Source organism: Podarcis filfolensis (genome assembly GCF_964270895.1).
Source record: "Podarcis filfolensis genome assembly, chromosome: 10".
Classification (NCBI taxonomy): domain Eukaryota; kingdom Metazoa; phylum Chordata; class Lepidosauria; order Squamata; family Lacertidae; genus Podarcis; species Podarcis filfolensis.
The window spans coordinates 10,662,475-11,239,190 of record NC_139612.1 but is presented as its reverse complement, the minus strand read 5'-3'; the positions used below and the strand labels follow the sequence as shown (position 1 = coordinate 11,239,190).

General features: G+C 41.6%; 1 protein-coding gene across 13 annotated transcripts; it reads right to left on the bottom strand.

Annotated features, from left to right (window-relative positions):
- Positions 1–185,147: 185,147 nt before the first annotated feature.
- Positions 185,148–525,349, bottom strand: TAFA5 (TAFA chemokine like family member 5). Of its 13 annotated transcripts, XR_014539417.1 has the most exons (8): positions 524,020–525,349; positions 364,675–364,824; positions 318,869–318,925; positions 260,532–260,659; positions 214,647–214,693; positions 200,669–200,821; positions 189,902–189,960; positions 185,148–187,493 (listed from the first exon to the last, which is right to left on the bottom strand). XR_014539417.1 is itself a non-coding variant. In XM_083575380.1 (6 exons), exons 1-6 carry the CDS (start codon positions 524,129–524,131, stop codon positions 187,457–187,459), a joined length of 531 nt encoding a protein of 176 aa, XP_083431506.1. In that variant the 5' UTR covers positions 524,132–525,349; the 3' UTR covers positions 185,148–187,456. The 13 variants fall into 13 exon arrangements, 5 of the variants coding, with proteins under 5 accessions (XP_083431506.1, XP_083431508.1, XP_083431504.1 ...); XR_014539418.1 differs by lacking the exon at positions 189,902–189,960; XR_014539419.1 differs by lacking the exon at positions 214,647–214,693.
- Positions 525,350–576,716: the final 51,367 nt, after the last annotated feature.

Here is a 576,716-nt window from a genome sequence, read left to right as displayed (position 1 = left end):
GCGCCGCAACCCCAGAGTCGGCCACGACTGGACCTAATGGTCAGGGGTCCCTTTACCTTTACCTATGCACTGAACCATATTTATCCATATTTAGCTCAGTCTCATAATCTCAAGATTGTGGATTCAAGCCCCATGAGTTGGACTATATGATCATCCTGTTCCCTTCCAGCTCTTCAACTCTATGATTCTCTCCAGGATCCCTTATGATGATGTCACTTGTGGTGGCTGCACCTCTTTTATCTGCTTATGTGTATAATGTTTTTTATATTTGTTATGTCCATGTGACTGTGTGTTTTGTTTTCTTATGCTTGAGTACAGTTGGCATCGCTATACCAAAAAACACCTCAAACATTCCTCATTTTCTGACCTTTTACATGAATTCCAATCATGAATTCCAAAGCTTTGCCCCTTAAATCTTTGTCACTCAAATTGCCAAACATTTGCTCTGACAAAGATCCACATTTTATTCTTTACAAAAAGCAAGCTAATAAACTCAATGGCATTTCCCCCCTGATTCCAAAACAAAAAAGGAACTGTTTTTAAATATAAGCACCCACAGCAAATTTAGGATATGGCATCTTTCCTGATTACAGTGGTGCTTGGGTTAAGAACTTAATTCGTTCTGGAGGTCCGTTCTTAACCTGAAACTGTTCTTAACCCGAGGTACCACTTTAGGTAATGGGGCCTCCCGCTGCTGCTGCGCTGCCACTGCGCAATTTCTGTTCTCATCTTGAAGCAAAGTTCTTAACCTGAGGTACTATTTCTGGGTTAGCGGAGTCTGTAACCTGAAGCGTCTGTAACCTGAAGCGTCTGTAACCCGAGGTACCACTGTACTGACACAACTGAGATTATAGGCGGTGACCTTTTTGCGTGGGAGTTCTGTTCCCGACCCCCACATGTGTCAACGAATCCTTATTCGGCTTCTTTCCATGATGGTCAAGTGATCCACTCACACAAAACAAATAATTCTGCTTTCTGAGCCTATCGCCTTCCATTTCAAAGAGCAAAATGCTTAATTCAGAGCAATATTATATTTTCCATTTCTTAAGGACTTTTTTTTTTTTTTTTGCTGTGCATCATTTCAGCATCCTAATGACAGACTTCTTGGAATGCTCTGCTTTTTGATTATCCATCACTAATGCATAAATAGTTCTAATTAAAGATCAGTCACTGTAAAATAAGCATAAATCTTTATCATTTAAGGATTAAACTGTCTCGAAATTGATCTTGTTTAGTATATTCAGACGCATTATGCCAGCTTGCATCGACATACAGATGCACCGTCTTCACTATTTGAGGAATTTAAGCCATCTGTTGAGGTTTTGGTTGTTTAGGAAAATGGCAAAATATGGAAGTATCATTACAGATATCCTGAGTTTGGAAACCAAGTTTTATTTAAGGAGAAATGGCTATTTGGTATGAAAGCATCTATCACTTTTATTAACAATTATGCCAGGTTACATTAGTTTTCTCCACTGAGTACCATGTGCAAAATATTCTTTATTCATAATACATTTTTTACAATCCTTATTGTATTCATTCTTACAGCAATACCCAGATATGTCATTATTATATCTGGTATACTGGGAGCAGAATCTGACCGCATTAACATGTCAGAGAGAAATTTATACAGTGCATTCATATAATGTACTACTTTTAAAAAAAACCCACATAATTTTTATTAAAGATTTTTTGGTTTACAAAAGTAATGTTGTTGTTTTTTCAAGTTACATGCTCTACAGATCAGTTTCATTTGTGAACTAAAGTAACTGGTTAGGCATTGGAATATGTTTGTGTGTTGGAGGGCAGGGTGTGGCCATCGCCTACCCCTCCATTTTATGGGTATTCGGGTAAAGGAATCCGGCGGTCGTGGATCCTGTCCAACGCCCTTGCTGGTGGCTAGGGCCATGGTACGACCCCTGGTGACATCAGGGGGAGCTTTCAGTTGTATTTGCATCAACAGGCTCCTCCCACTGGTAGTTAACCCTTGATAGACTCACCCCTCCCTGAGGGGGTGGAGTCACGCTCTGTTGTTTTATCCAATGCCTAAGCCAATACCTCTCACATGCTGTAATCAATAAAGTTGTGGCCTTTTTTAGCCCATTAACCTAATATACCGTGTCCATGTGTCTTTCTTATCCTCAAGCAGGTGGCAGGTCCTCAAATCACAAGCAGTGTTAAAAACAAATTGCCCTGGAACGTATTTTGGGGATAAGTGAAATTAGGATAATACTTTCCAAACTGAACTCAATTTCCGGTAAGTATAATTAGGATCACAACTGGGTAGTCCAATCTTATCTGTCTGCTATGGTGGCCTAATCCTAATCCTGGAAAGTAGAGCAGAGCAAGAAGAAAAAGCAACACAGCTTTATTCTGAATGGCCAAATCACTTAGCTACTATGTTGCATTGTTGACAATTGTATCACCTTCATATCCCTACCTGTGTTCCAGGTGTACTGTTGAATATCAGTAGTGCGCTGTGGTTTTCAATGGCTACTTCAGGAGCACCAGAAATGCCCAAGACCTGGTGTTGTTTTCACAGTCATGCCAAGTGCTGGCAGAAAGCTACATGTGTTGTAATATGTCAATGTCGGGGGTCTTGTATTGAAACCTGCGCATTACTTTGCTAGTGCATCAGTGCATAGAATTTGGTCATTAGTCTTCACAAATGCAATTTGCTCTCAAACCTTTACTCCATCTCATTTGGGTATGAGGGTATATATTTAACTGCTCTTTCACGTTCTCAATCATTCATTGTAGGAAAAGTAAATTTTATTAAACCACTACAGGGGGAAAGCAGCCGAGCATTTCAAGCAAGCTGGCTGCCATTTTTAACACCACCCTTGAGATGTTAGCACTTTATTTAGTATTTGCCTTTATTTTCCATTCATGTAGAAGCTAATAATAAATGTCTGCTAACCTTCTCTCAGCTGCAAATGAATCACTTTTTAAAAGAGACATCTCAGGAAAACAACAACGCAAACATGAATTCCAAGTTTAGAGATCACAGAGCTATAACTCAACTTCAGTAACAAAAATGTATTATTCATTATCTTGTATCTGTTCCCCTAATAAGCTCCCCTGGTAAAATTTGGGTGAACCCTGCTGAATTCTGCAAAAATTCATTACCTTGTTCATTGGAAATATAATATCCCAGGAGGAAATTGTACATTTTACTAGTCAAGAAGAGAAATGACAGAGTTCGTTGGTGTAAGAAATCTATCTTTCACTGCTTTTCATTTGGTGCCCAATATCATTGGAATTTACACAGTACTTTAATCTTCTGTATATTTTACCAACCTGTACATTTTTACAACACTCGAGAAAGGCAGCAGAAGTATTATCTTGTTATTACCAAAAAAAAGAAGAAGAAAAAAAGTAGGGAGAAGAAATTTTGATTTGCTTCACACAATATTTGAGCTGTTTGCAGTCTCAAATTACTGCTCAGTGCAGAGTGGGATTTTGTGAACAATGTAAAATCACAATATGTAGTTTTTCCAATTAGGGAAGAGCTGTGATCTAGCAAATGCCACCTCTTTTAACCTTACTTGTAGAGAAGACTTGCACGAGTGATTATTTGTGTGAGTGAGTTAGGCCCAATATTATCTGAACCAGAACCAAAGATCAAATGTTAAAAGCCCTTCCCAGTTGTACAGAGTTTACTCATTCCATTTATAGATTTCTAGCAACTCATTCATCTATGAAATATTTAACTAGCGGGGGAAGGGGGGAGGGAACCTTTGTTTTTAACATGTTGTGTTAAGGGTTTTCCATGTTCATTCAAGCTCCAAAATGCCAGGGAATTACTGCTGTTAAGGGACATGCTCTTAACAAATGTGTCATTTAAGCAATATTGATGGGGTATGATATTCTGTCTGCTGGTTAGCTCCAGCCTCACCAATACCATGGATCTGGATGGTTATCAGAGGCAGAGTATTGGACCTGTGCCAGATTTGTGTCTTCTTCTTCTTCTTTGCGTCCTGTGTTTGAGTGTCTTCAAAGCTCACGACCCCTTTGGTAAAGGCTGTTCTCCAACTGGAGTGCACACAGGCCAATGTTTCCCAGTTGTCAGTGTTTATACTACATTTTTTTAGATTTGCCTTGAGACAGTCTTTAAACCTCTTTTGTTGACCACCAGCATTACGCTTTCCAATTTTAAATTCAGAATAGAGTGGTTGCTTTGGAAGATGATAATCAGGCATCCGCACAACATGACCAGTTCAATGAAGTTGATGTTGAAGAATCATTATTTTAACAATGGTGATCTTTGCTTCTTCCAGTACATTGGTATTAGTTTCCCTGTCTTCCCAATAATATGTAAAAAATTTCAGACACCCTTGATGGAATCTTTCGAGGAGCTGGAGATTGCGTTTACAAATGCCGACGACTGCTGGACAGATCACTGACTAATACAGATTTGTGTAGTCAGTGGAACAGACATGTAGAAGCTATTGCAACTGAAGCTATCATGCAGCTCAACCTACCATTCAATGATACAAATACACAACTGGCAACCAAGCTATGCCTCTCAACCAAACTCTCTTAACTCATCTCCTGAAATTTCTTCTCCCCAGATCTTTCTGCAATTAACTTATGATATATTGGTGTGTCTGAACTGTAAATACAGAGCCCTAGTTTGTGAGAAACTTGCCTAGGAACAGCAAACACCTACATTTCCAGAGGCTAAGGTTGGTCAGAAATCATTGCCTAGCAACAGCAGAATAAACAAGTCTATTGATTAACATTAACCAAAATGCCCTTTTTTATAAAAGCTAAAAACATGTTACACAATTCAGGCATATTAAACAATCATAGGTAAAGCACATACTAGACATTCCTCTTAACCTAAAACAACATTTCCCAGAACACACAATAATAAATCTGCACAAAATTGTACCAGGGATCATAGAATACTTCATGTTGTGGACTTATCCTATGCTAGCCCAACTGTAGAAATACAGGCAGATGTCTCCTTGTTTCATGAATCAATGAATCCATGCAGGGTTCATTAAATACTAAGAATATTGTGAACCAGTCATTTGCTTGATCTTCAAGAAAGAATCTTAACTGGGCAACCCACTCAGATAAGCGGGGTACAAATAATACATTTATTATAACTGATTTTTTTTAAATGCTGGTGTAAGTGTGCTGCAGGGTGTATAAGTGAGTACAGGGAATGAATGGATGAATGTTAATTTTGATAACATTTTTCCCATTGAGAAAGATGGATAAATTGGCCAGATAAATATATCATATTATTTTGATTTAAAAGGAATTGATTGATTTAAAACAGAATTTCCCAGGATTGTGCGCACAGATGCAAAAAATTTCTAAATTTATCTTGTTACCTAATGGACAGAATTCAGAAAGACATTGACAGATGTTACAATCCTATCTGTAAGTCTCACTGATATCAGTAGGACTTGCTCACTAGTGAATATGCATAATACTGGGCCACTTGTCTCTTTGAAAGCAGTAAAATAAGCTGGCATCTTATACCCATTTATAAGCAATAGTTTATCACACCAGTGAGCCAGCCAGAAATACGTTTGTTCCTGATACTCACATGTCATCTTAAAACCATCTATTCTATCAACTGTCTGTGTCTGTTTCGGACCCAAGTTAATTGAACAACTTCTATTTTATTCTCAAAATGTGCGACCTTTTGATATAGAAGAAAGATGTAAATTTTAAAATCAAAAAGGTGAAAACAAGGAGATAATGTCAGGTGCTAGAACTAAAATGGCAGATATGTATTGGAGAGCTAAAAATGATGAACATTTGCAACTCTGTTATTCATGAATTACGGTCTTCTCATTAGCAGAATGCTCCTGAATGCCCATGCTCATCAGTTGAAAATGTAGGGCTTTTATTTTTTTTCCCCTTTTGGTGTTCAATTTTTCACCATAAACACTATATTCCATTTGTTTATTTTGAAGAAGACTGTGCATATCTTTATTATGTCTTCCAAAGATGCATAAAATCCTTGAACCAAATGGCTTGTAAAATGTCATTGAAACTAGTGAAAAAGGTCACCCGATATGTTGCTATAAAACAAAGTGAAGGTCTAATAAATATTAACTATGATGTTGTTTTTCCCCTGAAGGGTTTGCAATAAAATCCAAGCTTTGTGGGTATGTTCTGCTGTGTATACCACCACCAGGACATAGTCTTTGAAAGTTCCATACCACATGGTCTTCCTATATTTGCTTTGCACTAGCCCTAAAAAAATAAAATAAAGAAAAATGTCTACTCCCCTACCCCCCACAAATATGGCCCCACAAGGTCCTCTGAGATGCTAGGACTGATGGGATATTGAGGGAAGTCATAGAATGTTGAAGGTGTCAATTAAAAACAGATTTTAAAAGGAACCATGGGTAGGAAGAGAGAATTGGCCTGTTCAAGCCCTTAAGTTTATAATGTCGCTCCTCTTCCCAGAGGGGCAGAGCTGTAGGCGGGCCTCGGGCACTCTCCGTGAACTGCGGGGGGCGGGCGTGGCTAAGCCACCCGCATCATTGGGAGTCCATATTTGGATCGTGGGACACAGCATTGTCCACTGGGCCCGTGTGCGTGCCCTTGAGAGCAGCTTAGGGCAGAGGCTGGGTTTATCTGAATACATCAGAGTTTCCTGGTTCTCCAGGCATGGAATGAGATGGGAAGCATTTTTGCTAGTCGTGAAAGCCAGAGCAGTTTCTCTGGGCCCTCCCAATGTGATGACCATTCAGCTTAGGGAGAACGACTTAGCATGTAGAAAAGGCATTTGACTTGACATGGAACATAAAAAAAGGACTTTGATGAGTTGGCTGCCCTATTCCCGGACATGACATTAATTTGGTCGCAACTCCTAAAGAGGTGTTTTTGGCAAGACAGCCTCTGCCCAGCTGCTACTAATAAGGCCAGGAAACTCATGAATCGAGCGGTGGCATGGAAGGTGCAAATGTTGAAGGGCAGGGTGATTCCGCACCCTGCCATAACCTTTGGCAAGGAGGTGTTCATCTCTCCAATTGGGGAAACGATGTTTGGTTGGCTTCAGGTGTTGGTTGCGAGCCATTTGGCTCGAGTGGCAGTTAGGCATTGGTAAAGCCTGGTTTATGGAGGAGAGGTTGTGGTCTTCACCTCTCCCTCCTCTTTAAGGGTATTCCATTAAAGGGATCCAGGGATGTGGATCTTGTCCGAAGTTTGGGTAGTGGCTAGGGCCATGCCGCAACCCCATCAGGAACTCTGGGGGAGCTTGCAGTTGATGTACATCAACAGGGCTCCCCCTACTGGTGGTTGACCCTTATGAGACTACCTGCATGGAGGGCAGGAGTCAGATATAGTCAGTTCAGTTCCAATGCCTAAGCCAATGCCACTCAAATCTGTAACCAATAAAGTTGTGGCCTTAATTGTCCCATTAACCCAAAATATTGCTGTCCGTGTGTTTTATTTCCAAGAACTGGGGGAGGGCTCGGGGCCTTGCCATGCAGTAAGATTTCTGAAGATAGAGATTAGGATGAAGGCAATGCAAGACATCTTGCCCTCATCCTGCTTTTCAGAAACCTCCCCACACATATATATCACATGCAGTGGATTTTTTTTTTTTTTAGGAAATATTTATTAAAATTTTTCACATTCAATACAAAAAAAAATCAAAAAAGGCAAAAGAAAAAAAAAAGAAGAAAATTAAAAACACATGAAGTTTACAATTCCATATTTTCAGTACCATATTTCTCTGACTTCCCCACACCTCCCTTTCTTGTATTCCAATTCAAATTGTTAGTTCAACAAGTTCCTATCCCCAATTTTTAAACCTTTTTATATTTAATTCATTTTTTTTAAAAAAACCAATTTTAACTTATAGACATCAATATTTATACCTCAATACACAAACCTTTTTCTAAAGTCGACCCAAATTCCATTCCACAAATTTCCCAATTTTCGTATTAATAACCAAACAAAAAATATATATAAAACAGATCATAATTATACACCCTTTGGATTCTCAAACCCCACCACCCCCTTTCCCGGTTTCGATCCCCAACAAATATCCGTCAGTCTTAGTCTTCTGTCAGCCTGGAGATCTCACGTCCGAGGCTCTTAATTCTCTCTCAGTTCCTCTCTGCCGGTTTTTTTGATAGTCCTTAATGTTAAACTCCAGATCTCGGAGGAGCTCTGTCCCAATAAGGTCCATATTTCTTCCAGCCAGGCCTCCATACTTAAAAGCAAAGTCCAACAGTCCAGTTGTCACAAAAACTCCTACTTTGGTCAAATTTGTAATCCATAGGTCTTCAGGTCTCCACATAAGGAGATCTCTCCATTCTTCAGTCGCCAATTCAAACCAGAATTTCATCATCCAATATTTATTTTCCCTTGTAATCATCCTGTCAAGCCTCTGGTTTGATTTCTTGTTTTCCTTTGTGAGCATGATATCAGGCCTCTGGCTCTCCTTTATCATTTGCAAATTTACAGCTCCTCCTTCCTTCTCCTCAGAAACAACATATGTCTCTTTCTCCACACTTTCAAGATTTTCAGAATTCTCTTTTTGTCCAGCTGCATGGGCTTCCTGAGTCAAGTCCTTATCAAATTCCGTAATGTTATTTACTGTTAAGTTCAAAGTTGTTACATTTGTAGCCAAAACATCAATTTGGCCTTGTAATTTTCCCAGGAGAACAAATACTCTGTCCAGCCCAGCCTGGATTTTCCCTCTTCCAGCCATTCTTGTAGTGTCCCAAATCCCCCTCTAGAGGGATTTTGGTAACTTAATATTCTTTCCAGTTAGAATCCAAAAGTCAAGTTAATTTGTATCAGTTCTTACTTATTTTCAACAAAATGTAACCAAGTTGCAGCAATTGTATCCAGCAGAGACAGCAGAAACAAGGTTCTCTTTCCTTTTTGACAGCTAATTTTGACAGCTGTCAAACTCCTCTATATCTCCTCAGCAGGCTCTCTCGTGAATCACTCCCGGGTCCGGGGGGGGTGGCTCTTCAACTCTCAAAATTGGCTCTTATCCTCCAGTACAGTTACTTATATTTGTATCGCCAAATCGTGAAATTAATATCTTTTATCCACTAAAGAAGAAGCAATTCTCTCGACCTTAGTTAACTAGTCCTTGCTTTAGGTTTTTTACAAGGCGGGGAGGCGGACTTCCTGTTTGCGCCTTCCCCGATCGTGCCAAATTCCAAAGAAAATTTCCTTAAAAAGTCCAGTTTCCGTACTACTCACGGGTTGTTACTTTTAGGGTCCGATTGTTCACAGGAAAAAGTCAGCGCCCTCCGACCATGGCTCGCGGCTTCACTCCACAGGAGAAGCAGTCGACTCTCAGCACCGCGCCACTCACCCCGTCCCGAAGCCTTTAAAAAGGCTTCTTCGCAGGTCGGGGGCGCAAATGGTGCCCGCCGAGTCACCAGGTTCACAGGCTTCCGCGCCTGTGATTTCTAAGGGTCCCCGCGTCGCTGCAGCGGCAAGACCCAACTCCTGTAGAGCCGATTCCCTCCGGAGCTCGGAGGGAATCCGCCATTAGCCGGTCGCGCTAACCCGGAAGTCCCACATGCAGTGGATTAAGGTCTAAGGAGCATGGAAAAGAAAAGTCTTTGAACCATGTGAACTTTCTAGAGCGGACTCCTCTTGTGGGATCTGAGGGGAAGAGCATACCAATTGCCCACAAATTCTCTCTGAAAAGTCTGTTTTAGAAGCACCTGTCAACACACTTGTCAGGTCTCCCAACCTCATAGAAAATGCTGGGAAACCAACAGGGTAGGAACATAGGAAGCTTCGCATTTCCTGAGTCAGAACATTGGCCCTGCGTGTGTCATCTACACTGGCAGTGGTTCTGCAGGGTTTCCAAATGAAGTCTTTCCAATCCTATCTTGAGATCCCAGGAATGGAAACCGGGCATATTTGCAGAAAACCCTGCCACTGAGCTACAACCCTTTTCTAAGGGCAGAAAGGTATAATTGCCCCTGTGCTGGTCCCGGGGGGGGGGTTACCATGTGGCGTGGTCTGAGTCCGGTCCTGGGTCAAGGGTCTGGAGGCTGTCCATCAAGGGCGAAGTGGGGTCCAAGGCAAGGAGCCGGGCGTGGTCAGGAACTCCGGAAGAGCAGGTCAGGGTGCTGGCAGGAACAGGTTTCCAGCGATGTTGCTCCCGCAACCTGGAACTGGGCTGACTGGGCTTTTTCTCCTCTGAGGCCTAGGGCGGTCCCGCCCACAGGTGACTCGCCTCTCCTGGCCTTAAGGCAAGCACTCCTCCTGAGAGAACCTAGTTCCCTCCGCCTCTCTGCCCTGAGCCTCTGCAGCCCAGGAGAGGCTGGAGGGTTACCGGACCCAGAGGCAACCTAGAGGCAACCTCACCTTCCCTTGACAGGGCTGGGAGAGGAGCACCTGTAGGCAATGGGTCCTCAATCACCTCCGGAGCCAGAGTGGATTCATCTGGTGTCTGCTCCTGAGGATCCGGCACAGGTGCGGGCCCTTCAGATTCAAGCCCCTGCCCCGGCTCATCTGGCCCTGGAGGTGGGGACTCTTGTGCAGGCTGGGATTCCTCAGGTTCAGCCTCTGAATCAGATTCCCAGGCCATCACAGCCCCTGTTGATCATCGAGTGTAGATCCTTAGCTGGAGCCATGAGTATCAAGCTGGTATCAACAGACAGGCTAGCAAACTGCTTGGCACTAGGTCACTAATACTTTGTCTTCCAGGAGCAGCTGGAAGACAATAATTCATGCCACAATCATCACCCTCACACACATAAAAGAGAAGACTGCATGTACTGTGGAAGAAAACTGGCTTGCAAAGTTTCACAAGTTTCAAAGTTTTGGCAAGACTCACGGCAGCGATAAGAGGGCAAACGGACCAAAAACTAACTGAAGAGTGGGATTGTGTAAAGGAGTATATGAAAAAACATTGTTCTGGGATAACCATATCAATATGTAATGAATGAAGTTTACAGGGTAGAAAGAATGAAAAATCGGAGTCTCTTCCGGGTTAGCGCCATCGGCGAAATGGCGGAATTCCTCCGACCGGAGGAACTGTCTCTGTGGAAACTGGGTCTACCCGCCGCGGTGAAGGTGGGCACCCGCTAGAAATCCCAGGTGGAAGAAGCCTGGGAACGTGGGGTTTGGCAGAGCACCAGGAGCGCCTCCCCTATTTGCGGGGAACTCCATTTTGGGGCTCCGGAGCAAAGGAGGGTGATCGGCGCGGTGCTGCGAACTGACTGCTATTTTCACGGAGGGAAGCCGCATTGCCATTGCCGGAGAGCGCTGACTTTTTCCTGTCGACAATTGGATTCTAAACAAGTACCCGTGAGTAGAAACGGAAAATTGGATCAAGAAATATTTTAATTTGGCACCGAAGCGGGAAGGTTCAAAACAGGAAGTCCGCCTTCCGCTTTCTGTAAATAGACTGAAGCAAAAATCTTGTAAGCTAATAGCCTGGAAAGTCGCTTTACAAAGGTCGAAATTTCCTTCATTTATAACCATTAAAACCCCCTTGGAAGCAGGAGAAAAGGGGGGGGGGAGAATTAAACTGTTCAAGGCTGCTGGAGAGGGAGTAAAGGAAAATAAGTTTCCACCGTCTCAAACCTGGGAACGGGGTGCCAGAGACAGAAATTATCGGAGACGTTCATTGACTGTGAATGGAACATTTTGACAGATAGCAAGAAAAAAGAGAAACAAATTGATTCCACTGCTGCCTGTTGCATTCTAAAGAAACAAACTATTTGAAAACTGAAAGTAACTTTCTTTTGTTGGACATGATTTAAAAAGATGGACACAAATAGAAATTGTATCCTCTAGAGGGAGCTTGTCAAATTGTTGCTGCAGTTTACTTGGGGATTTCACAGCTGTGAGATTAACATCGTGGGACCAGACTGTGACCTTGAATAAAAATGTGTTTGGAAGAAGTCCTGGTGCTTGCTTTTTGCAAGACAAGTGCTTTGCTGGAGCAGTTGCATGAGAAGGTGGATTTGATGAATGAGAAGTTGGATTTGATGACTGTTGCAACTAGTGAATGTGGACAAATAGGGAATATTGACATAGAAATTATACAGGGACCAATCCAGGAAACTGGCTCAACTGGGCAAATGCAAGGGCAGATAATAATGGAGGAAGCTACGGTGCTACCTCAAGCAACACAAATGGTGAGACCCGAGGCCCTGCAGGAGTATAAGCCGCTGTTTTGGAAGAATGAACTTGAATTAGGCCTGAAGGAATCTGGAGCTGAGGAGGATCTTAACTTTGGAGAGATTTTGAAATATGCTGTTATAGATCTTTTGGATTATATTGATGACTGTGGGGAGTGGGACTGTGGAGAATGGGCTGGTTTGACGTGGGGAGATGGACATGAGTATGGATGGAAATTCCCGGAGACCTACTCCCTAAGGAGAAAGGAAAGAAACTAAGAAAGAGACCAACAAAAGACAAGGAAAAGTGCAAGTATAAACAAGAAGAAAAAGATCTCCAGAAGGGGCATGGAAGAGACTTAAGAGCCTCGGATATCAGACTACCAGGTTGATGGACTAGATGGAATTGGATAATAAGGACTGACACAACCCGAGACCAGGAAGAAGGGACGTTGGATGAAAACTGGAAGAGTCTATAAAGAAAAATTTTTATTTGGGAATTAGTGTAAAATTAATGAATATTAGGGAGAATGTTGGAATGAAATTGTCTGGCTTTAGCAGAAATGATATAAGGATAAATAAGTATTAAGTTTTTAAGTTTTAAGGTATTTTACAGTATTTTATGGTAAGATAAGGTTAAGGTATTTTATGGTAAGATAAGGTTAAATAAAGTAAGGCAAATTGAACATCAGAATATGGTGAAAGATGGATAGGATGTATAGAGTTAATTAATTGGTTATAAGCTAAAATATAGAAAGGATTTGCTGAAACAATGACTGAATCATGATACAAAAAAAGGGAGGTGTGAGGAAGTCAGGGAAATAGGCAGATGAAAGATAGGATATGGAATGACTGATTTGTTTTTAACTATTTTTATTTTTATTTTTCTGTATTTTGTGTCTTTTTGTCTTCTTTTTGTCTTCTTTTTTCTTTTTTTATATTTTTGTATTTCCTCTGAAATTTTAATAAATATTATTATAAAAAAAATTAGAAAGAATGAAAAATCGGATATAAGTGGTTTAAAAACAGTGTGATACAAATAACAAAACAATTAAAATAAATTGAAGGGAAGGAAGTCAAAGATGGGTGGAGGGAAGTCAAGATTTTGTGTATTCCTTGTATGTTTTCTTTTTCTTTTTCCCTTTTTTGCACAATTTTATCATTTCCCTCCCTTTTTTATATGGTCACTACCTTTGTTCTTAATAATTTTGACATTGCCTATTTTGTTTGTTTTCTGTTACTGTAACTTGCATAAAAGAAAAGAAAAAAAGGAAAGAAAAAAGAAAAAGAAAAGTGGCTTGCTACATCTTGGAATTGTTGGCAGGTATGTGAGTGCATTGCACTGAATTGAAATGCTTTTCATTCAAGTTTTATTTGCAGGAGAAATTTGCCAGTACAGTGGTACCTTGGGTTACATACGCTGCAGGTTACATACGCTTCAGGTTACAGACTTAACTAACCCAGAAATAGTGCTTCAGGTTAAGAACTTTGCTTCAGGATGAGAACAGAAATCGTGCTCCGGTGGCACGGTGGCAGCAGGAGGACCCATTAGCTAAAGTGGTGCTTCAGGTTAAGAACAGTTTCAGGTTAAGAACAGACCTCCGGAATGAATTAAGTACTTAACCCGAGGTACCACTGTACTCACCTGCTGAAAATTCAACCTCTTCTCTGTATTACTTTTTAAAACTACTGGTCAAGTAAAAATGAAAAAGAAAACACCACAAACCTAAGTTAAATGTCCTGGCGTCATTAGGAATGAAAATGTTCTACAATGCCGCAATATTTATCTGGAAGAGCCTTAGATTTTTCATTAGGAAAACCTTCTATTCACTGCAAAAGGCAGCTACAATTTTATTTTGTTTCATCAAAATTGGAAACCTGCTTACCAGTCTACTGAACAACAGGAGCTAAACAAGATTTTCTTTTTAAATGTATCCAGCAGGTTAAACTGACCAGAAATTCTCAGTTGGTTCTTTGTTTCTATTTATAAAACATGTGCAATCAGTGCTGGCTGATGAGCACATTTCTGCTAAATGAAATGGGCTAGATCCAGACTTAAGGGAGTTTCAATTAGGTTCCATTAATGTCAGTGTGAAAAGCTAGTCATTGCTTAAATTCATTTGATTTCAGTGGGAACTGGGTGAAAGTAATTTAGTATGGACGCAACAGCATTTAGTGCATATTATTTACAAATTTCCTCGTCTCACTCAAAATTTCACTTTGAAGTAGTTCCTGTTTAACTTTTAAAGCTCCGGTTTGCATACAATCCACTGATTCTAATATATATAGCATGAAGAAGAAGGGTAATTCCTTGATGGATGGTTGTATGATTGTAAATTGCGTGATCCATATTTTATTTTATTTTTTGAAAAAGAAACATTATGGATTTGTAAAATTGGAAATCATGGAGATGACTGCAGTTGGCTGCAGAAATTAATCATACCAAAATGATTGAGATTTCACGAGAGAAAGGAAGGGAAATAGTTTGGTCATCTGTCATATTGGTAATACCTTAAAGGGATACTTCAATGATTGTTCATTGAAAGAGGACACTCATTCACAGAAACCTTGACCACCTTGTAAATAAGGTAAGTGCAGACTTTGCCAGAATGAAGATATAAATTTGTGCATAAAGGCCCCAAGCTCCCCCCATTTGTTGAATAATAAAACACATGAAAGCCAGTATTTTAGGTTAATGGGTGAATTAAGACCACAACTTTATTGGGTACAGAATGTCAGTGGTATTGGCTTAGGCACTCGAATTGAACTGACTATATCTGACTCCTGCCCGCCATACAGGAAGTCCAGTAAGGGTTAACCACCAGTACAGGGGCCCCTGTTGATGTACATAAACTGAGAGCTCCCCTGCGGTCCCTGATGGGGTCGTGGCATGGCCCTAGCCCCTGCCTGGGCTTCAGATGATATCCACACACCCGGATCCCTTTAATGGAATAGCCTTAAAATGGAGGGGCAGGTGATGGCCACACCTCCCCTCCCCAGAATCAGGTTTTACCAATGCCTAACCGCCAAACCTTACAAAGTTGTGATGATTGCTATGAGGTAGGCGAAAACCAAGTGGCTGGTGCCAGTTTGCCAAGTGGAAAAATTCCTACTGGGCCCCCTCAACAGGCGACCAACTGAGGTCCATAGCTAGGCCAATATGACGACGCATGAAAAGAGGGTGGGAGGGCGGGAGATCTGCGAAGCAGGAAACTGAGAGGGCGATTCCTGGTCACGTGGCCATGCAACCAGGAATCCCCTTTGAGGCGGGGGCATTGATATGCCCCCACTGTGCACAGGGAGAGCCTGTGGCCAGGGTGTAACACTGCCCCGCCAGGAAGCAAAGCAGCTTTTTCAAACATCAGAGAAGGAAATCGACAAAGGCCCGTCTCTTAGGCATTGGGTGAATATTATGTAGAAATCCGAGGGCAAGATTTGACACATCACTAACTTCAGAAAGGGTCCTAGATCTATTCAACCCCAATGTCAACAACCCCACATTTCTTCCAGTCTTGCCCTTTTAAAATCCATGCATGGCCAGCTATGTCTAACAGATGCCAGCTAACACTGGGAAGAGTGGTGCCTCAGTTAATAAGCAAAAATTATAGGCTGTGTAATTTGGTCTTTAGAATGAAATATTAAAGGAAGTGTGATTTCATATTCCCAGAAGGAAACAGCTAGTCAGATTGGGCATTTAATGAATAAAGTAGACATCTGGATCTGTAGCAGAGACTCTAAAACCTTTTTATTTGACAAGAATGTTAAATCAAATGTTGCAAGCACACTTGAGAACATGTTTAGTGGTAAGAAAATGCTCTCTCTCAACATGAAATGAAACTCCAGAGGCTACTTTGAAAATCTGAAACCTCTTTCAAGACTCCCCATTGGCTCAGAAGGATAGTGGCACTGGGATATTTGGCCTCTCTATTTACCAATATATTTAATTTACCAATAAACAATTTAACTTGTTTTTAAAGCTCCTCTTAAAACCTTTAGAAATCCTTTTTTCCTTTCCAGAAGAAAACACAATGAATAGCTATGGATGTCAATGGTGTGGAATTTGCTATTTGTTTATCCAGTTCTTCGTAATATCAGTAAATAGGAACTTCCAACATATATTGACAGGTTCACTTTCCCCTAGAACTTTGTTCAAGTAGTAACTAACATTATTTTCTTAGCCTGCAAAGAAACATCAGGTCTCCTTCTTCAGCTTTGGAGAGCCAAAGTTGAATCTCTCCTACCTCAAAGCTATGGAAGCATAGAGTAAAAAAAAAAAAAAAAGTATGGCAGTGGTGGCATTGGTTTGGAGGCAATTGGGAGAAGAGTGGGATGTCATGCATTCCATAGTCTTCCCAGACACCTGACATGCACACCCCAAAAGTAAAAGAGCAAAGAATTATAAGGGTACTCTTCCAATCTAACCTGTGCCTGTCAGGCTTCAGGGACGTGGCTTCCTCACTCCCTTTGGCCAAGGATAAACATAACAACAGAAGGGTGGCGCTGTGGTCTAAACCACAGAGCCTAGGGCTTACTGATCAGAAGGTTGGCGGTTCGAATCCCTGTGACGGGGTGAGTTCCAGTTGTTTGGTCCCAGCTCTTGCCAACTTAGCAGTTCAAAAGCACGTCAAAGTGCAAGTAGATAAATAGGTGCCGGTCTGGTGGGAAAGTAAACGGCGTTTCCGTGTGCTGCTCTGGTTTGTCAGAAGTGGCTTAGTCATGCCGCATGACCTGGAAGCTGTCTGCAGACAAACAGCGGCTCCCTCGGCCTCTAGAGCGAGATGAGAGCACAACCCCAAAGTCCTCCACCACTGGACCTAACGGTCAGGAATACCTTTACCTTTACTTTAAGCAGAACATAGCAGAAATAGTCTCTTACCAGTACAAGAGATTTTAATGTTCACAGTGAAAGAACAAAGACTCCATTCTCAGAGGAAAGGTGCTCCCAGTTAAGGTCTCCACCTACTTCCCCTCGAGCCACCCTCGTCACTTCCTCGTCTGGCACCCTGATCTTGCAAACATTTGGCCTTCTGTGTAGCTACCTTATCTGCTCTACTTGTCCTTGGACTGAGCGGTTGGACACTTTCCAGTGAAAAGGAGTCTCTCTCTCTCCCTGTGCTTCTTCTCCTAGCTGTTTTCCACTCAGTTCTTCCCAGCTGTTGTCTTCCGAACTATGCCCCTCTGCAAACCACTGCTCCAAATCTATACTGCTCCACTGATCCTGGGCAGCTTCAGCATCCTGGTCAGGAGCAGGGGGAGGGGGAGGGGGAAGCCCCCACCATTCCTCATTAGAATAGCTCTCCTCAGCCTGGTCTCTGACAGTGCCCTACAAGCAACAGTCCAACAGGACTTTGGATTGGGTGGTTAAACTGCCTTGAAATCACACGCTCACACCTTAGGACTGCAACCGTAGTGGATTATGGTGCCTGGAAGATATTCAATACATATAATGAACTGAATGAAAATTGCACATAGCTCTCCCTACATATGTCAGCAATTTGTCCTAGTTGCAGGTAATTCATATGGCTTATTTGTCACAGATGCATTTAGTCCACATACAAAACAAGTCTGTGCTGGTTAGGGGAAAAAGCAGCCCCTGTGAGAGCTGGTCTTCATTCATATAATTTAGATAGCAGTTTCAAAGGGTATCCAAACCGCCGAGACCACATAACACCGGTCTTGAAAAACCAACATTGGCTCCCAGTACATTTCCAAGCACAATTCAAAGTGCTGGTGCTGACCTTCAAAGCCCAAAACAGCAGCCCAGTATACCTGAAGGAGCATCTCCACCCCCATCGTTCAGCCCTGACACTGAGGTCCAGCTTCGAGGGCTTTCTGGCAGTTCCCTCACTGCAAGAAGTGAGGTTACAAGGAACCAGGCAGAAGGCCTTCTTGGTAGTGACGCCCGCCTTGTGGAATGCCGTCCCATCAGATGTCAAAGAAATCAACAACTATCCGACGTTTAGAAGACATCTGAAGGCAGCCCTGTTTAGGGAAGTTTTTAATGACTGATGTTTTAATGTATTTTTAATCTTTTGTTGGAAGCCGCCCAGAGTGGCTGGGAAAACCCAGCCAGATGGGTGGGGTATAAATAATATTTTTATTTTTATTTTTATTTTTATTTTTATTTTTATTTTTATTTTTATTTTTATTTTTATTTTTATTTTTATTTTTATTTTTATTTTTATTTTTATTTTTATTTTTATTTTTAATGTCAGTCCCAAGCACCAAACCAAAGCAACTTACTATCCAAAGCAGATTCTGAAATGAATTTATTTCTGTCCACATCTCTAGTCAGAACCTTAGGAAAATGTAATGCTGGTGGTCAACATGAAATTTAAAGATTCTCTCAAGGCAAATCTAAAAAAAAATGTAGTATAAACACTGACAACTGGGAAACACTGGCCTGTGAGTGCTCCAATTGAAGAACAGCCTTTACCAAAGGGATCATGGGCTTTGAAGATGCTTGAATTCAGAACAAAAGGGAGAAACGTGCTAAGAGGAAGGCACGCTCGGCAAACCCTCACCATGATCAACTCCTGCCTGGAAACCTATGTCCCCACTGTGGAAGGACATGTGGATTCAGAATAGGCCTCCACAGTCACAATCTTACTCGGCTACAAGTGATCGCCAAAGAGAAGAGGGTCAGAACCTACAAGGGGGTTGTATGCTAAGCTAAAGTGAACTACAATGACCTTCTTTTTTAAAAAGGAGGTAAGAGACAAAAGGAGGTTAGGGACGCGGGTGGCGCTGTGGGTAAAACCTCAGTGCCTAGGACTTGCCGATCACATGGTTGGCGGTTCGAATCCCCGCGGCGGGGTGAGCTCCCGTCTTTCGGTCCCAGCTCCTGCCCACCTAGCAGTTCGAAAGCACCCCCAAGTGCAAGTAGATAAATAGGTACCGCTTTATAGCGGGAAGGTAAACGGTGTTTCCATGTGCTGCGCTGGTGCTGGCTCACCAGAGCAGCTCCGTCACGCTGGCCACGTGACCCGGAAGTGTCTCCGGACAGCGCTGGCCCCCGGCCTCTTAAGTGAGATGGGCGCACAACCCTAGAGTCGGACACGACTGGCCCGTACGGGCAGCGGTACCTTTAACTTTACCTTTAAGAGACAGATGGCTGAGCAAATACAGAAGAAGAGATCTTTTATCTTCCATAGTTGTGTTGAAAATAATATTTTAGTAGGTACAAGAAGTTTTATTTCATTTCATTTTTTGAAAAACCTCTCCCCATGAAAACTGTCCTTGTAGCATCTATAAAATTATTATATGTTTATATAACGTTTAAGTCTTACTGAAATACTGCAATGGGTATAGACAGTGTGACCCCCATGTAACTAAATGTAGCTGTGATTTAAGTCCTGTGCAGATAGGTCTGTAGAAGTTCTTACTTCTGGGAAAAGCAGAAATGACACATCCTTGCTCTATACTCAACCTCTATGTGCTGATTATATCTTCTACAAATGTATACCCCAATGTCCTAAGGCTCTGGGCTCACAATCTGAACTTTTGTGCAGGGCTGAAGTCCCATCAACCAAGAATCTAATGGTTTCAATTCCCATGATGATTCAATTTCGTTTAGTTGAAACCCAAATGTGTTTGTTCATAGCCTTATATCCTTCAGCTTTACTCAGAAGCAAATCTCATATTGTCACATTGGGGATATTGCTAACTAAATTTGCATGGGATGCTATCTTTGAGGTAACTGTCCAAAATAGTTTCTAGCTGAATTAATTAAAAGGCAATTAATATCCAAAGATTGCTAACTTGCACTGAGCTTTTTTCTGAGATCCTGTCTTACTGGCCTTAATTCCACTCTGATTTAGTATAATGTATCCCATTACTTTGGGATAATAGCACTAATTTAGGGCAAAGCAGAATTTATTCCACACAACCCAAGTGATTTAGAAATCCTCAAAACCTCAAAGTAGATACAATGAGTCAATAAGTATTATCACTTTGTCCTGTGGCTGGCATTGTTTTAACCTTGCTGCAACATAGGTAAACATAGATGATCAATATACTATTCAGGAGTTTAATTGATCAGATTAAAAAAAGGAAACAAAGCAAAGCAAAAGGGGGAAGGGGTGGAAATTGGCCCAATTTGCTGGTGCCTTTGTTTAACCTTTTAATTAATTTTACAGTCCTAGGATTGGGATTTTAGAAATGTTCTTACATTTATTGGCTACAATATTTGTGTTGTTCTATAGGTCTCAATTTTATTTGTATCCAGATTTTCTAGGTGATATTGCACACCACTGCTGGACTGGATGAATCCCAAGCTGGAATTAAGATTGGCGGAAGAAATATCAACAACCTCAGATGTGCAGATGACACAACTTTGATGGCAGAAAGTGAGGAGGAATTGAAGAGCTTCTTAATGAGGGTGAAAGAGGAGAGCGCAAAATATGATCTGAAGTTCAACATAAAAAGAAAATTAAGATCATGGCCACTGGTCCCATCACCTCCTGGCAAATAGAAGGGGAAGAAATGGAGGCAGTGAGAGATTTTACTTTCTTGGGCTCCATGATCACTGCAGATGGTGACAGCAGTCACAAAATTAAAAGACGCCTACTTCTTCGGAGAAAAGCGATGACAAACCTAAACTGCATCTTAAAAAGCAGAGACATCACCTTGCTGACAAACGTGATTTCTCTGCTTTTTCCCAGTAGTGGTTTTCCATTCCTGGTTTTCACAGTAGTGATGTATGGAAGTGAGAGCTGGACCATAAAGAAGGCTGATCACCAAAGAATTGATGCTTTTGAATTACCATGCTGGAGGAAATTCTTGAGAGTCCCATGGACTGCAAGTTGATCAAATCTATCCATTATGAAAAGAAATCAGCCCTGGGTGCTCACTGAAAGGATAGATACTGAAGCTGAGGCTCTAATATTTTGACCACCTCTTGAGAAGAGAAGACTCCCTTGAAAAGACCCTGATGTTGGGAAAGATTGAAGGCACAAGGAGAAGGGGACGACAGAGGACAAGATGGTTGGACAATGTTTTTGAAGCTACTAACATGCGTTTGACCAAACTGCGGGAGGCAGTGGAAGACAGAAGTGCCTGGTGTACTCTGGTCCATGGGGTCAAGAAGAGTTGGACACGACTAAATGACTAAACAACAACAACAAATTGCACACCATATTTAGCGGTCACTATATTCTTAGCATTAATAGAACATTACTGAACACAGCGACCCAAAGGCTGTTCCACAGCCCAACTTCTTGGGTATTCTCAAATTTCATGTTGAGTACATTTGACACAAAGATATTGTCAGGGGGTGGGGGGTAACCTGAACATTGCTGTTGTTTTGTTATTGTACATCCTTTTCAAAATCTCAGAAAGGTGGAAATCTTAGAGCTATTTCCACCTCTGTGAAATACAACTAAAAACCCAGAGCCTCCTGCCTCCTTCACGTTAGTTTTAACATGAAGCTATCAAAATAACAGTCTGATCACAAAATTTGCCATATAACCAACATGAATTATGAATCGGATAAATAACTGGGTGGAATGCATTTAGGGCTGATGGATGTTGGAGTTCACAGCATCTGCAGTGCACCAAGTTGAGAAAGACCAGTGTAAACTTTCTGTTCCATCCCTTTTCTAATATCTTTTGTGGATATTAATACAGCATTGAAGGCCTTTGTATTCCTTCAACATAGTTCATTCAATTCAAGATTTAAAGGGACTTGAAAACACTAGAAGACATCAAAACTCTTCATGGCTGGTAAATATTTAAGTGTGAGTTTCAGCTTTGGGTGTCTGAATTTTATGCAGGGCAAAATGAAATGGAAGCTATGTTCAGATCAGAGCTTCTTAAGAGTCTAGCTCCACGTACATGTTTAAACGACTTTGTCGAATCTCTGGATGTTATATGGTTGAGAAGAGTTCCAAAGACAGTTCCGAGAGGTGACTTATTAGAGAAAACCTAAAATAGTCTCCTGTATTTTCAAGTCTTTGAACTCCCAGAAGAAAATGCTTTCAGCAAGCTGAACCTGTCAATTGACTTTAAAATACAGCCACCTGTCTGCCTTGGGGGGATATATACAATATAGAACAAAGACCTACAACCAGAACACAAGTTCATATCCTCCTGAATGTTGTATCTAGGAAAACCTTAACTTGCTGTCTAGACTTCAGTAGGGTCCAGTAGCCCAATTCCAATTAGATTATTTTTTTAATTAAAAAAACCAACCCAAAGCCCAAAATATTTATTTATGTATTCATTTACAGGCCACCTTGTTCCCTGCCAGGACTCAAGACAGCTTATATATAAAAAGAAGAACCAATAAAAACATGGGAGAAAACTATCATTAAAAACAATTAAACACTGTTAGAATGAATGAATCCTTGTTTCTGTCAGCCATCGGCCATAGCAATAAAACAACAATACGATATACAAAGAATAGAAGTAAGAAGTCAATGATATAAAATACATTTTAGGGTTTTCAATCAATGGTCAAATAGTGGATCTTATTCTAATTGCTCCAGCTAAAAACCTTGCAACCTTTGCTGTCACCTGTTCATCTTGATCTGCCAAGAGAAAGGACACTGTGGTAGTGCCTGGGCGACCCAGAATGGACAATAAAAGAGGGGTGATAACCTCATTCCTCAAGTCTTTATAAAGGGTGCAAGCCAAAAGGGCATGCATGTGCCACCGATTCGAAACACGGATAGAATTAAAAATACATACATATATAAAATCTATGTAAACCATACAAATAATTACAATAAAAGCTGCATGGCATCAGCCCTTTTGTGAAAAATAGCCTGTTCCCAAATGTCTGTTGCAACAAGAAAGTCTTCACCTGCTAGTGGAATGACAACAAGGAGGGAGGCAGTCCTGCTTCTCTAGAGAAGGAGTAGCCACCGAGAAGGCCCTGTCCTGCATCCTTACCAAGTAAGCCTGTGAGGGTGGTGGGACCAAGAGAAGAGTGTGGTGTAGTGGTTAAGAGCGGTGGACTCATAATCTGGTGAACCGGGTTCGATTCCCCGCTCCTCCACATGCAGCTGCTGGGTGACCTTGGGCCAGTCACACTTCTTTGAAGTCTCTCAGCCCCACTCACCTCACATAGTGTTTGTTGTGGGGGAGGAAGGGAAAGGAGATTGTTAGCTGCTTTGAGACTCCTTCAGGTAGTAATAAAGCAGGATATCAAATCCAAACTCTCTCTCTCTGTCTGTCTGTCTTCCCCCCAAGATCTCAAAACTCAGAATGAGGGAATGTACGAGAGAATATGGTTTTTCAGACATCTTAAGCCTAAGCCGTGTAGTGCTTTGTAAGTCATAACCAGAACTTTGAATATGAAATACTTTCGCACTAAGCATTGCAATGAACTTAACAAATCTAACAGCTCACTTGCTAATGTATATAATATATCTAATACATTAGAACTAAGACTGGGTGGTTTTTGCTACTGTGCTTTTGAGGTTTCAGATATTTAAAATTATATATAAGGTGCCAAACATGAACAGCACATCCTTGGGGGTCCTGCCATCTTCCTTTCTGTGTACATGACCAAGACAGTGTAGACATCCCTGAGATAGAAGTGTGAACCTGCTGGGAATCTGGGCTTGGGAGAGGACATCTCTGCTTGGAGGAGAAACTCAATGGTGCACCTGTAGCAACACAACTGGACACCTTCATCTGCCCCACCTGCAATAAAACATGTCTCTTCCATTTTGGTCTCTACTGCCATGAAAAAGTCACAATGGGTCACCAAAGATCCTCCTGTACTGGGTAGTATTGTGTTGAGAGTGTAGTGGCCCACCATTAAACTTCATTTGCCATCAATGCCATTGACTTGGTCTTAAAATGAGCTCTAGCCTGATTTTGATCAGATTCAACCTGATATTTTCTCTACTTATGCTCTAACTACCATTCCCACCTTTTTCATTACCTTTCCTAATATGTCATGGAACCAAGTGGCTTTCTATGAGTACTCCTGTCAATGGGAAAGGCTGCCTAGGACAAATCATGTCAGACATCTGGGACATTTCTTCATCCCCGAGGTCAGCTAGAGCTTTGCAATGACCACTTTGCCAATAGGAGTCTCCCAAGTGCCACCAGGAAATCATTCAGTGTAACCACCACACTAATAGGATGTTCCTAAGGGCTATCCAGAAATCCTTAGAATCTTTCAGTTTGTGAAGAATGAGCCATCCTAATGGCTAATCCACTCCTGTATAGCTCAGGAGTCTCTGTGGACCAATATCCCACCAACATTTTGACCATCAATCTAAGCTGTCAACCAGCACTGGCAGGAACAGTCATGAGGCAACAGTGACTGTTGGGTTTAATTACTTTTATTTGAGTCATTTCAGGGCACAAAAGAAGCAGTAGTAGCAGCATACACTGCATATACAGCCCAGTACAGTGGTACCTTGGTTCTCAAACTTAATCTGTTCTGGAAGTCCGTTCCAAAACCAAATTGTTCCAAAACCAAGGCACGCTTTCCCATAGAAAGTAATGCAAAATGGATTAATCCATTCCAGACTTTTAATAACAATCCCCCAAACAGCAATTTAACATGAATTTTACTATCTAACAAGTCCATTGATCCATAAAATGAAAGCAATAAGCAGTGTACTGCAGTCACACAATCAATCAGTAGCTGAACTGGGTTCCACACAGTCACAGACACACACACACAAAAGAGCCACAAAAACGCAAAAATAAATAGCAAAAACAGACAGACTTCAGTGTGGCACTCCAAATGGAAGTGTGGCACTCAAAACAGAGCACGTTCGACTTCCGAAAAAAGTTCGCAAACCGGAACACTTACTTCATGGTTTGCAGTGTTTGGGTTCCAAGTTGTTTGAGAACCAAGGCATTTGAGAATCAAGGTACCACTGTAGTTGAGTGGCCTGTAAAGGTTTTCAAGGGCAAAGGAAAAGGAGGCGAATTTTATTCACCCAGCCACACACAGACACTTGTGACAAAAGTCATTAGGTCTTCAGGGTGTGCTAACCTTCCCTCCTTCCCTCCAATAAATCATTGGGTAGCTGGGATTTTCCCACACCCCGTCACTAAAATATTGAGGGTTTACCTACAAATTTATTGGTATCAAATGAAAAGGGTGGGGAAGGAGTTAAAACTGTAGAAATATTCAGCGTATGATTGAACGTTGTTGTTTGGTGGAACCTATTTAGGCAAGAAATGTCTACAAAAATGTAAGGACATTGCTAATTAAATATTTGAGTCACTGCTATAGACTTTATACATCTTCTTCTGAACAATAAATCACAAGCAGAACAGGTTGTAAGAATTTAAAGTTGGTGGGGGTAAAGAAAAAATGCTTGAATTTCCTTCACTGGATGCAACTTTCCTTGTGGAGGTAACTTGGAGAATATTTTAGTTAAGTATATATCAGGGAAAGGTCAATCTTTACACATGAATGGCTTGAATTTGTGTTTCAGATTCATATGCTGTTGCCCCTGCAGCAAAACTTTCAACTGAGCAGAAAATATTTTTCCAATGAGCCATTTACTAAAACAATCACATAAATGTAGTTCTAACACTGCCTGAACAACCACTGTGACAATTTGCCATGATTTAACTTTTAAATTTGAAAACGCTGACATGATGGCGAAAATGACAAATAACAAGAACAAACGCATTTCAGCAAAGGGCAACATTCCTCGTGTAATTGTCACAGGATTGTGTCAAATGGACACACACTCCCTGTTGTTCATAATTGCCTTGCACCTTTGTTCAGGCTTCACTTCCAACTGAGTAGCATAATTTTACATCTCTTTGAAAATGCTTACCTGCTTTATAATCCTGTTGATTTCTCTAGATTATTGTTTAATACTTTCATTTCTAAATATCAGTGTTTTCCCCAATATGTTTTCCCCCTCTGCCCCCATTACACACACTGAACACCTTCTTTAGAAGCTATGCCGAATCTTTTCCAGTCGTCATCCACTTCTGTTTTCCTTCACATTTTCAAAACTCACAGTCTTTTGAAAATTAATTAATAGGACAATATATGTGAGCTGTTATTTGTTAGTGCACTCACTTAAATTTAATTTCCGTACCCTTTATATAACATTCAGTAGTTCATTACTGGACAAACACACAAAGCTTTTGAACAGAGTTGACTTTTGATTACAATTATTATTAATTTTAATCACCCTTTCCCAAAGGCTCAAGTGACATCATGTATAATTAATATAAATTGGGATTCAGAGAATGGCTTAAACATTTCCAATGGGACTTCTGACTTCCTACCCCCTTGAACACAGTGTCGTGAGCCATATTGCAAAGTGTTTTTCAAAGTCCTCTTAGTTTTAAAAGCATTTCACTATATGTCACCTGAAACTATTTATTAGGTAGTATTGAACTAAGTTTTACTTAGAGTAGACCTTTGAAATTAAGGAACATGACCTATTGATTTCAATAGGTCTGCCCTGTGGAACACTTAGTTCAGTACCACTTATTATTATTATTATTATTATTATTATTATTATTATTATTATTATGGCCGGATTTAGGTTTGATGAGGCCCTGAGCTACTGAAGGTAATGGGGCCCTTTATAAGTCCCGCTGTCCATGGTCAACAACGAATTGTCGCTGTTTTTTGTGTTGAATATATGCTACCGTATTTTTCGCTCTGTAAGACGCACCAGACCACAAGACGCACCTAATTTTTGGAGGAGGAAAACAAGAAAAAAAATATTCTGAATCTCAGAAGCCAGAGCAAGAGGGATCGCTGCACAGCGAAAACAGTGATCCCTCTTGCTGTTCTGGCTTCTGGAATAGCTGCGCAGCCTGCATTCGCTCCATAAGACGCACACACATTTCCCCTTACTTCTTAGGAGGGAAAAAGTGAGTCTTATAGAGCAAAAAATACGGTATATGGTAACTTATGGACCTTGTTATTGTTGTTGTTTAGTCGTTTAGTCGTGTCCAATTCTTCGTGACCCCATGGACCAGAGCACGCCAGGCACTCCTGTCTTCCACTGCCTCCCACAGTTTGGTCAAACTCATGTTTGTAGCTTCGAGAACACTATCCAACCATCTCGTCCTCTGTCGTCCCCTTCTCCTTGTGCCCTCCATCTTTCCCAACATCAGGGTCTTTTCCACGGATTCTTCTCTTCTCATGTGGTGCCCAAAGTATTGGAGTCTCAGCTTCAGGATCTGTCCTTCCAGTGAGCACTCAGGGCTGATTTCCTTAAGAATGGATCTTCTTGCAGTCCATGGGACTCTCAGATGTCTCCTCCAGCACCATAATTCAAAAGCATCAATTCTTTGGCGATCAGCCTTCTTTATGGTCCAGCTCTCACTTCCATACAACACTACCGTAAAAATCATAGCTTTAACTATATGGACGTTTGTTGGCAAGGTGATGTCTCTGCTTTTTAAGATGCTGTCTAGGTTTGTCATTGCTTTCCTCCCAAGAAGCAGGCGTCTTTTAATTTCGTGGCTGCTGTCACCATTTATGGACCTAATAGGTATCTAAAGCCATCTGCACATAACAAATATGTATTTTATCAAAGTAATTGTTGAACTGAAATACAATTAATAAGAAGTATATTAATAGTGAAATACAACCCTATATGTAGAAATGAGCAAACCAGTGATATTTTAGGGAGCAGGCTAGCAGGCGGGGATCATTGCTTACATCATAGGAGCCTACACAACACAAAATACTGTTGCTGTATGTAGGTTTTATTTTATTTGCTTTTTTCTTATATTTTGGAAATGTACATCCAGGTTTTTTTCCCTCTAATTTTTTTTTGGTCCCCAAGAGAGTGGGGCCCTAAGCTATAGCTTGTTTAGCTTATACATAAATCGGGCACTGATTATTATTATTCAGTATGGTTTTTTTTGTTTTGTTTTTTAAAGATATTTATTGGAGTTTTACAAAGACATGAATTTAAAAGATCATATAAAAAGAAAGAAATACAATAAAAGAAACATAGAAAAATACATAAAATAAGAAAAGGAAAATAAAAACAAATCCATTTTTGTAACCCTGACTCGTTATCTTATTTCCTTGGCCTCCTCACACCTCCCCTTTTTGTATTCCCATTTAAATAATCAAATCAGCAAATCCTTACCCTCTTTCGTTTATCTTAACTCTATATCTTAACATGCTATAATTCTATATTTTCATCCATTTATCAATTCATTTTTGCATATTCTTATTAACTTTGTTGCTAATGCCACTTATTTTCAGTCCAACATCATTTTAACATTCATTAATTTTACAGTGTTTCTGAAGATAGTCTTTAAATTTCTTCCAGTCTTCTTCCACCAACTCTTCTCCCAGGTCACGGATTCTGCCAGTCATTTCCGCCATATTATTATTCAGTATGATCTGAGCACAGTGATGCTCAGGACTCTAAAGAGGTACAGGAAACATGTTGAAGTTAGCAAGAAAGCTCAAGAGAAGAGTTGAAAGGATTGGACAGGAGCCTGGAACTGGCAGTGCTAGTTTGAGGAGAAGAAAGGAGACAATAAACTTCAGCCTGGAGAGAAGGAGTCTGAGCAGGAGACTCAGTGGTGAACCAGAACTTTCTGTTTGCTTTAGTGAAAAGCTGACCCAAGGAGTCTGCTGTTCAAATGGTTCCCTATCTTCTTTGGTTGCTGAGGACCCACCACCGTTCGAAGTCTTCCTCTAGTGAATCCTTAACATACGAGATAAAAATAGGGAGGTCTGATGTCATCAGGAATGGTATCATTGACATGTCTGACAAATCTTGGGAAAAGGTCTCCTCAACACTGATGCATCTTAAGGTACTGAGTCAATGTGCCTTTCAAACCTATAGTGAGAGTTACTCATGTTAGAAGGCAGTCATGAATCATATTCAAGTTTCCCTATTTAGAATCAGAGAACCAGAGAGTTGGAAGGGGCCACGAGGATAATAATAATAATAATAATAATAATAATAATAATAATAATAATAATTATTATTATTATTATTATTATTATTATTATTATTATTATTATTATTATTTATACCCCACCCTCGCCAGCCAAGGCCGGGCTCAGGGTGTCTAACAAGCAATAATAAAAACAAGCAGAATGATTACAACTTAAAAACAAAATTAAAATACAACATTAAAATATTGAAATATTAAAATATTAAAATATTAAAATGTAGCCTCATCGCAGGAGAAAAGAAAAGAAAAAAAGAAAGAGAGGGAGGGAGGGAATCAAATTGGCTCCAAGCCAAAGGCCAGGCGGAACAACTCTGTCTTACAGGCCCTGCAGAAAGAAATCAGGTCCTGCAGGGCCCTGGTCTCATGAGGCAGAGCGTTCCACCAGGCCAGAGCCAGAGTTGAAAAGGCCCTGGCTCTGGTTGAAGCTAATCTAACTTCCTTAGGGCCCGGGACCACTAGGGTGTTGCTATTTATGGACCTTGAGGCTCTCCATGGGGCATACCGGGAGAGGTGGTCCCGTAGGTATGAGGGTCCTAGGCTGTGAAGGTCAAAAGCAGCACCTTAAATCTGACCCTGTACTCCACTGGGAGCCAGTGCAGCTTGAAAAGCACTGGGTGAATGTGCTCCCATGGCAGAGACCCCGTGAGGAGCCTCGCTGCAGCATTCTGCACCCGCTGGAGTTTCTGGGACAGCTTCAAGGGCAGCCCTGCGTAGAGCGAATTACAGTAGTCAAGCCTGGAGGTGACCGTCGCATGGATCACTGTGGCCAGGTCGGGGTGGGAAAAGTAAGGGACCAACTGCTTGTTCTAGTTCAACACCCTGTAATGGTGGAATCTCACCCAGTAGGGGGCTCAAACCCACAACCCTGAGATTCAGAGTCTCATGCTCTACCAACTGAGCTAGTTCATCCATATTATATCTCTATCTCTCTCTCAAACACACCAGGGGCAGACTTTGGTCTTTCAAATTTCAGCAGTGCCCTGTGCGAGGTCAAACTTGGCACCTCATGGCTCTCAGCTTCCATTCTGCACATGCACTATGTCGTAGTTGCAACACCCTGCAGCACCCACCTCAGCTTGACGCCCAGTGCAGGAGAACAGGTCATGATGCCCTAAATCCACCTCTACACACACACACACACACACACACATACACAAAATAGAAGCCCATGTCAACCTTCAGATCCATTTCCATGTGGCAAGGAATGGGGCATGTGAAAATGGACGCCTGATTATCGTCTTCCAAAGCAACTACTCCATTCCCAACTTAAGAATAGAAAGTGTAATGCTGGTGGACAACACAAGAGGTTTAAAGATGCTCTCAAGGAGAAACTAAAAAAAGAAAACTAGTATAAAGAGCAACAACTGGGAAACGCTGGCCTGTGAGTGCTCCAATTGGAGAACAACCTTTACCAAAGGTGTCCTTGACTTTGAAGAAGCACAAACTCAGGGCAAAAGGGAGAAACTAGCTAAGAGGAAGGCATGTTTGGCAAATCCTCAGTGTGATCAGCTCCCGCCCGGAAACCTAGGTCCCCACTGTGGAAGGATGTGCAGATCCAGAACTGGCCTCAACAGTCACTCACGGACATACTGTTAAGACCATATTCATGGAAGACAATCTTACTTGGCTATGAGTGATCACCAAAGAAGAAGTTACAAATCTGTATGGACAGCCAATCTGTCGTCACTCCAAAGGCAACTACATATCTTCATTTTAATGCAGACCTGAATATGCATCTGTATCGATGCTACAAAAAAAAAGCATGTGCTGTACTTCTCATCCAGTTCTCTCTCAAACAAATACTGGAAAGGATTTCTTTTGAAATGAGACTGTTGCAGTTAAATGATCAATGTGTGGCCTTTTGATTTGACACACATTTTTCTTATGCCTGTTATTCGGAGGCCTGGGAATTAACTCCTGTTAACTCTTCTCTGCCAATTCTTATTGGATCAAATATTGGCTTCTTCTGTTTAATCTATTCTTTGTTATCTTCCTTTGTTAGTGAAGTTTGGAAAGTTCCACAGCACATCTTTCAGAAGAGCCAGAGTGAATTCCTCAGCATAGTCTTCCCCACTACTACTCTGGCATTGAAGCAGCCCAATCTTCAGCCTATTTTCCTCATCTTAAACACTCAGATGATTGCTAAATTACTTCCAAACATGAATAGTTATACAGTCGTACCTTGGTTTTCGAACAGCTTAGTTCACAAACAACTCAGAACTCGAACGTCGCACACCCAGAAGTAGGTGTTCCGGTTTGCAAACTCTGCCTCGGAAGCCAAACATCCGGTGCGACTTCCATGACTTCCGATTGGCTACAGAAGCCGCACCTTGGTTTCTGAACATTTTGGAAGTCCAACAGACTTGTGGAGCACATTCTGATTGAAAACCAAGGTATGACTGTATGAGCATTTGTGTGTCATATACAAGGTGCCCTGTTTCTAAGAGAAGGGCAATTAGAGCCAGGTTTGGGCAAAATTGAAGGGATGTGGGTGGTGCTGTGGTCTAAACCACTGAGCCTTGAGTTTGCTGATTGGAAGGTCGGTGGTTCGAATCCCCACAACGGGTTGAGCTCCCGTTGCTCGATCCCAGCTCCTGCCAACCAAGCAGTTTGAAAGCACACCAAAAAGTGCAAGTAGATAAATAGGTACTGCTCTGGCGGGAAGGTAAACGGTGTTTCCGTGCACTGCTCTGGTTTCACCAAAAGCGGCTTAGTCATCCTGGCCACATGACCCAGAAAAACTGTCTGCAGACAAACATTGGCTCCCATGGCCAGTAAAGCGAGATGAGCGCCACAACCCCCAGAGTCATTCATGACTGGACTTAACTGCCAGAGGTCTTTATCTTTACCTTTATGGGCAAAATTAGGTCACAACTTTATAGAAAACAACAAATATGCAGGGCTGGCAAGGCACAGGACAACCAAATATGAGAGAGCTTGCCTGCTGTCCAATAACCCCATCTCAAGCTTCGTTCCCGGTTCCCCCACTTTGAGGCTTCAAACAAAGGAATGGTTTCTCTATTTTGATGGATGGATTATTTAATTTCTATACCACTTAGTATATTTAAAATATTTCTAAGCAGTGTAAAAAAAACTGAAGCAACAACAGACAAATTAAAGAAAATATTACAAAAATAAACAGATGCATATAAAAAAGGTTACATTAATAAAAAGTTACATGCATGCATGCATTTTTGGGTGCCGTGCATGATCTTACTCCGAAAAAAGCATTTTTTTGGGGGGGGGAGATGAGAGCAAAGAATGGGTCACATGACTTGCCCAGGAGTACGTTCTGGAAGACCCATGTCCTGGTGAGGGGTCTCCAGAAGTTTGAAGGTATGGTATTGTATCATCTTGGAATGGTGGCCTCATCACACTATTGTCCTCCAGAACCACTAATGAATGAGAATCAATAAATCAAAAGATGGGAAGCCTCAGGTCTGAAGCCCTCCAGGTGTCAAGGCTTCAGGGAATTATGATTCCTCCCCCCAGTGGCAATCAAAAAAGCAGATAACCGAAAAGAGTGTTTACCACGTAATTTATTCAGTATTCACACACAGAGACAAAGGAACGCTGTCTCCATTAAAGAATGGCGTTGCTCCAAGTAAAGTCTCAACCCTTCAGTCCCAATCTACGTCATTCCTACGCTGGCTGGTCAGTGCTTCCTGTCTTTGAGATTTCTGTTCTGCTACTCTCAGGGCCCGCCTGGTTTTGGGAGAGGAGGGCGTTCAGGAATGCTTTCAAGAGACACTGAGCCTGTTATCTGTCTCTCCTCTGATGCTTCTCCTTCCTGCTGCTGAAAGCCAGTGTGGTTTAGTGGTTAAGAGGGGTAGACTCGTAATCTGGTGAACCGGCTTCGCTTCCCAGCTCCTCCACATGCAGCTGCTGGGTGACCCTGGGCTAGTCACACTTCTCTGAAGTCTTTCAGCCTCACTCACCTTAGAGAGTGTTTGTTGTGGGGGAGGAAGGGAAAGGAGAATGTTAGCCGCTTTGAGACTCCTTCGGGTAGTGATAAAGCGGGCTGTCAAATCCAAACTACTCCTCCCCTCCTCCTCCTCCTCCTCCTCCTCCTCCTCCTCCTCCTCCTTCTTCTTCTTCTTCTTCTTCTCCCCCAATATTTCCTAGCTTTTCTCCTCGGCAGCCTCTGAACCAGGCATAGGCAAACTCGACCCTCTAGATGTTTTGGGACTACAATTCCCATCATCCCTGACCACTGGTCCTGTTAGCTAGGAATATGGAGGGCCGAGTTTGCGTATGCCTGCTCTGAACTATACACTGTTCTAAATCGATAATGTCCTCTTCTTCTTGGGAAGGTGTAGAGAGCGGGGCGGTGGCTCCCACCATTCCTCCTCAGTCCAGCCCCTAACATCAGGCATCACCTTTGATCTATTGCCAGTCATCACCCCCTCACCCCTCACCGGTCCCACTCCATGCCCTCCTCAAGTGTTTTTGACTGGTTGGAATGTGTCCTTGAACTGTTCTTGTCTCTTGCTCACCTGAATGGAGGTATTCAGCCTAGATCACACTTGACATTACGTTATATAATCTGTGCCTTGTTGAAGAAATAGCTAGATACGCAGTTATGATGCTGCTTATACAGTTTTCAGTCATTAATTCCGTAGAATGACCTCCAGGTTCACAAAGGCCTGTGAGATTTCGCCTTGATTGTTTGCTGATGTAGAAAGAAATTCGTACAATATCACAAAATAGCATCTTAAAGTCGTTTCACTGACTCTTAACTCTGAGACAGGGCTAAGGTGATTTACACGGTTATTAAATTATTGCCTTAATTAAAATCAAATGCATGTTGTTGGGGTTTTTATTACAAAAATTATATTATATAATTTGAATAATGGTTCCAAAAAGAGAAAAAAGGCCTGTTTCAGACAAAGTTAAGCACTTTTCAGTCCAAAATTTCAAATGGAGAGAGAGATTGAAGGGCTAAAAGTGCTCAACTTTGACTAAATCATGACCAGTCTCTCTATAATCCTTTCTCTGAATGAATTGCTCATATGCTATATAGCTGGGCAGTTTATCCAGATCAGTTACTAGTTGCCTAATAAAATTCTTAATGGGGTTGATATGAAAAATTAATCTTTTTTACTGCATGCTATTATGTACTTAGAATAAATATAAACTCATTTTTGTTATAATGTGTGTTATTTAGGTTTCAATCCTATAAACACTTACATGGGAGTAAGCCCCATTGAACGAAGCTTACTTCTGAGTATACAGGAAGATGATTGCGCTGTTAGTATTTTTAATGTACTGAAATACAAAGCAGGAAATAAAAGGTTTCGAGAAATAAATTGTATGGTGATATTCACCTCTTTGCAGTTTATGACAATACAATGATGAATTGTCTCGCAGTCGCACTCACTGAAGGCATGAAAGGTTAATAACTCATTTAAACATTCATTACATGTCCCTATCAAAGTCATCTTAATTTCACAAAGACATCTAAGTTTCTCTTCAGGGAAACTCTCTCTCAGGATTTGAGTGTGATTCTTTATTAACAAAATGGCAAGTGCAGAGCTACATGTCAAAACCCTGACTGATGATGCTGTAAATTGGTTCTTCCACCAAAGCAGAAGACTTTAAATTACTACTTTTTAAAGGTGTGCTCCCTCAAAGGCAATTAATGTGTCAGTTGTCAGTCAGGATTATTTAATTTCCCAGTGAGGTCTACAAAAATGGGCGCCGTGGATTGACAAAGAGAACATGAGAGTTCTAATAGTGCTACTGATTGTGTACCTTTATCTCATCTAAAATTGAAGGGACTATGGCTCACTGCGCTATAACATTTGACATGTTCGTTAGTAGTAACAATACAGATCTCTACCTCGTTCGGAACATTTTGTTCCTAGATGTTGTTAACCTTTCCAACCCGGAGGCAAAGAGAATGCTTAATTGCCATTTAGAGTGCAATAAGTCGCAATATTTAATTTCTGACAAGCGATATTCCCTATTAAAATAGACTGCCTCGTACATTTCTCCTTAGTGTATTGTGAAAGCATTCTGAGCCATTTAGAATTTTGCAATACACAAACTTGGGGCATAGAATTTGAGGACCCCAAAAGCAGTCATGGCTATCTCACATTGAAAGCAAACGCATTTAAAGCTTAGTCGTAACTAACACCTGTTGATTTTAATGGTATTTGTTTTCAAAGAGCTATACTTGGACTGGGGCAAAAATACATAACTGGGAATTCCACAGTAGTGATAAATGTTCAGCTAGCGATGCAACCCACAGTTATAATTTGTAGGTTGCCATAGAATTCTATATTGCTTTTTATCTAATTTTAAGCTGTATTTTGCTCCTGCTAACCTAGCAGTTCGAAAGCATTTCAAAGCGCAAGCAGATAAATAGGTACTGCTCCGGCGGGAAGGTAAACGGCGTTTCCGTGTGCTGCTCTGGTTCGCCAGAAGCGGCTTAGTCATGCTTGCTACATGATCCTGAAGCTGTACGCTGGCTCCCTTGGCTAATAAAGCAAGATGAGCACCGCAACCCCAGAGTTAGTCACTACTGGACCTAATGGTCAGGGGTCCCTTTACCTTTACCCAAGCTGTATTTTAATCAATTGTTTGACTTAATGTTTTAGTGTATTATATATTTTGATGTTAGCTACCCTGAGCCCAGCCTCACCGGGAAGGGCAGGATATAAATAAAAGTTGTTGTTGTTGTTGTTGTTAGATGACATCCAGTTCTGGTGCCCTACTTGTGCAATGCACTTCTATTTGCACAACCAGGACTTATCCGTTTGGAGGATATGCAGAAACATGCAAGGAAAAGGGGGAAAGGGGGTGGGTCCTATCACATACATCAGTGCAATGCTGGATCTCACCTTTGGTCTTAACTTTTATTGTCTCACTGCCTTATTATTATTATTTTTTTAAAGAAGCTCCCACCAAGTTCATTTATTCTTACATCAAAGTAGGTATGCATTGGTTATATCCTTCATATCCTTTTATCCTTGATCAAATTGATTTGACCATAGTTTTACTGCTTATGTAGCAACTGCTGTGACTGTGTTCCTTGACTAGCACAATAAAATCCAATAAATTAATTATCCCATTGGTCTTTGTTTGTTTTTTAAGAAAAAGAGGTACCGAATCTCACCATGAACACCTCCCTTGTTCTCTTATAATAGCAATGGCGCCCACCTGAGAGGTGCCGGAACTGAGTTCCAGTGAGTTCTGGCTGAAAAAAAGCCCTGCTTTTATCCATTTTTGTAAATACTGTTTTGATAATAATGTTTTACAGGCTTTGAAGTTAATATCTGTTTTTATACCGTTTTATTGTTTCTCTGTTTTTGTATATCACACAGAGATTTTTAAAATATTAAGTGCTTTTAAATAAATAAAAATAAGTCATACTGAATGAGCAGCGGTTACTGCCCATGAAATCTAATCACCACAAAATGTGTGAATGGGGTCATTTTCTCTTACTTGAATTATGCACCAAACCTTGTTTCACATTAAAGTTGTTGTTCAAAGTGGAGAAAGTGATATGAAACTAAGGCTTTTCCCACCGTGCATCCAATCAGCATATCAACACTGGGTGCAAACTGCCCCCCAAACAGTCCCTTTTGTTAGAAACATGTAATGTTGCAGTGTATAGCAGGAGATGGTCAAGAGACAGTTGCCAAGGCAACAAAGCATATCATGATCTGCAGGGGTGAGGAAGAGTTCAGTGAGTGAGTGTGTAAGTCTGAGGTAAGAGAAGAATCTGAAGAAAATACTCAGCCCCAGAGGTGAAGCTGAGGCTTTCTGTAGGATAGGAGAATAGGACAGAAAAAGCTGTGTGTAGTTCTCTGGGAACTCTTTGAAATGCCTGACAGAGCTTACTATAAGGCCCTGCATGGGAAGAATCTGCCAACCTGAAGTGATGGAAACTGGCAACATATCTGGCCATGCCTGGCCAGCTAGGACTACAAACTTTAAAGCACACACTTTCTCTATGTCCAGCAAACAGCAGCAGTTTGTCCTTTCATTGCTGCTGCATTTGTTTCTGGGTGTCATGGGTGGCGCTCTGGTCTAAACCTCTGAGATTGGAAGGTTGGCGGTTTGAATCCCTGAAACAGAGTGAGCTCCCATTGCTCAGCCCCAACTCCTGCCAACCTAGCAGTTCGAAAGCATGCCAAGTGCAAGTAGATAAATAGGTACCACTGCGGCAGGAAGGTAAATGGTGTTTCCATGCGCTCTGGTTTCCAGAAGCGGTTTAGTGATGCTGGCCACCTGACCCAGAAAGCTGCCTGTGGACAAACGCCAGCTCCCTCGGCCTGAAAGCGAGATGAGTGCTGCAACCCCATAGTCACCTTTGAGGGGACTTAAGCGTCCAGGGGTTCTTTACCTTTTTCTACCTATAAACCTGTCTCTAAACTTTAGGTATGCAGGCAATCCCATCTAATACAGTTTGCACAAACATCTTCAGCAGAACTTCGTCACATGGGTTCACTGGGCACTCTGTGAACAGTAAATAGATGTTAAGATGTTCGTCGCTGCATGTTAAGTAGCAGTTGTGGTAGGAATGAAATAAAAATCTAGTCCCAGATACGGCAGTGCGGGGGGGGGGGGGGCGGGGAGAAAAGGTGACAGTCAAAAGTACCAGCTTGCCCCCGCAATTGAAGAGGCTGGTGCCATGTGACTTGCAGGCACTGTGCACATATGCCATGTGATGTGCTGACCTGTCGTGCGCATGCCATGAGGCATGTGTGAGTGAAGTTAGCATATCATGTGGCATGTGTGCATAGCGTGAGCACATTACCATGGAATATTGAGGGGGCCCGGAACCCTCCTTGAAAAATGGGGGGGTCTCTCAGACCCTTGCTCCCCCCCTTAGATATCCCCCCTGGTGACAGCAGACTTGCTTAATACTCTAACCACAGGCTTCCCAAAGGCTTGCTTATTATTTAAGAAAAACATATATAACACTCTCTGGATTTTACTGAGGTATAGCCACAGCTGATTCAGAGTCTGTCAAAATATTTGAGAATTACTTGAAGGATCACAATGTTGTTGCCAAACAGATGGCATCTGTATGTGCGTATGTACATTTTTGACTGCGAATTAACATGAACACCAGCTGTGTATTAGTAATGTAGGTTCAAGGACAGAGCCTATGGAAAGCCATTGCATGATTATTGTTCCCTCCTAGCTACATATAGAAGGTCTGAGTCTTACATTAAGAGAGGGTGGCACAGTTCCTACTTCTGAGAGGTTGGTTATAGCTCACAGTGTCCTAGTAAAGTTTATAATGGTGGTGAGGTCCGTGTGGGAAGCATGGAAGATGTGGTTCTACTTCCCATGGTTAAGAGAGGAAGTAGGTATGTCATCTCCTTCACACTGGACCTACTCATCCAAATGTTACACAGCAGAATAGACAGCCACCTGATTACATTACTGCAGATTACAGCCCTGCAGATTAGCCACCATGGCTACGATTATTTTTGGATTGCCATGTCCTTAGATTGTTTCCTTTTAAAGTTCAACAGATCTTCTGTCTTCACAGGATTCAAGCACAGCGTTTTGGCCCTCCGGCACTGTGCTAAGGCACTAGTCCAGGGCTCACACAGTCTCTTCTGGTTAAGAAGTTATGGAGAAATAGAGCTGTGTGTCATTAGCGTACTGACAACACCATGCTTCTAATGACTCCTTTTGGTGGCTTCATTAACGGGCTATGGAAACAAAATGTTTCCCTATGTAATCCCATAGCTCAAGTTCCAGGGGAGCAAAAAACACTCTCAGATGCTGTTCTCTGCACTTGACAATGCAGGTAGGAGCAGAACCATTGTAATACAGTGTCTCTAACACCCATCCCACACAGCTGATCCAGGAGGATTCCATGGTCAAAGACCGCTGAGAGTCTGGGGTAACTAATCTCTGGACCACACACAACAACGCTCCTGGCCAACTCCTGAAGAACCCCATAGATTCTTCATAAAGTATTAATTCTTTGCTGCCTTCACTGCCATGTGAGTAACACCATTGTGCATCCTAACACATGTTTGGTCAGCTTCAGTGAGAGATTTCCACCATTTCTTCTCCAGTCTTCATCTAGTCCACTTCATCGATGGTAGCCTCAGAATATCAAGCAGCAATGTGGTCTTCATGGTGCCAGAGAGTATCCTTGAGAACTATAGTGTCAATGGCCCTAGGCATCTTGCTATTCCACAGCAAAACAACAGCCTTGACAGGATCACTTGCTCTGTTCTTTGGGAAATTGTCCAGAGCCATTAGAAATCCATTAGAATCCATCAGCCCCTGACAACAGACAATCCCAGCTGGGTTGCAATAGGTTGCATGGAATTTCACAATATTCAGAACTTGGTTGTGGGTTTCATTGTGGACTCAAGATTGGGCATCTCATCTAGTTTACAGATTAAGACTCCGGGAATCTAATAATCAAAGGGGAATTTCTGTATGAGAACAACATAGAAAGCATGTCACTCCTTAATAGCTATGGGGATGCAGAACACATTTTTCCTCTGAGTCACAGGTTTGATGGTAAAGATAATGAATACTGTATTGGTAATGCAAAACAATTTATTACTATGCAAGATCAGAATATTCAGAAATCATGAACAGTCTTCTTCAGAGATCCCAAATCCAATTACACAGCCCCCCCTCACAAATTAAAATAATCTAAATTACATTTTTCTGCTATGACATTTACAAGTGTACAGTGGTACCTCGGGTTAAGAACTTAATTCCATTCTTAACCTGAAACTGTTCTTAACCTGAAGCACCACTTTAGCTAATGGGGCCTCCCACTGCCAACACGCCGCCGTTGCATGATTTCTGTTCTCATCCTGAAGCAAAGTTCTTAACCTGAGGTACTATTTCTGGGTTAGCGGAGTCTGTAACCTGAAGCATCTATAACCTGAAGCATCTGTAACCTAAGGTACCACTGTATCTGGCTTACACTTCTGAAACAAAACTCATTTGCTGCGAACCTATACATGTCTACTCAGAAGTCAGTCTCACGGAATTTGCTTACTTCAAGGTAAGTGTGTACAGGATTGCAGCGTTATTCACACACACAGAGAGAAAAGATTTTAAACATTATATATGAGCCAAATCTTGATTATACAGAAAGAAATTCTGGACAAACTGAAGTTCTTTGTTCCTTCTCTTTGCATAAATATATTTCTGTTGTACAAAGTTTCTATGCATCAGTTTTATGAAATACTACTGATATTTCCCACAGCACATTTTTAACGTAGCTTGAGATGGCAAGATTATCTGCAGATGTTACACAAGGGAAGCATAATACGTGCAAGGAAATAGATCATTAATGTTACACAAATTATCCCAAAGCAGCAAGCAGCATGGTGCAATGAAGTTAAAACATGTGCTTTTTTATTAGAATGGATTTATCTCCTAATGCTAAAGCAGATCAAATAAAAATCTGAGATAAATCATAAAATGAAACAAGACATTTCATAGCACAAATACAAAGAATGGATTAAGTAGGAATTTAAATTATTCATGTGTGAGTGTGTTTGTTATGAATGTGAAATAAAACCGCAGCAACACAAATTAGAAGGATGTTTCCTTGAATGAAAAGATGGATTGACTAATTTATCCCAGGAGATGCTGCAGCGTGTAAGATAATATAGTCATTACCAGTTTAAGTGGGATTGTGCTGAGTAACAACAAAGAATTTCCATAGATATGTAGGCCAGGCCAAGGATATAGTAGCTATCTGGGAATGTAGGTAGTTTCTTCTGCTGGTTTGTGGGAATGACTGCAAATCTGGTCCAACCGAGATCTACTAAGGAGATCCAGTTGCATGTAACCAGGGATGGAGGCAGGGGAAGAATTTGATTCAGTTCATATTTAAAGGTGAACTTGCATAATTGGCACGTTCCAAAACAAGATGTGTTTTGAAACACAGCCATCTTTCCAAATTCGTACATCTCTGAACTTTGCAGTGCAGTTTCTCTCAGCCAAGTAATGTACGCAAAATGCATAAAGAAGGGTTAGGTGTGCGGATAAATTAATATATTGGTGGAGATAACATACAAAAATTGATTTGCATAAATGTGTATATTTGGGGAAATTCACACAAAATGCTGATGAATATTCTCGAAGACTTAAAAAAAATGAATCACAGACTGATGGAGCAACGTGGAGAACTTAAGATGAAAAATGAGAAATGGGAAGAAACAGAAATTGACATATTCACTCATTCCTTCATGTAACTTCTAGCTGAAAGTGAGTGACGTTCATTTAACACCCACAGCACGGCCTTTTGGGTGATTACACCAAACCCTCTGAATCAATTCTCTTATGAGCTTTTCCAATATTGCATCTTCTGTTTTGAAGGCAAATACAGTGGTACCTCAGGTTAAGAACTTAATTCATTCTGGAGGGCCGTTCTTAACCTGAAACTGTTCTTAACCTGAGGCACCACTTTAGCTAATGGGGCCTCCTGCTGCTGCTGCTGCTGCCGCGCCGCCACCACACAGTTTCTGTTCTCATCCTGAAGCAAAGTTCTTACCCTGAGGTACTATTTCTGGGTTAGCAGAGTCTGTAACCTGAAGCGTCTGTAACCTGAAGCATCTGTAACCCGAGGTACCACTGTAAATGTATTTTTATTTCATCAGATGCTTACCATTTCTGTCAGCATGTATATTTTGCGATAGATGCAGGCCTAAGAGGAAGTCCTATTTGTGTGAGTGAGCCCTATTTGCTTGTGAATATTGCTCTTTTAAGGGGAATCCTGACTAATAACTTTATTCTTTTTTAAATTAGATTTTTATACCACTCTTTATCGCAAGATCTCAGGGTCGATGAGTATCACAAGTCAAGAAAAGATCCGTACCTTTTTCTGGATCCAGCTTTGATGAATTAAACAATAGTGAGTTGTTGCCTTAACATCAGAAATTGCTTTGATCATCCTTGATCCTCCCTAGGTAGCTTGAGGGTCACCACAGACTCTCTATTGTCAAGAGTCCAGTCCCCAGCTTGATCACACAGTAAGTGTAGTTAATTAAAAAGGATGATTTATTGCCAAAACAAACAGAAAGCTCTGGACGGCTCTAACACAGCCTCCGACCTCATCAATCAAGATGACCCTTCTGAAGACTCCTTCCGGGTTCTACAGAAGATAGAGAACTTTCGCGTCTTGCGACGATTACTTTGTTTCCAGTCCAACAGTCCTCCCCTTAGCTGAATCTCAGAAGGGATTGGATCAGCTCCCCCCTCCCTTTCTGAGACACTACTTCCTTCTCTGTTCGCTCCTGTTTGAAACTCATAAGAGCTTTGGCAGGGTTCCAGCCCACTCTTAGCCATTCCCTTAGCACCTGGCATTCCAAGGGGCAGGGGAGTTGGCACTTGCCAGTGCTCATCTTGCCTGGCAGTTAACCCTCTCTGTTCCTGACTGCTTTCTTCAGCTGGTTGCAAACCTTCACTGGGGGCTGGCTCATTCATGACATCTATAGTCTCGCTGTTGCCATTGCCCCCAGAATGTGTTATGTTTGCAATGGCTGCTGGGTCATGTCCACTAAAACCTGTTCATCAAGATGAGAGTTACACTTGTTGGTCTCCCTGGAAAAAAAGATGCCAGAGGCCAGCGAGGCAGCAACTTTTCTTCAAATTGGACTTTTGTTAAGAAAATGCTCCAAGAAAGGGCAACGTAAAAGTTTCAGTACAGAATATGAAGGTTCTGCAAGACAGAAAACATATTATGAAAAAAGGCAAGAGGATACAGTGGGGAAATAAGACACCTGTCCTTCAAACTGAGTATTTTGATGTTTTAATTATTGCTTCTGACTACTTTCGTTATGATGTGATTATTATTTTTTTCATGTTGTAAGCCGCCTTCAGCAATATTTGAACTACGGAAAGGCGGCAAACAAATAAATTTATGCATGTAAGCATCAAATATGAATAGTCAAAATTGTTCAGTCCAAGTTCACAAAGTGAAATTCAGTTCACCACAGCTTGTATGGATTAGCCTGAGCAGACTATGTTTGAAACAAAAGAAAACTCGGTCAACCTCTCAGCATGAAGAGGTCCAAAGGTTCACAAGTACAGAGTAAACAACAAACAGTACAAACACAAAGATTACTGGGTCTTCTCTGGCAGGTATTTATTTTATCTTTGTGACCTACTCTAGGTCAGAATGTTATCTATATGATCTGCTGTCTGTCAAAAGCACTGAAATGGAAGAGTCAGGGAGTATCTGTGGTTTGCAGGGGATAGAAATCAATAAGGGGAAAACTACAAAACCTTTTAAGCTTGTTGTTTAAAATGTCTTGTTCTCAGTTTACCTTTAACAAAGCCACAAAACTTTTAAAAATAATACTTAAGTCCTACATCTTTTTTCATTTCGCAAAAAGCAACAACCACCCCCACCTAAATCATTTATTTATCTCAAATCCTTCAGAAAATATGGCGATTAAAGTCTTTACTTTTCAAAGTAACATAGCACACTATCAAAGTCTTATTCTGGGGGTTTGGTTTTTTTTCCCCGTTTTGGGTTTTGCCATAAAATGGATGAATCTCTCTCACCCACAACAATGTAAATAACACACAACAATACAGGAAGTGTTGTTTTACAAATAATCAGCCACTGTGAAGCTAGGTCATGATTCAAGGTCACGGAACATTTTTAGTAATATTTGTTTGTATTGTTTCATCTAATGCTTCATCTAATGCAGAGTTTCTTGAATAGCAAGACAACAACAGCCTATCCAACAATCAAGTTATGTAGAACTGGCTAGCTGGAAGTCAATTCAGCTCCATTGGCTTAAACAATACACAGAGTGACTAATCAAATGAGAACTTGCAACAGCAATTAAGTGTTTGTTGAGTATTGTACCATTATGCCAGAACAATATTGTTTTTGTGTGTACATCATGGGTCCCGTCACCAATGCATGTTCATCATGTTGACTGTAAGTCATAAGTTACTCACATGAAATCAACAAAGCCCTTTTCAGGTATCATTGAAAGCTAAACTAATGGGGCAATTGCAATGGCAATTACAATGGCAGAATTCTCCACTGATCTTCAGTCATTAGAATAGGGGCTAGGTACCCCCAGGCTGGGGGCAGGGCAAATGTAGCCCTCCAGAAATCTTAATATAGCCCTAGGGACTCTCCAAAGGCCATGCACTTTTCCCAAACTGACCCCTCACTAACCCTGCTCCATGTGCTCTTCAAGTTCTCAAGGGACGCAGATGGCACTGTGGTCTAAGCCACTGAGCCTAGGGCTTGCCAATCAAAAGGTCAGCAGTTCGAATCCCTGCATGTATTGATGTATTGTTTCTGATATGGGCCAATGGCCGCAATAAATCTATCTATCTATCTATCTATCTATCTATCTATCTATCTATCTATCTATCCTGCAACAGGGTGAGCTCCCATTGCTCGGTCCCACCTCCTGCCAACCTAGCAGTTTGAAAACTCACCAAAAAGTGCAAGTAGATAAATAGGTACCACTCCAGCAGGAAGGTAAACAGTGTTTCCGTGCACTGCTCTGGTTTTGCCAGAAGCAGCTTAGTCATGCTGGCCACATGACCCGGAAAAACTGTCTGCGGACAAACATCGACTCCCTCAGCCAGTAAAGCAAGATGAGCGCCGCAACCCCAGAGTTGTTCGCGACTGGACTTAACTGTCAAGGGTCCTTTAACTTTTTACCCCCTGCCTGGGGGCAGTAGCCCTCCAGACATTTGAATATGGCCCTTGGGACTCTCCGAAGGCCATGCACTTTTCCCAAACCACGCCTCTCACTAACCCTGCTCCATGCGTTCCTCAGGTTCTTTTGCCTGGCTGAAAGTGTCATTGAACGGTGATCATGTTTGCCTGGATGGAGAGATCTGTATGTAGGAACGTCTAACTTTTGCATGGCTGAAGTGTATCCGATTGTACAAAGGTAAGATTCATATCTGTTGTCTTACCTACTTTTATCTCTGTCTCTACCCATCGCTAGCATGTGGTCCATACCAGGTTGCCCATGAGGCAATGCAGCCTTTGGCTGAAAAATAGTTTCACATCAGTGCATCAGAAGAAGAAGAAGAGTTTGTATTTGATATCCCACTTTATCACTACCCTAAGGAGTCTCAAAGCAGCTAACAATCTCCTTTCCCCTCCTCCCCCACAACAAACAATCTATGAGTTGAGTGAGGTTGAGAGACTGCTAGGAAGTGTGACTAGCCCAAAGTCACCCAGCAGCTGCATGTGGAGGAGTGGGGAAGTGAACCCAGTTCACCAGATTACAAGTCCACTGCCCTTAACCACTACACCACACTGGCTCTCACACATGCAAAGAGCCCCACGACTAAACAAACGGGTCTATCAGCACAGTTTTTAATTCATGTCCTTGGGGTTGAAGATGAGCCTGTCGGTACAATGTCTTCAAACCCTGCACATTCATTTAGCTCTTAATAAAATTTGAAAAGAGATTAATTCATTCTTAGTACTCTCCAATGAGGCAGCATATACTTTCAGCCGAGACTTATCAAGTGTTGAATAATCTAGAGATTAGAAACCAAATGGCATACTCACTGAATTAAAATAAAAAAGTTTTTCAAAAGAAATAAAGTGACATGCATGCATGCGTATGTGAACCAACCGCGAGCTCCATTCAAAATGACGTTATTCTCATTGAGCTGATTATACAGATATGTGAAGTTCTGAAGGCAGTAAGAAGAGCATGTGTTAAAATAGATGGATAACTTTTCTGTGCGGGATGGGTAAATCTGTTTTTCAGGATCCTTTCCAGACCTCAGAGTGTTAGCAAGGAGAGGATGTGTAGACAGTCTCAGGTTTAAAATTTATGTATGAATGCTCTCTACCAATTAATGCGTTGCTGATTGGGGGAGAAGCTTGCTGCCAAGATGGTTCTCCACACCCACACCCACACCCACACCCACACGTTAGTTTAATTCATAATATTGGAAATTGGTAAAACTGACATACAAGCTACGGGACAAGGATAACTGTGACTTTAAAGATGAATGGGAACCCTTTACAAAGTATTTGAAGATACAACAAAGTGGACTGGACTCCTAGGCTGGTTTTGAATAAACATTCACAAACTTTTTATTGATAATAATCAGCTAAATAGTTTGAGGATTTATACAACTGTGTAACATGCAGAAAACAGCATTTTTAGAGAAATCAAAGAATGGAACTGAGGGAAGTCGGGGGGTGGGGGTGGGTGGGTTCTGTGGGGGGAGGGAGGGGGAGGGAGGAAAAAAATGGGGGGGAATAAGGATAAGGGTGATATGTTTCTGGATAATATGTTTTGTTTTAATTTTGAATAAAAGTTATTTTTTAAAAAAGGAAAAGGGTTTCAGTGATTGCTCATCCACGTGCCTTAATTGGGACTCCTGTTTGCATACCAGTTCCAACTGCATGGAAACCTACTATCAGCAAACTGCTCCTGCAAAATTGTTGTTCCTATGGACATCCATGGCAAGATGTGGATGTCCAGGAGGCAGAGCCAGTTGTTGGCAGAGTAGCTCAAGTGCAGCCAGGAAGCCAAATCCGGTGCAATACTGACTCTTTCCTTGAAATTGAAACTTGTTAAAATATTCAAAAAGCTTTCACTTGCAGAACATATAGCTAAAGAAGAATATATGCAAAGGATTTACATTCACATGCTTATCCAAGCATGGGCTTAGTTTTTCTTAATTGAAGACTACAGCTTCTTCCTTAAACATTCAAACAAATGTGTTGTGGGGAAGGAAGGGAAAGGAGAATGTTAGCCGCTTTGAGACTCCTTAGGGTAGTGATAAAGTGGGATATCAAATCCAAACTCTTCTTCTTCTGCTGCTTCCAATTTGAGTGCCACACTTCTGTTTTGAGTGTTATGCTGAAGTCTGTCTGTTTTTGCTGTTTATTTTGCGTTTTTGTTTTTGTGGCTCTATGTGTGTGTGTGTGTGTGTGTGTGTGTGTGTGTGTGACTATGTGGAACCCAGTTCAGCTACCGATTGATTGATTGATTGATTGTGTGACTGCAGTACATTGTTTATTGCTTTCATTTTATGTATCAGTGGTCTTGTTAGATAGTAAAATTCATGTTAAATTGCTGTATTAGGGGGTGTTTTTAAAAGTCTGGAACTGATTAATCCATTTTGCATTACTTTCTATGGGTTTGGTTTTGGAACGGACTTCCAGAACGGATTAAGTTTTAGAACCAAGGTACCACTGTAGTGCCTTTCTCTCTTTCGCTACTTGCAGTTTTGTACGTGACCCAGCCAGGCCATGCAGTCGCTTCTGAGAGATTTCTATTTTCTCCTTCCAACAGACTTCCCCTGCTTCTTTAGGAGAACATCAATGTCTGTGCTTTCTGACTCATACATTCACACAGAAACATTAGCACTCCTCTCCTCTATTGCATTTAGAGAGAAGAGCTATCTAACTCTGTCTCTTCTTCAGTGTTCATGGAGATGCAGCCATTACACTCAAGTCACTCTCACACAAAACAATAATGGAGAGTGTTATAAGATACACCCCATGTGACCAGAGTTAATCAATCGCATGAGAGTTACTGGGGAACATTCCAGAATTAAGCACACAGTGGCGCTGTGGGTTAAACCACAGAGCCTAGGACTTGCCGATCAGAAGGTCGGCGGTTTGAATCCCCATGATGGGGTGAGCTCCCGTTGCTCGGTCCCTGCTCCTGCCAACCAGCAGTTCGAAAGCACGTCAAAATGCAAGTAGATCAATAGGTACCGCTCCAGCAGGTAGGTAAATGGCGTTTCCGTGTGCTGCTCTGGTTCGCCAGAAGCGGCTTAGTCATGCTGGCCACATGACCTGGAAGCTGTACGCTGGTTCCCTCGGCCAATAAAGCGAGATGAGCGCCGCAACCCCAGAGTCGGTCACGACTGGACCTAATGGTCAGGGGTCCCTTTACCTTTACCTAATGCATTTAAGCACTCCCAATTTCAGTAAATTAAATCACTATGTATTTACTGTGAAAAGCATGAGCGCATGCTATAGCCGAAATGACCCTGATTCCTTGATGTTCATGACAGAATAAATGTTGATTACTATGTGCAAAGTTTTGTAACACTAACAGGTATGTAACATTAGCTTGTGTGCCACACTGTAAGTAGAAGAATTTAAAATAAATAAATAAATTATGACCTGGCAAATAAGTGTTTCAATTGCTTTCCATTTATGTCAAAATACTATAAGGACAATATTGACAGAGTTTGATTTTTGATGCTGCCATGACTACATAATTATTGATTATGTGGAAATAATGACAAAGAGTTGCAATTTATTAGAATAGGTACCAGCTGCAGGATCAGACTGAAGAGTTCATAATATGAGTAGGAGGTCTTGAACTGATGACCTAAGAGAAGTCAGCTCCTCAGTAAGAGAATTGTAGTGAGACCAGCAGCACCAGCCAAGAAAAACTCATTATATTTCAATAGAAATCAATGCAGTGTCCACAGGATTCTGAAGGAATCCTTCATCCAAGCACTGACCCAACCCTGACCTGCTTAGCTTTCCAGCATGGTTGCTATGTCATGTGACTTCTGACTGTATTAAAAATGATATGTCATCTGCTTTCTTGCTTTTGTTCATTTTTTTTTCTTGAACTGGACTTTAATGGGACTAAATGAACTCAAATTTTAGTCTATCTTCACAAGTAGCGACAGAAGCAAAGGTGTCACTTCCACATTGCATGATCTTACATCGTTGTGGGTTGCACATTAATTATGGAACCACATGGAGGTAGCTGATCATATGACCTCTCCTATATGGTGGTGTGATTCACACAGAGAACACAGCCACACAGGATTACACCATGGGTGAGTATGAAGGATGGCCACAATTTCTTTGTGTTGCAGATTATGTCATTCACTTCATTGCGTGACCAGGCGGCGACAGCCCCAGCCCCCAGGGATCATAAGAAAGGAATAAAGACTCTGACAACGTGTTATGGAACTAAAATTAGGCCACAACTATTAAACTTCTGAATGTAGCAAGACCTTGGCTTAGGCCTTGGGCATGTATCCCTCCCAGCCCCCCAGCTGGGGGAACTGGGGCTCATCAGGGTAAATGGGATAAGAGGGTGCTCTGCAAAACGTAAGTGTAGCAGGCAGCCCAGCCCATATCCCCACATGCAGGGTAGTTCACTGACAACCTTTCTGTTGTATTAGTACCACTAACAGAAAATATATAAAGACTATCCATTACACACTTTCGGTGTATGGCCAGTGACACCCATTATATAACCCCTTTTAAGAGGGGACCCTGGAATCAACGCCACAGGGGGGTGAGTCACCACTTCAAACCCCCCCCCCCCCCATTATAGGGAAGAAAAGACTAAAGGATTCCACCCAAGGCCATAAACCACCAAAGTTGTGACAAATTGCTATGGGGAAGACAAAACCTGCCAATGCAGGAAAAATTTCTTCCTGGTCGTTCAACAGCGACCAGTCAAAGACCGTAGCAGTGCCCGCTAAACAGGAATAAAAAGTTAACCTGCAAACAAGGAAACATTAAACTAAGGGAGGGTGAATCTCCAGAGCTGACTGCCTGGCTATTGTGAGCTCCAACCCCTATTTATAAATGGGACTGGCCCCACCTCCCAACAATGAAACTTGACTGCTGAGGCTGGGCGTGAACCTCCAAATAATAACACTGAGAGGCAAGCCAGCCCCCGGTTGCCATTAAGCTCCCTGGGAACTGTAGCACCATGCACAATCCCGCAAAGGGCACCCACAATGTAAAGTGTGAGGTGTGAATGCTCATTACAGATCAGATAATTTCAAATATTATTCTTATGCAATAGTCTTTGTCTCCGCGCCAAAGGCCTGGACACCCCTCCCTGATTGTCATTTGTAACCATTAAAGAAAATGGAATGAAGCAGATGGGACTGTTTGGCATGTCTGGAACATTAGCATTGGTCTAACAATCAAGCGTCAAAGGAACTGAAGCAAAGAGTTGAAGGAGCAATGACTCATTTCTCTGGTTCTTGTCTTATCTGATTTAGCTCCCCCGATCAGTTCTAATTAATAGATGGAGAATGAATCAAATACCCTAATACAGACAGGTCCATGCCGCTGCTATTTCGTCTATGGACCACTGATGTTGACTGTCAGCTGCTAACACTGTGCTGTCTACAACTACTGTATAAGTGCTTCTCTGAACAGCATCACACATTCAGTATCCAAGGCACCCAGCAGCTAGACTCTATTGACCCATACTTCCATTAGTACCACTAACAGCAAATATATAAAGACTATCCATGACACATTCAAAATAATGACTGCTGTATCAAAATATTGACTCCATCTTGACCTTTGGCTGCAGATCATATTCTGGCATCATTTTCAGTCTTCATATAAAATGTAGAGGTGTCAAGCATTTATTTACTGCAATATTCCCAAGCTACTTAGATCTGCAGAAAATGCTTAAGTGGATGGGATATTTCTTGGGGCAGAGACCTTGTCTTTTTACTTACCAGAGAAGTACCTAGCATTGGTGATGCAACAATAGTAACATTTGACTACAGCAATGCACAGTCAATTTAATGCATTTTTGTTATACAGTAACTAAAGTCTACGTTACGTACATTGTTAGCTTTGAACTATAACTTTTAAACTTTGGGAGATATTAACGGGCTCCCTTAATATTGTTTTGTGCCAACACCTGCCCAAAGGGGCTTGTTTTATGTTCCACTGTGGGTTAAACCACAGAGCCTAGGACTTGCTGATCAGAAGGGCGGCAGTTTGAATCCCCGCAACAGGATGAGCTCCCGTTGTTCAGCCTGAGCTCCTGCCCACCTAGCAGTTTGAAAGCACGTCAAGTGCAAGTAGATCAATAGGTACTACTCTGGTGGGAAGGTAAACGGCGTTTCCATGCACTGCTCTGGTTCACCAGAAGCAGCTTAGTCATGCTGGCCACATAACCAGCCGCTGTACACCGGCTCCCTCGGCCAATAATGTGAGATGAGTGCTGCAACCCCAGAGTTGGCCACGACTGGACCTAATGGTCAGGGGTCCCTTTACCTTTACCTTTAACTAAAGTCTACGTTACGTACATTGTTAGCTTTGAACTAAAACTTTTAAACTTTGGGAGATATTAACGGGATCCCTTAATATTGTTTCGTGCCAACAGCTGCCCAAAGGGGCTTGTTTTATGTTCCACTAGGTCCTGCTTAGGAAAGTTTGCATTCTTATTCTGAATATAATAGGTAGCATTTAGCTAAATAGTTCACCTGATCAGCTTGACTGAATATGAGGAAGGTATTCACTAGCGGAATAATTCAAATATGGTGTATTCTTTGGTTACTGGGAAGCCATGTTGCTCATGCATAGCTCCTGCTTTTCCCCCAATAGAAAGTTGTAGGAATTGTAGCTCCACAGTAGGGTTTCTTTTCTTATTTTTGTAAATAAATTTTATTAAGTTTTACAATTTTATATTCAGCACAATCATCATTCCCAGATTACATCTTACGCTTTATTATTTTCCAGTTATTGCATCTTAACTTTTGTACTTGTTTTCTTAATTGTGTTTACTCAAACCCTGGTAGTGAGTCCATTTATTTACAATGTTTCTGTAAGTACACCATAAACGGTTCCCAATCCTTTTTAAAAGTCTCTATTGTCTTTGTCTCTGAGTTTTCTAGTGAGTTTTGCCATTTCAGCGTATTCCATCAGTTTTGCTTGCCATTCTTCTTTTGTTGGTATCTTGTCATCTTTCCATTTTTGGGTTAGTAATATCCTTGCCGCTGTTGTAACGTACATAAATAGTTTTCTCCATTCTTTTGGCAAGTCTTGACCTATAATACCTAGCAAGAAAGCTTCTGGTCTTTTAACAAAGATTGTCTTAAACATTTTTTTTTTCATTTCATTATAAATCATTTCCCAATAGCTTTTGATTACTTTACAATTCCACCACATGTGATAAAACAGAAGGGTTTCTTAACAACCCTTAAGAAAGTGCAGTTCACAACATTCTTTGGAGAAAGCCATGGCTGTAAAAATATTGCAAGCATTGGTCAATGGTCAGTTGGGGCCAACTACACTGGATTGCAGATTTTGGTAATAGTTCCAACACAATATACGTGTTCTCCCATCTATTATGGTTACCAATCATGCGTAACTGATCTGGTGTCCCACCCTCAAAGATAGTCATCTCCAGGTTGGCTAGATAATGGTTGCTACCACCAATTGTTTAGAACCAGTTGTTTAGAAACATAAAGCCTGAAGTATAGATAATGGCTTGATATGCATTTTGTAGGCCTGCCTAGGTATTTTTAGGCCTTCCTGCCTGGGCCATCTCCAGTTAGCCTTACTGCATATATGAGGAGCACATTACCAAGCCGTTAGGAAATCTCATTCAAAATCTAGACAGTCTCATTCCAAGGTATAAGTGCAATGAACTTCACAAAGTTACAGACCCAAATCCTGTATCTTAAGTAAAAAGAACCTTATTAAGCAAATCACATAGTATTCAGAAGCTCGTTAGAATAGAAATAAATGATCCTAATAGTCTCTTAGTTCTCCTACATGAATCAGAGAACCTAGGATGCAATAGCTTTCAAGGGTACAGTTGAATTTTAGACTACCAGTTTCATTTGCATTTGCTGTGTCAGCATCAAGAACGGCCTGCTACTAAAATCTCTCTTCTATAGCTGAAGGAATGTGTGAATCTCTCAAGCCCACGAACTGGACAAAATAGATCAGGGTGCATTTGAAATTCAAAGCAGATGTTTCATACCAGGAATGATAATCATTTCTAGAATTCATAGGTAACTATAAATAACTGTCCCTAAGCACTACACATACAATTATCTCAATTTCATCTGTCATCTGTCATCTGTCATCTATCATCTATCTATCTATCTATCTATCATCTATCTATCTATCTATCTATCTATCTATCTATCTATCATCTATCTATGATCTATCTATCTATCTATCTATCTATCTATCATCTATCTATCTATCTATCATCTATCATCTATCATCTGTCTATCATCTATCATCATCTGTCTATCATATCTATCTATCATCTATCTATCTATCATCTATCTATCTATCTGTCTGTCTATCTATCTATCTATCTATCTATCGTCTGTCTATCATCTATCATCATCTGTCTGTCTATCTATCTATCATCATCTGTCTGTCTGTCTATCTATCTATCATCTATCTATCTATCTATCTATCTATCTAATCTATCTATATCTATCTATCATCTATCTATCTATCTATCTATCATCTATCCATCTATCTATCATCTATCATCTATCATTATCATCTATCATCTATCGTCTGTCTATCATCTCCCCTTTCCTCATATGGCAAGCTAAATCCATGCATCTTCTAAACAGGCCTATTGAGTTTAATACGGCAGCAGTAGAGCAGCAGGAGACCCTCATAAAGCCCTAGGATTGTCCTTGTAAAAGTGCTGTGTACACTCTAAAGCAGAGAAAAGGCCCATTATTATTGTTTTGAATGCTGAGAAAATTGTATTTCAAACTAAAAAGAAATGGCTTTTTATTCATAAGTAGTGTCTTCTTCCCCTGTGATGGTTATTTGAGTTCTTTTACTATATTGCCTGTAGTTTGCCTTTATTCATTTTCATCACTGAAATTTTATCGGTCCTTTCATCCTGCCCTAATTTTGTTTCTTGCAAATGTCTTAATGTTCACCCTCGGAAGATAATAAGCAGACAGCCCAATGGCTTCAAATCATTCTGAGGGAACTAGGGTTGGGGGGGGGGGGAGAAAATGAACATTGGAAACAATGAATTGGAGACAATGCATGCATGAATTTTGAAAGGGCTGATCTTCAGCAAATGTATGAATACCGTGTTTTGCTTTCATTTTGTGCTAACGGCCAATTGTATGCCTATACTATTCTTCTGTCACCTCTTCTCCTACACACACTTTCTGCATCAAAAATATTGTGTTAAAAACCGTGCGATAGTTTGCCAAATGGGATCCTCTTTAGTGAGGGTCCTAGTTGCGCGTGGGCCCCTGAGACACCCCCTCCGTCAGGTTAGGGTTCCCGTTCTTCTTACACCCCTCTTTATTGGCCTCCTCGATCGCTCCACCCTTTTGGGCCAATCATGGCAGGTGGCGCAATTGTGGGGGGGGGGTATAAAAGCGGCAGCATGACACAATCGGGGCACTTGCTTCGCTCTGCCAAACACAAATTTTAGGTTGTGCTGCTTTGGCCTTGCTTCATATTTGGTTGCCTGGTTTGGACCAGGGGCTGGGTAGGAATTTTTTCCACTTGGCAGATTGGCTGTAGCCACTTGGTTTTCGCCTACCCCCATAGCAATCATCACACCTTTGTAAGGTTTGGTGGTTAGGCATTGGCTTATTGAAATGTGTAGGAAGGGAGGTGCGGCCATCACCTGCCCCTCCAGGAATAGGGTATTCCGGTAAAGGAATCTGGGGGTCTTGGATCTTGTCCAAGTCTGCTTGAAGGGCTAGGGCCATGCCAGGACCACAGGAATCCCGAGGTGAGCTTTGATTGATCTTCATCGATGTTGCTCCCTCGCTTGGTGTTTACCCTTTCAGACTTCCAGCCAGAGAGGCAGGAGTCAGTTATAGTTTGTTGCCAATACCTAAGCAAGTACCACTCACTTTGCTGTAAACAATAAAGCTGTGGCCTAAATTTTGCCCAATAACTTAAACTAAAATTTATGTGTCAGTATGAAGTTATTTTGGGGAGGGGCTTGGGGGCCTCAAAGCGCAAACATGCATCAATGTATAAAGTACTATTTGCACAATCTCTTGTGCATGTAGTGTGCTTCCCATGCAGGCCCTATTGTGAAATGCGACAAAGTGGTTGTGGGAATCCACTGCAATATGCAGGTTTTTTTAACCAATGTTTGCTTGTTTTTTTGCTTACAATATTTATAGGCTGCCTTTCTGAGTAAATCCCAAGGTCGTTTACATAACGATAATTCAACATTGCAGCTTCAAAAACATTAAAATAAATAGATTAATAGAGTAAAAATGCACCATTTCTACAAGACAGCCACCACTTTAATAAACAAGCAATACTAAAACACACACATCCATCCCAGAATAGAAAACAAAATTTCAGTCCTTAAAGCACTTCTAAATGATTAGAGTGGGTGTGGGTGTGTTGGATTTCTGGAGGTCAACTGACAATTAATTTCAGAGCTGTGGAACCAACGCAGAAAACTCTTGAGCAGTACCATTGTTCAGTAGTGTTCCAACCCATTATTTGGTGGGTACTGTTGGGGAAACACCAGGCAGTTGTGTGTATCCCAATGGAGCGCCCTCGGGATGATTCATCACTCTTCTGTCCTGATGCGCTTCTGCGACACATATCCCAAGATATGTGGAAACAATACTGGAGCAGAGTCCAAGCAGAAACTAGGCATTGAGGTGTGGAAACTAAGCTAATTTATTACGTACAAGATCAAGTGTTGCAGAACAAAGGAAACATGGCTCCTCTCTTCTCCTCCTCCGAGAGAGAACAGGAAAAGACAACAGTACTACATAATGGAACAGTGTAACTCAACTTCCATTCTCATGACTCCAATGGTATGGAATGTCAACACAGACATGTGATGAAAGCAATCACACATCAGCAGTGGAGGAATGAAATCCTAACAGGTACATGCAAGCAGTTTGTCATGAGCTGTAGGGAAGGGATATACCTCAGTGGTTGAGCACCTGCTGAGTTAGTCCCCAGCATCTTCATGTTGGATCTGAAATGTGCCCCATTTGAACATCTGGAGCACCATTGACAGTCATGGTGGATAGTATTTAGCAGTACGATTCAATAGTCTGTCTCAATACAGGGCACCCTCCTGTGTCCCTACAGCTTTCAACAGTTTTACTCATATTCACCATTCACATTTGAAGCATGCAAATGGAAAGATCCTTGTAATTCATGTGGATGGGTGGAGGAAACCAATGGTTAGACTGTGCACTCTTGAAACAGTGCATTACAATCAGTGATTGTGCACTAAAAGTCTATATTCACATGACCATCAACTGCATAGTGGCCTTGGAAAGTCTGCTCACAATGCAGTTTTATGACCAAATGGCTTCCCATTAAAGTATTCCAATGAGAAACATATCCAACCTTTTAAGGAACATTTGTTATACATTCCTCATCTGGATATTGTGTTACTATAACTATAACTTTCACCATCCCTGACCATTGGTGATGGGAGTTGGAGTCTGACAATATTCAGTGGACCACAGACTTTCTGCAGTATCCCTTAGCCTCACTTCCACCACTTTTCATCTACAATGTAAGGATTGTAATAACCTTACAGATTTTACTTGATGTGAACCCATATGCCTTACCTGCTAAAACCTGGGCACTTAGAAAGCTGGAAAAAAAGCCCTTTATAATCTTCAAATGTTGGATCTGGACAGGTAAACTGCCTTGAGGTTTGTTTGTTTGTTCATTTGTTTGACAATCAAGCAGTGTATAAACTTTATTAAATAAATAAATGCATTAAATTTAATTTGTTGCTTGCTTTAATTGTGGTTTATATTCATTGTTTTCATTAAAGCTATTGCTTGTTAGTACTTTTAATGAACCTCTGGATGTCTTTTTGTGATCAGTATATAATTTTGCTCATGGTATTGTATAGTTTTCTTGTATTGATTCCACCCCTCACCACTGCCCTGCCAAGTGAATAGTTTTATTTATGTACGTATTTTTTGTTTTAAAAAATGTATACTTCTTAATATAATTTTGAAAAACATTAAGTGGCTTGCATTAAAACAATAAAACTGCATCGGCTACATCAGCTAGCAGCCCTAGCAGATCTAGCTACCCATCCTGGGCAATTGGCCATTAAACCTCATAACAGAAATATAAAACTTACTATAAATACTGAGCATTGCACGGACCAACCAGGAGTGTAGGGAATGGCTGTGTGGGCATGATCATATTTTCATTTTGAGCCTTTGAAATGTGCATTCTTGGGTCATTTCTGAACTCAAATGTGCTTGGAATGCTCACTTCTTTTTGGAGGTTCTGATCTGCTAACTGATTTGTGATGACTGAGACAACTCAGGATTTTATTTTATTTCTGCATTCTATGCCATGCTACTAGTATTGACGACCTTCTCTGTCACACAAATACCCAGTTCCGTTCTCTCAGAGTGCTTATAAAACAGGGAGTGCTTAAGTCAACCCCACAAGTGTCATGGTATTTTCTAAGCTGGCGGCTGTGTGCAAAGGCAACTTTGTTATTTCTAAGTCAATATAGGGTGAAATGGGAATCACTTCCTTAATTTTTGCTTGCTACTCATGAATACATGATGTGGAGTTTAATGAATGGTAATTTATCAAATTCTTGGTGTTCCATTTCAAATGTCCTATGTAAATAAGAAACATTGCTATTCTCCTGGAACCGTCTCCTGCTGTCTTCCTCAGAACCAGTCATGGTGCAAAGTTCCCCCAGCCCAAGGACATGTTCCAGTAGGCAATGAGAGCATATTATGATGCCTGGGATGGCTCTGTCTACCTTTGACTTTATCTGACAAATTCATTACTATGTACCTGCTTCAACAATCTTGCTGTTGTGACACACTGTGTTTCTGTCACTTATATATGAATTGGATTCAAAGGCTCGTGACACAGAAAGCCAAATCTGAAAGCTGACCTTCAGCTTCTACCGTATGTGGCATAAAACATTTCAGTTACTGTCTATCTGTCAGAGTTGCTTGGAGTATTGTCTTAGCCTACTATCAAGTGTATAACATTTTATTGAACCAAATAACATGAATGAAACTCAGAAACCAAGATATGTTCTCTTGTTTCCTGTGTACTTAAGGAAAACAACTACTCTAGAGAGTCCTGCTGAAGTGTTCGGAATCAGGAAAGCTAAGGCATACCCAAGGATTCTTGAAATTCGCCTGAAACACTTAGCTAAACATTTTCACCAGCCCAGTGTATGAATTGACACACATAGGGAGGATCACTTGAGAGCTCAAGCTCAGGATGCACTCTCCTCTATGGAAGGGGGACTCCTGATTAGTGCAGGATTATTCCTCAAATGTAAGAGGTCTAGATGCATACTTTGGTAACTGCTTTCAGCGCTTTCATTGAGCTGTTGAACACATAGTGTGGGGTTCACCTAACAGGGCTTCTGCTTGTGCAATGGTGCTTTACCCCACGCCACTGGAGCCCCCCTAGAATTGGCTCTCGCAGAGTTAAGAGAGCACCCAGAACATAGGGGAGAAGAGAGGGATCACTCCATCTGACAAGCTGCAATACTTGCTCTCATGGAATGATCACCATAGCACAAATTAGGTCCTCCCTTAAAGAGGGCAAGTATTGCGGTAAGACCTGGAAAACCGACACCCTGTGTTGTGGTTGTGTACGATCGGTTAGCCACAACACCCGATTGGTAGGTCCCTCTTAGCTGGGTGTAATCTGGCCAATGGGACACAGTCCAAACCGTTTGACGAGACCCAGAGCTTCCTCTTTCAACACGTGCATTCAGAACACACACACACCTCTCCCTACTTTTAGGGCTTTGCACTTGACCTTGCTATGCCATTGTGTGTCGTCTGTCATTGGGACAGGGGCACAGCAGGAATTTCCCCCACTTGGCTGATTGGCTGTTGCCATTTGTGTTTCACCTGCCGTGTAGCAAATCGTCACAACTTGTAAGGTTGTGGATAGGCTGTGGTTCAGGTGATAGGGTTGGGAGAAAGCTCTTGCCATCCCTATGTGAAGGGTATTCCGTTAAAGGAATCCAGGGTCCCGATGGTTTGGTCATTTAAATGTATGGTGTGTATCTGCATAACACTTACCTTACCGTGCACAGATTTCAATCAAATTTGGTTAAGAACTTAATTCGTTGTCGAGGTCCATTCTTAACCTGAAACTTTTCTTAACCTGAGGTACCACTTTAGCTAATGGGGCCTACTGCTGCTGCCGCACTGCCGCCGTGTGATTTCTGTTCTCATCCTGAAGCAAAGTTCTTAACCCAAGCTCCTATTTTTGGGTTGCAGAGTCTGTAACCTGAAGCGTTTGTAGCCCTAAGAACCATTGTATAACTTTTTTTAAAAGGTCCCTACCATTGTATTATTTAGGTGTGAAATTGTTCCTGCGTGATCTAGATTGCACCTCTCATGCAATTATTTGTTGCCATTGCTGTTGTTTTTAACAAGGTGCAAATCACATTTATTGCAACCGAGTGCATGCATGGACCATTTAAAAGATGTATAAGGCTTTTTGCACATGGTATTTTGCATTAGAATAATTAAAGTGAGAAAAGGCTGAAGAGATGGGGGGGCAGATTCCTTGGACCTCACTCAAGCATGCCCAGGAGACCCATCTTTAACAGACTCATACCACTTTAAAGTCTTTATATACTCTGGGTGTTTCTGTGGAGGATACATTAGCATTAAATATGTATGCTCCTTGTTCAGAAAAATGCAGAGATAAACCTATGCAATAAAGCAGGTTTTCAGATTCATGCCATAAAGACTACTGTATGGATACAAGCAATATATATTCATCTAATAAAATAAAATGTATTATAACTGTATATATTACAGCAAGAGGAAACTTGACTAAAATAGTCTAAAACAATATCATGGGTAGCCAAATGCCTATGAAGTTCAGCTGATGATCAGGATGACGTTACTGTCACCTCTCTACTCATCAAATGATGTATTTGATGACCCAACAGGAGGGCAGTGTGTATCAGTGTCAGTGGATTTGGCTCTACCCACCCTAGGACTGTGTCTACTATTAAATACATACAGTATTTTTTGCTCTATAAGACTCACTTTTTTCCTCCTAAAAAGTAAGGGGAAATGTGTGTGCATCTTATGGAGCAAATGCAGGCTGTGCAGCTATCCCAGAAGCCAGAACAGCAAGAAGGATTGTTGCTTTCTCTGCACAGCGATCCCTCTTGTTGTTCTGGCTTCTGAGATTCAGAATATTTTTTTTCTTGTTTTCCTCCTCCAAAAACTAGGTGCGTCTTATGGTCTGGTGCGTCTTATAGAGCGAAAAATACAGTATTATTGCCACCACCAAACCAGTGGGGTCTCCTCCAGAAGGGAGAAGATGATTGGGAGGCTAGATCAAGCCCCTGAACTGGAGGTTAGCAACTGCTGTCCTGTGCATCAAGTGCTTTGAAGTATTTGACAATACCCCCATCGTTCAGCCCAGACACTGAGGTCCAGCTCCGAGGGTCTTCTGGCGGTTCCCTCACTGCAAGAAGTGAAGCCAAGCGGAGCCAGGAAGAGGGCCTTCTCAGTAGTGGCACCCGCCCTGTGGAACGCCCTGCCATCAGATGTCAAGGAAATAAGATGTCAAGGAAATTAGAAGACTTCTGAAGGCAGCCCTGTTTAGGGAAGTTTTTAATGTTTGATGTTTTGTTGCTTTACTATGATGATGATGATGATGATGATGATGATGGGAGCCACCCAGAGTGGCTGGGGCAGGGTATAAATAAATTGTTGTTGTTGTTGTGGCTTTTCGGTTTAGAAGTGAACAATGGAGCTGCATGAAAGGCAAGTCTGCACCTTCTAATTGATGGCTGAATGTCCTGATGAAAGTCCAATCTAAAATAAAGACACAGTAAGAGACACTAGCTTTTGGCACAATCTGTTACTGATATTTGCATGAGCAGCAAAAGCAACATGCAGCATATTTTACAATCTGCTAATGTGTATCCTAGACAGCATCTTAAAAAGTAGAGACATCACCTTGCCAACAAAGGTCCGTATAGTAAAAGCTATGGTTTTCCCAGTAGTAATGTATGGCTGGACCATAAAGAAGGTTGATCACCGAAGAATTGATGCTTTTGAATTATGGTGCTGAAGGAGACTCTTGAGAGTCCCATGGTCTGCAAGAAGATCAAAGCTATCCATTCTTAAGGAAATCAGCCCTGAGTGCTCACTGGAAGGAAAGATCATGAAGCTGAGGCTCCAATACTTTGGCCACCTCATGAGAAGAGAAGACTCCCTGGAAAAGACCCTGATGCTGGGAAAGATGGAGGGCACAAGGAGAAGGGGACGACAGAGGACGAGATGGTTGGACAGTGTTTTCGAAGCTACAAACATGAGTCTGACCAAACTGCGGGAGGCAGTGGAAGACAGGAGTGCCTGGCGTGCTCCGGTCCATGGGGTCACGAAGAGTCGGACACAACTAAATGACTAAACAACAACAACAACAACAATGTGTATCCTCCTCTTATTGGGGAAGGAGATAGGTGCAAAATCTTGTGCTTTAGGAAAGGGTTGCAAGTCTCTGCAAGGCTGGTTGGGAAAGAATGCTCTCTTCTCCCTAGATATTGTATTGCCCTCTATCAATCATTATGAGATCTTTTTTCAGTGGTACATTTAATGGAAACCGTCTCCAGCTCTTGAAAATGGAGCTCACCAGAAGCCGAGAAAAAGGAAACAAATTTATATCAGAGTGGGGAAGAAGAAGATATAATAGCAATTAGGAAAGTTAAGAGAGAATGTGCTTGGCAATTAGCCAAAGGCAACACATTTAAAATTGATAAAAGAAAATGATTCTTAATAGAAAACGCTTTGATTCTTTAGAGAAAATTGGACAGCGTGCAAAATCGTGAAACCCTGAGCGGGTTGCTCTGACATGCTCATCAGGTAAAATGAATGCCAGCAGTGCTGCCTAATATTTCTGATTATAGACAGGCCTGACCATCCCAGCATGTCGGTCCAGTATTGGCCAGGCATTTCCAGTCAGCAGAAATACATATGTTCTTCTTTTATATCGGGCTCCCCACTCCCCAGCAACATAGGAAAACACAGTCTCCAGTGTTCAGGAGAGGCCTCTTGCCCTTTGAGGGGTATTGGGGGCAAAGATATCAGTTTTCCAAGCTCCCTTCCAACCATAACATGGTGGGATAGCTCAGTCAGTAGAGTATGTTGTAAACAAAATCTGCCCTATTCCCTTATGGGGTACACAAGAGCCCATATAGAGTCCTTACATAGGTTCCCTATTGGTAGGAGAAAATAACAGAGGCCAACCAGAGAATATTGAGAAGCAAAGCAGCTAGTAAGCCTGATCTTTATTGATCTGTTGCAACAGGGTGCTCCTCTCACACGCAGGAAAGGAGGAGGAACCCGAACAAAGGTGTGCCTGCCCTTATATAGACATTTTAAATTCCCTGCCCTGGAGCTCAAGACCACACCTCCATACATCACAGAAGGGGTATAGCCCAAGTCCACCCCCCAGATACATCATACCTACATCACAGAAAAGGCGGTCTACAACAGAAATTTGAGTGTTGTTTTTTTCCCTGTCTGGCAGGTTTTTCTGATAATGCCTTATCTGATTGCTTGGTGATTACCCACTTCCTGAGACAACAGGAAAGCTCCCTCACTCCCTTCCTCCTTGCAGAGAAAACATTTGGTCAGTTTGGGAGTCAAAATGGTTTCAGGGAGTGAAAATGGTTTCAGGAAGGTCTTCCTGTGCTGCTCCAGACATTGGTACATTTATGAACATTTATTATATATATATATGACCTTAAAATTCTTAAAACAAGTATAAGACTCTTGATCTCAGAGTTGTGGGTTTGAGTCCCACTTTGGGTGAAAGATTCCTGCATCGCAGGGAGTTGGACTAGATTGCCCTCATATTCCCTTCCAGCCCCACAGTTCTATGCTTCATGTAGCCACTGGCTACAACCCTTCTGCGGACAGATGGTCATTTACCCTCGCAAAATTCAACGTGCTGCCATCTGCCTCATTGCAGGGCAGATTAGAGGGTAAACCATACTCAGAATGAGTCTGCTCCTGTGGCTTGATGGAGGTAGAAACTGTCTCTCATGCCTTGTTACGCTGCCGTTTCTACGGGGATATACGCTCAGTATTTATTCAGCATAAGTTTGACCAAACTGCAGGAGGCAGTGGAAGAAAAGAGTGCCTGGTGTGCTCTGGTCCATGGGGTCACGAAGAGTCGGACACGACTAAACGACTAAACAACAACAACAAACGCAAAAATCTCCAAATGAATCTGAACTTCAATGTCTAAAATCCCTGGTAGAGGACAAGGATCCTGATATCACATTGTTGTTGTTGTTTAGTCGTTTAGTCGTTTAGTCGTTTAGTCGTGGCCGGCTCTTCGTGACCCCATGGACCAGAGCACGCCAGGCATTTCTGTCTTCCACTGCCTCCTGCAGTTTAGTCAAACTCATGCTGGTAGCTTCGAGAACACTATCCAACCATCTTGTCCTCTGTCGTCGTCCCCTTCTCCTTGTGCCCTCCATCTTTCCCAACAGCAGGGTCTTTTCCAGGGAGTCTTCTCTTCTCATGTGGTGGCCAAAGTATTGGAGTCTCAGCTTCAGGATCTGTCCTTCCAGTGAAGGACATTAAGGGTAGCCAAATCACATTAAGTGCAGCCAAATTCTGTGTGATTGCCATAAAGCTTAGGGAACAAGCTGTGCTATCATAATGATTAAGGCCTTAAATGATAATTTCAGGTTATATGTTAGTGACTAAGTTTATATATATATATATATATATATATATATATATATATATATATACACTGTTGCTATATCTGTATTGTCCCTGTTATACCTAATTGCAAATTCAAATGTATCCTTATTGTGTTTTATGACTTCCTTGATATTGTATGTTGGCTGGAACTAGTCTGTGACCAAAATAATAAATTCTTTCATTCAACCCTTCTGCATTTTTCTTTTTCTTTTTATCCTGACAACCGAATGGTTACACAAGTCATTAAAGCTCTGGTTTTCAGACATTTGTTTGAAGCTCATACAGGGAGTGCTCCCATTTTCTGTGAAAAAGCAGAAAGACAAACATGTATGAAACTCTATACACAAATATCTGAGATTAAACACCCCTAGTGCAGAAAATAACACATGCCTCTCATTCAGCTGTACATTAGTAATTTCAACTTTGAAATACACAAGTAATGCATCACGGGGGCAAACAGCCTCTGAGCTGAATACCAGCAAAGAGATATTAATGGGTCTGCTATTTAGGAACAGCAAGAGAGCATCCCATCTCATAAATGTTTTTTCTTTCCTCCTCTAGTCTTCTTGTAAATTGAGTCCTCAATATGTCCTTGGTAAATGAAAAATATCGCTGGCATGAGGAGACCAACAGGCAGCCCCTTCAGATACTTTAAATGATAATCGCCTCAGCAGGTCCTTTTTGCCCCAGAGTAATGGCTGAAATCCGAACACAGTCTTATAAACAAAATTTTTACAGGAGCTCTTGACAACTACCCTTTTTTTGTACTTCACCACAGCTATTTACCTTTATTGGGCAGCAGCTTCCGTGGGGAACAAAAAGGGATTGTCCGGGTCTAAGACTCTATCATTCATCTTTTAGAGCCATTTGAAGTGAACAGGACTCTGGAGATTTCAAATAATTTACCATCCTCCTTTCGGTAGCTCCATCAGAACTTATTTATTTATTTTCTCCAAGGGGACTGTAAGATTCTTGACTGCTGGGCCCAAGCACTGATGCTACACCGTTAAGTGGTTGAAAGTGGTGGAATTATATAGAAAACACATTTCCCAGTGTCATTTGGTCCTCCTCGCTGCTTCGAAACAAGGATTCCCGGTGTGCACTCTTGCCGAGAAACAAGGCACGTATTTACAGATATTCTGATGCCAGGCGATTTCCTACATTTAAATTTGAATTTGGGGGTGGCGTAAAAGAGGAATGATGGATTTTAGCCGTGTGCTTTCCCTAGCAGAGGAAAGCCAAAAATTCTAACTCATGTGCCTCTGTAGGTCTATGAATATAATAAGACAGAAAGAAAATAAAAGTATTTAGAATGAGGTAATCAGCATTTACTGGAGAATCTACTATGACCCCCAGGGATTAATTCCCCCCCTTCCAAATGCTGCTTATTGTTTGAGAGGTGTAAAGAGAGATCTTACATATGTAATCCGTTTCATATGCACTGTGCTATCAAAAAGCAATCAAGTAGTAATTTTAGCCATAGGGAAACCCTTTGGGATTACATACCCCGCTGTTAAGTAAAAGGATTTTTGTCTTTATGACAGCGTTGAAAATAAACATGCACCTATTTATTCCCCTTAGGAACTCACTTTCAGGCATGCTGCCATGTGTAATCAAAAGGAATTGTCCTAGCTTTGTGTTTTCTTTAACATTATTTTGCAAGCTAAAGAGCAGAGTCTAGTATTATTGAGGGATTTTCTTTCATGTTTCACTTGCTCGGCTAATGGAACCATATCCCTGGCAGCTGATGTAGAAATTCTGTTTCTGGTGGCTCATTATAATGGGGAAATGCTGTATTAAACAGTAGATCCATGCATGAATGAATGAAATGTTGCTGGATTTATTTATTTATTTTACACTTCCGAGATATGCACACACATGTCCCTGCAAAGTTGCGTGTACACACACACATATGTGAAATAAAATGAGGTGAGAATGGTAGGGAAACCTAGTCCAGAAATTTTGCCTCATTTTTGCTAGTTTTTCTTTTTTTTCTTTTTATGCTGTTCTAACATCGTCTTTGTCTTGGAGAGCCCCATACATTGCATTGACTTAGATCAGCGGTTGTCAGTGGCTCCCGAAAGGATCACTAGTTAATTTCCACTGTGAGAGATTATGGAGTTCAGATCTCCCTGAAGCTCACATATAGACCAGAAAGCACCATTCCCACAAAGAAGGCTGAGCTGTTGTTGCTTTCCCTCAATTTGCCCACAGTTTGGTGGACTTCCCATATTGGCCCGAATATAAGCTGCAACCGAATATAAGCCTCACCCGAATATAAGCCACACCTTTAAAATTCAGTGAGGACAAGATGAAATTGTATATTTGAATATAAATATAGATTGGAAATATAGATTGGAAATATAGAAATGTATAGTATACTTATCTACTTTTAAAAATCTTTACTTTTGATTTTCTTCTATTTCTTTATTTTCTCTTTGTTCTTTTTTCAGATATCTTACTGTTTCTTTTTTCCCCAGATATCTTTCTTTTCATTTCGCTTCTTTATTGTGAATAGCATTTTATAGAGGTATAAATAACTGTAAATATGAAAAGAGACAAAATATTCTCTAATTTTTTCCTTGGTTATATGTATTTTCTTTTTCTTTTGTATTTCCTTTTGTAAATATGTGTGTTTTTCTATTTTGTACTTAATAAAATTAATAAATTAGAAAGACTGCCAAAAAAAAAATTGGGGGGGGGGGGAGGAAAAAAAGACAATATCCGAATATAAGCCACTCCCTTAAAATTCCACAAGCACCCACACCCGTTTTGTTTTACCGTATGTCTGTTTCAGCAGCGATATCGTAAAAACTAATTTTTGTAAGGTTGTGAATTCAAGCCGCACTTTAACTTCTCACGGTCGGAATTGGAGGGGGGGATTGAGACTTATATTCAGGCCAATACGGTAATGTACTCTGGGGTGACTACTGTAGCCAACAGAAGCTGGTGGGAGAGTGAGGAGGTTGTAGGGAGGTTGGCGTCTTATAGGCCAGGGACAGCCAGCTTCCAAGAGACTGCGATCTACTCACACAATTAAAAACTGGCAGTGATCTACCCCTTTTGGGGGTGTTCAGGACAAAGTTGTTGAGCTATTTTTAGGGAGGAAAGGAGGCAAACGAATAAATTTAAAAAGCCGCTCACCAAGAGATCACTAATTAAACAGTCAGCCTCGCAGCAAGAGCTCCCTCTTCCGAAAATTATATGAAAATGATGTATAGATGGTATATTACACCAATACAGATAGCAAAAATGTACAAAACCAGGTCAAACACATGTTGGAAATTTAAAGAAAAAGAAGGGACTTTTTATCATATGTGGTGGGAATGTAGAGAAGTTAAAAAAAATTGGGAAATGATATATAATGAATTGGAAAAAAATGTTTAAAATGACATTTGTAAAAAAAAACCAGAAGCATTTCTGTTAGGGATTGTAGGACAAGACCTGCCAAGGAAAATAAATAACTTATTTATGTATGCTACAACAGCAGCAAGAGTCTTGATAGCACAAGGATGGAAGAATGAGAAATCCCAACGAAAGAACAGTGGCAAGAAAAATTGATGAGCTACGCAGAGCTGGCTAAATTGACATACAAATTGCGGGACAAGGACAACTGTGACTTTAAGGAAGAATGGGAGTTTTTTTACAATTTATCCAAAAAGACAACAAAATGAATTGGACTCCTTGGCAGGTTTTGAATAAACATACACAAACTTATTGGCTGATAACATGGTAGATTAATTGGGAACTGTTAAATATGTGATATGATGAAATCCAGATTGGAGGATGTCGAGGAAGTCTTTTAGCAATGTAAATACACCAGGGAACAAGAAGAAAAAAAATTCTTTTATTTTGTGTGTTTTTATGTTGTGTCAAATGTAATGTTTTTCTTTTGTGTTTTTGTCTGTGTGTTATAAGAGAAAGCCAATAATATTTTTTTTTGGGGGGGGGGGAGATAACATGGTAGATAGACAATGTAAGGATATGTATAATTTTATAACATGCAGAAAATAATAAGTGTTGAGAAATCACAGAGCAGAGCTGAGGGAAGTCTCGGGGGGAGGGTTTGATGGGGGGAAAGGGGGAAAATAATAAATATGATATGTTTTGAGAATTTGTTATGTTGAAATTGTTAATAAAAACATTAAAAAGATACATCCAGAAGAAGAAGAAGAAGAAGAAGAGAGCTCCATCTTCCATTCTAGCGAGCTACAGGGCAGGGCGAGGAGGAGGGGCCGGATGGAGGAGCCAGCGATTGACAGCGATCTACCAAAACCTCCTGGGGATCGATCAGTAGATCGCAATCAACCTGTTAGACATCCCTGTTATGGACCAACCATTGGAGTCGATCCATCACTCCCACCAGTGTCCCTTCACAGTGCCAACCTCAACACCTTTCTATGAAAGGTGTGCCTTTCATAGTTATGTGATCGGGCCTGTGATGTTGGTAGTGGTGTGAGTGCTGTGGAGGAACTGCAAAGAGACTATATATAATATTTTCATTCCTTATATTGTAGGGTTAACATATTCAAATAAACCTTGCATTTTCTATGAGCGGCACAACATGCAGTTCTGTTGGCCATGATTCCACTCCACAGTATTATTTATTAATTTATGAATTCTTCAGTTTTGTTTATACCCTGCTCTTCGTCAAGATCTCAGGATCTTCAAGCTCCCAGAGCACTTTGCAATACACTTTGTGATACAATAAAATACAGCATCAGCCATGACTGCGACTAATTGTTATTGTAGCAGAATAATTACACAGGCACTTTTTCTTCTATTTTTACATTGTATACTATTCCTTGTATGCTTTATTTTATTTAACTGCTGTCAATTCTTTTCACAAGCTGTTCTGAAAGGGGCAATGTGAATGGGAGAGCAGCACTCGCTTGAAACAGTTGCATTGCTTTGAATTGACAGCATCTTCCCGATTAGACTTCTTCACCTCAACCCATTTTTTCATTCCCTTTACCTTTTCGTTGTCAGGGGGAAAGAGGTTAAATATATATGTTGCACGCGGTACTTTGTAGAGTCAGCAGATTACGGGGCACAGCTGAGCGGCTGCTATAAAGTGAGCAAAATTATACTTCACTAATGAAATCAAATGATGTCTCCTTATGGGATTAGCTGAATGATAATTAAGCCCTCTCTGCTTCCGAATGACACCAACCTGTCAGACGCTCCAGTCTGCTGTTCTTAAAGAGATGGCATTTGTAGACTTTCATCCAATGAAATATGAGACGTCTGCAACCAACATTAATTCCTCATCTATGTCTGAGCCATGATCCCCCTGAATTGTGTGTAGTATATTGGCATCTGCATTAATTTTGCCAGGCAGGAATGATGTTCACAAACGTACAAACCTAGAATATTCTAGGAATGAAAAGAGTATCTGGAATTATAATCATCTGACAAAGTATATACTTACATACATGTGTACAGGTCCAATGAAGCTATAATGTTGTTGTTTGGTCGTTTAGTCGTGTCCAACTCTTTGTGACCCCCTGGACCAGAGCACGCCAGGCACTTCTGTCTTCCACTGCCTCCAGTGTCATGATATCCAGGTCATGTGGCCAGCATCACTGAACCACTTCTGGCACAACAGGACACCATGACGACTGCCAGAGCGCACAGAAACACCGTTTACCTTCCCGCCACAACGGTACCTATTTATCTACTTATGCTAGTGTCCTGTTGAACTAGATTCAGGTAGGTAGCCATGTTGGTCTGACGCAGTCGAAATATATATATAAAAAATTAAAAAGTCCAGTAGGAACCAACTAAGTTTGTACTTGGTATAAGCTTTCGTGTGTATCTGAAGAAGTGTGCATGAACACGAAAGCTCATACCAAGAACAAACTTATTTGGTCTCTAAGGTGTTACTGGATAATTTTTAGTGCTTTTGAACTGTTAGGTTGGCAGGAACTGGAACGGAGCAACGGGAGCTCACCCCGTCATGCAGATTTGAACTGCCAACCCTCTGATCAGCAAGCCCAAGGGGCTCAGTGGTTTAGACCACAGCGCCACCTACTCCATTTTTATAAGGGGGGGGGGTTTCAGCAAGTATAGCTTGTCCAGATGAAATTCCCTCTTCTGCTCAACTATTAAAGAGCTTCAGGATCCCTGTACTCTACATCTAACTGCCCTAAACCCTTTGCCAAACTTTTCATCCAAAGACTGAAGCTGCCATACATGGCTCCCCTCCCATCCCATAATATCCGCACAGCAGCCATGTGATGAAGGTTGGGCTGGGAGTTGGTGACTGGCCCAAGGTCACCCTATAAGCTTCGTTCACTCTGATCGCTTTAAAATGATCCTTATTTAGACTTAATTTGCCTGTATTAGTTCACTGGAAAGTCCACTCCATTTTGACGATCTTCTTTCATTATGCTACTGATTACACTGCTGGGAACAAGACAACTCCCAGATCATTTCCTAGCTTAACCTCCTTGAAAGTCACCTATCTCCCTTCCTCTGTCTCAAATCTTGCCTTCCGGAGGTAATGAGAGTTCCAAGACTGTCCCTTGTTCTTTAATACCATGCCAACAACAGCATCCCATGCAAAGATCTTTGGGAGTTATAGTCTTCCAGAGGCTCTGGCTTCTGCAGTTGGACTGCAAACTGCAATTCCCAGGGAACTTTATCCTGGGAAGGTCCTGGTTGAAACTAAAGAAGACCAAAGAGCAGCCCTTCTTTGCCCTTGTGAGTTCCCTTCTTCACAGCTACCGGTAAAAGGTAATATTTTTTAGAAGCGGTTGTTCAGAAGAGGAGGTGCAATTCAAAGAGATTTTAGTTTGGATAGCAATAAGTGCAGTGTTTCAAAATGAGGGAAGGTCTGGTGGTTGCTATATCTCTCACTCTCTCTCTCACACACACACTTCCTAAATTCTTCTCCATCACTAGTGGGGCTACCTTTGAAGGTGACCCGGAATCTACAACTAATCCAGAATGCGGCAGCTAGACTGGTGACTGGGAGCAGCCGCTGAGACCATATAACACCGGTCTTGGAAGACCTACATTGGCTCCCAGTACATTTCCGAGCACAATTCAAAGTGTTGGTGTTGACCTTTAAAGCCCTAAATGGCCTCGGTCCTGTATACCTGAAGGGGCGTATCCACCCCATCGTTCTGCCCAGACACTGAGGTCCAGCACCGAGGGCCTTCTGGCAGTTCCCTCACTGTGAGAAGCCAAGCTACAGGGAACCAGGCAGAGGGCCTTCTCAGTAGTGGCGCCTGCCCTGTGAAATGCCGTCCCATCAGATGTCAAAGAGATAAACAACTACCTGACATTTAGAAGACATCTGAAGGCAGCCCTGTTTAGGGAAGTTTTTAATGTGTGACATTTTATTGTATTTTTAATCTTTGTTGGAAGCTGCCCAGAGTGGCTGGGGAAACCCAGCCAGATGGGCGGGGTACAAATAATAAATTGTTGTTGTTGTTGTTGTTGTTGTTGTTGTTGTTGTTGTTGTTGTTGTTGTTGTGATTGAACATTGAGGCTATTGTTTTTATGAGGCCCTCACCCTGGATGCCAGTCTCCTGTCCTACTTGAACTCATCCCAGTCATGTTCAAATGGCTTATAAATTTTATTCGCTTTAAAGCAGCCTTTCATTCTTCTTTTTTTAAGCATGCATTGCTTCCCTCACATTATATCAAACGCCCACTCACGTCCAGCATGAGTCCAAATTTAGTATCCGAAGTTGGACTAGGAATTTTTTTATTGAGATTAACTCACCATGACTGCATTATAAATATACTGATTTTAGCTGATGTGAGTCATGGGAAGGAAGTCAATGGAATAATTCACATAAGCTCTGCAAGACCAGTCCTAAAATACGTTAAGTACAGATTCTCTATATTCATGGTCTGAGCCATGACAGAGAAGACTGAGGAGTTGAGGGAAAGGGATTCTGCACAAAAGATTGCCTGACTCACTCTTATCGTCATCAAAAATTATCCCGCTGAAAGCATTTCTCTAATTTATTTTCTTTTATGAAACAGAAATGCATGGCACAACATGATAGAAGGCTGTAAAATTGCTTTTTATTGTATTTGGTTTGATTGTGTGCCACGTTTTCTCGACCACTTTCCCGTACTCACAGCCATGAAGAAAAGCATCTTCTCCCCCTCCCTTAGATGAAACACAAATAAGCAAAAAAATAATTGAGAACTAAAAGCAAATACAGCACAGCTTGACTCAGAGAATGCAGAACTGCCGTCTGTTCAAAAGACTCTACGCTAGCTTCATTTGTGAAAACTTTGGTGTGGCCAAGTTAAAAAAGAACCTGTAATTTAAAGGATACACTTTTTAGTAGCATCCTCACATGATTAACATTCAGTGCAATTCCATGCATAGCAAAGGTGCACCCCAGTTTTAGACCTAGTTAAGTGTGTCTATCAGTGGTGGCGAGCAAGTGACTCCATATGTTATTGTCCTCCAACTCCCAACAGCTTCAGCGACCATGGGTCAAGTAAGATGGGAATTGTGGTTCAGTAATATCTGGAGGGAATCTGTTGGGAAAGGCTGGCTTAAGATTTAACTGGTATGTATGTAAACAACTCTATCACATGTGATTACAGTTGCAATGTGTGGTAACCAGGGCTTTTTCATCCGGAACTTGCCGGAACTCAGTTCGGGCACCTCTCAGGTGGGCGCCATTGCCATCATAAGAGAACAAGGAAGGTGTTCATGGTGAGTTCCAACACCTCTTTTTCTACTTACTGTTTAAGTAGGTTCATACATAACTTAGGGCAGCCATGGCCAAACTTGGCCCTCCAGCTGTTTTGGGACTAGAGTTCCCATCATCCCTGACCACTGGTTCTGTTGGCTAGGGATGATGGCAGTTGTAGTCCCAAAACAGCTGGAGGGCCAAGTTTGGCCATGTCTGACTTAGGGTGTGTGAAGACATCAATTTTGCCATGTTTCCCCATTTTCAAGAAGATAGCTGGACAGTGTTCTTGAAGCTACTAACATGAGTTTGACCAAACTGTGGGAGGCAGTGGAAGACAGGAGTGCCTGGCGTGCTCTGGTCCATGGGGTCACAAAGAGTCGGACACGACTAAATGACTAAAAGACAACAACAACAAGGAAAAGTGGGACCTTAGGATGTAGAAATTCCGGGATCAAATCAGAAAGTGGGAGGGCTTCTATAAATCCGGGATTGTCCCTGGAAAATAGGGGCAGTTAGAGGTTCTGGAGGCAGGTGTATTGAGGTGTTCTGCATGTAACAGTAAGTCAAACTATAACTGAACTCACAGCAGCAGGAGGAAGAGCAAAATTATCATAAGCTCCTCTCCAGAAACCTTCACATCCACATTAAGTCATCATTTGGCTTCACTTTCCTTACAAAGCAGCTCATTGTCTGCACACAAGGCCTGCAGGAAAGCCAGTTGTGTATATCCTGCTATAGTTGCATGCTATAGAGTAAGGAGGCCTATGGATGTCATCACTAGGTGTTCCATATTTTTGTAAACTAATGTCACTACGCCATTGTGATCTTGCAATGTGAAAGGAACAATGAGATAACCAAAACACAACAGGATGAGAAAATAGAGTTTCCCTCACTGAACCAACCAGCCTGTTCTCTGGCTTTTAATTTACACAAAAGTTTGTTCTATCTTCATCTGTCTACTTATAATCCCTGCATCTTGTTGTCCTGCCTCATCCTACGCTCGAGGTGGCTAACAGGAATTAAAATCTCAACATTATAACTAAATACATTTAAAACACACACACACACACACACACACACACACACATTCAGTAACTAAAAACATCACCTAAATCTACAAATCTCTCTTGTGTATATGTGAGTGTGTGTGTAGAAATTGAGGGCAGCTCTGTCCTCTTGCTTGAGAGCATTTGAAAACGGATGTCCTTGCCAATGGATAGCTCTAGTAATAAGCTCCTGCAGCCTGTAACATCTGAAAAGAGGCCTTGTGTAAGATGACAAGGTCAGACACTGTTTCTGAAGCAGGGATTATTACAAAGGATCCAGCGCATGCCCCATTATTCTTCTTAACCGAAGCATCTATTTTAGTGTGTAGGACTATTGGATCAGGGAGCCAGGGAATATGAGGAGAAGGCAACTAAAAAGTATCTTCTTTAAAAATAATAATTCTTATACGTATGTATAAAATGGTGGAAGATCTGGCTGTAAAAACTAAGTGATTTATTATAGTGATGTGGTGCACAGGTGAGCATATTTCTTCCTTTTACAATGCCACCATTAAGAAGTATTGCATCATTTATCTTATATACCCCATAATGTTCTTCTTTCATCACTGCTTAGCAAGCTCAGAATGAAAACTTTTTCAAAAGAAAGTTCTGGCCTTTAAATAATGGGAGCCTTTTATCACAATATACTAAAAAATAAGGGGGGGGGAGGAAAGTTCTTCACGACTTTCTCAAACTTTCTGCAACAAGATTGGGGTATGTGAATTTGGTGAGATTAAAGCAGTGAATTAAACTCTAAAGCCATTGGATGAAATCACTACTTACTACCAGATTGCTCTGTGAATGCATGGAAATTTGCTAGATCTTTCCTCAGTTTAACTAACGACCCAACATTAGTTTTTTACTCCCTCTCTCTTTCCCCCTCTCTCTCCCCCTCCCCCTCTCTCTCACACAGATTATCACACACTTTTCAAACTTCAAACTTCCTTGTAGATATATGAGCATCAGTTAATGTGTATGAAATTTCCTCAGGACTTCAGATTCCCAGAGAGAGAGAGAGAGAGAGACTTGTACACATCATGTAAGTTGGTCCAGATCAGTCTCACAACAGACTCTAGAGCTGCTTTGTGATGTGCAAATCCCAGAAACCACTGACGAGATGCCGACTGAACAGTGCACATATTGTTAAGACGGACGTCTCTGAAAAAATACACAATGAACTTAACCTACATGTTCCCTTGAATATCACATATCATAAAATATTTTAGTCACTTCAGCCTTCATATAAGGGAAGCTACAGTATAATGGTAGTCATGAGTCAGTTATGGAAAAGATCCAGCATTGGATAGCATCACACCATTCAGAGGAGTGAAGGCCAGATGGGGGGAAATGACCTGTAAGTATAAAAACAACACTTGTTGAATCTTACCCTGACTTACATGTTTGTGGATGCCCTGTTCACCCTCATTGGTAGAAGTGTGGATATAATGATTTCAGTCAATTTTCATCTAACACGTAGCTGTGGATACCATGGGTTAGATACCAGAGCTTTCCAAACTGTGTGTCATGACATGTTAGTGTGTCGGCTGCAGTGTGTAGGTGTGCTGCACAAAAGCTCCCCCCACTCTTGGAATGGGTTGAAGAGGGTTAGTTTAACCCATAGCTAGGCAAACTAAGGCCCGGGGCCTGGATCCGGCCCAATTGCCTTCTAAATCCGGCCTGCGGACGGTCTGGGAATCAGTGTGTTTTTACATGAGTAGAATGTGTTCTTTTATTTAAAATGCATCTTTGGGTTATTTGTGGGGCATAGGAATTCGTTCATTCCCCCCCCAAAAAAATAGTCTGGCCCCCCCACAAGGTCTGAGGGACAGTGGATTGGCCCCCGGCTGAAAAAGTTTGCTGACCCCTGGTTTAACCGCCCCTCTGGTTTGCTAGTAAAACTGAATTGCTGTGTCATGAAATGACGCACATCTAAAAAGTTTGTCGCCAACATGAAAAGTTTGTAAAGCCCTGGTTTAGATCCAGAACTTAATTCCCATTGAAATCAGTGGGACAAGAGTGCAATGGTGATCAGGCTTCCTAGATTCTTGGTGTGTCTCTTATTTTGAAGGATTTTTTTAAAGGAAAAAATGAATAAAATCATCTTGTGGTACTATAGATTTACCATATACCTGCCTTAGTTCGGCCCCCACCCCACAATGACCGCTCCCCGCTTAAAACGGGGGGCGCCCTTTGCGTGGACGCGTGCAGCCCCTAGATCTGGAGCGGCTCCAACAGCATAGGCTTGGCTTTGCCTTCCCTCAGGTGGGATACCTGGAGGTCTCCGCCTACCTCAGTCAGTTGTCCAATCCCACCTGGGGGAAGCGTTGCCAAGGAGACCAGGCCAGGTAGGGGAGGGATTACCTGCCCACACAATAGAGGGAGGATCTTACCTGGGAATCCTCACTTGGCTCCAGAGCTTCTCCCACCCTACCCACCCTCAGTTGATGTCTTATTTTGCAGGTTAACTTTTCTTCACAGGTTTTGCAGGTTAACTTTTCTTCACAGGTATGCGTGCGCTGCTACGTTAAGGTCGCTGTTAAAGGGTCGGAAAGGAATTTCCCTGCATTGGCAGGTTTCGCCTTTCCCGTAGCAAAACGTCACAACTTTGGCGGTATCAGGCCTTGGGCGGAATCCTTTTGTCCATCTTCCTCTTTGCGGCGGCGATACCAGGGTTCCCCGTTAAAGGGGTTTTCTGAAGGGAGGCTTTGACCGTACGCCGAAAGGTCATCATTGCTCTCCCCTGCGGCGGCGGCGTTACGGGGGCGGCTATCTCTGCTTGAACATATGTTCTCCAGAGCCGGCCCATCCCCCCCACACACTGGATAACCCTGATGCTCCCTAGGTCCCCGGCTGGGGGCTGGGGAGGGAGAACGCCCAGTGTCTGAGCCAAGGTCTACCCACATTTGAAATTTAATAAAGTTGTGGCCAATTTAATCCCATAGCACGTTGTCTTGAGTCGTTATTCCACATGACGGGGGGACCACGCGGGATCTGGGGACTCCGCCTGTCCACGCAAACATCACTTCTTCCTCGTCTTCAGAGAGGTTTTCCCTGTTCCCATACTTCTGTCTGCCTCCTAACCACAGAATATCACCTGGGTAATGCATTCAACTCAGCCCTCATAATTTTATTTTATTGTTAAGTTATGATTGTAACCATTATAAGCCACCTTGAGTAATGCAGCATTTAAAAAAAAAAACTCTAAAAGATGAAAAAGAAAAAGGGCCAATCAGATCAATCCAAAAAGTAAACGCGTAGCAACAGAGCAGCACTGATGTGGATAATTCCAAATGAGTTTTGATTACAAGTCAAATGACAAATTCCTCCCTTCTGTTTCCAAACTGAAATAAGGCCATCTATGAATCAGACATCATTTCCTACAAAAAGACTGTATACTTTTTAGCTCTGCGGTGCAGTAAGTGTGCATGTTGTTCTCCAAAACGCCTTGAGAAGCATGACCGGTACATAAGCTATTATCACTCAATATGAGTACTTTTGTGTATTGTCAGTGTGTTGAAGCACCTCTCAATTGGGGAAGGAGAATCAAGTTGGGTCACTGCTTATATCCTTCTTTGCTAGCTAGGATACTCAGTCTGTGATTCAGACTTGTAGACAGGCTTTATCCGCATTTAGCACAACATGGAAATGTCAGCTGAGATTAGCAGCAAAACAAATGGAGGCAATATTATCTGGAAAGAATATAAATGTGAGACAGGAAGCCATAAGGGGCTCCACTTCAAAGATGATTCCTAGAATGTGTGACCAGAGACTTGTTACTGACGAGTTTTTGAGTGACGCTGCCAAAACAGCCTATCTGGAGTTTAACAGAGCGGACCACAATGCCCGGTGCTTGTCATTTGTGAATGAGCTGGGTTTCCTTGCTGACATTTGAAAGCCGTTAGTTCGGCTGTGCTGGAACTGCTCAGAGCACTTCTAGTGTGCTGAATAAATTTCATATAGGCAAGAGACGGGAGACAGGAGGAAGCACGGACAAAAGCTATCAGTGGTTCAGGTGCAACTATGCTCCTTGAATTATACATAGACCTTGGCCTTTGCTACATGCACTCTTCATTTCTGATCAGTGATACCAGGTTGTTTACTTAAGATGAATGGCCAGTGCTTCTTTCACATCCGAGCATGCCATTTGTTGCTGGTAGCCAGTTGGCACTCTTCTGCTGACAACAGTGTATTATTATTGTGTAGCACAAGCCCAGGATCTCAGGTTGTTTTCAGACAGGTATCATCTCTTCCTCTGTCATTGGATCCAATTACCATTGGGGACTCTCAAGTGTTGTCAAGAGGCCAGAGGGAAAATGTCTGGCTTCTTTGAGCAAGAACAGCTTATTACAGTGGTACCTCGGGTTAAGAACTTAATTCGTTCTGGAGGTCCGTTCTTAACCTGAAACTGTTCTTAACCTGAGGTACCACTTTAGCTAATGGGGCCTCCCACTGCCATCGCACGATTTCTGTTCTCATTCTGAAGCAAATTTCTTAACCTGAGGTACTATTTTTGGGTTAGTGGAGTCTGTAGCCTGAAGCGTCTGTAACCCAAGGTACCACTGTACTTCAGACAACTGAAGTTGCAAATTGCTATTGGTAGTCTTCACAGCCTTTTGAAAGCCAGGGCTGCAACTTGTAGATACCCCCAAGCAAAAATTGCCTAATGGAATTTTTGCATGCATTCACTGTTGTTGTTGTTGTTGTTTAGTCATGTCCGACTCTTTGTGACCCCATGGACCAGAGCACACCAGGCACTCCTGTCTTCCACTGCTTCCCGCAGTTTGGTCAGACTCATGTTTGTAGTTTCGAGAACACCGTCCAACCATCTTGTCCTCTGTCATCCCCTTCTCCTTGTGCCCTCCATCTTTCCCAACATCAGGGTCTTTTCCAGGGAGTCTTCTCTTCTCATGAGGTGGCCAAAGTATTGGAGTCTCAGCTTCAGGATCTGTCCTTCCAGTGAGCACTCAGGGCTGATTTCCTGAGAAATGGATACGTTTGATCTTCTTGCAGTCCATGGGACTCTCAAGAGTCTCCTCCACCACCATAATTCAAAAGCATCAATTCTTCAGCGATCAGCCTTCTTTATGGTCCAGCTCTCACTTCCAATTTCTAATGTGCATTCACTATGGAGCTATAAATCTGGAATCCATGGGTGGACTTCGTCATTGGGCTATTATGAACATTTCGTGTGTAGAAGCATTGCAGTTTGCCAGATGGAATGATTGCTTCTTTCCTCTGCCCACACCCTGTTCTGGAAGTTCTCCTGTCCCCACCCACCACCACACCATTTCATGGATTGCAGAGGAAGGGGGGACCCAAATGCACAAGCAGGTGCTGATGGGCACATTAGAAATAAGAGTTCTAGTCAGATGTGTGTTCTTCCACACACTGTTAATCAAAGAATCAAAGAATCTTAGAGTTGGAAGGGACCCCTAGGGTCATCTACTCCATGTTAAGTTTCTGTTATGCCACTGTGCAGATCTTGGAGTCACAAGACTCTGTTGACATTCCAGACTGTTGGAAGTTTCACAGGAGACAGATGTTGAAGTTACTGGTTTCCTGTTTCTTTGTACTGTTGTTTTCTGTCTCTCACAGAGAGCAGACACATATTCTTTTCTGTCATGCGTAGTTAGAAATAAAGTAGCAATGTAGCACATGTTTCTGACTCCTTCTGTGCTGTCTGAGTAGTCTGCGCAATGGAGAGCATGCCTGAAGTCTCATTCAACGGCTTAGGTTGTTAATCACAGTCGGAGGAGAGCCTGAATGGGGTTCTGAAGATACGGCCAGAGGAGTAGCCATTACAGCTCGTTCTTACAGAGGCTCCGACAGTCCAATCCCCTGCAATGCAGGAATCTCAGCTAAAGCATCCATGACAGATGGCCACCCAACCTTCTCCAAGGAAGGAGAGTCCACCACCACTGGTGGGAGTCTGTTCCATGGCTTTTCCAAATGATTATTCGGAATCTCCTTTCTTGCAACTTGAAGCCATTGGTTCGAATCCTACCCTCCAGAGCAGGAGAAAACAAGCATGCTCCCTCCTCCATGTGACAGCCCTTAAGATATTTGAAGATGGCTATCGTGTCTCCTCTCCTCTCAGTCTCCTCTTTTCCAGGCTAAACATGCCCAGCTCCTTCAAGCACTTCTCATAAGGCTTGGTTTCCAGACCCTCGATCATCTTGGTTGCCCCCCTCTGCACATGTTCCAGCTTGCCAACTTCTTTCTTAAATTGTGGTGCCCAGAATTGGACAACGTTGGAGGAGGAAGCTGGAATGTGCTGACTTCACACTCTCAGCTGTGTTCCCAGTCATCCTCGAGTTGGCAGGCATCCATCTGTAGTGGGGAGCCTGCTCTGCTCGTGCGGACTCCCTGTTTTTCAAAATGGCTTCTAAAATGCACAGGAAACCTACACGAGTAGAGAAGGCTCCCTGCATGAATCACCCTCTGACATACAGAGGATGACCAGGGACATAACAGAGAGGGTGGTGTATGCACACTCATCTATATTAGTGCCATATCTCCCATGTAGATGAACAAACACCAGAAAAGGGAATCAGAAATGACAGAAACTAGACACACATTAAAGAGAAGCATGTCTTGGATTACCAAGAGGTCAGCAAAATGAATGGAGTGGCTGCTCACAGTTAATGTTTGAACCAGGTATTCACGTTATTTATGGTGCAATCGTTTTTTCATACTTTTTACCTCTATAGACATCAACTTTTTCTATGGAATAGGGGAGAATAAGAGATTGAAACACATTAGAGAGATTTTGAGAGCCAGTGTGGTGTAGTGGTTAAGAGCGGTAATCTCGTAATCTGGGGAACCGGGTTTGCGTCTCCGCTCCTCCACATGCAGCTGCTGGGTGACCTTGGGCCAGTCACACTTCTTTGAAGTCTCTCAGCCTCACTCCCCTCACAGTGTGTTTGTTGTGGGGGAGGAAGGGAAAGGAGAATGTTAGCCACTTTGAGACTCCTTAAGGGGAGTGAAAGGCGGGATATCAAATCCAAACTCTTATTATTATTATTATAGAGATTTTAGAATCCTATGCATTGATCTGGATTACGAATGGGCTGATCCATTTGGTCTTTGAAGCCATAAAACGTCCCCTAAAATAGAAGACTTTTTGTCACGCTTCATAACATTCCAGAATTCCTTTTGCACATTATTCTTTCTCAACAAAAGAGCAAGTAATAAGTGATTACTTAGAACCATGAAAGTAACTTCAGAAATTGATCTATAAAACAAATAATGAGCTATATTTTTTTAAAAAAAAAAAACTGAAGTAGACACTATGAAGATAACATCTTTTTACAACACTGCCATGGTACAGTATTAATGAGCTGGGTGGTGTGTGGTGTTTTTTTTATCAAAATGCCTCTCCAAAGACAATATAAATTGTATACAAACTTTCCAGTTATTTACCAAGTGATTAAAATAGTGTAATTTATTACAGCCATTTTTGCCTGCTTCTCTAAAAACGTGCTGCCTCAAGTGTGCAATTTTACTGCAATTTATCAGTATTGATTTTGTTTGATTATCCTATTTTGTGATTTATCCCTTTGTTTCCCATATAATTCCATCTTAATGTTGCTTATAAAACAAGATGCATTGTCTCCGAGAAATAATTAACTTGTCTCATGTAAAGATAATGTTGTTTATTATACAGAAAGTACGTGATCAGTTAATGCATCCTAGTTACTTAATGACAGGTGTTCTTTGCTCCTAATCGTTCACTGGGAGCCTTTATAGATCATATTGAGGGTCCATGTGGGACAAACAGTGGTGTCTTATAACTACTGAAGCAGCAAGGACAATTACAATGTGGAATTTTTCTACCTAAGGAATAAGGTGATGTAAATTATTCTAAGGACAATAATGGGTTAAAAGTCCAAAAGAGAAGCATTTGAGCCAGTTACCATCCCCAACGTTGCCAGATGTTCAATGATCTTCAGACATGCCCAAAACCTTTGATGCTTTCGTACACAAATACATGAAAATTCAGACTTGCTCAGTAGAAGGCTAACTTCACTGGTTACTGCTGATCAACCAGAGGCATAATTAACTTGGTAGACCCCTCCTTATAAAATATCCACTTTATAAACTTATTTCCTGTACCCACCCTATCGTGGCTCCAACATTGTCTTTTCTTGCCTCATCAAATCAGTCTTTCTTCAGCAGTGCCTTTCAGGATGAAAGTTCTTCAGATGTTGAAGTGGGGAATTGCTTTGTTACCTACCTTCTTAACGTAATATTCTTCACCTATATGGTTTATATAGTGTATTGCATTAAAATACAAGATCAGGCATACTGTCGTGGGGGGCGAGAGGGGATCAAGGAGTCTGTCTAAGATCAACACCCGATTTCCTCAGGTCTGAGGAACCTACACTCTGTACTTGAAACAGAACTTTAAGCTTGCTTTGAAAAGTCTGTTTGATACATCAGAAAAGACTCCCTAATCAATCTAGCAATCTTAAAAGTTAAAATATGGTCACCTCCTCCTGTACCTTATTCAAAGGGCCTTGAAAAGTACTTTTGTAAAATAATTGAATTTGTTCCATTCTGGCACGTCTCCCTCATAATGAGACAGTTGCTTAAGTGAACCTCATATGCAGAACTCACAAATATGTGGAGGAACATGTCCACCTCTCCCCTTCAGGCATTACACTGAAACCAAAGGAGAGCACTGGATGAGTTGCGCACCGTGTTTCAGTGCTTTCTTCTAATATATGAAGACTCCTGTGGTGAACTACCAGACATGAAAGAATAAACAAACTTTTAAACAAAGCACCTCTGTTGGGAAGCTTGTTTTATTTAAGAAACTACTAAGCTGCTTTTTAGGGACGCGGGTGGTGCTATGGGTTAAACCACAGAGCCTAGGACTTGCCGATCAGAAGGTCGGTGGTTCGAATCCCCACGACAGGGTGCGCTCCCGTTACTCGGTCCCTGCTCCTGCCAACCTAGCAGTTCAAAAGCACGTCAAAGTGCAAGTAGATAAATAGGTACTGCTCCGGTGGGAAGGTAAACGGCGTTTCCATGCGCTGCTCCAGTTTGCCAGAAGCGGCTTAGTCATGCTGGTCACATGACCCAAAAGCTGTACACCGGCTCCCTCAGCCAATAAAGCGAGATGAGCGCCACAACCCCAGAGTGGGCCACAACTGGACCTAATGGTCAGGGGTCCGATTACCTTTATCTTTCCAAAATGGCTTACAAAATATAATAAAACACTTTAAAACTAACATCAATTATGACAATTAAAATAATAAAAACATTTCAAGACAGCTCGCTGATCATAAAATATAAAACCCTAACTCTCACCCGTTGAAAGCAGCATACAGCAACAAAAGCATTAATTAAAAGCAGACTAAAATTAAAATGTCTTCATTTTAATGAAAATAGAGAGGGAGTCCATTGGAGCTCTCAGAACTGAGGATGGAACAGTGCATGAACCAAAACACGGGCATCTTTCTAAATTTGCTCTTTTACGAATATTGCAATTCAGTTCTCTAATCAAAAAAAAGTGTGCATCCAAACACGCATATTAAGGGAAAGTAAGAAAATCAATGCATAGGTTATTGAAAATAACATGCAAAAAGTTACAAAAATATGTATATTATGCATAACTGCATACAAAATGAGTCTTTGAAGAGAAATGTGCAGCAAAATTTTTCCACGAGGAATTTAAGAAATGATAATCACAAAGTGATTCAGAAATGTGGGGAACTGAGCTTAAGGGTGGAAAAATGAAAAACAGAGAAAATGAAATTGAAAGATTTGCCCATCTCTATCTACTAAGAACCCAGAAGGCCTCATCTGTCAAGTCCATTTCCCAACTATCCTTACCTGCAGAGTATGAGCTTTGCAGCTGATCTAAGACATCATGCAGAATTCATAGCTTCCAGGAGCACTGCAGTCACTACCATTTATGGCGAAGATGCCTAGGGAAAGGCAGGGCAGGGCAATTTATTAAGTAAAGGTAAAGGTAAAGGTAAAAGACCCCTGGATGGTGAAGTCCAGTCAAAGGCCACTATGGGGTTGCGACGCTCATCTCTCTTTCAGGCCGAGGAAGCTGGCATTTGTCCACATACAGCTTTCCAGGTCATGTAGCCAGCAGGACTAAACCATTTCTGGCACAGCAAGGCACTGTGACGGAAGCCAGAGCACATGGAAACATTGTTTACCTTCCTACCACAGCGGTACCTATCTACTTGCACTGGGGCGCTTTCAAACTGCTAGGTTGGCAGGATATGGGACCAAGCAACGGGAGCTCACCCTGTTGTGGGGATTCGAACCGCCGACCTTCTGATCGGCAAGCCCTAGGCTGTGTGGTTTAGACCACAGAGCCCCCCCCCCCCGCGTCCCTTTTTAGACACCTGCTTTTCCCCATTTTATTTCAGAAATTTTAATAACATATATTTGTTTTTAAAATGTTGCTGGTTTTATCTGTATTATTTCATATTATTTTATGCTCATTGATTGCACATAGATACATGCATACATATATATCGATTAAGCAATTTATATATTTTTTCTAGATAAATCGAATAAATTCTTTAAATGATGAACCAGCGTTGGTGATGGCACTCACATTAGCAAAAGTACCCTAATATTTGCTGATAGACCTGTATATGCAAAGAATACAGAAACCTCTCTTTGTTTCACATATTCTATCCATCCCTCAAGCTAAAGACATAATACATATTTTAGTGAGAGAAATTGGGAAATAGTATTTCCAAAGCTCTGGTTTTATCACCAATTATTTCAATTTCTGGCTTAGGATATCCCCTTTGTGCTAGGCCTTCCTATATCCACACAAAAAAATGGGGAAAAAATAAGTATAACATAGTTGCATTTTCATAAATGTTATGGAATAACGGTGTATACAGCAGAAAATAAGATATCACAATGCTTGTGTCATCAGCTGTGAATTCATTTTGCATTCCGTCCTTGTGAAAAACCATATTGGGGATTTGGGATCTAACCAGCTAATCCACTTAATACTTATTTAATTATGTCGGTGCTCTGTTTTATAAATCTCCATGAACTACTTATACAGAACTGATACCTTCTCATCGCCCAGCACAGTATACCACCTGCACAAAATTTAATCAAGAAGAAAATTAATGTGAAACATTGTAGGAAAAATTACAGTGCCTATATGGTAGCAATTTTCTCAATTCACAGCTAATAATGTAATGTAACTGAATGGCATTTTACATATTAAATTTAGAGTTTCATTATGCTTCTAGTGGAAACATGTGGAAGAAAAGTTTTAAAATATGTCTGTATCATTTCAGGTGAAAAGTCAGTCTGCCTCAAGCCACTACTGCTATTGTATAGGTGCTTATTAATATATTCACCCAGCAGAATAGAATACTTCTAGGATTTAGACAAAGCACAGTGCCTAACAGTTTAACCCCTAAGCCAGCAAAATATGTCAAATATTTTCATTGAAAAAATGATTAATTTCTATCTAATGGACACATCTCTTAGAAATGGCTGAACTTACTTTTTTCCCATTTCTATCCCACTTTTCCTCCATGAAGCTCAAGGTAATATGCATTGTTCTCCCCGCTTCCTATTTTATCATCACATCAACCCTTTGAGGTAGGTTAAACTGAAAGACAGCATCTTAAAAAGCAGAGACATCACCTTGCCAACAAAGGTCCGTATAGTTAAAGCCATGGTTTTCCCAGTAGTGATGTATGGAAGTGAGAGCTGGACCATAAAGAAGGCTGATCGCCAAAGAATTGATGCTTTTGAATTATGGTGCTGGAGGAGACTCTTGAGAGTCCCATGGACTGCAAGAAGATCCAACCTCTCCATTCTTAAGGAAATCAGCCCTGAGTGCTCACTGGAAGGACAGATTGTGAAGCTGAGGCTCCAATACTTTGGCCACCTCATGAGAAGAGAAGACTCCCTGGAGAAGACCCTGATGTTGGGAAAGATGGAGGGCACAAGGAGAAGGGGACGACAGAGGACGAGATCGTTGGATAGTGTTCTCGAAGCTACCAGCATGACTTTGACCAAACTGCAGGAGGCAGTGGAAGACAGGAGTGTCTGGCATGCTCTGGTCCATGGGGTCACAAAGAGTAGGACACGACTAAACGACTAAACAACAACAAACTGAAAGACAGTGATTGGCTGTTTTAGACTAACCTCTGAGAAAAGCTCACTCCCTTGTGGTACGGCCATTATTTAGTCCAGCATCTTGCACCCCTGGTATAAGGGGTTCTCTGGCACTGATTATTCCATCTTAACCTGCAAAGAATACTCCCATCTTTGACGCAGGACGTTTTAAAATAAGCAACAACAACGATGGCACAAATCGATACCTCATAAATTAACAAGTTGATGCAAAAAATAAAATAAAAAATGTCACAGCTAGCCTTGGGCCTTTCTATCTTCTTTCCAGAGTCCAGAAAAAAATCTGTTTTCCTCGTTATGCTTTATCTAACACCCAAGACCCCTGAAGACACTTTTCATAAGTAAAACCGAGGCAGAACAATGCTGCGATGGTGATCCTACACACACCCTTTGCTTCGCAAATGCCTTTTATTTCCCTTTAAACTAGTCATCATATGTAGGGGCACATTCATCACTCTCCTGTCTTCGGTGTCACGCTGTTGTCCTCCTTTGCCATCCCAAGGTTTTTTCTGTTCATGCTTCATGAGTCTCTGCTTCTCACTGACATGCACAAATATGGAAGAGACTAATCACTTGCCACCGGATGTTCATCATGTCATTGATTCATAGTGTCTGTGTTTTAGGTACTCCCTTTGACTAAGCATTAAATAGATGGCTTCCTTTTTAATGGAGTTCTCTCTGTCCAGAATTCCTTCACGGAGCTCAAAGCAGCAGCTTTGAAGGGCATCTAGTGCACATCCAGTCCACATGGTGTTGTCACCTAATAAATTACCCTGCCCTAGGTATCTTTCCCTAGGCATCTTCACCATAACGCGGACATGGGTGGTGCTGTGGTCTAAACTGCTAAACCTCTTGGGCTTGCCGAACAGAAGAAGGTTAGTGGTTAAAATCACTGTGACAGTGGTGAGCTCCCGTTGCTCTGTCCCAGCTCCTGCCAACCTAGCAATTCGAAAGCACACCAGTGCAAGTAGATAAATAGGTACCGCTGCGGTGGGAAGTTAAACGTTGTTTCCATGCTATCTGGCTTCCATCATGGTGTTCCATTGCACCAGAGCGGTTTAGTCCTGCTGGCCGCATGACCTGGAAAGCAGGACAAATGCTGGCTCCCTTGGCCTGAAAGCGAGATGAGCACTGCAATCCCATAATCGCCTTTGACTGGACTTAACCATCCAGGAGTCCTTTACCTTCTCCTTTTTTACCTTTGTTTACCAGAAGACAGAGGGACGTGGGTGGCGCTGTGGTTTAAGCCACTGTGTCCCTTGGACTTGCCGATCAGAAGGTCGGTGGTTTGAATCCCCACGACGGGGTGAGCTCCTGTCGTTCGGTCCCAGCTCCTGCCAACCTAGCAGTTCGAAAGCATGCAGTGCAAGTAGATAAATAGGTACCACTCTGGCAGGAAAGTAAATGGTGTTTCCATGTGCCAGAAGCTTCACCTGAAGCGGCTTAGTCATGCTGGCCACATGACCCAGAAAACTGTCTGTGGACAAACGCCGGGTCCCTCAGCCTGTAAAGCAAGATGAGCGCCGCAACCCCAGAGTCGTTCGTGACTGGACTTAACTGTCAGGGGTCCCTTTACCTTTACCAGGAGACAGAGGAAGAGGGGCAATGTAGAGGCAAGGTTGGCATGGTACTAACTTATTGGCAAGACAGACAGATTGGCTCCAGCACTTTGCCCCGTGCTGCCCACACAGCCTTCCCCCTCTCAGAAAGCAGCAGAAACACAACGAAACAGAGGCACTGTCCCACCCCCATTGCTTGAGTCCATGACCTTCTCGATCCTCAGGATTTGTCAGTTTCTGTTATTTGTAGCACTGCTATCACTGCATACAATTTGCATCTATTTTGAGAGATTGGTACCACTTTTGTGCCAAGAAAAAGAATTGTGTCCAAAAGAAGTCGGCTGGGGGGGGGGAGTGAAACTCGCTGTAGTGGAAAATCTTTTAAACCCCTATAATTATTATTATTTTTCTAGAAGGAAAGAAGAAACAACCTAAATAAATTGGGCTTGCGGCAGATTACGCAAACAAGTAGACAAATTGATTCCTGAGCTGCCACATTCTGATGTATCGGTTTGCACTCTGCTGTATTGTAATGTGTTATTTGAGGCACCTTTCATATTTTATTTCCTTGGCATTTCAGATATGATAGGGCATGCAACATGACTGATCTAACCTCATGGGACCTAAGTTAACATGATGTTTCAGAAGAACAATTCCCCCAAAAAACTATTCTTACTTGCTTCGGAAATGCAGCTTGAAACACATGCGGATTCATCTTAATTCAAAATTGAGCTGACCCAACGGAGGATTAGAAATGAAAGCCTGCAAACAGCCAGTGCTTTGAGTCAAACTCACACGGAATGAAAAGGGTGCTAATTCTACTTTTCCCAAGTAAAAAACGCGGGGAAGCTGGCATAAAGTGAGCACAATAGTAGCCATCCCCATTTGCTTTGCTGGAAAAACAAACCCTAAGCATGTACATCTTTAAAGCCCTAAACAGCTTCGGGCCAGTATACCCGAAGGAACATCTCCACCCCCACCGTTCAGCCCAGACACGGAGGTCCAGCTCTGAGGGCCTTCTGGCGGTTCCCACACTACAAGAAGCCAAGTTACAGGGAACCAGGCAGAGGGCCTTCTCGGTAGTGGCACTCACCCTGTGGAATGCCCTCCAACCAGATGTCAAAGAGAAAAACAACTACCGGACATTTAGAAGACATCTGAAGGCAGTCCTGTTTAGGGAAGCTTATAACGTTTAATAGACTATTGTATTTTAATATTCTGTTGGGAGCTGCCCAGAGTGGCTGGGGAAACCCAGCCAGATGGGTGGTGTATAAAAAAATTAAGTATTATTATTATTATTATTATTATTATTATTATTAATAATAATAATAATAATAATAATAATAATACAGGCTGTCCTGTCAATGGGAAACTTGTCAAAGTCAAAGCATGTATTTAAAATCCCATGTGGGGAAAGCTGCAATGGGAAGGAGTGGGGTAGGAATGAGAATTTGGAGTGGAAAAGTAGCTAACATGGAAATAGTTAAGTATCTCCACCACCACTTCTCCGTTTCCCAGCCAAAATCTTCTTTTCTTTTCTTTTTTTCTGGTATTTTATTTTATTTTATTTTATTTTATTTTATTTATTTTATTTTATTTTATTTTATTTTATTTTATTTTATTTTATTTTATTTTATTTTATTTTATTTTATTTTATTTTATTTTATTTTATTTTGCAAGCAATATGTAGCTAGTCTTGTGGTAGAGAGCCCAAAAGTTCATTACCCCTGCCTGGGAACTGGAGCAGCTCCAGTCTCGAAACCCTGAAATATGCTGCCAGCAGCCCTTGTTTTCCTCTGACCATGAGGCAAGGGCAATTCTCAAGGTCATGAGTAAGGAATACAAGATATTGAGATGAGGAAGCAACCAACCCATGCCTATTCCTCACCTGGAAATCAGAGCAGTTTGCTTTCCTCCAGTTATCCCTAGACATACAGTGTGTAGCATGGGCCAAAGAGATCTAGCGTGCGGAAGACACAATCTCTGGTGAGAAGTCACAAATGCACCTCAAATGAGACTTAATTTCAAGAGACTTAATGAGAGCAATGTTTGAGAGAAAGAGAGAACAGACAAATAGTGAATGAGAGAAAATAAAGATACAGTGGTACCTCAGGTTACATACGCTTCAGGTTACAGACGCTTCAGATTACAGACTTCGCTAACCCAGAAATAGTACCTCGGGTTAAGAACTTTGCTTCAGGATGAGAACAGAAATCGCGCGGCGGCGGTGCAGTGGCAGCAGGAGGCCCCATTGGCTAAAGTGGTGCTTCAGGTTAAGAACAGTTTCAGGTTAAGAACGGACCTCCGGAACGAATTAAGTACTTAACCCGAGGTACCACTGTACATTTCAAGTCTACCTATCCTATGCAACGACTCACAGATATAGGCTTCTGGTTTTCTCATATGTAATATAGCATCTTGAACTGTCAAATGGATGAGGAGAGACATTTAGGAATGACCGCTCCCCGCTTAAAACGGGGGGCGCCCTTTGCGTGGACGCGTGCAGCCCCTAGATCTGGAGCGGCTCCATCAGCATAGGCTTGGCTTTGCCTTCCCTCAGGTGGGATACCTGAAGGTCTCCGCCTACCTCAGTCAGTTGTCCAATCCCACCTGGGGGAAGCGTTGCCAAGGAGACCAGGCCAGGTAGGGGAGGGATTACCTGCCCACACAATAGAGGGAACAAAGATCCCATTTTTAAGAGACCTTGATCCAGGTGGGCTCTGGTTGACAGGTGATTTTGAGCAGTGAATTGGATGACTAGGATGGGGCCAGAAAATGAGCTGTTACAACCATTTCGAAGTTGGGAGATGGGGCTGTCATGTTGTTTATGAATACTGGAATTGCCTGATTTCTCTACTGGATGAAAAGCTTCTCCCAGGCTTGTGTTCTGAGACTTGGCAAGAGCTACGTGGCTTATCTACCTCCAGCAAACAGAATCTGAGTGAACTCTCACTTTTTAAAGAGATAAGCTAGGGGTAGGCTAGTGTCAGGGACACGGGTGGCGCTGTGGGTTAAGCCACAGAGCCTAGGACTTGCCAATCAGAAAGTCGGTGGTTCGAATCCCCGCAATGGGGTGATCTCCCATTGCTTGGTCCCTGCTCCTGCCAACCTAGCAGTTCGAAAGCACATCAAAGTGCAAGTAGATAAATAGGTACTGCTCCGGCGGGAAGGTAAACGGCATTTTCGTGTGCGGCTCTGGTTTGCCAGAAATGGCTTAGTCATGCTGGTCACATGACCTGGAAGCTGTAAGCCGGCTCCCTCGGCCAATAAAGCGAGATGAGCGCCGCAACCCCAGAGTCGGTCATGACTGGACCTAATGGTCAGGGGTCCCTTTACCTTTACCTAGGCTAGAGTCACACCACAAGCCCCTTTAGCCAAGCTTACTGTGATTGGACAGCAGCGACGTTGAGCGAAATTTCATTGCATCTGTTTTCCTCTGAACAGAAAATATTTGAATATAAAGAGGAGGGCATTGCATCTTGTCATGCTGCAAGATTGCCTTTGAGTCCTTGCACAAAAACAGCTGTAAATTGTAGATCTCCGAAGCTTTTTGCTGTTTTGTACATATGAAAGGGGAAATGCTGAAAATAGAGGGATTTGAAATATAAATTGCCTTTAAACTTGCCGGCTTCCCTTTCTTAAATGATACCGTCTTTTGCAGCCATCATAGGGGTCAAAGGTGCCCCAAATAAATTTCAAAAAGGAGTGCTCTTTTCAGGGCTGCATCTCCTTGAAGAAGCTGAATTGCAATTGTAAGATCTCAGCATTTTTAAGTCTCTTATTATGTTCGATATTTATGCTTTGACAATAGTCACATTGCCAAAACAGAAGGGTTTTGCTCTTGGAATAAGTGCGCACAAGATAATACAGTGCAGCCACTTTATTTTCACATCCTTGAATTCAGATGGTCCCAAATGCATTGTTTTACATGCTACCCCCTATGCTCTGAATGCTGAAAATTCAATAAGTGCCTTAATCGCAAAGTACATGTCGTAAGAGTGTCAAAATGCTCTTCAGTCAGTATGCAATTTCATATACTCTTATATTGGAATAAGGGATCAATTAAATAAAAGCTAAGTGAAGGCTAACATCACATCCTCCTATTTTACTGCTTTGGGGAGCTCACAACAACTAGTTATTATGCATAAGATATCATACAGGTTCTGCTTGTGCCGTTTTACTGTATTATGTTGTATAATGCAACAATGTGACATTCCCCAGTGATAATCTGCTGGTGCCTTGCAGAAATATAAAGTACTAAACCTCTTACTTGCCCCTTTCTTGCAGCAGCAAAGCCAATATCAATTCAAGTCATAGATTTAATATTTGTATTGAAGCACAGTAAGTGCAAGATTTGCAGGCAAATAAAAACCAGAACCACGGTCACAAGACATAACCCAAGGTGAACAGTACAGCATGATAGCCAAATTGGCACATTCTCACCCAGTAATAGATCCTGGAGAAAGCACTCACTCTATGATCAGAGTCATTTTCTTTTTCAGGCAATAGGTTTATTTATTTAATGGTCTAATTATTATTATTATTATTATTATTATTATTATTATTATTATTATTAATAATAATAATACCCCGCCCATCTGACTGGGTTTCCCCAGCCACTCTGGGTAGCTTCCAACCGAATATTAAAAACAATACAGAATCAAAAATTAAAAACATCCCTAAACAGGGCTGCCTTCAGTTGTCTTTTGAAAGTAAAATAGTTGCTTATTGCCTTGACATCTGCTGGGAGGGCATTCCACAGGGCAGGCGCCACTACTGAGAAGGCCCTCTGCTTGGTTCCCTGTAACCTCACTTCTCGCAGTGAGGGAACCGCCAGAAGGACCTCAGCGCTGGACCTCAGTGTCTGGGCTGGATTTTTTCATGAAATGTTAGTATTTATTTTGGATTTGTTGCTGCAAACCCATATGGATGCAACCCATATAACTCAGAAGAGTACTAAGGGGAAAAAAAACGTTTTATCAACATGGGGAAACATTCCTGCCACTTTCACAATCTTTCCAGTTTGCTGTGCATACTACCAGGGTATCAGTGCACAGTTAGGGTAGATGGTGGGTGGTGTCAAAGATCAGGGCATACCCTCCAACATTTCTCTGATGAAAATAGGGTCGTCCTATTCCAAACCCTCCAACATTTGTCCGATGAAAATAGGGACATTTGCGGGTGGTACTGTGGGTTAAACCACAGAGCCTAGGACTTGCCGATCAGAAGGTTGGTGGTTTGAATCCCCGCAACGGGGTGAGCTCCTATTGCTCAGTCCCTGCTCCTGCCAATCTAGCAGTTCGAAAGCACGTCAAAGTGCAAGTAGATAAATAGGTACCGCTCCGGCGGGAAGGTAAACGGCATTTCCGTGCGCTGCTCTGGTTCGCCAGAAGCGGCTTAGTCATGCTGGCCACATGACCCGAAAGCTGTACGCCGGCTCCCTCGGCCAATAAAGCGAGATGCGCACTGCAACCCCAGAGTCGGCCATGACTGGACCTAATGGTCAGGGGTCCCTTTACCTTTACCTTACCATACACTCCACCATTTCTTTGATGAAAATAGGAATTTTTCCTAAGGAAAAGTGGGACATTCCATGATCAAATCAGAAACCAGGATAGTTTCTGTAAATCTGGGACTGTCCCTGGAAAACAGGGACACCTGGAGAGCCTGTTGAAGATGTTCATTGTGGATATGTGTATATGTGCCTTAAGACAGGTGAAGTTTGCAAGCTGGTCACCTATCACGGAAATAAATGGGGCCACAGCAGCTTAAATCCATCTACTTCAACTTAACTGAAGTGGGTTATCCGTCTAGCAGAGGATGTGTAAAAGATGGTACCAGGAAGAGAAGCGAGGCCTTCTGTGACTTTTCAACTTGGGCCTGTACAAATGAAATGGTGCCAAGTCACAAAAAGCTTGGCTTGGTGTGGAATAACAATTTCAAATCAGCATGTGAACCGAGAGCTGAGCCAATGCAACAAAAGTATCTCAGGGACAATGTGATCAATAAATTGCAGGCTGTGTCAGGAGCCTGATTACCATATCCTAGATCCAGTGAAAAGGACATGTGTAGCATCATCAGAAAGGTCGCATCACAGGGCACTGCTGTAATCAAGGCAAACTACAGCCCTTTGAAAGCATGAATATGGGATTTTGCATTAGTTTTGGAGAGACAGTCGAGAATACCTAATCACAGCTATCTTTTGGACCCAAAGGATGTTGAATTTGAACCAGAACGCCCCGCATAATCGAGACATGATGGGGAATCAGGGAAATTGCCAACGAAACCCTTCAAAGAAATAAAGTGGATTCTATGCCTTATTATTTTTACTCAGGTCTGCATTTGTTTGTGAATTTACACCCTGGAATCACCTCTAAAATGAGCCCATTTCAACCACCTAGAATGAACATTTCAAAATAATGGAAAATGCTGCTTTTGTAATGCATTAAGAATAGCTTTAAGAGTGCAGAAACTGTGGGTTTTCTGCCACTTTTAGGTGCATGCCTATGGCTCAGGTAGGAGTTCTAATCCACTGTAATAATCATGCTTTTAAAATCGAAAACAAAAGGGCAAGTAATCAGCATCAGTTTAGAGGGCATTCCCTTATGGTGTGAACTGAAAATGTATAAATCTGGTGGAAATCGGGATGGGGGGGATGAGAGCATAGCAGGGTTTAATTTTCCCCTGCAATTTTTTTTTTTAAATTACTGTAGGGGGCGGGGAGTGTTCTATGGGTTCAGCTAAGTGCTGCTGAGATTAGAGCCTTTGAAATTCATCAGTCTAAGTTTGTCGTGCCCATTTATAAACATACCAAAAATAAATACAATACAAATTCCGCAATTATAAACAATTAGATCAGTCAATTAAACATGTAATATTTGAGTACCATAATAACTCAGTATACAGAAACATTGCAGATGCAACTTCTTCTGCCAACTAGGGTGCTTCTCTAAAGTGTGGCTTGCTTTGTTGTTGTTGCTTAGTCGTGTCCGACTCTTCGTGACCCCATGGACCAGGCACTCCTGTCTTCCACTGCCTCCCGCAGTTTGGTCAAACTCAAGCTGGTAGCTTCGAGAACACTATCCAACCATCTCGTCCCCTTCTCCTTGTGCCCTCCATCTTTCCCAACATCACGGTCTTTTCCAGGGAGTCTTCTCTTCTCATGAGGTGGCCAAAGTATTGGAGCCTCAGCTGGAAGAGACCACAAGGACCATCTAGTCCAAACCCCCCGCAGTGCAGGAATCTTTTGCCCACTGTGAGACTTGAACCCACAGCCTTGTGAGTATGACTTTCATGTACTACCAAGTGAGCTATTCTAGGCCAGAATAGCTGTCATCAGTTTATTTGCTCAGTACAATCTTCTATAAGTGACAAGCCTACCTATTTATCTCTATATCTGATGTGTTTTGGACCCCTAGGGAGGGAAAACAGAGGAAACTAAAGGCATTTCATTGTTTCCAATCAGATCCAGTAATCGTAATTACTCCCAATTCTAGTCTCAATCTAAGGGGTCATAAATAAAGCTTATTCTGAATTCTCTTTATAGTTGTATAAGAAGGCGGATCAAAAGAATAAATAAATACAGGGAATACAGCACAACTCCAGACAAAGGAACAAGGAACCCAACCAGAATCGCTTTTCTTCCAATCTCTTTACAGTTAGCAAAAATTGTCCCATGAATTGTCCAAGGAAAGATTATAGTATAGTCTTGTGTACTATAATACAGGCAGCATTGATTAGCCTCCTGAAGTAAGCAACACATTATGCCTTGGTGCACCTTATGGTAATTGTTTCAGTAATATTAGGGTGTTTATATTTGTCTGCCTTCCTTGAATTGTTTACAGTGATTCTACATTACATTTCTAGAGGCTGAAAGCGCACCAGCCGTTTCACAAGAATGATCAAGTAAGGTTCTGCACTGGCAAAATTAAAGCCATAGTAAAACAAAACAAAAAACACTCACTACAAATTCATTGCTTAACAATAAAAGACTTCATCTATGTTCTTAACAGCTAGTGAAATTGGAGGTTTGTGCAGGCAACAATATACTTTGGAAATAAGAAAGAAAGCATTTTAATTAATGGCATTTTTGTTTAACAAAACTACGGGTTTTCAGTTACTGAGTTTGAATGTTGCAGGACATTTAGCAATCCATCATCATGCACGATAAAACGTTACTGATAATCAACTAATTTGCCAGTTGCTTTCACTGGCAGAGGGCTTTTTTGGTAGTGGTGCCCGCCTTTTGGAACACCCTCCCATCAGATGTGAAAGTAATGAACAACTATCTAACTTTTAGAAGACATTTGAAGGCAGTCCTGTATCGGAAATTTTTTAATGTCCGATGTTTTACAATTTTGTATGTGCTGTAAGCTGTCCAGAGTGACTGGAGAAACCCAACCAGATGGGTAGGGTATAAATAAAATAAAATAAAATAAACAACAACAACAACACATACAATTTTCCTACAGTATTCTATAATAATAACATTAGCAATTATCAGTAGAAAAACATGTTTGGTTCATGTGCTTCTGGACACAGGTGGTCTTTCAAGTCCAGATGAAAAATCAAACAAAACAATTGTGGTAACCCAAACTTCTGTTAGCAGTGAAATTAGTGGTGGCTGCATTCACATGTAACAATAAATTGGACTTTCTGACTTGTTGTGGCTTATAGCAAGGAAACAAGTTGTGAAGACTCCCATTTCCCTCCTCCTCTGGAGTGGGTGGGATAAACAAACCCGAAAGCAGTGGCTTTCGACCCAGCCGAATGGGTGGGGTATAAATAATAAAATAATTATTATTATCCGAACCAGAGATGGTTGCTCCCTAAGTAGCAATAATTGCTAGGAAATCCCAAACTATGGTTTGTTGTTTGGCTTGCTGATCACGGCTTGTTTCTGACCATGGCTCAGTAAATGTGAACATTTTCAGAGGGTCAGGGACTAACTTAGATCCCGTATCCTGGTGGTGGGATACTGGCCACACCTCAGAGGAGGGGAAGAACTGGGAGGTTCTAGAAGAAGGAATGATAATAATAATAATAATAATAATAATAATAATAATAATAATAATTTATTTATATCCCGCCCATCTGGCTGGGTTTCCCCAGCTACTCTCTGCTGTTTCCAGCAAAAGATTAAAATACAATAGTCTATTAAACATTAAAAGCTTCCCTAAACAAGGCTGCCTTCAGATGTCTGGTAGTTGTTTTTCTCTTTGACATCTGGTGGGAGGGCGTTCACAGGGCGGGTGCCACTATCGAGAAGGCCCTCTGCCTGGATCCCTGTAACCTGGCTTCTCGCAGCAAGGGAACCAACCAGAAGGCCCTCGGCACTGGACCTCCGTCTCTGGGCTGAACGATGGGGGTGTAGACACTCCTTCGGGTATACTGGACCGAGGCTGTTTAGGGCTTTAAAGGTCAGCACCAACACTTTGAAGCTTGAGGGATCATGGAGAGGCAGAAGCAGACAGGTGGCCCAGCAAAGGGCAGGGTGATGAGGTTTCCAACAAAGCGCCAACAAAGATGAAAGCTGGGAGCCAGACCCTGCAGCTCTCCCACAGATCCACCCTGATAGCTTCTAGGCTGATTGCTCTCCAGCACCACTTTCTCCTAGAACGTGAAGGATGTTACATGTTTCTGAGCAACAGGCTAGCCAGGCACAGAGAGAGGCTCCTGAGGCTCACCATATCAGAAGATTACAGGGAAGGAGGCCTTTCTCAGAGGGCTAGAGGAAGGAGGAGGTGCTACACGCCAGTTCAAGAAACTTCTTTGTTGGGGGGGGCGCCTATATGAGCCTCTCTGTATTCCCCCCTCCCTTAAGGCCACTCCACTTCTGGGTGGGATGGTGTTGCGGTCAGGCCACTTGGCCTCCACACTCAGCGGGGGCTGGGCAAAGCCTCACATCATCAGGGAGTCCTCGGCCACGTCATGCCCTCGGCCAGCCAATCTGGTTGGCTGGGGGCATGGCTTACCCCTTTTAAGCAGCCACTCGGCCCAGGGATCTCCCTTCTTGTACATCAACAGGGCTCCCCCTACTGGTGGTTCACCCTTGTGAGACTTCCTGCAGGCGGGCAGGAGTCAGATATAGTTGGTTCAATTCCAATGCCTAAGCCAATACCGCTCACATTCTGTAACTAATAAAGGTGTGGCCTAAATTTTGCCCATTAACCTAATACATGGTGTTCACATGTTATTATTCAACATGAGGGGGGAGGCCTCGGGGTCTTGACATGCAATAAAGAAACTAACTGCATGTTAGCCTCGTTTCTTCTTCTCTGACCTGTGAATGACCTGATCGTCCTTTCAGCCCCTTAACACAGAGAGTCAACATAGCAGATGAAAAGAGTTATGAAAGAACTCTGCCCCAACAAGGAACAAAGTAACATATTAAGCTCATTACTTCCAGTTTACCAGATCATGAGAATTAGACATTCAAACCACAATCTAGCAGATGTTTAAAATTAGCTGTCAGTGCTTAATGCATATGATGTTCAAAATGTTTTCCCCAATACTCCATTTTCATTTTTAGAACTCTCTTTCAATTTGTTTTAATTTTTAGAAACATTAAAATTAAGGTCTTTGAACAATTTCAAATGGCAATTTATATTTCTCATCATATATTAAAAGAACACTAATGAACCAATTTCAATTAGCGTCTGCCTGCATTGTGTCCCTAATTACACATTTGCAATTGTGGTTGGTATACATAAATGGCGTGATATATAGGAGAACGTTTTGGGTATGCGCGATCATATTTAGAATGTTAGAAATATAGTTGAGATTTAAAGAGTTGCCGTTTTAAAATGCCTCCCTATATTTTGTGGCGAATGCAGTATATAGCTATATTCTGAATAGGGCTGATGTGTGTTGCAAGGCTGAAGAGAAAAATGCATTTACAGTTGCATCCTAATGTGAGAAAATGAAGATGGTCCTACCACCTTATCCAGCAACCTGCCAGGTTGGAAGAATGGAGGGACACATTTTGGCTCTTCTGATGTTGGCTGGACCAAGTATTAGAGCAGCTAGTGGCTGAATTCAACCTCAGATCTTGCTCTTCAGTGTCAAGGATCGGTCTCCAACACTGGTGTACTACATCTGATCTATTCAACGGTCTCTGGGAGTATAGACACATAAATTAAATATTTCATCCGTTCCCTTAAATTGCAGTTCTATAGCTAAAACTGCTTTAGCGGAGTTGCATACATACAATTGATCAACAGCCAGCGCTTTTTGGCCATTACTTGGCTTGGTTTCCAAGACCTTCGGCCATCTTGGTTACCCTCCTCTGCACATGTTCCAGCTTGCCAATATCCTTCTTAAATTGTAGTACACAGTACTCCAGGTGTGGTCTGACCAAGGCAGAATAGATCTCCACTATTACTTTCCTTGAGGTGGTAAAATGTCACACACACCCTTTAAAAAAAAAAAAAAGTCATGTGTAGTATTTCAAAAGAAAAGCACTTATTGGCTTCCCTAGATTGGCTGTTGCTTCTAACATCTCCAAAATGAAAATTGTAAATGATAGGCGACTGAAATGTGGGAACACTGTTTACAATTGTGCAGCAGACATTAAATTATGAGAACTGCATTGTAGGCCTACTTATGTGTAAATCCTGCAATGAACCCCGGGCTGTATACCCACCCAAATGTTTTGGAAGAAGGTTTTAATGTTTTCAAGATTTTTTTCATCTATTATTATTATTACCTCCATAAACAGGTGAACCCAAACTGGGTGTGCACTTGTATAGCATTTGGGGTTGTTATTTTTCATGCCAGGACATTATTTTCTCATGTTCACTGTGGAGGTGCCTGATTTTCCCCTACTAATTTAAACCTCCAAGTCTCTTCTGCACAATTTTCTACTTAGTGCACATTCCTGGACATTATCCAAGATATACTGAACAATTCTTCTGAAGACATATTGAAACAATTTCATCAAAGATGACAACTACTCAGGATCCTAACAAATTTTGTATAGGGGCTTTCAGGAAGCCAAAGATTTATATACGTAAGGGCATTTTAAAAGAATGGGACATGGCTTACTGTTACATAAATTACCAGAATATGGAAGTTGATGTGATTTAAAGTGAGGAGTAAAAATAGGTCTCTCAGATGAAAATGATTGAAAAGTTGATGTAAAACCAATGTGATTTACGCCTAGAAATTGAAGCAGAAAGGGAAAATAAAAGCAATTCAAAAAACTGATGCAGTTCCAAATGAGCAATGGAAATAGTAAGCTCAAATAAGATCGATGTAAAACTTGAAACGATTTAAAATAAGGATTGGAGGCTGGAAGCTAAAACAAGTGCATCTGAAAGTGTGGTTTGAAGGAATAGCTGGAAACAAAGTCCTGGAGTGGAATTAACTCAAAAGTTCATAAGGTTCAAATGAACTTTTTGGAAACCACCACCATGGTTTTAGAAACAAGAGGCCACAACCTATCAGTGATTGTAGATATACAAAAGAAAAAAAAAATTTCCTTCCAGTAGCACCTTAAAGACCAACTAAGTTAGTTCTTGGTATGAGCTTTCGTGTGCATGCACACTTCTTCAGATACACTGAAACAGAAGTTGCCAGATCCTTCTATATAGTGAGAAGGTGGGGAGGGGTATTACTCAGAAGGGTGGTGGGAATGGGTGATTGGCAGATAGCTGTGATGAGCCAGTTGACGACTCTTAACGACTGCAATAGGTCTTACAGGAAAAAGCAAGGGGTGAGAAGGTGAAAAATGGCGTTGTCATGTATAATGAGATAAGAATCCAATGTCTTTGTTCAGACCAGGTCTCTCCATGGTTTTAAGTTTGGTAATGAGTTGCAATTCAGCAGCTTCTCTTTCCAGTCTATTTCTGAAATTCCTTTGTAGTAATACAGCTACTTTGAGATCTTGTATAGAATGTCCTGTTTCAGTGTATCTGAAGAAGTGTGCATGCACACGAAAGCTCATACCAAGAACTAACTTAGTTGGTCTTTAAGGTGCTACTGGAAGGAAAAAATTTTTTTTGTTTTGACTATGGCAGACCAACACGGCTACCTATCTGTAACTGTAGATATACAGCTACTGTCTGGTGAAAGGGCCAGAGAGACCTCATGTCCCATCTGTTCAAAGATCATACTCAGCTATGAAAATCTTTAAAGGGCATTGCACATAGGAGCCAATTCCTAGAGACTGAGTTCCCCTCACCCTTTGCCTTCCCCCAACTTTGGGGTGCCCAAAGTGAATGGGCATTGCCATTTGAATGGTGTGTGCACCATGTCATGTGATCAGTTGTGCAGGGTGGAGCTTATCTGCCTCCCCTAATATTTTATTCAAGCTGCCACCCCTGGTATTGAACAAGTCACTCTTCTTCAATGTAACCCACCTCACATGGTTGCGAAGTTAACATTTGGGGAAGGTAGAAAGTGTATGCTGCCTTGAAGATATTGGAAGAAGGATAGGATTAAAATGTAATAAATAAAAAAATCAGATTGTAAAACACTTTGTGTAGCCAACATTGCAACAGAAATAGTAAACACTTACATTAGAAAACACATCTCTTGTTCCTAGAACCATTTATGCGTGCCTGGCTTTCCATGGCAAATCTCTTTCCCTCAGTCTAACGTTTGCTAAAGCGTTTGAAAATTTGTCCCTATTTCCTGATGTAAATCCAGAATTAAATGTCACATTTTTTCCGGACCTATGGACATTGTTTCTGGGCTCTTGTGGGCACATTTGCACAGAGACATAAAAAAGAATAGAGGCTTCTAAGATCAGGTCATCGTGTCCATGTATGAATGTGAAATAAATCACAAAGCTCCCTTTTCTTTGCAAACTAAGAAGGTTTCGGTGTCTCTTTGACAGATCGTTAATGAATCAGAATTTACATTCCACCCACCTTTTTGTGCAACTTTGATGAAACAGTTAGGGTGGTCAGATGATGGGTAGCCTTTGATATTTGTCTGAACATGAGATTCATGAGGGGCTCAGTAGAAGGATTCAATTAGCACCCAATGTGCCTGCTTGCAGATCTCTTGTCACTGGTGGAGCATTTTAATGGTGCCTTAGGTATACTTCAGATATATCCTTAGGCCCAACACAGAAGTTAGATGATTAAACTTCCCTAGGGATGAGGAAGCCCTCCAAAGTTTGTCTTAAACAGATATGTTTATTATCCCTTTATTTCTCCCTCCCAGAAATAACATATCTGAGCCAATCTATGTTATATGGAGACATTATTAATGCCACACTTTGTGGGTGCCTGGCCCCCACATTTAAAATGTTGTGGCAGCCACGGCACCCAGGCCTATGGGAGCAGCTAAGATATGTAAGGGAGATATGTCATTAAACCTCTCCCACCACTGCTGGTGGCATTATTGAAATACATCTTGTAAGGCAGAGGGCCTTCTTGGTAGTGGCACCCGCCCGCTCTCCTATCAGATGTCAAGGAAATAAGGAACTATCTGACTTTTAGAAGACATCTGAAGGCAGCCTTGTTTAGGGAGGTATTTAATGTTTGAAGTTTTATTCTGTTTTTAGTGTTCTGTTGGGAGCCACCCAGAGTGGCTGGGGAACCCCAGTCAGATGAGCGGGGTATAAATATTGTGTGACCAGTCAGAAACAGCCCCAGCCCCCAGGGATCATAAGAAAGGAATAAATACTCTGACAACGTGTTATGGAATTAAAATTAGGCCACAACTATATTAAACTTCTGAATGTAGGAAGACCTTGGGCGTGTATCTCTCCCAGCCCCCCACCGGGGGAACTGGGGCACATCAGGGTAAATGGGATATGGGTGTGCTCTGCGAGATGTAAGTGTAGCAGGCAGCCCAGCCCATATCCCCACACACAGGGTAGTTCACTGACAACCTTTTGGTGTATGGCCAGTGGCACCCATAATATAACCCCTTTTAAGAGGGGACCCTCGAAGCGACGCCACAGGGGGGTGAATCACCACTTCATGCCCCCACCCCATTATAGGGAATAAAAGACTAAACGATTCTACCCAAGGCCATAAACCAGCAAAGTTGTGACGAATTGCTACGGAGAAGACAAAACCTGCCAATGCAGGAAAAGTTCTTCCCAGTCCTTCAACAGCAACTGGTCAAAGACAGTAGCAGCGCCCGCTAAACAGGGAGAAAAAGTTAACCTTCAAACAAGAAACATTAAACAAAGGGAGGGGGGAGGGTGAATCTCCAGAGCCGACTGCCTGGCTGTTGTCAGCTCCACCCCCTATTTAAAATGGGGCTGGCCCCACCTCCCAGCAATGAAACTTGAATACTGAGGCTGGGCGTGAACCTCCAAATAATAACACTGAGAGGCAAGCCAGTCCCTGTTTGCCAGTAAGCTCCCTGGGAACCATAGCACCGTGCACGATCCCCCAAAGGGCACCTACAATGTAAATTGGAGTGATGATGATGATTTTATGGAATGAGACCACTTACTCAGAGGTGTGTTGCTACATAGCACCCATAGATTTCCCTTTCCATGTGGCTAATACAAAGGAGTCACATAGAACGGGGTTCTGGGGCTGCCCCTACAAGGTCTGAGGAACACAGCACAAATTTGTGGATGGCACCAGGGTCATGGTCCCACTGTTGTTGTTATTGTTGTTTAGTTGTTTAGTCATGTCCGACTCTTCGTGACCCCATGGACCAGAGCACACCAGGCACTACTGTCTTCCACTGCCTCCCGCAGTTTGGTCAAACTCATGCTGGTAGCTTAGAGAACACTATCCAACCTCTGTCGTCCCCTTCTCCAACATCAGGGTCTTTTCCAGGGAGTCTTCTCTTCTCATGAGACTGCCAAAGTATTGGAGCCTCAGCTTCACGATCTATCCTTCCAGTGAGCACTCAGGGCTGATTTCCTTCAGAATGGATACATTTGATCTTCTTGCACTCCATGGGACTCTCAAGAGTCTCCTCCAGCACCATAATTCAAAAGCATCAATTCTTCGGTGGTCAGCCTTCTTTATGGTCCAGCTCTCACTTCCATACATCACTGCTGGGAAAACCATAGCTTTAACTATATGGACCTTTGTTGGCAAGGTGATGGTCCCACAGTCCCTTTCTATTTATGAGGTGCGATTATTCTAAACAGGCAAAATGGAACAAAAAGTCTAGTCAGTGTTTCCCAAACTTGGGTCTCCAGCTGTTTTTGGTCTACCACTCCCATCATCACTGACCACTGGTCTTGCTAGCTAGGGATGATGGGAGTTGTAGTCCAAAAACAGCTGGAGACCCAACTTTGGGAAACACTGGTGCATTGTATCTCTCAATGATGTAGCAGCTAAGCAATATGATGGTGGTATGATATGTTAACGCTCTCTAGAGGTTCTGCAATCTTCAGTGAGCACATGGTGAATCCATGGGAGCAAAGGGATTGAAACTGGCCATGGCAATGGCTTGAGCTGTTACGGCTTGGGGCGAAGGGGGCAGGAAGAGCCACCCGATGCCTTTGGTTTTTAAACTGTGCTCCGCGTAACCAGTTTAGGCAAAGGGAAACATAATGTGTTAGAAACGCGGCATAATAAAGCAGTCTATTAAGACAAGTACAAGATATAGACTCCCTGAAAGGACAGAGAATGCAGATAATTACATTTAAAAGGATGATAGCTTAATGAACGGAGAAATTATAATGAAAGGAGAGACGAACGAGAATGGGCGACACATAACCAATGCAAACAGCAATATAAAAATTAGCTGGAAGCAGTAAGGGGGAAATTGCCTTTTAAACAGAAAAGTGAAAAGTGCAAAACAGAGGAGAGAGATGAGTGAAGGCTGTGAATTCTAAGTGCTTTTTAAAGGCTTTCCTGGCCTCCTCATTATTGTTTCATCATTGGCTTATCTATCTTTCCTTCCTAATATTTTGTTGGTGTTATCAGACAAATTGGTGCTTTCTCACAGGCAGCCTCAGCCTTCACTTCCAACCATTTTAAATGAGCTCTCAAGCCTCCAGAAAAACCGACATTTGCGGCAAGTCCACTAATCACAGCTTGCAGAAGGCAACTGCTGTACGTGGCTCCAAGGTGATGTGCTTGAGATGGGTGGGGGGGAAAGGACTTTGCAAAAGAAAGGGAAAGGCCAGCCCCCAAAGTCCTTTGCATTGTGAAGGGGAAACAAAAGAATCGCACAACAGATATAAGGCGTAAAATGGAATTCTTGGACACAGCGTAGGATGGCTGTACTTTCAACAGCCGGAACAAGTGGACACACTGTGCTTATTATCACAGTGATTTACAGAGCTTTATAGATGCCAGATATTTGTTCCTCTCAAGTCTGAACAGGAAAAAAGGGTACAAGGTGTTGGTCCCGTTCCATGAGGCTCTTTAATGTGTGGCACAGTAAACCAAACAAATGCTACAATTTCATCAGTTTATTGGTTTTGTCCATAATACACACCCAAAGAATCCATGCCGTTTCTTATAATTGGTTTCACTAATGTCGGAGGCAGTAATTGTTGAGGTAAGGGTAGTGAAAATGCAGCTGAGAAGCTCAAATCATATGTAGGACTGACACCCTTCTTTGGAAATTAAACCAATGTCCAAACTTTAACATTCAGAAACTTCCCGTGCAGAAACTTATGGTTATAGATCAGGGATGTCCAACAGGTTGATCGCGAACAACTGGTCGATCGTGGGAGGTCCATGGTCCATCACGGGATGACGACCCAAAAAAAAAGCTCAACAATTCTAGATTCCTAAAATAGGCTCAACAATTTTGGCTTCTAAAAAAGCTAAGCTCAACAACTTTGGTAGATCACTGCCAGTTTTTTTATAGTGGAAGTAAATCACAGTCTCTTGAAAATTGGACATGCCTGTTATAGATGAATTAAAACACAATGTTTACAGTCACATGCTTCTCCAAGTATGGGCTTATAGCCTCTTCTTCTAACTTCTTTTCCTCTCTTTCCAGAGCCCCACATTCAGCCTTCTGCATTCATTTAAGCCAAGTCTTGCAGCTCCTATGAGAGATATCCACTTTTCCCTTCTCCTGCAGCTTTGCTCTCTTTCTTTCAAGCAGAGAAGAAGCACTCCAACACTCTCTTCAACTTAGCAGTGTTCACAGTGGATTCTAAAACACACTCACCTTAATTCACACAAAAAATGGAGTCTCCCGTTCGCTCGATACCTCCCATGTGACCAACATTAGCCAATCATTCTCTAGAATTCCAGAACTCTCTAGAATTCAGGTCTCGGTGAGTTTCCCACAGACATCAGGTTGGCCACTGTGAGAAAAGGATGAAGAAATAGATTGGTCATTGGCTTAATCCAGCAGTCTCTTCTTATCCTTTTATGCTCTTAATGTACAACTAATTGGGTGTCATAACCAGCTATCATTCACTCCATCTCATATGCCTATGGCATTTCAATTCTGAAATAATTAACTAATTAGTTAATTTGTATCCCATCAACCCAAAGGAACCCAGAACAACAACCACATCAGAGATATAGATAGATATAGATATATTACAGGAAAGAAAATATTTTTTAAAACCTTTAAAATATGTAAATATATATATATATATGCATGCAATTCCTGGCAGAGTCATCCCGAGAACATTAATACGAATATTGTTAAATATGTGGATACTGTGCTGTAGTGTATATGCTTGGATTTTTAAAATGTAAACTACTGAGGTTTATTGATAGTAAGCGGTTTATGTATTGCTTTAATAAATAAATATTGGGACTTTTGAAATTTTCAATTATCTAGCCAATACTTGGCAAATGAAACATTTTTGGGAGGGGGGTTAATATTTTCACAGTCTGATAACATTGTAAAATTGGCATCCTTATGATTTGAAATTGTTAGGTCAGCAGAATACTTGCTTCTGTTCTATCAGCTAATTAAGTTCATCTAAGAAACATTGTACTAGGGTATCAGATAAATTCATGAAACTGAAAGGTTCAGTAGACTTATGTTGACCTCGAAATGCCTTTGACATGGACACTGTCTTTTGAACTGGTCACTTTTTCCACTATGAAATCTGATATTTAATTACTGATGCAGAAATCATAGATTATCAAATGTGGAAAGGATTGTGTATTAAATAAAGTGAGATTTGATCCTAAATTAAAATCAGATTGCTTCTATATGGCTGACATATCTCTCTCTCTGTGTGTGTATGTATGTGTGTGTGTATGTGTATATATATATATATATATATATATATATATATATATATACACACACACACACATATATATATAATGAACTTGCAGTTATGCCATTCACAAGAGAACACTGTTCCACCTAGAGCATGAAAATTGAGATATACAGTACAGTTGGTCTTTCATCATGTTTGTGATGCTACAAAATTTCTTTGTCCTGTCATCATAGAGAAGGGGGCTAACTTCATTATAGCAAATTATTGGATAATAGCAGTGCTATAGTGGTATGCTATTATATCTCTCTCTGTCTTTCTTGATTTAGAATCAAGAGGGTGACCTCCCAATTTAACTAATTTAATCTGCAAAAATAACCTTGCAAATTGACTTGCCAGACACTAATATTAGATGAAATCTTTCTTCTATTGAAGCTGGCTGTCATTAGTGAATCCCTGTGAGAGCTGTAATCTTCTGCTAATGTTGTCAAGTTTCATAAAATATATACTAGTGTGTGTGTATATATATATATATATATATATCCATTTTATTAAAGAATTTGGGGGTGCAGATTCTGATGGATTAGCAATATTTGCTAGACAACTGGATCCTGTTTCAAATTCCAACTGCCTTTCGCCTTAAATTTTGCTAATGCTAAAGAAATGCTGCTTTAGCAAATGTAGCAAGAAGGTGACAGTGGACGACAGAGCGAATCATATATATTAATTCAGGTCAAAAGTGAAATGGATCATGTATTAATATTTTGATGCGGATGGGTCGAATAATAAATCTGCAAGCAGTGGATGGCAGCAATCTCTTGGCAGTTACCTATGAATTCTTCTCAAGGTGGAAGAGTTTTTGACGGAACACATATTCAACAGAAAGGAATATGCCAAAGAAGAAACCGTGTCTGTCTTCTGGTTTTTAGGGGGAATTTGGCTGGGCCAAAACAAGGATATAGATGTGTCCATCCATCTTGATATATTCTATTCTGAGGGTCGCCAACTTTTCTGAGCCAATGGGCACGTTTGAAATTTGAAGAAGGTGCCCTGAACACCAGGCATAAAATGGCTGCTTCTGTGCTGTGGCCTAACACAAAATGGCGGCCACATTTGAGAAAGAGAGAAGACCACAAAATTATATGGGCATGAACCCACATCAGCTGCACCATCATTGGGAAAGGGGATCTACATCAGCCACTGTTGTGTTTGCTCTTTGCACACCCACTCTGTTCAGAACAAGAGGATGAGTGTCCAATTCTGGGATCCATTGAAACGGGGACATGTTTAAGGAGAATGTAGGAGAGACTGAGGTGACAAAACCAGGATCTGAGTAGGAATAGCAGTCTCCTCTGCACTGTGAATTTTTGAGAGGGTATTTCCTGAGACTTTTCATGGGCCACAGGACCAACTTGCTCGTGTTGGCAATCCCTAGCCCAGTGCTCTTCCAGGATCTCATGTACAGTGGTACCTTGGTTTTCAAACGCCTTGGTCCTCAACAACTTGGAACCCAAACACTGCAAACCTGGAAGTAAGTGTTCCAGTTTGTGAACTTTTTTGGAAGCTGAGCGTGCTCTGTTTTGAGTGCCACACTTCCATTTTGAGTGTGATGCTGAGGTGTGCCTGTTTTTGCTATTTATTTTGCCTTTTTGTTTTTGCGGCTCTTTTTTGTGACTCTGTGGAACCCAGCTCAGCTACTGACTGATTGATCATGTGACTGCAGTACATTGTTTATTGCTTTCATTTTACAGATCAATGGACTCATTAAATAGTAAAATTCATGTTAAATTGCTGTTTGAAGGGTTATTTTTAAAAGTCTGGAACGGATTCATCCATTTTGTATTACTTTCTATGGGAAAGAGCGCCTTGGTTTTGGAATGCTTTGGTTTTGGAACGGACTTCCTCAATGGATTAAGTTTGAGAACCAAGGTACCACTGTAGAGATACACCATCGCCCTGCTCCATGAAATCCCTAAAACTAAATCTGAGACTTTCTGCAGGCACAACACATGCTCAAACTGATCACATTGTGTCAGTTTGAATATGCTGTCCCATGATAACTAACCCGAAACTGGTCATATGAACTGACCCCGAATCTGGATGTAGTCTGTCGTTACCTTCCAAATGTCTAAGTGTATATTACATGGGCATTTTATCACAAAGTCACTAAATCGCTGGACAAAATAGACAAATGACTACTCAGTCAATTGACTGAACAAGTGATTAAATGAACCATACCTAAGCACACCTTCTAATGAGTGCATGGTCAGATTAGATTATGGTCCATTACAGGAAACAAAGCTTCAGGAAAACAAGTAAGGCAAGCTAGAAATACTCAACAAAAAATCTATTGGTTCGATAGCTGGAAGAAGCGGTCCAGATTAGGGATGAGTGAATCTGTCAATTTCAGTTTCTCCTTTTCCCCCAGTCTTAAATTCAGTTCTCCACAAGTCCACATGAACATTCACCTCAATTTTAGTGAAACTTTCTCCTAATATAGACATTTGCATGCAATTTAACCTAACATAACATAACATAACACCCACCCAACCACTACTATATGTATTTTTAACTAGTGTATGCACATTACTTGACTGGAGAGCCACATTGAAAAATTCAGAGAAGTGGACAGCTTCCTTGTCGTTCACCTAGCTCTACTTGTGCTTGAAAATTAACTGATTTTTATAAATAATCATAAGAGACTGCTGTCTTCTCCTCCAAAATAAATCAACAATATAAAAGCTGCCCTGGGTTTCCTACTGCTAAGGAAACAACTATAGGCTATAGACTGAAAATAGCCTGTTTTACACCCATTCTTAGCGCCAAGCTGGACATGACATTAATTGCATGTATACATTTAATATGCTTTTATATTTAATAGCAAACATTAGATCTCCTTAAATCAGTGGATTGATAATATGATAACACTTGCAACTTACAAACAGACTGCTTACAGACATAGACTCGGATAAATACGACAATATTAGGAACGAATTTATTCAAAATGTAGTAGGCTATTAATATTTACATTGGTGTTAGGATAATAATATCAAATTTATAAAAGAATGTATGGGTTAGGGTATTTTTTGTATACATCCATATAATTCCCCCCCATTACACAGTTTTGTGTCTTTTTTTGGTATCACTTTATTACTTTATAAGTGAAACTATTTCAATAAAATATCAATATTAATTTTTAAAAAATAAAAAATTAGGCCCACTACACTGGCACAAGATCTGAACATAATGTATATTTTGGGTTTTACTGGGGAATAACCGACATGCAATGCAACTGTGAGTGATACATGGTGAGTCAATTTCAAATTCAGGTAATTTGCCCAGGATTTTAACTGGTTTTATATCTACTTTTTTTTTGTATTCTTCCTGTTGCCTTGATAATTGCTTTTGTTTCTGATGTTTCTGATCTGTTTTATATCTGTTTTATGATTCACTTTTGTAGGCTATCTTGAAAATCTAGATTAATAAAATTTAGTTTTAAAATTTAGTTTTAAAAATTTCAGGCATTTTACAGTGCTCAGGGAATGTGACCAAAGATCCAGTTAAAATGCAAACATAAAAATAAAAATTAACTCATCACACCAATTTACCAGCTATTTGTAACTTAATATTCTAGATTTAGAAAGCATTGAATTTCTCATTCTTACAAGCCAGCCTTATCAATTTATTGCTGTTAAAGATTGAGAGGGACATCAAGAATGAGAGTGACTGGCTTGCCGAAAGATACCCAGAAAGTTGTGGTCTCAGTCGTGGACAATTCATGGTTCATCCTATTAACCTGATCTTATTATAGTTCTGGCCTGTGTACACACTAACCCATTTGCAGCACGCACACAAATGTAGTTTTTTCTCAATCTGGAATCATTCATGTTCATCCTCAACATGTTTCTTTCAATCTAGAGTGACTCCAGATGCTGCCATCCACAAGGATGCGTGTGGTTACCTGGTAAGTGTTTCAAAACCCTTATCTCAGTTAGCTTATCCAATCCTTTTCCTCCCTGCACATGGCCCAAATAAATGAAGAGGGATATTGGTAGATGCCTATCCACAATGTCATTAGGCAGGTGTGGAGACACACAGACACACACCACTGCCAGAATCACGTACATCTGTATTCAAATGGACACATTGTGCGGTACTACAGAATCAATGCACAATAAGCTCTTGTTTTTGGAATTTCAGGGGCAAAAAATATGCAATAAATCTAGAAACAAAGGACTCTGTCACCACTGATTCTACGGAAAATAAAGTTTTGTATGCAGTCCTGGTTTTTTTTTTTATTTAACACATTCTTCTTTCCAGTGCTTAGGTATTCCAACCTAACCTATATAAAGTAAGCAAGCTGAACAGCAGAAAGTCCATATAAGTTGAGTAGCCTTGTCTAGTCTTTTCCATTTTCTTCCTTCCTATATCAGGGGTCTTTTATCAGTATTTTTTTCAGTTAAAACCTCTACTCAGAATTCCTAATTATAGAGCTGTGAGCTATATCTCAGTTCATAGAAAACCCACAGAGAATCTAATTAAAGGCAGAATGGCACAATACTTGGATGCCTATAATCCCAGTCAGTACAACAGAGGAACAAGGAACAATGTTTCATGGCAGCCATACTAATTCCATCCTCCTTGTTAATGTGTTTATCATTCTATGCGGGACCAGGTTTTTCTCTCAGCCCTAACAGACAGTAGGTCAATACCGCATTAAGGGTATTCTATTTCTATGGAGTTCTGTCTCAAAGATGAGGTACAGCACAACACTTTCATTTAAATATAAGGGGCGGGAATGTATCTCTAAAGTTAATGAAAACCTTGTAGCTTCTTGGTGACCTGCTAAGTAAAGAACACAACAAACCTGAGCTCAGAGATGGGGAAATGAGTCACTGGTGCACAAAATGACTTGCTGTGCTGAATGGCCTCCTCTGCTCATGCAGCTGGACAACATAACCTTTAGAGTTGTATTTAAAGTCAAATTTCTTTTGATTTTCCACCCCCCATGCACATTTAGACATATTTTATAAGATGAGCTAGCCGATCGGAAGGTCGGCAGTTCGAATCCCCACAACGGGGTGAGCTTCTGTTGCTCGGTCCCTGCTCCTGCCCACCTAGCAGTTCGAAAGCACATCAAAGTCCAAGTAGATAAATAGGTACCGCTCCGGCGGGAAGGTAAACAGTGTTTCCGTGCACTGCTCTGGTTCGCCAGAAGTGGCTTAGTCATGCTGGCCATATGACCCGGAAGCTGTACGCCAGCTCCCTCGGCCAATAAAGTGAGATGAGTGCCACAACCCCAGAGTCGGCCATGACTGGACCTAACAGTCAGGGGTCCCTTTACCTTTTTATGCACATTTAGACATATTTAAAAAGATGGATATGCAGAAAATTCCTCATTCCCCAGATCCTGGCATGGGGACACTTTTACTGATTGATAGGATGTCGTTATTAGGCATCTATATATGTATGTATGTGGAAAAGAACATAAAAACTCTGACACTGGCATGAAAGCTTGCTGTTGACTAGGCCATGCACATGAAACATATTTCTTATACTTGCCAGTTAGCTTACCCTTCAACATTTCTCCAATGAAAATAGTGATATCCTATTCCATAATGGGACACAGGTGGTGCTGTGGTCTAAACCACTGAGCCTCTTGGGCTTGCCGTTCAGAAGGTTGCCGGTTCGAATCTCTATGACAGGGTGAGCTCCCATTGCTCAGTCACACATCCTGCCAACCTAGCAGTTCAAAAGCACACCAAAAAGTGCAAGTAGATAAATAGGTACTTCTCCGGTAGGAAGGTAAACAGCGTTTCCGTGCGCTGCTCTGGTTTCACTGTTCCATTGCACCTGAAGCTGCTTAGTTATGCTGGCCACATGACCCGAAAAAACTGTCTGTGGACTAATGCCGGCTCCATTGGCCTGTAAAGCAAGATGAGCGCCGCAACCCCAGAGTCGTCCGTGACTGAACTTAACTGCCAGGGGTCCTTTACCTTTACCTTTTATTCCATAATAACATTAACAATGCTATTATTTATACCCTGCCCATCTGACTGTGTTGCTCATGCCATTCTGGGCAGCTTCCAACATGTAGAAAAACATAATAAAACATTAACTTTTTTAAAAAAAGCTTCCCTATGCAGGGCTGTCTTCAGACGTCTTCTAAAGCTTGTATAGATATTTATCTTATGGCTTGGGAGTCTCAGTCAAAATCATGCCATTGACCTCTGACCTGTGTAAAGCTATGGATTAACTGTGCCATTATCTAGTGTATGAGTGGGGAACCTGTGGCCCTCAAGATATTGTTGGTCTCCATCTTCCATAAGCCCCAGCAAGCATGGCCAATGGTCAGGGCTCAAGACTTTGGTCATGGTGGACTCCAGCAACATCACCAAAGGTTCCCCAACCCTGATCTAGCTCATGCCTTCACACATCACAAAAAATGTTGCCAGCAGTCCTTGTGTTGGATCTAAAGCCAAAACACTTGCTTTCATGTGTATCTCATGCCTTATTTCGTTTCTATTCTGAGCCTGCACCTCACACTCATGAACATGAACATTTTAACCAAAGATAAGCCCATATGAAATGCAAGCGGGTCAACACAGCTTTGAAAAGTTGTTTCGGCAAAGATCCTGTTATATCTTTGTGGGTTTCTCACAGGCATCTTGGTGACCACTGTCAAAACAGGATGCTGGACAATATTGGCCATTGACCTGATGCAGCAAGCTCTTCTTATGTTTTTATGTTCTTATTTTGGTTTTAGAAGTGTGGAGCCCAAATCACCAATATGTCTCCCCATTCTTGTCATCCTCTTTTCTATAGACGGGTAATATATTTATAAATACTTATTTGTCATAATGTGCTGAAGCATCCTGACTACATCCTAAACAAATTATTCATCACTGTGGTAGGAACAGTTGAATTTTTTTAAATATAAAACTTCAGTGACAAAGTCTGTTGAGTTCTACAGTAATCACACATCTGTCTTTACAGCATTTCCCCAGTTGTAGGAACTTCTTTTGTAATCCAAATATAAAGGGGGCGGGGTACAAACATAATGCTCAGCTTAATTGCCTTCTGAAATCTTTATTCATTTTTTCAACATACATTTCCTTCACTCAACTGTTCATTAAGTGATAGTTTGCTGTGCAAAGATAATCTTCCTAATATGAAATGCACTCTGTAGAGTTTAAAAGTGCTTACAGTACCGAGTTCTTATATAGGTCAGTGACCTATGTGGAAATTTATGAAGAAAGCTTCATCATGTTTGCATGTCAAAGAAGCATAAAAGGTGCCATCAATGCAAATTGGTCATGTTGATCAATATAAATGCCTTGCAAGTTTCAAAAGCAAAAGAAAGCCTGATATGCTTATGTAAGCCTGAATTGTAATGTAAGCCACAATCTCAATAGGATTGTGAATAAGAATGACAAATCTGTCCATTTTGGTTCTCTCTGTTTCTCAGTCTTCTAATCTTAAATTCAGCACCAATTTGTGATTTTTTTATTTTAAAAAACTCACGAAAATTCTTCAGCATTTTAATGAGAATTTCTCCTAATAAACTCGTTTTTATGCAGTTTTTGAAGGATGTCGATATTTTTGCAAGCTATTTCTCCTAATGTAATGCATTTTGTATGTTATTTTCACTAATTCGTTAATCTTTGTGCACAAGTCCCCTACATAATTTTCTACTGTATTGCAGAAACACATTTACATTGTGCAAATGACCCATTGGGACTAGGCCAATGGATAACACTAAGAAGATCTGATGGACCACCTGTTTCAAAGGCTGTTTTAGAGTAGTGTGACTGGTTTGGCCACACTGGAGGCACCACAACAATGCTGTATGTCAGGGAACTGACATCGGAGCCCAGAGTGGAGGTAGGGCTCTCCAACGATGCAGGAGAAGGGACCAGCAGGGAGAGGGAGAACACTTCCCTTGGGGAAGGAAATCGGCGTGACACCAGGAAAGAAGGGGAGGAGGGAAGGTCTTCGGAGAGAGGGCTCCAAGACTCTTCCACAGGGTCCAGCGGGGAGAGCCCAGGACCTCCGCTGGCCACGCCCACTCTGCGCAGGAGACTTCCGCGCAGGGAGGCTAGGTGGAGACTTGGCGTCAAACAGCTTTTATGTTGGAAGAAGTTTAGGGAACGCCCACTGACGGATTCTGCCAGTGACTGAGACAGTCGCCTTGTAAGGGCTGTCAAATCAGGGAAAGGTTTAGCTACCCCAACAGCTGGGAGCAGTTTGGAATTTACGCACAAGCAACCCCAATTCCCATTACACTGTAGAACGCAGCATGAGAGGTGGGGGCACAGGATTTTAGCATCACACAGGGCACCACTGAAATATGAGAGCCCAAACTCCTCCGTTGCCTATTTTCATCCATTTTGCTCACTCCCAATTTCTTCCATGAATTATCCAGCCACTATCAGTGGGTTTGCAGTCTGCAGAGGGTCATACTGATTCCCTCCACAGTGCTGCATTGTACCATGTTTGAACTAAAGCCAAAATGCTTGTCAGCGACCAGTGACTGTACATTCTTAAGCTGTTCGCATGAAAAGGAAAGTGTTCAGAGAATGTCATTTTTTCCTCCACATGCTCATTTTCCATTTATTGAGTTTCAGACTAATCGTTGAATCACCAGATCATTAGAATGGCATGTACTCTGTTCAGGCATTCTTGGTCTGTGTTCAGTAAACACATGTTGCCATACGTTCAGGAATTCCCAGACATGTCGTCTTTTGGGGGTCCTACATGCCTATCAGGGAGGGGATTTTACATTTTAAAGGAAATGTGGATTTTGGGTTTTCTTTTTAAAAAATATGTGCATGGGCAGCTCTGGCTGGTGTGGGCGGTCCAGGCTCTGGCTCTGGCTCTGGCATGGGTGGCCTAGGCTCTGGCAAGGGCTCTGGCATGGGTAACCCAGACTCTGGTTCAGGCTCTGACACGGGCAACCCTGAGTTTTGGCTGTGGCGTGGGCAGACTGTGCATTGGTGTGGGCAACCCAGGCTCTGGCATGGGTGGCTCAGGCTCAGGAGCAACAGAGAGACTATAGCAACTACTCTATTCTGAACTTTAAAATGGTAAGCGTAATGCAACAAAAGAGGTTTAAAGACTCTCTCAAGGCAAATCTACAAAAATGTAGTATAAACACCGACAACTTGGAAACACTGGCCCGCGAGCGCTCCAGTTGCACAACAGCCTTTACCAAAGGTGTCATGGGCTTTGAAGACGCTCAAACTCAGGACAAAAGGGAGAAACGTGCTAAGAAGGCACGCTTGGCAAATCCACACCATGATCAACTCCCGCCCGGAAACCTGTGGAAGAACATGCGGATGCTTAAGGAATGAGGTAGTTGAGCAGCTCGGCAGCTCTATCCATGACTGGGCAGCCCTATTTAGGATCCACTCTGCTCACCCCGAAAAGGGGAAAGGGCAAGAAAAAGTGCCTTCCCGGAAACCTATGTCCCCACTGCAGAAGGACATGTGGATACAGAATTGGCCTCCACAGTCACTTATGGACCCACTGTTAAATTGTGCTAAAAAAGCTCAACAACTTTTTGTCTCCAAATTTTTACCTCTTGAAATATGACAACCCTAACAAAGACGTTAGCTCCACCTGCACTTTTGACATTCTGACAAGCTGGAGAGTGAACATCTCCATCAGGAAGACTCCTGTACTTGGAGTGAATAGGGTTTAAGATACGTGGTTCTAAAATGCACAGAAGACTATACAAATGCAGGATGCTCCATGAATCAGAAGTCCCCCTCCAACTTGTGCAAGGAGACCAGAATGGTGACCAGAGATGGAGCCGGTGCACATCCAAATGGTCTCCCCTCAGACATTAACCCAGCACAGAGCAGAACAAGAATGTCTGAAGAGGGCTAAGTAACATTTTTCTAGGGCTCTCTATTGAATTCAAAGCAGGCATTTTCCACATTGCAATGTCACGTTCAAACAGCTGCCGGTACAAGTACATATTCTTTGTGTCTCTTAAGGACAGACTTCTAAACCTAAGTGGATGAAAAGATCACTCCTGTACCTTCACATGTTATCCCAAATATGTCAAAGACTTACCCAGACATGAAAGAAGGCCAGATTTACCTTTCAGTCATCCTTTGTCAGGTGTGAAATTCAAAATGTTTCCTGACCATTTCAGATGAAGGTGTTATCACCTACTGTTTCCAGAAGGAGTAAGTACATTATGTCTCCCGGCAGCTTTGTAAGCAAGGAGGAACTGACTCCGATTGGCCGGATGACTGCTGAATTCATGCATATTTCCTTCGATATCTGCAGTTCCCATTCCTAATGGAAGCTGACAGAATGTAAATGAGTTTCTAAAGGAACCAGCAAAAGTGGCAATTTTTCTCATTTAATCTTCAGATGAGCTGTCTGTCTCCCAGATGCTGAGCTTCATTAGAATTCTGAAACTAATTTCACCTATCAACACATGATTATTGGTTTGAGTGAGGTTTTTGGGAGACTCTGAGTAAAAATCACTATCAAATGCAGCTTAGCTCAATAAAAGGAAAGGGGGAAAACACACTAAAAGGAATGGCAGAGTGCAGCATAATCTGCTTGTGTAGTTACTTAAAACTACTTAACACTTAAACCTCTCTTTTGGTCAGAAATCCTCACTTTAAAGTCAATTTGAAGGTGAAATAAAAGTCTGCGCTGACAGATGCCCCATTTAGGGACCGGAACCTCAGTGCTAAATGCATTTATTGGGATAAAAGTCCTATTGATTTCAATGGAATTCACTTAAAAGGTAATGACTGACCTGTTTGCAGCTTAACTTTTCTTGCCATGAGTCATCCTCATGAAACACAAATAATGATTGTCTCCATACAGAGATACTTTGTCACATGAGGGACCAGATCCCATTGAGTTTCATTTATTTATTTTTATTGTGAAACAGAAACAATTGACTCTTCCATACACTACTTGTGGTTCCAGTGACAGATATCATGCCATCTCATAGCATTTTGTATCGGCCTGTTGGGTTCAGTAGTTTTAATAGGCTGATCTCCTGATTCTTTTTAGGTTTTTATCTGCTTTACCTGTCTCTCTTCTTTTAGGTTGTGCGGTATTATTAATCGTGGTGTCTTATGTGGATGGTTTTTAAGTGTTCTATGTTGTTCTGAACACTGAGACTGCAATAGAAGTGGAGAGGGGCACACATTTTCTAAGAGAATAACAATAAATACAGTGGTACCTCGGGTTAAGAACTTAATTCGTTCTGGAGGTCTGTTCTTAACCTGAAACTGCTCTTAACCTGAGGTACCACTTTAGCTGCAGACGCGCCGCCGCTACACGATTTCTGGTTTCATCCTGAAGCAAAGTTCTAAACCCGAGGTACTATTTCTGGGTTAGCTTCAATTTCCCAAGTTCTCTGGAAATGATATCTGGCTGAATGGCCGTGCAGAGGGCACTAGAGGTTGGTTGCAGGTGTGAGGGTATTGGCGGCGAGCCATTTGGGCTTGAGTGGCCATTAGGCATTGGGTAAGCCCGCTGTGGGTTAAACCACAGAGCCTAGGACTTGCCAATCAGAAGGTCGGCAGTTCGAATCCACGTGATGGGGTAAGCTCCCGTTGTTCGGTCCTTGCTCCTGCCAACCTAGCAGTTCGAAAGCACGTCAAAGTGCAAGTAGATAAATAGGTACCACTCTGGTGGGAAGGTAAACGGCGTTTCCGTGCGCTGCTTAGGTTCGCCAGAAGCGGCTTAGTCATGCTGGCCACATGACCAGCTGTACGCTGGCTCCCTCAGCCAATAAAGCGAGATGAGCGCTGCAACCCCAGAGTCGGTCACGACTGGACCTAATGGTCAGGGGTCCCTTACCCTTTACCCTTACCTTAAGCCTTCGTTTAATGGAGGGGAGGTTGTAGCCTCCGCCTGCCCCTCCTCTATAAGGGTATAATGCTGGTGGTCAACAAAAGAGGTTTAAAGACTGTTTCAAAGCAAATCTTTAAAAATGTAGTATAAACACTGACAACTGGGAAACACTGGCCTGTGAGAGCTCCTGTTGGAGAACAGCCTTTACCAAAGGTGTCATGGGCTTTGAAGACACTCAAACTCAAGACTGCAGGGAGAAACGTGCTAAGAGGAAGGCACGCTTGGCAATCCACACCGTGATCAACTCCTACCTGGAAACCAATGTCCCCACTGTGGAAGGGCATGTGGATCCAGAATTGGCCTCCACAGTCACTTACGGACTCATTGTTAAAGCTGTGTTTATGGAAGACAATCTAACTTGGCTATGAGTGATCGCCAAAGAAGAAGAAGAAGATCCTGTTAAAGGGGTCCCAGGGTGTGGATCCTGTCCAAAGCCTGGACATGGGTTTGGGCCATGAATAACCACTCTGGTTATTGCATTTGAAACAATTGAAGTAGCATGTGAAGCGATCCCTTAGCTCTGCAGCGTTGTGTAAAAGGAGCTCAAACAAAACACACAATTGACATTCAGTGTTGTTTTATCACCAGAGGGTCTTTGCATGTATTAACAAGGATTTTTCTGGGGTCAAAAGGTTTTGAGATCATAGTTTAACAAATATAACATGTAGGGTTCACTGTACGTTCATCTATGGGACAAGGGTTGCTAAAATCACACTCGGGTAGCAAGATGGCACAAGCAATCACTTTCAGGTTTTGTATAGATAGTGCTTTCACCTGCTCATTGTCCACCTTCTATTTTGCCCAGTGCTTTCAGAATACAATGGCAAAGACTCTGTGAAAGTACAGTCTGTGTTCAGCTTGATGCCATTAAGGGATTATTCTTAGTGCAAGTGAGTGGGTGATAGTCATTAGCTTCAAGAATGAAAACCTGCTTTTCAGTTTTCTTACATGGTCTACAAATAGAACTTTCCTTACAGTGCTTTTATTTGGCTGCATTATTGTAGAAACCTGATCTGCATTTGTCTTTCTGTGGATTGCAAGGAAAACAGCACAGTTCTCTTGAGAATGTGGTTTGGGGGCCATAGATATAACCCCATCACACCTTTGCGATATGCGGCGATTGTCATCACCTTTTCTTCAAACAAATCAGTTCTGTGTCATTTGTCTGCCCTTGATCGTATAGTCATGACTCACTTCTGGCAAACTCAGCTTCAGCAGTTTATTGCAGATTACAGGAAGAAAGATGAGGAGACACGAATAGGGTTAAAGGCTGCAGCCTACTTTTGTAAAGAAAACTACCAAAAGAAAATCTAGTCAGTACAGCATCCTAGCCAGCTCCTAAGATTTTTTCTGGACCATAGTTTACTGCTATGGAACAAGCCTACTCAAGTCTCTGATAATAGTATCTGCTCTTGCTTCCTTCACTGCACTGTAAGGATATTAGAATAATGTTTCCTGTTTTAAATTAGCCACAGTTTGTAGTTTGATCTGAGCCAGGTCAAACCATGGCTTGTTTGAACTCTCACCTATTGAAAAAAGCCCAAAATCAAACTTATGGCTTCCGATCTTGGCTTGTTTCAATAAACAATACTGCAAACCAGAGAGAAATCTGATGCGTGGTAGAACCAAATCCTGCTTTTGACAGGCATCAGGTGTGCAAAGGCATTCCCTATGGGGAACTTTCTAGCAGACTTAATCCAGCAGACCAACATGCTCCTGGCCACATGTAGCAGCCATAAGTGACGCAATCACCAGGGCCATCTTACCCATAGGCGCTAGGGGTGCAGGGCACCCAGGCGCCAGGCTCTCAGGGGTGCCAGGTGGAGAGTCTGGGGCACAAGAGTTGAGTTCAGGGAAGTGCCCGCCCACCAGTTGGAGCGCCGCGATGGGCTCTTCTGCGCCGTGAGTTCAGGGGCAACCGAGCCACCAAGACGCTGAGGCTGCTGGCTGGCTACGCCCTCCTGCGCAACTGGGACTGGGCATATGCTTAAGACAGCCCTGGCAATCACTGTTCCAGAAGGTTTTTATTTTATAATGTGGTACAGCTATATTCCAGAGGCAAAACTCCCTCAGGGCTATTGCTGCTGGCATGGACATTTACAACGTCATTTGTAAAACGTAGTTAGGATGTTATTAGCTGGCTTATAATGTACTACTTTGGCTTAACTATTCTGAACTGGTTGCATGATCTCGGTCTGACAGTAATCTATGGACTATACCGAGTAGCACTTTCAAAATAAATGTGGGCGCTACAGATTAAGTGTGATCATGGATTCAGACATAAGGCTGAAACTCTCCCAGTCCTGCAGGGCTGGTAAATGCCATTTGCAATGGTAAGTAATAGTCGTTTATCTTTTTAATTAGTTAATGTATCTAATGGATATGCTCCATCATAGAAAACTCTGAGTAGATGTCTGTCTCGTTAATCTAGATTGCCCGGAGTCCCTTTTTCTGTGAGGTTTTTCATTTCTTACTGGTAATCAGAATAAACCTTCATGTAGGCATAAGACCATAGATCAGCAATTCCTCAAATTTCACCTATGTGCACAAGAATACAAAGAATGTTGATTTTTCACCTATATATAAAAAAGGAGGTTTCTCACTCATGTCTACGTAAACGTTTAAAACACCAGCTTTGTGTTCAACTGGGACTGAGCAGATTTCCTTCCCCCTGTTCCTTATGATCGCAGAAGCATTCATTTTGTGTGGTGTTTTACCAATTTGCACATTTATTCCTGTGCATTGAAACAAAACACCACAGTTGTAATTTTGATGGAATAGGATATATGTGCAATTGCATCATATATATCAATTGTAGTCCTTATTACAGATGTTGATGCTTAGCTGATGCTGATGACAAGGATTCCTGCTGGAGAATTAATAACAGAGGTCACTGTTCAACACATGAAGATGGTTTCATCTGTGTATGTGGACCTGCAACAAAGTGGGATGCTCTTGTTCACTGTTCTAGATGACCATGCTACCCTCCACAATATGCTATTTCAGTCCCCCTCCCACCCAGTTTTCCAGCCCTCTCCCATCTGCCAGCATGCCATGGCTACAGAGAGCCTTTCCCCCTGAAATAATTTGGAGGGGAAACATTGGTGTTTCACTGAGTCTGCTGACATAGTGCTGCTTTGGCTACATGAAGAACAGCAGTCATTCATGAAGCTCAGAAACAGAAAGAGTGTTTCCACCTCTATCATCCAGCCCAGACACTGAGATCCAGCACTGAGGGCCTTCTGGCAGTTCCCTCACTGAGAGAAGTGAGGTTACATGGAACCAAGCAGAGGGCCTTCTTGGTAGTTGTGCCTGCCCTGTGGAACGCCCTCCCATCAAATGTCAAGGAAATAAACAACTATCTGACTTTTAGAAGACATATGAAAGCAGTCCTCTATAGGGAAGTTTTTAATGTTTGATGGTTTACTATGCTCAATATGCTTCATTTGTTGAAAGCTGTCCAGAGTGACAACCCAGTCAGATGGACGGAATTATTATTATTGTTGTCGTTGTTAACAGAGGAGAGGCTATCTGAAGCTGTAAAGCTGTCCACCCACCTCCCAAACTCCGCTCATCAATGCTTACTTTTATTTCCACTCAAAATTGTCCCGTCCAAGCCACTCATAGCCTCATAGCCTAAAAATAAACACATGTATGTTGTGGGGATAAACCACTGAGCCTCTTGGGCTTGCTGATCAGAAGGTCAGCGGTTCGAATCCCTGTGATGGGGTGAGCTCCTGTTGCTCGTTCCCAGCTCCTGCCAACCTGGTAGTTCAAAAGCACGTCAAAGTGCAAGTAGATAAATAGGTACTGCTCCGGCAGGAAGGTAAACAGTATTTCCTTGCACTGCTCTGGTTCGCCAGAAGTGGCTTAGTCATGCTGGCCACATGACCCAGAAGCTGCACACCGGCTCCCTCAGTCAATAAAGCGAGATGAGCGCTGCAACCCCAGAGTCGTCCACAACTGGACTTAACGGTCAGGGGTCCCTTTACCTTTTTATGCTGCCTGTCAATACTTACTTTTATTTCCATTCAAAATTGCCCTGTCCAAGCCATTCATAGCCTCACAGCCTAAAAATACACACATGTATGTTGCCTGTTACTAGCTGCAGAGGCAGATTTACGACAGCACGACTGGTTCTGCTGCACTGGGTGATGGGCCTATGGGGTGTCATAGAGCATTGCAACTATGACATAGTGAATTGAGCAGAACAGAAAGCGATAGGCCAGGGGATGAATGTTGGCCTCACACAGGGCGCCACTGAAATTTGAAAGGCCAAAGTCCCCCCTGCTAGCTGCTGCAGGAACAATGTAAATCAAGAAAATATCACACAATGGGGAAAAGGTTAAACACCAGCCTATCACTCCAGTTTTGTGATTATTTGTAATTAATATAACTGTGGGCCAATCCAGCACACATCTCCCACGCTTTGTGTAGCTTGGCCCTACATATGAACCATGAATGCCAACCATGGATCATTTTTTATTTGAATCTTTGATCACATTTCATTGGAGTACATAAAAGCTGTACTGAGACAGACCATTTGTCCATCTAGCTCACTATTGTCTAAATTGATTGACAGCAGGTTTCTAGGGTTTCTCCCAGTCCTACATATAGATGCCTGAGATTAATCCTGGGACCTTCTGCATGCAAATAATATGCTCTACCACTGAGCTGCAGTCCCTGGCTTATTAAAACTCCATTCTAATGCACTGCAAATATGTAAGTAATTTTTTTAAGATTTTGCATGAATTGGTGAATTCCTAAAAAGGGAGGTGTGGAAAGAAGCCTTCATTGTACTTGCAAGCCCTGAGATCATAGCTGCTGTCTCTGGTTCCCAAGTATTGTACTGTAATAGAATCTCTCTGTACATGATCAGAAGCTCTCTGATTTTTATCATTCGTTCTCATGCATCCAATAATTCAAGAAAGGTTTGGGGGCTGAAATATTCAGGATCCAATGAGCGTAGGATCTGGCAAGAGCAGATCAATGAGCACATAAAATAGGAGAGAATTCTGGTGTGGGGGACACCAATGGAAGTGTGGAATGAGATCATCTAATAAGATTGTTATGCAACTTATTAGAGACAGTTATCACCTGCCAAAACTCCCTGCTCCTGAAACTGGATTGTCAAGTAAATCACACTGAGATTATTTGGCAAATAAACCCCACTGAGATTGTCATATCATAGGGAGTGTGTGTATTTCATGTTGGCCTGCCCTCATTGTATTAGAAAAGATCTCCCCTTTTCTTAGAGAGCACTTATAAGCAGCTACACTGTGAGGCGGTTGTTTCTGAGAGTTCTCTTTGTATTCAAAATGAGTTCTTTTGATTGAAAAGCCATGTTGCATTTATAGCATCACCCTGCATAAATAATATTATCCACAGAAAGCCTAGGAACTACACTGATGAGTCCAATCATGACTCATTCCCAATCCCATATGCTGAAATTTCACACAATCAACGCTGAATAAATGAGGGGAATCAGAATGTATAGTGCAACCCAATTGACTCGGATTTTGTTACTCCAAGGTTGAAGCCATAAAGGGAAAGTAAATCACATCCATTAAGTGTATTTGTCTGATAAACATGGCTAACTTGATTTTCAAAAATCTTCATTTATAGGAGCTACAAATTATTGACATGGAGGGAAATAACAATATATAGTGTGAGGAGTGATCACAGAGTTTCTAGTCTTTTTAACACATACAATAGAGAACCAGGATGGCCAGTAGAGAGTCTTCCTTGCCAGGACATCTTTTCAGGCATGCCTTAGGTGCAAAGGAGCCCTGATGTGTTTACTAAAGCTTTCTTGCTTTCCCATTCACAATGGAGGAGACTGTGGGAGCCAAGTTATACCTGAAACTAGGGCTGAACTGAAACTCTTCTTGGTAAAATGAGTCTTTCAAAGTTAGTTGCATATTCAGTGGTTTCCTTTCAGCATTATGCGTGGGCCTGCCCAGTTCTCTCAATGACTTCACAACGCTACATTTGAAGTGATGATATCATTGATACCCATAAAACAGCAATAGGGAACCTTCAGTCAGTGGGCCGAATGAGGCCCACCAGGCTGTTTCCAGCTGGCCGCACCCACCTGTCACTCACCCGACATCATAAGAAGGGACAACTGAAATGCTGAGAGGCACAAAACAACAACTGGAAGCATACTTTAAGCCATGCACTCTTGGTTGTTTCTTTGCAACCCTGGATTGCACCCAGTGCTGTTTACATTTGGCACAGAATACAAGCTCTGTTTGGGAAAGGATTGGCTTCACCTGACATGACGTCAGGTGATTGACAGGTGGGGAGCCCCTGCCCATCTGTCAGATGTTGCCTGTAGAGTGTTGGCCACGTTTTGATCCAGCTTGCTAGACCAAAATGGTTCCCCAACTCTGCTGTAAAACAAATGGCACATGTCGCTGTAGTGAAGCGGATTCAGCAGCAGAATGGACAAATCAACCAAGGGCAACAAGGGCAAAGAAGGAGAAGGAAAGGCGAACCGAGAAACAGGCAGGAATACGTAGTGGCTGGGGAAACGAAAGGACAACAAACTACTTTGAGGTTGGTTGGCTTGTTAAAATCAAGCCATGCATAATTGTCGTGAAACAAAGAGATAAGTCTGAAGATTTGGGGCTGACTCCGGTGTTACTCCAGACACTTCCAGCATTTCTTGAAGAAGAAGAAGAAGAGGAGGAGGAGTTTGGATTTGATATCCTGCTTTATCACTACCCTAAAGGTAAAGGTAAAGGGACCCCTGACCATTAGGTCCAGTCACAGACGACTCTGGAGTTTCCGCGCTCATCTCGCTTTATTGGCCGAGGGAGCCAGTGTACAGCTTCTCGGTCATGTGGCCAGCATGACTAAACCACTTCTGGTGAACCAGAGCAGCGCATGGAAATACCGTTTACCTTCCCACTGGAGCGGTACCTATTTATCTACTTGCATTTTGACGTGCTTTCGAACTGCTAGGTCGGCAGGAGCAGGGACCGAGCAACGGGAGCTCACCCCGTCATGGGGATTCGAACTGCCAACCTTCTGATCAGCAAGCTCTAGGCTCTGTGGTTTAACCCACAGCGCCATCCGCATCCCTTTATCACTACCCTAAGGAGTCTCAAAGTGGCTAACAATCTCTTGAGAAGTTCTAGTTACAGGTAGGTAGCCGCGTTGGTGTGCCGTAGTGGAAACAAAATAAAAAAATTCCTTCCAGTAGCACCTTAGAGACCAACTAAGTTAGTTATTGGTATGAGCTTTCGTGTGCATGCACACTTCTTCAGATACACTGAAACAGAAGTCACCAGACCCTTATATATAGTGAGAGGGTGGGGAGGGGTATTATTCAGAAGGGTGGTGGGAATGGGTGGTTGGCTGATACACTGTTTCAGTGTATCTGAAGAAGTGTGCATGCACATGAAAGCTCATACCAATAACAAACTTAGTTGGTCTCTAAGGTTCTCAACCTGTTGGTCCCCAGATGTTGTTGGACTACAACTCCCATCATCCCTAGCTAGCAAAGTCAGAGCTCAGGAATGATGGGAGTTGTAGTCCAACAACATCTGGGGACCCACCGGTTGAGAACCACTGAGCTACTGGAAAGATTTTTTTAATCTCTTGAGGAGCAATGCCAATCCCATGTGCAGCAGAGGACCCAGGAGGACCTCAGAATAAGCTTCCTTATTCACCTGCAGCACATCGTTCACCTGGGGGGGGAAGGTTGAGTTACCTCCTGGGCCCAGAGAATGCCAGCATCAAGGAGGCAGGACACAAGTCTCAAGGCCCAGAAGAACCAGGCTCTTCAGGTGTATGAAGCCTCTTCAGAAACAGTGAACCTTAAAGGCTGGGGCTAACTAGTTGCAGCTGAGTCTTGTTCCGTAAGCTTTGAGTTTCTCCCTGTATGTTGCAGGAAGAACACCGGCCCTTGGTTCTGTAGGTTCAGCCTTTTGTTACTACCATCTATCCTGACTGACCCTGTGCTACTGACCCCTGGACCCCTGCTAATACCTTGCTCTTGAAAACCTGCTTTGCTGTGTGATCTTGGCTTTGCTTCAGGACCCTGCTCTTGGAAGACATCTCATCGTAGGCTGCCTCGCTGTGCTTGGCCTTACGACCCTGTGTTTCTGAATCGCTCTGATATCCTATCGCTACCAAATTCAGGCAGGAGAAGATGCCACTGTCCAGAACTGTCTTATTTTTTGTGTTCTTGTTGAAGGATAAATATCTTTCATGATCCTTCATTTTACTGTGTGTCATAGATTTTAAATGTTTGATGGGTTGTTTTGCCTTTTAATATTTTGTAAGCCACTCTGACACATTTTGTAAAAAGCAATGAAGAAATAATAATAATAATAATAATAATAATAATAAAATTTTATTTATACCCCACCATTCCCAGTTCAGAAAACTGGGCTCAGGGCAGCTAACAACAAATTTAAAACACTTAATTGATGCAACAAAAGAACAGCATAAAATACAGTATAAAACATGAATAACAATAAATTCAGAATTCAAAAATCAATTCGGGGGGGGGGGCATTCAATAAACATTAGATGATCACTAGGGCTAGCTGGCTAAATTAGTCCTATTTGGGCCAGCAAGGAGATCAGGGGAGAATTAGCTGTGGGATCCCAGAGCGGGTAATCTTCATAAAAAGGGGAGGGGGAGGGAAGAGAGGGGAATAAAAGATCAGGTTAAGTTCAAATTGAAAGCCAAGTGGAATAGCTCTTATTCCTGAATAAGGAATAGACCTTATTCCTGTATTGGCCCGAATATAAGCCGCACTTTTCCCCAAATTCCAACCATGAAAAGTTAAAGTACGGCTTATATTTGCAACATTATGCTGCCGGCAAAGCGGCGTGGCTCCCCCCCCCCCGAAAGCAGTCCGGGAGCGCAGGGCAATTGCACGCAGCCCGCCTGCTGCTCCCAAGCCTCCCCCAAGCCGTCAGAAAGAAGGGGGAAGCTGCCGGCAAAGCAGTGTAGATCCCCCCCCCCAGAGCAGCCCAGGAGCACAGGGCAACGGTGCGTAGCCCACCCGGTGCTCCCAAGGTGCAGCTTATTTTTAGGTGTGGCTTATATTCAGGCCAATACGGCATTCTCAATATGCTGAATGGGCAATTTTTAGGGCTGCCGTATGTCTGGATATTCCCGGACATTACTGGGATTTCAAAGGTGGAATTGACATCCGGGGGGGATTTCCGAAAGGCGGAGCTTTGTCTTGGATTGGGAGAAGGGTATTTCAGTAATTCAGCTAAGAAGATATGAGAGTTAGCTTTGCTCTCCTAACCTGCATGTTCATTGTTTCCCAAACTTGGGTCTCCAGCTGCTTTTGGACTATGACTCCCATCACCCCTCGCTAGCAAGACCAGTGGTCAGGGATGATGGGAACTGTAGTCCAAAAGCAGCTGGGGACCCAAGTTTGGGAAAGTCTGCTCTAATTCATGGATTGGGGATACTCTCAACATTTTATGTTACCCATTAGGTCATCACTTCTCTATTATTATTTTTTAAATAATTTTTATTAACAGGCCAATCACATCACATTATCCAAATCACATTAGTTCCAAATTATACAGCCAAATTTTAATTTTTTTGGGGGGTACCCATACATCAAGCTCCGCTCGAGTCCAAAACTCCGAACGAGTCCAAACATCACTTATATTACTGCTCTATCCAGTTCAACGAGTCCAAACATCACTTATATTACTGCTCTATCCAGTTCAATCCAGATAGTCCTTTATTACTTTCTTTCTCTTCTTGTTGTTATCGTATATTCCTTTCTTTGCAATCTCTGATAATTTTCACAAGCAGATTGAAAACAGACATCCTCTGTGTGGGTTTTGTACTCTTCAAAGAGCATATCGCTCAGGGACAGCCTCTGTTCAACGCTTTCACAAAAAAAATAATAATCTTCGGTCTGTCCTTTACTTTTCTCAGGCTTGCCAAGTAAATCAAATGAATCAGGAGTCTCTGTCAGGTCAAGCTTGCGTTCCAACATTCCTTCTCTTTCGAACGATCCTGATTTTCCTCCCCCTGTCCTTCTTTCTCCGGCAAGCCTGTCTTGGCGAGACGCCATTTTTTAACTGCGTCATAAAAATTTTCCTCTTTCTCACCGTTCACCAATCCTCTCTCCTGTTATAATCCATCCCACACAGTTCTTGAATTCCTGCTTGTGATTAATAAAAACGCAATGATCTTATTTCTATCTGGGGTGAAGGGTTATTAATATCACATCGTGCAAAGAAAAAAAAAGTTTTTTCCTCCACCCCCTCTTCATTCCAAACATACAGTCTCCTAGTGGTGATTCATCAGAAGATTTACTTATCCATCCGTCACTCCCGGTCACAGAGATCCATTAATCAGCAGTCTTATCTCTCGAACACTACTTGATGTATGTGCTTCAGCTTCATTTCCAATCATATGTTTCCAATTATAATTCCAAGCTGAAGCAACCAGCACGCGCTAATTGGAATCGGCGCCAGGAAGATCTGACTTCACCAAGGGCTCGTGCCAAGTGTTCGGCACCCCCATCTCTCGGATCAAGGGGTGTATTGTGAACACCGCTGGCAAGACAGCGCCCCCCGTCTCCTGGGGGGGTAGGAAGACTGCATACTTCCCATAGCAGCCCCTTAATTACCTCGTATGGGTCAGAGAGATGTTATTGTCGGCCATCTTCCAACGCGCCACCTGGTGGCCCTCTAGGTCATCACTTCTCAACCTTGGGTCTCCAGATGTTGTTAGACTACAATTCCCATCACTCCTAGCTAGCAGCACAAGTGGTCAAGAATGATGGGAGATGTAGTCCATACAACCTGCACATACACATATAAGTGGAAGTGCAAAACATCTTGACAGAGCTGAAGATCCCAAGAGCTCCTTCACAGGGACCTCATACAAAGTCAGATCATTGGTATTGCCCACACTGACTTGGCAGTGGCTGTCCAGGATTTCTTAGGCCTACCTAGAGAGATTTGGAGTTGAAACTGGGACTTTCTGCTTGCTAAGCAAATGCTCTATCAGCAAGCAATGGCTGTTCCTTCCACAAGCAACAGAAGTGGACCTCCTCATCTTAGTCTCACGCAAGATATTAAAAATATTTGTACTCTTTCCTCTTGCTTCAAACTTTCGGTTTAAATATGAAAACAGTTAAAAGGAAAGTCCTTTTTCTCCTTTCTTCTTCTTCTTCTTCTTCTTCTTCTTCTTCTTCTTCTTCTTCTTCTTCTTCTTCTCCTCCTCCTTGCATCTTCGTACAGAAAGATCAAACCAGACAGGTTGCCTCCAGGACAGAGCTTGTGAACAAGGCAAAAACATCACTAAAGAAAGAACTTTGCCTCCTACCAAGAATGGTGATTTGATTATGTGAGACACCAGAGTCAGTGACAAATCTTTTGGCTCACAGGAAGATTTCTAAAAAAGAAATAATCTCTGTTACAAGTAGGATCAGGTGGTGGGGGGACGACAACAATTTTTGAGGCCAGTAAAAAACATACATATGTCATCACAATGAAAAGGCAAGTACAGCGAAGGTTGGCTAACCAAATAATTGTTCCCTACTTTTAAGGGGCGGGCGGGTGGAGCATGTTCATATTTACTAGAAATATCCTCTTCCCAAGCCAATCTGGAGCTCCTATTAATATTCAGCAGAGATGGACTCAGGCACTGGGAGAATATATATGCCTATATTTACATACAGACATTTGTAAATCTTCTCCTTTTCATATCCAGAAGGAGTTTAAGTTTATAAATGTGTAAACAAATCAGTATGAATGGTGTTTGCTATGCAGTGTGGTCAGGTTGCAAAATACATCATGCAACTTACACTGATTTAATCTCTTTGAAAGGGACAAAAATATGCACTCAAATTATCTGGCATAATGAACTATAAATATACCATTTGGGTGCATATATTCTAATTATTTTTAAAGGGCATTAGTTATCTGGCTCAGCTTTAATTAACAGGAGCCCCCATAGATCTGCTAACAATGCTGGTTTACATGGCCTAAGTTTTATACTTGGAATATTTGCAGGTGGGGAGCAGCATCAGACATTAGGGGAATTACCATTTCCATAACTCTATACGCGGGTTAATGTATTGTGTGCCTTATTAATGCACAACTCCATTTGCAGGCATGAACTTCAGAACTGATTTTGGATTATGGATTGCACATCAGAAGTTCAGAGTTATTCACTGTAGGGCTGAGAAGGATGTATGGAGATTGTTTATATGCACATATCACAGGCGTATTATACAGGTATAGACAGGGATTTTTCAGGGGGTACCCAAAGGTACGCAGTACCAGTACGTCTTTTTTTGGTGTTGTTGAATAGTATGGCACTTACTATAACAACTTCACGGTGAGTACTGGCACCTATTTTTCTAGAAAATAAAGCACTGGGTATAGAGATGGTTGGACAGTGTTCTTGAAGCTACCAACATGAGTTTGACCAAACTGCGGCAGGCAGTGGAAGACAGGAGTGCCTGGCGTGCTCTGGTCCATGGGGTCACGAAGAGTCCGACATGACTAAATAACTAAACAACAAAATATAGATAATACAGGCTTAGTAGCATGAAACAATAGCAATACTAGAGAGCTAAGCTGGTTTGAGTGAAACAAAGGAAGTACAAGAACTAGAGAAATTATGAAAGAGGATTTTGGTGGGTAGGAGTCAGACGGATGGTTAGACCAAAAGAACAAAGCTAAACATATCCCTAACTGGATGGAGAATCACACATGCAAATGAGCACAAGATGCTTGATTTGGCAGCTTCATCCAACAGCGAAGGCCCCATGTTATTTCTATCAGCACACTGCAACTAATCTAATAAGTGAAACCTGAGAGGAACTGAGGCGTTAATTGGGCAGGTGAGAATATGAAGATAAGCTAATTCTATAATGCAGCAAACAAGTTGTGCTGACATTTGGGCAGGACCGAAGAGGTGATGTTTGTACTCCGAATATGTTGTAAATCACTTTGGGACTCCATGGGAAGCAATTCATCCATTCATAAACCTAACCTAACCTGTTTTTTGGTGTTTTTTTGTCCGCACCAGTCCTTTCTTGGCATGAGTTTATCTCCCTTCCACATGCATGTTTGTTGAAATCAGGGTCAAGTGTTGACTTGTTAGTTGGTTCTTGATGCATGTGCAGCTTAGTGGGTAGGAATCTAACACATCTGCTCTGTCAACAGAAGGAGCACCAATTCACCAGAAGCATTTTTATTAGGGATTTCAGGTCAAGATCTGCTAAAAGAGAAGAAGAAACTATTGGTGTATGCCACAACCACAGCTAGGATATTGCTAGCTCAAAGATGGAAAAGTGACGAAATACCAGCTAAAGAACAATGGCAAGAAAAACTGATAGAATACGCTGAAATGGCAAAACTAACTGAAAGACTTAGAGACAAAGACAATAGAGACTTTAAAAAAGATTGGGAACCATTTATGACAGGGGTAGGCAACCTAAGGCCCAGAGGCTAGATGCGGCCCAATTGCCTTCTCAATCTGGCCCATGGCCAGTCTGGGAATCAACATGTTTTTACATGAGTAGAATGTGTCTTTTATTTAAAATGCATCTCTGGCTTATTTGTGGGGCATAGGAATCAGTTCACTATTTTTTTTCAAAATATAGTCCAGCCCACCACATGGTCTGAGGGATGGTGGACCGGCCCACGGCTGACAAAGGTTGCTGACCCCTGATTTATGAGGAATATACAGAAACAATGCAAAGAAATGGACTCGCTAGCAGGGTTTGAGTAAACATTTACAATTAACAAAATAAATACAGGAATGATAACGAGGATGTTAAAATGATAAGAAAAGAGCAATATTTGATATAAAGAACTCAATATGAAGATATAATATAACAAGCAGGGGAAGTTAATATGCTAAAAACCAGAAGAGGGAGTTGAGCGAAGTTGGGGGGTAGGGGGAAATTTGGGGAATGACACTTTTTTCTATTATATGACATGTTATTATCATGATAAAAATGTAAAACTCAATAAAAACTATTGTTTTTAATTAAAAAAAGGAGCATCAATTCACAGAAGGAGAACTGAGCTCATGGAAAGACCAGATTTTTCTTCTTCCTGCAAACAAAACTGCCTGTTCTGCTCACAGAATGACTACATTGGACCCCACCAATTGCACTGAGATCACAGAAAAGGAATACAAGACACTGTAACAAGCCAGAAATATTTTATTAGTTACTGGGGAGGGGGAATCAATAGAACTATCCAGTGTGAAACCATTCACTTGCACTATCTAAAATTTACTTATCTCTGGATGGCTAGTGCTTCTAGAGTCTCCTTGAGTCTGCAGGTCTATTAGGAGTAGCCAACATGGCCAATGAGGGATGCGGGTGGCGCTGCGGTCTAAACCACTGAGCCTCTTGGGCTTGCCGATCAGAAGGTCAGCAGTTCGAATCCCCGTGACGGGGTGAGCTCCCGTTGCTCGGTCCCAGCTCCTGCCAACCTAGCAGTTCGAAAGCACACCAGTGCAAGTAGATAAATAGGTACCACTGCGGCAGGAAGGTAAATGGCATTTCCATGACCTGCTCTGGTTTCGGTGTTCCGTTGCGCCAGAAACAGCTCAGTCATGCTGGCCACATGACCCAGAAAAATGTCTGCGGACAAACGCCGGCTCCCTTGGCCTGTAAATCGAGATGAGTGCTGCAACCCCAGAGTCGTCTGTGACTGGACTTAACTGTCAGGGGTCCTTTACCTATAACATGGCCAATAGAGAGCAATAATGGGAGAAAGAGAGAATCTATCTGCTGCAAAGCAGTGTAACTGCTTGAATGTACTGGCATTGGATAGGGCTGCCATACACCCAGATTTTCCCGGACATTGTCAAATTTCCTGGATCTTAGGCAAGTTTTTGTAAAAAACAACAACAACCCTAGAATTAGAACAAGATTGACATACAAGCTACGGGACAAGGATAACTGTGACTTTAAAGATGAATGGGAACCCTTTACAAAGTATTTGAAGACGCAACAAAGCAAACTGGACTCCTTGGCTGGTTTTGAATAAACATTCACAAACTCTTTATTGATAATTATTACTTAAATAGTTTGAGGATCTATACAACAGTGTAACATGCAGAAAACAGCATTTTTGAGAAATCAAAGACTGGAACTGAGGGAAGTCGGGGGGTGGGAGTGGGTGGGTTCTGTGAGGGAGGGAGGGAGGGGAGGGAGGGGAGGGAGGGAGGAAAAAAGGGGGAAAATAAGGATGATATGTTTCTGGAGAATATGTTTTGTTTTAATTTTGAATAAAAAAGTAATTTTAAAAAATAGAATTAGAACAAGATATACTGCCATTAACTGTCACTGCGGACACACACAGACATAGAGCCATAGAATTGTAGAGTTGAAATGCCAGAATATGCAGCTGTCTCATATGGGATTCAACTTGCAACCTTGGGGTTACCAGACCACAACTGTGCTATCCAGGACTCCTCCATATAGACAACAAAATAAACCAAAGTCAGTCTAGGGTTTTTTTTAGGGGGAGGGTCCTCCCCCCCCCCCATGTATTGCCCACATGGGATATATCCAGATGCATTGCACTCTTATAGAAGAAATGAATGAAACAGATGTATAAATAAGTGCAAGATTTGCTTTTGGAGAACAGGTGAAAATAAAGTAACTGCTGTGGGAAGTTTCAGAGTGAAATGATAATCCCTGGACTGGTCCGTCACATCCACTACAGGTCATTGTCAAAGATAAGATCTTGGTCCAAGATTTTTTAAAAAGAAGAAGTTCTGACTTACATTTTTATCAGTTTTAGAGAAAATGCAACCATCAAAATTTGTTTAAGGAACAAGCTTGGACCCCATCATCAACCTCACAGAGACAATAGTAATGCAGAATGCTTCTCTCCAGGTTGAGGAAGATATGGCAGATTGGCCCAGACCAATGTGTGTACAAGATGAAATGCTTCAATGACACGGTTTCCCCTTTCAGTTTTGCATAATATTGAGAATATTTTTTGCCATCCAAAGTTCAAGTACCTCGACCTTGCTGTTCTGAACAGACATCCATGGCCATGCCAGCGGATTCACTGTCCATCTGGCTGCTCTAATTGGGTCTTTTGCATGTGCTAAAATGTGATTGCGAATTCCGATTCCCATTGCAGTGACACGTCTGACTATTTTAAAAACAAGACTGGAGGTGTAAGTGTTGACTTGTCGACTTATTAGCTGGTGGCGGGGTGCTAAATGTTTCCATCCTTCTTCATTAGACCTGCAACATTTAGCTAATTAACCACTTAGATTAAACAATTAAAGCCATTTTATAGAACTACTTACAAAAACAATGGGTGGGAAGCACAAAGTTAGAAGACGTCGCCTCCTGCTTTCTGTTACTTGATTCAAATCATCCCTCAAAACCCAGCTTCCCTATGGAGCTCTTGGCAGAACCCTCTGTACTAAATTATAATCTTTCCCAGTTCACGCAGCCTCCATTTCCCCTGTTGTATTTCTTGAGTAAGATCATGGGGTGGTAGGCCTTACCATGAGCAACATCTCACTCCCTCAGGATCTTAGGCTCCAGAGTTCTCCAATTCTCTTTCAATGTTCTTGGTCCTATTAAGGCTGTCTTCTTCATAGTCTACCCTAGGGGAGCCTCTTCACAATGTCCTCCTCTAATCCCTTCTGTTGAAAATGTGGGATGTAATCCATTGGAGCAGTCAAATGCAATATTCCCTAGAGTGGACACAGGCAGAGGGATGTTACTCCAGCCAGTATAACTTCCTGTTCCACTGGTCTGGAGCGTCCTCCCCCTGCATGTGACCAGGCAGATGCGCGTGACCCTGGCTGAGTCCATAAAAGAGCCGAGTCACGCAGCCATCTTCCTCTTGATGCCATGCTGCTCTCCTGCAGCCATTTTGTTCTCTTGATGCTGTTCCCTTAATGCATTTTGCTGTCTGCTGGTTCTCAGCTAGCAGCACATGGGCTCAATCCCCATAAGGGATGAACTCGCACTATGTGCTGTAACTACAAGCTAAAGTCTGCCTTCAGGGATCATACTGTGAACTGAATGTGAGTAAGTAAACTTCTTGTTACTTTTAAGGAAAGACTCTTGTGCCTTTAGTCTTTTAAGAAGGATCAAAGGGGACACCAGGAATAATCCAGTCTGATCAAGCCAGACTGGATTGCTTAACTAAAGAGATTCAAATGAATCTTCAAACTAGCTTCCTGCTGTATTGAAGGGAATCTGTTCTGCTACATGACTCACTAGTGTGAGTGAAGGAAGGATAATATTTAATCACTGTATCCTCTCCTACTATCCTTAGCATTCCCACAGAAAATACATGCCACGACTGTTTAAACTGTATAAGTGCCTGTCACATCTTTAGTCTTCTGCAACAAAACTGGCCCTAGAAGCAGGCTGCCAATTAATGTGGGCTTCAAACAATTTTCTTGAATAGTAGCTGTTTGTTCTGTTTTGATCTGTACATTGTTAACAAATGTATGACTTCGGTCTATCTTTAAACTGAGGCTCTTCAAAGCCAGCAAAATAAAACTCTCTCACACATACACATATCCAAAGGCCAAATGCTGAAATGATAGTTCTCTCCAGATCACGTTAATCAGAAATATTGTGTTCAGCCTAAAAATTCTGAACTTGTCTTTTTTAGGACAATTCAAGGGAGACAAAGCAGAATGTCGGCTGCCACTTGTAAATTGCCTGGATAAACAGAGATTAGCTCTTTTGTGGGCTCGTTCCCTCCTCTTCTGACTTTGAAATAAAGATATGTTTGGGCTAATTTGAATGGCGCTCCCCCCAATTTAGCAGCCAGAACTCAAGAAGCAGTGCTTTAATTCTTCAGCTTAATTATTAAGACAAAATATTATTTCTCTTCCCTCCCCACACATACAAACACTGACACTAACGCTGCAATTTCCCATTGATTAATCTCTTAGATTAATTTATTAGGTGCATCAGTTGAAATGATTTTATCCACTGAAAAGGTGCTCCCTTCTAATTGGGCAGAAGGTTTTTAATTTTTTAACTTCTAAAACTGAAGCCACACATTATGAGAGATGTTCCATTCTGGATAAGAGAGAAGAAGGAAATGGTTCTTCTAAGATTATGACAAATCTTAAAACAGCAATTCCCAACTCCCTTTTGAACTACTGCTTCTTCTCATGTGCAAACGATGCATATTTTGCCAATTAATGGAATGGAATTCGTATGCTATCTAAAATTTATTTAATCAGGTGGCAGTTCATATGCACAAAGAGATAGACTGTATTTCTGCATATCATGCACAGAGAAAGCAAATAGATAGAAGACCACACTACTGAACAGCTGTTATTTCACTGTGTACGAATATCCAATAACCTGAATCAAGTGACAGCTTTTCTTAACTGAGCTATGCAACAAAGCACTGCCCTGAGCGTCTCTTTTTTTTTTAAAAAAAGGTACAACTCAATAAAGGAGCGTCATGGGTCAATTTCTTACAAAGGTTTGCTAAGCTTCTTGAAGTAGCTTTTTTTTCTAATACATATTAGTTGAGAAACATATTAAATACCTTCACTGCAGAGCTATATGAATAATCCTTTGTTGTGTGAATAATCCTTTTGCAATTATATGGCCACTTATTGATAGACCATATCGAATTCTTAATCCGGGTATTGTTTCAGATACTGTGGGCACCTCATTGAAAGAGAATAGCAATCAACAGGCTTGAATGGTTCCAAAAACCCTGAACTTTCACTGAATTGCAGCAGCTTAAAAGGGAATTTATATTGCTTAGAAAGTAAATCAGATGCGCAGAGGTCTTTGTTGTGACACCAATGGCCTTCTTAAAGCAGGGCAAATTCTCCAAAAGCCAGTAAATGTGTAAGAGTTTTCTGAACAGCCATTTTATTGTTTTTAATTTAGTCTTCAAAGAGCAGTGTAGCAAATTTCCAAGACTCCTATGCGTATCAATAGAAGCATTCAGCTCTCAGCGTAACACTTCCTAAGGCATGCACTAGATTCAGAAGGGCACGCCTTCCTAAGACACAACAGTTCACATGCCTGCATGTATTTTATTTATTTCACAAATTCTCCACGCAAATGCATTCAGGATAGAAATAAAGCGAGGGTATTCTGCAGCATATCACAGATTTTAAAAATGAATAAAAGTCATGGGGCTCACTTGCTTGTAGAGACAGACCAGCACTGAGAAATTGCCTGTGGCCATGACAAGTGGTTCTGATACCTCTATAAACCATTTTTATAAGTTTGTGGGTGCTAGGCACTTCTAAATTCCTGGAACCAGTAAGTGTTAGAGTTTAGTTAGGGCTTGGGGTGATAAGTTGAGTGCAAGCCTACTCTAATATACCTGGATCTAACAAGTGTTAAGATTGCCGAAGATTTGATGCTTTTGAATTATGGTGCTGGAGGAGACTCTTGAGAGTCCCATGGACTGCAAGAAGATCAAACCGACCCATTCTGAAGGAAATCAGCCCTGAGTGCTCACTGGAAGGACAGATCCTGAAGCTGAGGCTCCAATACTTTGGCCACCTCATGAGAAGAGAAAACTCCCTGGAAAAGACCCTGATGTTGGGAAAGATGGAGGGCAGAAGGAGAAGGGGGCGGCAGAGGACGAGATGGTTGGACAGTGTTCTCGAAGCTACCAGCATGAGTTTGACCAAAATGCGGGAGGCAGTGGAAGACAGGAGTGCCTGGCGTGCTCTGGTCGTGTCTTAGTCGGACACAACTAAACAAGAACAAAACAAGTGTTAAAAGCCAGGCTTGCTTCTTCTTAAGGTAGTAAGCCCTGGGTGATGAGTCCTTAAGAGAAAAAAGCACCAAAGGGCCCCAGTGAGAGACAGAATAAAATAAAATAAAATAAAATAAAATTACAACAGCAGCAGCAGCAACAACAACAACAACAACTTTATACAACAACAACTTTATTTATGTTCTCCCCAGCCATTCTGGGCCGCTCCCAACCAAATGTTAAAAGCACAATAGAGCAAGCTTCCTCAACCTCGGCCCTCCAGATGTTTTGAGACTACAATTCCCATCATCCCTGGCCACTGGTCCTGCTAGCTAGGGATCATGGGAGTTGTAGGCCAAAAACATCTGGAGGGCCGAGGTTGGGGAAGCCTACAGCATTAAACATTAAAAACTTCCCTAAACAGGGCTGCGCTCATCTTCCTCTACAGGCTGAGGGAGCCGGCGTTTGTTCGCTTCTGCAGACAGTTTTTCTGGGTCCGCTTCTGGTGCACAGAAACTCCTCTACTAGAATGTAATTTAACAGGAACCTTTATGTTACCAGTACCAGCATTTCAGGTAGAGTGACAAATACCTAGCCTTTATTACCTGCGTGCTGAAAAAGTTATTAAAACCTTCCCAAATCCTCTGTTGAACGGGAATGCAAGTCTTTGATGTGGGGGAAGATGTGTAACTATGAAACCGAGTTAATTTATTCAGGCTATTTAAGATGTTAAATGAACCGTAAAGGCCAGATGACAGAGACAAATAAGCCTCTTCTCTGAAAGTGCCGCGATTTGGGACTTGGGTCTCCCATCCGCGTTGATGCATTGCCTGGTACTCTGTAGGGGCCTGGCTATTGCTTTCTATAAATGGTTTAACCTTCAGCTCCATGTGGTCTGCCTAGTACTGTATGCTGTCAATTAAGGAAAATCAATCTCTGGCACTTTTATGCCGAAAACGTGGAGTCCCCCTTGGGGAGTAAATAATTAGTTCAGAACTGCTTTAGGCAATAATTAACCAAACCAGACTTATTAAGAAAACTGCCTGCAGCATTTTTCCTTCTCAGAGGTGTTTAATATCTATCAAGTTGCTTCTAAATGATTCTGATTTAAGCATTTTAGGACCTGCGCCTTCTCTCTTTTTTAGATATAAAGCAATTATATAATTAATGCGGTTTGACCAGACCCCATCCTAGGCGATAAATTATGCTTAACTGCAAGACCTTGCTGCTCATTTAGGGCCTATCCTTGAGATATCCCAAAGAACAACATAACTAAATGAATTGGTTCAGAGGTTTTTGAATGTGCATTGTTATTTAATGATAATACTTTGAGGGAGCGAAATGATTGCACTAGCTATATCTGTTTGCATTATATTTGCATACTTGATTCTGTGATGCGTCTACAAATTTATACTACTCAGACTATTGGCGGTGCGAATATTGTCCTTTTTTCATAGCCTAATTTTAACACCATGGGTGATTGTTGGCCCCCTTATGCTTGCATGATTAAACTGCAAGAAGTTGGAATTAAGTATTGCTGAGGCTTCCCTTTCCATCTTATCGTCCTGAGGGGGTCAGCTCACAGCAACAAGTAGACTGGAAGCAGCAGAGCTCCTCAACATTCCTGGAATTGACCTACCTCTAAAGGTATGACCTACTCTCTAAAGGAGAGGCAATGGAAGAAAAACACCCTAAACTTTCCAAGGAAGCTGGGAGGATGCAAACAGGAGTGAAATATCCTGCAAATGCCTAGCACATGACAGAGGAGACCACTGCAACAAACGATGCAGATTCCTAAGTCCTAGACCCTCCAGATATTGATGACGCACTTACCGTATTTTTCGCTCCATAAGACACACTTTTTTCTTCCTAAAATGTAAGGGGAAATGTCTGTGCATCTTATGGAGCAAATGCGTGGTCCCTGGAGCTGAATTGCCCAGGGGCAAAAAGCAGATCGTGCTTTTTTTAAAAAAAGAGGGAAGTGGGTGTTGAAACAAAGCCACTGATCGTTTGCCAATTGGGGAGCGAGATACGGGATGCTAGAGATAAAGGAGGCTGCCTGGGAGGGGGGAGGTAAAGATAGCAAACTTGCAAAGGGGGGGAAACAGGAAGACTAAAGCAATAAGGAGAGAAATTAGAAGAAAAGGAGGAGCAAAAAACTGCTCCAGCTAAGGAAAAGACATTAAGGCAAACAAGAGGGAAGGGAGTTTTGAAATGAAGCAGCTGATCAGTGGGATCGGGAGAGAGATAAGGGACGCTAGCGGAGGCTGACTGGGAGGGGGGAGGTAATAGCCCATGGATCCTCAGGATTTTTGCATTGGGTCACCCCAAATAAACCATCAGATCACATAGCATGTCCTTGGCTACAGCCTGCACCAAAAAAATCACGCACCCACTGTTGCGTGGGGCCGCAATGGCGCAAAAACATGGTTACAAAGCACGGATCTACATGGATTCTCAGGATTTTTGCATTGGGCTACCCCAAACTCACCGTCAAATCACATGTCTGTGGCCACAGCATGAACCACAAAAATCATACCCCACTGTTTTGTTCAGAATATTTTTTTTTCTTGTTTTCCTCCTCTAAAAACTAGGTGCATCTTATGGTCAGGTGCATCTTATGGAGTGAAAAATACGGTAACTTGTGACTTTAACCAAACCTTGAGGAGAACGGAATCCTGGTTATGGGTTGGCTTTTAACCCAACCCCCAACCTGGGGCCCTTTCTCTATCCTGTCCCCCATTTCCTTGACTCACATTCACCCAGCCCCCTCCTCCCATACCCTCTACCATCCCAATCCTTATCTCCCACTTCCACATTCCATTCTCTTCTCTTCTTCTCCTCTCTTCTCTTCTCTTCTCTTCTCCCCTCCCTACCCCCCTTTCCTACCACCCTACCCCCTACTCCCTCTTGCAAAAGAAGGAATTCTATTTTTCTATCTTTCAAGCCATTGTTGTTGTTTAGTTGTTTAGTCGTGTCCAGCTCTTCATGACCCCATGGACCAGAGCACGCCAGGCACTCCTGTCTTCCACTGCCTCCCGCAGTTTGGTCAGACTCATGTTTGTAGCTTCGAGAATACTGTCCAACCATCTCGTCCTCTGTTGTCCCCTTCTCCTTGTGGCCTCCATCTTTCCCAGCATCAGGGTCTTTTCCAGGGAGTCTTCTCTTCTCATGAGGTGGCCAAAGTACTGGAGCCTCAGCTTCAGGATCTGTCCTTCCAGTGAGCACTCAGGGCTGATTTCCTTCAGAATGGGTCGGTTTGATCTTCTTGCAGTCCATGGGACTCTCAAGAGTCTCCTCTAGCACCATAATTCAAAAGCGTCAATTCTTCGGCGATCAGCCTTCTTTATGGTCCAGCTCTCACTTCCATACATCACTATTGGGAAAACCATAGCTTTAACTATACAGAACCATAGTTTCAAGCCATACCATGTGCTAATCATGCCAATACCATTAATTCTGAAATGAGGACATCTCTGCTGGCAGGAATGTGCTTTCTCCATCCAAAACAAAACAAAGTGTAGCATGCTGTGGGCAACAGTGGAGCCCAGAGTACTCTAACTCTTACATTATGCTTCATAACCCCCAAAGTTTTATATTATACATAGAATATTTAAAATGATTGTAAGCCTTTTGCTGATTTTCCCCTGCCACTGTTGGCAGGGTCAAAGGTCTGCCCAACCACTAGACCAAACATATCAGAGGGGAAATGTGTTACTCAATCTGCATTTATATTTTTTTATTACATATCAGAATTTACTAGTCGTTAGTAGCCCAAAGGGGAAACCCTTAACACTGCCGAGACAGGTTCAAAAACATCTGGAATGAAACCAATTGCTGCCAAGCCAAATCTAGAGTGCAGGGCATGGGAGTGATGCAAACTACATATACATGTGCATGGAATGGGTAATTAGTTTTCGTGCTACATTTTCAAAATATTTCCAATTTTTAGAAATACCTGGAACAAGGGGAAAAAACTTCTAAATACCGTATGGGTTAAGAGGACTTTATAGTTCATTAATAGTCAATGATACCACTGGCACTATCCAATAGGTACTTGTGTGTCAACATTTTCGGTGGCAGAAATGCTGGTTGCTCTCTTGGGAGTTAGTTGCAGCAATTTGTCAGCTGCACATGTCTGTGGAGATGTAAATAACCAATGTTTTCTTTTCCTGAGCAGAACTTAGTTACTTCTATATATGGAGTAGCAAACGTAAATGCCCCATGATATCAACCCAGGGCTAGTTCACCCCTTAGCTCAAGTCAAGATCCTTGTCCCAGATGAAAGATCAGAAGTGATCAACTGTTTCTCCTGCCTCTGCCCACTAGCAGAGCTACCAGCCACCATGATGCTCACTGGCCAGCTAACTGGCCACTACACCAGCTGCTGAACTGACCCCTAGCCAGGCCTAGCAGCTTCTGTCACGGACATAATGACCATTCACACCACTGCAGTAAGTGGCTGGCAGCACTCATAAAGAGCTCTCTGCGTTGCTTGTTCCTGCTCTTAGATCAAAGTGTTGCAGTATACTAATGCTATTACTAATATGTATATCCCACCCATCTGCCTGGGTTTCCCCAGCAATGAAGTGGCCACACAGCAGGTGGGCTGGCTTGCCCCCACAATCGAGGGGGTCGGCACCTTGCGACGTGCTTATATCACACGCGGAGACCATGTGACATGCTCATGTCCCGCACAGCATGAACAGGTGATGTGAGCACTTTCACGTGGCATGCACACATCGCTGGGGACTATTGAGGGGAGCCTATCCCCTCCTTGAAAGCTTGGGGGGCTGAGCGCTCCCAGTGGTGCCCCTGCCACACAGAGCCTGTTTAAAGTTTTGCCGTTTACTACAATTAAACTTTAAACAGTTATTGCTTTCCAAAAGTGGCAGAAGAAGAAGAATTTTCCAAGTCCACTCACCTCCAAGGAAGGACCCACACATAACTCCCTCAGGGTGAGGTATGGGGGGGAGGAGAGAGCACAGAAGGCCATAGGTGTTCGTGTCCTACCACCACTGATGTAAGGGACGTGGGTGACACTGTGGTCTAAACCACTGAGTCTCTTGGGCTTGCTGATCGGAAGGTTGGCGGTTTGAATCCCCATGACGGGGTAAGCTCCCATTGCTCTGTTCCAGCGCCTGCCAACCTAGCAGTTCGAAAGCATGCCAGTGCAAGTAGATAAATAGGTATCACTGTGGCGGGAAAGTAAACGGCATTTCCATATGCTCTGGCACTCGTCACGGTCCTCCGTGTGCCAGTAGCAGTTTAGTCCTGCTGGCCACATGACACAGAAAACTGTCTGTGGACAAATGCCGGCTCCCTCAACCTGAAAGCGAGATGAGCACCACAACCCCATAGTCGCCTTTGACTGGACTTAACCATCCAGGGGTCCTTTACCTTTTGCCTTACCACTACTGATGTAGCAGTAAAAACTATTGCCCGGTGTGGGTGCGGGAAGAGAGGAGGGAGATGAGATCAGGCCACAAGAAGGCAATTGATGGATGATCCAAATTACTTCATCTCAGTAGCACAATGGCTGATGCCAGCCATGAGTAAACCCAAAATCAAGTTGCAAACAAGCAAGGAGTTTCTGCGTGGGAAGATGTTCATCTTTATTTCCATATCTGAAATTAATCCAGTGCAGAGACAATCCATTGTTCAGCTGCCTTTTCCAAAGCTAGGTACTCGAGTGTAATTAAATGGAATCTATTCTTTTATGTAGGGATATGGTCTGTCAACAAGTTAATTACTCACAGAAATGAACCTGAGACACGACAGTAGCAATCTATTTTATCCAGGGATAAAAGAAGCCCTTTTGCATTTAGCAATGTCTAGTAAAACATTAATTCATGCTTCCACCCTGGAAGGTGACTGGCATTGGCAATTAATCAGAATTCTGCATTGAGTCACATTTGGATTTTTCACACTTCTGAACCAGCCACGTGGCAGCTTTTAAAATCTAAGCCACAAGGAAGCCGACTTACATATGTATACCCGCTTGCAGCACTAAACTCTCTGCGAAAGCAAATGAGCTTCCTGGCTTGCATCTAAAGCAAGCACAGCACAGCCAGTTTAGTTCCATGACCTGGCTCTTTGACTTCATTTGCATTTTACTCTATATTAAGGTTATTCCAGGGGTTAAGGAGTATTTGCTCTTTGACGAGCCCCCGACCTAAGTACTAGAGATATGCAGAACTCCCAATTTTAAGTCCCGTTTGGTAAATGCATTCCCTGGAAATGGTTTTTTAGGCAAGCGTTTGCACAAGTCCACAATTTCCATTGATTCCTATGGCAGCATTTCCAGTCCATGATTTGTCTGATCTCTCCTGTCACTTCATGGCCATCCAGCGACAGAGAGCCAAAGTAAAAACAGATTTGCCTAATCACTCTCGCTCTCTGATTTATTTGGTCTCTCCACTGCCTCCTTGCAAGGTTTCTAACCGAACATGGCTGCCTCTGGCCAGCATAGCACAAACAAGTAAGGAAATAAGGAAGTGGGCAAACTGGCTGTTTAGACATCTAAATTTGAAGTGTTTATAGCAAGGTTTGGGCACAATTGCTTATGTTTGGATAACTGAATTTCCGCATGACATGTGAGTAGACAGCAGGACTTGCATGTACATTACTTTGGAAACACCAAGAGTGGATGGGCAAACCATCCACCAATCTGGCTATTAGCACTCCCCCTAACATGCAAAGCCACACACAGTCACTGTGTGAATGATGAATACAAAGGAAGCGAGTGGCGCTGTGGTCTAAACCACTGAGCCTCTTGGGCTTGCCAATCAGAAGGTTGGCGGTTCGAATCCCTGTGACTGGGTGAGCTCCCATTGCTCTGTCCCAGCTCCTGCCAACCTAGCAGTTCAAAAGCGCACCAGTGCAAGTACATAAATAGGTACCGCTGCGGCGGGAAGGTAAACAGCATTTCTGTGTGCTCTGGTTTCCGTCACGGTGTTCTGTTGCACCAGAAGCAGTTTAGTCATGCTGAACACATGACCCAGAAAACTGTCTGTGGACAAATGCCAGCTCCCTTGGCCTGAAAGCGAGATGAACGTTGCAACCCCATAGTCGCCTTTGACTGGACTTAACTGTCATGGGGTCCTTTACCTTTTTATAAGGGGAAGATTATATATAAGGGTACAATTCTAGCCACAGTACATTGTTAATTTCAGTCAGCCTGTACCTGATCCCAGCTATGTTAAAACTATTGAGCAACCTACACCCATTGCAGGATTGTTTTAGGAGTACCGTATTTTTCGCTCTATTGGACGCAGGATGCACCTAGTTTTTAGAGGGGGAAATCAAGGGGAAAAATATTATCCCCCGCCCCAGCACCAAAGAGCAATGGACAGGCTGCGCGCAGCCTGTCTGCTTCTCCCAGAGCTTCTCGAGGCTGCGGGGAAGCCCCGGTCCCCCCCCCCCAGCCCCAAAGAGCAAAGAAACCAAGACAGCGAGTGGGAGCCATAGCCGTGCAACCTCTCCAGCCAGGAGCTAAACCTCTCCAGCGATCCATCCCGCTCACTGCCTTGGCCTCCTCTTTAGCCTTGCGCAGCATCTTTAGCCTTGCACAATGGGATGGATTGCGCCCACTGTCCACCGGGGCTGGACTAGATGACTCCTGGGGTTCCCTTCCAACCCTGCAATTCTATGACCTCGGAAAGTGTTTGGGGTCTCTACCACTGGAGGCTTTAAAGCAGAGGTTGGGGGACCATCTGCCTGGCATTCTCTAGCTGTGATTCCTACATTGTGAGGGGGCTGGGCTAGATGACCCTCGGGTGGCCCTCCCAACTCTTTACAGTCCTACAATTCTGCGGCAGGAGATCCACAGCCACTTCACACAATGCCCACTCCCAATTTTCATCGGAGAGACATGTGGCTTCAGTGTCTAGGTAGGGACCCTCCTACCTGCCACTCTTCCCCCACCCCACTTAAGCCGAGGGAATTCCTGGCCAGAGAAGCTCCCAGGTGAGGCAAGGGTTAAGATCTACCTCTGGTAAATGGCTTTGTATCCCCCCTCTTTCCCTTTTCTCTTCTTCTTCTATGCTATTTCCTTCTTTTGTGTATTGTTTAATCTGTTTTTATTGTATACTAAAATAAAAGCTGCAAAGTTTCCTTTTTTATAATACTCCCCCCTCCAAACTAAAACGTTAGATAAAAACACTGATCCAGAGGAAAAGAAGGGGGTGGAGAAAGGACGAAAAAGAAAAAGAGGTAGAGATAGAGAGATTTTTAAAAAGTTGGCTTCTTTAGCCTCGCGCAGCCGCCCGTGGCTGGAGAGGTTGTGCAAGGCTTTTCTAGAGGAGGGAGAAGGGACTGACTGGCCGCGTCAGTCCCTTCTCCCTCCTGGGGAAAAGCCTGCAAGAGCTTGTGTGTGGCTCTTGGGGGCTTTTCCTGCCTGCCTCCCCCCTGCATTCGCTCCATAGGATGCTCCCCTGAGTTTTTAAGACGGAAAAAGTGCGTCCTATGGCGCGAAAAATACGGTATATGTTAACTTCAAATTGCTTATGGCATCTGATAAAAATCTGATATACAAATATTACTAATAAGACTGATAGTTGTTATTTTTTTAACGCTAGTAGCATTATAAACAAATAGTGGTGAGGTGAAAAGATGTTGATGCTCAAAATTAGCAGCACAAAGATGTTGTGCATTAGAAGGCCACTTCACTTTCTTTTGAAGAGAACACAGAGAGGAAGCTTGCCAAATTTAAATGGCAATAACATTCCAGAGCCACAGCACTTCCATAGAAAAGACCATGACTCATGCTCACTCATCAAACCTCTCAAAAGGGCACTGAAACCAAGAGCCTTGAGCATAATCTTAACCCCAAAGCAAGTGGTTCCTAAAATAACCAGGAACCAAGCCTTTTCATGCTTGAAAAGAAAGAACCTGCAATCTAAATTGAGACTGGAAGCAAATAGGAAGCCAGTGATGTTGACATAGGTTCCGAGTAATATGGTCACTCTCATGGGCATGAGAGAGAAGTCTGGCCACTACATCTTCGACCAACTGAAGCCTCCACTGATAGCCAGTGTGGTGTAGTGGTTAAGAGCAGTGGACTTGTAATCTGGTGAACCGGGTTCACTTCCCTGCTCCTCCACATGCAGCTGCTGGGTGACCTTGGGCTAGTCACACTTCTCTGAAGTCTCTCAGCCTCACTCACCTCACTGAGTGTTTGTTGTGGGTGAGAAAGGGAAAGGAGAATGTTAGCCGCTTTGAGACTCTTTAGGGTAGTGATAAAGCGGGATATCAAATCCAAACTCTTCTTCTTCTTCCAAAAATCTTCAAGGGCAGCCCCAAGTAGAGTGCACTGTGGTAGTCCAGCTTGGGTGCAACTGAGACCAAGATGAACTTTTCCAGGAAACATCACAGCTGGCTTATTAGCTGGAGCTGATGAAAGGCATTCCTGGCAATTGCCACCATAGCTGAGCATCCAGGAAAAGTGGTTGCATTCAGGGAAAATTTAGGATTACCCCCAATCTACACACCTGATTTTTTAGGAGGATGGCTACCCCGCCTGGGATAGATTACCAGTATTCTCAACCAACAGTACCTCTGCCTTAGCTACATTAAGTTTCAGTTGGTTCACTTCCATCTGCTCCTAAATGGGACATCAGGTGTTGGCTAATCATTTCCTCTGCCTTGTTGGGATAGGTTGATGGAAAAGAGAAGCAGAGCTGTGTCTCATCTACATACTGATAACACCAGCCAAAAACTCTTCTTAGTTTCTTTTTTTTCTTTTTAAAAAAGATTTTTATTGATACAACAAGAAAAAAACCACAAGTATCAAATTACACACAAGAATAACCATAGACACATAATTTTCTTAGCAAACAATAAAACATATATTGGTCTTAAGACTAAAGACTATGTCTATTCCATATTTCAATTTCATATTACTTATTGCCAATACACACTTTTATCATAATTAAACTTATTCTTAATAAATCTAATTTCTTATATCTAACTTGCAACTATTACTGAAGTTCCTCAAATGCTGCAACAGAATTTAAACTACTATATTTATTTTTCAGATATTCTTTGAAAACCTCCCATTTTGAAACAAATTCCTGTTTTGTTTTATTCTTTATTTTTTCTGATGGACCATCTAATTCGGCATATTCTGTCAGCTTTTGGATCCAATCTTGTATAGAGGGGATTTCATTACTCTTCCATTTTGCTGCGATCAAAACTCTTGCTGCCGCCGTCGCATATAAAAAGATACCCTTCCTCTTTTGTGGAATATCCAAATCTGTTATTCCCAGGAGGTAGGTCTCTGGTTTTTTATTGAAAGAGATCTTTAGCATTTTTTGCAATTCTGCATGGATACTCTCCCAGAATACCTGTATTTTCCTACATATCCACCACATATGGTAGAAAGTTCCTGAGTCTCCGCATCTCCAACAATTGCTTGACACATTTTTATACATTTTTGAAAGTTTCCATGGTGTTAGATACCATCGATGTTGCATTTTTTGAAAGTTCTCTCTAATCGTGTAACAATTTGTGAATTTCCAATTGATCTTCCATAAGTTTCCCATTGGGCCATGGTTAGTGAATGGCCAAAATCCTGGGACCACCTCACCATTGCCACTGTTACCTCCTCCTCCTTGACTGGACAGTCAAGGAGGAGTCGATAAGTTTTGGAAAGAGTTTTTCTTTTAGAATTTACAAGATCAGATTCGAATCGGGAAATTTCTGTTGAGAACCCCTTTTGTTTGTCAGATTTAAATTTTTCAAATAACTGATGGTATTGGAACCAGTTTGAGATGTGTTCTCTTATTTCTTCAAAGTTTTTTAGTTTTATTTGGTTATCTTCATTTTTTAGAAATGTTTTATATGTTGGCCAGCTTTCCTGAGTATTTTTCCGTTTTACTGCTATGGCTTCTATTGGAGAAGTCCACCATGGGACTTTAGGCTCCATCAGGTCTTTAAATTTTCCCCATACAGCAAAGAGTGACTTTCTTATTATATGGTTGGTAAATTTTTTATGAATTTTTGCTTTTCCATATATCAGGTAGGCATGCCATCCCCAACGGTTGTCAAAACCTTCCAGGTCCAGGAGGTCCGGATCCTGCAATGTGCACCAATCTTTTAGCCAGGTGAAACAGGCTGCCTTGTAGTAAAGTTTTAGGTCGGGTAGAGGAAAACTTCCTCTCTCTTTTATGTCTATTAAGATCAGGTGTTTAATCCTAGGTTTCTTCCCTTCCCACAGGAATTTGGAAATTTCTCTTTGCCATATCTTGAGACAACCTGCTTCGCCCAGTATTGGAATAATTTGAAATAAAAAAATTAATTTTTTTAATTAACTCTTCTTAGTTTCATATACTTGCTAAGATGCATAGGAGACAGGACGGACCATTGGTACTTCACAGCTGACCATGACCTTCTGGGTCCAACCTTCCAGACAGGACTGGAGCCACTGAAGAGAAGTACCAGTTATCTCCATCTCAGCCTGATGACCCAGAGGTTACAGTGGTACCTTGGTTCTTGAACAGCTTAGTTGTCGAACAAATCGGCTCCCAAATATCACAAACCTGGAAGTCAGTGCTGTGGTTTGCAAACATTTTTTGGAAGCCGAATGTCCGGCGCTCCTGCAGGAAGCTCCTGCAGCCAATTGGAAGCCGCACCTTGGTTTTTGAATGGTTTTGGGAGTCAAACGGACTCCTGGAATGGATTAAGTTTGAGAACCAAGGTACCATGGTACTGTAGTTGATGGTATTGAAGATCTCTGCAAGATCCAGGAGAATCAACTACACATAGCAGCAATAAATGTAAGTTATTTATATCTCCATCGACACGGATATTTAAAATAGAATATTTTTTTTTTTTAAAGATTCATGTCATGAGGGACTTTGTTTTGAAAGACATCCCTTTTGTGAAAATAACTCTGAAAAGCAGACAAAAGAATAGGCTGTTTCTCTGACCCTAATCCTGCCCCTGATGCGATACTCCAGCCATCCCAGGATAAGAAAGAATCTGGAAAAGAAACAGCTGCCAGAAATTAACTAATAGTGGCTATTAAAATACTTTGCTGACAACCACATGAGTTGCTAAAGGCAAACCCAAGGTCAAAAGAAAATAAAGTCAAATGGCCCATTTTATTATTTCATATCCATAACAATCTCATGGGTTAATGGTAACCTTAAGATGGAAGTATACCAATTAATTTCCCTTACAGCCGTATCCATTTATACCATTTTCACAGATCTTCACCTTAGCTTCTTTCTTTTGCCTTTCATGGGCTGTTTACTGCTGAAGCTTGAAATAACAATGTTATGTTTGGAGCACTGGGTGGCTAGAAGGAGAAAACTGTATTGTGTAGTGGTTAAAGTAGTAGCTATTTTCACTGTGTGGGTAGATGCAAAGCTCATCAGACCAGCTCTGTAGGACCCTTTAGAAGGCATGTTAACACCTTCTGCCAAGATATTTGGGACTTTGATGTGGTAGTATTATTTTGAATTCTTGGAGCTTTGCTTGGTTAACACAGTTTGAGAAACCCAATCTGTAGAACCAAAGCGCGCGCGCACACACACACACACACACACACACACACACATCATATTATAAAACCAGCCTCATCATATGTATATTTCACACTGTAATCAGATTCTATTGAAAACCTGATAACGGTTTTACAGGTAGCATGTTCTTTTATAATTATAAATCAAGAAGAACAATATTGCTATTAATGCTGCCTGTCAAGTATTCACAGGGACCGGCAGTTCTTGATAATCATCTCTCTTAAAAAAATTGTTAAAATTAGAATGATTCCACATACTTCTCTCTTATGGATATTTGCAGAGATGCACATATCTTAACTGGAGGGGATGGGGGAGTTGTGAGGATAGAAGCAAGTAAGATTGCCATTTCATCCACCGACCCTCAAGGGCAGTTGAAAAAGCTCTTAAGTATCGGCAGAGGAGAAGGTTGCAGCCAGGAGGTCTCAACCTATAACATTCCAGCTGAGCTTATCAGAGAGCCTCCATATCTTGCACATTCTTGGGATACTCCCCTTGCTCTCCTTGCCAGAAAGAAAAGAAAACGGAGAGGGCGTAAGCAGAAGAGGGGTTGCAGGGCTGGACTACGAGTGAGGTTAGGTAAAAATCCCCACAAGCCTGCATTGCCAAGTCTCCTTGTATCAAATGTGAGATCCTTACCTAACAAGGTAGAGGAGTTGGAGCTTATTACCTCTCGGCAGAAAAGTATCCGGGACTGCTGTGTTATGGTCCTTTTAGAGACGTGGCTGGATCCCTCCTTTCCACAGGGACTTCTGCAGCTAGAAGGACGCTCAGTAATTAGAGCGGATAGAACCGCTGAATCCGGGAAGAGCAGAGGAGGAGGAATTTGCGTTTATATAAATAACAACTGGAGCTCGGACATCAAACAAATGGACACGCATTGCTCTCCTGACTTGGAGTACCTAGTGGTGAAGTGCCGCCCTTTTTATTTGCCACGTGAGTTTAATGTTGTTATAATAACAGCGGTGTATATACCTCCCGATGCAAACACTACTACAGCTATGGGCCACCTGCTAACTGCTATTAGCAAACAGCAGCGGGCCCACCCGGATGGAGCATTTGTGGTTGCTGGTGATTTTAACCGAGCCGATTTAAGGACTGTGCTTCCTAAGTTCCACCAGTATGTTGATTGTCCCACTAGGGGGGGAAATACCCTGGACCGAGTATATAGTAACATCATGCATGGATACAAGACCAAGCCCTTGCCCAATTTGGGGCAGTCAGACCACATATCTTTACTTATGATACCATCATATAGACCTCTCGTATGCAGAATTAGACCATCAACTAGAGAGATACGAGTGTGGCCAGTAGGTGCATCTGAGCAACTTCAAGATTGCTTTCGGAGCACCGAGTGGTCGCTTTTTGTGGAGAATAATGTGGACACATACGCTTCAACAGTACTGTTCTACGTTAAAAGCTGCATTGATGTTGTCACTACCACCAAACAAATACGGGTGTTCCCTAACAACAAGCCCTGGCTAAACAGGGATGTGTATCTTCTGTTAAAGGCAAGAAATGCTGCTTTTCATTCTGGTGATGCGCAACAGTATAGAGAAGCCAGAGCCAAATTGAAAAAGGGCATTAGGAATGCCAAAGCTATGTACTGCCGGAGGATTGAAAAACATTTTGAGAGCTCCGACCCTCGTCGAGTATGGCAAGGCCTGCGACAAATCACAGGGCAAAATATTAAAAACGAACTGGCCAGTAGCAGTGCGCACCTGGCTGATCAACTGAATCAATTTTTTAGTCGCTTCGAGGTGGGAACTGGAACTACCGTCACTACAGCATTGGCTACCAGCACATCATCAGAAACTACTACTGATAGACAACCATTTTTATTACAGACCTCTGACGTACAACGTGCCTTTCGGAGCATTAACATTAGGAAGGCAGCTGGACCGGATGGAATTATGGGACGGGTTATTAGGGACTGCGCTGCAGAATTAGCTGGGGTATTTACGGACATTTTTAACCTATCCCTGTTGCAGGGTTCTGTCCCTACCTGCCTGAAGACATCGATTATAGTGCCAGTCCCCAAGCAGTCAGTGGTGGTATCTCTCAATGACTATAGACCAATAGCTCTAACATCTGTTGTTATGAAATGTTTTGAGAGATTGGTGCTAGATCATATTAAGGCTGGTCTTCCATCCACTCTAGACCCGTTCCAGTTTGCATACAGAAGAAACAGATCTACTGATGATGCTATTTCCATCGCTGTCCATACTGTACTGAGTCATCTAGAACGACAGGGAACCTACGCAAGGCTGTTGTTTGTGGACTACAGTTCTGCCTTCAATACAATTCTGCCAGACAGGTTATTTCTTAAAATGACCAATTTGGGTATACATCAGAAGATCTGTCTGTGGGTAAGGAATTTCTTGACTGATAGGCCGCAGACAGTGAGAATGGGACCTTACTATTCTTCTACTCTAGTATTAAGCACAGGAGCCCCTCAGGGATGTGTGCTAAGTCCCTTTCTCTATTCCCTGTACACATTTGATTGCACCCCACTGTATAAGTCCAACACAATCATCAAATTTGCGGATGATACAACAGTGGTGGGGCTCATTAGTGAGAACAATGAGACTGCTTATAGGAAAGAAGTACAGGGGTTAATTCAATGGTGTAAAGAAAACAATCTTATGCTTAACACCAAAAAAACCAAAGAACTCATAATTGACTTTAGGAGAAAGAAAAGTGTATTTTTACCATTGTACATAAATGGTGAGGAGGTGGAGAGGGTTGGTAGTTTTAAATACCTGGGCATTTATATCTCTGAGGACCTCTCATGGACTGCAAATATTAATATGGTTGTGAGGAAGGTGCAGGGGAGGTTGTATTTCCTGAGAATGCTCAGGGGACTGAATCTATCTCAGCACCTACTTCTGTCCTATTATCACAGTACCATCGAGAGTGTCTTAACCTATAGTGTATTATCGTGGTATGGGAGCAGCTCCGAAACGGATAAAAAAGCTTTACAGAGAATAATTAAAATTGCCCAGAATGTTATTGGGCTCCAACTACCAACCCTGGATGAGATCTTCACGTCTCGCACTTTGAAGAAGTCACACAATATCCTGAGAGATCCCACCCATCCTGCTCACAACTTCTTTGAACTGTTGCCTTCGGGCAGAAGATATAGGACAATGAAAACACGAACCACACGCCTTCTGAATAGTTTCTATCCAAGAGCTCTGATTGCACTAAATAATGATCTCAGGGCCAGTTGCAAGAAATAGCAAGCAGGGAGTAGGAAGGAATGAGATAGGTTTTAGGTTATGTTATGCCTTTAAATAGGTTATGTTATTTCTGGATTATGTTATGTTTTATAGATTATGTCTGAATAGGATGAGAGTGTTGGAGATACGTGTAAATGTGTATGTGAACCCGGTCTTTGGGGGGGTGTTTGATTTTCGTTGTTGTGTATACTGTGTATATACGGACAATGACAATAAATTTATCTAAATCTAAAAGGGTGAAGGCAGACATTTATTTCAAGTGTGAGGGAAAAGGCTGCAACACACATTCTCTTCCCTGAAAACAAATGCCTTCAAACATAGTGGGGTGTGCTTCAGAGCGGCATGGCGGAGGTGGGCGAGGGCAGTGAGCTGATGCTGGGAGGCACCGCATCCAGCCTCCACCTATTCCCTGGCACCTTCCAGAAATTTGTGTTCTGGCGCACCATGCCACTAGCCTCTATAGGGAAGATGCCCCCGTCTACTACCCTCAATGCCCGCCTGGTCCTGGGAGAAGGGGGGGTCAGGAATGCTTTCCAATGACACTGAGTCTGTCAGGTGTCTCTCTCCTGGTGATTCTTCTTTTTTCCCTCCATTTTGTTATTATTATTATTATTATTATTATTATTATTAATTTATTTAACATAATTATTACAAAATATAAGCAAAATATTGCAAATACATACATACATATATATTTCAGATAAGCACACATATATTAAAAAAGAACAAAAGAGAGAAAAAAGAAGAAAAGAAAGAAGAAGAAGAAGAAGAAGAAGAAGAAGAAGAAGAAATAGAGAGAAAAAAGGAGAAAAGTTGGAAGAATTTCTTCCAAATTTATTCTACAAATATATCAATATGAAAATATTAATAATATTTGGTGCTTCTTCTTCCTGCTGTTCCTCTCCAAATATTTCCCAGCTTCTCCCCTCTGCAGCCTCTGAACTATGCCCTTCTGCAAACCGCTGTTCTAAATCTATACTGTCCTCCTGTTCTCTGAAAGGTTCAAGAGAAGGGGGGTGGCCCCCACCATTCCTCCTCAGTCCAGCCCCTGACAGTGTGGTTACTTGATGAGTTTTTTGAAAACCATCCCCTTGATTAGGTTATCCACACCTTTTTCCTTCTTGAAAATGCCTCAGGTGAAGGAAGAAGGCTGTTGATATATGCCCACCCATTGGGCAAGTGCGGAAACATAGACACACATTGTATTATCAGGACTGCCTGTATCTGTTTTCAAATGGACACACTGTGGAATAATGCAGAAACAATCCCCAGTGAGCTTTTATTTTCAGAATGAAACCAATTTCTCAAAGGGTGTTTTTCCGGGACAAAATATAATTTTTTTTAAAGTGCAGCAGATTTGTATTGTGTGTAAATGACATAGAAAAAGCAAGTGCGCAGTCTCCATTGATTTTTTTTTGGGGGGTGTACATATCCTCAGTCTCTAACTGATTGCCTCTATTGTGCAGTAGGACCAGCTGAGATGAGAAAAGAGGGAGAGAGTCCAATGTTTTTGGCGTTCCAGGAGAGAGCTTTCATCCATATCTTATAATAGATGCCATTTTGGAATGAGAGTTAATGAACATTGAGACATTGTTATAAATAGGAATCCTTAGCCAAAGTTTTTAGGCAACCAATGATGCTTTAACATCTAGGGGACATTGGGTAGCTTCCAAAAATATGAGTGCATTTAATGTGCACATGTAAAAGTAGGCTTGTTGGGGGGCCACTAGGGGGCGCATCAGAAGATGGCTGACAATAACATCTCCCCGACCCACACGAGGTAATTTGGAGGCTATGATGGGAGTAATTAGCCTCCCTACCCCCCCCCAGGATGGTGGGGGGGGACTGCTCTTGCCTGCTGTGCCCTATACCACCCCCGAATTTGTGGGGATGGGGGCACTAGGCACAAAGCCCTCCTGTGGGATTCCGGCGCTCCTGGACGCCATCCCTGATCCGCGCCACTAGCTGCAAGAACTTCAAAAGAAACAATTTGGATGAAGGAATGCACATATTTCAAGGAAGGAGGGGGAGTAAAGACTGCTAACAGAAGAGATCTCTGATAAAACAAGACAAGAATAAAACATGAGAAGATACGCCAAGATACGGTATGGCAAATGACTGATGGGGGAGGGGGGGACTTTCCTTTCTTTCCTTATGTGATTAAACAAGAATCCCCTCCCCTCACGAGTCAGAATTGTCGTTTTAAGGACTTAAGCTGTGGATTTAAGGCTGTGTGGACATAAACCAAAGCATGTTTTAAGAAGAGCGTGGAATGTATAAGAGCTTTGGAATGACGCAGTTAAAAATGCCGTCGCCATATTGGGAAGTTCTGTCGGAGGTCTTGAGTCTGGGAGGAGAAAGAGAGAAATAGAGCTGTTTATATATTGTGGGTGAAACTCCTCAGAGGGACTTAAGAGCGACAGTTTTGCGAGATTAATGATGGAAAGAGCGATGTTATCTATGAAGGTGATGATATATGGAAACCATCTCGATCTGAGGATTGGAAGAACGGAAAAATTCACACAGGATTATTATTGGTGTTTATTGGCTTAAGGAGACTATCAGAAGAGATCATAAAGAAAAAAGAGAAAATATATGAACAAGATGTGATGTGGAAACAGCAAGATAAGACTGGATAGAATTATGAACTCTGTTTGGACTGATTTGGATTGATTTGGACATTAACGCAGTAGCAAGAAGATGATCAGAATCCCCCTTCGGATCTTGAAATATGGGTCCCCCCAACAAAATTTAAAATTCGGCTTTGTAATTCGGAATTTATGTGATGTGATTTAATTTGATTTGATTGGCCGGTTAATAAAAATTATTTTTTTTAAAAAAAAAAAAAAGTAAAAGTAGGCTTGTTTATAGTTCAGCCTGACCCGTTGCAGCCAGCAAATACACATGGGCAGAGACTTTGGCTCTTCACCTACATGTGAATGACCTTTGCATAAGTAACACGTGAATGGGATGTGTTTCGAAACCTTCCACCACATTGGGAATTTCTGTTTGTGCTTGTCTTCAAATACATGCCCAGTTACTGGTCTATGTAGAAAACATGGCTACTCCAGTGCTTGCCATCAGGAGCTAGGGTCCCAAACTCAGGAGGTATAAGCCTCATCAAAACACCCACCATTGAGAAGAGGTTTGAAGGTGCAGCCCAGTCCAAACAAACCCATGTCAAGCATGGAGAAAATGTGGTCCAAAAGCAAGGTTGGGCAATAGTCCAAGATCACAGAGAGGGTCAGACAAGGTACAAGACAGCAGAAAGAGGGAACTAGAACCAGGAACCAGGAACCAGAAACTAGAGTGAAATCTGGTTCATCCTCAGAGGACTGGGCTGGGACCTCAGGGATATGGGGGGACATGGGCTGGGACCTCGGGGATAGAGTGAACGCTTCAGTTCGGGCTTCTGAAATCCCTTCCCACCTGTTCTTTTTCAGCCGCCCGAAAAGCCACTCCAGAAAGGAGCCCTCTGGAGCAGCAATCAATGGAGCATGAGGAACTGCAGTCAAAAGAGAGACTCATGCCGCTTCCAGATGACCTGCTTATTGAGCATTCATTCTGATTTGTCTGCAGGCAGATTAGACAATGTCAGCTATTTAATGGGCATTCATGCTGATGGGTTTGCTGGGAGATGAGATGATGTTGCACCAAGCAAATGCTATCTCCTACTTTCCAGTGCGTTTGTCCATTTCTTTCCTTTATCACAAGACGTTTGGGTTTTTCTGAGGGGGCGCATTTGTTGTGCTGGAGTTCCAAACCAACTTAAATTGCATGGCTGGAATTTGCCAGTATGTGACTGAATCCCACCCAAAAACGGTGACAGTATGGAAGTGCCCTCCTTCACAGAACCTCATTTCCTTCAAGCATGCGCATAGAACTCCCTGGATCCCAGCCACCAGGGAGGTGAAACCGGAGCATAAAATAAGCCATGGAGAAAATACAACCTCCTCCATGGCCGGTTAAGAAAGTTATAAAATCCTAAGCATGAAGAGCAGCGAAGATAACGATTGCAATTCTTATTCTCATGCAACCCACCCAACACTTCCCTTGATTTATTATGAGGTCATATTAGCAGAAAATAATTTAGAGAAGTGACAGGTTTTAGATAGGTAATTTATAGGAAAACAAAACAAAAAACCGGGGAAAAATAACTTCTAACAAGCATTTAGCCTGTGAACTGTCAAGCACTTACAGATAATCAGGTGACAGTTCTCTGCTTAAAATCAAAGGGTGGCATTTATACTCAGAGATCCTGCAGTTATCATTTGCTCTGCATTGATATTTGCCTGCAGACTTTGATTGCACTGTCTGATAACCACCTATTAATTGTCGAACATCTTGGGGATTTGCCATGTCTTCCGTCACGACCGACCTTGTCGCTGCCATTGGAAATGCAACAAAGCAAAAGGTACGAGTTCACAATATTGGCATTTGCTCTGCCATGCTAGCCATGATGAGGAAAGCAGTGGGGAAATAAATATTAGATATTGATTTCCTTCTCATTCCCAAATACAACATAATTAGATTTAGACTGTAAACAATGCTAGCGCAGCCGCCAGGAACCGTGGGTCAACCAGGGGATTTAACATGATGTCTGTGCATTTGTAAAGGAGAGCTGAAATGACTTGCAGCATGGATGGATGATGTACGCCAGCAATTATGTGGCGGGATCGCTAAAAGTTCCCTGTTTATGTTTAAACTCCTGAACATATGCCATTAACTACAACGGCGGCTTACCAGCTGAGCACACCTAAGGCACAGCTGCAACCTGCCACTCTCTGTTCAACCTTGGGGACTCCAAAAAGAGACCTGTAGCCCACAGGGAAGAGACAGAACAGCTTAGGGAGATAGCCCTTTCTTGCATTGAAGACACCTGAGGCTGCGCCCTAGCTCCTGCCTGTTTGCTATCACAGACCCTCCAAGTGTCCCTATCTTCCAGAGACAGTCCTGGATTTACAGAAGTCACCCATGTTTCTGCTTTGATCCTGGAATGTCCCACTTTCCCCTAGGATGTCCCTATTCTCATCAGATAAATGTTGGAGAGTATGGTAGAAGGTCCCTATATTCATTGGAGAAATGTTGGAGCGTTTGGAGTTATAAAGCCCCTGAGCCATCTGAAAGAGATGTTTTGCTTCCACTCACACCGAAACATCACCTCTGTCTCGACATAATCCGTTTAAGATAATATTTAAATTGTTTCTCAAACTCCAGCAAGAAATATAACACAAGATGAGGAATAAAAGAAGCAGGTTTGCAGACAAACCGGCAATCTCCAAGAGTGATGATTCCCAAGAAAGCAAGCTTTATCAACCAAAATTTCAGTCCGCCAAAAGGGTGCCTAGGGCCCTTAAACTTTAAACTTCAGTGGGTTTTATTTCTTTACAGTTAAAATCTCTGCAAACTGTAGATAGCTGAGCACTGTGAAAAATCGTGAACTACTGAAATATAGTTTCTCACAGGGCTTCAATATAAAGTTTAATTTGGTTCTCTTCTGGCAACCGTTTATTGCTGATTACCTTGAAAGGGCGATGCACAAACAACCCTATCTTCTTCTTTAGCACTGAATTGAGACATGCACAAAATAAATGTGGAATTTAGCAAATGGTACTTTATTGGCAACGTGCTTCTGCATGAAATATGAGATTTGGTACATATATAAGCATATGTAAAGGCCCAGCAGAAGTAGACCAAGGAGCCAGTGTGGCATAGTGGTTAAGAGCGGTGGACTCGTAATCTGGTGAACCGGGTTCGATTCCCTGCTCCTCCACATGCAGCTGCTGGGTGACCTTGGGCTAGTCACACTTCTTTGAAGTCTCTCAGCCTCACTCACCTCACAGAGTGTTTGTTGTGGGGGAGGAAGGGGAAGGAGAATGTTAGCCGCTTTGAGACTCCTTCGGGTAGTGATAAAGCGGGATATCAAATCCAAACTGCTCCATCTAGTCTAGCAGCCTGTTTTTGCAGTGGCCAAGCAGATGTCCATGGGAGACCTGAACTCAGGACCAGAGTGCTACTCTGTTCTCTGCAGTTCCCAGCAACTGGTATTCAGAGGTCAAATGCCTCTGACAGTTGAGGTAGAACAAAGGCTAGCAGCTAGTAGCAATTGGTGGTCTTATACTGCATGAGAGTGGAATAACCACTCCATTGAGTGTACCACATGTACATTGAGCTTGGCAAAGACTAATGGGCGATGGGGCAGTTCATAGTGCTTGAACCTTTTTTGTTCCTTTCTTGGTTAGATGTGCAAGAAGGCAGGGTAGTTGAGTGTGTGTGTGTGTGTGTGTGTGTGTGTGTGTGTGTTAGACAGAGGCATGTGTGCTCGTTGTTAGGAAAATTCCTAGGGATTCTTCCTTGGAGTAGACTGCCGAAAGCTCCCAAGGAAAGAGGAGTCAGGTATACTAGTGGCCGAAATTGTGGAAACCTTTTGGGGAAAGTGTGTTTTCAAGGTTTGATGGCTCATAACCCCACTTTTTTTGGAGTAATACCATAACATTACATATCAAGGGAAAGATAATGTAATGAAGAATGTAATGCAACAAAGTTTGTTCAATTATCTGCATTCTATCAAAGGTTATAGCCAAATAACCAGAAAAAGGAAGCACAACTTGCTTAGGTTGGTATGCAATAATTTTCCTTCATTTGAATGTAGCCAATGAGCATGAGTGTTTAGAGGGCCAATCAGGTGTTGTGAGCCATCAAACCTCGGAAATACACTTTCCCCAAAAGGTTTCCACAATTCTGGCCACTAGCGTAGGCTCAACAGACATTTATTAATCATTAAGACTGTGCTGAATGGTCAGCCATGAGGCTATTTCCACAAGGATGGTCTGACAATGGTACATGGCCTTATATACTCTTCTTCTATTGGGTAAATGCATGCAGTCCTCGTGTCCATATCATTTATGCAATATTATTGGCCAAAGCAATGCGTGAACAACTCATGGACATTCTACCTGGTCTTCCAATTGGGCACACCATATTTGGAGCTGTTTTCCACTTAGAAACTCTTGTTATCTTATACAGGTGTCATCCTCAATCATTCCTTTTCAGCAGGTTTTGGCTTGCATACTCAAGTTACCTTTCCCTCCCAAACTTGTCCTTGGCAATTCTCCTTGTTTGTGCTAACTCTTTTTTCATTACATTCCAATATGTTTTCCTCCTCTTATCTGGCCAGCTATTAATCTCCTGTTAAAGAACATAGTTGCTGAGGGCAAGGTTCTTGTTGCTCACCTACACTGCTTTGGATAAGTGTTCCTGATTCTAAGCAGAGACAACAATTTTGACACACACACACTGAGGCTGAGGCCTTTCAGTGAGCCATCGAGGGTTTAGACTGAAACCAGGATCTCCCATAAGCAAAATCTGTTAAGTAATTTAGTTCACTGAAATGCTTCTATGCATTACTATGTGTTGAAATTTGGTTGGTAACTGATTTCTAGTAGTTCTCATGGGACTGGCTAACGTTGGTCACATGGGAGGTATCTAGCGAAGGAGAGACTCCATTTTTTGTGAATCAAGATGACTGCGTTTTAGAATCCACTGTGAACACTGCTAAGTTGAATTGAGTGTTCGAGTGCTTCTTTTCTGCTTGAAAGAGAGCAAAGCTACAGGAGAAGGCAAAAGAGGAAATCTCTCATAGGATCTGCAAGGCAAGGCCTAATTGAGATACAGAAGACTGAGTAGTGAGCTCTGGAAAGGGAAGAAAATACAGTTGTTTGGAAGTTAGAAGACGAGACTGTAAACCCATGCTTGGAGAAGCATGTGACTGTAAATATTATGTTTTAATTCATCTATAAGTTTCTGCATGTAAAGTTTTTGAACGTTAAAGTCTGGACATTGGTTTAACTTCCAAAGAAGAGTGTCAGTCATATACACGATTTGAGCTTCCTAGCTGTGTTTTTCCTACCCTTACTTCACAAAGCATGCCCTCTCTACAATCCTTCCCCATTTTATTCAAAGATAACCTGCCTTGGGAGCCAAGGAGGAATCCCTCTTCCTTAAGTCTAAGTGCATCAGGTCGGAAGGAGCAGACTTTAGAAAGTGTGGTGAGATCAATGGGTTCTGCACATGCTCAAAGTCTCCAACCATCCACTCTAGAATTAACAGAAAATTACATGAAGGAGCCTGGATGCAAATTGAATTCAAAGTGGGAGGGAGCGATTGAGTTTCTGTTAAGCAGGTAAGGATAGTACTTCGGCTAGTACGATCACCTCTTAACATTTGTGTAGTGCTTTTCAAGTGTTCAGTACACCTCAAGTTCATTATCTAGTTGGAATCCTTAGAACAACCTTGTAAGGGAAGCCAGTATAATCCTTTCCCCATAATGCAGAAGGTGGGGGCTGAGCTTAGTGTGTCTTACCTAGGGCCATATAGGAAGTTTGTGCCAAAGATGATGTATATTAATAATAATAATTTATTATTTATACTCCACCCATCTGGCTGGGTTTCCCCAGCCACTCTGGCTGGCTTCCAACAAAGTATTAAAATACAGTAATGCATCAAACGTTAAAAGCTTCCCTAATCAGGGCTGCCTTCAGATGTCTTCTAAAAGTCTGGTAGTTGTTCTTCTCTTTGACATCTGGTGGGAGGGTGTTCCACAGGGCGGGTGCCACTACCGAGAAGGCCCTCTGCCTGGTTCCCTGTAACTTGGCTTCTCTCAGTGAGGGAACCGCCAGAAGGCCCTTGGCGCTAGACTTCAGTGTCCGGGCAGAACGATGGGGGTGGAGACGCTCCTTCCGGTATACTGGATCTGAGATCTGAACCATATACTTTCTGATTGGTAGCTCAGTCCATTAGGTGCACTGCTTTGCAGCACAAACCTATCCATGTTTACTTATCAGTAAAGTACCACTACGTCCGGTGAGGCTTGCTCTCAGGTAAGCATGCATAATATTGAAGGCTTAATAATAAAGTCTGAAGTTCCTTGGAGTAGCTTGGATTTGATAGGAACTTTAAAATTTTTTGCTATCTCCAAGGCAGGAAGCTTGGAAAGCTTTATTTACACACACAAATATATCTGTCTGAAAGATCCTTGCACTATATGGAAGACCCCCTTGCCTTTTTTGTGCTTTAGGTTCCCTTTAGAAGAACGTGCAAAACATCTATTGTAGCTGTAAGTTGAGTGTTAGCACCCCTCCTTCCCCATTAATTCTCATGCATTTATGCTCTGCTGATCAGATGATTCATGATATTCAAAGAGATCCTTTCGCCTTCTGATAGCAGCAGAGCAGAACCTTCATTAGCATTAAAACAAGGTAGGGACTAGATGCAAGAGGACACTAAATCCCGAAGTCTATTAATACAAAAAGCAGCTTCCACAAACAGTCTCCTAAACAGCAATTTGGGTGTCCTAAACCTCTCAAGTCATTCAAAAGAAATGAGTCCGTCGTCAACACTTGATTCATCCATTCTTCCATAAGTAGTCACTGGAGACATTCAGCAAGACTCTCTCCTGTTATAGCTAGTAGAAACGTCTTCCATGCTCAGGCTGTTAACTTGTGACAATAGAAATAACCAGTGGGACCTACAACAAAAAGTTGCGGTGTGAAGTGTTCTTGCATGAAGTGATTGCCTCGCCAGAGTGGTGCATGCTCTGGTTATCTCCCGCTTGGACTACTGCAATGCGCTCTATGTGGGGCTACCTTTGAAGGTGACCTGGAAACTACAACTAATCCAGAATGCGGCAGATAGACTGGTGACTGGGAGCGGCTGCCGAGACCACATAACACCGTTCCTGAAAGACCTACATTGGCTCCCAGTACGTTTCCAGGCACAATTCAAAGTGTGGGTGCTAACCTTTAAAACCCTAAATGGCCTTGGTCCAGTATATCTGAAGGAGCATCTCCACCCCCACCGTTCTACTTAGACACTGAGGTCCAGCACCGAGGGCCTTCTGGCGGTTCCCTCACTGCGAGAAGCCAAGTTACAGGGAACCAGGCAGAGGGCCTTCTCGGTAGTGGTGCCCGCCCTGTGGAACACCCTCCCACCAGATGTCAAAGAGAAAAAATAACTACCAGACTTTTAGAAGACATCTGAAGGAAGCCCTCTTTAGGGAAGCTTTTAATGTTTGATGCATTACTGTATTTTAATATTTTGTTGGAAGCTGCCCAGAGTGGCTGGGGAAGCCCAGCCAGATGTGTGGGGTATAAATAAATTATTGTTGTTATTATTATTATTATTATTATTATTATTATTATTATTACTGCACCAGTCCATCAGCAGTGCCCTCTATTACGTTTCCCTCCCATCTGGTCTTCTGTACTGCTCCCTAACAAGCCAGGTGACATTTCCACTTTAGTTTGTTTCCCTGAAATATTTTGTTTTGTGCTTTTGCTAACCTCAGAGCTTCAGAGAGTTTGCCTGCACTTCTCCCCTGTGCATGGGTGCTGCTGTTTCGGCTGAATAAAAATCAGCACTCGTGCCTGAACATCAGAAATAGAGGGGAATAATAGCAGCCAAGGCAGGTGCAAAAAGTTTAATTCTTTTCTTCTGAGCTTAGAATTTCAAGAGGGTTTTTTAAAAAAAAACAAACCTGTGATGAAAAGGATGACATTAAAATTCATGAATGTCCATGTAATGTAATTTTGATCTGCACAGTTTTTCAAAGATTGTTGTCAGCTTCTATTCCACTGTTAGCCATCATTAACAGGATATATGACAGATATACTAATGAAATCGATTTGGTCATGTTATCACTTTAGTCCAGAAATGTAACCCTACTTTATTACTATGTAGGGCTATGAAGTCTTATAGGCTAAATGACATCCCTCTGTACGAGCATGAATTCAGCCAGGAATCTGCAGTAATTAAAGACAGGCAATCCAGGTCATTTCTCCCCCTCCAATATTCAGCTATTAATTTCTAGAACAAAGCCACTAGCATGTACTTATACCTTCATCGGGCATGAATATAGAGACTGAAATGAATACTGCATTATTTTGCTATATAGTCTCCAAGCTTGTTATAGTATTTGGGTAGTATCCAACTATGTCAGAAGAAGCAGACAGATGCACAAGTGAGTCTTCCTTAACTCCATTAATCCCCATGGGTCTACTCTTGAGTATGACTTACTTTTCTGACATCCTGTGTTTTTCTCTAGGACTCTGGTAGTACAAGCCTACGTCTATGTCCGTTCAGAAGCAAGCCCCATTTGGATAATTCCACACTAGGCTTTTACCCCGCAATGCAAAATTGAAACTGAAAGAAGCCAATTAACTTCCTTGTGGGTTAGGGTGGGAAGCTGCTTTTTTCATATAGCCTCTCGACTGCTGTTCTCTCTGTGTGTGAGAGAGAGAAGGAGGGGAGGGAATTGTGCATGCAACACAATTGCTCCTCCACTGATCTACACCTGTATGCAGGATTTCTGTGATTCAGAGAGGCGTGATCTGCATTTCATATTGAGGGCTGTGGGTGGCATAGAACTACTGGTGAAATTAGTTCTAAGGGTTTCGGTGAGAGTGTCTGAAGTGTTCCCAAATTAGAGCAAAATTGCCAGGGAGGGACTCTTCTTCTGTCTCAGTTTAACCAATTTGCCTTCACACCAAAGTCTCTTTGCAGATGCTCAGCTAATATGGCTGTTATGCTGTGACTAAAGTAATTTCCCCTCTTTGAAACAGACGTCAAGACCCCTAGAGCAGGGTTTCTCAAATTTGAGTTTCCGGCTGGTTTTTTTGGACTACAGTTCCCATCATCCCTGACCAATGGTCCTGCTAGCGAGGGATGATGGGAGTTGTAGTCTGGAGACATCTGGAGACATAGGTTTGGGGAACCCTGGCCTAGAGGAATAACAATGAGTTCAAGAAAGTACTCAAGTGGATACCAAGAATGCAAAGCCTTGGGAAAAATTGTCATGATCTGTCATGGAACAACCCCACAAGATAACAGTGGTAACTGGTGTGAAGGTGCCCTCATAAAAGTTCAAACTTCAGGGCCCCCCAAATGTAGTTCCACCCCTGCTCTCAGTGTTGTGTCTACTCAGGCAGTTGATGTGAGCCTTGATGGTTATATTGTTCAGCATGTGAGCAACCGAACCATTCTGAGATACAGTATGTAGGGACAACTAGACTGCTAGACATTTCTCTACCCTGACCTCCAAAACAACCTTGACAGATTAGAGAACTGGGCCAAAACAAACAAGATGAACTTTAACAGGGAGAAATGTAAAGTATTGTACTTGGGCAAAAAAAATGAGAGGCACAAATACAAGATGGGTGACACCTGGCTTGAGAGCAGTACATGTGAAAAGGATCTAGGAGTCTTGGTTGACCACAAACTTGACATGAGCCAACAGTGTGACGCGGCAGCTAAAAAAGCCAATGCAATTCTGGGCTGCATCAATAGGAGTATAACATCTAGATCAAGGGAAGTAATAGTGCCACTGTATTCTGCTCTGGTCAGACCTCACCTGGAGTACTGTGTCCAGTTCTGGGCACCACAGTTCAAGAAGGACACTGACAAACTGGAACGTGTCCAGAGGAGGGCAACCAAAATGGTCAAAGGCCTGGAAACGATGCCTTATGAGGGACGGCTAAGGGAGCTGGGCATGTTTAGCCTGGAGAAGAGGAGGTTAAGTGGTGATATGATAGCCATGTTCAAATATATAAAAGGATGTCATATAGAGGAGGGAGAAAGGTTGTTTTCTGCTGCTCCAGAGAAGCAGGCACGGAGCAACGGATCCAAACTACAAGAAAGAAGATTCCACCTAAACATTAGGAAGAACTTCCTGACAGTAAGAGCTGTTCGACAGTGGAATTTGCTGCCAAGGAGTGTGGTAGAGTCTCCTTCTTTGGAGGTCTTTAAGCAGAGGCTTGACAACCATATGTCAGGAGTGCTCTGATGGTGTTTCCTGCTTGGCAGGGGGTTGGACTCGATGGCCCTTGTGGTCTATTCCAACTCTATGATTCTATGATTCTATGATCCTTGTGCCCATTGTGGTAGATCCTGGTGGGTTTCTTCAATAGGCTATTCTGTCATAAGTTTGCTCTAACTGGTCCAACAGGAAAGAGAATGATTGGATCATCATCTGCTTGATGAGCCTCTGAGCATCCTCTAGTTCTTAGATTGAATGAGGTGTGCAGAATTGATCATGATCCCTGTAAATTTGAAAGGTGCATCAGGTATTCTGGGGGGTTTGGCAGAAACATTCAGTGGCAGCATAAATCTGACCTCGTCCACTCTGGAGAAAAAATGATCTGACGTAGAACGGTGTCTGGGATCACCTCCAGGAGTTGAATGGATTGTCCTGAAATGAGTAAATCTTTCTGTCAACAAGGAAACTGAGAGAATCTAGACTCTGAACCTGGCTGAGTCCCTGATGGTGCATGCATGAGGTAGTTGTGTGGCCATAATCATCACAAGACTCTTTGTGGAGTCCTGAGAAAGAAGACACTAGCTGAACAGAAGGTGCCTGTATTAAAACTGTTGTTTCTTGTGCACTTAACAAGAGGAACATGATGTGATCTTGATGAATAGGAGGGGGGAAGTGTTTGTTCTTTCTCTTTCTGTGCTAGCAGGGGCTAAAGTTTAGGAACTCACCCAAGTCCTTCTCTTCCTTGAAAAGCAACTGGAACATTTTTGTCTCCAATCAAATAATACATTTGGCTGACCATGCCTAGCTGAAGGAACTAACCCTTTCTTGAGGGATTTCCTGCCACTAAAATGAGAATATGGATGGATGCAATCGGTGGATGTGGTTTCAGCTGTATCACAAAATGTACTTTCAAGCCATAGCTAGATGAGACATTAGATTTGTCAGGAAAGTATCAGGGTTGGGTTTTTTTGTATTAGGAATGTCTTGGTTTCTTCCAGAGTCTGCATTTTGCATGAGACCGATTCTCTCTTCTCATGACATGCATCCTTGCAGAAAACCTTATTTTGTAAAGCTCTAGAGATAATGCAAAATGTCTTAGGTTTCAAACTGAGCAACAGTCAAACTATCTCACTGGTTTTACACTGGGGGCCAATATCAGACTTGTCTCAAGTAAATCTTGCCCCAGGATTCCTTTATGATTGCTAAAAGGAAGTGGAAACTCTTCTGTTAATCCTAACCTTAAAGTTTACCCAGCTGCTCAACTGAATAATAATAATAATAATAATAATAATAATAATAATAATAATAATAATTTATTTATACCCCACCCATCTGGCTAGGTTTCCCCAGCCACTCTGAGTGGCTTCCAACAGAATATTAAAATACAATACAGTGGTACCTCGGGTTACATATGCTTCAGGTTACATACGCTTCAGGTTACAAACTCTGCTAACCCAGAAATAGTACCTCGGGTTAAGAACTTTGCTTCTGGATGAGAACAGAAATCGTGCTCCGGTGGCACGGCAGCAGCAGGAAGTCCCATTAGCTAAAGTGGTGCTTCAGGTTAAGAACTGACCTCCAGAACAAATTAAGTACTTGACCCGAGGTACCACTGTATGTAGTCTATTAAACATTAAAAGCTTCCCTAAACAGGGGAGAAGAAGGCCCTTGCCTGCCTCTCTATTTGTGATATGACAAAACTGCATCTTGTTTCACAGCCACAAGATTCTTAGCAATGGTAGGGATATACTGACAGAGGCTGCGGACAAAAGCACACAAACTGAATAATTAGCTATTGATAGAATACCTAGAAATAAGAATTATTCAAGGACACACAGGGGTATTGACCTGATCTTTCAACAAACAAGAAAATCTTGCTGACCAAACATTTGAGTTGCATGGCATCCTTAAAATAACCACATTCACCATGCACAGGGACACTTCTACAAGTTCTCTGTAAAAATACAATGTACAGTTAGTCTACATGATCCTCATTGTCCCTTTCAATTCTATGATTTTATGTTCTTAAAGCTAAACACACAATTTCCCTAAAAGGGGGATGGCTGTAGCTCAGAGTCAGGAGTGCTAGCTTGGCCCCATGGCCGTGGGTGCCGTGCAGCATGCATGGCCTTGGCGCCAAAATTTGTGGGTGCCCGGCTCCTTCATAGGGAATTTTGTGGGTCCTTGGGCAACCAGGGCCCCAGGGAGCCGGCACCTATGCTCAGCACATGCTTCCATGTTAAATGTCATCACTCAGTTTCTCTAGCTGGGCTCAGAAAGAGAGGGCCGAGAGGGCCTTCTCGGTAGTGGCGCCCGTCCTGTGGAATGCCCTCCCTTCAGATGTGAAGGAAATTAGCAGCTATCCTATTTTTAAAAGACGTCTGAAGGCAGCCCTGTTTAGGAAAGTTTTTAATATTTAATGCTGTATTGTTTTTAACACTCAATTGGAAGCCGCCCAGAGTGGCTGGGGAAACTCAGCCAGATGGGTGGGGTATAAATAATAAAAATAAAAATAAAAATAAAAATAAAAATATTCCTGCTGAAGATCTTGAAGAGCCATTGCTAATCAGTGTAGCCTAGGGGTAGCTAACAAAGCACTCTCTGTATGTTGCTGAACTACAACTCCCATCATCCCTGATCATTTGTCAAGCTAACTGGGATTAATGGGAGTTGTAGGCTGTGTACGCACATAGTCTTTGAAATGTGCACTGGCCATTTTTGTACTTAATGGTCTGTAGCTGATCTCGTTTGAGAGGGGCTGGAAACTGGTGTATTGATCAACTGATATACAGAGGATATATACAGAGGAGGCTAAGTTACTGCTCTGATTTCTGTGTTGCCTATTATTATTATTATTATTATTATTATTATTATTATTATTATTATTATTAAACCACCCACCTGACTGGGTTGCCCCAGCCACTCTGGGTGGCTTCCAGCATATACAAAAACTTAATGAAACATTAAACATTAAAAACTTCCTTATACAGGGCTGCCTTCAGATGTCTTCTAAAGGCTGTACACTCTGATGACATCTGATGGGAAGGCGTTCCACAGGGAGGGTGCCACCACTGAGAAGGCCCTCTGCCTGGTCCCCTGCAACCTCACTTCTCGCAGTGAGGGAACCACCAGAAGGCCCTCAGTGCTGGATCTCAGTGTCTGAGCTGAACGATGGGGGAGAAAACACTCCTTCAGGGGGAGTGGCAAAGTCCCACAACACCAGTAAGTTTGCTTCAATAGGAGGCAACCCGAGAAAGCATTCTCTGTGTGCACACGTTTGCAGGTAGTATATTCTTAGCACAAAACTGATTCTAACTGTTCCAACAGATTCAGGTAAGAACCCATGTTGGTCTGATGAAGTCGAAATATGTATAAAAAATTGTCCAGTAGCACCTTAGAGACCAACTAAGTTTGTTCTTGGTGTAAGCTTTCGTGTGCATTCACAGTTCTTCAGATATGACTGGAAATTCAGATTCTGCTGAAAATTCTGTCTGTGTCTGGCGTCTTTATTTCACATGGGGGAGGGGTCTTGCCACGCAAATTCAGATTCTGCTGGAAATTCTGTTCCAGCAGAATTTGCTTTAGACTGAGAAATAGGGGTGGCATGGGGATGGCATCATGTGTACAACAAGCCCAAAGTTGTGGTTGCATATAGCACTGAATGCACATTGCGTGGCGATTCCTGCCCCCTCCCACAGATGGAATAAATAAAGACACCGGACACCAGAATTTAGGTTAATGGGCGAAAAATGGCCACAACTTTATTGATTGCAGGTAAGAGCGGTATTGGCTTTAGGCATTGGCCCTATCAGACTAACCGGTATAAGACCGGGAAGGGTTAAGCACCAACAGGGGGATCCCCCAAGATGCACATCCCTAGGCGCTCCCCGAGGGCTTACCGCTCGGGAGCGTGCTTTAGGCCCTAGCCTCCATAGGTTTCGGATGAGGCGATGCCCCCCGGAGTCCTTTAACGAACTACCCTTCAACATTTGGGGAAGGTGATGGCGTTCCTCCCTCCCAACTCATTTGCATAATAATACCCCTGCCAATCCCTAACCACCCAAACCAAAGGTGTTGTGACGTTTTGCTACGAGGTAGGCGAAAAAACCAAGTGGCTTCCAAAATACAGCCAATTAGCCAAATGGAAAAACTCCTACCAGGCCCCTTGCGGCGACCAGCCGAAGCCCATAGCAAAGTCCAAATGCAAACCTAGAGGGTGGGTGGGTGGGAAACTGCAGCAGCTGAAAGGGAAGAAAAGGGGCGAGCACGGGCTGCCCCGACCTTAAATGCCCCCTAGTAAGCCCGTCCCCGCCGCCAGCCGATTGGCTGATGCAATGAATAATGAATACTAATGACTTGGGAATCCTCTAGTCCCGCGGGGCTGCAGCCAGCCCCGCGAGGATGTAGATGGGGGCGTGAGCCCGCAACCCTCCCCTCCTTATGTCGGGAGTGGCTTTATCAGGCAGCCAATAGTCCAACAGCAATCACATTGGCTACTCTTGGTGTAGACATTAGCTGAGCTAGCTGAACCAACGGTCTTCACATAAGGCAGCTATAGACATTCTACCTAAAAGCCATAATCTTTAGTCAGAGTTAGAGACCCACAGAGAACAAGTAGACAGTGAAGCCATTTGCATGCATTAAAAATTTATTCATTGCGTTGCAGCGGGAAACTAGGAACGGGGAACAGTTCCATGATTGGAATATATAACATGTGAATTGGCCCGCAGCTTCTTCCTTTTGATGATGACATGTGGACAAAATCCTCTCACAATGAAAAATTAATGAGCAACACTGATTTTATAATACACAGATTAAAATTTAACTCAATAATCACCTGGAGGTTGTGATGACATTGCATCCGAACACGTTTACTCCCAAAATATGGTTCTTTCCTCCATTCTGTGTTTTAAAAAAGGAAAGAAGCTGCACTCCATACATGAATGAGAACTTACTGAATCCATTTTCTTCCCTTTTTTCAGAAGGGAGAAGAATAAGAAAAATACTTTTCTTGCAACTTAACAACACAGAAGAATCAGTTTTCTTTATTGGTTCCTCCTTCTATGCTGGTCTCCCTGGAATGCGAACTATGTTATTATAACAGGGGAAAAATGTAGCTGGTGTATAAATCTCAAAGCTCGGAAGTTGTGCAGCAATCTCTGAAAGAAATAAAAGAAATAACCAAAGATAGTCCATAGAAGTATAGAAAAGTAGTGTTTTGTTTTAATAATCTGGCATATCTCGAGATTTACATTTTATTTTTCCTTGCAAGGAATCATGGCATTTACTTCTGCATAGGGATTGTTAAATATAATTGTTTAATTGTACATTGAAATGGAAAATAACTCTTGAGTGTGTATGGCTGAAAGGAACATTGGGGAAATCCCACTGAAGCTAAATAAGAGTGCCTAAAAATTGTTAATTAACTAGTAATGTATCTCAAGGACCTTACAGGCAGGGGTGCACGTATGAGTATGGCGTGTTGAATTTATCAACTTTCAAATTCCAAAAAATAAGGGGTGCTAAAAAATTGCAACGTGACTTGGGAATTTGAAAGCTATTTTGGTTAAATTATTATGATTAAATTTTCCTTGGTAGGTAAAATGTATGTAAAATTGCACAGAAATCATTTAAAATGATTGCAAAGTACTTGTTGTTATATTATATATATATTGCATGTTGTTATGGTTTATTATTAATTAACATCACCTGACATTTTCAGAAGGCAAAATTGAAATTCCTTGGTTTCCCCAAAGCAGTTTATGTGCTTCTTCATCAAACGTTGAGCTTTCCAAACTAAATGTTGTCCAGTCACAAAAATAGCAGATTTGAAATCCTCACGCACACCCAAAAAAATTTCTAATACCCTTTACAGAAGAAATTTGCAAAAATTAAGTTTTGCCCCCTAAAATGACATATAGGAGTCATTCCCTTCTTCCTCCTGATATAGGAGTCATTCCCTTCCTCCTTTTTCCCACCCAGATGTGTGTTGACATCACATCTCCCTACTCTTTAAGGATAATCGGGTTATGCTCCCCAAAGTGCTGGACTGGCAAGATCTGGGTTGTGTGTGTGGACAGTCGCACCTTGTTTCTGCTTGGGCAGGGGCAGCAGCACTGGTGTCTGCAGCTGCAGATGCTCATGATAAGCATATGGTTTCCCCCCCTACATTAATCCCCCCCAACAGCCCTGTGAGGTAGGATAGGCCGAGAGGCAGTGTGTGACCCAAGGTCACCCAGTGATATTCATGGCCGAGTGGGGATTTGCACTCCCCCACACTCTAAGTGCTACACAGTAGCGGAGCTTCATGCTCCAGTATTGGGGGGGTGGAAAGCAGGTGGGGGCATGGCACATCGCCCGCAGGGGCGTGGTGCACATCCTGGGGGTGTGGCGTGCCTCCTGCAGGGGCATGGCACCCAGCGTGGGCGGGGGGCAGCCACGACGGCACCCCACCGAGATCGTGCTGCCGGGGACGGTGCACTCCCCCCGCTCCCCTCTTCCTCCGCCAGTGGCGCTACACCACACTGGCACTGTGCCAAAGGTTTGCACATGTGCAAAGTGCATTTCCTGTTCCACAGCAGCTAGCCCACATGCGCCGGAAAGTACAAAGGTAGCTCTTCTCTGGGGAAGTGGGGAAATGAAGACTGCCTGGGCAGCTATGCCTTTTGGCTTGGATGGAATGCTCCTTAATCTAGGGCTACCAGACGTTCCCATTTCCTGGGGACAGTCCCCGGATCTGTGAATAAGTCCCCAGACAAATTCCATCCCCAGAATGTCCCCAGATTTCATCTAATGTCCCCAGGAAACACAGCAGCGGCAGTCTCAGTGGTTGGATCTAGCTGGCTTCAGGAGCTGCTGGGAAGGCCCCATATGATGGTGGTGCAGGGGCTATAGGATGCAGCTTACGGGCTGCCTCCACCTTCCCTGACCCCAGCAACTAAGTTGTGAAGGGAGGCTTCATGCTGCCTATCAGAGCAGTCTCCTAACTCCTAACTCCTACTTGCATGCAAGCAGGAACAGCAGCTGTGAAGAGAGACTTCACACTGTATCAGAGCTTGCGTGCAAGCAGGAGGGGGCAGGGATCTCTCAGATAGGCAACGGGAAGCCTCCCTTCCCAGCTGAGGGATCCCCGCCCCCTCCTGCTTACACACAAGTAGGAGTTGGGATGGGGCTGCTCCGAAAGGCAGTGTGAAACCTCCCTTCCCTCTGCCACCGCCATCGCTGCAGCATCAATGTCCCAAACGTGTAGTATTTATTTATTGTGTCCCCGGATTCATTGAAAAAAATCTGGTAACTTTACAGCTTAATCCCAAACTTTTAGAAGCTGGCTATGGTTGCTGGCTGAGTGGCTGGAGACAGAAATGCACTCTGTAGGTGGCCAGAGGCACTGCCTTTATAACTCATATGTTCGGGTTCTCCCCCGCCCCCAATAATTTTTTTTTATTTTCATACGATTTAACAAATTCAATTTAGTTACAGTAATAATAATAATAATAATAATAATAATAATAATAATAATTTTATTTATATCCTGCCCTCCCAGGCCGAAGCTTGGCTCAGGGCGGCTAACAACAATAAAACAGTACAACAGTACAACACAACACAACACAACACAACACTCAAAAATCATTCATTATAAAATTAATTCAAATCAAACCAATGGAAACCATTGGGCCACAGCTCCGCGAAGATTGCCGAAAGAGGGAGTCAGGCTGTGCCCTGGCCAAAGGCCTGGTGGAACAACTCTGTCTTGCAGGCCCTGCGGAAAGATGTCAAGTCCCGCAGGGCCCTAGTCTCTTGTGACAGAGTGTTCCACTAGATCGGAGCCACAGCCGAAAAAGCCCTGGCTCTAGTTGAGGCCAGCCTAACTTCTCTGTGGCCTGGGACCTTCAAGATGTTTTTATTTGAAGACCGTAAGTTTCTCTGTGGGACATACCAGGAGGGGCGGTCCTGTAGGTACGAGGGTCCTAGGCCGTATAGGGCTTTAAAGGTTAAAACCAGCACCTTAAACCTGATCCTGTACTCCGGGAGCCAGTGCAGCTGGTATAGCACCGGGTGAATGTGATCTCACAGCGAGGACCCCGTAAGGAGTCTCGCTGCAGCATTCTGCACCCGCTGGAGTATCTGGGTCATTCTCAAGGGCAGCCCCACGTAGAGCGAGTTACAATAATCCAGCCTGGAGGTGACTGTCGCGTGGATCACAGTGGCTAGGTCAGGGCGAGAGAGGTAAGGAGCCAACTGCTTAGCTTGGCGGAGATGGAAAAATGTCGCCTTTGTTATAGCTGCAATCTGCACCTCGATGGAAAGGGAGGTGTCGAAGATTACACCCAAACTCTTAACGGACAGTGCTGGCACTAATTGCGCCCCCGCAAGAGATGGGAGTTGCCCCCCCCCATCCCATATTGTCCTGTCCCAGCCACAGGACCTCTGTCATCGAAGGATTTAGCTTCAACCAGCTCCCACGTAACCATCCAGCCACAGCTTCCAAACATCTGGTCAGTGTGTCTGGGGCCGAGTCAGGATGGCCATCCATCAACAGATAGAGTTGGGTGTCATCAGCATACTGATGGCAACCCAGCCCAAAACTCCGGACAAGCTGGGCGAGGGGGCGCATAAAGATGTTGAAAAGCATTGGGGAGAGTATCGCACCCTGAGGTACTCCACACACCAAGGAGTGGTGCAATGACAATTCCCCCCCAAGCACCACCCTCTGTCCCCGACCAGAGAGAAACGAGCGCAGCCATTGAAGGACTGTGCCCTGGATCCCCACGTCGGCAAGGCGGTGGTCCAGGAGTTCGTGATCAACCATGTCAAAAGCTGCTGACAGATCTAGAAGAATCAGCAGCCCCGACCCGCCTCTATCCAGCTGTCTACACAAAGATCATCTGTTAGGGCAACCAGAGCCGTCTCGGTCCCATGACCAGCGCGGAAGCCGGACTGGAATGGATCCAGAGCCGATGTTTCATCCAGAAACCCACCAAGCTGACCGCTCTCTCAATCACCTTACCCAGGAACGGAAGATTCGAAACCGGGTGGTAATATCCCCTTAGCATTTGACTTCCAAGCCTTCCTATGATCTTTCTGTTCAGATCCTTTATCTACTGCCTTAAATGCAGTGCTGGATTTACGTATAAGCTAAACAAGCTATAGCTTGGGGCCCCACTCTCTTGCCCCCCCCCCATGTCACTATTAATATACTTCTTCTTAATTGTATTTCAGTTCAACAATTACTTTGATAAAATACAATTTTGTTATGTGCAAATGGCTTTAGATACCTATTAGGTCCATAAATCACCATATAGCATATATTCAACACAAAAAACAGCGACCATTTGTTGTTGACAAAGGACAGCTGGACATATAAAGGGCCCCATTACCTTCAGTAGCTTAGGGCCTCATCAAACCGAAATCCGTCCATTGCTTAAATGTAATACTTATTTCTATAACATATGTCCTGCATTGCATTCCTTTATAATTCTCATTCCTTTGCTTATATTTCCAGTCCTGCCAGTGATTTCATTTGACTACAGTGGAACCTTGTGTAACATGCCATCCCCCTTGCGAACGCTGCAGGTTATGGGTTCCGCTAAGCCGGAAGTAGATGCTCCCGGTTGCGACCTTTGCCCTGGGATGCGAGTGGAAGTCATGCGCCAGCTGTGCGGCAGCAGTGGGAAGCGCCATTAGCAAAAGCGCACCTCATGTTACGAGAGGTTCCGGGTTACAAAACGGACCTCTGGAATGGATTAAGCTCATAACCAGAGGTGCCACTGTATATTTTTCCAGATAATCCAAAAAGGGTGTCCACTCTTCCATAAACATTTCGTCTTGTTGGTCTCTTATTTCTGCCGTCAAGTTCACCATCTCCATATAGTCCAATAGTTTTAAAGGCCACTCCTCTATTGTTAGAAAAGAGCACATGGAGAGTGCATGTTGCAGTGGGGGCAACCATGACATCCCCTGTTGCTGGGAGGGTTAGTATGGATGGCCATGAATCTGGTAGGGCATCTCCAATTGTTGCTGGAGAGAATTTCATGTTACAAAGTTGATTGACTGTTTGGGGTGCTATTTGTTCCCTGCGCGCGGTGTTGAGCTTTCTCTTTTCGCTGCACACACTGGATCACCCACCGTCCTCACCCTATATTTAGGGTTGTTCTTATGGCCTTGCTATGCCTGTCATGGGGTCGTCTGCTTCAGGGCAGGGGCCTGGTAGGAATTTTACCATTTGTCTGATTGGCTGGTGCCATTTGGTTTTTGCCTACTGCGTAGCAAATCGTCACAACTTGTAAGGTTGTGGTTAAAGGTAAAGGGACCCCTGACCATTAGGTCCAGTCGTGACCGACTCTGGGGTTGTGGTGCTCATCTCGCTTTATTGGCTGAGGTAGCTGGCATACAGCTTCCGGGTGATGTGGCCGGCATGACTAAGCTGCTTCTGGTGAACCAGAGCAGCACACGGAAACGCCATTTACCTTCCCGCCAGAGTGGTACCTATCTACTTGCATTTTGACGTGCTTTCGAACTGCTAGGTTGGGAGGAGCAGGGACCGATCCGTCGTGGGGATTCAAACCGCGACCTTCTGATCGGCAAGTCCTAGGCTCTGTGGTTTAACCCACAGCGCCACCCGCGTCCCTAAGGTTGCGGTTAGGCATTGGTTAATTTTGGTTGGTGGAGGGGGTATGGTTGGCTGTGCCAGCCCCTCCAATGCTGCTGCTGCAAGGGTATTCCATTAAAGGAATCCAGGGGCTCACCATGCTCTTGTACGAATCCCTGGCAAGGGGCTAGGGCCAGGCAAGAGCCCCTGGGATTATTTGGGGAGAGGTGAGAGCCTGGCGCCCAGCTCTATTGTCTCCCCAAAAATGTTTACCCTTACTGACTTTTGCAGGCTTGCAGTTGTCAGTTCTGTTCCTACCTCTAAGTGGGAACAGATAGTCGCTAACCAATGCCTAAGCAACCACTCACATACTGTAATCAATAAAGTTGTGGCCAAACTTATGCCAAAAAAACAAAACAAAAATTGTTGTATGAACTGTGTCTTTATTTGGGGGTGTCCTGGTGGTCCTCAACAGGCAACTTCTTCTTCTTTCCATTTCTGCGCATACAGAATTCTGGCTGCGTTGGTAGCATACATAAACAATTCAACCAACTTTTGGGGGACCAGTTCAAAGCATTTTTCTGCAATGGAAACCTGGTGCAAATGCAATTATGGACAGCTTTGAGAAAGCCTGTAGTCTGATTCTGTGGCATGCTTCCATCCAGCTACTAGTCTAATTCTAAGTGAGAGGGAACAGCTTTCAGGCAAGCATTTTCTATGTTTCTCTGCCCTTCATGTTTACTCTATGTGCTCCTCTTAAACCTTACTGCTTGAGCTCCAGTCTCTGTGTATGGGGGCTTCTTTTGTTGGGATCTCCTTCCCTCCCTCCAGGGTGGTAGCATCTTCAAAACTACTTTAGCCACCCGGAAGAGGAAGAAACCATGTCCTGAGCTGTGTGGAGGGGGGAACAAGGGGCTACAGCCAGATCTGGGATGGGGGGGGGCAGTGGGGATGCCGGCATTTCTTCTGTATGGTTGTAAATCATGGTGATTTACCATGATTTACCAAAGCCTGCAGATGTGATAGTGGACATTGCTGAGCAGTTATGCTGCTCTTTCCAGTCACCATGGATGGACTGTCTCTTGACAAGTCATATCAAACTGAGAGAAAGCAATGCAAAATTGCTGTAAGGGGTGATTTGATCTTCGGCTGGCAGAGTTGCCAAGCAGACAAGTTGATTTGGAAGCCTAGAAATGATGTTGCTGTGAATCTAGCAATGTTTTGTTGGAAGCCAACCAGAGTGTCTGGGGAAACCCAGTAAGATGGGTGGCATATAAACAATAAAACCATAAAACTATTACAGTGGTACCTCGGGTTAAGAACTTAATTCGTTCTGGAGGTCTGTTCTTAACCTGAAACTGTTCTTAACCTGAGGTATCACTTTAGCTAATAGTGCCTCACGAGCCGTTGCACGATTTCTGTTCTCATCCTGAAGCAAAGTTCTTAACCCGAGGTATTATTTCTGGGTTAGCGGAGTCTGTAACCTGAAGCGTCTGTAACCTGAAGCATCTGTAACCTGAGGTACCACTGTATTATTATTATTATTATTATTATTATTATTATTATTATTAAGCATAGGGAGCGGCCGCCGAGACCACAAAACACCGGTCTTGAAAGACCTACATTGGCTCCCAGTACGTTTCCAAGCACAATTCAAAGTCTTGGTGCTGACCTTTAAAGCCCTAAATGGCCTCGGCCCAGTATACCTGAAGGAGCATCTCCACCCTCATCGTTCAGCCCACACACTGAGGTCCAGCTCCGAGGGCCTTCTGGCGGTTCCTTCATTGCAAGAAGCAAATTTATAGGGAATCAGGCAGAGGGCCTTCTCAGTAGTGGCGCCTGCCCTGTGGAATGCCCCCATCAGATGTCAAAGAAGTAAACAACTATCTGACATTTAGAAGACACTTGAAGGCAGCCTTGTTTAGGAAAGTTTTTAATAATTGATGTTTTAATGTATTTTTAACCTTCTGTTGGAAGCCGCCCAGAGTGCCTGGGAAGACACAGCTGGATGGGCAGGGTAGAAATAAAAAAATATTATTATTATTATTATTATTATTATTATTATTATTATTATTATTAACAGCTTTTGAATGATCAGGAGGCAGCTAGCAACATACAACAAACCTTCCTCCCTTCCCTTCCTTTTCCCTCATCTGTCCTCACACGAAGAAGGAAAGAAGAGGGGTGGCAAGTATCTTTTGCCCTGATAGACAACTGGTTAGTTCGTCTGCAATTTCTGAAGCACCTCATTTGAATTCAGAGTCAAGAAATTCTGCATAATTCCTGCAAGACACTTTTAACCCTGCAGATGTTGCTGAACTACAATTCCCACCATCCCCAGGCCAACTGCCAGGTATGATGGGAGTTGTAGCTCCACAGCACTTGGAGGGTCAGCAATTCCCCATATCTGCTTTAACAGGCCCTCATAGTGTCTAAATGCAGTTTTCCTGGCATATATATATATATATATATATATATATATATATATAGTCCCTTGATATGGCTAGTTCAGAATGGAGCCTTGTGTGGATTCTGGGTAACATCTTGTCAGATCTCATACATTATTTCAATGCGGCAGAGTAAAAACCTGGAAACTTGTACAATCTGTACCTTCGCCTTTTGGGCACTCAGGGACCATTCCTCTTTAGAGAACCGAGTGTGTGAATGGCATCAGCATTTCTAAGTACAGAACACCGAAAAATTAAAGATTCAGTCGGGCTTTAAGCTTAGGAAATGTAGGCCTGCTTAGTTTCTATGGCAAACGTACATACATGCATGCCAGATCCTGAGAGCTTATTAAATGTGAAAGAACACTGAACAAAGAAGGAGTACATCAGTAAGCATTTCAAAATCTCGACAGGCCAATCAATCATTCCAATCAATCTTGTTCAGAGCTTGTTCGGAGGATGGATTTTAGTTGCATGCCTTTGCTTAATTCAACAATGTAACCTTTATTGGGAGAAAAGAAAAGGTTAATTCAGTACCAGAACATTAAACTCGGTCACTTCTTTGGATATTACTCTGTTGTTGACAAAGATGCAAAGAGAGAGAGAGAGAAGAAAGAAAAGTACTAGCAAAATATGTTAGTAATTCACAGTAAGTGGTGTTGCCTTGGCAGTCGTAAATGGGTGCACTTCATTCAGGCTGTTGTGTATTAACATACATAAACATAGGTCCTCAGCTTGCTTTTCTAGGTTGGAAATATCCTCCGGTCAGCCTTTAGGTTACTCCTTTTCTTTCTTGTGCTACTATTAAAAGTCAATATTGTTATGTTCTGGAGCTGAAAGAGACAAGGACAAACAAAAGCACACTTAACCTCCCTACTTACCTCCATTTTACCTGTTGCTGCTGTTTTTCTGCCTTAAGGGTCTAGGAGAAAGTGAGAATATCCAAATAATGAATAGCAGGGACTATCTTCAACCATCTTTGACTTAACTGTCTGCAAAGTCAGAGCCCAAAGAGCAGGCTGTCTCTGCGAGGAACTGAATAGCTTTCATTTCAGGAAACGCTAGGTATTTTATATATAGGAGAGATGGTGTAATGGTTATGCTGTGGCACATCAAACTGTTTTTTTGTTGCTAATATGCATAATACATTGGGCAGAATATGTTCAACATCAATGTGGAGGCATTTGCTGCATCTAGACAACTGAGTTCCAATAGTTACTATATTCACTTCTTAATGTAGCCTGACACTTTACTTGCATTGCTGCGTGTTTTTGCACACTGAACAAGCACATTGACAGATCTGTCTGTCCCCAGTAATGCCTCAGCTATCTTTTCACTGGGGAGAAAAAAAAATGTAGCCATGCACACAAGATGATTATAAATGTTGCATGCGTTCCAGAGAACCTGCCTATTTTGTATGTTGAATTCATTTGCTATCATGGAAGTCTAGTTACTGGAGTTTTTCACCGTCTCCACAAGGCTGTACTAGCTTACAAGAAATATGGGATTTGCAGTTTGATCCAATTAACCAAACTACAGCTCTTTTTTAAAAAAAAATCCCTCTACCATATGTGTTGGGGAATCAATTTGCTTATTTTATATAAACCTATTGTGAAGAGGCTCTCAGAGGTACACTATCATTTTTTAAAGTATATACCCACAAGTGTTAAGAATGAATATCACCATCTAACATTCGAAAATGTCTACATAACACAGGTATGCCTTTCAAGCCACAGGGACTAAATGAGTCTCACGAGTGAATAAACACTTATGCTTACCTTGGAGCTTTTGCTGTGGGATGTGTTTTGAGGTCACCAACCTTTTTGGGCTTGTGGGCACATTTGCAGACTGAAGAAACTGTCATGGGGGTCACATACCCAAACACACTTCAGTCAAGCTCAAACCACAATGGACTCTATTTGTTCCTAAAAAAATTGCTGCTTACAAGCCTAATTTCAGCAGGTGGGGGGCGAGTGATCCCTGCAAGAGCCAGGAAACCCTCTGTGGGCACGTGGGGACTTGTGGGCGCCGCAATTGTGACTCCTGCCTTAACTGGTTAATTCCAGTTCACACTTTCACAGCAAAACCTCCAAGTTTGTAATAAGTATATACTCAACAGGGAAACTCATTCTGTCCTCATGGTGCTTTGATTCAAGTTTGTTGGAGACCATGGCATCAATGGTTACCAGTGTCTCATTGCCTAAACAATAGTCCTCTATGGCAGGGGTCTGCAAAATTTTTTAGCAGGGGGCCGGTCCACTGTCCCTTAGACCTTGTGTGGGCTGGAGTATATTTTGAAAAAAATAATGAATTCCTATGCCCCACAAATAACCAAGGGATGCATTTTAAATAAAAGCACACATTCTACTCATGTAAAAACACCAGGCAGGCCCCACAAATAACCTGGAGATCATTTTAAATAAAAGGACACATTCTACTCATGTAAAAACATTCCCAGACCGTCTGCGGGCCAGATTTAGAAGGCGATTGGGCTGGATCTGGCCCCCGGGACTTAGTTTGCCTACCCATGCTCTATGGGCTAGATCCAGACTGATAGAGCATTTTTAACCCCAGCTGGGAAGCAGCAAAGCAAAGGATCCATCGCCACATCTCAATCCTCTGTGTGCATTGCCAAAAGTGACATAAAATTCAGCAATCCCTTTTTTAACACATCCACTCATTCTTCTGTTGCTAAACCTGCAAAGGATCATGCCACATGCCAGGTTCTGTTACGTATTATTAACAAAAATGCAACCAATGTCAGGGACTGGTTGGATGAAGGGGAATGGTGGAAGGAACCCCCAAGAGAAACCCCAGGGGAGAAAGGTTCAGAGACTGGTGGTGGGACAATGTGGAGAGCTCAGAGGGAGAAGATTGGGCCTGGATTCTGAAGGAGCAACAGGGTTTAATGAACAGGAAGACCCTGCTATAATGATTCCATTCAATTTGTGATGGGTATCTGTTTAATACATACCTGTGAAAGATACTTCTAATAAGCTCTCTTCGTGTTGCACCGAATGGTTGGGAGCCTCATAAGAGGGAAGAAACAAATTATGTCTGGATTTGATCAGACATATAATCCTGTCTCATTCCCTCTCTCAAACTCAGTGAAATAAATCAGTTAAGACTCACATGTCTTTCAGAATTCATACATTCAGCTATGATTTCCTTTTGGACTCCATATGATAAAGAATACTTACCACTGTGAGTATAACGAATGTCATTAGTGGGACTGAATTAAACAGCTGTGGTAGTAAATTAATATTTAAAATAATGGTTTTAAAAATCCAGCTTGTTCTGAAAGACTAAGAGCTTCCAAAGCCATCTTGTTGGCTGCTATTGAAACACAATACAATATTATATGGATTTCGATCTTATCCACCAAGTCGGGTTTTTTAGTTCTTAAAAGTTGCATTGACTAAGTGCTACATTTACTCACATTCATTTTTGTTTGAACTGCCATATGATTTCCCATTGCCTGCTGTTTAAAACACAATCATTTCAAAGGCATAATGGCAGATTAGACACCAATTTCCCAGCCAAGAAAAGGGAGTATGACTAGTAATATGTTTTTTAACTGCCTGTGTGTCTTTGACCATTTTCAAAAGGTAAGGCTATCTAAAGGGACACATTTCTGAAGCAAAAATATGTGCTTCATCCTACAGAATAGGAAATAAATACTTTCATTCCCATTACAACACTAAGTGCACATTTCAGTTCATACAGCCAAGCAAATATTGGCTGAGCATTCAAAATTCTGCATTTTGGAAAGACAGTTTGGAAGGAGCTGCCTCTGGAACTTGCCCGAGGCTGCTGTCATAGAAAACTAGGCAGAAATTCATTTCTAATTAGAGCACATTGGGTTGCTTCTTAGCCTATTTTTTGGAGTCAGAGAACATCAGTCTTGCAAGGATGGAAGAATTGTGGTTCAGTGCAAGAATCAGTCAGGATTACCCACATTATAAAGTACAGTGGTACCTCGGGTTAAGTACTTAATTAGTTCCGGAGGTCCGTTCTTAACCTGAAACTGTTCTTAACCTGAAGCACCACTTTAGCTAATGGGGCCTCCTGCTGCCGCCATGCCTCCAGAGCACGATTTCTGTTCTCATCCTGAAGCAAAGTTCTTAACCCGAGGTACTATTTCTGGCTTAGCGGAGTCTGTAACCTGAAGTGCATGTAACCTGAAGCATACGTAACCCAAGGTAACACTGTACAAGAGCAAGGATAACCAAATTGTACCAAGGAAGAGCTCCATTCAGCTCAATGAACGAATTCAGCCAATTACAAAAATTAAGTCAATTACAACAGGTACTACATACACAGCGGGTGGCACTGTTGTCTAAACCACTGAGCCTAGGGCTTGCCAATCGGAAGGTTGGCGGTTCGAATCCTCGTAACTGGTGAGCTCCCATTGTTCGGTCCCTGCTCCTGCCAACTTAGCAGTTCGAAAGCACATCACAGTGCAAGTAGATAAATAGGTACCGCTCCGGTGGGAAGGTAAACGCATTTACGTGCGCTGCTCTGGTTTTGCCAGAAGTGGCTTAGTCATGCTGGTCACATAACCCGGAAAAACTATCTGTGGACAAACGTCAGCTCCCTCTCCCAGTAAAGCGAGATGAGCGCCACAACCCCAGAGTCGTTCGCGACTGGACATAACTGTCAGGGGTCCTTTACCTTTACTACATAAAAAAGTAATATTGAGTTCATATGATAAAGTAAAGAAGTATTGCTAACTAACAACGCAATCATATGCACATTTACTTTCAGGTAATGCTTACTCTCAGGTAAAGTATGGATAGATTTGCAACCTAAATTAACCCTTCTATGGTGAAGATCCAAATGCATTAAAAGGGCATCATCTTTCAACCTAGGTAGGGTTGAAAGATGGGTAGGGTCCATGTAAATTAAATTTTTCTGGGTAGGGTCCATGTAAACTAAAAACTTATTTTCAGAGCCTACAAGGTAAGTAAAGTAAGTAAGTAAGTAAGTAAGTAAGTAAGTAAGTAAAGTTACTACTCCATCCTGTTCACACACTGAAATGACTAGCTGGCTGTACTAAGGCATTCCCACAAGCCAAAGAATGGTACGCACCTTGATTCATACAGTCATGTTTTTCATTCAAATCCTGGGACTTTCATGGGATGTACAGGAAACATTTTTTCCCATAGGTAAGTGTGAGAAAACCATGCATTTGAATGCCTGAAACTGTAGTCATTAGGCAAAAAAGGTAAAGGACCCCTGACTGTTAAGCCCAGTCGCAGACGACTCTGGGATTGCGGTACTCATCTCGCTTTACAAGCCGAGGGAGCTGGCATTTGTCCACAGACAGTTTTTCTGGGTCATGTGACCAGCATGACTAAGCCACTTCTGGCACAATGGAACACCGTGACAGAAAGCAGAGCGCATGGAAACACCGTTTACCTTCCCACCGGACTGGTACCTATTTATCTACTTGCACTTTGGGGGGGTGCTTTTGAACTGCTAGGTTGGCAGGAGCTGGAACCAAGCAATTGGAGCTCACCCCGTCGCGGGGATTCGAACAGCCAACCTTCTGATCAGCAAGCCCAAAAGGCTCAGTGGTTTAGACTACAGCACCATCTACATCCGTAGTCATTAGGTAATGCAGAGCAATTTTCCTCTTCCCCAGCATCCCCCATCCTACATTGTCCAGAAAGGTCCCCATGCCTCCTGGAGAGGCTTGGGTAAGTTTCTTTGATCTTATGTAGCCAACCATTTTTAATCACCATTATAATCAAAATTAACTTTCATGCACATAATTGTCAGTTTGATTAGAACCTAATCACTTTAGTAAAGTAGTTCACTTTAGAAAGCAGAAAACTAGTTATCTGCCTATGTTTTCCAAATCCTTCTGTGTTGAGAGCCATTTCAAGGAAATGGTTGCAGTCTCCACTTCAGCACAGTCCAGAAATGGCTATTTCCCATATAAAATAATGATTTGTTTGCCTCACATGCCCACCTCCTCACTCCCTCCTGAGAAAGTTGTCTCATGTCATAAGCAGTGAACAAAAGTCTCACTTATAAAAGGGTTTTCTTTATTTTTTCATAATTTAGCTGAACCAACACAAAACTGAATACTGTAAAGCAACAAAAATGTTGAAACATTTTAATTTTTTGTTCAGTATTTACTAAATAAGGCGCTACACTCCCTTGAAAAATAAAAATGAAACCATAACAGAAGAGAAAATCAGCGGAGTGGGGGATCTGGCTCTCCAGTTCTTGTAATACAGGTGAAGTATCTGCGATCATTTATTGCATGACACTTTGAATCAGACATTGGTCATTTATAGTGCAGTCAGTTCATAATGCTTTTCAAGTGGCTGGGCTTTAATTGCTACTTGGACACTGATCAAAACCCTTAGGATGAAATAAGACCGTCCATGTACATGTTTTATTCATAGACACTATCACCTACAATTCATGGTTTCTTCAACCTGTGCATTAAAATAATCCTGAAAATTGGAAGAGGTCTTAAATAAACGAACTTCTTTTTCATACCTCTCATCTATGGTTGCTTGAACAATCCCTATATATTTTTTTTCTTTAGTAGCATAGAACTAGCATAACACTAAAAGTTAATTGGAGTATTTAGGTAGTATACTACAGTGGACACTGGGGGGAAAGTTTAATATTGGCAAATATTTGGGGGGAAGGAGGAAAGCTCATTTGTTGACCTCGTCATATCACTGTGAGCAATACTTGTAGTAGACAAAAAGGTACCATGTTTGGAGGTTATTGGTCTAGACTCTATCTTCTTTCCTTCTCTCGTTTCTTAAATAGCACTCTTCACTGCCCTATATAATATTGGACAAGGGGACTTTCTAAAGTATGAGATAAAACAAACATACCACCTATATCTTGATCAAAGAGCAAGCTGACCCTTATACCAAATTGGAAAGGAGGGGGAGAGAAGAGAGAGGAGAAAAGAACTTAACTCAGTATGGGAAGAAAATGATTAAAATATTTTACACTGTTTTTGACTGGTATACAAAAGACCACCCCCCTCAAAGAAAAAAAGGGAGAAAATGAAAGGTGGGGGGAGAGAGAGAAAGCCTTCTAACAGTGCAATGGTTGAATGCATTTATGTAATATAAACAACATTATTCTTTGCTTTTTCTACAGAGTCCTCTCTGGTCATGCTTTACATCCAGAATGTCCCAATGGAAGAAAGCAAACTACACCAGTCACTTCAGAGACAACTGAAGTAATAAAACAACAACTCAACTCTGATCCATATTTTTTTCTTTTTTGTCATGACTGTCAGAGTTACCACGTTAATTGTTAAATAGGATTTTCTACAAATATACAACATATAAAAACTGTTAAATATATAACTTTAGGCTTTTCAAAATACATTTAATGATCTCTTTCAAACAAGTGTTACTTCCCCCCCACCCCACCCCTTGGATTTTGCTTTCTGGTGCTAAATGGTGTATCAGATGAGACATAGGCCACAGATGACCAAACATGCTCTTTGCAAATACTGTATTATCCAACTTTTAACGATCAAAAAATGGAACCATAGAAGAGGCATGTTGAACTGGTTAAACTCAAAATGATTTTTAGTACGAGAAGTCAATCTAAGCACAGAGGAGTAAAGGTGGTGCGTAGACAGTTTGTGTTGTTTTTGATCAAAGTTCTGTTTTCTTGTTGAAGAACCGCCGTTTCCCCTTCTTGTTCCCTCGTGTTTTTCCGTGTACCTTTCCCCAAGAGCAGTTCCAGCCTTTTCTGCAGTGTTCCACAAGGACTTTGGCTGGACGGCAATATTGCAGCACTGGGCGAGTTGAATTCCTGCAAGGTGTGCCCCATACTACTGAACCCAAATAACCTTGTTAACAGTAACATCGTGTCCACTTTAAAATAGATTTTGCTCTTTGGTCTATTGTATATACTGAAACATAAGAAAATAAAAGCAATTAGGCAGTCTAGGGCACAAGAAGAAATTGCCTCCTGCACCTTAGTGTCCTCCCGTAGACAAAACAGTCTTCTCTAAGGCTGATTGGGATGAATACTCTCCAGTGTAGTTGACTCTTCCCATTGAAACATGACCACAGATCAAGTTCAGCAGTGGCGCAAAACGCAGATGAGACGTTAACTGGTGTTTTGTTTTGTTTTCGTATTGCTAATGCCCAAGCATTTCTCTCTCTCTCTTCCTTAGTCCAGTGCTCTTTAGTATGGTAGAACAGACTTTAGCTCATAACGTAGAATTATGCTGTCTTTGATGAAATACAGAGAAACAGACAGTTGAGTTGATGACATATAATGGATGATCCACAGCCGTGAAACTTGACTAGGGAATGTAGCCCACGCAGAGCTTAAAAACTCCTACAAGGCTTCTCTGTTGATGCATTTGTCAGGAGACCTGCAAGTCAATGAGAACAAATGAGTACATATCTTAACCGCAAACTTGATCAACAGGCGTTTTAGACTAGCGCCGGCTATGTACTGATCCCCACTGCCATCACCTCCAAAAATATAAAATATTTGTCTTGGCCTTAACTGGGTAAAGAAAGTTCAATAAACATTTTCAGAAAAAAGAATGGAAGCTCTTAACATATTGTACACACAATACTCTGAAATGCAGCCTCATTTGGACACAGTATAGGACAGTGCAGTGAATAAATATGATTTATAACAGGTGTTCTCTGTTTAAGATGCAAGGTCATGTTCTGATTATTCAGTAGACTAATTTAATCAATACTGCCCTCTAGTGATACCATCACTAAACAGGTGTTTATGATCAATATAATTAGATATTGATTTTTTAAAAGGAGGAAGCTAATAAATAAATAAAAACAATAGAAATTACTGTAAATTAAAGGCAAAATATAACCTATTTTATTAAAAATGGATAAAAGATTGTAGAGAAGCAGACAAAAAATTTTATAGCAAGAAACATTTTAAAATGCATATACACAAGGTAGAACCAAAGAAACCATATAGATATTAGAAAATTAAAAGAACTGATTACTGGAACATTAATGAAGCAAGGCTTGCTTTTTTAAAAAAGCATTCCCCTCAGTTTATAGAATCTACCTCAGCATAATGGTAGATTACAGCTGTGTTATGCAAACCCGAATTCTAAACAGTAAAGCAATAATTCCTTTGGTATTATCACGTTTCCTCAATATTTAGAATGTTTACTATTGACGGACAAGAAAATATTAACACTAGCAAGCAAAACAGAGAACAACAGGATTACTTTCACTTCATTCAAGCAGAGCATGAAATTTCTATGTTTTTTAACCTACCAATTTGAGAGGTAAATGAAAAGAACATCTGCCTCCAGCAGTTAAACAAAAGGTCTGTGTATAAAGTCTCACATAGGGCACAAGGTTTATTTGAGAGTTCTGCTTTTATCCTCTCACCTTTTCCAGGAAAACACACCCCAGAACTCTTGCAAACAGCCTTTCCTTTTCGGACTAGTGGTCAGACTTCAACCCACATGACCTCAGACAGGCTGAAGGCAAAAAACTGGGTTGGTTATTGTGATATTTTCCTGTTTGACGTATATACATTTAGCAAGGAAACAACATTTGTACCTGCCCCCTCCCCAACCTTTCTATTTTGGCTTCTCTCGCTTGATCTTTTGAATCAGTATAACATTACAGCAACACTACACAAATCCTGTAGCTTACAATCAAAGGGTTGCTAGATTTAGAAACCATAAGCTGCTGGGATTGCAAGATCATTGTTCATATGGAAAAATTAATATCTGCACTAACAGGTGCATAAAAATATGTATTTTTGTATTGTCTCTGCTTGTACAGCAAACTAATACTGCAAAGGAATCGCCAACGTCAATAGTTTTTGCCTCGAGTTACCAGAAGGTTCACCCATTTCCCCTTTTTAGAAAACAAATAACTTATCCATGAAGAATTTTCTAAATATTTTATGGTGCCCATGCCAGATGGATAAGATCTTTCTATGCAGACAATACGTTTAGGAGGGACAGGTGTTGCTGTTCCTTTTTTTATCTTTATTTTAGATTTTGTTGTGATTCATGTGGAAATTGTCCAGCATGGTTTTGTACTTTTTTAATGTTTAATTTACTGTCTGTGTCCACTTTTGCTATGTTGTAGTTATGTATTCTTTTTACGCTGTCAGCTGCCTTGAGAAGTGTTTGAACTGTGGAGAGGCAAATAAATTGAAGTATGTATGTATGTATGTATGTATGTATGTATGTGTTTTGTTAAGATTACAAACCCACTGAAATAAATAAACTGCTACCACTATATTCTTCTCACATGACGCTGGTGGCTTCATGTTTAACAACTGCTGAAACGATCCATTTATTGTGACCCTCAATGTTAAGTTGTGGGTGAACATATCAGACAACACAGCGATTCTTTAAACAGCTCTTGTTTATTCACAGGCCAGAACAGAGCAGAACTGAAGGGTTCAGCCAGCCTGCTTATATAGAGCTCCACTAGAACGCAACAGTAACCACTTTCTGTAACTATCCAATCACTTAACGTCACTTTCAATCCCTTATTTGCATATGTGAACCTGAGTGAAAACTATCTACAGTATTCCCCTGCTGGCCCAGGGTGAGAACTTCAGTACATAACACTCCCTTTCCTCTTTCTGTCCAGGGTAAGAGCTGTCTTCTTGAGCAATTACAGCATTCCATTTTTATTTTTTTATTTTTTGGTGATCCCCCACATCTCTAAATCTGGTTTGGAGAATTGAGGGACTGCTTTGAGATGGAGCTGCAAGATGCTGTAGGAGGGATGGTGTGTGTCAGTGTGTGTGTGTGGCAATAATTACCTCCTTCCCTGTTCCTCTGACGGATTCCCTTCTGTCAGCAGTCAGTCAGCACCAGATACCTTCAAAAGCCAACAGCATCCCTCAGGAAATATCAAATTCCCCAGGTGCTGAGCTTTACACCCCAAACATTAGACAATAAAATCTCTGAGGGACCCATGTAAAGAGAGGAATGACGGCTACACCACTATCTGCAGTGAAGCTAGATATCCCACGAAAACATCAACAGCAGCTTTCCCTAAAACTGACCATGTATTTTAAAGCAGCAAATCAGTTATTTGTTGTACTGCAGTATTTACACCATGATCCTGAATGGAAGAAAGACCCGATGCAATTCAGTAAACTTATTTCCAAGCAATGGATATAGGTTTGGTAGCTAGGATCTTTCACTCAGACACCCTTCACATACCACACAGTAACTGAACAGCACTGCACACACACACACACACACACACACACACACACAAAGCGCTCCACATCCTTGGCCCAGGTATTATATCAGGTATGTATTGGAACCAATTTTGGGGCGGCTTTGTAGGTCAAACCTGCAGGTTTTCATTTCTCTTTAATAGTTAAAAAGAATCTCAAAAAATAAATATTTTACGACATGTGCTAGCATTTGTTTAAAGGTATGTTGGCACTTTCAAAAGATAAGGTACACATGTTCATTGGATGGTTGTTGTTTTTTCATTTTAAAACTTGCTATTATAGCAAGTCATGCAATAACTAACCCCTGCTAAACAACTTACCATGCCCCCTCCCCGCCTTTTAAAATAGAGCTAAAAAGCATAAATATTAATGCAAATTCTGATGCACACAAACATGCCCATATGATAAAGCATTTCTCGTATACTGAGGGCAAGACAACAGCAAAGCGAGATCCTTGTTTATCTGTAGATTTTCTTAAATGCTTGCTAAATAACACTTCTCTCTCTCTTGATTAAAACCTTTCAAATTAAACTTGCGTTGTACTGCATTTTGTTTCAGATTATAATAACCCAAAGAAATGAAGAATGCGATTTTGACGAAGCCCCACTTTGTATTACACAAACAGTAATGTATTTCCGCAATACAAAAATAGGGTTTTCAAAAGAACAAATTTGTTTTCAAAACCAGCTGCATACCAATTGGTGATTTTGAAGCCACCGGGGGATCTCATAGCTATTTCTGAAACCTGCTAGGAACATTTTTATTAAAATCAAAGTATTTAATTGAAGCAATTTCCACAGGGTTGCTAGAACATGTGTAGGTGGTTCTAAGGTGTCTCTTTTACAGTGTATTCTCTATTGTATGATGCCTGTACAGAATATTTGTATATAGGGAGTTCACACTAATATTCTCAGTTATATTCACTGTTTGAACTGTTAAATATATATTCCATAGAATCTTACATTGTGATTCGAGGACCCGATCCCCACTTGGGAGAATGAAGACACGTGGACACAGTATATTAGGTTAATGGGCAAGAAAAGGCCACAATTTTATTGATTACAGCATGTGAGAAGGTACTGGCTTAGGCATTGGACCACTGACAATTTGACTCCACCCACTCGGAGAGGGGTGAGTCTGATGAGGGGTTGACCACCAGTAGGGGGAGCCTGTTGATGCAAATACAACTATAAGCTCTCCCCTGACGTCACCGAGGGTCGTGCCATGGCCCCCCGCCCCACAGGGCATCGGACAGGATCCACGACCGCCGGATTCCTTTAACGGAATACCCTTAAGTGAAGGGGTAGGCGATGGCCACACCTTGCCCTTCTATACACCGACAACACATTCCAATGCCTAACCGCCAAATACCGAGAAAGTTGTGACGATTGCTACGAGGTAGGCGGAAAAAAAGCAAGAGGTTGGTGCCAATTTGCCAATTGGAAAAAACTCCTACCAGGCCCCTGGGCAACCAGGGTGACCAACCATGGATCCATAGCAAGGTCAAGCGAGAAGCTACACCCTAAAGGGAGTGGTGGGTGGGTGACTCGTGGAAAATCTGAAGAGCAATAGGGGGGGAGAGCTGGCACGGCCGCATTTGAGCGGCTAAACCATGCCCCCCACGGTGGCACCCGATTGGGTGCCCAACTGGGAGGTGTGGCGCGCCACCGATGATGAGAGGGCAGGGGGCAGAATGCCCCCTGCATGACGCGGGAATCGTCTCCTGCTCACAATCCCTCCCCTCTGGAAGGAGGAGAGGCTTAAGCAACCATTTTGGGGGCGCAAAGGTCATAAAAGAGTCATGCAACTTTAGATAATGACTGAGAAGAACTCAAACTCCTCTGGCTCACCCATCAGCCTCTAAGTCCCTTTTCTCCAACCTGCTTATCCAGCCAACCACTATTTCATGGACTAGGCTGATGGAGAGCAGCAATGGGGAGATGGATCAGACCCTATCAAGTACCCAGTGTCAACAAGGCAAAATATGTTTCCATTTGGTTCATAGCTAGGCTTGGAATAATTCCTGCTGTTTCTCTGTTATGGATTAAACTCCTGTTGCGAATTACAATACAGTGGTACCTCTGGTTACGTACATAAGTCGTTCCGGAGGTCTGTTCTTAACCTGAAACTGTTCTTAACCTGAAGCACCACTTTAGCTAATGGGGCCTCCCGCTGCTGCCACTCAATTTCTGTTCTCATCCTGAAGCAAAGTTCTTAACTCGAGGTATTATTTCTGGGTTAGCGGAGTCTGTAACCTGAAGCGTATGTAACCTGAAGGTACATACTTATCTGTAACCCGAGGTACCACTGAGGTGCCTTATAGGCAACAAACGAAAACCAACACAGCAACAGACAGGACTACGGAGGAGCTAACCGTCAATAATATATGGCTCCAGCCTTATACCCCAATTTTCTTTATTACATTGATATAATCACTCAGTTACCCCCACAACCAAGTAAGCTGATGGTTAATCACAACCAAATTTCTTATACAGTACCTACTAATATGCAAATAATATCACTCCATCAGTTGTCACAGTTATACACAGTGGTACCTCGGGTTACAAACGCTTCGGGTTACGAACTCTGCTAACCCGGAAGTAGTACCTTGGGTTACGAACTTCGCCCCAGGATGAGAATGGAAATTGTGCACCGGCGGTGCAGCAGCAGTGGGAAGCCCCATTAGCGAAAGCATGCCTCAGGTTAAGCACGGTTTCAGGTTAAGAATGGACCTCCAGAACGAATTAAGTTCGTAACCCGAGGTACCACTGTACTAAAATTGAATAAACTTGAGACCGCATCTAAGCTATGCTTGTTTGATATAGTTCAAGTGCTATTTTGGTAATGTACTAGGAGGCTGCCACCCAATTTGCTGTTCTCGCCAACCCCACCTACCAACCCCTTGCCAATCTACCTTGCCAGACACCTGGCCAACCACTCCCCCCCTCTTTTTGCACAAAGCTCCTTCCCTCTTCTCTCATCTATACAGCTCACCCTGGCCACTTGCTACCTGCATGCTCACCTGTCTGCCTGCTGTATGGCTGTTGTCATGCTGGATTCTCCATGGCCACCTATTGGCAACTATTGAAATTGCAGCATGATGGCAGTCTTGCAATTTTACTATACAGTAATAAATTTTGTGTTGTTTGTCCATTTTAGCATTTTTATTGTGTGTTCTTTTTTTTTTTACTTTATTCTTAGTATATCTGGCATTTCTGCCCAATAACAAAACACAGTGTTGCAATTTTGTTCTAGTATCCTTTATGCTTTGTTGGCTGTTGCTATCTGCAGTACATTTGGTCTGCTATATACAAGAGTAGTGCAACTAAGGTTTATTATTTCTTAATTACAAAAAGATTTTTTTAAAAAAGAAATAGTTTCTCAATTGCAGCTCTATAAATTCTGAACTAATCATTCAAATGACTGACTTCTAAAAAAGAATCAGCCTATTATTCTCTTTATGGGAATTAAATAAAGAAAAGAGACCATTTAAATGGGGAATAATTAGAATCATGTGCAACACAATCTCATTATGCTTACTTAGAAGTAAGTTACACTGAGTTCAGTGACAAATTTTAGCTAGTAAGTAAGTAAGGAAGGAAGGGAAGCGGGTGGCGCTGTGGTCTAAACCACAGAGCCTAGGGCTTGCCGATCAGAAGGTCAATGGTTCGAATCACTGCGATGGGTGAGCTCCTGTTGTTCGGTCCTTGCTCCTGCCAACCTAGCAGTTCGAAAGCACGTCAAAGTGCAGGTATATAAATAGGTACCGCTTCGGTGGGAAGGTAAACGGCGTTTCTGTTACATGCTTTGGTTCGCCAGAAGCGGCTTAGTCATGCTGGCCACATGACCCGGAAGCTGTCTGTGGACAAATGCTGGCTCCCTCGGCCAGTAAAGCGAGATGAGCGCCACAACCCCAGAGTCGCTCACGACTGGACTTAACGGTCCAGTTTTACCTTTACGTATGTTTAGGATTGCAGCCTTAAAGAACTAGGGGGCCTGCATCAAAGGTAAAGCTGATTTCAAACCTCATGTGAAGCTCTGCAGCTCATTCCCCACCTGCTTGGCTTCTTTGCTTTTTCAAATCCCCACCCCACAATCCTGCTTTACTTGAAAAGGTATTACTAGTTATTTTTGAACCAATATGCAAAATTCAGTCTTCACTCATCTACAGCTGATCCCATCAACAACTAAAACAATCTGGTTCAGATGTAGGTTTTGATGCCACAGGTAAGCGAATAGCAATTTGATTTGAGGCCACTGCCAACACTGTAGCATTTGAATCAAGTACTGCAAAACAATTACTGACAGGAATGTTAATCTCAAAAGGGAGTGCTGGACAAACAAAAATTAATTCTGCTCTGTTTAGATTTCAGCACAGAGGGGACTAAAGGCAGGATTAGACACACACACACACTGAACTTTGATTTCTTATGAGAAATCTTGCAAGGAACAGCTCAGAAATGTTCTAAACAAATATAACAACGATAAAATGCCTCTACCCTTTCTTATATAATGGGACTAATGCAAAACCAAGTTGCCTATGGAAATTTCACTAGCACTTCACAGCATGGCTTCTTGCTCTCCTCTCCAGTTGTCGCCACTGTATCTCAGGTCCTCTCCCAGCAGGGTTCTTTCATTCTCTAAGTCCAATTTACTTCCTCGTACCTACGGGACCTCCTGGTATGACCCCCGGAGGACCTTACGGTCTTCAAACAAAAACATCTTGGAGGTCCTGGGCCACATACCCACGGGACCACCTGATATGTCCCATGGAGGACCTTACGGTCTTCAGACAAAAACATCTTGGAGGTCCCGGGCCACAGAGAGGTTAAGCTGGCCTCAACCAGAGTCAGGGCTTTTTCAGCTGTGGCCCCGATCTGGTGGAATGCTCTGTCACAAGAGACTAGGTCCCTGCAGGACTTGACATCTTTCTGCAGGGCCTGCAAGACAGAGCTGTTCCACCAGGCCTTTGGCCAGGGCACAGCCTGACCCCCTCCTTTGGCAATCCGCACAGAACTCTAGCCCAATGGTTGCCATTAATCTGATTTGAACTGATTTTATAATGAAATGATTTTAGAATGTTGTATCATTTTAGTGTTATTAGCCGCTCTGTGCCCAGCTTCGTCTGGGGAGGGCAGGATATAAATAAAAATTTATTATTATTATTATTATTATTATTATTATTATTATTAGCCTCCTGGTCAGAGCATTTGACCAATCATGCTTTTACTCCTTGTAGGACTCTTACCTTTGGTTTTCTTCTAGCAACCAATCACTGGTTTTATAAAGATAGTCAACCTACCAATCATCAACAACAATTCGTTGAACTCTTGATGAATCCAAATTACCTCTGGTCCATTAAAAAAAAAATAATCAAAAAAATCAGGCTGTTTATTTGTCCCAGTTGCCTGGAATTTGTATTCTTTGTAGTAAACATAGTTGTCTGGGCAAAGATCTTTTGACTGGATGTGTGCCCATACTCCGCACTAAAGTTAAATCTCCTTCAAGTTGTTCAACTACTAATAGTGTATGAACCGAGGATAGATCTACACAGATATAAAGAACGCTCTGAAAACGATTTGCAAAAAAAGTTGTAAAGCTGACAACTGAAAGCTGACAGTTGCGATTTCAACTCTACAGCACCATCTGATGTCACACATTTATAACGCTATCTTTTGACTAATGTAGCAGAGTCCCATGAATGCACAACTCGGCAATCACTGCATATTCCCCCCCCTCCCAAATAGTTAATCTCAGCATTAGTAAATACTGAAATCAAAATGGACTTCCAGCTTAAATTAACACTATAGTTTGCATTCTCTTCTTTACTCCTTCTAATAACAGGTATCACACTGACCTTAGGGGGTCATAAAACTGCTACACAGAAGAAATGTAATGAACTGGAAAAGCAAACAAGCCTGATGTGAAGAGAGAAGCCAGGGTACTGCAGTGGCAATGTCATTAGTCAAATCCAGTGAGATACACGATCTGCTATTTATCATTGTGCCATTTCTGAACTGATAATCACATGCAGCAGTTCAACAAGAACCCATTAGCATTAAACTTGTCCTCCGCTTCAGAACTTTGCTTTCTAAAAGCAAAGCTCTGCTTCTTGGTCAGGGGTTCACAGTTTTGTTTGTGAGTACAGTGTTTACTCTCCCAACAACATTTCAACTTGAGAGAGTCCCATTTTCTGGAGCCTAGAGAAGGATTGGGCTTTACTTGACATTGTACCAGGTTTTGAAATCAATCAGAGCGCAGTGAGATTTCTAGCCATCAGGCCATTCCGAAACAAAGTTTAACAGCATAAAAGTGAAATAAGGTAGCATAAATAGAAAATAATGCGGACATAAATAAACTGCAGCAGAGATAAACCGAGCCATGCTTAATTTCCTTGGCAAATCACAACTTGCGCTTAAAAAGAGAATGCAATATTTCACTGCCTTCTGAGTGTCTCAGAATAGCATGACAAGGATGAAGACAGTCATAACTGAACTGGAGACATCTCAAGAACTTCTAAAGGTTGTATAACGGGGCTAGGAGAGAGACAAGTCCACATTCCCCACATTTGTGCTAGGACTCAAAGTACAGTGTGATATGTCAGAGACAAAACCTTTGTCCTTTGAAGGGGTAGAGATTTTGGCAAACACAAATGTTCGCCTGGCTACCAAGGCTACCTGAAGATTTTGGAATCCTGTTCTTAGTACTAAGTGCAGACAAGGTTTTCCATTTTTCTTTTTCCAGCTGTCGCCAAACTTAAGAAAACTAGAATAAATTTAATGTTTAAAGTTGTTGAGAAACTACAAGGCACTTAATCTCCCCCCCCCCCACTTTTTTAGAGGCTATGAGCAAAGAGAGACTCTCTCGGGAACAATAGAAGCACCGAGTATTAGCAGTTATAAAATACACTACCAAATTAAATGGCTAGGGTCTGAAGAAATAATTGCAGTCCAGATGGCATGGGAAGGTGAACACCCAGATCTCTCTATACACATGACGGTGACAAAGATTTCCCTCAAGAAAAGACACATGCTTGGAATGCCTGAAGTTTTGGCTACAGAAACAAATGCACACATACTTTTTTGTTTCTTAAAATTCTTAGCACTGAAAACTTCCTGTTAATATCAAATAAAAGGCTAAAACCACAATAATTATAAGCTATTAATAGTAATTAAGCCTGAGTGCAATAGTTCACAGACCATGCTAAGTGTAAGCGTGTTGTCTCCTGGATATGAGATCATGGTCACTTTGCTCCTTCTCATTCATTCTGCAGCAGTACTGATCTAAGCCATTGTTTCGTTTAACTGTAGCTCGTGGTTTAGCTTTCCCCAGACTAATAATAATAATAATAATAATAATAATAATAATAATAATAATAATAATTTATTTATACCTCGCCCATCTGGCTGAGTTTCCCCAGCCACTCTGGGCGGCTCCCAACAGAATATTAAAAACACAGTACAGCATCAAACATTAAAAACTTCCCTAAACAGGGCTGCCTTCAGATGTCTTCTAAAAGTCTGGTAGTTATTGTTCTCTTTGACATCTGATGGGAAGGTGTTCCACAGGGCGGGTGTCACTACCGAAAAGGCCCTCTGTCTGGTTCCCTGTAACCTCACTTCTCGCAGTGAGGGAACCGCCAGAAGGCCCTCGGTGCTGGACCTCAGTGTCTGGGTAGAATGATGGAGGTGGAGACGCTCCTTCAGGTATACTGGGCCGAGGTCATTTAGGGTTTTAAAGGTCGGCACCAACACTTTGAATTGTGCTCGGAAACGTACTGGGAGCCAATGTAGGTCTTTCAAGAATGGTGTTATGTGGTCTTGGCAGCCGCTCCAAGTCACCAGTCTAGCTTCCGCATTCTGGATTAGTTGTAACCAAGGTTCACCTTATGGTTTATGGCTTGTGGTTTGTCTGGTAGAGCTAAACCATGATCCTGCGTTCAGACAACAAACTAGGTCAGGTCATGCCTTGGCACTGTGTGGCAGTGGAAAGGCCAGGGAGTAGCCACACAGCTGCAACATTCTCTCCTAGAGCCTGTGGGTTCACACTAAGCAATGGTTTGGCAAGTATGCAGTGCAAACCAGATTACTGTCTTAAAGTCCAAAACATAATGTATTAGCAGCACCTGATTCCTACAAGTTAACTACTCTCATCTAGTACAGTTCTGGCCTTCTTTTTTAAAAAAGCGAACAATTTTCACACATAGACCAGGGCTATGTGCATAAATGCCATGATTTCAGGGCTATAGTCATAATAACTATCTTACTCATTGCCATGGACTTACAGAATGAAGACAATCAGCAGGGGAGATCATATCTTGAGAGACACTTTCACGAGATAATAAACTTGATTCCTAGCTTGCAAATCCCGATTAAAGTCAATCCTGGATAACACTAGCTATGATTAGCATCAGTGCAGATGTTATGCTACACTATGATATCCTGAAAAGGAGGGGAGATTTTCATGGGATGGAGAATGCAAGAGATGGGGTTATGCCTACAATATTGCAGCAGCGATGCCAATTTTCATATTTTATAATCAAACTGCATACCTTCTTCTCTCCATTCAATCCAGTATTCTTATACAATATTTATACACAAATAGTAACCGGATAATAACAAGAGTCTCTCTCTTTTATAACATTTTTAAAAAAGTTCATAAAGGTGCATACACACACACACACACACACACAATTTGTTAATTTCTTGAACAGCAACATTCTGCCCATTCTACTCTTGGGACTTTTGTTAAAACCTGGCAGCGCAATGAGCCAAAAATTCTGACACCTGGAATTTCCTGGGCTGTCTCCAAAGGGAAGGTGGGGGAAAATCTTCCAGCAAACCAAATGCTTTGCCAGAGGTCATCTTTTCTCTGTGCTGGGAGTGGCATTTATGGCAAATAACCCAGACTGCAGCGAAACATTCAGCTATTCAGATTCAGCAGCACCTTCAGAAAGCAATGCTATCACAAACTGTTACAATGTCATCTGTCCTTATAGAACATATCGAGCTTTAGAAATAAGTTCACAATAGCTACTATGTCTGTAATAAAAAGAAAAGAACAGGAGACTATTCATACTAATACATAAGCTAAATCATTTCTCTCCCTCTTCTAGCCATTAAGTCCAATTCTCCTTAGAAAAATGAGTCATAATGCAAAGTTGTTCTAGGTTCCCAAAATTAAAGCAAGACAAAGAAAACTCAGCAGCAAAAAAATATCCGAGGAGGTTGTTTTTATTTGTTTATCTTGCAGTAACTTCAAAGGAACATGTAAAAACAGGACTACACTTGTAATAAGGTTCTTTCACTGATGTTTCCCTTCATATACAGAGGATGTGGGAGTTTCTTCACGGGAATTCCTTAAGTCTTTTTATTTAACTTTTGCAAGGAAATAAACACAATTGTCTTCAAAACCTGGGATGCATCACATTAACGAAAAATGTATAATACAATTGCAACGGTAATTTTCATGCATACTGGATGCAGGTGCAAACACAGATATATGTATACCTGATTCAATACTACTAAGTCCCTTTGAAATCTCCTTCTTAACACATGTCCAAAGTGTCAGGAGATCATGTTCAAGGGCTAGTAAATACCTGGGGCAAACAGGGAGCTCACATTGTCTGGCAACTCAGGAATAGCCTGCTAGCTCAGCAATTCATTGCCCAGAGTAAGTGCTTATGAACACTTACCTTTCCTCTGTAGTTTCTAGAATCACTGAAAACCCAAAGTGCTGTTTGCTCCGATTCAGCTTTAAGAACCGGGTTTTGCGAGGAAAACTCCAGAGGGGAAAAAGGCACTCAGGGATGGAGCTTTAAAGTGTGGACCTGTGTCTGCAAACAGCGGAGCAAAAGGTATGTGTGGGTAAGCCCTACAGAAAAGCAGTATACTGTATTTTTTGCTCTATAAGACTCGCATTTTCCCTGCTAAAAAGTAAGGGGAAATGTGTGTGCATCTTATGGAATGAATGCAGGCTGTGCAGCTATCCCAGAAGCCAGAACAGCAAGAGGGATCGTTGCTTTCACTGCGCAGTGATCCCTCTTACTATTCTGGCTTCTGGGATTCAGAATATTTTTTTTCTTGCTTTCCTCCTCCAAAAACTAGGTGCGTCTTATGGTCTGGTGTGTCTTATAGAGCGAAAAATACGGTATATTGCAGCCTGCAAGAACATGGTACAGAATGCCAGTTATGCATTACCAAAAGAGAGGAAATGAGTCAACACAGAGGAGGGCAAAAGAGGGCACAAACTTGCATAAAAATTCTATGTGTTGATTTTTATGTATAGACACTTATTTGGAAATAACTACTAAAACTTAAATAGAAATACAGGGCATCTCACCATAGTAGCGAAGACTGTGACCGGGTGACCTGTGTTTCTGTTCAGTCTGCTGTCCGGGTGCTAACTGTTGATGTGTAGCTTCAAGGCCCCTCCTGCTCTCCCTTCTTAGGATTCTTTATCTTTAATTCAGACACCTCTTCAGACAGTGAACACCTTTAAACAGAAGACTAACCTATGATATCCCTTCAAAAGGAGGACTGTCGTCTGTAAAGTAGGACACCTGGCTATGCAGCAGGGATGGGTAAATGTGTCCATTTCAGTTTTGTTTCATTTCTCTCTCCCCCCCCCCCCCAGTTTTAAGTTAACCGTATTTCCACATTAGTTTGCATTTTTTTAAAAAATGGTCTCATGTAAATTCATTAGCATTTTCTTGCAGATTTCTCCTAATACAGTCGTACCTCGGAAGTCGAACGGAATCCATTCCGGAAGTCCGTTCAACTTCCAAAACGTTCGGAAACCAAGGTGCGGCTTCCGCTTGGCTGCAGGAAGCTCCTGGAGCCAATCAGAAGCCGCAAAACCCGCGTCGGACGTTCGGGTTCCAAAGAACATTCAGAAACCAGAACACTCACTTCCAGGGTTTGCGGCGTTCGGGAGCCAAAACGTTCGACTTGCAAGGCGTTTGACTTCCAAGATACGACTCTACAAACATTCGTATGCAATATTGTCTAACATACACACTTTCCCCAAGCAATTTTCCCCAAAACAATGCATTTTGTATGTTTTTCCCCACTTATATGTGCACACTGTACTCTGGTGTGTGCATATTCATACACACTGGTGGGCTGGTATACTTCGTTGCAAAATTTGAAGAAGGATGGCTGTGCTTCAGTTTTCGTATTGTTATGGAAAGTGCAAATAAAGTAAGTTTGCCTGTAAATGTGAACTGAATTGAATTTCTCCCGCATCCCTACTTGTCAGGATGGGATCTGTTTTTGTTACCAACTGATGACCAGCAGGAGCAAGAGGTAGTGGGAATGTGGGAATAGAGTTCTGCCTGGTACTGCCTTTACTTCCATCCCCTGGTCATCAACCTTAATGGCACAGGAATCGAGGGCTGAAGCACAATGCTCCCAGTTCAAACCCCACAGTAGAGGGCAACTTGTTACCAAACCTTCATCCAAATAAATACCCATAAACAGGTACAATCTAGTTAACAAGTATTAACATAGATGGGTCCCAAAAGCACTTTTATTCATGAGCTGGGAGTGAGATAAAAGCCATATGGAGGAGGAACCGAGTCTCTAGAAGTAGGGATAAACATAAGGAAATACCGTATTTTTCGCTCTATAGGACGCACCGGACCATAGGAGGGGGAGAACGGGGAGGGGATTCTCCCCCTCTCTGCTCAGCGCCCCTTCAGCGAAGCGGCAGGAGAAACGGAGCCCCTTCCATTTCTCCTCCTGCTTCGCTGAAGGGGCGCTGCGCAGCTCTCCATCTCTGCTGATGCCAGGAGAGTCTTGCTCTCCCGGCTTCAGCAAAAGGAACCCAAAGCCTTCGGAGCGCAGTGCGAGGTCCCGCTGCGCTCCAAAGACTTCAGGCGCACCAATCCCTCTCGCTCTCCAGGCTTCAGCGAAAGCAACGCGAAGCCTCCGGAGCGTAGGGGGAGCTCTCCCTCTGTGCTTCGGAGGCTTCGTGTTGCTATCGCTGAAGCCAAGGAGCCTGCATTTGCTCCACAGGACGAACACACATTTCCCCTTAATTTTTGGAGGGGAAAAAGTGCATCCTATAGAGCGACAAATACGGTAACCTTCCATTTCCCCTACAATTTCATCTGTTTTCTTGAGCAGAATATTATTTTCCCTGACCATTTATTGAAGCAGGCTGTGGAACTATGGAAGCATACCTCACTGTTTAACTATAGGCTGTCTACAAGTTAACAGCTGGTAAGAATGTTACCGATGTCTCATTCAGAAGCAGTCTACAGGGTAAGCTGAAATCTTGTTGGGGGAAATTCAAGCATTTTCATTATTTGGGCTTTAAGAAACACACACACTGTGTCAAAGCATATCAACATGTTATAGTCAACTGAGGAGGTAAAACTCTGCTCAAGCCATATTCCCAGACAAGTTCATTTTCTTACGTGGGTGCATTGCCCCCACTCCATGTATGGAAAAATATCCAATCCTTTAAAGACTCAACTGCAGTCTGAAATAGTACAACCTCGCACAGAGTTATCAACTAACAAGAAGCATAAACCATGAACCAGGGTGGATAAAAATCAATGATTTTTAAAAAGTAATAATTTTAAAAAATCAGATTTTATTGATTTAAATCAGATTTTTTAAATTTTAAATTGAATTTTTAAAATAAAATGCTTTTGGAGGAAAAATCTTTCTAAACACAGTCTTCTATTTAAGTTACATTATAGTCCAATGGCTATTCATCAGAAAATGATTTGTGTGCTGTTTAAAAAACAGCTTAAACACATCAGTTAGCAAACATGGTTACGTATGCTATAATGTTATTGTTTTAGTTAAAGAATTTGTTTAAATTGTGATTAAGGAAATGATTATTTTTCACCTTCCAATAAAGTACAGCAGAAAAGTTTTCCAAATATAAACAGTTAACTTATTGGATCTCACAATAATTTCATCATTATCTGTCTATGTATTTCTAATAGTATTACCAAATCAGTAATTCTTGATATAACTGTAAAAACCACTCTGAAAATTTATTATTCCAAAAATGAAACCTTCATCTTGTTGTAAATATTAAGATGATACCAGCAAGAATTAGTCTTTCTGTTAAATTTTTTTTGATTTAAATCAAGTCTTACTGACTAGTGATTTAAATTGTGATTTAAATCATGATTTAAATCAATTTGATTTTAATGAAACCCACCCTGCCATGAACAGATAAAATGCTGAAAAGTTTCCAATATATATTGATATCAGGACTATCAAGTAGCATCTCTGCATCCATACAACATTTGTTCTATCTACAAATCCATATGAGAGTTTTAAGTTTTGAGCGACAGAAGGAAATGAAACTAATCAGCATTAAATAAACTCAGTTAGAAATCGCAATGGCTAGAAAGGTGATAGAAACTATCATCACAGTGTAGGCTATTATTGGCTTTGTGAAATTAATTGTGAACTTGGGGTAGGGCAATACAAATTAAATTCTTTACTGTTCTAAATAGGATTGACAGTTAATTTCAGCTATGAAGAATGCAAATGAGCATAGTTCAGAAATCACCACGTTCAAAACAGAATCAGTTTTGCTAAGACGTTCTGCTTCCCTGCACCTTACAATATGCAAAATGGCACAGATGCTTGGACAACCATTCTGTGAGGCACAGCAAAGTATCCTAGGTGTGCTTTACAAAGTGCATTCTAGTTCAATAACCTCGTGTGTTGCATGTTAATTCACAAGGGGCACAAATATCATCTTCAGATGCAAGATCTGGTACACCCAGGACGTTGTACGCATGCCACTTTACAGTGTTTCAATGATATATCTCAGGGATGCCCAATGGGTAGATAGTGATACTGGTAGATCACTGGGCCATCACAGGTAGATCACCGGGGTGCCACAGGTATATTGCAGGATGACAGAAAGTGATCACTCGCCCCCCCCAAGAAATATAAAAAATTGTGGCCTCTCTTCCCCCCCAAAATTCAACATTTTGGGCAGTTAGCCACCATCTTGGGTAGATCACTCTCAGTTGTTTTTTTTAGTGGGAGTAGATAGCAGTCAAGGGATGCGGGTGGCGCTGTGGGTTAAACCATGGAGCCTAGGACTTGCCAATCAGAAGGTCAGCGGTTCAAATCCCTGCGACGGGGTGAGCTCCCGTTGCTCGGTCCCTGCTCCTGCCAACCTAGCAGTTCGAAAGCACATCAAAGTGCAAATAGATAAATAGGTACCGCTCCAGTGGGAAGGTAAACGGCGTTTCCGTGCGCTGCTCTGGTTCGCCAGAAGTGGCTTAGTCATGCTGGCCACGTGACCCGGGAGCTGCAAACCGGCTCCCTTGGCCAATAAGGCGAGATGAGCGCCGCAACCCCAGAGTCAGCCACGACTGGACCTAATGGTTAGGGGTGCCTTTACCTTTACCTTTTAGATTGCAGTCTATTGGGAGTTGGACGTGCCTGATATATCTAAAATGAATATCTCACTGTAGCTTTTGCATTTATGGAAGACAAACATTAAAAGCCATGCTTCATCAATCATACACACTTTTGCTAAATTAAAAAGATGAGCTCTTCAAAGGCAAACATGCACTTGACTGGTAATGCCAATGAGGATAAACTACATCTTTTGCAAGTGCTTAGCAGCATCCAATACACCGTGCCCACCAAAAAGCTATGCATGGTATAGAATCACAAAATCATAGATTTGGAAGGGGCCCCGAAGGACATCTAGTCCAACCCACTGCTATGCATCTCTACTAGATCATACATGACAGATGACTACCTAACCTCTGCTTATAAACCTTCAAGGAAGGAGAGTCCACCACCTCTCATGGGAGTCTGTTCCACTGTTGAACATCTCTTCCTGTCAAAAGGTTCTTCCTGATGTTTTGTTGGAATCTCCTTTCTTCTAGCTTGAAGCAATTGGCTTGGGTCCAGAGCAGGAGAAAACAAGCTTGCTCCACTCTCCATGTGACAGCCCTTTAGTTACTTCAAGATGGTTATCATATTACTTCTCAGTCTTCTCTTTACCAGGCTAAACATTCCCAATTCCCTCAACCATTCCTCATAAGGCTTGGTTTCCAGACCCTTGATCAGCTTGGTCGCCCTCCTTGGCACACATTCCAGCTTGTTAATATCCTTCTTAAACTGTGGTGCCCACACAGTACTCCAGGTGTGCTCTGATCAAGGCAGAATAGAGTGTGACTATTACTTCCCTTGACCTGGAAACTATACTTCAGTTGATGCAGCCTAGAATAGTGTTAGCTTCCCCCCCCCCCCCGCACTCTTGATGACTCATATTAAGCTTGTGGTCTATTAAGACCCCTAGGTGCTTTTCACATGTACTATGGCAAGCCAGATATCCCCCATCTTATATTGATGCAGCTGGTTCTTCCTGCCTAAGTGTAGAACCTTACATTTGTTCCTAATGAAATTCATTTTCTTAGTATGGACCCAGTTCTCCAATCTATTAAGATCATCTTGAATCTCAATTCTGTCTTAAGCAACATTGGCTACCCCTCCCTCCCTCTCTCCCCCTTCCTTCCTTCCTTCCTTCAACTATTTTTTGGTGCCTTTGCTCTTTGAACTAAAGGCAACATGTGACTGCGTAAAGCACCTCTTCAGTAGTGGTGGCACTACTCAGAGACCGTATGGTGCCCATATCCTGCTTATGCAAGGTGCCTGCAGCTGATTTTTGCCAGTTTTCTTCTCCCACTTAATGGCACTCCTCTCTCTTCATGACATTCCCCACACCATTCAGAAGGGTCACCCAGGCTTTTCATTTTGCACAGGGAGCTTAAGTGGAAAATCCAACTTCGTACTGAACATCTGGATAGAATGACCCCCTCATGTCTCCACATCTACCCTCACCATTCCTCCCAAAGCAAAAAGAGAGAGCAAGAGCGAGCTGAAAATTCAGGTAGGGGTCTGGTATATCTCTGATGGGATGGGCTCTGAAGAGGACCTCCAATGGCTACAGCCATACCCACCAAGCATTGCTTTTTGTTCTACATCCACTCTTCCGCCTGTTTCAAACATATTTTTCCCATCTCATTTCTCTCAGCATACTGTGAGATCCACTCCTATTTTAGCAGTTCACACATCTCTCATCCTACCTTTTGAAAGTACAATTTAGAAGGCTTTCCACCCCAAGTCTTCTACTTCTTGTAATTCCCAAAGTATTTCTGTGATATGTTTCCAAGAGACGGGCGAGTATGGGTAATACGCTTGCCAAGTATAGCTAAAGGCTTTTTTTTTTTTTAACCACACTCCAGTGAATTTATCTTGATCAACAATGAAATTCTCACATGAATTCTATACTTTGAAGTCTAACATCTCACGAAGGCAACATCACACATGGGTTCTTCACAAATTTACACTTTATTTATTTCCTTACATATATTGTTATTGCTAGACAACAGAACCTGTACATGTGTGTGTGTGTGTGTGTGTGTGTGTGTGTGTGTGTGTTTGAGGCTGCACAAGTGATAGAAAGCATCACTAACAGTCAAAGGATGACCAAGCTAGTAGCTGAGTGGTAAAAGAAGAAAGAGGCCAACAACAAACTCTAATAAATTAATCAGCATGGATAATCATGGATAAAACTAAGATTTTTAATCAGCTACCCTCCGAACATGTGCTGCTGATTTAAGCTTTTGCACATCTTTTAATTTGAAAATTTGGAGTAATAATTCTTCCAAAGACTAAAATCTTGATCACACAACAGTTTTTAATTAATGTCCTCAATGTTTTTACCTGGTGTAGGATTTCTTTTAATCAGTTGACTAAATTATTCCTACTCTGCTAACCCATTTACTTTTAGATGACAGTCCTAACAATCAATCCTTCGGCTTTAACAGTAACGCTATCTTATCTCACGCAGTCGCAACAATGCTGTCAGGTAGCTGGCAGATGGTTGCCCCGAGGGGCACACAAAACTTCACTTGCTGGGAATCTCCACTGTACCTTACAAATCCTGGTGATTAAGGACTTCCGGGTTGGCGCCTCTGGCAATGGCGGAGCTCCTCCAATTGGGAGGAACTTGCTCCGTGGAAAGCAGGGTCTGACCGCCACGGCGAAGGCGGAGACCCACTGAAATCACAGGCGGGAGAGGCTTGTGAACCTGGGATTCAGCTGGCACCTTTTGCGCCTCCCCTACTCGCGGGGAAACCCTGTTTTGGGGATCCGGAGCAACGTGGGGTGAGTGGCGCGGTGCTTCAAATTGACTGCTTCTTTCACGGAGTGAAGCTGCATTGCTGTTGCCGGAGAGCGCTGACTTTTTCCTGTGGACAATTGGATTTTAAACAACTACCCGTGAGTAGAACGGAAAATTGGATCTTTAAATATCTTAATTTGGCACCGAAACGGGAAGGTTTTAAACAGGAAGTCCGCCTTCCTCTTTTGTAAATAGATTGAAGCAAAGACGTTACAAGCTAAAGCCTCGGAAAGCCTTTGGCAAAGGATTAAATTTCCATCGGTTAAAATTAGCAAACCCCCCTTGGAAGCAGGAGAAGAGGGGGGAAATTTCGGACCTAGCGAGCCTGCAGGACAGAGACTGCTCTGAACCTGGAAATGGGCTGCCAGAAAGAGTGACGTTTTGGGAGAGTTCATTTGACTGTGAACAGAACGTATTTGACAGTTAGCTAAATAAGAGAAATATGCTGTTTCCATTGTCCTCTTCTGCGTTTAAAAAGGAGGAAAAGTAACTGAAAATTGAAACTATCTTTATTGCTTGAGTTGTGCTTGAAAGGATTGATACAAGTGGAGACTGTTTCCCTCTAGAGGGAGCTTTTGAAACTGTTACAGGAGTGTAACTGGGGAATCTCCAGCTGCAAGATAAGAAATTGTGAGAACCAGGGATTGACCTTGGACCATTTAAAAATGTTGACAGGAGATGCCATAGTGACTGCATTATGTAAGATAAGCTATTCGCTGGAACAGCTTCACAAGAAGACGGATGATGACTACTAAAATTTACAATTTGGGACAAATAGTGATTAATTTGAGACAAAAAGTGAACACCAACACAGAAATTATTCAGGACTTGGTACAGGAATCTACTTTGGCAGGACAAATTGTGGAGGAGAAGGAGAAAGCTGTTGTTGTCGAATCTAAAGTAATACAAGCGGGATCTTCAGCCTTACAGAAGCAAATTGAGGATTATAAGCTGAGGCCTTTTATGATTGAATCTAGAAAAAGTCAGATTTTGAGGATCGGAGCCCGGCTTGGACTGGAGAAGGAAAGTTGGAAAGATCCCTCTACACAGGGATTAATGGACTTTTGGGATATGGACTTGGGTCAGGAGGAGATTGAAGCTCTGGGGGCCTTTGGATTTGGAGGAAGCTTGAAACATGTCCTGAAATACTTTATGGATCTTAATTTTAACTACGGAAATTTGGCTGACCTGTCGAGAAGGAATAAAAGCATTGTTAGGTTGGAGTCTCCCCGAGATCTGCTCTTTAGCATTAAAGAATATGAAGAAGACCTGCAGAAGGGACTTGGAAAAGAGTTAAGAGCCTCGGACATAAGATCTCCAGGTTGATGGACTATATGGAATTGACAGAAAGGACTGGCAGAATCCGAGACCAGGGAGAAGAGATGGTGGAAGAAGATTGGAAAATTTAAAGTTTATTTATAGAAATACTGTAAAATTAATGAGTGATAGAAAAATGTTGGAATGAAATTTTATGGCCTTAGTAGAAATGTTATAAGGAGTTAAGCATATACAAGTATTTTAGCTTTAATGGAAAATAAGGTTAAAAATATGTTAAGATATTTATAATATGACAGAAAATAGAGAAAGATGGAAAGGATTTGCTGAAACAATTAATAGAAGTGGAACACAAAAAGGGAGGTGAGAGGAGGTCGATGAAACAAGGGAATGAAAGATAGAGTATGGAAAAGGTGAGACGTATGTTTTTAAATTGTTTTTGTTTTGTTTTGTTTAGGGTTAGGATTAGGGATAGGGTTTTGTTTAGTTTAATGTGTTTAGTTTAATGTGTTAAGGTTGTGTTTTGTATTGTTTATATTTTGTATTGTATTGTTCTTTTCTTTTCTCTTTTGTCTTTTCTTTCTTCTCTTCCTTTTTTGTAAGCTTTAAAAGTAATAAATATTATTTTTTAAAAAAAACAAATCCTGGTGATTTAGCTATACATTTGCCATCCGCACAAGTTTTATTAGCTGGGAGCTGGGAGACAATGCATGAGAGGCACCTGAATATGATGATGAGGATAAAAAACAACTCTAGTGTAATAATGAAACTTCAAACTGTAACAAATTAATCCTAGTGTCAGGAGCAACCACAACAAACGCCTAGGAACTCTTAATTTTGTGTGCAGTTGCCACTGGAACTGTAATTTGGAGCATTTTCCCAGACGCTTGTTGTTGTTTAGTTGTTTAGTCGTGTCCAACTCTTCGTGACCCCATGGACCAGAGCACGCCTGAAACTCCCGTCTTCCACTGCCTCCCACAGTTTGGTCAAACTCATACTAGTAGCTTCGAGAACACTGTCCAACCATCTCGTCCTCTGTTGTCCCCTTCTCCTTGTGCCCTCAATCTTTCCCAACATCAGGGTCTTTTCTAGGGAGTCTTCTCTTCTCATGAGGTGGCCAAAGTATTGGAGCCTCAGCTTCAGGATCTGTCCTTCCAGTGAGCGCTCAGGGCTGATTTCCTTCAGAATGGATAGGTTTGATCTTCTTGCAGTCAATGGGACTCTCAAGGGTCTCCTCCAGCACCATAATTCAAAAGTGCCAATTCTTCGGCGATCAGCCTTCTTTATGGTCCAGCTCTCACTTCCATACATCACTACTGGGAAAACCCAGATGCTAAAGTGTTCTAAATTTTGGATTGGTCCTGCCCAGTGGCGTAGCGTGGGTTGTCAGCACCCGGGGCAAGGCAAGTAATTTGTGCCCCCTAACCCGTGGATTTGCGCCCCCTAACCCGTGGATTTGCGCCCCCTACCCTAACCCCTAGATGTTGCGCCCGGTGCGCCCGGCCCCCCCTGCACCCCCCACGCTACGCCACTGGTCCTGCCCACCCGGGCTGATCAGTGAGTCGCCCTAGTCAAGAAGAGCTATAAAAGCTTCATATTTGGAATAGGATTTTAGGGCTAGCCATAACAATCTGGGTTATCAAACCGTTTTTGATACAGTATAAACCAGAAGCAGTCGCATTTATCATGTTACCTTCTTTCACACAAAAAAAAGGCAGGTGCGATTTAAAACTGTTTGGATATGGCTGAATAGCTATCAAGAGCTGCAGCTGGCCTGACAAATTATCTATAGCTTTCAAGAAATGCTCTCCACCTACAGCCATGCTGTTTTTACTTTTAAGGCTGTAATAAAAAGCAGCTTGTTCCTGTGAAAATGTCGTTTGCTTTATGTATCTTTCTTAACAGAAGAAGAATGTTAAAAGCATTTCACCTGCCAGTAACTTAAAACTGTGGACACAGAGCATGGAAGCAGAAGTAAATAGTTTTATGAGTTTAAACTACATCCAGGTTGATAAATAGTAAAAGCACGCTCCCTCCCCCTTTGTTATGAAGAGATGCCTTATTTATCAACCCTGAACATAGGTCATTATACTGACTGAGACCATGAGTTCTTCTATTCTAGTAGCAACAGTTCATTCTCAACTGGCAACAGTTTTCAATGGTCTGTTCCTGTTCTGCTTAAGGACATATGTTTACCGTTTCCTTAAGCAGAACTCTTTGCTTCGTCTTTCACGAATGTTCCAATTGAACAGTTGAAAAAAGGCTAACATCTGCAAATGCCTGCCTCCATCATCTAATGACATTTCCTACCAGCAAACCTAACACCTTACTGCATTATGTGTGATGGCTGCACAGTAAACACAATAAACTGAACTGAACTCCGAGGATTCTGGAGGGCATCAGAGCATTCTCTGGCAAAAGAGAGTCAGGGTAGAGGCAGGAAATGGTTCCCCTAGCATCTGGAACTGAATTCTCTCCAATTATTTCTGTTCCTTGGACATGAAGACATGCATAAAGGCACATGCCCCAAACAAGCCTGCTGATAATTTCTTTAAAACATCATAGAAGGTGAAAAAATATACTATGCTCCTATGAACAGCAACAGAAAGCTGGAATTTGCAGATTAGAACCCTTGGTTTGCAGGTAATCAAAATTCACAATGGGCCTGGTATTATTATATTATATTATATTATATTATATTAATTATATTATATTATATTATATTATATTATATTATATTATATTATATTATATTATATTATATATTTATTTTTATTAAGTACAAATTAGAAAACATGCATATTTACAACAAAAGAAAATACAAAAGAAAAAGAAAATACATATAATCAAGGAAAAAATTAGAGAATACTTTGTCTCTTTTCATATTTACAGTTATTTATACCTCTATAAAATGCTGTTCACAATAAAGGAGTGAAATGAAAGATAAGATATCAGAAAAAAGGAAAAAAAGAACAAAGCAAAAATAAAGAACTAAAAGAAAAAGATTATAGGTGAAAATTTTTAAAAGTAGATAAGTATTCACTATACATAGCTGTTTCCCATCTATATTTATATTCAATGGTATAATCTCAACTTGTCCTTATCTACCTTAAAAAGTGTTTTGTTTTGTTTTAAAAGACTTCCACCATTTGCCTCGTGCATTTTTAATAATCCATTCGTCAGATCCTCTGTTCTTCATATTTTCCCTTTGGATTTCCTTAATGTCTCACTTTGTATTTTTTATATTACGCACAAGATTATTCTAAACCTGGTATTATTATTATTATTATTATTAGTAGTAGTAGTAATTTTATTATGTGTGTACATAACACTGTGTCCATGGCATTCTACATAATGCAATCAAAAGAAGACAAAAGGAATGTAAATGATATACCTTTGGCGAACAGATTTTATCTCAATTTTGGCGTGGAAATGCAGGCTGACTTGTGAAACGTGATCTGGATAGAGTGAAAGCTACAGTACATTTACGAGGATAGCTGGTATCAAGAGCAAGCACTGAAAGAAATGCCACTCTGTGACACAGGGTGATATGTTAATAGTAGGGAACAAATAATGGGATTTCTGTGCAAACCTCCACCATAGAACATGACCTATATAGGGTATGATTGGAATTGCATTTATACAGTCAAATGTGAAATATTCCATCTTGGTTACAAGCTGGGGAGCTGCGTCAGTACTAATGTCCAATCTCACTTGCGTAATGACACACAAATTCAACTGAATCCAACAATATTCTGAACTGATGGTTTGCCATGGAAAAGGAAACATAGCATCTTAGGTAAAGGAAATGGAAAACTGTGCAAACTATGAGTCGCACCGACAGAACTAGTGTTGGGAAGCTGATCAAGGAATGTTACTACCAGGATGGTCTGTTAGAGCAACCAGGGCTCAGCCCTATCAAGTAAAATGCACAACATTGAGAGAGAGAGAGAGAGAGAGAGAGAGAGAGAGAGAGAGAGAGAGAGAGAGAGAGAGAAATGAGTCTGCAAACACATTTTTGTCAGAATGGCTGGACCACTCTCTCTTTTAACATTCAAAGATTCAGCTGATGTATGGAAGTGAGAGCTGGACCATAAAGAAGGCTGATCACCAAAGAATTGATGCTTTTGAATCATGGTGCTGGAGGAGACTCTTGAGAGTCCCATGGACTGCAAGAAGATCAAACGTATCCATTCTTAAGGAAATCAACGCTGAGTGCTCACTAGAAGGACAGATCCTGAAGCTGAGGCTCCAATACTTTGGCCACCTCATGAGAAGAGAAGACTCTCTGGAAAAGACCCTGATGTTGGGAAAGATGGAGGGCACAAGGAGAAGGGGACGACAGAGGACGAGATGGTTGGATAGTGTTCTCGAAGCTACCAGCATGAGTTTGACTAAACTGCGGAAGGAAGTGGAAGACAGAAGTGCCTGGTGTGCTCTGGTCCATGGGGTCACGAAGAGTTGGACACGACTAAACAACAACAAATCCCCCTCAGATGTTATTAGACACAATGGAAAATGGGCAAGCAAACAGATGACAGGCAGCGCTCTCTGACTTTCTTAGGCTGCAATGACTTGAACTTATCCAAGCAATAGTGGCAAGGGGAATTTAAATAGTAAGTACTGTGCTCAGAGTTGGAGAGAATGTGTATTACTTTATCCTGTTCAGGTGCTGGGCCTTTGCTTGTCTTTAGAAAATGCTGAACCAGAACTCAACCTGGAATCAGCCCTTCTAGGCTAGACAAGATAAAAAATAAACCTGAGATTTTTAAGAATAGAACGCTGGCAAAGTTACTATTAAGATACATTTATTTGTTTTAATGTACTTTTATCCCTCATTTCTTCCAAAGAGCACAAGGTAGTGTACATGGCTCTCTCTCTTGCCATTTATTTCTCATAACAATCCTGTGAGATAGTTTAGGCCAAGCGATAATGACTGGCCCATGGCTACCCAGTGAGTTTCATGGCCAAGTGGCATTTGAACTTCTAGGTCTCCGAGGCTGGCACTCTAACTACTACTACAACTGCTTAAATATGTTCCCACTGTAGTTATCTATTTAAATATGTATAAACTGCACTTCCTTATAAGATACGAACCAGTCAACAGGTATACTACTTAAAATATGTAGCCTCCTACTGCTATTTAAGGGATGCGGGTGGCGCTGTGGGTTAAACCACAGATCCTAGGACTTGCCGTTCAGAAGGTCGGCGGTTCGAATCCCCACAACGAGGTGAACTCCCGTTGCTCGGTCCCTGCTCCTGCCAACCTAGCAGTTCGAAAGCACGTCAAAGTGCAAGTAGATAAATAGGTACCACTCAGGCGGGAAGGGAAATGGCTTTTCCGTGCGCTGCTCTGGTTCGCCAGAAGCGGCTTAGTTATGCTGGCCACATGACCTGGAAGCTGTATGCCGGATCCCTCGGCCAATAAAGCGAGATGAGCACCGCAACCCCAGAGTCGGTCACGACTAGACCTAATGGTCAGGGGTCCCTTTACCTTTACCTTTACTGCTGTTTACTTGCAATTTGATTTCCCACCACAATTTAGTACAGTGGTACCTTGGTTTACACTCATAATCCGTTCCGGAGGTTCGTTTGTAAACCAAAACAACAGGTTGTAACCCAAGGCACACTTTTGCCAATGGGGCCTCCCAAAAAAATTTGTTCGTAATCCAAAAAAAAGGTTGCAAACTGGGACATGCACTTCTGGGTTAAATGTGTTTGTAATTCAAAAAGTATGCAAGCCAAGACGTATGCAAACCAAAGTACCACTGTAATTCTCTTTTCATTACAGGGTTCATTTTAACATATAACATGGATTAAAACTGGGTTTTTTTTCTTTTCTTTAGATTTTGCTTACCTCCAAATGCAATTATATTCAGAGAAGTTTTTGTCATCATAGTTACGCTGGAAAAAAGGAGAAACATTGCGAGTGTATGGAAGAAGCAGCCAATTTTCATTGAGCGTCCATCTAGTTCAAATAAACTTTTATGGAAGATTCAGTGTGGCAGCCTATATCTCCATCAAATCGCCAACAGGCACACCCCCTATCCTGCTGGTGAGAACTCTGAAAAGCGGAAATTTGCCTGCTCCTTTTCTCAGTATTGTGGGGTATCAGGCCCCCTTTATTCCTGCATCAGGGCCGGCTGAAACCTTGCTTCAAAAGATACCCATTCTCGTCAAAAGAAGCAATTTCCATTTCCTTTTTGAACTTATTCTGCAGGAGGAGCTGTGCCCCCTGGGCACTGCTGGGCAAAATGCCCATTGCAGTTATCTCTAAAGCTGTTCCCAGGGCTCCTTGTACCTCTTTTAAACATTATTAAAGAACGGCTCTATCAGGAACTCTGCGCTCCATTATTAATTGAAGTGCCCTGCTTCCTCCCTTGCTGTTATTGTACTAAAACCTCATGTCACACTTATTTATTTAGCTTTCCCTGCTCTGTTGTGCTGCGTATCGACATATGCTCAGGGAGAAAAGAGAATGATCCGGTCGGAATTTGTGGGCTGGAATTCTACTTTCTGTTTGCGCGGCGCGACAGCATTTACAGTCCCCTCCCCTCCTTGTCCTACTTCAAATGAGATGCTCAGGTCAACATTGGAGGAGACACCCACAGTTCTGTGCAGTTCAACAGGGAGCTGCCCTAATCGCTTATGGAGAGAAGTGTGGGAAACACAAGATCTTAAAAGCAAGACTGTAATTGAGGGGAGCCAGAGGCAGAGCAAGGGGGTGCGGTGGGTGTGGTCTGCCCTGGGTGTCACCACTGAGGGGGGTGACAAAATGCCAGGGGGCACTCACCGCGTGGCCTGCGGCATGCCCGAGCCACGCATCTCTCCTGTGAGAGATGCAGTAGATTAGATAATAATAATAATAATAGGCGGCTTCCAACAAAAGATTAATAACAATACAGCACCAGACATTAAAAACTTCCCTAAACAGTTGTCTTTTCAAAGTAAAATAGTTGTTTATTGCCTTGACATCTGCTGGGAGGGCATTCTATAGGGAGAGCGCCACTACCGAGAAGACCCTCTGCCTGGTTCCCTGTAACCTGGCTTCTCGCAGTGAGGGAACCGCCAGAAGGCCCTCGGCGCTGGACCTCAGTGTCCAGGCTGAACGATGGGGGTGGAGACACTCCTTCAGGTATACAGGACCTGTTAAGTTTTACCTGCCCACACATGCGTTTGAGACTTTTACATGTTTTCCTTGTTATGTTTTAATAAATATAGCCTTCCTACCAGTACCCGTTGCTGAATCATCACCTTGGGTTTGGGGCAAAGTCAGTTGGTAAAAAACAATTATTGAGCTGGACAGCCCAATGGATTAACTTTGTATAAGGCAGCATTCTCCAACCAGGTTGTCCTCCATATAATTTGGACCAGAACTCTAGAGGGCCCCAGGTTGGAGAAATGTACAGTGGACCCTCGGGTTACGTTACCTTCGGGTAACGTAACTTTCGGGTTGTGAACACAGCAAACCTGGAAGTGTATACTTCCAGGTTTCACTGCGCACGCATGCGCAGATGTGTTCTGCATGCTTCACACATGCGCAGAAGTGTACTAATGCACTGTGCATGTGCGCAGAAGCGGCACCTCATGTTGTGAACTTTTCAGGGTACGTACGGACCCCCGGAACTAATTAAGTTCATATCCGGAGAGTCCACTGGACTGGAGAAAAGTCTAGTAAAATGTATATGTTCCTGTGTATGCTGATCTATCCATAAAAAATAAAGCTTATTAAGAGTGATAGCCAACATTAGGCATACTCAGTTGATATCAATGGATGCAAGTAAGTTGTCAATTGTTTTCAGCGGGCCTACTCTTGAGTTTGACTTAATCGGATACCACCCTAAGGATTTGTTTTTTTCATAAATTTATAGGAACCTGCAGCCTCTAATAAGCAGTAATTGCCATTTGTACTTCCAAGAAAATCTATTTTGTGAGTGAACCTGCAGATTTAAAAAGCTTCAGTTTCGCACAGAAAAAAAGGATGAGGTTAAGGAGCAAATAGGAATACAATAAGAAGCTATTGTGCAAAACATTATGACTGAGGTACAAAGAACCACGTGATTCGTTTTGCATGCCCAAAGGGCTTGTAGGAACAGCTGTCTTTTACTCCAAAATGCAAAGCACTTTTAAAACTGAAAGCAGCATCCAAATGCAGCAGCTCTTCTGATCCCAGCCAGTGAGATCAGATAACCCAAACTCTGAATCACATTAGATTACCAGAGCTCATTAGTTTACCTCTTCTCTACCCTGACATGGCAGGAAAAGGCAAAAAAATAAGTGAAATGGACACTCAGCTCCATTGCTATTGATTCACTCAGCTGCCTTGGAGGAAATGGAGCCTGTGCCCTTTTCACTTCTTTTCCTTTCCTGTTATTCCAAGCAAGGCAGAATTCTAAAAACTCCACTTTCCCTCCCTCAGGGCAAAAGAAGACAGAGCAAGTTAAATGGCAAATACACAATCCCTTCATCAGTAGGATTTGGGAGTCTTTAACATCTATGAGTGATCCAGTTTCAATTGGACTGGTTTAAATTTAATCAATAGCTCAAAGTTAGGTATAAATGCTGCTTTTATCAGTAAGATGATGACAAAAACTGTTGATGGCAGTATTCTCCAAACTACTACAGGATGCAGTAAAGTATATGTATATTAAACCACAAAGGCATTGCCATCTAGCTACCTTCATTGGTCTGATGGAAGAGGAAAACACTTCTAAATAAAAAGCAAAATCTCATCTACATATGTAGCAATGCGGTTCTCAACCTGTGGGTCCCCAGATGTTGTTGGACTACAACTCCCATCATCCCTGAGCTCTGGCCTTGCTAGCTAGGGGTGATGGGAGTTGTAGTTCAACAACATCTGGGGACCCACAGGTTGAGAAAGGCTGAATTATAAGTGCTTGTGCTTGATGATGAAAACAGAGAGGAAGGCAATGGATGAATGAAGAGCATATATCAACAGTGGCTTTGTGAATGTTTTATTAGTCATATTAGGTAATCTGGTGTTCCTGTTGAACTTCTTCATCAACACAGAGTGTGCGCAGCGAATGGAGCGTAGAAATAAAAAGCTGTCCAGAATATCTTTTCTTAAATTTTATTTTTGAAAACATAACCACCAAATGCTGCAAGCCAACACTCCTCCTCACCAGCAACTTACAAGACATTTGATCAAACTATAGTTTCAACCAATTATCCCATCACATCCCTTCCCACACCCAGTGCAGAAAGTAACTTCCCTTTTAATTAGGCAAAAAGTCGAGAGACCACGGATGTGCAGCTAAGCAGGTCAAACTGCAAGCATACACCTCTGAAACCAACCTGGTTTCTGAGTAGCATTATTGACCACATTATTGAGGAGAAGATGGTGAAATGCAAACAGGGGACACAGAAAGGGCTGAACTCCTCAATGCCTTCTTTGCCTCAGTCTTCTCCGATAAAGAAAACAATGCCCGACCTGAAGAATTTGGAGCAAATGATTCAGCAGAGGAAACACAGCCCAGAATAACTAAGGAGATAGTACAAGAATACTTGGCTAGTTTAGATGTATTCAAGTCTCCAGGGCCAGATGAACTGCATCCAAGAGTATTAAAAGAACTGGCAGATGTGATCTCAGAACCACTGGCAGTCATCTTTGAGAATTCCTGGAGAACAGGCGAAGTCCCGGCAGACTGGAGGAGGGCAAATGTTGTCCCTATTTTCAAAAAGGGGAAAAGAGAGGACCCAAATAAAGCACATCCAAGTGCAAGTAGATAAACAGGTACCACTCCAGCGGGAAGGTAAACGGCGTTTCTGTGCGCTGCTCTGGTTTGCCAGAAGCAGCTTAGTCATGCTGGCCACATGACCCGGAAGCTGTATGCGGGCTCCCTTGGCCAATAAAGCGAGATGAGCACCGCAACCCCAGAGTCGTCCGCGACTGGACCTAACGGTCAGGGGTCCCTTTACCTTTACCTAGCTATGTATTCAAAATTAACTATTTTATTGTTAAACATTTGTTTTGCAAACTCCAAACGTAACCATAATGTTCTGGTACGTCGTGTATTGCTCTCCAATGTCAAAATGGCTGTCCTACTCTATCGCTTCTCAGCCTTTTGGCTAAGATCAAGTGCAAAATGGCTGTCCTACTCTGGGAATCAATGGGCATGGGTACTGGAAATTTTACTTTTATTTTTAGGTCCACAAACAACTGCAAAAACCATTCTATGTCTCCGATAGCTTGAGAGCATGCACAAAGCTCGCTTTCCGTGTCTGACAGACAAATTATGTTCTGCCTGCACGATTTCCATGTGGAATGTGAAACACAAGAGCAGTCAAGCACAGCATTCCTAGAGTGAACATGTTTACACATGGGGAGGGATGTTTGTCCAGCCAGCAGGTAAATTTCCTGTTTCCTTCTGGCCTGGGACAGACTTCCTCTGCATGTGACTAGAGGTGGGTGTGGCCTCACCTGTGCAGGTAATGACAAAAGCACAGGGCAGGGCAGCCATCTCTTTCTCTTTCACCACATGCATCGAAGAAGCAACATCTACTGAGCCAAAGATGCCCTGTTGGCTTCCAGCCAAGAGAGGACAAAGGGACTGTCTTCTTAAGAGATAGATTCAAAGTGTATGTTACTTCATTAAGCTAAGTCTGCCTTCTGGGATCTGACTGTGAACAGAATGTGAGTAAACTCTTTTTATACTTTTGTAAAAGACTGTGTCGTCTCTTCTATTTTATGAGGGAATAAAGGGAAAATACCAGAACAGTTATTATAGAGGCTTTAGCAAGCCTGAGCAAACACAGCCGTTGCAAACTTAAAATAAAGGGGAATGTTACTTTGCTGATATTGTGGAACTTGTTAACACAAGTTGAATAAGGATATAATCAGACAATATATCCTCTCCTGCATCCCTGAACATTCCCACATTCCACTCAAATGGGCCTTCATTGTATCTGTAAACAAAACCGGACACACCTTTATATTTGAATTGCTAAGACGCATGAGATGCGGCACAAATGATATCAAAACCCGTGTCATTGTGCGCCCTAAAATGTAACCTAATGCAGTGTGTGCTTCAGGTAAAACACCACTCTTTTTAAGGTTCGAAAACACTGCTTGGTTGGGCTCTTAACAAATTTGGAAAGAAAATTAAAATGAAATGATATGTCTGGTCCTATGTCCTACTGACATCTAAAACAGCAAAAGGCAGTACCATCTTTCTTCAGAAATAAATGTGTCAAGAAAGAACAACTGTAGAGTTTTACTTTATCGGTTGTGGCTCATGCTCAGTTATGGTTCCTGCACTATTTGGAATAAATGGAATCTGCACCAAAATTTCGCAGTGCACCATCAAATGCCAATAAAGTGTCTCTGTTTAGATTCAGAGCAAGCTAACCATGCTTTTCTCCAGCATACTATAAATTAAGGGGTTCAAGCTGGAAAGTTCAAGTTTCTCCATTTCTGATTTCCTTTTCTAGCTGACACTTAGTAATTCATGGCTTCTGAGTGCTGCTAAGAATGTTCAGTCCTAATTGGGTTTCTGGGTTTTAAAAAATACTTTGTACTTCTGTGTGTCATTATCCAAACTTTCTAATTACTCCCCTCTTATTTCTCACTGGCCCTTCCTAAGCATTCAGCATTCAGCCACCTCAATTTTCTGTTAGATGGAATTATAGTATAACATCTTGTTCACCTATTTCAGAAGATGTTGTCTTGAACATGTTGTCTTAAGAAGAAAAAACTACACAGGCTTTTGTGTTGCTGAAGGTTTTAACCAAACGTAGCAGCAAATTTATTATATTATGACACTTCCCTATTTTTCAGAAGCGTTTTGAAGCTTTGTTGTTTTTTGCTTTCTACTTAAGATTTCTGAGAGAGTTGCAGTCAGTCAAAGGCATTGCTCTCTTTTTTTCCCTTCTTCACTTTACACTTTAATAAAATCCACAGCACAGCAGACTAGAACTGCTACTTTTCCAAAATCAAGAAATGGGTTTCATAATCGAGCCTTATATAAGAAATATGTTCCTAGCTAATCAGAAATGTTTCAGTATTTAATGTATTTTATGTCGTCACAATAGTTGCCTGTCTTGGACATAACACATGCTTTCTGGATGACACCAAACCCTGTTTCATCAAGCACCCTCCTTCTCACATTGATAATAATAATAATAATAATAATAATAATAATAATAATAATAATAATAATTTATTTATACCCTGCCCTTCTGGCTGGGCTTCCCCAGCCACTCTGGGCGGCTTCCAACAGAAGGTTAAAAATACATTAAAACATCAGTCATTAAAGACTTCCCTAAACAGGGCTGTCTTCAGATGTCTTCTAAAAGTCAGATAATTGTTTATTTTCTTCATATCTGATGGGAAGGTGTTCCACAGGGCGGGCACCACTACCAAGAAGGCCCTCTGCCTGGTTCCCTGTAACCTCACTTCTCGCAATGAGGGAACCGCCAGAAGGCCCTCGGTGCTGGATCTCAGTGTCCGGGCTGAACGATGGAGGTGGAGACGCTCCTTCAGGTATACTGGACCGAGGCCGTTGAGGGCTTTAAAGCTCAGCACCAACACTTTGAATTGTGCTCGGAAACATAGTGGGAGTCAATGTAGGTTTTTCAAGACCGGTGTTATGTCGTCTCGGTGGCCGCTCCTAGTCACCAGTCTAGCTGCTGCATTCTGGATTAGTTGTAGTTTCTGGGTCACCTTTTAAGGTAGCCCCACATAGAGCGCATTGCAATAGTCCAAGAGGGAGATAACGAGAGCATGCAGCACTCTGGCAAGACAGTCTGTGGGCAGGTAGGGTCTCAGCCTGAGTACCAGATGGAGCTGGTAAACAGCTGCCCTGGACACAGAATTGACCTGCCCCTCCATGGACAGCTGTGAGTCCAGAATGACTCCCAGGCTTCGCACCTGCTCCTTCAGGAGCACAGTTGCCCCATTCAGGACCAGGGAGTCCTCCACACCCACCCACCCGCCCCCTGTCCCCCCAGTACTTCTGTCTTGTCAGGATTCAACCTCAATCCGTTAGCCGCCATCCATCCTCCAACAGTGGCTAACCAAGCTGTATCTAAGGAAGCCAAGAAGGGTACTAGTCCTCTCCAACTCTTCTTTCCCAGAGGTAGTATATAGCTACCATGACTAGCAGCCGTTGATAGATGTATCTTTCACTGATTACTCTAATACCCCCTTTTAAAAGTTATCTTTAAATGCCATCACATCACCTTGTGATTGCAAATTCCATAGTTTAATGACGTGGCGTTAAATTGTTCAAAGATCTCTTTGAGCAAGTCAGTGACCATCTACTTTGGCTAAGTCCATTTACAGTTGAGGCTTGGTATAGACTCATTGTTTGGTTAAGTTGGTACTCGACTTAAAATAACAGCTTAAAAGCATTGAGTATTGATGACTAATGGAAATGGGCTCACTGCCAATGGCTATAGCAGTAAGTAATAAATAGGAGCACTACTGCCATGTGTCCCCTTGACCATGCAAGAACAATTGCTAAGAATTAAAACACAGTGATTCAGCCTTACAATTTCTCCCCATGGGACAATGTCTTACACACCAACTAACTCTTCAGTGCTCTGGGAACCCTGCCAAAATACTTTCTCACTCCCTGAATGAACATGACTTCAAAGATAGTTATTGCTATATTTTTAAAGTATCCTTGATGTTCATAATGAGCAAATGTTTTAAAAATAACCACGAACGGTCTTGTAAATGTAGTTATGATTTAATGGACTGCTGATGGAAATGCGCTCTGGTGATCAGTTTATGGTGGTTTCATGTACACATTCATTTACCTTTGCAATGGCTCTCTCTGGCTCGCTTTAGATTATAATATCTCAACGAGCCAATGTACGAATGATCATTTTGTCGGAGCAAAGGAACAGGATACAGCTCTGTTCACATGAGCCATGATTAAATCATGACGTCCCTAACAAACCAAAGTCTTACCAGAAAACCATTTTTACCAGCTTTGGAACTAGTATTTCTGATGAAAGAAGAAACTAGAGTTAATTAGGCTGTGGAGGGAGGAGCAAAAGGATAAGAGCAGGTGGCGCTGTGGTTTAAATCACCGAGCCTCTTGGGCTTGCCGATCGGAAGGTCAGCAGTTTGAGTCTGAATGATGGGGTGAGCTCCCATTGCTCTGTCCCAGCTTCTGCCAACCTAGCAGTTCAAAAGCACACCAGCGCAAGTAGATAAACAGGTACCACTGTGGCGGGAAGGTAAACGGTGTTTCCATGCACTCTGGCACTTGTCACAGTGTCCTGTTGCACCAGAAGCAGTTTAGTCATGTTGGCCACATGACCCGGAAGTTGTCCGAAGGACAAATGTCGGCTCCCTCGGCCTGAAGCGAGATGAGTGCCACAACCCCATAGTCGATTTCGACTGGACTTAACTGCCATGGGGTCCTTTACCTTTACCTTACCTCCTCTTGGCTTTTAAAAAATGAGTTATCATTGCCTGAAGTGGGCCACTGAATCAGATGGGTCACACTATTGAGGTCAGAGTAATGGCAAGAGTAATGGCAAGGTGTTAAAGAGAGTATTTCCCCTGACACTGCAAGAGTTAATATGGCTGAGAGGCCCTGTTCTATATATTAATATTATTGGAGAACTTGCTCTAGCAACCATCAGCTTTTCAGAGCAAGATGTAAAGAGATTACCCTAGATTGTTTTCTAAAAGCATGCCAAAATATATTTTATGTGAAAATAATGAGGCATCTTAAACCAATTAATACGGTGTGGGTTGGCTTCATGGTGTTGTTGCTTTTTGCCTGTGGAATGCTAGCTAAATATATGTATTCCATATTACATCAATTTAACTGAGAGAAGAACTTCTTAATGTTTAGACTGAAGGGAGAATGCCACAAAAAAATCCATCATCTTTACTTGCTTCCTTAGTTAAATTACTCAATTTAGCACTGGTAGTCTGCAACAATGTACATTTTAATTACATTCCGAATTACATTTTAATAGTTTTATTTTCCTCCCTGCCTGCAATAATTTATCAGATGCTTTAAAATGCATTTGTTTTTCCATTTGGCAAGCATTTAGTTTTCATTGGAGTCTGTTTCTAATGATGCTGGACATTATTGTTGCTTATATATATTTATCCTCTTGTTTTTGCACCTGCATAGATCCCTATGTCAGCACAGCTCTGGAGCTGCGCTTGGTTAGCGAAATAAATTCCCTGTGCTAGCTGTGTAACTGCAGAGGATAGAAAAGAGCTTTTGTCTATACTCTGCAAATGCAGCAACTATCTATATTGTTTTAATTGTCTACGGGAGAGTTTGTGCCACAAACAAACTTAATGTAATACAGTTGAGTTACATCAAAAATTTAATTGCACCAATATGCACAAACTTTTTGGAAAAGAAGCAGAAATTTCAAATCATGGACAACTTGAAGCAGGATAAACAAGGATGTACAGAAAAGGCCTAAAGGTAAATAAACCTGTCCTGGAAAAATGGTTGCCTCTGGCTTTCCTCCCTGACTCTACCCAACCTCTCACTTTTTCTCGTGTAGTCAGAGCAGATCAGAAGCTTTCACATTTGTTTTACATTTAGCACTGTTTAGCATCAGGCCCAAACCCTAAACTACTGTCAGTCTTAACCATGGTTAGCAAAAACAAGCTCTCTGCTCATAGCCATGGTTTGAAGCAAGTTTGTTTCCACTAACCTATTTGATACAAATTATGGTTTGGTAAAGGGATGTGGGTGGCACTGTGGGTTAAACCACAGAGCCTAGGACTTGCCAATCAGAAGGTCAGCGGTTTGAATCCCTTGACTGGGTGAGCTCCCGTTGCTCGGTCCCAGCTCCTGCCAACCTAGCAGTTTGAAAGCACGTCAAAGTGCAAGTAGATAAATAGGTACCACTCCCGCAGGAAGGTAAACGGCATTTCCGTGCACTGCTCTGGTTCGCCAGAGTCATGCTGGCCACATGACCTGGAAGCTGTCTGCGGACAAACGCCGGCTCCCTCGGCCAATAAAGCAAGATGAGTGCTGCAACCCCAGAGTCGGTCAGGACTGGACCTAATGGTCAGGGGTCCCTTTACCTTTACCTTTATGGTTTGGGAAAGTTTAGCATTCAAAACAAGGTGCTTCTGGCTGAGAAGGGGCAGCAGTTGGAGGGGGGCATGTAAGGACAAGGCTGGCTTTAGTTTATCTCTGTAAACACTTAGCCATGGTTTAACAGGACAATAATCTCCATACATTCATTACAATTTTAAAAATATATACCGGTAATTGGAGTAAGAAAATTTCTCAGATTTGTAAAGTCGTTCATGTTCAGAGAAAAGGATCTTCATTTATTTATTTATTTATTTTGGTGCCATGTTGACACATTTCTCTGTTTTCAATCGCTTTCCCTTCAACTAACCTTCCTAAGAGTTTCTACTTAGTAAATTAATTTCCATTTAAGAGTAATCTTACAAAATGTATGGAGTCACCTTGTGCCAATAGTTGTGTTGCTTTGAGAATGTGGGTTATTATTTTGTAGGGCACTTACTTGAAACCTTGAACTGCAGGGCTTAAATAGAATAACCTAATAAAGGTTAGGAAATAATTATGCCCACTCAAATTTTCTCTCTAGGACTGTGCTTCTGCATACTGGAATTTTCAAAGATTGTCAGAGACTGATATCCTGTATGGGTTCCTGGACATTTGAACAAATAGGAAGAGAAGAGAAAATGCATACTGGTATTGCAAGCATTCTCTATTGGCAATTCTGAATGTTGGAAGGAGACAGCACTGAGAGGTGCAACACTGTAAGCTACAGGAATTGGTAGCTTGTTAATTAAATGTAATTGAAATGTGTAGATCAGCTATGGAATCCAGTGATTGTTCATCGAGGTCCTACACCACCTCTACACCAGCAGTTAGATCCTTAGGCCCCAGCTATAGATCAGTTTTAAGATGTTCTACTGCCGCTATCAGTGCCGAACAAATGGTCTACAACCAAGTTAATATTCAAAAAGCTTTCTGTCAGTAGCTAAGTGAATGTTTGGAAGGATCAAAGTGGATTTTTGTGTCAAAGGTGATCACACTTAATAAAATATTCAGATTGCAGAAGATCATGCCGAACATTGGATCTAAAATCTGAAATAGCTTGCAGAGGTCTTGCACCATAGAATTTCAAAGACTGTTCTTTGTTTTTGTTTTCAAGGCTGGGACAGCTTGGCTTTCGTTCACAGTTTATTTTCTGAAATGACTTCATTCTATTCTCCCTTCTCATTTTCTTGCTAAAGATATTATTTTCTTGCTAAAGACGTATAATGAATTATTACATGCTGTCATTGTTAATTGTAGTTTATGCTTTTTTGGGGGGAAAGGACTTCACTCATGAATTTTTTTGTTCTCTCTGCTTGATGAATGCAGATAATCCATATGTTCAGGAAAAAAGTATTAACAAATGAGGGCATTTAATGCATGAGCACAAGACACTATTTGACCCCACCCCACTCCTCCTCTGCAAAGCAAAGTTCAGACCTGCTTATGTGGATCCCAGGGATGCTGTAGTACCAGCTAGTACTGGTACTTCACTGGTTGTTGTTGTTGTTTAGTCGTTATGTCTGACTCTTTGTGACCCCATGGACCAGAGCACGCCAGGCACTCCTGTCTTCCACTGCCTCCCGCAGTTTGGTCAGACTCATGTTTGTAGCTTCGAGAACGCTGTCCAACCATCTCGTCCTCTGTCGTCCCCTTCTCCTTGTGCCTTCCATCTTTCCCAACATCAGGGTCTTTTCCAGGGAGTCTTCTCTTCTCATGAGGTGGCCAAAGTATTGGAGCCTCAGCTTCACGATCTGTCCTTCCAGTGAGCACTCAGGGCTGATTTCCTTAAGAATGGATACGTTTGATCTTCTTGCAGTCCATGGGACTCTCAAGAGTCTCCTCCAGCGCCATAATTCAAAAGCATCAATTCTTTGGCGATCAGCCTTCTTTATGGTCCAGCTCTCACTTCCATACATCACTACTGGGAAAACCATGGCTTTAACTATACGGACCTTTGTTGGTAAGGTGATGTCTCTGCTTTTTACGATGCTGTCTAGGTTTGCCATCGCCTTTCTCCCAAGAAGCAGGCGTCTTTTAATTTCGTGACTGCTGTCACCATCTGCAGTGATCATGGAGCCCAAGAAAGTAAAATCTCTCACTGCCTCAATTTCTTCCCCTTCTATTTGCCAGGAGGTGATGGGCCCAGTGGTACTGCAGTATTAAAGGGTCCCTAGGCTCCCAGTTATACAACTCTTGAGAGCAGACTGATTTAAATAAACTGACATTACTAGCACCAGAGCTACAAGTACTTCAGAATAGCAAACAGAATACTCTTAACTATATTTAGTTGAGTTGGGGAAATCCTTGTAACATAAGAAAAAGGAAGACTTGACTCTTCCTGGAATTAAAGATATGGGCAAGTGCACCAATCAATCGGGCTGTTGCACATTTAAAAATTTTGTCAGGTAGCCAAAAGCTGCTGTTATCCTATTATTTTAATCCAGAAATGAAAGAGCATTTTGAAGTGCCACATCAAATAAAACAGTGGTGAATACTAAGCTGGAAAATATGCTTAAGAAATCGTTTTATTGTTGCTATAATTTACAGATTTTGCAAGAAGAGCTGACACGTGTTTTTCACTTTACATCCCTCTGCTGCAAGCTTTAGAATTACTCATGTTCACATGCAGCTGGTTCGGTATTTAAGTCAGTCAGTCAGGCATAACCCAAAGAAAAGAAAAGCATTCTGTTTCCATACATAGCTAGGCAACCCCTAAAATGTTTCAAAACATGACTTATTAAAGGTTGATGCAGCCCGTATTTCTAAAATAATCAGACTAATTTCCCATCATATATATTTGCTGATGCCTATATGATTCCAGTCCATGAAATACCACTTACTGGTCTGTTTGTAGGGACCCTGCTACCTTTTAAAAATGTGAGGCTACTGTCATATAATGCCTCATTGGTTTTTCACCTCTCTTCTTTTCTTTGACTTTGCGCTGACAATTATATTCTGGAAAGTGTCTCATAGAAATATATGCATGCGCCTTTGATCCCTGGCACCTCTAACCACACAGACTGTTTACAAGATATCTGAAGACCCTTTAAGAGATCTTAACATTCCCATGATTCTTTCTTGTGGGGTAGTGCATTGCAATCAAGGTTATAAAAATTAAGTGGTGTATTTTTTCACCCCTATAACCACTTACTTAGAAGCATGGAATAGGAAAAGGGAAACTGTGGGTCAGTTTAGATAGAATTACAATTTCAGATGTCCTTGGATGCTAAAAATGACGGAAACAAGTAATTAATAAAACTAGGACCCTTCCAAGAAGAAGTAGGATTGGGAAGATAGCTTTGAGTTAACTACTCTTTTCTCCTTCTCCCTCACTTCATTTGAATTGCTCCTTCTTTTCCCATGATCTGTTCTGACCCTTGGTTTCCATGGAGTTGTCATTACCTGCATCTTCCTTTAGCATATTGGTCCTTTTGAGACACAAGAGGTAGAGAAATTATGGTGCTGCCATGCTTGGCACGTGTTTTATGCTTGAAAAATATCCCTGAGATGCAGGATAGACTCACTTGCCTAAGACCACCCATTGCATTTTGTGACTGAGCAGGGATTCCAATACAAATCTTCCTAGTATCTCAAACTACAGTGTGGTGTAGTGGCTAAGAGTGGTGGACTCGTAATCTGGTGAACCGGGTTCGCTTCCCTGCTCCTCCACATGCAGCTGCTGGGTGACCTTGGGCCAGTCACACTTCTCTGAAGTCTCTCAGCCTCACACACCTCACAGAGTGTTTGTTGCGGGGGAGGAAGGGAAAGGATAATGTTAGCCGCTTTGAGACTCCTTAGGGTAGCGATAAAGCGGGATATCAAATCCAAACTCTTCTTCTTCTTCCAAAAATCTTCAAGGGCAGCCCCAAGTAGAGTGCACTGTGGTAGTCCATCTTGGGTGCAACTTATTCTACTACCGGGGCGGGGCATCTCTTGCACTCAAAAGGATGTCGTTTGTATCTCTACAGCCACAGCAGACACTGTAACTCTCCAACAGTTTGACTTTATCCCTGAAGGTGTACTCATCCAATGTCTCCCAAGACAGGCAGTGGCGTCGCAACGGGGGGTGGGGGTGGGAGGTGGTACGCCCTGGGTTCCATGTCTGCGGGGGTGACAAGAAGTCACTCCACGGGGGCTTGCAGCAATGCGAGCAGCCATCGTGCTGGTGCAGGATGTGGAGGATCCTCCGTTCGCAGCTGCAGCCACGAGCAGAGGATCTGGGCACCGGCGGCAAACTGCTGTATGCGTGGCATGTGCTGTATGTAGCGATACCGCACATGCACTGTATAGTGGTTTGCCGCTGGCACCGCTCCAGCACTGTACGGATGGCGCTGGGATCCTTCCATCGCTGCTGCAGCCGTGAATGGAGGATCATCCATTCGTGGCTGCAGCCGCGAGCAGAGGATCCCGGAACCATCCGTACAGCACTGGAGCGGCGCTGGCTGCAAACCGCTATACAGCGCATGTGTGGTGTTGCCACGTACGGCGCATGCATCGTATGTAGCAACGCCCGCCCCGATTTTCACAACGCCTTCCTTTGCAAATGCCAGAAGTAACAGGTATCTCTTTCACATATACGTAAGACAGAGTAGCATAATTTGGGTTGGCTCATAATTTGGGTTGGCTCAATGGGACGTGGGTGGTGCTGTGGGTTAAACCACAAAGCCTAGGACTTGCTGATCAGAAGGTCAGCGGTTCGAATCCCCGTGACGGAGTGAGCTCCCGTTGCTCGGTCCCAGTTCTTGCCAACCTAGCAGTTTGAAAGCACATCAAAGTGCAAGTAGATAAATAGGTACCGCTCCAGAGGGAAGGTAAACAGCGTTTCTGTGTGCTGCTTTGGTTCACCAGAAGCAGCTTTGTCATCCTGGCCACATGACCCAGAAGCTGTACGCCGGCTCCCTCAGCCAATAAAGCAAGATGAGTGCTGCAACCCCAGAGTCGGTCACGACTGGACCTAATGGTCAGGGGTCCCTTTACCTTTACTATAAGTGGTGAGAGTTGAGAATATCTTGCCAATAAGAATAATTCTCAGACCAAAGGCGGCACAATTTCACAGCGCTGCTGTGACGTATTTCCTCCGCCATCCTTGTTGCTAGTTTATGCCATTTTGTTGGTGGCAAAGGTGTGGGCTGAACTACTTCAGCATTCAAGTGGCAGTTGTACCTCAGAATATTGATCCACAATAGAAGTGTGAAAGTGAATCCGGTGCTTTTTTCTGTAAAGAGGGTCATAACAGTCCATTTTGATCTAAGAAGAAGTGGTGTGCTGCAGATTCCACCCCTTCCCCTCATCAAAGCATTGTTTCAGTAGTAAATGTCAAGGACCTTTCTTGCATTCGAAATTTAATTTGTATTACTTGCAAAGACACATAAAGTGAACAGGGTGTACCAAGATTACATTAAAATGCACATACTGTCATTTTGAAGCAGATATAAATATAGTGTAAAAGGCTGTGTCTTACTCTCAGAGGAACACTGTTGAGTGTCTGACCCTGTGAAGAACCCAAGATATGACTTTTGAGAAAAATGCTGTGTGGTGTAAAGACTGAGATTGTTGATGTGTACTGAGATACACTGTCAAATATATATGGATCTAAATAGCCTGGTTTTGATCCATTTTATTTCTTTCATCCATTTCTCTTAAACTTGATTACTGCAAAATGCTTGCTATACACACACAGACAACAGGAGTAGTGCCTTTTCTTTTATCTATCTGCAAGGCTGAACCAAACAAGCTTAACTACCTAGCTCGGCGGTCCAGATAGGGCCCAGTGGTTTACTACTACTGCTGCTGCTACTACATCATTAAGACACTTGGGAAGACAGGTGAACTAATACCAGTGTACTGGAAGAAGCAAAGATCACCAATGTTGAAGCAATGATTCTTCAACATCTACTTGGTTGGACTGGTCATGTTGTGTGGATGCCTGATGATCGTCTTCCAAAGCAACTACTCTATTCCGAACTTAAAAATGGAAAGCGTAATGCTGGTGGTCAACAAAAGAGGTTTAAAGACTGTCTCAAGGCAAATCTTTAAAAATGTAGTATAAACACTGACAACTGGGAAACACTGGCCTGCGAGTGCTCCAGTTGGAGAACAGCCTTTACCAAAGGTGTCATGGGTTTTGAAGACACTCAAACTCAGGAAAAACATGCTAAGAAGAAGAAGAGTTTGGATTTGATATCCCGTCTTTCACTCCCTTTAAGGAGTCTCAAAGCGGCTAACATTCTCCTTTCCCTTCCTCCCCCACAACAAACACTCTGTGAGGTGAGTGGGGCTGAGAGACTTCAAAGAACTGTGACTGGCCCAAGGTCACCCAGCAGCTGCATGTGGAGGAGTGGAGACGCGAACCCGGTTCCCCAGATTACGAGACTACCGCTCTTAACCACTACACCACACTGGCTACACCACACATCTCACTGGCTAAGAGGAAGGCACGCTTGGCAAACCCACACTGTGATCAACTCCTGCCCAGAAACCAATGTCCCCACTGTGGAAGGACATGTGGATCCAGAATTAGCCTCCACAGTCACTTATAGACTCATTGTTAAAACCACAGCGTCACCCACGTCCCAATGGTACCAATCTGATATTTAATCTAAACAAGAACACACCTGCCATTTCTGAGACACTCAAGCAGGTTGTGTTTATTTCCACCACTGAAAACAGTATATCTATATGTGTATAGATATATAATATACATATTGACAGTATATCAATAGACTCCACTGATTCATATTTTGAATCCATTAATCAGTATATTGCTGTATGTAAGCTGGGGTATGTACGAATAGTACAGTGCTGATTATAACTTCAAACAAGATTTACTTTCCTGCAAAAGATCATCCCTCTTCATTTAGAGAGCTAAGTACCATATATGGGCACGGCTTTCTCCAGAAGCTTTTCTTCTTCTTAAGCCTACTGGTGAATAAGCAGTTATGCAAAGTCCTCGTTTATTTCAATTATTTACCATTTACGTATTTAAAACAGTCCTCTGAAATACTGCTTTAAGGAGAATTGAGAGTAATGTTGTGCAATTACTGTAAATAGCCATTGGGAGGGTAATGGCAATGTTCTTCTAGGACTGCATTATTGCTGATTGCTGTCAGAAACAATGTGAATTTGGTCTATCCAATTTTTGGTTTTCATTTTAGACCAAAAAGTAAACACATCATTTTCATGCTGCTCAATTATCCAACACATACATTTTATTGAAATATAGGACCAATTAACAGATACTGTGCTTGCATTCATGTACGGCCTATTTTCTGCCCAAAGGAATAAATAATAGTGTTTATGTATTCCACAAGACTCCTACTGAAGAAGTAAATCAGTTTACTGACGACGTATTGTTTTGTCAGTGCTCTTCACTGAAATCTGCGGGTCAATTCTGTTAGACCAAGTGGTTCCCAACTGGTGGTCTGTGAACCCCAGGGGCTCAGAATAACCCTCCTGGGGGTTCCATGGCACCATTCATATAACAAAAAAACTACCATAAAGATATCAAAAATTTCAAAAGTCCATGGCTTGTTTTGAAAAACAGGTGGGGGGGGTCCATAGTGCTTAGCTCAGGCTTCCTCAACCTTGGCCCTCCAGATGTTTTTGGCCTACAACTCCCATGATCCCTAGCTAGCAGGACCAGTGATCAGGGATGATGGGAATTGTCTCAAAACATCTGGAGGGCCAAGGTTGAGGAAGCCTGGCTTAGCTAATTGGGAACCACTGTGGTAGACGATTTGATTCAATAGTATGCAGTCAAAGGCAGATTAGCTGAAAGACCAAGGAAGGCAACATGGTGCATCAGACCAGTGGTTCATCAGGATTGTTGGCAGTGACTGGCAGAGGCATCCCTATCTGAAATCATAATGATTTTCTTGTATTTATTGTTTTTAATCATTTTGTTACACAGTTTTTAATGAAGGATGGCAAAGAAATACAGCCATACCTTGGATCCTGAACTCGACCCTGGAACTCGGACCTTTTAGCTCCCGTACACCACAAACCCAGAAGTGACTGTTCTGGTTGGCGAACGTTCTTTTGAAACCCAAACGTCCGACGGGGCTTCTGATGGGCTGCAGGAACTTCCTGCAGCCCATCAGAAGCCGCAATTTGTTTTTTGAATGTTTTGGAAGTTGAAAAGACTTCTGGAACGGATTCCGTTCAACTTCCAAGGTACGACTGTATTCCACATAAACAGTTTAAACTGTTTAAATATCAATGGTGATGTTGTTGGCACCCATCTGTCTTGAGAGACAATGGAGTGCACCTCCGGGGGTGAAGACAAACCACTGTGTTAGCAGCACCAAAGTGACCTCCCTGGGCTTTGTGTATGGAGGTCCTGGGCTGCCCAGGTGACAAGACTCTCTTCTCAGGCTTGCAGGATGTGTTCTAAAGGAAAGTAGAGCTTTCCTTGTCGTAGATGAGCTACCCTCCCAGGTTGACAAGCCTCAACTACCCCTCACTTCCCTCTACAGCGGTTGCAGAAACCGCCTTCTTGACCACTGGACTCACTATTGGTCTTGTCTGCTCAATCTGCCAGAGCCTGCCTTCAAAGTCAATAGTGTTCACTATTATTCTCTTTTATGAACAGGCAACTGTGAGAGAAAATTATCTTGTACAAGGTCACAAAATGAGTCAGGATGCAATTCCTCTACGCAATATTTTCTAGATTATTTTATTTTTTTATAATGACTTTTAGTCCTGGTGGAACTTTAGAACTCTTACCATCGCTGGAATGATTTGGATTAACATGTAAAACTAGGGGCTCCACTTGCCACCCTTTACAGCTCACCCCCCAAACCCCATAGCTCCTTCCACCCCATAGCTCCTTCCACCCCATAGCTCCTTCCACCCCATAGCTCCAAACACACACCATAGCTCCTTCCAAACCTCATATCTTCCCACCCAGCTTCTCTACAGCCCCAGCCACCTTTTCACAATGCCTTCAACATACCCCTTCCACAGCTTCCTCCACTCCCACAATGCCCTTTGAAGCCCCAAAGTTTGAATCTGGACCAATTGATCTGAATGGGGAAAGTAAACATTATTAACATTAAACTGTGTAATTGGTAGCTTCATTCGATGCCAGAAGTCAGGGCTGGTGTAGGTGTGAGTTTAAATGCATAGCTTCGATATAAGCAAATAAACTGAAGCTCAAGAGTAGCAATCACAGAATGAAATCTGCTAATTTTACAAATCAAGCTACTAATTTTACAAATCAGGCTACTGTATTGTGCAACACAAATGGTAATTTAAAGAACAGAAGCTGTCAGTCATTGTCAACTCAAATTTAAAGTGCTAGCAGTAACCTTTAAAACTCTAAATGTTTGGGTTTAAGTTATCTGAAGGATAATTTAAACAATGGATGGCTATATCGACGTGCTCTAAATGCTTATTTCCTTTTATATTCTGCCTTTTTTTTCTATCATGGAATTTAAGCAGGTGTACATGTGGCTCCCACACATTCAAACATCCAGACACTGACCAGACCCAGATCTGCTTTGCGCCAGCAAAGTGAAGACCCCATTGCCAGGCGTGATGTCCAACAACATTTGGGTTCCTCACGCTGACTTAAACCATTATGAACCTGCCCTGCTTTCTAGACCACCACTAAAGTCAATCCAGTAGGCTGCTTCCAGGCAGGGCCAGTCCACCCATGAGGCAAGGTGAGGCAACTGCCTCAGGCGGCAGTACCCACAGGGACAGCAGATCCAGCCTCCAAAGAAAGCATCATCATCCCTTGGGAGGCTGGATCTGCTGTCTCCTCAACAGTAGCCTCTTGAGTCTTGACAAATAGGAGGTGCTGCTGGTCTTTTCCTATTGGTAGTGAGGAAATGGCAGGGTCTGCCCTCTGGGGTCTCCTGGGCTCCACATTTGACTGGTGTGATTCAGAACAAAATAATAGCCCTTGATTCCTACTTCAACACACTTCAGGTAAGCTTTATTTGATTTACCCCTTTGTTCCTGATGTAGATCTTTATTCTTCTCTTATTCCTGAGGTAGATCTCCACTCAGCTGGTGGTGTGGAGCGCCATTTTGTGGCTCACCTCAGGTGCCAAAGTGTATTTGGCCAACCATGGTACCCAAGACAGAGATTTTCGATGTTGGTCCCACACTGGTGAAAATCTCCTCCCCTGAGAATTCCCTTTCCACTTCTCTGTGACCTTTTTCATTATGTCAAGATTTTTATTGATCTGTGCCCCCCTAAATATGTTTAAGTAAAACTATGGAATTTGCTACACGACGTAGTTATGGTCACCCACCTGAATGGCTTTAAAAGAGGATTAGACAAATTCATGAAGGCTAGTAATGACTACTAGTCATGATGACAGAGTATTACCTCCAGTATCAAGGATAGTATTCCTCTGAATACCAGCTGCTGGGGTCATAAGCAGAAGGGTTCAATTGCATTCAAATCCTTCTTGTGGGTTTCCCACGGGCAATTTTTTGGTTGGCCACTGTGAGAACTGCTGGATGGGACTGATCTTTGGCCTGATTTGGCGAGGATATTCTTAGATACTTACATTTTTAATCTGATCCTTGTCAAATTGGTCTGTTTTTAACATTTTTCTGGTAAAAAGTATACAACTTCATAGTTTTCATAAGCACTTTGTGGAGACTTCTATTAAAATGCAGGGCAGAAGTATATTGTTGAATAAATTGTTTGCAGGAAACCAACAATTTTAGTATTTATTCTTTCGTATGGTGTCAAATCAGAACTAAAACAACTTGAAAAACAGGCAAGAGATATTTTATGAAGGCCTACTGAATAAATGGGACGCGGGTGGCGCTGTGGTCTAAACCACAGAGTCTAGGGCTTCCCGATCAGAAGGTCGGCAGTTCGAATCCCTGCGACAGAGTGAGCTCCCGTTGTTTAGTCCCTGCTCCTGCCAACCTAGCAATTCAAAAGCACGTCAAAGTGCAAACAGATAAATAGGTACCGCTCTGGCGGGAAGGTAAACAGAGTTTCCGTGCGCTGCTCTGATTCGCCAGAAGCGGCTTGGTCATGCTGGCCACATGACCTGGAAAAACTGTCTGCGGACAAATGTCAGCTCACCCCAGAGTTGTTCGTGACTGGACTTAACAGTCAGGGGTCCCTTTATCTTTACCTTACTGAATAAATACCCCCTCCATATTAATCAATCAACATTTCCGTAGATGACTAGTTTACTTATTAACGTGCTCAACCTGGGTTGACACTATGCTATACACGCGTGGATATTTATGGAATAAGGATTTGACCTTCCCTCCTGCTACCTAGCAAACTGGTGGTAAACAATGAATCTGCATCTATTCTATAGAGGTTCATTATGATGACTGTTTCCCTTCAAGAAAAGGCAGGATTCTGCTATTCAAATACATTAATATCTGCAATCTATAATTTTGGATAGGATAATAGCTGTCATGTTAAAGCTAGGTAAACATCAGATCAGGAGGTAAAAATACCTGCACAAACACTTGCTTCATTGTATTTGGATTTTGAATTTGAGAACTAGAGACAATTTAACAGCCACATAAAGAAGTAATCCAAAAACCTCATCTGGACATCCATTATGTCACCTGCTCTTCTTAGATGAGAAGACACCATCATTAGCTAGCTACCTTTTCTGCTGTTCTAGCAGAATGAGTTAATTAAAACAACGCCGAGAAAACAGTAACAAAAGGCAGCTGTCATGGCAACTTAATGTTACACTAGAAATATCTGAAGCAGAAACCTTTTGGTAATGCACAAGTCTGTGATTTAGAGCCATGGCTTGCAGGAGCCCATGACCGAAGATTTCTATTTAGCAGACAGCTTATTATTTCCTTGTTCCTTATTTATACACATGAATGCATAATTGCTTAAAGACAGTGGTACTATTTATCTTCTGGGGAAAACAACATTTTGGAGACCTCATGCGAGAGATATGGCAAGGAAGGGAGCTGCACTGCTATCTTCTTAGGCAAGTATTATTTTAGGATAATAAGCAGTGTGGGATGGTTGTCTTAGATAGCATAACCTTGGGAACAAATTCCCCTGTAAGCAGTAGGTCAACTTTTCAACACTCCTTCCTCCAAATGTATCTGATTCTGCTTCATGACAAGATCGTAGACTCAGTTTCCCTTGAAAGTAAAAGATCAAAATTGGGAAGGGGAGGCTCTTAAAAATCCTGTGGGTAGATCTACACAAATGGTAGAACAATAAAAACCCCAGTGGGGGCTTAACAAGCAACTGCTGTTTGCATATGGCGATTGATCAGTCTGTCTGTGCAGCAAACTCACATGCCAGCAGCTGGACTACAAAGAAGACAGAGATTAAAAACAGTCAATTTCTTATAGACTGAAGTAACAAAATGATAACACGCATTGAACACCAATACTTGAATGGTTTTAATTCCCTAGAGAACTGACCAACTGTCTGCCAGATGCATAGAAAAATGGGTTGCAAATATGCAAACTAGAGCTTAGCACACACTGTGGTCTGGTTTGCATGCAATGTTAAGCATGGTTTAATGTGAATGAGCAAACATGTGGCCTTCTGGCGAGAGGGTTGTTGCCACTTTGCTTCTTGAATATTTGCTTTCAGGAGATGGAATGTTAAAACAATATATCAAGAAAAAGACTGAACTAGAATTAGACAGTACAAGAAATCCACTACCAGACAATCCAACACCAGGCAAATCCGTAAGCCTGGGGAAATAAATGTGTCTGGAGCAGACACCAAAAACTAGGTAGTGTAGGGGAAAAACAAGCTCTTTATGGAGAGGTAGTTCTGGAGTGCCACAGCAGAGAATGCTCTGCAATTGGAAAGGGATGTATAGAGTCTGCCATTTTTCACTTCTCTTTAACTCCCTGTTGCCTTGTTTTTGTGTATTCTTGGAAAAAAATCAGAACAATTCCTATGTCGTTCTTGAGTGACTGCATGCTTTATCCAAGCAACAGTTTAAGACACACCAGAGGGACTGAAGTAAACAGGTAAAGGTAAAGGGTAAAGGTACTACTCTGGGGTTGCGGCGCTTATCTCGCTTTACTGGCCAAGGGAGCCGGCGTACAGCTTCCGGGTCATGTGGCCAGCATGACTAAGCCACTTCTGGCAAACCAGAGCAGCACACAAAAACACCGTTTACCTTCCTGCCGGAGCGGTACCTATTTATCTACTTGTACTTCGTGCTTTCGAACTGCTAGGTTGGCAGGAGCGGGGACCGAGCCATGGGAGCTCACCCCGTCATGGGGATTTGAACCGCCGACCTTCTGATCGGCAAGCCCTAGGCTCGGTGGTTTAACCCACAGCGCCACCCGCATCCCTTGAAGTAAACAGGTAGTAGAGAGGAAAACATATGTAAATAGAGGGTGGCATTTTTCTTCACTTGGATACAAAAAACATTATGGCTCCACTCAACACAGGTGACTTACTATACACTATGCTGTCACACTTTCCTAGTGTCTACTGCATTGACGAAATTGTTCAATAATTGATCACCTTGTAAAGTTACAGTTTCTAAAATACCACAATCTGTATCAGTACAAATAGTAAAGCAGACCTTGGAAAGTTCATTTACAAAAAGAAAAAAGAAAAAAAAGTTCTAGTTCAAAACATGTCCCAAAAGGAACTCTTTCAAGTTCACATTTGTTCACATTGTTAAATGAACTGGTTCAGTTCATGCTTACTTCACAGTTCATTTCAAGATCATTCAAATAATCTTTGGCAAAAGCAAACAAACAAAAACAAACAGAAACACACACACACACACAGCACTTGGAATATTGCATCCTACTATGCTAAATTATCAAAGCACACACACAGAAGAATATGAATTGCTTATTTTTCCCAACTTTAAGCTTAAATGCCAAAATTATCTACAGGCTAAAAACACATGTAAGAAAATGAATTTGCATATGAACTAGAAAACTCCTACACCAAAAAGTCCAAAATAAACTTAATTTATGTTTAGTTGAACTGGCAATTTTGGGAAAACAACATGAGAAGAGGGAAACAACTGGCTCTCTCTTCAAAGGCTGCGGATATAATCCAAATTGGACTTCCCCTCTCCAGAAAATTAAGCACATGAGAAATCTTCACAGATCTCCCACATCATGTGTAGTTTGGCTTCCTAAAGCAGAATCCACCGCAGTTTAAGATCTCACTTGTTTTTATTTCCATTTTCCATGTCAGAGGTTCACCTGTGATACAACTGTAAAATCTTGTATGTGAACAAGCCATTTTTTCTATAAGATGGAAGGAAAACAGACTAAAACTATTTCATTACCAGATTAAAGCACGTCCGGAAACAGAAAGTGAATAGGTGTGACACCAGTGAATGGATAATTTTTTTTTTTTAAATGGTCCAGTAGCACCTTAGAGACCAACTAAGTGCTACTGGGCATATATATATATATATATATATATATATATATATATATATATATATATTTGGGCCTGTGTGTCGAACACCTCAGCAATTAAAATTATATTGTGTAATAAATGGAAAGAGATATTCAGAACATCACGGTTATGTACACATATATGGATACATAGAATGTGTACCTTTCCCATTCAAATATTCTAGCCAGAATATTGTTTACGTAGTGATAGGTGTCAGGATAGCATTACAGAAGTGGAGAAAGAGAGGACTTTGTGGGTGGTGGTAATTCTGAATCTGAGATAGAGGAAAGACAAGACTTTTTAGGTCAAGTGTTGAACTAGAATGGAGTTTGGTGGACCATAAAAAATACACATTGGGTAGGGGAAGGGGGAGCTCTATCAAGCTGGCTCCATTGCTCCCTGGCTTTCTATTACCTGCCATAACAAGATTTTATTAATTGAACTAGCAAAATAATAGACAGTTGGCAAATCTGAGAACACATATTCCACATGCAATGGGTGGAGTTTTCAACAACCCTCCAAGGAATTTATAGTGTGTAGCTGTATTTTTAAAGCCACAACACTATACTTTGGGGACCATGTCAATTTAATTAATCCAGAATTAAATACAAACACTAACATATTATTTCAAATGCATTCTTGTAAGCGTGCCCTTAAGGAGTGTTTTGTGGGGAAGCGAGAAACAACCAATTAACTGCATTGCGTGGGTAAGCAAAAAGAAGAAAAGCAAAAAGGTTCCTTGCTTGTTGTTTGGGGGCAGCAAATTACAACAGAAACTTAAATGGCGGAATGTTATATTGGGTGTGGATTACCATGAAAAAGTACAACTCTGCCTCCAGTTTGACAGTTGTCATGGTATTTCCACGACTTTGAAGATCTGTTGCCAAGATGGAGGCATGAAAAAGTTTACAATGTTATCTAAGCAGGCCCGAGGTGAAATTTCCCAACCATTCTTGCCTTTCCAAATTTACTGTAGAATGTGCTTCTGTTGTCAAATAAAATGGAACTCTTTAACACAGAGACTCGGTTAAGCAACTTTCCATAAATTGGCAGTGATTTTATCACAATTTTTTCAAATTATAGGCATTTGGTCATTTATTTTTATCTAGCTGCTTCATTACAATTTCAGAGATTTCTGCATCCAGCTTGCCTTCAAACACAAACAAAAATAAAATGTGGCAGAATAAACACTGATTAGAATATTTGGGAATATCATTACCATGAGCAATTCTCATGCCACAGATCTGCAAACATCTGCAATGGTGAAAAAAAAGAAAGAGAGGAAAGGAAAGAAAAAGGAAGTGTGCCTTCTGCTTAAAAAGAAGCAACCTGTTTTCTTCGTAGTACAACAAATATATCAGTGGATTTTCTTCTATTTTCCATCCAGCTACAATTCATTGAATCCCATTAGAGTTTGCTAAAAGAAAACTAATAGAAAACATTAAAAAGCAAACAGTCTGGGAAATATGAAACTGAAAAGTTAAAGTCTTTGCGAAGAGCACAGGAGATTAAATTGCTTTCCATCAGGTGAAAAGTCTGTCTTATGTACAGGGCTGGCCCAAGACATTTTGGCCCTCAAGGTACCTAAAAATGGCGCCTCCCTCCCCACCAGGGAAGAATGGTTGAGTCAAAATCTACACCAGGAAAAAATGGGGAATAAAGATCTACATTGGGATCTGCTGCCCCTGTGCATCCTGCCGCCCGAGGCAGTCACCTCACCTCGCCACATGGGTGGGCTGGCTTTGCTAATATAGAGAGGCAGTATGCCTTGAATACCAGCATAGGATAGGAATAAAGAACACAAGATGATTGTCACTTTCATGCCTTGCTTAAGAGCTTCCCAGAGCTGTGTGAGTAGCCATAAGTGGTGCTGCACGGGGCCAAGCAGCTCTGACAAAAACGCTCACCTTCCCAGGCTGGCCAAGAGCACTAACCATGTACAGCGGGGGGGGGGGGTGGCGATGCCACCCGCGTTGTTGGGAATCCCGGCTGTGTCATGCCCCATGGCAGACCAATCTGGTTGACCGGGGCCATTTCCTTACCTGGTTTAAACATCTGTGTGGCTAGGGGCTCCGTCTCCACTTCTCCCCCTGCGTTGGGTCTCCCACCCTCCCGCCCTATTTTCATGTGTTCACCATCTTGGCCTTGGTATGCACCACAGTTGGCCGCCTGTTGAGGGGGCTGGGTAGGAATTTTCCCATGTCTGTGTGTTTCATTATCTAAGAAATGGGATGGGCCTTGGGGCCTCGCCATGGAAATACCGTATTTTTCGCTCTATATTTTTCGCTCCAAAAATGAAGGGGAAATGTGTGTGCGTCCTATGGAAGCGAATGCAGGCTCCTTGGCTTCAGCGATAGCAATGCGAAGCCTCCAAAGCGCAGAGGGAGCGCTCCCTCCGTGCTCCGGAGGCTTCGCATTGCTTTCGCTGAAGCCTGGAGAGCGAGACGGGTCGGTGTTCCTCCTCCAGCTTCGCAGCGTCCTGGAAGCCAGAGGAGGAACAGAAGGGTCTCCTTCTGTTCCTTCTCCAGCTTCACTGAAGGGGCGCTGTGCAGCTCTCCCTCTCAGAGAGGGAGAACTGTGCAGCGCCCCTACAGCAACGCGCCTGTCCTGGCTTCTGCCTTAGCCCTGCACAGCCTCTTCGGGCAGGGGGAGTCTTCATCCCGCTGCCCTGAAGAGGCTTGGTGCGGTTATCCCAGAAGCCAGAACAGCCAGACGGTATCCCAGAAGCCAGATCCCTCTTGCTGTTCTGGCTTCTGGGATTCAGAATAATTTTTTCTTGTTTTCCTCCTCCCAAAACTAGGTGCGCCCTATGGTACGGTGCGCCCTATGGAGCGAAAAATATGGTAGCTCATCAACAACAACCAATACTTGGGCCTCCCTTTATAGGGAAGGCACTTTTCACATGTTTCTCCCGCCCTTTTCCAAAATGGAGTTTGCTCCTTTTGTGTTCTCAGCATGTATTTTATTTTTCTGGCGGCACCACTGCCACTTTTGGATATAGTATTAGACAATATAGACCATTGGTTTCATCTAGTAAAAGAAACCTCCAGGTTTCTTGCTTCAGAAATACCTCTTTCACATTGTAACAGTTTCCTCCCACCTGTCCCAGTTTTGGTCACATACATAAGACAGCAGAAATTCAAATGAAGTACCATACAATCAAACTTCAAAACCAAAGCTTCACAGAGATATGGAATAGCAGCTAGAAAAAGAAATCTCTTTGTGCAACCTCCCCTACCGCAAAATATGCTTATTTTAAAGTCTGCTTTAAAAAAAGTTCACATCATTTGTAAGGGGAGAAATTAAACCTCCAAGTATGTTAGGCATATCCTGGTAGTTTCTTTAGAAGTGTTAACACTATCCACTCTAGAAAACAATAATAATTTTGGTAGATTTACAGTGGTACCTCGGGTTACATACGCTTCAGGCTACAGACTCTGCTAACCCAGAAATAGTGCTTCAGGTTAAGAACTTTGCCTCAGGATGAGAACAGAAATCATGCTCCGGCGGCGTGGTGACAGCAGGAGGCTCCATTAGCTAAAGTGGTGCTTCAGGTTAAGAACAGTTTCAGGTTAAGAATGGACCTCCGGAAGTACTTAACCCGAGGTACCACTGTATATTTAAGAGCAGCCTTGTAAAATCATTGGTTCCATCATCTGTCGTACATTATACTTTTGCAACGAGATACTTGAATTCTCTCTGGAAACTCCAATCCTGAAATTATTATTTACGGACTTCCGGGTTGGCGCCATCGCCGAATGGCGGACTCCCTCCGAGCTCCGGAGGGAGTCTGCTCGGCAGGGGCTGGGTTCTACCGCACCGGCGATGCGGGGACCCTTAGAAACCACGGCCACGGAGGCCGTGGACATGGAGACTCGGCTTGCACCGTTAGCGCCCTCCCGACTCGTGAAGGAGCCTTTTTAAAGGCTACGGATCGGGTGCCGGGGAGAAGCGTGGTGCCTTGAGTTCTCTGCTTCCCCTGCTGAGCGAAGCCGCATGCCATTCGGCGGAGAGCGCTGACTTCTTCCATTGAAAATTCGGACTTTTCAACAACAACCCGTGAGTAAATTTGGAAATCGGGTTCAAAAGGAGGAAAAAAAAATTTTTTTTTCGAATTGGATACGAGCGGGGGGGATCCAAAAAGGAAGTCAGTCCCCTCCCTATTGTAAACTTTCCAAAACAAGGACGGGGAAACCAAGACCCAAAAAGGCTTGCATTGCTGATAAAAATCCAAAATTTCACGATGGGGAACTACAAGAACTGTGCTGGAGGAGGAACTGGAGAAGGGAAACGCAACCCCCCCCCCTGGGAACCGGGGTGACTGAAGAGAGAGCCTGGTGAAAGGAGTCGGAGATCTTGACAGCTGTCAAAATAGCTGTCAAAGTCGAAAAGCGGAGTGGATTTTATTATGAGAACTTGGCTGGTTAAATTTGATACAATTTGCTACAACTTGTTAAAATTTGGATACAAAATGGCGAATATGGATAACAAATTGACTTTTGGATTAGAGGAAACAAAGATACAACAATCCCCCTTGAGGAGTTTCGGGACATTACAAGGATTGGGAAAGTGGAAAAACACCAATGGAACTTTACAGGACTGGTTATCTTCTGGGAAAGCTGCAAAACGGAAATAACATCTCGTCTTCAGGGTGTTTTCTTTTTTGTTTTTTTAAAGGAGACAATAGATTTTTCTATTGAAGAAAGGAAGGGACTGAACGTAAGGTTTTGCCCCTGAATAACAACCATCCCTGCAGACTTACCAAACTTTCGAACTACAACGTTTTAGCAGCGGAACAAAGGGAAATCAGACTACAACCTGGAAAGAACAATGGAGGGAGTTCTATTACAGTTTTATTAAAGACTGAAGTTAAAGTTTTGAAAAATAATGATAATAATAATAATTTTGATTTTCAAAAAAATTTATTTTTAATTTTAAAAAAGAAAAAGCCAGCAAGGAGTTGGGGAAAAGTTGTGATTTATGGTCTTAAGAATTCCAGGCAGACACCAGGGGTTGATGGTCAGGGGGAAATTAAACCGGGGACAGGGGGGGGAGAACTAAAACTCCAAAGGCTTGCCAACTTGGTTATTTTTTGTTGAATTGGTCTATTATTCATTATATTTTTTTTATTCTCTACCTTTTCTGTTTCTATTATCTGGGGTGCTTCTTTTATTAAAAAATGGAAATTGTGGAATGACATGGGGTGGGTCTTGGGGAAAGAACACTGGGTTTTTTTTTTTTTCTTTTTTTTACTGTAAAACAAATTAAGTTTCAATTTGAATGGGGAACTTGTTTGGCCAACAATATGAAAGGGGAATATGGTAGGGGTGGGGGAAGGGGGGAGTCCCGTAAAGTGATATTTTTTGTATTTTTGAAAAATTTTAATAAATATTATTTAAAAAAAAAAAATGAAATTATTATTTACATCTAAGTGAAAACAAAAAACGAAACAAGAGTAAGTGTTCCCTGATCGATAATATATGAATACAAAGGAGACAAGGTAGCCTGTGAACGTAAGTAGTACAAAACTACTTCCATAGATACAATATACAACTTAAAACGATAGCTGTATAAAATGAATACTATAGCCACAATGACCAAAAAAATTAAAAATGTCTCCATATAACAATGCACACTGGCAAACTGGATACATGAAATGTATCAATCATGATTTGGTGACATGTACAATATACATGAATCAGATATCTTCCATAGCCAATGGACCGACACATCTGGAAACAAGCTGAGTAAGGACCTTCCTTCATTCCTTCTTGAATGGGTCTGTCTCCAGGGCACTTTTACTCAACGTGCAAGGAGTTGCTGGGTCTGGTATTGGTCCAACTAAAAGGCTATAGCATGGGGATGGGGCAGCCAAATTCACTGGGTGGCTACAACATTTAGGTCTACTGAAAAATGGCCCAAGACTCCCAAACCATTGTAATATATCATATGCAGGATTGTGTAAATAAGTCCATTTGTATATAGGCACTGCAATACCAAAACGATGGATCAATCATGCACAGTGGTACCTCAGTTTTCGAACAGCTTAGTTCATGAACAACTTGGAACCCGAATGCTACAAAACCGGAAGTAGGTGTTCCAGTTTTCGAACTTTTTTTCCTGGAAGCCAAACGTGCTCCGTTTTGAGTCCCCCTGTGTTTCCTGTTGCGCTGCTCATTTGCCCCCCCCCCCATTGTAATTCAAGCCTTCCATTTCCGATTGCAGTGTTCTGAGGTTCTATTTATTTTGCTTTTTTTGTTTTGAGGCTTTTTCAGTTAATTTGTTTTTGTGACTGTGTGGATCCCAGTTCAGCTATTGATTGATTGACACATTGATTGTGTGACTGCGGAAATGGATAAAAGCCCCCCATCCAAACAATGACTATCATCAGTGCAGGTAAGAAAATTTTTTAATTTTAATTTTTATCATCTACAATACTGTTTTATTTAGTTCATAGTACAGTACATTGATTATTGCTTTCATTTCATGGATCAATAGTCTGGTTAAATAGTAAAATTCATGTTAAATTGCTGTTTTAGGGGTTGTTTTTAAAAGTATGGAATGGATTAATCCGTTTTGTATTACTTTCTATGGGAAAGCGTGCCTTGGTTTTGGAACGCTTTGGTTTTGGAACGGACTTCCGGAACAGATTAAGTTTGAGAACCAAAGTATCACTATAAAGGGTATTTAAAGTTTTTCACCAACAATAGATTGTGTGATTGTTCAGTTATTACAGATTTTAATCCCCCATACATGAATTCAAGGTGAAAATATACGAATTCAAGGATATATGCATAAGAATTCCATGAGGAAAACCACATGTATGGTGTGATTTCACAGTAGGGATTCTGGGATCGTTGGGAATCATTTGCATTATAAACATATCCAAAGTCAGTTCAGAACTGATGACTTATATACAGAAGTAATGAAAACGTGTTTAGTCAAAACACACCACTCAGCATTTTTCATGCTAATGAAATAGCATGAACCATGTAAAAAAAATAATAATCACATATTTCTCTAGACAGAACCGAGAGAACCTCTGATGTTATATTCATTTCAGGAAAGGGTGTGTGTGTGTGTGCTTATCCTATATCTTTGAGTAAGCACAAAATGAAGTTTGGGTTTTTTATTTAAAAAAATAACAGGTCTTTGGGGAGATGCTTGTTAGTAATAAGCAATTCTTTCTAGACACAGATTTATGAGGCTATTCATGGACTAATGCATAACAGAATCTGCACTGCAATTTTGCTAATGTAATGTGTTGGCTATTTGGAAACGTCCATATTGTGCATAATTTGTACTTTATTGACTACATCTGAAAACTTCCCTAACCTTGCAATCTCTTCTCATTTGCATTTCTGAGCAAATTAAAGTTGGGGGGGGGGGAAACATATATACCAATATTCAAGCAAAATCGTACGGATAATTTGAAAATGTTCCTTTGACCTCTTATATAGTTAGGAGTCAATAAATTAGTGAGGGTTGCAAGGGGCACATTTGGTACGTTTGTACCAGTGTACTGGGATTCATTTATTTTCTTCATTTATTTTATACCCCTCTTTAAAAGTCATCTCTCAAAGTGGATTAAATGCCAAACCTACTGGAAATCCAGTAGCGGTGACAACATTTCCCATTGCTCCCCGTGCGTAGAGCTGGGAAAACCTTCCCCATAGACTGACCAGCAGTTTCTAAGAAAGTGAAATATTTCATTGAACCTGCTTTGAGCAAAGAAAGTGGCAGAATCAGCAATGAGGGAAATGGAAGGAACAATACATGGTCCGTAAATAGATGCTTCAAGCAATGTAATCTCCGAGTGATTCCACTGGCCCACTGCTGAGAGTTGCCAAGGCCACTGAATGTACCATACATCTTCCAGGATGGGTATATCTCGCTGAGCTTGTTGTGGCCATGAGTCCTTGCTAACTTGCCTTAGTCTGTTGCTTGGTTTCTGAAATGCTTTCAAACATAGCCCAAAAGCAGGGGGGCCACTAGGTGGCGCATCGGAAGATGGCTGACAATAACATCTCTCCGACCCACATGAGGTAATTTGGAGGCTATGATGGGGGTAATTAGCGTCCTTAACCCCCCCCCCAGGATTGTGGGGGGGGCGGCCCTTGCCTGCTGTGCCCTATACCACCCTCGAATTTGTGGGGGTGGGGGCACTAGGCACAAAGCCCTCCTGTGGGATTCCGGCACTCCTGGACGCCGTCCCTGATTCGCGCCGCTAGTTGCAAGCATCTTCAAAAGAAACAATTTGGACGAGATAAATTGCACATGCTTCAAGGAAAAAGGGGAGTAAAGACTGCTGACAGAAGAGAACTCTGATAACAAGACAAGAATAAAATATGATACGATACGTCAAGATACGGTATGACTGAGGGGGGAGGGGGGAAAAAACCTGCCTTCCTTTTTCTTATGTGATTTAACAAGAATCCCCTCCCCTAATGAGTCAGAATCTAAGGACTTAAGCTGTGGATTTAAGGCTGTGTGGAGATAAACTTTCAAACCAAAGCAATGTTTCTAGATGAAGCTGGAAAGCTAAGAGTTTTGGAATGACGCAGTTAAAAATGCCGTCGCCATTTTGGGAGGCATTGTTGGAGCTCTTGGGTCTGGGAGGAGAAAGAGAGAAATAGAGTTGTTTACATATCGTGGATCAACTTCTCGGTGGGACTTAAGAGCGACAAATGCCAAATTTATGATGGAAAGAGCGATGTTATCTACGAAGGAGATATATGGAAACCATCTGGACTTAGTGGAGGAACGGGAAATCCACACAGGATTATTATTTTGCTTATCGGCTTAAGGAGCCTAACAGAAGAGATCGTAAAGGAAAAATAGAACTTATATGAACAAGATATGATGTGGAAACACCAAGATAAGACTGGATAGAATTATGAATTTTGTTTGGACTGATTGGGACTGATTTGGACATTAACGCAGTAATAAGAAGATGATCTGAATCCCCCTTTGGATCTTGAAGTATGGGTTCCCCCAACAAAATTTAAAAATTTGGCTTTGTAATTTGGAATTTATGTGATGTGATTTAATTTGATGTGATTGGCCAGTTAATAATTTTTTTTTTTAAAACAAACAAACATAGCCCAAAAGCAGTTATTTTTGCAATACTACCAACTGCCCCAGAAGGGTCAAAATGAGTTACCTAAGGGTCAAACTAAATGTTCCGAGTAATCTCACACTTTTAAGCTTGAAAGGGGGGGAATGTGGTGGTGTCCCAAAGGGCCACAAGAAATGTGAAAATGTGTGCCCCTGGAAATCCTTGAGTGCGCTTCTAATAGAGAAAGTTATGGTAACCTGCTGCTTTATGAAACTGATGATTTTGCAAATATGGCAACCCTAAATATTGGGGTCCTTTAAAACAGATGACTGGCATTTTTATTTATTAATTACTTCATGCTGCTATTTTTGATCAACGTATTGCAACTTGCTGTTTAATGCTGTTATTATATTGTTGCTATTTATTCTAGTAATATTGTGCTGTTTCTTGCAAATTTCTTGTTTGAACCTTATAAAAACAGGTTGCGTTGCTACTACATCCCCTCCCCAGGTGTTTATTCCTCCTAAAGTCAGGTCCTATTAAGACACCCCTGAAAAGTTTTACCCTTCCACAAGGATTGCTAACGACTGAAAGACCCAAATCCTTAGATTTACAAAATTATCAACCTGCCCCCTTCTATCAGCAAACCTTGCCCATTTTACTTGGTTCAATGAAGTTAAAAGTCACTAGAGGTGACAGTGTTGTTTTTGCATAGGAGGCAATTAAGTATATGGTTCATCACTCAGCAACTGGAATATCAAGGGATCTCTTGTGAGCTTTTACCAATCAAGCATTAACAGAGATTCCATATCTCCTCATACAATGCAGTAAAATTACACTGGTAATTAGACTACTACAGAAACAACCAGCACCACCTGAAATTGAACATACATGTCATGAAATGAAATCTTCAATACCAAATGCATCATTTATTATAGTTCAAGAATTTACTGTCACAGACACCTCTGGTATTATCAACTAGCTTTTCCCATAATCTGAGATATCAAGCAGGGAAGAGAGCTTGGAAATGAAGTATTCTGGATTTCTGACATTGTTGGCTTTCTCAGTCAAGTGACTGGAATCTGAAATAAAGTTTGAATTTTCAGCAATAAAATAAAGTCAATGTTCAATCTGTGATAGTGATAGGTTGCTGTTGTTGTTTGGCAGGGAGGGGGATGAAATAACAGTCAGTAAATTACAAGGGACAAAATGCAGTCACTGGTCCACAGAACATCACCTTAAGCCACACTGCACTCTTTGTTTTAATGGTTAAACAGAACAATGTCTGCTATTGAATATCTTGAGAATAAAATGAGAATTGTTTCTTTTTACCATGTCAGGCTCAAAGACTTTCTAACCTCTCACCCATTTTTTTTTAATCTTCTCTTGGCAGCTATATCAAAGAGAAATCTATAAGCAAAGCAGATTCTTCTTACTCTAAATCACCATTAAGTATTTTGTGCCTTCCTTAAAAATTGTTCTAAGCCAACATGAAATGTGCCATTTGCTCAGATATAAGGATATTGTGATGCACAGTGACATTTAATACAACTAGGCATAAAATTATAAAATTGTAGAATTCCAAGGGACACTGAGGGCCATCTAGTCCAACCCCGTACAATGCAGGAATCTCAATATACATTGTTTTGTAGCACAAATTTATAGTGCCCCCACAAATTTGATTGGACTTACAACTTCCATCAGCCCCAGTCTGCCTAGCTAATCATCAGGATTAACATGAACTGTACTCCTGCAACGTCTGGAAGAGCTAACCCGACTTTACAGCTTAAAATAGACGAGGGTTGGATTTGATTTAGTTTTTTTTCTGTTTAGTACATGCTAATTTTGTGCTCTCAACAGCTTTTCATATTGAGTTTTGACTGAGCTGTTCAAAGGATTGGCTTGTCTGAGGGGTAAGGTGTGCTTTCCCGTCTCTTTTTGGTCTGTTTATTTCGTTGACTTTTTATTTTAAACCTGTTTTATACCATAGATTGATTAATGGCAACATAAATAAATGTAAAGGTACCCCTGACCGTTAGGTCCAGTCATGGATGACTCTGGGGTTGCGGCACTCATCTCGTTCGATAGGCCAAGGGAGCCGGCATTTGTCCACAGACAGCTTCCGGGTCATGTGGCCAGCATGACTAAGCCGCTTCTGGCGAACCAGAGCAGCTCACAGAAACGCCTTTTACCTTCCTGCCGAATAAATAGACCTATTTATCTACTTGCACATTGATGTGCTTTCGAACTGCTAGGAGGGGAGGAGCTGGGACCTAGCAACGGGAGCTCACCCCATCGCAGGGATTTGAACCGCCAACCTTCCGATCGGCAAGCCCTAGGCTCTGTGGTTTAGGCCACAGTGCCACCCGCGTCCCTATGCCAACATAAATACTACTTCATAAAATAATACTGATGGTTATTTATTTATGCATTCTTTACATCTATAAACTGCTTCTTATTATATATTATTTACTAACTTATCCTAAAACACTGTATACAGCCAATGTATTATATAAGCAAGTAGTCAATGGAGACAGCAGAGCATTTTTCTGATGGAAGTTTTCTATGCTGCATTGTACTATGATATTATGTATCATACATATGCTATTATGTACGTAGAAAAATCCTTCACTGTGGGCAACTTGATTTTTCTCCCTAATAGCTGGAAAAAAAAACCTTGGCTTCTCCTTCACTGATTGCTGCTAAGAGCACACACTTGATGTTCATCCAGACCAAAAACTGCAATTATTAAGGCATAATCCAAGAGCAGAATCCTATACAGGATTCAGAAGTATCTTGCATTCAGTATTCCCAGGTAAACTGGTATATGGCTGGATCACAGTAGGGTCTCCATTGTCAGCTGTTTTAAGTGCCCTGGTCCAGCCACATTGCCAGATTAAAAGCCTGCCAAGCCAAATGTTTAAACTGCCCTATCAGGGGCAGGCAAGTGAAAGGGGTCTGGAAGATGGACCAGAGTGACAAAGTTTCCTCTGGTCCACTGGCCAGGGTTAAAAAGCTGGCTGCGCTGCAACTGGGCCCATGCAAGCTGAAAAGCTAAATTAAAGGAGTGATCATAAGGATCAAGTGTTATTAAGAATTACTCCCATGGGCATAACGTCATTTTATTTATTTATTTAGTCATTTTGTTACGCTCTGATCATCTGATCAGGCCATGTTTGTTAGAGCTTTTTGCAGATAGCCCTGACCACGCTGGCTAGGGATGATCTAAATCGGGAATTTTCAAACATCTGGACACATGCAGGATTCACATCCCCCATCCTTTACAACTTTGGCTCTAAGGTTACGAAATGATCTTTGAGAAGATGTGGGCCTATGTAGTTCTCCTCCAACTTTCAAGAAGAAATTTAAACCTTAAAAGGCTTATAGCTCATAGATTAGCAGTAGAAGGGATTAAATGTGTTATTGGTAGGTCATGCTTTCAACTGTGGTATTTAAAATGCATATATCTATATCTATATCTATATCATCTATCTATCTATCTATCTATCTAATTTTTGTGACTTTGAAAGTCACAATTCAGCAGCAACAGATGAAGAATATTTTTATGATGACTCAGACAGTGGCCTGGCATTCAGAAGCCTAGACCATATTGTGTTTTACAACATCTACATGTGTACATCCACACAGGAGTAGTCCCCAGCCCCACCAACACAATCCATCTGCCGCATAAAAAGGTGTGGGTAGACTGCATGTTCCCAGTATATTTTAATTGCTTATTATAAGCAATATTCAGGAGAAGCTTTTTGGGAAGAACAGCGGACTACAGTTGAAGCTTCCATAAGCTCCCTTGGGTAGACAGAAGCATGAGATACAACCCCCTGACTTCAACATCAGAGCTCACCTTGAAGCACCTAAAGGTAAAAAAAGATGAAGGAACACCATGGCCAAACTTGAATCAGATACGTCAACTGCTACTTCCATAAAAGTAGCAAAACAATAAAATATTTCCTACCCTCCAGGGCTAAATTTGAGGCAAGACTTGCCAGTTTCACTTCACTGAATGCCAGGCCTTACTCCAATAGCTTGTCAAGGACCATAAGGCCTCTGAGCACATGCAGAGTATCTTTCTTTTGTTTAGCAAGATTTAGGCAGGAGTCAGATGTAGTTGATTCAATTTCAATGCCTAAGCCAATACCACTCACATTCTGTGACTAATAAAAGTGGTGGCCTTTATTTGCCCATTAACCTAAAATACCATGTCCAAGTGTTATTATTCAACATATGCAGGAGGCTTCAGGGCCTTGATGCACAAGATTTATATAATGCTTAATAATAATAATAATAAATTTTAAAGTGGTTTACATAACATTCATTTAACATCACAATGTTAAAGCAGATTTTAGGAATAGTAGAGATGATAAAGTTAACCAAAATGATATAAAACCAACAACTTAAACAACAAATACATGTGACAAAACTGCTTGCCTGGTTAGGTTTAGCAACAAGAAATATTTTCCACAGGTGTGACAGGCCATACATCAAAGGCATGTGCTTCATATGAAAGACAGGGAGTTTCAAAGAAACACGTACTTAGAAACTGAATAAACTTTAGAATAAACTATACAGGAAGCTTATATCTAGACTCGTCTTCAATGTCCTTCTTTTTCATTTAGCATAAGTAGCATATACCAGCTACTAGATAATTAACAGTTAATTACTAATCCTGAGAATTGTACTGATCACCCACTGACAACTTCTGGGCAAGAAGGGGAAAGCTTTAAAATAAAATGTTTCAAGAGCATACTATTAAACAGAGGCTTGGAGCAAAAAGTTTGCACTGGCACTATTGATTGGCTCTGTAATCTACGCATGTGCAATCAAAACCGACTTAATCCTATAGGGGATGAAGAACAGATGAAAATCAGAAGCCCGTGGCCAGAACCTTTTTGCCTGCAGGATATCTGTACTCAGAAAAGGCAACAGGAAATATTAATATTTTCAAACTTAGTATTAATATCTCATCACTTTTACATACTTTGACTTGGGTGCACCCTTTGCTGATCATTAAAGTAATATTACATAAAGAGGTAGCTTTATTTTATGGAACATCAGGGATTTGAATGAATATATAGGATTAGCAAGAGGTTCAAGTTAATACCACAACTATCCCAGCAACTGGAAGTGTCTTTTTGACATTTTAATCTCAACAGTTCAACAGATCGCTCTGCAGATTTGTTTCTGTAATAGCTGATCTTTGGTGCTTTTTTTTTTCTTTTTGAACTGGTTGATGGATTGTGTTAATGCCACTTTATAAACTAATCTCCACCCAAAAAACACACATGAAAAGAGTGAAGAACTGAAGATAATTTGGCATGATAAGAGACCATATGCAGTGGTATACAGTGGTACCTTGGTGCTTGAACTTAATCTGTTCTTGGAGTCCGTTCGACTCCCAAAACCATTTAAAAAGCAAGGTGTGGCTTCCAATTGGCTGCAGGAGCTTTCTGCACTCAAGCAGAAGCTGCGTCAGATGTTAGGCTTCCGAAAAAAACGTTCACAAACCAGAATACTTGTGGGTTTGCAACGTTCGGGAGCCGATTTGTTCGGCAACTAAGCCATTTGGGAACCAAGGTTTGCTGTATATAAAAAAAGCTGAAGATACTAGTGATCAGCACCTCATGAGAAGAGAAGAAAAGAAGACTCCCTGGACTTCCGGGTTAGCGCGAACGGCTAATGGCGGATTCCCTCCGAGCTCCGGAGGGATTCGGCTCTTCAGGAGCGGGGTCTTGCCGCTGCGGCGAAGCGGGGACCCTTAGAAATCACAGGCGGGGAAGCCTGTGAACTTGGTGACTCGGCGGGCACCATTTGCGTCCCCCCCGACCCGTGAAAAAGCCTTTTTAAAGGCTTTGGAACGGGGGACGGGGTGAGTGGCACGGTGCTGAGAGTCGACTGCTTCCCCTGGGGAGTGAAGCCGCGAGCCATGGTCGGAGGGCGCTGACTTTTTCCTGTGAACAATTGGACCCTAAAAGTAACAACCCATGAGTAGTACGGAAATTGGACTTTTTAAGGAAATTTCTTTGGAATTTGGCATGATCGGGGAAGGTGCAAACAGGAAGTCCGCCTCCCCGCCTTGTAAAAGATCTAAAGCAAGGACTAGTTAACTAAAGTCAAGAGACTTGTCTTTTCGATAAAAGATATCAATTTCACGATTTGGCCATACAAGTATAAGTAATTGTGCTGGAGGATAAGAGTTAAATTTGAGAGTTGAAGTTCCACCCCCCCCCCAGACCCGGGAGTGATTCGCGAGAGAGCCTGTTGAGGAAATATAGAGAAGTTTGACAGCTGTCAAAAAGGAAAAAGAGAACTTTGTTTTTGCTGTCTCTGCTGGATACAGTTGCTGCAACCTGGTTGTATTTTGTTGAAAATAAGTAAGAACTGATACAAATTAATCTGACTTTTGGATCTTAACTGGAAAGAATACTAAGTTACTAAATCCCTCTAGAGGAGGATTTGGGACACTGCAAGAATGGCTGGAAAAGGGAAAATTCAGGCTGGGCTGGACAGAATATTTGTTCTTCTGGGAAAGTTACAAGGCCAAATTGAGGTTTTGTCTACAAATGTAACAACCTTGAATTTAAAAGTAAATAACATTATGGAACTTGATAAGGACTTGACTCAGGAAGCCCATGCAGCTGGACAAAAAGAGGACTTTGAGAATTCTGAAAGTGTGGAGAAAGAGATATATGTTGTTCCTGAGGAGAAGGAAGGAGGAGCTGTAACTTTGCAAATGACAAAGGAGAGCCAGAGGCCTGACATCATGCTAATAAAGGGAAACAAGAAATCAAACCAAAGGCCTGACAGGATGATTACAAAGGAAAATAAGTACTGGGTGATGAAATTCTGGTTCAAATTGGTGGAGGAAGAATGGAGAGATTCCTTTGTGTGGAGACCGGAAGATCTATGGATTACAAATTTGATTAAAGTGGAAGCTGGAGTCTTGGTGACAAATGGACTTTTGGACCTTGTTTTTAAGTATGGAGGCCTGGCTGGAAGAAATTTGGATCTTATTGAGACAGAGCTCCTCCGAAATTTGGAGTTTAATATTAAGGACTATCAAAAAAAACGGCAGAGAGGGACTGAGAGAGAATTAAGAGCTTCGGACGTGAGATCTCCAGGCTGATAGAAAATTAAGACTGGACATTTGTTGGGGATCGAAACCGGGAAAGGGGGTGGTGGGGTTTGAGAATCCAAAGGGTGTATAATTATGATCTGTCTTATTTTTTTTGTTGTTGTTTGGTTATTAATATGAAAATTGGGAAATTCGTGGAATGGAACTAGGGTCGACTTTAGGAAAAAGACTTGTGTATTGAGGTACAAATATTGATGTTTATAAGTTAAAATAAGTTTTAAAAAATGAATTAAATATAAAAAGGTTAAAAATTGGGGATAGGAACTTGTTGAACAAACAACTTGAATTGGAATGCAAGAAGGGAGGTTTGGGGAAGTCTGGGAAATATGGTAATGAAAATATGAAACTGTAAATTTTAATTTTTTTCTTTTTTATTTTTTTGCATTTTTTGTTTTTTTAGATTTCTTTTTGTATTGAATTTGAAAAACTCTAATAAATATTTCATTAAAAAAAAAAAAAACCCTCCGCGGGTACTTTGAAAAAAGAAAAAAGAAAAGAAGACTCCCTGGAAAAGACCCTGATGCTGGGAAAGATGGAGGGCACAAGGAGAAGGGGACGACAGGGGACAAGATGGTTGGACAGTGTTCTCGAAGCTACGAAAATGAGTTTGACCAAATTGTGGGAGGCAGTGGAAGACAGAAGTGCCTGGCGTGCTCTGGTCCATGGGGTCACGAAGAGTCGGACATGACCAAATGACTAAACAACAACAACACTAGGGATCAGGGGTGTTAGAAGGGGGCGGGGGGCAGAGGGTTCGCCCCAGGTACCATCATGGAGGGGGGTGACAAACTATCAAGGAACAATTACTGCCCTACTAGGGCGGTTCATAAAAAACTTCTTTTTTTTAAAAAAAAAAGAAGCCTGCCACAAAGCTCTTATCTTACTACACTAGGGATTATATAGCTATATCTGAAATTTCATGCATATCAGTTAATATCTTGATCCTCCTCCACAAAAATAACTGTTTACTTGGCCGTTTTCATATGTCGTGAAGGCTGAACTTTCAATTCAGTGGAGCCAAAACACAATCCATCCTGTAGATTTAAGTATCTGTCCACAGTCGCCTATTTGGCCCAGTATCCACATTCTTTGTAAGAAAATATGAAATAACATAAAACCACTTTTGCTGGCAAAATATAAAATAAAAATCAATGGGTGGGGGGGGCTGACAAGAAATTTTCTGCACAGGGTACCACCTGATTTTTCTATGCCTCTGCTAGGGATTAAACCTGAGAAATGCAAAGCATGCCATTTATAACTGAGCTGAAGGATATTCTCTCTCTCTCTCTCTCTCTCTCTCTCTCTCTCTCTCATGCACACAGTAGTCATTGAACCATTGTCCCAGGAAGAGCTATGTGATGTTAGTTCAGGCCCCCATCCACCCAAAAGAGCTATTGTGCCACTGAGTTTCAGATTGGATGGCAGGTCCCTCAACCATTCCAATTTAAGCAGGACATCCTGGAATTACAGGAGCCATCCTGGCTTCTGATTGGATCCTGGAATGTCCCATTTTTTGGCCAGTGCTGTGGCACGAATCATCTAGCTCCCACGAGAGCTCAGGACAAAAAAAAAAGAGTGTCTTGGTTTTGATCAGTATGGGAGGGTATGGGATACTAATGCAAATATTTGTGTGATCAGACTGAGATTTCTTCCAGGATTGTAACAGCTATCCATTTGGGCCTTATATCAGATACATTTTTCTTTCTTTCTCCCTTTCCATTATTTCATGGAGATAATTATTGCTCCTTAATAGTAATTGGCATTGAAAAAGAAACGTTTTATAGGTGAAGTCACTGTTTGAAGTAGGATTATAGTTCTGGCAGATTTGCTGACACCCCCCCCCCCCCATGTTCAGATAACTGGTTACTGATATAAAATGGTAAGAAAAACCTGTTTATTTCCAAATCTACCATCATTTAGGATGGAGGTAAGTATGGAGGCAACTCCCTTGGTTTGATCTAACTGAGCCCATAGATTTATTTATTTGGGGCTGGGCTTGTACGGAATAGTAGCAAAAGAAAATTCACTTGGATTTCAGTTAGTAGAAACGAACTACAGTATAATAAAGCTGATGGTAAGGAACAAATTACCTTTTCCATCCAACCAGCATGTCATTTATATTAATAGTGGGGGATGCTAAGTTGCTCTGTGTGTAAGTAAACTCTATTAAGAAAGTCACATCCCTTGGTGAAGCTGGATCCTTAGTAAATTTTACTAGCCAAGCACTGAGCTCTGTGTCAGAGTAATTACACCCTTTATCTGCTGTGAGCTTTCTTTTAGCTTCTTCATACTCCTTAATTTCCCACTTCAGCCAATTTAGCAGTAAAATCGCAGAAGTTGAAAAAGGTTAGCTGCTGAGGAACTGGAGCATGAATGTTCTGTTAAGCTCCATGCCTTATAATCGCATCATGTAAAAGAAGGAATTAATTAAGTAACAATTAAGTAGTGATGGATCATTGACAATATATATACACTTTGGTGCTAAAATTAATCTCCCCTATAACACCAACAGAATAGTGCATTTTTGCTTTGAAAACACTGCCAAGTTATATCCCTGAAACGTGAAAAGGAGAAGCTGCTCTCCCTTTTGCCCTAAACTAAACAACCCCAAATGTTGGAACCAACTCCTTGATCATTTTCGTCACCCTTTTCTGTACCTTTTCCCAACATATAAATATCCTTTTTGAGGTGAGGAGACAAGAACTGTACACAGTATTCCAAGTGTAGTCACACAATAGATTTATATAACACCATTATGATAAATAAAAGTTTAGCTGTTAAGACCCTTTCCGAATGATCCATTGGATGGCATTTGCCTTTTTCACAGATATCACACACCGGTTGATGTCTTAATAAAGTCATACACTATGACCTAATGTCTCTCTCGTTCTTGGTCAGCCAGCACAAATTCAGTCCCCAGCAGCATACAGTATATGTAAGATTGGGATTTATTTTTTTACCCCGGTGTATATCAGTTTATACTTGCTTACGTTGAGCTGCCTTTGCCCATTTTACTGCCCATTCACCCAGTTTGGAGCTATCCTTATGGAGCTCCTTGAAATTCCTTTTCGCTTTAGCTACCCTGAACAATTTTACATCATCAGGAAACTTTGCTTCTCATCCCTTACTCTAGACCATTTATGATACAGTTAACAAGCACAGCTCACAATACTTGCGGGACAATCTTTGTGGAACTCAGCCTTAATAAAGACGAATGAGTGAAACCACAATATATAGTTAATAGTTCATTGGGGGAAAAAGATACTGCACATAATATTCTCTGGGAACAAGCAGTAGAGTTTTCCTGGTGGTATTGGTACACTCACCAGGAAGACGAAGGGACATGGCAGTGGTGAGATTAGGTGAGTTCAGTTTTGGTGGTGGCAATATATGCACACATCTCCAGGGCTGCCACTGTCAAACCAGAGTTCCCTTGACATTGCTTGTACCTTGCCCCACTCCATCCTAGTCCCAATATGCACACTGCTGCTTACCACCACCCCTGCTGCTTCAGAGGGATAAAACAAAGCTTGTACAATGTGAACACCAAGCCAAACACAGTCCACCACCCATAGAACATACAGGCCCTCCATGCCCCCAAGACTCAATATATATGTGCTGGGAAATAAAAACAAAGAAATTGTCAATTGCCTAGGAGGTAGGGCAACTGCTGAGGTGTACTCTGCTTGGTGATTCACCAGTTGGGCGCAAGACATGTCTAGAACTTTCATGTCTCTGGATTGATGGGGACCTTCTTCACATTGCACAATCCTGAATGAAGCCACAGCAGCAGTCAAAGATTCAAGGCCTCTCCCCATGCCACTGTTCGAAATCCAGATCACCCATTATTTGTGAAAAACAAAAAGGAAGAAAACAGAAGGCCAAACAACATGGGTTAATGCCCATGTCTAGTTTGACCTTAAAAAGGGGGCACACTGACTTACTTTAAAGTCACTGCAACATCCCTGGGGGGGTTACACACTTGCAAATTTGCAAATTACAGTCATCTTGTTATTTTTAGACTCTAATGCTGGTTTCTCTTCACGTATTATGATGATTCAGTTTTCACTGATTAGTTCTGCAACAAAATATGGCACGGAACCAGTGGGATCAGGAATACAAACATGAGTGAACGACAATCAAAGGAAGTACATCTCAAGTAAATTTCCTGGGGAAGGGGGAGCAGGTTGCCAATGAATATTGTCCTGGCCTAGTGAAACTAAGCTGTGTAAGCTGCTTAGGGTGATTAGGCATCTGATGGACAGCCAGGATCAGGTGGGAAGTGAGGTGTAAAGACAGCAATAGGGTCTTGCCAAATGCATAACTCAGAGAATAATTTCAGTCACATATGATACTGTGACATTTTCCTGAAACTTTCCTGGTCTGAATTATTTGCATTAATTGATTTATATTTCAGTTTCCCACCTGAAGGTGCTCAAAACAGCTTACAGTCAAAATAAAAAAAGATCAAAATCATGATAAAACTGTATTAAAAGTTTCATCGAACACGTCGAGAATGCTCAAAAAAAGAACTCAAATTTTCATCTAAAAGTTTCTTATGTAAAAAGCCAGCCACCAGTTTGACATTCCTGAATGCTTAGAAATCTAACAGCGTAGACCTTATAAGGCTTTCTAGGGTCAGACTTTCATAATCCAGATTCTAGCACCCAAACCGACAGATTTCCAGTAACAGAAAACCTCATTTCAAACAGTGGTGATGCCTTAGGCAACATCTCAAAGGGACATATATAGGAGAAGGTGCTTCAGATCCAGTTATTTAAGTATAAGAGGAAAAGCACCACTCTGAATTTAGCTACTTACATAAAACTGGTGTCACATGCTTCCATAGTCTTATATTCAACAGAAGCTCTGGTGCCACACTATGGACAATCTGAAGTATCTGAGTTGTCTCCAAAGGCCACCCCACATGCAGCAGGCAAGGCGACAAGTTCCAGGGTACACATGACAATGGCCAAGCATAACTTATAAATACTGACAGATACCTAAGCATATTGGATTCCACACACATATTAATGGTGTGTTTGTGTGTGGGATTTATGGCTAAACACCTGCTTGATGAGTGAAAAGTTATAGTTTAGGTGGAACGCAAAGGTATACAAAGAAGAGAAAAGGCTTACCGTAGTTGTCTTTATTCTCCCACCTGGTTGTGTACAGGTCCAGCCTGATTTATTGATTAGCAAATCACAGCCTTCTCCTTCTAAACATGGAAGCATTTCACACCACTGTTTTGTTTTTATAATGCGTGCTGTGGACAACAAAAGAGAAAAAAAAAATCAGCTTATAGTTCACGTTTTCCTGTCCACAAGATTTTTTTAAAAAAATAATATTTATTAAGTTTTAAAAGATAAAACACAAACAATAACAACAAATAAAAACACAAAAATGAAAAAAAGAAAAATCCAACAATAAACAATACATAAAAACAAATTAAAACATCCATAGTCATACTTTCGTTTGCTTGTTTCTTTGACTTCCTCACACCTCCCTTTTTTGTATTCTGCTTCAGATTATTATTTCAGCAAATCCCTCCCATTTTACCAGAAATTTTGTCTGTATACTTAACGTACTTTCCTCAACCTTGTTTAAACTTTAAGATAACCACATATAATTACATAAACTCTCACATCGTTTACACAAAATCCAGGAAGTGTCTATCCACCGTTGTTCAATCTCGCAAATATTTTACTTTGTTTTACATTAAACTTTGAGCTTAATATATATTTTATACACTTTGAATTTCCCAAATTTTCCCCCTCAGCACCCCCCTGGTCCCAAAAACTGCCTGTCCTTTCCGTCCATTCCCTGATGTCTCTCAATCTGGAAATCTAATATCAGAGGCTCTTAAGTCCCCTCCAGGCCCCTTCTGCCGATTTTGTTTAAATTCTTTGATACCAACTGACTCATCTCTGAAGTATTCCATCCTGACATTGAAGTTACATCCTTTATGCAATTCAGTTAGGTTTCCAAGGTTATAATTGTAATTTGAGTGATCTTTCAGAAGGTATATCCAAGTACCTCCAAACCCGTAGGCCCCCACACCATCTGAATCTTCCGAACCCAAGTCCATGTCCATATTCCAACAGTCCACAGATCCCTGTGAAATGGGATCTTTCCATTTTACCAATCCGAACTGACATCCTGTTATAACAATCTGTCCCTCAGCAAAATCCATGTCACATGTCCTCGGTTTGTAAACCTTAGTTTGCCTCTGTGGAGTCGAAAGTTCCTCATGTATTCCTTTAGTCTCTTCTTCCTTTCCTTCTGCCAGTTCACCATTCTTTTCCTGTTCCCCGCTGTCCAATCCGATCATGTCGTCCAATTTCTTATGGATCCCTTCCTGTCCACAAGATTTGCTTGCGTGTGCAGGTCCCCAAGCCACCCCTCAAAATAATTCACAAATCACACATTATTTTTGTTTAAGGTTCTTGGCATAATTTTGGCCACAACTTTATTAAAATACATAATCTGTGAGTGGTTGCTTAGGCATTGGTTATGACTATCTGTCCCCCCGCCTGGGACAGAACTGACTTTCCGAACTCCCTCGGAAGCCAGTGAAAGGAAAACAATATTGGGGAGCAATGGAGCTGAGTGACAGTCCCTCACCGCTCACCCAACCTGCTCCCTAAGGCTTGCCGGCCCTGGTCCCATTTCAGGGATTGGACGAAATCGTGGCAAGCCCCAGAATTCCTTTAACGGAATTCCCTTCCACACCACCATTGGAGGGGCAGGCCCAGCCTATCCTTACCCCTCCTCCACCAATTTTTATAACCAATGTGTAACTGCAACCTTACAAGTTGTGACGAATTGCTAAGTAGTAGGCAAAAACCAAATGGCACCAGCCAATCAGGCAAATGGACAAAATTCCTACTAGCACCCTGCCCCAACGGAAGACGACCTCATGACAGGCATAGCAAGGTCAACCGGAACTCAGGGGGTGGGTGGGCGGGTGATCCGATGCACTCAGCGAAAGAGAAAGCAAAAGCTGAGTGCCCCACTATTTAAAGCCTTTGGTCCCACCCCCCAAATTGCTACATGCAATTTGTCCCAGCAACCCAGCCATCCAATCGTTGCCCCAGGCCATCACAATTTTACCTTCCTGGCAACAGAGGGTTGGCCTGGCAGACCCTACCGCAACACGTGCTCTCATTTCAGGGAGAACAAGCTTTATTTTGACAATACATCAATGCTCCATTTCTGTAAAATGCTTAACCAACGTATAGCATGACCCTTCTCCTTGGGCACAACTATAAGGAGATTGAATGATGTTGCTTCCATTTCAGATTACCCACACTTTCATGTCATTTCTGAACCCTAAATTGTGGTTGATCTTAACTATGGTTGCTGAAACAGGTCAGTTCATCAAATGCGGTATGAAGTTGGCTTGTTTCGACAAACCATAGGTCAGATTAATCACAGTTTATCCAGATATGGATGAAAAGGCAAGCTCTGGTTAATCCAAAATGGAAGCAAAAGCTTTGAAATTCTTCCTTGCAGTTGTGTTAGACGAAGGGTATGCGTGTAGGTTGGAGCCTGAGGTGTTCCTTGCAAGCACAGCCAATGTGACCATAATTAAATTCCACCACAACAATACAAAAAAGTCTTTATGACACTCCAGGTCAGAGACCTTGAAATGACAGATGAGTAATCATATGGTCCTCACTCAAAATAAGCTGCCCCAAGTTCAAGGGAGAAAGGGGCCAGCAGAGCCAGCACACAAGATCCATCTCTGAAGAGGTGCAATCAATGAAGATGGATCTTTTGCTGGCTTAACCTCCATGCTGACCTCTCCTGTAAAGGCTGTGAAACTGATATGGGCTCATAAGTGCTGGAAGCAGCTGACATGCACCAATTGCACCAGGGTGTGGATTTTCTGCCATGGAACCTATTTGGCTCCGGTTCATGGATTTTACAGATCTAGTGAATGCATTCATCCATATTCGTTAGAATTTTTTTTAAAAATTGAATTATTATACAGATACAAATGAAACAAAGAATACAGACATTTCTACTGAATACACAAGGAAGGGAAAAAAGCAAAGAAAAAGAAAAGAAAAAAGGGGGGAAGAAAACAGAACAAACACAAACAGTAAAAAAATAAGTATAATACAAGGTAACTATAATAGTCAACCCAGACTATTCTTTACCTGAATACTGACCCTTCTGGGGTGAATCTCTTTCTATTATACTTTTGGTTATTGATTTTGACTTCTGTCGACCTCATGGTGGTTCATTTCCTATAACTAGTACCATTTCTCTGTGTTTCAATATATTCCTTATCTTGGTATAAGGAGACATTTTCCTTATTCTAAACATTGGTTGTTGAACCTTGACTCGATAGGTAGGTATTTAAACAATCCCATTCCTTCTGGACTATTTTATTTGATTTGTTCCTTAAGGCTTCCATCAACTTAGTGAGTTTGAAGTGCTCGCTCAATTTTTGTAGCCATTCTTCTTTATTTGGTATATGGTCTCCCTTCCAATACTTGGCTATTAATACACCGTCACCGCACAGAAAAATAATTTTAATCTTTCTTTTCGAATATTATCAGTTAGAATTCCAAGAAGGAATGATTCCGTGTGTTTTTTTGAAATGTAATTTTTAGTAATTTTTTCACTTCCTCATAGATCGTTTCCCTTTTTTAAAAAAAAAAATTTCTGGGCACGACCAGCATTTGTCCATATTCTTGTCTGTTTGTTTGAAGCAAGCAACCCTGACAACTTCCTCTCCTTCTTCCTCAAGTGTTGGGTCAAGGCATTTTTCTTTATGTGTGTGTTGAGAACTTTGAAGTCAACGTTATCATAGTGATAGATCTATGCCACAGCAAGATATGATGGCTGGGGTTTTAAGCATAGCCGTGTGGCTATCTGCTCTAGCAAGGCTTTTCTCTCCCCATATGGTACAGGCAAGCCCTGTCTACACATGTTCAATATGTGCATGGTCATGTATATGCACATTGTGCCAAACCCGGAAATGGTCCAGAAATGTCATAAAGATGTCACTGAAACATCACTAAAGGGGCAGAACAGGGATGGGGGTGGGATGGAATGGGGTGTTTACAGTCTTTTTCAATGGGTTTCAATTATACATGACGTCACCAATGTGCACAGTGCCTTGGAACGTAACCCCTGGGTAAACCGAGGACTGCCTGTATCATTTTCCCCAGATGGAAATACTGACAGAAATAATGCCACAAACTGTCATTATACACCACAGGTCTATACTCTAAGTAAGAACAGCAGTAACTGGAAATCCCCTGTGAACATTCGTGGGTGGGGAATCCAAATATATAGTAGCATCACGTCATACACTAGGGTGGCGCTGTAGTCTAAACCACTGAGCCTCTTAGGCTTGCTGATCAGAAGGTCGGTGGTTTGAATCCCCACGACGGGGTGAGCTCCCATTGCTCTGCCCCAGCTCCTGTCAACCTAGCAGTTTGAAAGCACACCAGTGCAAGTAGATAAATAGGTACCACTGCGGTGGGATGGTAAACAGTGTTTCCATGCACTCTGGCACTCAAAAGGGAAGTGTGGCACTCAAAAGGGAAGCATAACACTCAAAATGCAGCAGGTTCAGCTTCTAAAAAAAATAAATCACAAACCAGAACACTTACTTCCAGGTTTGCATTGTTCGGATTCAAAGTTGTTTGAGTACCAAGGTGTTTGAGAACCAAGATACCACTGTACTTAATTCCTTGTATTGAACCATGATATTTAGCTTTGGCTAATGAGGACTTTTTGCACTTACTGTTTACATGTAAAGTATGAATAGCAAGGATATTAATACAGGGTTGATAGCGATTTGATCCTTTATTTATTTATTTATTTATTTAAGAGAGTGAAATCCCCTTCCTCTGAAGATCTGAACAAAGCAAAACACCCAGCTCTGTTTTGAAAATGCTATGACACTTAAACTGGGCTACGATTAGGAAAACAGGATTAAGACAGAACATGTGAACATGTGCACACACATATTTATCAGGTTTTTGTACTTTTCTGTACCTTTGATATGAATTTATACGCTAAAATGTGTCAGCAACCATGAGAACTCCGTTTGCAAAATCTCCTGAATATTGATAAAACCACCAGCCTGCGTCAGATATTTCTCTCTGTAAAGTTTCCCGAAGGCACAAAGTTTATGAAACCACTGGCCTGTTTCAAATTAACACTTCCAATTTATATCTAAATCAGCTGACCACCTAGCATGGATAAGCTAGGCCACAAGGGCTTGCATGAGATTTTGAAACTCTGAAGAGAATGTCTCCCAAACTGTTGAAATCCTAGTTTTCGGGGAAAGAACAAATAAGAGTCAGATAGCTTCAGGGTAGTTAGTTTTTGCTGTCTAACAAGGGATGTTAATTGAATGCTTGCCTCTAGAGAGAAATCTTTGTCAGGAATCACTGTGCTCTGTTTCCATCCCCTGCTGTTCCGCTCTGCTGTATTCAATTAGTGTACTGGAAGGAAAGTAAAATTTAAACTGATCTCTGACATGCCAGCAGAAACCACTACAGGGATCAGGTTTTTTTGGGACATCTTGCTTTGTTGCCAATATGCTGAGCATGTCAGAGTTAATGGGAGCCAGAGGAAACAGCTAGTGGAGGTATTGCAGGAGCATGGGAGAGAAGAGGCAAAGTACTAGGAGTCAAAGTAGCAAGAAATATTGCGAGGTTTAAGCTGTGGCTCTCTAAAGGCAGCTCCCTGTTTCACATAGCATTTGGGAGGAGCAAGAGCTCAGGGGCAGAGCGTTCCTCCCGTGCAGGTCCCAGGCTTGATCTCTGGCATCTCCCGTTCAAAAGATGAGGAAGCAGGAACAGATCTCTGCCTAAAACCCCAGGAGAGCCACTGTTGACATTTCCATTCCACCTTAAGGAACAGGCATGAGATTGTTGCGTGTCACATGTCTGTTTACATTCCAGCACAGTATGCTAAGAACTTCTGTTTGTGTATATGTCAGGGAACTGCCATCGGAACTAGCGGAGGAGGCGAGGCTCCACAGTGATGCTGGAGAGGGGCCAAGCAGGGAGAGAGGCAGGTCTCCGGCTGGGGAAGAAAATCAGCGCAACACCAGGGATAGAGGGGGGCCGACGGGGGAAGCAGAGAGGAGGCTCCAGGACTCTTCGCAGGAGACCAGCGAGGAGAGCACAGGTCCTCCGCTGCCCACACCCACCCTGCGCAGAAGACTTCCGCGCAGGGAAAGTAGGTGGCGACTTGGTGTCAAAGAACTTCTTTGCTGGAAGAGGTTCAAGAAACGCCCACTGATGGATTCTGCCAGCGACTGAACAGCCACGGAGTGGATGGCTGTCCAGCGAGAAACGGTTTAACCAGGCAACCTAGCCCAGAGCGGCGGTAACTTACGCACAAGCAACCCCTAAAGCCATTACAGTATAGCTTTTGCTGTTCTCTCCAAGACGACATGAGAGAAGACATGTTTCTTTGTTCTGATTTATGTTTTTTTTTGTTTTTTTTTTATAAAATATTTATTAGCATTTTCAAGAAACACATAACATACAAAAAACCAAAAAATAAACAAAACAAAAAACACAAAAATACATAATATTCAAAACTAAACACAAAAAAGAAAAAATAGAAAAAACACATAAAGTTTCTGTTACTTATAATTCTTAACCTTATTTCTCAGACCTCCTCGCACCTCCCCTTCTTATATTCCAATTTAAATTGTCGATTCAGCAAGTCCTTAACTTATTTCTTTACCTTAACTTAAACATTTATTCTAACATACTATTATTTTATTTTACTTCTTTTTTCCATTTCCTCAATTTATTTTTAGCAACCTTATTTTCAATTAATTTAAAAAGAAAAAACCAATTTTACCTTTTTAGAATTATACATCAATACTTATACCTCATTATTTATTCTTAGACCTTTTTCCTAAAGTCGACCAAAATTTCCCTTCCACGATTTACCCAATTTCCTTACCACTAACACAATATAAAAAGCAAATTATCCTTATGTACCCTTTGGATTCCCAACCTCCACCCACCCTTTTCCCGGTTCCAGTCCCCAACCAATAACCATCAGTCTTTATGTTATTTATTTAGCCTGGAGATCTCACGTCCGAGGCCCTTATATCTCTTTCAGTTCCTTTCTGCCGGTCTCTTTGATAGTCTTTGATATTAAGCCCCAAGTCTCTGAGGGGCTCCGGCCCAACAGAATCCATGTTACTTCCAGCCGGTCCTCCATCCTTAAAAGCAAAGCCTATGGGGTGCTCCAACTCTTGTTTCAAGTTTCTTTCAAATCCAAATGTCCCCAAAGCTCCAGCTTTCCCCTTCAACAAATTTGTAATCCTCAGGTCTTCAGATCTCCTCCTAAGAGGGTCTCTCCATTTTCCAGACTCCCATTCAGACCAGGCTTTCCACATCCAGTTTTTATTGTCCTTTTTTGTCATCATGTCAGGCCTCATAATGTAGCTCTCCTTTAACTCCTGCAAATCTCCTGCTCCTCCTTCATTTTCTTCAAAAACCACATATTGCTCCATCGTATCTACACTTTCAGTTTCATTTATTTGTTCAGTAGAATAGGCTTCCTGTTTCAAGTCCTTATCAGACTCAAAAATGTTGTTTACTGTCCAGTGTAGTAATGATACCTCTGTAGACAAAGCACTGTATTCCTCTTGCAAGTTTCCCAAGAGAACGAGTGCTCTGTCCAATTCTGCTTGAAATTTACGTACTCCAGCCATTTTTATGATGTAGTGTCCCTATTACCCCTCTAGGGGGATTTTAGTTCCTTAGTATTCCTTTCAGCTCGAAACCAAAAGTCCAGTTATTTTGTAACAGTCCTCCTTGTTTTCAACAAATTATACCAAATAAACCAGCAAGAACAGCAGAAACAATGTTCTCTTTTTCCAGCTGACAACTAGCTGACTAGCAGCTCACTTGACAGCTGTCAAAATCTTCAACGCACCAGGCTTTCTCATGGGACGTTCCCGGGTCTCGGGGGGGGGGGATGAAATTTCAACTCCCAAAATTCTTTTTATCCTCCAGTAGATCTTCTTATCGTGTCAAAACCGTGAAGTCAAGATTTTTCATTAAAAAACACAAACAAATTCTCTCGACCTTAGCTGCCCAGTCCTTTGCTTTAAATTGTTTACAAGAGGGGGGGGTGGACTTCCTTTTTGGCCCCTTCCCGCTCGTTCCAAATCCAAAATTAAAAAAAAATTTTTAAGGTTCCAATCTCCGTATTACTCACGGGTTTATGTTTTAGAGTCCAATCGGTCTTGGAAGAAGTTGGCGCTCCCTGTCAATGGCTTGCGGCTTCACTCCGTAGGCGAGGGAGTACTCTCAGCACCACACCCCACCCTGCCTCCGTTCCGAAGCCTTTAAAAAGGCTCCGTCGCGGATTGGGGGCGCAAATGGTGCCCGCTGAGTCTCTGTGTTCACAGGCATCCGCGCCTGTGATTTTAAGGGTCTCCGCTTCGCCGCAGCGGCCAGACCCAGACGCTACGGAGCCGATTCCCTCCGGAGCTCGGAGGGAATCCGCCATTAAACAATGGCGCCAACCCGGAAGTCTTGTTCTGATTTATGTTTAATAAATCTGTAGTTGCGTGTCGAGGTCCCCAAGCCTCCCCGCAATAACTCACACATCACACATCAATTTTGGTTTGGGTTTTTGGCACGATTTTGGCCACAACTTTATTTAAATACACCCAAGTGAGTGGTTGCTTAGGCATTGGTTCCGACTATCTGTCCTTGCCCAGGGGGACAGAACTGACTTCCGGATTCCAGTGAAAGCCAGTGCGGGAAACAACTTTTGGGGAGAAAATGAGGCTGGGGCTCAGTCCCTCACTTCTCACCCTCATGCTCCTGGTGGCTTGCACGGCCCAAGTACGATGCCAGGGACAAGGACGAAAAGAATGGCAAGCCCCTGGATTCCTTTAACGGAATTCCCTTTCCGCACCACCATTGGAGGGGTAGGCACTTACCCCTCCACCAACCAATTCCAAAACCAATGCCTAACCGCCAACCTTACAAGTTGTGACGATTTGCTACGCAGTAGGCAAAACCAAATGGCACCAGCCAATCAGCCAAATGGACAAATTCCTACCAGGCCCCTGCCTCAAAGCAGATGACCCCATGACAGGCATAGCAAGGTCAAGCGAACAACCCCCCCCCCCCAATACAGGAAGGGTGGGCGGGTGATCCAGTGCAAGCAGCCAAGAGGACGCTCAAAGTTGGGCGACCAGTATTTAAAACCTCTGACCCCTCCTTCAAAATTGGCAACAAGCAATTCTCCCCAGAGACCTGATTAACCAATTCACTGCCTGGGTCCCTTCCCATATCCGCCCAGCAACAATGGGGTGCCTTGTATCCCCCACCACAACACGCGCTCTCTGCTAGGGAGAACACGTTCTGTAGCATGACTTCACAAGCCTCACGCCTATTCTGTGCGTGCGGTACACTCTGCTAATAGCATGCCCTGGCTTTTGAAATCCGGGTCGCTGATTTATGTCGGAGCACGGGTCGATGAAAGGAGAAGTCCGAGTTGGGGCATGCCAGCTGGCCTCCTGGCCCTCTGCATGTCGACAGCCACTGCCCATCAGAGGACACAATACTGGGTAGTCATGTACAAAAGCAGCTTGCTGCTATTCCCTCACTCTAAGCTCAGTGTTTCGCATCCTTGTCCCTGGTGTTTGGAAAGGAAGGGAATAGAGATCCTAACCAGTCACTCATAGGCTTGGATATGTCAGACTAGCCACCTCACCACTCTGGTATTAGGTAAAGGTAAAGGGACCCCTGACCATTAGGTCCAGTCGTGACCGACTCTAGGGTTGCAGTGCTCATCTCACTTTATTGGCCGAGGGAGCCGGTGTACAGCTTCCAGGTCATGTGGCCAGCATGACTAAGCCGCTTCTGGCGAACCAGAGCAGCACACGGAAATGCCGTTTACCTTCCCACTGGAGCAGTACCTATATATTTACTTGCACTTTGATGTGCTTTCAAACTGCTAGGTTGGCAGGAGCAGGGACCGAGCAATGGGAGCTCACCCCATCACGGGGATTCGAACCACCGACCTTCTGATCCTAGGCTCTGTGGTTTAACCCACAGTGCCACCCGTGTCCCTGGTATTAGGAGCAAGCTCCAATTATGAGTCATTCTTGGAACCTCTCCTCTCTCTTATCAGTCTTTTTGTCTTAATCCTCTAGACCCACCTCTTCTTCTGGAATCTTCCAAGAAGTCTATATACTCTTGAACAACTCTGAAAAAAGGTTTTTGATAAACTCACTCAACTTCTAGTGCTATTACCTCATTTTCACACCCAAGGCAGCATAGGGGTAGTCAACGAACCAGCTCATTTATGGTATTTATATCTCGTCTTTCTCCCAAAATGGAATTCAAGGTGGGAGGACACAGGGGTACCCAGGCAATCTCGAAACGCTCACCAGAGAAAATTAACTTAGCGTTAGCAAGATTCTAAAAGAATATTCATACATCGACAGGTCATAAAAATGCCAATGCAGTGTACAATGAAATCATTAAAATGTCATAAAGCTATAAAATGGTAAAATAAAGTGACAGGGGAAAAAACGATAGCATCCGTATCATATTCCTTCTATGGTACACCCTGTGGATGAGCCAGAATCCTTGATAAATGTTCTTGTCCCAACCCAACTTGTTTGAGTGAACAGGAAGCAGAAAAAGAAACTGATATGCAAAGGGACATAAAATATATTCATTGTGGCTATCATTGAAATATTTTTTGCTCCCCCCGCCCCCAAGAAAACCAAAGGGCATCAATGCAGTTTGTGATATCGTACTGCTGGCACTAAGCTGAAACAAATTCCTGCTGCTAGATACAGCAAAGAACAAGTTTATTTATTTATTTCATAAAACACATACACTGTTTGATTGTAAATGAAACCTCAAAGTGATTTTTAAAGATAAAACAGTGAAATCAAGGGGGGGGGGATACAACCCTACTTTAAAGCATGCAAAAGTTAGATTACTGAAACAGATTAAAATTACTTCTACTTTCCAGGCATCTGGGGAGGCTTCTCTAAGCGGGAATGTTCTTAGCAGTACAGTGGTACCTTGGTTCTCAAACACCTTGGTACTCAAACAACTTGGAACCCAAACACTGCAAACCCGGAAGTAAGTGTTCTGGTTTGAAAAAGAAAAATTCCGGAAGCCAAACATGCTCTGTTTTGAGTGCCACACTTCTGTTTGGAGTGTTACACTGAGGTCTGTCTGTTTTTGCTATTTATTTTGCGTTTTTGTGGCTCTTTTTTGTGTGTGACTGTATGGAACCCAGTTCAGCTACTGATTGATTGATTGATTGTGTGACTGCAGTACATTGTCTATTGCTTTTATTTATCCATCAAATGTGTTGTACTAAAATAACTGTACGCAGTCACTTCCCAAAAGAATAACACACACATCCCCCACCCCATAGAGCTAGCAAAACTCTTTTGTTTCTGGAAGTTTACAATGTTGCGACAGATTTATGAGGGGAAAAGCAGATCTAGGTTGAAAGCTTCATCTGTCCATTCATCCACCCATCTACCCTTGACAAGCAATCAAATTTTAACAATTTAAAATAAAAATACCTGGCTGATAAATAAAATCCATGTGTTGGAATATCAGTTGCTGATAGACATGGACGTGATATGAATTGATTATTTCTCCTGCCAATCAAAGCTCTTGTTAGATATGCATCTGATGTCATAGATGCACATAATGAAATTTCTGATTGACAGCTAAAGCCTGTCACATTGTTCACACATTTTGATGTGTGTTATAAAGGGACAGAAATCAATGGGAAACACAGAGAGCTGATTTCTTAGTTTTTCATAAAAAAAAATCCAAGGTGGTTTCACATTTGGCAAAAGCAAAAAACAAAAACAAAAAAGGAAGCAAAACTATAACAACAACAACAACAACAACAACAACAACAACAACAACATTATTTATACCCCGCCCATCTGGCTGGGTTTCCCCAGCCTCTCTGGGAGGCTTCCAACAAAATATTAAAAATACAATAAAACATCAAACATTAAAAACTTCCTTAAAGAGGGCTGCCTTCAGATGTCTTCTAAAAGTCTGGTAGTTGTTGTTCACTTTGACATCTGGTGGGAGGGCGTTCCACAGGGTGGGTGCCACAACTGAGAAGGCCCTCTGCCTGGTTCCCTGTAACTTCGCTTCTCGCAGTGAGGGAACCACCAGAAGGCCCCCGGAGCTGGACCTCAGTGTCTGGGCTGAATGATGGGGGTGGAGATGCTCCTTCAGGTATACTGGGACAAGGCCATTTAGGGCTTTAAAGGTCAGCACCAACACTTTGAATTTTGCTCGGAAACATACTGGGAGCCAATGGAAGTCTTTCAAGACCGGTGCTATGTGATCTTGGCGGCTGCTCCCAGTCACCAGTCTAGCTGCCACATTCTGGATTAGTTGGGTTTTATTATAATAATTATTTCATATTACAGTGGTACCTCAGGTTAAGTACTTAATTCGTTCCAGAGGTCCGTTCTTAACCTGAAACTGTTCTTAACCTGAAGCACCACTTTAGCTAATGGGGCCCCCTGCTGCTGTGCCACCGGAGCATGATTTCTGTTCTCATCCTGAAGCAAAGTTCTTAACCCAAGGTAATATTTCTGGGTTAGCAGAGTCTGTAACCTGAAGCGTATGTAACCTGAAGCGTATGTAACCCGAGGTACCACTGTATGTATGATTGTGTCTGGTTTCAAAAATTTATCAGGCTTACACACTCATCAATCAAAACTTAGAAACAGTTATTGCATGGGTTTCTCTCACTAGAAGACCAATAATAGACAGGGAGTGCACAGTTTTATAAACTGGTAAAGCAAAGATTGGGGCATCAATTTCTGCACTGCCACAACAGCTGCAGAGGGAAGAAGGGGAAAAGAAAGATTTATTCTATGAACTTGCCTTCTGCTCATGTAATACTGACTGCAACCCATAGCAAATTTTAATATTTAACCCCAGCTCACTCTGTTCTTTCATTTTCAAAATTTACCCTTGTGATCGTTGCAGTCCACATGATTACATTGATAAAGTAATGGTTAAACAGAAGTTAATATTTGCCATTGTTTTTGTGCCTCCAGGGACTCCAGAAAGCATTAATCTTGTATGAAAAATTCAGCTTTAAAAATGAATCAATCTTTCCCGTGCAAATATGCGGCTGTTATCCATATTTGCTTCTGCGGAATATTGAGATAAACAACATTCAGAGATGTACAATAGCATTTCAATGCATTGCCTTTCCCAGAGAGGCAATGTGTAGTATTTAATGCATTACTGAATAGGGAGGTCAAAAGAAATCTCTGCGGTTCTATAAAATGTTGTGGTGAGGCATAACAAACATCAAGAAGTTTCTGTGGTAAGCCTGTGACTTATGGTTGAGTTAAACCACATTTTAGAATGGTGCGCACACACAAAAAATCTAGCAATATATCATGTTCCTAAGTACCTTAAAATGAGAGGCCTGAAATCAATAAGAAAATTGTGTTTAATGCCTATAGGAAAGCAACTGAAGAATACTGGGATGCATGAAGCTGTGAAACAGCTTGTAAACTGATGCTATGATTCTTATAACTATATTGAGAGCTGCTGTAGGAGCTAAGAATGTGATCTGTGAAATCCCCTGTATAATCTTAGGCTAGCGACAAGAATCCCTGCCCATTTTCACTAGCCACAATCAGATAATCAGATTGCACTGTTTGACAGGTCTGTAAATTACTTTATAGACAGTAAGGATTTCTGAGATGAAGTATGCCAAACACAAAGAATGTTTAATATATATATAGCAATTAATGTGCATGTCACTGTACAGAACAACATGAACAAACAGGCTAGTCTCTTCCATGATGAATCTCCAATCTAGAAACTAAATTAGTGAGTGGTTATTATTTTTTAAAATTTCTATACCGCCCTTCACCTGATGATCACAGGGTAGTTTACAATATGAAACACAAAAATACACAACAGAGTAAGAAACAAAATCAGTACTTCCTTCCCTGCCCCCTCCCCAGCTTGAAAGGCCATAGATTGCTTAATTAGTCTTTTTTATAACTTTTTATTGGGTTATATAAACAAAAATAATGTCATACAAGATACTTATGACAAGAATAATGTCATAAGTATACTAATTTTTCTCATGTCATTTGTATATCACAAAAATAGCATAATAAATGTGGAGTAATATCTACAAAATATGGTTCATCGTTAGTGGTCAATGTATACGTTCTTGGTTCATGAATTGGTTTAAACAAAGGGGAAACAGGATAGAACAGAGTTTTTCTGGGTTTTTTTTGTTAATTTATCAAGCATTTATTTTTATTTTTTTGTTAGGAAGAAAAGAGGGGGAAAGAAGGGGAAGGGGTGGTAAGTGGTGTGGTGTGGTGTGGTTACGCTTTTATTCTTCTATTTAGTGTTAAGTGTGGTGTTCTGTGTCAGTATTACTTGTATGGGTTTAATTAGCCATGGCCACTGGTCCCATCACCTCCTGGCAAATAGAAGGGGAAGAAATGGAGGCAGTGAGAGATTTTACTTTCTTGGGCTCCATGATCACCGTAGATGGTGACAGCAGCCATGAAATTAGAAGACACCTGGTTCTTGGGAGAAAAGCAATGACAAACCTAGACAGCATCTTAAAAAGCAGAGACATCACCTTGCCAACAAAGGTCCGTATAGTTATAGCCATGGTTTTCCCAGTAGTGATGTATGGAAGTGAGAGCTGGACCATAAAAAAGGCTGATCGCCGAAGAATTGATGCTTTTGAATTATGGTGCTGGAGGAGGCTCAAGAGTCCCATGGACTGCAAGAAGATCAAACCTATCCATTCTGAAGGAAATCAGCCCTGAGTGCTCACTGGAAGGACAGATCCCGAAGCTGAGGCTCCAATACTTTGGCCACCTCACTCAGCAGAACTCACTGAAGAACAAACATAGGGAAAAAGGGGAAAAAGAAATTCTAAAGCAGATCATGGACAATGAGCAAAAATTAATTAAAAACCCAAATAATTTAAAAATCAAGCAAGAAATCAAGACACTTCAAACTCAATTTGCAATGATAATAAATAAGGAAGTGGAATGGAATGTTAAAAGGTTACGACAGAAAAACTTTGAGTTCTCTAACAAATCAGGTAAATGGCTTGCGTGGCAAATTCAAAAGAGAAAAGAACAGAATACAATTAACAAAATCATTATGAACGGGGAAGAGACAGTTAATCCGAAAGAAATTAGGAAAGGATTCTTGGACTTTTATAGGCAATTATATAGAAATAAGGAAAGGAATAATATGAAGAAAATAGAAAGATTTTTAAAAGATAAAAAGGTGCAGAAGATCCCGACAGAACAAAAAGACCAGCTGAACACCCCAATAGAAGTTGAAGAGATCAAAGAGGTTATAAAAGAACTGAAGAGGGGAAAGGCCCCCAGACCAGACGGATTTACATCAGGATATTATAAAGAAATGAGAAATGTTTTGATGATACCATTGAAAGAAGTTCTGAATAATATTCTAAAAGCAAGAAAGATCCCAGAAACGTGGAAAGAAGCATTTATTACTTTGATTCCAAAACAAGATGCGGATTTATCCCAAGTTAAAAACTATAGACCTATTTCACTGTTGAATACGGACTATAAAATATTTGCGGGGATTCTAGCGAAGAGAATGAAAAAAATATTGATAAGAACTATCCACAAAGACCAAGCAGGGTTTCTGCCAGGCAGACAAATGAAAGATAACGTAAGGAATATAATTAATATTTTGGAATTTCTGACTGCCAGGAATGAGAAACAAGCGATATTAATGTTTGTGGACGCTGAAAAGGCATTTGATAATGTAGTATGGGATTTTATGCTGAAAAATTTAGAATATATGGAAGTGGGGAAAGAGTTTTTCAATGGAATCAAGGCAATATATACAGAGCAGAGAGCTAAGCTGATAGTTAATAATGTAGTTACGGTAGATATAAAGATATCTAAAGGAACAAGACAGGGTTGTCTGCTCTCGCCATTGTTATTTATAACGGTCCTTGAGGTCTTTTTAAATGTGATTAGACAAAATAGTTTAATTAAAGGGGTGACAGTAGGTCAGAATGAATATAAAGTAAAAGCCTTTGCCGATGATCTGGTTATAACGATGGAAGAACCAATGGAAAGTGTTAAAGAAGTATTGAAGGAGATTGAACAATTTGGAAATGTAGCTGGTTTTAGATTGAATAAGAAAAAGACTAAAATAATGGCTAAAAATATGGAGCATAATACAATAGAAATAATGCAACAACAGACAGAGATAGAGGTGGTGAAGAAAGTAAAATATTTGGGAATTTGGTTAACTCCTAAAAATATTGACCTGTTCCAGAACAATTATGTACAGGTTTGGAAGGGAATAAGGAATGACCTGGAGGTGTGGGGCAGAATGAAACTGTCTTTTTGGGGCAGAATTTCTACGATAAAGATGAGCGTGCTTCCAAAGATGTTATTTTTTTCCAGACTATCCCCATTATTAAGGGGATAGGGATCTTTAAGGATGGGCAAAGAGTGATTTCAAGGTATATATGGCAAGGCAAGAAGCCAAAAATAAAATTTAAACTATTAACAGATGTAAAAGAAAGAGGAGGCTTTGCCCTGCCAGATATGAAATTACATTACGAAGCAGCATGTTTATGTTGGTTAAAGGAATGGATTAAATTAGAAAATATGGAATTGCTAGACCTTGAAGGTTTTGACAACAGATTTGGTTGGCACACTTACCTATGGTGTGATAAGAAGAAAGTACACAAAGGTTTTGCAAACCACATTTTCAGGAGTTCGCTAATAGAAGTATGGGACAGGTATAAGAGTCTTTTGGAACCGAGAGTTCCACATTGGTTATCCCCGTTGGAGGTTATGTGTGTAAAGAAAATTAATATGAGAGGTAAATGGGCTACATATGGGGAAATGGTGATTAAAGAAGGAGGAAAATGGAAATTAAAACCATATGAACAAGTTAAAGATTATGTGTATGATTGGCTGCATTATTTCCAGGTAAACAAAATGTTTAAAAAAGATATAAAGGAAAGTGGTTATGTAGAAAAAGACTCTAAGTTCCAAATAGATATAATAAATAATGAACATAAAACTTTGTCAAAAATGTATAAGATATTGTTGGAATGGTACACGAAAGACAAAGAGGTTAAATCGGTAATGATACACTGGGCCAAAGACTTTGGTTATAACATTCAATTTGAGGATTGGGAAAAATTGTGGAAAGAAAATTTAAAATTTACTGCATGCACGGCATTGAAAGAAAATGTTATGAAAATGTTTTATAGATGGTACATTACACCGGTAAAACTTGCAAAAATGTATAAAACATGTAATAAGCGTTGGAAATGTAAAGAAAAAGAGGGAATGTTTTACCATATGTGGTGGGAATGTAAGAAAGTGAGGAGCTTTTGGGAAGTGATACATAATGAATTGAAAAAGATGTTAAAATACACCTTTGTTAAGAAACCAGAAGCTTTTCTCTTAGGGATTACAGGAAATGAAATAAGAAGAAAAGACTGTAAACTTTTCCAGTATGCAGTTACAGCCGCAAGAATTTTATTGGCCCAGAAATGGAAACAAGAGGAAGTACCGACGATACAAGAATGGAGATCGAAATTAATGGACTATGCGGAACTGGATAGACTGACTGGGAAAATAAGATATGTTTGAAACCAAAAGTTCATCGAAGATTGGGGAAAGTTTGTAGATTATCTGAAAAATGTATGTGATGTGCAAACAACGCTAGTGGGGTTTCAAGAAGCACTGTAAAAGTATGAGATATATTGTCAATAAGAAATAGAAAGGGGAGAGAAGACAAATGGCAATACAATGAAGGGAATGCGTAATTGAAGAGTAAATATGGATGATTACCAGAGAAGCGGGAGGAAGTCAAAAAGTTTAATTTGTTAAAAATGGAGAAAAATGTATAATTCTGTTGGAAAATTAATAAAAATGATATGGAAAAAAAAAAAGAGAAGAGAAGACTCCCTGGAAAAGACCCTGATGTTGGGAAAGATGGAGGGCACAAGGAGAAGGGGACAACAGAGGACGAGATGATTGGATAGTGTTCTTGGAGCTACTAACATGAGTTTGACCAAACTGTGGGAGGCAGTGGAAGACAGGAGTGCCTGGCATGCTCTGGTCCATGGGGTCACGAAGAGTCGGACACGACTAAACGACTAAACAACAACAAAATTTTTGTCTGGCACCAAAAGATATTTATCGAAGGTGCCAGGCGAGGCTCCCAGGGGAGAGAATTCCACAAGTGGGAAACCACCACATAAAAGCCCCATTCTTGTGTTGCTGCCTTCCAGACATCTTGCAGAGGAGCCACACAAAGAAGGGCCACGGTTGATGGCTGCAGGGTCCAGGTCAGTTCAAATGAGGAGAGATGGTCTTTGCTTGAGCGTATGGAAGATGACAAGGTATCAGGAAGGAACATGTTCAGGTGCTTTTACACATACTGTGGCTGCAATTCAGCTAAAGAGGAATATATACAATTTGGCCTGCTGTTGGGTCAGGGGTGGTTCAAATCCCAGCATGCCTGACTATTAGCCATGTTGGCAGAGTACGATAACATTTGCAGGGTCACAGCTTAGCCGCCCCTAGAGTAAGGATTTAAGACAAATGTTTAATAAAGTATTTGGCCTGGAGCATATAAATGCTAATAACTTATGTGAATAAAGTGTTGGTGCTGACCTTTAAAGCGCTAAACGGCCTTGGTCCAGTATATCTGAAGGAGCGTCTCCACCCTCATCATTCTACCTGGACACTGAGGTCCAGTGCCAAGCGCCTTCTGGTGGTTCCCTCACTGCGAGAAGCCAAGTTACAGGGAACCAGGCAGAGGGCCTTCTCCGTAGTGGCACCCGCTCTGTGGAATGCCCTCCCACCAGATGTCAATGAGAACAACTACCAGACTTTTAGAAGACATTTGAAGGCAGCCCTGTTTAGGGAAGCTTTTAATGTTTGATGCATTACTGTATTTTAATATTTTGTTGGAAGCTGCCCAGAGTGGCTGGGGAAACCCAGCCAGATAGGCGGGGTATAAATAAATTATTATTATTATTATTATTATTATTATTATTATTATTATTATTACTATTATTAATTGCTATAAGCACTATATTTTCATTGATTATTGTTCACTTTTAATGTTTTATAGAAGGCTGGGATTGTGAGTCCCATTGAATTGTATGTAGAGACTGCAGTGAATCAGCCCTTTTGTTGCTGGACTGCATTACTCACTCTTCTTTAGGCAAAAAATAACTTTCTTTCAAAATTATCCCAACGTATCGAGGATGTTACAAAGCACACATCCTTCCTTTTGACAATGAAGCAACTATTTTGCTACCAATCCTCATATAAAAGGCTTGTATAGGGAAGCTTTTTAAGGTTTAATGTTTTGCTGTGTTTTTACATATGCTGGATGCCTCCCAGAGTGGCTGGGGCAACCTAGTCAGATGGGCAGGGTACAAAGAATAAATGATTATTAAAAGGCTACCATATGTGCAGGTTTTTCTTCTTCTTCTTCTTCTTCTTCTTCTTCTTCTTCTTCTTCTTCTTCTTCTTCTTCTTCTTCTTCTTCTTACTATACCAATGACCTTTAAAACTAAATTTAATCAATTAAGGGCTACTACTTCCGAAGAGTTCTTGTCTCTTGTTTGCAGTTCTTACCGAAAGGAATGCTGACAGGACAGATCTGCCGGCATCAAAACAGCATGAATATTCCATTGGCAGAATATGCATCACTTCATCTCAGTAATCACTACTGTGATACCTATGGAATGTGCTTGAAAGAGCTGCCCTCCGCCCCACAAACCAATCTATGCTTCAGTGAAACCAAGGCAGGTTTATCTAATTAAAGGTTGTAGAAATTTCTAAGGCAAAGTGATAGAAGTTTATAAACAACCACTGCAGTTCCAATACAGTCATACATCATGTTACGTTTGCTTCATGTTACATTCTTTCAGGTTACGTCCCGCGGCGATCCGGAAATACTGGAAAGGGTTACTTCCTGGTTTCGCCACTCGTGCATGCACAGAAGCACAAAATGACGTCATGCGCATGTGCAGAAGCAGCAAATCGCAACCCACACATGCGCAGACATGCCGCTGTGGGTTGCGCTCTTTTCATGTTGCGAACGGGCCTCCGGAACGGATCCCGTTTGCAACCAGAGGTATCACTGTACTATGCTCACTGTCATACTGGAAAATTGAGGAATGCCGTATATATCAGACACCCAACAACCAAAAATGGGTACCAAGCACTGGAATTCATGAAGCTGGAATATTTGCCCTTCAGGTTTGTAGACAGATGTTTATACAGTCAGACCTTGGAAGTTGAACGGAATCGATTCAGGAAGTCCAATCGACTTCCAAAATGTTCGGAAACCAAAGCATGGCTTCTGATTGGCTGCAGGAAGCTCCTGCAGCCAATTGGAAGCCCTGTCGGACATTTGGGTTCTAAAGAACGTTTGTAAACCAGAACAATCACTTCTGGATTTGCGGCATTCGGGAGCCAAAACGTTCGATTACCAAGGCATTCAGAATCCAAGGTAGGACTGTATGACACTTAGCATCACAGGATGCCATGAACATTAGAGACCTGCCTTGCCTTTCAATATTTAACTTTCTAAAAAGAACAAGAAGCTTATACGAGTAAACATACTGAGGTGCTTCATGCTACGTGTTCTCAGTCTGCATTCTGACTCAGAGTCAAGAGATATCACTCAGGAAGCAACTGTCCCCCACCTTGGGATCTTTCAAGCAAGAGTACATGGCTTTATTCACCTCTTCCAGATTTGGAGAGTACTATTTAGAAAATGAGAGTCTTTCATAATGAAGAGGATGTTCATAAAAGGTTCATCAAAATGTTTACATTTATATAAAAAAAAGAACCAGCATGACTTCTTTCTACTGTGAGCGCACACACACATACACATCTGGTATGAATGAGTTTTTATCATTTCAAATCAACATAAAAGCACTTCACTAAAAGGTCAAAGTGTTTATCATTCTAGCTTCTTAGCACCATTTAAGCAAACACAACTAATATAAAAAGTAGTTATTATTCCAGAGTGAACCCGATCTGTACATGGAAATCTTTCTTGAAATCTAAACGCTCAGGCTTTTCAAAAAACACACACAAGTGCTTTTTAAGAAAACGTCCCTGGCCTTGAATAAACTAATCCTCATGAACACAGCATGCACGTTTTTCATGGGAGTGTTAGAGGGCACAAGGCAACTAGATAAGAAGGCTCTTTAAAAAGTGTCTGTTATCTGCAATGAAAGCATGCCTCTGTTATGTTTAACGTGCAGCATTTGATTCTTTCCGGGACAGTTTGTGTGAAACTATGTATTTGGCTCTTTCATTTGACAGAAGGGGTAAGAACTATCGCACAGATCTCCAACTGACCATAACCTAGCTTTGAGAGTACCGTATTTTTTGCTCTATAAGACTCACTTTTTCCCTCCTAAAAAGTAAGGAGAAATGTGTGTGCGTCTTATGGAGCAAATGCAGGCTGCGCAGCTATCCCAGAAGCCAGAACAGCAAGAGGGATTGCTGCTTTCACTGTGCAGCGATCCCTCTTGCTGTTCTGGCTTCTGAGATTCAGAATATTTTTTTTCTTGTTTTCCCCCTCCAAAAACTAGGTGCGTCTTGTGGTCTGGTGTGTATTATAGAGTGAAAAATACGGCATGTGATCCAATATCTTGCACATAAAAAATAGGTACCTGGATGGCTGGAAGTCCAGGTGGGATAAACATGGTCCTTCTTGTTTTATATATAGGCAATAGGCCTGGGCGATATATTGCCCAGGACCCTTATGAGGAGCAGACCACAATGTTGGCTTCACTCACTGGTTGAAACCACCACCACTCCTGACTCCCTCTGATAGCAGCGAGTCAAGAGTTCCTATCTCCTGCTCCTCATATGATGGAGAGGGAGAAACAAGCTGCATCAGTGAGACACCGATACAACTTGTTTCTCCCTCTGCATCTTTGAACTGCTCAGCCGAGGAGTGTACAGTTGTCCTTGCCTCAGTCAGGCAGCTAAAGGAGCCTCCACCTGGCACTGTGTCCTGCAAGCCAGCAGCGGGATGGGGGCTCTGTGAAACTGCTTAGCTGAGGGGAGCGCGGTTGCCTCTCCCTGCAGCCAGCAGTTAAAGGAGCCCTGATGCTTCGCCTGCTTGTGAGCGACAAGAGAACGAAGGCTGTCTCAGCTGGGGAGGGAAACGTTCCCTCCCCAGCTAAAGGAGCCCCGAGCGGCAGGAGCACCGAGGCTGTCTCAGCTGGGGGGGGGGGAACATTCCCTCACTGTGACTAAGTGGTGCAAAAATGCGGCAATATCCTGGCCCGTGAGCCTGGGTGAAACTGCCTCAGTTCTCGAGTTGAGAGCTGGGGCAGTTTCACCCGGTGTCTCGCAGGCAGAGGCCAATGCATCTTGTTTTTTTCAACATCGTAGTATACAGTGGGTTCTTAACCTGAGGTACCACTTTAGCTAATGGGGCCTCCCGCTGCCACCATGCCGCCACCACACAATTTCTGTTCTCATCCTGAAGCAAAGTTCTTAACCTAAGGTACTATTTATGGGTTAGCGGAGTCTGTAACCTGAAGCGTCTGTAACCTGAAGCGTCTGTAACCCGAAGTACCACTGTATCGCCAAACCATGATGTTTGGCTGGCAATACACCGCAACGTTGAAAAGCTGATATCGCCCAGCCCTAATAGGCAATGCTCTGAAAGCTTTGCAAAAGCCCCATTCACACTTCAGCAGTGAAGAGGCATACACATACAGCTCACCAGCACTTTGTGGAACACCCAAATGATCAAAAATGTGTTTGCATGCATTCAGATCCTTACACCAGTGTTTCCCAAACTTTGTTCTCCAGCTGTTTTTGGACTACAACTCACATCATCCCTTCTTAGCATGACCAGTGGTCAGGGGTGATGGGAACTGTAGTCCATCAACAGCTGGAGACCCAAGTTTGGGAAACACTGCTTTACACTTCCACAAAGCCCTGCTGAATGAGTCAATGATCCATCAAGCCCAGCATTCTGGTCTCACAGTCGCCAACCAGATGCCTATGGAAGCCTGCAAATAGAACCTGACTGCAACAGCACTCTCATCACTTGTGACTCCGACTAGGAATGCATGGACCTCTCTAATCTCACATTCCAAATCTTAAACAGAGTTCTCTCCATTTACCCACCAGTTTGCGAATTTTATTTTTTAGAAAAGAAGCTTCATGAAAATTCATCAGGCTTGTAGTGCAAATTTGTCCTGATATATACAAAATTCCCTCCAATATGCACATTTTTGCAAGCATTTCTCCCAGTGTAATCCGTTTTTGATTCTTATTTTATGTTGTAGTAGACTTTTTATGCAAACTTAAGTACACATGTATTTGTGCAAATTATTGGAGAACTGTATTGCAACATTCAGGGAAGTGTGAATTTTGAAGTGCAACTGTGTTTCAGTTTGTGTATTGTTTCAGGAAGTGCAAATTAAGGAACGGCATGTTGAAGTGTGAACCAAACTTTCCCCCTGGGCCAAGCAATTGGCATACTGCCTGTGATGGTGAAGGCAGAGCATATGCTGTAACTTTAGTTTAGAAGTGTATTTCAACATTAGGCAATCTAAATCTACTAAAAACAACAATATAGCAGTTCTGTTTTATCATATAAAGAGAAACATGAATGATTTAGAATAAATCTAATAGTGGGATGGTTACTAGCCTAGTTGGCATGATACGCAAGTCAATCAATCAATCAATCAATCAATCAATCAATCGTGTATAGCCCAAGGCCTTTACAATGTACAGCAGGGGATAAGAACAAGGCTTTCCTCTGAAATCACACAACATGATCCGTAAAAGTTTACAGCATAATAATTTACAGCATAAGGTTTTAAAATTAGAAAGCCTTAATGTAGATCAGAGCTTCTTAGCTGCCAGAGCAATTTGGTTACTAGATGTGTACAGCGGTACCTCCGGTTGTGGACGGGATCTGTTCCGGAGCTGCAGTCAGATCCCAAGGTTTCTGCAACTGGAGGTGCCTGTTCTGCGCATGCAAGCGGCATGATAGAGCACTTCTGTGCATGTGCGCGGTGTGATAGAACGCTATTGCGCATGCGTGCAGCGAAACATCCAGAACTATACTTCTGGGTTTGCCACATCCGTATCACGAAGAATAGGTAACAAGAGGGGCATGTAAGTAGAGGTACCACTGTAATTTGAAGGTCTTTATCAGCTAAGAGTTTGACTATCACTTCCTGGGGGGGATCAGTCTTAGAAACAGTTAGGAATAGATGATGGAAAATTTTCTCTAGGCATTTTATATAAGGGGCAAATCAGCAGGTAACGCTTGATATCTTTGACCTGATTGCATCCATAAATACATTTACGTTCCATATGGGAAATTCCCAGGTATCTACCCTCTAAATATGCTGAGGGCATCTGTTGGAACCTGAGTTCGACAATTGACTTGTGTAGTTATGGGAAAGTCAGTGTCTCAAGGTAATGGGGCCTTGAGTGGGTGATCTTGATTTGGGGGTACCAAATATAATAACAGGCATCTTTAACAGATTTTCTATCTTGATTGGTGTGTCCTGGCTGAAGATTCAATTTCTGAGGTCATGCGAACTGAGGTCTAAATATTTCTCCTTTTGGAGACTGTGAGCCCTAAACTTATCATGACGCTTTTGCACCCAGCTCCGTGTACTTCGTTGCTCTAACCAGCAGAGCTTGGTAAGAATATAGTCCTCAAAGGCATTTAGCCTGCGCCAGTTCTGTACAATCAAAACAAAGTAACATAATGCACCCAGCTATCCTATTAAAGGGGGAAATACTGATGAATGTAATTAACAGCTCTTAAACATAGATTTAATCTCATATATATATATATATATATATATATATATATATATATATATAATGATTTTCTAACATTCCAATAGCAGCCTCATTATAACAATACCAATTTACCCAATGAATACAATTATTGATGCCAATTATTAAAATGTCAAATTATACAATTTAATTAAACTGGCCCCCTCACATGCCAGTGTTAATGAGTTCATTCATCTACATTTTTTCTGTGTTCCAAAAATTTAATAATTTCCATTCCATTCAGATACAAATCACTTATATAACAGCTGCAATCTTGTGATTTCTATTCCTGTTGGTATAATACAGGCATAGGCAAACTCCAGCCCTCCAGATGTTTGGGACTGCAATTCCCATCATCCCTGACCACTGGTCCTGTTAGCTAGGGATGATGGGAATTGTAGTCCCAAACATCAGGAGGGCCGGAGTTTGCCTATGCCTGGTATAATAGTTAATATGTAAAGTTTCAAGTGAGGAACTTTAGATATAATCCTTATTCTTTCCTGTGTGTGACAGTTTACCCCATGATGTTTTCCCATCCATATATGGTGTTGTATCCTTCATTCCTGCAACTGTTCATGGTTCCCATCATGTCCTGGAATGAGCTGTTATCTCACAGTTTCCAAAAGTCACTGCATCGCTTCATCCCGTGATTTGGCTTCCAATAAACAAACCATCTTCTCCATTTTACCAGCCAAGGAAGAACGGTCTGAATCCAGACTGCAGATAGTTAATCCAAAAACTTCTATTTCTGCAGCTGGTATATTTCTGTCCTCCCTGCCACTGTTTTATGGCCATTTATCTTGAACACATTCCTTTGTGGATAACGGAGGTTAGGAATGATTTTGCTCTATATTTTCAAAGCATAGTGTTTCCTGCCCTTCCCCTCAGTTCCTTTCTCACGCACAGTTCCAATTTGGTTAAATTCCATATTATATTCCAGTTTCTTCCATCCTCACTTGTGCAGATTTGTTCAAATAAAACTTGCATTCCGGGGAGGGATGCTGCATCATAAATGCAGAGAAAAAGTTTAAGTAAGCAAACTGTGGGCTCCCCTCACCCGATCATCTCTTTCACTGAATGAAATCCGCTCTCAGTCCAAACCTTTTACATCCTTGTAGCTGGGTTGTTTTCACAGTTTCTTATCTCATCATCTCTGGCACGTGCCTGTAGTTTACTCCAATTATAATCCAATTAACAGGATAACCTGTGCTTCCAGGAATGGGATTGGGATCGGGGGTCACCACGGACAGCCTCCTCGACCTCGGACTGGACACGGACCTCGCCACACGGTTAGCCCTCGGGACCAGCACACCCACATTGAGAGTGAGGTAACCCCACCCACACACTCTGGAATGCTGGCTGTCAATTCTCAAAGTAGCACAGAGCCGACAGAACAGGCTGCAGGAGAACGGCCGTGTTTAGACTCTTCTCAAGAGGAGGAAGAGGAGGGGTTGGCTGCACCTGAATCTCCTGGGAGCAGAAGGAGGAGCCGACTATTGGAGCAACGTAAGCCCGGCAGGGGCAAAAGGTGGGAAATATCCTGTTGGCGCAGAACACGTCATCTAGCAGAGCCGACTGGCTCAAGCAGTGAGGGCAGAACTAAGAGAGCTCAGACTGCCGAGATTTTGTAATTACTTAATAAATCTAAAAGTAATAAACCTGCCAGCTTGCCATTTCTTGAGTGGGAGAGACATCGCAAACCTGACAGCGTGCACCTAGTGCCTTTGCCTGCCCTCGCATTCCATGGGGAAGCAAGTGCCGGACCACCAGGCAAACTGCAGGTGAGAACCTGGTTCCTCATCCAGCCAAAGAGGAATGCAGAAAATGAAATTCCTCCATCCTTATCTGATTATCTCCATCTGTCTCTCTCTCTCTAGTGGTGTTCGGAGAGACCCCATTCCTGGCGCACTGGAAACAGGAAGCCAACATAGGTTTAATTTCTGCACTTTCTTAGATTTAGCACAGTAGGATATGATATTCATCAGATATGAATATCTGCACTCTCAAATGATCTATGAAACACAGGATATCCACTGAGTGCTCTGAATCTACGGGGTTAAAGAGCTAGATTTAGTCCAGATAATAAGTTCCAACAGGCTTTCTCCCAGGTAACTGGATATAGGATTATAGCCTATATTTAAAACTGCTGATTTAAGTAGCAGATAATTTTCTGCTACTCTTGAAATATATATGTTTGATTTGAAGTACAGAACTGGATTTTAATTAGCATACATATCTGCTCCTGTAATATCTTGGGGAATGGCCAATGAAGTATTTATCTGATGGGATTCTTTGGTAACATTCCACCTACTCTTTTCGAAAGCCATATATTCATGTAGGTTATAAACTACAAGTATTCTCATCAAAGATTTGCAATTTATTTAGGGCTCTGAAAGCTGCTGTGTTTTGGGGAGCAGGGTGGATTTTTGCTGAGCTACCACCACTAATGTTTGAATTAATACCAGTTAAATAAGAAATTAAAAGTGAGTCCTAGAGTTGCAGTATTTTGAGCCAAAAAGGAAAAGTACTTTTCCCCCCAGATTTGCATATTTTAAAAAAATAATCATTAAAAGATAGTAAACAATTACCACTATTCGTGTTAAGTTGTGGGTGAACATATCAGACGACACAGCGATTCTTCAAACAGCTCTTGTTTATTCACAGGCCAGAACAGAACTGAACTGAAGGGTTCAGCCAGCCTGCTTATATAGAGCTCCAGTACAACATAACTGTAACAACTTTCAATCCCTTATTTGCATATGTGGACCTGAGTGAAAACTATCTACAATATCCCCCTGCTGGCCCAGGGTGAGAACTTCAGTACATAACAATTCCCAACTCATCACACTTCATTTCTCAACCCACCCATTCTCTGTTAAGAGTTCTTTTCCATGCAAATGAAGGCCTTTTAAGAAAAACACAGCAGCTTGTCATTTCCATTAATAATATAGAGAGAAATGGCTGGTGCAGAACGTATGCAGTGGGCTCCTTTATTAACACTGTTGCAAAAGAAAAAGAAAAAAATCACTATACACCCGTATAGCTTTTGTTTCCTTGGCTTAAATCACAAAATACATTAATAACCTATCTGAGCATTAAGATGGTTTGGTCCTCTTCTAAGAGCTGTTAGATTAGTGAATACAAGGTATAAGACCTTCTCATCAGTGCTTTCATACTTCTAGAAGTCCTTACTCAGGGAAATATTGAATGAAGTTGCTAGTAAACTCTGACAATGTTATTATTGCTGCTGCTGCTGCTATATTCCAATACTTGGTCAATGCACTATGCTTGAATTTTTAAAGCTATTGTTTCTGGGTTTAATTTAATGATTATAACTCAATGGCATATTGTGATTTATTTATTTTTAGCAACCTAAAAATACAAAGTAGCTTGCGTTGCAGTGTGCCCTGAAAGGTGGGTCGAAAAAACTAAATAAAATAATCGAAAATACAAAGGAAGCCAGCAAAAAATATGTTTTGTGGATCCAACCTTTTCTGCCGGGAAATTGAACATCAAGATTGCCCTCTTTCTTCTTAAGTCTAAAACTTGCGAAGATGAAAGTGACCTACATCAGTCCCACTACAGTACATCAAATAATCCATTATTTAACAAATCAGTGAAGCACCTCTACAGAATGAAAGCAATGTATAGCCTTAATCCTGCTTCGGTTAATTTTCTTCTTCACAGAAAGTAGACCTTAATCTATATCCATTTGCAGTAATCTTTGCAAGAAAACACTACTTGATTTACACGTGCTGCTTGATGGCAAAATGAATTTCTCAGGCATGTGGGTACCCTGTGATAGGACCTAATAAAAATTGCCCCTGCAAACAGCAAACAAGCTAAATATATTCTGTATGCTCAAGTAAGCTCCACAGTTAGAGAGATGATGAGGGTTAATGATGTATATTCTGAATTCTCTCCACTAACACACCCAAGCAACACCCTTGATTACTGAAAAGACCTCAAGGACACTTGCCACATCCATTTAGGAGTTCTCTCTCTGTTTAGGGACATTTTGCTGTTGTTTTCAAAATGATTTTGTTGAGGGGGGGTTGTCTTTCAGCATAGTAACACAAATTGTTCTGCTATTACATATTGCACCAGAATTTTCAGTGCCTGGGGAAACCTCTATGAAGAAAAACAAATACAAACATCTTCCTTTAACAAAGAGGAACACACACTGAAAAACCCATGCTGATATTTGACCATAAACACACAGATAAACGAAACCCAAATGAATCGGAATTAAGTTGTTCCTTCATACATTGACATATAAGAGATCTTCCGTGCTTTGGAAACACTGCTACAAGAATTGGTGGGAAGGAATGTTTTTCAGATGGCACTTCCCTGAGGTTACTGAATAACTCTGAACCAGAATTGTAGAAAAAGTCCTGGAGAAAAGATGGGTCACAATGCGCCCCTACACTTAGAACAAGAGTCCCGTCATATGATATTGCACAAGCATTAACAAGAAAGAAGAATTTAGAGAATTTAGCTTGTAGAAAGTATTTTCTTACTGTTTGGGGAATGTTTTTAATTATATTCTTAATAGGTTTGCTAGTCTGGGGTCCTTCTGAATGCAGGGTGGGAAAGAAATCAAACATCTAATAAATAAATAGTTTATATATTGTGTATGCTATGTTTTGGTTATAGGCTTTGCAGAATTCTCTGGTTCTGTGATTGGTGTATTGAACCAAAACCATTTTATATTTAAAACTCATTTTATATTTTGTATATTTTGAATATATTTATATTATCTATTTCGAACTCAAAGATCAACTTTTTTAAAAAAATTTGGAAGTGGGGAAAATGGCACCTGATTTGTTATACAGGCTGCACATTATGAGGCGGACAAGACCATATTCCTAAAAAGGTAACTGCAAACTTCAGCAACACCTTTAGAAACAAGGAGTGTATGCTTATGACCAACAACAACCTCCATACCTGGAAAGATTGTGACAGCAGGTCCATGGTTGTTGTTGTTGTTGTTTAGACAACAACACGTCTGACTCTTCATGACCCCATGGACCTGAGCACACCAGGCACTCCTGTCTTCCACTGCCTCCTGCAGTTTGGCCAAACTCATGTTCGTAGCTTCGAGAACATTGTCCAACCATCTCGTCCTCTGTCGTCCCCTTCTCCTTGTACCCTCAATCTTACCTAACATCAGAGGTTTTTTCCAGAGAGTCTTCTCTTCTCATGAGGTGGCCAAAGTATTGGAGCCTCAGCTTCAGGATCTGTCCTTCCAGTGAGCACTCAGGGCTGATTTCCTTCAGAATGGATAGGTTTTATCTTCTTGCAGTCCATGGGACTCTAAAGGGTCTCCTCTAGCACCATAATTCAAAAGCATCAATTCTTCGGCGATCAGCCTTCTTTATGGTCCAGCTCTCACTTCCATACATCACTACTGGGGAAACCATAACTTTCACTATACGGACGTTTGTCAGCAAGGTGATATCTCTGCTTTTTAAGATGCTGTCTAGGTTTGTCATCGCTTTTCTCCCAAGAAGCAGATCCTTCATGGATCACTGCCTTGTTGTGGCGAAGGGGCTTGAATAACTCAGAGAAGCTATGAGCTATGCCGTGCGGGGCCACCCAAAACGGACAGGTCATAGTGGAGAGTTTTGACTAAATGTGGTCCACCTGGAGCAGGAACCGGCAAGCCACTCCAGCATCCCTGCCAAGAAAACTCCATGGACAAAAACAGGTCCATGGTACAGTTCTGCTTTGCAAAATGTTTCCCTAATTCTTTTTAATTACACAATGACAATCCTCTGCACGGGGACAGCAGCCGCATGTGGGAGTGCTTGGTCAACTATTACACAAAACAGAAACACACGCCATAAGGCTTCAGTCTCACCAGACAAACCATGTCTGGATGAAGCACCAGCTCCAGTTTTTAGCTATTTGCCCCATTTCCTGTGAAGGAGCGGGGTGGGAAGAGGCAGCAATTTCCATGTTCAAAGCCTACTCTAGGGCTGAAGTGTGTTGGCAGCTAAATTAGAGATGCACCCAAGCAAATTAAAGCTTTTCTGGAGAGAGAAAAAGGGGGGTGAAGCAGCAGTGTTTAAAATTAGAAACCCTTTTCAAAGCTGATAACAGTTAAATATAAATGAGGAAATCTAGCATATGACTACCCAGCAGTGCTTTTAAGCCCTGAAATCCTTTTCTTGCTTGCGCACAGCCCACTGCAAATTATAAGAGTTGATGTTCATGCAACTTAGAATCACCAGAAGACTGGGATGGAGATGCTGAAAGAGTAAGGAATAGTGCTCACTAAGTGTGCAAAGACATTAGAACTAAATGACTTGATATAATATTCTTTATGTAATGTGGAATTAGTTTGGTTGATTTCAGCGGAAGGCCCCAAGGAGCTATTCCACAGTCATTGCTCATGTGGCTTTGATAACTGTCAATTTTTCCCCTTAAATGAACCTGACTAAGTGAGTTTTCCCATTCAGTTTTAAAGTCCAATATTTTCACCAGATATAAAGTTGAATTATAGGGTATTCCACCAGAATAGTTGTTGTTAATCAAAGAACACCTCCTCTACTTTTAGACACATTATAATATATGAAATAATTAACATAATTGAATTGTATCTGATGGTCTCGATATTCTTTTGAAGATATAGCCATGTTCTGATTGTTGGAGACCTGGTTTGAAACATATAAGCAGCATTCCTATTCATCATAGCTGTGTGGAAGTTATGCCAATTGTTCGCTGAGGAAGCCTGATTACTCAGTGTAACACAGAAATGAAATTGTAGTGGACTGCCCCAGCACAGCACAAATACCAGCAAAAAAAAATTTGGGTCAGCTGGGCATATCCAAGGCACAATTGTCCTATGTAGGAGTAGTAATTATATAGCATAGCTGCCCACTACTACATTAACGCAGCCATACCCTTGCAAAAATTCTGTTTAAATCTACCTGAAGCAATTGTTTCAATAATTTAAGGACATTGTTTTCAAATTCAAACGAGATATATTATTTAATTCCTTGGTTCTTAACAGGGATATCGCCCCTCCTCTCTCATAGGCATGATCTGAGTATGATGGGATGTGTGACAAAGCTCATGTCTATGACCTCAAAGCTATATTTCCCTAGATGTGTTGTGTGTGCGTGTGTTTAAGGCAACCTCTGTCAGCAACTGTTCCTATCCAGAAAACCAGAATATTTTTCAGTGCGTCTGCAACACCTGCAAATAGGTAAATACTTGTTGCATATCTATGGTATGTGGCTGTTTGCTAACCCATAATGAACCTGTTAGCATTGGCGGGGGGGGGTGGGTGTATGTCTCTGTGTGTAGCAGTGGTGTCCAAACTTTTTTCAAAGAGGGCCAGATTTGATGAAGTGAAGGGCCGTGAGGGCCTATCAATGGGCCAAGCAAAGTTGTTGACTTTTTAAAGGATTTTACCCCAAAGTTGTTGAGGATTGACATTTTTGAGCTTTTTTTAGGGTTGAAGTTATTGAGGTTTTTTTAGGATTTTACCCTAGGAAAGGAACTGCCACAGGGGCCAGATTAAACTGACTGGCGGGCTGGATTAGACCCCCGAAATGGACTTTGGACATGCCTGAGGGTTGTACCAAAACAGTCCAGTTCTTTGGCAGATTTTGTCCTAAGAAGAATAAATGTTACACTGAAGAGATGCTTCATGAATAAGGAAGACAGTTAAGGTTGCATGCAATTTATATGATTTGACAGTCATATTTATCAGGCTTTTAGATACTAGATTACAGTCATGGAATGCATATTGATACAAACACTCAAGCAATAAGAAAAGAATGGGGGTGAGGGGAAATTGGCTTGGGGTTTTCTTCACTTATCTTTTTGTGTCTAAAACCTTTTGCCACTTTTGTCAAGCATAAGAGCCAGAAATTCATACTCAAAGTATACAGAGTGTCCCAGCTGAAGCACATAAGCTGCACGAAGCCATATTGAATCCTACAGAACGGTAGTTATATTTAACTGCTAAAAACTGTAGCACACAAGCACTGCACATCTGCTAACTGGAACAATTTGCATCAGGAGATTCAGATGGCAAGCAGAAATATTTTGTAAAGCGAGCTAATGAAGAAGCATCACTCTAATGCCAGTTGCAAGCTTTTACTTTCAACTGCACTGCTTATTCTCTCACATTTTAAAAGTGTCAGGACATGAAATGAAATTTTCCAGCAACAGAATTAATATATGAAAGCAACATGACTACTTTGGCACAACAGCAGCCACTTTTGTTATAATGCAGCACTAGCTGTTACCATGGGTAGCTTCAATCCCAGGGAAAAGTCAGACACATCTTAGCATAAATGAATTTCTGCAGTGCCAAATCCTTAAATTGTAATTTGTGGCTTTTTCCTCCAGAGGAACCAACCAGAAAAGGCTATATGTTTTTACTTCATCTGCCATCTCTCATTGCCCCAAGAATACAGTAATTATTTGGATGGTTTTTGTTTTGTTTTCATATATATATATATATATATATATATATATATATCAGATCATATTTGTTTATATATATAGAGAGAGTGTGCATGAATTCATGAAAGGACAAAGGAAAGTGAAGGCAGCAGAAATCATATGCTTATCTTTAGTTAATATGCCAGTTTTGAACTTGGTGCTAGGTCTGCCTTGGTGAAATTTCTACCAAAAAAGCCTAGAAATATGATGATCTGTTTTAGTTTTTAATACACTAATTAAACAGCAGGTGAGCTATTTAAATCAGTGCAGTAAGGTTTATGTTTCTCAATATGAATTTTAGTCAAAAAAACCACAAAACATGCAGGCATACACAATGTCGTCTAAACGCAAAGATCAGACCGAAAGCCAGAACAATGGAAAAATTGAAAACATTCTGATACTTAGGAGCCAGAACTTGACCCAGCCTAGAAGCTGAACTAATCACTTTTACTGTTGTTGTCAAGGAGAATGAATCCTCTACCAGAATATCAGATATCTCAATGACCAACCACCCACAGAGATGGTGAACCCAGAATGGTGAAAGTTTCATCAGGCCCCACACAATGCAATGCTCATTTGCACGTGGAAGGATGTGATAAATGAAAGCAATCAGGTCAACAGTGTGTCCCACTCAGCCTGTCACAACCCCCCCCACACACCTTTTCTTCCTTCCATTACCTTCATTCTGACATAAACAGAATCAGCTTAATTAGCTGCCTAATAAGTACTAACAGACTATCATGTGAAATAGATGGTTGCTTGGTGAAAGTGTGGTGGGAAGACAACAGGGAGCCTATTAGAGGTAAACTTGCTTAATTCTTTAATTCTCTCTTTTTATCAAAAGCAGATCACTTGTAAATAAATTGGGAGAAATTGGGGTGGGTGTGTAAGTAATGAGCCCTTTACTTTCCGCAAACTGCACTGACTGCATGACATAAATGAAAGAAACTGGTGATGAGGTATGAAAAATGATAGCACTGATTGGATGCATGCCACTAAAAGGACACCATAAAGGACACCCACCACCACAACTATTCTGCACATTCAGTTCCTACTGCTCCGTGTTCAAAATCTTACAGAAATGACCAAGACAAACATTTGTGGTTAACCAGCAAAGAAAGAAAGAAAGAAAGAAAGAAAGAGCAGAGACATCACCTTGCCGACAAAGGTCCGCATAGTTAAAGCTATGGTTTTCCCAGTAGTGATGTATGGAAGTGAGAGCTGGATCATAAAAAAGGCTGATCACCGAAGAATTGATGCTTTTGAATTAAGGTGCTGGAGGAGACTCTGGAGAGTCCCATGGACTGCAAGAAGATCAAACCTATCCATTCTTAACGAAATCAGCCTGAAGTGCTCACTGGAAGGACAGAACCTGACTCTGAGGCTCCAATACTTTGGCCACCTCATGAGAAGAGAAGACTCCCTGGAAAAGACCCTGATGCTGGGAAAGATGGGAGGGCACAAGGAGAAGGGGATGACAGAGGACGAGATGGTTGGACAGTGTTCTTGAAGCTACAAACATGAGTTTGACCAAACTGCGGGAGGCAGTGGAAGACAGGAGTGCCTGGCGTGCTCTGGTCCATGGGGTCAAGCAGAGTCGGACACGACTAAACAACTAAACAACAACAAAGCAAGGTATTTGTCTTTGTTCCACATTCCTAGTCTTTGCATTAGAAAAACTCACTAAAGACTCCTTTGAACCTTAAAAATGTATCCCCACACTTAATTTCATATGCTCCCTGCCACCTCTATTTCTTCACTCATTCGCCTTCTTTTTCACAATATCCATTCTAATATACTTCAAATTTCTGACTCATAACAGGCCTTTTCATTGCAATAGCATTGTCATGCATCTGTCTCAAGAGACAGTGTGCCTCTGGGGGTGAAGTCAAACCATTGCATTAGTAACACCAAAGTAACCTCCCTGGGTTTCTAGTCTGGGCAGAGTGTCTGGAGGTCCTGGGATGCAGAGGCATAGGAAGGTCAGGTGGTACCAGGTGTGGAAAATTTATTGCCCCCCCCCCCCCATTGATGCAAAAATGGTTTTACGTTATTTCATATTTTCTTAAAAAGGAATGTGGATTCTGAGCCTCTGATAACAAGTAGATGACTATGGACAGATACTTAAATCTACAGGATGGATTGTGTTTTGGCTTGTGTTATTTTATTTATATTTATTGTTTATTTTTTTAAAAAACCTGCAAAGTGGTTTACCAAAACAAAAAAACACCATAGCAGTAAAATCAAGAAAAAATAACAATCCTACTTTAAAAACATACAAAAGCTAAAATATGAAGATTAAAATTACTTCAACTTCCTAAGCAACTAGGTATGCTTGCCTAAAGAAGAATGCTTTTAGCAGGTTCCCGAAAGGAGTCTAGCAAAGGTACGTGCTTTGTTGAAATTTCAGCCTTCACGACATAGGAAAACGGCCAACTAAACAGCTGTTTTCATGGAGGAGGGTCAATATATTAACTGATATGCATGAAATTTCATATGCAGCTATATAATCCCTAGTGTAGTAGGATAAGACTTTTGGAACAGGCTTTTTTTTTAAAAAAAAAAAAGTTTTTTATGAATCGCCCTAGTTGGGCAGCAATTGTTCCTTGATAATTTGTCACCCCCCCTCCATGATTGCACCTGGGGCGACCCATCCCCACCCCCTTTTCACAAGGCACCATCCAACCTAGCCATACCTGGCAAGCGTCCCTTATTTGGCGGGACAGTCCCTTATCCCAGCGCCATGTCCCGCTGCTGTCCTTATTGATGATGTCCCTTAAATAAGCTACTGAAGGTAATGGGGCCCTTTCTATGTCCAGCTGTCCTTTGTCAACAACAAATTGTTGCTGGTTTTTTTTGTTGAATATATGCTATATGGTAATTTATGGATCTAATAGGTATCTAAAGCCATTTGCACGCAAAAAAATATGTATTTTATCAAAGTAATTGTTGATCCCTTATTTTGGCTGCTGATCCCTTATTTTCGAGGCTGTTGGTCCCTAATTTTCAAATCTGCAAGTTGGCAGCTATGAACCTAGCAAATACCACATGGATGTTTGCCAACGTATAAGTAATGAGTACATTATACACCTAGAGATGGGAAGGCCTGGGGAAAAATCAGAAAAATTGGGGAGGAAACCCCATTTTCCCCCCAAAGCTGTTTTTTCTGGGGGGGGGGGGACACAGTTTGATATAGTTTGAATATTCCACACTTTCTCCTCAATTTTTCCAGTTTTTTCCCAGGCCTTCCCATATCTGTATGCACCACAGTAGAATTAGATTAGTGTCACAAAAGTTTGATGATCTGATTGCACATTTTTAAAAAACCAAACCAAAAAAACCAAAATCTTACTCCAACAATAATTTCCATTCAGTCATCATCATCATCACTTTTAATTTGTATATTGCCTTTCTATCTTACAATACTCAAGGCGGTTTAGAAGCTGAAGAGACAAAGAATGTACACCTTATAACAATCTAACGTAATACAAAAATGTGATAATAAAACATAGCTTTAAAATAAGCAATCTACAACAAATAAAGTAACATTCAACAATCATTAGAATAGTATAAAAGAATAATATCAGCATATAAAATTAAACAGAAACCCACTCTTAACAATTACAATAAATAATTTTGAAACTACAATCAACAAAACAACAGCAATCCACAGGGCATAAAATAATACAATACAAATTGAGAAGCAGCGACTGGAGGGTGGGGTAAGGCAGGTGGGAAAAGGCCTTGCCTGATGGAGTATCCCCTCAAATCAGGTATAAAGAAGTCTAGAAATTAAAATAATCTGAGTAGCTTCTACTAAATAAAAAAAAATCAAAGAGCTAAGATGAGAGCAGATTCTGCCTGTACTATGGCTATAATACTAAGTAATTTTCAAATAAAAGATATTCATGTGAATAAATTAGCACCAGTAGTCTGGGGTAAGTACCACTGAGGAAAATGAATTTTACATAAGAGATTGTACAGAAAAGAACTTCTAGTTAGAAACTCAGAGTGAGATTACAGAAACTAAATATAGGAAAACAACGTTTTAATTGTTGATCAAGCATGCTGAATCTATATTCTAATTCTATTTCTGTGAGATAAGCAAATCTAATTGGATATTAAATGGTTACATTACTTACAAACTATTCAGCATTCCACTCTGGGAGGAAAAACATATCTGGAAATAGCAATGTGAAAGTGCTGAAATGTGTTGCTGAAGCATAAAAAAAAAAAGATAGCTGTGCCACACATTATCTATTTACTGTATCTTACCTAGATTTAAACTAAAACACTTAATAATTTTTTCAGCCCTAGGGAAATTTTTTAGTTGACTTCTGCATATACTTATAATAAAACTGCTTTTTAAAAATTCCTCCTGTTAACTGCCTGTAGGAAGGAGCAAACTCAAAAAATGCATTTAATCCAGTTTGTCCTGGAATTTGCTCACAGTAAGGCAAATGATATACAGATGCAGAAGGAAAACACCTCTGTGTGAACTTGTCATATTTATCCAACTGCTAATCACGTACGGATGGATAACTGTGGTAACTGGTCAAGATTAAAAAAAGGAAAATTATTCAGATAGTTCCCTGGGCCAAAGGGAGCTTCGGAATTATAAATTCTCTCTGGGCAGGTCTTCCTCAAGATTGAAGGTTTTCACACCCTATGTCAGGATTGTCAAACGCATAGCCCCAACCATCACCTGTGGTCCTCAAGGCTTTATTTGGTGGCCCTCAGCAATACATTGGATGCCCCATTCCCGGCCCTCATGCTGCCTTCCAAAAGCCAGTTAAGTGAAATGCTGGGCTTTGATAAGGAGTCATGAGGGCACTGACAGGGTCCTAGAATCATCCCGTCTCCTTGCATGTCAAGGCCCCAAGCCCTCCCCCATTTCATGGATAATAAAACACACAGACACCAGAATTTGGGTTAATGGGATAATTAAGGCCACAAATTTATTGGTTACAGATGTGAGTAGTATTGGCTTAGTAAAAGGTAAAGGGACCCCTGACCATTAGGCCCAGTCGTGACTGACTCTAGGTTTGCAGCGCTCATCTCGCTTTATTGGCCGAGGGAGCCGGCGTTTGTCTGCAGACAGCTTCTGGGCCAAGTGGCCAGCATGACTAAGCCACTTCTGGCGAACCAGAGCAGCACACGGAAACACCGTTTACCTTCCCGCCAGAGCAGTACCTATTTATCTACTTGCACTTTGACGTGCTTTCGAAGTGCTAGGTTGGCAGGAGCAGGGACTAAGCAACAGGAGCTCACCCCGTCGCGGGGATTCGAACTGCCAACCTTCTGATCGGCAAGTCCTAGGCTCTGTGGTTTAACCCACAGCGCCACCCACGTCCCTTGGCTTAGGTATTGGCTTAGGCATTGGAAATGAACCGACTATATCTGACTCCTGCCCGCATGCAGGTAGTTTAGTAACCCTGTTGATGTACATCAACTGTGAGCTCCCCCAGGGTTCCCAGTGGGGTCATGGCATGGCCGTAGCCCTTACCCAGGCTTTGAACAAGATCCACACCCCCCAGGTCCCTTTAATGGAATCCCCTTAAAGAGGAGGAGCAGGTGAAGGCCACAACCTCCAAATGAGCACTTATTTTTTGGAAATTGCAATTTGGAGCTCTACAGTGTTCACTCCCAAGCCTAGAAACTTGCTATTTCAGTGTGAATCTCTCTCTCTCTCTCTCTCTCTCTCTCTCTCTCTCTCTCTCACACACACACACACACACACAAATTCCTTCTTAAAAATTATAAACTATGAGAACAGTCTAGAGAAACCAAAATACACCCTAAATGTGATACTGTTTTTTGTTTTGTTTTGTTTTAAAACTAGTACAAAGATGATCATATGCTATACCTTCCACGTGTAAAAGAAATAAAGGTTTGAAATAACTTTCTAAAAGAAGTTAAGAGAAACCTGTTTTCCAACAGAATGGAAAAGACTCATCAAAATGCCTGAACACTGGTAACATACAGAAAAAGAAGTCATTGGGACGTGAAAGACTAGCTTATTGACAACCCAACATACAGCTTGCAGAAACAGAAAAGTACCCTTTGTAACATCAGCAACAACTAAGGCCTTTGGTAGTATGGGTGTGAAATAAATGAGATACCCTGGTGCTGGTTCTCTTTAATACTTCTAAAAGACATATTTACTGTTTATTTGTTTTCTTTAGCAGGGTGCTTTGTGTGTCTGAAATGAAGGACCAAAATACAAGTAAAAGTGTAAAAAAACAGCAGAGTGCATACTTTCCCCCCAGGTGACTAAAATTTCAGAAAGTGGATCATTTTAGCCAGAAAGTTGATAAGAACTAGTTAATTTCATATTGCCTAACTCAAGCGACTCACAAGTGATTAAATGCCAACTTTCCTGTTTTTAAAATGGAATACAAGACAGCATATAACCCAGAAAGGAGGTTTCTAATTTTGCATCACAGCATCCATAGGTGAAAGAAGCCAAAAATCAAAACACCAACTGTTAATGATTTTGAATTTCCAATTAGTAATTAAATAGAGGAACAGCTGCAACATACAAGATAGAAGACTTAAAATGTTAATGGAACTAATAAAGAGGAGGAATTAACTATTGCAGATAGAGAGGTTGTTTAAGCCTATTGGTTATTAACCAATTGTTTGAGCATGCACAGGAACAGCTGTAGCTCAGAGGTAAAGCACAGCCTTTACAAATTTACTTCTCTGTATTAAAAATGCCAGCCCTTCACACAGAGGAGGGAGAAAGGTTGTTATCTGCTGCTCCAGAGAAGCGGGCACGGAGCAATGGATCCAAACTACAAGAAAGAAGATTCCACCTAAACATTAGGAAGAACTTCCTGACAGTAAGAGCTGTTCGACAGTGGAATTTGCTGCCAAGGAGTGTGGTGGAGTCTCCTTCTTTGGAGGTCTTTAAGCAGAGGCTTGACAACCATATGTCAGGAGTGCTCTGATGGTGTTTCCTGCTTGGCAGGGGGTTGGACTCAATAGCCCTTTTGGTCTCTTCCAACTCTATGATTCTATGATTCTTGTTGTTCTATGATTCTGGAAGTGTTACAGACACTTCAGGTTACAGGTGCTTCAGGTTACAGACTCCGCTAACCCAGAAATAGTACCTCGGGTTAAGAACTTTGCTTCAGGATGAGAACAGAAATCGTGCTCCGGTGGCACGGCAACAGCAGGAGGCCCCATTAGCTAAAGTGGTACCTCAGGTTAAGAACAGTTTCAGGCTAAGAACGGACCTCCAGAACAAATTAAGTTCTTAACCCGTGGTAGGTAAAGGGTAAAGGGACCCTGGACCATTAGGTCCAGTCGTGACCGACTCTGGGGTTGCGGTGCTCATCTCGCTTTATTGGCCCAGGGAGCCAACGTACAGCTTCTGGGTCATGTGGCCAGCATGACTAAGCCACTTCTGGCGAACCAGAGCAGTGCACGTAAACGCCGTTTATCTTCCCGCCAGAGCAGTACCTATTTATCTACTTGCATTTTGATGTGCTTTTGAACTGCTAGGTTGGCAGGAGCAGGGACCGAGGAACGGGAGCTCACCCCGTCGCGGGGATTCGAACTGCAGACCTTCTGATCAGCAAGTCCTAGGCTCTGTGGTTTAACCCACAGCGCCACCTGCGTCCCTAACCCGAGGTACCACTGTATTAAAATGTAGCTTCTTCAGTTAACCACCAAGTCCAGTAGGTACAAAATGGGATTCCTATTTTATCAGTCCCATGGTACATTCATTTCTGATTTCTTCATCTTCTCTTGTATTTTTCTATAGGACGAGAATTTATCACGAATAAGATCCATGTAGCTGTTATATACAGTAACGAACCATGCACAGCTGATGAAGTCCCTTGGTGCGAAACAGGGGAATATCCAGGAATCCTTGTCTTGTCTACCTGTGCTAGCATCTACCAGTGCTAGTTTCTTATGTCTACCAACCTTATCATCTTAATTAGACACTTACAAGACTATTTCATTGTACTTTTCTAAGGAATACGTCAGATACGTTTACGTGTTTTTTCAAGTGGATTTGCGTAACACAGGCATTCTAGTGGTTTTCACTAACATCCTTTCTGCAGCCTTCTAGACCAACTGCAGCTTCCAATGGCTGTTCGAAAGGAGCATCATGTAAAATGCATTGAAGTGATGCAATCCTGATGTAACCGAGGGTTGTGTGGTCATAGCAGGTCTGATTTGCCCAGCAATGGCTGCAGCTACTGGACTGACTGAAGCTGAGCACAGGTATTCCTGACCACAGCCTCTACCTGGCCACCCAGAAGTAAAGGTGCATCTAGAAAGACTACCAGATTATAACTTATTTATTTTTAAGGGAAATATAACTTAATCCAAAACATGTTGAATCTCTGTTACAGAATCTGCCTCTACTGACCAGAAGCACATCTGTCTTGCTTGGGTTGAGATTCAGTTTCAGTCCTCATCCAGCCCATTGCTGTGTCCAATGTTCTTAGCGTTGGACAAAAATATATAAAATGGTACCTTGGTTCTCAAACGCTTTGGTACTCAAACAACTTGGAACCTGAACACTGCAAACCCAGAAGTAAGTGTTCCGGTTTGCGAACTTCTTTCGGAAGCCGAACATGCTCCGTTTTGAGTGTTACGCTTCCAATTTGAGTGTCACACTTCCGTTTTGAGTGTTATGCTGAGGTCTGTCTGTTTTTGCTATTTATTTTGTGTTTTTGTGGCTTGTTTTTTGTGCCTGTGTGGAACCCAGTTCAGCTACTGATTGATTGTGTGACTGCAGTACATTGTTTATTGCTTTCATTTTATGGATCAATGGTCTCGTTAGATAGTAAAATTCATGTTAAATTGCTGCTTTAGGGGTTGTTTATAGAAGTCTGGAACGGATTAATCCATTTTGCATTACTTTCTATAGGAAAGCATGCCTTGGTTTTGGAATGCTTTGGTTTTGGAACCGACTTCCGGAACGGATTAAGTTTGAGAACCAAGGTACCACTGTATGTGTGTGTGTGTGTATCAGTGTGTCTTCCATACATTCCTCAGTCTCTCCTAGCTTCTCCATGCTGAATGACATGGAGGACATAATTGAATGCTCACAGCACCATACAGCAGTGGCCACGATGGCGAACAGCAACACCCAAAGCTACCCTCTGGGTCTGTCTCTCAAGTAAGGACCAGAACCATGGAAGATACAGAACCCTCTATCCCATCTCCACCAAGTGGTCTACAACTATATGGTTTTATCAAATGCTGCTGAGAGATCCAGCAAAACTGACAGGAGTGTATGCATGTAAAATGACCCAGGTTCAATCTCTGGCATGCCCAAGTAGGATTGCGGTATATTCCTATTCGAAAATAGTACCATGGACAATATTGACCTAGAATGGACCAATGGTCTAGTTCAGCATGTTCTTATGTTTCAGGGCTGTCTCAGTCACCAACTCTGGACTCAGCTAGATTCTGTATGGATTGTATATGTGATATTACATTGTGCCACCAGATGGTGCTGTGGAGTCCCAGTTTTCTCTATTTGTTTTCCCCTGTTTAAATTTACGTGTTTATACGGTAACTGAAATGCTTCTTTGATGTGTCTAGATCCAGCCCTACTCAGAAATTGTTTGTGGTGACAAGTGGGAGGGTGAATTCCAGTAGCAAATGGGGTTTTATTTGTGTGTGTTTGGGGCAGCAATAAGGTATTTTTTCTAAGTTTGCATATCGTGATAGGGTTTTTTCTGTAGGAAAATAAAACACATTTCTTTTGTTACTCTCCATCACTAGTGGTGTGTGTTATATATAAATGCATTGTTAAAACCTGCTTCAGCTAAAGACTACTCAGCATAAAACCCAGCCTGATAATAGGCATTCTTCCAGAGCAATATAAGGAAATTATCCCTCCATATTATCAACTCTAAACACTAGGGTTGTAATTGCCCATATGTATTGTCACTAAAAATGACAAATGCCGTGTATATTAGCAAATCACCTTGCTAACTACACATTCCAAGCTGGCCCTTTTCCTCTTTAAAAATGAAATAAAAAACCAAAATAGCTTCCATCAATATTTTTCAGTGTTAATACTTTTCAAAAACACCTTTATCCGTCAATGCAGATGGCACAGGAGATTCCAAATGCCATTCTTACTCATTAAACTGACACAAAATTATTAGTACTTGAGTCTGCCCACCAAAATTCCCCAGAATTAAATATTACTATTAGTAAAGAGAGGAGCAAAATAAAATCTGGGTTAGTAAGTGCTTTGGATAATGCCACTCCATTTCATCTAATTTCCTTGGGGCCTACCTAATTGGACCTAGCATCTTGAGAGAATTGAAATTAATCAACACCCAAGAGACTCCTAGCTAATGAAGAGTTATTGACAGGGGCAATGAAAGTGGTAAAAGGAACTGTCAGAGGTAACCCTCCTCTCCCAAAAAGTCATTTTGCATATGTCAGAGAAAAGGTGAAAAAGGAATATCGTCTCCTAGTTCACAACGAATAAGCCATTGCAAAAGTGTAACAATGTATAACTTTTTTGACAACTAAAGATACATTCACTACACAGCGTGATATTGGCAGTTGTGCACCATACAAATTCCCATTAATGTTTGGTGGCCCTTGCTTGTTTTACAATATTTCCTCATGAGAGACAAAGCATGTTCTCCTTCATGGAGAGCACGTGTTGCAGTGGGGGCCGCCAGGACACTCCAAAGTTGGGGGCGGGCTAATTGTTCGTTGGCCACTGATGCGATTGGGGCTTCCCTTGTTGTTGGGAAGAAGTTAATGTTGCCATTTGTTGATTGACAGCCAGAAATGCTAAAACTCCTTGCACGAGGCTAGGGCTTCCTCTTTTCGCCCGTGCATCGGATTGCCCGTCCCCCCCTCCCTAGAATTAGGGTTGTTCGCTTTGACCTTGCTATGCCTGTCATGGGGTCGTCTGCTCTTGGGGCAGGGGCCTGGTAGGAATTTTGTCCATCTGGCTGATTGGCTGGGGCCATTTGGTTTTTGCCTACTGCGTAGCAAATCGTCACAACTTGTAAGGTTGCGGTTAGGCATTGGTTTATGGTTTGGTTGGTTGAGGGGAAGTGGTTGAGTGCCTGCCCTTGGTAGTTGAGTGCCTGCCCCTCTAATGCTGCTGCTGCAAGGGATTCCGTTAAAGGAATTGGGGGCTAACTATTGCTTGTCCACTCTGTCAAGGGGGCTCGGGCCACAGCAATGAGCTCCTGGTTGCATTTGGGGTGAGGGCAGGTTCCCTGCTCCGCGTAACCCCCAAGTGTATTCCCCTATTGTGACTTTCGCATCGTGCGGAATGTCAGTCTGTCCCCCATGGTGGGGGCAGATAGTCGCAACCAATGCCTAAGCAACCACTCACACATTTGTATTTCAATAAAGTTGTGGCCAAAATTATGCCAAAAATCTTAAACAAAAAATTCTGTGTGATGTGTGAGTTATTGGGGTGGCCCTGGGGACCTCGACACGCAAAGCAGCTTAGGCACACCAGTTAGTACATTCAAATCTCAATGCGCAACACTTTTGATGGTCACTGAAGTATTAATAATTCCATACCAAGATAATCATTTAACTTTACTTTGGGTACAAACTCTGTGCTTTCTCGTTTTCTATTGCTTGACCTAATCTAGTCAAGTTCATTACTTTCAATGAGTCTACTCTGAGTAAAACCTAATTTATACACAAATCCCTGTGTGTACAAGTCATTATTGCACCGAATCTCACCGGAATCTTGTCTATATACCAATAAAGGTTTGAGAATTGAGATTGAGTTTTGGTGTTTAAACGTTCATTACACAATAGTGTGTGCAGGGCCCTAAAAGGTAAAGGTAAAGGACCCCTGACAGTTAAGTCCAGTCGTGGACAACTCTGGGGTTGTGGCGCTCATCTTGCTTTACTGGTCGAGGGAGCCGGCGTTTGTCTGCAGACAGTTTTTCCAGGTCATGTGGCCAGCATGACTAAGCCGCTTCTGGCAAAACCAGAGCAGCGCACGGAAACGCCATTTACCTTCCTGCTGGTATCTACTTTATCTACTTACACTTTGACCTGCTTTCAAACTGGTAGGTGGGCAGGAGCAGGGACTGAGCAATGGGAGCTCACCCCTACAGTGCTATAAATCTTGAGTTCCGAACCAGCACACGAACATCACATTTGCTGTGGGCTGCACACATTTCAGGAACTTCAAAACATTATATTTCCTACATTTAGCTTTTGCACTAATGAAGACTTGACTGAGGCTTTCAACTGGGGTAAAAGATGCCCAAATCAGTCCTCATATAAGAAAGTGATCAGATGCAGCAATCTCCCTCCCCAACTTCTAAGTGCTTTCCAAGTGTGTAGGCAGTTGAGGACACTTTCCATATTAGGAAGGTGAAAACCAACTGAGATTAAGTTTGCTTAAGGTCAACCAAAGAGTTTACATCTGAAGCAAGCAGTGGCAGCTGGTGTCCACTGTGGCGGAAAGCAAGGCAGAGGGCAGGGTAGTTAATGGCAGATGGATGTAGGGGTGGGCAGGGCCAGGAATGGCAACAGACAAAGCACACTTGATACAGGCACATGGGGGGGGAGAGAGAGAGAGATTAGGCACAAATATGCGACACAAACACACAGGTTAAGGCTGGAGAGAGGGGAAACAAGACTAGGGGCTGGGAGAGCAAGAAAAAAGAGCAAGGTTAAGACATGAGGGGGGGGCACAGAGCTTTTCAGTGCTGCGAAAATAAAATTATCACCTCACGGCCCCCAGTTTCTGGTTTCAACCAAAGTAAGCAGCACAACATACCTGCTGCACTCCTGCTTTTTCTGCCCTCCCATTTCTCCAGAGAGCAGCAACACATTTGGTCAAAAACATGCAGATTCATCTATCACAGCAAAATCTGTGGTGGGGGTAGGGGTTGTATGTTGAAGTGCTTTCTGTTTTTTGATTGTGGGTGCCTCTCATTGCAGAGTTGGAAGGGACCCTGAGGATCATCTAGTCCAACCCGCTGCAATGCAGAAATATGCAACTTTTTATATTTTGCTTTTAAAAAAGAAAGAATCATGGATAATTTTTGAAAATGAAAACCTATATATGGATAATTTATTTTCTTTTAGTTTGCCCTAGAATTCCAAATCCCTATAAGTTGCTCAAATTGTTAGGCAATTGGGCAACTTTTATTTTTTATACCCTACATTGATCAACTAGATTATTATTATTATATATATAAATATAAATATAACAACAACAACAACAACAACAACTGTCCGATACAGGGATTAAACCTGCAAACCTTGGCATTATCAGCACAACACTCTAACTCAACTGCAGCTAATGACTGTCTCTCCTTTCACTAACGTGTCATAAGGAAAGGTGACTATATGGAGGGTCAGTGGGTCTTGTCATCTTCTCTGAAGGCTGGTTTTTCTAGGGCAACTGGTTGAAAGATACGTTGTCACTCCCAGAGAGTTACAGTGGTGGGGCAGGGCAACAGGGAGGTGTGTACAGTTGCTGTTACCCATTGGCCAAAGCAGACACCATAGACAGAGGCAGCACAATGATAGCATGGGCAAAAGGGAGGGAGTAGAACCTGTCGCAGGGCCGTCTTTAGCATATGCACTGTCAGGGTAGAAAGATCTGCCAGGACAAAGTTGTTGAGCTTTCTTTAGGGGCTAATATGAAAAAATAAAAAGCAGCAGCGAAAACTCCGTCTTCCGCTTTTGCAATCGTGCAAAAATGAAAGACACCACTAGGGTAAGGTTACCATATTTTTTTCAATGAGTCCGGGAAACGGGGATGTCTGGTAACCTTACACTATGGCCAGATACATTGATCCTGCAGCTCTTCCACAAAAGAGAATGGAAATGACCCAGCGATCACAGTCGACCGGTTGGACATCCCAGAGTTAGATAGTTAAGAGCATATGTGGTTTCAGCGGCGGGCACCTGGCGCCCAGGTGCACCGCATCTCTTGCACCCCCAGATAAAGACGGCCCTGGCAGGGTGGCTGCGTGTTTCCCACCCTACTTGACAATACCCCCCCCCCCAACATCCCATGGAAGCAAACTTACGGAGCTCCAATACGAATACTAAGCTTTCCCTTTAGGATTGCTCTTGTTTTCAATCAGAACTTGATGAACTATAACTGTGCTTTGGTTTCTTTGAAAAAACATCTTTTATAATAAAACAATGTTCTGGTTAGTTAGTTAGTTTGGTTGTTTCTTTATCGATAATTCCCTAAACCACAGAATTTTGTTTTGAGCACATAGGAATACATTAAAATATATTCTGCTGTTGTTTCTAATTCAACAGTCTGTGTCTGATTCAGTGTTTCGGTTTTTCACATGATTCCAGGTGAGCACTTAACCTGGCAAAGAACATCTCAAGGATAGGGGCAATTATGGTTGTCAATCGTTTTATCACTGCTGGACTGCTACTGTTTTGAACATTAAATCCAGGTGTGTTTTTTTTGCAGCAGTAAAGAATAAGCAAGCACAGAAAACTGCAATGAAAGAATGAAATTGCATACAATATATTTGGTGTCCGGCTTTGTTTACTTGATGGACACCCAGTGATATGGTCATCTAAGGACTGCTGTAACTATTACAGTACTACATGGGAACCAGTGTAAAATGCTTCCCTGTATGTCCCCATTTGGTGGACATAACTGGCAACTAAAGACATTGCACTTAGCTCCCACTGAAAATTGGATAAGCAAGTCACAACTTAAGTTCCACTAATTTAAACAGGGGATTAATCCAGCTAACAGTCTGGATACAAGCCACCGTTAAAGTCTTTTATGCCGTGCATCTGTTCACAAACATGCTGTGCAGTTCTTTCACAGAGACACGTTAGCATGTGACAAAACAGCAAACAAATGTGTACGGTCAGCTGGGAAAAAATTTAAATCCACAGTTGGATACTACCTTGTCACAAAACAGTAAGCAAGTTTTCATAATCTCCAGAACTTTTCGTCATGTTTAGTGTTGAGCAAAAAATGAAAAGAAAAAGAAAGCACAGTGGATATGAAAAAATCAGCAGACAAAGTTAAAGACACCAAGTATGAATTTAGTTACAGTCTTAATTAAGGAAGAGGGATTTGCTTTTTGTCCCAGGAGTCCTAGATGCCATCTTGAAACCAGCACAGCATCTAGAGTCTAATCCAATTAAACCCATAGTCTCCTCGTACCTTTATTTTAAGATTGTGACTAAAGTGCAGTCTTCATGGCTTCTACATCTTTTCTCTCTCCTCCCCACTTTCTTTAACAGACTGAAAAAGAATTATGGAGAATTCAACACCTTGTTTGTTAGCCAGTGTACTGCAGCATGTGTTTATGAGACAAGAGGGATAACATTGTAACAGTCATGTGCAGTGACAGACACGATGAAGCCCTTTTTGGAGTTCTCCACACAGGTGGCAACAAATTTTATATATCACCTCTGTAAATTTAAGCTCAGTCTTTTATAATTCAGTTAAATATAAAAAGGAGGGACTCTGTTGTGCATCAAAAAGTCTTAATTGGCTGCACATTTCTGGTGGTAACCTAATCCAAATGTCAGTGATATATGTGAAAATTCACACGTACATGTTGTACCTCAGCTCCCAAATGCCTTGGGAGTCAAAAGTTCCAGTGTTTGAACGTTTGGAGTGAGTGTTCCAGTTTTTGAACGTTCTTTTGAAAGCTGAACATCCTACAGGGCTTCTGTGGCTTCTGATTAGATTAGGAGCTTCCTGCAGCCAATTGGAAGCCGTGTCTTGGTTTCCAAATGTTTTGGAAGTTGAATGGACTTCTGGAACGGATTCCGTTCGACTTCCAAGGTACGACTGTATATGGATGAGACATATGCAACCCCTGATTTGCACGGGGGTTGTGTCCTGGGTCATCAGGTGCTTCTGTGAAATTGTGTGTTAATTGAAAAAGCCTGCAAACACCCCGTTCTGTCCCACCCCTGCTCCTCCCTTTTGGTGACGTCCTTTATGTTTCCAGGTCACCTCCGGGTTCAGCGCAATGCAAGTATACATGGTCATGCACAGATTGAACATACATAACTGGGGAGCTGCCTGTAGTTTATAAGGGAGTGAATATAAAGGTAACAAACATTCATACAAAAACCCCTTCAATCCATTTCGTAAAAAGGATACAATTTGCTACACACAGCAACCTTCTATCTCTCAAGTTTCTAGCCGCTATTATTTAAATAGTTTCTGCACTTGAAGATGTTTGCTTTTAATTCAAGTATCACAATAATTATTTTTTCTTATCGAGTAATTACAAAGAAAAGTGTATGTATTCTCAAGAAGCACTTGAATGATATTATTGAGTTGCGAGCTGATTAGTTGAAACCCTACAATACTGTTATTAAAAATGTGTTAACTTTGCATATATAAGATTTATAATTATGTTATCGTAGATCCAGATAAAATACTGGACAATGCTGTCATGATATTAACATATTTCTTATCTGCAGACACCTCATTCTTTACACAGAAGTACAATGAATGTGTAAGAAAACATAAACAATGTAAAAATAAAGACAGGAAAATTATTTTCATAAGTGAATGGTACACATTACAACCAGCAACATCTACTGCATGTTTTGTGTTTATTTGACATGGATCTTTTAAATAACAACCACCAGTTGGAAGCTTGTAGGTTTCCCATGGGCATTTGGTGGGTCACTGCAAAATCAGGGTGCTGGACTAGATAGACCTTGGATTATTCAGTTGGGCTCTTATGTTCTTATAAATTATCACAACCAACATCACCAGGCACATAGCATAATCCTATGCACGTGTACTCAGAAGTAGATACTACTGAGTTCATATCACCTTACTCCCTGGTAGCTGTGTCTAGAATTGCAGCCTCCAACTGTCTTGCGCTCTGGCTCCTCAACCTCTTAAGTGACTAACAGCAGGTGAATGAGGGCTTATGCAATTCCCCATTCAAATGACAGCCATGATCCTTTCCTGCCAATAATAACAACAACAATTTATTATTTATACTCCACATAGAGTGCATTGCAGCTGTCCAAGTGGGAGAAAACCAGAGCATGCACCACTCTGGCAAGACAGTCTGTGGGCAGGTAGGGTCTCAGCCTGTGTACCAGATGGCGCTGGTAAACAGCTGCCCTGGACACAGAACTGACCTGTGCCTCCATGGACAGCTGTGAGTCCAAAATGACTCCCAGGCTGCGCACCTGCTCCTTCAGGGGCACAGTTACCCTATTCAGGACCAGGGAGTCCTCCACACCCACCCACCTCCTGTCCCTCCTGTCTTGTCAGGATTCAACCTCAATCTGTTAGCTGCCATCCATCCTCCAATCACCTCCAGACACTCACACAGGACCTTCACCGCCTTCACTGGTTCTGATTTGAAAGAGAGGTAGAGCTGGGTATCATCCGCATACTGATGAACACCCAGCCCAAACCCTCTGATGATCTCTCCCAGCGGCTGCATGTAGATGTTGAAAAACATGTGGGAGAGGACAGAAACATGAGGCACCCCACAAGTGAGAGCCCAGGGATCTGAACACTCATCCCCCAACATCACTTTCTGGACACGGCCCAGGAGGAAGGAGCAGAACCACTGTATAGCAGTGCCCCCAGCTCCCAGCCCCTCTAGATGGTCCAGAAGGATGTTATGGTTGATGGTATCAAACGCCGCTGAGAGATCCAGCAGAACTAGGAAACGGCTCTCACCTTTGTCCCTAACCCATCAGAGATCATTGACCAGTGTGACCAAGGCAGTTTCAGTCCCAAAGGGAAAGGATCCTCAAAAGTAACATTTCAAAGTTTAGGCTCAATCCCAGCATATGCTACCTTATCATTGGAGGCAACCTAAGAAGCAAGAAAAAAATGCTGACTTATTTGAAGGAAATATAAAAAAAAAATTTCCTTCCAGTAGCACCTTAAAGACCAACTAAGTTAGTTCTTGGTATGAGCTTTCATGTGCATGCACACTTCTTCAGATACACGGAAATATGAAGGAAATATGTACAACCTCAAGAGCTGGTGAATTTGGTTTGATAGAAGACTATACCCAGGATAGCAATATTTTGTAGACCTTCTTGAGAAATTACTTATGGCTCTTATAATTTGTGGCGTCTCCTTGTGCCTTGGCAATCAGGATAATTCAGGACTCCATTTGGGTTCTTGCAAAGACATCATTGGCCACGTCCATAAATTTTCCTATGATAACTTTAATTAGCGCTTGTTCTGGGACAAGCGATTAAAGTTAATCAGTCCCAATATTCATTTTTGAGGCTTTTTAATTAAAACCGGTCAGAGCTGCAGTATTACTTTTTGTTGGCTACTTCTACCAACTCTGCAGGCCTTGGCTGATTGCATTTTCATAGATTTAATGCAGAGGCTCTCTTTCCCCCTGCACTTTGATCCATTTCATTTTCAGTGGGTTGGCAAGGGTGCTAAGATATAACAAGGAAGTGGAGATGTTAAGATCCTAGCTCATCATATTCCATAAAATGTCGCTTCCTATTTCTATGTATTTCATTCCATAACTGTTATGCGTGCTGCCAATAATCAGATGCGTATTGCCGCATGGAACTCATCAAGATTTCTTTCTTTTCTTTTTTACCAAAACGTTATATTTAAAGTGCATAATTACAAAAAACACATTTCAACAAGCAGTAGTTATAAAAACACATTCTTACCTATCCAAGAAAGAATTATCTTCAGAAGCCAATCTTTTAAATTAGATATTGGGTTGAGCACTATATAGAAGGTGCATGTAATCAGAATCAATTTAGCCTGCAAAGCAGATTTTTAAACAGGGAGTCTTCAAACAGAGAACACCATTTAAAGGAGTCAGTGACAATCAGGACTTCTTTTCAGCTCTTGCACCTCTCAAGTGGGCACCACTGCCATTATAAGAAAATAAGGGAGGCGTTTATGGTGAGTTCCAGCACATCTTTTTCTGGAAAAATAGCACTGAGGACAATCATAATTGATCAACAATGTCTTAAGAGACCTTCATCACAGAGACACAGTTTTGTATTTTTAGAACTGGGGGATGTGAGATTCAGTTTCAATTATTTATTCCATTCTTGGGTTCTGCTTGCAGATTTCTCACAGTTATCTGGCTCGCCACTGTGAGAACAGAATGCTGATTTCTCTGATTCATTTGTCTGATCCAGACAAATTTTCTCACAAAGAACAGGTATAGCACCAGCAGAACTAACCGCCTGGACACATTTTGCCAAGTGTGAGCAAATATTTTCAAATATAAAACAACACCTATCTACACCCGCCATTGTAAAAAGCACAAAATTCCTGTTCCTATCCTGACAATTCTGGGTAGCATTGCTTGATTCTAGACAGAAGGCAAAACAGTCCTGGATTTTTCAAGATGGGAATGTGTGCAGTATGTATTATTGTCTGAAGATGCTCTGTTTGACAAATGAGGAATTCAAGTCATCTCTGGCACCCAGCTACTGGTCTCCTGAGATCTAGGTGAGCACAAAGCGCTTCATGTCTTGCCAATGTTTTGTGTTTCCTCCGTGGAATGGAGGGATATAACCTATCCAACTGTCCTACTTTTCTTCTTGTAGTCCTTCTGTGCAAAGACAGAAGCAAACTGGGTGCACAGGGAAACAGAGTTGCAAGGAACTGTTTCAAGGCAGAGAAAGGACTGTTTCTTCAAATCTCATTCTCGCAATGGAAGAGAAGCTGTAGTCAGGTTCCAGATGTAGCCTTTGAAAAGGCTTGGTGAAGTTTAAATTCTGTTGTTGTTGTTGTTATTTGTGGGGGGAGGCAGGTGAAGAAGCACATTTCCTAGGTGGAATTGCATTCTTAGCTTTGTAAACAAATTAGCAGAAAAACCAGATTGCAAGGTGGACAACCTGCTTCTAAAATTCAGACTATACTTTGCTTTCTAGATTAGGGTGCCCTTTTCTGTCTCAGAACAGGAGTACGGAATATGTATTCATAGCTATTCACACAGATGATAGCATATAGGATAAGGCAACGGCAACAACAAAGAAATTAGAAGGGCAATGGGTGACTCATTTCCACCTTTCACACCACGTGACATTATTTCCATGATACATCCACACCTCAAAATGGATTATGTACTAGATGTACACTACAAGCCCAAAGGCACAACCCTATTTGTTGTAGTTATTACTGCTGCTGTCTTTGGTTGATAACCCCAAGAAAATAAACCACGACTTACAATGCACCTTTTTAGACCTTGGATGTGTTTGATCCTAGGTATATGAATGCCCCCCTCCTGATATTCTCATATGATCCAGACTGAAATTGCATTCCTGGCAAAAGTTCTTTGGTGATCTTGGTAGAATGGGCAAGTTGGCAGTACAGGGTTGTATCCTCTCACTGGGAGATAATGCTTGAGTGTCTGAGCACAAGTCAAAAAAGAAAGAAAGAAAGAAAGAAAGAAAGAAAGAAAGAAAGAAAGAAAGAAAGAAAATCCCTGGATTAGATAATAAGTAGTATTTTTTTCTAAAGGAGAGAAGGGAATATGAAAGGTCATCGTGACATTTCATGTACACATTTAAATCTAATTTTATTGCAATGCAAAGATACAATCCATATTTTTTTTTAAAAAAAAATCTTACTCAAGTTTTCTTTGACATTTGCTTTAAGCTGGAAAAAACAATGTGCTACAGTTTGTGTAGATATAAACAAAATATTAACATTTTATTAGGAGCTATGCAAAACCTCTCCTACATAAATTCTGCTTGTTCAAATTGGGACTATCGACCTTTGTTTTTTGTTCATTTTATCAATTTATCTCCCTACCTGCTTTTTTGATAATGCAGAGATTTTGAAGTATTAAACTATAACATCGAGTCAGTAACCTTGTATTAACAAATCTTAATGCTTGTTGTATTAAACTCAATACTGAAAATATTTTATGCACATAAGGTCAAATTTAAAACCCAGAGATGCAGGTAGAATGCTTATTCAAAGGCCTTTGGGGTGTGTTATAGAATAATATAACAACCTGTTCTGATTTCAGATTCCTCTTCCATTCTGTCCTCTCTCTGTTGACCTTCCTCCCATACCTCTCTTCCATGCTTTCTTGTCCCCCCACCCCATTTTACTTGAGTTGCCTCCTGTTTTCTTCATCTAACCTTTTTGTATGCCCCCTTGATTTCACTTCCTCCTGCTTCCAAACCATTTCTCCTTCCTGCTCCTGTGAAGGAACACTCAGTCATTCCACAGTATCCCCTTTCACCATAAAATCATTTATTATCCCATGTGTTCACTCCAACTTCTGTCAAAACCCCTTGCTGACATTGACAGGGCTTGGCAGGGTAATATGGCCACTCCTGCTTTCAGAACCCCACCTCTTGCATCAGCTAGGAAAAGTGGGGCAGGGGAAATAACCTTTCACTGAACAACTCACAGGCTGACCTCCTCTGTGCCCCCCAAATGCCCTGTTTATGGCATTTCTGCTGACAAATGGGGGTGCTGCTGTTGGTAGTTTCTGACCACAGTCTGGGCAGGTGTCCAGCAGCACTCAAACTGGTGGTGTTTTCCAATGACACAGCCTGGAGCAGTTCTGGAGAGAGACACCTCCTCTTCACCCAAACCCACCCCAGTGCAGTAGGTTGTGGGTGTTGGGATGCAGCCGAGGAATGAGGGGCAATTGGCAGGCCCCCAGCTCACCGGGGCCAGCTGGTCCTTGGATCAGCATGAAACTGTGACCCTAGGTTCAGAAGCCTTCAGAAGCTGGGCACACATACTCAGCAAAGTAAAACACTGTGCAACGGAAGTGGAATGGAGAGGCTGTGTTGAGCATATTTACAAGCAGTTTATTCAGCACACATAAGGACAAAAGGAAAACATGTCTTCTCTCCTTCATGTCCAAAGCAAGACAGGATAAGCAAAAGCTGTACACAAACGGAAGTTCCCAGCAAGCTGTGCTGGAGTGTAAACAGACATGTGACCCACAACAGTCTCATGCCTGTCCCTTAAGGTGGAACAGAATATTCTAACAGTGGGTTTCAATTGCTCAGCCTGCAGCCTTGATTACAACTTGTATTCCAGTTTAGCGAAATGACATTTCAAACAACTGGATAAAAATGTCAAAAGAACAAAGCTTACAGCAACGTTTCCTGGTATGTCCAACTGTTGCAAACAGAGATTCTCAATAAATTCATACGGATCTATACAGTGAGGATTTGATGTTAGTGGAGTTTATCATGAGAAAATTCCGCCATCTGCAACTGTATTTTAACTGGCACAATTCTCGCAATTTGTAGATGCTAAAATACAGTGGTACCTCTGGTTGCGGACGGGATCCGTTCCAGAGCTCTGATTGGATCCCGAGGTTTCCGCAACTGGGGGGGGGGGGGACTGCTTTTGCGCATGCGCATGCGGTGAAACACTTCCGGGCTTGCCGCTTTTGTAACCCGAAGTTTACATTACTCGAGGGTAACATAAGCCGAGGTGCTACTGTAGTGAAACAAAGCACCATAGGAACACACATCCAAAATGTAAACTACTTCTAGTCCTTAAAGGACTTGATACAAAGACAAATTATTTCAATTTATAGACATCTAAGGCATCTAAAGAACTAAAATTGCTACCCACCCACCGACAAGGCCATCTATATGGAGCTTACAATATGCATAAATAAATTTCTCACGGTACACAGAGTCATCAGCCAAGGCTGCCTGTACAGATTTATATTTATTCTATTATGTATGAATTAGCATTCCCTTAATTAAATTATATTTGATAGTCATTAAGCAGAAATTGAATACATTAACTTGAACACAGTAGTTCATAATGAGAAGTGCTCTAATATGTCAGGGAGAGAAGTGCCATAAAAAGAGTACCCATGGTGGTGGCATGTTGAATGAAAGTTGACAGTTAAGTTAATAAGTTAAATGCTATTTGTGGGAGAGCTGCTAGCCTGAGTGTTATCTACAACAGAATGGCAATGAGAGGTCCATGGGAAACAATCTTACATAGTTACTGAATGTTTCAAAAGAAGCAGAGCACTCCATTAGCCTAAGCTGAAGTGAAGTGGTTCTGAATGCTCATTTCTGCCACGGAAAACTGTTGTCTACGTTGCTCTCCAAATACTTGTTGCATCAAGTGTCCTGAAACATAATGGCAGCCACTCTGCTAACTCTACTGGGACGAGAGAAGAGGAATACAGACCCATCCCAACAACAGACTAGATCTGGAACTGATAGCTGCAGCAAGCGCCCATTCTGTGTACATCATATCATTTTCCTATTGTTCCCACCACAGTACTTTGAGCAGCCTTGCTTAAGTCTGCAGACCAGTGCCCCACAGTCTTTTAGGCAATTGCTTTAACTGGTCCTATTTTTTCACTCATGGAACCAAGCATGGTTGTAGTTTTGCCCATCGCAGAGTGCACCAGAGGTAGAGGAGCACAGTTTTTAATAGGACAGACATTATCTCTGTGTGGCAAGCATTGTTTTTTCATCTGTTTCATGCCCCAACTCTACCTAGTCGAAGACCTCATGATAGTTGTGGTTTTTGTTTTTCTTAAAAAAACCATCTGCTAAGGTACACATGTTTTAGTCATTGCAACTGATGGGATTTTTCACATACGCAAAAGACACACTAATCGAAGAACAACTCGCATGCGTATGATTCTTGTATACACATGCAAAAATACATCTGTGGCAATTGGTGGATCCAGTGCTTTGATCCAATTGCTTTGATCCAGTGCAGTCATTATGCTAGACACTTCCACTTGTACTAGGGGAATTTGATTTCCACTAACCAACTCTCTCTCTCTCTCTCCCTCTCCCTCTCCCTCTCCCTTTCCCTCACTCTTTCCCTCTCCCCTTCCTTCCTTCCTTCCTTCCTTCCTTCCTTCCTTCCTTCCTTCCTCACTCCCTCTCCCACTCACTCACACTCACACACACACACACACACACACACACACACACACTGCTCTATTCTCCCTACCCCCAAGGCAAGTAAACTGTGGTTTTGGAGTGTTTGCCAACACTCAGCAATGGCTCCTTGAAAAAGGAGATTTGCTGGGAAGCGATGAAAGAAGGTCCCATAGGCAAAATGTAATTCATGGTTCACAGGATTTAAGTCCTTCAGTAGTAGGCAAAAATAATCACAGACTCTTCCTCTAGCATAGATTAATGCATGATCAACTGATGATAAGAGTTCAATGGGACCGACCGTAGAGTTGACTTAAATGCAACTGCTGTGTACATATTATCCATTAACTCCCACACTAGGGACTCCTGGCATATTCTGATTTTAACATCACAGACAGGGTTGCAGAATGAATTCTAAAGTACAAGAAGACTTCGGTACAGCTGCAGTCCACACCTGAAACATCACAGTTTAGCCTAGTTTAAACATCTACTTATACATTTTTTTGGTATATAAGGGAAATATTGTAGCATTAGACAGCACCCACAAAATTCCAACTATTTAAATAATTATTTGCAAGATGGTTGTAGTAAGATTTTAAATGAATAAATAACTCCCGTTTGTACAAAAAAAGGAGAGGGGGGGAAACGAATATTTTTTTCTCTGTCTACAATTATTTCCAACATTTACTAGTCAATAACTATTCCTAGCTCCAGGGCACATTTTGCCCCCAAACATATGCTGCTGGTTATCGCAGTGTTGTTGTTGTTTAAATGCTAACCACTACTAACACAACGACAGCTAATTTACAGATGCTGCAAGTAATATCTGAGACCCAGGCGAATGCATTAGGATGATTTTGCAAAGCATGACTCCTCCTTTCACCATAATTAAGTTACCGTTTGCAGCATATAATTTCATTAATATGGATTAGTACAAATATCAATGGCTCAAGCAAATGCAGAGTTGCAAAATGTGTGTGTCAATAAAATAAACACACCGTTCAGGTAATGGGATGTAAGATTAAAACGAGAAGTCACTGCGTTCTACTCAGTCGTCAAACACATACAAAAGCAATCAAAATTGCTCTCATAATCAGGCAGAGGTGTCATGTGGTGTTCACCTGTGGTAAATCCTGTTTTGTTTGCACACATTCTCTCTCTTCAACAGCTTCCCTATCTGCAGTTAAATTTCCCCGTGTAAATACATTCATTCCTTAAGATGACGTATAACATAAAGGCAAAATGGAGCACTATGCAAGCTGAATTAAGTGAGGTGAAGTAACTTACAAATGGGCCAGCAGTCCATCACAACAAACCAAAGAGTCAGCAAAGAAGCTGTCGTATCTATAGTGAGGAAGAAAATGAGATTTGAGTGGAAGGTAGAAGAAACCTATATTGTGTACCTGGTGAGAAAGGAAGCATCTAAAATTAGTGCCGGTTTTTTTTGTTGTTTGTTTTTTGCAGGACTTCAGCATGGTGTGCTCAATACTAAAGTGTTGATTTCATGCCAAAGCATTAACCTTTTTCTGAATTTTATTAAAGCCTTATTTATAATTCCTTAACCGTCTTTTGACAGAAATTCCCTTGGCTTCCAAAACAGGACATTTTCTTTCATTAAAAAGCTCGCAGGGGGATTGTCCGTTCCTTATTTTGCGGGAAATAAAGGCTTACTAGGCAGAGATAACTTTCTTTGTTTTCCATAGCAACCTTGATAGAATGCAATGAAAGAAATAAGAATGAAAACAAACTGTTGACTCCATTCACACCATATTGTGGCAGACTTTGGGGTAGCAGGATTGCCATAAACTAATCAAGCATAGGCAACCTTTTTTTTTAATTTGTGACCTTTAGTTTACCATCACAGCTCTCTCACACACAAAAAGAACTTATAAAGCCACACAATATAAGAAAACAAAAGCTTGTCTTCGTTACATATTAATGTTCATTTATTGTCAGCCACCTTGGGGCCTGTTGTCAGGCAAAATGGGGTTATATAAGCATTAAAAATAGAATAAATGCACATTTATTTCCAATTTCAACACTGCATTCTTGCAAACTTCCATTTTATTCTTTCCCCAAAGATTTCAGGTAAGAATATATCTAGGGCAACATCCTATTTTCACATAGTCCAAGCCAACCACGTGCCTATGGCATTACAACAAAGCAGGATTTGGACACAACAGCACTCTCAAAAACTTGCAGTTTCCAACAACTGGTATTCAAAAGCCTATTGGGGTCTCAAATTTCAGCAGTTCCCTGTGCGATGCCAAAATTCGGCAGACACTCTGCCTTTTGTGCGCCATTGTAAATAACAGGTGGGTCATTCCACACCAAATCATCTGATTTTAATACTCAACCGTGCTCTCACATCTCAGATTTTGTTCAAATTTTGTTTGTGTGTACACACCTATGAGATAGGGGATAATAAATAAATAAATAAATAAATAAATAAATAAATAAATAAATTTTATTTATACCCCGCCCTCCCTGGCCAGAGCTGGGCCCAGGGCAGCTAACACCAGTAAAATTACAGTAAAAACATAATAGGGGAAAAAACCCCACCAATTTTAAATACAGGTTAAAATGCAATTTAAAATGCAGCATCATTTTAAAAGTAGCCCACAGATCAAAACCATAAGGGGAGGGAAACATAAGGGTCAGAATGAGTCCAAATCAAAGGCCAGGTGGAACAGCTTTGTCTTGCAGGCCCTGCGGAAAGATGTCAAGTCCCGCATTTACCTCTTCCTCAAAGTCTTGCTGTCCTTCTTAAAGAATCTTACTCTCCAAGAAACAGTGCAGCTATAATCCTGGGAACAGGATGCAGCTATAATGTCCCTGAAGGTCTCGTCTACCAACTTCTCCGCCGCCCTCAGTTTGATTTGTTTTTTTTAAAATGTTGGCAACTTTAATAAATACTGCTTTCAATTAATATTTATTTACTTATTCGCTGCCTTAAGAGCCTCTTAATAGATGGGAAAGGATATGTAAAAACAAAAAGAACTCAAAACAAAACATACAAGAAGTAATAAAACATAATTAAACCACTTCCAGAAAAGAACAGTTAAAAGAACTTCAACAGCATTATTTACAGAGTCCTATTTTCCAATGATAATTAATTGTCCTTAGATATCCTGTTTGGCAACTCTTGCTTCATTATTTGGGTATACATCATCTTCTTTAAAAGATTATTGCTATAAATGCAGTACTATGGTCTTCAGCAAAACTAATTAAGTGCTGTATAAGCAATGCAGATCAATATTTGTAGAGTAACCAATCCATATTTTATGTATTATCAAAGGTGAGGAGGGGAGGGAAGAGGGAGACTTGCTGATCTATCAATGCAGTATCCAGACTTTTTTTTTTCTTTAATGCCCACCCTACAGAATCTATTTAGCTAAACAGATGGGTTCCCACTCTACACCAAAGACTACCTGGAAGGGTAGGATACAATATCAAAACCAATAAGCTTTAAAATGCAACATACGGAAAGATCCTAAGTAGTAGTTCTACAATTACAAATATCTGCAGCTGCTGCTCCTACTACTATTCCTACTCTACAAAACCTCTTTTAAATCAACAGTTCACATTTTTGTAAGTTCTTTGTTATGTACTGAGTTGAATAGGATCCAAAATGCAGCAGTCTGATTGGTCCTAGAACAATAGGATTCAGAATGCAGCAGTCTGATTGGTCTGCAGGAGCCACCCAATCCAGCTCCAGATGGAAGTAAATCCACAACCTGATTGGCCTACAGGAGAATTCCAGAATTAGCCAATCACGTGCAGTCCATTGTGTAAATAATGTATATAAAGCAGATACTTTGAGGGGACTTTCATTCCTCCTCACCACTATGAGCTGAATAAAGAGTATGAAATCCACTCTCAACTCTGAGTATATTTCATTCTTAACTTGAACAATTTAACTGTGGGTGCTAGGCTGGAACTAGTATACACTAAAAACAATCAGAGGGCAGTGAAAATAGTGCTGAGAATCTTTGGCCCATGAAACAATTAGGCCTATTAAGCCTCTGAAAGTGTTTTGGCAACCGACACCCACCTTTCCCTTGGCCAACACACCACCAGGTGCAGAAAACCTTTCAGCTGCAATTGCAAAATATTAATAATAATTGCTGCACAATAACAGCACACACCCTCCCCCCCCTTCCCACACAGCTTGATATTTTTAAAAGTGATGAACTCAAGCCACAGCTGCAAAATAAGGACTAGGAGTACACCTAGAGCTCAACTAAGTTACACTTAGAGTAAGTCCATTGATTTCAGTGGGTCTCCTCTGAGTATGAATAAAGCTAGATATTGCCCAAAATGTGTTTGGAAGTGATGATAAAGGAGAAATAGAATGAAAATAATGCTTGAAAACCAACAGATTCATGTGGGAGAAGACAGCCCTTGAAATAGCCTGGTGTCAAACCATTTAGGACTTCATGAGTAATCATCAGCACCCTAACTTGTGCCCTGAAACAATTTAGAAACCAGTGCAATTCATTTAAGCCGGTGCATTTTGAAGGAGCTTAAGTTTCCAAACACATTTCAAGGGCAGCCCTATGGCAAACATGCAGTAAACCAAGCTGGATGTGGCAAAGAATGTGTAACTGGGACAGATCTGCTTTTCCCCAGGAAAAGGTGTAGCTGATACATTAGCTGAAGCTGTGCAAAGTCAGTCCTTGGCATTGCAGCAAACTGTATATCCAATCCGGGTGCAAATGCATGACAAGAATAGCTCCCATACTATAAGCCCAATCCTTCAAGAGGAGCAAAATCCGATTCAGCCTCAGCTGTATACCTAGCCCTGTCATATACCATATTTTTCGCTCTATAAGACGCACCAGACCACAAGACGCACCTAGTTTTTGGAGGAGGAAAACAAGAAAAAAAATATTCTGAATCTCAGGAGCCAGAACATCAAGAGGGATCGCTGTGCAGTGAAAGCAGCAATCCCTCTTGCTGTTCTGGCTTCTGGGATAACTGCGCAGCCCGCATTCACTCCATAAGACGCACACACATTTCCCCGTACTTTTTAGGAGGGAAAAGGTGAGTCTTATAGAGCAAAAAATACAGTAGTTTCCGCTGACTATCAACACTTCTAGATATTGTTGTTATACAGTTCTATTCACCATATAGATGGGGTATGTACTTTTGGTTTTATTTCATACTGAATTGTCATTATAGTTCATGCGTATAGTTTGTAATAATTTGCGTTATTGTATGTTATCATGAATATGTTAGTTTCAATAATTCATTTGCAGTTTATGAAGCATTTCTGTATCCTTCTGCTGTGCTGAAGAAGAATTCTACGAAACAGTGGGTATACCCAGAATCACTGTTCACTACGTCTGTCTGTGGACCACTTCAGCAGCGTTGGATGTCATAAAACAAAGCTTTATGGCTTGTTTTCATCAGATAAGAATCTGACACATTGCTTCTTTCAGAGACTTGCATAGTTTACAAAGACTTTCAGAGACTTATAAGACTTACGTTTTTTTGGTTCTATGTTTTCAAGAGAATCCATCAAGAGTGCACATTTAGTGACTTTCAGAGGTTTATAAGATTTCTGTTTATTTGGTTTCTCATATTGTTCAATGTTCTGTATAGATTATATAAAGAGTTTATATTGATATTGCATTGTCGTGCTTGGTCACTGTGTTACCTTGCACATCCAATATATAACTGTGCTCAGGAAAGAATTCAGAACCTGCATAGCCTCCCAAAGATAGAATGTATGCCATCTATGTGTTACTGACACCCAACCCCACATTCCCAGGCAACCACCACCAGCAGTTCCATGTAGATGTTAAAGATGTATAAAATACTATTAGGTGTACAGGACAGGACATGCCAATGGTCTGTGACTGTGCAATGCCATCAGGTCCACGAGCCATTCTCGTCCTCAAGTTACGTGAGAATGACCTGGGGAGGAGGAGCGACATTCAGTTTAGCTGTGTGACAGTGTCTGACTTTGTGCTACACATAAGAACTGCAGCAATTCCTGAGGAGCATGCTCTATGATGTTTGCCTTGTTTGATACAGCGCAGACATGTTGTCAATGTGATAAGCCCATTTAACACTTGTACTCTATTGAGAAGAACTTGATAAAAATCTTCCCAGAGAGAAATGACTTTCTGCATGTTTCAGCAACGCATCTAATCGAGTTTGAAAATGGTGCTCGATTCTGTAATCTATCAGCCTATTTTAAGAATCAATTTGTCTCGGATTTTACATGCTGATAAACCTACAAGTGCTCAGCACTTTGTGGGATTCTAATTTCCAAATGTTCTGGAAATGAATCAACACACATTTGGACAGATCAGTTTATCTTTAATCTTATCCATTATAGTGAACATTTTAGACCTCCTTGACAGCAGAATTTCCATGAAAACCAGGAAAGGTAAGTTAATCATAGTACAGTGCAGATACAACTCACAGTGTAGTTTGCTATAAAGGTTAATAAATATTGCCATATTGCCCATCACAAATTTGTGTTACTGTGTGCAATGAACTGTTTACTTTAAATATCAGGATACAAAAGAAACTGAATGAAGTAAGTCACAAGAGCTGCTAAGATAAGGTATCAATGCAATCAAGTGTTAACACTGAATAATTTTGTTATGTTCATTGTATGTACAGTTAAATTTGAAATCAGTCAGGGACAGATTTTTGCATTCTGGAAATGTATGTTCACTAGGAACTTTTTCTTTATACATATTTATGAAGATAGAAAGCATATGGAAAATCCAGAGTAATATGTGAAAGAATTGAACCTATAAATTTATTTCTTACAATAAGCATATGAAAATGTGTGTTTTTTTTAAATTCCCCATTGTTGAAGAACTGCATAAATTTCTTGAAGATTACAAGGACCTGGGGTGCACATCACAGTAAGCCAAACTATGGCTTGCTAAAACCACACAAGTGACCTGACTTCCTGAAATGAGCTCACACCTTCTTTGTTCCTCCTCGCTCATTTTCTGCATGAAAGCAAAATGATGGCTTACTGAGTCATCTGAACCAGGGCTTGTGGTTAAGCTCTCACCTGTAACCAAGAACAAACCTTAGTTTGCTCAGTGTTGTAACATGTGAACATGGGCCATAGGTTTACTGCAACATCTGCATCATATAGAAATGTTGTGCCTACTTGTTCCAACAAAGGACACAATCAATGAATTGCAAAATAAGTTACATGGAATTCTAGCCTGTAAAATATGTGTTTACGTTTGGAAGACAGTTTTGATTTACACTTTGATCTAAGATTCTGTTGAAAATGACTACTGCTAGTTGTTTGATATACAGTGGTACCTCGGGTTAAGCATTTAATTCGTTCCAGAGGTCTGTTCTTAACCTGAAACTGTTCTTAACCTGAAGCACCACTTTAGCTAATGGGGCCTCCTGCTGCCGCCGGGCCGCCGGAGCACGATTTCTGTTCCCATCCTGAAGCAAAGTTCTTAACCTGAAGCACTATTTCTGGGTTAGCGGAGTCTGTAACCTGAAGCATATGTAACCTGAAGCGTATGTAACCTGAGGTACCACTGTAATCTAGCCCACCTGGTTGCAGAGAAAAACTTTTAAAAACATAATTGCCCTGAGTTCTTAAGTAGACCGTCTTCTGTAACCACTGCAGTTGCATTTTATTGTCACAGTAGCAACAACTTCAGGCTTGTTTTTTTTTTAAGTTTGAGCATCTCCCAAATACTGCCTCATTCCTCCTACCCACTTTCTAAACATAAACACATGAAGAAAAAGAAAAGGAAAACCTTTCATGCTCATGCATGAAAACCTAAGATAAACAATCAGCTGGAACGTGTGTAGAAACGGTAGCCAAATTTAGGCTAATTTCCCTGTATTGCCCTACCTGTTGCTAAGCAATTTGCTTAGGAATGAATAAGTTTACATGATCTTCAGTCTGCACACAAATTCTCTGCTACATAAACAGCAGAAAGGAACAGTGTGATCAGAAGGAGAGCTTTTGCAACAGCAGCCCTTGCTTTCTCCTGATATTTACCAATCTCCTGAGAACTAGCAAACTGAAGCAGCCAGGAGGAATGCAGCAGAGCAGTGGCCATTGGGAAACAGCAGCAATTTCCGTGAACGATCAGGAACAAGGTGCTAGCTTTTTGCAAAGGAAGGACCCCACTCAGGCCAGTCCTGGTCCCAGAGCTTCTTTAGCAAAGCCAGTTGCAGGAATTGATGAAGAGCAGCGCTGTTAAGTTTCCCCCTAGACCCTTCGGTGGTTCTTCATACCATCAACCAAGACATCCTGCTAGACCATTTTCCTGGGCTGGAGCTGGGAAAAAGTGTTACAGTGGCTAAGTTCCTTACAGGAGACATAGGTAGGTAGGTAGGTGTGGCATTCATGCAGAGCCCCAGGTCGTTTCACAGACTATTGACCTGTGTAAAGGTAAAGAGACCCCTGACCACTAGGTCCAGTCATGGCTGACTCTGGGATTGCAGTGCTCATCTCGCTTTATTGGCCGAGGGAGCCAGCGTACAGCTTCTGGATCATGTGGCCAGCATGACTAAGCTGCTTCTGGCGAACCAGAGCTGCGCATGGAAATGCTGTTTACCTTCCCGCCGGAGCGGTACCTATTTATCTGCTTGCACTTTGACGTGCTTTCAAACTGCTAGGTTGGCAGGAGCAGGGACTGAGCAACGGGAGCTCATCCCGTCGCGGGGATTCGAATCGCCGACCTTCTGATCGGCAAGCCCTAGGCTCTGTGGTTTAGACCACAGCACCACCCACATCCCTATGCAGAACATAGTCACTTACAATACCTATGTTCAGAGAATGTAGTGCCGTTACTATACAATATGCCCTGGCTGCCTAGTTGTTTTCAGGTTCAAGCTGAAAGAGCCAGGATATTTGAGGAATTTCCTAAAACAATATGAACATCCTCAGGCCTCTGAGGCCCCTGTCAAAGAAGAACTATTAAGAATCACCAGCAATTGAGGCAGGGTCTTGTCAGAGAGGGCCCCATTTCTTTGGAACTGTTGCCTGACAGAATCCAGCATGGTCCCTGTCTTTGTTAGTTTTTAAATGAGCTTTAAAATTTTAGTAATAAGTTTGGGTGTTAAGCAGCTGCTGTTTTGTTTATCTGCTCGTTTTTGTATGTGGCATATGATGCTTTAAATAAATAAATACTGACCAAGGGAGGTTCTTTCACACTGAAGACAATGTTCTTTAAACCTTCTGTCAACAGTCTATTTTCAGAGTGTTCTGTTTTGCAACACAGGGGATTTTCTTCGGTGTATAGCAGTCTATTTAAAATGGTTACCTTTAAGAACAAACATGTGGGGGCAGGAAAATATCTATATATTTAGTAATTGCTAATAAATATTTGAAAATTAAAGCATCCCTTGGTGTGTAAGTAGTGGAATGGTTATGGTCATAAACCTTTTGCTTAAGTTTAGTCACATGGGTGAATTAATATTAATGGAATTTATCCATAACAATAAACTGGATTGTGATCCTAATATCTAGATCTAGAAGCAAGCTTCATGAAAAAATGCATCAGTCTCAAAGTATGCAACATACCTCAGAAAAAGCCTTGGGACTGTGGTTCATAAATTATACAAAGAAGTAAAACCTGCCATTTTCAAAACTGAATTTAACATAAACTATAGACACTCTCTTCTCTCCCCTCAGTGATATATAGAGTCACTAGGAAGTCAAAGAATTAGTTGGCATCCATCTGTCTCGAGAGACAATGGACGAGTGCTTCATCCGGAGTGAAGTCAAACAGTTGAAGAGTTACAGCACCTGTTGTGGCTGTAGAGACCAATATGGGACAGACATGTTTTGTTGAAGGTGGGGCAGATGAAGGCGTTCAGCTGCACCATGACATTTCTTCACTCTGTGTTCCTCTCTGAGGCCTTGTCTTCAGGCACTGTGGTCACCTGCAAGGGATTCTCTCAAACTGCCTCCCGCAGTTTGGTCAAACTCATGCTGGTAGCTTCGAGAACACTGTCCAACCATCTCGTCCTCTGTCGTCCCTTTCTCCTTGTGCCCTCAATCTTTCTCAACATCAGGGTCTTTTCCAGAGAGTCTTCTCTTCTCATGAGGTGGCCAAAGTATTGGCGCTTCAGCTTCAGGATCTGTCCTTCCAGTGAGCACTCAGGTCTGATTTCCTTCAGAAGGGATAGGTTTGATCTTCTTGTAGTCCATGGGACTCTCAAGAGTCTCCTCCAGCACCATAATTCAAAAGCAATTACTTCCATTACAAACAATAAATCAGAAAGTACTCTCATCTCAGGCATTCAGCAGCCAGCTTCCCACACCTCAATTTAAACCCAGGGAAGTTGCAGAATGCTGGAGAAATATTTAATAGAAAGGGGGAATCACAAACACACCACCTTGCAAAAAATACTATTAATGTTATCCATACACCCACCAAGATCCTGAAGAAGTTGTAAAGCAGCCTAAGAATAAGGGAGAAAAATAGAAACTTCTTCCACAAAGGAAGAAATATTTTGGGGGAAACTGAGGAGGTTTTAGCACAGTGCTAATCCATATCGACATAGATTTGGAGTATGCACTGTAAAATGTGAAATATGTATCCGGGGTGTTTAGTAGTAAGATTTATAAGCAAAACATTCTTAACCACTGGATATTTGTTCAAAGTGGCTAGATGAAGCTCACTTTCCATGCATTATTATTATTATTATTATTATTATTATTATTATTATTACTGAAAGTGCATGGAGCTTGAAGAAACTATTTTTTGGGCAGTAAATAATTTAAGATCACATTGGATTTTTTTGTTGTAGGAGCATGTAGAACACTTGGGAGTCTGGTCAAGAGTGATTGCTATCATTACCAATCACCCCCACTCCTTTTTTTCTGCTGCAAGTCTATGAGAGGAGGGATAAAGGAGCCAGCTGGAAAGGTTTAACCCTGGGGTGGCAAACCTCTGGTCTATTAGCCAAACTTTCTAATGTTAGTTTGTATAAAATACTGGCCCTATGAAACATACGAAAATGGCATTGAGGTGAAGGAATCCATCAAGCTTTCCTAGTAACATCTTTTGCATTTACCTCGTAGAACTTGCCTCACACCTTGACTGGTACGGATGTACTGAATTTTGTCATCTGAATTCTTTATATCCTTCATAACAAACAAACAGATTACACACACACACACACACACACACAGTATACATTTTGATATGAATTTAACATTCATTGTGAGCTGCTTTGGACACAGTACAGTGGTACCTTGGGTTAAGAACTTAATTCATTCTGGAGGTCCGTTCTTAACCTGTTCTTAACCTGAGGTACCACTTTAGCTAATGGGGCCTCCCGCTGCCGACGCGCCGTCGTCGTGTGATTTCTGTTCTCATCCTGAAGCAAAGTTCTTAACCTGAGGTATGATTTCTGGGTTAGTGGAGTCTGTAACCTGAAGTGTCTGTAACCTGAGGTACCACTGTAGTCTGTGGAAAAAGCAGCACACAAACAAGCTAAACTGAAAAATCAAGCTTGTATTTTGTCCTGTTCTTTGCAATTTCATTTTTATGGAGCCATAGGTCTTTACAGTGGTACCTCAGGTGAAGTACTTAATTCGTTCCGGAGGTCCGTACTTAACCTGAAATTGTTCTTAACCTGAAGCACCACTTTAGCTAATGGGGCCTCCTGCTGCTGCCACGCCACCAGAGCACAATTTCTGTTCTCATCCTGAAGCAAAGTTCTTAACCTGAGGTACTATTTCTGGGTTAGCGGAGTCTGTAACCTGAAGCGTATGTAACCCGAGGTACCACTGTACATCTGTTGCAATTATGTATGTCATCACAATCAGCACTGCAACAATAGCAATACTAGATGTGTTCTATCCCTTTTTAAATCATGCACAAAAGATGAGCTGTACTGGGATAAAATAATATGTTGCATTTGTTATTGTTACTTCTATAGAAATGAAACCATGTCCAAAAAAGGTCAGAGCAACTTGTCTCAGAAGGCAATGGGAACTCTTTGACTAAGGTGATTTTTCTTCACTTCCTTCCAATTTCAGTGGAAACCAGCATAGTGGTAGTTGAGCAAATACTTCAAATACTGTGAACTTCACTAGACAACTTCCTTTCACATTATACTTTCTACCAATTCTCTATTTTGAGTTAAAACCACTACACTCTCAAAGAAGGAAATTATCATCTTCAACCATTGATGAAACTGTAAAGAGGCAATCAATTCACAACCAGCCCACAAAATCTGGCAAAAGCTTTGCCTTGTGACTTTCAGAAGCTTGCAAATAAAAGACAATGGCATGGATCCTAACATTTATTCCATAACTGTGACATAGTTCACATTCATTTAACAAGTGTTTCTCACCTGCTGCGTTCCTCTATAATCCTGTATTCACAAAAATCTTCTACTGAAAGTTAGTTGGAAATGATGTGGAAATTGCTATAGAGGGAGACTTGGCAGAAATTGCATCCTTGTTTACATGTAAAGGTAAATGTAAAGGGACCCCTGACCATTAGGTCCAGTCGTGGCCGACTCTGGGGTTGCGGCGCTCATCTCGCTTTATTGGCCAAGGGAGCCAGCGTAAAGCTTCCAGGTCAAGTAGCCAGCATGACTAAGCTGCTTCTGGTGAACCAGAGCAGCGCACGGAAACGCCGTTTACCTTCCCGCCAGAGCGGTACCTATTTATCTACTTGACATGTTTTTGAACTGCTAGGTTGGCAGGAGCTGGGATGGAGCAACGGAAGCTCACCCCGTCGTGGGGATTCGAACCGCCAACCTTCTGATCGGAAAGTCCTAGGCTCTGTGGTTTAACCCACAGCGCCACCCACATCCCTTGTTTACATGTACCAAGCAACAATTTAGGATCCCAGCCAGTGGACTGTATCCATACTAACACTATTCTGTTATTCTATGATTCTATAGTTGCAGCTAGTTCTCATAGAAATTAATGTGAACCATAAGTCCATTGTGTAAGCCCCCTTGACTTCAACTGCAACTAAGCACAACTTCTCTGATGCAGCCCAATGTACCACTATTCAAAAATCACAAAATCTTCACCGGTCTTGAATTAGGGAATGATGCTGAATTTACCTCTATAGTTAATACAGCTTCCTGTTGCAGATTCTTCCTCCCCATATCAACCTTAAAGTTGCACTCTGCAGTATGCAAACATTCTAAAATATGATTCAAACTCTCTAACACAGAAGCAGCAGATAAGCATTTCCTACAAAGAATGTTTCCCATAGGATATATAAGAAGTTGCCTGCTATTCTGCTCCTGTGACACATTTACAAACCATACAAACTGTGGTGGGTGCAACAAACCCACACCCCACAACCAAGAACACACAGTAAGTATTCTATTTGATATAACAGGCTGCTTTCAAGCCTAAATTCAAAGAGAGGAGCATGGCACAATGTTGGCAATCTCTGGGGTATCTTGTTGATACCACAGAACAAATTAGGCTCTAAGAAACAGTCAGAACTGTATTTCTTTAGTACACACACACACACACACACACACACACACACACACCAGCTAATTTTAAACTCAAAACAGTTTATAATTCACCACACAAAACAATACAGTGGTACCTCTGGTTAAGGACGGGACCTGTTCTGGAGGTCCGGTCAGATCCCGAGGTTTCCGCAACCTGAGGACTGCTTCTGCGCATGTGGTGAAACCCAGTCAAATACTTCCGGGTTTGCCGTTTCGCATCCTGAAGTTTATGTAACCAGAGGGTTACGTAACCAGAGGTACTACTGTACAGTGGTACCTCGGGTTACATATGCCTCAGGTTACATACACTTCAGGTTACAGACTTCGCTAACCCAGAAATATTACCTTGGGTTAAGAACTTTCCTTCAGGATGAGAACAGAAATCCTGCGGTGGCAGCGGGAGGCCCCATTAGCTAAAGTGGTGCTTCAGGTTAAGAACAGTTTCAGGTTAAGAACAGACCTCCAGAACAAATTAAGTTCTTAACCCGAGGTACCACTGTAATATAAAAAAGAAAATCCCTAGTAAAATAGCAAATATTTAACATCGAAGCCAAAACTTCATAACAAAATGCAAAGCAGTAATCAAAACTAATTTTGCGATCCTAACCCCCAATCTTTGCTGTATGGGGTGGTTGGGATGTAGTAGACCTCTCTGTCTGCTGGCCTCCAACAGTGGGGAGGCCTTGCCACCACAGAAACCCCCACCCTGCAGAAAGTGTGGCAGATTAAACACTCCTGCAGGCCATTTTGCTCTCTGTAGTAGGCAATGTATTATCCTGACATGGGATATTACAGGACAGGGTAGGTACAGAACAGATGACATCATGGATACACTGGATCTTAAGGGAGTGGCATATAACAGAGAGGGTCACAGTCAGTGTTGTTTTTTTCTAGAAAAATTGGTGCCGGTACTCACCATGAATTTGTTACAGTGAGTGTCACACTTTTCAACCAAAAAGAGAGAAGTGCCAGTACTGCGTGCCCTTGAGTACCCCATGAGAAAACAACAACAACATTATTCACAGTCAACGTCTGCAACAACGCTAGCCTGGAGCTGGCAATGTGAATGAAATAAGATCTGTACCCTGACTGGTATGAGTGGCAGGGCTTTAGGGACGCGGGTGGCGCTTTGGTCTAAACCACTGAGCCTCTTTGGCTTGCCGATCAGAAGGTTGGTGGTTTAAATCCACACAACGGGATAAGCTCCTGTTGCTCTGTCCCAGCTTCTGCCAACCTAGCATTTTGAAAGCACACCAGCACAAGTAGATAAATAGATACCGCTGTGGTGGGAAGGTAAACGGTGTTTCAATGAGCTCTGATTTCTGTCACGGTGTCCCATTGCAGCAGAAGCGGTTTAGTCCTGCTGGCCACATGACCCGGAAAGCTGCCTGTGGACAAACGCCTGCTCCCTTAGCCTGAAAGCGAGATGAGCGCCGCAACCCCATAGTCGCCTTTGACTGGACTTAACCGTTTGGGGTCCTTTACCCTTTACCTTTACCTTACCCCATGGAAAAGAACAACAACACTGTTCACAGTCCAAGTTTGTAACAATGATAGCCTGGAGCTGGCAATGTGAATGAAATAATGTCTACCTCCCATATTGAACCCTGACTGGTATTAGTGGCACCCTACTGCAGTTTAGGATGGCTCTGAAAGATACCAAAGATAAACCAACAGAAAGAGAACAATCATGTAAAAGCCTTTACCTGAAGGAGTATACCTGAAGGAGCGTCTCCACCTCCATTGTTTTGCCCGGACACTGAGGTTCCAGCAGCGAGGGCCTTCTGGTGGTTCCCTCGCTGCGAGAAGCCAAGTTATAGGGAACCAGGCAGAGGGCCTTATCGGTAGTGGCACCCGCCCTATGGAACGCCCTCCCACCAGATGTCAAAGAGAAAAAGAACTACCAAACTTTTAGAAGACATCTGAAGGCAGCCCTGTTTAGGGAAGCTTTTAATGTTTAATAGATTATTGTATTTTAGTGTTTTACTGGAAGCCGCCCAGAGTGGCTGGGGAAGCCCAACCAGATGGGTGGGGTATAAATAATAATAATAATAATTATTATTATTATTATTATTATTATTATTATTATTATTATTATATTTCGAATCTGCCAGGTTTTACAAGAAGTCTTTCAGAAGATCCTTATACAATCTGTGTAATCTTCTTACAATTATCTAAATAAAAATACTAGTTGTGGTAAATGTTGATGATTCAGCAGGCAAGTTCCACTAACGCAGCTCAGATAATAAATACTTCATTATATCCAGACCCACCAATAGACGGAACAAAGAAAATCATATCTGATTTACACCTCAACGCAAAATGAAAATTGCCACTCACTGCCTGATATCACATAGCACTTATTTCAAACCCTAATCACAGGAATTTTCAAAGCACAGTCAAGGAAACCAACACAGTGGCTGTATTACAAATTACAGCGTTAGATGAAAAATAATTCAGATTGCACTTCTTGATTTTAAATTAAACAGATAGGAGACATCTACAATGAACTAAACTTAACTTAAACATTTTTATTTTAGTCCAATGACATTACTTTCCCCTCCTTGCAATGCACATTTCCAACCTTAACAGAGGGGAAAATAATACCCAAAGTACTTTAACATCCAGGCCTTGTGGCAAAAACCATCAATGCAGTGGTAACTATTTCAGCAGACTTCAGAAATAAATAGTTTATATTGGATTTTGCCTCCTTCACAACACAGCTTTGATAATGTGGCCCCCTCTGGCAAAGGCTAAATGAGGCAGAGATTTGATTAAAGGGCTGCAAATGTCTTGCTAGCTGCGTTTGCATTACTGTTCTTTAAACTAAAACAGTGCACTGCGATAAAGAACAGTCAGCGCCTTCAGGATCTTTGAACTGGGCGATGCAAGACTTTTTATACTTGATTTAATCTCTACTCGCAGTCATCTGACTCCCCTACAGCCTTTCCTGAATGCACTTGATTGGCAATACTGTAAAAATAAAACTAGATCAATAATTTTTAGAAATATATTTCAACCTGACTGAAGACTCACGTGACTTAAAGAAGACCAGGTGAACAAGACAACAAGATACAGAGATATTTCCAATGCAAGCTAATGGTTTACATTTCTTTCACCTCTAGCTGGAAATTCTTGATACTATGGTTTATTTAAGGCTCCAATGAGACATTCAGTAACTGGATATTTTAAACATTGCTGCAACAGTAGCAATATAGCAGTTACTATGCTGTTTTAGGGCATGCATCAAAATAAATAAAATGTAAATAAAATTGCATGCACATTGTTAATAACTCTAATTTACGTATGACTCTATTACTGTGACAATAAAGTTGGGTTTGGTCCCAAAAACAGGACCTCATCGTCATGATACTCCTTCTCCTTTTGCAATGTATAGTTGCGTGGCAAGACCCTCAAGCCGACCCCGCATTAGGGTAAATAAATTCACACAGACACAAATATTTTGTTTAAGGTTTTGGGGCAAAAATTTGGCCACAGCTTTATTGATTACAGGAATGAGAGCAGTATTGGCTTAGGCATTGGCAAGACTATATCTGACTCCTGCTCCCTTTGCAGGAAGTCTGTAAGGGTAAACCACCCAAAGGAAAATTGCTTCGGGGGAACCCGCCTGCATCTCCCCTGGTGTTCCCAGAGGCCTGGCATGGCCCTCACCCTTCAAGCGGATTTCGGACAGGCCCCAGCTTCCTTTAACGGAATACCGTTTGCACTGGAGGGGCAGGCGATGGCCGACCTCCCCTCCCCCATTCGCAATAAGCCAATGCCTAACCGCCAAACCTTACAAAGTTGTGGCGATTGCAAAGAGGGAGGCAAAAACCAAGTGGCCCATGCCAATTTGCCAAATGGAACAAAATCCTACCTGGCCCCTGACTCAAGACAGGCAACCAATCAAAGTCCAAAGCAAGGCCAAAGGATCTAAATTAAAGGGAGGGTGGGTGGGTGTTCAGCAGTGCAAAGCATGAGCCAAGCACACGTCACGCTGCCGCTTTTATATTTCCCCCACTATCACCCTTTGACACGATTGGGCAATAGCACTGGGTGATTGTGGTGCCACCCCGGCATGAGGGTGATAGTCCACCCACACCAGATTGGGGGGAACCAGGTTGAGAGCAACCAGGACCATCTATTAAGATGATCCCATTTATGGAAACGATATTATTACTTCATGCTTTTGGCATGTGGGTGCCACGATTGGCAACAGCACCTTGATTGTTGCCACATCTAGTTCTGATGCAAGAAGCTGAACAACAATTCAATTAAGTGAACAGGAAGGTGTGAATGCATTCTTCAAGTTTACTGTTCTGGAGTATTCAATAATTACATTAAGAAGCCATCAGTAGAAATGTAGCAAAGGTGAGAATAGCACTGTTATCCCCACCCTCATGAATTCATTACTGTTTTTGAGATGGGATGCTTGAAAATACATTTTTGGTGCTACATCATGCAGAGCAAAATACTTTTTTTCCCCCATTCTAGAAAAGGGAAATTATGACAAATATAACATTGTAAAATACAAAATATGGTTATTTCTTTATTATGTTTCAGAAGGACTGTTTTGGCAAAGCTGCCCTGGAAAAACAGAAATGCACACAGAGATTTCATTGACACCATAGAAACTTTCAGCTGAATAATTGTGAAAAGCCATTAGGAATATGCTGTATTAGTTTGCATGATATTGTAGCAATAATATCTCTATTGATTTTGTTTTCAAATACATGAAAATGATTACTTTTTGTCATTTTATGACCTGTGTTACTTTGAGCAGTAAGCTCTGGTTAGCTCTAATCGGGCGACATTTTATTGGTCTCTGTGTCATAATTATTCATGTAGACTGCTTTGAGGTTTTAGTGGTGCATCAATATTGTGAGATTATTTATTTATTTACTTACATCTCTCCCATTTCCTACACAGTGGTGAGTCCCAAAACAACTTGTAGCACAAAAGACCCTATGAGTCATAAAACATAATACCTTAATATGTTCATACTATAATATTTATAAAAAGGCAAATCTGATCCACACCACTAAAATATTCCAGTCAAAAGGGGCAACCAAAGTGTGCCATAGTTGGTATATGTGTGGATGAGAGGACTGGAAAATAATTCAGGTATAATAATAATAATAATAATAATAATAATAATAATAATAATAATTTATGATTTATACCCCACCCATCTGGCTGGGTTTCTCCAGCCACTCTGGGCAGCTTCCAACCGAATATTAAAAACAATACAGCATCAAACATTAAAAACTTCCCTAAACTGGGCCGCCTTCAGTTGTCTTTTAAAAGTAAAATAGTTGCTTATTGCTTTGACATCCGCTGGGAGGGTGTTCCACAGGGCAGGTGCCACTACCGAGAAGGCGCTCTGCCTGGTTCCCTGTAACCTCACTTCTCGCAGTGAGGGAACCGCCAGAAGGCCCTTGGCGCTGGACCTCAGTGTCCGGGCAGAACGATGGGGGGGTGGAGATGCTCCTTCAGGTACACAGGTAGCTGTGTTGGTCTGACGCAGTTGAAATAAATAAATAAGTAAGTCCAGTAGCACCTTAGAGACCAAAACAAACTTAGTTGGTCTCTAAGGTGCTACTGGACAATTTTTTTGTATTTATTTGTTTTGGAAAATAATTGTCTGTCCTTCTAGAGACTCAGGGGAGAAGGTCTCTCTGCCTGGCAGGACCTTGTAATGCTTTCCTTAGGAACTGACGTCTACCATGCTTATATATGTGGGATTTGGCTGACTGGCTCCATGGTAGAGTCCACTTTCTTAGCAGAAAGGCTCTTGTAAGAATTTAAACAAAATGTGGTTGAACAGTACAGAAATGCAAAGTGGTTAGTCTGGAGAAGCTCAAAACCCTCAGCTTATTTTGGGGGAGCTAAAGGATTACTAGCACTTCACCAACAGAAACCAATATAGACAGACATTCATTAACATTCTTTGTCAAGAAAATAACACTTGAAGCACATCTATATCCTATCAAATACATGTCTGTCTTCACTCTTAACCACTTTGCAGAAAGGGGAAACCAGTATAAATGTTGCTAAGAGGAGGATGTTTGGAAGACACCAGCAGAAATGTCTGAGAGAACAAAACCATAATGATTTTTAATGGTATGTTCAAACTCCGGGAACAGAAAACCTCCCATAGATAATAATGGCACTTATTGTCTGTGAAGGCACAAGATATCCAAACAAATTTCAATCTATGCTGCCTTATTTTATTTTTTAAGTATGTTGCTGAGAAAAGAGTTTGTGCATCAATAACAATTTGGTGAGTCATTTTGTAGAAATATCATGAATACTATCGATTTGTTCTTCAACCCTACTCTAGCAACTGAAATTGCACTTCACTAGTCAACTCTTTTCCAACTCTATTTGGGACCATTTACACAGAACTTTATGCTGTATAAATCAAGTATTACTAGATCAATGTGATTATATCTTAGTCACAAAGACTCTCCTCCCTGGAAGAGAGGGGAGTGGTTGTGGGCGGGAGCCCGAGCTCCGCCCCTAGCAGGGGGCGTTAGCCCCCACCTCCCCCACTCACCTGGCTGGCGCCTACGCCCATCGGCAGGCACCCAACCAGGTGCCTCCGAGGAGGCGTTTACAGCAGCCTATATGCTGCGGCGCCAGCCCCTCCTCGGCCTCACTCTCCGTCGTCCCGTCGCGAGTCACCCACCCTCCACTCCCTTTGAGCTCAGGGTCTTAGTTTTTTCCTTGGCCTTGCTATGGACCTTAGGTTGGCCGCCCCGGTTGTCCGGGGGGCCTGGTAGGAATTTTTCCATTTGGCATTAGGCTTTTTGGTTTTTTTCGCCTACCTCGTAGCAATCGTCACAACTTTTGTGGTATTGGTGGGTAGGTTAGGCATTGGAAAAATGTGTTGTGGTGTCGAAGAGCTAGGTGTGGCCATCGCCTATGCCTTCAATTTTTGGGGTATTCCATTAAAGGAATCTGGCGGTTGTGTATTCTGTCCGATGCCTGCTTGGCGGGAGGCCATGGCACAACCCTCGGTGACATCAGGGGAGAGCTTATAGTTGGATTAGCATCAACAGGCTCCACCTACTGGTGAATAAACCCTCCTTGTTTTAGACATCCAATGCCTAAGCCAATACCTTTTCACTGCTGTAATCAATAAAGTTGTGGCCTTTTCTTGCCCATCTCAGGCTCTCTCCGTAGAACAGCCAAAATAGTGCAGGAGGTCGGAAGAAAAATATTGCACTTATATCATGTGTCCTTGTGTATTCATTCCACATTGCGGGGGTCGGGTCCTCGAACCACAGTAAACCGCTGCAGCTGAAGAGGCTGGAGGAAACAGCATGGATTTTAAAAGCTTCCTCCAGGAAACTGTGTCCTGTGGCAAGAAAAAGTCTTTCTCTTTTTTCCACAGAAATAATTTTTCATTCCAAGTGCTAGAAGCAGCACTTTGAATACCAACCACTTTCTCTGGAGAGGGAAAACTGTTCTAATTTTAAGAGCATTTTCTGCTCTGCAGATGCTTCAAAGGGGCTTCTGGTAACCGAACATCATCTGATCATCTGCTACAGGGAGCCACTTTGACGGGACGCTCTCAGCATCTACAAAGGACATTGCTGTAACCACCAATCAGCTGGTTGGAAGTTACAACAATCTCCTTGAACTTTGACTTGTGGCTGGTCTCACACACCTGCCAAACCTGGCTTGCTGGGCGTGGGGATGATAAGGATCTTGTCTGCACCCATTTTCATAGAATCATGACAAAGGTCATCTGGTCCAGTCCTCTGCAATACGGGAATCCTTTGCTAGATGTATTCACCTTGCTTTATTTTCATTGCTCGGATTCTTTAGGGATGTTTGTGAACAAGTAACCTTTCAGATGTTAAAACCTTACCCCTAAGAACACATTCACTCTACAGTTAAGTACTTAATTCATTCCGGAGGTCCATTCTTAACCTGAAATTGTTCTTAACCTGAAGCACCACTTTAGCTAATGGGGCCTCCAGCTGCCGCCGCGAAGCCGGAGCACGATTTCTGTTGGCATCCTGAAGCAAAGTTCTTAACCCGAGGTACGATTTCTGGGTTAGCGGAGTTTGTAACCTGAAGCATATGTAACCCGTGGTACCACTGTATTTAAACTTGTTTCAAAAAGCTGTGGTACCATTGTCTGTAGTTTTGTGCACCAGACACTTAAAAGCTAAAGCCCACCCTGCCTTCAGAAGACCCAAAGGAGCTTAGGCTGTTTGGCAAAGGCAGCCAGGGGAAAAATAAAGACTTCTACTTGGTGGCAACAGACAGATCAAGGGATGCTGAAGGGAGAGACTTCATCAGGCAAGGCCTCCTTCCACCTGCCTTGCCCCACCCTCTAGTCTCTGCTTCTCAATTTGCATTGTATTATTTAATGTACTATGGCTTGCCATTGTTTTATTGGTTATACTTTAGAAATTATTTATTGTAACTGTTGAGTGGGTGTCTGTTTAACTTTTATATGTTGATACTATTATTATTTTATACTATTCTAATGATTGTTGAATGTTACTTTTTGATGTAGGTTGCTTTTTTTAAAGTTATGTTTTATTACCACATTTTTGTATTGCATTAGATGTACATTTCTTCAGCTTGTAAACTGCCTTGAGTATTGAGGATCTTGAAATATGGGTCCCCTCAACAAAATTTAAAATTCGGCTTTGTAATTCGGAATTTATGTGATGTGATTTGATTTGATTTGATTGGCCGGTTAATAAAAATTATTTAAAAAAATAAAAAATTGAGTATTGTAAGATATAAAGATGGTATACAAATTAAAAATCTAAGTTTTAATTCATATATTTTTAACTGTTGCTATATCTGTATTGTCCCTGTTATACCTAACTGCAAATTCAAATGTATCCCTATCGTGTTTTATAACTTCCTTGATATTGTATGTGGGCTGGAACTGGTCTGTGACCAAAATAATAAAATTCGTTCATTCATTCAAATTAAAAATGATGATGATGATGATGGGAAAGGAAAAACAGAGGGGCACACTTTATCTGGCCTCATTTTCCTTCCTCAGATGGGTTGGGGTCTGGCTGAAGATCCGTGATGACAGTATTTGTCAAAGGAATTTACTTTGTCCAGGGAATGTCTCCCGTTCCCTCTGTTGTTTTGCTTTATGTGTAGACCCTTTAGCAACAAGTAGGAGAATTAATGATCAAATAAAGGGGTTCATTTCATTTCTGTGATTCTCAAAAGTGTTGCTTTATGCTGAAAAGTGGTTCTGATATTGAAAGACCCACATTCCGTACTGAGGAGCTTTACACATCTTTCTGGTTATAAAATAAATCTTGATAAATCAGATGGGATGCAGGTAAATATATCAAGGAAATCTAATGATTATTTTTAGGGGAGTCAGGGAGATTTCAATGCCCTATGAAAACTCTGAGGAAAATTATATGGATGTTAGATAACCCAGAGAAAACAGCAGAACTCAACTATTATAATTGTTAAACAAAACATCAGTGGATTTTTTTGGTGGGGTTGCCCCATTTAAACCTGTAGATGGTGTATGACAGAGGGAAGGGCATTCCAGAGTGTAGAGGTAAGGAGAAAGATGCCCATTTTGGGTGGGGTTTCTGTAGGGTGGAGTTTCATAGTAAAAAATTCCCTGATGATCTAAGTGATTGTACAGGTTCACGGAGGGGCAAGCAGTCCTTCAGGTAGCATTGTCACAAATTGGTCAGAATTTTATAGGTAAGTAAAAAAAAAAGATGCTGAACATCGCCTAGTAGCCGATCGCCAGTGAGTGCAGTTCCCTAAGCACAAGGGCAATAGGTGTACAACTCAAGAACTTGACTGCAGAATTCTGCACCAGCTGCAGCTTTGGGCCTCTCTCAAGAGAAGCCCCATATTTTATAGATACAGGGCACTCAGACTGACCTAATAAAGAATAAATGAATTAATCTTTATTTGTGTCAGCCATCGGCCATAGCAACAAAAGAACAATACGATATACAAAGGACAGAAATAAAAAGTCAATTATATAAAACACACTTTAGGGTCCTGAATCAACAGTCCAATACAGTGGTACCTCGGGTTAAGTACTTAATTTGTTCCAGAGGTCTGTTCTTAACCTGAAACTGTTCTTAACCTGAAGCACCACTTTAGCTAATGGGACCCTCCTGCTGCCGCTGCGCCGCCGGAGCACGATTTCTGTTCGCATCCTGAAACAAAGTTCTTAACCTGAAGCACTATTTCTGGGTGAGCGGAGTATGTAACCTGAAGCGTATGTAACCTGAAGCGTATGTAACCCGAGGTACCACTGTAGTGGACCTTATTATGATTGCCCTAAGTTAAAAACCTTGAAACCTTTATTGTCATCTGCTCATCTTGATCTGCCAAGAGAAAAGACACTGTGGCAGCAGTTGGGCAACCCGGAATGGACAATAAAAGATGGGCGATAACCTCATTCCTCAAGTCTTTATAAAGAGTGCAAGCCAAAAGGGTGTGCACCACTGATTCGGTACTGCCATCTCCACAGGGACATAAGCATTTTTCTAGTGGATGCTGATGGAATCGTCCCTCAAGTACAGCCGAGGGCAGTACGTTCAATCTTGCGAGGGTAAAAGCATGTCTATATTTTGGAATTGATAGATTATGCGGATAGGGTGCCAGAGAGTCAAAAAGGGAAGGTGGAAAATTGTGGTGATAAACCACAAGAGTGAAGTTTCTGATAGACATTTTTAGACCAGGCGCTCTTGTGACCTAATAAAGAGTTGCCTAAAGTCACCTTGTGAAATTAAAACAAGAGACTTTGTCGCCCCAGTGCTACATCAATATATTACTTTTGTCAATATATAACCTGATTGTATGGTCTGGACTGGGGAAGGGGCTCTGATTGTGTGGCCTAGTCTTAGTCACTTTACTATTGTTGGATTGCTAGTATGAAGGATATGGGACTGCTTTACTGAAATATTTTGGAGACGTACGTATTTCATTCTGTTGTTGCATTTTATGTGACCTGCCATGAAATAAATTTATTCTTGAAAACTGGCATAGAAATTAATTATAATGAATAAAATAAAATAGCGGACTATTTCCAGGTAGAGAAACCACAGACAATAGAAACTTTAATTTTTCATTATTTTAAATTTATGACACTGGATTCTGACAGAAAGTCACTTACTAAAAATGTTCTGAGCCCCAGGCATTTCCTAAAGGCAGAGACATTACGTGTGTTGTAGAAGTCAACTATGTCAAATACTATTGGCAATCGTTGCTGTAAAAAGTGTCACATTCAGAGTAAAACCTGAAAATAAATTTTATAAGAATGGTATTTGATGTGCATTTGACCACTCTTCTGTTTCATCTGATTTGATTCTTACTTAAAATGAAGTTTAAATTCATCTTATCTCTGTTAATCAGAAGCAGTGACTGTGGATCATAGCAAAATGTAGCGGCTCTCATATTATCTTTCAGAGAATTTGTGATGAATAGCTTTATTGAGCCACTAATTCAATGGTAAAAGCCCTCAGGTACACAAATAATATGAAAAGCAAGAATGCCACAAAAGATCTAGTACTAATAGGATATGGCACAATCCTAGTGCATGCATACTATTTTGGGGGGGAGGGTCCATTTTGTAACCAGGAACTACTGACTTTCAGTACTGCTGAAAAACACCTAGCATTAAATAATAGAAAGGTCTTCAAATACTGTTATGTTACTAGCTTTACCAGCAGCACAAATATTCATTCGCTTGCTCACAGGGGCAAGAGTAGCAAATTGTCCTTGGGCTAACAAGGAAATAGTAGACTCTTTCCTTTCTTGCCTGGCTCCAACACTTCCTCCAGCCAATTGCAAGAATGACGCACTGCTCTGCAGAGTGTTTTGTCAGCTGAATAGAAAGATAAGAGATGAGGGGAAGAAAGAGGAGTAGAGTGGCAAGGAAAGGGCAGAAAAATCTGAGGCAGGAGCATTTTTGAAAACCTATAGCATCCCGCTAATGCTGTTATAAGAATTTAAGGTCTCAAAAATATAAATTAAATGTTCATAAATTTACAAGGCAAACACATACATAATTATGTAAATCACGTGTCTGAAATAGTACAGGAGAACAATCCTGAAACCATTTTGACTCTCCCAAATTGACTTCAAATGTTTCTCTGTGAGGAGGAAGGAAATGGGAAAGCTTCTCCATTGTCTTTTGCTTACCTGTCTTTAGGGCATATTTGTGCATGAATAGGGTGAGCCTGTGACCTGGATTCAGGAATTAAAGTATTTACCATCACAAAAGAACGGCCAGGCTGCCCAAGTAAGCAATCACTGGCCATTGTCAGGTATTCTGGCAGACAGACCGCTGTTGTAGACCGCCTCCTTCTGTGATGTATGCATGTTTTGGCGGGTGGTCTTGAGCTACAGGGTGGGCAATTTCAAAAGTCTATTTAAGGTCTTGCACACCATTGTTCAGGGTTCCTCCTCCCTCCTGCATGTGGTGAGTGAGGGCCCTGTTGCAACAGTTTAATAAAGATCAGGCTTACTAGCTGCTTTGCTTCTCAATATTCTCTGGTTGGCCTCTGTTATTTTCTCCTACCAATAGGGAACCCACTTAAGGACTCTATAGGGGCTCTTGGATAAGGGAAAAGCAGCAGATTTTGTTGACACCAATATGCATAGATTCTAAGCCACAGAAAATAAGAGGCATATCTCTGCACCATTGGTGTTCCCCGCTGCAGGGTATGTGTGGCACAACAACAAACCTATGGTTATGTGAAACATACTCAATAAACACACAAGACGTAACCGGCTGTACTTTTGAATAAATAAGGTATACTGTTCATTGTATCAAATTGTAGATTTCAACAGAAGTCTCATAAAGTTCAATGAAAAAAGCAGAAGACCTAGTGGATCAGTTCGTTCTCTAGTCAGTCCATAGCATAAGGTCCATACAGGTATAAGTGTCTATTCCACCTGTCTGTTCATAGAGTCCAATAATTCACATGAAGGGTTGTTACAGTTCCACAGAATCCTTTCACAGAGTCTAAGACAGGCATATGTAATATTACAGGATAGTGGATCTTATAGCATAGTAGTGATTGCCTGTTCTACTGATGAAACCTAGGATGGCAAAACAAGGCTAATATTCTGGAAATCCGAAAGGAACTCTGACCCTACAAATATGCCGTATAAAAAGTATCATTATTATATCACATAGAAAATAGTTGTTGGCTCCTCCATACCAACAAGTAGATAAGTAACCTAATCATTTTCTCTTTAGTTTATGCATACATGTTAAACGTTGGAATGTTCATTGTGTCCAATTGTTGTTGTTTTTTGTGAATGTTGACATGTATGAAAAGGATGGCTGTGAACTAACTGAGAAACCAATAAAGATGTCTATAAAAAAAGAAAGAAAATAGTTGTTGCCTAATAGTTTGTGTGACCACATTCATGGAAGACAATCTTATTTGGCTACAAAGAAGCCCATCTAGTGAATGGAGATAGACTTGAAATAACTGCTAAATGACTAAGCAGTAAAAGTAACAGCAAAAGCAGCAACTCACAAACATCCAACATTCAGGATCGGAGCTAGCCATGAAAATAACAGATTATATTCCCTTCCTGCTCTGCTTGCCTGCCTAGTTCCCTGTCTTAGAGCAACCACCTGCCTTCTCCATGTCTCAGCTCTGCATTTTTGCCTTTTCAGCTGTGTTAAGGATTGGAAATAATCTCTTCTCGGAATTAGTGAATGTGCCAATAGTTCCATTTTTACTAAATTGTGGGTGAAATAAAACAGAAGTCAACACCGGGCACAAATAATTTTTACGTCTATCTATTTCACATGGCTAGAAAAATACAACTTGCTCCCTTTTCCTGACTTTCTATCCTTGCTTTTATACATAGTAAAGCACTTGGTAGGATCTGTGCAAAAACTTTTTGATGTCATTCATATAGTCTCATCCAAAGCCTTGATGCTAACTATTCAGATATCAATACTAATCCATTAGCCTCTAGTATGATTTTAAATTAGAGAATGACAGGCTTCCTTATTTCTGTTAATGTAGATTATTTTATCTTTTATTCCAGGCTTATTATTCAATATGAAATTGTTTTAAATGTGTTGCCAATTTAATATATTTTTTACTCTGCTGCCGCTAATAGAAAGTACTTCGGCATTCCCCCCCCCCAATAACTTTTTTATTGAAGATATTTGTGGTGAAGCTTTTGGAATACCCATTTTCCTAGTAAGCTTTCCATTTTTTGTCAGATAAAGAAGTTATAGATACTATAATTCTTAAAAGCTGTTTCCAACACTGCCTGAAACAGACTTCTGTTTGTGCAGCATCAATTACCCCTCCTCTCCTCTACAACCCCTATGCACCCTCAAAATTTGGTCAAGAGTTTGGGGAATTTCTGGAGATTTTCTGCAGGGAAGGGGAAAGGAAACAGAAGTCCTCTTGCATGAATGGAATACTGCCTGCGTAGCACTGGATACAATCCTAAATATTTTACCATTGTCTTATGAACCTGGAATTCATTTATTTTTCAATCAAAGTAAGCAATTGCTTTCGGATTAGTAAAGAGCAAATAACTCTGTTTAATCTGTATTGACTTTGCAAAAACAGGTGCCACATAATATCCATTCCGCATTCGTAAGAACTTGATTGTTTAGTGCACTTTGAAACACCCTGTCTATTGATATCAAGCACTGTACACTTTTTGGTGCCTGCTAAAAACATTCTTGTTTAGACAAACCTACCCAGATGCTTAGAATGTACAGGTCACTTTAATCTGTTTTAGCATTTTAATCCATTTTAGTATCTTAATGTTTGTATATTTTAAAGTATGGTTGTGAATTTTTATTGATTTTATTGTATTATTTTTGTAAACCACTTTGACTTTTTTTTTAAAAAAACAACAACAACTATCTAGCAGTGTATAAATTTTATGAAATATATATTTCTTATGGTGCTCATGATTTCAGATAAATAATCACCTGGGCCTATACTTATCAGAGCTATGTCATCTGAATAAGATGGTTCTTAGAATACATTTAATTTTAAAAATGTATTAAATGCATTTAATAAATATCTTCTTTGTAGGGGAATTATCTAAAAGTCATGCCTGAGTTGAATGGTAAATCAGATGCATTCAATTTTTAAACTTGGGGCTAAAATTAAATTTGACTAAAACCTGAAACAGGGTGATTCAATCCTATCAAAGGCCTTGTATTCATCAATCTGTATGATCATTTTTGGGGTTTCCCCCCTCTGATCTATATAGTTTATGATATTAGTCACATTATGAATATTGTGAACAAATATTCAGTTCTTTAGAAAATTTTCTTGATCTGAGTAAATTCATTTAGACATGTCTGAATCTAGTTGTCTTCCCAAGATTAAGGTGAAGGTCTTGTAATCACAATTAAGTACAGAAATAAAGTTGTAAATTGTCATTAGCAATATAGTTTTTTCTTGTTTTGGGGAAAAAAACAATCTGGGCCTCATTCCAAGACTGGGATTTGTCACTCACTTAAATCTTGCTAATAATTTTAGTACTTCTTTTGGTAAAAGTTTATCCCATTCAGTTGGAAATCCATCTGGTCCTGGAGATTTCTGTAACATGTGCTAAGATGGGCTACTGCATCCCTTAATTACTGTTCTCGAATAAATATTTCCAAAAAAATCTCTGATTATACTGTTGTTTTTTATTGTTCCAAGCACAGCTTTGTACAGAACTATCTAAATTATTCCAGGCATTCTTGTTTACTTGAAGCAAATTGTCCATCATCTTTCTTTATAAGTGGAATTATGCCTGTGTAGAAAAAGAATTAATATATAATCTGATTTATCACCTTTTCAAAAAAAAAATCTTTGGTATCTCCTAAGTACTTCGGCAATTTAACGATTTGTTTTAATTGTGAAAGGTTTTTTTCCCAATTCCAATTATTATTTGCAAACCAATTTATATTAATATTCCAATCTTCTTTTTAAAATAGCTGAATTCTTTCTGAAATACTCCCTAATATGAGCTTTTAATATTTCCAATACAGCAGTGTATTTGACAGCAATAGTATTTTTAATTTCCAAAAATATTTTAAAATCTTTAAAAGATTTTACAAAAAATACCAAGAAACTCAACTTCTAAAACCAAAGTATTCAATCTCCAAGTCTGAACTTTTTTTCTCCTTCTTAAGCCTAATGGTTATCATAATTAGTTAGTTATTTGCAAAACTGGACTTTTTATTAACTCAGGAGATAGCAAATAAAAATCAATATATGAAAATGAATTGTATACTTTGAAAAGCCTTTCTTAAACTTGAGTCCACATATGTTCTTGAACTACAACTCCCATAATCCCTGATCACTGACCAGGCTGCTTAGGAATGATGGGAGTTGTGGTCCAACAACATCTAGGAACCCAAGGTTCAGAAAGGCTGTTTTAGAGTACAGTGGTACCTCGGGTTAAGTACTTAATTCGTTCCGGAGTTCCGTACTTAACCTGAAACAGGTTCTTAACCTGAAGCACCACTTTAGCTAATGGGGCCTCCTGCTGCTGCCGCACTGCTGGAGCCCATTTTCTGTTCTCATCCTGAAGCAAAGTTCTTAACCTGAAGCACTATTTCTGGGTCAGCGGAGTCTGTAACCTGAAGCGTATGTAACCTGAAGCGTATGTGACCCGAGGTACCACTGTAATGTGTAATCTCTCTCATAAGGACATTTATGTTGCCATATATATGTTAAACATAAAGTATGGGGTACTTTTTTCCTTTTTTAAATACATGATGATGATGATGATGATGATGATGATACACTATTGTGGGATCACCCCAAAGCTCCCCTTTCAGATAAATATTGGTGCATTAAAATCTCCAGTGAGCATATTGTGGCCATATGAAAACTTAGTTATTAAATCAGAAAAAACCATTTATAGAAAATAGATCACATTGCCTTGGGGGCATGTATATTTGCAATAGTGTATTTAGTTCCTGTCATCGTCCCCAAAAGGATGGCATAATGGCCTTGTACATCATGCTCTACTTTTTCCACTTCAAATTTTTATATGCTATATATGCTGTATTACACACACACACACACACACACACACACACAGACACACACCCTTTTAGTTTCAGAAGATAACATTAGAGGAAACAATAAAAAATCATCCCCCAATTTCTTAACAGATAACAGTGTTTTGTTTTATATGAGTTTCTTGTATATTATTTGCCTAGTATAGTAAACCTCCTTTTCATTTCGCCGGGTTATTTAATCCATTGAAGTTAAAATAAGTGAATAATACATTCGCTATTATTATTTGTTTCATTTCTAACAACATTTCTGAAACCATTTATAAAGAGCTCCTTTAACACAACCTAGCTATAAATTGGTTGATTTCACCCTGAATATCTCCATATTCCTTACAAACTTCATTCTTTTGATCCTGGCCCTTTTCTATAGTAGATTCTGTTGCTCTCGCTGCTTCCTGTTCATGATTTTCTGGTGGCTGTTTATAAAAAAATCTCACTATCTCTCACACCATGTCTATAAGTTCTTTCTAAATCTTGTTGCACATGATCCTTTTCCCCCCATCAAGAGCATTAAAATTCACAATTTCCCTTTATAGAAAATGAATAATTCCACTGAGGGATCTAACATTTGACTTCCTTAATTCATTGCTCAGTATTCTAACCTCGTTGCTTAATTCATGTTCTTGGGCATATGCTAGAGTAAGCTTGAATTTCTGATCCCCCGATTTTGGGGTTCCTTCCCGAAATCTTTTCATTATCAATTGCATTGCTCTAAAGCAAAACAACAACAACAACAACAACAACAACAACAACAACAACAACATGTACCATCACATCTACCATGAGTCAGGGTGTCGTAACTGAAAAACTTCAATAGCTTGTACTCAATGTAATCTACAAACAGTAGGGCCTCCTGAAAAATAACATTAAATGATGTTCTTCAGGGACCCTAGTTGGTCCCAAACTGTGAAAAGCTTTAAAAGAAGGCGCCAGGAGTTTCAATTGACCTAGAAATGGACTAGGGACATGTACAGTTGTTTAAGCAGAAAGGGACACAGGTGATTCATGCTGGGCTGAATACACACATCTCTTTCTCCCTATTACTATTAAAGAGCCCCTAGTGGAAAAACAGGGGGGGAAACTTTGTGGTATCAATTCACTGAGGGATAATACTGGTGAAACAGTGCTGTAATTATAATGACAATGACAATAACAATAATTCCACTTTCTAAACTACAAAAGAGTTGTCACCTATCGGCAACTCTCCCACCTATATGATTGAGTCATTTAAATGCAACCTCCGACTTACAGATAAGCAGATCTCATAAAGAAGAAAGCTTAAAAATGGGCCAGTGAGTTTAGCAAGCTTGAAATTGCATTTAATTGCAGAACAGCTATTAAAAGTGTCAGTGTTAAAAATCCCACCTCAAATCCTCACACACACACCCCAATCCCAGTCACAACCTTTGTTCCTTTTTCCTAGCACTAAAGTGGAAAAAGAAAAGCATGTTTAGCCCCTATGGAACAGTTGCGGAATTAAACACAGTGCAAAGCTATGGTAAGCTCCATTGCCAGAGAAGAGAACAAATGGCAGTTGCTGTATATCAGAAGTGAGCAAATTACAAGGCTGATTTGAGAATGCTTAAACTGATGGTTGTAGATTATATACTCTTTTTTAAAAAAAACAACAATCTATATTTATTAAATTTTCCATTTTAACAATCCAATCAAACCACATCATACATTCTGAATTATACATATTATTCAATAATCAAACAGTCCAAATATTATGCCAAATTATAAAAAAAAAAATTGGGGGGACTTGACCACGCTCCATACTTCTTGACCTATATTTGTGTGATACTATTGAGATTTCAATTGTGATCTGAAATTTTCAATTAATGGGTGAAATGTTTGTTTCCAAATTGTCCTGTGGGGTTGGATGATACCAGAAAATGGAATGACAGAGAAACCAGTAGGAGAACACTTCAGTCTCCCAGGACGTTCTATACAAGATTTCAAAGTAGCTGTCATAATGCAAAAGAATTTGAAATAGACTGGAAAGAGAAGTTGCTGAATTTCAACTTATTACCAAGCTTAAAACCATGGAGAGACCTGGTCTGAATAGAGACATTGGATTCTTATCTCATTATACAGTGGTACCTCTGGTTGCGAATGGAATCCGTTCCAGAGGCCCATTCACAACATGAAAAGCCTGCAACGTGAAGCACCGTATCTGCACAGGTGCATGGCATGATTTGGCGCTTGTGTGCATGCGCAAAGCACAATTTAACGCTACTGTGCATACGCGAGCAGCAAAACCCAGAAGTAACTCTTTCCGGTATTTCCAGGTCGCTGTGGGACACAACCTGAAAAAACATAACATGAAGCAAACGTAACATGAAGTATGAATGTACATGATAAAGCTATTTTTAGCCATCTCACCCCTTGCTTTTTCCTGTAAGACCAACTGCAGTCGTTAACAGTCGTCAACAGGTTTACCACACCTATCAGCCAATCACCCATTCCCACGACCCTTCTGAGTAATACCCCTCCCCACCCTCTCACTATATATGGTGACTTCTGTTTCAGTGTATCTGAAGAAGTGTGCATGCACACGAAAGCTCATACCAATAACAAACTTAGTTGGTCTCTAAGGTGCTACTGGAAGCAGTTTTTTTTTTATTTTGTTTCGAGTACGGCAGATCAACATGGCTACCTACCTGTAACCAAAATAAAAGTGTTTGCTAGAAACCCCTGTCTAGGGCACTGAAAATGAATTTATTGGCCAAATACAAACACAGATACTGTGTGTTTGTTTGTTTGTTTGTGTGTTACCACGTGAATACATAAAGGGACCCCTGACTATTAGGTCCAGTCGTGACCGACTCTGGTGTTGCGGTGCTCATCTTGCTTTATTGGCCGAGGGAGCCGGCGTACAGCTTCCGGGTCATGTGGCCAGCATGACTAAGCCGCTTCTGGCGAACCAGAGCAGTGCACGGAAATGCCGTTTACCTTCCGGTCGGAGCGGTACCTATTTATCTACTTGCACTTTGATGTGCTTTTGAACTGCTAGGTTGGCAGGAGCAGGGACTGAGCAACGGGAGCTCACCCTGTCATGGGGATTCGAACCGCCAACCTTCTGATCGGCAAGCCTTAGGCTCAGTGGTTTAACCCACAGCGCCACCCGTGTCCAAGTGACACCAAGTGAATACTTTGTAGCTTAATGCAATGGGAAAGGTACCTTGCTGGGAAGTGTAGGAGCTACTTTGTTAACAGAGTGCAAATGGAAGAATGTTTATTTTGCTATATATTCCCACAACCACTTTTTATTCAGAGTTAAAGCTTTTATTCAGTTAAAGCATCAGTGAAGGTGACCATGTAATGTCAACAATGCTTCAAGACAACCTGAAAAAAGAAATCATTAATACTGCATTGTAGGACTACAATTGGGGTTAATAAGCTCTAGGGGATAAAGAACTCTTATGAAAGCTGTAAAGAATTGGATTCAATAGTTACTGAAACTCTCACAGAAAGTAGTAAAGGTTTTTGAAGATAGGCTTTCCTTATTTTTCTTGACATGAGTATGGATGGCTATTGTTGATACAGCCATTATAAGCTGCTAGTTATCTACACTCGTTCTATTTATTCTTTCCCAGTGGGATAATGAAATTCTGCCATGACAGAAAGTCTCACTAATAGAGGCCTTCAGGAACAGTTGAATGCTAGGGTTCACTTTCTCGTTATTATCATTTTACAGAATATAGACAGCAAATATGGTTGTGTACTGGAAAATATGGATCGAGTACAGTGGGACCTCAGGTTAAGTACTTAATTCGTTCTGGAGGTCTGTTCTTAACCTGAAACTGTTCTTAACCTGAAGCACCACTTTAGCTAATGGGGCCTCCTGCTGCTGCCACACCGCCGGAGCACGATTTCTGTTCTCATTCTGAAGCAAAGTTCTTAACCCGGGGTACTATTTCTGGGTTAGTGGAGTATGTAACCTGAAGTGTATGCAACCGGAGGTACCACTGTACTTCCATACATCAGTGAAACACTACAAGGAACATAGACTCAAAGCACATATACAGCCACATGCAAGCCTTTGCTGGGTACCTCAGAGTGTCACTTTGTGTATTCAAAATGTGTGAAGGTAAAGGGGACCCCTGACCATTAGGTCCAGTCGTGGCCGACTCTGGGGTTGCGGCGCTCATCTCGCTTTATTGGCCGAGGGAGCCGGCGTACAGCTTCCGGGTCATGTGACCAGCATGACTAAGCCACTTCTGGCGAACCAGAGCAGCGCACAGAAACGCCGTTTACTTTCCCGCTGGAGTGGTACCTATTTATCTTTTTTTTTTTTATTAAATATTTATTAGTATTTTCGAAAAACACACAACAAACAAAAACAAAAAATTAAACAAAATAAAAACAACACAAAAAAGCATATTCGAAACTAAACAGAAAAATAGAAAAAACACATACAGTTTCTGATACTTATTTTCCTCAACCTTGTTTCTCAGACCTCCTCACACCTCCCCTTCTTGTATTCCAATTTAAATTGTCAATTCAGCAAGTCCTTAACTTATTTCTTCACCTTAACTTAAACATTTATTCTAACATACTGTTATTTTACTTTACTTCTTTTTTCCATTTCCTCCATTTATTTTTAACAGCCTTATTTTCACTTAATTTAAAAAAAGAAAAAAAAAACCAATTTCACCTTATTAAAATTACACATCAATACTTATACCTCATTAATTTATTCTTAAACCTTTTTCCTAAGGTCGACCAAAATTTCCCTTCCACGGTTTACCCAATTTCCTTACCACTAACAAAATATAAAACAAACAAAGCAATGCAAATTATCCTTATGTACCCTTTGGATTCCCAACCTTCACCCACCCTTCTCCCGGTTCCAGTCCCCAACCAATATCCATCAGTCTTTATATTATTTATTTAGCCTGGAGATCTCAGGTCCGAGGCCCTTATGTCTCTCTCAGTTCCTTTCTGCCGGTCTCTTTGATAGACCTTGATGTTAAGCCCCAGGTCTCGGAGGGGCTCCGGCCCAACAGAATCAGTGTTGCTTCTAGCCAGTCCTCCATACTTAAAAGCAAAAGCAAAGCCTATGGGGTATTCCAACTCTTGTTTCAAATTTCTTTCAAATCCAAATGTCCCCACAGCTCCAGCTTCCACCTTCAACAAATTTATAATCCTCAGGTCTTCAGATCTCCTCAAAAGAGGATCTCTCCATTTTCCAAACTCCCAATCAAACCAGGCTTTCCGCATCCAGTTTTTATTGTCCTTTTTTATCATCATGTCAGGCCTCATATTGTAGCTCTCCTTTGATTCCTGCAAACCTCCATCTCCTCCTTCGTTTTCTTCAAAAAGAACATATTGCTCCATCGTGTCTACGCTTTCGGTTTCATTTATTTGTTCAGTTGAATAGGCTTCCTGTTTCAAATCCTTATCAGACTCCAAGCTGTTGTTTACTGTCCAGTGTAATAGCGATACCTCTGTAGACAAAGCATCGTACTCATCTTGTAAGTTTCCCAAGAGAACAAGTGCTCTGTCCAATTCTGCTTGGAATTTAGACACTCCAGCCATTTTTGTAATGTAGTATCCTTGTTACCCCTCTAGGGGGATTTAATTCCTTGATCTTCCTTTCAGCTCAAAAACCAAAAGTCCAGTTATTTTGTATCAACCTTATTTTCAACAGGTTATCCCGAATAAACCAGCAAAAACAGCAGAAACAATGTTCTCTTTTTCCAGCTGACAACTAGCTGACTAGCAGCTCACTTGACAGCTGTCAAAATCTTCCATGCAACAGGCTTTCTCATCGGACGTTCCCGGGTCTAGGGGGGGGTGTAGTTTCAGCTCCCAAAATTCTTTTTACCCTCCAGAATATCTTCTTATAATGTCCAGACCGTGAGGTCAGGATCTTTTGTTAAAAAAAGCAAGAAACAGATTCTCTCGACCTTAGCTGCCCAGTCCTTTGCTTTAAGTTGTTTACAAAGAGGGGGGGGGGTGGACTTCCTTTTTAGCCCCTTCCCGCTCGTTCCAAATCCAAGATAAGAAATTTTTTAAAGTTCCAATCTCCGTATTACTCACGGGTTGATGTTTTAGAATCCAATCAATCTTAGAAGAAGTTGGCGCTCTCTGTCAATGGCTTGCGGCTTCACTCCGTAGACGAGGGAGTACTCTCAGCACCACGCCTTACCCTGCCTCCGTTCCGAAGCCTTTAAAAAGGCTCCGTCGCGGATTGGGGGGGCGCAAATGGTGCCCGCCGAGTCTCTATGTTCACAGGCATCCGCGCCTGTGATTTTAAGGGTCCCCGCTTCGCCGCAGCGGCCAGACCCAGACGCTACGGAGCCGATTCCCTCCGGAGCTCGGAGGGAATCCGCCATTAAACAATGGCACCAACCCGGAAGTCTGGTACCTATTTATCTACTTGCACTTTGACGTGCTTTCGAACTGCTAGGTTGGCAGGAGCAGGGACCGAGCAACGGGAGCTCAACCCCGTCACGGGGATTCGAACCGCCGACCTTCTGATCAGCAAGTCCTAGGCTCTGTGGTTTAACCCACAGCACCACCCGCGTCAAAATGTGTATGTATGATGTAAATATGAATGTAGAAGCCTGCTTCACTTTGTACAAATTACTTTTGTGTGTGTGTGTGTGTGTTTAAGTGGCAATGGGACAAGAACCCTGCATGCTAAGACACAGAAAAGCAAGACTATCTGAACTTTGAACCTGGGGCTACCAGAGAGCTTAGGGAAGCCAAGCAGAAAATTCAATAGAAATAAGGAAACAGGTTTGGCACATCCCTAGCGATCACTAAGGCAAACTTACCTGGGAACTACACGGAATGCAAATGGCAGAATTATGTATGCAATGAACAAACATCCCCTTCTGATGAACTATGTTTTTTGAACATGTCATTTCCCCAGTAAAATAAAGCATGCATTTGATGTAATTAAATATCCCATGGCAGCGTCTGTATGCATGAGGGAGTTAAACCTTGCATCCTGGCGACATTCCAGTTTAAATAATTAAATCTTAAAATTTCCCAGCACTCTCAGTTTTCATTTCCCAGCCTCAGCTGCCATGTTGTTGCCAGGTTAGACCCCAAAGGAGACCACATTAAAGTGAGAGATGAAGTAATTTGTGCTTATAGTTAAATCTCCACGTCTTTGGGGATACTACAGATGAAATATAATTTCCAGGGAAGCAAGAGAAGCAAACTATAACATGGATAGCTATTCATCACCTATAATTCTTTCTTCATGCTTTGGCAACACCTATTTTCATCCCTAGATGCTTTCTAGGACATAATAGAGATCACCTCCACAGCCAAATGGTATTCAGGGAGCAACAGAAATAGGACGGAATAGAAAGATGAGTACAACGCAAAGGAGATTATTGGTGATGGAAGAAGCAAAATGATGAGGAAGGGGAAGGGACCATGCCTATCAAGGACATGCAAATTTAAAAGGAACAAACATTGGAGAAATCCCTTATGAGCGACGCAAGATGAGGTGTGGTGCATACGAGCTATAAGATGGCGCCATCAGTAATTAAGGAGTTTGAATAAAGAACAAGATTGATCAGGGTAAAGTGGGGAGACTGTAGTTGTCATTCAACTGCTTTAGGTAAAGGTAAAGGGACCCCTGACCGTTAGGTCTCGTTGCGGATGACTCTGGGGTTGCGGCGCTCATCTCGCTTTACTGGCTGAGGGAGCCAGCGTACAGCTTCTGGGTCATGTGGCCAGCATGACTAAGCCGCTTCTGGCAAACCAGCGCATGGAAATGCCATTTACCTTCCCGCCGGAGTGGTACCTATTTATGTACTTGCACTTTTTTGGCATGCTTTCGAACTGCTAGGTGGGCAGGAGCAGGGACCAAGCAACGGGAGCTCACCCCGTCGCGGGGATTCGTACCACCAACCTTCCGATCGGCAAGCCTTAGGCTCTGTGATTTAGACCACAGCACCACCCGCTTTAGAGCATATTAAAACAGATTGCACAGTAACCGACCTATGTTTTCCTTTGGCTGTCACCTCTGTAAAACACAAGAAACATCATACCTTATTCTGCCTCTTAAAATTATCCACAAAACACAGGAAACTGTACACATGAGTCATAGAAATGCATGAGAGAACACTTCTCTCCCCCACCTCAGTAATGTTTCAAAAAAAAATAAAATACATTCAGAGGCTGACAGCCATTTCCCAACAACCATAGTAGCACTTTCATAGGAGATAAGCAAACCAACCCAGTGTACTGGACAGAAGGACAGTTGCACCAGCAGTCATTTCAATTCCTTTTAGCGCAAAACACATTAGTCAGATGGATGATGAGCAACCGCTGCATAAAACCAACAGTGTTAATTTCAAAGTCCATATGATAACTGGTATATCATCTGTAAGGTACTTCTTTTTTTCCCCTTCTACCATCAGTGACCACACCACACAGGAAGTGCACTCAGATTTTCCAACCTCTGACAGCAGCCGGTGCACATACATGTTGGTCCTTTAGCTTTAACATCAAATTATGGATGGTGCTTGCCAAGTATGCCTTTGATGTACAGTGGTTTACGAACTTAATCCGTTCCGGAAGTCCGTTCTTAAACCAAAGCGCTCTTAAACCAAGGCGTGCTTTCCCATAGCAGCGGGGGACTCAATTTACAAATGAAACACACTCAACAGGAAGTGAAACCCGTCCTTATTCCAAGGCAAAGTTCACAAACCAAAACACCTACTTCTGGGTTTGCAGCGTTCTTAATCCAAGTTGTTCATAAACTAAGCTGTTCTAAAACAAAGGTACTACTGTAATTAATTCTTCTCATGAGGGAGAGATGGTGAAAGCTGTTTTGGACGTCATCAGCACCACTGAAACTCCTGATGTAACTCTTGATGGCTGACTATCCCAAGGTCATAAACTCAGGAACTAGTAGAAGAAGCCTGCTTCATTATCGTGTTATATTGGTACAATGATTCTCCACGTGATACAAGCTAATTGGTTGTATCCATTTAAGTCAACCCATTTGCGCAAGTACAGTTGGACCTCCCGTCCATATTCTCTCCTTGGAAATCCTGGAGCAGATTGTGGAGGGACACAGGGAGATAAGGCTGAAAAGTTCCATTGTGCAAGTAAAACAGGGTGGCTTAATTAAATAAATTTATAACCACTGCATAGCTGTCACACTGGTGTTGTCATGTCCTCCTTACAGCCTTTACCATGTAGATCAGCATATAGTGACATTCCAAAAAAGTCTACTATCTCTTCTGTGTTCGGGTACATTGGGTATCAGACTAAATTGTCTGAAACACAATTAAAAAACTTAAAAGCTTGGATCCAGCCGGTACCTCTGTCTTTACCTCATGGCTGAAGAACTGCATTGTGCTCCAAGATAATTTGGACTGTTTCATTTGAAACATTAAATACTTGTGGTATCCAAGTAACGTTCTCCATTCAACTAGAATAAATCTTCACTAGTCACAGGTTGCCAAGCTGCATTAGCATCCAAATTACTATGGTATTATTAGAATTTCTTTCTGTAATTATGATGCATGGCTGATCTTTCTGTGTACACAGATGTGGAAGGGACCTATGAAGTTATTGTATCCTTATGTCTATCTGTATTCATATTACGTGAAAAGAAAAGAGTCGAATTAACGATAAGCCTTTAAAGAGCATAAAGTTAGACTTTGACCAATGTCTCACCCCCTCAATAGTGATAATTGTGACCATAGTACTTTTATTTTTCCTGAATGAAAACAAAAAAGGTGCACTGGTTTAGCAACTTGACAAATCGTGTCCTCCTCACAGAGGGCACGTGTTGTGGTGAGATCAACGTGACTGACCCAAGGTTGTGGGTGGGGTCCCAATCGGTGGTCCCTCGTTGCTGGGTTCAGTTTGGCTAATGCGAAAGAAGGCAAATGGTTTGAGGGACCTATAAACGGCCTCGGCCCAGTATATCTGAAGGAGCGTCTCCACCCCCATCCTTCTGCCCGGACGCTGAGGTCCAGTGCCGAGAGCCTTCTGGCGGTTCCCTCATTGCGAGAAGCAAAGCTACAGGGAACCAGGCAGAGGGCCTTCTCAGTAGTGGCGCCCGCCCTGTGGAACGCCCTCCCATCAGAAGTCAAAGCGATAAATAACTGCCTGACATTCAGAAGACATCTTAAGGCAGCCCTGTTCAGGGAATTTTAAATGTATGATATTTTAGTGTATTTTTGGTTTCTATGGAAGCCGCCCAGAGTGGCTGGGGAAACCCAGCCAGATGGGCGGGGTACAAATAATAAATTATTATTATTATTATTACTATTTATACCCATGCAGGTGGAGCTGTGGGTTAAATCACAGAGCCTAGGACTTGCCGATCAGAAGGTCGGCGGTTCGAATCCCTGCGACGGGGTGAGCTCTCGTTGCTCGGTCCCTGCTCCTGCCAACCTAGCAGTTCGAAGGCACGTCAAAGTGCAAGTAGATAAATAGGTACCGCTCTGGCGGGAAGGTAAACAGCGTTTCCGTGCGCTGCTCTGGTTCGCCAGAAGTGGCTTAGTCATGCTGGCCACATGACCCGGAAGCTGTACGCCGGCTCCCTCGGCCAATAAAGCGAGATGAGCGCTGCAACCCCAGAGTCGGTCACAACTGGACCTAATGGTCAGGGGTCCCTTTACCTTTACCTTTTACGTGTTGTAGAGCTTCCTCTTTTCACTCGTGCATCAGAACACCTGCCCACCTCTCCCTATATTTAGGGTTTTTTCAGCAATTGACCTTGCTATGCTGTTGTGTGTCATCTGTCGTTGGACAGGGGCACGGCAGGAATTTTCCCACTTGGCTGATTGGCTGTTGCCATTTGGGTTTCGCCTGCCGCGTAGCAAGTTATCACAACTTGTAAGGTTGCGGATAGGCACTGGTTCAAGGTGGATAGGGATGCGGAGCTGTGCTGATCCCTATGTGAAGGGTATTCTGTTAAAGGAATCCAAGGACTCAGATTGGTTTGGTCAACCCCCGGTAGGAGGTTGTGCCCATGCCTGAGTCCCAGGGAGCGTATGGGGAGTGGACAGAGTCTGCTCCCAGGCTCTTGACCTTCCTCAGGTGTTTACCATTGGCTGTCCTATGATGCACCCTAGGTCAGTGCTACCTACCGTGGGCGTAGGGAGCTAGTCATAGAATCATAGAATCATAGAGTTGGAAGAGACCACAAGGGCCATCGAGTCCAACCCCCTGCCAAGCAGGAAACACCATCAGAGCACTCCTGACATATGGTTGTCAAGCCTCTGCTTAAAGACCTCCAAAGAAGGAGACTCCACCACACTCCTTGGCAGCAAATTCCACTGTCGAACAGCTCTTACTGTCAGGAAGTTCTTCCTAATGTTTAGGTGGAATCTTCTTTCTTGTAGTTTGGATCCATTGCTCCGTGTCCACTTCTCTGCAGCAGCAGAAAACAACCTTTCTCCCTCCTCTATGTGACATCCTTTTATATATTTGAACATGGCTATCATATCACCCCTTAACCTCCTCTCCTCCAGGCTAAACATGCCCAGCTCCCTTAGCCGTTCCTCATAAGGCATCGTTTCCAGGCCTTTGACCATTTTGGTTGCCCTCCTCTGGACACGTTCCAGTTTGTCAGTGTCCTTCTTGAACTGTGGTGCCCAGAACTGGACACAGTACTCCAGGTGAGGTCTGACCAGAGCAGAATACAGTGGCACTATTACTTCCCTTGATCTAGATGCTATACTCCTATTGATGCAGCCCAGAATTGCATTGGCTTTTTTAGCTGCCGCGTCACACTGTTGGCTCATGTCAAGTTTGTGGTCAACCAAGACTCCTAGATCCTTTTCACATGTACTGCTCTCAAGCCAGGTGTCACCCATCTTGTATTTGTGCCTCTCATTTTTTTTGCCCAAGTGCAATACTTTACATTTCTCCCTGTTAAAATTCATCTTGTTAGTCGAACCAGAGCCTATGCAACCACTCACTTATCTGTAATCAATAAAGTTGTGGCCTAAATTCTGCCAAAAACCAGAATAAAAAATTGAGTCGAATGTGTCTTTATTTATTGGGGAGGTCTCAGGATCTGAACACGTAATACCTAATTAGTTTCCTAATTAACAGTTATATGATAAGACCAATAACGACTGAAACTAGTTAGCTTTTCTGTCTTGAAATAAATTATCCAAGCCTATTCGTCTGAATACGGATATGGAATAATCCCAAGGTTTTAGCAACAAACACCTGTCTTCCTAAAGTTTTCCCCACCAGCCGACACCATGCTAGTAACAAATCCATCAGATCTTTCCTTTTTTGTTTTATTTGTGCTAGATTTATATCCAGTGAAAGCAGTAACACACACTATAAATTCAGTATTTATAATCTTAAGAAGCCTTATATCTTAAGTAGGATGACATTTAAAGGCTGAGATCTCCTACAGTACATTCAGGGTATTTTCAGGAATTTAACGGATACCAATCCATAAAACTTCTTATAGTCATAAGAACTGTACTTATTCAGCTCAGCTCATGAATACACTAAGACAGGGTATTTGGAGTGCAGCCATTTTAGTCTCACTGAAGATAAGCTATTTAAGCCACGGTGCTTTAATTTAAAACAATTTGCACCCATTGAAGTCAATGCAATTAGAATGGCTAAAATCCAAGTGTCAACTGTAACTATTTCATGGATCACAGTTGCAGTGCATTAATTTAATTATGTATTGCTCTTATTTTCTATATTTAGAGTGCAACATATTTTACATTCTCCCTTTCAAGGACACAACGAAAAGCACACACACCATAATTTTGTAAGAGTCTGGTGAACTAGGATTCATTCACTATCAGTTTTGACCCCAACTATTCTCTGTAGGTTTTCAAAGATAACTGGGTGTGGGAGGGGGAGAGAGAAAATAATATTAGCTGAAGGTAATGTGATTAACATTCTGGTCCAAAAAAATAAAAATCGGTGTCAAGTGAAAACGTGCTAGTCATCAGATGTGAACACTAACATATGTGAATATTAAACCAGAGATTCAACAGGGAATCAAACCTATAAAAGTCCTGTATTTAAGAGGTTGTTGTATAACACTGAGGTAAACGATGATTTGAAATGAACTATGAAGTGTTATGAATACAAATCTAGGTTGGGAATGCTAGTCAACTGAAAAGGCATTGTCCACACATGTTGTCAAATATCCCATGACACTAAGAATGACACTCTGAAGATGGCAGGTTACCTTTACATGTTTGCCTTTGACATGTTAATAGCAACTATTTGTTACTTTGCTTTATTTCTGATTTTATTTATTTTGTTAACAGTATGCTGCCCTAGCAAGAATAACCACTTAGTGAATTGACTATAGTTACAGAAACCTTATCTAATTTTATTAAGTTATACCAATTCACTATGGTTTTTAAAATGTTACGTTCATTATTTCACCTTAATTTAATATATATTTAAAAACATTTCAGTTTAGTTTGTTCTTGTAATTAACATATGCATTGACATTCTCTGTCTCAATTGCTCTCAGTCAGACTTAACGGCTAGATTATAGTCTTTCTGACTTCAAGTACCTTTACAGCCCTTCTTCCTGTGGCAGAAGCAAAAACAGTACAAAGGGAGGAAAAAAAGTCTAAATTCAGAATTTATGGTAGCTGTGAGGTGCAGCAGTGGGTTTCTCCCTCTGCCTAAATAAAATGTAACAATAAAGGCAGAAGTCCCTGCCTTTGGGATGCGGTCTGAAGCTCTATCAAACAAGTTCAGTTGCTCTAGAATTTATCATTGCTACAGGCTCAACTGTTTATAGCATCAACAACCCCTAAATTCTTCAGATTCGTAAGTCCTTATCAGGTCATTTCAGGGTTACTTATACATACTTAATAACAATAATAATAATAATAATTTATTATTTATACCCCGCCCATCTGGCTGGGCCTCCCCAGCCACTCTGGGCGGCTTCCATAGAAACCAAAAATACAGTAAAATATCACACGTTAAAAACTTCCCTGAACAGGGCTGCCTTAAGATGTCTTCTGAAGGTCAGGTAGTTGTTTATCGCTTTGACATCTGCTGGAAGGGCGTTCCACAGGGCGGGCGCCACTACCGAGAAGGCCCTCTGCCTGGTTCCCTGTAGCTTTGCTTCTCGCAATGAGGGAACCACCAGAAGGCCCTCGGCGCTGGACCTCAGCGTCCGGGCAAAATGATGGGGGTGGAGACGCTCCTTCAGGTATACTGGACCGAGGCCGTTTAGGGCTTTAAAGGTCAGCACCAACACTTTGAATTGTGCTCGGAAACGTACTGGGAGCCAATGTAGGTCTTTCAAGACCGGTGTTATATGGTCTCGGCGGCCGCCCCCAGTCACCAGTCTAGCTGCCGCATTCTGGATTAGTTGTAGTTTCCGAGTCACCTTCAAAGGTAGCCCCACATAGAGTGCATTGCAGTAGTCCAAGCGGGAGATAACCAGAGCATGCACCACTCTGGCGATAGGGTCTCAGCCTACGTACCAGATGGAGCTGGTAAACAGCTGCCCTGGACACAGATTTGACCTGTGCCTCCATGGACAGCTGTGAGTCCAAAATGACTCCCAGGCTGCGCACCTGGTCCTTCAGGGGCACAGTTACCCCTTTCAGGACCAGGGAATCCTCCACACCTGCCCGCCTCCTGTCCCCCAAAAACAGTACTTCTGTCTTGTCAGGATTCAACCTCAATCTGTTAGCCGCCATACATCCTTCTAAATAACTAGGGAGTTCCCTGACTATGCACTAATCAATATTCTAATTTGAGGTAGTCTCTTTACTACCAACCTGATAGACACTAAGCCACTTGAGTTCACTATTTGAATTATTTAAGAAAATGATGCTGATAAATATTTCATAATGACAACTTACACAGAATCTGATACACATTTTTGGTTATAAATTATATTGGTTGTAATAAAGTTTACTTCCAAACAGGGTATTAATAAATAACATGCACGATGGGAATAAAAGAACAGAATTCATAACAAAATCTATCCTAAATCAAAATAAAATATATATATTTTTATTTCATTGGTACAGAATAAATGAGTCTGCAAATGTAGTACATGGGTCCACTCAACACTAATACATATCTAAATCATATGCACATAATGACTTTGGTTGAACCAAAGCTGCATCTATATCTTCAGGTAGAAGAACTCAGATATATCATAAACTGAGTATACTAGAGGAAAAGTTGGATAGGAATCTTTAAACTATGCAAAAATAAAGCAAGTTAACATGCCAGACAAATCAAATGCAATTCCAAAATTAGTAGACCTATTAAGATCTTTGACTTAGAACTGCATTATTTAAATCTAAAGGGAAGGGGGAAAACAACTAAACATACCATGGCAAAATATGATGGAGCAAATATAAAGAACAAGCAGATTTTAGAGTACCAACAAGAATGAAGGCAAAACACAAAAATAGAATGGATGTGATGCTTTATATTTAGCTTGGTGGGCAGGCAATGAAATCCCCTTTGCGCTGTCTTCTTTGATAGTCAGTGGGGGAGTCAAATTCTGATGAAATGGTACTGAAGTCTCAGCATTTTTATTTTTTTTAATGGGCTCAAGTGTGAGTCATTTTTCAAAGCAGACCTGAATTTATTATCTTTTTTTACAGAAGCATCCGTTTGTATTTTCCCCTGCAAAACCTAAATCAAAACATGCTATTTTTAATGCTGTCTATTTATAACAGGAGTCCTGTTTTATCTCAGTTTAATTGCAACCTGAACGTTTGTCGGTAAGTTTTCATCAGCAGGCATACACTGCTGACTGCACCACTGGTGTCTTAGTTGGAATATAGCAGCTCATTTGAGACATAAAAATGATTTCAAAGTGAAATATTTTCATCCTCCCTCTACATCAGCATTTTTGCAAGCTGCAGGCAACACACTGCATCTGCAGTGAATCATACAGAATGACGTTTTTAATGAGGTAAGGGGCAGCAGAAATATAAGGTATAATACAACAGTTCCATTCTAATGTCATATTCACCAGCACTTCCACCTCTCCCCAACCACATTAACTTTCATGCAGGAGTGGTCATGTTGGCTATGATTCAAATTAAGATGTAGAGTATTAAACTAGCAACGCCAGTTAGGCTGGCTGTGAACCCAGCTCTTGATGCTCGGAAGAAGCAATAGAAAGGTTTTCGAGAAGCAATCTCTCTCTTAACACAATAGTACTGCAATGCAGGACATCCATTTCCTACACCATTACAAAACCAATTCTAAGTCTGTGGATTCTGGCAGAGAAAACATACAGCGCTTGTTCCAATACGCCATCTGGACAGCATGGCTTGGTTGCCCATTGGTATGGAACTGACACACAACCATCCCACAGATACAGATCCATGGAGAAATGACCGGACATTTCTCAACTTCATCAGCTAACAGAAAACAAAGGCTCCAGACCAGAAGAGAAAGCAAGTCAATTGCCTGTTAGAAGCACACAGTTAATGTGTACAAGAATTTCCAGAGTAATCCTCGGGTCAACATGTTCACTTGGCTGGTGATTGCACAAATATTTGACAAGACCCTTTTTCAATCTGAACAAATAAAGTGCTTGATAACCAATTCCGTGTTGGGCGGATATTAAGTTAAATGATCTTTTGTCTCTTACCATCGACGCAGGCTGGCCTTGCTCTCGTTGTACCGGCAATCTGTCCTTTTTTACATGCACAACGAGCTGTTTGTCGGGCTATAGTCCTTCGGGGCTGACTGCTATCTCTGTCCAGCGTAACAATCTCACATGTACCTGCAGCCAATTGACCTGGAAAAAGAACCAGCAACAGGTACCATAGTCACTGAATGAACCATAGCCACTCTATTACAGAAAAAAAAGTCACAATCCATTGTTGTAGCAGGCACACAGGCACTCCACAACAAATGGAAAACGAGCTTATGGATACAATAAGAAGAGAGGTAACCAGAATATTCTCCTTGTGCTAGCCAAATGAAAACTTTAAGTCTGGACCAGTCAGAAAACTATTTTCTATAAATGGTTTCATGGAACAAATCACTTTTACTTTGTTGAAAGAACTACTTTAGCAGTGATTAAAATAAAAGATGTATTTCAAGTACACTTGTGCAAGAAGCACAAAAATATTCAAAGGGAAAAGAGGTATGTTAAGAATTACCTATCCTTTATCCAGAATACCTGGAATTATGGATCCATACCTCCACAACTTTGGTGAAACACAGTACAGTTTAAAAATAACAAACTGCAGCCAGTTAAAAGCTTCATCATTACTCTGCTTCAATCTTATTTCTGTTACAAAACATCAGCATAAAATATGTAATTGCTTTAAACAATTCTAAGCAATAGGAATTACTCAGGAAATAAAATATTGCCCCCTTCAACTTGTGATCTTTTCCATAATATTTCTATATTACTACTACTTAGAAAAGCAATAGGATTACTACTCTGAAAAAATTTTAAGGCAAAAAATTATATTGACAGAAAACCTTGTACAGGCAAACCCCGTTTTAGGCGCAAAGGATATGTGTGCGATTGTGCACATGTGCACAGCACTGAACACAGAAGCCACCTGGAAACATAATAAAAGATGTTACTAAAAGAGTGGCGCAAGGAGGGATGGAAGCTGAATAAGGCAGGATATTTCAATTGCACACAATTTTGTGCAAGCACGCAATGACCCAGAACACAACTCCAACACAAGTCTGGGGTTGCCTGTAGTGGCCACAGCTATGAAATAAAAAGGTGTGACACAAGAAAAGTTTGGGTAAAACATGAGGGCATGCTTATTTAAATTTATACAAATTATCTGCAGTGTGACTGTGTGGGAACCTCACTTTTGGGTGAAGCCTGCCTTGCTACATGAAAAGGGGAATTGCCTTAGGTTCCACTACCACCCCCTTTTATCAGCCCCACGCCTGAGGGTAGATAGGGAGGCGTTCCTGACCCACCCACTCTCAGGGGGGTTAGTCCCCAAGGTGATCCTTACCAAGCCAAGAGGCCCCACAAACCTGGTCCCTGGTCTCGCCATTCACCATAAAGGTACCTAAGGATGCTCACCCAAACTCTGCCCTGTGAAAGTCCAACACATTGCTGCCCAAAGTGGCCAACTAAACAGGGATAATGACAGGAACAGTGAAGTTTTGGTAGACCCCTTTCTTTCCCCAGGGCTACAACAGTTTAACAAGAAGGTACAGCAACTGAGGCTGTCAGTGGAACTTTTGTGACCGATGTCCCTACCATCTGCCAAGGCTATAATAAGAACTAGAATACTGAGTGCCAGGAACTAACAGTAGCAGCAGAGAAAACATGTTCCCCACTTTATTTTCAACTTTCTTGGGCACATGAAACTAACCACAATTACCTTGAGTTTCTGCTTAACCCTCAAGAAAGAAGGTCATTTTCACTGGACAGGTTTAATTCAAATCCATCAAACCTCCTTTGGGGAAGGTTCTCAGGCAGGGTGGAAGGAGAAAGAACTTGCCCATGTGAAGAGAACCTGGTGGAAACCCTTACACATATGGTTCTTAATTGTAAACTATATGCTGATCTCCGTCAGCAATTTCTAGATCAACTCTGTATCCCCAAATGGAAACCAGAGTTGGAGGTCATACATTTTCTATTCCTGGGGAATGACCAGGAGCTCACCAAGTTGGTGGCTAAATATCTCTATTTCGTTTTTTGTCGTCAAAATACACTGCAGACGCCTGATCTCCCTGGAGACCTAGAGATGTGACCATAGACTGCTCTGCCTCCTTTCTTTTAGCAAATGTTTTGTGCCACTGGGGGAGTGGTAATTCTGTATCGATTTGTTTTGGATGTTTGGATGTGATGCCAATAAAAGGTTTGATGATGATGATAGGAACAACCAACAAACAGAACAACCCAATCAACCTAGATCAGAAAGGCAAAGAATCAAAACAACACTGTAAGAGAAAGTGATGGCCAAACTTGGCCCTCCAGCTGTTTTGGGACTACAACTCCCATCATCCCTAGCTAACAGGACCAGTGGTCAGGGATGATGGGAATTGTAGTCCCAAAACAGCTAGAGGGCCGAGTTTGGCCATCACTGGCTTCCATAGTCTGTTTGCTCAGCTCCGCCCACCCTACACCAACACAATGTGTGGCTGCATGCTGCCTGGGTAACACTGGGCTCAGTTACCAGTGTGCACACAAAGTCCTACTGCTGCTGGAGCTCTCTAACCATGGTGGCTAAGCAGGGATTGTTTAACTAGGTTAATTTTTTTTTTTAAAGTAACTCCCCTCCCGCCGATAAGCTTTAAAAAATAATAATAATGGAGGATGGTACTGTTTGCTTTGTTGCAGCTGCTAGATTGTAGTTTATGTCCTGGTTCTTAATGTAGAGCCGATAAAAACATAACTTTCCCCCTAAACAGGTGTTTTATGTTTGCCTCCTGCAAGACAGAACAGAGCCCCCAGTTATTGGCTCATGATTGAATATATAATGTTAACTTTATTTATGTGAACCTGCACAGGCAGTATGCATTTAATCGTCGGGAAATCTGAAAATAGGAATGAAGTGCAGGTGCAGATACAGAAGTAAACCGGATTGCACAGTTATGCTAATATCTGCAATACGCTGAAAGTTATATAGCAGCAGAAATTTGAATTTGTACAAGAACGTGAAAGAGCAGATACCACCTTTCTGGCATTTATAAGAACCCTCCATACTTGGGCAGGTGTGAGTGTGTGGGTGTGTGGGTGTGCACGCATTAAATACATAAAATGACAATAGTAGATGCTTCACTAACCTTTCAGAGCAATCTGGAAGGGACATTGGGGAAGTGAGAGAGAGGGTGTTCCATTGTGCAAACAGATGCCCATTCTGCTAGTTCATGGACACTATGGGCTGTAACCCAATAAATGTATTCTAAATATAGTTTCCATTTATGGTACAGTGGTACCTTGGGTTAAGTACTTAATTCATTCCGGAAGTCCGTACTTAACCTGAAACTGTTCTTAACCTGAAGCACCACTTTAGCTAATGAGGCCTCTTGCTGCTGCCGCGCAGCCGGAGCATGATTTCTGTTCTCATCCTGAAGCAAAGTTCTTAACCTGAAGCACTATTTCTGGGTTAGCGGAGTCTGTAACCTGAAGCGTATGTAACCTGAAGCGTATGTAACCTGAGGTACCACTGTAATCAGAACTTTATCAGTGATGCACTTCTGTTGCAAATTTAACGCTTTTAGATCATCAGAAATATGCTGTATTCTGTACCTGTGAAAATGTGAATCCCAGGCACCTATTGGCAATTGGCTGGAGGTGGCACTGGGGTCTAAACCACAGAGCCTAGGGCCTGCCGATCAGAAGGTCGGCGGTTCGAATCCCCACAATGGGGTGAGCTCCCGTTGCTCAGTCCCTGCTCCTGCCAACCTAGCAGTTCGAAAGCACGTCAAAATGCAAGTAGATAAATAGGTACCACTCCGGTGGGAAGGTAAACGGCATTTCCGTGCGCTGCTCTGGTTTTGCCAGAAGCGGCTTAGTCATGCTGGCCACATGACCCAGAAAAACTGTCTGCGGACAAACGCCAGCTCCCTCGGCCAGTAAAGCGAGATGAGCGCCGCAACCCCAGAGTCGTTTGCGACTGGACGTAACTGTCAGGGGTCCTTTACCTTTAGAGTTACTATCAGGGCAATCCTGCATGGCTGAAAGCAGCTTTGTCCTGTTGCAGGGAGGGGTACCTTTGTTTAGTCATAGAAGGCACAATGAACATTGAAACATTTTCTTACAGGATCCTATGCCAGCAAGAGGTTCTGTTCTGTTTGAACTTGGCATTCTAGAGACCTTTAAAAAACAACAACTTTGTTTTATATTAATCTAGAAATGTATTTCTCTGAATTGCACATGCAGCCTTATGTTACACTCTCACACAGTAATTTTTCCCCATGTGCCGTCATTTGGATGCCTAGCAACACAAGCTCTTTTTATAACTCAAAATGTACAAAGGTTCATTTGACTAATTCGCTGCTAACAAATTTTACCTGCAGATATCACATCTGCTATGAAGAAGTGAATCCCAGTAGCCACTGTATAAGGGTTTTTTGCAAATTTCCTAAGGAAGACTAAGATGCATGCATATATCATATATGCATGAACAACATATACACTCCAGAGCAGAGGCTGCCAACTTGGGCTGGGCGATATCTGGTTTTCAGCATCATGATTTATCACCAGCTATACATCACGATATTCTGATATATCATCATGTCTGATATAAGGATGGATTTATGTAGAGGCAAGTGGTGACTTCACAGCTTTTCCCTGCATCGTGATTTTTGCTGGTGCCTGCTCTTGTGATTCGATGCTGCCTGGGGAGAGCTTAGCCAGCAGAGATAACAGGGGCTGCAGGAATCGAGAGAAGCATTGGCTGGCTTCACAGTTTTCCCCACATTGTGATTTTTTTACAGCACACACACACACACACACACATCATGATTCATCATACATTGCCAGGTCAAAAATTATGAAACCGGTATCACAATATGGACTTCAATCTGGTTTGGGATGATATATTGATATATTGCCCAGCCTTTTTGCCAACTTGAGGTATGGAGGCTGTGGACACATCTGCAAACTGGACAAACTGTTGTGAGAGCCCCACACATCCCACAAGTGTCTACCAAAGGATGCTTCAAGCTGAATGTCAGTGGCTGTGGGCAGGACCTCGTGAGCACCAAAGAAGGCTTCTGCAAGGCTTTACCAATGAGATATCGCCATCATAAGATGAAGGATGCTCTAGGCTCCCAAATATGGACCGAAAGAAAATTCAACTCACAGACCCCTGGCTACCAGTTGAGAATTTTGCTGTGACCAAACTGATTAATTAATTGATTGATTGATTAATGCATAAACAAACAGCACAACAGGTATGAAAAATTGGGGTATGCAAGAGCTAAGAAACTACAAATCAGAAAGTTCTGGTCCGCATCTCGTAGACCAGTTCTGCTCACTGATCTCTTTCAAGTAAAACCACTTAGCCATCTTCATTCCATTAGTAGCCCTGACTCAGGCTTTTATGAACACCTGGTAAGAAATTTTGACATATGAAAGTTAAATTTTTATAGTTACTTTCTTTTTGTGCTCACTGCTCTGGTAGGGTAGCCAGGTACCAGACACTCTGATATTTTGAATTCTATATGTTCTGGTGACATCTTTCGCTATTTGCACAGTACTGAAAGATAGCCAGTTGGTGGTAGTCTTGCCTATCTTTTTAAGTTAGGCCTTTGACTAATTAAATAATCTATGGCCTTTTAAACTGTTCGGTGGGTTGGGATTGTTTTTGTTTGTTGCTATGCTATGTTTTTCTGTGTTTTTACATTGTAAACCACCCTGTGATCCTAGGATGAGGGGTACTATTAAAATAATAATAATAATAAGCCAGTGTGTCACCCAGGCAGCAGAAATTCTATACACACAAACAGTTGCATGCACATAGCTGTCCCTGTGTGGACATATCTACATGTAAGGTAGGGCCCATGAGAACATTATGTCAGGGATGAGCTAGTAGCTATGGCCCTGTTGCTCTCCCACTGTGTAAAAGTAAGTGTGTGGAGATAATGAGTAAGTAGGATGGTACTGGAGGAGACTCTTGAGAGTCCCGTGGACTGCAAGAAGATCAAACGTATCCATTCTGAAGGAAATCAGCCCTGAGTGCTCACTGGAAGGACAGATCATGAAGCTGAGGCTCCAATACTTTGGCCACCTCATGAGAAGAGAAGACTCCTTGGAAAAGACCCTGATGTTGGGAAAGATGGAGGCCACAAGGAGAAAGGGACGACAGAGGACGAGATGGTTGGACATTGTTCTCTAAGCTACCAGCATGAGTTTGACCAAACTGCGGGAGGCAGTGGAAGACAGAAGTGCCTGGCGTGCTCTGGTTCATGGGGTCACGAAGAGTCGGACACAACTAAATGACTAAACAACAACAACAAGGACTTCTAATGCTTGAACATTCTGAGTGCAGTACAAGTAACATGAAAATTTGACGAAATATTCCATTCTTCTTCAACATTTAGATATTTCCTCATCCATACACAGACCCTCCAAGTGTCCCTATTTTCCAAGGATAGTCCTGGATTTACAGAAGCCACCCCGGTTTTTTATTTGATCCAAGAATGTCCCTCTTTTCCTTGGGAAAAATTCACTGGAGAAATGCTGGAGGGTATGGAGTTATGCAACTCCCGAGCCAAGGAGATAAGTAACTATAAAACCTTTAGAATACATCGGAAGGCAGCCCTGTGTAGGGAAGTTGTTAAATGTTTAATGTTTTATTATGCTTTTATATATGTTGGAAGCCATAGTGGCTGGGGCAACCCAGTCAGATGGGCGCGGTATACATAATAAAATTGTTATTGTTGTTGTCCCAACTTTCATCAGAGAAATGTTGAGGGGTATGCTGTACCCCACATATCACATACTTGGCATTAACAATGTGACTATTTGCAAGAATAAGGATTGTTACATTAAACACAATCTACTGGCAGTCAATCTATTGGCAGTGTCCAGTACAGTATTTATAAACGTTTGCTTTCCGATCTGAGGCCCAGTTCTAAAATGTGTAGTTTCTTGTTTACTGCTCCAGATGAAAAATTTCCCAGCTCATTAATGCCTGCTTCTCCATCGCTTCCTTTGCAATTTTGAGCTAGACAGCTTCAGTTTACTACTGTCATCAGATTTCATAAATTTATGTCAGTTTGGTCCAACAAAACTGCACAGCTGATATGAGATAAGCTTATTCTATTACCATTCCATTTTAAAACTGAATGCAGCTATCTCTAATCAAATGAGTCCGATGACTGCTGGAATCATAGGAAGCAAAAGCAGGCCTACAGGCTCCCTAGAATTTAGCAACAGAAAAGAAAGGTAGGTTTGCACTGCTCAAATACATACATTACAAATTCTGTTCAGGGATTTTCATACCTTGTACAGGTTTCAGCATAAATGAGGTATTGCAATATACTTGTACGGTTGCACCTAATCAAAGCATTATATGAAAACTGAAGAAAATAAAGGAAGATGCACTCCAGACACAAAAGCAAAGAATATTATACCTAAAGTACTCAGAGTTTTTAAAACTAAGGTGTAATTTTAACACCAAAGTAGCATTATTCAAAGAGAGCAGTCAGAAAGCATTTACAGAAATCTTCCACAGGGTAAATGGAAAGGAAGAACATACTTCTAGTTTTCCAACAGGGTTTTCAGTTATATTTTTTTACCAATATTCCACTTTATCAGTGGAATTACAATCATATTAGGCAAAATTAAATAACTTAACTGTCATATTTTGAGAGGCACTGCACATACTAGTTGGAAACATGCTCAAGGACTTACAAACACCCTTGGTGGGAGCTGCATTCAAATGTACACAATCTTTATCATTCACATACCTTTGCCAATGGCTACCTGCAAAAATGGGACGTGGGTGGTGCTGTGGGTTAAACCACAGAGCCTAGGACTTGCTGATCAGAAAGTCGGCGGTTTGAATCCCCACAACGGGGAGACCTCCCATTGTTCGGTCCCTGCTCCTGCCAACCTAGCAGTTTGAAAGCACGTCAAAGTGCAAGTAGATAAATAGGTACCGCTCCGGCGGGAAGGTAAACGGCGTTTCCATGCGCTGCTCTGGTTCGCCAGAAGCGGCTTAGTCATGCTGGCTACATGACCTGGAAGCTGTACGCCGGCTCCCTTGGCCAATAAAGCGAGATGAGCGCTGCAACCCCAGAGTCGGTCCCGACTGGACCTAATGGTCAGGGGGTTCCTTTACCCTTTACCTTTACTTTACCTGCAAAAATACATTCAGGGCAAGCAACAGAACAATATCCTCCTGTTGCTAACATCCACAAACACTAACCCATACCAGATAAGGTAAAAAGGTAAAGGACCCTTGGACAGTTAAGTCCAGTCAAAGGTGATTATGGGGTTGCAGTGCTCATCTCGCTTTCAGGCCGTCCACAGACAGCTTTCTGGGTCATGTGGCCAGCAGAACTAAACTGCTTCTGGCGCAACGGGACACCGTGATGGAAACCAGAGCACACAGAAACGCTGTTTACCTTCCCGCTGCAGCGGCACCTATTTATCTACTTGCACTTTGACATGCTTTCGAACTGCTAGGTTGGCAGGAGCTGGGACAAAGCAGTGGGAGCTCACCCCGTCGCAGGGATTCGAACCGCTGACCTTCTGATCGGCAAGCCCAAGAGGCTCAGTGGTTTAGACCACAGCGCCATCCGCGTCCCTATACCAGATATATTACATGTGATGGCATAACCAAATGTACATCAGGAATAATGGTCCATTTCAAATAAAAGTTGAAAACAGTGGAATTAAAAGGAAGGATGCAGTCATATGGAACTAAAAAGGAGAAGAAGAATGTTGGCTTCTTTCACCTCTTTGATAAAGTTCATAGGCACTGAAAATGGAAATCCAGCAGGGTGATAAATGTGGTAGCAGTTCAACAACACCATTCAAAAAGACTGAGCACAAGTCCTGTGCAAATTTGTTTTAAAGACCCATTCTGACAGCCAAAATCAGAAACTGTTGAGAGAAAGTCTACCTGTTTCACGTATCACTCACTGGTTGGTTAAACCGCATTTGAATCATAGAGATGAAAGTTAACATACAGATGCAGTAAACAACTAAAAACTTTGGCAGGATTTGAGTAATGCTTATAACGGACGAAAAACTATGGTAAAAATGGATTACTAAAAATGAAAATAGAGAAAATAAGGGAAGCAGTTGGGGGGGAAAGATTGTTAATGGTAATCATGGAAGCGCAGAGGGGAGTCAAAAGATTCAGGGAATCCTAAATGATGGTGTTGATGTTTAATGTTTGAATTTAAACTTGTTATGTAAAACTTAATAAAAATATATTTTTTAAAAAGGAAGAGGGTTAACATACAGATTAGCAATCCTCTAAAGAGAGAGGAGAAAACATATGCTGTGGGAAATGAAGCAAATGATCTAAGCCAGACCTTATTTAAGCAGTAGCTTGGTAGCCATAGGCAACAAGAACATAGGCAACTTGCTCACTCATCTCCATGCAGGTGAGTGAGCAAGTCCCACAAATGCTATCTCCCTTCTTTGCTCTCAGTGCAGAGATGAAGTGGGCTGTCAGAAGGAAACTCCTTCTTCCAGGACCAGCACAGAAATTCAGTAGGTTGCTGCAAAAGGGGAAGAGCTCTTCACCCATTTTCTGCCAGCTAGCTTCTGCAGGCTAGATTCTCCTCCTCACCTTTCTCTAGGCCAACGGCTTTTGTGGACTTATTTGCAAAACTGACCTAAGCAGGAACTTGAAGGCCAACTTTCCCATGTTGTTGCTATGGTTATATGACTATATATAGGTAAAGATAAAGGTAGGGGAGCAGGTGGTGCTGTGGTTTAAACCATGGAGCCTCTTGGGCTTGCCGATCGGAAGGTCAGTGGTTCAAATCTTCATGACGGAGTGAGCTCCCATTGCTCTGTCCCCCAGCTTCTGCCAACCTAGCAGTTTGAAAGCACACCAGTGCGAGTAGATAAATAGGCACCACTGTGGCGGGAAGGTAAACGGCGTTTTTGTGCGCTCTGGCACTCATCACAGTGTCCTGTTGCACCAAAAGCAGTTTAGTTATGTTGACCACATGACCCAGAAAACTGTCTGTGGACAAATGACGGCTTCCTCAGCCTAAATCGAGTTGAGCACAGTACCCCATAATTACCTTTGACTGGACCTAACCATCCAGGGGTCCTTTACCTTAAAAAAACAAAACAAAAAATACCTATGATTATATATAACCCTCCAGGATATCCTTTGTGATTGTATAAGACACCATGGCTTAATCCAGTCTTTCCTTCGTTTCTGCCATGCCTCTCTCCAAGCATAATCAAAGTAGGTTAAAGGTAAAGGTAAAGGACCCCTGACAGTTAAGTCCAGTCGCAGACAACTCTGGGGTTGCAGCACTCATCTCGTTTTACAGGCTGAGGGAGCCGGTGTTTGTCCGCAGACAATTTTTCCGGGTCATGTGGCCAGCATGACTAAGCCGCTTCAGGCGCAATGGAACACAGAAACCAGAGCAGTGCACAGAAACACTGTTTACCTTCCCGCCGGAGCGGTACCTATTTATCTACTTGCACTTTGATGTGCTTTCGAACTGCTAGGTTGGCAGGAACAGGGACAGAGCAATGGGATCTCACCCCATTGCGGGGATTCGAACCGCTGACCTTCTGAGCAGCAAGCCCAAGAGGCTTAGTGGTTTAGACCACATAGCCACCTGCTTCCCTTCAAAGTAGGTTACAAGATACTAAAAGCAGAAACAAGAGAGCAGATAAACACAGGAATAAGTCATCTAAAAAACAAAAACAGTGCTATTTTTCTAGAAAAATAGGTGCTGGAACTCACCATGAACACCTCTTAGAATGGGAATAGTACCCCCCTGAGAAGTGTCAAAACTGAGTTCCGGCTGGAAAAAAAAAGCCCTGTATAAAACAGCTTAAATTACTGCATTGAAGATTTCTTTTTCTCAAGTAAGAAGGAGAGCTACTCAAGCTTCTTCACACTGGACCTCACCCTTCAAGCAGCAAAGGCTCATCTGTCCGCCTTGCTGAGCTTGCTATACTTATAATAATATCGCCTCCACTTGAATCTCTAAAAGTTTTAACCACAACAGGCTCTTAGAAGCAATAAACATCTGGTTCATCATATGGGAAAGCCAACATGGCATTATCCTCCTTTCACTGAATGGATCTTGTAGCCACTCATCACTCAAGAATCCTACTCACACACCTGCAGCTTTCAAGATTACATATTTGCTTTTCCCACTCACCCAAGTAGTAAATGCTTGCAAGCATAACACATGAGGGGCAGGATATAAACTCGGGGGGTGGGGAAACAGGATTCCTATACTTCCCCCCCCCACCGTACACGTCGTAAAACAAAGACTGTTCACTAGTACCTGCAGAGATTTAGCCCCTTGTCAAGGAAATACTTGTTTGGATCCTTAGAGTGTTAAACAAGTAAGCAACAAAAATTAGGTTTTGTAATCTAATAATCTGAACCCTTTGCCTCTTTTTTATTTGGTACACAGGCTGAGACCCTATTTGCTGACCTTTAAAGCCCTAAACAGCCTCGGTCTAGTATACGGAAAGAGTGCCTCCACCCCCATCTTTCTGCCTGGACATTGAGGTCCAGCACCGAGGGCCTTCTGGCGGTTCCCTCACTGTGAGAAGCCAAGTTACAGGGAACCAGGCAGAGGGCCTTCTCGGTAGTGGCACCCGCCCTGTGGAATGCCCTCCCACCAGATGTCAAAAATAAGAACAACTACCAGACTTTTAGAAGACATATGAAGGCAGCCCTCTTTAGGGAAGCTTTTAATGTTTAACAGACCACTGTATTTTAATACTCTGTTGGAAGCTGCCCAGAGTGGCTGGGGAAACCCAACCAGATGGGCGGGGTATAAATAATAAATTCTATTCTATTCTATTTACTCAGTGGAATTTTGCTCAGTCAGTGTAAACATTTTACTCTATCTAATGCAAAAGTCGCAGGTTTGTTTGTTTTTTAAAAGTCTGCAATTAGCCCTGGAAAGCCATTATTGCGGAAGTTTGTTTGATTTCGAGAGACTGAGTGATTTTCACCCCTGACGTGCCTGGGCTCTGTTTTGATGTACATGAAGTGGGAATGCAGAGTACATTATTACTGAACCCATGCTCTGCCTATCTCCCTCTTGTGGAGATAGAAAACAGAAACCAAAAAAAGAGGCTTCTAATTTGCACTAAAAATACAATGAAATAACCGTGTTCCAGTTATATTGCTGAGGACCTACAATCCAAGTTGTGTAGCTATGTCTTTTTATCTCCTACTCCCATGTGCTGTTTTAGCATTGTTCACCTATTTGATTTTCAAAAATTTAAACTTTGGTAGGTGCAAGGAGGTAAAACAAGCATACAGGCAAAATAATGTAACGTTTTAAGATTATGGAACTTTTTTCAGCTATAAAATACAAGCCATTATGTATCACTGAGGAAAGAAAACAAAGCATGGAGGGTTGTGTATACGTACGATCCTAACACAAACATCAAACTGAAACAATTTTAGTGCTAAGGCTTTTTTTAAAAGTACAGTTGTTTATTGAATGATAAAATGGTGTTTGGCTGGGCTACATTAGCAAAGAGAGAAATTATTTGTACACGTAAACCTGTTGAACTGCAAAGATTCATGTTGCTGTTGGCTGTTTCAAATCTTCGTGGAAAGCAAAGAGCCTATGGCATCTTTCCTCCGTCAGTTTTACTTCTATACGGAGTGCCACATCCTTAAGTTTGCAATCCTATGAGAGATAAGAGGAAGCCTTCTGTTGCTAAGCAAGGCTTTGCCATTTATCTCGAGCTTTAGCCGAGTACAAGCAATAATCACTACTGCCTGAAATATATTGGAATGAGAGTACATGGGACCATTCATGACACTTCATCAGCATTCAGGAGGCAAACAGCACGACTGCAGTGATTGAATACAGGTTCAGACTACTGGCTTTAATCTCCATCTCATTCATTCAGCCTTTACTTTTGGCACAGCTGTATGATAAACACACAGCAGTCATGAGATTCCATAGGAGGGTGAGCAAGCAGGAATGTGTGTGAGAGAGACGAAGCAGGGAGGTAAAAGAAATATGTCAAAGATTACCGCATACAAATATTTAGAAGCAGCGGAAGGTTCTGATGTGGTCATACTTGGAATAAATAAGAGGAAACGTTCCATTTATATAAAAATGTAGTACCAGGGCACTTTTCACTTCACATTTACAAAAATCTCAATACTGAAAAGGTAAATATAAAGCCAACACGAAGACTTGTTTTACATTCAGATTCTTTTTAGAAAATGATTATCGAGTTATAAACCATACTACCGAATTTTTGTATAAAATCTGACTATTTAAATGAAGGTGGGAAAACTATTCTTAAACCCAGTATTGCAATCTTGCAATGGTTTTGTGGGCAGGATAATGTGAAAGCCTGTCCCACAACATGTTTACATCTGCTTATAAAGAACCAATCAATGATATACAGAAGTAGGTTAAATGCTCTATATACAAAAAGAAAAAGAAAACAAATGCTCTAGAAAGCACTTTTATGTATTGTTACAAAGGTTGGGTGCCAACCCCCAATCTCTGCAGAGAAATAGCAAGATTCCAAGGGGTTCCAAGTGTTCACCCAGGATATATGATTGATTTTACACACGTATGCAATCTTTAGTCTTCTGTTGAGGGGCACAGAGCAGTAGTATACCAAAACACACCAGTTTATTCTTACAGCAGCATCCTCAGCATCCTTTTTGCTCTACAGCCTATCTTAGTCTCCAGGGAGCATTCTCTGCTTCCTGGTCCCATCTCTCCACATTCTGCTGTTTCTAAATACAAAGCCCCCTTTAACCATTTGCATTCTAACAGCCAGTTCTGTCGATACTTTGAAATACTAATGTTTTATCCTCCCAGGCGTCACCTAACAAAGGATTTCACCAACACTTTTTTACTGACTAGGATTAAAGGCTGGTACACACTTAGGACATTTATCTAGGTTAATTAACTCTTTGGATGCCAATTGCTGGTGCTCAGAAGTATGTCCACACACATATCTCCATCAACATGGATCTTGAGAACATTCTCAGTCTTTACACATAACCACTAACTGGACACCTAAAACTGTAACATTACCCCATTCTAATACACATTGAGGCTACCTTATATCCCAGTAACAACATGCAAGTTCTAATTAAATCATAAAATTTACCAAACCTAAACATTTAGCACCATAGATATATTACATTATGGTGTGTTTTTAGGGGCCACTGCAAAAGAATCAACCTGTTGACCAGAAAGTCTGTTAAATGATTATGTAAAGCGAGATAAGCGCTGCAACCCCAGAGTTGGCTGCAACTGGATCTAATGGTCAGGGGTACCTTTACCTTTATGCAAACTATGGCATCTGATCCACCTCTCTCTCTCTGATCCTATGATCAGTTTTTGAGTAACACAACAACAACTTATTGTGCTTATAAGCTACTCTTCAATGAATGGCTACAAAAATGTTACAATTAGGAACAAAATATGCAAGCATTAAAATAATTAAATTACATACCACAAAGTCAACTAATAACAAAATATTCAGAATAGCAGTACAGAGGAACAATACAGGAAGATGGAAAACATCTATTCATCGAAAAGCCCAGACAAAGAGTGATCAGATGTTACAAAATGAATCGCACATCAGTGTCGCCTTGTTAGTGCATACCGTACACTAGGAGACAGTATGAGCTGAATGAGATTCATACATTATTGGAATAAAAGAAGGATTGTATAAATCAAGGTCAAAACCAGAAGCTTAGTGGCACCACATTTTATAACACACTGCTTGATGATGACCCAGAAATGAATCTTCTTCATAGTAGCTCTCACCCAGAAAAATAGGCTAAGGAGTAAAGACTAGACAAATCCAGCATCCCTAAAACAGTTGGATGGCGTCTTGTACACCTCCTTCTGGCAACTCCTGCAGCTAAGCTGGTGCCAAATGTATTGCTCTGCTTTCCTCGGGACCACATCAGCAAGGTGGGTGGCTGCATCTTGTCATCTGGGCAGGACCAGAACCTCCAAACACACCAGGTTTATACCCCAAAGAGGTCATTTCATTGCTGCTAACGCAGCAAAAACAATGCAGGAGGCAGCATTTATGAGCTAGAGATCTCTGCAGCCACAGTGGCACTGTGATTCTCAAGCATTTTGAATTCCCCCCAAGGCGCATTCCATTGTTTCTTGAGATGCCAACAGCAACATGCATTCTGGCATTTTGTACATTAATGAATCGCAATACAAAATGACCGCATATAAAGGTTATTGTGAGAAAAAAGAGAAATATTCTGTACACAATGCACCTCAGTGGTTGTTTAGGTATGCGGGATCTCATTCACCCAGTGCTATACCAGCTGCACTGGCTCATAGTGGAGTACAGGATCAGGTTTAAGGTGCTGGTTTTAACCTTTAAAGCCCTATACGGCCTAGGACCCTCGTATCTATGGGACCGCCTCTCCTGGTATGTCCCACGGAGGACCTTACGGTCTTCAAACAAAAACATCTTGGAGGTCCCAGGCCACAGAGAGGTTAGGCTGGCCTCAAACAGAGCCAGGGCTTTTTTGGCTGTGGCTCCGATCTGATGGAACACTCTGTCACAAGAGACTAGGGCCCTGCTGGACTTGACATCTTTCCGCAGGGCCTGCAAGACAGAGCTGTTCCACCAGGCCTTTGGCCAAGGCACAGCCTGACCCCCTCCTTTGGTAATCCTCACAGAACTCTAGCCCAATGGTTGCCATCAATTTGATTTGAACTGATTTTAGAATGAATTGATTTTAGAATGCTGTATTATTTTACTGTTGTTAGCCGCTCTGAGCCTGGCTTCGGCTGGGGAGGGTGGGATATAAATAAAAAATTATTATTATTATTATTATTATTATACTTCAGAGTTTAGATCATTCATCTGGCAAAGGAGATCCATGTCTATAAAGCAGGTGTCTTGTTAGAGAGGAAACCATAGGTGGAAATCTACTGCTATAAATACAATGGGTTTTGGAGGTGCACTTCAAACTTGCATTCTGTCAGAACTAATTAGGCATGAGTACTTTTTAAGGCATGACTAGAACTTGTTCAGGTCATATATTTTAACACATATTTATGAGAAGCTGACTAAAATATTATACGAAAAAACTCAGCTCTAAGAAGATATATACCATCAAAAAAGACACTTAGAGGGTTTATTTTAAGAACAATTCGCAACTGAACAAAAGGTTATAAAATTTTCTACAAAATGTCTAATCCTTTATTTATTTAAGTAGCTATTACATGTACTCAAGATTTCAAGAACTCATCAAGAGTTACCTTGCTTCCAATACAAAGATTTTTGAATTCTCATTCAGTAGGATGAGAGATTTGCAAGACAACCACAATGACCTTCACCTTATTTAAAGAAAACCATTTTGGAAAGAATTTAATGAGGCTCTATAGAAATAGCCCTGGAGGTATACTCTGAATGAAAATATAACAGCATCTATATTTGGCCTTCTAATTTGTAAGGAACTATGAAGGAGCAATTGCTTTCACAATTTTACATTAACCAGATGATCTGCTCATACAATCTGCTCATTCAGAATTACTGAAAACTGTTACTTAAATAATATGAGGGTAGCTTTTGTCCATTATATTTCATTCAATTTAATTTTGTATTTGACTACAACTATGATAGCCAACCCCTTCATGGATCACTGCCTTGTCGTGGCGAAGGGGCTTGAATAACTCGAAGGAACTATGAGCTATGCCGTGCAGGGCCACCCAAGACGGACAGATCATAGCCGAGAGTTTAGACTAAATGTGATGCACCTGGAGAAGGAACTGGCAATCCACTCCAGTATTTTGCCAAGAAAACTCCATGGACAAAAAAAGGGAGAAGCTTTGAGAAGAAAGTGAGAGTTTCCAAGGCATGCTCTGGTTCATAGGGTCATGGAGAGTCGAACACAACTGAGACGACTAAACAACAACGATAGCCAAAAAAAGAGGGAAATACATTTGGTGACATCTGGGGGTAGAACAAAAATAAATATTGGCACTGTAAGATAAATGTGTAAGTTACAATGAAGCATATTTATACAAGTGGTTTTTGTTAAGTTATGGGTGAACATATCAGACGACACAGTGATTCTTCAAACAGCTCTTGTTTATTCACAGGCCAGAACAGAACTGAACTGAAGGGTTCAGCCAGCCTGCTTATATAGAGCTCCACTAGAATGTAACAGTAACCATTTTCTGTAACTATCCAATCACTGAATGTCACTTTCGATCCCTTATTTGCATATGTGGACCTGAACTATCTACAGTATCCCCCTGCTGGCCCAGGGTGAGACTTCAGTACATAACAGGTTTAAAGTTTGTCTCACAAAGAATATTAGGTGTTTTAGGATTGGAGGAAGGGAGAGGTAAAAATCTAACTTGACCTAAAGTTAAGGCTATCTCATTTAACAAAGATGCTCCTTCACATCGTTTTTGAAGTTAAGAAATGATGGTAAATGATGTAGTTTTCTGTGCAACCCTGAGCAAGCAACACATGGGTTGTATACAGTGGTACCTCGGGTTACAGACGCTTCAGGTTACAGACTCTGCTAACCCTGAAACTTAGATAATTTTGAAAGTTGTTTGTTTGCTATGCATTTGGACACCTCTTAAGATGGCATAACCAAATTCTGCATGATAGTTCCTGAGATCAAGTAGCAGGTTTTTAGTCTATGCTTGGATACAACTGGACACCATTTTTAATAAATATGGGAGGCTGAACTTTTCAAAACTGCACGGATATCTTTGGTTTCTTAGAATTCCTGAGCAGTGACAGATACAAGCTTACTAGTCATATATCAAGCTTCAGCCGAGACTACTTTGTTTGCATTTATTATTATTCACATCCCCTCTCAATAATGCCTGTAACAAACTATGAGATCTAATTCCTACTTGTAGCAGTCCCAAATTTAATGTATTCCTTTTCATGCATGCCATTTTAGCTCCTGAAATTGCCTCAGCTCACAGGTATTCATGCTGCTGGTGACACCAGAATACCACTCACCGCAATAACTCTTTATAATAAGGTTTATAATCAGAACTAATGAACAACCATTGTTCTTTCTCAGCAGAATATTTTTCTCTGCTTCCGCTATTTTAATGAGCCCCACCCTAAATATAGAAGCTGTCGGCAAGATTCTTTTTTGACATGATGCGAAGGAATAGGAATTACAGCCATTTTTGCTGGGTTTTTGGTTGTAGAACATGGCTAGTAAAATGGTTGCTATTTGATGGCTTAGTGCACAGCAGGGTCAAAGGTTAATCCTAGGAACCGAGCAATTAAGGGGAAACTGAAATTTAATCAGATCTTTCCTCTTCTTCTGATTGACTAGACAGTTGAGAGTGGGATTTAAAATACTGAATATGAGTTAGAAAATAGGGTATTTAGTACTTTAAAAATACGGAAAAGTCAAGGAAATTGTGGAGAGTGAAAACTGAAAAAGTGGAGAGCTGCATCAGAATTAAAGGTCTAAAACACTTTTACAAGAGCTGCAGTACTGGAAATTGTTAAGAGTATAGATGAGCACTGCAGTAGAAGCCAAAATATCAAAAGGAACTCAGATGCTTTTTTAGGCAAACAGTCTAGAATACGGGTAGGTCTGACGCAGTCAAAATTAAAATAAAAAAACAAAAAATTGTACAGTAGCACCTTATAGACCAACTAAGTTTGTTCTGGTATAAGCTTTCATGTGCACCAGAATAAACTTAGTTGGTCTATAAGGTGCTACTGGACATTTATTATTATTATTATTATTATTATTATTATTATTATTATTATTATTATTTAGTCTAGAATACATCTATCTGGAAGCTTTTATCCCTATTTTATTTTCTTAATTTACTCTACTACCTAACCATTCAACCTGTAAAATTTTTATTTTTCCCCCTAAAATAAATTTCCCAAAAACTGGTTAGCTTTTTGCCTTACTCATATCAAAAGCATAGTTTGGCTTGAGGTTACTCCTAAGTGTCAGTATGGGAAGGAGGTTGGGCCAATAACAGTGGAGGCTTTCAGGTGAGGCTGATTACAAGAAAGCAGGAGTAGAACAGAGTACCCAGGCTCACACATGCCCTTAGTTTTGCTTGTTTCTCATGGCATACTGCCTCTTCTCTCACAGAATGCTAGCATACACTGACATATTGCAGATATTAATATTGTGCAGTTTGAAGTGAATGGGTGCATAAAAATTAACTCATTTTCGAATGAAGCATCGCCCAGACCCATTAGATATTATTCAAAACTTTACTTGCAGTACTTTCTTCATAACAGAACAAAAACGTCAAATATATATCCAAATAATTCCATGCAATATCCTGCGCTGTCCAGCACAGGCTGAGCATCTTAGAAATAAAATAAACTTATCGTGATCCATTACATGTGAGCAACTGCAGGTTTGTCCCCTTTGGGCCTTTTTTCTCTTCTCCAGAGTAAGCTATAATTATATTTTAATTATTTCTTTCTTAAAATATAACTGAAACTCATGTATTAGTTCTTGTTGTTGTTTAGTTGTTTAGTCGTGCCCGACTCTTCATGACGCCATGGACCAGAGCACACCAGGCACTCCTGTCTTTCACTGCATCCCGCAGTTTGGTCAAACTCATGCTGGTAGCTTCGAGAACACTGTCCAACCATCTCATCCTCTGTCCTCCCCTTCTCCTTGTGCCCTCAGTCTTTCCCAACACCAGGGTCTTTTCCAGGGAGTCTTCTCTTCTCATGAGGTAGCCAAAGTATTGGAGCCTCAGCTTCAGGATCTGGCCTTCCAGTGAGCACTCAGGGTTGATTTCCTTAAGGATGGATAGGTTTGATCTTCTTGCAGTCCATGGGACTCTCAAGAGTCTCCTCCTGCATCATAATTTAAAAGCATCAATTCTTCGGCGATCAGCCTTCTTTATGGTCCAGTATTAGTTCTACACAATGATTAATAAAATCCCTTATTATAGATCTAAGCAGCCTACTTACCCAGGTAGACTATGGTAACATGGTGTCCTGAGGACAAAATATGGGGTGCACCCACCCATTTTTTTTTATTTCCACTATAATGCCTTTTGCCTTTTTATGGATCTTCTCAATGTAATTATTTTGCAGCCCCTTGGCTCAACACCCTGTACAAGGGAACCACCCTCACTGGGCTAAATCCAGCACTGCACTTACTTATAAATATCAAAAACACTGAACGACCAAGGTTGCTGTCTGCTATTAAATGATGACCTAAAGACTAAAGAGCCTCTTTACTGAAGTCAATATTTGACCTAGATATCTTTGTTGCTTTTATCAATTGTGTTCAAAACAGTACTTTTCCACAAAAAAGGATGAGGCATTTGCCACTTTGAAGAATTTCAAAGTGCCGGAAAGCTTTTCCCTCCCCAACAATTCATCTCTCCCTATGAACTGCTCATTTCCACACTATTTCCACTTTTTTCTCTCCCCATGGTGGCTTCTCTCCTGGTCAAGTTCTGCTTTTTTTGAGAAGTTCAAGTTACCAGAGCAATCAATCTTTCACTCACCATCTGCTGCCATATCTAGACTCCTTAAAATTCTCTAGAGGGGGAAAATGAAGACTTCTGTAGTCTGTTTCAGTTTGTACCATCTTTAGAATCATGATTTTGGATGTAAAAAAATGTTAAAATATATACAATATATTTTATGTTTTGTTTAGCGTCCTCCTTGTCTATTGTAGTCTTGCTAGTACAGCTTCAACTGCCTATTTTTCACTACCCTCCAACATAGTTTGAAATATGACTGCAAAGGTTTTCTGGCTAGGTACTGTAACCAGTGTATGTGTGTGTGTGTGTGTGTGTGTGTGTGTGTGTTGCAGGTGAGATAATACTGGTTGTGGCGTCTGCCCTCCTAGGTGTGTGGAATATATTCAAATACAGATAAGAGGTGAATAAAATCTCATTTGCAGCAAAGATACAATCTGTGATAATGCAGACAGTAGAAATGACCTCACTCTGATTTTTAAACCGGTCTACAGAACTTTATTTAATCTCTGGGAGCTACAGCATAATTAGGGCAAATTTAGTGATCGTGTGGCTTGTCAAGGAGATGAGTAGAAGCATCCAAGAAAAGAGAAAATGAAACTAAAATTGACAGGTAGTATAGTTTTTGTGCACTCTCTTCAGCGCTACAAAAAACTGCCAAGAATCTTAGTTTCAACAGTTTTCTCAAGAGGCTGCATGTGACTATGCAAGTCATTATGGTATAAAATGAGCAAGTCCCAAGCAAGAGAGAATTAATAACCTTCACTGATTTTATAGCATGAACAGCAAAGTAAATATTCAGCTACAAAATGTAATTGATGCTGCCAGATGTATGGGACCATAAAGACGATGACCCTATCCATGCCCCCCTAACAGCAGACAATACAACTCTATTTTGTGGCCCTTTACATACACTTCTTGTTAGCACCACACTACACTAGCATCAACTGCACTAAAAAAAATTGCTGAATTGTACTTGAAAAATGGGACGTGGGTGGCGCTGTGGCCTAAACCATAGAGCCTAGGACTTGCCGATTAGAAGGTCGGTGGTTTGAATCCCCGCGACGGGGTGAGCTCCTGTTGCTCGGTCCCAGCTCCTGCCAACCTAGCAGTTCAAAAGCACATCAAAGTGCAAGTAGATAAATAGGTACCGCTCCGGCGGGAAGGTAAACGACGTTTCCGTGCGCTGCTCTGGTTCACCAGAAGCAGCGTAGTCATGCTGGCGACACTACCCAGAAAAACTGTCTGCAGACAAATGCTGGCTCCCTCGGCCAGTAAAGCGAGATGAGCGCCACAACCCCAGAGTCGTCCGCGACTGGACTTAACGGTCAGGGGTCCCTTTACCTTTACCTGAAAAATTATCCCGGGCTGTAGCAACGACGGAGGGATCCCACCACGGTCCGTACAGCCCTCGAGCGGTGCTGGCATCAAACCACTATGTACAGCACATGTGTGGCGTCATTACGTACAGCGCATGCATGTGATGCCGCACATGCGCTGTACATAGCGGTTTGCTGCCAGCACTGGGATCCTCTGCTCGCGGCTACAGCTGCGAAAGGAGGATCCTCCACATGCGGCGGCGGGATGGCTGCTTGTGCCACCGCGTGCCCCTGGGGGTGCCTTCTTGTCACCCCCCAGGCATGGCGCCCGGGGCACACCGCCCCCCTGACCCCCGTTGCGACGCCACTGGGTCCAAGGCACATTTGCTAAAGTTACATCTGAAATAACCATGCTGAATGGAAGCCAGATTCTCTAGTTGCCACATTCTGCAAACTCAGTCCTAAACAGTGGTAACAGCAGCTAGTACCAATGCAAAAGTGAAACTATTTATATATTTATTTTATTTAACAAAAATTTATATCTTGCTGAAACAACCACCTGCTATGAAATGGTCCACGCTGTTGCAAGGTGAAAATAAGCGATGGAAGGAACAGTTGAAATCAAGGAGAAGGAAGAGGAACCTACTGCACAACCCTCTGTGTGTCTTCCTAGAGCATGCACAGAATTATAAATCAATGTACAATATCCTCTTTTGACACATTCTAAAATTATCTGTTTAGTTAATTATTAAAATACTTATGCCCATCTGTCTCTCAAGACACTCAAAAACAGTAGTAAATCAATGGAATAAAGACAATCATAACAACAGCAGTAGTAAAAAGCCAAGTCATAAGGTCAGTAAATTACAAAGACAATCGTTGAAATGCACATCTAATCAGAAATGTGTTTACTGTTCCTAAAAGCACAGAGAAAAGGTGCCAACCAATTCACAAGCATATTTTGTTGGCATCCATCTGTCTTGAGAGACAACAGAGTGCACTTCTGGGGGTGAAGGGAAACCACTGTGTTAGGAACATCAAAGTGGGGGGGGCGGTTATACACAGAAAAATACGGTAAATCCTTGTAGGAAATTTGACACTACTATTTCAGATTTTGTGTTTGTGGGACTTTTTTTTAAAAAAAAGTATTGTCCTTCCAAAACTCTTCATTCTTTTTTTCCCCTTCACGTTTGGCAGGATTCAAGACATCTGCTATAATAGCTTGGAGATAAAGCCTAGTACTAATACTGTTCTTCTGGGGGATTTTGATGCAAGTTTGGGTCCTGATAGTGTACTTATTATTGGAGATATAGACTAACTTGGAAATGAAAATTTGTTACTATCTCCCAAGAAACCAAAGGTTAATGCATAAACCTGGCAGGGACAATATCTTACAAGCTGGTAACCGAATTTTAATTGAGGGTTTTAAATGGCAGCTTATTTAGACACAGTCAAATACTTGTGTGTAAACATGTTTTTCAAAGTTTCTTCTGCCAAGTTTCCAAAGGAAAGGGGGGGGGGAATGTACCAAGGAATTCTGAACAAGTAAATGGCCACTGACTCCATTTATAAGCAAAACAGAAATAGATGTTTCTCACTGAACTGACAAAAAATAATATAGACGTGCAGATGAGATGATTAATGGACTGTAAGTGAATAGATTGACTATATCTGATGACACTCTCTTAAATCCAATGACTAATTTGTGATCTTCTAAATATCATGGAGTAGGAGGGTTACACACAAAAATGCAATGCTATCTGCATGGTTCGTGTTAAAAAAAAAAGATAACTCAGTGTGTGCCTTAATATATATCAAAACAATTCAATGAGTGTCTCCAGCATTTGAGAGCAATGCTCCGCTTAAACAATAGCTGTTAATTTTTTACGCCTAGAATGGACTGTTACCCTTTTCCTGAGCGGGCGGCAGCAACCAGAACACATGTGTTCAGGTGGCCATTGGAGAATTTTCCTGGCTGGCTGGGCCACCAAAAATGCAAATTTAAATATGCCAATCAGAAGCCCCATCCTAATGGACAGTGCCTTGCTGGTTGGCAGGTATTGGCTGTTTCCACGCTTGGCCAGCTAGCGATACATAAAAGCCAGTCACGCCTGACTCCCTCCCTTGCGGAAGAGCAAATCTTCCTTCCCTCCCCTATCAATGACCTTTTATAATCCTAGTCATCAGAAGTTGGGTGAATTGGTGCTGAACTAAACCTGTGGCATATTCAGCACACCCTATTAAAGGGGTCATAGTGGAAGTCTTTGCCCAGATGGGTCTGAGAATTTGCAGCGATGGTCTGTGGGTAGCCTTCATGGTAGTCAGGCATCTTGCAGAGGCCATAATCGCTGCTAAAAGGTAAAGGTAAAAGGACCCTTGACCATTAGGTCGTGGGCGACTCTGGGGTTGCGCGCTCATCTCGCGATTTGGCCGAGGGAGCCGGCGTACAGCTTCCAGGTCATGTGGCCAGCATGACTAAGCCACTTCTGGCGAACCAGAGCAGCGCACAGAAACGCCATTTACCTTCCTGCCGGAGCGGTACCTATTTATCTACTTGCACTTTGATGTGCTTTTGAACTGCTAGGTTGGCAGGAGCAGGGACTGAGCAACGGGAGCTCACCCCGTTGCGGGGATTCGAACCGCCAACCTTCAGATCGGCAAGTCCTAGACTCTGTGGTTTAACCCAGAGCGCCACCCGCATCCCCATAATCGCTGGTACAACCCTGAAATGTCTCTGCCCTCCAGCAGAAGGGTAAAACGGATATATACCCAATTCCTGAGGCAAAATTCACCTGCATCTGGAATCAATAAAGTTGCGGCCTATTTTATCCCAGATCGTTGATCAACTGACTTTATTTATCACACACTTGATGTAGTCACTGCACTGTGACAGAAGCCCCAATGTATTGCTTCTAACCTAGCCCTTTTATGCAGATACGGTGGTAGGGCAATGAAAATCCTGCCATATCAGAATGTTAGTTCTCACAAGGGTACAATCCCAGTTGGGCATGTAAGCCCTTAATACACACTTAAATTAAGTGGGAATGAATCAGTCTCACAATGGCGTAGCGTGGGTTGTCAGAACCCGGGGCAAGACAAGTAATTTGCACCCCTAACCCGTGGATTTGCGCCCCCTAACCCTAACCCCCAGATGTTGCGCCCGGTGCGGCCGGGCCCCCCTGCACCCCCCACGCTACGCCACTGCAGTCTCACAAGACTTAATCACAGGAGTTGAAAATTTTGCCCATGGGGGATAGTGCACAATTTTATACACTTTGTAGTTAGTCACCACAACAATAGATCCCCAGCACCACACAAAAGCACACTGAATTGGTTTACATCAACCCAGGAATGCAACTTGATTATGCCCTCAGTTATCTGGCATGAGTCCTCCTAATCCAGATAAAGTTATCAAGACAAGGTCCTGCCTTCTTCAATGGCACAAGGTGGTACAAACTCACTACATTGATATAGCAACCACTGCCAGTAGTAACAGACCGCCAAGGAAAAAAGCAGGTGCCCATTGATAAAGTTTCAAAATAAATCTCAGTAGGTTGTATGTGGCTAAGTGATATTCTGAATGGACCCGCTGAGAATCATTGGACATTACTGTCTTAAGTCCACTGGTTTCAGTGGAACTAGTCTGGGTATGACTTAGGCCAGGGGTCAGCAAACTTTTTCAGCAGGGGGCCGGTTCACTGTCCCTCAGACCTTGTGGGGGGCCAGACTATATTTTGAAAAAGAACGAATTCCTGTGCCCCACAAATAACCCAGAGATGCATTTTAAATAAAAGGACACAATCTACTCATGTAAAAACACCAGGCAGGCCCCACAAATAACCCAGAGATGCATTTTAAGTAAAAGGAAAAATTATACTCATGTAAAAACACGCTGATTCCTGGACTGTCCGCGGGCTGGATTTAGAAGCCACTGGGCTGGATCCAGCCCCCAGGCCTTAGTTTGCCTACCCATGACTTGGGCTATGTTCACATTAGCACGGAAAACAAAGGGGGGTGAAGATAAGTATGGGAAACAAGCAACGGGGGGAGAAATCTTTAGTCTTCCCCCCTCCCCATGCCCATCTTCACTCTCCCCTTATCGCCAGGGCAGTTCTTACCCAAGGGGGTTGGCTCACAGTCTCTGCATTTCCCTCTCTTAGGGAAGCGTGAGACGCAGTGATGACAGTGGCAGCTGATGGGTTCAAAGACGCCTCCCAACTTTCCAGAGTCTGTCATCCAAGGCAGCTGCCTCACCTCACGCCTCATGGGTGGGCAGGACCCGGTGCCAACCTTAATTGTTTTGCCATCTGTTAATTTCATTTTTGTCAAACAGCTGCTGATTTTAATACCTAGCTTTCAGTAATATGTTTCTTTTTTGTATTTTTCTACTATGGCTGCTTTATTTCTGCTTTGAGTTACTGTTGTTGTAATACATTCTGTTTTAATTTGATAATGAACAACAGAATATAATATTTCAAATAAATAAATATGCAGCATGAAGGAATAAAGACTCCGTTGTGTGTGAAGACCCCCAAAATCATCCCCCAAATAAATACACAATAGACAAAGAATTTTAGTTTAAGGTTTTGAGTAATAATGTTTGGCCCCAACTTTATTGGTTATGGCATGAGAGTGGTTGCTTAGGCATGGTTCCAGACTACCTGAACCTGTACAGTGGCAGGAACAGGACTGATAACTGGGCATCACCAGAGGTCAGTAAGGGAAAGCATTCTGGGGGAACACAAAGTTGGCTTCACTCTCACAGCTCACCCCAGATGCTCCCAGGGACTCTAGCGTGGACATAGCCCCATGACAGGGTTCGGACAAAAGCAAGGCGAGCCCCTGGATTCCTTTAACGGAATTCCCTAGCAGCAGCAATGGAGGGGCAGGCACAGCCAACGACTCCCCCCCCCCCCCGAAAAACATTGAACCAATGCCTAACCGCCAACTTTACAAAGTTGTGATGATTTGCTACATGGTGGGCAAAAACCAAATGACAACAGCTAATCAGCCAAATGGCAAAATTCCTAATGGGCCCCTGCTTCAAAACTGACGACCCCTAGATAGGCATAGCAAGGCCAAAAGAAAAGCCCTAAATATAAGGAGGGAGGGTAATCCGGTGTACATTGCAAGAAAGAGAAAGTTCCCAGCGACGTGCAGCAGCTTAAATAGCCCCTTGGCAGCCAATAAACAACCCAACCGGCCAAATTTCTGCCCCAGCAACCAAGGGGTATCCAATGGGGTGATGTGGCTATTCGAATGGTCCCGCCCCACAACATGGAGGCAGTTCTGATGATCTCACTGCAATGCGTGCTCTCCATGATGGAGTACACGATTTATCAGGAATACCAGCACGGGCTTCCTATCAGGTTACTCCATAGTTACGGCAGTATGCCCACAAATTATGTGCATTCAATTTGTGCTCATTCAGCTTTATACATGTGGCAAAAAAATAAAATAAATTCAAAAGAGGGTAGGAAGGGGTGGGATTCTGGGGAAAATGACTTTGGCAATTCCGTGTACCATAGAACCCAATGGGCTTTGACTAAACATGATTTTGGCTTTAGGTGCGATTCTAGAATGCAGTCCCCACATAACTTGTTGGCATACTACTTAATGCAATGCACCCTATGTGGAGCTACCTTTGGAGGTGACTCAGATACTACAGCTAATCCAGAATGCAGTAGCTAGACTGGTGACTGGGAGCATCTGCTGGGACCATATAACACTGGTCCTAAGGTATCTACACTGGCTCCCAGTACGTTTACGGGCCCAATTCAAAGTGTTTCTGTTGACTTTGAAAGCCCTAAAAGGCCTCGGCCCTGTATACCTGAAGGAACATCTCCACTCCATCATCCAGCCCAGACACAGAGATCCAGCTCTGATGGCCTTTAGGTGTTTCCCTCACTGTGAGATGTGAAACTACAGGGAACCAGGCAAAGGGCCTTCTCGGTAGTGGCGCCCTCCTTATGGAATCCCCTCCTATTAGATGTCAGGAAGATGAGTAACTACATAACCTTTAGAAGACATCTGAAGGCAGGGGAGTTTTTAACGGTTGGTGTTTCACTGTGTTTTTAATATTTTGTTGGGAGCTGCCCAGTCAGATGAGCGGTATATTAATAATAATAATAATAATAATAATAATAATAATAATAATAATAATACTATGCTAACATCTACTATGCACTCTAGCAGTAAAGGTCATAAATTGAAAGCTGAAAACAATTATAGACTTCTCAAAGTGTAAAAAAGCTTTATCCCGATACTAACAGGATTGGCATTAGAGTGAATATTGTTCTAATATATTCACACACACCCCAACACACCCGAGATAATGGATTGAGTACTAAGATTAGCTGATTCCTGACATGCTGGTTATGAGCTAGGCCCAAACCTGGAGACCGTTGGGCTCAGCTCATAATGACTTGTTATTTTCCTAGCTGAAGAAATTATTTCCTTATCCTCTCACATTGCCATCTGCAGTACTAATTGTTTCTCTTTTTTAAATAAATAAATAAATATATGCAACAGTCATAAGGTATAGATACGTTCCTCTGCTCTCTCTTGGTAAACTCTTGCACTCCAGCAATTTATGGCTTAATGGATTTCACTTCGCCAAATCTTTAAAGACCTTGCACAACACGATCATTTTGCTTGCTAATATGCCAGCATTTTATTGAATGACATTAAAGGAAATGTGGATGCTTTTATTGTTCTCCTTGAGGCAGCAAATACTGCATTGAAGAGGTTCGTTATTAAGTATTTTACCACTGTCCATCTGGCTTACAGTCAATTATGCTCCATTAATGTGCATATTAATGAAGATCTTGACATGCATTAGAAATCACAAACTGCAGGCTTCAATGTCACTCTTTAGCACATGATTAGTACTTTGCTGGAATAATATAGTAAACACTTTGTCATTCTATTGGCACTCAGCGCTATTCGAGATGACTTCCGTAAAATAGACGACTTACATTTTCTTGACAAACCCAAACATAAACGTATTTGAAAAACACCCTTATAAGCTTTCAATGAACCTCAGGGTCCCTCTGAACACCGCTCAAAAACTCCATAGTCTTAACATTACCACAATCAATTAAACTCCTCTCTCTCTGGAAATACTTCCATTTAATAGTAACAGCCCACAAAACTTTTTCCAAGATCGTTTGTTGATGCATACCAATGCAAGGGAACATTTTTTGGTATGGCAACCACTGGGAAAAATACCCCTCTCCCATTTGCTCACTTTTTATAAATTGTAATGTTTCACTACTTTGGTATTTGTTGCCCTCAGCTCTTTTGAGGCAGGATACAATTTAATTAATAATAATAATAAAGAAAGAAAGAAAGAATGTTTGTTGCCAATAAGTAGCTATTTAGAAGTCTGCCGTATACACAGATGTATGCATAAACTAGCAAAATGCCACTTCTTATGATGGACAATGCAATGAAGCCTAGGGCATTTTCCCATGTGATTACATGTTGCCACTACAGTGGTACCTCAGGTTAAGTACTTAATTTGTTCTGGAGGTCTGTTCTTAACCTGAAACTGTTCTTAACCTGAAGCACCACTTTAGCTAATGGGGCCTCCTGCTGCTGCTGCCGCGCCGCCAGAGCACGATTTCTGTTCTCATCCTGAAGCAAAGTTCTTAACCTGAAGCACTATTTCTGGGTTAGCGGAGTCTGTAACCTGAAGCATATGTAACCTGAAGCATATGTAACCTGAAGTGTATGTAACCCGAGGTACCACTGTATTGGGAAAGCTTTTCCGCATAGGGTCTGGATATTCAACTTCAGCCTTTTACTTTTCCCTATAGGAGTGCCTGGCAGCCACTAATGTATATGAGAGGGGCCCTTGCTGGAAAACTAACAGAGAGTTAGCAAAACTTTTACTTGGCCTGTGATAGTCTTAGTGTACAGCAGCGGTCAGCAAACTTTTTCAGCAGGGGGCCAGTCCACTGTCCCTCAGACCTTGTGGCGGGGGGTGGACTATATTTTGAAAAAATAATAATGAACGAATATCTATGCCCCACAAATAACCCAGAGATGCATTTTAAATAAAAGCGCACATTCTACTCATGTAAAAAAAACAAGGCAGGCCCCACAAATAACCCAGAGATGCATTTTAAATAAAAGGACATATTCTACTCATGTAAAAACACGCTGATTCCCGAACCGTCCGCGGGCCGGATTGAGAAGGCGATTGGGTCTAAATCAATATTCCATCCCTAAAAGGTGAAATACATGAGAGGCGTAACTGTTATCTCTCTACATAGAAAGAAGCACCAGTTTTTGCTGATCCCTACTAAATACTGCAGGGCGCCGGTGGTGCGGTGGGTTAAACCACAGAGCCTAGGACTTGCCGATCAGAAGGTCGGCGGTTCGAATCCCAGTGACAGGGTGAGCTCCCGTTGCTCGGTCCCTGCTCCTGCCAACCTAGAAGTCTGAAAGCACGTCCGGCAGGGAGGTAAATGGTGTTTCCGTGCACTGCTCTGGTTCTCCAGAAGCGGCTTAGTCATGCTGGCCACATGACCCGGAAGCTGCATGCCGGCTCCCTCGGCCAATAAAGCGAGATGAGCGCCGCAACCCCAGAGTCGGACACGACTGGACCTAATGGTCAGGGGTCCGTTTACCTTTACCTTTACTAAATACTGCAGCCCTCCATGCTATATCTCATTCTGTTCCAGATGGGCATGTATGTATGCATGCGCACAAACACACACACACAGGCTTCAAGAGCAGCTTTGGAGGAGGACAGAAGGCTTACGTGAGTAGAAGAAAATAATCGAATCATAGAACTGTAGAGTTAGAAGGGAACATGAAGGTCATCTAGTCCAACCGCCTGCAGTGCAGGAATCTTTTGCCCAATGTGGGACTTGAACCCACAACTCTGCGATTAAGAGTCTCATGCTCTACAGACTGAGCCATCTCAAAACCAAGTGTCCCACAAAGGCAAGGCCACCACTGGATGCAACCCCTTGACTGGACCATCGAGCAAGAGCTTGTTCCTCTCTTTCCTTAAATTAAAACATGAAAAATGTGCAAATTATGAGCCTCTCCTCCAAGCTTTATTCTAAAGAGTAATTATTCCATTTTATTTTTTTAAATGATATTGTACCAGTAAGTATCTGATGCTAATGTGAATTATCTGCTTTTGATGTTAGAAAAAAATGTATGATGTGAATGGAAATTGGAATCAACTTTGGTCTCAATGCCTAGAGAACACTAAGACATTGTTCTTAAAGCATAGCTTTTAAGATCTTTTAAAAAATAGGTCAAATATGAAAAGCTATTTGATAATTATTGCAAAGCTTGAAAAATATACTGTGAGACGGCATGAGAATCTATTGCATTAGCACAATTAAGATAATGCTTCATTAGCGTGCTCTCGCTCAGCACACACCAAAATGTAAAGGCACAAGAAATCTGATCCTGTGAATATTTGAGACTGACTGTTCTACCTAATGATCAAATGTGTTAAGTGTGCATTAGGCAAATCTGCTGCTGATTTGCATGTGCATTTCGTTTAGTTTAAAAATAGAAAGGATAATGTCTCTCCAAAGAATCTGAACAGAACAATCATGAAGTAGAAATACTTCACTAGCTCATCAGAGAGAAAATCCTGGCTTCCGGTACATCTTTAAAAAATTTAGCCTCCTCTAATATCTGTATTTAAATCCTTTAAATGCTCTGACTGGTCAAACCATCATCAGGGTGATTCAAAAGACAGGGCAAGATGGGGGGGGGGGACCTGAACAATTAAGGTTTTTTTCACATGTATTTTCTTCCACGCAGATCTCAAGGCATGGAAGAAGCTGTCTTTATTCCAAATGGAGCAAGATTTATCAATGCTTTTATAACTAAGGTACCCTAGATGGTTTAGCCAAGAGTAATTGAGTACCCCCAGTAAATTTCAGACTCAAATGTCCAAAAGCTTATTTAGTACAGTTTCATGTTCTCTTGACCCCTGCCCATCCTTGCCGGTGAAAGCTTCTCAGGGGACCTGACAGATGGGTTCAGGTGTGGTCTCTACATGGTGGAGTGGTGTCTGCAGCCCTTAAACCAGGCATGGCCAAATTTGCCCCTCCAGATGTTTTGGGACTACAACTCCCATCATCCCTAGCTAACAGAACCAGCGGTCGGGGTGATGGGAATTGTAGTCCCAAAATATCTGGAGCGCCAAGTTTGGCCACGCCTGCCTTAAACAAACAGTAATATGGCAGCTCTTGAAGAAGCTTGCCATGGACACAACATTTGGTTTCTTTTTCTGCAAAAAAATAACTACAGTAAACATTTACATTGAAAATGTTGTTTGTTCTGGTTTGTTTGTTTGTTTGTTTGTTTGTTTGTTTGTTTTAGTAAGAATGATTCGTGGCCAACTTCTTATCCATCTTTGATTTCCGAATCTTTTAGTCACACACACAGTTTATGCTTGACAGGGATGAAATCAAGGATGGCACTGCCCTTTTAAGACTTGGTTATTAATTAAGACTCAAAATGATATTTGCTCAAAATAGAAAGCAAACCCTCAAGTGTCTAAAGAGAGAAACATTCTCTGTTTTCAACAGCCAAAGAGATAATCAGCAGGTATATCTCCTAGCTTAGTTTAACATGAATAATTTTCAGCGGACACAGAAATAATGTTGCATTCTGTACTGTGGAATAATTGAATAATATTTTTATCCAGCTATATTAGCTGGAGATAATCTAATGCTTAGTGATAAAGATGGTGTTTAAACCTTGAGCTATGTGTATAATAGTATCAAATTGAGAAAATATTTCCAAGACACAAAGCATGTGCTTCCTCCCTCCAAGAATAGAATATCACATTATCATTTCCTGATAGAAGTTACTCTCTCCTCAAATCCTGCAGTTCTATATGACTTGGAAGAAAGGTAAAAATTGATAATCAGAAAAGGTGAAACATTGCTTCTAGATGCAATTATTCGAAGTTGAATGCATGGGACTATCAAGGAATGAATAGTATACATGAACAATGCACACGAATTTTAACAATCAAGTAGTTAGAAATCAATATGCAATAAGCAACATAAACATTCAGATCACTAAGCGCTTTAGGGAATTTCACAATTTATAGTTCATAAAGACTAATAAAATGACTGAAAAGATTGTAAAAGCTGTCTCTTTGGTACATTCATCCTATTCCTGTTAAGTATTATTATTGATTCATTTTGATGAAACGGAAAAATGAGTTTATGAAATTCAAGAAAATGTCTGTTGACTTGTTGATGCTGCTATTTCAACAGTCATGGCTTGATTATGTACATTGAAATTCCCTATGTTCAGGAAAATAGTCATTATTTCCAATTATGGCAATATGATAAGGCAACTTGCAAATTATAAAGATAAACACATGTACATTTAATGAAGTGTAAGAATGTTAAATGATGTTTGAATGCCATACACGATTGCTTTTCAAGCCAATTCACAGCTATGATTTGCCAGTTATAAAGTATGGTTATCATAGGTGATCTGTAATTTTCAAAACAGTTGTTAAGTAGTTTTTAAAACCAAATTTAATTCTCTTCTCTGTACCTAAAACAATCTCTTTAACAAACAGAATGCATAATGTACAATAAAAGTAATTTATTTCAAGAAAAATCACACCCCAAGCATCTTCTGTACACTGCAGATAAGGAACAGAATATATTATGTGGAATAAAGTTTATTAAGGCAGGGCTTGAACTGAAATTAATAATAAGTTTTTATTAGCATGTTGCATTATTTTATGCACTGTGGTAACTTTTCCTCGCCTGAGTGCCTGTTTTCAAATTAAGCACTTCAGGGCAAGTCTGAACACTAAAACATTTCTTTCAAAGTCAATGAGAATCCAATCTCCACTATCAGCTAAAGGACACAATGTTTCCTTGCCAGCTACCAAAATAAAACTCCCACTTTCAGCAAAAAGAACACTAAAAACCCAGCGCTGGGTACAAAATCTGATCTTCAATATAAGCTTGAAGGCAAATAATGTTTTGCCAGTGAGGAAACCAGATCTTTGCATTTTACTTTATTGTAGAGGACACAGGAAAATTCTAGCAGCCAGGAAACTGTATATCCACTTTGCTAGGAGAGGAAGAAAATACTTGCCAGACTAAACGAATCAAACAACATATTTTCTGCCAACTAAGGACCCACAATCCTTTGAGAAAACAGAGGATATAATGAAGCTATGTCAGCATTCAAATAATGTTTGCTGCCTGTATATTTCAGCTTCCTGTACATTTGTGACCGAGTGGCAAAGTTCTGGCATGGACATGTTGATGGTTTGTAGCTGAGAGGATAATTCAGAGTCAGATAAGTCATTCTAAAATTGTATCACAAGAGAATTGCAGGTACGGCATGGGAAATAAATTAAAGAAAGACTCCTGTAAAATCAAGTATCTGTGGGGATGTTCAGGGTGGCAGGGGATATATTGTTTATTAATATCATTCCTACCTTGCGCTAGCAAGTTCCTTTATGTAGCAGAATTACATTCCTCCCCTTTTATATGCACAGCAAACAGCTGGTTGCAGGCTCGTGTGAGCCTCTCACTATTATACAATTCAGTCTGTCTCAGATTGAATTGTACGTTCCTGGTAAGTTCCCTTGAATCCCTCTTAAAAGAACAAAGACACGGCAATCTTATTCAAAGTCAATAAAAGAAGTTTACTCACATCAGTTCAGAGCTGGATTCCTGAAGGCAGGCTTAGTTACAAATATGTACATGTGGATCTACCCCATATGGGGGAATAATCCCAGTGCTTCTGCTAGCTGAGAGCTAGCAGAGCAGTCCTTCTTAGAAGCTGGTCAAATGAAGAAGGAAGTCAAAAAGAGGGAAGTGTGCTGCGTGACTCATCCTTTTGTTACCTGGACAGGTTAGGTCACACCCACCTTCTATCACATGGAAAAGGAAGGATGCTCCAGCCAGGAGGAACAGGAAGTTTTGACTCGCTGGACCAAACATTCCCTCACATGTCTTCTCTAGCATTACAAGGAATGTTGTACTTGACTGCCTCTCATGGATCACATCCCACAGTATCAACATAAGAAGAGTTTGGATTTGATATCCCGTGTTATCACTACCTGAAGGAGTCTCAAAGCGGCTAATATTCTCCTTTCCCTTCCTCCCCCATAACAAACACTCTGTGAGGTGAGTGGGGCTGAGAGACTTCAGAGAAGTGTGACTAGCCCAAGGTCACCCAGCAGCTGCATGTGGAGGAGTGGAGACGCGAACCCGGTTCACCAGATTACGAGTCTACTGCTCTTAACCACTACACCACACTGGTTCCATACCACATAGAGAGGCAGCTGCCCTTTCCACTACTGCACGAATTATGCCTGTGTCTACATTGGTGTGAGTGGATCCTTTAAACCTGATGGAAAGAGGGGCACAACATGCCACCCCAGAAGAGGCAAATGGAGCAGGTCTGCATGAATCACTGCTTTGAGATTGCAACCTTGCAGGCAGCAGGAATACCCAGACAAGTGATACACACTGAAATACAGGGACTAGGCTTCCGTGAGGAGGCAACTAACAAAACAAACACAGAAACTGAAGAAGAGGGACAGATTTTGAGACTGGATGGGTGCAGTGAGACCTATGGGGTGAGGAAACAGATTACTAAAAACTGTGGCACAAGGAGTACTGATCTGTGGGAAAACACCAAAAGGGGAGTGACAGATATGGAGACAGTATTCTTGGTAGCAGAGAAAACAGCACACACCCTATTCCATCAGTTGAAAGGCAAAAGAAGGAAGTGTTACCAAATAGATTCAGAAAGACCTACAGTAACACAGAGAAAGGAGGAAGGGTGCACACAAAAGAAGAATAATGCCGGCTGTCATTGTTGTGTGATTAGTGTACACAGTCCCCTTGAGTAAGTATCTCCTCAGTGATTTGGGCTGGGGTTCCCCCGAAATAAAAACTGCAGCATGTTCAGAATCATCTTGATGGACAAATTGTACTACCAACCTTACTGTATGCTTGTGAAACACAGACCACTTATAAACACCATCTCCAACTCCTCGAAAGATTCCATCAAAAGTGTCTCCGAAAAATTTTACACATCACTTGGGAAGACAGGCAAACTAATATCAGTGTACTGGAAGAAGCAAAGATCACCAGTGTTGAAGCAATGATTCTTCAACATCAACTTCGTTGGACTGGTCATGTTGTATGGATGCCTGATTATCGTCTTCCAAAGCAACTACTCTATTCCGAACTTAAAAATGGAAAGTGTAATGCTGGTGGTCAACAAAAGAGGTTTAAAGACTCTCTCAAGGCAAATCTAAAAAAATGTAGTATAAACACCAACAACTGGGAAACATTGGCCTGCGAGCGCTCCAATTGGAGAACAGCCTTTACCAAAGGTGTCATGGGCTTTGAAGACACTCGAACACAGGGTGAAAGCGAGAAATGAGCTAAGAGGAAGGCAAGCTTGGCAAATCCACACTGTGATCAACTCCCACCCGGAAACCAACGTCCCCACTGTAGGAGGACATGTGGATCCAGAATTGGCCTCCACAGTCACTTACGGACTCACTGTTAAAGCTGTGTTTATGAAAGACAATCTTACTCGGCTACGAGTGATCGCCAAAGAAGAAGAAGATGGGCAAATGGTAGGGCAAATGGCAATAACCTTACGTACATGCTGCTTTGGCCCTCTTGTCCAAATTACAGATATACAGGTGTGGCCACAATGTATACTTAATAGTCATGGCCATTAACAGTATCCTTCATTCTAAAAAAGAGAGGTGTCTCTTTTTCTTATATTACCATACAGCCAATTTTCTCGAAGTGTTACTCTTGGTCTCCTGATGGGGAAATGAGCAGCTGGTAGCCCAGAAGAGGAGAAATCTTCTTTAAAAGTGGGGGAGGGAGGGAATTAGATTGTATAGATCACCCATGTGGGGTGATCAATAAAAGAATTGGCTGGATCTCCAGAGCCAAAGCACAGGGCTAAATATACTCTCTAGCAAGAGAGAGCTTCCACTTATGTATTTATTACATCCCACCTTTCTTCAATCATGAAACTTGAAGCAGCAAGCATTGAATTACTAAATGATCTCCAATCCAGACAGACCTTCAACAAGGTATGCCCTAAGTACATACCATTACATGCACTATACTAGTATTATTTTAGTGTAGTTCTGTCCTCCTCACAAACAATCTAAGAAACTGAAGTTTGGTAAGTGTGCTGATAATTCTGTTAGAGATCAAAAAAACACCTAACTGTTAAAAATGTATGCTTTTAAATATCTAGGTTATTTTGCGCTGTAGGGTTCAAATGCTCTATGGAAGATAAAAAGAAAATTATTTCAGATTCTGGTTTAATCATCAACTGCTGCCCTTTAACATGCAATGCTGTCAAGGGGCCTACAAATGAGAGAGGGATTTTGTTGGCTAAGTGGTTTGATACTCTAAGATCTATCTATTTTCACAGGGTACAGACCTAGCAATTGAATGATGATAACCTGTAATTGTTAGTTGTGGCGGTAATCCTATAATCAAATGTTACTGCCTTTGCTTGTGTTAAATGTGCCTTATCACATACTAAATTTTACCTAACATGAATGATGTTGCCTTTTTTATTATTGCAATGGAATCTGCATTCCACTGGGGATACCACCTGACAGTTTGAACGTTATCTGTGCAAGTTGTGGACCTCCCCTTTCAATTGTCAGGGGTCTACAAACCAGCTATTTGCAGTCACCACTGATTATTATTTTGATTGATATGTTGATAGACTGTTTCACTTCATGTTCAGTGTTGGTTTCTTTCAACTACTACACTTGAAAATGAGCTGACAGCAAGCACCTCCAGTGATTCACTACTTAAAAGGAGTTTCTGCTAGGAGGAACAGGTCCTAAGCACTACTGAGCATTCCAGATTTTTGCAGAGGCTTTTAGATGTGCCACTTGGTACAGCACAAACTAGAGAGGGATCAGCCACCATCTGAAATTCTTGGAAATCAATCAGGATGTTCAGGTTTGGATTTCTAGTCGGCACAGCTATAATCTCTGCCCTTAACTAGAGTTTGTAATCTGTGGTTGAACAGATGAGGTTGAACAGACTAAAACAAAATCCATTTTTAAAAAAAATGGAGGCAGTGTCGCTGAGAAATCTGTGTACCCTGGATCAGTTAACTTTGCTAATTATCAGTGGGGTGCTTGTCACCACATCAATACAGGTTCACAGTCTTGGGTATCATTCTGAATCTTATATGTTTTTAATATGCACGTTGCTGTGGTTTCGAGATCAGCTTTCTCTCAATTACCTCTGTTATGTAAATTCCTTTTATGTTATGTAAATTTAGAGAGCCAGTGTGGTGTAGTGGTTAAGAGCGGTAGACTCATAATCTGGTGAACCGGGTTCGTGTCCCCGCTCCTCCACATGCAGCTGCTGGGTGACCTTGGGCTAGTCATACTTCTTTGAAGTCTCTCAGCCCCACTCACCTCACAGAGTGTTTGTTGTGGGGGAGGAAGGGAAAGGAGAATGTTAGCTGCTTTGAAACTCCTTCAGATAGTGATAAAGTGGGATACCAAATCCAAACTCTTCTTCTTCTTCCTTCTTGGAGGGCAGAGATATTATCATGCTGATTCATGTTTTTGCAACTTTGATCCTTAATTATTGTCATCTTCACTAAACTTTGCTGAGTTAGGCCAATTAGAGATCCGTCTCCAACCTGATTTTGTGGTGAAGAACTGCAAGTGCATGGTGGAGCAACTTGTGACATTTTCAGTTTAAACCAGGACCTTGCTTTTCAAGTCTGTACTCTTGCTGCATCAGTCAGGCATGGTGAATTGGGAGACAGCCAAAAGACAACTATATACAGGTCTCCATTGACATGTTTTAACATCTTTCTCACAGCAAAGCATATTAATGAGGTGCAATGAAATAGTAGGTGTCCTGTCCAAGTCCGATTGATAAATTCTGGGTTTTTGATCCTCAACATCAGAAGGTCGATTTGAAAAGATACAGCCTTTGAGAGGAGAGACAGAGTGATCCAGCAACTCCTAAAACCAATTTACTCCAAGAATTTGCAAGCCAGCTTGTACACACGACATCAAGCGTATGAGGAATGAGAATGTGGCATACAGGACAAGCAGCTTTCTTATGAAATGTGAGAAGCAGAAGGAACTGACAGAGCTAGGATGGATCAGAGTATGCAGTTCCCTTTGATACTGAGAACAGGAATAAATCAACAGGGGTTGTAGGTAGCTTCTAAAAAGACTCACACTCTCTTCTTCAGAAGAAACAGGCAGATGGACGTGCTGCTACAGGTGAGGAGTATAGTCAGGGGACTTACTTAGAGATTACCTTAAGGGTTGTTCTCTACACTTACTGTAGCCTCATATGACATGCTCAACTTTAGCAGACTGCTTTGCTTATTTAAAGATTCAGTGCTAGCGCCCTTCTCTGTATCTCCTTCTGCATGCCACATGGAATTTTACTTCACCAAATGCCATTCTTGAAACTTCACATACATTGCCGCTGTGTGTTATAGCTAAGAGAGATTGGATTTTTCTGCTATTGTTTTGCCCATTGTGTAGAAACATAGTGTATCCCGTAACCTTACGATTATGGGCTAGTTGTAATGCAGTTCATATGCAGTGTTAACATAGAAACAATAGAAGAAACTTAGCGCAGTGATTCATTGTCCCTTATGATGCCCTTTAATAGTTAGCAAAGAAAGAGACACTTGCATTGATTACATTAATTGGCCACAATCAATTACTTACACTTGCCTTCCTCTTGTTTATAAATCTTCTTCTAATTAATAACACAACGTAGAAAACAGAAGTGAAGGAGAAAAGCAAGAAGGACCTGAAGTACAGCTCATCCAGTAAGAAAAGGAAATAAAACAGTAGAGGGTGGTATTTGGAAAATTATTGAGAATGTGATATAAAAGTAAAGTAATTGTATTTGTAATTTGAATTATTTTGAATGATTGTGGTTGTAAGTTTTTTTCTAGTTTTTACTTCTTTTTCTGTCACACAAACTTTAAAAAAAAATTTAAAAAAAGAATTGCAAAAAAAGAAAGAAAAGGAAATAAAACAGAACTTCCCTGCGCTAAGCCAGGAAATCCCACTAACCACACATCATTGTTTGTAATATCAGCATTAGCAATCTCAATGCACTGAAACCTTTGCCGGTAATCTTCCACTAGCAAACAGTAAGGAACTGTATTCCTGTTCCTTTGCAAACTCTCGTTTTAAGCAAGCAGGAATTGTGTATACATTTATCCTACATCTGAACGTTGAATTAAAGGTAATTTCCTATCCAAGGGCCAACATGCCTCCCAATAAGGTGCTAATTACCTTTAGCACATTAAAGCCTTAGTACCTCATTCTGCTTTTCTTCCCAAAGCATTATTGTGAGTGGCAGTGGCAACATATTTGATTATTACTAGGGCACAGCTTGAGATGCAGGTGTCTTCCTTTTCACCAGGAGAAAAAGATGGAACCTGCAGGCTGCCGGCCTGACAATGTTCGTTACAATTTACCTCCTAAAATTCCACCTAGCCTTTGAAGAGCTTCAGGCAAGCACGTCATTTGAATCACTTCCTTGCGCTTCATTTTATTTTGCCTGCATTTTATCTTCACACCATTTCCCCCCCCCCCCACAACAGAGTCCTACACCAGAAAAAAGTCGCTGAACAAAGAAGACAGGATATATATTTAGGGTGGAGTGGAAGGGGAGCAGGAGAAGAAAAGCATGTATACTATATGAGACTGAATCGGGGGGGGGGGCAGAATTAAAGAAGCAATGGGAGAATAAGGTTTCTATGATCTGAAATGGTAAAGCGTGTTCTCCTTCATGGAGAGCACGTGTTGCGGTGGGGGCCGCCAGGACACTCCAAAGTTGTGGGGCAGGCTAACTGACTGTTGGCCACTGATGCGATTGAGCTTCCCTTGTCGTTGGGAGGAAGTTAATGTTGCCATTTGTTGATTGACAGCCAGAAATGCTAAAACTCCTTGCACGAGGCTAGGGCTTCCTCTTTTCGCCCGTGCATTGGATTGCCCATCTCCCCCCCACTTAGAATTAGGGTTGTTCGCTTGACCTTGCTATGCCTGTCATGGGATCATCTGCTCTTGGGGCAGGGGCCCGGTAGGAATTTTGTCCATCTGGCTGATTGGCTGGGCCAGTTGGTTTTTGCCTACTGCGTAGCAAATCGTCACAACTTGTAAGGTTGCGGTTAGGCATTGGTTTGTGGTTTGGTTGGTTGAGGGGCATGGATTGGCTGTGCCTGCCCCTCTAATGCTGCTGCTGCAAGGGATTCCGTTAAAGGAATCAGGGGCTAACTATTGCTTGTCCACCCTGTCAAGGGGCTCAGGCCACTGCAAGAGCTCCTGGCTGCATTTGGGGTGGGCTGAGGGCAGGTTCCCTGCTCCGTCGCTATCCCCAAGTGTATTCCCCTTTTCTGACTTTCACAGGTGTGCAGAATGTCAGACTGTCCCCCATGGTGGGGGCAGCTAGTCGCAACCAATGCCTAAGCAACCACTCACATGTTTGTATTTTAATAAAGTTGTGGCCAAAATAATGCCAAAAACCTTAAACAAAAATTTGGTGTGATGTGTGAGTTATTGGGGTGGCCCTGGGGACCTCGACACACAACAATGTTTGCACTTTTAAGTAAGAGGCAAAAGAAGGACTGAAAGATTAAGATCCCCACTGAGTTGAACATTTTCCAATCAGATCATTAATTTGTGCAATAATATTAGAGGCAATCAATGATGAAGAGTTCTAACGGATTTGAAAACCTATGGAAACATAGACATCTACCATGTACAAACTATTTATACTGTACACTATTTTCTATCTTTAAATGTAAATGTCATATGTGTTGGGAGTAGTTAACCAAAGTTTTGACAGAGATCACTAAAATACCAATATGATTCCCCATCAGCCAGGAGATGATAGATGATCAAGTTTCTTCTGATCATTTCCAGACAATATGAATTAAATGCATATTTCCTCAAAACATGCAACTGAAAAATAGGGAGGCTTTACCAGCTTTACGTACACATGATGCAACGTTCTTTGACTTGGGTGCATTAGATCTGTAGGAATTAAACTGTGAGAATTGGTGCCAGCTAAATAGTTTTATATACGAATGTCCATATCACAGCAAAGCACTATTTTGGTAATGCCTCATATTCAAAAAGTAAAGAGAAGCAAACAAATCTATGAATTAACATCATACTCCCATTTCCAAAATTGAGAAAGCGTTGTCTTTATTTAGAAATATCTCATCATGACATTTCAGGAGTTCTCCCTCCAGATTTATTTTGTAGAAAACGATTCACCAACAGACTGTGTAAACGGCAAACATTGACATATTTGATTCACCGTGAATTACCTAATTACCTCAAAAACTTAAGAAGTTGCTCCAGGTTTTTATCAATTAGGACACGGCCCTTTGACGACTAAACATGAGATTTGAAATGGCAATACAGCCTGGTGGCAAAGCCAGCTCACCAGCAAATGTGGGAGGGCAAGAGAGGTGATGATGATGCACTGGTAGAAGCACCAGATTGGTACCACCAGAGCATCTTCTGCCTTGCCATGTCCTTTCCCTTCTCCCTCCTGGTAAGAAGCAGCCGCACATCTACCTGGAAGCTACTGGCTTGGTTCTGCTCCACCAGGTGAGTCACTTCTGCCCATGCCCTCACACTCACGGTTTGGAATCATTTATCATTTGTCAAAGGGCTCTTTCACAAAACCTTTTGTCCCTACACTTTGTTGATTTTGAGCAGACTGAACTGATGCTTCACTGCCACTGTTGCGGGCTTACGCAGAACATCTCAGTGAACAGCAGTTCGTGGCTATTAGTACTGCTCAGTGCCAGATTTACAAAAAAGCTAAACAAGCTATAGCTTTGGGCCCCACTCTCTTGGGGTCCCCCCAAAAAATTAGAGGGGGAAAAACCTAGATGTACATTTCCAAAATATAAGATAAAAACCAAATAAAATAAAACCTACATACAGCAACAGTGTTTTGTGTTGTGTAGGCTCCTATGATGTAAGTAATGGGCCCCGCCTGCTAGCCTGCTCCCTAAAATATCACTGGTTTGCTCATTTCTATATATAGGGTGCCTACATTCTGCATGTGCAAATGGCTTTAGATACCTATTAGGTCCATAAATTACCATATAGCATATATTCAACAACAACAACAAAAACAGCAACAGTTTGTTGTTGACAAAGGACAGCTGGATATACAAAGGGCCCCATTACCTTACGTAGCTTAGGGCCTCATCAAACTTAAATCCGGCCCTGCCTGTCCCATATTCCTCAAGAGCTGATAATTCAAAACAGCAAACACAGAACTCAACTCAGGTGAAATCTCTCTCTGTCTGTCTGTCTGTCTCTCTCTCTCTCTCTCTCTCAAATATAGCATACTGTTAGAGAACTTGGCATCTCATAGCTAATCTAGAAAATATTCATCCCATATTACAGATAGGAAATGCTGAGGAAATGTCCAAGACAAATCTATGGCACAGAATTCTCAAGCGTAAACGGAACCTTATTTATGCACATTTAGCACTGTGAAAATGGGCTAGTCCCTTCCAGCCACAGTGAATCACAAATGGCATACCAGAAAGAAGGCAGAAACATTCAGAGCTGGTATAGGAAACAAGACAGAGAGCACAGGGCATGAACCACCAACCAATGAAATGCATTTGCAGCCTAAAAACACAACACAAATCCATGTTCATCCTACATGCTATCATGCAAATCTTAGATTTCCATACGGTACTTGTATAAAGATACATTTTCATTTTCCTGCAGAGGAAAATTGGACAATTTTAATAACTAATATATCTGTTTAGAAAGCTTCAATCACGAGTATTCTATTCATCACCACAAAACATTTGCATTATTTTATTGGTGTCCAGCCATGCAATCCACTTTTATATTTAGCATTATTCAATACAACTGGAAGAGCTGCTCCTTGCCTCAAAAATATTGCAAGAAGAAATGGAATCAGGGTAATACACAATGAATATGTAACAAACAACCTCAGAGAAGAGGGGACAAGAAAACAAACTGATGAGTTGCATTCATGACTGTTAGGAGCGACTGAAATAAGCTCTTATTCACTATCTTAGTTTCTCAAGAGAAGCATGTCATAGTATTAGTAATAGTGAATAGTGGTTATGTAGCACTTTGAACACATCAAAGTGCTTCACATATGTAAACGTTAAGAAATCCTTACTACAACCATATAATTCAGGTCAGAATTTTTATCGCCTTATTACTGACGTGGGGCTAAAGCAAACGGAGAAAGACTTTTTAAGTCCACTCACCAACTCCATGGCAGATAAAATCCGAACTTGTTGATTCCCAACTCAGTATTTTTTTGCTGTGCTACACTAACTCTCATAGGAAATGAAACATAGAAAATGTTTGGGTCTCAGTTGAACTATAACCCTGATATATTGGCTATATAAAATGGTAGGTGCAGGGGGCGGGGGGAGTCTAAGAAAGAAATATGGTTGTTTTCTCATTGGAAGCAGAGTTCTAAATATCACTTCCACATTGCTTTCCATGTTTTTCATCACCATGCTCAATAGTTTCCATTAAGGTTTAAAAATAGCTTCTCAGAGTGCGGACAGAGTGGCTTAAAAGCCAGCTTTAAGGGACTTGCTGAGATGTGTTTAAAGCCTGCCCCTCTCTCTCTCTCTCTCTCTCTCTCTCTCTCTCTCACACACACACACACACACACACCCAAGTGTGTGAGAGAGTGTTCTCCGTAACTGCTTGCAAGACTGACTGTTCAAAGATGGATGCTAGCAGAATTTAGAGTCATTCAAGGGGCACATCGCCTGCAACTTACATTTATTTCAGATCAGATCACCACTGTACAACATAGAGCACCAGAAGTCCGTTCTTAAACTGAAACCATTCTTAAACCAAGGCGTGTTTTCCCTAATGAGTTCTCCCGCTGCCAGTGCCCTTCCACTGTTCGGCTTCCGTTCTTAGACCAAGGTAAAGTTCGCAAACCAGGACACTACATCCGGTTTTGCGGAGTTCGTGAACCGAATAGTTCAGAAACAGGGCTGTTCTTAAACCAAGGTACCACTGTACAAGGAACAGGGAAGAGGTTCTTAAGGAAAAAAAACAAGGCAAGAGTCAATGTAAATAAGTTGTGAATAAAGAATATTTACCTCCTGTTTATAAAGCCAACCTAAAAACTACAGTGGCAAAATGCATTTTTGCTATGTATGCCGTACAAGCATGTCATCAGAATAGAATCTGAACTTAACAAGTTTTTGAATTGTATAGATTCTGTGCAAAGCTGTACTTTCTAGCTTTCAGATGTTTGCAACCTTCTTTTTAATATTTAGATTCATTATAAGCTGATTCCCTCGTTATCACATGCTTGTATAAATATTGCAACAGGCATTAGGCTGACTTTATTTTTTAAAGGCGAAACACAGTTTATTCTTTATTTACAGCCTTTCCCCACCTTGACTTTTATGTTATTTGCTTCTGGCGGAGAGTCAGCAATGTTTTCTCTCCATTCAGGAGTTCTTAAAGAAACAGGAACTCCTTGCTGCAGTAGCAGCTGGCACAGATGGGTAGAATCATGAATCAAGCCTTTGGCAATGGCATTGCTGCCATGTACTGCGACAATGAGCAGGAATGACAAGATTGGCTTCTCTGGTGTGCCCAAACCACCCCAGTCTCACTATTGCCCTGCTCCCTCCTAATAATACCCCACCACCTGCTTCTGCCACCCCAAAGGAAATTACTACAGCAAAACTTTTGGGAAATTTTACAGAGGGTTTAGAGAGCAATAGAGGACTGTCATACTCAGCTGGGAATTACTGAAATAAACACTACCACCACCCACCACCATTTTGTGATGGCTGAGTAATATTTAGCCCTCTCCGATGGTTTTACTGAGAGTTATCTAATAAAAATATTGCCTGTTTACCGGGGACCTCCTTCTATATTATGAAAAGTGAGCAAATATATTAACATAAAGCTTTATTCAGTGGAAGTATGATATTCAGAAAGCAGTATGAAGATGGATCAAAATTACCATTTTATAACTTAATGGAAGGGAAGAAACGTTGAAGATAAAACAAGTTTAAAAAGTGGGACAGGGAAGCGAGACTCAAATTGATTTGGATGATCAATTTTATCTCAGAGAGTCTGGTGTTTCATAGCAACTACATATTCAAGGATCTTCTTCAAAAAGAGGTTATTCACAAGCAGCTGATAATTATTAAAGTCCTCAGGATCTATGGAGGATTTCTTCAGTGGAACCATCTCCATCAAGGTGTCTAGGACCATACAAAACGAGGTATTTAACACTTCCTGGACACAGGCAACTTTTCCTGCTGGGTGTTAGTAGCAAAATTGGGAATGGGTTCAACAGAAGTGTGGTAGCCACATTCCTCCAAGCTTGCTGTTTACATTTGTTTGCATTTGTAAACAAGTAAAATTCATCCCACAAAAAGGAATACGGGGTGCTCTCTATATAAATGACCTTTGGTTGAACTTCACCAACCCTAGTGTCCAGATAACAGTGGATCAAAGTGATGGGTGGTTAAGCATTCCTCATGGTGCTTTTAGGTATTGTATATTGTGTTTTAGAACAGGGGACAGATTAGATGTCCAGCACATTTGCCGCGGCAGCACATGAAATCACGTTCTGTGTTTCTGCTCTTTAGCTATTGCTTTAGTTATCAATTTCAAGTCAATTCTGAAGACTACATAATGAGGTTTCTGGCTTTGTCCCTAGTTAAAACTGCTTAATCCACAAAACATTTTCAAAGTACTACACAAGCTGCAAAACATGCTTTTACTATAAAGCATTACATATAAAGCATTGTAAAATCACCATTGCTAACACAACTTTATATGTATAAAAATGCAAAGTGATATGTTTAAGAAGTTATGCAAACTCTTTTTCACACTCGTTTTTAGTTTAATCAGGCAATAGAAAAGAAAACATTCCAGAACGTTTTGATTTAATGCAATATATGATTTAAATATACTCTGACAAAAATTCTTGAAGGAGTAGTGTACAGTTGTACTTCAATTAAATATCCATAACACAGTATTTAACATAGATGCTACAGCACACATATTTGCAATTTCAGCCAAGTGGGTATACTGCAATGGAATAATAGAGCATAGTAACCTGTAAATTAAAAGACACCTGCTTCTTGGGAGAAAAGCAATGACAAACCTAGACAGCATCTTAAAAAGCAGAGACATCACCTTGCCAACAAAGGTCCGTATAGTGAAAGCTATGGTTTTCCCAGTAGTGATGTATGGAAATGAGAGCTGGACCATAAAGAAGGCTGGTCGCCAAAGAATTGATGCTTTTGAATTATGGTGCTGGAGGAGACTCTTGAGAGTCCCATGGACTGCAAGAAGATCAAACCTATCCATTCTGAAGGAAATCAGCCCTGAGTGCTCACTGGAAGGACAGATCCTGAAGCTGAGGCTCCAATACTTTGGCCACCTCATGAGAAGAGAAGACTCCCTGGAAAAGACCCTGATGTTGGGAAAGACTGAGGGCACAAGGAGAAGGGGGCGACAGAGGACGAGATGGTTGGACAGTGTTCTCGAAGCCACTAACATGAGTTTGACCAAACTGCTGGAGGCAGCAGAAGACAGAAGTGCCTGGTGTGCTCTGGTCCATGGGGTCAAGAAGAGTCGGACATGACTAAATGACTAAACAACAACAACCTGTAAATTAGACATGCATGTGCATGTCCATTTCAAGTGCATAATTCTTCAAGAAAAGAAATAAAATGAGAATATGAGTCCTGCTGGATAAGATCATAGGGCTATCTGTTCCAGAATTCCAGTACCACAGTGTCCAAACAGATGCATATGAGCAGCCCACAACCTGGCCATGTGGAAAATAGTGTCTGTTGATCTCCAGCAACTGGTTTGCCTCTGAACCCGAAGGCAGTATATAGATGACAAGACTAGCAGCCAACGATGATATCTTTATTCTACATGAATTTCTCTAATCTCATTTCAGGAGCAGTAGTTTAACTGAATTCAGACCTCAGCCAAATACAAACCTCTTAAGGTAGTAAGAAATTAATGTAATGTAGCATATTTGTATAGGGATCATATTTTCAGTGTTTTAATACATTCATTTTTTTCTCTCCATAAAAGAACTACAGAACAGTGACCTGCAGTTAGAAAGCACAAAAGCAACAGCAGCTCTCATATTCTTACTCTTGTGTTGGTGAAGTATACATTATGATTAAAGCATCAGTGTAGCAGCAGCCTTTCACCACCTATTATTGTACATCAATGCAAACACATAAAAGGATAGAAAGGTGTCTCAGCTCAAACACAAACCCTTAAAAAAAATCAAACAATAGTGTTTACCCACAGTCTGAAAATTTCATTGAACTGAGAACAAGATTATAAGATGTGGGGTGCAAAAAACATATGCAGTGAAATGTATATTTTCTTGTAAATTGTATTTACAGTTTGATCTACCCCATGTGTTAAGACTGTTCCTTTTATAATACATATTAATTTCAGGAGGAGTGCTATATTTTACACACAGAGTACGTTGCTGTATATTAATTGTGGCACCAGTAGAGAAGGGAAGCCTCTACTGATGCTATTTTCATATAAATATATTAGCCATTACCAGATAGACCAGTGTACAACAGTAAATAAAATAATAATCTGCCCAACAAGTAAGTCACAAAGTCCATTTCCTTATGTCATTTCACAGGGTTTGCTGTTCTGAAATGAATTAAGAGTTTAGGACCAGGCTTTTTCCATCCCACTGCAAGAAGATCAAACCTATCCATTCTTAAGGAAATCAGCCCTGAGTGCTCACTGGAAGGACAGATCATGAAGCTGAGGCTCCAATACTTTGGCCACCTCATGAGAAGAGAAGACTCCCTGGAAAAGACCCTGATGTTGGGAAATATTGAGGGCACAAAGAGAAGGGGACGACAAAGGACGAGATGGTTGGATAGTGTTCTCGAAGCTGCCAACATGAGTTTGACCAAACTGCGGGAGGCAGTGGAAGACAGAAGTGCCTGGCGTGCTCTGGTCCATGGGGTCACGAAGAGTCTGACACGACTAAAAGACTAAACAACAACAACAACATTTCCATCCCATCCTGCTCCTCTCTCAGCATGGATCAAAACTAAACGTTAATGGTGTGTTGCGGGTGGGAATGTTAAATTTAACTACACATAAGTGAGACCTTGGGATGCTTAGGTTTAAGGGGCCAAATGGGTTTCTCAGTCTGGTACTTGGAACTCTCCCCAGAGCAGCCTCCCACCTGCTGGTCTGTGATCTCAACTGCTTTTGCATGGCTGAGGTGTGTCCTTTAACTGTTAATGCCTCTTGTTTGCCTCAATGGACATGAGTGGATGAGGAAGGACAAGGTGGGGGAGAGAGAACTAACCTCTGGGTGGAACATATCCTATTGCTCAAAAAAATCATACCCATTGCACCTATCACCAGAGAGTTATCCATGAAGTAATAGAACCAGGGGAAACTTGCAATGGGCACCATTGTCGTTCTAAGAGAACAATGGAGGTGTTTGTGGTGAGTTCTGGCACTTCTTTTTTTAAAAAAATAGCACTTAATAATAATAATAATAATAATAATAATAATAATAATAATAATATTTATATTTATATCCCACCCTCCCCAGCCGAAGCCGGGCTCAGAGCGGCTAACAACAGTAAAATAATACAGCATTCTAAAATCAATTCATTCTAAAATCAGTTCAAATCAAATTAACGGCAACAGTTGGGCTAGAGTTCTGTGAGGATTACCAAAGGCTGTGCCTTGGCCAAAGGCCTGGTGGAACAGCTCTGTCTTGCTGGCCCTGTGGAAAGATGTCAAGTCCTGCAGGGCCCTAGTCTCTTGTGACAGAGCGTTCCACCAGATCGGGGCCACGGCCGGAAAAGCCCTGGCTCTGGTTGAGGCCAGCCTAACCTCCCTGTGGCCTGGGACCTCCAAGATGTTTTTGTCTGAAGACCGTAAGGTCCTCTGTGGGAGATACCAGGAGAGGCGGTCCCGTAGGTATGAGGGTCCTAGGCCGTATAGGGCTTTAAAGGTTAAAACCAGCACCTTAAACCTGGTCCTGTACTCCACCAGGAGCCAGTGCAGCCCTGAAACAAGTTCCGCACCCCAACCTAAGGAACCGGGCTAAAATGATACAGATCATGAACCACTAGATACTTGCAAACGAAAGGGGGGGTTCCTAATTCTAAACATGTTGGACCTTATATATAACCTTCAGAAGCAGGTTTCCTGTCTTTTCTTTCGTTAACCACCATATATTCAGGGCTTTTTTCCCCAGGTGGAACTCACCAGAACTCAGTTCCGGCACCTCTCAGGTGGGTGCCATTGCCTTCTAAGAGAACGGGGAAACATAGCTGTAAACTTTCCCCCTTTTTTAAGGGGAAATCCTATTCGGAATAAGGGAATTCCCCTTAAAAAAAGGAAAATGTTGACAGCTATGCGGGGGAAGCATTCATGTTGAGTTCTCCCCCCCCCCCAAAATTAGCAGTGCATATGTTATACTGCAAGAGGAAACTTCCTCAGATTTCAGAAAGCATGTTCTCCTTCATGGAGAGCACGTGTTGCAGTGGGGGCCGCCAGGACACTCCAAAGTTGTGGGGCAGGCTAATTGACTGTTGGCCACTGATGCGATTGGGGCTTCCCTTGTTGTTGGGAAGAAGTTAATGTTGCCATTTGTTGATTGACAGCCAGAAATGCTAAAACTCCTTGCACGAGGCTAGGGCTTCCTCTTTTCGCCCGTGCATTGGATTGCCCATCCCCCCCTCCCTAGAATTAGGGTTGTTCGCTTTGACCTTGCTATGCCTGTCATGGGGTCGTCTGCTCTTGGGGCAGGAGCCCAGTAGGAATTTTGTCCATCTGGCTGATTGGCTAGGGCCATTTGGTTTTTGCCTACTGCATAGCAAATCTTCACAACTTGTAAGGTTGCGGTTAGGTATTGGTTTATGGTTTGGTTGGTTGAGGGGCATGGATTGGCTGTGCCTGCCCCTCTAATGCTGCTGCTGCAAGAGATGCCGTTAAAGGAATCGGGGGCTAACTATTGCTTGTCCACCCTGTCAAGGGGGCTCGGGCCATAGCAATGAGCTCCTGGTTGCATTTGGGGAGGGCTGAGGGCAGGTTCCCTGCTCCGTCGCTACCCCCAAGTGACTTTCGCATCGTGCGGAATGTCAGTCTGTCCCCCATGATGGGGGCAGATAGTCGCAACCAATGGCTAAGCAACCACTCACATGTTTGTATTTTAATAAAGTTGTGGCCAGAATTATGCCAAAAACCTTAAACAAAAAATTCTGTGTGATGTGTGAGTTATCGGGGTGGCCCTGGGAACCTCGACACGCAACGCCTTGTAATTCAATACAGTGTGAGCAAAGAGCAGTGTGCAAGTGTTACTGGATTAAGACCATAAAAGACAGGAGGCACGCCCATCTCCCTTCCCTTACCCTATTTCATTCCAATCTTGTTCTTTTCAGCAAAACTATCCTCATAAGATGGGGAAAGGCCAGCAATTCTGCTCAGTCTTGCACAGGAGAAGATATTATTCATCTCAAAGCGATTTACATTCAAGTAAGTGCACGGGAGATGGCAGATAGGGCTAAAAATATTCCACTCGGCAATTGTGAGCTCAAAGCTTTTTCGAGGGGGGGGAGAGATACTAAGAACTTCGAAGAACCAATGCTTTCTTTGACAAAAGAAAGTAGCATCCCTGTGGGCATAACCAGAAGCTTTAAAACATCAAAAGGTTATAACCATGACAGGGTTGCTTTCCTGAACCTCTATAAACAAATTGTTTGAACAACGAATGTGGCTCGCTGTGTTCTTTACAAGAGAAGCGAAAAACTCTGACCAATTCTCGGGGCGCTTTGGCTCTGGAGTCACAGAACCCTTCATCCCGAATGGTTATCCTTTGCACTGTATAAGGGCATCCTGCAGGATTCTAAAGAAATCAGCAGATCAGACACGGCATACGCAGAGTTTGCATAAATCATTAACTATTTAGTGAGTATCTTTGTGGAAATGTTTGATTTTTCATTACATATCATTTCTGATCTCAGAACAGTTTAGGAAATTAGTTTATTCCTCAGCAAGTGGGGGGCGGATGTTAAATCAGGTTCCCAACAGGATGCTGCGAAATGAATGTAGCAGTACTTAAGCAGGGAATACTTGCACAGGGAAAATGTGATCTCTGCTGCTTATGGAGGCAGACATTTTTGTCTATAACTAGGCTCCTGTTCAGTCCCTAGCTGAACTGCCCATAACTGGCAAATGCTTGCATCGCTACACACACAGTTTTCCTCTGGCACAAGAAAGGGTCCATCTGCCTTTGTGTTGTAATATTGCTTGACAGTTATACCATCCCATTCCTTCACATCTTGCCAGTTTAAAATATCCTTAGGAAGAGGCAGAAAGCAAAATATAAATTATGTTATAGGTGAATTAATGCTGACCTGGTTTGAGTATTAAGGTGGAGTTATTGTGCATTTAAGAACAGTGCTAAGATACATATTACTAAAATACCATTTGCATAAATTTGCATTCTCCAAATAGGTCCCTGCCCCCCAAGATATTAAAGTGTAATGTTTTTCCATTATTATTGTTTTGGGAAACCAACTAGGGATTCTCAGTATGTGAACTGATATGATCTATGAGCAGAGTTGAGAATCTAGTTATCCAAACTATTTTGCACTGCAGTACGTGACGAAAATGGTGACAAATGTGTAATCTTGATTTTCAAAGGATACGATATTAACTGGGTATTTTTTTCCTCATAAAGAAAACAGGAAACATTTCAGCAGCAAAATAGGAATGTATCATTTATCATTTAATTTAGTCTCAATTATACAGCTTCAAAAGTCAAAATACCATTCCAAGTCCTGAGGTGTAAATGAGAAGACATGCAAGCCTCTTTCCCTTCTATAATATATCCCAAAAATTGTTACTGGTGACAGCTTGTTTTGACAATATCTAAATTCAGGCTCTCTTCAAGTCTTTGATGTGCAGTGTTAAGGTTCAAGCTTATATATAAACTTGGAGAATCTTTCATACACTTGGGACTATAAAAACAATGTGGGACCTGGCCATTATAGCCAAGCTAGCAAATGGGGTGAGTTTGAGCATCTCATTAAACCATGGATAATGATTTATTGTGATCATGTCTATCAGAGCTGATTTCCTCCTTCTGACTAGTGTGTCGAGGAAACAAACCATGATGCCTGGCTAAGTGTTAGGACTGTGATTTATTTCACACCAATGAACTACAGTGTGTAGGGAACCTGGACCAGAGTTTGTGGGTTTGTGGGAGTGAAATCTAAAGCAACCAATTGTTTGGCGTTAACACTAAACCAGGGATCCTGGCTTGTTGCTTCCCAGCACTAATAGGAGGAGTTGAACAGGTGTGGCTGCCTTATGCGCAATAATCATGCTTTGTGGCATGTGTGAATGACAAGAGAGAAAAAGGAAGATGAGATAGTGTGAAGTTCATTCAAATTCTTTCACTGACTGCTGCAAAAAATACTTCTAATTTATGCAACTACAGAGTGTTATTTTTCATTATGTAGAATTAGCTTGATGGTCTGCTGGCAAGCTAACACAAAAAGCAGTTAAAGCTGGGTTTGATATTCTGAATAAGAATATGTCTGACTTAGAAATATTTTCTGGTTACTGTTTACATAATTGTATTAAAATAAATAACTATATCACTGGTTGCTGGGTGGTTAAGTTTTAGTGCTTGGCCTTTTGTGTTAATGCCAGAGGATAAAACCATGGGTGCCATTTCCCAAGTAGCAAACTATGCTTTTAGGAGTCTGTCTAATGTTGGATAACTTAATTTTCCAAATGAGTATTGCTATCTTCTTACAAATGTATGCATGCCTGCAACTCCCATTACGGCTAATAGACATTATGTGGGCATGGGAGTGACAGAACAGACACCTTAGGCAGACTGTTAGTAAGTAATAGTATTGGAATTAATCTTAGAGAGATGCTGCATTTATAATTTGACTTTCATCATCTCCATAAGTACAAGAGAAGCCTACAAACCTCATCCATTCGTGAAGCAAAATTCATTTTTCAAATTACTTGTTAATGTAACTGTACGGAGTACTGATTTCTTCATTATTCTACACATCACATTCAAATTATTAAGTGTACATAGTGCTTGGGCGGTATAATTAATACTGTGAATTATGATCAGTCAAGACTTTTTGTGTCTCTCAAATAATAGAATTCAATAAAGCCGGTGGAGGCTATACAATAAAAAGAAAACATAATGAAATTAAATGGAAACTAAGACGCATTAAGAACCAGGACTTCATTTAGATCAATAAAGAAAAGGAAGGAGATGAAAGGAGCAAAAGAACCATTCCTACAAGGTCAGAAAAGACAACAAGCATGTGCCTTGCTTTTCTAAAACAAAATTATGGGTTTTTTTCCAGTTAGGTTTATAGCAGAGGGGGGACAAGACTAGTTGTTACCCCAATAAATAAAATGTATTTCCCCCCACGTCCACCACAAACCTGCCCATGCATAATTATTGAAAGTCACTGCTCTGGTCTTCTACCCACCCCTGTTATTAATGAAATTTGAGGGAGCTACAGCTTCTTAATAAGAATTTAACTTTCTTTTAAACCACAGTACACAATACTAGCTTCATATATTGTTTTAAGCATTTGAGTCACAGGCAGTCATGGCATCGTACGAACAAGGCATGGCACAAGCAATGGTCCACATAGCTCCAAATGCACCTCCAGCATTTTTCTAGGAAAATGCTTCCCTCAGCAATGAATGCTTCCCTCGGCAATGGCACCCACCAGAGAGGTGCCAGAACTGAGTTTCGGTGACTTCCGGCTGAAAAGAAAGCCCTGCTCATCTCTTAGTCCATTGCCAAGCTTTGATTATTCATCAAATAAACATCAAGCAAGGCAAAAAGACAAATGCATAGTGAAGTCATGAAGTAAACATTCAAGGTGTGGAAGTGGAATGTCTTAGCTTCCCACAACAGCATGAAAAATGTGACTTTAATGCGCTGTGTCGATGCAGCGGTTAAGTAGCTGAATGTTAGTAATTCCACACTGCTTTTTATTCATACTTCTAATCTGCATGGGGCTGAAGGGCAGGGAATTGTACAAGTGAAGCATTAGATCTGCAGTACCTCACAGGGACGCGGGTGGCACTGTGGGTTAAACCACAGAGCCTAGGACTTGCTGTTCAGAAGGTCGGCGGTTTGAATCCCCGTGACGGGGTGAGCTCCCGTTGCTCGGTCCCTGCTCCTTCCAACCTAGCAGTTTGAAAGCACGTCAAAGTGCAAGTAGATAAATAGGTACCACTCTGGCGGAAAGGTAAACAGCGTTTCCGTGCGCTGCTCTGGTTCGCCAGAAGCGGCTTAGTCATGCTGCCCACATGACCCAGAAACTATACACCGGCTCCCTCGGCCAATAAAGCGAGATGAGCACCGCAACCCCAGAGTCGGTCACGACTGGACCCTAATGGCCAGGGGTCCCTTTACCTTTACCTTTACCTCACAGGAATGATTGTGAGGGAGCAGAAGTTATTACAGATGTCAGAAAGAGATACCATCCCTTTATTAAACAACAATACTTCACACAATCTAATGCTTTTACATAGAATTGGAAGGTACCATTGTGAAATACATCTTAAAACAAAAAACAAAAACACCAGGCTGGGGGCTTTTCACTTCATATCACCGATTAGTAAAGTGCTCCCCCCCCCCAAGCGTAGGAGGAGTAGAAACAAAAGCTTCTTGCAGTTTATCATCTAGTTGCCAAACCAAAACCGGCAAGCACAGCAAAACATGAGAATATGAATAAATAAATAAAATCAGGAGCAAAGTGATTGCTATTATCTCAGAACTTAAGACACTCATAATTATCTTTTATAAAACAAGGGACATTTAGTGCAATAATAAGTACTCACATATAAAAGTGGGAAAACGTATATTTACAAAAAAATGCAACATTTTCACACTCAAAGGCACTCAAAAAAGGCCTTCATTTTTGCTACCACCCTCTATTAAATATGTTGATCATGTGCCATAAGTTTCCTAGTTTTAATTAGAAAGAGTCTGGTCTGGTTCTGAGACAAAGGGTCTTGTTCCTGCATATATTGCCATTATTGGCTTAGGGAAAAGGTTAAACAATTCTATACCAATAGAAACTGGACCCACTACAAGCTTCTCAATTTTTAAGGCAATTCATTGGGTTTTGTTGTGATTTTGAGGAATTTCCTCTAGGCTTCATCATTGCTGCTTTGCATTCTACTGCTCCAAGACCACAGTAAAGCTCAAAACCAGGCATAGGCAAACTCGGCCCTCCAGAAGTTTTGGGACTACAACTCCCATCATCCCTGACCACTGGTCCTGTTAGCTAGGGATGCTGGGAATTGTAGTCCCAAAACATCTGAAGGGCTGAGTTTGCCTATACCTGCACAAAACACACCGGGCTTCTTTGACCAAGTGAAGGACCAAACTACCGTAGATGTTTACTGTTTCTACGCTTGCCCTGTCAACATATTAAGCAGCTGAGTGGGGTCTAATTTCAATTCCAAATGGTAAATGTGGGTGAGGCAGAGTGGGGTGGGGGGTGAACCATCTTCATATGTCTAAGATCAGTCATTCCAGGCACTGTTCTCTCAGTTCAGCTCACTTTATCACAGAAACGTTGTTGGGCTAGAGGGGGGATATTGGGATATGAAAGGCAAGTGGGGGAGAAAGGTTCCCACAGACATTTCTTTGGTATTAAGCATAGATCCCATGATTCCCTCATTTACACTTCAGCCAGGCAAGCACATGAATAAACATGGCTACCATATAGTTAAAGCAATGGTTTTCCCAGTAGTGATGTATGGAAGTGAGAGCTGGACCATAAAGAAGGCTGATCGCTGAAGAATTGATGCTTTTGAATTATGGTGCTGGAGGAGACTCTTGAGAGTCCCATGGACTGCAAGAAGATCAAACCTATCCATTCTGAAGGAAATCAGCCCTGAGTGCTCACTGGAAGGACAGATCCTGAAGCTGAGGCTCCAGTACTTTGGCCACCTCATGAGAAGAGAAGACTCCCTGGAAAAGACCCTGATGCTGGGAAGGATGGAGGGCAAAAGGAGAAGGGGACAACAGAGGACGAGATGGTTGGATAGTGTTCTCGAAGCTACCAGCATGAGTTTGGCCAAACTGCAGGAGGCAGTGGAAGACAGGAGTGCCTGGCGTGCTCTGGTCCATGGGGTCACGAAGAGTTGGACACGACTAAACAACTAAACAACTGCCCTCACCTCCAGCTTGGTCTTAAAGAGAACTTGTAAAGAAGCCAAGCTAGTTTCTCCTTCCCTCATCCCTTATGCTCTCTTGCATTTTAGCTCCGTAAACACCTGTATGTATCACAAATGTGCTATGCAACTTAAGTGCTTTGAGGACTGACTTCCCATATGGGAGTGATTTCTGAAGACCCAATGCAAGTATTTAGGACTGGAGGCAGAGATAGCATCCTGAGCTGTTTCTTGAGCCCAACACATTTTGCTTTAATCTGTTGACCACTAGTCACACACACACATAGCATGAACCAAGTGCTTAAGCCTATGGAAGGTTGATATAACCCTTTGCATTTTGGCACAATTACAGCCAGGACCACAGCAGCCAAATTTTATAAAGTTTATTAGGATGTTTAAAAAAATCAAATCAGGAAGACAAAGCAAAAGCAAAATTGTACTTTAGAAAGAAAGCAAATGTTTCAGTTCAAGTTCATTGGCTACATATAAACAGGTTTTGGGTTTCTTCAAGTGTAGCAGGCTAGGTGGTCAATTGAAGGATACCCTGAGCTGCAGTCCAACTTGTAAAGGTTTTGCCTCAGGTGAGTTTCGATTGATACCCAGCCAACTACCAGTCAACTACATAGCCAAGAGAATGCCCAGGGAATAGGGGGACAAGAGATAATTGAGATGCAAAATAGCAGCACTCTTCAACTCCATTTACAGATGAAAGAGGAGTGGAAATACTTGAAGGAGCAGGTTGGGGAGTATAGAACATCATATGCAGAGGTGCTCTGATTGCACTATTGTAAACAAGTTCCAGGTACTGCTTTAGAAAATTGCCAAACAAATTGTAGTAGTAGACATAGGCGTAGCCAAGAGGGGATAGATCCACAAATATTATTGAAAAGCATTGAAAGTATTCAATTATCTGAAGTTCTAACCCCCCCCCTTTCCCAAGAAACTTTGATTTCCTTTTAAAAAAGCTTACTGGAAGTGTTTTTAACACTGTTACACCAGTAAAGTTGGTGTGGTATAACTGAACAGAGTATTTGACTCTCAATGAGGAAATTACAGTTTGATTCTCTGCACAGTGAAATCCAAGTCTGTCAAATGCAATGAAACCACCTTAACAGGTCCATCCTGTTTATGTTGTTGGTATTAAAAACTATAGGACAAAAAGCTCCTTCCAACATTACTATGATTAAGTAAGAAGGTAAAGGACCCCTGGATGGTGAAGTCCAGTCAAAGGTGACTATGGAGTGCGGTGTTCATCTCACCTTCCGAGGGAGCCGGCGTTTGTCCACAGACAGCTTTCCAGGTCATGTGGCCAGCGTGACTAAACCGCTTCTGGCGCAACGGGACACCATGACGGAAACCAGAGCACACATAAATGCCATTTACCTTTCTGCTGCAGCTGTACTTATTTATTGACTCATGTTGGTGTGCTTTCGATCTGCTAGGTTGGCAGGAGCAGGGACAGAGCAATGGGAGCTCACCCTGTTACGCGGATTCGAACCGCCAACCTTCTGACTGGCAAGCACAAGAGGGTTGTGGTTTAGACCACAGCGCCACCTGTTCCCTACACTAGGATAAAGTGAGAACACAGAAATCAAAGTACACAGAGGTAGCCTTTTCCAGCTCCTCCCTATGCCAGCATGATGAGCAACAGTATAATATGCTCTTTCCACATGCCACTAGCAAAGCGAAGCATTTTGCATACAGCTTTAGAATATTGACTAATATACAGTAAAGGTAAAGGGACCCCTGACCATTAGGTCCAGTCGTGACCGACTCTGGGGTTGCGGTGCTCATCTCGCTTTATTGGCCGAGGGAGCCGGCGTACAGCTTCCGGGTCATGTGGCCAGCATGACTAAGCCGCTTCTGGCGAACCGGAGCAGCACACGGAAACGCTGTTTACCTTCCCGCCAGAGCGGTACCTATTTATCTACTTGCACTTGACGTGCTTTCAAACTGCTAGGTTGGCAGGAGCAGGGACCGAGCAACAGGAGCTCACCCCGTCGCGGGGATTGGAACCACCGACCTTCTGATCAGCAAGTCCTAGGCTCTGTGGTTTAACCCACAGCACCACCCGCGTCCCTAATATACAGTAGGTGCCCACAAATATTGGCTAGGTTTACCAGTTTATACCCACCAGAAGCACTGCTTCAATGCCTTCCATATGTGCTGCGTCAGGAAGATTTTGGGCATCAAATGGCAGGACAGAGTCTCAAAGAAAGATGTGCTCTTCCAAGCCCAAATTCCCAGTACGTTCACACTTCCGTGTCAGGCTTGAGACATGACTTCTATGCTGGCTTGGTCATGTATCCAGAATAGAGACGGCAGGATCTCAAGGACATTGCTCTATGAGGAACTAGCTTCAGGCATTAGACCTGTACGCCAGACCAAAGATGTCTGCAAATGAGACATGAAGAATGGCAACATTAACTCCACCACATAGGCATCTCTTGCAGATGATTGTGGTGCCTCGAGACAGACAAGACAGGTTGTGGATATACAGCAATGACCAGAGGAGGAACGACTGCTGGGAGGAACACAGAGAGAAGAAGCACCATGGTGCACCTGCAACAAAAAAGCGGACGCCTTCATCTGACCCATCTGCAACAAAACATGTCTCTCCCGTATCAGTCCCTACAACCAGAGCAGGTGCTACAACTCTCCAACAGTTTTGCTTTACCCCCAAAGGGGGATTCGTCCAATGTCTCCAGAGACAGACAGATTCCAACTAGCAAGCTTCTATTTGTTTTTGCTACCAATCTCTCCCAACTTCTCTGGTATGTGCAGAGATTTTGAGGAAGGGTAAGAATTTCTCTTCCTATGCTGATATATGAAGGAACTAAGGAGCACCAGGAGAAAGCGCTGGCATTTTAAACAAACATACATCAATCCAAACGACTATTATTTCCAACGGTAGCAGCAACCCCAACTGATGTTCTGCTGCAACACATATCTCATGCTTCGCAATGTAAGAAGGGGCTTTGATGTGACGGAACGCAAGAGGAACTAGAAATAAAAGTGGTTTCTTCTTTCTGGATTGTCCTACTGTTTTGTTTTGTTTTAGCAACAGTTAAGTGTTTTAAATTTGTTGTTAGCTGCCCTGAGCCTTGTTTCCTGAACCGGGAAGGGCGGGGTATAAATAAAAATTTATTATTTATTAATACATAAAACTATGCATCTGTTCCATGGATGCCATTCCCACAAAACCCTGAGTGCTCAAAGCTGCTGACAGGAATGTTAAATTTCTAACTCAGATTTTATTGCAACCGCAACTTCTATTAATTCATTTTTTTTATCTTGCGCCTTCAACTTCACAATAGCTGGCCAAGAATTAATATGATTATTTATTAAATTTGTATGCCAATCTTCATCCACAGATCTCAGGGCAATTAAAAAAAACCCACAATATAAAAACCGCAAAATACATAGTAAAAATAAGAACAACAAACTAATTACCGCCCCCCAGTGACATATTTAAAAGGGAATTCGATGTCAAAACGTTTTTGCCTGGCACCTAAATGTGCCAGCTTTACCTCCGTGGGGAGAGCATTCCACAAATGGGGAGCACTGCAGAAAAGGCCTATACTCGTGTTGCCACCCTCCGGACCTCTCAAGGAGGGGACACACAAGGGGGAGGGGCTCAGAAGACGATCTCACAGTTGGGGTAGGTTCATATTGAGAAAAGCATTCCTTGAGATATACAGTGGTACCTCAGGTTACATACGCTTCAGGTTACAGACGCTTCAGGTTACAGACTCTGCTAACCCAGAAATAGTACCTCGGATTAAGAACTTTGCTTCAGGATGAGAACAGAAATCGCACAACGGCGGTGCGGGAGCAACAGGAGGCCCCATTAGCTAAAGTGGTACCTCAGGTTAAGAACAGTTTCAGGTTAAGAACGGGCCTCCGGAACGAATTAACCCGAGGTACCGCTGTAACAGTTTCAATGAAAACTATACTATTTTTAATAATAAAAACCCAATGTATAAAATCTGAGCACCAACAACACCCCTCTACAAAAAATTAAACATAAACAAACCATAAGCATCACAGCCATAGATACATTTTGTGGTATTTATTACTGGAGCTATGTCTAAGGAAGACTGGAGTCTGAAGACATAGAGAGAGTCAGCAAACTTCTCATGAAAACTTTCCATTGCTAAGAATCCCCTGTTGCTTGTGACCAATGGCCATATCTCTGATGGAAGTGGACAATACAGTAGAGTCTCCCCACTACACAAAAGTATGGAGGAAAATTCCTTTTGGGAGGAAGATAGTCCTTCAGACATCCAGTGTCCCTAACTGTTTAGAGCTTTAAAAGGGTCAAAACGACCCAATATGGCCTAAGAATGAACCATATGTCACACAATAACAAAGATGGACTTCTGACATCACTCTAGCTGCTCCATTTTGCACCAACATACTTAAGCCCATCCACGGCACATGAATTAATTATTATTATTTATTATTTATTCAACTTATACACCGCCCTATACCCAGTGGTCTCAGGGCAGTTCACAACAAGACCACAACATATAAAATCAAACCCAAAGCAATAGCCCAATAAAGAACCCAAAAAAAGAACCACTTTCTAAAAGGGTGTTGGATGTCAATAAGATCCACCAAAGGCCTGGGTAAAAAGGAATGTTTTTGCCTGGTGCCTAAAGTTGTATAATGAAGGCGCCAGGTGAACTTCACTTATGGGGAGAGCATTCCACAGATGGGGAGCCACTGCAGAGAAGGCCCCGTTCTCGTGTTGCCACCCTCCGGACCTCTTGATGAAAGTGGAAATAGCTTGTGGCAAGGTCTACCCTTTACAGCAAAGACCACAGTTGGTGCACCAGTCAGAATCACTGCCACAACTGCCATCTGGTTGTCTTTAAAAAAACAACCAAGACCAGATCCAGAAGTACTGTACTTCAAAACTACAATCCTGTTCCTACAAGGAAGTTTAACTCCACCCAAACCTGTTGGACACATCCTCCCAGATTTGCTACATATCCAACCAACAGAACGTATATATTCAGGATGAAGTCTGCTTAGCCATACCCTGTCCCTAAATGATTCTTAGGTAGCACCTTAGAAATAGTTGCAACCTATTCATAGTATGGGTGGGACGCGGGTGGCGCTGTGGCCTAAACCACTGAGCCTCTTCGGCTTGCCAATAAGAAGGTCGGCGGTTCGAATCCCCGTGACGGGGTGAGCTCTCATTGCTCCGTCCCAGCTCCTGCCCACCCAGCAGTTTGAAAGCACGCCAAAAAGTGCAAGTAGATAAATAGGTACCGCTCCAGCGGGAAGGTAAATGCCGTTTCCGTGCACTGCTCTGGTTTTGGTGTTCTGTTGTGCCAGAAGCGGCTTAGTCATGCTGGCCACATGACCTGGAAAAACTGTCTGCGGACAAACGCCGGCTCCCTCGGCCTGTAAAGTGAGATAGTGCTGCAACCCCAGAGTTTTCTGCAACTGGACTTAACAGTCAGGGGGCCTTTACCTTTACCTTTATTCATAGTATGCAACCTTCATCATATGCAACCCTCTTTCCTGCCAATTTTTACTTATTATTCAAATCCAAACCTCTCTGCTTCTGTCTCTTAGATAGTCTCTGTGATTAAACATTAACAAACAAGAAATTTCTTTTTGCAGACATCTCAACAATGGAAGAACAGTTTTTAATCCACTCTTGTCTTTTCAACTTCTGGCTCTGCCAACTGATGCAATCATGCATGTAGCTTCTTGCTTATGTTCTACAGTCTTTTGTAATTGAAACAAATTACCTTAAAACATTGAATTTGTTAAGTAGGTAATTTTAAAAACATTCAAAAAGCATTTTAAGCAACCATTCTAACTAAATTGGTATGTTAACAAGCATTAAGAGACAGCTTTGAGATTGACATGGTCAGTAATCTGAAGTTATTTTTAACTGGTTGTTTCACTGATCAGCTAAGAATTATTAAGGAATTACTACTTGGAATGCTAAATACCAGATATTTTTAGTTAAACGTTTAGCATAATGATGCAGATACAAGTTAGATTTTATTTTTGTCTAGTTTTATAACTGTGATTGTTACAGCAATAAATAAATGTGCTGTCCTTGTGTTCAGTACCACAGAAAGCCTAGGTGAGAAAAATATGGTTACTTGTATCAGTGCATAATCTAAAAACTTATTCATCTGTCATTAACTGCATGCAATGCACATTTCCCTATGCTATGCAGACCAAGCAACAAAATCCAAAATACTGTATCAACAATTGACTTGACTTCTCCAAAGAGTAACAGAAATAGCACAATATGCTTCACACTGGGCATGCGTTGTCAAACACTCTTGTTCATATTTTAAGTCAGGGATCAGCAAACTTTTTCAGCAGGGGGCCGGTCCACTGTCCCTCAGACCTTGTGGGGGGCCGGACTATATTTTGAAAATAAATAAATTAACGAATTCCTATGCCCCACAAATAACCCAGAGATGCATTTTAAATAAAAGTGCACATTCTATTCATGTAAAAACACACTGTTTTGTAACAGTCAACAGTTAAGATTTCACATGATTGATAACCATAAATAACAGTAAAAGTTTAGGGAACATACATGTTAAATTAAATGCCAGGTTGTGTTCATTTTTATGATGGATTTTTTTCGTTTTATTCTCTGTATGGTTTACTTTTAAGTATGCCACTTAGAAACACTAATGATTTCATGATATTTAAATGTCTTAAATAAAGTGAGGGGGGAACCTTGCCACTTCCAAGTGGTTCAAAAGAGACTTCTGATGTCCCTGGTATTAATGCCTTGAACCTCTAAAGTTACTGCAATATGTTTCTCTCCAGATAAGAATGGAGATATAAAACTCCTGATTGTTGAAATGGGTAAGTTATGCCTTAACTATTTGGCGACCCTGAACATGCACTTTTGCTTAGTAAATTTAACACCCATTGGGCAATTATGGGAAACCAAGTTCAAGAAAGTAGGTTGTGCAAGAATAAAGCTGTCCAGACACAGTGCATAATAGTTCTCTGCTTCCAAATAAGACTGTGGTCTGAACTTAATAGCTAAATTGGGTGAAAGGAGTGATGATGGCAGCACATCAGGGCTTATGACTGAATTTAAAAAATGGCCTTTTGATGTGGCTTCATCTCAGACATCAGACTGCATGCTTTCTCCTGCACAATTTTCTCCAGCTTCAGCTTCTGTGTTTTCCTATTCCTCTAGCACGGATCCATACTAGTTGTTACCATAACAACAATTGCTGCATGACAATTAATAAACTACACAGTAGACAACATTCTCTTAATGAAAGAGTTTTTATGCAGTGTACTTCTTGTTTTTATGCAGTATACTTCTTCCCATTCCCAAGTTATAATCGAGACATACTGAAATTTTCATTCAAATTTCTCATGCTTCAGTCCAGCCTGAGTAAGAGTTGTTTTCACCACTGCACCTGAAAGAACAGTGATGCTTTCCGGGAAAATTTAGCAAAAGCAGACTGTTTAGTTTAAAAAGTTTTCCAAAATATTTTACCAAAAATGATAACAAAGAATAGCACACTTTTTTGTGAAAATCCTCTCACTGGATTACAAACAGCACAGGACTATTGCTTTGTAGTTAGACACTTTCTATTTATTTATTTTTAAGTATATTCAAGATCTCGACAGTCTGGTAGAAAGTTGGTTAGAGCATGGTACTGATAATACAAAGGGATGTGTGTGGCGCTGTGGTCTAAACCACAGAGTCTAGGGCTTGCCGATCAGAAGGTTGGCGGTTCGAATTCCTGCGACGGAGTGAGCTCCCGTGGCTCGGTCCCTGCTCCTGCCCACCTAGCAGTTCAAAATCATGTCAAAGTGCAAGTAGATAAATAGGCACCACTCCGGCGGGAAGGTAAACAGCATTTCCGTGCACTACTCTGGTTCGCCAGAAGCAGCTTAGTCATGCTGGCCACATGACCTGGAAGCTGTACGGCGCCGCAACCCTAGAGTCGGCCACGACTGGACCTAACAGTCAGGGGTACCTTTACCTTTTTACTGATAACACCAAGGCGCAGGTTCAATCCCTGTACAGGACAACTGCATATTTCTGCATTGAAGGGGGTTGGACTGGATGATCCTCAAGGTCCCTTCCAACACAACAATTCTATTACGATTTCTATGCTGATTAAAAGATGGAAGCCAATGAGTAGTCAGTGAAATATGGGGACCGGGAGCTCAAATGCAGTGTCTTTCAGGGCACAAGACAGGTCATGGTAGCTACAAACATTTGCCACAATCCAGCACCTGGTATACTATTGGTATTCAGTAAGGGCCAAAATACAAATGGGTTTTTTAAAAAACTGGAAATAGTAACAGAAGCAAAAACCACCCCTTTCCAGAAAGCAAAATGTTCTGGACTTATGAAACTTATGGATAAAGAAAGATACTTGTTAGTCTGCTCAGAAATACATGCATTACACTCCAAAGATAACACATATCTATCAGTCTATAAAGATATGTTGTTCTTTATTCCATTAAGGAAGTTCCACGATGCAATCTATCTTCTAAAAACCACAGGGGCAGCCTCATACGAGCATCCCGAAACTTGAAGCAGGAAGGATCTGCTCCAGCAGATTTTGAAGCCTCATATAACTCACAGTTGGTTAATAGCTGGCACATATATCATGTTCCTAAATGTGTATCCGTCATTTACAAGCCTCAGTCCGAGGAACAGTGGTTCAAGTGTCAGACTAGAACTGAGGAAGCAAAAGGTTCAAATCTGCATTCAGCCACGGAACTCACGGGGCGACCTTGAGCCAGTTACTATCTGTCAATCTGAACTTACCCTACAAAGCTATTGTGAAGATAAAACAGGTGATGAAACAGTGCATACCAACTTCAGCTCCATAGAGGAAATTGTAAGACTAATAATAATAATCATATTAACAACAGCAACAACAACAAGGATGACCCCTGTCTCAAATGAGCATTAGCTAAATTTGTGGGGAGAAATATATACACACACATATATCATCATGTACTTTAAGGTTGCAACTGAAAAAGACCAACTCTGGAATTAGCCCAAAACTGAGTTGTTGAATCCTTTAAACCAGCTTTAAGGATTTGATGTACTGCAGCAAAAGCAGTCTTTGTGAGCTTGACTTGTCAAGTAAAAGGCTGCTCAACATCCCAAGGGAACAGCAGCCCTCATCTCCATCCCTTGCCGTTTGTGACCTTGCACACATAACACTGCAACAGCAAACAAGTGAAGGTTATAACAGTGCAGTGCCAAGACCACACCCATGTTCCTTATCTGTATTGTCTCTTAGATTCGGGAGTCCTTATTGCCAGTTCCACATGCTCCAGCAATACAGTACCACGGCGTAGAGTCGGAACTGAAGTAGGTCATGTAAATACTGTAATATTAGCATAAAACCTTTTGCTATGTTGTCATATTGGACAGTTATGATAACCTCCTCACAAGAATGTAACAGATCAAAAATCCATCAGGTCTCGCAATCTGTTCTCACAGTGGCCAATCATTTGCCTATGGGAAGCCCAGAGCAGGACAAATTCTCAAGGGAAACAACACTTGTTTTACCTGTGACTATGTGCAGTTCTAATCTTTGTGGTCCTGTGAGAGTCTCCATAAAGACAGTGGTTTGATGAAGCAAACTACCGTCTGATACAGTGGGAAAGTTTCAGGCCTGGTTTTCATATACTTTGAAATATTTGTCAAATGGCACTCAGTCACAAAATAAAAACCAATCCTCTCAACAAGTTCTAACACAAGTTCTAACATAAGCCGCTAACAAGCCTGTGTCGACAATGACAATTCATCCATAGCCTTGTGTCCTTTTTTGAACCAACGCTGGTGCTTATAACTGCATTGAAACATCACTGCAATGTTGAGCTATGCTATGCTTTGAGAAATTTTGCAGGAATAGCTTTGGTGTAACCCATCTGTAGTATAGTTTCAAGATTAAGACACTTAGACAGGTAAATTTTGGGTTCTTGGACCTTAATGGATCAAAATCTATGATGAATAAAAAATAACTATTAAATAAGATTGAAATTGGTGGTGGGAGATTCATTGCCCAGAAACTGGGCTGCATTATACCACTACCTATACGAAACAACAAAAACAATAAAGAAAAATATCCATCGCCTTACTCCTTTCATTCTAAAACCCGCACGCCAATAAGAGTTGGCGGTAGTTCTTAACTTCATTTGGTTTTGGGTATGCTCCAATCAACTAAGCAAGTGTTTTCTTTTCACAGTTTAACTTTTACAGAGACACATCATTCTATTCTGACCCAACACTGCATTCAAAATCCTAATTATTATATATTAAAAAGTTTGCTTCATATTTACATAACAAGGATTCATAAGGATGTACTACAACGTCTACATCCATATTATGAAACAGACATGCCAAAGCTGTACAACATTCTTTGAGATAAAGAAAAGAGTGGTTATATATTGCTCCTTGTATACAGCGGTGAAGTTTTCCATCTAATTAAGCTGCTTTAAAGTCTTTACACAGCCACCTATTCAAGATGCCCTTTCATCATCGACACACTATTCAGTGATTGCAATGGGGGAACTATTTGATGTTCTGTTTTGCTGGGAAAGGGTTGCAGCACCCTATAATATTTATACAGCTCTGCTTTCCATTGAAGATAATATTAAAAAGGTGATAGAACATTTTGAATGAGCAAGAGCTAATCAATATCCCATGTCTACTTCTAATCTTCTATAGCAATTGCTAAGTGTTTTAATTTTTAACAGCTCTTCAAACTGACAGAAACCTACCAGAATATGTTAAATTGCTTTGTATGAAGATCAGACAGGCATGGGACAGCAATTATATATCACAATAGCCTTTTCTTGGTTCACAGCTCTATTCATCTTTTTGAAACAATGAAAGACAGATTGGACGTAGGGGAATGGATTAGCCACAGGACGACCTGTATTTCCACACAAAAGCCAAAGTGTGGAAAAATGGCACTCTTGTGTCAGCCATTCTTCACTTCTTGGGTGGAAAAAAAAGTATTAATGGAAACAGCCATTTAAACAGCTCTTTCTCACTCATCTCAGAACAAGTGTTGCCTGTTTTCTTACCACTTATGAGTCGTACAGTAATGCAGTATGTGAATTGATTCTGTACATTTTCCAAGAGTAGCCCATTGCCACAACAAAATAGTTATTCTGTATGTTTTTCAAGAGTAGCCCATTGCCACAGCAACAAAATAGTTATTCTGTACTTAACTGGACAGCTTTGAGAGCCAACACAGGAAACTGACCTTGCTAGATTTTTTTTCAATATTAAAGTCAGTCTTACCTGCTTTATTCTCTAGGATCACAAAAATCTGAGACTGCACAAATATTATGTTTATGCTGCAGTTAATATAGGCAGTGTACACACGATATATTTAAAGCACACCCACACACCAGGAATTCTGGTGGTGGAAATGATAGCTCTGGGAGGGGTTAACTGCTACAACAAACTGAACAGTTGCTACATTTAGTTAATAAATAGATCTAGCATTTGTTAGCAAACCAACATGCATGATAATCTGGATTTAAGCAAAGGCCTTGCTACCTCTTAGCATGACTAAGACCATTTCAGAGTAAGTGCCTTAAAACTTAGCCAAAGATTACACCCAATTGGGCACAATATTTTCCAGCAGTTCTTAGCTAAAGCACGTTGAAGCAGGTGATATTTGAACAGATCATTACTATATCTTAGTCCTGGCAATTAAGTCTGATCAAGATAAACAAAGTGTAAGGTACTTGCTTGATATTATGGGTCCATCTAATAGATCTTCCTGAAAAAACGATTATTAAATGGAGATTTCTGGTTTTTATCATGAAATAAGGCTATACAATGGGGCCACCAAAAATGAAGGCAAGGTGTACTAACTTCAACCGTGCACTGAAACAACTGAGTTTATCCACCAACCAACTAACTAACATCCTCAAGCTAACAAATTATGAGGTCCAAACATATGACAATAAGAAATGGCTGCTTGCCACATTTATGCTGATGATGTAAGTCTAATATACAAGCAAGTGGACTTATTCAGGGATTTACAAGTGGGAACACATGCAACCCCATCATCTAATACTGAACTAAAGAAAAAGAAAAATTCAGTTCCCCACTGTTTAAAAATGAGTGCATCATAGATATATTTTACCTCCCAACAAAATCTTAAGAACAGTATATGAAAATCACTACACTCAAATATAAAAACAGATCCAGCCATGCAGGCGAGAAAAATGTGTTTTGAAGCACATGGAGGAATAAACAATATGGGATTCCTTCCAAACCTATTTAATTGTGTGATGTTTCTGTAGAAGCTAAAGTACAACAATCACTGCGAATGATGGCCTTAAAAAAATATCAGTCAAAATGCTAAAATAGACTAAGCTTCAAGTTGCCTAGCTACACAGGAAGCTTAGGACAAATTCTCTCAACCAACTTCCAGAGTAACCATACTCTAGACATAAAATAATAAATGGATAGGCATTATTCTCTTGTTCTAAAAAAAAAAAAAGGTAAACAGCTGAGATTTAATTCTTCTTGTAAAACCAGATTGCTAATCCCTATAGTGTTCTAAGAGGACTACTTCCTGGATGCATTAGGGAAGTCTATAAATTTGAAAATTCTTATTAAGGGGATAACCATATTTTTTCCTGATGTTAATATATCTACTTATATACAATACTTAGAACTGGAAAGGCACCAAGAATGTTTCCACACTGTGTTGTTGTTAGCAGTATTATCATTAACAACAATCTTAAAATCACTGAGCTCCTAGGAAACACAAGCAAGGCATTCCATGTATCTGGTGTACAAAGGGGATTTTTTTTTAAAAAAAATGCTAAATACTTATAGATACATAACCATATTTTTGCTAGATGACTTACATATTTAAAGTTCATGAGCAACTGACATATATAAAGACTACAGTGGCCAATTGGGGAGAGCACTTTGCCAAGGATGCACTGAAAGTTCTTCCATATTTCCAAGAGCCAATATAATACTAAGTGATTTCTTTTAATAAATATGGATCCTGAGACATCTGAACACTTATTCTTTTTTGCTGTTGTTGCTAGCATTAGGTGAGGTCCAGATGAAGTTAGCTGCACTTCATTCCCACTGAAATCAATGCGACCTGACTTAAACCACGACTCATTTTTTCCATTGATTTCAACGGGACCTTAGTGCAACTAACTTGCCATCTGCATTTAATCTACTGGTAGCAAAAAACCTACTACAAACCTTTGCTGCATTTCTTTTTTTAAATAAACAGCTACACCTTTTCTCACACCTGAACACACACATATTCAATCAACAACAAGCTAAACTTTCACCATGGGCAGTAGCTTGTAAAGGATTCAATTAATTAAATCAAGCTTCTCGAAGGACTAACCGCTAATATTCTCAGTAAGGTGGCAAAAAAACCCTGAAAGGCTTAAGAAAAAAATAACAACAATAACAATCTTATGTTCAACTACGAAATGCATCAGATTCTTCTTCTTTTTTTCCCACTTGAAATTTAATCATGACATTTGCTTTGCTTTGGCTGTATTGCTTATTTGTTTGCTTGTTCTGAGACAAAATTTATTTGAACACTTAATGAAAAAACCCCCTAAAAATCAGGCAGAAAGGCCTCTTCCACTCTTAGGAAAGGAGGATGGAGGAATGAGCCTACTGCCCAATCTCTACTCTTCCTTGCCCTGATCATAGAACTTTAGTGCCATCTATTGAAAATGTATTGAATTTGCTTTTTTAAAAAAAAGAAGAAAAAGAAGAGGATGACTGGTGAGTCTATATATATATATATATATATATATATATATGAGAATGATACATATTTTTACTTATTGGGATTTATAGTGTATTAATACACTTACCAGTGGCATAGTGTTATTTCAAGTTCTAAATAGCAGCAGAGCAGGTCATTCATCAAGAAGAAAACAACAGTTTTCAGCTTATAAATGTATGAACTAAGGCTAGAGATTTCAACACTGCCCACATAGAACGCACTCAGCAGGAATATAAACCCTGTGTCTTCCTTGCATATAAAATAAAGTTAAAAAAGAAAAAAACCCTGTTTTGGTAAGAACGTACCAATGTACTAGATAAGAAAGATCTGTGGAACTAGGACACACTGCAAATAAATGGAAAGAAATAAGGAATATCTCAGCATTCGGAATCAGGAAGGGGGGGGAAACACCAGTGTATGCAGGCATGCAGATATAATTACCTTCTTTAAGGAACTGGGAGTGGATGACAAATATAAGAAAACAGCAGATAGCTGCTCCTGCTATTGCCCATAAAGCTTTCAAGAGCTGCATCTCGGGTTGGAACTCAGCAAATACCCAGAAAGTCACACAATGAATTTCCAGAGCGATGCATCAATGTTTCCCAGGTTTGAGCCAGCCAGTAACCACACTTCCAAAACAGAGAAAAGGCTAGAGATCGCAGGGAGCCTTTTTCCTCCCCCTCGCTCCCCTCGGCTTGGGGGAGGGGAGAGCAAGGGGGTTAACACAAAGTCTCAAGCAGCAGGAGCAAGCATCCTGGTCTTCAAAAGGAGAGCAGCACAGAGGAAGCTGGGTCTGGGCTCCATGAATCAGCTTTCTGTTTCCTCGGGAGTTGAGCAGCATTGGGGGTTGGGGTGGAGTGGGGGGGGGGAGTTGAGAGGAAGGGGAGGGAAGACAATCTGGGCAGAATTGCGCAATCGCTCCCCCTGCTCTGATGAGCTTGTTTTTTCGCTGCTGCTGCTGCTGCTGCTGCTGCTGCTGAGCAGCGACGGCTTCGGTTCAGCAGGGAGAGCAATGCGGGAGACAAGCCGGTCCTCTCAGCGCTGATGCTGCCCTGTGGGCACGAAGCTCCTGCAGATGCCGCTCGCTGGGTTCGCTTGGCACGACCCTGTAAAAAAAGAAGAAGAGGGGAAGGCTGGGCTGCGAAGGAGGGAGGGTGCAAAGGAGGCTGCCTCGCTGTCCAACTTCCCTCCGACGGCTTCCCTTGCTCGGTCCCCAGAGGCGGCCGCTTCCCCTCCGCGGTTCAAAGCAACTCAATTAATCCTTTCATCGCAGGGCAGCGCAGGTGCCAGCTGGCGGCGGCTGGGGCATCTCTTGCGCGCTTGCTGCTGCGCGAAGCCGGGAAGGGCGCGGGGACTTCCCGCCTCCCCTCTGCTCGCCGCCACCTTCCCGTCGCCTCCCAACCTGGCCGGGGAAAGGCTGGCTCGCTCTTCTTCCCTCGCGCGCCCCGTGCGCCTTCGCCTCGCCTTCTCCACCGCGCACACACGCGCGCACCCGAGCACCCCCCGCCGCGGCACCCGCAGAGCGTCTTGGGGCAAACGGGCAAGCGTTTTAGGAGAGGGGTCGCAGCAGCAGCAGCCCACAGGTTGACACCTCCATCGCAGCGTTGCCCTCCCCTCTCCACGGAAATCGGTGCCCAGGCTGCGACGCCGCCGCCGCTGCTGCGGGAGGGATCGGGCGGAGAGACGCGGCTGCTCCTCGGTCCTGGTGGCGGGAGGAAGGTAGCTTCTGCAGGGAGCCCCAGCCCCGCTCGCGAAAGCTCGCTGGCTGCAGACAGCGGGGGGTTTTGGTGAGGCTTTGCTCGAGGTGCGCTGGCACAGGGCGGGGACGGCCGCCTCGGCTTCCCCCGGAGCTTTCCCCTTCTCCTCTTCTGGCGGGTGCTGGTGGGTGTCGCTGGGGCTGCAATCTTCCCTTCTCGGCGCTGCAAGCTGGCGAAGGCAGCTCGGGCTCCGAAGTGCCTCCTCGTCTGCCAAGGCGGCGGAGCCAATTCTGCACGGACTCCAGGGACCCAGCCTCCCTCGGGGCTGCTGCTTCTCTCCCCCCCCCCCGCCCCCCTTCGCAGCGCGGAGAGGCAGGAAGGCTGGCCGGCTGCGCGCGTTCGTTGGATGGCGGCGAAAGCAGCGCCTTGGGCGCGCTCTCCCACAGCAGCGTCTTAATGCAAGACTCCTAGCGCCATGGAGCAACTTTCGCGGCGCCTCGGTCCCCAGCAGGCTGGGCTGGCTCGCTTGTTAAGGAGCATGCCCGAGAGGCGAGCGTGCGCGCTGGGCGCAAGCGAACCCCCTCCGGCAAGCTGCTCGGGCTCCGACAGGCAGCTCCCTATGACAAACAAGTGAAGCGGGGAGGTAGGCAGTCTGGCAGCGCCGAGCTGGAACTGCGCCGCTGGAAGCTTGGCGGCAGGAAAGGGGTGGAGAGGGAGACACCAAAGCGCAAGGCAGGAGCAGAGGAGGAAAGGTGGCCAGAGCCGGGCAGGAGCCTTTCTGAATGCCAGAGCTACCTTTCCCACCCCGCCTGGAAATGCGGGCTTTGATATGGGTGATATTTATTAAAATCAGAGTGACAGATTGGAGGCTTCTGCTCAGCCACCCAGCAGAATGCCAGCGGAGCCGCTTGAATGTCAGTAGGTTGTAGCGATTTACAGAGAGGCAAGTAAGCTGCAGGGGCGCACGGGCGTAGGGAGAGGAGGCGGCGGTGTGATTTACAGTACCAGAGGGACCGACGAGAGATCCCAGACAGTGCGCTTGCTGTGTGCTGAGAAGTGTGATGTAAGTGATGCCACGGGGAAGAAGGACCATTTCGGAAGCAACATGGGCCACATGGAACGGTGCGGGAAATACAGAAGAGCAGCTTAGAGGCATGCGAAGCGCAGGCTGCTTTTTGCTGTTTAGCACTCCCTTTCGTTTACTTCTCTGCAGATCACACTTCCATTACTTTTCTTTTCCGCCGATAATGTCACTGTGCCATCTGCAGCTTGCTGGTAGTTCCCCTCTCAAGGCATACCACCTGTTTCTGATAACTACCTATTGACATCCAGCGGCTCCCCGGGGATGTTACTATTGGCACTGCATCTCCTTATCATAATTTCTTACACTGCAAGCTATCTACCTGGCAGCAAGTGTCACTAAAATCAATAGGGCTTACTTCATTGAAATTAATGGGACTTGCCTAACCATTTTCGTCAATTCCATTGCCTAAGCAAATATTGCGAAAAATCATTGTGCTCTGTTATTTTATATGCATACATGCACATTTTTTTTATGTACTCTTGACCCATCTTCCAAAATAGACTTAGTGCCTGCCCAGTACTAGTACTATCCCTACAACAAACAGTAAATGAAGGTTCAATGGTATCCACGCAGTCAGTATTCAGTCTGTTTAGATATAATTAAGATCTTATTTCAGTGGGTGCCGCTATGCCCAGCAAGACTGCAGAACCGTTTTGGTGCAGAAAGAGTCAGAAAATGTGAATTGCATTTCGAGACTAGAAAAAGAGTATATAGTTTCTTCAGTGTTGCAAAAACATACAAAGAGAGCCCCACTGAACTTATGTAGGTATGCATAGTGCTGTAAGGCTGGAACCCTATACAACTTATTTGAAAGTCCATTTTTGCTTAACAGAATGGATTTCCTTCCGAATATGTAGGATCTGAGTGGAAGGCTGGTTGTTTATGATACTCAGAACAAATCTTCACCACAGATTTACTCTAGTTTTAAAGTTTCTGGCTGTGGTGCAATGAAACAAGATTGGGATCGCTAGCAGAATTCAACAGGTGAACCATGGCAGGTGAACCATGCTCCCATAAAATCGATGTGCTTGTAGCATAGACATGTAGCTGAAGTGTGAAGTTGATGCAGGGCACTCAAATAGTGTCTCAAGCAACCTCCATCTCTGTCTAATTTGTACAGGCCCTATAAATCAGTAGCTCTGGTATTGATGGAACAGATTTCTAGTTGGCACAGAATTTTTCCTGGTCAGAATGGTTCAACTTTTGTTGTTGTTGTTTTAGCTAAGCAATTCCTCCAAAACCAAAACATAATAACTGCTCCAGTTTCCTCAAGGTTAGCCAAGAATAGAACTGCTACATCAAGCTCATCTCATGGCCTTTGCTTCCACCCCCACATTGTGAAGAAACACCCTAAGAATGTATTAGCTGACCTAAGGAATAGGGTAGAATCCATCATTTTAAAAACCAGGTGTTCTGTGAAGGGGGAAGAGGAGGGCAGAGTAGACTGCAATATTTTTATTGAATTTTTGTAACTGCCCCATTGCTAATCACTGAATGAAGCACAAACCCCAGAAAACAGTGAAAAACGTGAATACTTGGAAACCTTGAAATCTGACAAAATCAAACAAAGAGTTAACTATTTATTCAAAGCCAATTTGAGGTATAGTATGAAAGGATGAAAAATCAAAATTACAACATAGTTCTTATACAACTGAATAAGTTGGTACATACATATTATCTCAGAGGTGAACTTAAGTCAGATATTGTTTTTCTAGTTCCAACCTCAGTTGGTTGTTGGAGGAAACATCAGAACGATAGTAAGAAAAATCTGTAACATGCAATATAAAAATAGTGCAGCAGAAACCTTCTTAGATGAAGGACAGGTATGAAGGAAAGGTGCAGTGACAATTTTTAAGCATATGAAAGAAATGACCATAACTTCCTCTTCTCTGTCCTGAGGAACACTGCCAAAGTTGAAAGAAACAGCTTTAGCCTGGCTATCAAATATTGCTTCTTAACCGAAAAACAGATTAAAGAAGAAGAAAATTGAACTGAACTGGTTCAGTCTAGATACAGGGGCTGTCCTAGATTGCTCATTAGATCTCTTCTAACATTACTGCATAAATGACATACCGTGGTACCTCGGTTTAAGAACAGCCCTGTTTATGAACGATTCGGTTTACGAACTCTACAAAACTGGAAGTAGTGTCCTGGTTTGCAAACTTTACCTCGGTTTAAGAACAGAATCCGAATGGTGGAAGGGCACTGGCGGTGTGAGGCCTCATTAGGGAAAGCGTGCCTTGGTTTAAGAATGGTTTTGGTTTAAGAACAGACTTCCAGAACGGATTAAGTTCGTAAACCGAGGTACCACTGTATTTAATATAGTCACGTAACTGTCAGATCTAGCCTATATCCTTCTTAATATTGTCATTGTACACAGTTTATTTATTTTTAAATAGGTAAAATTATTCAGAGATTTCTGTTATTCTTACTAGAAAAATCAATATGATCAATTGCAACCCCCCATTATGCAGTAATGGCCATGATGGTCTCAGGGAGAAATTTCTCTTGACCAGAGGAACCACACACAAAAGGAAATTAAGAGCAGAATATTTTATTCTGCATGACTTTAATAGCACTAGAATTACATCAGTTGTAACAAATGAATCAGCTATCATGCAGGTAGGATATCCATTCCTATTATCAGAAACATAAGTCATCAACAGGGAACTCAGGCTGCAATTCAAACCCTGCTTAATCTGGGAGTTAGCCCCAGAGAGTTCAATAAAACTAACTTCTGAGTAGACATAGGCAACCCCCCTTTGGGGGTTTGGTACTCTGTGCTCCATCTGGATTTTTGTATAGCTATACATTGTTTTTACTTACCTAGATTTGTAAAAGTAACAATAAGGGGGGGGGGGAATGGCTGTCTACCATTTTAGTAGGATGATTCTCTGTCACATACTAAATTAAGAACATGCATTTCTGCCCAATTTTGGTCGTGTGATTTAAGTTTCATTATTTTGTGAGCAAAATTAACTCATTCATAACCATATATAAATCTGTTGTGTGATCTATGTTACAAGCAATAAAAGATTTGCAATGCACATACATACTTTCCAACATCACTTCCTTGTCGATCTGGAACATAGCTGTCAACTTTTCCCTTTTCTTGTGAGGAATCCTATTCGGAATAAGGGAATTTCCCTTTAAAAATGGGAAACATTGACAACTATGATCTGGAATATATCTGTCTAACATGCTGACATCTCCTTAAATAGAGTTAAGTAATAATTGCAGGAGTGCAGAAGCATTCATCATTAATCACGTCCTCTAAAAAAAAAGTCAGAATTGAAGACAGGAGACCCTAGAAACAGCCATGCATAAACAAAACTGAAGCCATTTGCTCTTTGTAATAACCAAGTCTAGTGGTATCAAGGACCTATAAGACAGCATAACAAAGCCAAAACCATGTAGGAAAAAAGGGTGGATGGGGGGACAATATGCATTTACATTAACTATCTCCATTACAAGTATTTTATCCCCAATGTAACACCTACCATTCCCTTATGGCTGGGTGATGTAGTGCATGAACCCATCATAGGTTTTCAGTGCAGCACTAATGTGGATTTAGGTCAACTAAGAATGCCTGTTCAATGCATCTGAATGCTAGATTGTCAGCTACAGCTGTGCACCCAGTCCTGTCACCAAATTAGCCGTACTTCATACCAACTACATTTCAAGCCTTCTTGTTTCAGGCTCTGCTAAGTGGCAATAAACCACTGCTATGATGAGAGGCTGCAGGTCAGAAGTGTGGTGGTGGTGGGGAATGCCTAGCCAAATCATTTACAAAGTATATAGTAGTTTCAGGCAATAATGTAAATGTGAAATTCCAAAACAAACATCTAAATTCCGATTCTGTTCAGAAACATTTGCTGACCGGCAGTGATCATTTGGCCTTATGTGTGTGTGTGTGTGTGTGTGTGTGTGTGTGTGTGTGTGTATATATATATATATATATATATATATATATATATATATATTCTTTAGGCAAATTTTGCTTGGAAGTCCATACTAGGCAAAATATTTTGCCTTAATAATAAATTAGAAGAAGAAGAGGAGAAGTTTGGACTTGATATTCCGCCTTTCACTCCCATTAAGGAGTCTCAAAGCGGCTAACAATCTCCTTTCCCTTCCTCCCCCACAACAAACACTCTGTGAGGTGAGTGAGGCTGAGAGACTTCAAAGAAGTGTGACTAGCCCAAGGTCACCCAGCAGCTGCTTGTGGAGGAATGGGGAAGCGAACCCGGTTCACCAGATTACGAGTCCACCGCTCTTAGCCACTACACCATGCTGTGCAGTAGTCTTATCTGATGAGACTATTGGATAGCAACAGATCAGGGTTTGCAGGAAATAGTATGAGAAAGTTCTTCCTGCTATTTTCAAGAAATTGTAGGAGGAAACTAATGCATGTATGGAGGCCAGGTTCTGCAGTTTGTGACATCATTACAGCCATACAGTGATCTAATATTATCGACACACTGGGTGATGCAGAAGGAAATGAACAGGCAGCTCTTTGTACTTCTATGAAAAAACACAAGCCATTGCCAGCCAAATATCCAAAAATGTATTCACATTATGTAAACAGAATAGATGGAGACCCCACATCTTTCAGAGATGATATCGCTTGATAAAAAGGATGCATAACACAGATAAAATCCTGACCATGTGAACTGATTTTTTTTTTTAAATCTAAGCATGCTGTTCTAATCCATCAGTCTGATGAAACAGAATTGTAATGCAAAGATCTTCCTTCCCACAATGACCGCTCCCCACTTAAAATGGGGGGCGCCCTTTGCGTGGATGCGTGCAGCCCCTAGATCTGGAGCGGCTCCAACAGCATAGGCTTGGCTTTGCCTTCCCTCAGGTGGGATACCTGGAGGTCTCCGCCTACCTCAGTCAGTTGTCCAATCCCACCTGGGGGAAGCGTTGCCAAGGAGACCAGGCCAGGTATGGGAGGGATTACCTGCCCACACAATAGAGGGAGGATCTTACCTGGGAATCCTCACAAGCAACTACTTTAGTAACTGCATGTGCAATTCTGAATGGCAATGTGCTAAAGTTTACAAGCAAGCTATATGGAATATAGTTTAGAAGCTTTGGGTTGTTCTTTTTATGAATAAAACCCAAAGTTTCATTGACTAGGCATTACGGTGAATTACAGCTTCTTCTGTTCAACAGGATGAAATGGATTACCAGCAGATAATCTAGGGATCATTTCAGTCCTCTGTGCTCTAAGGAATTATTTTAATGCTCTTAAGAACTCTCTTCTGGTAGAGGAATATGAAGATTAGGAATCATTACCTTCTCTCTTCTGCTGACCCTCCAATACATATTTTGCCCCCTCTATGTTGTATGTGCACCAGCATTCTGTAATTGCAGACATCACTTGCAATAAAAGCCCCAGTTAGTACATTGTCACATAAGACCACTTTGCTAAATTTGCCACCTTTCATTTCTCACAATATAGTATTAACAGTACGACTTAATATATACATTCATCTCCCTGAAATCTAAGATTTTGAAGTTCAGAAAAATATAACTGCAAACACATTATCTAAGCTCTCCATGTTACTTAGAAATAAATCCCTTTGATATGCCAGGTTAGAATATTCTTTTAATAAATGGTTAGAATATTTTAAAAGAAATGAATGTTTCAAAATGCCAGTCATGTTCAAATAGGATGGTATAATACAATTAAGCTTCAACTTGCAAAGATAGCATAGTAGATATAGAGACATATGACATATTCTACAACAGCACATTCATAAAGTTAGCTAGAACCTTTTCTAGCTGTGTGTCCCCTATCTTGAACTTGCTTTTCCGTTCTTATTTTTGCTGCTGCGAGTTGAATCAGGATTTAGTCATGCACAGAACAGACACAATAATTTCAACGGGTCTTCTCTAAGCAAGACTAAGTTCAGCTCCATCCTGTAAGTTTTACTTAAGTCAATTTATTGCAAGACATCCTGATTCTTATCTACTTTTCAGTTACAATAACAAAGATTTGTCTCAGAGTTGCTATAACTGGAGAAGGTCAAAGGAGGAACCCACTGCTCGGTAATCCCTGAATTAAAGCACTAGTGAAAATTATCCCAAAACCAATCAATTTCTAAGCAAGTGCACATAGTTGCCAATAACTAGTCAGCCCTGATTTTTTTAAGGAAAAAAAAAACACACACCCCAAGACTTCATATTATGATAACTCAACTCACACTTGACACTTTGTATACATAAATAATATATATATATATACATAATTATATAACCCCTAGAATTTGGGCTTCAATGAAGTTTCTAGTTTTCTAAAAGGATTCCTTTTAAACTAATGGCATGGCTAAAATGGGAGGTGTGGGCATCTGTTTCTGAGGCTCAAAGACTTAGTGTCCCCAATCCCTCCCACTTTATTTTTGAGGGGAAGTTCAAATCAGATTTCAGTAAACCAAATACTCGCTGTAGGTTCCTTCCGCATAGCAGTATTCTGTATTCATGTTTTGATTCAATTCACCAATTTTTATTTTTTGATACTTAAGGGCAATTCAAATCACAGTCCACGGCTTTTATTATTGAATTTTATACAAAGACCAACAATCCTTTTTGATTTAGTTCCATAATTCCATTTTCCTGTGGCACAAGGTCTGCATTTGGTACATAAGATAAACCCCCTGAGTACAAACTCATTTTACACCACCAGTTGACCTGTTGTGTTAATGATCCTGAAATAATGGAATGCTGGGAGATTTTGAACAGGTTTTGTGAAATTTAAATTCACAGCACAAAATTGTGAGTATATGTCAAGGCTCAGTGTAGTTCTTAACCCATCCAAAAACACCTCAGGCAACCTAACACAGCCTAACTACTGGGAGTTATCTATTTCAAAATTGCTATTATATCCTGAATACATGATTCAATCAGAATCACTCTTGAAAATGCACAAGGAAATGAAAACATAACAGAACCAAGTGCCCTGTTGTGGGTCTGACACATCAGAAGACACAGGGCAACAACACATGCAGGATTGAAACATTTCACAGAGTCAGTGTTTATCACTCTTCCTGGTTAAGACAGAAATACAGCAGTGGACCAGAACAGTATGCATACATTTGATTCTCACTGTCTTTAAAAAAAAAAGAAAAATAGTTATAACTGGCAAGTGCTGTCATTGCACAATCTCAGTTAATTGCAGCCAGGCAATGACAGTAGCCTTCATACTGAGAATCGTGGTTTGCATAAAAGGATTTGGTGAATTTCTCTCTTTTAGGGTCCCTGCTCCTGCCAACCTAGCAGTTCGAAAGCATGTCAAAGTGCAAGCAGATAAATAGGTACTGCTCTGGCGGGAAGGTAAATGGCGTTTCCGTGTGCTGCTCTGGTTCGCCAGAAGAGGCTTAGTCATGCTGGCCACATGACCTGGAAGCTGTACGCCAGCTCCCTCGGCCAATAAAGCAAGATGAGCGCCGCAACCCCAGAGTCGGCCACGACTGGACCTGATGGTCAGGGGTCCCTTTACCTTTAATCTACCCTATGACCTGCTTGCTTATAATTATTATTATGAACCCGGGAGGAAATTTCATAGAACTCAAAGTGGAACTTTGTTAGTTTAGGAGATATGGGTTCTTTTTTTGTTTCACAATATGCTTAGCAGGTCAGAACAATGACTGTTCATTTTTAATTTGCCATTGAAGTTATGCAAGCCTCACTTAAATGGAAACTTACTTTTATTTTGTTCAGAGTCTGCCTTTCTAGAATAAAAGAAAATGTCAGGTAGTAAATTGAAGTATCAGATGGTATTGGCAAAACTGTGATTAATTCGATATTGAAGAGTATTGCTTGAGGTATAAAGGTTAGCGAGGAGATTAGCAAGAAAGAGGCTGTTCTGTTGATGTAAGCATGGAGGACTGGCATCAATTCTCAGCAGACACCGCAAGTACCAAGGTGTTTATCAATAACGTTGTCCTATCTGAGTAAGTGGATGAGATCAGTATCTGAGCTCCTGACCCTCTGACTATGAGAAATTACAGCAATTTACCTTGCAATAAGAAACTCTTTTCACCTTCTCACTAAGGCATCTGATGGTTACTTATACTTTCAAATATAATGTGCGGTATGATCTCAGAATACAAAGGCGTGTGTACAAACTGCAATTATGGCTGATAGTAACCTCCCCCCCCCCAAATAGTTTACATTTGTACTAAAAATATTCAGGTTTTATTTGCATCCATTTCTGACTGTTTTCTTTCCCGATAGGCTGGTTAACAGAACATTGAGGGGGGTTTTTGTGGAGAGGTGTGCCGAGTTTTGTAAATGGCTTTTTCAAATGCATTAATATTCTGTTTATATTACCATCTATAGCTATGTGAATGAATATAGCACATTCAAGGAGCCTGACCTAAAATGTTAAATAGCTTTCTTTGGAGATAAGAAGCGATATCCCAGAAGGTACATTTTTCCATTGAATGTTTGTGTGTGTGTGTGTGTGTGTGTTTTGTTTTATTCATACTACAAAAGTCTTTCCTCCACACATTGTTTCCCCCTTTGGAATAGAGGAGTTGTTTACGGTGCAGGTGGATTAAAAATTGCTTAGCAAAATGACTGGCATGATCGTCACAGGAGGACAACAGAGCTTGATTTCTGTAACTTATTTGTTAAAGTGCTACTTACAATTGCCACACATATCCAAGCTTTTAAGGAGCAAGAGTTAAGCTGAATTCTGATGTTGGCCATAGACTTGTGATTATGTGCCTGGAAACTATCCACGGGCATAACAGAAGAACAAGCTATAATTACCATAATTAAGAGTGTCCTAAATAACTGAAATTAATAATGTTAAGAAACATTTCTGCATTGAGGCCAGTAGACTTTTCAACCTAAAATGGATTCAAAAGACAACTTACAAATTAAAAGCAGAACAACTGCACAAAGTTGTGCCCATCATGGAGGAGGGGGTGCTACTGTATTTTGAGATCATGTTGCACATTATATTTCAAAACATAAGTAACCAAGGAAGTCTTTCAGAAGCTTTAGTGAGAAGGTGAAAAGAGAAAGAGGCTGTTGACAGTTTCTACTGCACCATTAGTCCACTGAAAGCTGTGTGTGCATGTGTGCATGCACACAAACAACACACACAAAACAAAAATGCAACATTCTTCTCATGCTGCACTTCTGATGCACATTTATTTTATTTGAGACATTTATAGAACACCCTTCATAAAAACGTATTAGAATTTGGAAACCAAGAAGGAGAATTCCAGCCGTAGGAGTCAAAGATGTGGTGACATACCAACTAACCTGGTTCTAAAAAATAAGAAAGGCTAGCTCTCCTTAAACTAATTCCACAACCTCGAATTTAGGAAGGTGAGAATCTGTATGTAAAAGCACTAGGTGCAATGCCATTGGGCAAGTGTTGCAAACCAGTGTCCCTCCCCAAACACAACATTTACATGTGGTGGGAGTGCCCCAAAATCCAACTACTGTATTCTGGACAACAGCCATACAAGAAATATGTAAAATAACTAAGTATTAGAAATCACCCCAGAATTGGCCCTACTAAACATCTTCCAAGACAACAATGCCTGTTTACACCACAAAGAACTCATAACCCACCTATTCTCAGCAGCCAGAAACACCATAGCCAGACACTGCAGAGACCCTTCAGGAGTAAGCATGGACTAATGGTACCAAATAGTATGGAAAACAGCCTTACTAGAAAAATTAACCAATAAACTTAAACTGACATGGGGACAAATAGAAGAAGATGCCTTCACCCCGGTATGGCTCCCCTTTATCACATACACAGCCCAACAAGACAATGACAAAAATCCACCAACAGCATACAAATCACTATGGCTAACCTTACCCAAAACACCCACCCCACACATGAAAGCAAAGATCCCCACAGCCAATCACAAACGAACAGCCACACCCTAGGCCAACCCCAACTTCTCTCACCACCAAAGGAACACAAGTGAACAGCAGAGAACCTGCACAAGCGACACTGACACAAAACCCCACATATATTACATAAAATAGAAACATCGCCACCCGACCCCACCCCCACTCACCTTTCCTCCCTCCACCTCTTTACCCCCTTTCTTCTAATGTCTCAACAAATGAAACTGATCTGTAAAAAAATGTTCCTTGAAAACGAGAGAGAGACATTGCACATACTTTTGTAAACCAAGAAAATCTTTAATAAAAATACATTTAAATAAATAAATAAATAAATAAATAAATAAATAAATAAATGGCAGTTCCCAATTCTCATCCAAAGGAAACTAAACCTGAACTTAGGAAAATTTCCTGAGCAGTGGGCAGAGAGAGAGAGAGAGAGAGAGAGAGAGAGAGAGAGATTAATAAGAAAGGTTGCTGAAAAATTAAGCTATGTTTATCATACCCCAATCTGTGCCCCATCAGTAAGGCTGGAGTGGATAATCAGCCCCCACTGATCCTAACCAGCATGACCAATGGTCAGGGATGATGGCATTTATAGTCCAGCAACTGATGAAGAGCTCACCATCCCTGGGTTCTTGAGTTTAGATTGCCATTGACCAAGATCAGTCTTTTTACAGTGATTGGCCTCCCTTTATTGGAAGTCTGGCAACATAGAGGGAAAGGGCCTCTGGAAATCCACGTGATGCCCTTTCCCTCGCATGTCCACTCTGGGAAAACAAGGAATGTTGTACTTGACTGCTTCTTATGTATCACATCCCACAGCTAGTTGGAGGGCACTGGAAGTTTTTCCAAGGCACATCTATAATTTGTATCCCCCCTTTCCCCCCCTGTGTTGGGTGTTTTCCCCTTCCTTCCCAGGCTGAGCATGTATGGAATAGGGTAGCTATGATATCAGCATAATGGCAGCATATATCCTCCACCTCCTAACCCCAAATGTAATGCAAGAATAGTATTGCTCTGTAAGTGAGTCTTCTAAATAAAGAGGTAAACCCTTCTCCATGGAAACATTTGAACTAAAAATGACCCAGGTGGCCTCTCTCATTCCAACATGTGAAACTGTGGAAATCCATTTCCAATTGATTTTGGAAATGCTATTCTACATCATTCTGAGGAGACACACCAAACAGCATTCTAAAAATAAACTTAACCTCACCCTATCACTAGCAAATCTATTTAAGCACAAACATTCTGCTATGAAAAACCTTCAATCTCAAAGGCTTCACCAAAGGCAATACAATCAGTCCTTAGCAGGACATGTTTATTTCTAAGTGCTTTGTCGTTAGATTGCTTGAACGGTATAACAAATGCATGCCGTCACTAAGGAAATTAATAAAGTTAAATTGGGATTTGGTGCACAGCACACTTATTCCAGAATATTCTCACTGACATCTATAGATCATGGCAAATCAGATTTACTGTTGGTAGATAGTTTCTGTGTCAAGGGGTGTAATTCCTTGAAAAAGTGGGTTCACCTGTTCCAGACGCGGTTGCACTCCCCAGAAGAGCAGATCTGTGGCTTCAGGGAATTGCTATAGTATCCAGCTTGTCACTGCAGTCCTGGTTTGCCAGTTGTATTCATTACTTGCGCTGGGGTATTGCTAATAGGAATTTTGTCGGCAGGGTTGTTGTTGTTATAGCTGTTAATATTTTGTATCTTTGCTCTGTATTTCGTTCAGTTTGGTTGCGTACTTTCTGATGTTTAATTTATTGTTGATAACTACTTTTGTTACATTTGCAATAATAATAATAATAATAATAATAATAATAATAATAATAATAATATCTTTATTGTCATTGCCCCCTCTCAGGGACAATGAAATTACTTGACTGCTCCATAAAAACACTAATTAAAACAATACAGTATAGTACAGCAAGGAAGATTAGATGACTTTCAAAGTCCAGGCTTCCCATTCAGGGCCGAGATCGCTCTGGAGAAGAAGCTGTTCTTAAGATGGCTCATTCTTGTCTTCATCGTCCTGTATCTCCATCCCGACGGCAGGAGCTCGAAGAGACAGTGACCAGGATGCGATGGATCTTTTACTATGTCCAGTGCCTTCCTATGGAACCTTGTGGCATAAATCTGCTCTAAGGTGGAGAGTGGGCAGCCAACAATGCTCTCTGCTGCCTTAACAACTCTGCACAACCCCATCCTGTCCTGGGTAGTACAGCTTCCGTACCACACACATAAGCCATAAGTGAGCACGCTCTCAATGGCACAGTTATAGAAGGCAAGCAGCAGTTTCTGCGGAAGATGGTTTTTCCTTAGAATTCTCAAAAAGTACAGTCTCTGCTGCGCCTTCTTCACAAGCCCCCTTGTGTTGACACTCCAGGACAGATCCTTTTGTAATTCAATGCCCAAAAATCTGAACGTTGTTACCCTCTCCACACAGACCCCATCACTCAAAAGTGGCTGGATATTGCTCTTCTGTCTCCTGAAGTCCACCACAAGCTCCTTTGTCTTCCTTGTATTTATGAGCAAGTTGTTAGCTCTGCACCACTCTGTCAGCCGCTCCACCTCATCTCTATAATCCGTTTCACCCTCCCTTTCAGGGATGAGCCCAATCACGGTTGTGTCATCTGCAAGTTTGACAACCCTATTACTAGGGTGAGCAGCGACAATTATGTAATTGTTTTCATGCTGTAAGCCACCTTGCGCATGGTTTTGGCTATGAAAAGGTGGCATACAAATCAAATGATACAGGTGAAACTCAAAAAATTAGAATATTGTGGAAAAGTTCATTTATTTCAGTAATTCAACTTAAAAGGTAAAACTAATATATGAGATAGACTCATGTCATGCAAAGCAAGATATATTAAGCCTTTATTTGTTATAATTGTGATGTTTATGGCGTCCAGCTGATGAAAACCCCAAATTAACAATCTCAGAAAATTAGACTATTAAATGAAATCAGCAAAACGAGGACTGCAAATAGAGCAATATTGGACCTCTGAGAAGTAGAAGCATGCACATGTACTCAGTAGTTGGTTTGGGCCCCTTTTGCATCAATTACTGCCTCAATGCGGCGTGGCATGGATGCTATCAGCCTGTGGCACTGCTGAGGTGTTATGGAAGACCGGGAAGCTTCAATATCAGCCTTCAGCTCTTCTGTATTGCTTGGTCTCATGTCTCTCATCTTCCTCTCGGCAATGCCCCATAGATTCTCTATGGGGTTCAGGTCAGACGGGTTTGCTGGCTAATCAAGCACAGTAATCCCATGGGCATTGAACCAGGTTTTGGTACTTTTGGCAGTGTGTGCAGGTGCCAAAGTCCTGCTGGAAAATGAAATTATCATCCCCATAAAGCTTGTCTTTGGAAGGAAGCATGAAGTGCTCCAAAATCTCTTGGTAAATCTCTTGTAAAATCCTCAAAAAAGCTCAACCACTTCAATCCTAAAAAAAGGTCAACAACTTTAGTCAGCCCTTTGGTCGGCCTTCATGCATGTTCACTTCATCAAATCTGGCCCTCTTTGAAAAAAGTTTGGACACCCCTGGTGTAGTCCATAAGACAGTTGGATGGTGCCTTACATGCCTCCTTCTGGCAACTCCTGCAGCCAAGCTGGTGCCAAATGTATTGCTCTGCGTCTTGTCTTCTGGGCAGCCTAGGACCTCCATACACACTGACCAGGCTTGTTCCCTGGGGAGGTCACTTCAGTACTGCTCACACAGCAGTTTGACTTCACCCCCCAAGAGGTGTACTCCATGTCCCACAAGACAGATGGATACCAACAGCTATTCCACTGCCGTATAATAAAATATTCTCCAGGCTACATATATCCAACGTTTCATCAGAGGACTGCAGTGTCACAGTATTCCTGATAAGGTCTGGTCAAAGCAGAATAGAGCAGCGCTCTTACCTCTTGCAATCTGGACACTATGCATCTGTTGATGTGACTTAGAACTGCAGCTACCATTTTAGATGCTGCATTGCGCTGGTGATATACCTTTAGCTTCTGGTTACTAAAGCCTCTGGATCCTTTTCACTGGTACTGCTTTCTGCTAAGGTATCTTGTCACCCATCCTGTATTTGGGCATCTGATTCTTCCTACCCAAAAGAGAACTGTACACTTCTCTCCTGAAACTCATTTTAAGGTTCATTTCAATGTTTTGCACAGTTCTCCATCACGGCATGATGATCTTGGTTAGCCTTAAGAAATCAATGCTGGATATTTGTGATATCTATGGTTTGTTTGTTTTCCTAACTGTGTGCAGACTGAATGATTAATTATCCTTTCTAGATGTTGTTTTTAGGCAGTGATGCCAATCTGCCCATTCAGTAGTTGCCTGGATTTTTTCTTCCCTTTTTGAAGAATAATGGATATAAGATTGTACAGCAGGATGGCTAGAGAAATGGGAACTTGCAGTACTTCATGTGGCTTTGACAAATGAATATATCTGATTTGGCAAATGAAGAGAACTTGAACAAATTAGTTTAGTATTCTTTAGCTGAATGAGAAGACCACCTCCCAGTATTCAGTTTGTACACTATGCAAAGGATAACTATGCTTTTAAAGGCAATTATTTCATATACTATATATTTGATTTCACAAGAGGCAAAAAACAAAAAACAAAAAAACAGAACAAGAACAGAACAAAAGCACAGGGGCAGATAACTGCTCCATTTAAAGAGATTTGTGTTTCATATGTTTACATATACCAATAACAAGTATTAAGATTTATAACTTTGCTTCAAGCTTTCAACTAGTTATTAATTGAATAGAAACAGCCTTGTGTCTCTGGTGAGACAAGGCCTCCATAAGATAGCATGGGTGTCAAGAATAGTAAGAAATACATTGTTATTAAAAGAAAATGCTACGGTCGTCACATTATATAAGTAACAGAACAGTGTTCCTGTTTTCCATATTAGCAGCTACAGTTTATAAAGTTGGAACAGCCATTTGAACATTTAATATGGATTAATTCTAACCTCTTGTATTATCTGATCAGTTTGCTTCCTGTCAGATGGAACAAGGAACATTCTGAACAGAGACTACAGTCTAGCTGCCTTGTCTCAATATTTTATCATGTGCTCTCTGTGTTGTACTTGTATGCTGTCATTCCAGCATCACAATGATGCCATACTAGACCTGCAGCAGTGAGCAGTGTGATTCCTAGCATGCTGAGCCAGAACACATTCATCTGGAGGCATGCTCGATTGACTTCAGTGGAACTTATTTCCAGGAATTATGCTTAACCCTACAAGCAGAAGAAAATGAAGGTTAATACCTCCTGTTCCTGTCTTCTGGGTTGCTTGTTTTATATTGTTGTCTTTATGAAATTGTAACTTTAAATGTTATAAGCTGACCTGTGCGGTGCTTATGCAAGAAGAGGGTGGGATATGCATGTATTAATTAACTAAATATTTAATATGCACAATGTATTTAAAAATCATCTTCAGGGGATGCTGTGAATAAGTGACATAAAAGCAAAAGTAAAATGGAAACTTTATGCTGGAAGTAAATCAATATACAGTGGTACCTCGGGTTACAGACACTTCAGGTTACAGACTCCGCTAATAGTACCTCAGATTAAGAACTTTGCTTCAGGATGAGAACAGAAATTGCGTGGCAGTGGCATGGCGGCAGTGGGAGGCCCCATTAGCTAAAGTGGTACTTCAGGTTAAGAACAGTTTTAGGTTAAGAACGGACTTCCAGAACGACTTAAGTTCTTAACTCGAGGTACCACTGTAGACTGCACAATGAAAAGTGCACATAACTGTGGTACGTGATCTACTCAGAATGTTAACCATACCAGCATGTTTATTTTTAGTATCTGTGTTTCCAAAGCAATAAGGAAGACACTAATAAAAACAATTCCAGCCAAATGTGTATCATCTTAATCATGGCAGTATCTACTGCAACCTTCTTTGCTAGAAATAATATGGTTAAGAACTTTAAGAGAGCCTTAAACTGAAAAACCAGCAGACAGAGGCTGCAATTCTAATCCAACATACCTGGGAATAAGGCCCTGGGAATTCAATAGGACTTACTTTTGAGTACACATGGTTAGGATTGTGCTTTTAGATAATGAATTCATTGAAATCCTTCCCAATGCATGTCTAAAAAGAGCTTAATACAAAATCTAATAAGATACAGGGCACTGAAAACCAATATAATATCATGGGCCAAAGGAATCTTAAAGGAAAAAACGTTTCTGCATTATGCAACAGTCCTAATAAAAAAGGCTAAGAAAAAAATAAGATATATATTCAAAACAGTACTTCCTTTCTTAATGCATTTGTAACCCACCCTTTAAGGGACGCGGGTGGCACTGTGGGTAAAACCTCAGTGCTTAGGACTTGCTGATCGTAAGGTCGGCGGTTCGAATCCCCGCAGCGGGGTGAGCTCCTGTCATTCGGTCCCAGCTCCTGCCCACCTAGCAGTTCGAAAGCACCCCTAAGTGCAAGTAGATAAATAGGTACCGCTTTATAGCGGGAAGGTAAACGGCGTTTCCGTGTGCGGCGCTGGTGCTGGCTCGCCAGCTGCAGCTTTGTCATGCTGGCCATGTGACCCGGAAGTGTCTTCGGACGGCGCCGGCTCACAGCCTCTTGAGCGAGATGAGCGCGCAACCCTAGAGTCGGTCACGACTGGCCCATACGGGCAGGGGTACCTTTACCTTTAACCCACCCTTCATCTAAGGTTCTCCCTCCTCATTTCAGCCGCACAACATCCCTGTGCGGTAGTTTAGGCTGAGAGCCAGTGACTAGCCCAAGGTCTCCCAGTGAACTACATGGCTGAGTGGGAATTTGAACCCTGGTCTCCTTAGTGTAATACTCTAACCACTGTACCACACTCTCAGTAGTAGTCAGTCATCAAAGGCTGAAATGAATAGGTTGTGGTGGAGGAGAGATTCAAGCTGTATCCACTGGCCCCTCCATGAATTAAAGGTGCCACCAAGAACCTACACACAACACATACGCTTCATTTCCCCATATTTCTGTGCAAAGGAAACCCTGAACCAATGGAAGTGGGAGGCGGGTATGGGGCAAACTAGCCCAAACCCAATTCTCCATACTATGCTCTCACTTCTACCAGATATAAACGGCTGATATAGGCGTACTGCATTGCGTTCAGACTCTGCAGTTTATCACCAGATGCTTCAAGCCGAGCAGAAAAATAGCACTCTTAACTCGCAGGTAGAAAACCAAGCATCTGCCTTGTTTGTATATTATCTTGTTTCTAGATTTTCAATTAGAATTTCAGCCAAGATTAAAGAACCTGCGCATATTAGCCAGAATAAAGTTTTGTGCTTTAGTATGCCTATCAAGCCCCACAACTTTGCTGTTTTTGTTAACACCTGGAAAGTTAGGCCCCTATGTGGCATTCCAGTAACTGGGGAACCATGCAGCATCTAGGATCAGAGAGCAAAGCTAAATCAAAATCTGTCCTGGGCTTCAGAGCTTCACTAGGTTTGTATCTGACAAGTAAGAGATGAAAAGTCCAGGCTTAATGCCAAGTCTAAATACGTGTTAAGATGCTAGCTTGACCTTCTAACAAGAGCTCTGAAGATTTAGCCTGCTTGCCTTAGATGCTAATATTTCATGCTGAACTGCATCCCTGATAAGTTCATGACACAACTGAAAGAGGAGAGCTTAAAAATACTTGGGTTTTATCTACTTAAAGGGATGTCCATCAACAACCTGAATCCAAACCTTTAGATTCTAAATAAATTGTTCCAGAACTCCACCTTGTGGTGACATTTTAACCATAAGAAAGCAAAGAAGTTGGGAATGGGAGCAGAGACATAAATTAAAATCCATGATGTGATCTTACACAAATTTTCTAAGCTCAGGGTTTAGGGTGCAGCCTAATATTGTCAGTCCCTAGCACTAAATATAAATTGATTCTGATATCATAGGAGAGGCATATCATAATAGACACCAAGCCTGAATAACGCTGTTCTTCTTGAGTATTTTATGCTATAGTTTTAATCTGCTGAATTAAAGTTCCATGGGTTTTCCATTTTTCTCCTCTCTTTTCTAACTATTAGAATATCTGCATCATATTCCAGGCTACCAATAATGGTAAACGCATTTTGCAATTACAAAATTAAGAGTATATTAAAATGCAATTTATAGGGTTTTTTTACAATATAAAATAAACAGTTCCATCAGCAATCAAAACTTCTCTGTCCCAAAGTCTCCCAGAACACAGATGCACTGCGTTCCTAAAACTCAACAGGGAAAATAACTTGTATACCCCCCTCCAAGTAATTCCTTTCTTGGACGACAGATATAGACCCTTTTTGCTCAGTCATACTTATTACTCAGTGTATGTCAGAACACCATTTATGCCTAGTTGAGATCTTGCTTAGAAGAGGTGGGCAATCTATATGGTCAGTAACTAGGGAAATATGAAATATGTTCCTTTATTTCTACAGATTTCTACTTTTCCCTCCCATGGAACAGGATGGAACTTCTTGTTGATACGAGCTGCAAGTGAAAATTGGATACAAAACCCAAACACATACGCTGTCCATTGCTTTCAATAGGACACACATTCAAATGCGCATTCTTATTCCTTAGGCACCAGGAAACAGAAAAAGCAAACATACCTCCAAACCCTGCAGTCCTGGTTTTCTTCTTTTCGAAATGAAGCAGATAGACACTGTCAGAAGGCGAAATGGTACAGATCACAGAACTACAAAATCTGCCTCAAAAATAAAACCTGCTTATCAAAAATATTTCTTTAAGTATAATTTATTCATTTATTACATTTATATCCTGTCAGGCTTCTAAAATTCTCTGTTTTCTTTCCTTTTTTTAAAAAAATCTTTCTTTGTATAGTCTCAATTTTATTTTTAATTTCAGGAAGTCCTCTGTCCTGGGTCGATGAGGACATGCACAGAAAGGGGAGAGGTGGATGATGATGGGCTCTGTGTGCGAGACAAGGCAGAAAGGATCCCTTGAGAGTTGGAGGCTGGGGGGAGAAACAGAAGTTCCCAGGTATATGGATAAAGGATATGATACAACTGAGATAGACAGTGTTTATATCTACTTTCTTATTTTTGCTTTCTCTTTTTTAGATTGGTTTTATTGTATCTTATACTGAAAACTTATAAATAGATAGAGAGATAGATGTTAGTTATAGATATAGGTAAAGGTAAAGGGACCCCTGACCATTAGGTCCAGTCGTGTCCGACTCTGGGGTTGCGGCTCTCATCTTGCTTTATTGGCCGAGGGAGCCGGCGTACAGGTCATGTGGCCAGCATGACTAAGCCGCTCCTGGCGAACCAGAGCAGTGCACGGAAACGCCGTTTACCTTCCCGGCGGAGCGGTACCTATTTATCTACTTGTACTTTGATGTGCTTTCGAACTGCTAGGTTGGCAGGAGCAGGGACCGAGCAACGGGAGCTCACCCCGTCGCGGAGATTCGAACTGCCAGCCTTCTGATCGGCAAGTCCTAGGCTCTGTGGTTTAACCCACAGTGCCACCCGCATCCCATAGATATAGATATAGATATAGATATAGATATAGATATAGATATAGATTTAAAAAAACAAAACAATTCTCAAATGCATCTCCTACTTTATTTAGCATCACAGCAACCCAGTGAGAGTGTAGGCCAGGACACAGAAATTATCCCAAGGTCACCCTTGCATGACTGAGTGGGAATTTGAACCTGGGTTTCCCCACACTGAGTCGTACACTGATACCACATTGGTTCCCATTTGTATACAGTGGTACCTCAGGTTACATACAGTACAGGTTACAGACGCTTCAGGTTACAGACTCCGCTAACCCAGAAATAGTGCTTCAGGTTAAGAACTTTGCTTCAGGATGAGAACTGAAATCGTGCTCTGGCGGCAGGGCGGCAGCAGGAGGCCCCATTAGCTAAAGTGGTGCTTCAGGTTAAGAACAGTTTCAGGTTAAGTACGGACCTCCGGAACAAATTAAGTACTTAACCTGAGGTACCACGGTACCATCAATGTCAGTGTGCCACTGAAGGCTACAATGTCACAGTTCTATTGGGCTAAACTTAGCAACCATGTACGGAGCTCCAGTTTTTCTAGTCTAATTTTCTCATTGCTGGTGACATATGGTCAAGTACAGGGGTTACAATCTCCTTAAATATGTCCGTTTGCTTCATTTTTAAAATGCTGCTTCATGCTGCTCTCTTCGCATGCAAGTTTAGAAGCATGAAAAATGTCACGGCCAATTTCTAGAAAGGCACTAAATGAAGCACCTAAATGCCTTCTCTTCCAACGGAATCACTAACCATCTTATTCTTCCTAAGGCAATGTGTTTAGATTGGGCACAAATTGGGTACACAGAAGTGCTAATGAGAAATCCATGCTTTGGTGACCAAAGTACTGAATCCTGAAACAGCAGATCACTAGAACCTTGCCTTCCTTGCGTCTGAATTACTAAGTAACACACACACACAAAACTGTCAAAATGAACATTTATACACCCCATCTAGTAGTGCTTCTAGATACACACTCCCCTCATAATTGTATATACTAAACCTTTATTTTACACATGTTTTTGCCATCTTTGCAGCTTTTGTTTTAGCTCCTTTGCATTCTTGGTAAATTCATCACTACTTCATGCATAATGGCTTAAGCATAAAGTATACACATGGCACTGTGGCTTAAACCACAGAGCCTAGGACTTGCCGATCAGAAGGTTGGCAGTTCGAATCCCTGCAACAGGGTGAGCTCCCATTGCTTGGTCCCTGCTCCTGCCCACCTAGCAGTTCGAAAACACATCAAAGTGCAAGTAGATAAATAGGTACCGCTCTGGCAGGAAGGCAAACGGCGTTTCCGTGCGCTGCTCTGATTCGCCAGAAGTGGCTTAGTCATGCAGGCCACATGACCCAGAAGCTTTACGCTGGCTCCCTCGGCCAATAAAGTGAGATGAGCACTGCAACCCCAGAGTCGTCCGCAACTGGACCTAATGGTCAGGGGTCCCTTTAACTTTATTCTTGGTAAATTCATCACTTCTTCATCCATAATGGCTTAAGCGTAAAGTATACACACAAAGTATATCTAAAACTACAAAAAAAAAAGCATGATTGAGGCACAGCACTACCAGGGTCTGTTTGTTTAGAGAGTGATGCTGTTTAACATGATCTCCTATCGCTTGTTCCCACTGAAAGATTTCTGCATTGTAGGGAGTTCGACTAGATGATCCTCATTGTCCCTTCCAACTTCACAGTTTTATGATTCTATCACAATATTAAGTTGCTTGTAAACTTTCTCCATTTTAGGAGGCACTACAATTTTTCACTTAAAAGAAACGTAATGGAGGAGAAATGGAACCAAGCTGAAAACGGCTGACTGCCCTCAAACATATTCTCTCTCTCTCTAGATATATACAGTCATACCTTGGATCCCAAACGCATTGCGAGTTGAATGTTTTGGCTCCCAAACACCACAAACCTGGAAGCAAGAGAATAAGCCACATAGTATTGGTTCCTACCTAGATTAAGGTTGCCAGACGTCCCCGTTTCCCACCTGGTAAGTTGAAAAGTGTCCCTGGATTCATTGAAAAAAAGATCTGGTAACCTTAGCCCAGAGTGGCTGGGGAAGCCCAGCCAGATGGGTGGGGTATAAATAATAAAATATTATTATTATTATTATTATTATTATTATTATTATTATTATTATTACAACCTGTGTAAACACCTCTAGTGAGGCTGTTTGACCTGACTGATGACAAAGGAGAAGAACCAAAATGCTCAGTCATAAGGAAGAAAAAACTGTACCTAAAAAAGCATTCTTGTCCTTATACTATGTTTTGGCAGACCAGCTTCTACCTATGCAACATTTTGAAATTACTACGGAGAAGGAAAGATATAAATTTGCTGGCCACCTTCCTTCCCAGTTCTCTTAAAGGCTGGCAGACAAACCATGATATGAATAGAAATAGGCTGCCAGCCACAAAGAATGGGAGGGATAAATACCAAGAGTGAATGTTAAACATTTTCTTCTTCCTTTCCCTGGAATTAGCAAGCTACACAGAACCAGACAATCTAATTTTCACTTTAGCTTTTAAAATCCCCAAACTTTCAGTGAAAATATATCCTTTGGTCATTTCATATTATTGGATTGCATCGACAAAGCCTGAAATCTTATATGCATTATCTGGAAATCTAACATTCTCAATTCAAACTTGTTTCCCAAGCCCAAAACCACAATTCTGTCTCTCTCCCTCCCTCCGTCTCCATTTAATGCATATTCATCTTCAGTGTTGTTGTTGTTTAGTAGTGCCCGACTCTTCGTGACCCCATGGACCAGAGCACATCAGGCACTCCTGTCTTCCACTGCCTCCTGCAGTTTGGTCAAACTCACGTTGGTAGCTTTGAGAATACTGTCCAACCATCTCGTCCTCCGTCATCCCCTTCTCCTTGTGCCCTCAGTCTTTCCCAACATCAGGGTCTTTTCCAGGGAGTCTTCTCTTCTCATGAGGTGGCCAAAGTATTGGAGCCTCAGCTTCACGATCTGTCCTTCCAGTGAGCACTCAGGGCTGATTTCCTTCAGAATGGATAGGTTTGATCTTCTTGCAGTCCATGGGACTCTCGAGAGTCTCCTCCATCACCATAATTCAAAAGCATCAATTCTTTGGCGATCAGCCTTTTTTATGGTCCAGCTCTCACTTCCATACATCACTACTGGGAAAACCATAGCTTTTACTATACGGACCTTTGTTGGCAAGGTGATGTCTCTGCTTTTTAAGATGCTGTCTAGGTTTGTCATTGCTTTTCTCCCAGGAAGCAGGCATCTTTTAATTTTGTGACTGCTGTCACCATCTGCAGTGATCATGGAACGCAAGAAAGTAAAATCTCTCACTGCCTCCATTTCTTCCCCTTCTATTTGCCAGGAGGTGATGGGCCCAGTGGCCATGATCTTCATTTTTTTGATGTTGAGCTTCAGACCATATTTTGCGCTCTCCTCTTTCACCCTCATCAAAAGGTTCTTTAATTCCTCCTCACTTTCGGCCATCAAGGTTGTGTCATCTTCTATGTACAGTAAGGGAAATTTTATGCAGAAAAGGAGATGGAGGGATGAGTGAGAGATCAATGAGCACAGTCACTGCAAAGTGAAGAACCAATTACTGCATGTGTAGCCATTACATGAACAACAGGAACTATGGATCAGTGTAAAAGTGTATTTTATGCAGTACAATGGTTAGAAAATATGTATCAAACATTAACATTTCTCTACATTTCAAAGTGGGACAAATTCCTGTAATTTCTTAAAGGTGTTTTTCAAACATTTTTATCATTTTCTAAAACTAGTTAAAATTGCTCAAAAGCTCCTAGGCATTTTTCTTGATTTGCAATAACTTACAGATTTGAAAGGCAGCTACTGAAAGGATAATCAGAAGGAAATATATGAGGGGAAGGCCAGAAAAAACAGGATGCAATGCAGATGTTTATTTCATTTATGAATTGCTTCCCTTAAGGCACCCCAAAGCAATTTACAATGCAAGAACACATACAAAAGGTACATATATAAACAATTAAAACAACTGCATATACAAAAATTATTTTAAAAAAGTTATACAGTCATACCTCGGAAGTCAAACAGAATCAGTTCCAGAAGTCCGTTCAACTTCCAAAATATTCAGAAACCAAGGCACAGCTTCTGGTTGGTTTCCGTTTGCTCAGGTGCACAGGAAACAATAGCGGAAGCTGTGCCGGACGTTTGGCTTCCAAAAGAACGTTCGAAAACCGGAACACTCACTTCCAGTTTTCGATTGTTCGGGAGCCGGAACGTTCGACTCCCAAAGCGTTTGGGAGCCAAGGTATGACTGTAAATATAAGAGTTTAAAACAACAGCACAACAACAAAATAGTAATCTAAATAATGTACACCTGTTAGCATAATTAATTGAACAGTTGCTAAATTAGTGGAGTCCCACTGAAAATAAATAGAATTGCTTTAAGAACACTGCATGTTGCAAAATAATCTGGCATTCCAGTTAAAAGTATTAACGCATACTTTGAATATCCTGTCGTATCATCATCTCAAATAAGTAAAAATTGCATTCTCATCACTGGATAGTTGCAAACCCCTTAAAATATTGCATGACCCCATCGGTACAATTTGTTGAGCTGTGTTAAGTAATGTGTGTGGGATTTTCCTTGTTATTTTTATTTTATTTTATTTATTAATTAATGTATGTAATGGTTTTGATCATGCTCTTTGTTGTAACAATTCCAGCAATCACAACAAAAACAAACTTTTAAATAATGTCTCCATTGTCAATATTCAGTGGAAATTTTCAATAAATATTAATACCAAAACAAATATTTAGAAATCCATAAAAATCCATAAAGTTGATGAACTTAACACATAACATAGCAGTCATTTGAATTGAAAGTGCAATGTGAATTGTTATGTTTCAGCTTGTAAAAGTGACTTTTAGAGAAGAAAGCCTTCTTTTCAAATCAAAGCTTAGGTTCAAGGTTGTGACTCTTCAAATGTAATGTGCCATTTCCCAAAATCAAGCACCTATGAGGGGATTACAAGATTGCCACCATATGTTGGTAAAATGACGATAGTGTGAAGCACTATCTCTACGCTAAATGCTCTGCTATCTACAAAGGGAGAGTGTTCCCTACAATTAACCCTGTATAAGCTATGGTTTTCCCAGTAGTGATGTATGGAAGTCAGAGCTGGACCATAAAGAAATGTGATCACCGAAGAATTGATGCTTTTGAATCCAAGGTTTGGGATCCAAGGTATAACTGTATATATCGAGAGAGAGAGAGAATATGTTGGAGGGCAGTCAGCCATTTTCAGCTTGGTTCCATTTCTCCTCCATTACGTTTCTTTTAAGTGAAAAATTGTAGTGCCTCCTAAAATGGAGAAAGTTTACAAGCAACTTAATATTGTGATAGGATCATTGAATTGTAAAGTTGGCAGGGACAATTAGGATCATCTAGTCCAACCCCCTACAATGCAGAAATCTTTCAGTGGGAACAAGCGATAGGAGATCATGTTAAACAGCATCACTCTCTAAACAAACAGACCCTGGTAGTGCTGTGCCTCAATCATGCTTTTTTTTTTTGTAGTTTTAGATATACTTTGTGTGTATACTTTACGCTTAAGCCATTATGGATGAAGTAGTGATGAATTTACCAAGAATAAAGTTAAAGGGACCCCTGACCATTAGGTCCAGTCACGGACGACTCTGGGGTTGCGGTGCTCATCTCGCTTTATTGGCCGAGGGAGCCAGCGTACAGCTTCTGGGTCATGTGGACAGCATGATCAAACCTCTCCATTCTGAAGGAAATCAGCCCTGAGTGCTCACTGGAAGGACAGATCCTGAAGCTGAGGCTTCAATATTTTGGCCACCTCATGAGAAGAGAAGACTCCCTGGAAAAGACCCTGATGTTGGGAAAGACTGATGGCACAAGGAGAAGGGGACAACAGAGGACAAGATGGTTGGACAGTGTTCTCAAAGCTACCAATGTGAGTTTGACCAAACTGCGGGAGGCAGTGGAAGACAGGAGTGCCTGATGTGCTCTGGTCCACTGGGTCATGACGAGTCGGACACGACTTAACAATTAAACAACAACAAGGGCTGAAGTAACAAAAAAAAAATGTAGGTGGTATAAGAGAAAAAATAATATATAGTTCCCTTTCAGAAAAACTAGTGTTCTTCTAGGTCTTTGGATACCTTCAGCTTCTGCATTAAATCAGTATTAAAGGGAGAGATGTCATGTGACAAGCAACGTTAGTATGAACTGCCAGTGCCCAATCAAATAAAAGTTTTCATTAGGAGCCTTGCTGTCAACTTAAACTAAAATCCCCATTCATTGTGAAGAATATCTAAGGTGATTCTTCAGGGTTCAACTTGCTTGTTGTTACCGAATGATTAACTGGCATAAAACCTATGCATCTCAAGATGCTTGCAATGACCTCTGACCATAATTATGGAGAATGATGCTGCTCCACTGCATTTCGTGAAGAGCAGATTGGCCTCTCCTCATGTGATGCCAGAATAGAGATTGCGTGCATGTTTGGTGTCCTGACGCTGGGGAGGCTGCACTGGGAGTAGGAGGTGTAAGCGCTGCTATAAAAAAACACCAGCCACCTCCTCTGTTAATCTCATTCAGCACGACAAGGAATGCTAAACTTGCTACATCTGGTGCACTTACCGTATTTTTTGCTCTATAGGATGCACTTTTTCCCCTCCAAAAATTAAGGGGAAATGTGTGTGCGTCCTATAGAGCGAATGCAGGCTGCGCGGCTAAGCCCAAAGCCAGAACAGGGAAACGGAGCGCTGTGCAGCGCTCCGTCTCGCTGTTCTAGCTTGGGGTTAGCTGCACAAAGCCTCCCCAGGGCAGCGGGGTGCCTTCACCCCGCTGCCTTGTGGAGGCTACAAAGGCTGTCCCCACGCTGCGGAGCGCTCCGTCTCACTGTTCTAGCTCCGTCTCGCTGTTCTCGCTGCTCCCCGACCTGGTCTTTGGGGCTGGCAGTGGGGGAAAGCAACACCCCCCCCCACCAGCCCCAAAGAGCAGGTCGAAAGGAACCCAAAGCCTCCGGAGCCCAGCAGGAACTCCCACTGGGCTCCAGAGGCTTTAGGTGAACGCACCTTGAACGCACAGAACTCACCTTGTTTTAGAGGGGAGAACAAGAAAAACAAATCCCCCCCCCCCGTTCTCCCCCTCCTATGGTCCGGTGCATCCTATAGAGAGAAAAATACGGTAATCCATCTGCCTTTCCCCTTTTTCTTTTTGCACCATGATCAGAGCTGGCCCAGCCATTAGGCAGGTTGAGCCCACTGCTTCACGCGGCAAAAGCCCCCTGGCAGCATGCCAGTGGGTGCTCTGGCTGCCCTGCCCACCTTCGCCAGCGATGGAAAAGTCCAGTCACCACCTGCATCAATTTTGGGGAAGATCACACCCATTTTGGGTGAGATCTTGCTTGAAACTGGTGCAATCTAACAGAAAAGACGACACATTTTATTATATGTGGTATTATATATATTATATGTGGTGGGAATGCAAAAAGGTTAAGAATTATTGGGAAATGATATATAATGAATTGAAAAAAAAAGTTTAAAAAGACTTTTGGTAAAAAAGCAGAAGCATTCCTCCTAGGAATTTTAGATCAAGATATAAAAAAGGGAAATTGGAAATTATTTATGTACGCAACAACAGCGGCAAGAATTATATTAGCACAAGCTTAGAAGACAGAAGAAATACCAACAAAAGAACAATGGCAAGGGAAACTTACGGAATAAGTTTAGGGAACTGTTTAGGGAAGCTTTTAATGTTTAATAGGTTATTGTATTTTAGTGTTTTGTTGGAAGCCGCCCAGAGGGGCTGGGGAAACCCAGCCAGATGGGTGGGGTATAAATAAATTATTATTATTACTATTATTATTATTATTATTATTATTATTATTATTATTAAATATGCAGAACTGGCAAAACTAACAGATAAACTACATGAAAAGGACAACAAAGACTTCAAAAGAGAATGGGATCCATTTACAGTATATATGAAGAGACAACATAAAGAACTGGACTCATTGGCAGGATTTGAGTAAACAATCACAATTGTATATAATAATAAAAATAAGATAATATGTATTGGGAAAATTTTGGGGAAACAATACGGAGGATGAACAATATGGAAATAAAACAAAATGGGAGTATGAGGGAAGTCCAGGGGAGTGGGGAGGAAAATACAGAAAACTGTCAGATAAATTTGTGGCCATCCAAACTAACCCGCCCAGCAACAGGGGGTTGTCGACGGAGCCTCTCACATCCCTTCTGCATTGAAGGTATACCACGCAAAAGTGGTTTCCACCCTCTGTTATGCTGCCCCGCTCTGGGCCCCAGGGTCCAATTTAACATCACTGGGGACATTGCAGAATCAGTTTCTCCGTCGCCTTCTGAAACTCCCCATGTGTGTGAGCAATGCAGCCATACGTCTGGAGTTAAGGATTGCATCATTGGAGACTGTCATCTGGAAGCGAGTCTTTGGCTATTGGCTGTCCAGCTGGCATAGGCTTCCCGACCATTACCTTTTTCAGTGCCTCTGGCGGGACGTCTTTGTCAATCCGTGGGTAGGAAAAATCCATGCCAAACTTCTGAGCATCGGAATTTCCCCAGCGGACTCCTTAAAGATGAACTTACGCTCAGCCAAAAGCCTTATTGAGCAAAGATTAGCGGACATTGAAAATCAACACAACCTCGCCAGGGGTGGGGGTGTCTGCTCCCCCAGGTATCACGGAATAACCCCACCACTTGGCCTTCCATCATACATGTCATCTCTTTCATCAGCACCACACCGACGTGCATTTATTCGTGCAAGGTTCAATGTCTTTCCATCAAACCTGCTGAACCACAGATTTTCCAATGGTTTGGTGTCTCCGCTATGCGTGTGTGACGGGGAAACTGTTGAATCTCTTTCACATATAATGTTCAACTGTCCCCTACATAGCATAGCCAGGGCTAAATTCCTGGGTCCTGCTTTACTGCGCTTGGTTGGCAGGCCTGTTGAGTCACACGCCGCACTGCTTTTGCAGGATACAGATCCTTCTGTAACTCTGCAGGTGGCGAGATTTCTGAATGCGGTTATCTCACACTCAAAAACCACCAAAAAACAACAACAACATCAAAACTAATTGGACTGTTATGTTGAGAGTGCATGTCGGAGTTCGTCTTTAGTTTTCCTTTTCTGTGATCCATCCCTTGGAGCTCTCCTGGCCCCAAGCCGTCACTTGGCTCTGCTCAATGACCCACCCTTGCATCATGGTGTTCACCTTCTGTTGTCGGATATATCTGTTTTTATGTCCCTGTGTTTTTATGTTTGTACATATTTTATGGGCTAATAGCCGTAAATAAATAAATAAAAACAGGGGGTTGTCATGGTTTCCCCCACCGCAACACGTGCTCTCCCTGAAGGAGAACCCGCTTTGTGTTAAGCATGTTGATCTTACAGCTGATCTTACTTTTACCTTTTTAGTTTATCTTCCAATTATTGCAGCTATCCATTTTATCTATTTTTATTTTTATTTTTATTAATTATTATTTCTATACTGCCCTTCATCTAAAGATTACAGGGCAGTTTACAATATAAAAACTCAACAAAACATACCATAATAACAAATGAAAACAATAGCCCTCTCCACAGAGAATTGGCATTAGTAGGATAAAATCCATATGTTCTACACTTAGTATCACAGCAGTGGGACCAACCTGCTTCTCTATTTTCCTTGTTCTTTCTTCAGGCCCTATAATATGTGAGTAACGAATTCCTTTGTAATAGGAGTTATGTTTAAATTTAAGAATTTGTGAAGGCTGTCTTTTTTATATCACTTTGAAAATGCAACACACCAAATGAGAAAGGGGGTAATTAAATTTGTTACCTTTTTGAGGTGTCAGTTCCTGAAATGAATTGGAACGGGGCAAAAATCAATAAGCCAACTAATATCAATTAATCTGCATTGTAACATCCAGCAAATATTTTAAGCATCTTTGGCAAAAATGCTGAGAGTGTTTTAAAATGACTGACTCAATTACGAAGAGATTGCATGTACTCAGTAGCTCAGTAATCTAGCATAAGATATACGGCTAAAAAGAAAGAAAGTGAAGAGCTATAGTTCCATGCTTGCAGGGGGGACTGCATGTATAAATGATAAGAAGACTGAAATCCAGTAAAATATATATTTTGGTATAGGCAATAAAATAGTTCAGAGGTGGTTATTAAACATTATTAATCTTCTTTATCTGTCTTCTATATCTCATGAAGAAAGACATAAAGAAATGGGAAATGGATTGGAAGAGAGACCTTGAATGAAGATATACAGAGTTTATACATGCTGTCATTGCACCCTGAAGATGAGAGAGGTTTGTGAGGCCGGCCAAGTTGTGAGACAGGATTTCTGATATTATTGTCCCCTTCCACCCATCCTGGGATAAAATGATTTTATCCATGTGCAGAATTCCACCAAATGTTATAGTTGCTGAACTGGATAGGGAGCTCTCGGTTCTATTGAGAAAAAAGGTAAAGGTAAAGGGACCCCTGACCATTAGGTCCAGTCGTGGCCGACTCTGGGGTTGCGGCGCTCATCTCGCTTTATTGGCCGAGGGAGCCGCAGACAGCTTTCGGGTCATGTGGCCAGCATGACTAAGCCACCTCTGGCGAACAAGAGCAGCACACGGAAATGCTGTTTACCTTCCTGCCGGAGTGGTAACTATTTATCTACTTGCACTTTGACATGCTTTCGAACTGCTAGGTTGGCAGGAGCAGGGACCGAGCAACGGGAGCTCACCCCATCACGGGGATTCGAACCGCCGACCTTCTGATCGGCAAGTCCTAGGCTCTGTGGTTTAACCCACAGCGCCACCCACGTCCCTTTCTATTGAGGAAAGAGACATATAATTCTGACATGTCTTTCACCCATGGCCAGGGCTGATGAACTTTAAAGCCCTAAACGGTTTTGGCCCTGTACACCTGAAGGAGCATCTCCACCCAAAGTGTTCAGCCCAGAAACTGAGATACAGCTCCAAGGGCCTTCTGGCAGTTCCCTCGTTGCGGGAAGTGAGGTTACAGGGAACAAGACAGAGGGCCTTCTCAGTAGTCACACCCGCTCTGTGGAACATCCTCCCATCCGATGTCAAGGAAATAAACAGGTTGGCAGGAGCAGGGACCGAGCAACGGGAGCTCACCCCATCGCAGGGATTCGAACTGCCGACCTTCTGATCGGCAAGTCCTAGGCTCTGTGGTTTAACCCACAGCGCCGCCCACATCCCATCTGACTTTTACAAGACATCTAATACAGGCATGAGAGAATCCTCAAACTATATGCCTGGCAAAAGGTTGGCAGACATGTTTACCTTGTACTTTTGATCCACATTCCATTGTTTGATCTACAGATTCCTGTAGGTTACAATACTGGAAGTCATAACCCTGGAAGAGAGGATTAATTGTCCATTGAGGAGTCTGCCATTGAGTTTTCTGCCCTGGCCAATTTTTAAAGGACCTCTAAAGGCGTTTGGCTCCAGGTGGTTAACAATACAGAAAGCATAGGTTCCTGCTCAGAAGGAGGTATGGGGAGAATGTGTAATAGAGAAGAATGAGAATTGGAGGTGGGGAGAGAAGGATATATTCTGGTGAATAGGAAACGATAGGGAAAATGGGGAGTAGAGGGGGCATTCTGGTGACTCAGTTTAAAACTTCAGATAAGATGATGCCAACTCACTTGCTTCTGTTTGTTTACAAGAGGCGATCACGAAAACAGTCATCCCGCAAGCCACCAACTCCATAATATTCTATATCATTAAAGATAATTGCCACACCCACATATGACTGTACAAGCCTATATATAGATTTTGTATGTCACTACATACAAAGCTGTCTTATCAAAGTTACACATTTTTGTACACAACATATCTTGCTAATGTAAGTCTTATTTAATACTGGGACTCTCAAGTCTCCACATCCTGTGTTGGGTCCACCTGAAGCATTCTAGAGCTGTCAAAAGGAGTGATGGTTATTATTAGTAGTAGTAGTAGTAACTACATGTTTAATCATGGTTTTAAACCCTAATTAAGCATGCAGTCAGTGGTGAAGAGAGCAAGGGAAGAAGATGCAGACACAGACTGTCTCCTATCCTCCCCCTCTCACTGCCACCCACATATTTTATTAGAGTTTAAAACCATGCTTAATAATGTGGTGGTGGTGAACACAGGTGAATTAAACTAGCTTAAACTTCATGCTGTGCAAGGCCACCAATTCAGTTCAGGGTCCATGTCAAGCCTGGTCTGAAGTGCTGAATTGGGCCCTACTCTATAGCATCAAATTGTCAGGAGTGCGTGCAGGAGCCAGGCCCTGTGATTGGTAGGACTGGGGCCTTCCTGAGTTTGGCCTGGAAGGGCAAGGCGTGGCCGCACAGGTGAGGCTTGACAGAAGACTTGTAGCACCTGGTGGCAAGGGCCGGGAGGGGTATATAAGACCAGCATTTCCCTCTGGCTCTTTGCCACAGCAACACGCTACCCACCCAGCTGTGCTTCAGCTTCCTGACTCCTGGTTTCCTGCCCCTCGGACTCTTTGCTTCCTGACTCCTGGTTTCCTGATTCATGGACTCTTGGCTTTCTGACCCCTGGACTGCTAACCCTGGACTGCTAATTCATGCTTCCCAACCTCTACCCCGGTCCCGACATACCAAGCCTGGACTCCAACTGCCTGTAACCCAGATTGTGACACAAATCATGCACATGAATATTAAGAAACCATGTATTGAAAGCTGCCACTTCACACATCACAGCCAACGAAGTAGGTTTTGATCTATTGATAACTATCCAAGGACAGTTCTGCATTTGTAGCATATCTAGGCAAAAACCTCTAAAATAGCAAACACTGCTTAGCTTTTAAAACTGTGAAAAATAGGCAGCTGCAAATTATTCTGTATCCATATACGTATTATAATCTAGCCATGCATAGATTGGAAGTGTATAAGGTTCCTACCCAATGATGAAATAGCTGGGTTCCCCCTTTTTTCCTTTTCAGAAATACTATCTCTGACCAGAAGTTCAATGCAGCATGACTGCAGAGACAACAAGTCATGTCATCAAAAGCATCTACCACAAAACCACACACGGAGAAGAGATGTCTCTTCACACACATCTTTTAGAGATAACACCTTGTTTTGTTTACAGCAGTAAGTTTCACCTTCCATGTGTACATGAACCTAAAAGGTCCAGGATAGTGACCTATCTGACTGGTCATTTGTTCCCGTTCCATGGTTCCCATTGTTCCCGTTCCCATTCCAGGTCCTGCTGCCAGAACATAGCATGAAAAATGATTTTGAATATGCTTTTGTCTCCACCCTTATTTGACCTAAGAAAGCTCTGCCTATTTCACTGTTAGGACAAAACCAATGCCCTTGACACACTGAAGTACGTACCATGTATATAGGTGAGTTACTGAAACTAATTTTGGGTTTATATCAAGCATATGGTATCTGTTAGAAAATACTATTTCATAAAGCTAATACTTTTCCCCATTCATTTTGCTCTTTAATCTTTAATATATCTCTTAAATTAGAAAGCTAGAATTGAGTAATAAGCTTGACTTAGACAATCTCACACTGACTGTTGTGACTACAGAAGCTACAGAATTGCTAGGAGGGTAAGTGTGTCTTTCACCTCTAAGGTACAGCAAATTTGAATCTCCACACATTCAAGCTAAGTTATTAATGGATGGTGTCAGCACTGCCCATGTGTAAATTACATGTCCAGGCACCCGTCCTTCAAAAGGGGGAGGTAGAAGCTAGACAGCACGTTTGTAAAAAAAAAACCACTGGCCTTGCCCCAAGCTTCTGAACTTCTATGGATCCAGTAACAGGTGAAAATAGGGTTCTACATACATATAGCTATAACAACTGTACATAATGAGGGATTCTAGCTTGTGTAAGACTTCCCATGCACTACAAACTCTTCCTTAAAAACAAAACAGCTTTGCCATTTCTGTTAACAAGAAAAAGAAAATTTCTTAAAATAAGAATATTACAAGATATACAAATCCAAAGCATAAGTAATAGTTCAAGTATGTGACATTTTTTTAACTAATCAAAATGTGTTATCGAGTTTCGATTTTTTTATAATGCTTTGTCTTTCTTGCACATACATATAATAAGCTGACATTACACCCATGCAGCTTGCATGTGTAAAGCCCATTTTCTTCCCCTGAATGTGCAGAGGTTGAGAAGAGGGGCAACAGGCACAATTCTACTGCCTTCTGCAAGTTCAGTCAATGAAAATTTCACACATCACTTGGGAAGACAGGCAAACTAATAGCAGTGTACTGGAAGAAGCAAAGATCACCAGTGTTGAAGCAATCATTCTTCAACATCAACTTCATTGGACTGGTCATGTTGTGCGGATGCCTGATTACCGTCTTCCAAAGCAACTACTCTATTCCAAACTTAAAAATGGAAAGCGTAATGCTGGTGGTCAACAAAAGAGGTTTAAAGATTCTCAAGGCAAATCTTTAAAAATGTAGTATAAGCACCAACAACTGGGGAAAATTGGCCTGCAAGCGCTCCAATTGGAGAACAGCCTTTACCAAAGGTGTCATGGGCTTTGAAGACGCTCGAACACAGGACGAAAGGGAGAAATGAGCTAAGAGGATGGCAAGCTTGGCAAATCCACACCGTGATCAACTCCCACCCGGAAGCCAATGTCCCCACTGTGGAAGGACATGTGGATCCAGAAATGGCCTCTACAGTCACTCAGAGACTCGCTGTGAAAACTGTGTTTATGGAAGACAATCTTACTTGGCTATGAGTGATCGCCAAAGAAAGAGAGAGATAGAACATGAGAGCAGAGCTACTGAAGGTGAACAGAAACAGCATCAATGTGTAATTAATTATGGGGGCTCAGGTAGTGATTCTTGATATAAGGATAATGGTTTGCAATGTGAAAAAAGGATGCTAGACTAGATGAGCCAGTGAGTTGATCCAGCAAACTCTTCTAATGTTATTGAGAACTTGGGTCTTATAGGTGCAACCTACTCTGGGGTCATTTAATGAAGAGCAAGTTACAAATATGATTAAAAATAAATAAATTAAAATAAAATAAACCTATCCAAACCTATATAAGTCTTTCATCTAAAGAGATATTTTCTCTATAGTAACATGATAAAAGGTTCTATATCTGAAAGCACATCAAATAGGATTTCTTTTGTCCTTTTCACAATAAGTACACGTTTTTAATAAAAGGAAAGCAGTTAAATACTGGGAACACAAGGAAAAGACTAATGGACACAAATACTCAGCTGATAATGTTGCTCTTTGATTATAATAAGTTATCTTCAGCACTATAAAAGAGAGACATGCTTTTGAATAGTTAAAACATTCAACTGGCATTAAGTGCTTTGAAATAATATAATAATTATATATGCAAATACTTCCCATTATCAAACATTTATGTTAGGGCCTTGAACTCATCTTTGTATTGTAAGCTGCTTTTTTAAAAAAAGGACAGTGCTGTTGGGCATACTATTAATACCAACAATTTGCAGCTGCAATGTAGCTCCTCCCTTTCTTTCTTTCTTTCTTTCTTTCTTTCTTTCTTTCTTTCTTACAAAAAATTATTCACTTTACAAAATATTCCGAGGGAAAAAAAGTTATCAAAAAAGACAGTGAAGTTGATTTATTTAATTGAGAAGTACTATGGGCTACCATATCATATCAGGAATTGTCGATATTCATGAGCTCTGTTCAGCTTAATTTTTTTATTTATTAAAAATATATATCTGTACTCTTTGTGTCACTATATATTGGGTGTGGGGTATTTTGTTTAGACACTGAGAAAGATTTTGTTAATTTAGAATGTCTTTCTCTCAAGCGATACTCAGTGAGGGTGCCCTTTATCCCTGTTCCTGTTGTCAAAAGAAGAGGAGCTTAAATTACACAAAGTCATCATAATGATATTACTTGGTATCTACATCATGCAATATTCAGGCCAACTGAGTTGCTTAAGTTTATATAGAGAAATGCATATGACACAAGAGAAAGCTCATGAGACTTTAGGCATACTCTTGAATATCTCCATTGCCCTCCTGTGAACCTATTCCAATTAGTCTACATTTTTCTTAAGGTGTAGCATCCTGAACTGGACACAGGCATGGTGTCCAGTTCATGGTATAAGCATTGGGACAGATGCTCAAATCACTTCAGCATTGGTTTCACTGACATTATTTAGGGTTAATAAAAAAATGTTTATCTTAGTAATACTGTAATGAAAACAAACTCAGGGGAAACTGAGGTGTAGGATGGATATGATTGGAACTAGTAATCTCCTAAACTCATTCCCATCCAGCTAGTTTCCACTCTACCTTCCACCCACACTCTCTTCATCTGACAAAATTCCCATCACTACCCCAACTGTTATTCAATGCCCCCTTCAACCTGCCTACTTGCATTAACATTCATACGCCATGCAAACTCCTTCCACTCCCCTCCAAACATTAATACAAAGATTATTTGATGCAGAAGGATATATACAAGTAACAATGGACAATTTGATTAGGACAATAAAGATTGTCAATGGGATTGAAGCCATATGACAAAAGATGGGGAGGGAAACTCCTAGAGAAGGCTTATAGCTAAAGAACTGTCAAATAAGTGAAGAGCTGCCACACAAAAGCAGGGGAAGACTTGGTCTCTTACTGTAGACTAGACACTTGAACTTTGACCCTTGAGATATATATTTTTATGACCCACTCTAGTTGTGATTGCAATTTGTTTTAAACTGCTTTAATGCAGTATTTTATACTGCTGTAACTTGCCCTGCCACCTTCTGATGAAGAGTGAGTAATAAATCAAATAATCCTTATCCATTATCATCACCTATCGGCTTCAGTTTCCGGAGGGTAGATTTGGTGGAACTTTAAGAAGAACAGCAAGAGCTGCTCAACAGCTGTCAAGCTTGAAGACCTCTAGCAAGGAAGAGCTAGCTGTTGTACAAACTCTAGCTCTGGATTTTTGGCACTCTATTATTCCATGGAGCCTGCTATCACAAAAACGTTATTAGTAGTAAAGGTAACGGTAAAGTACCCCTGACAGTTAAGTCCAGTCGCGAACGACTCTGGGGTTGCGGCGCTCATCTCGCTTTACTGGCCGAGGGAGCCGACGTTTGTCCACAGACAGTTATTCTGGGTCATGTGGCCAGGATGACTAAGCCGCTTCTGGCGAAACCAGAGCAGTGCACGGAAACGCCGTTTACCTTCCCACCGGAGTGGTACCTATTTAACTACTTGCACTTTGATGTGCTAGGTTGGCAGGAGCTGGGACTGAGCAACGGGAGCTCACCCCATTGTGGGGATTCAAACTGCCAACCTTCTGATCAGCAAGCCCTAGGCTCAGTGGTTTAAATCACAGCGCTACCCACGTCCCTACACCATTATTATTAGTAGTACTTATTAAATTTGTTGGTCACTTTATCTTGCCCAGAGCAACACAATGCAACTTACAACCAACCAGACAAAAACCCCACATGGATACCTTAAAACTAAGGGGAAAGAAAAATACATTAAAAACATCCACCCACTTCTAAAAGGCCACAGATAAAGACCTGGTTATACAGGAAATAATGCCATCTTCCCAATCCAAATTATCTGAACTGTCAGTTGAGGATCAGCTCAACATCCTCATCAACTCAACTTCTTCATCCTCACCTTCATCTCCCTCTTCAAGCACATGGGCCAGTTCTTCATCATCAGAAGGTGAGAAGTCTTTCTCCAGATCAGCCCCTAGAAGCTGGTCCAGCTCATCAAGGTTAATCCAAGGTTAATCCAAAAACAGGAATGTGGTTTCCAGCAGCTAGTTTTCAGAAGCATTGCTGCTCTCCCTATGAATGCACCTCACACTGTGTTCTTGTTTATCCCCTCTCTCCTTGTCTGCTGGCAGTGTCTGTATTATACTGGGGTTGCAGTTTTCTGATCCAGCATACTTTTTAACTTGGAGAATTAGAAATTTAATGTCAGCTTTTTTACTTTGCCCTATGATATTTTATGAGTTAGATGCAGAGTAAAGTCTAGTCGTCAAGAAATTTCAATGCAGGTTGGTGTAAAGTAAGAAAAAAAAGACTTGCCAATGATGATCCACCTGTCAGGAGAGACTATATAGAAACTGACGCTCATGATTAGTGGTTGTCAACAGTGTTTGAATGAAAGAAACAAATCGGCAATTTTCAGCCGAATCCATGCTAGGATGTATCTAAAACATAAATACCAAAATTGCATATCAAATTTTGTACAAAATTACAAGGTGATTGCGAAGCAAGCAGAATGTAATTGAATTTCTGCTGCCAGGTGTATTAAAGCACAGCAAGTCTGAAAGATTGGCTTTGTGTGGATAGCTGGCTGTGTAAACCTCAGGAGAGACTGAATTTACAGTAGCAGTTTCTGCATAGTGCTAGAAACAACACTATATGAGAGTTTTAAATTTATCAGGCAGTTGGCCAAAATGTTGTTTGTACAGGAGGAAGTTCCTTCAGGAGGAAGTGAAAAGCTCATCCAAAGCTACCTATTTTCTGTTATAATTAATTTGGGCACAAAGCATGTTACATCACTATGTTTGCGGTTTATAAAAATGGGTAGAGGAGAATAAAAGGCATGAGTTAGGTAGCTTCTTTATGCCTATCTCAAACACACAAGCTTAATAATGCTAACTTTGTGGCCCTGTTTCAACTTGAGTAGCTTAGTTAGCCAAAATATTTCATGCAATAGGCATTAGAATTATGATGGTAGTGTGTGTTAAGAACTTGCTGCTTGCAAGCTGCTTTGATTTCTTCCTGTCTCTCTTACTCACTTAATAAAGGCTACAGGCTAAAAGCAGGAAGAAATTGTCTTTTCTTTCTGCTAGCCTGAGAAATCAGTGTACAATATAACTAATGAACCATGGGTGGTTTACCTTGGTCTGGCCCTGTTTGGTCCAATTCAACATTAATGCATTGTCTAATTCAGGTCAAACAGCAATGCATTTTTTTAAAAAAAAATAATTATATATTACATCTTTTATTTGAGAAAAAAGCTTTATAATCTCTTCTCTTTTTGCTGTTTTCTCTGTTCTCATTTGAGTATGTCACCCTACTTATAGCTAAATTAGCTAAACCAACCTCCTCATTAAATTGCAAAAGTTTAAGGAGTTTATCCTACTTAACATTGGTCTTACTGAGTGAATCACATAAAGTTTACACCATTTTTTGCTAGCCGCAAACACTGAAAGTTGTTTTACCAATATACTTCCCATTTTCAGTGCAGATTCTACCATACCTGTATGGCATGACCAGTTGAGGAGCCCATGCTCCTTAACATCCCAACATTAATACCTATTAACCACAAGTACTGCGAATCCTTTGATTTTAAAGGCTAAATTGCTGGTTCTTAAAGAAGTAATCAAGAGTAAGTTGCTGTGATAAAAATAAATGGCATTGATTTTTGTATTCTTCCCAAAGCCCATTAGAATTGTCATAACGGCAATGCACACCAGGTAGGCTTACCCTGGGCAAGAAAGCCACAGAAGTCAAACTGGAAGGCCTGTGGAACAAAGACTCTCCTCCCTGGAAGAGAGGGGAGTGGTTGTGGGCGGGAGCCCGAGCACCGCCCCTAGCAGGGGGCGTCAGCCCCCTGCCTCCACCTCACCTGGCTGGCGCCCACGCCCCTCGGCAGGCACCCAACCAGGTGCCTCAGAGGGGGCGTGTTCAGCAGCCTTTTGCTGCAGTGCCAGCCTCTCCCCGGCCTCATTGCCTGTGGAACAACACTAAGCCTACTGGTTGGAGATTCCCCATAAGTGATTCACATCTTACTTATTTCTCAACCCAACTGGATTCCCCATTTTTTTCCTGATGAAACCGAATTCAATACATATACATTTATCTGCCATCATTCATACATACTGTACACACATATTTATTTATTTAAAATATTTACAAACTACCCTCCCACATAAATTATCAAGGAGGTGTATGACAAAACACACCATAAAAACAATACAAAATAATAATAAAAATGACTAGCTCCTCAAGAAATTTAAACTAAACAGGCCAATTGACCTAAAAAGTCTGAACAGGCCTGCCATCAAGCACAAAGCACCAGTGCTTTCAGAGAACTTTGCAAAAATAAAATACAGTGCAATCCCAAACTAAAATATGTGGATTGATTATGTTAAAAATGACATTTTAAAGCCTGGAGAAATAAAAACAGATTCACATGGCACCAAAACGAACACAATGGTGCAAATCTCTTTGGGGAGGGGCGTCAAAAGTGAGAAGACTTTCTTTGGTCATCGCCCACTTCAGCTAAAATGGTGAGGGCACTGGAGAGGGACCTCTAAAAGTACCTCAATGCATGTTGAGGTTGATATGTGAGAAAATGTAGATAGGGTTCACAACTGGTTTTCCATTCAAGACTAGACCAATGTATGCTTAACTTCAGAAACATTGCTACATAATGTGCTTTCAGACCATTTTATGACATATACATAAGACCAACCTGATTATAAAATTGTTCAATACTAACATGTGGGTGTAGACCACCAAAGGCAGCAAGCCTTACTGAAGCCTATCCCACAACTACGAAATATTATGTCCCTAAAGTGTCAAAACCTTGCACACAAGGTAGTCTTTCACTCTTCTGTCACATTTTGTTTCAGGAGAACATTCGGCCTTTTCAAACCACTCCAAACACATGTTTTGCGCGTGCCATTTCCTAACTCAGGAGTTCTAAAATTGTGACAAAGCAAACCTGCCAACGGCGAAACCAGAACAAACTGAACTTGAGTGGCCGGAGACAAAATAAAGATAAAATAAAGGCAGACAGTTTGCCTACAAGTGCTAATTCTTGTTCTTAGCCTGAAGGGTAATAAGAAATGGAAGAAGCCTTGAAGTGTTCAAAGAAAGGGACTTTTGGGAAAATAAATAGCTTATAAGAACACTGAGTTACCCAGCTGATCATTATCATTGCCACAATCAGTACAAAAGGAACATCAGTACTTGTTGCTATTTCCATGAGAGAACTGGCATGTCTGTTCCAATAAAACATCCATGCTGGGAAGAGAGGGGAAAGCCATGTATCTGCTACTTTCTCACTGAAACCCAAAGAAAGACTCCTTTGCACATGGAGATAATTACTATTCCAATCACAGATCATCTCCAGTCTGGCTATCAGACAGCATAGTTCATTGTAACTGATTTTTCAATTGTCCTCTCCTGGTTGAATTTTGCACTTGCATAGCTTACTTCCAATATCATAGGAATTAGCTAGTTTAGAAACATATATTCTAACCTATGAACCCAGTTCTGACACTATACTTGAATTTGAGCAGTTTTAATATTGCAAACTTCTTCTTTGGCGATCACTCATAGCCGAATAAGATTGCCTTCCATAAACACGGTTTTAACAATGAGTCCGTAAGTGACAGTGAAGGCCAATTCTGGATCCACACGTCCTTCCACAGTGGGGACATTGGTTTCCGGGTAGGAGTTGATCACAGTGTGGATTTGCCAAACGTGCCTTCCTCTTAGCACGTTTCTCCCTTGCGTCCTGAGTTTGAGTATCTTCAAAGCCCATGACACCTTTGGTAAAGGCTGTTCTGCACCTGAAGCACTCACAAGCCAATTTTTCCCAGTTGTCAGTGTTTATACTACATTTTTTTTAGATTTGCCTTGAGAATCTTTAAACCTCTTTTGTTGACCACCAGCATTACACTTTCCATTTTTAAATTCGGAATAGAGTAGTTGCTTTGGAAGACGATCATCAGGCATCCGCACATGACCAGTCCAATGAAGTTGATGTTGAAGAATCATTGCTTTAACACTGGTGATCTTTGCTTCTTCCAGTACACTGATATTAGTTCGCCTGTCTTCCCAAGTGATGTGTACAATTTTTCGGAGACACCATTGATGAATTAACTTGTCAAAATACTAGTACAGTTTCACAATTTTGCGGATTAAAATTTAGGATTTTGTTTCTAAAGGCTTAAGATTTCCATGTCTGAAAGTTGTACCGTACCAAAAGCTGTCCTCCAGTTTCTCAAAACTTGTCTTTCCCTGTGAAAGAGACTTCCATTTTTTCCCCCTGTCTCTTTCTGGGACACAGAGGACAGGATACATTTCCAGCACACAAATCTTAAAATGTTTCTGGAGATCCTTCGATGTGTACGGTTCAAGTAATATGCTCAGCCCATTGTGAATTTACAGCTGAAATTATGCAGACACAGGACTCTGTACCAATTTGTTCTCCCACTTGACACTTGACCTCCCTTTGACACTGCTTAAATATCAGTGAGAAAAATCGACTTTAAATAAGCATCTTATGTATGAAAGGGATTGTTTTGATATTGTATAAAACTACAGAGGTATACATGGTAGTTTACAATTGCACAAATCAGGATTTTCCCCTCTTTCAGACGCAGCATTACTGTGGTAGAATAGACTGTAACTTGAGGCTACATTCATATCAAATCAGTTGCAGCTCTTACAGAGGGCAATCCAGAAAAAGGAGGAAGTAGCACTACTGCTACAACAAAGTAGAAAATTCATCTGAAATGACAAAATATGAGAGAGATGTTTGTAACACATCCAAGTCTAAGCCAATAGAGTTCCAAACCAGCAAGTAAACAAAAGAGTCCAATTTGATTTTTAGCTGTACTTCTTTCCCCTCATAACTACTAAAGCTGATTTGTTTCTTCAGTTTGCCTGATTGGACAGCAAGCCTTCTTACAGCAAAATCTTTCACCAGCCCTGTATTAAAGAAACTGGTTGAAATTAGCCCAAAGGTTTTAAAGTCAGGATAGATGAGAGGAAACAATGAGAATCAGCTTTTGTATGTTTAGATATCTTTGTACAATGAAATATTAAGAGCAAAAAATTTAAAGAAAGAAGGGGCATCAGGAGTACGCACAACAATAAATGACTAATTATGTTGTACACTAATATTTCGGTGTGCAGACATTTCTATTTTATCTTATTGGTAGATGAAAACAGGACAAACTATTTTTTTTTATTGTGTGTGTTGCTTATATAAAATGTCTCAGCATAAAAAAACAGCGAAGAGGAAATGTGTGTGTGTGTGTGTGAAGCCTGATATTAAACTAAATAAAGACTCCAGAGCTTCAACTTAAGCAGTTGTTGGAATTGTGCCCCCTTATTCTTCTTGCTCCAATCTGTTTGTCCCCCCCTCCCATAAGCTAACAAAATAACAATACAGTGGTACCTCAGTTTACAAACTTAATCCATTCTGGAAGTCTGTTCTTAAACCAAAACCATTCTTAAACCAAGGCATGCTTTTCCTAATGCGGCCTCCCGCCGCCAGTGCCCTTCCACCATTCAGATTCTGTTCTTAGACCGAGGTAAAGTTCACAAACCGGGACACTACTTCTGGTTTTGGGGAGTTCGTAAACTGAATAGTTCTTAAACAGGGCTGTTCTTAAACCGAGGTACCACTGTACAACACAGAATTCTGCCTATTGTGTTTCAAGGCTGGCCCATGTGTGTTCTATTCATGGTAACATATGCATGAGCAATCCCTGGTTTTCCTTACAAATAAACTAATAGTTTAGTTCCAAAACAGGCTTTAGTGGACAGGAAAAAAATGGGGAAAGAAAAAGCTGGGAGGTATCAAACTAGCAATAACAACAGCTAGAAGATGAGATGTTTCAAAGGAAAGAACATCGAGGAATTTGGGATGGGGAAAGCAACAAAAATGGTGTGGTGAGGAAGTAAACGTAGTTAGGAAATATGTTCAGGAGTTTTGCAAACTGTAAAATGGGGGAAATTACTGTTTGAGAGACAGGAACCAGCAAGAGTACAAGGGGCAAAGGGTACTTCCCAAGTATGGTTGAGAGATCAATAAGTGCTCTGTCTATACAAGACAATGAAGGCTAATGAAGATTAGGAACTTCATTGAGACATAAGCTAGTCAACCTTGTTACATTCAGTCCTTGTTCTTAATGAGGGCAATCCTGAAGTTGCCCTATACAGTGGTACCTCGGGTTACATATACGCTTCAGGTTACATACGCTTCAGGTTACAGACTCAGCTAACCCAGAAATAGTGCTTCAGGTTAAGAACTTTGCTTTAGGATGAGAACAGAAATCGTGCTCCGGCGGTGCGGCGGCAGCGGGAGGCCCCATTAGCTAAAGTGGTGCTTCAGGTTAAGAACAGTTTCAGGTTAAGTACGGACCTCCGGAACGAATTAAGTACTTAACCCGAGGTACCACTGTAAATAAAAATAAATTCTGTTGTTTTAATTCTACCACTTTATGTAACTCACAAACTTACCTATATTATTATTATTATTATTATTATTATTATTATTATTATTAATCATTAACTATTCATATTTCTAATACTCTGGCAAACGTAGAATAACAGAGCCTCGTCACATCTTGGCAGCTAGGGACACATCATGTTCAGGTTTTCCATCCCCTTCTTAAACTACAGCTTGAAAATATGAACTGCAGAAACAAGGTTTATTTAGTACATCCCAGGCATTCACCATCATTACATACAGCTGAAATGCTGGTACCCCAAGGCTCTGCAAAACCTCAGTCACCAACTCTTTGCAACACTGTTGCGCCATGTGCAGCAATGCACAATGAACTTCTGATTCTTCTTAGCCCCAGGCAAGGCTCGTTACAAAGGTTGCTCTTTCTCTGCCCTACTTTCAGTTCGTTTTATCATGCAGAGCTTAAAGCCCTTCTTCTAATTTATTTATTGGTCTGAACACCAAGGAAGCTTTCCATTGTGATCTGCAGCTATAGCAGCTTTTGAAATAGTTTTTAACCTTAATATCCTGCTGAATCTAGCAGGCATAATACTTGGGAGTGTGTGAAATATACTGACCCAGCCCAAGCAATTTTTTTAAAGCATTAAATAGAAGCAATATGGTAGATGTACTGGGGCAAGCAATTGGTATATTGAAGTCTGCATTTTATTTACTTTAATTGGAATCTTTATTTACTCATTATCTAAAGAACATATATGGAAAGTTATTAAAACCTTTAAAATCCCTGCTACAGCATTTGCCCTGCAGGGAAAATATGAAAAAAAAGAACTGGTAGGAGGTTTTGTGTGTGTGTTTTCTAAAAATGAGGCTCGTCATAGCTAGGAGAAAAATTAGGGAACAAAACCAACTAAATATGATTTCAAACATGTTCCCAGAAAGGAAGTTTTTGTTCAAGGAAAACCAAACATTTCTCTGTTTGAACTATTACTGTTTGCTTACCACCATCAAAGTCTATCCCATCAAAGTCTATCCCATATAAATAAAATTTATTATTATTATTATTATTATTATTATTATTATTATTATTATTATTATCCCATACTATTTGGAACTGTTTGCTACTTGGAACATGGGAACATTAAGCATTCCCAAATTTATATTAATTTCCAAATATACCTAGAACATCATCCTTATAGAGCCAAGGGGAAGTCACAGGCATCTAAAATTTGATGTAACCCACTGGTGGTTTATAACTCTCAGCTATATAGATGGAACTCTATATAGGGGAAAGAGTAAGATTAAAATAATGTTACTTCTTGATTTAGACTGGAATCCTATATCTACTTACCTATGAGTAAGCACAACTGTACGCAAATGGACTTAGCTGAAGATAATACACTCCACTGCTAGAGACAAATCTAGGCTAGTTTATTCAGGTATAAATTTTTCTATCTCAGAATTCCCAACCATTTATTAATTGCAATTCTAATGATTAGCATTAGGCATCCCTAAGCAGGCAACACGAAGCAAAAGAAACACAGGAGGCATCTACCAGCTTTGGTCATCCTGGTGGCTAACTTACACCAGGAAATGAATACAGGAAGTACAACCTATTGCTTCTCCTTTCAACCATGTTATCCTTCTGGTCTGCCTTGCTGGGTTGAACTTAGGAAACGTGGGTATATTAGCCCTACTCCTTTTTGGAGAATCACTTCCAGAAGGTAGTGCTGAGGGAGTTTTATTTTAGTCTAGAGCCTTCTGTTTCCAGGGTGCCTCACTCTGTTTTGAACCACACTATTTCACATCTGGCACGCGGGTGGCACTGTGGGTTAAACCACACAGCCTAGGACTTGCCAATCAGAAGGTTGGTGGTTCGAATCCCTGTGACGGGGTGAGCTCCCATTGCTCGGTCCCTGCTCCTGCCAACCTAGCAGTCCGAAAGCGTGCCAAAGTGCAAGTAGATAAATAGGTACCCCTCCGGCGGGAAGGTAAACGGCATTTCCGTGCGCTGCTCTGGTTCGCCAGAAGCGGCTTAGTCATGCTGGCCGCATGACCCGGAAGCTGTACGCTGGCTCCCTCGGCCAATAAAGTGAGATGAGCACTGCAACCCCAGAGTCGGTCACGACTGGACCTAATGGTCAGGGGTCCCTTTACCTTTACCTTATTTCACATCTACATAAAAACACTATAGAAAATTGCCTGCATGTTTGAGCTGATGTGCCACCATTCTTGTTTTACAGTTATTAGGTTTCGACTGAATATTCTGTGGGGGGCTTTTATATGTTTAAAGCTGTTTTGAGAAGTTTTGACCCTAAAAAAATGATGTAAAAACATTCCAATGGGATATATAAATGAAATTAATAATACTAAATCTATTCTAATTCTAAAACATCCAAAACAGTAATAAGTTTATTAGAAACTGGGTCACAAGTGAAGCAGCTTGGTTCTAATGAAGCTACTACTATATTGCTACTTTTGGATTATTATTTTTTATGCCCCAATTATGGTTCCCTTTTTATTCTAAATCTATTACTGTGATGTGCAAAGATGTGATCAAGGCCATTGACTTTCGATGTACCAGTTTATATAAATGAAGTATGATCCGTCATGGAAAAAGGAGAGGAAGGGGAGGGGGAGAGATGGAATGGAAAATTACCTTTTAAAAATAATCACATTAGTATGCAGATGTGTCCCCATGGCTTTCTCATGTCATCTGCCAGAGACAGGGCACATACGAGGGCTAAGCAGAAACGAGGAGCCCATCTGTGTGCCTTAGAACTCAGTCATCTGCCAGCCACTGTGATCCAATCATGCCATGCTCCTTCCTCCCGGAAAATCTAATTTGAAAAGTAGAAGAACGGTGGTGCTTCATGACTGGCATCTGAGCTAACAATGTGTCAGTTGCAGCATAGCTTACAACCCGAGAGCAGGAAACATTGCCATCCTACTGCCACGTAAAGCACTGCCAAGAAGAACATGTTTTTTTCAGGGTTGACTGTAGTGGGGAACAGAGTTTGACAAGCAAGCGCCAATGCCATCCTCCTGGAGAACATCAGTTGCCAATTATGTGGCATCTATCAGGGGAAATTTTCAGATTATACAAATTAATTGATAAGTGCCTGAAGGGGAAGGAAAAAATCAGGAGTTCACCCACCGCATTCTCATTCTGGCCTGAGCCTTTTATCCACCACACTCTCTTGATTGGGCAACACACATAAATGAGAGGTGATCAGTATGGGTACAGGGAGCTAAGTACAGTAATTTAGGGTTTACCTTTGTATTCTATCACAGCCATTATTTCCATTGTTCCCAACAGGCCAGCTGAGATGGAAACATGAAACATATGGCCTTACTACAACTGCTTCTGTGTTCCACTGATTCCCAGGCCTGTATAAATTGTTAACATGGTCTCCCCAAATCACTTGCATATCTTAAAATATAGATCAGTAAGGGATGATATACGGGCTGGGGGGAGTATTCCTTGATTAATCTGTGGAATATAATTCACTCACTCCATTGGGGTTTGAAAGGGAGAGAATGAAGTAGCGGGAGTGGGGGGGCTGGTTGACAGTAATTCAAATCTCATTGGGTGGAGATGGTCCAGAGGAGGCCACAGAGTTAAAAATGCCTATTGCTTCTTCTCACCTGGCCAAGCCAGGTCCAAAATGCTTTTGATCAGCTGGTTGCTCCTGATCTACTCTTAGTACAGTCGTACCTCGGTTTAAAGACTGTCTCAAGGCAAATCTAAAAAAATGTAGTATAAACACCAACAATTGGGAAACACTGGCCTGCGAGCACTCCAGTTGGAGAACAGCCTTTACCAAAGGTGTCATGGGCTTCGAAGACACTCAAACTCAGGATGCAAGGGAGAAACGTGCTAAGAGGAAGGCACGCTTGGCAAATCCACACCTGATCAGCTCCTGCCCAGAAACCAATGTCCCCACTGTGGAAGGATGTGTGGATCCAGAATTGGCCTCCACAGTCACGTACGACTCATTGTTAAAACCGTGTTTATGGAAGACAATCTTACTCGGCTATGAGTGATCGCCAAAGAAGAAGAAGAAGACCTCAGTTTATGAACTTAATCTGTTCCTGAAGTCCGCTCTTAAACCAAATCCATTCTTAAACCAAGGTGTGCTTTCTCTAATGAGGCCTCCCGCCGCCACTGCCCTTCCACTGTTCGGTTTCTGTTCATAGACCGAGGTAAAGTTTGCAAACCGGAACACTACTTCCGGTTTTGCGGAGTTCGTAAACCGAAAAGTTCGTAAACAGGACTGTTCGTAAACGGAGGTACCACTGTAACAGTTTTTGAAAAATCTGAATGACTGTAGCATCCTCAAGGTTACAGACACAAAGTCTTAGACAACAGGGAAAAAATTAAAGCATAATTGCTTAATAACAAATGCTGAGCCTTAATCAGAAGCATTAAATCTTAACTGATCTGCTGTTGACCCAGCAGAATACAAGTAAAAACCTGATTACAAGTTTAATAATGCTTATTACATCAAAATTTGCACTCAAGTCAGCACATACATTATTTTCAGATAGTTTATGTCCAATACAATTTATACAGTTGAGTACTTGTGACTGAGAGGTTTCTACAATGCAGATAAGGGGGAAATCATTAATAGCTAGCACACAAATGTCAACCTTTTGCTTAACATAGCAAAGACTGGATAAATTGAGAGAAGCAGACTATTGATGAGAAAACTGAATAGTTAAAAAAAATCTACCTGCTGTGTCAAAATGTCAGATTTTGATAACCAGGTTGCTTCTTAGTAAAATGTTTGGAAAAAACAAGCACTTGCATGATTTTTTTGACAACATCACATCTTAGATAGCTGAACAGGAACTTGCTTTTGGATTGTGCAATAGGCCTTTCTTTTTGCAGGCTCAGAGAAGGAAAGAAACCTGCAAGAGAAGGAGCTAGTGATCATAAAGGGAATTCCTGTCCCATTGGCTGGCTGGTGGCACTTTTCTGGCCAATGAGCACGTGGCAGGGCCCAGAGCTGGATTTAGGGGTTCTGGGTGCCGCATCTTGGGGGTGCCACAACTATGATTTAGAACATGGGTAGGCAAACTAAGATCCGGGGGGCCGGATCCAGCCCAATCGCCTTCTAAATCCGGCCCGTGCACAGTCCGGGAATCAGCATGTTTTTACATGAGTAGAATGTGTACTTTTATTTAAAATGCATCTCTGGGTTATTTGTGGGGCATAGGAATTCGTTCATTATATTTTTTCAAAATATTTTTTTTAATTAAAAAAAATATTGGAATTTTATTTACAACATAACATAATCCCCCCACCCCCAATACACAATCCACCCTCATTAAACGTGAACATAACATACAGTAAGCAGAACATACAACAATACAAACAACGAAATAAAAGACTTCCTTTATCCTGTATCTGGCCTCCTTATTTACTTCTTATAAACTGTTTCCTTTATGAATAATGATTAAGATTTTTCTAATTATAACTTAAATATCCACAAAGTCTCCTGCAGACATTAATCGAAACAAGTCCAGGTATGTATTTTAGGCCACTGCTTTGTGAAGTATTCTCTGCATTTTCCCCATGCTTTTTGAAACTCTTGTCTAGTGTGATCTACCGGTATATTTTTCAAAATATAGTCCAGCCCCCCACAAGGTCTGAGGGACAATGGACTGGCCCCCTGCTGAAAAAGTTTGCTGACCCCTGAGTTAGAATGAAGTGCAGAAGTGGGGGGGGGATTTTGGCCCTGCACAGGACGCTGCTGAAATTTGGGACCCTCAAAGGTCTGCTGCTACTGCAGGGCCCCAGGCCAGAAAAGGTGATGTGTGAGCTTGTCTCTTTGCTGTATGGGGGTTTGTTTTCTTTTGGTCCACTCCAGCCACCGCCTTATGCAAGCCGGATAACTTCTAGGGTGGCAGGAACTCCTTCCTTATTTCAAACCAGAGGTGCAGGGAGGACAAGATGCCAAAACCAGCGGTGTGATGCAGGGATGGTTGGGTCGAGTTTGAGTGAGGGGCATGGGTGACAGCTACTGAGGAGACAGCCACAGGATCGGGAGGCAGCTGTACAAGGTATGGGATACTTTCCTCTTCCCCACTCCCCTTCGACTTTTCCCTTTACTAGCCTGAAATAGAGAGGAAAAGGGGCAGTGTCAAACCTCTTCTGCCCGGAGGCAGTACAGTGGTACCTCAGGTTACATACACTTCAGGTTACACACAGAGCCAGTGTGGTGTAGTGGTTAAGAGTGGTAGTCTCGTAATCTGGTGAACCGGGTTCGCGTCTCCGCTCCTCCACATGCAGCTGCTGGGTGACCTTGGGCTAGTCACACTTCTCTGAAGTCTCTCAGCCCCACTCACCTCACAGAGTGTTTGTTGTAGGGGAGGAAGGGAAAGGAGAATGTTAGCCGCTTTGAGACTCCTTCAGGTAGTGATAAAGTGGGGTATCAAATCCAAACTCTTCTTCTCTTCTTCTGCATACGCTTCAGCTTACAGACTCCGCTAACCCAGAAATAGTGCTTCAGGTTAAGAACTTTGCTTCAGGATGAGAACAGAAATCGGGCTCCTGCGGCGGCGCAGCAGCAGCTGGAGGCCCCATTAGCTAAAGTGGTGCTTCAGGTTAAGAACAGTTTCAGGTTAAGTACGGACCTCCGGAACGAATTAAGTACTTAACCTGAGGTACCACTGTACTAACATAAACACAGGGATATACAAGCAACATTTTCGTTGGATATTATCCTAGGAACTCAGCATTAGTTATTACAAACTTTTTTGGGGGGTGTGTGGCTTTTTAAAAAGATAAGAAATGCTAGAAATGCTCCCCCTGACTTTTTTTTTTTAGCTGCTCATTTCCTTGGAATGTCAGCACAACTTATACTGAATTCCTGTTTTGCATGCAGAGGAAATAACTGTTATTAACTTTTGGCAATCGAAATATCTTAGAGATAAAACTGCATGCTATGTGCAGTATTTTAACAAGCAGTGATTGCATGTTTTTGAGGCCCTGACTAATTGGAAAGAAACAAAGAATTCAATCACCTACACGTCAGAATGTTCTACCATTTAGGAATTTTCAAAAGAAGAAGAATAGTGGTTATGGGTTATTGGGGTTTTTTTCTTGGCAGAGAACACAAAATAGTTTGTCAGCACTCTTCTTTTGTTCAACTGCTTTGCCTTTTTATTCTCACAAACTAAGTATCTAAATTGCTTGATTATGGCTGCTGTAATATATAAACTACCAAAGGGCACAGACTATCCTGTTGTAAAGGAAGTACAGAACTGAAAGGCTAACTAAAAGTTGTTTCAAAGACAAGATGGTGTCTGCCTGTTTGTGAGAAACCAGAGATACAACAATCGTAAAACCAAGCATCGAAATTCATATCACTTTTGTGCTCTCAGAAAGCCTGGTAAATCTTCTGCGCTGCATACCAAATAATGCTTTGAAGGTTAAGTTCCTGGTTCGGGTTAGATCATGCACAGCACATGATTCTCATCTAGAGAATGGTCTTGGAAGTTCGAGGAAGAAGCAAATCTTCATATATTCTGGCCCTAAGTTGTAAATCCTCCCTACCAAACATGTATTCATGGACTAGCCAGATGACTGGTCCAAACATAAAATGAGCCTGGTATGTCTGACATCCATATCTAGTACAAAAAACACTGATCCACCTCTTGATGCTTTTTGAACATGTGTATGGAATGACATTGTGCAGTGTTCACACATGACTTTGTGAACAGTTTTCCAGTGATATATATAGCACTTTTTGAGTGAGACACTGAATTTGGAAGTAGAGCTTTCTTTTGAAAGAAGCAGTTTATAGGTCAAGTAAAAACACGCTGCGTGACTCTCTGAAAGAATAATATTAGAGAAAACATGCATGAAGGAGCTGCATTTATTCTGTACCATTATGAACTCCTCTAAATATTCAGTCTATGAAGGATTATTCATTCTCATATAGCTCAGCTCCCAGGATGTCATATAATCATTTTTTATTTGAAACTACTGAATTCTTCTTTTCTAATACTGCTGGGTTAGCTAATTTTAAAATGTATGTTTCGCAGCGTTAAAATGCTTCTTGACTACTCCAGCACTGATTTGCATTATTTTCTCCTGATAGACTAAGAATATCAACTGGAATGGACTTTTGGAAATGTACGGCAATTGAATACAAAAAGAAAACAGGTTTTTTGTAAACGTCTCGTTACCTGTTTTGTTTTGTTTTGTTCTTCCAATGTATTTCCCTAATTTGCTTTCCCTTACAGGCTAGCTTGAGAGCAACAAGTGTGTCTTAACTGCCTCAGCAGTGCTTGTGTAGCAGCTTAGCTTCCTAAGCTTTTAGTGGAAAACTAAAGTGCAGGAATTAATCTGGAGTGACTGCCTGCAAGAGAGAATATTCAAAAGGCATCCTGTGTTCTCCATGATACCTTTCAACTGCATTGTAAAAAAACACACAACCCAACAGCAACAGGAAGGTACCATCACCTCTGCAACCCTGTCAACATTCATTTCACAGGGGAAGCACATTCACAGACAAACCTTGCTAAATTCCACAATGCAACTTCTGTAAGTACAGACTCTCTACAAAAGCATTCAGACACTGAGCAAGCATTTCAGAACACCACAGGAAAGGGAGGGGGGAGTGGAAGTACAAATATTAACACAGAGAGTAGATTTAAGAATGTCTCTGCTGAAATCCTCTTTGCCAGGTCAGGAGGCAATAATTTCAATTATGATAAAAAGATAAAAAACCTCTACCGTGAGAGATGGAAAAACTGGGAAAGCCAAGTATGGATTTGGAACTTTTAGATAGCAAGTGTTCCCGCACAAATTGACTGTCTTGACATTGAAGATTTCTTTATAGGTTACCACCAGGCAACTTTCTACAGGTTAATTTGTATGCCGATGTGAACATGACCTGTACCTCTAGAATGCCTATAATAAGAATGTTCCATCTATCGGAACCTAAGTGCCATTTTGACAGCATTCAACAAATATTTTTTTAAAAAAACATTTGGAATGGTTCAAGGCTCACAGCCAATGTTCCTACCGTTCTGTTTTGCTTGTTTAAAGTAAAATTCTTCATTAAAGATTTAGGTTTTCAGCAAATGAAAAACATATGTATCAGACTGGTGGGAAGGACTAGTGAGGGTTTATTTTTATTTTTTGTACAGGGCATCTATCCAGGGTTATTTGGATGGAAAATCATATGGCATTCTATGAAAATTAACTGTTCTTTCTAAATTTACACCTATACATATAAATTAGTTAAGGCACCTTAATGTAATGTAGTGGATTGATATGTAAACAATAAGCCAATGAACACTGGGTTGGAACCGGCTTTCCCTGCTACTGATAGACATGTCATCAACCCTGGCTGCTATTGAAGGCACAGGCACGGGACCAGTAGGAAAACGTTGTGACTCCTAAGACTGCAATTCAATATGTGCTTTCTTGGGAGTAAGTCCTACTTGCATTGGATTAAGCAGCCTATGATAAAATAATTATACCTGTCTCCTCCCTACAGGTGATGCATTATTACTACATGTAAAGATTAATTAAAATCAGGAGGGATGCAGCCAGGACTGGATTTAGGTTTGATGAGGCCCTAAGCTACTGAAGGTAAAGGGGCCCTTTATATGTCCAGATGTCCTTTGTCAACAACAAATTGTCACTGGTTTTTTTGTGTTGAATATATGCTATATGGTAATTTATGGACCTAAGAGGTATCTAAAGCCATTTGCACCTCACAAAATATGTACATCATAGGAGCCTACACAACACGAAACACTGTTGCTGCATGTCGGTTTTATTTTATTTGTTTTTTATACAGTGGTACCTCAGGGAACGCGGGTGGCGCTGTGGGTAAAACGTCAGCGCCTAGGACCTGCCAATCGCATGGTCAGCGGTTCGAATCCCCGCGGCGGGGTGCGCTCCCGTTGCTCGGTCCCAGCGCCTGCCAACCTAGCAGTTTGAAAGCACCCCCGGGTGCAAGTAAATAAATAGGGCGTTTCCGTGTGTGGCTCTGGCTTGCCAGAGTAGCTTCGTCACGCTGGCCACGTGACCCGGAAGTGTCTGCGGACAGCGCTGGCTCCCGGCCTCTAGAGTGAGATGAGCGCACAACCCTAGAGTCTGTCAAGACTGGCCCGTACGGGCAGGGGTACCTTTACCTTGGGTTACAGATGTTTCAGGTTACAGACTCCGCTAACCCAGAAATATTACCTCAGGTTAAGAACTTTGCTTCAGGAGGAGAACAGAAATCGTGCTCTGGTGGCGCAGCAGCAGCGGGAGGCCCCATTAGCTAAAGTGGTGCTTCAGGTTAAGAACGGGCCTCCAGAACGAATTAAGTACTTAACACGAGGTACCACTGTATTATATTTTGGAAATGTACATCCAGTTGTTTTTTTTCCTTTACATTTTTTGGGGGCCCCCAAGAGAGTGGGCCCCTAAGCTATAGCTTGTTTAGCATATACGTAAATCCGGTGCTGGATGCAGCTTTCTAAAGGAGTTAGAAAGGGAGAAAAACAGAACAAGTTGCTCCTTCCTCTTGCCTGCTCTAAGTTTGCAATTAGCTGTCCACCCCTCCAACCACCACTGTAGTCATTTTCCATTTTCTGTTACTTATTTCCCCCCTTCCCAGGACAAGCTACAACCCTAGATAATACCTGCAGTAAATGATCCATTTCTATTCCACCCACAATTCACTTCATTGTCTATTATAAGCTTATCTAATACCGCCATACATATTACAAGATAAATAGACAGCAGAAATGTCTTCTAATGGACACATTAACAAAACCTTAGCTGAGGAGTAATGACCAATAGAGGTTTGTAAATTCCACAGTGATATGCCACATATGCATATGTCCATGTTAATTAATGCAGAATTATCACCGGTGTGCATTAGCACAGTTTCTTATGCAAAGTGTGGTATTCTGATGTAAACACAAGTCCAAAATAGTTATGTAGCACAGTAGTGTTTCGTCCACAGAAAATATTGAAAGGAGGGCTATTATGTTTTCCTGGAAGTTGCTTTTTATAAGGTACAAACAACAGGTTGTTGTTGTTGTTTAGTTGTTTAGTCGTGTCCGACTCTTCGTGACCCCATGGACCAGAGCATGCCAGGCACTCCAGTCTTCCACTGCCTCCCGCAGCTTGGTCAAACTCATGCTGGTAACTTTGAGAACACTGTCCAACCATCTCATCCTCTGTCAGCCCCTTCTCCTTGTGCCCTCAATTTTTCCCAACATCAGGGTCTTTTCCAGGGAGTCTTATCTTCTCATGAGGTGGCCAAAGTATTGGAGCCTAAGCTTCAGGATCTGTCCTACAAGTGAGCACTCAGGGCTGATTTCATAGAATCATAGAATCCTAGAGTTGGAAGAGACCACAAGGGCCATCGAGTCCAACCCCCTGCCAAGCAGGAAACACCATCAGAGCACTCCTGACATATGGTTGTCAAGCCTCTGCTTAAAGACCTCCAAAGAAGGAGACTCCACCACACTCCTTGGCAGCAAATTCCACTGTCAAACAGCTCTTACTCTCAGGAAGTTCTTCCTAATGTTTAGGTGGAATCTTCTTTCTTGTAGTTTGGATCCATTGCTCCGTGTCCGCTTCTCTGGAGCAGCAGAAAACAACCTTTCTCCCTCCTCTATGTGACATCCTTTTATATATTTGAACATGGCTATCATATCACCCCTTAACCTCCTCTTCTCCAGGCTAAACATGCCCAGCTCCCTTAGCCGTTCCTCATAAGGCATCGTTTCCAGGCCTTTGACCATTTTGGTCGCCCTCCTCTGGACACGTTCCAGTTTGTCAGTGTCCTTCTTGAACTGTGGTGCCCAGAACTGGACACAGTACTCCAGGTGAGGTCTGACCAGAGCAGAATACAGTGGCGCTATTACTTCCCTTGATCTAGATGCTATACTCCTATTGATGCAGCCCAGAATTGCATTGGCTTTTTTTAGCTGCTGCGTCACACTGTTGGCTCATGTCAAGTTTGTGGTCAACCAAGACTCCTAGATCCTTTTCACATGTACTGCTCTCAAGCCAGGTGTCACCCATCTTGTATTTGTGCCTCTCATATTTTTTTGCCCAAGTGCAATACTTTACATTTCTCCCTGTTAAAATTCATCTTGTTTGTTTTGGCCCAGTTCTCTAATCTGTCAAGTTCGTTTTGAAGTGTGATCCTGTCCTCTGGGTTGTTAGCCACCCCTCCCAGTTTGGTGTCATGTGCAAATTTGATCAGGATGCCCTTGAGTCCATCATCCAAGTCGTTGATAAAGATGTTGAATAAGACCGGGCCCAAGACAGAACCCTGTGGCACCCCACTAGTCACTCTTCTCCAGGATGAAGAGGAATCATTGATGAGCACCCTTTGGGTTTGGTCAGTCAGCGAGTTACAAATCCACTGAGTGGTAGCATAGTCAAGACCACATTTTAGCAGCTTCTTTACAAGAATATCATGGGGCACCTTGTCAAATGCCTTGCTGAAATCAAGGTAGGCTACATCCACTGCGTTCCCTTCATCTACCAGGCTTGTAATTCTGCCCAAAAACGAGATCAGGTTAGTCTGACATGACTTATTTTTCAGAAATCCATGCTGACTATTGGTGATCACAGCATTCCTTTCTAGGTGCTCACAGACTGTTTGCTTAATGATCTGCTCCAGAATCTTCCCTGGTATTGATGTCAGACTGACTGGGCGGTAATTATTTGGGTCCTCTCTTTTCCCCTTTTTGAAAATAGGGACATTTGCCCTCCTCCAGTCTGCCGGGACTTCGCCTGTTCTCCAGGAATTCTCAAAGATGACTGCCAGTGGTTCTGAGATCACATCTGCCAGTTCTTTTAATACTGTTGGATGCAGTTCATCTGGCCCTGGAGACTTGAATACATCTAAACTAGCCAAGTATTCTTGTACTATCTCCTTAGTTATTCTGGGCTGTGTTTCCTCTGCTGAATTATTTGCTCCAAATTCTTCAGGTTGGGCATTGTTTTCTTTCAGAATGGATAGCTTTGATCTTCTTGCAGTCCTCCAGCACCATAATTCTAAAGCACCAATTCTTCGGAGATCAGCCTTCTTTATGGTCCAGTTCTCACTTCCATACATCACTACTAGGAAAACCATAGCTTTAACTATACGAACCTTTGTTGTCAAGGTGATGTATTTGCTTTTTAAGATGCTGTCTTGGTTTGTCATTGCTTTTCTCCCAAGAAGCAGGAGTATTTTAATTTCATGACTGTTGTCACCATCTGCAGTGATCATGGAGCCCAAGAAAGTAAAATCTCTCACTGCCTCCATTTCTTCCCCTTCTATTTGCCAGGAAGTGATGGGACCAGTGGCCATGATTTTAGTTTTTTTGATGTTGAGCTTTAGACCATATTTTGGGCTCTCCTCTTTCACTCTCATTAAGAGGTTCTTTAATTCCTCCTCACTTTCTGCCATCAAAGTTGTGTCATCTGCATATCTGAGGTTGTTGATATTTCTTCTGGCAATCTTAATTCCAGTTTTGGATTCATCCACTCCAGCCTTTCACTTGATAAATTCTGCATATAAGTTAAATAAGCAGGGAGACAATATACAGACTTGTCGTACTCCTTTCCCAATTTTGAACCAATCAGTTCTTCAAAACAGCAGGTAATACGCATCTATTCACTTTTCAACTGACATACATAGCATGTATATACTCTGTACTAAAGAACAAAACACTTTGCAACAAGGAAATTCTAATACTTCACTAATTATTTGTATGTTCACCATTGTGCTTATGGGTATAGAAGGGTGGCTATAAGATGTGCAGTGGCAATGCAAATATTCTTTCGGCAAATACATTATAAGATTTCCTCTGAAGTGATAGAGTTCATATACATTTCCATGATATGTCATCAATGTTCACTTAACTTTCATTGTCACAATAGAATGAGTCAATGCCTTCTTTGCTTGTAGTCTTCTTCTTGGTGGCATAGTTGGTGGATCTGTTTCTGTTCTGTTAACTACGCCTCAAAGGACTAGAAGTGGCATGAAGTACAGAGCAATGTAATTTTGTTGCCATCCAAATCATGCAGAGGGACTTTTCGGTAATGGCGTCCGCCCTGTGGAATACTCTCCCTTCAGATGTCAAGGAAATAAACAACTACGTATCTACTTTTAGAAGATTTCTGAAGGCAGCCCAGTTTAGGGAAGTTTTTTTAATGTTTGATTCTATTATTAATATTCTGTTGGGAGCCACCCAGGGTGGCTGGAGAGGTCCGGCAAGATAGATAGGGTATAAATAATAAATTGTTGTTGTTGTTGTTGCAAATTTGCTGGATCCAAGCTTAAAACCAAGAAATGTAAGAGATTCTAGAACTGCTTCGGCATTTGACTGGATTACAAAACAAGCAGCATGCTTAGGACCCTGATATTTGAAAAGCATTTTCAAATGTTACAGAGTACATAACATCTTCAGTTCTTTGGCCAAGGAATGCAATATGGGATTCTGTGAAGGATATTCATCCTGCAATGTAGTGGTAAGGTCTTATCCTAACACGGTCTCTGACTCCTCTTGTTTATTTCAGATTCATTCATATTTTGCAGCATGTGGAAAAAACTGGTCTATGTTTTGAAATGCACAAAATTAAGAAATAAACTGTGAAAGGGTAGTAGCTCAATTCAGTCTGGGCTAACCTTCAGTTCTTAGAAGTCCGTATTACTATGAAGAAACAGAAACTGGTAGTGAAAGCTTAGAAAATGAGACGGATTAAATTTTACGTAGTGTTCATGAGTTTTGCTTCCACTCGGCTCTTTCTGTCTCTCTTTGTATGCTTGAGACTCTGTAGGACTAGCGAAGACATAAGAATTTTCAGAATAAATAAAAATTTTACTGGAATGTTGATGGTTTCTGTTTTTATTGTTTTTTGCCTACTCCTCATAAACTGCCAGACCAAAACAATGCTAGGTTCCTTGCAGTCGGCAGCTTGTGGCTCCATACGTAACAAAAAAGTGTACTCTTAATATGCTGGAAACATATTAGACCAAATTGTACATCATGAATTGTATGCTTCTTAATCATAACAAAGTGACTTCCAATATATAAAGAGCACTTTGAAAAACAAGTATTGCATTCCTCCTCCCCGAATTTTCCCTTCCCCTCTCCCCGCAAAAAAATGCTTTAGAGGCAAAAGCTTCAGAATGGCTTAAAATTTCTGGAAATTTTACATCTCTACACCATTGATAGTTATGGAAAAGAGGACATTTAAGCCAAGCAATACACACCTGCTGACACTTGCTGATCTATACAATCTGTTCTACACAACTATTAAAGGTTCCAGAGCCTTGACATTTCTCCCCTCCCCGCTGGCTACTGTAAATAGAGCTAAGGTAATTCTAACAAATTAGTAATGAAATTTATTAAACATTTTCTTTCTTTAGTTTTCCGAGCACAATTCAAAGTGTTGGTGCTGACCTTTAAAGCCCTAAATGGCCTTGGTCCATTATATCTGAAGGAGTGTCTCCACCCCCATCATTCTACCCAGACACTGAGGTCCAGTGCCGAGGGCCTTCTAATGGTTCCCTCGCTGCGAGAAGCAAAGCTACAGGGAACCAGGCAGAGGGCCTTCTCGGCAGTGGCACCTGCCCTGTGGAACGCCCTCCCACCAGATGTCAAAGAGAAAAACAACTACCATAGTTTTAGAAGACATCTGAAGGCAGCCCTGTTTAGGGAAGCTTTTAATGTTTGATGCATTACTGTATTTTAATATTTTGTTGGAAGCCGCCCAGAGTGGCTGGGGAAGCCCAGCCAGATGGGCGGGGTATAAATAAAAAATTATTGTTGTTGTTGTTGTTGGTTCTCAGAACCCAAATTTGCTTCTGGGGGCTGCTTTAATCAACTAACTCAAGATGCCAACTCTTCCCACTCTAGGAACCCAGTAAGGGTTGGGAGGGTGCCTATAGAAAAATGCCAGATTTTGCAATATCAAGATGGAAATATTAGAAACTTCTGAACCTAGCAACTCCGGTTATTTTAATCAGCTTAACATCATGCCACCCAAGACGTGCTCGTCAGATAAATATTTTTATCTTTTGCCTTCTGTTTCCACATTTGACAGTTCTTTTAGGTTTTTCTCTTTCTGTACAGGCAACTCCCTGTTTGCAAGGGAGTTGCATTTGTGGGGGTTGCATCTGAGGTCATTGTGCACTTGCATGAAATCAGAAGCCCACTGAAAAAACTTGCAAACACCCTGTTCCATCCCCACCCAACCTCCACTCCACCCCCAGCCAGCCTTTTAGTGACGTTTCGGTGACAGCTTGATTAAATTTCCAGGGCACTTCTGGGTTTGCCGCTGTGTGTGTGTGTGCAATTGCGCACATATCAGCTGCACCTAAAATGAGAGTTGCATATACTTAGCAGTTAAATTTCATGTTTAGATTTAAATGTACCAGACTGGTGTATACTGCAGGTTTAAAATGATCCTATGCGCAAAAATGCTCTAGAAGATCCTTAACGTTAAGTTGCAGACCACCACAGGATACAATATAAAGATACATTGCATACGAAAAGTGTTAAATGTCTCACACTAAATTAGCAATCATTCACAATTGATCTATCCTCATGATACTGGATCTGGTTATCGTAGATGAGTATTTCAATCAGAATTATCATCATGCTCTAGTTCACTAGCTGAAGTCGGGGGGGGGGGGGAATGTATTAGCCTGTTACTGACAGGCTTAACTACAAAGATTATGCCAAGCTGTTCTTAACGAGCTAGATTCCAATATCCTATTCGATAAATTTAGCTTTATCCTTTTTTTGGAAAAAGTGTAAATTGGCTTCCAATGTATCATATAAATAATTGCAGTTTGATACAGATTTCATGAAATTAACTCTATTGTGGATACATCTCTTGGGAACATTTGGGCTTTTTTGTTTACATACAATACATATTTTGTGTTACAATACATCATCTGCAACTTATTGTCTTATGAATGCCTATAAAAATGGTTGCCATAGGCAGCAGGAAAAGAGGTGAGGGTGATCTGTACTGGTGAGTACTGTCTCTCTCACACAAAAATCACTGGGGTTTGTTTTGCAAGGGGTCTATATAAAGAGCCATAGAATCGTAGAATTGTAGAGTTGGTCTAGTCCAGCCCCCCCCCCCCAATATGGGACTGAACTTGAAATCTTGGTATTATTAGCACCATGCTCTAATTAACCAAACAATCCAGGCTGACACTCCATAGAAGAAGGATATATTTTAGCTTTTTTTTTTCCAAAACAAGAAATATGACCTTGCTCTCTCTCACACTCACTCACACATACAGGTTCGTTTGTCTTTTGAGAAAAGGAGTATATTCTAAGATGAAAGAAGGGAGGACTTTGTCGATATGTCACCCTGAGCGAAGACACAATTTGGCACCCCCTAAATATTATTAATTTATTAATATTGTTATTTTGCACCCTGTGTGATGGGATCAGTCATTGTCTTGTTGGCCTGTGTGTATGATAAAGGGCTAAAGGCATCCTCCTTAGTTTGTCCCCATGATAGTTTTTCTACTAGGGTAGTTTCCCATACAGTTTGGTTCCAGTGGTCCATGGACACTCCAGATAAGTCCCTCCAGTGTTTGGTTATGTATCAGGATTCCAGGTTCCCGGCTTGATGACACAGTAAGCGTAGGTACAGTGGTACCTCGGATTAAGAACTTAATTTGTTCTGGAGGTCCGTTCTTAACTTGAAACTGTTCTTAACCTGAGGTACCACTTTAGCTAATGGGGCCTCCCGCTGCCGACACGCGATTTCTGTTCTCACCCTGAAGCAAAGTTCTTAACCCGAGGTACTATTTCTGGGTTAGCGGAGTCTGTAACCTGAAGCATCTGTAACCCGAGGTACCACTGTAATTAAAAAGGAGGATTTATTGCAAAAATAAACAGATAGCTCCAGATGGCTCTAACGAAGCTGCCGATATTCTCACTCAAGATGACCCTTCTGAAGACTCTATCTGGTTCCTACAGAAGATATTGAACCTTCACCCCTTAGGTCCCTTGTTTTGCTTCCTGTCTAGCAGCCCTCCCATTCGCTGGCTCTTCGGACTTATTGGATCAGCTCCAACCTCTTCCTGTTCTGAAAGACTGTCTCTGTGTCTGTTCGCACCTGTTTGAGCTTCCTAAGAGCTTTGGCTGTGTTCCAGCCCGCTCTCAGTTGTTCCCTTGCCAACTGGCCATCCAAGGTCAGAGGGATTCGATGATAGCAGCTCTGGCCTCTGCTCAGCCTGCGTCAAATCTTAACCTCTCTGTTCCTGCCCGTATTCTGCAGCTGGCTGTAAAGTTCTGGGAGATGGCTCATTCCTGACATCATGACACTCCTAGCTGCTGAGAGTGACTTATAAGTTCTAGTTTTTAATGAGAAGTCCAATCTATCTTGCAAAGAGGTGTTAAGCTGCTAGCAAGAAGTAGAAACTCTGTAAAGGAAAAGCTGGTGACTGCTTGATTATTCAACTCATTTTCTAGATGCTCTTATGCTAATCTGCCAGAAACAAAACTGAAAGGCACGTTATCACCTTGTTCACTTGCCAGAGCAAAGATCATCTGGCTAGTGGCATCATTGTTCCTGCTCTGAAAAAGTCCAGTAACTGCATTTTTCCTCCACTACTCCGCTGTCATATACAGTCGTACCTTGGAAGTCAAACAGCTTAGATCCCGAACGTTTTGGCTGCCGAACGTCGCAAACCCAGAAGTGACTGTTCTGGTTTGTGAACTCTTTTTGGAAGCTGAATATCAGACAGGGCTTCTGTGGCTTCTGATTGGCTACAGGATCTCCCTGCAGCCAATCAGAAACCGTGCTTTGGTCTTTGAATGTTTTGGAAGTCGAACGCACTTCCGGAACGGATTCTGTTCAACTTCCAACATAAAACCATATCTGTTGTTCATTAAAATAACAGAAGTCAACCTGTGCAAGATTCAAAATGGATTTCAATTTCATCTTTGTCAAAGTATTTTCAGGAAAGAAAATTTAACGAAGTCACCTTGAGATATTAACCAACCCCATGGTTAAAACTGCATTAAGATTGAGAGCAAATCTCTAAAGGACCTCAAGGTGAGATTCTATCTTCTTTGTTATTTTATGGCAGGTTTTGATATTTATCATGAAACTTAAAGATGTTTACAGAGAATATAAGACTCAGAGACTATAAGACTCAATACCACTACTTGCTTTTGCAAATTATAACTCATCTGCTTAGAAACAGATAGTGTTGGAAATCTAACAAATGAATCACTATCCTGACTACTCAGGTACTAATGCACAATTATTTATACCTGTTAATTCTCTTGAAAGCATTGTCACATTTGAGACCAACATGGAAAAAGTCATTTAACATCAGCTCTTGGACAGAACTGACCAAGGAGCTGGTTAGGTAGGCTAAGGTGTGCTAATGAATTACACCTACCATAGGGGTACGGGATTTTTAGGGTTGCACTCCGCCATAGGCAGTTTTCTGAGGGTACCCATGCCATTGACAGTGTAGCAAAAGTCAAAAGTGGAAGAGGGTTAGAGGCAAATGTGGGTGGAAGAACAGATGCAACTCTTACCTTTGTGCAGTAGGTTACATTTCTGCATACAAAAGTAAGGTGATCTTTACACACACACTCCATCCTTCATCTAGACAAGCAAGAGCATTATCTTTTTTATAATATTTTTTATTCATTTTCAAATACAAATTTATACAACCATATCACAATTTATCACAAATTCTTCTTTTTTTTGGGACTTCCCTCAGTTTCTCTGCCAATCTTCCGTTTTAATTTTTTTAATTTACGCATTTCCTAATTTTAATATTGCCTTTGAATATACCCTCCCCAGTCTTATTCCCTTTTTTACAATGTTCCTTATATTTTCACAGAACATCTTGAAAGCCTACAAGCGTTGTCTGTTAATCACATATACTTTTCAGATAATCTGTAAATTTTCCCCAGTCCTCGATGAACTTATGGTCTCGCAAATATCGAATCTTCCCTGTTAATTTATCCAGTTCTGCAAAGTCCATCCAAGCAAGAGCATTATCACTGTGCAAGGATAATCCTCCGGGGCAGGGGCTTCAAGAAGGGTGTGGAGGAGGATCAGTGAGGGGCAAAGCTTCAGGAGACAGGTGTGACCTGGGGAAAGTCTCAGGGAGAGGGCTGGAGGATTGCATTGCCAGGCCTAAGGTTATTCACCCCTTATCTAAGATACAGTGGTACCTCAGGTTAAGTACTTAATTCGTTCCGGAGGTCCATACTTAACCTGAAACTGTTCTTAACCTGAAGCACCACTTTAGCGAATGGGGCCTCCTGCTGCTGCCGCGCCGCCGGAGCACGATTTCTATTCTTAACCTGAAGCACTATTTCTGGGTTAGCGGAGTCTGTAACCTGAAGAGTATGTGTAATGGCCTTAGGGGTTGCTTGTGCGTAAGTTACCGCCGCTCTGGGCTAGGTTGCCTGGTTAAACCGTTTCTCTCTGGACAGCCATCCACTCCGTGGCTGTTCAGTCACTGGCAGAATCTGTCAGTGGGCGTTTCTTGAACCTCTTCCAGCAAAGAAGTTCTTTGATGCCAAGTTGCCGCCTATTTTCCCTGCGCGGAAGTCTTCTGCGCAGGGTGGGTGTGGGCAGCAGAGGACCTGTGCTCTCCTCGCTGGTCTCCTGCGAAGAGTCCTGGAGCCTCCTCTCTGCTTCCCCCATCGGCCCCCCTCTATCCCTGGTGTTGCGCTGATTTTCTTCCCCAGCCGGAGACCTGCCTCTCTCCCTGCTTGGCCCCTCTCCAGCATCGCTGTGGAGCCTCGCCTCCTCCTCTAGTTCCGATGGCAGTTCCCTGACAGTATGTAACCTGAAGCGTATGTAACCTGAGGTACCAATGTATTGGTTGGGGTTTTTTTGGTTTTGGTTTTTTAAAATAATCTTTATTCGTTTCAATTTTAAAAAAGGAAGTTTATATATACAACAGTATTCAGTACAAAAGCTGGAATGAAGAAGAAAAAGGAAAATAAGGAAAAACAAGTACATAATTTTATACAATTTTTCTGTTCGAATATAATAACAAATTGTCCTTTATGTTCATACAAATACAATTTTGTAAAAAGAAGGAAAAAAGACAAAAAAAGATTTCTATAAACTTTAAAAAGACTTCCAAAAATTGTCGTTTACTGTGTCTATTCTTTCTTTTATAACGCACAGCCTCATATTACATTCAGTTATCTTCATATGTCCTAACATAATATTATTTACACTTTTTGTTTTACAAGATCAGTCTAGTTCTGCCAAGAGAATTTCACTCTTATAATGATTTTCTAAAGTATTCTTTAAATATTCTCCATTCCTTGTAGACTCTCTGTTTCATGTTGTTTCTTACTCTTCCTGACAACTGAAGGTATTCTCTCATTGGAGCTTGCCACTCTACTATTGTGGGAACAGTTTTGTTCTTCCAGTTCGTTGCCACTAATATTCTGGCTGCCGTTGATGCATAACATAAATAGAGGACTGATATTTTTACTTATCTCTGATGGCAACATGCCTAGAAGGAAGTCTTCTGGTCTCTTTTTAAAATCAATTTTAAATAACTTTTTAAGTTCATCATAGATGTTATTCCAGAAATCTTGGATAGCTCAACAATTCTACCACATATGTAAATAAGACCCAGTCTCTTTCTTATATCTCCAGCAAGTCGGTGATCTGTTTTTATACATTTTTGCAAGTTTTGCTGGGGTATGATGCCATCTGTATAGCATTTTCATAATCTAAGATATTGTAATAGATCTGTGGTGCTACATGTTTAGGGTCAGTAAATATTAGGATTCAATTAGAACTTGTACATTATAACTGGGATATCACGGTCACAATGTGCATTACAAAGGGGCTTATGCAAAGGCATTTGAGACAGATGTAAATGAGGAACACATATTTCTCAGATACAATTGTGGAATTTACTCCCCAGGAGACTTGCGTGGTACCAACCTTATTAAAGTATCAAGCAGAACATACTAAACATGTATTCATGTTTTGTCAGTATGCTGTTTTGTTTTAGCATATTACACATTATAACCATCTTAATATATACAATTTTTTAATGATTATAAATAGTTAAATAAATATTTCCTGATTTGGGAAAGTTTAATGTATGATTATTAAATATTTTCTTCTACAATTTTTTTTAAAAAACAGAGTCATTATTTTCTTGTTTTGTTTTTAAACGATTTGTTTAGGGTTTGCTACTTTTAACTGCACTGTGGTCTAAACCACTGAGCCTAGGGCTTGCTGATCGGAAGGTCGGCAGTTCGAATCCCCATGACGGGGTGAGCTCCCGTTGTTTGGTCCCAGCTCTTGCCAACCTAGCAGTTCGAAAGGACGTCAAAGTGCAAGTAGATAAATAGGTAACGCTCCGGCAGGAAGGTAAACGGCGTTTCCATGCACTGCTCTGGTTTCACCAGAAGCGGCTTACTCATGCTAGCCACATGACCCAGAAAAACTGTCTGTGGATGAACGTCGGCCGCCTTGGCCAGTAAAGTGAGATGAGCGCCGCAACCCCAGAGTTGTTCGCGACTGGACTTAAATGTCAGGGGTCCTTTACCTTTAGTTTTAATTGTAAAAGCAGATTAAAGTTCAGGAAATGCTAGCTGAATACACTAATATTCAAGTCTGACTAGCTTTTTTGTTACTAAGAGCAAATTATGTTTCCACATCATTATTCCATACGCATAGCCATGCTGATAAAGTGTTAAAGTACTTACTTTGAAGTACTGTTCTTTCTACCCTTGCAGCTTCCTACAAACAATTACAGAAGATGTGCTTTTAAACTACGAAGATGGACAACTGTGAAAATTCTGGTTTCATCATTCTTTCTTGCCATGCCATTTCAAACATAAAAATGATAAGCACATGGAGGAATATAATTAGATATTCCTTAAGTTGTGCAACTCCCATCTTCCATTCAGCTCTTCCCAAACAACCGTCTGGTGGTTCAAGCTTGTTGTAAGCTATCCTGTTGTTATAGCGAAACAATTCCATAAGAAGATTAGATATTAGTTTAAGCTGCCTTGGTACAACTGAGTAAGCTTGAGCCTGCAGATATACAAATGCTAAATCCACTTGCATTATCATTTCATAAGCAATGCGAAACTCAAGAGCTTTCTGGAATTGTTAAAAGGCTTCCGTCTACACATAAGTCTATTTCACAGACAAACCAAATCTGTTTATTTTTGAATAGAAGCACCCTTGGTTATTTTTAAATCATAGTGTAATAAATACATTAGGGCATTAGAATTATTAGAAGTGAAAGTGAGAGAAAAGGGGAATAGCGAAGCCTCCTGCTCCAGCAAATATGTAATGAAATTTAAATTCAATCTAATTCAAAATCATTTACCTTTTGTCACTGCGCAAAAGCATACTTTCCATCAGTTCAGAATATAGATGGCCTCTCAAGCTGCATTAAAAATTACTCTGTCTCTTTTGATTTAATGTTAATTTTCCCATTTTAAGAAAGTAGCCCGTGGTCATTTTATTTAGGGCACTATGGTAAACTGGTTTTTGATGGCATCAAGCTCTGTGCGGGTAATTTGTAGTATTTTAAATCTGTACTTTCAGTATTTGAGCACATATCATTTTTTCCACAAACTCTTTTATGCCTTGAGACACTATTAAGCAAGTGGGCAAAAGTGACACTTTGAATTTACCCTGCATGTTGAAGTTTACTTCAGCATTGGGGATTTCAACAAAACCTGTTCATCTTTTAAATTCCTTCTGGATACCGTCCAGAGGAAAATTTAAAAGGGTATATTATCCTTTTGTTTCTGTTCCTTTCCAATGAGCAATTCATGTTTTTTTTTGTAGTTCCAGGATGTTATTTGATATATCAAGCACTGGAGAATTAAATGTCATTTCCATTAAGAACTATAAACACATAACTACTCGACTAGCCCTGATCCAGTTCTACAGACAGGGCTTTCAGGTTTCATCAACAATGAGGAAACAAACTATATACTGATTAACAATTGCACACATAATATTTTTAAAGCAACAGAATGGTGATGTTCCTATGCATAGACAAATGCTGATACGTAAAGTTACTGTTTTGGGTTTATGAGAACTTGCTTTCCAAAAACCCATCGGTTTGATTAACAATCTAGGAGTAGTTTTTTTCTTGTTCCAGACCCCACAGGATACCTTTACTCTAGTTATGCTCCTCTTCCTTTCCCTTCTGGAGAGAAATCCAGGCAGCTTAATGAACCTAATAGTCTTCCACTATCTTCTCAGCTGCACCTGTATCAAAGGAGACCGAGCTCAGGGCACCTAGAGGACAGAACGACCGACTCAGCCAAGTTGCATAGTGAACTACAGTAGTACCTCGGGTTACAGACGCTTCAGGTTACAGACTCCGCTAATTCAGAAATAGTACCTCAGGTTAAGTACTTTGCTTCAGGATGAGAACAGAAATTGTGCGGCAGCGGGAGGCCCCATTAGCTAAAGTGGTACCTCAGGCTAAGAACAGTTTCAGGTTAAGAACAGACCTCCAGAACAAATTAAGTTCTTAACCCGAGGTACCACTGTATATAGTCAATTAAAGGGAGCTGAAAAGACCCCTCCAACCAGCTACTATTTTAGCAGGTTACCAGGGAGCAGGGGAAAGACTTGTGGATTTCATCAAAAGCCTCCCTATATCCCAACCCCAGTTGAGAACAGGCAACATGCTTCTCAGCTGACAGGAATGCATTGGGCCTGGGAAAGCTGGGAAATAGAAGCAGCAGGAAAGCCAGTTAGCTGTGGACTGTATCCTTTTCAAAATGCAGGCAGAGAATGGAACAGATGCTTCATTCAAACTCACTCCAGGATGAAAAAAGCATGTAAGAGTTTGAGTCTTTTATCCAAATATACTACCTTTCTATCTTCAACGAGTTTAAGGAACTTTCAAAGGTGTTACACACATTCTAAAATGGGGGCATCCCTGAATAATTCCACAGCAAAATTCTTTGTGAACAGGTAGAACAGCCTTTGTATGTTGTTGATGAATTCTGCACCACACTTTAGAACTAGCTTGCAATGTGAAAAGATATCAAGGTAGTCTCGACTTGGTTTATGACACAAAATAAAGCAACAGGCGTTCCAACCAGAGAAAAAGAGTATATGTCATTGAAGGGGTCAAAGGGTTATAGGCTTGCTTTTTAGAAAATGTTGTCTACTTCCACTCTTTCATGTTAGACCATCTTTGTACAAATAAAATGTTTTACTGTATCTTAGCCTCTCCTAACTCCATGGGAAACATATGGTCTACTACTGAGCAACATTCCCTCTTTTGCAATCCGGAAGAACTCAAAGTATAATTAGAATTTCAGCATAGCATTATTGTGTGTTATGGCATTAAAAGTGACAGGTCACTACCAATAACAGGAAATAGGATGTTTGTTATTCTCTCCTAAACATCTGTTGCATAAAATATAATTTGCTTGGTTGTACACGCTGTATCTCCTATGAGTCAATTAAGTATTATTTTGAATGCAAATGAATCCATTGGTTTCTAAAACCTGAATATTGCCTAAAAATAATTGTTCTAAACATTTCCTACCGATTCCTTGAATATCAAGAGAAGAGCAGTTTAGTAACACGTTATGAGAGTGGAAAGATTAGAGAAGGAACCATAGTGTCTCTGATCACCAAGAAGAATATTAAAGAAAGCAGTTAATATGTTGTTAAAGGAACTTGGATGTGTAAGAACATATGTTGTTTTACTTAATTTTTATCAACTTAAAAGTAAAAATGCCTATACGCTTTCAGTTGGGTTTAACATGCCATCTGGTTTAATCATTCCTTAGGTACGATGCTATAAAGTTAATAGCAATGATGTTGCTAAGCCATGAGGATGAATGTTTCCATTGCATTATTCAATGAAGGCTATTACTTCTAAAACCATTGACTCTGGGATCAACAACCTTCTGTGTCTGTGTCCCATTGCTGCTATTGCTTAGCAAATGCTGCCTCTGAACTGTCACCTTTAAAAACTTCATTATCTTTACAAGTGAATGTTTTGAAATTTCAATATGTAATGTAGCAATTTTAAACTAGAAGCCAGCAATGCAAGTGGTCTGCAGTCGACTTACAGATTCTGTCAGTTGTTCCCCTGCTGCAAGCCTATGAGATGGAATGAATTATGAATGTTTAATAAAATGGTGAGTTTTTAAAATGGAAGCAAAAAAGCTAAACATTTATAGAGCAATATTTGACTTGATGTCTTAGCTATTAACTGTAGATGTCACCAACCACAGAGGACTGGGGGCGGTGGGGTCCATCTTAAAGTAGCTGTCTTATTACAAAAGAATTTCAGAAATAGACTGGAAAGAGAAGTTGCTGAATTGCAACTTATTACCAAACTTAAAACCATGGAGAGACCTGGTCTGAATAGAGACATTGGGTTCTTATCTCATTATACATGATAAAGCTCTTTTTAACCATCTCTCCCCCTGCTTTTTCCTGTAAGACTAACTGCAGTCGTTAACAGTCGTCAACAGGTTTACCACACCTATCGGTCAATCACCCATTCCCACCACCCTTCTGAGTAATACCCCTCCCCACCCTCTCACTATATATAAGGGTCTGGTGACTTCTGTTTCAGTGTATCTGAAGAAGTGTGCATGCACATGAAAGCTCATACCAATAACAAACTTAGTTGGTCTCAAAAGTGCTACTGGAAGGAATCTTTTTATTTTATTTTATTTATTTGATTTTGTTTCTGTATATGCATGTTAGTGCAAATCACTTGGCTGGAGAACAGCACGGCAAAATTCAAAGGACGGCTGTTTTGATTCGTGTGTTGATTCAAAAATATGTGAATTAGGTAGGTTCTCCTTTAAATGCAAACCGAAAGGTGAAATCAGAGCTTTTGCGTGTTGCATTTTGCACAGGGCTTAGTACTGCAGATACGATTGCAATATTCAATGTATTGGATGACAAGCACCTCTGCCCTGCAAACCACTTGTAATTAATTATTAGGTGTTTTGTATTTATTTCCTTTAATTCTCTATGGCCAACTTTTAGACAAGGCTTCATTTCTGAAATTTACAGAAGAAAGGCCTTGCTGATTTCCTTCCCATGGAAGGCTGGGAATGTTGCACGCACCCCAACAGCAAGGAGTGTAGCTGTGGCATGGAAGCAGGGAGATATTTACAAAAGCAAATGCAGACAGCTGAGAAACAAACATACATGTGTTATGTGCAGGCGTGGTTGCTTGAGAGCGAACAGGCAAGACTCCCACCGGTCTTTTCCAGGCTTTATTATCTGTACAAAAACATTTACAGTGCAGAGCATCTCAAGTCCATGTCTGCTCAGTCGCTAACAGAATCTGGGAGTGGGTGGTCCTTAAACTTTCCCCAGCATAACAGTCTTTTGACTCCCATCCTTCTCCTCCCCTCTCTGCGCTTTCCTCAGGCTCCGTGTTGCGGCTCTCTCAAGCATCTTCCGGTCCCTGCATCCCTTCCCCACTGGAGGCGGGGCTTCCCTCCTCGCCGGAGGAACAGCTGCTTCGCATGATCTTCGGAGGCTCCCTGTAACCCAACTGCCCTTCCACCTCTTGCCTCTGAGCTGACAGCAGTTCCCTGACATGTTTGACTGTACACTAGTTCCAGAGCATTTGGACACACGCAAAAAAACCCAGTAATGTTTTGTAAGCACTATATCTTGCCAATGCATCTTTTTTTTTCCTCCCCCAAGGTTCTTCTTAGGTGTGGTTTTAGTCAGACTCATGTGATGCATGTCTTTATTCTGTGGGTGGATTGTCTCGTCTTGAATCGTGGGGCTGGATGGTTTCCTCCACTTATCTCATCCTCCCAGCATTACATCTGTAGCATGAAAGAATCTTGGGTTGCTGACTAGGTAACACTCTGCCTTCATCATCCCCACAATTAGCCACACTTCCCAAGCAGCAGCACAAAAACCATACATCCCCAAAAATCACATCGAGCAATTTAGAACCTTGGGAAAGAAGAGAACATTTTTGATTAGCCACAAGGTTGGTAGCAATTATGAGATGAACAATTACAAGATCATGCATTGCAGAATTCAGAGAAAACTTGAATTTGTTCCCAACAATTCTATAGGCATTTTTCCTGCTAAATAACCAGCAGCTTTGTTTTTATAAATAGAAACAAGCAAAACTTGGATATTTACTAGGCAGTTATAATCCTAGTTTGACAGTATGAAAAGAAAAAGGTATAGAGGGTGAACCAAATGCTTTGAGCAGGGGTAACTGTTGTTGATAATTTGCAGCTAACGTGTTGCCAGCAGCTACTGATTTTATTTTTTTAAAGAAAACAAACCTTAATTTCTGCAATATTTAGATATTTTAGTTATTAACCTGTATGTAAATGCATATTTGGAATAAAAATAATCAAGACTGTTAAAGCGTTGTCTTCCCAATACTAAACGGTAGAAAATGAATTGAAAAGATGAGAACATTAAGATGCCGGGTTTGACAAACTCAGAAACAAACAACTGATGACAATTGCAGCTCACCTGAGAAATGGATCAGCCAGTAGTGCTTAGCCCTTTGCCCTCTACAAAGAAGCAGCCTGCTTAGATTTAATATGGAAAGCAGAAGGGATACAGCACCTACTTAGCCAAACATTGGTGCTGACACAAACAGGGAGAAAACACACATTGTGCTTTGTATAGGAGATAGGAGATTGTCTCTGGACTAATTGCAATCAGGTGAAAATACATATTTGGATTTTTAAAAATGAAGTAAAAATGCAAACATATTGAAGATGAAGAGAGAGAAAAGAACCTGAGAAACAGACAGGATTGTGACCACAAACTCAAGCTGGGTAGCAGACAGGTAAGGAAAGACAGAGCTAAGAAGCCAGGCTGAAATCAAAGAGGTTGTGGTGAAGAAGAAATCAAGAGGGGATGGAGCAAAAGCTGCAGTGGATTTATAAATAAAAATGACAGTGGACCAGCCCCCTGCTGAAAAAGTTTGCTGACCCCTGCCTTAGATGCACATGAGAACAACATTTTGGAAATGAAACCATTTCAGTCACTCAGTGCACACCCTGAACCCATCCCAAACAAACGGAATACCTTGGAACACCAACTTATGTTGTGGTCTGTTTTGATCGAAGATTGTTGTGCTCTGTGTGTGTGTGTGTGCACGCGCACACGCGCCATGGCAGGCTGACTGTGCCTTAGCACACAAGTGTCACATTTGAAGCCTGCTAGTTACTGCCAACTAAGCTAAAGATTGTTATTCCTCCTCACTTCTCTCTGTAATATATAGCATGGACCTGTTAGTCAGACATGTGGGGAAATCCTGAACTATCAACAAGTCAGTTAACCGCAGACTTCAGTATATTTTATTTAGTTGTTCAAGGTACAGTGAGTGAGAAACAGATAATAATTTACTGCCTTTTCTTTTAGCTAGTCATTACATTCAGTATAGATCCTATCTTGAGTTTCAGTACCTTAAAAAGCAGAGACATCAAATTGCCGACAAAGGTCCATATAGTGAGAGCTGGACCATAAAGAATGCTGATCGCCAAAGAATTGACGCTTTTGAATTATGGTGCTGGAGGAGACCCTTGAGAGTCCCATGGACTGCAAGAAGATCAAACCTATCCATTCTGAAGAAAATCAGCCCTGAGTGCTCACTGGAAGGACAGATCGTGTAGCTGAGGCTCCAATACTTTGGCCACCTTCTGAGAAGAGAAGACTCCCTGGAATAGACCCTGATGTTGGGAAAGATGAAGGGCACAAGGAGAAGGGGACGACAGAGGACGAGATGGTTGGACAGTGTTCTCAAAGTTACCAACATGAGTTTGACCAAACTGCGGGAGGCAGTGGAAGACAGGAATGCCTGGCGTGCTCTGGTCCATGGGGTCACGAAGAGTCGGACACAACTAAACGACTACAGTAAACAACAACAAAGTTACAAACAAAAACGTAACATTCTTCTACATGCCAATGACATAAGTTTCATTCTGGGGGGGAAGTTTTCCCGGGCAGAAATAAAGATTAGCAACAAGCCTTAAGTATGTTCTGACGTATTCATTTTTCTGTTTTGGTCCTGGTGTTGAGCTTCCTCAGGATTTCTCAGATATGTAGGGTAGTGATACTTAGCCCATTGATTTACCTGTGGAAATAATTTTAAACAGTATAAACTGGAGGAGGCATTTTCCCTCCTATGAGATAGGATCAAACCGGGATTTACGAAAAGTTCAGACTACATGATTAAGACGAAGACCTTAGCAGGTTTAGCAAAAAAGAGGGTCGAGGCTTTGAATTCAACTACAACATAAGATTAGTTTTCAAAAATTAACAGTCTGAACATGCATAGCAGTGGTACATAAAATGAAATAGGGTCTACAATAAGCTCAGGATACCATAACCTAAATAGTCATACTAGCGCATAGGAGGTAATAGGATACCACGGTGAAATTCAATTTCCAGATTAAATGCACACTTAAATTGAATGTAATATTATCCTTTAGTTAGACAAACACTCTGGGCTGGTTTAGATATAATGCCCGGTGTTCTGATGGTGCTCTGATGATGAGCCTGCAAGGAGCCTCAGGTACATATATTCACCATTTGCTCCTCCTCATCCAGGCTTGAGGCAAAGCATAGCTTGCTGTTTTGTCCACAAGAAACTGCTTTGCAGAAGACAATGGAAGAAGAAGAGGAAGAGGAGGAGGAGGAGGAGGAGGAGGAGGAGTTTGGATTTGATATCCCGCTTTATCACTACCCTAAGGAATCTCAAAGCGGCTAACAATCTCCTTTCCTTTCCTCCCCCCACAACAAACACTCTGTGAGGTGAGTGGGGCTGAGAGACTTCAGAGAAGTGTGACTGGCCCAAAGTCACCCAGCAGCTGCATGTGGAGGAGTGGAGAATCAAACCCAGTTCACCAGATTACAAATCATCTGCTCTTAACCAGTACACCAGGAGTGTGTAATCCCAAGTTTGAGGAGGAGCTGTAGCTCAGTAGTGGAGCATCTGCCTTGCATGCAGAAAGTCCCAGATACAACCTCTAGCATGTCCAGGTAAGACTGTGGAAAACACTTGTCTGCAACCCTGGAGAACAGCTGCCAGTCACTGTGCTGGGTGGACCAGTGGCCTGACTTCCTATGTAGTAGGTTCAGTCTACATTTGACCCAACCCTCACTTAGCCACTCAAAAAAAAAAAAAAAAAAAGCTTAATCAACCAAGCTGTTGCTCCTGTATACTTCCAAGTGATTTTTATAAAAATTAATATTAATTGGTACATGCACGTCTTGCAATAGGATAGTGAGGAATGTCATAAATATAGATAAGAGAAAAGGAATAAAGAGGTATCTCTAAACATGCACACACATACACACACACACACGGTGGCATTCTTAGACTGCGGAGCATCAGTTTCCATGGAAGCAAGAATGATCATATAATGAACTAAATTGTCAGTCCTAGGTATTTGGCTCAATATAAATGGGGGTGGAAATGATTAATTCATATATGGTGTCATTCATGCACACACAACCTCAAATGCCATCTGGTATGACTGCTTCGTTTCTCATCACACCCCTAAATAGAAACAGAAATACTATGGTTGGCTATATAATTTTTCCTCTATGTGTCATGAAGATGTTATTTATAGGCCTATAATAAATATAGCAAAGTTTTAAAAGAGTACTACAACATGTCACAAGTCTTATCTTTAAAAAAAAATCATTTTCTCTACTATCATCAGTGTTTACACACACACACACACACCAATATTATAAAGGCGAGATGAACATATATCACTTGATCTTTCTTCACAGGACCACTGAGGTGCCAGCTGAATGTGTGAGCTAAAATGCTCTAAGAAAGCACTGAATTGGACACGTGGAATGAAATTAAAGTTATAACTTTGGTCTTATAAATTGCACATCTGAATGAGGCATCTCAGATTCGGAAATAGCTCATTCAAATTCTGAAACGGCTCGTTCATTCTTGACACTGTACGCATCAAATAATGACCAGACATTGTGAACCATTCCTTAATTCCCATTAGCAATGAAATTCTACACAAAATAGAAATATACAAGGTAAGATGTACAGTGATGGTACAATGTAAGGTCAGTTCACACAAAAAAATGTTTAACTATTATTCAGTGCTGTAGAACAAGTCCTATTCTCATGCAAGGACAGTCTGGAAAATGGTAACGGCACAGTTATCCAGAGACACCAACACACAATCTTCTAGAACAGAAATAGAAAACCCAAGCCCTATAATTTTATACAGGCTACTGCTCAGCTGAAAAGCCCTTGTTTGGAAGGTGCAAAGTTGGAGACATTTCAGTGATTGAAGAGCCTGAACAGAGGTGAAATCTGAGGCAAGTTTACTTGCAGCAACTGTATTCCCAGCAGCTGTTTGGTGGCATGCTTTTTAAAACACAAAGGGGGGAGTGGATTCTCATGTTGATTTGTCTCCATTTTTTTTATGCTGTATGGATCACTTCTGAAGCCAAACTGGAGTGAAGGCAAGGCTTCCTAAACCTACTCTAGGTAGGGAAGAAACAATGGGACCATGAAACAAACGGAAGCAAAAAAATGATGAGCAGGATAGATGGTTTTGCAAGAAATTATCCTCCCACAGAAACCCTGCTATGAGCAGATGTTCTAAAAAATATTTATAATGCCACCACTTCTCTCTTTTTTATATAAAAAAATCATTTTAATTAAATTTTCCACTTTAACAATCCAATCAAATCACATGAAATATTCCAAATTATACATATACAGTGGTACCTCGGGTTACATATGCTTCAGGTTACATACGCTTCAGGTAACAGACTCTGCTAACCCAGAAATAGTGCTTCAGGTTAAGAACTTTGCTTCAGGATAAGAACAGAAATTGTGCTCTGGCGGCGCGGCGGCAGCAGGAGGCCCCATTAGCTAAAGGGTGTTTCAGGTTAAGAACAGTTTCAGGTTAAGAACGGACCTCCGGAACAAATTAAGTACTTAACCCGAGGTACACTGTACATATAAAATAATCTGAATATTCTGCCAAATTATAAAATTTTAATAGGACTTCCCATGCTTCAAGTTCGGAGGGTTCTGATCATCTCATACTTCTACTGCTTTTCATAGTCACTTCTGATGGTTCCTCTAATTCTTTCTGTTGTTAACCTTCCTTCTTTCACAGCCTCTGAGTTATTCCCACAAGCGAGTTAAAACAAGCAATGGTGTGTTTCTGTGTGGATTTTATGTCTATGATTCCCCCTAATGCCACCACTTCTCAGTGGCCAGTTCATCCCTGACACCTGGAACCCTTCCTTCTTTAGCCATGTTTGCAAGAACAGTTTTGGTAATTGAGGGGTAAAGAACAAACATTGTGCACCTGTTTAAAGATAATGCCTCTCCGAAGATTTGATGGATGAGAACTGAGGGCATGTGCAAAAGGAATTCTTCAAATTAAGCTTTGGTTATCATACTATACATCAACACATAATCAACTGCTTCGCCCTTTCTCCCCAGAATATTTTGAATGTCAGTTTGGATGCCGTGCCTGACAGGTGGCATTTTGCAGAGGTCATTAATTTTAAAGTACCTTTTGTAATTCAAAAGTATGCCCACTTTTTATTTTTATTTTTAAAAAGAGCAGCTGGGATGTCTCATAAAAGATATGGGCATTTTTATGATTTGCTTTTTTAATACGATAAAATGATCATCATCATAATATCTATAATAAGCTTGACTGAGAAACAGACTGAAAAGGAAAAACTGATGTGTATTCAGGCAGGGGAGAAAGAGAGAGAGAGAAGAAAAATATGGATATGTATATAGCAAAAGTATTGTAATAGGGTTCCCCTGTAGAAAGGTAGTGGCACAGAAGAAGGCAAAAACATTACTAAAAAAAAAGGGATTTTTTTACCCAATGTTTTATTCCTAGAGCACTTTCTTGTATTTGGCATAAGACAACGGTGACCTTGTATCAAGAAAGCCTTTCAACAAACTACACAAAGGACACTAGTAGTTTCAAGGCAGCTTATTGGAAACGGCAAATGTTCACATTTCATTATATACTATGTCAATGCTATGCCTTTCCCACACCTTTTTCAAAACTGAGCCTTGCTTAAATCTAACAAGATATAAAAGTATCCTGTAATGGCTTTAGGGGTTGCTTGTGCGTAAGTTACCGCCGTTCCCTGACATATCCCTTGGCCGTTCATACTGTTCCCCAAAGCAACATCTCAGCTGCATGGGAACTAGTGCTCCAGACCCCCTTCCAATGCAGATCTGGCAATATTATGCATCTAAGAGCATTGCATGTCGAGGTCCCCAAGCCACCCCAAATAAACACACAATTCACTCAGAATTTTTGTTTAAGGTTTTTGGTATAATTTTGGCCACAACATTATTAAAATACAAAAAATGTGAGTGGTTGCTTAGGCATTGGTTGTGACTATCTGACCCCGGATGGGGACAGACTGACATTTCGCACGACTGCGAAAGTCAGAAAAGGGGAAAACATTTTGGGGATAGCAACGGAGCAGTGAACCTGCCCTCAGCCCTCCCCAAAAGCAACCAGGGGCTCTTGCATGGCCCTAGCCTCTTGACAGGGTTCGGACAAAAGCAATGGCGAGCCCCTGTATTCCTTTAATGGAATACCCTTGCAGTAGCAGCAATTAGAGGGGCAGGCACAGCCAATCCATGCCCCTCTGCCAACCAAATCAAAAAACCAATGCCTAACCACAACCTTACAAGTTGTGATGATTTGCTACGCAGTAGGCAAAAACCAAATGGCACCAGCCAATCAGCCAAATGGACAAAATTCCTACCGGGCTCCTGCCCCAAGAACAGACGACCGCATGACAGGCATAGCAAGGTCAACACAAACAACCCTAAATATAGGGAGGGAGGGTGGGCAATCTGATGCACGCAGCGAAAAGAGGAAGCTCAACGCTGCGTGCAGGGGTTTTAAAACTTCAGGCTGTCAATCATAAAATGGCAACATTAACATAACCCCAACAACAAGGGAAGCCCAATCACAACAGTGGCCAACTACTTCTTTTGCCCGCCCAGCAACAGTGGGGTGACTTGTCAGCCCCCACCGCAACACGTGCTCTCCATGAAGGAGAACACGCTTAACTTCAGTTTTCCCTGTTTTAAATAGAATGTTTAGGAGTTTTCATATTTTCCTTAACAGAAAGCTGGGAGGCCTCTTCTGGACTAGAATCATGGTACAGGAAAGCTACTGTTTGCCCCAGAGGTGATACAGATGAATCGCAAAATAAAGGCATGCCTCAGCAATGTTTTGTACTTCCCAGAAGTTAAGTAGGATCTCTATATGGCAGCACAACTGAAAGGAGAGACAGCTTTGTGGCTGCTCAGCAACCCAGACATCATGCCAGGCTGAGATGATGGGGAAGGGAGAATGAACACCAGAGTAGGGAGAGGGTGGAGAAGAAGAGCTCCATTGTGATGGGCAGGCCTAGATTGTAATCAGAGGGAATTGTTTTACTGGCACTCTCAAATCCCAATGCTTTGGCAGGGGCAGCTTTCAAGAGCAAAATGTGAAATGTGCCTCTAAACTAAAGAAACATGCTAGAATGGGGACAGGGGAGAATAAGACCTCATTTGCAACTCACAGGTCTAGCTCGCAAAGAGGGAATTGTTTTACTTGAGATACCAAATTCCTTGCAGATTTTCCATGGGAATACGAATAACCACCTTGAGAACAGGATGATGAACTAGATGGGCCTTTGGCCTCATCTGGAAGGGCTCTTGCATTCTTTTACAACTTTCCACCCCAAAATAAATGCTAAAGGTGTCTGGTATAAAAGCCCCTGGAGTGATTTGTCTGGAATTTGCCTGGTTTCTTACCCATAGGCACCCCTGTGGTGCCTGCAGTTTTGGACCAAGTAATCTACAAAAGAAAGTGGGAGGTAAGGTGACTCCATTTTTATCCAGTCCCAAATTGCAACAGATTCTAGAAAGGGTGATACTTGTTTCAGTCACAAGCAAGATATGGTCTCTGACTTGCTCCATAGAATTGTAGTGTTGGAAGGGACCTTGACGATCATCTAGTCTAACTTCCATATGGAGCCATCAGGGATTGAACCTGCAACCTTGGTGATCTCAGCACCACACTCTAACCAACTAAGCTTTCCAGGCTCCAATATGTTTCCAGGTCTTGCGAGAAGAAAGTGGAGATATGGAACATTTTGTTAACATTTGCCAAGCTTTTTGCTACTTTTCATTTTGAAAACTCCCCCCCCCCCAAATGAACCTTTTTAAACATTTGTTTGGAATGCTCCATTTAAGGCCAAACAATTAGATGCTTCTGTGTTCATTGCTCCCACACCACTCTGGTAATGTCTGCACCACTTAACTATTGTACAAAGGGAAATCTCACTCTACGGTCATTACCAGTTTTTATTTCCAGTGTTGCAACTGTAGGGTTGCTTGTATAAACAAGTATACTAGAGCTGTTTTATGTCTGATCCTGTCCAATTTAATTTCCCGTCCTGCATTTAAAAAAATAAATAAGATGAGCTGGGTGTACCGAACTTTCATTCATGCTGCAAGAGGGAAAATAGATGCAGTTGGACATACAATCTGCACAAAGACTTCAGTTGATAGCAATGAAATGGCAGGGAGTCTGAGTTCCAGCTCTAAAAAAGTTCGAAATCTCTCCATTTCATCTCTAAGGTGAAGGAGCTTCTGCGGGATAACATTTGCAGCTTCATCACTGATCTTCACGTTCTGCATGGGGAATAAATAATGCAGTGAACTACTGTATTGCTGCAGCAAGTGGGAAGCGGGAAACAGAAGCAGCTTTCCAAAAGTAGAAAATGCATGCGTGTATGGGGTTTTTTGGAAGCTCCAGAAATGAAGATGCTCCACAGAGTGTCCATAAATATGAAAACACTATAATCTAGAACAGCATAAAATTCCACGGAAATTGATGGTTCACTTCCACAATTCCTAGATGATCAGTGCTCAAAACTCCCATTGTTCAAGGCACATTTTGCAACCAGGAATTTCCTTAGCGCAAACAGTTTCTGAGCTCTAGGAGCAATACTGCGCCTACGATTTCAGATTAAAACTGCAGAGGGGAAGGAAAGGAGGACCTTTTTCTGCCTCCCCACTTACAGCTACTCTCTGAAGACCGGAGAAGACACCTTCCTAAGAATATTAGGGGGGTGGGCAAGGGAAGAACTAGACCATGTGAAAAATGAACATAGTATTTCTTGCCGTTCATTCATTTTCAGCTTTGTATTCTTGTTATAAAAAAGCACGTCTAAACATTCCGTTGTTGTGCACATAACCTAGGCTTAAGGAGCCATTTAACTCCTAGCTTTCATATCTCAGTTTCTAACACTGTAGATGATTAGTACTTTCTGTTGTCTCATGAAAATAGGATGGATACATTGGGGTGATGATGGAAGGAAGGAATTTCCCACCCCCATGCTATGATGTGTTTAAAGAGCATCATGTTTTAAGTTCTATGCATGATGTCTGCCTCCACATGGCTGCCTGTGTGTAGCACCAGCATCCTGAACTTCATGCAAGCTGCAGAAACCACGCTGTGGAAGTTGTAAGAACTAGTGCAGGGGCAATTAAAACTAATTATATGCGGCAACTTTATTGTGAATATTATAGAATGAATGAATTTACTTTATTCAGTCACAGACCAGCATAAGCAAAACATCTAAATAAACAGCATAACAGTATGAATCTAAGCGAATAATTATTAAATAAATGGGAGCAAAAACCAACCTTAGATTAAAACATATACATAGAATACTTGATTAAGCATAAATAATGGGTGAGTAAAAACTAATAATAAGAATTTTAAAAGACCAGTTAAAACAGCTATATGGGGTGGAGCTTCAATGATACAGATCTAACAATATGGGCTTTCATTTTAGGACTGATTTGTAGCATAGACCATCCTTCAACAAGCATCTATCATGGCAGATGAATATTATAGCATTCTAAAGATGGTTACATACATTGCTGTTGTTCTCACACAGAATATTTATTTACTAGATAGGACTTAAAAATATATCAGCAACGTAACTGTAAATTAAGTAGTTTATATTATTTGACTATATAGTTCAACGTCAATTATCTAGGCTAATAGGAAATATTGACAATGTAGATATGTTTTACCTACAAACATGTACTTTATCACACTATTAACATCTCTGATCTGCTGCACCACAAGCCCAAATTAAGTATTTCTCTCCAGCCACTATAATTTAATGAACTTGTAGAATTAGATTATTTTAAGAGGGCAGTTGCACCTTGCATTCTGTTGCTGGAGCTACACAAGATCTACATTAATATGTTTATAATTTCAATTTATATTCTGCTTTTCTATGCATGGCACTCAAGGCAGCTAACAATACAGGAAAAATACAGTCAGTGCAGGATGTATAGAAGCATGAACATAAGAAGCAGATAAGTCTACTCAGAACAATAATCGTCATCATATAAAGTATCAGTTGATTAAAATATGCTGAGCAATAAATGAGGCAAATTAAACCAAGAGTCAAAAGCCTTCTCTAAATAAAAATAGTTTATTTGTTCTCTAAATAAAAATTGCTTTTCTGCTGGCAGAAACGAAACAAAACAAAGAGAACTAAACAAATCTCCATAGGGAAAAAGAGATACAAAAGCAAGGGTGCAGCCACTGATGAAGTCCTCTCATTCCACAACTCAAGATATAGTAGGACAGAAGGGAAAAGCCCCTTTGGAAGATCTCCATACTCAGATGGGCTCAGATGGGAGAAGATGGTCTTTAAAGTACCCTGCTCCCAAGCTGCTTAGGCTTTCCTATGTTAAGGCTCTTTAAATTGTGCCCTAAAATGATTCAGTAGCCAGTGAACAGCATGTTCCCTATAACTGTTCCTGGTCAAAAATCAGGCTGTAACAGCTGAAGTTTCCAAACAGTGCTTCAAAGGTTGTCCAACACAAAGCACATTGCAGAAGCCCAGACAGGATGCAATTACAACATACGTTAATCATGGCAAGATCAGACATCTTTAAGAGTCTGATACGCTACTCAACACATTAACAGAGTGCATTGTTTTGCTGTTTGAAAATGGAATATTACAGGATCTTTCACAAGCAAGCACATTTTAAAATATTTTATCACAGTTATTTTTTCCCCTAGTTTCTGCCACTGCCTCCCACCTAGAGCCGCCTTAACTCTGGATCTTTTTCCCTCCAGAGGAAATGCCTGACAAAGCTTTATCACTATAGCAACTAACCTAATTGGTCTAGTACAGGTCTCTGCTTCAGCCATTGGGTGGAGCCACTATCCTTAACTATAAGCCAAAAATTTAAGGGGGTGGGAGAAGAGAAACGATAAGATTATCATCTTAGGGCATACAAGTAACAGCTATCATGTCAATAAATTAAACAATAAATAGCATTATAATTAGTGGTGTGTTGATCTAAGTGCTGCTTTACAAGCTAAATTTATCTACTGCACTTCTTCATTAAAAATACCCGGAATAGGAACATACCTTAATAGAGGAGAAAAGAGAAAGGAATAAAAGAAGCAACACTTTGAATTATGTTGAAAGGTTACTTCAATCTTTTACTTATCCATCATATGAAGTCTGTATTTTGGGTAATTTGCTGTAATTTAACTGCCTGTGTACTTTGGACTAAAGCTGTCCAATTTAAAATGCATCGATGTGTTTATATTAATGGACATAACATTAAGGATACTGCAAATGTTCATATTGTTTATACTTCTTCATTAAAAGCATCACAAAAGTAATAACCAATGACTAATTCTTAAATGATTTGAATATGAGACATTTAAAACAAACCGCCTCTGTTTCAATTCTTGAGGGGAATCTTCAAACATGTATACTATTACAGTGATGGGGCTTTATTGAAGTTACATTAGCACACCTTTTCTCTACTTACACTTTTACAGAGCAATCGTCATCCATGTTTACATAGAAAGAAGCAGCTTGCTCCTAAGTAGATATGCACAGGGTTATTATTATTATTCCTGGATAAAGACAAGCTAAAAATGTACTTCAAACACTATAGCAGTCAGGTGATATGCAAATTATGCTTCAACATTCCAAAGTTGTGCATTCAAGTCAGTGAAGAATATAAGTGGCAGACTGTTGCAATGCTACATATTTTAGACTGCTTGGTGTTTGCTCAGAGTTGAATGACATAATATATATACTGTGTGTTGACTAACGTAGGTTTTGTTTGCAAATAAGTTATTCGGGAATTGTTCCTTTACAAAAACGAATGAGATTGCATCTGTAGTTTATATCTATGTGCTGAGAAAAGACATGAAAACATGAAGACATGAAAAAAAGACATATTATTGTTACACATTTTAGGGGAAGAAAACTCATAATATCTAGATCAAATCTCTAGGAAATATCTCTCTCACAGTTATTGAAGTTTTTCCTTCTGTTGGTGCAGGAAAACATCCTGGTCAATGGTCTTTAGAAATATCATGCCTATATACTGCATTCCCCCCCCGCCCACTTCTTACCATGCTTCTCTAACGTATGTTTAGCACAATATTTAAACAGTGTAATTTAAAGTGTTGCAGAGTACTCTTTGCAATTTCCAATACATTTATTGGTCCCACAGGACACTTGAGCTACAATCCCATAAACTCTTAAGTATGAAGCAAGTCCCAATGAAAATCCAGGAAATCGTGTCGTTGAATGCTTACAAATGGAAATATATATAAAAAAAGAACTTGAAAGCCTAGGGGGAAATCAGCATACTGAATGAACATTATGGTTTTAAATGATGAAATGTCAAGTGCTACTAAAATGTTTGGAAATCTGTTTTATAGAGCCAATGACAGAAGATTCCAACTGTAATGGAATTCATCACAAAGAGACGAAGCATCACAGCTCACTTCAGTTTTCTTACAGCACTGGATGACGTATCCCACAAAAGGTTCAGAGAGAGAGTGTGCACAAAATAAAACGTGTATGGGATACAATAGACACACTTCTGAAAGTCAACACTATTTCTATTCCTGATAACCTAAGCATAGGCTGCAACATGACTTTCGTACTCTGTATTGTACTTCAACCCTGAGAATTATTCCATGAAAGGATCTCAGTAACATACTGTACAGAGTGAGTTCTGCAACCACCATGGATTAAAAATACTGTAAAAGCTAATATTAAGGGGGGGGGATATAAAGAAGACCAACAGAGCAATCCTATTCCTGCCTTCTCAAAAATAAGTCCTATTAAGTTCCACAGTACTTATTTACTTACTTTCAGGTAAGTGTACAGGATTAAAGCCTTAGAATGACACAAGTGCTCAACTGCATCATTTTCTGAGACACCAAAGGAAACTGCGTTTCAAATCAATTTCAATTCAGATCAAATACAGCTTCCCCCCTTCAGCCATACCAAATATTTGTACAAAAACTGTCACTGGTCAGAACTGTAAGCTTTACAGTGTATGACTATAGCCTTAGATTGGCCTCTATAAATGAAGCACTTCTTATCTATCAACAATGCACAACCCTTCACTTACAGATACTCAGCTCCTAGTTTTAAGAAGTCTGAAACTACGTTTTACAGCCAGATAATTCCATTGCTATGTGTTGAGCCATAAATGATGCTAGTGGTACCAGGACATCTGCCACAAGAGCAAGTGAAACTCAGCGCAGGTATCGATCTACAATGAAGCACAGGTGGGGGGCTGGACCAAGACAGGTGAAAGGAAAACAGGCTTGCAATTACAGGAGTAAACAAAGTACCATCTAGGCAAGAATTCTGCTGGTGTGCTCACATCCTCCAATAGGAAACACATGCTTTCCACATTTCTTATTCCTAGCATTAAAGTGTTTCGAAGAGAAGTAAGAGCATCTCGCAGTGCTTCCTCTCTGTGGGATGGACTGCTTGGCACCATAGTTTAATATTAGCACATTGTGTGTGTTTTGACAACTTGGCCTCTCAAGCATAATGTTATCCCCACCTCCCAAAGAAAGAGAAGAAGAAGAAAAAACCCACCAACCGCCCAAGCCAAAAAGGAAGTGGATTTGCCATCTGGCTGCGGCTGTTACTTACTGCAGTAGGCGATGAGGAGGCCAACCAAGATCATAATTGCCCAGAAAGTTGAGGACGCGCTTGGCAAAGCATTGGCATCTTTCCTGCTGATTCTGCTGGGAGATGGAGCCATTGAAGCCACTGTGTCCCCCAGTGCAGGAAAAAAAGCCCAAAACAAATACAAAACAAGGAGGGCAGGGCGGGTCAGGTGAGTCTCACCACCAGCCAGCTCTCCCTCCGAGTGACCGCCTTTCGCCACGTGTAATCCCAAAGAGAGACATCTTCCAGGCCGATCTCGGGTTCAGCATCCACAAGCAGCGAGGAGCATCTTCAGCCCAACGAAGCCATGGCACATTTTTTTTACCTCTTTCTCCGATTCATTGGGAAGCGAGGAAGCGAGGGTGGAAACACTGCAACTTTCCTCCTTCTCTTTCGAAGGGGCGAGCACTGGTTTCGCGGGAAGGGCAAAGTTATTTCGCTTCGGTGTCCAAAATCAGCATCTTCTCGTTATTTTTATGGTTCGCCCCTTTACGGAGAATCCAGAGAGGCTCGAGCAGAACAGATCGGCGAGGCGACTCCCCTCTGCGCCGGGGATGCCTCGCGGTCCAGCCTCCCCGTCAGCCAGAGGCACGTCTTCGCGAGTCCTGCGACGGGGGAACGGGACCCACGCCGACACGCAAACGACCGCCTCGCACACATTCACACGCGCGCGCGCGCAAACCAGCCAGCCAGCGGCGTCTCCCTACGCCAAGACCGGGGAAGAGACGTCGTAACTCCACGAGGCGAAGAGAAGAAGCGGACGCATCCTTCCTGCGAACCTGGCGGGAGAAGATGCCGGCGGAGCTGCTCGAAACCCCTCCGGGCGGTATTATCCGAGGGGCGGCAGCGGGCCCCTCCGCCTTCCCTCGCCGCCTCCCTTCGGCACTTGTAGAGCCGTCAGCCTCGTTGCGGACCGCAGTGGCGGCTGTGGTGGCCGCAGCTGGAGGAGGAGGAGGAGGAGGAGGTGAGGCGGCCGCGCCCACAGGTGCTGGCTCGCCCTCCCCAACAGACGACGACGCGTATCCTTCCTCCCTCCCTCAGCCTTTCGGGTCAAGTCAGGGCGCGCGCGACGGAGCCCCCTGGCCGCCGCCTTCTCCCGGGCGCCTTGCCCTTCTTCGCTCCGTCTTCAATCCGCAGTGGGATAATTCCCGTCCTCCTACAGCTACCCGCTCCTTCTGTCCTCGTAGCTGGCAGCTCCGTCGACCGAGCGCTTGCCCGGCGGCGCCTCTTCCTCCTCCGCCACTGTTTTGCTTTTATATATATATGGTGAGGAGGGGGCTCCGAGGGCGAAGCCTGCGTCCCGTTCCCGCCCTCTTCTCTCCCTCTCTCCCTCTCTGTTTCTTGTCTTTTCCCGCCCGCTTTGGCGACGGCTGGAGCGCGAGTGGGAGAGACGCCAAGCGCCGCGCGCGCGCGCTCCAAATTCGGACTGCACGCGGCTGCTTGTCGTCGGCTTCGTCTCGCGCGCTGCGTCCCCTCCTTCTCCTCCTCTCCCGGCTGCGGCTTTTTTTTGTCGGGGGTGGGCGCCTCAAAAGAATCACACAGCACGGGCGCGTGTGCGCGCGGACGGGGAAGCGGCCCCCTCCTCCCTAGAGGCCCAACTGCGCGCAAAGTTGAACGCGCCTTTGCAAAAGCGCGCGTCGCGACGCATTCGGTGCCGGAGCGCACGTTTTAAAGAACCTGTTTGTTGTTGTTTTTTTAAAAAAAGTCTGCTCCAACGCTGCCACTTTCTGCCTGCCGCAGAAAAAAGGGTCTGCTGCTAGTGAAACAGAGCAGGGATCCGCCGAGCAGAGCAGTTTTTCCTCCTAGCACTGGAAAAGAGGGGCTGGTTAAAAGGGGAAGGGGCCCCCAAATGAAGTCCCTCGAACCAGCGGCCCCACCTAGCCTGCCGCTTACATACCCTCCCAACATTTCTCTGCTGAAAATAGAGACGTCCTGTTCCATGATAATGTGATTTATACCTCGCCCATTGAGTGGGTTGCTTCCTATACTGTATAAAAACATAATAGAACATTAAAGATTTAAAAACAACAACAACAAAACCCCTTCCCTATACAAGGCTGACTTCAGATGTCTTCTGAAGGTTGTATAGTTACTTATCTCCTTTGCTTGGGGTTGCATAATGCCATACCCTCCTATGAAAGCAGGGACGTTCTACCATACCACCCAACATTTCTCCAGTGAAAATAGGGGCATCCTAAGGAAAAGTGGGGCACTCTGGGATTAAATTGGAAACCGGCTTCTGTAAATTCAGGACTGTCCCTAGAAAATAGGTACACTTGGAGGTACACTTTGGAACGTCCAAGCAAGAGAAGGTTCCTTGCTTCCTTTCTCTGGCTTGTCCTCTCTGGGCACAACCTGCAGGCTGGATTGGTCCTGTGCCCAGGAAGCCATGATGGTTGCAGGATTTGCCCATCTGGGAGTAAGAAAAGGAGAGAACAAATGTGGACTCTGCATGCTGTCTCACTTGCCATGCTTGGGGATGTGGCAGGAAGAATTTGGCTCACACTAGACTGAATCCCTCCGTGCTGTGATGCCCAGAGGGTGAACTCAAGTGGACCATTGAGATGATGAGGTGGCCAACTCTTTGTGCCGCAGGATGCAGAAAGAGCAGAGAGGGCAAGTGGGTAGAGAAGAAGAAGAGGAGGAGGAGGAGGAGTTTGGATTTGATATCCCGCTTTATCACTACCCGAAGGAGTCTCAACGCGGATAACAATCTCCTTTCCCTTCCTCCCCCACAACAAACACTCTGTGAGGTGAGTGGGGCTGAGAGACTTCAAAGAAGTGTGACTGGCCCAAGGTCACCCAGCAGCTGCATGCGGAGGAGCGGAGGCGCGAACCCGGTTCCCCAGAATACGAGACTACTGCTCTTAACCACTACACCACACTGGTGACCGTCTTCACTCTCTTCCAAGGCAGAACCACAGGCCAGTTCCTCCCCACTGTGGTGGCATGGTGAGCAAAAGGAGGAGATAGGATAGAGCACTGTTTTCAGTTGCTCGCATACTTCCCCTCCTAGACAGTAGCAGAGCTTAGAGGACAAGTCACTACAGGTGTGGATGGCACAGCGGAGCCCTCCTGGGGAGTGAGCACCCATCCTCCATTCCTTCACAGCTCCTGCCGGAGGATAGGGGAAACAGGAGAAAACCAGGACTTTAATTGTATGTGTGGATACAATTGGATACAATTTCAACCTTCAGGAAAGGATTCTTTGGTTAATGGAAAACAGAAAGATGGGTTAACACCACTGGGTCGTGGAAAATTAATATAGAGATTTAATAACTACCCAGAGTGGCTGGGGAAACCCAGCTAGATGGGCGGGGTATAAATAATAAAATTATTATTACTATTCATATTATTATTATTGGGCCAGAAGCATGCTCAAGCCTTCAGTTCTATGTACATTTACTTGGAGCAAATTATTATCAACTCTGTAGAGCCTACATTGCAGAAAACATGCACAATGTAGGCTTAAATTTAAAAACAGCAATTGGTAATACATTTTTAAATAGAGTGGGGATGAGGCTCAGTCCTGTCGGAAAGGCCTGCCAGATCATAAACATTTTTTTAAAAAAAAATTAGTTTTTTCAGATTTTGAAATTTACAAACAACCCACATAGAAAGGGAATTCTGAAGAGTCTCCCTCCTCCTCTTTGTGGGTCCATATATTAACCTTTTCCTCCTGCATCTTGTCTATTAATCCAAATCTATTAAATCTCTATTATAACCAAAAGTCAACATTAAGCTACAAGTGTTATTCCAATCCTACTAATAATTTTAATTGTTTACAATGGTTTTTAAGGTAAATAATATATTTTCCCCATTTCTTTTTAAAGTTTTGGTCTTCCTGATTTCTGATTCTTCTGGCCTTTTTTTGCCATTTTGGCCATTTGTCCATCAACTTAATCTGCCATTCTTCTCTGGTAGGGACTCTGTCTTCTTTCCATCTCTGGGCTAGTAACATCCCTTGGGCTAGCCAGATCATAAACATTTTGGGAACTGAGTGCTATTGATTTTGATTGGACCTAATAAGTGTGCATTATATTCATGAAACATATTAGTAGAAGTAATTCTCACTTATGGGACGCCAGTGGTGCTGTGGTCTAAACCACTGAGCGTCTTGGTCTTGCCGATCAGAAGGTCAGCAGTTCAAATCCCCACGACGGGGTGAGCTCCTGTTGCTTGGTCCCAGCTCCTGCCAACCTAGCAGTTCAAAAGCACACCAAAAATGCAAGTAGATAAATAGGTGCCGCTCTGGTGGGAAGGTAAACGGCATTTCCATGCGCTGCTCTGGTTTCTCCAGAAGCGGCTTATGGTAGTTATGCTGGTGACATGACCCGGAAAAACTGTCTGCGGACAAACACCGGCTACCTTGGCTTGTAAAGCGAGATGAGCGCTGCAACCCCAAAGTTACTTACAGTAACTGTCAGGGGTCCTTTACCTTTAATTCTCACTGAATTCAATGCAACTTTCTCCTGGAGTCCCAAGCTAAGTGTGATAAGAATTGCACTATCACCGTTTCATCCCATGCATATTGCCTAGATGTTAACCACCACCAACTTAATAAAGACAACAACTGTGCATTGGACTTCAGCCTGAAAGTATGCATGTATACTTGGATGCAATTTCCATTGAGCAGACATGGCATCAGGGCAGGCACCATTTGTAAGTTGATGAGGGTCCTATCCATCAGACAGAGCCATCTCTGACCCTGCTGCCAGCCCAAAATACAAGTTACTGCCAGGTGGGTGCAGTTGTCCTCTTAACCATGGTGCCTAGGTGGTTATGGCTGGCACCCCATAGCTATTATTGTGGGAATGGGACACAGTTTTTATTGATGTTACGCAACTTTAACCTGTTGCAGGATCTTAGCCAGATCCAGTTGAATATAGCAGAGCATATGCAGACTTCCAGAAGCAATCAGTTGCAGGCAGGTAGGATGACACAGGAACAAGACGCTGTTACCAGTAATGTGGTTACTTAGATGTGTTTATTATTTACGGCAGACTCTACAAGTTACTATATATACAGGATACAGACACGGATCTTAACTCTCTCTCTGAACAAACTCCAAACGACTCTCAGAACACCATACGGACCAACCAACTAACCAGCCAAGGAAGGTCATGAGTCATCATGCCTATGTGGTGACCTCGACCAATAGCAGAGTTGTATCCAAGGTCCAATATGTCTAGGCAGAGAAACTCCCTCTGCTCGGTCTTCTTGGTCTTCGGCCAACTTCTTAATTGCTTTGTGGGAAGCTGCATCAACTAGCACATAGGCAAAAATCCCAACAATTTTGTCCCTGAAGGCCTCACCCAACAATGTTTCTGCTTTTCCAGTTCTGCCCCCTTGACCTCAAGGGAATAATTGTGTTCCTGGAGACCCAGGAGCTTCCTGCACCTTGAACATACCCGCTACCTCTGTCCAATACATGCCCACTACCTCTGTCCAATGAGCCAGTGTGGTGTAGTGGTTAAGAGCGAGAGACTCATAATCTGGGGAACCGGGTTCGCGTCTCTGCTCCTCCACATGGAGTTGCTGGGTGACCTTGGGCTTGTCATACTTCTCTAAAGTCTCTCAGCCCCACTCACCTCACAGAGTGTTTGTTGTAGGGGGGGAAGGGAAAGGAGAATGTTAGCCGCTTTGAGACTCCTTCGGGTAGTGATAAAGTGGGATATCAAATCCAAACTCTTCTTCTTCTTCCAAAAGCAATACATGTGACAGACAGTCTGGTTTAAAGATAAAGGATAATGAAAAGGCAGAGCAGAGGTCTTGAAATAGCCCATCAGCTGTTTGCACAGGACAGAAGACAGAGCAAGTGCACAGGTTACCTAGTTATATAGTCTTCCCAATACTATGAAATGCAATTCTTTTTCAAACAATAGTAATTATTTCTAAATTTGAAGCTATACATACAAAATAGCATGTGTAAATTGTGCTTCTGATGCTGAGGCCTTTTTTACCTCACGGCAACCTGTTCCGCAATCTCTGGAAATCGGCCAGTGTTAGAAGACTCTTTATACACCTAAACCCAGTGCTTTTTTTTCCTGAGGGTACGCGGGGGGACGCATAACCTTAGACATTTTGTGAATCTAAGTTTGGCCTCATTGAGGGGCATTATTTCAATATGAGTAGGAAAATGAGAGTACCCCTAACCTTTTTAGAAAAAAAGCACTGCCTGAACCACTCCTTGCTGGATTGGAGTCATTATCTCTGTGATACAACGTAAGGTACATGTACAAAGCTGGCTATCCTTGTTCACCTCCTGTTAATGAGAAAGCTGTGGATGTGTTTATTTTGAGAAACTGTTCAAGATTTAAATAACTTGATTTTTTTAAATTTTCTTTGTGCAACTAGCACTTCGATTTTGTAGGTGAAGTGATGGGTGAGTACATCACTTAGCAACCTTACTTGCTTTTGAAAATTAAGGGTTTGTTTCTTTTGTACCTGACATTCTATTCTGAAAAAGATGCCTAGAGTTTAGCAAATTGCCTGTTCATTCTGAAGTGAGTCACTGCTTCAGTCTGGATGATAGCATGGATTTGACCTGACACACAAACAGAATTAAGTAGTTAAGCAGCTACGAATCTTCACGGGTAGATCATTATATTAATATCCAAACGACACTTGGTGTTACTCACATTTTTTACCCCTGGTGTTCCTGGTTTTTTCAGAATAGGTACCCTAGTGGGACCCAGTAAGATTGGAACCATGGTGTTCTACCTTTTCTCTTTGCCAAGTTCCCTTGTCAAACTTAGGCCTCCCACATTGGCTATTTGCAATGGGAGAAAAATTCACAGTGACACCCAACACCATCACCCTAATCTAGCTCCTCCCCACATGCTAGTTATTTGTTCATTTTTATAATCATGCATGCTAAGGCTAGAATAAATCTAGTTTGACCCTAAAGTAAATAATGTATTAATTTAAGCCAATACTATTGCAAATGTGATTGAAAGAACGACAAACATACAAAAATGCATTTATTTCAGCGAGTGATTAGGAACTAGGAAGGATAGCAAAATGTACACCTAAAATAGGGATGGAAGGTTCTGTCATTTTTGTAGTTCACTAATGTACACATTTTTGAAGAAATTTCTCTTACTTTAATGCATTTATTTATCTTGTTTCGACTAATATACTTACTTTTATGCACACTTTCTCCTAACCTCAGGTTAAGAACTCAATTCGTTCTGGAGGTCTGTTCTTAACCTGAAACTGTTCTTAACCTGAGGTACCACTTTAGCTAATGTGGCCTCCCGCTGCCGCCGTGCCACCGCCATGCGATTTCTGTTCTCATTCTGAAGCAAAGTTCTTATGCCGAGATACTATTTCTGGGTTAGCGGAGTCTGTAACTTGAAGCATCTGTAACCTGAAGCGTCTGTAACCTGAGGTACCACTGTATTGCCCTATGCTTGTGTTTCTGAGTACAGATCACAGTTTTGCATTACAGTCATACCTCAGCGTCCGCTTCAGGTTACATCCTTTAAGTTGTGTCCCATGGCAACCTGGAAGTACCAGAATGGTTACTTCTGAGTTTCACAGCTTGCACATGCACAGAAGTGCTAAATCACGCCATGCACGTGCACAGACGCGGCGCTTCTGGATGCAAACGCTTTGAGTTGCGGACGTGCCTCCGGGACGGATTACGTCTGCAACTCAAGGTTCCACTGTACTGGGGTCAGATTGCCCTTTCTATTATTGTTATTGCTATTTTATATCACGCCTTTCCACCAGCTTACACAAATAAAACAGAACAAACTAAAAAGACTATCATTAAAATATAATTAAACACTAACAGAATTAAAATACTATTAAAAGATCCATTAAAAACACAGACAATAACCTGCAACCACAGGGCAACCACCTGGGCAGCAGCAGGTTTTTGGAAGAAATGGGGGGAAAGACTTATGTTCATTTTATCCGTTCTGACAAGAGGTTGCTTTGCTAAGGAGCCTATTGCCAGCTTTGTTGGGTGATATCCAGCCAAATACGGTAGCTCCATGAGTGCAAGATCTTCCAGCTGCACAACAGAACTTTCTCTCCTTATGTTTTCCCCATGCACTCCTATGCCCCCTGAATCTGTTCTGCGGATTCTCTCAACCCCCCAAAGGGGATTTGGAGAGGGCATGAGAAGAGAGGACAGGAATGGGAAGTTCTGTTGAGCAAATGGAAATCACTGGACTAACTAACTAACTAACTTTTTGGATTACTTGTTGGATAGCTAACTAACTAACTTGTTGGATAACTTGTTGCTGGGGAATCCCAGCCAGATGGGCGGGGTATAAATGATAAAATCATCATCATCATTATTCATGGTTATTAGTGGATAGTGCTGATGTAAAGAGCTCCAACGCCTATGAGTTTTATGAAATGGATTTCTAATATGCTGAACATTGGAAACATCAAACAAAGGTGTTCCAGCTACCTCAAGTTCACATTTCAAGTTTATGGGTGTTTTCTATCCTCTAAATTAGGTGTTGCCTCTCTTAGGTATGTGGCATTTGTGACTAATTTAGTATAAGTTTACATATAATAAGGTTACTCATGGATCTGTGTCTCTGATGAATCACTCCCTTACAAATACACTGCTAATTTTCCAGAATAGCTATATCCAGGGTAGATATCGTTGAACAAAAGAATATTAACATCAATACTCACAGTACTATAATTTGAACAGATTCAAAGAGATTCAGAATCCACATGGAATTATTATTAATTTCTCTGAACTCTCCTTCAGCCGAGTCTCACATTATTCTTCTGCCTATCCAAACAGCATTTGCCTCATTCTTAATTATTCCAAAATTTCAACAAGAATTTGTGACAACTGAAAATAGTAATTACCTGAAAGAATTCATTCTGTCTTTTTCTTATGCTTTTAAAAAAGTAAGGATTTCTTTCCCTCTGAAGTGCGTTTGTACAGACAATGCAATTTTAACAAATATTGTGGTTCATTTCTTCTTCTTCTCCTTGTTCTGAAACATCCCAGTGAAATAAGTTAGGATACTGTTTTGCATCTATTTCTCATCAGCAAATAGATTATAAAATGTTAGAACTATGAGGAACTGGTAAATCCAAAGCAAAGTAAGATTTCTTTATTATGAAATGAAGAAATGTGTGGGGGGGGATCAAGGACTGTGTGAACAAAATGTAGATAAAATGTACTATAAACCATAAACCCAGTGCCCAACTTAATAAGAATAAAACATATTTGGGTGAATCAAGAACAAGTTAGCCCCACTGAAATAAATTGGATTTAAAGTCTGACAAACATGTCTCATTGGGATGAAAGTCAAACTATCTTTTCTGGATTCAGCTCATTAGGTCTTCATTTGGCAAAAAGCGAAGCAGGACACAGTCTGTTTCAAATGTAAAGTCCTCTTATAGGAATGAGCTCACTAGCCCAGTGTTATATACGTTCTTCTTTTTATTGGCAAAAACAAACACCACCAAAACAAAACAAGGCAGTTTGAAGGCTAAATCACCAAAGTTGTCAAATTAAATCAAGTTGCTTTATTGTTTGGTCACTGCACCGTTATACAGAAGACCATGAGTACACTTCCTACTGGAAAATGAAAAGGATTAACATTAACTGGCTGGCATCACTTCACTTGTGCTATGTTTGCTTCCATACATGGGTATGGATATGGAAACTATACATCCATTATGCGTAAGTTCAGTATCCTTTGAATTCCTATCTGGACATTGCATCAATTGTAGGTGAGTGGGAAAGGGTTGTGACTGAGTGATAGAGCATCTGTTTAGCATGCAGTAGGTCCCAGGTTCAATCTGGGTATTATTATTATTATTTTACATTTCTATACCACCCTTCATCTGAGGATCACAGGATGGTTTACAATACAGTGGTACCTTGGGATATGAAGTTAATTTGTTCCGGAGGTCTGTTCTTAACCTGAAACCGTTCTTTACCTGAGGTGCGCTTTTGCTAATGGGGCCTCCTGCTGCCGCCGCGCCACCACCACGCGATTTCTGTTCTCACCCTGGGGCAAAGTTCTCAGCCTGAGGTACTACTTCTGGGTTAGCGGAGTTTGTAACCTGAAGCGTTTGTAACCCGAAGTGTTTGTAACCCGAGGTACTACTGTACAAAAACACAAAAATACAAACCATAGTAACAAACAATACCCCCTTGCACAAACACACAGTTTAAAAGGCCATAGATTGTTTAATTAGCCAATGGTAGGGCTGGGAGGGACTCTTGTCTGAAACTCTGGAACAGTGCCGCATCTTGGGGTCTCAAATTTCAGTGGTGCCCTGTGTGACGCCAAAATTCAGTACCCCTCCACCTGTCACAGACCATTCCAAATTATAGATGTGGTGCCCCCAAGGCTCTGCACCCAGTGCGCCCGAACTGGTTGTGCTCCCCTAAATCCACCTCTGCCTAGACAGCCTCTGCAAGTCAGCATAGATGATACTGAGCAGGATGGATTGATGTTATGATGCTGTGTAAGACAGCTTCCTATGTTCCCATGAGCATGAATGAGGTTGAGTGGACCGGGTGAAGTTTTTCCAAGCGGGGCAAAGAGCTAGTGCTTTTTCCTAAGCATGGGTAATCTTATGTCTGGCCACCATAGTGAAAACCACAAATCCAAGTCCCAGTTGCAAGATGGCTATTATAAAGTCTCAAAAAAAAAAAAAAAAACCAACAAAAAACGCATAAACAAAGGTTCTCAAACCATAATGGGCATGTCCAAAGAGTGGGGCACTGCATTTTCTCCACAATAAAATGATGAAAACCACTGCTTGCAGCTTGAGCTTACACATCCTTCCACAGGAAAGATAGGACACTCCTTGTTTGGACATTATGAAGGAATTATAAGTAAAAACACTTACTAGTCTTCCCTGACCTGCTACTACTATGCGTTATTTAGTATTTAAGCCCATAAACAGTCACTTCTATGGACTAAGATTTTTGTCATTCCCAGTTCTATATTGTGATTCTATGGGTATTACAATGAACCTATATCCTTAAAGTCAATGGACATAAAAGTTGAAGGTGTTTATACACTGTCAACAATGAAAGAATTTTTTTTTTGGTATGTTCTTCTGCTGTTTTTATGTATTTGTTATGTGATTTTGTATATTTTGTTCGCTGGTTTAATTTTTTAAAAATGAACTAGTGGTTTACAACTTATCAAATAAATATTCACCTAATTTCTAATATCTTTCGATGGGAGGTTGATTTATACATAACTGGTCCAGAATGGTTCTGAGTTGGACATCATTTGGTGTGTAACATGGCAGTCGCCATGTTATGGAACACAAGTCAATTTCACAAGTGATGAGTGAATCTTTTAAGCTGCAGTCCTATATAGCCTCTTGCCTGGAACTCAATGGGACTACTTCTGCACAGACCTGTTTAGGACTGTGCTGTTAGTAATGACTTAGAATCTCTTTGCCAAAAGTATTTTGGTGGAGGTGATAAGGGCTTTGAAACAATGTGCTTGAAATCATGCTCTTGAAAGCCTAAAAACTCAAAGCTGACTGTGGGCCACAGCTTATTATTTTTCTTGAAGGCAGAGATGAGAAGAGATGCCTTTTAACTTTTCTTTGCTACACCTACAAGTCGAAAAGGTCACAGATGCAGTCAGCAGAAGATGGTTACTTATAAAAATCAGATGGTTCTTTTCTTTGGGGTCAAACAGATTTATTGCTTTTACACTCCCAAGGAATGTACTTAGTAATACTATGGGATGAAAAGGCTCTTGGGTGACATTTATCAGATCAATCACTATGGGGTAGCTCTAGTACTTGCAAAAGAGCCACACTACAGTCAACAGTTTTAAGGTTCAAACGATTGTTTTTGGAGCTGCAAGTAGAAAAAAAAATGTACTGTTCATATTTTTGAACAAGAAGTATGCATATTTTAATTGTTTTCTTCTCAAACAATCTAGACTTGTGAAGTCAGTTTTTTGTGTGTTTATTTAATCCAAGGATGGGGCATCTGTATCACTCTGAATGTTGTTGGGCAGCAAACAGCTTCATCTCTGACCATTGGCAATGCTGGTACTTACTGTTATGAATTTCTTCTCTCTTTTTTAATGTAAGTTACCCAGATATATGATTGTTTTTTTTAAAAAAAATTGTATTAGATTTTCAAAGATATAAGAACAAGAAAGAACAATGAAATGAAAAAAGAGCACTCAAACATCTTTCAACATGGGATGGCTATGTCGTCATAAATAAATCCCCTTTCTGTCAAGTTTTGGAGTATCTTTGTGCATTGACTCTGATATTCTCAAAGGACCAGTTTCTGCCCGAAAGATAGTTTGACATTTATACCATGAAGTGTTGCTGGAGACAGCATTTCTTTAAATGTGATTAACGGTTGTGCACAGAATAAGGAGAATGACCGCCTATCTCATAAGGGCTGCAGTAGGGATATGTGGGATAAAGGAGTTGGTTTGGGAGAGCACATCTCCACTGAAATCGTATGCATGTTTATTCAGTATTAAGTTCCACAATGTTGAATGGGTCTTTCTCTCAGGGATGCGTAGGATTGCAACCTTAAAGACTTAACATGCTAGGTCCGCAAATAACTTATTTACACTTGTTCATTTATATCAGCAGTTCTCAAAGGGATGGCAAGTTTTGCAGGAAGATTCAAGGACAATAAAAGAAACATTTAAACATTTCAGTGTAGTGCAGTATAGTAGCAAAAAACAAAAATGGATATACAACCAGAAACTATCCACATGTCTTCAAGGCCATTATGCTACAGTCTGCCGTGACATATTGTTGTGAACAGCAGGGATTTTCAACTCTGACAAATAAGAAAGATCAGAAAAGATAAAGGCTTGTTTGTGTTGATGAGATGAGAGTTTCTCTGTCTCAAATTAGACCTAACATAAATGATATTACCTGGCAAAAACACACCTCTCATTGAGTTTATATAATACGTAAGGTACGTATGCAAAAGGGAAAAGGCTCATATTTATAATGGTATGCAAAATAAAAATAAAATATTTATAAGGGTATTTTGATTCATGTTCTTATGTAGCTGCATTGTTTTATATATTCTGGATGTCCCATGGTCCTATTATAAAGTAGTTGAGTTCTATATTATAAATCAAGCACTGCTAGGAGTTTTTTTTTTCTGGTTTTCCAACGTATTTCTTATCAGTAAAAAAAATTGGCATGAGCAAATTTTTATTCTGAAAGGGTGGCCAGAGAAAAAGAAAGTTTGTGAACCACTGATTTATATTGATGCCTGTTTGGCCTACTGCTTTTAGCCCTGCCCATGTAATAGTTTATTTGCCTACGTTTAGACTCTAGTAAGAAAGTGGTACTGTGGTCTAAACCACTGAGCCTAGGGAAGGTTGGTGGTTCGAATCCCCGTGATGGGGTGAGTTCCTGTTGCTCTGTCCCAGCTCCTGCCAACCTAGCAGCTCGAAAGCACGTCAAAGTGCAAGTAGATCAATAGGTACCGCTCCAGCGGGAAGGTAAATGGCGTTTACGTGCACTGCTCTGGTTTCGCCAGAAGCAGCTTAGTCATGCTGGCCACATGGCCTGGAAAAACTGTCTGCGGACAAATGCCAGCTCCCTCGGCCTATAGAGCGAGAAGAGCACGCAACCCCAGAGTTGTTTGCAACTGGACTTAACTGTCAGGGGTCCTTTACCTTTTAAGAAAGCCAAAATCTTTCCAGAAAATAGTTATTTGAGGACTGGGGGCAGAATGGGGAACCTAATAAGCAGCTCTTGTTTTACATTGTAATGAGTGCTGGTGTTAATGGTAGCATATGCTGTGGTGGAAGACTGAGAAGTGTGTGAACGGTGTTGTGTACGGAATGTTTAGCAACATTTATTCCAAACAAGGGAGAAAAGCTGAAAACTCCAAAGATGAAGAGAGATTGGGGTGGGCTTCATTAGTGCATTGTGTATTGAACATGTGGGCAATCAACAAGGTTATTCAAGCAAGATGTTGCCATCCTGTTTGAAAAGGTACCTTTGGGCTTTTAATGTTGCTTGCCAAAACAAATGAAGCAACTTTTAAAGCAGTTGCAGCAGGACATCACTTTTTTCTGAAAAACTGTTCCAAGTGTCAGGAGGTCCTATACAAGAGTAGGGGTCTGACAGAGACACATGCCCGACTGGTATGTTCTCTCCCTCCTGGTCATTCGTTCAGGAGATTCAAAATCTTTCTCCAGCCCGAACATCACAGCAACTGATATCACGAGGCATCAGGACACTTCAGGATCAGCAGAGTATAGGCAGTCGGCGTTCAGACTCAGTAGTGCAGCTTTTTGACTAAAATGTGTTTATTTACATATACACACTCGGAGCATCATAACTCAGCTCCTTCCTCTTCAGCATCAGACAGCAGAGAGAGAAAGAACAAAGGACAAATGTTGTACACCACAGAAACACAGTACAGTGGTACCTTGGGTTACATATGCTTCAGGTAACACACTCCGCTAACCTAGAAATAGTGCTTCAGGTTAAGAACTTTGCTTCAGGATAAGAACAGAAATTGGGCTCCAGTGGCGTGGCAGCAGCAGGAGGCCCCATTAACTAAAGTGGTGCTTCAGGTTAAGAACAGTTTCAGGTTAAGAACGGACCTCCGGAACGTATTAAGTACTTAACCCGAGGTACCACTGTAATATAAACATCCTGTCTCTGTCACTTCCCACAATGTGAAATGAAAACATACACCGTCATGTGATATAAACAATCCCATGGGGAAAAGAATCCTAACACCAAGTTCATAAACATAAGAGGTTTCGTGACATATCTATCTGAATGTTCCTCCTGCCCCAAAGCGACCTGTGTCCAGTTGACCTTTGCCCTTTCCACGCCAGGACCCCTTAGCACAGGTAAAGTATTGATATTCTGCAGTCAGCTAGAATCAGAATCATTGGTGGAGCATGCCCTGCTGTTGTTTGGGATGGGCGTGCATGGTGCACCATGGGGGCTGGGGGGTGCATGCTGCCAGAGCAACCTCTGCCCACTGGAACAAAGCACAGTTGTGCAGCACTACCTGCCCAACCACACAGTGGGGAGCCCAGCTGGCCAACGATGCCCTGCTTTGAGGGGAACACTCAGAACACCCTGCGAGCCCAGCATTGCTTTGCAAGAATGGCATAAATGGTGTGGGGCTGCCAGGGCACATGCCTTTTGTGTCCATCTCATGGCATCCTTCAGCTGGGGGGCAGGTGAGAAGGACACAACTGTCAGTAATTCATTCTCTCATTGATGGATCATGTGATCCTTATTTACATTCTATGCTGCTGGAAGTGTGGGAACAGAAACTCAGACTAGAGTAATTATTATTAGTAGTAGTAGTAGTAGTAGTAGTAGTAGTAGTAGTACCCCGCCCATCTGGTTGGGTTTCCCCAGCCACTCTGGGCGGCTTCCAACAAAGATTAAAAATACATTAAAATGTCACACGTTAAAAACTTCCCTAAACAGGGCTGCCTTCAGATGTCAGGTAGTTGTTTATCTCTTTGACATGTGATGGGAGGGTGTTCCACAGGGCAGACACCACTACCAAGAAGGGCCTGGTTCCCTGTAGCTTTGTTTCTCGCAGTGAAGGAACCGTCAGAAGGCCCTCGGTGCTTGACCTCAGTGTCTGGGCAGAACGATGGGGGTGGAGATGCTCCTTCAGGTATACTGGGCCGAGGCCGTTTAGGGCTTTAAAGGTCAGCACCAACACTTTGAATTGTGGTCGGAAATGTACTGGAAGCCAATGTAGGTCTTTCAGGACCAGTGTTACATGGTCTTGGTGGTCACTCCCAGTCACCAGTCTAGCTGCTGCATTCTGGATTAGTTGCAGTTTCTGGGACACCTTCAAAGGTAGTCCGACAAAGAGCGCATTGCCGTAGTCCAAGTGGGACTTCTGTTCTATGTGCTTTTGTTTTCTGCTCGTTGTTCTCTGCTCTTGGACAGAGAAGATGCATGTGTGGGACTCTGTTCACACTAGCCATGTTTGTTGTTTTGATTTGCTGTCAATAAAGACATTTTGTGATGCCACATACCTACACAGTCTCGGTGTTTGCGGAACTCTGCTAACGCGTACCCACAGCTCCACTGGATGTGGGTTGCTGTCTCCTCTATACAAGGGGTGTACAGAAATCAATAGGGCAGAGTTCAAAGTGGCACTGGGCTCGCATGACGACGTGAGCTGTTGCGTCCTTCTCATGGCGCCTTCCAACTGGAGGACGGTGTGAGAGGAGTGCAACACCTCACAACAACTCAAGCATCATGACAAATTCTCCCCCCTTAGTAAAATACTGTAATCCCCACAGAAGAGTCTGCAGTGCCCATCGCTGTGGACATAATGATATGTTTATACAGAGTAAGTTCCATTTCGTTATAGAAAATGTCCAAGCAATTAGAAAAAGTATCTTAGCTTTCAATTGGCCATCATAAAGAGACTGGCTTCCTTAAGCCACCAAATTTCTGATTCAGCCTCCTCCGACAATATCACTGGAAAGAAAATGGGGTATAAACTGGGCTGAGAAAATGGGCTGAGAAACAATATGAGTTATATTGTTATTTTTCTTTGGTGGGGGAGATAACATATTACTGTTAGAATTCCTGATCTTTTTTGTCTTTCACATAAGGTAGTATGTTTTGACTCCACAGAGTGGGAAGTGACGAAGACAGGATGTTTGTGTTACTGTGTTCCGTGAAGTGGGACTATTGTCCTTTGTTCTTTTTCTCTTTGCTGTCTGATGCTAGAAAGAGAGGGAGCCATGTTGCAGTGCTCCGTGTGCATTTATATGTAAATAAAGTGGATTAGCCAAAATGCTGAGTTGCTGAGGTCTGTCATGCATGAGGCGCAAACTCTGCAGATCCCTAAGTGTGCCGGTGTCGGTTGGCATTGGTCGCTGTGATGTTCGGGCTGAAGAAAGCTTATGAAGCTCCCGAACAATCGACCAGGAGGGAGGGAACATGCCAGTTGGGCATGTGTCTCTGCCAGGGTCCTACTTGAGTGTAGGCTGAACTCCTGACAATTACATGAGCCCAGTTGGAATTGAGACACTGGTATCTGTTTCTTCCCACTTGGGCCTTTTGCAACTGGGACTCAGTTGTGAACATATATTGTGCAGCAGCAACTTATCCCATGATTTTTATTTTTGACAAATTCTGTTTTATCACACCATAGCAAAAACAGAATGAGTTTGATATGAGATCTCCCCTCTCCTCTTTATGCATAAGCAGTAAAATATGTTTTGAGGTGGATGAGGCTCATGCATGTTATTGTTTATTTTTCACACAGGGGAAGCTCAGTGATGATTATTTTTTTGCAGCAGTTATATTGGCTTAAATCTGAATTACCAGTATGGAAAATGACTATCATCTACAAGCCTATTACAAGCTTTATTATGTTTTAAAGTCATTTATAACCATTAGTATCCTCTACTGAAAGACTTGGGTGTGAGTTAAAAGGCTGAATTTGTGTCAGAAGTGGTAACACACATTAGATTTCAAGAGCATGTGGATCATAATCAACTATCTCAGAGAGATCATTATATTAAATCATTAGGGTTGTTTTTTTTTAAAAAATTGTACTTTCTGTACTCTTTCTTTATTTTTAGGAGCTTTTCCCTTCATCTGGTCTAAAAGAAGGAGCAATCAACTATATAATTGTTGGGTTTCAATTTGTGTTCTTTAATTCCCCAATGCATATTTACGGGCAGAATTCTGTAACTAGTACAAATAGCTCCCCCCCCCCATCTATAAATGTTGCTGGACTACAATATACATTAGCCACAGCCAGCTTAGTTACGTATGATTGGAGTTATAGTCCAACAAAATCTGGGATGCACCATGATGACCTATATTAACACCAACTTTGTACTGTAGTTGGTTATGGGACAACTCCCTTGTCTAAAACTAGAATTGGCTATTTATTTATTTTTTTTAAATGGTTTTTATTAAATATTTTATTGGATTACAAAAGTAGATAATCACCATCACCATCAAACCTTTATTGGCATCACCTTGCAAACATTCAGAATAAATAGGCCAATGCGATCTCGTCGCCATTTCAACAGTACAGTCATTTGCCAAAGGGAAGAAGAGGCGAGCAATCTATTTCACATCTGTGGGACTCCAGCAAGGGCAGGGTCCTGTAGCGTACTTCGGCGGCAGAAAATCAAATAGAGGAAGCATATAACCTCTGTCTCTGGTTTCCATGTTGGGATACATAGGTGGTCTAAGAATTGTTGGTGGAGATACAAAAGTAGATAAAGGTAAAGGGACCCCTGACCATTAGGTCCAGTTGCAGATGACTCAGGGGTTCTGGCACTCATCTCGCTTTTTGGCTGAAGGAGCTGGCGTACAGCTTCTGGGTCATGTGGCCAGCATGACTAAGCTGCTTCTGGCAAACCAGAGCAGCACACAGAAACACCGTTTACCTTCCCGCTGGAGCAGTACCTATTTATTTACTTGCACTTCGTGCTTTCAAACTGCTAGGTTGGCAGGAGCTGGGACCGAGCAATGGGAGCTCACTTTAGTATTGTATGCAGGCACGTCCAATAGGTAGATCTTGACCTACTGGTAGATCAGTGGACGTCTGTGATAGATCACGGTAGCTCTTTCCTCCCCCCCCCCAAAAAAAGCTCAACAACTTTGCCCCGAACCACCCCCCAGTAGATCACCGGCAGTTTTTAATTCTGTGAGTAGATATACCGGTATACCGTATAAGGTTTATTTTCAGAACGAAACCAGTTTCTCAGGAGACGCTTTTCCGGGGCAAACAATCTGCAGTAGATCTAGATTGTGTGTGGTCTATGTAAATAAACAACAACTCACCAAGTATTCAGTCTCCAATGATTCTGAAGAAAATGTCATGTGTACACAACTCAAGTATAAGACACTAACGTTAAATGACTTCTGTGCATGTTCCTATAAACCAACTGCCATGAGGCTCTTTAGTCTGTTGACAGTGAAGGCCCAGAATGTCAATTAATATTCCAAGTGAGAAAACATCTCTCTTTTTTTTTTGGAAACCAGGGATCCATTCATACATCTGAGCATCACAAGCTGGGCAAATTGAAGTGCTCAACCATGTAATTATGAATTTTTGAGCCATCACTAGCCACTGTACACAATGGGACGACTTCACAACTCCTAGCATATGGACCCTAAGCCTTATTTTAGCCAGGGCTTCTGAGATTTGGGACAGCTGTCTACACGCTTTTGTTCCACATAGAGCCACACATGGTGCTCTCTGCAGGAAATTCGCTTCTCCAGCAGCCGCTGCTGTTTCAACAGGAGCTCACTTGATGCTACTAGCGTCTTGCCTTCCAAAAACAATATTTGCTTTTGACTTTCCCTATGACATTAACGGTGCTGACAAACAGCCCTAACGCTGTGATATATATAGTCAATTGCTTACGAAGCTGTAGGGTGTTGGCATGCTTTGCGGAGAGAGAATTGCTAAAAAAGAAACAAGAGCTGCTAGGACCAGAAACAATTTTAAAAGGCAAACTAACAACCAGGAGAAGTTTTTAATTCACGAGTAGAAGTTTAACTGTAAAGCATGCATTTAATATTGGTCAACAGATTAATCAAATTCTTGCTTTGGAGAAGAGTTTCCCAAACTTGGGTCTCCAGCTGTTTTCAGACTGCAGCTCCCATCATCCCAAGCTAGCAGGTCCAGTAGACAGGGATGATGGGAATTGTAGTCCCAAAACAGTTGGAGACCAAAGCTTGGGAAACACTGCATGGAGTATGGGGCAAACGCGAGAGAAACTGGAGGGATAAAATACAACTTAAGGTTTATTAATGTGAACCTTTAAACCAGTGGAAGTCTTGGTTTTCAAGTTATCCAGTGCTGACTTTGAGTGGCTTGGCACAGATGATCTTTTGTGACCTGACAGCAACCCAGTGTTTCGATGGATTGAAACTGGGTAGCAAAAGCCAATCGTCTTATTACAGAGAAAGTCCGTGAAAAAGCCATATGGTGCAACTAACTTGAATGGAACTAAAGTCTGACCTGTATGTCATTGCTCATGTGAATGAAGATCAGCACATTTATTTATTTATATTCATTAAATTTGTCGGCTGCTTTTATCTTCCCCAGATCAAGCCAAAGCGACTTACAACCAAACAAACAGACAATCAACCCCACGTAGATAGGCAAGAGGAAGGAGAAATACATTAATCACCTTTTCGCCCACGTTGGTTGTGCATAAGCAACATTGGACACAGTTGTGCAGACGCAACATTGGACACAGTTGTGCAGACGGAAGTCATCATGGATTCACTAAAATTGTGGCAGCTCTGTGGGTGAAACAGGACCAATTCTATGCCTGTTTGCTGAGAAATCTCTCATTGTGTTCAATGGGACTTATTCCTAGATAAATATACGTATGCAGGATTGCAACCTTAAGACGACGCCTTAGGTAAAGGTAAAGGGACCCCTGACCTTTAGGTCAAGTCGTGGCCGACTCTGGGGTTGCGGCGCTCATCTTGCTTTATTGGCCGAGGGAGCCGGCATACAGCTTCCGGGTCATGTGACCAGCATGACTAAGCTGCTTCTGGCGAGCCAGAGCAGTGCACAGAAACGCCGTTTACCTTCCCGCTGGAGCGGTACCTATTTATCTACTTGCACTGCATGCTTTTGAACTGCTAGGTTGGCCGGAGCAGGGACCGAGCAACGGGAGCTCACCCCATCATGGGGATTCGAACCACCAACCTTCTGATCGGCAAGTCCTAGGCTCTGTGGTTTAACCCACAGCGCCACCCGCATCCTTAAGACGACGCCTTAGGTTCCTTTTAATTTGTGGTTCCCCAGCGTAGCATTTAAGTAGGGGTAGTGGTGGCCCTCCACATGTTTTTGTTGGATTTGAACTCCCATCAGCGCCCTCCAGCATGGCCAAAGATAAGGGATGGTCGGAATCCAGCAACATCTAGAGGGCAGCAGTTTCTTTGCCCCTGATTTAGAGCTTTACATTTATGAAACAAAAATGTTTCCAAGCATATAAAAGCAGGGTGAACTTAACATTCTCCAAAGACAGATGTAGGCTGCCTTTAGAATATGTTTTTTTTAGAAGATGAGATCATTCTACGATTCTTTGAACCTGCCTTTAAGGTAATAAAGCAACCAGATAAAATCAGTTGTAGCTTTGCTGCACGCAGGACGTGCAGGGTCGCGGGTGGCGCTGTGGGTAAAACCTCAGTGCCTAGGACTTGCCGATCGTATGGTCGGCGGTTGCAATCCCCGCGGCGGGGTGAGCTCCCGTCTTTCGGTCCCAGCTCCTGCCCACCTAGCAGTTTGAAAGCACCCCTAAGTGCAAGTAGATAAATAGGTACCGCTTTCTAGCGGGAAGGTAAACGGCGTTTCCCTGTGCTGCGCTGGTGCTGGCTCGCCAGAGCAGCTTCGTCACGCTGGCCACCTGACCCGGAAGTGTCTCCGGACAGCGCTGGCCCTCGGCCTCTTAAGTGAGATGGGCGCACAACCCTAGAGTCGGACACGACTGGCCCGTACGGGCAGGGGTACCTTTACCTTTACCTTTAGCTTTGCTGCAGGGAATTCATATTGCTGCTTACTATTCTTTGTAAGGAGATGGCTGATTACCTGTACGGAAGAGAACAACAGTGCAGCCCCCAAGGAATTAAAAACAAAAGCCTAATATTGCAATCCTATGTGCACCTAAGTCTATTAGAATTCTATTTCACTTCTAATTCCATTAGGTTCCAAGGGAGTTACTCCTAAGCAAATCCCTCTTTAGCCATTCTCCCTCATTTAAGGAGGAGGCTGGGGACATGTCCATTCATCCTGTCTGCTCCATGCATCCAAGTCTCTTCTGTGTACAGTGGTACCTTGGTTCTCAAACTTAATCCGTATCGGAAGTCCGTTCCAAAACCAAAGCATTCCAAAACCAAGGTGCACTTTCCCATAGAAAGTAATGCAAAACGGATTAATCCATTCCAGACTTTGAAAAACAACCTCTGAAACAGCAATTTAGCATGAATTTTACTATCTAACCACACCATTGATCCATAAAATGCAAGCAATAAACAGTGTACTGCAGTCACACAATCAATCAATCAGTAGCTGAACTGGGTTGCACACAGTCACAAACACAGGACAAAAAGAGCTGCAAAAACAAAAATGCAAAATAAATAGCAAAAACAGACAGACCTCAGCATAACACTCAAACGGAAGTGTGGCACTCAAAACAAAAGTGTAACACTCAAAATGGAGCATGTTCGACTTCCGAAAAAGGTTCGCAGACCGGAACACTTACTTCCAGGTTTGCAGTGTTTGGGTTCCAAGTTGTTTTAGTACCAAGGCATTTGAGAACCAAGGTACCACTGAATTGGGAAAGGAACTTCTGCAATGGGAACCTGCTGTACTCATGTAAGTGGCACATGCATTATGACACTTGTCTCTCCGAGGGAGACCCCTCAAGTACAGAATGGTGGCTCCCCACTGCAAACATTCCTTTCCCAATATTTGGAAGGCGACAGAGCCAGCACCAGGGACATAGTGGAAGGTATGGGACCAATGAGCTCATGAATTCCCTTCATTGCATGCAGCTGCCCTGAATGTTTGTAGAGAGCTTGCTATAAGTGTGTACAACATTGCAGCCTAGCAGTGTAATCCTATATCAACTCGGAAGCAAGACCATTAAGTACAATGGGATTTGCTCCTAGACTAGGTAGGTGTGCATAGGATTGCAGTCCGAAGATTCCAAAAGAGGAAGGGTGCTTGCTGTTTCTCTTCTTTTTAATTTTTTTAATAATAATTTTTATTAGTTTTACATATAATCACATTACACAGTAACATATCTTCTCATAATAACTCTGGCTCCACTGAGCCTATCGACTTCCTTCCCTCCCGACTAATGGTTTACAAAATTAAATTTTGCATCTTTACATCTCACTTCGTTTCCTATCCTTGTTTTATCATTACCTAAAATATTAAATTACTCAACCTGAATAGGTAGCAATTTCATCTTACACGTCTTCAACCAACCCTGCCAGTGATGTTAATTGCTTACAGTTGTCTTTCAAATATAAAACAAATTTATTCCAGTCTTTTCAGAATGCTTGGTCTCGCTGGTTCCAGATTCTTCCCGTTAGTTTTGCCATTTCTGCAAAGTCCATCATTTTCATCCGCCGCTCTTCTTTTGTTGGTAACTCCTGTTGTTTCCATTTTGGGCCTCGGTTCTTTTTAAATTTATGTACATTGGCAATGAATGAATTTTGTGTTTTAATGATAATAATAAAAACGCCAAGATCAAACTTTTGAAGAAGAAAAAAATCAAAAAATTGAGCTGGCCCAGTGTGTGTGTGTGTATTTGTGCTGCTCATCATTAGTTATCAGAGAAAATGTGCAACAGATACCGTTCACTTTCCATCAACACAAAACCCAAGTAGCAGTCTCAATAATGATGTCCTGCACATTCTCTATGGGGCGGCATGCTTTTTTTTTAGTTCCAAAGTATTGTAATTTGAAAGCTGGGGAAAATATGATAACCCTGCACAGAAGTGCGAACCTTGAGGGCAGAGTGTGTGAAATAAATGGGAAACAACGTACATTTGTTGTTTTTAAGAAACCGATACGCTTAATACAACCGAGCTTCTTCTTCAGAATTCGTTGCAGCTCCTCTTCTGTAGTTATTACTGGAGAATGTACCCCATTAACATTAAAAACCCCTATTTATAGATCATCTGTTAGAGGCTTTAAATAATTTTTGCTGTTAAATATGAAGGTATGGAAAATTTGGCAAGATGAGGCTGTTAAAACCATATATATGACACAAAATGCTGTTTTGAATATGAATCTGCTACAGGATTAAATACTGTAGAGCTTGTCTTAACTGCATACTGCTTGACTAAAACAGAATTAAATTTATTCTTAGCGCGTGTGTTTTTAAGTAAAGCATTTCACCCTTCTAAAAATGAGATCCTTCATTCTGGGACTATCCTGGAGTTGTGATCGTGTCGGCTGTGCTGTCTTAGCTTGCAAATCACTCACATTAGCAGTCCTGGGATTATTGCTTAAGAAAAGCTTCACATATGATATGAATGGCAAGACATTATTTTCTCCTGCCTGTTCTGTTCCAGTAGTATAAATCCCAAATCTCCCAAACAGTCCTGGATTAAGACCTTTAGCGGCCCCAAGCACTTAAAAGATTTCAGGGTCCCCATATGTATCTAATTCAAAATATAAACAACAATAAACTGCAATATAAAGTAAAAAAAAATCAAAATGAAACAAAACCTACAGTAAGATGGAAAATAATGTTTATTTTTGCATAAATGATGTTTGTTTTTGTTCAGATGAGCCATATGGTCTATGCTAAATCTGGCAATGGAGAATTTCTGTGGTGGTGGTGGTGGCGGAGCTTCCTTTGATGCCCTAAGCACGTGCTTATTTTGCTTAATGGTTAATCCAGCCCTGTTCCCAAAATCAAGTCAGGTCTCAGAGAGATTGACATTGGCTAAGGTACATGTACATTTGATGCTAGGACTCTTACTAGCATAACATTTATGGTATTCTCATTCATGCTGTAATAGCGCTATTGACCGTTACATTCCACTTGTATTCATTCACCAAAAGAAGGATCTAGCTCAGCGGTTCCTAGTAACCACTGTGCTGCTGAGGAACATTCATAAACCATCTGACCAAGAAGGAGGGAAAGCAGATCAAGGGTAAACTGGTATTAAGTACAGCTGCAAAGGGAAGATCAATTGGGCTTCAGGAAAACTTCATATTGAACCTAAAAGATGATAAACATATGCACTTCAGGTGGAATGTGGGGAGAACAAACCAAGAGATCAGGTGTGCAATATTTATTCAGAATATATGACCAGATCTTTGGATGCAGGTCTCTTGTAACTTTGGACTGGAGTAAAAAGGTAAAGGTAAAGGACCCCTGACAGTTAAGTCCAGTCGCAAACGACTCTGGGGTTGTGGCGCTCATCTCGCTTTACTGGCCAAGGGAGCCGGTGTTTGTCCACAGACAGTTTTTTCTAGGTCATGTGGCCAGCATGAGGTTAAATTGTACCTAGTTGGACCATTAATGGTCCTTCTAGCTCAGCATTGACTATTGAGAGGCAGAAATTCTTTGACAGATTCAAACAGAGACTCTCTGTATGCAGAACTGCTGAATGGACAGCTGAACTATTTACAGTGGTACCTCTGGATGTGAACAGGATCCATTCCGGAGCCCTGTTCACATCCTGTAGAACGTAACACACGTCTGTGCGTCTGTGTGTGCGCAGGTCGCGTTTCGCTGCTTCCACGCATGCACATGACATCATTTTGAGCGTTACTTCCGGGTTGAAGCAGAGCGTAACCTGAAAATGCTCAACCTGAAATATATTTAACCCGAGGTATGACTGTACTTTAACTTCTGAAGGGTGGAACTGCCGATTAGAAACAAGGAAGCATAGAAGAATGGCAGATGAAGGTGATGGACTATATGGGATTGGCAGAAATGACTGGCAGAATCCGAGACCAGGGAGAAGAGACGGTGGAAGAAGATTGGAAGAAATTTAAAGACTATCTACAGAAATATTGTAAAATTAATGAATGTTAGAATGATGTTGGATAGAAATTAAGTGGTTTCCACCTGTAATGCTTTAAGAATATGGAAGAAGGGGATAAATAGGTAAAAAAATAACTAAAATGGTGTTGGATTGGAAATAAGTGGTATTAGCAACAAAGTTAATAAGAATATGAAAAAATGAATTGATAATGGATGAAAATACTGAGTTATAAAATGCTAAGTTATAGAGATAAGATAAATGAAAGAGGGTAAGGATTTCGTGATTTGATTATTTAAATGGGAATACAAGAAGGGGAGGTGTGAGGAAGTCAAAGAAACAAGCAAATGAGTTTTAAGTTATGAAAAATAATTGTTTTTAATTTTTCTTATGTTTACTTATCTTTTTATTTATTTATTTTTATTATGTGTTTTTGTATATTTGTCTTTGTAAAATCTTAATAAATATTTCTTTAAAAAAGAAAGAAAGAAACAAGGAAGCGTGAGATCCTTTAGTTCCCTGCATTTCTCCAGTCTATTAGAGAAACAAGAAATGGCTGGGCTCTCCTTTGTACCTCTTTTGTTTTGTAATGTGCAGAATCAAGCTACCTGAAAGCAGTGATAACCTTAGAAAAGTAAATATTACAGCAATATGTATCATAGACCACATTGTTCATTTTTCTCTTTTCATACTGCAGTCCTGCTGGCTCCGAATGACTGAATACAATAGAACCGTGTTGCCTTGTGAATTTCTTTTCTTTGATTTATTGTCCAACAATGTTCTGTTTGTCAGATTGTTACGATGTAATGAGAGGACAGCTGGAAAGGTCTGTGTGCAGTTTTAGCAGCAGTCTTGTAAGGTGGCATTTTAATTAAAGCACCATTCATTAAATCAAGGTACAATCACATGTGAACCTGGGCTCAACATAGCTGCTTGAAAAGCTAATGTGTGTTGCAACTGAGGTGATCGCTGTGTGTGTGGTTCCTATTCAGCGCCTATTGTTCAGCAACAGAATATATATATGAATATGAATTTTGTGCAGAATAGTGTGCTTCCATTGTGCATAGAATGACCAGGTGATCATGTAAACAGATATCCTTCAGATTCATTCTTAGGGTGAGCTGATAGTCCCTTGTGGAACTTTTCAGGAAAAGTAGATCAGTTAGATAGGGAAGGCATGGTTGGGTTAATTTTGGACTGGAGATTTGTGAATGCTTTGATATGTCACTATCATGCCCCCTATTCACCCTCATACTAAAAACAAAACAAACAAACAAACAAAAAACCTTTCAATGTGCAAGTTGAGTCAGCAAGTGATTTCAGTATGTAAGGTGTATTTCATAGGAGCATAGAAAACTACTGTAAGATAAAAGGTAAAGGCAAAGGATCCCTGTACTGTTAAGTCCAGTCAAAGGTGACTAAGGGGTTGTGGCGCTTATCTCGCCTTCAGTCTGAGGGAGCCAGTGTTTTCCACAGACAGCTTTCCGGGTCATGTGGCCAGCATGACTAAACTGCTTCTGGCACAACGGAACACTGTGACGGAAACCAGAGTGCACAGAAACACCATTTACCTTCCCATCGCAGTGGTACCTATTTATCTTTTTTATATATATAATTTTTTTATTGATTTTCCAACACATATTAAAAAAAACAATACAAGACAATACATAAACAAACAAACATATAAACACATATAATTTCTTAACCTCTTTTTCTTAAACCTTGTTCCCCATCGACTTCCCCATACCTCCCTTTTCTGCATCCCTGTTTTAAATTTTCCCAGCAACCCCTGATTTAAATACTTATAATACAATTTCTGATCTTTTTCCTCTTATCCAATTACTTATCACTTTACTTACTTATAATTCACTTTCTTTAATCCTTTTTCTCTTACCCAATTATTTAATCCTTTTTCTCTTACCCAATTATTTGTCACTGCAATTCTGTTTTACCTTACCCATGACATTTTAGCACTCATTAATTTTACAACAGTTCTTAAGATACACTTTAAATTTCTTCCAATCTTCTTCCACCGTCTCCTTCCCTTGGTCACGGATTCTGCCAGTCATCTCAGCCAATCCCATATAGTCAATCACCTTTGTCTGCCATTCTTCCAGCGTGGGTAGCTCTTGTGTCTTCCAATACTTTGCTAAAAGAACTCTTGCTGCTGTTGTCGCATACATAAAAAACATCCTATCTTTCCTTGACACCAATTGGCCTACCATGCCCAGGAGAAAGGCCTCTGGTTTCTTCACGAAAGTGCATTTAAGCACCTTTTTCATTTCATTGTAAATCATTTCCCAGAAGACCTTGATCCTTGGGCACGTCCACCAAAGGTGGTAGAAAGTACCTTCCGTTTCCTTACATTTCCAACATTTATTATTGGGCATATGATAGATTTTTGCAAGCTTGACTGGGGTCATGTACCACCTGTAGATCATTTTCATAATATTCTCTCTTAAGGCATTACATGCCGTAAACTTTATACCGGTGGTCCATAACTGTTCCCAGTCAGCAAACATAATGTTATGACCAATGTCTTGTGCCCATTTAATCATAGCTGATTTGACCGTCTCATCCTGTGTATTCCATTTCAACAGCAAGTTATACATTCTTGACAGATTCTTAGTATTGGGTTCCAAAAGCTCTGTTTCTAATTTTGACCTCTCCACCTGGAAGCCAATTTTCCTGTCCTGTTTAAAGACTTCATTTATCTGGTAGTAATGAAGCCAGTCTCTTACTTTAGACTTTAATTTCTCATAACTCTGCAATTTCACTCTTCCCTCCTCATGCTCTATAATTTCCCAATATTTTGGCCATTTGGATTCCATATTGAGTTTTTTCACTTCCTTAGCTTCCATTGGTGACAACCACCTAGGGGTTTTATTTTCCAACAAGTCTTTATACCGAATCCAAACATTATATAGTGCTTTCCTAACAATATGGTTTTTGAAACCTTGATGGATTTTAACCTTGTCATACCATATATATGCATGCCAGCCAAACCTGTTATTGAACCCTTCCAAGTCCAAAATGTCTGTGTTCTCAAGAAGCAGCCAGTTTTTCAGCCAGCAAAAAGCCGCTGATTCATAATATAATTTTAAGTCCGGCAGGGCAAACCCCCCTCTTTCTTTTGCATCAGTTAGTATCTTAAATTTTATTCTGGGCTTTTTGCCCTGCCAGACAAATCTAGATATGTCTTTTTGCCACCTCTTGAAACAATCCATTTTGTCCACAATCTGCAATGTTTGAAAAAAAAATAACATTCTCGGCAGAACATTCATCTTAATAACAGCGATTCGGCCTAACAAGGAAAGTCTCAAATTTGACCATATTTCTAGATCTTTCTTCTACCAAGTCAGACCATGGTCCATCTAGTTCAGTATTGTTGACGTTGATTGGCAGTAGTTTTTCAGGCAGGACAATCTCCAGCCCTACTTGGAGGCACCAGAGATTGAACTAGGCCTTTTTGCATGCAAAATATATCCTCTTTCACTGAGCTCCTCCCTTTCACAATACAGCCCATCCCACCAGTAAGAGGGCTTTACTACCCTTGTTGCTGCTATGACGTATGCCAGGCATGTCCAACAGGTATATCGTGATCTACCGGTAGATCATTGGACGTCTGTGGTTGATGACTGGCTCCCCACCCAAGAAGCATCAGGAGCTTGTCCTACACTTGAGTAGGGCCCTGGTAGAGACACATGCCTGACTGGCATGTTCACTCCCTCCTGGTCGATTGTTCGGGAGCTTCAAAAGCTTTCTTCTGCCCGAACATCACAGCGACTGATGCCAACAGACATCGGCACACTTAGGGATTTGCAGAGTCTTCACAGCTTGCATGACAGACTTCAGCAACTCAGCATTTTGGCTAATCTACTTTATTTACATTTAAACACACACGGAGCACTGCAACATGGCTCCCTCTCTCTCTAGCATCAGACAGCAAAGAGAGTAAGAACAAAGGACAATAGTCACACTTCACGGAACACAGTAACACAAACATCCTGTCTCTGTCACTTCCCACTCTGTGGAGTCAAAACATAAACCATCATGTGATAGACAACAATCCCATGACTGCAATCATGGAGCAGGAATTCTAACAAGATGCTCAACATCTTTGGCTCACCTTAAATAAACAGGGCTTTCCCTCTTAAGAGAAATTCAACAACTTTGACCCGAACCCAAAAAACAGGGCCTTCCTCCTCCCTAAAAAATAGCTCAACAACTTTGACCTGAACCCCCCAAAAGGGGGTAGATCATTGCCAGTTTTTTTAACTCTGTAAGTAGATCGCAGCCTCTTGGGAGTAGGCATGTCTACTCAGAAGTAAGTCTTGTTGAGTTCAATGAGACTTACTCCCAGTAATAAATTTCAAGAAATGTATCCTGCTTTTTGCAATTTGCCATGAAGCTGTTGTGCATCTCTAGTGCATGAAATTCCTGGGTTCTAAATATGTTTTGAGAGTAACCATGTACCCTTTGCTGTCTCTTGGCATTATTCCTGGAGTATTCAAGAATAAATTAAAAAACACCTTTCCATTTTGTTGTTAATTCATTAGCAAGGTGAATTAATTTCATCATGGCAATTTTAGACACAAATATGAATCAGAATATCCACACATTTGAAACACTCAAATAAAATTAGATACAAATTTATTACCATGAAGTGCCCCAAGAACAGATAAATTTGACTTGTGATTTGTACAATAAAAGAATCTTACTTAATAAGAAATTATATATCTTTGGAGTTTAATTGCAAAAGGCCTGTCACTAAAAGATTAATGATGAGCAGTTTTTCACTTCAAATGATTGCAATTGAATTAAGATATTGCCATTATTCTTTCAGTGATAAAGACAAGCAAATGAGGCAAAAAAAGAGAGGAAAGAGTAGAAATCAGAAGTCTCTTTGAACTGGAGAACTTTCTATCCTTTTTTTTTTTAAGGAGCAAGACTTTTAAAATATTTTACAAGGGACATGTGGTTCTAATAATAATAATTTATTATTTATACCCCGCCCATCTGGCTGGGTTTCCCCAGCCACTCTGGGCGGCTCCCAACAGAATATTAAAAACATGATAAAACATCAAACATTAAAAACTTCCCTAAACAGGGTTAAATAGCACTTCAAATATGCTCTTGTATATGAAAACAAAAACAGCATTGATTTGTATTAACATATATGAATTTTACAACAACAACATCACAACTAATTGGACTGTTACGTTGAAAGTGCACGTCGGAGTTCGTCTTTAGTTTTCCTTTTCTGTGTTCCATCCCTTGGAGCTCTCCTGGCCCCAAGCCGTCACTTGGCTCTGCTCAATGACCCACCCTTGCATCGTGGTGTTCACCTTCTGTTGTCGGATATATCTGTTTTTATGTCCCTGTGTTTTTATGTTTGTACATATTTTATGGGCTAATAGCCGTAAATAAATAAATAAATATATGAATTTTTCTCCAGATGGAAATAAACCTCCAGAAATGGACTCTTCCTTGTGTGTGAAAGGGTGATCTATTGTATACACGTCTGTTGTTGTTTAGTCATGTCCGACTCTTCATGACCCCATGGACCAGAGCACGCCAGGCACTCCAGTCTTCCACTGCCTCCCGCAGTTTGGTCAAACTCATGTTAGCAGCTTTGAGAACACTGTCCAATCATCTCGTCCTCTGTCGTTCCCTTCTCCTAGTGCGCTTAATCTTTGCCAGCATCAGGGTCTTTTCCAGGGAGTCTTCTCTTCTCATGAGGTGGCCAAAGTATTGGAGCCTCAGCTTTAGGATCTGTCCTTCCAGTGAGCACTCAGGGCTGATTTCCTTCAGAATGGATAGGTTTGATCTTCTTGCAGTCCATGGGACTCTCAAGAGTCTCAGCGAACAGCCTTCTTTATGGTCTATACATGTCTAGTCAGAAGCAAATTCAATTGAGTTCAATAGGAGTTACTCACTCAAGGCATGTGTATGGGATTGCAGTCTTAGTAAGTCGTATAACACCCATTTTGCAGATCTTGCACTGGCTGCCTCTATATTACTGAGCCCAATTCAAGGTCTTAGTTCTCTAACTTACAAAGGAAGGATGCTCCAGCCCAGGAGGAACAGGAAGTTTCGACTGGCTGGACCAAACATCTCCTTGCATGTCCACTCTAGGAAAACAAGGAATGTTGTACTTGACTGCTCCCAGTGGATTACATCCCACAGAATTAACTCTCATTGGAAATGTGGACAGCTAGAATGTTGCTAAGCTTGTGGATGCTTAGTTAAAACAAACCTGTTCTCTCAGGCATTTGGAGAAATTTAAATTATTCTGGATTAAAGTGCTGTCCAAGGTCTGAGTCTGTTTGCTCTCCTATTGTTTACTTGTAATGGTTTTGTATTGGAGCTTAGATATTCCGTTTTTAGATATTCTGTTGGAAACCACCCTGTGATTCTTTTCCAGTGAAGAGTGGTTTATAAATTTGAGAATATTGATCCTACAGCATAAGAAGTTATCTACTCCTAAAAAAAGCAGAATAAACTTAGTAATAGATGAAAAGAATACAGAATAGAGCTGTGGAAGGATTAACCTAGGAGAAACTCAGGTAATACATACCTCCATAATATCTTACCATTCCAATTACCAAGGAGAATAGCTGGCTATGTGAATCCAACCAAAGAGAGTAGCAGCATCACATGTCCAGATACAAAGGAGAACTTTTCATTTCTTTTAAAGAGGACAATTCAGACTTTATTGAAAGACTGAAAGCGTTTCAGTGGTTTTGTCTCTTCAACGTAACCCTGAGTTTGTAGTGTCCAAAATAATTTCTAATTTCTGTAGAGTTCTGTATCCTACAGTACAAAGAGTGCTCTGGGTTCCTCCAGATTAATGGAACCACATGGGAAGAACTTTTTCCTTTTAAAAAATAATTGCAGTCAAATCCCATATACTGTATGTGTGTCTAAAAATGAATGCAACCTCTTTGACACTAAAAATCAAAGCTATTCTCCTGCCCACCTTGGAATCCCTCAGAGTTTTACTAATGAAGGAAGATTTTACTTCTGTGACTAATCAACTTGTGATTGTACTGTTTTAGACGGAAGGTAGGATAGGTTCAGAATGAGGATAAGATTATATCACTGGAACCTGGAAAGCAGTAAGCCTCATTATTTCTTTTTTTGCTTTTCAATCTCTAACACAGAAAATCTAAACTCATCTCTGCCCATCTCCCTTTTTATTATGTATCTTAGCTAGGGATATAAGAAGGTATCAGTTTCCATTCTGCCTCCTATTTGTCACATGAAGTGCTGTTTCCATGCAGCTGGAATTCAGCTTCCAACAAAAACTATTATTTTTGTCTTGCTGTCTGCTATGGAGACATTTTATCTAATTAACTATGTTATTCCACACCATGTATTTCAGTGCAAAGGAAATTCAATGCAAATGAGGTAGGGGGAGTGTCAAATTACTTATTGTTGCATATCATTTACAGACAAAAATCAGCAGCAACGGAGAATACTTGTCATATTTGCTGGACAGATTTCTGTTGTAAAAGTGGGATAAATAAATGAACATGGACATTTTTTGCTCCTGTTCTAGTTTCTCTTTTCAGGAGGATACAGGGATGGCATGATTTGACTCCAATTGACTGGAGTTGGAGTTGTGCTTCAGAAGTCCTTTAAGGGCCTCTCAACCTTTCTCCCCATAATGTAAGCATTGCAAACAAAAAATTACACTCAGATATTAGCACCATTTTCTCTCCATTCTTGGTCATAAGTTGAATCTAGTAAACAACCTCACTAGAATTAGCCTATGAGCTAAGGAAGCTACTCAATCATCCTGATTGCTGACAGCATAAATTAATTACAGAAACCTGATTTCAGGTCTTAATTAAATTAATATGATTTGGTGTAATCTCTTTGAGAACAATATGGATGGTTTTCCACCTCACTTCCTACACAAATTGCCTTGCCTATGACTTGGTATTTATTCTGAGCTGTTTGGAGTGTGAATCTCTTATATAAACAATTCGGCATAGACTTCTTTTTCAAATTCTCATTAACTGGGAATAGCTGTTGCCATTATTGTTCAATGTAACACACACCTTCCTACATGCATCTACATATCAGGAGAATACAAACAAGTCTTCCCTGTTTGTCAGTTTAATCCGGCAGAACAAACCTCCTATATTCACTGGCAAGCATTACAAGGAATCAAAACACACTTTCCCTTATGTCAACCATGTTCATTAAGAGATAAGTGGCACCATTTGCTATTTTGTTTTACAATTACCATGTATTTTCTCTCTAGAGGTAGTTCAGCAGCATTTGCAATTATTAATTAGGTACATAGGAAACTGTCTTATTCTGAGCTAGACTATTGGGTCATCTGGTTTAGTATAGTCTATGGGCAGGGATCCCCTTCATGGATCACTGCCTTGCCGTGGCGAAGGGGCTTGAATAACTCAGAGAAGCTATGAACTATGCCGAGCAGGGCACCCAAGATGAACAGGTCATAGTGGAGAGTTTTGACCAAACATGATCCACCTGGAGGAGGAACCGGCAAGCCACTCCAGTATCCCTGTCAAGAAAACTCCATGGACAAAGACAACAGGCATATAAAAGTTATGACGCGGGAAGATGAGCCCCTCAGGTCGGAAGGCGTCCAACATGGTACTGAGGAAGAGCAGAGGATAAGTAGATTCAGAGCTGATGAAGTGGCTGGGCCAAAGCCGAAAGGATGCTCAGTTGATGTTCTCGAAGCTACCAGCATGAGTTTGACCAAACTGCGGGAGGCAGTGGAAGACAGGAGTGCCTGGCGTGCTCTGGTCCATGGGGTCACGAAGAGTCGGACATGACTAAACGACTAAACAACAACAACCACAAATGGGCAGGGATAGCGGTGGAAGTCAGCAAGCCTGATTTCTAGACCAAACTCCTGATCTAATCCACCAAACTGTATATGCAGACCAGATGAGGGTTTCATTTGGGAAGCTACACATTGCCAGATCCTTAGTATCTTTGATAACCACTATGAGGTGGTCTGAGCTTTGCTTCTCTCTTCTCTTGCAATTTTAAAAAATTCCAGTGGCCCAGGGAGGTGGCTAGTTAGCACATTGGACTCCTGCCACCACAAACATTGAAAATACTCTTGCAAGTCCCACTGGGAGCAATGGGACTTAATGATGTGTCATCACACTCAGAGAGATTTGTATGGGGGAAAACATGGCTTTTCCCATGGAACCATTTGAAGTCCATGTTCTGCATCGTTTGGCCTAATCACATGGTTGCTTTCTATTCTTAAGCTGGTAGTGATCCATAAAATGTGGTGCTTGTTAGGAGACTTTGCATGGAATCAATAAATGAATTGAAAATCACCTCCTAAATGTCAAAGCTGCCAGTATTCAATAGAGTGCAGTTATATAACGTTTCCCCAAGTGTGTCCATAATCATGATTTCAGATGTGGTGTCAAATATATGACAGTAGTTCCTATCCTCAAAATATCCTGAAAATTGGTTATAAAGTCATGTACATCCCCAAAACCAGCAAATCAAAGGTATAAACCCTAGCGATAAAAGCTGATTAATCCACTAAATGTCCCACATGGTCTTCACAATATTGCTGCAGCAGGCATTTAACAAACTTAATAAACTGGTTAGGCTGTGATGAAGTATTCTCCAATACAGTGGTACCTTGGTTCTCAAACTTAATCTGTTCCGGAAGTCTGTTCCAAAACCAAAGCGTTCCAAAACCAAGGCACGCTTTCCCATAGAAAGTAATGCAAAACGAATTAATCCAACTTTTAAAAGCAAACCCTAAAACGGCAATTTAACATGAATTTTACTATCTAATGAGACCACTGATCCATAATATGAAAGCAATAATCAATGTACTGTACTATAAAATAAATAAGACACTATTGTAGATGATCAAAATTACCTTACTGCACCGATGATAGTCATTGTTTGGATGGGGGGCTTTTATCCATTTCCGCAGTCACACAATCAATCAATCAGTAGCTGAACTGGGCTTCACACCGTCACAAAAACAAATTAATCAAAAAAACCACAAATACAAAAATACAAAAAAAGGAAAAACAAAAGCACCAAACTCAATCAGTTCCAGAAGTCCATTTGACTTCTGAAATGTTCAAAAACCAAAGCACAGGTTCTGATTGGTGCAGGTGCCCGGGGAACAATAGCTGACAGCTGCATTGGAAAACGTTCGAAAACCGGAACACTTACTTCCGGGTTTTCGGAGTTTGAGAACCAAGGCGTTTGGGAACCAAGGTACTACTGTATCATTTTTTATTTTTTTTTGGGGGGGGTCAGGAATATATTTGTTGCCCTGGGAAGCTAATATGAAATGCAGAGAGTAACATTCCATGGCAGGCCAAAGGAAGTTCATGTTATAAAGTACGGAGGAATTACAAAGCATTCCTGAGGTGCTCACAGGAATCATCTGACGCAAAGAATCAAACCACTGAAATCCAAGGTACAACTTCAAGGTAGAACTAGCCATTCATTGGTGCAGGTTGGATTCACTCATGCAATCCAGGACACAAGGAGTGAAACACATCACAAAAGATACCTGCAGAGCGAGTAGCCCCAGTAGATTTAAGGCCATGAACCTCATCACACCTCACATTGAAAGTCATGGTTATTACTAAATCAGCAATGCAGGGGGACTAGCAGGAAACATCCAGATATCAGTTGCGCTCTGCTTGTGTGTGCAACTTCCCACTCAGCCAATGTTGACCTGTTTCTGTGACAAATGAGCAGAATTATTGGTCTCTTAAAGCTAGTAGGAACGGCACCTTCAACCACACAAGGGTCATAACTAGCTAGAATCCATGGACTGTCTCCTGAAAAATGAACAAAACAGGGATCACAAGCTCTTCCGCGGTCAATAGTGGGAAAGCTCTCACTGTCCTCAAAATACCTGGAGCATCGTCTCATGAAATGTCTTGAGCATGACTGAAGCACACCTTTCTTCAGATACGTATTGCAGCAATACAGTTGCAGCAATACATATCTGAAGAAGTGTGCATGAACATGAAAGTTTATATCCAGAGCAAACTTAGTTGGTCTCTAAGGTGCTACTGGACAATTTTGTAAAAAAAAATTATTTCGACTGTGTTAGACCAACATGGCTACCTACCTGAATCTAGAACCCATGGAAGGCACCACATTGAGCTGCATGAAATGCAAGTCCATCAACCTCACAAAGAAAGTTGCACAGGTACAGACTGATATCTCCTTTCTGACTAAATGCAAGAACCTGGACATTATACCTAAGGGTCTTAGAATTAAGAACCCTCTACAATCCACTCATCCTACTGAATATGCAAAGAAACTATGCCACACTTTCTCCAAGAAGCTGCTCAAACATCTGATCAGTGTACTCTAAACAGAAGCAAATAAAGGAGGTACTCTCTGTACTGGACAACTCTACAAGGAATCAGCCAGCTTGGCACGAGTTCCACAAGGAAAGACAAACCATTAACCTGGAGTTCCTGTATCTGAAGAAGTGTGCATGCACACGAAAGCTTACACCCAGAAGAAACTTAGTTGGTCTCTAAGGTGCTACCGGACAATTTAGCAATTCATTTATTAGGCAAAACTGAGAGCATGAATACATGTATCAGGAGAAATGAACAGGCCAATGCACATGCATTTTTGTACAGACCATTTATAATAATAATTATTACTATTTTGCAAACTGATGCAGAAATGGATTGAACTGAAGATAAGAATGAGAAACGGAAAGACACAAGTCCATCCATCCCTCAGCAGTCTTCTCATTATCAGGATCATATCTTGGAAGCTTGAGGTTGCGTGGCATCTACATAAAATAAATAAGCCAGTAGGAACTTTTTACCCTCTCTCTCCACTCCTGATTCATTAAGGATTTCCTTGCTCTTGGGATTCTGAACACACAGTTTCCAGTGGGATTATACTTCCACTTTATTATTGCGGTATATGTAATTAACAATAAAAAAACACTTATAACTTTATTGTTTGAGCATGACAGGCAACCAAAGTATGGTATAAAGGTGGCATTAATCACAGTGCCTTGAAAGGGGAAAAAGATGCAGTGCTATATTGCCTATAAATCAGAAAGACTTGTTTGGTAATTTATAGTGAAGTTTCTTCTCCTTCCTATCAATACATTGCACCGCTAATGTGCAGAAACTATGTGTTTCCTTTGTCTGCTATAGTATAAAAAACTCTGACTGGTGATAAATCTGTGTGTATATATTCAGGTAGTGGTATTCTCTTTGGCCCATAAATTTAGAAAACAGCAGAGTTTCTGAAAATATATAAAGCAGAAATAGGACTCCCTCCAGACAGAAGGGCAAGGCAGTAAAAATGAAGTTCTCTTTTTGCACAGGTCTTTTATAGGAAAGTATATGGCTGTTCTGGTTCGATATAGTCAAAATTCTATCCACCACCCTAAATCATTTTCAGTGGGAAGACGAGCATGAATTATATTTTTGATGTGGTATTCAATAAAATGCAAGATATGTGATTATGATTTTAGTGCCATTTAGGGACTATTGGTCAGGCAAAAATATAGCAAAATGTGAAAGTCCTAAGTCAAAACATACGCCAACTCTTTAAAGAATAAAACTAAAGGAAATGGTTAAGATAAGTAGTGTGCTTTAGACCAAAGAGTGCTTCTAAATGTAATTTACAGATAAACAGAAAACAGATACATATATTATGTATAATACACACAATGCACACCAACAATAGATATTTGTATTTTGTCTAAATAGAAGAGCATTGGTATTCCTGCCTCAATCAAAACCTATAAAGCTGTCCAAACACAAAATCTGATCTAGTTCAGAAGCGTTGCCTAGAATTCAAATGAGTTATGTTATGTTGCCCTCATATAGATCTTCAGACAACCTGCTCCTCTCCCTTCTCTGTTCTGAATTTAGTTGTCATCCCCTTTTTGGAAGAAAGTCCCGGTTACTCGCTTTATTTATTTGCTTGATTTATTTATTTAACAAATTTATATACTGCTTGAGTGTAATCAAACCTATAATTAGCTGACGAGAAATATTAAAAGTATCAATAACAAACAGCAGAAGACAATATATAAACAGATTATATACATCTACAGTAATGCAATAATTCAGCTTTCTAATTTAAGATACCTAAGAGGTTGTCCTCAGAATCGACCATGACATCCTTCTGGACCGTCTAGAGGGGCTGGGAGATGGAGGCACTGTTATAAAGTGGTTTCGCTCCTTCCTCCTGGGCCGTGTCCAGAAAGTGGTGTTGGGGGATGAGTGTTCAGACCTTGGGCCCTCATTTGTGGGGTGCCTCAGGGTTCCATAAATATAGCATATATTCAACACAAAAAACAGTGACAAAGGACAGCTGGACATATAAAGGGGCCCATTACCTTCAGTAGCTTAGGGCCTCATCAGACCTGTTCATAGCACAAAAGTCTTTTCAGGGTCTGCAAATATCCTTGTGGTATAAAAATGTAAAGAACCTGGCATTCACAGAAAATATAACCCACAATTTACAGGTTTTCAATGGCTTAAAAGATCCAGAACATTGTTTATAATGTTTGGTGGGATTTATACCAATACAACTAAACCCCAGGGCTGTTTGGTTCTACCAGCGCAGAAAATATGGGTTTCTTAATGTTTCTACTAACAGGTGTTTCTTCCCACCTTCTGATTTTGTTGACAAAGTAAGAGAATGGATACTCTTGCACATCGCTTATTTTTTTAAAAAAATGTTTGTTGTGTTTTTTTGCATTTATATCTCATATATGATGGAATAAAACCCTTGGAGTTAATAGTCCTCAGTTTAAATCCAATTTCTTTGAAATTCTCTGAAGCTTTCAGCTGCGTTGCTGCAACAACACTGCTTCCGTTCAGTGTGGCAAACGCCTGTGAACAAATAAAAAGGTCAGAAACACAGCCGATGCAATAGGTATCAGTAGAACAAGTAGTATGATTCATAGCGGTGGTTCAAAAAAATGAAGGCTTGCTTCTTTATGTGTGAGGAAGAGACACAGAGCACAGCCAAAGCCAGTGATTTGGTGAATATAAAAAGCAGCAGGAGCAGCAGCAGCAAAAAACATGGAGGTCCAGCTGAAACACAGAGATGGATTATTTCCTTAAGGAAAAAGAAGAAGCAGATTCTAACACTAGACGTTATTATAGAAAGGGCATTTCACCCAATACAGTGGTACCTTGGTTCTCAAATGCCTTGGTACTAAAACAACTTGGAACCCAAACACTGCAAACCCGGAAGTAGGTGTTCTGGTCTGTGAACGTTTTTCGGAAGCTGAACATGCTCCATTTTGAGTGTTACGCTTCCAATTTGAGTACACATTTCCATTTTGAGTGTTACGCTGAGGTCTGTCTGCTTTTGCTATTTATTTTGCCTTTTTGTTTTAGCGGCGCTTTTTGTTTTGTTTTTGTGACTGTGTGGAACCCAGTACAGCTACTGATTGATTGATTGATTGATTGATTGTGTGAGTGCAGTACATTGTTTATTGCTTTCATTTTATGCGACAGTGGTCATGTTAGATAGTAAAATTCATGTCAAACTGCTGTTTTAGGGGTTGTTTTTAAAAGTCTGGAATAGGTTAATCCATTTTGCATTATGTTCTATAGGAATGCACGTTGTTGGTTTTGGAACGCTTTGGTTTTGGAACGGACTTCCGGAACGGATTATGTTTGAGAACCAAGGTACCACTGTATTGTTGTTTCAATAAGACACCCTACTCCTGTGCTTCCAAACTTCCAGTGTGGGAAGTGCCCTGATGCCAGATTCAGGTGGACAGTAATCACATGACCTCACTTTGGGTCACCATTTTGGGCAGCCAGAAGGGGTAGGGCTTCCCCTTCCCTTTGGGGAATTGCAAAGGCAGCTGTAAGTATTGGGCTGTGTGGGTCAGAGACAAGTGGGGAAAGTTATTTTTTCGTCTTATATTTTGAAAATGTACATCCAGTTGTTTTTTCCTTTAATTTTTTTGGGGCCCCCGAAGAGAGTGGGGCCCTAAGCTATAGCTTGTTTAGCTTATACATAAATTTGACACTTGCTATGGATATGGATTGCAGCAGTGGTGGACCTTGGGATCTCAATTTTCAGTTGCACCCAGTGCAACACCAAAATTCAGTGTCTTGTGCCATTTAGCAGAGCCTGTTCCGTTATTCCCCTTAATGGCTCACCACTTCACCAATAGGCTAGCAATTAGAAGGGGGCTCAGGCATTCAGCCTACCCCCCAAAAAACCCCTCATAACAACATTTTACAGCTAGAATTGAGGACACTTCTAAGCTGCTATTTTCAGTTTGAATTCAGTCGCATCCCAGCAAATTTACATTGCACAATTCAGGTTGGTTTTAGGGTCTTGCTCAGCAAACCAACTTCCACAAAAGTTTGGACTTTTCGTGATAAGGAAAGCGATGGGGAATTGTGGGATAACACTTCCTTGACACAATGTTCTGCCCCAAGAACAAATCGGAATGCATGCTCAATAGAGAACTGATGTTGGGATGATCCACACCATACACTCGAAGCCCACCCAAAGAATCCTGGGAACTGTAGTTCCCTCCCACATAGCTGCAATTCCAAGCATCCTTAACAAACTACAGTTCCCAAGATTCTTTGGGGAAAGACATGAGCTTTAAATGTGCATTGGGTGTGATTTAAACGTACAGTGCAGCTATGCCCAGAGCCGTAGGAAGGTCAGGTGGTACCCGGTGTGGAAAATTTCTTGTCACCCCCACCATTGATTTTTTATTTTATTTTATTTTATTTTTGCCAAAACCAAAAATGGTTTTACGTTCTTTCATATTTTCTTGCAAAGGAATGTGGATTCTGGGCCTCTGATAACGACTATGGACAGATACTTAAATTTACAGGATGGTTTGTGTCTTGGCTTGTGTTATTTTATTTATATTTATTATTTATTTATTTAATAAAATGTATTTTAAAAAACCTGCAAAGTGGTTTACCAAAACAAAACAAAACAAAACCACAGTAATAAAATCAAGAAAAAATGGCTGCATGCAGGGGGTGGGATGAAGGCAAGGCGAGGCCTAATCTACTCTGCCTAGTCTTCTTTTCTTCACATAGGCCGACTTTCCAGGACCCGGGAAGCCCAGTGGAGGCAGTAGGGTGGTTCATAATTTTATTTATTTATTTATTTTGAAAATGCCCGCTCCAAACATCTTACCTTACTAAACTAGGGATTATATAGCTATATCTGAAATTTCATGCATATCAGTTAATATCTTGACCCTGCTCCACTGAATTGAAATTTCAGCCTTCACGACATAGGAAAACGGCCAAGTAAACAGCTATTTTCGTGGAGGAGGGTCAAGATATTAACTGATATGCATGAAATTTTATATATAGTTATATAATCCCTAGCGTAGTAAGATAAGACCTTTGGAGCAGGCATTTTCAAGAAAAAGTGTTTCATGAACCGCCCTAGTAGGGCAGTAATTGTTCTTTGATAATTTGTCACCCCCCTCCATGATGGCACCTGGGGCAGACCCCCTGCCCCCCTTTCCTATGTCCCTGGCTATGCCCGCCATTTAACCTCCTTGGATCATAGCAGGATGAATATTCAGTAGACTGCAAGAGCCCTGAGATATGTGGGAATGCCTTTAAAGAAACTTTGGAAACTCTGCAGTGTACAATGCTGCCACCTGGCTTCTTTTAGGTACCTCAAGATCAGAGTTTGTGGCACCACTTCTGTACTAATTACTGGCTGTCGGTGCTTTTCCAGGCCCAATTCACAGTGCTGATGCTGACCTTTAAAGCTCTAAATGGTTTAGGACCTTGGTTTTTGGCAAACTGCCTACACCTGTATAAACAGGTCTGGGTGTTTGGGAGGTTCTGCTCATAAGGCCGCGTGCAAGGTCAGCTTGCTTGATGGGCGTAAGATGGCCTTTTCTGTTCAAATTGTTCAAAGAGTGCTTGATAGTTAACTTTAACTAATTCTGAAGTCTGCAGTTGGAGAATACCTTTTTTAGGAGAAGGTAGGGCTGAGGTGGCAAAGAAGAAAAAACACCTGGGTTTACAAGATTTATTTTCATCAACAATGGGGAGAGCAGCCCCTGCTTCTTTATCCCAGAATCATAGGTGTATAATCTGATATCTGTAGCGCCTGGGAGACAATCTCCATCTTGGAACTGAATTGACAAGCTTGGTCTCAAAGCTACAACAATCAGCTTAATTTAACTCAGAAGCTGCTCCAAACTGGTTCAGCGATACTTACATCTTGGAGTAGGTCCTGTGTTGTGCTTGAGATGAATTCCAAGGTCACCTCTGAAAGGTTGCATGACCAGCTATTTGAGGATAAAAGGTAAAGGGACCCCTGACCATTAGGTCCAGTTGTGGCCGACTCTGGGGTTGCGGTGCTCATCTCGCTTTATTGTCCGTGGGAGCTGACGTACAGCTTCTGGGTCATGTGGCCAGCATGACTAAGCCGCTTCTGGAGAGCCAGAGCAGCGCACGGAAACACCGTTTACCTTCCTGCCAGAGCAGTACCTATTTATCTACTTGCACTGGCGTGCTTTCGAACAGGAGCAGGGACCGAGCAACGGGAGCTCACCCCGTTGTGAGGATTCGAACCGCCGACCTTCTGATTGGCAAGTCCTAGGCTCTGCGGTTTAACCCACAGTGCCACCCGTGTCCCTTTATTTGAGGATACAGCCATGTATTTATCTACCATATTGGCCTGAATATAAGCCTCACTTCCCCCTCCCCCCAAATTCTGACTGTGAAAAGTTAAAGTACGGCTTAAATTCGCAACCTTACAAAAATGGGCTTTTACGATATCACTGCTGAAACAGACATAAGGTAAAACGGAACGGGTGTGAGTGCGTGTGGAATTTTAAGGGAGTGGCTTATACTCTGATATTGTCTTTTTTTCTTTTTTCCCCTCTTGAATTTTAAAGGTGTGGCTTATATTCGGGTGTGGCTTATATTTGGGCCAATACGGTGTTTAGATTAGTGTACCCCACTCTTCAGCCCAAAGGCTCCCAGAGAGTCTTACACACAATCAGTTAAAACAAGGCAGGCGTTGTTTGTAGGCTTTCATCTAAAAAGCACTACATGGAAGAGAAGGAGGAGGGAAGAGGGGGGAATCAAACTCAAGCACCAGTTCTTAAAGAGTTCTTACAGTGAACAGCTGGCAGAGAGACAATTCGAGGATATGAGGTGCCGGGCAGAGCTGGTCTTTTGGCATTGCTGCTGGAATTAGCCATACTCCCCATCTCTCCCACTAAGGCAGCCTCATGGAACGTATATCTAGACCTTTTATCTCTTTGTCATATCTAGAACACACATTTCACCATCCTGTCGGAAGTCACCCATTGCTACATTTCATTGATTTCATTCTCTATCTCAGAATCCTGGGCATCCTCATAGAATCATAGAATTGTAGAGTTGGAAGGGAACCTGAAAACAATCCAGACCAGTGGTTCCCAACCTGTTTTTTGTTTTGTTTTTTTGGCCATACCCCACCTAAGCATCTCTAAAATCCTGATGCCCCCTACCTGTGACATATAATTCTTATTATTAAAAAAGTGAACTCCTATTCCCATGGAGGAAGCCTAAAAGACCATTAACTTGGTCTAAGTCGTTCTCAAATTGCCCCCCCAAATCAAATCCCCCCCCCCGTGTGACATTGGGAACCACGGATCTAGTCCAACTTCCTGCAACCACGGTGTAATAGAATGCTTGGAACATTAACCCATATGTGGTGGTCATGTCCGGAAATTAAGAAATATTGGAATATGATACATGAGGAAATTAAAAAACTAATTAAAAAATCACATAATAAAAGAGCAGTATCATATTTATTAGGAATTTTGAATGGTGACATCCTGAATGACAAAATTTATATTTTCCTGTACGTGACAACAGCAGCGAGAATGTTAATAGCCAATAATTGGAAAGGGAATTACGTTCCAACCAAAGAAGAATGGCTGAATAAATTATGTGAATACTTGGAATTAGCAAAGCTGACTGATTTGATAAGACAAAAACCAAAAAATATAATCCAGAAACAATGGAAATGTTTAAATGATTATTTATGTAGACAAAGATTAAGTGTAAGGTATTGGTTGTGTTTAGAATAGATTTATGAAAGATTTAGAAAACTTATTGATTAGAATATTTGTATGAGATTGTATGGGGAAAATACGGAATAACAGATACAATTTTACTTAAAATGTATATAGGAAGTGAAGTGTAAGCGATGGAAGTCAGTCAATGAAATTTTATTATTGAGATATTTGTAGAATAAATTTGGAAGAAACTCTTCCAATTTTTCTTCTTTCAGTTTTTCTTCTTATTTTTTTTCTCTTTTTCCTTTTTTGTTCTTTTTATATATGTGTGCTTATCTGAATTATATATGTATGTATGTATTTGCAGTATTTTGCTTGTATTTTGTAATAATTATGTTAAATAAAATTTAATTAAAAAACAAACTCCTATTCCCATGGAGGAAGCTTAAAAGGCCATGAACTTGGTCTAAATTGTTCTCAAATTGCCCCCCCCCCAAATCAAATTGCCCCCACGGATCTAGTCCAACTTCCTGCAATGCAGGAATATGTAGCTGTCCCATATGGGAATCAAACCTGCAACCTTGGCATTATCAGCACCTCACTCTAACCAACTGAGTGTCCAGGCTCATAATCCCAACAAAATCAAGAATTCAGCTATATGTTTAACATGATATTATATTTTGATCTTATTCTGATTTTGTGAAGTTTTAGAGTCACAAGAAATTCAGTTCCTTTATTCAGAATATTCAGTCTTGAGTAGGACTGGGTGATATAATGATATATCTTCCAAAACCAATTTCAAGGTCATATCATGATATTGGTTTCATAATTTTTGATCTGGCCGTATACTGCAAATCATGATGTGTGTGTGTGTGCTGTGCAAAAATCACAAAGTGGGAAAAACCATGAAGCCAGCAAATTCCTCTACATAGCTTCATCCATATTGTAGAAATTGTGATATATCAGTATATCATAATGTTTAGCTGCTGATATATAATTACATTGTAAACCAGACATCACCCACCCCTAGTCCTGAGTACTCTTTAATGTTTGTTAAAAAAATAAAAACCAGACTCTAGGGCTGAATATTCACTAATATAAGACTGTGACAATAAGTGATGAATTTGTTTTTTGTTCTCTTTCAGCTGACAACACTGATTCCCCAGGAGAGTGCCCCAGTTAAGGAGGACTGGGAAAAGGGAAGGGAAGCAAACTCCATTCAATTTGAAAAAAATGCTATTTTGATTCTTCAAATGTGGCAGAGTGCAACCCATGTAATCCAGAAATTACATGAGATGTCTTCTAGCTGAATACAGTGATTTGAATCTAGCTTTTGAATTATCGTCCAGAGGCTAATGGGGTCAAAATTCTTCCCTTTTGTTTCCATGGTCAGGAGAGCATGGTATTTGACTTTTGTGCCAAATTATTTCTGTTAACTGCTGAACAGTTACTGATGACTTTTTTGGGGGGGGGGAGCTGCCGCTGTAAGAACTGTAATACGTTGCTCTTTTGCAAGGTCAAATAGAACTCTAATTATACAATATTGCTTATCATTTATTAATATATTATATATTGTTGTACACATTAAAGTACAAGTGCAACTAAACCTAGGCTCGCTCTTACTTGGGAGTAAGGTCCACTGACCATATCGGTGCTTTTGTGTATATAGCATTTGATTGGACGACAACAATAGTAACTGTCCATAGTCACTTACACTGAATAAACTGATGCAACAAGCATAAAAATACAAAACCATCACAATAAGTTATTTATTTATTTATTTATTTATTTATTTATTTATTTTTATACCCCGCCCTCCCCGGCCAAGACCGGGCTCAGGGCGGCTAACATTAGGTATAAAAACAATTGATTAAAATACAACTTAAAAACAAGATTACAATACTACTTAAAATACAGCCTCATTTCAGTGGAAGCCCAGATCAAAAACTGTTTGGGGGGAGAAAACATCAAATTTTCACCAAGGCCAACTATCCAGACTAGTCCTACGTGGGCCAGAAAAGCCAGAAAAGTCCCCAGATAGGGGTTCCATCACAGAAGGAAAAGGAAAGAGGGGGAGGGGATCAGGCTGATTCCAAGCCAAAGGCCAGGTGGAACAACTCTGTCTTACAGGCCCTGCAGAAAGAAATCAGATCCCGCAGGGCCCTGGTCTCATGAGACAGAGCATTCCACCATGCTGGAGCCAATGCTGAAAAGGCCCTGGCCCTGATTGAGGCTAATCTGACTTCCTTAGGGCCCAGGACCTTAAGGTCCTTCACAGGGCATACCAGGAGAGGTGGCCCTGTAGGTATGAGGGTCCTAGGCCACGTACAACACAGAACCAAAGTAGCCATCAAACATGTATGCTAAAATCACTGACCTTATAATGGGGATTTTAACCAGATCTTAAAAGTCCTGGGAGCAGTAATGCCAGACGGTCTTCTTCAAGCACAACATTTCATATCCTGGTGTCAGGTACTGGACACAGGAGGGCGAGAGGGAGGAGAAATGGTGGAGATCACCCCCTCCCGTCTCCTGCCACGGCGGGAGAAGAGGAATGCAGCTTTGATTTACAGCAGCGGGTTGAGGAGTTTGAGGGAAGTCACAGCTCAGTGATAGATGGACAGAAGAGTTGGGAAGTGTTAGAAGAAAGGGGAGTGAACTGCAGAAGGGCAGCCAGCTGACACATTATCACTGGAAAGTATTTCTGATCCCCCTTCTCCCAGAACTTGACGTTCGTTAAGAATGCAGGAACGACGAAATCAGAGACGTTTGACCACAAATGGCCACCGTAAAGGGAGATGCTATTGCGAGGGATGGAGGAAGGAGGAGCCCAGTTTGGAGCAACGCCACGATTAGGGCAGATAGCATTCTTTTGACTCTTGCTGTTATGGTTGATTAAACTCATCAAAAATGACTTTATCTTGTTTCTCTGCTTCACGCATCCCCAACCTTCAGCCCTCCAGATGTTTTGGACTACAATTCCTATCATCACTGACCACTGGTCCTATTAGCTAGGGATCATGGGAGTTGTAGGCCAAAAGATCTGGAGGGCCACAGGATGGGGGTGCCTGCTCTGCTTTTTGCTGCCACTGGGAAAGGAATAGAATTCCTGAAGCCCTGGCAGCTGGGGCCCACTACCAAAAAAGCCATATCTCTTACAACCAGTGCTATTTTCATGAACGCCTCCCTTGTTCTCTTATAAAGCCACTTCCGAGCTGGCAAGGAGGTGGGGTTGCAGGCTTCACACCCCTCCCACACACGCGCGGGGGCTGGCTCCAGCCCCCGCGATAGCAAGGGAATCCCCGTCCATCTCATACCCGGGCCAGCCAATCGGCTGGTGCCGGGGGCAGGGCCTCGGCTATTTAACCCTGCTGCAGCCGAGGCCCCTCCTCTTTTCTTCCCTACAGCTGACCGGTTTCCCCTCCCATCCCACCCTTTAGGCTAGGTTCCCTGACGTTGCTATGATCTACGGTTGGTCGCCGTCAAGGGGCCTGGTAGGAATTTTCCCAAATGGCAGATTGGCACCGGCCATTTGGTTTTTGCCTACCTCGTAGCAAACTGTCACAACTCCTTGGTATTGGTGGTTAGGCATTGGTGGGGGTTACAGTCCTATTGTTATGCAAATGAAGGGGAGAAAAAGCGCCATCACCTTCCCCCAAACAAGGGTAGCCCGGTAAAGGATTCCGGGGGGCGTGGCCTTGTCCTAAGCCTAAGGAGGTGTGGGCCCACGGCACGCCCCCACGCGGTGATACCGGGGGGAGGTCCTAGTTGATGTGCCTCAGCAGGACTCCTCCCACTGGTGGTTAACCCTTCCGGCTTTTAGCCGGTTTTTAGATAGGACCAATGCCTAAGGTCAATACCGCTCAATTCCTGTAATCAATAAAGTTGTGGCCTAATTCGACCCATTAACCTGAATTTTTGTGTCCTGTGTCTTTATTTCTCTGGGGGGAGGTGGGAACTCGCCACGCAATGGCAATGATGCCCACCTGACAGGTTCCAGGACTGAGTTCCAGCTGGAAAAAAAGCCCTGTCTGTGACCACCCTCTGAGCTTCAGTCTGAAGGGGCACCTAGAGAAGGGTCCTTGTAGATGGCCTTGGGGCATGAGTGGGAGCATATTGTATTAGGACATGCATAGGCAAACTCGGCCCCCCAGATGTTTTGGGACTACAACTCCCATCATCCCTAGCTAACAGGACCAGTGGTCAGGGATGATAGGAATTGTAGTCCCAAAACATCTGGAGGGCTGAGTTTGCCTATGCCTGTATTAGTGTTAGGGACTGAGGCCCTAAACTGTGTAAGCATTATGAACCCAAGTTGTTCTGAGCCTTGTGTTCATAAGCTTTCAGGCAAGTTTTTAATGTGTGACATTTTGATGTATTTTTAATTTTTGTTGGAAGCCACCAAGAGTGCCTGGGAAACTCAGCCAGATGGGCGGGGTACAAATATTATTATTATTATTATTATTATTATTATTATTATTATTATTATCATCATCAACATGATATTTCTCCTCTTCTGGTGTGGTGGCCAGGATAAGATCCAAAGAAGTGTTTGCTTCTGCTTTTAAACTAACCAGACTTTATTTGTTTTTCATTTTAATATTCGCATATATACTCTGCCCTTCCTCCAAGCAACTAACTCCAAACAATCAACTCTTTCTACCAAACCACTGACATTTTACCTCACATCAACTTTATGAGGTAGGTCAGGCTCAGAGAAAGTGATTGGCTGAAGGTCACTCAGTGTACACAGCCAAGTTGGGATTTGAACCTGGCCCTAGTCTGGCACCAATACACCACAAGGAATCCAAGCGTGTTTGAACTAACCAGAGTTTAAACCAATGTTTCCCAAACTCCATCTGTTTTGGGACTAGAATTCCCATCATGCCTGACCACTGGTCCTGCTAGCTAGGGATGATGGGGGTTGTAGTTCAACAACAGCCAGAGACTCTAGTTTGGGAAACACTGGTTCGAGCTAACCAGCAGCGAATTCGCGGGGAATATTTTTTCACCTGAGGGCCATATTCTCTTTTGGGCAACCTTCTAAGGGCCAGGTTCCAGTGTTGGGTGCAGCCAAAGGAAAAAGTGTGTGTAACAAGAAATGTAAATTTTACACCTTTGTGTAACAGGCAAGATGGCTGCATTTGGCCTTCAACCTAAGGTTTTCTCCACCTACACTAAACAAAATTTTTAGTGTCATGTCCAAAAAAGCCCCACTGACTGATATTTATTTCTGAGGGAAGAAGTATACAATTGAAATTTATTTACATCCCATGTATTTTCCTTCTTTCTCTCTGGTTTTCACTCCTGAGCGATCAATTATTGTCAAAACCGCAGGAAAACAAGTTCTTGCTAAGACAGGATAATAAAAATGTATACTTCATAAGGCAAGGCTTTTCATTATCGATTGCCCATGTCTTCAGACATTCACTCAGAGCTTTCCTCTTTCCCCTTGCTACGGCATGTAAATGATGAAACATTTGAGGTCATGAACTCATTCCGCTTTACACAGAAAAATCAAATAATGTTGTAAAATAATTGACAGCAGCACATTGTTCCTTTTGCCCCTAGGTGTCCCATGCAAATTTTAAATTACAGTAAGAGCCACTGTTTTCACGCTGTTGGTGCCCAGAAATATCTTTCTATTATGTAATAATAGGTTTTTTTAAGAAATAATAATTAAAAATTTAAAAATCGAAGCACTTTCCCCTCTTGATAGCCCTATTTAAGTCTTGCTTTGTTTTTACTGGGAAAAGTTTTCTGAAATATAGCCAGAATCAGTGCTCTTGGTTAAACTTATTTTCTATAATTGTTCTGACTTTTATTGTCTTCAGCGAGTTGGGCATAATAGGGATGTATATCACTAACACCAATGTAATTGTATTGTACTATGTGAGTTGGCACAGTGTTATGTAATTAGGAGACATGAGAGGCTCTGTGGGTGTTTTTTTATGACTGAAACTTTTAGTGATGTGCTTTTATCTGCTCTTGACTGTATTGTGATTCCTTATTTTTTTAAAAAAATTATGTTGTAACCCACTCTGAGATCTCATAATAAAAGGCAGGCCAAAAATAATAAAGAAATGATTTTAAGATCTATAAAAATAATAATATAATTCTTTATTGCAGTCCAATGACCCATAACATGGATTCAGAATAAAATGCAGGTTCATGCAGGCAGCCCCCCAGGGGACGGAGACCGAGGCGTTATTTGTTTAGTCAAGGGTATGATGATTCGTATGACTACTGAAAGAAACTTTGCCACGGCCGCTGTGATATCATTGGACTTGTCGTCTAGAAGATATTTGGTATAGTAGGCTTCAGATAGACCCGGCCAATTTGCCAATACAGTCGTACCTCACGTCACGTTTGCTTCAGGTTGCACGTTTTCAGGTTGCGTCCTGCAGCGACCCGGAAGTACCGGAAAGGGTTACTTCCGGGTTTCACCGCTCGCGCATGCACAGACGCGTAAAATGACGTCATGTGCATGCTCAGAAGTGGCGAATCGCGACCTGTGCGCGCGCAGACGCGCTGCTGCGGGTTGCGTTCCTTTCATGTTGCGAACGGGCCTCCGGAACGGATCACGTTTGCAACCAGAGGTACCACTGTAGTGGTTTAATCAATAGTTCCCTAGCTTGATCATATTGTCCGCAATGCAATAAAATATGCCTCATACAATTGACGTCCTGAGAGCATAGACAGATCCTATTCTGATAAGGGATGCTCTCAGTCTGCCATTTAGCACTTCTGATGAAAATTCATTTAACCTGGCTTTGGTGAAAAGATGCCGATAAGTTGGTACAGACAGATTTCTAAGATAGGCAGGAGTCTGAAAATCGAACCCATAGTGAATCCCTACTGATAATGGGCCACAGATAACATGAGATTGAGATCGGAGGTGACTATGTGATATGTCTCAGAGCCTTTGCCTCAGAGATTCAAGGGCGGTATCATAGCCTAGGTGGTACAGGAGAGAAGGTGGCATACCATTCTCCAAGTTTGATGGCTTCCAGGCAAAGTTTCTCTGGTCCCTTCTACAAGTTCCAGATTGTGTTCCAAATGCAACTAAAGCATGATGTGCTGCCCTGAGATACTAGCTCAAGATTTCAGACTTTGGCCTAGGGAAGGGGTTACTTCCATACCTAAACAGCGAGGAGTTTACCAGCTCATGATGAAGATCTATAAGATATTACATGCCTCCACACACACAAAAACTCCTGTAAGATTGGCAGTCACTGTAATGGGTACATTAAATCGGGTCCTTCCTTAAAGAGGGCATGTGTTGCGGTGAGACCTGGCAACCAAACCCTGTGTTGTGGGTGGGTTTGATTGAATAGCCACAACACCCAGTTGGTAGGTCCATTGATGCTGGGTTTAATTAGGCCAATGGGATGCAAGCTAAATGGATCAAGGGACCTATATATACCTATGCACGTGACCCACAGCTTCCTCATTCAGTGTGTGCATCGGAACACCCGCCCATCTCTCCCTATATTTAGGGCTGTGCGCTTGACCTAGCTATGCTGTTGTGTGTCATCTGTTATTGGGACAGGGGCACGGCAGGAATTTTACCCAGTTGGCTGATTGGCTGGTGCCATTTGGCTTTCACCTGCTGCGTAGCAAATCGTCACAACTTGTAAGGTTGTGGATAGGCTCTGGTTCAGGTGATAGGGATGGGGGAACGCTCTCGCCATCCCTATGTGAAGGGTATTCCATTAAAGGAATCCAGGGACTCGATGGTTTGGTCAACACTGTGAGGGGGTTGTGCCCGTGTCCAGGGGGGCAGTTGGGTGGCGGAGATAGCCTGTTCCTGGCTTTCCACTTATCCAGGTGTTCACCCTAGGCTGACCTATGCTGGAGCCCTGGGTCAGCGCTACCTGCAACGGTGCAGGGAGCTAGTCGAACCAGAGCCTATGCAACCACTCACTTTCTGTAATCAATAAAGTTGTGGCCTAAATTCTGCCAAAAACCAAACCAAAATTTGAGTCTCGTCTGAATTTATTTAAGGGGGAGGTTTAAAGGTCTGAATACGCAACAGGGCAATTTTCTGCCACAAAGGGAAATAAAATACTCTCTCTGTGTAGAAGGAGAGAAAACTATTATCAGTATATTATCAAGTCATTGCTCCTGTCTCAAAATATGGAGATGATAAACATGAAAGAATGTGAGTAAGACAGAAGTGGGA

Bases quoted from the DNA above. Each gene is read 5' to 3' on its own strand.
- TAFA5 (XM_083575380.1), bottom strand. From the start codon at position 524,131: ATGGCTCCATCTCCCAGCAGAATCAGCAGGAAAGATGCCAATGCTTTG. The intron at 214,694-260,531 runs GTAAGCCTTTTC...CCTTTTTTCCAG, and splicing joins GGAGAATAAAGACAACTACG to CGTAACTATGATGACAAAAA. The intron at 187,494-214,646 runs GTAAGCAAAATC...ATTGACTTGCAG, and splicing joins GAATATAATTGCATTTGGAG to GTCTCCTGACAAATGCATCA.